Source organism: Hyperoodon ampullatus (assembly GCF_949752795.1).
Source record: "Hyperoodon ampullatus genome assembly, chromosome: 2".
Taxonomy (NCBI): Eukaryota; Metazoa; Chordata; class Mammalia; order Artiodactyla; family Ziphiidae; genus Hyperoodon; species Hyperoodon ampullatus.
The window spans coordinates 55,502,197-56,078,912 of record NC_136915.1 but is presented as its reverse complement, the minus strand read 5'-3'; the positions used below and the strand labels follow the sequence as shown (position 1 = coordinate 56,078,912).

General features: G+C 40.9%; 2 protein-coding genes across 2 annotated transcripts; both read right to left on the bottom strand.

The window, feature by feature from the left end:
- Positions 1–94,812: 94,812 nt before the first annotated feature.
- On the bottom strand, positions 94,813–135,327 carry UBE2U (ubiquitin conjugating enzyme E2 U; the record flags this gene model as incomplete). Its single annotated transcript, XM_079696944.1, has 8 exons — positions 94,813–94,898; positions 102,081–102,169; positions 109,480–109,528; positions 117,145–117,265; positions 122,269–122,366; positions 132,569–132,661; positions 133,665–133,746; positions 135,262–135,327. The coding sequence occupies 8 exons, from the start codon at positions 135,325–135,327 to the stop codon at positions 94,813–94,815; spliced, it is 684 nt and encodes a 227-aa protein (XP_079553070.1).
- A 12,627-nt stretch (positions 135,328–147,954) lies between these two features.
- On the bottom strand, positions 147,955–561,667 carry ROR1 (receptor tyrosine kinase like orphan receptor 1; the record flags this gene model as incomplete). The annotated part of the gene is made up of 9 exons (XM_079698342.1): positions 147,955–149,382; positions 164,478–164,689; positions 179,721–179,966; positions 181,234–181,551; positions 183,659–183,786; positions 271,409–271,439; positions 272,115–272,402; positions 330,718–330,789; positions 561,577–561,667. The coding sequence occupies 9 exons, from the start codon at positions 561,665–561,667 to the stop codon at positions 147,955–147,957; spliced, it is 2,814 nt and encodes a 937-aa protein (XP_079554468.1).
- Between the last annotated feature and the right edge of the window lie 15,049 nt (positions 561,668–576,716).

The window sequence follows — 576,716 nt, the reverse complement described above, 5'->3', positions numbered from 1 at the left end:
TGTGGCTAGACTTGAAAGCTGAGCAAACCTCAAAAACCCAGTAGTTGGTAACCCCCTGGAACTGGCAGCAGGAAACCATCAGGCTTGGTCTGGCGTGGGGCTCTAGCCCAGCAGAAATCAGGAATGGAAGCTTTCACTTCCTTAATGTAGTGAGTTCTCTCTCAGCAACCTGAGGTGCCCACAGTCCTGACAAACACCCGCACACCTGTCTTGTTTTCCTAGCTCAGCAAGAAGGCAGGCTGAGCCCGACAAGACTGGCAATGCCCCCAGAGACCCAGACTGCTATGTGTGGACCCAGCCCATGCAGGGCCATATGGGAGGTGGTGGTGGGCAGGATGCAATTGTTCTGAGCCAGGGCAAGGGCTATGGCAACAGTCAGGCCTGAGTACAAATCTTGCTAGCTGTGGGGTTACAGCGCCGAACGTCAAGTCTCCACGTCTCAGTACTACTTCCCCCCAGCCCTCGCAAAATGCGGAGAAGCCTACTTATCTCCTAGAGTGACTCTGAGACTATGTGAGATAATACTCATATCAGAACCACACAAGTGTTATTATCATAACAGATCAGCTTCCATCACAGATTAAGGCATGGACTCTAGGAAATCACAGACTCCTAGAGAGTTAGTATATGGTGGCAACTTAGAAATGGCTCAGCCCAGCTTTCACATTTTATGGAGAACGAAATTGAGGCCCAGAAAGGTTACACAGCTTATTAGACCAGTGCTGCAGCTGAAATCTAGCATCCCTGGGCTTTCTCACTCATCCAGGCATCATTCTCAGTTGGTGATAAGGCCTTAGCCGGGACTGAGCATTTGCACACTTTGGAGAGGGTGCTGGTTCTGTGTTGGGGCAGGGGGTGGGTGTGGGTCTAGTGACCAGAACATCACCAGAGATGGAGCTCTCCATCCCTCCACATTCCTGGTGACAGCAGGGGCTCAATTATATGTTGGTTTAATTGAATCAATAACTTTGTATGCCCCTAAGAAAAAGCACGGGTTTCAGCACTAAACACAGCAATGCTTCAAACTCAGCCTTCCCTCTTTCTTTTTCTTGGGCATGCTGCATGACTGAAGAATATATGCTCAGGCAGGCACTTAGGGTACAAAAGCACTTCTGCTGAAGGCAGAATGGAAGATTAGAAATGGCACTGGACTAGGCCCAGATGATCCAGGTTCAAACAGTGGCTTTGCTACTGTCTAGCTGGTTGAAATCAACCAAGTCACTGACTTTCTCTGAGCACCAGTTTTCTAATCTGCAAAGTGAACAATAATCCCTGCCTTGCCTACTTTACAGGGAAGGTCTCAAGATTCCATGAGATTCCTTCCTTCCCTCCAACATAACCAGCACGATTGGCAACCAGTGTGTAGTGGAGACAAGCCTGGACTAGAGCCAGAGCCCCTGGGTTCAAATCTAGTTCAAATGCTTACCTACTACCCGCATGACCTTGGGCGTTACTTAGACTCTCTTGCCTCACTTTCCTCATCTGTAAAATGGGGATGATATTATTACCCCATAAGATGATGATTTAAGACTACAAGAATTCATGTGATATGTTTAGAACAGTGCCCAAGAGTAAGTGCTCAATCCAATGTCAGCCAGCTAGCTTAGAGAGTAAGTTTTTCCCAACTTAAATTCTCACATACACTTATTTGTTGTTTCCCTCATGGGTCCTTCCTAACCTGTGCCCTCCCACCTGACTCTCAGTCCATTGCCCAGTGAGCTCAGAATGTCCCCAGACCAGCTGCTTCCAGATGCCCAGCAGAGACATTAAGCAAGAGAATCTGATCAGGCCTTAGTTGCTCATACTTCTCACCCTCACCTTCCTGTCTGGTCTTGCACTGTTACTCAGATGCTCATCCGCCCCAGGGATACCTTTGCCACTGGGACCCTTGCCAACACACCGGTAGTGCCCCTTCTTTTCGCTCCAAAATTTTACTCTCTTAGTTCACACTCGTAACTTCTCAAATCAGAACCCCCTGTTGGGAGTCTGGGTCTAAAGTCCTCCAGCCTCAGGTCCAGGGGATGCAAGGTTGAGCCCTCCTGGTGAGAACCCTCGCTGTGCCCTTCTGCTGTGGTAACCTTGATCAGGCTCTAACTTCCATCCTTCACACCCTGGGACTCTCAGGGATACAGGTTTGGGTTCATAGCAGCTTCCTTCCCCTCAACCCAGCAGCCAAAGTCTGGCAGGGAGGGGTGGCCTTGCTGTGCATTTCCCCAAGGCAAGCAGTGCTGGCTCCCCTTACTTCTGCAAGTCCAAGAGGACCCAGTGGTTCCTGCCAGAGCAGAGGTAGCCTCCTCTGAGGCCATGCTTGGCATGGTGGGTGGAATGGTGGCCCACCCAACAAATATGCCCACCCAACATATATGTCTACCTGGGACCTGTGAAAGTGTCCTTATTTGGAAAAAGGGTCTTTGTAGCTGTAATTAATTTAAGAATCTTGCAACAACATCGCCCTGTATTACCCAAGTGGACCCTAAATCCAATGACAAGTGTTTTATAGGAGACAGACAGGAAGAAGATGCAGACACACAGAGGCAGTGGTCATGTGAAGATGGATGCAGAGACTGAAGTGGTGCCGCCACAGCCAAGAAACACCTGGGCCCCCAGAAGTTGGAAGAGGTGAGGAGGAGTCTCCTTTAGAGCCTCCAGAGAAATGGCGGCTGTGTGGACACCTTGATTTCAGACTTCTAGCCTCCAGACTCTGAGAGAATAATTTTTGTTGTTTTAAGCTACCCAGTTGGCAGTAATATTACAGCCAGCCTAGGACACTAATACCTGGTATCCACCCATACTAAGAAACGGCCAGCAGGTTCCTGCATCCTGTTGTGCGGACATTTATTAAAAGTCTGTTCCCCAGTTCTGGACTAGGGATGCTGGAAAAGGACAAAGCATGCCTTGTGAAACACAGGGTGCTCCACGTACAAACGTACAGCATTCGCTGTTCTGATGATTGATTTTACAGAATCTGACTCTTAAAGTTGGGCTGGGATTTTAGAAGTTGTTGGAGCTTGACCCTGAATTTCCCAAGTTCAGGCAGTGATAATACTTAGCTTTAAATTGAGCCTTTTGTGTCAGGCCCTGGTGTCTCTATTTTACAATCGTTATTTCATGTAACCCTCATAACAACCAGAGGTACCTACCACTAAGATCCTTATGTGGGTGATGAGGAATTCAAGTGCAGAGAAATCAGATAACTTGCCCCAAATTCCACAGTGAGTAAGTGCAGGAACCAGGCATCAAACCTGGGCCCCCTTGCCTAACCATTTGGCCATCTGAACACAATACCTCACCAGTCATTTAGCAAGAGCTTAGATACCAATAGTGGAGCTAGGTGCTGGGGCCACAGGGATGAATACAATATAGTCCCTGTCCAGAAAACAGTGGGAGAGATAAAAATGTATACAAAGTTTAATAATAGGATTGTCCAAGTTCTACATGGATTAAAGGTAAGAAATGAATCTAGAAACTGGGAGAAACTGATGTGGGCAAGCATTAAAGAGTTAAAAAGTTTATTCTGTAGGCAAGCAGGGCCAGAGAAGTCTTTAGGCTATAAGGTACCAGGGGGAGGTGCCTTCAAGGAGAGCTGGGAGGAAGGAGTCCAGAGAGAATCTTCTTTGACTCCGCCTGACTTGGTTCATCAGGATGGTCAGGGGTTAATAGTTCTTGGCTCAGGACATGGAAGCAACCTAAATGTCCATCAGCAGAGGAATAAAGAAGATGTGGTACATATATACGATGGAATATTAGCCATAAAAAAGGATGAAATAATGCCATTTGCAGCAACATGGATGGACCTAGAGACTGTCATACTGAATGAAGTAAGTCAGAGAGAGAAAGACAAATATCATATCATATCGCTTATATGTGGAATCTAAATAAAGGCTACAAATGAACTTACCTACAAAACAGAAATAGAGTTACAGATGTAGAAAATAAACTTATGGTCACAGGGGTGGGATAAGGGGGAGAAGGGATAAATTGGGAGATTGATATATATATACACACTACTGTATATAAAAGAGATAACTAATAAGGACCTACTGTATAGCACAGGGAACTCTACTCAATACTCTGTAGTGGCCTATATGGGAAAATAATCTAAAATAGAGTGGATATAGGTATATGTATAACTGATTCAATGTGCTGTACACCTGAAACTAACACAACATTGTAAATCAACTATACAGCAATAAAAATTAAAAAAAAAAAGAGTTCTTGGCTCTTCCTTTATGACCTGGTCGCTCACACTTCCTTCACTCTGGGCCTAGGGAACCCACTGGGCTTTCTCTCTAGGCTCCTCCCAGTGTCCCAGCAAGTCCATAACTCATCAGCTTTTCTTTTGGCTAGCCCCTTAATTCAACTCTTTTCTAATTGACCTGGTCTCTCAAATGGCATTCTCTTTGATGACTCGCTTTACAGTTCCTTCAACCTGAACCAAATGAGCATTCTTTCCAGTCTCCCATTTCCTATTCTCTTCTTTTTCTTGGTAACCAACTCTCAGCTGCTGTGCAGCTGCACTTAAGAAGTCATGAAATAGTTCACCGATTTTTATTGCCCACTCTTGATATGCAGGGCTCTGAGCTAGATACCATAGAGGAAGAGCAGATGTCGCTGACTCCTCCATCTGACAAGGACCTTATCTTCTTCTTGTGTTAGCGCAGCACCTGACTTTTGGAAGCTGCTCAATATTTGTCAAATGAATGAGTAAATAGTTTCTACCTTTAACGAGCTTGTCATCTAGTCAGGCAGAGAGATACAGCAATGTCTTTCTCATCTGACATCACTGGGGAATAAAAAATCCTAGATAAATAAATTTCCAGATAAATGAAGCACATGCCTTTGAATACAAAATTATACTTACCTTAAACATTTTAGACGAGAATATTTAACTTCTTCTGTTCTTCTTCTTTTTTAAAATTAATTAATTAATTAATTAATTTGTGGCTGCATTGGGTCTTCATTGCTGCACGCGGGCTTTCTCTAGTTGCGGTGAACTGGGGCTACTCTTCTTTGCGGTGTGCAGGCTTCTCATTGTGGTAGCCTCTCTCGCTGTGGAGCACGGGCTCTAGGCATGCGGGTTTCAGTAGTGCGGCACGTGATCTCAGTAGTTGTAGCTCGTGGGCTCTAGAGCCCATGCTCAGTAGTTGTGGCACACTGGCTTAGTTGCTCTGCAGCATGTGGGATCTTCCCGGACTAGGGCTTGAACCAGTGTCTCCTGCATTGGCAAGTGGATTCTTAACCACTGTGCCACCCTGGAAGTCCCTGTTCTTTTCTTCTTGTAGCAGGTAGGACTCTTTATGTTGCCAGTATTATAATTTAACTTGGCTTTAATAATAAAAAGTATTTCCCTATCTGAATACCAGGGGCTACGCTTTTAGGTGTGGCTTGATCCAGGGTGCAGACAATGTGATCAAGACGTAGGTTTTTTTCTTTTTTTTTACTCTCTCCATTTCTGGTCTCTGTCTCCTAAACATTTGTTTCATTCTCAGACAGATTTTCCCTTTGAAGTAAAAGAGGGTGCCAGCAGCCCCCAGGGGTACACTCTTCCTTATTCATTCATTCCTTATTCCTTATTCATATCAATCAGGAAGAGAGAAGTGTCTCTGGTACCTCTTACAGAAGGAGGCTTGTCTTTCCCTGAAGACTCAGAAAATGTCTCTGACTGGGTTATATACCCATATCTGAACCCATCTGTAGCCAGAGACTTGGAATACTGTGATTTCTTTGGGTCATTCAGGCCCACTCTTCAGGGTGGGGTCAATCACACCTTGACACCAGGACTGAGAACAGGGGAAGGTTATTCCCTCACAGGAAGTCAGAGAAGTGGGAAATGGATGCTGAGGACTGACCAATCAACATCTACTGCCTCCTTCCCTTCTTTCCCTTCTCTTTCTTTCTCATCTTCTTTCCTTCTCTCTTCTATGGCTGCAAACATGAGAACACATTCCCTGCCCTTGAGGCCCTTCAGGGTGGGCAGGGAGTGACATGAGAGCAATAATTATAGCAATGGATGGATGCCAAAAAGAGGTTGAAGGGCGCAGAGAAGAAGAAAGTAGTTGCCCCGGGGAGGACACAGAAGGCTTTCCAGAACAGTTACAACTTGAGCTGATTTCGTAGATTGAGTAAGAGGTCACCAAATAGTTCAGAAGAGACATGGCATTCCTATCAGAGGGAACATAAAATGCTAATGCAAATAGAAGTGAAGGATTGAGGTGACCCCCAAGAGGATCTGTGTGGCTAGAAGAGAGGTGAAGTGGGGCATGAAGAGAAAGGAGGGAACTAAGATAGACTGGATGGTCATTTGTCATCCACTGAACTGGGCATTGTCATGTATCACCTTATTTAATTCATAACCCAATGCATTATGTGATGGGATAAACTTATTTACGGCCATCCCTTCTCTTTTGCTCACTTAGCATCTTTCTCCATTCCTCCTTCTCCTCATCTCTGAGAATAGAAAAGATAAACATGACAGAGACAGGTTTTTTAGGAGAAAAGGCAATGAGAACAAGAGAAAGATGACTCCTGAGAGGCTGTTTTCTGTGGCTGTCATGAGGAGAAAGGGGGGTAGGTATAACTTGATGGAATAAGGAAGGCTGGTGAGAAGTTTCTGTTAAAGTAGAGGGTAAGAGACTTACAGGAGTCTGGAGTGCTAGAGGAGAGGAGAAGAGAGGGCAAGGGATTGATGCACTTCTGTGAGTGAATTTTTGAGCCCTGTATCGGTTATTGACTGCTGTGTAACTTAACAAACTTCCTCAAAACTTAGTGGCCTAAAACAACAATAAACATTTATCTCACAGAATTTCAGTAGGTCAGGAATTTGGGAGTGGTTTAGCAGGGTGGTTCTGCCTCCAGGTCCATCATGAGGTGGCAGTCAAGGTGTTGGCTGGGCTGCATCCTCTGAAAGCATGAAGCCCAGAAGAGTCACTTTCATGATGACCCATTCACATGGCTATGGGCAGGAGCCCTCCGTTCCTCACCACATGGACCTTTCCACTGAGTCTGACATGGTAACTGGCTTCCCCGAGTGAGTGACCCCACAGAGAGAAGATGGACACTGCAGTGTCAGAAGTCACAGTCCTTTCAGCAGTATCCAATCAGGTACACAGGTGAGCCCTATTTGGTGTGGGGAGAACATATGCAAGGACATGAACACCAGGAAATGAGAATCACTGGGTCCATCTTGGGGGCCAGCTACCAAGAGACACTCTTAAATGTTGGAGGAAGACAGGAAGAAAGATTTTTTAAAAAGCCCACTCTGGGCTACATTCACTAAATGTTTTGCTTCTCAGGAAGGGACTGAAGAATTTTGAGTCCTGGTTTATGTGCTCGTTTTGGTACTTTAAAAACTCATTTTATGGATGGAAAATATTACCCTAGGTCAACAGCCATCAAGGATGGGCTACTCTTGGGAACCCTCCTATACTGTTGGTGGAAATGTAAATTAGTGCAGCCACTAAGGAGAACAGTATGGACGTTCCTTGAAAAACTAAAAACAGAACTACCATATGATCCTGCAATCTCACTCCTGGGCATATATCTGGAAAAAAACATGGTTCTAAAGGATACATGCGCCCCAATGTTCATAGCAGCACTATTTACAATAGCCAAGACCTGGAAGCAACCTAAATGTCCACTGACAGATGAATGGATAAAGAAGATGTGGTACAAATATACAATGGAATATTACTCAGCCAAAAAGATATGAAATAATGCCATTTTGGGCAACATGGATGGACCTGGAGATTATCATACTAAGTGAAGTAAGTCAGACAGAGAAAGACAAATATCATATGATATCACTTATATGATACAAATGAACTTATTTATAAAACAGAAACAGACTCACAGACTTAGAGAAGGAACTTATGGTTACCGGGGGAAGAGTCGGGGGGAGGGATAGATTTGGAGTTTGGGATTGACATGTATACACTGCCACATTTAAAATAGATAACCAATAAGGACCTACTGTATAGCACAGGGAACACTGCTCAATACTCTGTAATAATCTAAATGGGAAAATAATTTGAAAAAGAATAGATACATGTACATGTATAACTGAAACACTTTGCTGTACACCTGAAACTAACATAACATTGTTAATCAACTATACTCCAGTATAAAATAAAAATTAAAAAAAAAAAAAGGATTGGCTGCTCTTGGTCTACTCAAATCCCAAACCTATGTGGCTTCCACAGGGTGAAACTAAAATTAGGAAAATGTATTAAGAGGCTCTGCAATGATGGTTAACAATTAAACAGTAAGTGGATTGCAGAACCCAAGTGTATCTTGCCCTCAAGTCCAAACTCATTCTATTGTTCTGTCTATACTATTGTTTCTAAATTTCTATTTTTCTTGTTGTTTGTATTCATTCATTCAATGAATATTTACAAAATATAATAGCATAAATTTTTCAAGGGAAAGAATTATTTCTTATTTATGCTGTCCCAACATCAAAAAACAATGTCTTAAACATAGTAGGTAATCAATATGTATTTGTTTATTAATTGCTTTAATTTTATTAGTAACAGTTCATTACCTATTAAGGGTTACAAACAGGTAAGGGTTACAAACAGGTAATGGTTAGTGGGAGGTATATCCTCAGTGTTCTGTCAGGAAAACAGAAGCTACTCTAGGTATTTCAGGGTGGAAAAGAATTTAATCTAGGGAGATAGAGGCTACAAAGCCATTGGAAGGGCTGGGGGCAAGGATAGGGGAGGCTGGTGCTCACTGTCAAGGAATCTGTAAGTAAGTGTAGGAATCCCAGTCAGTCAACACTTTCATGATCATGGCTGATCTTCAGGGAACTTGCATTTGCTTATTATCATGCAATATTCTTTGGAGGGCTAACAACTCAAGTGATAGATAGCTAAAGTCTGAAAAAGAATTATTAGTCTTATCTTCAAAAATATTAACTATTTTTAGCAGTCATTGTTATTCATGATGATAGTAATAGCAGAGTCATTCTGATTATGGGTTTCAGAATTCTAAAAACCTAGGTGTGAATACCTGGTCTGTGACCTCAAGGAAGCTATTTAGTTTCTCTACTTCTCAATTTCTCATCTGTAGGATGAGGATCATAGACTGGCCCTCATAGGCTTCTTGTGAAGATTAAATGAAGTCAAACGTGTAAACTACTCAGCACAAGGCTGGAAACTCAATAAATACTTAAGAAGTGGAAACTACTGGTATCCAATATTGTGTTTGTGTGTGTGTGAAGTTGTGTATTTTATTCATCACCTGGGCAATTTGAAATTGCCATTTCCCTCACTACCCCCACCATTCATTTCAAGGTGACATGAAAACTGGTGATAAGTCTAAACTGTTTTACCTCTTAATTGCCACATTATAGACTACAGTTGCCAAATAGAAAATACCAAACCAGCTGATAAAGAAAACGGAGGTCACATGATTTCAGATCACTTCTTCACCAGATAATTGGTTCGTTGCCCTCATCATGGCAGGGGAGCCATATGGCAGGTGATTAAGTCATCCCATTTTAGACTCTTTTCTCAGGAATGCTCTCAGCCAGTACGGTCTGCATTTTGATCACCCCTTCTAGGTGCTCATGCCATTATCAGCTGTCAGATACTTTGAGTATCAACCTCTAATTCCTTCAAACCATGGCAGTACCAACACAGTGCCTTAACAATACAGTCCCCTCTGGTTATGGTTCATGGCATCATTTCTTTAAAAACTGCCCTTTCAGAGATAATTGTCTTAAATGATGGGGTTCTCAAAAGTACAGCACTCTTGCACAGCAAGGTTATAATCAGCATCCTTCCCATCTTAATAGGTACTGGCCACTATCATCAACCGGCCTCTCTTGCTCCATGGTTCACCCCATGAATTCTGGATAAGCCAGTAGTCAGTCTCAGTGCTGACACCCAACCCAGTCATGGAAATAATGTGGTTTATGTAGGGCTTGTCACACGACTGCCATTTACAAACACCTCAGCACACATGACCTCATATGACACGTCCAGTTAGGAAGGGACATGGGATAAAGAAGAGAAGGGGGAAGAGTGGGAGACATGAGTTTGGGAGAGGGTCCAAAAGGCAACAGGAAAACCCCAGAGGCAGGAACCACAATCAAGGACTGGGGTGGGAGGTGGCCGGCTGGCTCCTGGGTGATCGCCCAGCCGGAGCTGGCACACCTACCGTCTTGTCAACAGTCTCCCTTTGGTGATTGTTTAAACCAGAGAATAGGAAACACAAACAAGCACTAAACATCTATAAAGACTCTGAATGCTCATATCTGAATGATGAGCGTGGATTTAGATACTCTTTTTTGCCAAATATTAAAACAGAAAATGTAAACACTGAAACTTTTCTTCGGCCTCAGCTCTAGCTGCAGAGGGTTCTGGGGCGCCATTTTTTATAACTAACAGATGAAGAGCAGAGACTGTGGGCTTTGCTTGGTCCCTTAAATTAGTGTAATTATTTGGGGAATTTTTTAAAATATTCCCATATATTAAACACAGATTAACTATTTCAACTGATTTTATGATGTTTGCCTTTGCTTATTCCGCAAGAAACAGGCTCAGACCTTCACTGTTCCTGTCTTTCCCTTTGGGGACAGCAGCTCCATCAGGCACATGTCAGGTAGGCATGGGACACTGTGCTGCCCCAAGGAGAGCAGGGATTCATGGCCACACTCCTGAAAGGGCTATATGTAGGTCATCAGCACCCCAAAGCCACCACCTTGCATGTCCTTAGTTTTTGATATGGGCACTTGATCTTTTCTCAATCTTCTATAAAAATTATGCATTTGTAGATTTTTTTTTTGCTATTTCTATTAATACGTAAAACATTCTAACTTAAAGTAATGTGTTTGTTATGCAAACTTAAATTTAAATCAAGTTCACAAGCACCCTTTCATAGTCAGGCTGCAACCCCTAACCCTGAATAGAAGTTGCGGAGCTGGTACTATTAACCACAGCTTTGTCTCTTGTTAACTGTGTACTTGCGTTCTCTTCGACACTCTGTCAAGCTCAGTTTCTTCTTCTGTAGGCATAGAATAACCACCCCTACTTCCTGGAGTTGTTGTGAATATTAAATAGATCACATGTAAAGCACATAATATGGTATTGGGTACATCATGAATGCTCAGTAAATAATTAATCATTATCATGAACTAAAGGCAGAGTCAAGATTTGACCCCAGATAAACTTAAAAAGCCCTCTGCTTTTTCACTCTGGAACTTTGCCTCCCAGCTGAGTATGAGATTCAGGATGTGGGTTTTCCCCAACAGGATAGGTAGGGAGATAAATGAAGCATCAAAGAGCAATGAAAGGAAGTATGGGCTAAGTGCCCAAATAAGAGTAGAAGAAGGAAGTACTAGAGGTGCATAGAGATGAGGGGAGGTGTCAGGTGGCTTAAATTGAGATTTGACAAGCAGAGGAGGGAGAAGGGGCCTGCCTTCTTGTTTGCATTTATCTTCTTGGTTGACTGACAGCCTGGAGTCAGGTCTTCCTCTCAAATGGGGAGTTCAGATTCGGTTGAAGTCCTGGCTCTACACCCATCAGCTGTGTGAGCTCGGGGACATCACCGTGACCTGGGTCTCAGTCTCCAGTTCTGTGAAACGAGGGCATGAGACTGTAAGGCTCCTCTCAATGCCACCTTGTCCTGGGAGAATGCTCTCTTGTCAGGTGCCCGGGACAGTACATGCAGTGACCTTGTTTTACTTTGGCTTGTTGATTTTAAGTAAGAGAAACCCAATCAAAACTAATTTAGAAAGGAGAAGGGAAGGTAGGGAGGGGTATAATACAAGAATATTGTATTTTACCCAAGAGGACCTCACTTTTACCCACGAGTGGAATGTATTCGGGCCTCATACCTGGAGAGACCCAAAGGGGATTCTCTCAATCTTTCTTTCACCTGCTCTTTTGTCCCTTTTTCTTGCTACGCATCTGCTCCCGTCTCTTATTTCTCTTTGCAGACAAGTTCTCTGCTTGCTCTTCAGCATACAAAGCCCCCCAATATGCAGCCCTCACCAAAATGCCTACTTTGGCTCCCAAGTTTACGGATTTCACAGCACAGTTCCTAAAGCCCAGTAATTCAATTCGTGCCCAATTCCAAAATCTTGGGAAGGAAATCTGATCGTCCCACCTATGGTCACATGTCCTCCTTGGTCTTAGCAGCTGTGAGTAATGATCCTACAGTGGAGACCAGTCCCTTTCCTAGGCAGGGGTGTGGTAAGGGCAGGATGGGAAAGCCATTCTGGTACTCATCCTTTCTGGCATTTTGTCAAATTAGTTACATGTCTCCCACACCAGACTGGGAGTTCCTTGTCCATCTTTGCATCTCCTGTGCTGAACAAAGTATCTTAAGGATTCACAGTATTCATGGAACTGAGATGATACACAATAAAAACAACATCTAATGTCCATCTAGATCTTTATAGTTTACATTGTAGTTTTCCCACATGTGATCTCATTTGACCCTCAGGACAACTGTAAGCAAGAAGTATTATTATTACTTCCATTTTATGGTTGAGGAAAATGAGGCTAGCCCAAGGTCACGTTGCTATTAAGTGGTGGAATCAGGATTCAAATTTAAATACCCTGGCTTGAAATTCCAGCATCCAACTGGCTGATTGCTAAGGATCCTTCTGGTCCTAATATTAACCAGTCCAAGGAGATTAATATCTCTATGTTTTCAAAAACTCCCATATCCCTGTGCTTCCTGGTAATTATTTCCATCTCCTTCCCAATTTTAGCTTTGTATCACGATACGGCAAATAAGATGTTGCATTTTAAAAAGTCAGAACACATAGGGTTTCATTTTATTCATTGAAAATACATTTCATTTGAAAGCAGGAAGAGTGGAGAGGAGCTAGGAATTTCACAGTGAAAAGAGGAAGGCTCATAAAGTGCCGACTGGCTGTGTTTTTAATGAGAAGCATTAGACGCCGCTCTTGAGGCCATCTGGGATGGGGTCTGAGAATCTGGCTGAGGTTTCCAGTATAATTCTAGTTACAGGCTGCCGCAGGCACCTGCATGAGCCGCCCTCTGTTGTTGAAATGTCAGGAATGCCTTTTATTTCTTTTACTAGCATAGGACATTCTTTTGGTGGACTTACTAGTGTTTGTGTACATCCCCACCTAGGCATTCAGCTTTCATCCCTGGGGAGCCAACTCCTGGGGAACGACATCTTTAGAGATGCCTTCTTGGAAGAACAATAAACATATTATCACTTATGGATTACCCTACCATGCATCAGGCAGGTAGTAAGCAGTTTACATAATAAGATTCATTTAATTCACCCAGAAACCCTATGAGATAAGTAATATAATCCCCATTTTATAGATACAGCTACTGAGGCTCAGAAAAGTAAAGAAAGATCCCACAGTTAATAAATAGCAGAACTGGCTTTTACCCCAGAGCTGGGTGGCTGCAAAGTGCCTGCTCTTAACCACTGGGTTCAGGGTCTTCTAAGCCTGGGTTGGATGCGGAGAGACAATATGCTAGACATGAGCTCAATTCTGCCTTATTCCAAAGCCTGTGCTTCAAAGAGAACACTCTGATTTTACATACTTTGTATATTTGGGTTCTAAGTAATATAGTATTTTTAAAAAATCTCCAGTACTAAAAATATAATACCAATCATGATAACTTTGATACTGTCTCAACTCCATTGTCATTCAGAACTTCCTCCAATTGCCTCTTACCTCCACACCCACCCATTTCCCCTTCCTCCTGGGCACCCAGTTAGTTCACCTCCCCAGGCCCTCCGTGCATGGCCGTGTGACTGAGTTCCGGCCAACATATATATTTTTCATTATTTCACACTTGGCTTCACCTTAAATTAAATATTTTGGAAGTCTCAGCAAAGAGTCTTATAGCCATATCTAGATTTGTTCTTCGCTCTGAGCCATTTCTTACTTTGAAACTCTTTGGCCCTCTGGAGAGGCTAAAAATGTGAAACTTTTATTTTCCAACCTAGCAAGTCCTGGTTTCTCTAAATTTCCTTTGAATTCTGCTTGTGAACAGAACAGGTCTTTCTTCAGCTCATCTTTTTGTTACAGCTGAAAGCACCCAACTTACACTTTCACCGTCTAGTTGGATGTCTCTTTAGCCAGATCCGCTGATTAGTAATTTTCTATCTTTCAGGTTACCGTAGGCAACAGTGTTTCAATGGTTTTGTTAGGGCATAACATGGGTCATCATTTTTCCAGCCTGCTGTACTAGTGCCCTCGATGGTTTTCCAGCCTCCGCTAATGATGTGCTCATCATTTTCCCAGTTTTTGCTAACAGCTTCCTCACCACATTTCCAGTTTCTCACTAGCCAGTCCCATTGCCAATGTCTTTGTTTTAGGTTTCTGTTATAGCTACATCCCACTTCCGGTAGGCATCAGTTATCTATTATTGTGTAACAAACCAGAAAACTTACCGGCTTTAAAAAAAATAATGCTTTTTAAAAAATTTCTTAAGATGCTATGGCTGGGCTGAGTGAGTTTTCTGACCTGGGGTGGCAGGACTGGGGCTGGAGGATCACTGATGCCCAGTCACATATCTGGTGATAAGCTAGAACAACAGGACATCTGCAGCATCCAGCATGCTAGCCCAGGCTTCTAAACATGTAGGCTGGGTTCCAAAAGCAGCAACATCAATGTCATTAATTATCAGAGAAATGCAAGTCAAAACTACAGTGAGGTATCACCTCACACCAGTCAGAATGGCCATCATCAAAAAGTCTACAAACAATAAATGCTGGAGAGGGTGTGGAGAAAACAGAACCCTCTTACACTGTTGGTGGGAATGTAAATTGGTACAACCACTATGGAGAACAGTATGGGGTTCCTTAAAAAAACTAAAAATAGAGCTACCATATGATCCTGCAATCCCAATCCTGGGCATATATCCAGAGAAAAACCATGATTAGAAAAGATACATGCACCCTAGTGTTCATTAAATTACTATTTACAATAGCCAAGGCATGGAAGCAACCTAAATGTCCATCAAGAGAGAATGGATAAGGAAGATGTGGTACATATACACAATGGAATATTACTCAGCCATAAAAAAGAATGAAATAATGCCATTTGCAGCAACACGGATGGACCTAGAGATTATCATACTAAGTGAAGTAAGTCAGACAGAGAAAGACAAATATATGATGTCACTGATATGTGGAATCTAATTTTTTTAAAAATGATGCAAATGAACTTATTTACAAAACAGAAACAGACTTACAGATATCAAAAACAAACTTATGTTTACCAAAGTGAAAACATGGGGGGAAGGGATAAATCAGGAGTTTAGGATTAACATACACACTCTACTATATATAAGATAGATAACCAACAAGGACCCACATACAGCACAGGGAACTCTACTTAATATTCTGTGATAACCTATATGAGAAAAGAATCTGAAAAAGAATGTATATGTATAACTGAATTTCTTTGCTGTACACCTAAAACTAACACAACATTGTAAATCAACTATACTCCAATAAAATTAAAAAAAAAAAAAAGCAGCAACAGAGGGCAAGCACTTTTCCATTATCTGTTTGCAGTTCATTTGTTAATTCCCAAATGGCCAAAGCAAGTCATGTAACCAAACCCAGATTCAAGCAGTGGAGAAATGAACTTGATGGTAAGGTCTGCAAAATATGTGGCCATTCTAAAAATGTATAATATAAGGTAAGCATTGTTTTGTGGAACTTTTATTTCTTGCATGTTTGAGGGAATGCTGGTTGTCTACTATGACAGATAATTTTATGTGTGAGCTTGACTGGGCCACAGATTGGCCAGATATTTGGTCAAACATTATTCTGGACATGTCTGTGAGGTTGCATCTGGATGAGATTAACATTTGAATGGTAAACTGAGTAAAGCAGATTGCCTTCTGTGATGGGCCTCATCGCATCTACTGAAGATCTAAATAGAAAAAAAGGCTAAGAGCCCTTCTGCCTGATTGCCTTGAGACTAGAACTTACTCCATTGGCTCTCCTGGTTCTCAGGCCTTCAGATTCAGACTGGAACTACACTACCAGCTCTCCTTGGTCTCAAGCGTGCCAACTGTAGATTTGGGGACTCCTTAGCCTTCATAATTGCATGAGCCAATTCCTTACAATTAATCAATCTCCTTATAAATAAAAATGTATATATGTATCCTATTGGTTCAGTTCCTCTGGAGTACCCTGGCTAATGCACCTAGTATTCCTGGAGTAGTGGGCTGGGTAGAGGGAATCATCGCAACACAGATCAAGTTATTGTTATACCCCAGGCACTGTTCTAAGTGCTTCACTTCTACTAACTCACTTAATTAACATACCAATCCTATGAAGTAGGCATTTTAAATTATATCTGTTTATAAAAAATGAATTGGAGATACAGGTAAGGTAAGTAACTTACCCAAGGACACACAGCCAACAATGACAGAACTGGATTTGCACCCAGGGAGTCTGGCTATAGAACTGGTAATCTAATGACTACACTTTACTGACTTTCTAAGAAGAGGAGGAAGTGGTGGAAGAAGAAGCAAGAGACGGACAAGTGGCAAAAGGAAAGGAGTTAAGAGACGATGTAAGAGAGGTCAACAGGGCCCAGATCAGAATGAATCTTGTGTGCTGAAGCGGGCACTTTGGGGGGTGTCTGTACAGGTCACATAACCTCTTTAAGTGCTTCCTCCAACTATACGCTCTCAGGAGCTATGTATACACACTTTACTCCTTTCCCCTGATCCCCTTGGTTGAACTGGATCCAATCTGGGCCACTAATGGTCTTTCAGGAGTTTGGAATTGGGAGCGAGAGATTGCAGATTGGTCCAGACTGGAAGAAATAAACTCAGGAGCTGTGAGGGCCCAAGTCCTGCCCACCGTGTGGCCTTGAGAGACTGAGAAAAAGGATGTATAGATGCAAAGGAGAGCAGAGAAGATGGAAAGCAGGTCTCCAAGATGCTCTCTGTTCTCGGTCCCAGCAGCTCCCCAGATTCTTGCTCTTTGAGTCGATGAGTTTCCCGTTTCCAACATTTCCTGCTTATGTTAGGGCCCGTCAACTTGTGGTCCTTATAACCCAAAGTCTGAGGGATTCTGTACACCCAGAAAAAGAGTTTAAACTTGATATGAAGGTGATGGAAGCCCTCAGAACGATGAAAAAACAGGGAAGGTGAGTGGGGGGAGTTAAAACTGTTTCGTCTGGACCAAAGTGTGGAGGTTAGAGGGAGGCCAATTTGAGCTCAGACGAATGATGAACATCCTAACACTGTCCAAAAACAGAACCATTGGAACCCTAAATTGGGGGTCCCCTGGCCTGTGGGTGGCACACGCCCAGAATAATCAACCACATGACAGAGGGACTTCAAACTTCAGGAGGAGCAGGAGTTGGATGAGGTGATGACTTTCTGGGGATGCTTCCACCCTGCGGTTGTGTGAGTCTGTGACTCCTCATTGGGACCCCAGACATTTTTCAGGCAGGACTTTGTTTCTGGTGAGGAAACAAAGTACCGTCCACCTAAAGGAATGTTGGTTTCAGTGGGAGAGGCTCTGTGGGGAGACAGCTGGCTTCCTAGGCCCCTGCACTGTGAGGGCTGACACAGGAGCCAGGTCTTTCTTGTCTCAGTAAAAGAGATTTCTTCCCCCACTCCCCCCAGCCCCAACCTGCCATGATGGGCCAGCCAGTTCCTTGGACATGTTAATGAGCTTCTCGCCAGGGTGATCCCCTCAAGGGCAACTAAGCCTCTGAAAGTCTGAGGACTGGCTGCTGCTCCACATACATTTGTCTGCACCTCCTTCCTCTTCCCACCCCCTCCAGGAATAGAACTGGTGTTTCAGGTTCTGAAAATAGTAATTACTTATTAATAGTAATATTAATTATAATTAATTATTACATTAATATAATATTATATTATATATTTTAATTAATTATATCAATGCTATATTAATTGTATCAATGATGTATTAATTATATCAATGTTATATTAATTAATATAATATTAATTATATTATTATAATTAATATTATAATTATATCAATGTAATTAATTAATTATATCGATGTTATATCAATGATATCGATGTTATATTTATATTAATTATATTATTATAATTAATATTATAATTATATCAATGTAATTAATTAATTATATCGATGTTATATCAATGATATCGATGTTATATTTATATTAATTATATTATTATAATTAATATTATAATTATATCAATGTAATTAATTAATTATATCGATGTTATATCAATGATATCGATGTTATATTTATATTAATTATATTATTATAATTAATATTATAATTATATCAATGTAATTAATTAATTATATCGATGTTATATCAATGATATCGATGTTATATTTATATTAATTATATTATTATAATTAATATTATAATTATATCAATGTAATTAATTAATTATATCGATGTTATATCAATGATATCGATGTTATATTTATATTAATTATATTATTATAATTAATATTATAATTATATCAATGTAATTAATTAATTATATCGATGTTATATCAATGATATCGATGTTATATTTATATTAATTATATTATTATAATTAATATTATAATTATATCAATGTAATTAATTAATTATATCGATGTTATATCAATGATATCGATGTTATATTTATATTAATTATATTATTATAATTAATATTATAATTATATCAATGTAATTAATTAATTATATCGATGTTATATCAATGATATCGATGTTATATTTATATTAATTATATTATTATAATTAATATTATAATTATATCAATGTAATTAATTAATTATATCGATGTTATATCAATGATATCGATGTTATATTTATATTAATTATATTATTATAATTAATATTATAATTATATCAATGTAATTAATTAATTATATCGATGTTATATCAATGATATCGATGTTATATTTATATTAATTATATTATTATAATTAATATTATAATTATATCAATGTAATTAATTAATTATATCGATGTTATATCAATGATATCGATGTTATATTTATATTAATTATATTATTATAATTAATATTATAATTATATCAATGTAATTAATTAATTATATCGATGTTATATCAATGATATCGATGTTATATTTATATTAATTATATTATTATAATTAATATTATAATTATATCAATGTAATTAATTAATTATATCGATGTTATATCAATGATATCGATGTTATATTTATATTAATTATATTATTATAATTAATATTATAATTATATCAATGTAATTAATTAATTATATCGATGTTATATCAATGATATCGATGTTATATTTATATTAATTATATTATTATAATTAATATTATAATTATATCAATGTAATTAATTAATTATATCGATGTTATATCAATGATATCGATGTTATATTTATATTAATTATATTATTATAATTAATATTATAATTATATCAATGTAATTAATTAATTATATCGATGTTATATCAATGATATCGATGTTATATTTATATTAATTATATTATTATAATTAATATTATAATTATATCAATGTAATTAATTAATTATATCGATGTTATATCAATGATATCGATGTTATATTTATATTAATTATATTATTATAATTAATATTATAATTATATCAATGTAATTAATTAATTATATCGATGTTATATCAATGATATCGATGTTATATTTATATTAATTATATTATTATAATTAATATTATAATTATATCAATGTAATTAATTAATTATATCGATGTTATATCAATGATATCGATGTTATATTTATATTAATTATATTATTATAATTAATATTATAATTATATCAATGTAATTAATTAATTATATCGATGTTATATCAATGATATCGATGTTATATTTATATTAATTATATTATTATAATTAATATTATAATTATATCAATGTAATTAATTAATTATATCGATGTTATATCAATGATATCGATGTTATATTTATATTAATTATATTATTATAATTAATATTATAATTATATCAATGTAATTAATTAATTATATCGATGTTATATCAATGATATCGATGTTATATTTATATTAATTATATTATTATAATTAATATTATAATTATATCAATGTAATTAATTAATTATATCGATGTTATATCAATGATATCGATGTTATATTTATATTAATTATATTATTATAATTAATATTATAATTATATCAATGTAATTAATTAATTATATCGATGTTATATCAATGATATCGATGTTATATTTATATTAATTATATTATTATAATTAATATTATAATTATATCAATGTAATTAATTAATTATATCGATGTTATATCAATGATATCGATGTTATATTTATATTAATTATATTATTATAATTAATATTATAATTATATCAATGTAATTAATTAATTATATCGATGTTATATCAATGATATCGATGTTATATTTATATTAATTATATTATTATAATTAATATTATAATTATATCAATGTAATTAATTAATTATATCGATGTTATATCAATGATATCAGTTATATTACTATTAATTAATATAATATTAATTATATTGTTAATATCATTAAGCTAATATTAATATCATATTATTATTAATAGTAAAGAAATCCAGAAAGCCTAAAAAACCTAGAAATTATTTAAAATCCTACCACTCAGAAATAAACCCCACTGATTTTTGGGGTGAATGTCTCTCAAATCTCTCTCTCACACACACATGCTATAATTTAATAATCTCACCCTTGGAGCTGTTCTGTAAGCTGCTTTTTCACTTAATCACATCTCCTGGACATGTTTTCATGTCGATCAACACAGACAGACCTGACTAGGCCCCCTCTTCTCCCTTTCTGTTGGTTTTCCTGCTTCACTTGGATTGTGTCAGCCCTCCTAGCCCAGCCAGCCCACCGCTTCCCTCCCCAGACATCAATAATTGAACAAAAGCTTCTGCAGACTCGGGGCTGGGCGCCACAGCGGCTGCCCGTGGCCCAGAGGCTGCTCTGCCCTCTTCATCCACAACCTCCCTGCTGAGGCTTTGGAAGGAGAAGCTGCTGGGGAAATCACAGTGAAGGAAAAGTGACAACAGAATTTTCTTTTTGCTCCTTGGCTGGCTTGTCTCTTTCCTTCTTTACGGAATTCTTAGTTTGTCCCTAATTATCTAGCACCCAGAGCTTCAGAGCAAAGCTGTGGCTGAGAGGATGCTATGCTTCACACAATTTGTCAAGGGAGTTTAGGATCTTTGGCACAAAAGACACTATAGAAAAAGGAATGAATGTGGCTTTGGACACACAGACTATTGCCAAATGAGAGTTGTGGCTTCTCAGGCAACAGGGATAATGCCTGATGGGTGGGCCTGCCATCGGCATCCCCACCGGAGTGTTTGTCCTGATGGGGGCCTGACCCCCTCCTCGGTGGGTTACACTAAAACAACAGTCAAAGCTTCCAAACCCATGCTTCATTTGGGGATTTTTGTTTTTCCACTAGTTGGAGACAATAAATATGGAACATGGCTTCTCAGCCTCTGCACTATTGACATTTGGGCTGGATAATGCTTTGTCGTGAGGGGCAGTTGTGCACATGATAGGATACTTAGAAGCATCCCTGGTGTCTACACACTAGATGCTGGTAGCATTTCCCTCAGTTGTGACAACCACAAATATTTCCAGATATTATCAGATGCTCCTGGAGGCAAAACTGCCCCAGATTGAGAACGACTGGTGCAGAGGTTAAAAGGGTAAGCATTGCAGCCCGGCCAACCGGGATTCAAGTCCTGGCATTGAACCCCATTTGTCACCTTATGAAAGTTATTTTTAACATTTTTGGTCCTCGGTTTTCTCATCTTTAGAATGCAGAAAACAACAGTACCTACTACTAGGGGTTAGTGAGATGATTACCTAATATGAAGGAAATATACTGGTTAGCAAAGGGTTCCGTGAATTTTTCTTTTCCACAGTTATTCTTCAGGGTAGTTAATAACAGTAAACCCATTCTTCAGAAAAAATTGAGACTGAGGGACGTTGGGCAACGTCCTTGATTAGTAGTGTCCTAGGCTGTTAATCCTAGAGCAAAGGAACTTCTCAGCCATGCCTGGAATAGGTTACTGATATGCTTGAGATCCCAGTTCACTTAACCCAGGGCAGCAGAGTCTGGGGTGCCCAAACTCATGAACTAGTTGTCTTGGTTTACCTCAATGTGCTTCAGAGATGCAATCATTTTCTCTGTGTGCCAGGTTGTACGTGAAGGCCCTTTTATAACTCCAAGCCATTATTCCAAGGAAAGTAGTTATTATACAGAACGTATCCCGGTGAGGATATAAATGTCCAAGGAAGAAGTTTATTTACTCTGTAGGAGTTGGACATTACTGACCTATAAAATCCCTTTCACTGCTGAAGATTTTATGGAACCCACATCTTATGAATACAGATGCTGAGAACTAGTGTTGATGGTGAGAAAAATGAGGAAGAATGTCTGAGAGCAGCTAGAACTGAAGAGCTGGGAAGGGAATAAGACCCCAGACAAACAAGTCATTGGGGCAGATTGCATTGCACAGTGAGACTAGAGGCTGCTTCCTCTCTGAGGCTAGCCCTCTCCTCTGCTCCATCCTGAACCTCCAGAATCAAGACTGAATCATGAGTGAAAACAAGGATGAACAGATAACTGATAAGCAAGTATAGCAAAATGTTAATGATAAAATCTAGGTGGCGGGTGTATGAGTGTTCATTGTAAAATTATTTCACTTTGCTGCATATTTGAAATTTTTCATAATAAAAGGTACTTCATCTCTGAAAGAATGAATGATGGAGTAAACAAGAGATACATCCTAAGGCCAGAGATTCTGGCTGCAGGTACGGACAGGCTCAAGGCCTCCTCTTCTCATTCTGACCCATTGGAAGCCTCAGTTGGGCAGATGTTACCGGGCTGTGGCCATTCCCACTTCAGCACAGTGTCTGTGGACCTGGGGCATGGGGGTGTTCTGGATAGGGGTAAGGGAAGGACAGGGGCAAGACTCACTGGGTCACACTCCCAAAGGCTGCAATTTGATTTCTGTGCTGTCCCATTTCTCCTTCCCCTGTCTCATACATTCAGAAGTCCCCTGGAAGAAGCACCCGCCCTCGCCATGATCCCCTGCTCTGAGGACCTTCCTTCACCTCCTACTTCAGCTGTGGCCTCATGGGGCTCCAGGCCTTCAGCAGCCCCATCCCAGCTTCTGATGCTGATAGTGAGTTACCAGAATAGCCAGATGGCAGTAGTCTATTACAGTTCCTGCTGAGTGTACCTATTACCCATTTCCCAAATGTATTTATAGTTTTACCGGGAACACAGTAGAATAGATTTCTTTCCTTTTGAATTTTAAACTTAAAAATACGTTAAAATTTTAAAAAAGTTTTCCTAAGAAGCAAAACATTTCCCATAATTCCTTCATTCTACCTGTTATTTTGTCAGAAGTAGTTACTGGTTGAGGTCACAGTCTCAGGATAGCCACGGGTTTGAATCCCAGCTCTGCCAGCTACATGACCATGGCCAGTTCCACAGCCTCTCTAAGCCTCATTTTCCTCACGTAAAAGGTAACAATTCTGCTTAATGTTATTTTGAAAGTGAGAATATAATATGTGTAAAGGTCTTTGTGTGATGCCTGGCACAGGGTACGTTTTGAGTTAATGGTAGCTATTAATATCTTTGTTATTATTATATTCCCCTATTACCTTTTAGCTCTGGTTTATAGGCATCCAAATTTTTATATAGTTGAAGGAATAGTTTACTTACATATAGAATTTTGGGTTTTTTTTGCGGTGTGTGGGCCTCTCACTGTTGTGGCCTCTCCCTCTGCGGAGCACAGGCTCCGGACACGCAGGCTCAGCGGCCATGGCTCACGGGCCCAGCCGCTCTGCGGCATGTGGGATCTTCCCAGACCGGGGCATGAACCCATGTCCCCTGCAATGGCAGGCAGACTCTCAACCACTGCGCCACCAGGGAAGCCCACATATAGAATTTTTTTTTTTTTTTTTTTTTTTGCGGTAGGCGGGCCTCTCACTGTTGTGGCCTCTCCCCTTGCAGAGCACAGGCTCCGGAGCACAGGCTCAGTGGCCATGGCTCACGGGCCCAGCCTCTCTGCGGCATGTGGGATCTTCCCAGACCGGGGCACGAACCCGTGTCCCCTGCATCGGCAGGCGGACTCTCAACCACTGCGCCACTAGGGAAGCCCCACATATAGAATTTTTGACCGAATTTTTGATACCAGGAGGCACTGGCTGTCTGGCTGCCAAGTACCAGGTTTGCATTATCAACCTCTCAGGAATTTATTCATATTAATCAAATTCATAGAAGGCTGAAATATAAATCCAAATATCAATCTGTTGATTTATTGAGAGAAATGTGACTGCCTCAATTGTTAAAAAAAAAAAAAAAAAAGGAGAAAATTTAGACCAAGGGTCTAAGGTCTTTGTTAATGACTGGAAGAGCCTACCTGATTTATATACTGATGGGTTGGTTTAACAAAAGACTGGATGGTAGATTTGCAATTTAAGAGAACAAATTCTCTTTCCTACAACAAACATACTAGAGGTTAAATGAACAATAAGATATTTATAAGCTTTTGTGGTCAATCCATGTTCTACACTTGGAGGTTACATTCCTGTGAGATTAAACAGAATTGAACGGTCCCGGAAGAATCTTTTAAAACCTTGACTATCACAAGAAGCTTCTTGCTACTTCTCAATAACATAATAAGATTTTTTAAAAATCTGTATTTATTTAAATGTATTATTTTTTATCTCTCTATTATTTATTATGTAGGTAGCAGAGGCAGATGGTTAAAAACTCAGAAAGCATAATGGTGTAATAGTGAAGAGACTTCCCACCCACATCTCACAATCTCCCACTTCCCTTCCTTAGGGAAAACCACTATTGTTAGTTTCTTATCCCATTCTTTCAGAGGTATTTTATGCATATGTGAGCAAACAGGATATGTTACAGTTCAATTGCCCTTTTCCCCCACCTGTCTAAACTCTTTGGTCCTTGTGCTTCTGAGGGCACAGAAATGTAAATGCTTCCAGCTTCCTTTCCTTATCTCATGAGGAAGGTAATGAGTAGCCCAGTGCTTTGAAATGTCAAAGGACATGTCAACAAGATTATTTCCTCTCAAAAACTTCTGATTAAATACCATTGTGCTTTACGGTTTACGTTTTAATTTAATTGTAATGAAGGCTGAAACAAAGTTTTTAGTTTATAATTTCTGTTTCCACACACTGAACAATAACAACAAAACATATCAGTATGGTACTAACCATTGGAAATAAAATGCTGGAGAGTATGGATCAGAATGCTTCCAATGGACATGATGAGGTAATTTCTCTCTGTAGATAAACCAGTTAGGAATTCAAACATATTCTAAAAGTTCTCAGTAAGAAAGCACAAAGAAATAATAAATAACTATGACTAGAGAAAGATATAAATTTCTCTATGTAAAACCCAAAACAAAAAATCAGTAAGATCAAAAGGGAAAAGACAAACTTAGGAAAAGTCTTTGAAAAATATAAGGCAGAAAAATGATTAAGATCTTTATACTATATGATCCAGCAATTCCACTCCTAGCTATATACCCAAGAGAAATGAAATCTTATGTTCACACAAGTCGTTGTACATGAATGTTCATGTCAGCATTATTCATAATAGCCCAAAAGTGGAAACAACAAATATGTCTACCAGATGATGAGTAAATAAACAAAATGTGGTATATCCATACAGTGGAGTATTATTTGGTCACTAAAAGGAATGAAGTACTGATATATGCTACAACATGGATGAACATTGAAAACATTACGCTAAATGAAAGAAGCCAGTTACAAAGGATCCATATTATACGATTCTATTTATATGAAATGTTCAGAATAGGCAAATCCATTGAGACAGAAAGTAGATCAGTGGTTGTCAGGGGCTGAGGGGAAGGAAAAATGGGGAGTGACTGCTAATGTGATGGGGCTTCTTTGGGGGTCATTAAAATGTTCCAAAACTAGATAGATGGCTACACAACTCAGTGTATATACTAAAAATCACTGAATTGTACACTTTAAGAGGGTGAATTTTATGGTGTGTGAATTACATCTCAATAAAAATGCTGTTTAAAAAAAAAAAGATCTTAACCCTATACAACGAACATTTGCATTCACAGTCATGGGTGCCATCATATTTTGAATAACTTTTTCACAATTCAGAATTCCTAAGTTATGAGTCCAGCCTCCCCAGTGTTGAAGTCAAAGCTCAAATTCCCAGGTTTCCTTGTATTCAACAGCTAGACATCAGGTACAACAACATGAGACTCTGGTCCTGAAGAGAGTGAAGAAAAAAATCAGGCTTTCGCAGAGCTTCCATTATATTGGTGCTAGGTCAAATTCCTAATAGAGAAGGGGCAGTGATGAAGATGTGCTGCCCTTACAGTCTAATTCTTAGAGGATATAAGTTTTTATTTTTTAAGAGTATGGATTAGTTAATTCCAAGTACTTCCTGCATGATTTTATATATATAGAATAGAATAGAATAGAATAATGAGTGACATAACCATTTTCCATCCCTATTTTATGCCTCCAACATTATTCTACACCTACTGCTATCACAGTACCCAAATCACTTGGTAGTATTTATATTTATTTGCAAGTTGGCTTCCATTAAGTGATCTATAAACTTCTTGAAAATAGGAATCTTGTTGACTCTTTGCTATAATCCCCAGAACTTTATACAGTGCCTCACCCATGGAAGACACGGTATTAGTTGAATATTTTGTTAAATTGTAATGTTCCCCAAAGCTCTTTGTCCAAGTTAATACTGGTGTGAAATAAACTATTTCAAAAGTTAGAAGATTAAAACATTAACCATTTTATATATATATATATATATATATATATATATATATATATATATACACTTAATTTTGAATGGATATGAAATTTTGTCAAATGCTTTTTCTTTATTTATGGATACAATATGATTTTCCTCCTTTACTCTGTTAATATAGTGAATTACACTGAATGATTTTCTATACTAAACTACCTTTGCAATCCTGGAATAAATCCAATTTGGTAATGATATATTATCTTTTAAATATATTGCTAGATTTGATTTGCTAGTACTTTTAAGATTTTTTGTATTTATGTTAATGGGAGAGATTGGCCTGAATTTTCATACCTTATAGTGCAATGTTCTTGTCAGTTTTTTATCTCAAAGCTATGCTAGCATTAAAAATATATATACTGATATATATGGGAGAGTTTGTGCAAGATTGGTGTATTTCTTCCTAAAATGATTAGAGAATTTATCAGTGAAACCATGTGGGCCTGGAGATTTCCTTGTAGGAAGGTTTCTAATAACAAAATTAACTTCTTTCTTAGGAAAAAGACTATTTGGATTTTTATGTCCTCTTGTATCAGTTTGTTAAGCTGCGTGTTTCAAAGACTTGTCGTTTTACTTTCAATTTCAAATTTATTGGCATCACATTACTTATAATGTCTGTTCCTCAAGTCCTAGCATCTGAGTTGGGGTTGTTTTTCCACTCAGTAAAATTTTACCATGCCATATGTCTCCTAAGTTCTTTTCTGCATTTCCCACACTTTTTGCTCTCCATGCTTCAGTTTGAATATTTTCTATTGACCTATATTCCAAGTCACTTAGCTTTCTTTAGCTCTGTCTAATCTGCTATTAAATCCATCCACTGAGTTTTTAATTTCACTTATTGTATTTACCTGAACTAGAAAAGCCATTTTATTTTAAAAATCGAACATATATTTAAAATGAAATTCTCTATCTTGACATCAATTTCTTGGACCAAAATAATTAGCAATGCAAATGTCTTTGTCTGTGAAGAAATTATGGCTGAAAACTTTCCAAACTTAAAGAAGGGAACAGATATCCAGATACAGGAAGCACAGAAGTTTCCAAACAAGATGAACCCAAACAGACCTACACCAAGACATATTTTAATTAAAATGGCAAAAGTTAAAAAGAGGATTCTAAAGGCATCAAGAAAAAAATGAGTTAATTACAAGGGAACCCCCATAAGTCTATATCAGCTGGTTTCTCTACAGAAATGTTGCAGGCCAGAAGGGAGTGGCAAGATATATTTAAAGTCCTGAAAGGGAAAAACCTGCAACCTAGGATACTCTACCCAGCAAGATTATCATTTAGAATAGAAGGAGAGAGAAAGAATTTCTCAGACAAGCAAAAACTAAAAGAATACAGCAATACTAAACCTATCCTAAAATAAATATTGAAAGAAGGTCTTCTCTAAAAGAAGCAAGAATGTATAGGAAAGAGAAAATCATAATTGGAAAGTAAATCACTTAAATAAGCCAGTACACAGATTAAAAAAAAAATTTTAAAAAATTTTGTGAGAGTGATGATAACTACAAAGAACAGCTAAAAGATAAAGTGATGATATAAAAGAAGACATCAAAATCATAAAATGTTGGGGAAAAGAGTAAGAAAATGTAGATTTTTTTTTTTTCAGAATGTGTTTGACCACTCTAAAGCAAATAGATACAGTAATGGGTTAACATACTTGAAAAGCAGGGTAACCATAAAGCAAAAACATACAATAGATTCACAAAAACCAAAAAGAAGAGAACACAAGCATAATACAAAAGAAAACCATCAAGTCACAAAAGGAAAAACAGAAACAAAAAGAAAGAAAGAAGAAATACAAAATCAAGTGAAAAACAAGGTTTCAAATGACAATAAATACATATCTATCAGTAATTACCTTAAATGTCAATGGACTAAATGCTCCAATCAAAAGACATAGAGCAGCAGATTTGACCAAAAAGCAAGAGCCTACAATATGCTGCCTACAAGAGACTCACTTTAGGGCGAAAGACACACATAGATTGAAAGTGAGGGGATGGAAAAAGATGACAAGAAAGCAGGGTAGCAATACTCATATCAGACAAAATAGACTTTAAAACAAAGGTCATAACGAAAGATAAAGAAGGACACTATAGGGGCTTCCCTGGTGGCGCAGTGGTTGAGAGTCCGCCTGCCGATGCAGGGGACACGGGTTCATGCCCCGGTCCAGGGAAATCCCACATGCTGCGGAGCGGCTGGGCCCGTGAGTCATGGCCGCTGAGCCTGTGCGTCCGGAGCCTGTGCTCCGCAACAGGAGAGGCCACAACAGTGAGAGGCCCGCATACCGCAAAAAAAAAAAAAAAAAAAAGAAGGACACTATATAATGATAAAAGGATTGATACAAGAATAGGACATAACACTCATTAACATATATGCACCCAATATAGGAACACCTAAATACATAAAACAAATACTAACAGACATAAAGGGAGAAATTGATGAGAACAAAATAATAGTATGAGACTTTAAAACTCCACTCACATCAATGGACAGATCTTCCAGATGGAAAATCAGTGAGGCAACAGAGATCCTAAATGACACAACAGAAGAGTTAGATTTGATTGACATTTTCAGGAAAACACATCCCCAGAAAATCAGAATACACACATTTAAAAAAAATAAATTTATTTATTTATTTTTGGCTGTATTGGGTCTATCTTGTGCGCAGGCTTTTTCTAGTTGCAGCAAGCGGGTGCTACTCTTTGTTGTGGTGCGCGGGTTTCTCATTGCAGTGACTTCTCTTGTTGTGGAGCATGGGCTCTAGGCATGCAGCTTCAGTAGTTGTGGCACGCAGGCTTCAGTAGTTGTGACTTGTGGGCTCTAGAGCGCAGGCTCAGTAGTTGTGGCGCATGGGCTTAGTTGCTCTGCGGCATGTGGGATCTTCCTGGAGCAGGGCTCAAACCCATGTCTGCTGCATTGGCAGGCAGATTCTTAAACACTGCACCACCAGGGAAGTCCCTAGAATACACATTCTTTTCAAGCACACATGGAACATTCTCTAGGATTGACCACATACTAGGACACAAAAGAAGCCTCAACAAATTCAAGAGGATAGAAATCATTTCAAGCATCTTTTCTGACTACAATGGCATGAAAGTAGAAATCAACCACAGAAAGAGAAATGAGAAAAAAATGATTACATGGAGACTAAACAACAGGCTACTAAAAACCAATGGGTCAATGATGAAATCAAAGAGGAAATTTAAAAATATATTGAGACAAATGACAATGAAAACACAACCACACAAAATCTATGGGATATAGCAAAGGCAGTTCTTAGACGGAAGTTCATAGTGATACAAGCCTTCCTCAAAAAAAAAAAAAAAACAAGAAAAATCTCAAAAAAACAACTGAACTTACCACCTAAAAGAATTAGAAAAAGAAGAATGAACAAAGCCTAGAGTCAGCAGAAGGAAGGAAATAATAAAGATCAGAGAGGAAGTAAATAAAATTGAGATTAAACAAACAATAGGAAAAAATCAATAAAACCAAGAGCTGTTTGTTGCAACCAGCAATAAACCAAATTTGTTCCAAAAAAAAAAAAAAAAAAAGCCCACCAAGAGCTGATTCTTTGAAAGGGTAAACAAAATAGACAAACCTCTGGCCAGGCTCACCAAGAAGAAAAGAGAGTATACCCAAATAAACAAAATAAGAAAGACAAGAAATCAAAACTTATACTGCCTGAAGAGTTTATAGGCAAAACATTCTCCGACATAAATCATACCAATGTTTTTAAGTCAGTCTACCATGGCAATAGAAATAAAATAAATAAATAAACAAATGGGACCTAATCAAACTTATAAACTTTTGCACAGCAAAGGAAACCATAAACAAAAATGAAAAGACAACCTATGGACTGGGAGAAAATATTTGCAAACAATGTGATTGAAAGGGGATTCATTTCTAAAAGATGTAATCAGCTAATACAACTCAATAACAAAAAAACACAAACAACCCAATCAAAAAATGGGCAGGAGACCTAAATAGACATTTCTCCAAAGAAGAAATACAGATGGCCAATAGGCACATGCAAAATTGCTCAACATCACTAATTATTAGAGAAATGCAAGTCAAAACTACAATGAGGTACCACTTCACACCAGTTAGAATGGCCATTATTAAAATGTTTACAGATAGCAAATGCTGGAGAGGGTGTGGAAAGAAGGAAACCCTCCCATACTGTTGGTGGGAATATAAATTGGTGCAGTCACTGTGGAAAACTGTATGGAGGTTCCTTAAAAAACTAAAAATAGAGTTGCCATATGATCCAGCAATCCCACTCCTGGGCATATATCCAGAGAAAACTCTAACTTAAAAAGATACATGCACCCCAATGTTCATAGCAGCACTATTTATAATAGCCAAGGTGTGGAAGAAACCTAAATGTCCATCAACAGATGAATTGATAAATAAGATGTGGTATATATATACAATGGAATATTAGCCATAAAATGAATGAATTAATGCCATTTGCAGCAACACGGATGGACCTAGAGATTATCATACTAAGCAAAGTGAGTCAGAAAGAGAAAGACAAATATCATATGATATCACTTATATGTGGAATCTAAAATATGACACAAATGAACTTATTCATGAAACAGTAATGTTTCCTTCTCTCTAGAATCTTGATCCCTCACATCCTAGCTGCCTCTGTATCTCTATAGCTTCCTGCAGATTTTTTTTTTTGCTTGTTTTTGTTTTTAATCTAGATTTCCTACTTATCTGGTTGGGTTTTTTTTTTTTTTTTTTTTTTTTTATCTAGCTTTTCTGCTTATTAGTTTGTTCTGCTACAAGTTACTCCATCATAGCCACTGTTAATTTAATTTTAAAAGTAGAAAAGATTCCACATACAGGAATCATACATTTTCTCATAGAGTCATATATTAGTTCTGCTTTACAATAAAACCTCAGTTATACATATAAAAAAATCTTAAATTCTTAGGTTATTATAATGAACTTGGACATAACCACAGAGGCTCAAAGAATTAAGCCCCATAAGTGGAAACTAAGATGGGAAGTCTATTGATGCTATAGTACCAAAAATGGCTCTATTTTAGTACAAATTCTTTAGAAATTCATAAGGAGTAAATTTTTACCCATGTAAATTAAATTTCTCACTTTGCAGAACAATAAGTGAAAGAAAGAGAATTAGCCCATTGCCTGACACATGTGCACCGGAAAATATTTATAAAATAAATAAGGGAAAATGGGTTGAAACTGACTAGGTTGTAAAGAGGATTCTGATATAGAAAAAAGCATAATGCTTGAGCTCTGCCAAAATAAAAAGATAAATTGATAAAAACTGTGAAGATGATGACTCTTTTGACTGAAGGGACAAGCTACTTTGATCTTTCATACAATGAATAAATTCATAGAAAGATGGTCATATTACTTTTTTTAGGAGGTCACGCAACTGAAATTGTTTCTATTTTCATGAGAAAAAAGAAAAATGACTAGCTAGCAACCAGATGGTAAGGAAAACAGGTTTAAAAATTTCAGGTTAGCACTTAAATAGCTTAGAATATAGGTTCAGTTGTTCTGACAGACCTAAAATAGCATGCTTTCAATTATATAAATCAGGAGTGAGAAAACCATGGCCTTGGGGCCAGATCTGGCCCACCACCTGTTTTTGTAAATAAAGTTTTATTAGAACATACCCACACCCATTTATTTATGAATCATCTATAGCTGCTTTTGTGCTATGACAGCAGAGTTAGTAGTCGCAACACCAATCATATGGCTTGCAAAGCTGAAAATATTTACCGCATGATCCTTTACAGAAAAAATTTGCCAACCCCTGGTATAGTCATTTTTCTTTTCTGTAAACATATAAGCACTTATGGTAACTCTGCTTTGTGAAGTCTTCTGGGGCTCAGAATCTTTCTATCTTGTCACTTGACCTTCCTTAAGATGTTGATCCTGTCCGTATGGTACAAAATGGCCCACCGTGGGGTCTGCATCACAGCCAATGAGGAAGGGGTCATGTAAGTTGCAGTCAACCTACACCTACAGCATAATAAGTGAATTATTATATAATAGTCCTTTATTTTTAAAAAAGGGTTAATCTACGTTCAGCATATCCTGATTTTTAAGGTAGCAAAACAACATATTCTAGAAACATTTCCATTTAAGATTTTCTGTGCCTAAGGGGAAAACTTTAGTTATCTTGTATACCTCTCCTCCCAAGCATGAGGGATAAAAGAGCTATTTCAGTATAAACGCTGTACGGTGAAGTGGATGTTTTTTGAAGTCAGACTGAGGTCAGACAGACTCTGTCCCTAACTAACTTGAGCAAGTTCTTTACCCCTCAGTTTCTTCATCTCAAAAACAGGTTGTTGAGCAAGTAGTTGTGAAGAGTGGGTTAGATGTAAATGCTGTGCTCCATAGCTGTTGGCTTGTTTTCCTTTCCGTGGATTTTCTAGTTCTGTCAATAGGAACTTGATTCTTAGACGAGTTAAGCAAACTGGAACCTCATTGTTTCCCTTCCATAGAAATTACCAGGCCCTACACACATTATTTGTCTCATAACAACTTTGTGTAGTTAAGCCCCATTTATGTTTAAATAATTTGTGAAGAGCCTAGTAGGAACCACATCTTCTTTCTGCAGATACTGACATTCAGGAGGCCTATGACCATTCTTGGGTAGTGGGGGCATTTGGTTTGAAGAGCATCTTTATATACTCTGCCTCTGAGGACTGTAATTGATGCCTTAAACTACAGTTTATAATTTAGTGTAACAACTTCTTTTGTATTAATAAGAAGTTACTCAGTAATTCATCTTCTAGTTCTCTCACTGTAAATTATGATAAACTAATGTGGTTTTAATGAGGTTGTAATATGTTTTTACAAGGGAATTCTGCAGTGCTGTAACAACGTACCATGATTTTAAGGCACCATTGCCTCAAGAGTGGGCACAGCTCAATACCAAAGAGATGCCAATATCAAGGGCCAGTGACAGGAAGTTCACCAAGACACTTTCCACACAGTTGTGGTGGAATATGGAGATTAAATTGATCAGCACTTGAAACAAAAAAATCTGAGGTGCTGGCATGTGAGATGAAACAATGGCTTTCTTCCCCTCCCTGAAAACTACTGTCCACTATGGAAAAAAGACGTAGACATAGAGAATGGACTTGAAGACACAGGGGTGAGGGGGAAGCTGGAGCGAAGTAAGAGTAGCATCGACACATATACACTACCAAGTGTAAAATGGATGGCTAGTGGGAAGAAGCAGCATAGCACAGGGAGATCAGCTCAGTGTTTTGCTACGACCTAGAGGGGTGGGATAGGGAGGGTGGGATAGGGAGGGTGGGAGGGAGGCTCAAGAGGGAGGGGATATGGAGATATATGTATGCACATGGATGATTCACTTTGCTGTACAGCAGAAACTAATACAACATTTTAAAGCAATTATACTCCAATAAAGATCTATTAAAAAAAAAAACAGAAACACTGATGCTTTCAGCACTAATGGTCTTAAATGCAGTAACTAACCCATTCCATGTGCCTGATAATATTCCTCTACTCTTTGAATTCCTTTGTTCATTTTAATGGGATTAATTTTGTTTTGGATGTTCATCATCCCTTAACATTTTGTTTAATTGTGCAAGATGCCTCATACATTTTTGATAGGAGGGAGAGAATTAATTCTAAACAGAAAGCCAAATGAACAAATGCATAAGACTTGTTTTCCCTGGAAACATCTGAGAACTGTTGTATATACTACTTAGACTTACCCTTCTATGCTCTAGGTGTTACATTATAAAATTTAGCAACAAGGAACATAAGTGACCACCAACATCAATTCAATTCAATAAACATTGTTTAAGCACCTACACAGTCAATATCAAACAAGATGCAACACATTATAAGTGCATAAGGATGAATAAATGCTTCTAGGCTCTTGTAGTATAATAAAGACAAATAGCATACACAAATAACATTGATATATGGGATTGCATGAAAACTGCTATTATAGAGTACTGTGTATTAAGGAACTATAATAACTTTCGTTTGAATTGTACTTTTACCACTTACAAAATGACTTAATGTGCATTATTGTTCATTTGGATCTCACAAAAATTCCATGAAGTATATGAAGATTATTATCCCAGTTTTACAGATGAGGAAATTGTGGTTCAGAGTGGTTGACTAGCCCAAGTTCATATGGCAAATAGGAAGAGGAGTCAGGCTCCAAGTCCTTCACTTGATTTGCAGTATTATTCTGCTTTTCTTATGTAGTATGAAAGGGCAGGGCATTAGTGAGTTCTCTTTAAATAATGTTAAGTCCAATAATATTATATGTGCATTTGCCCTGTCGGGGGAAGGCTGACCTGCCCATGTCACTTAAGAGACAACTAAATAAAGACAGCCTGAAATGTTGAAAAAAGTGAATTATGCTTTTATTAAAAGAGAATAGTAGTATTATAAAAAGTTTCACTCAAAGATGCTTTATTCCTAGAAGCAGATAATTAGAGGTAGATGGAACCCAAAAGATTGTCTAGGCCAGTCTTAAAGTATGATGATCTCACACGTACCCACACTCACACATACACACAGAGCTGAACTTCGCTACTCATGCAAATGATGCATATGACGAAGAGAGAAATCCCACTACTACATGTCTCTTCTCCAGTTACTCTTCCACTCTCCCAGATGGCCAGTTAGTACCGTCTCCTTTTATTGTTCCCTGCTTCCTTAAGAAAGTGGTGTTGTACTGATAGCATCTGGAACCCTGACCTTGCTGATGGGGGCACTGGGAGCCACCCATCCCAGCTAGCTCATCACCAGACAACTCAGAGGGAACCTCTGGGGGTCATCTGGCTGGCCATCTTGTTTGTCTCTTCACAGACTCACCATGACCAAAACTAAACTCTTGATTTCTCCCCCAACCCCAAACCTGCTCTTCCCACCATTGCCCCTATCTCAGGAAATGGCAATTATATTTTTTTAGTTGCTCAGGCCAAAAACCCTGGGGGCATTCTTGATGTATGTATTTTTCTCACACCCTACATCCAAACCATCAGCAAATCCTGTAAACTCTACATTCAAAGTTATCTGACCTTGCCTTCTCCTTGCCTTCCCTGTTACTACCGTGGGCTAAGCCACCACCACACTTCCCTTAGATTTTTGCATCATGTCCTCACTCATCTCATAGCCACCCCCTTTGCCTGGATGGTCTATTCACCACCCAGGAGCCAGGGCAATCCTTTAAAATGCGCCTCGCCTTGACTCAAAACACTCCAAAAGTTTTCTTTTCATTTGGAGTTAAAACCAAAGACTTTTACATGACCCCTACCCTCACTCGGCCTGCTCACTTGACCCTAGCCATACTCCCTTTTCACCGTTCTCAAAGAATCCAAGTGGGCTCTTGCCCCAGGGGCTTTGGTAGCGCTTTCTCTGCTCTGAGCCAGGAAGTTTCTTCCCTTCAGCAAAGGCTTGGCTCAGTCCCTTACTTCATTCAGGTGTCTGCTCAAGTGTCTCTGATGAGAGAGGGCTTCCCTGTGCACACTCTACTAAATTCTAACCCTCTCTCCCTCACTCCTTATCACCCTTACACAGTTGTATTTTTCTCCACACCACTTAATACCCCCTGACCCATTATGTACCCAGTATATATTTGTTATTACATTTATTACCCCTTTCACCTCTAAAACAGAGTTAATCTTTGTGTGGACAGAGACACTGTGTTTTACACTAAAGTATCTCCAGGAACTAGAATGGTATCTGGCACATGGTAGGCACTCAGTACATTTGTGTTGATTGAATGAATGAATGGAAGAGTCAGTGAATGAACACCTCACTTATCACACTGGAAAATTTAAAAAGATTAGTAATACTTTGTGGTGGTGAGGATATGAGGCAATAGCATCATACTCTGCTGGTGGAAGGATAAATTGAGACAAACACTTTAGAGAGCTATTTGGCACTTGGAAATATCCATCAAAATAAAAGATAAATATTCCTTTTGCTCCAGCAATTCAATTTCTAGGAATTTCCCCCATAACAGTACTAGTTCACAAAGATATATGGCCCAAAATAAAGAAGTATTTTTTAAAGAACAAAATAAATCACAACACAATGATTAACCACTAATCTAAAAATTAAAATATACAAATGAACTTATTTACAAAACAGAAATAGACTCACAGACATAGAAGACAAACTGATGGTTACCAACAAGGAAGGGGGGGAGATAAATTAGGAGTTTGGGATGAACAGATACACACTACTATATATAAAACAGATAATCAACAAGGACCTACTGTATAGCACAGAGAATTATACTCAATATTTTGTAATAACCTATAAGGGAAAAGAATCTGAAAAAGAATATATATATGTGTATGTATCATTGAATCACTGTGTTGTACACCTGAAACTGACATGATATTGTAAATCAACTACACTTCAATTAAAAGAGGGTAAAAGAAATCAAAACAAGCTTCATGCTCATTAGTAAGGAATTGGTTAAATAGGTTTCGGTGCCTTGGAACATAGCTTTAAAGGTCAGCAAGGCTGATCTATATGTTAAAGCTACCTGGGATGTGTTGTTGAGGGGAAAAATAGTAGGTTACAGAATTGTATGAATAGAATGAGCCTTCTTACTTTTTCAAAGAAGACATGATGCAGACTTACATGTGCAGATTTACATGTGTGCATGCTTATGTGCATTGGACGGTACCTGGTAGGATGTCATCTTACTGGAGCAGTGATTATCTCTGAGGGGGAGTGGGGAGGTGACTTTGCTTCCTGATTCAAGCACTTCTGTGCTATTTGAATTTTTCCATCAACACCTACTTTATTTAAAAATTATTTTCAAGGGGCTTCCCTGGTGGCGCAGTGGTTGGGAATCCACCTGCCAATGCAGGGGACACGGGTTCGAGCCCTGGTCCGGGAAGATCCCACATGCCACGGAACTACTAAGTCTGTGCGCCACAACTACTGAGCCTGCGCTCTAGAGCCTGCGAGCCACAACTACTGAAGCCCACGCGCCTAGAGCCCGTGCTCTAGGGCTATCGCAATGAGAAGCCCGCTCCCCTCAACCAGAGAAAGCCCACGCATATCAACGAAGACCCAACACAGCCAAAAATAAAAATAAATAAAATTTATATTTAAAAAAATTATTTTCAAGTGCCGTATTTCCCAGAAAAGCCTAAAAGCGCAATGAAGATAGATACGAAGACTTGTCTGAACATTGGCTCTGCAACTTACTAGCTTGTGACCTTCAGCAGTCAATGTAACCTCTCCAGAAATCAAATCCGTTCCTTGACAAGGAAGCAGACAGCGTATGACTCCCCCCGGCTGTCCAAGAAGGGGGACCTTCTTGGACAGTGAACCGCACTGAGGGGCATTAGATAACGGACTAGATGGGATTTGGGGAGAGGGTTAGCATAGTGCTGTTTCATGTCATTGGATATTGACGTTAATAGGTTCCATAAAGCTCTTCCCCTTTTTACCCAGGATGTGAACCAGACGTCTTTAAGATTGCAGCAGTTAATTTTATCCATCCAGGCTTCCCAATCGATGCTTTTACTTGGAAGATATTTATGTTTAGGATGCTGAAAATCTTCCCCCTCCACAGTCAGGTCCCCAGGGCATTCTAATACCACTTTCTAGAGTTAAGTGCTGAGACCTTGGATCCTTGATATGAGAAACAATAAATAATAATGACTGCAGCGCCTGGCAAATATAAAGCTTTGTGCAAAGTTGTAGAAAGAATGCTCAAGCACGTGGAATGAACATGAGAAACAGAATCTAATGCTCCCAGCTCTTGATCCTAGCAATTAGAAGTGAAAACAGCCTCTTTAATTTTTGAATGTTGGACCGTCCCCTTCCAAGCATTTTGTGTATCAATTGTCACTGCTTATTAGGGTGTGTTTCCTTTTCTCTTCAGTCCCTGTCCCCCTATTCTTCCTTTCCTCACCAATCTCCTTATGCTTAAGGTTCAGTTTACTCTTAAAATACTGCAGATGACTCAGCTTTCTCTCTCTCAGGGCCCCCAATTTCCCATCTTATCCAGAATATTCAACTTTTCATAACATATTTTCAACATGTCCATCTTCTGCTTAAATGCTTCCTACTACGTGCAGGAGTCAGTCTAACTTTCTTAAAACTGGCACTCAGGGCTTCCCTGGTAGCGCAGTAGTTGAAAGTCCGCCTGCTGATGCAGGGGACATAGGTTCGTGCCCCGGTCTGGGAAGATCCCACATGCTGCGAAGTGGCTGGACCCGTGAGCCATGGCCGCTGAGCCTGCGCGTCCGGAGCCTGTGCTCCGCAATGGGAGAGGCCACAACAGTGAGAGGCCCGCGTACCGCAAACAAACAAACAAACAAAAAAAACAAACAAGAAAAAACCCTGGCACTCAAGGACTCCTCTGTAACCTGAATACCTCAGTTTGCCATAAGAGAAAGAGTAGATTATGCCGTGTTAAGAGACTTGGGTTCAAGTTAAAGCCGATTAGGTTGTTTGGATTTCTTGACCTCTTTTAGCTTCAATTTTCTCATTTGTAAAGGGGGATTAATAATAATATCTACCTCTCAAGATTATTGTAAGGAGCAAATGAATTCGTGCTGGTGAAAGCACTCTGTAAGCAGCAAACATTGTAAAATATAATAATAGCAGTAATATTTATTGAGCACTTGAATGAAATGCTAGGTGGTGTACTTGCTTACTAAATCCCACAACAACCTAGGATGCCTATTACTGTTTCCACTTTGCCAGTAAGATAACCAGGTACACATGGGTTCTAATGCATCCTAGGGACACAGCGACAGTGGCTGAGCTGAGGGTCCAGCACAGCCTCCAGTCCTCGAGCCCACGCTTTCGCCACTCTGCGGCTGTCACAAACAGACAGCCATTCAGGCAGCGTTCCCTTCTCAGAGTTTCAGAACTTTGCCACACTCATCCCTACCTCTCGTCCGTGTGACCTCTTCTTCCTTCCTTTCCACAGAGCCAAATCCTTCACAGCCCAGTTCAACTCTCAGCCTTTTCAACAAATCTTCCTTGACCACAGTCCCTATTAAAACCTCCATTCGTCCCTAGCCCAGCACGTCATTGCACTTACCTTGTATTTGTCTTCTCTGTGGGCTCCTGCAGGCCAGAAGGATTGAATTCCTCTGTTTTCCCAGCATTCAGCACAACAGAAGGTGCTCAATGAGCAGTTCTTGAATAAATAAGTATTAACTAACTTGGTATTCTTCAACTTTACACATTTATATAAATTAAATGGAGCAATTGTTAGAAACAACATTTCTGTGCCCTCAGCCAGGCCTGCTGAATCAGCAACTCTGGAGGTGGGTGGAGCCAGGGAATCTACGCTTAACAAGCAAAGCAGGTGATTCTCATGATCAGGTAAGACTGAGAAGGGCTGGTCTAATTCAATGGCTGTTAACCAGGGTACACACCTGAATGTCTTGGGAAGATTTTCACACCAGGCAAGCCCATTTTCAACTCCACCCATCTCAGAGATTCTGATTCATGAAATCTAGAATATGTTTTGAAGAAGCTTCTTAGATGATTCCTATGCTTTCCTTTCCAACTCATGCCTCAGTTAAGAACCCATTTCTTTTTCTTTTTTTTTTTTGCGGTACGCAGGCCTCTCACCGCTGTGGCCTCTCCCGTTGAGGAGCACAGGCTCTGGACGCACAGGCTCAGCGGCCATGGCTCACGGGCCCAGCTGCTCCGCAGCATGTGGGATCTTCCCAGACCGGGGCACGAACCCGCGTCCCTTGCATCTGCAGGCGGACTCTCAACAACTGTGCCACCAGGGAAGCCCAAGAACCCATTTCTAATTAGGTTATGCACTATGATGTGCAATCCTTCACCCCCACCCCAAAAGAGACTAAAATATTGATGATAAGTATCATGACCCATAATTTTGAATCCAACACAATGCCAAGGGCATAATGGTGTTCCATAGGAAATTGTTTAGTTGAATTAGAAGTTCTATTCCATTCCCTTATCCATACTCCATTTCCCACCTAACTAGCTGTTGACCCTACCATGTATCCTAACCTATTTCTGGTTTAATTTACTTGTGTCTTTTCATTTGCTTGCTTAGCTATCTCTCTACACTGGAATCCATGGTAAGTGACTTCAAAACCTACCCTCATTAGAGTCCTACATCCTTTCAATCAGTACATTCTGATCTATTCAGACTATTGACGTAAGCCCTGCATCACATTTGAAGCGTGCCCTGGCTGCCAGCAAACCTCTGCCCTGCCCTTGGTAATGATATATACCCAATAATTTCAATTCTACTATAAATGAATCCTGGGTCTCCCTGTGATAGGACTGATTGGACATAGGAGGAGGACTGCTCACCAAGAAAAATTTTCCCCAACAGACCTGCCCGGGTGCCTAGAATTTCTAATAGAACAACTATACATTTTCTTACCTTCAGAACAATGTAAACATAACATGGAGCATATTAACATCCATAAACGCTCACTAGTTTCTCCAGTAATTTCAGAAGTAGGTCATGAGGATAGAACATGGGTCTGGTCAGCTTTGTTAGATGGCAGAAGAGAAGGCTGGTCTGTCCAGCACTGGAGGGCAGGGACTCAGACAAGAGACCCTGAAATACTTGTATGTGTGACCACCCAAGACGGGTGTAGAAAAGGACGGAGATATCTGATGAAGCTGGGAAAGGGAGCCCCAAAACATAGCTCACATGCAACACTTTTTCTGAGAACACAGGAATGAAATAGGACACTTTCTGACCATTCAGTTTATATAATTTCTAACTTCATGTTCTCCCTCAACCCAATAATTTCAATATGCTGATACTCGTTATGCATCTGTGTTTTTCATCCTCTCCTTGGCCCTCTCAGACCCACTCTCCTTTCACTGCCTTGTCTCTAAGATCCTTTAAACATGCTATTGCCCCTCAGGCCTTGATTTTCACTCCTTCAACTCTCCTTGGATGTGAGATGTGTTGGTTAAGAAGAAAAAGACAGGAAAAAAGGCATCAACTTAGAATCCATCATTTGTCTGTTCTATAGGTGATGTGTGTGTGTGTGTGTGTGTGAGAGAGAGAGAGAGAGAGAGAGAGAGAGAGAGAGAGAGAGAGAGAGAGAGAGAGAGACAGGCTAACTGATTCTGTATTTTCCTTAAAGAGAATTGGGACCTCACTGTATTATGAAATTATAAAAGAGGTTTGGATATTTTTCTTTCCTTTCACTTTTTTCTTTCTTTGCTTTCCCTCCCTCTCTTTTCCTTACGTTGCTCTGGATTATAATAAAGGCTAAACAATGTACCATTGTATACAGGGTGCCCACGAGCTGCCAAGCTGGCTGCCGGTTTTAGTCCTGATGTGATCAAGAATGGTTGAGTTACAAAGCCACTGAAAAAACCGGTTTTCTACAGGAAATAGAAATTTATTAAAATCAGGCCTCCTCAAATGCCCTGGCTGTTAGGCTGGCCGCCTGCCAGATAAGCCTGGCTGGGAGTGGAGGAGGAAGCCAGCAGATGTGATCCTCCTGCCAGGCTGGGGGGCACTGCAGGGGCTGGAGAGGCAGCTGTCATCGTGCAGATAAAAGAATCTCCCTGCAGCTTCTCCTAGGACACCAGAATTACTCTTTTTAATTCCCAGGTTTTCTAGGGAGTGCCATTTGTGGATTGTGGCTATTGGTGGGCTCCCAACCTATATTTTAACTTATCTGTGATCTACTTGCAGCTTTTCCCCAACAGAATAAAATGTTACTAAGACCTTCATGGAGTCTTGGGTTCTAATCCCAATAGAGTTCTTGAACTTCCAATACCCACCCCCCATGAATTGTGAACGGAAATGAAATAACACCTAATAACTGACAAGTATTGCTGTTGTTATCACCCCCAGAAGCGGGGTACCCAGGACCACTGGCCTCTTTTATTACCCATGGGTTTGGACACTGCTCTGTTCAGGACCTAAGGACCTCAGGAGGCACCGGCCTGGCATGCTAGTCTTTCTGCTGGCCCTGTAATGATGGCTAACATTTTCTGAAGGTGTACTTGGACCAGTAATTGTTCTACCCACTTTGAATCCTCACAGGTCCCCTCTGAGGTGGTTACTACTCTCGTCTTTACCTTACAGGTTAGGAAGCCAGGGCACAGCGGGGTTAAGTCACTTGACCAAAGCCAGTGTTGGCTGGTAATCAGAAGGGGGTCCGGGTTGGGTTTCAGGGCCAGATGCATAAGGGCAGTGCCACAGGACCTGTGCTCTTTCTTGTCGAAGGAAGTTTTTAGTATGTAATTTCAGGATATTAGCATCTATTGCGGTGCTGGGAATTTGGGAAACAGATGAAAGACAACTACTGAGGAACAATAAGGGGCAGAAAGAAGCAGGTCGGAATGTGTTTCTGGGGCAGGGAGCAAAGGCATCTATGGTCAGCCTCTCACTGGGATGAAGTGTGTCAGCTGAGATTAAGACAATGGTCTAGGCCTGTGTCCACTACATTTCCTCAGACCCTGTGTTTCCCTCTCCTCCAGGCTCCTGCCTGGCTGACTCCTCCGGATTTTCTGAAGAGCCTCTGGGTCTAGATTTCTTCCTTTCTCTTTCTACCATTTCCAACACAAGAATTGTCGTTAGCATTTACAGAACTCAACACTGTGTGAAGCACTGTGTATACGATTTATTATTTGACTGCAACTCTATGAAATATGCACTATTATTTTCTCCAGTATATGATGAGCGAGATGAGGCTCAAAGAGGTTAAGAGATTTGCCCAAGGTCACATCTGTAGCCCACAGGCAGGAGAGCACAGGTTTGAGTCGAGTCTGGCTTCCTCCAGAACCCAGTTTTATCCATTTGAGATCAGATTAAAATGGATATTAAGTTTGACCTTGGAAGGAAAAAAAAAAGTGAGAAAACCTGTGGGGATCATTAGCAACATTCCAGCCCAAATTTCTTAATCCCCCATCTCAGTAAATGACCCCACTATGCCTCAGGCCATCCAGAAACCCTGAGCCCTCTATCCTCAAGTGTAATTCATCATCCACTCTTGTCAATTCAGCCTCCTATGTAACCCCTGAATCCACCCACTTCTTCATCTGCTCTCTGCTCTGGTCAGGTCATCATCACTTCTCACCTGGCCTGCTGCCTCCTGCATGATCTGGCCTCTGCCTCTTTCTCTTGCCTCTTTTCTTACCTCTTGCCCACCTACTCTATGAAACAGTTATACTGAACCACTTCGAGGTCTTCTCAGATGTTGTGTCCTGTCACCTGTCTCATGCAGGTCTCTAGATAAACTGTTCCCTCTGCCCATGCACTTTCTCACAGTTCTCCTCGTTGCCTGGCTAACCCCACTAATTTTTCAGGGCTCAGTTTAGATGTTACTTCCTCTGAGAAGCTTTTGCTTAGTCCCCCAAGTCTCAGTTAAGGGTTCCTGTAACACCCACCTAGTTTGAACTTCACCCATTGTTTATATTTGCCCTTAAATGAAAAGCTCAATGACGGCAGGGTTCATCACTATCCCCAGTACTTAACGCAATAGATATTTGTTGAATGAATGAATATATACATGTATTAGGATTCTCTAGAGAAACAGAACCAATAGGATGTATATAGAGAGAAATACATTTATTATGAGGAACTGGCTTACATGATTACGGAGGCTTTCATGTCCCCAAATCTACAGGGTGAGTCAGCAAGCTGGAAACCCAGAGAGCTGATGGTGTGGTTCCAGTTGAAGGCCAGCAGGCTTAAGACCCAGGAAGAGCTGATATCTCAGTTCAAGTCCACAGATGGGAAAAATTCTCTTAGTCAGGGGAAGGTCAGCCTTTTTGAGCTATTCAGGTCTTCAACTGATTGGGTAAGGCCCACCACATTAGGGATTTACTTTGCTTCACTCAGTCTACTGATTTATACATTAATCTCATCCAAAACACCCTCACAGAAACATCCAGAATGTTTGACTAAATATATGGGCACCCTGTGACCCAGTCAAGTTCACACATAAAATTAACCATCACAATACATGAGTGAGTGAATGAATAAATGAATAAACAAAAGAATGAGCAAATGGTCACAGTAGTCTCTACTGGTCCCCAGCTAACTCTGTGCAACTCCTTTGTTCTCTCCCTCCAAAGTCACTGCCATTGGTCAGCAGTGGGGAAGGTAAGATCTAGACTTTTAGTAGCTGAAGAATAAAAATGGAGTGTCTGCTCTTTGGTAGTTCTCTGCTTTTATTGCCCTATTCTCTTTCATCTGCAAACATACTGATTCAAATTCCAAAAAAATATGAGGTCAACCCCCAACTCCCATCTCAATCCCAACTCCACTTCCAACCATACCTGGGAATGGTGATCACTGCACCAGGAGGGCAACATCTACTCTGCTACACTTCCCTCCTGTTAAATACCAAAAGAAAAGGTTAAATATGCAACCAAAAAAACCCAGAGATACCTATGTACACCAGTGAGAACACCCAGAATGATTTTGTCCCCAACACAAAAGCACCATTGTTATCTGCCTTCTCCTGTCCTTCTGTTCACATAGTTATATTACCAAGAGAGTTTATTTATTTATTTTTAACATCTTTATTGGGGTATAATTGCTTTACAATGGTGTCTTAGTTTCTGCTTTATAACAAAGTGAAACAGCTATACATATACATATATCCCCATTACCTCCTCCCTCTACCAAGAGACTTTATATCAACATTCAAACACTTATTGGTCAAGGCCTGAGTGATACAGCAGGGAAGAACACAGACAAAATCCAAGTCTTTATGGAACATATAGGGAAGGTAAATCTCCAGATCTGATTATTCTCGTTGATTTTTTTAAAAATCAATCTATTTACATTATAGCATGCTAGTGCTTACTTTCTACCAAAGAAACTGCTCTTGGCATAAAAACTTGGGGCAAACAACTTCCAGTTATCTAGCTCAGGCCTATCTTTCCATACTTCACATGGCATAGTATAACTACTAGAGTATCTCCTGCAAAATCTCTATTACACAGCACGATGCCTGGCACGTGAATGAACAAATGAAGACTTCTTGTTCTAGTAGTAGAAAGGCTTGTATTGATTTATCTACCCTTTCTGTAGTAGATTGCACAAATGACCACAATTCCTCACTCCTCCCTGTATTCACGTCCTGTTCAGTGTGGCTTCGCAGCCCTTCCCATTAAGAGATGGAGTCAATTTGTCCTCCCCTCAAATCTGGGCTGAACTTGTGACCTGTTTTGGCTAATAAAACTCAGTGGAAGTAATGGTGTGCCAGCTCTGAACCCAGGTGACAAGAAACCTTGAACGTTTCCACTCTCTCTGGAAACGTGTCCAGCTGCTGTGTAAACAAGACTGTGCCAGTCAACTAAGGATGAAAGACCAAAAAGAACAAGACAAGCTATCCCAGCTGGGGTCCTGTAGATTAGACAGACCTCAGCTAAGCTGGATGCTGACTGCAGATACACATGAGTGAGCCCCAATGCTATGAGAAGAACTGAGAAGCTAAGCCCAACCCAAACTGCTATGAAGAATTGTGAGTTAAATAAATGGCTGTTGGTTTGAGCCACAGAGTTTTAAGGTAGTTTGTTACACAGCAGAAGCTAACTGATACACTATTTGGTTCCTTCCTCTTGTGAGCAACAAATCAACTACCATACTCTTACAGATGTTAGGATAACTACAATGGGGATACCATCTGTATGCAAAAATAGATAACCCTGGTCCATAGAAAGACTGTACTGATAACTTGACTTCAGAACAAATGGAACTAACAGATTTTGGCAAAATCGCGAGCTGCTGTTTTAAAGTGCAGAAATTCATATTTTTCTTTAAATTCACATATCTCTTTTTAAATTGGAAGACTAATTGAATTTGGAAGACTGTATCTATTTGGATCTACATTTCACAAGCTTCTTGATTAAATTCAGACTTTTTATTCTCATTCCTAAATCCTTTACTTTAATAGTAATTGTGTTTACTTATTTATTTTTGCCAGAGATAGGATATCTTTTAAGTGCTCTGACCAAAACAAGATAGCACATTCCTTGAGTTTACTTCTTTGTAAGTTAAGCAAAAGTTCACTTCCATTTAGCTATCTGGAGAGTCTGAACATTCTTTAGATTTTTTTGATAAGATTCTCTTTTAATTTTTGGCCAAATTATATTCAATTCCAAGTTAAAGATAAAGAAGAATTCTTGAGCTCTTCTAGTTCTCTCTTTGTACAAATCAGACGTTTTTTTCTAATATGGAACAATGGCACTGGACTTATTTGATCACTAAAGTAATCAACTGAAGGCCCAAAGCTGGAGGGGTTGGATATCTAAGTGTCAGAATGCTTTTATTTATAGAGTGAAATCAGTTCTGCATGTCAATGTCTTAAGTGCTGAATCCTACTCTTCTCCACTCCTCCATCAATTCCCCAGCTCCAGGACATTGTAATTTACTGCTCTTAGATAACTATCTAAATTGCTCTTGATCACCAGTACGTTGTTCTCCCTGGGCCCTGTCTATGTCTCTTGAATTCTAGACTGCAGTTTATAGTGGATGCTGATATAGTCACCTCTTTCTGGGGCCACCCTGGACCTGACCATCCCTAATTGCTGTTACATGTGTTGCAGTGTGCCAAGTTCTAAGCACACCCTAGTTTATGAGATGTCAATGGACTGTCTACATCATCGGAGCCTACAAATTCTGAAATACAGAATGGGCCTAATCATCTCACGATCCCTTCATTCCAAGCTATTTTATGACTGAGAAGAAATTACTTCAAGGAGGACCCGGTATTAGGACTCTTTTTATATCTGCTGGTTTCACAGAAAATGTTAAAAGCTCCTGTCCTAGGCCACCCAGGGTATTTGGTTACCCAACCAAGATATAAACGCCTAGATTTTCTGTAGTCTCAATTGCCAGTCTCTCATCTGCTTCAAAGTGAGAAGGACATTTTTGCAAGTACAAAAATATAAAAATAAAAAATACAAATTGATACATAGAATCAACCATTTCCTTCCTTATAAATTTATGCATTTTAAAATGTGGCAAAAGATACTGTGAACTACCTATTGAATCAACCATGAATGAAAAAAGGAAGGTATAGATAAATTGTATTATTAACAGAACTGACTGTAAATTTGCCAGCAGTTTTATTTTCTAGCATTGAAGACACCGAGTCATCTTGAGGTAGCCCTTTGCTCTGGAACAGAGGTAGCAGCCAGCATCACTCCCCTTTCTTTTCCTCCCCTTCTTTCTCTCTTAAACACAGAGATGCAGTCTGGAGCTTTAGCAGCCATCTTCTAATCATGAAACAAAAAGTTTGGAGACAAATGCCAACACTAAAAATGGCAGGGAGGAAATATAGAAAAAGCGTGGTCTTGGATGGCATCATTGCACAACTAACTGGACCACTGCCAGCAACTTCACACCTCAGGATTCCTTGTTTTGTGAGAAAAATGAACTCTATTTCTTTAATCCTCTGTTAGGTCTTCTGTTATTTGCAGCTGAACATAGGGAAATTTTTACTTCTAGTGGTCACACAATGTTAGGAATCAGTTATAATTTGAACATTTTTGAACATTAAAGTGGTATTTTATTAATAGCCCTCACTGGTGGCATAGACTGAGGTTTATTTTAGACATATTATAAATTAACTATTATACATACACTTAACCAGAACAATACCTTAATTATGTAGTTTGACCTCAACATGTATAACAACTTTTGAACACATCTATTATATATGATTTTCTCCTCTACAGGACACATTTTTCTCTCTCAGTAATGCACTATTAACATGATCTAGTTGTTGAGACATGCAAAAAAGCCTCAAGAGATCAGATTGGATGTTGTCATTGTTTTTGTTGAAACGGAATTCAACTTGTAAATATAATTATCCTTGGGTGTTAGAGCGATCACTTTTCATTTGAATTCTAGTCGTGTCTCTAGAACTTAAAAGGGAAGTGAAGAGTCTGAGGCAGGGTTTGGACATTCAGGTCATGACAAAAAGCAAAAAGGGCTGGGGTTGGTTAGTACAGATAGTAGATGAGTGTGGAACACTTAAAATTAGCCTTCAGATCTATTAAGGGATATTGTTCAGAAAATGAGAGTCAGCTGTTCTCTGTCTTTTATGATGAAAACCCCCTATCAAGTGGGCTTATGTTTTTGCATCTGGAATTCAGAGTAGCCAAAAAGTACTCCCTCTTGGAAGGTGAATATTGAATATTCCTCTTGGAATTGAATATTTAGATAAGATTTGGATCTTACTCTCTGGAGATAGTGGCTTAAATTTAATTGATTCTCCAAAAAAAAAGAAAAGAAAAAACCAATTAAATTCTGGGTCTCCTTATACCTTTTATTAATAAACAAGTAGGGCTTCCCTGGTGGCACAGTGGTTGAGAGTCCGCCTGCCGATGCAGGGGACACGGGTTCGTGCCCCGGTCTGGGAAGATCCCACATGCCGTGGAGCGGCTGGGCCCGTGAGCCATGGCCGCTGAGCCTACGCGTCTGGAGCTTGTTCTCTGCAATGGGAGAGGCCACAACAGTGAGAGGCCCGCGTACCGCAAAAAAAAAAAAAAAAAAAAAAAAGTAAACAGGGATTCACAGGATAGGGTCTCCCATGACCCCCGTCACATGCAAAGATGCTGAGCATTTATTCTTTAGGGACATCCAGGGTCTGTAAGTAAGAAGCAAGGAGGCAAAGGCCATCTAGGTGGGAGACGGGCCTTGAAGCCTCTTGGCTCTCTGCCAGCCCCTAGAGAACTGCCCCTTTTCTCAGGTAGGAGGTAAAGCAGCTCTCAGTGGATGCACTGGTGTCTGAAGTCATTAAACAAAAACCTGAGCTTCTCTAGTTCTCCCTCTGCACTCACTCTCATCTCTGAGAAGGTGGTGTCTGTGTGGTCCTGCCTGAAGGCATTGGTCAGAACTGACTGATTTCTCCAGGATGGTTCTATGATTTTATCAACATGCATAATTTGTAAGCTCTGGGTTACTTTCCTCTTAGTAAACCTTTCCTAGTACTGAGTAAACATCTTCCTGGGGAGGGAAAGCAAAATATTCCCACTCTCAAATTATGTTCATGTGCTATGCAAACCTTTAAAGTCTCAAGGAAGGCTGGGTGCCTGACTTCCAGGGAAAATGTCAGTGCACCTTGACTTGAGTACATGAAATAACAGTTAACTGGCGCCATCTGGAGGGAAAGAGGAGTCTAAACAATAAAGAAAATTTGAAAAACTTAACTAAAAATAGGATATAGAGACATACCTCTGAGATATTGCAGGTTCCAGACCACCGCAATAAAGCGAGTGATTTAATACAGCGAGTCACATGAATTTTTTGGTTTCTCAGTATATATAAAAATTATGTTTATACTGTAGCCTATTAAGTGTGCAATAGCATTATGTCTGAGAAAGCAATGTACATAATTAATTAAAAATACTTTATATGGTAACTAGACTTATCATGATGATTATTTTGAAATGTACAGAAATACTGAATCACTATATTGTGTACTAGGAACTAACACAGTGTTGTAGGTCAATTATACCACAAAAAGAAACAAACACACTCATAAGAGATCAGATTTGTGGTTACCAGAGGTGGGGAGTCGGGGGAGGAGGAAGTGGATGAAGGTGATCAAATGGTACAAGCTTCTAGTTATAAGATAAATAAGTACTAGGGATATAAAGTACAACATGATAAAGATAATTAACACTGCTGTACACTATATCTGAAAGTTAAGAGAGTAAATCTTGAGTTCTCATCACAAGGAAAAATTTTTTTCTACTTCTTTAATTTTGTATCTGTATGACATGATGGATGTTCACTAAACTTATTATGGTAATCATTTCATGATGTATGTTAATCAAATCATTATGCTGTACACCTTAAACTTATACAATGCTGTGTCAATTATATCTCAATAAAACTAGAAGAAAAAAAATTTTAATAAAGAAAGAACTGACAGAGATTTAAAAAAAACTTTGTTGCTAAGAAGTACTAACCATCATCTGACAATGCAGGGTTGCCACAAACCTTCAGTTTGTTTAAAAAAAATTATCTGTGAAGTGTAATAAAGCAAAGCACAATAAAATGATTCATGCCTGTAAGTCCAAGCATTATAGGAAAAAAATTTTTTTTTTAGGAAAAAAAATTTTAAGAGAATTTCCTGCTTTTCTCCTTCCTTCTCTGAATGCACCTGTGCCAGTCACAAGGGGGCTAGGGGACCTCAACATTAAACTAGGTATCTTTCTCCAAATCAGGCTCTGCACTCAGTCATGGGGCTTCATCACACACTGTGACACTCCCATTACCAACTGGTACCACTTGTTGCGCCCTGTTAGTCATATTTGAAATAAATCTTGGAATTATACTGTCTCAAAGTGTCATCCACTGATAATTTCCATCAGAATCACCTGGAGTATTTAATAAAACTGCAGATTCACGGGCTTCAGTTTAGGCCTTCTGAATATGAATTTCTTTCATACTTTATTAGAATGATCAGTGGAAGGAAGTAAAGTTTGTTTTCTTATTTTATCAAACATTTATATAGAGAGCACTTGTTATGAGTTTGGCACTGTTCTGAGCACTTTACAAATATTGATGTATCAATGCATGAGGTCTTCTCAACAACTGTAGGAATCTAGGTGCTATTATTATCCATCCTTGACTGATGGGAAAACCAAGATGCAGGAAGGTTAAGTAACTTCCCCAAGGTCACATGGCTAGTAAGCACATAGGGGATCCATTCAGGCATTCTGGCTCCAGAATATGAGCTCCTCGCTACCATCCCAGGCTGCCTCACTTAGGCTAAATAGTAGGAAATATTCTCATTTGGATTTTTTTAAACACTTCTATTTTGGCCTTCACATATTTTTAGTATATTTTTTCTATTTGCATCTAAAAATAGAAAATATAAATACAACTGTAGCCAAGTAATGAAAACATACTGATATGTTAGGGACTGTTCTCATTGCCTTGAATATACTGATGAGAAATAGCAACTGGTTATAGTAATTAACATACACTGAATATTCACCATGTTTTATGTTCTGTTGTAAGCAATTTATTTTTAAAAATTTTTATCCCCTCCCCTGAGTGTGGGCTGGATCTAGTGACTTGTTTCTAACCAATAGAATATGGAGAAGGGAAAGGACATCTGTAAGTAATTTATTTAATTTTTTTTGAGTGTTCTAGAGATATATACTATTGTAACAGATAGGTTAAAAGTAATAGAATAGAAAAAGATATACCATGTTAATACTAAACACAAGAAAACTGGAGTGGCTATATAATTATCAGACAAAAGAGATTTCAAAGCAAAGGTCACTTCATAATGATAAATGGGCCCACTCATCAAGAAGACACAATAATCCTAAATGTTTACAAACCTAATAACAAAGCTACAAAATACATGAAGCAACAACTGATAGAACTGATGGAAGAAATAGATTAACCCACAGTTATAGTCAGAGGGTTCAACATGTCTCTCAATAAATAATAAAACAAGCAGACAGAAAATCAGTGAAGATATAGAAAACTTGAACAACACAATCAACCAACTTGACCTAATTGACATTCGTAGAACTATCTACTCAACAGTAGCAGAATATACATGTTTTTCAAATGTACAGGGAACATTTGCCAAGATAGATCATACTATGAGCCATTAAACAAGTATCAATAAATTTAAAGGGATTCATATCATACACAAGCATGTTCTCTTTCCACATGGAATTACAGTAGAAGTCAACAGGAGAAAGATCTCTGGAAAATCTCCAAATATATGGAAAGTAAATTAAATACTTTTAAATAATATATGGATCAAAGAAAAATCAAAAAGGAAGTTAGAAGTATTTTCAGTTGAATGAAAATGAAAATGTAACACATAAAAACTAATGGGAAGCTGCCAAAGTAGTACTTAGAGGGAAATGCATGGTATGAAATTTCTATATTAGAAAAGAAGATCTCAAATCAATGACCTCCATTTCCATCTTAACAAATTAAAGGGGGAAAAAAGAGTAAATTAAACCCAAAGTAAGCAGAAGACAGGAAATAATAAATATTATAATGGAAATCAGTAAAATAGAAAACAGAAAACAGTAGAGTACATAAATTAGACCAAAAGCTAGTTCTTTGAGATCAATAAAACTGATAACTCTCTAGCGAGACCGATAGGGAAAAAAGAGAGAAGATATAAGTGACATAATTACAGAGTTTACAGATATTAAAAGGACAATAAGGGAATATTATTAATTACTTTATGCTAAGAAAATTAGACCCCTTTGATGAAATGGATAAATTACATGAAAGATGCAAACTACCAAAGGTCACTCAAGAAGAAATGGATAACCTAAAGAGCCATAAAGCCATTAAAAAAATTAATTGTAATTAAATGACATCCCACAAAGAAAACTCCAGGCCCAAATGGCAACACTGGTGAATTATACCAAACATACAAGGAAGAAATAATACCAATTCTTCAAAAATGCTTCCAGAAAGTTAAAAAGAAGGGAATTCTCCCCAGTTCATTCTATGAGGCAAGCATTACACTGATACCAAATCTAGACAAAGATATTTGAAGAAAACTACAGCTGATTTTCCTCATGAACATAGATATAAAAATTCTAAATGAAATGTTAACAAATCATATTAACAACATATAAAAGGATAACATACCATGACCAAGTGGAGTTTACCCTAGGAATGCAAACTTGGTGCAATATTTTAAAAAATAAATCAATGTAATTTACCATACTAATAAAATAAAAAAGAAAAATCATATGCTTATCTCAATAGACACGGGAAAATCATCTTACAAAATCTAACTTCCATATTCAACACATTGACCCATAGAGTCACTGCAAACCCAATAAAAATCTTCACATGATTTTTTTGGTAGAAATTGATGGGTTTATTCTAAAAATAAGAATATTTTTATTCTTATCGAACATGAACTTATTTTAAGACAAGAAATTAAAACTATAGTATAATCAAGACAATACGGTATTGATGTAAAGATACACAGGTCAGTGGATCACAGAGTCCAGAAATAGACCCACATATATTTGACTAACTGATTTCTGACAAAGGTACTAAAATAATTCAGTGGAGAAAGGATAGTGTTTTGAACAAATGGTGAAAGAAACAAAGAAAGAAGAAAGAAAGAAAGAAAAAGAAAGAAAGAAAGGGAAAGAAAGGTAGAAGGGAAGGAGGGAGGGAAGGAAGGAAGGAAGGAAGGAAGAAAAGAGGTAGGTAGGAAGGAGGAAGGAACAGACACACAACTTTGTACCTTGTACCTTGTACCATATACAAAAGTTAACTCAAAATGCATCATAGACCTAAACATAAAACCTAAAACTGTAAAATTTCTACAAGAAATAATAAGAGAAAATCTTTGTGACCTTGGGTTAGGCAAGAGTTTTTTAGACACAACACCAAAAGCACAATCTATGAAAGAAAAAAAAATATGTTGGACTTTATCAAAATTAAAAACGTCTGCTGTTTGAAGACCCTGTTAAGATAATGAAAAAATAAGTGGCAGACTAGTTACTAGTTTGTTAATGATAAATCTGTAATTTATCTGATAAAGAATTTGTATGCAGAATACATAAAGAACTATCAAAACTTAATAACAGGAAAAAAACCATAAAAAATGGGTAAAATATTTGAACAGATACTTCATCAGAGAAGATATAAGGATGGCAAATAAGCACACGAAAAGATACTTATCATCATAGTCTTTAGGGAAATGCAAATTAAAACAACAATGAGATACCAATACACACCTTTTGGAATGACTAACATTCGAAGGATGGGGCATACCAAGAGTTGACCAGGATGTAGAGGAACTAGAACTCTCATACACTGCTGGTGAAAATGTAAAATAGTAAAATCCTTTTGAAAAATAGTTGGCCATTTCTCAAAAACTTATACACCATATGACCCCGCCATTTCAATTCGAGGTATTTACCCAAGAGAAAATAAAGCATGTGTCCATACAAGGATACATAAGTGTTTCTATAGGCTATATTAATCTTCTATTGCTGCATGACAAATGCCCACAAATTTTAGTAGCTTAGAAACAACATACACTTATCTCAGTTTCCATGAGTCAGGAGTCCAGTCATGGCTTAGCTGGATGCTCAGGATCTCACAAAGCTGCAAGCAAGGTGTTGGTCATGCTGCAGTCCTTTCTGGAACTCAGGCATTTTCATAACTCACATGGTTGCTGACAGATTCAATTTCTTGTGGTTATAAGGCCAAGGTCACTATTTTATTGCTGGCTGTCACCCAGAGGCTACTCTCAGCTCCTAGAAGCAGTGAGCAGTTTCTGGCCATGCAGCCTTCTTATTCTTACAACATGGCAGCTTACTTCCTCAAAGCCAGCAGGAGAATCTCTCTCCAGTCTGCTAAAATGGAGTCCTATATAATGTAACATAATTGACAAAGGTGACTATCCAATCACCTTTGTCATATTCTATTGGCTAGAAAAAAGTCACAGGTTCTGTTCACACTCAAGGAGAAGGGATTATACAAGAGCATGACTCACTGTGTCATTTTAGGGTGAAATTCCACAGCAGTTTTTTTGTTTTTTTTTTTTGTGGTACGTGGGCCTCTCACTGTTGTGGCCTCTCCCGTTGTGGAGCACAGGCTCCGGACGCGCAGGCTCAGCAGCCATGGCTCACGGGCCCAGCCGCTCCGCGGCATGTGGGATCTTCCCGGACCGGGGCACGAACCCGTGTCCCCTGCATCGGCAGGCGGACTCTCAACCACTGCGCCACCAGGGAAGCCCCTCCACAGCAGTTTTTATATTTGTAACAGTCTCCAGTTGGAAACAACTGAAATGTCCCTTAACAGGTGAATGGATAAACAAATCGTGGTATATCTATATAGTAGAATACTACTCAACAATAAAGAAGAATGATATACACAAAACATGAATTGATCTCAAAATAATTGTGTTGAGTGAAAGAAGCTAGAAAAAAACAAGTATTTACAGTGTGATTCCATTTATATAAAAATCTGAAAAACACACACTCTATAATGTCAGAAAGCAGATCAGGGATCATCCAGGAATGAGAATCAAGGGCAGGAAGTGCCCAGACAGGAGAGAGACATTACAAAGAGGAAGGAGGAAACTTTTGGGGGTGACAGATATATTCACAACCTGAATAGTAGTGATGATTACACGGCTGTGTCATATATCAAAACTTATCAAACTGTACACTTGATCCCGCATGCAGCAACTAAAAAAAAAAAGATCCCACACACTGCTACTATGCAAGCGGCAATGAAGATCCCAGGTGCCGCAGCTAAGACTCAGCTAGCCAAATAAATAAATATTAAATAGTTCAATTAATTGTATGTCAACCATACCTTACTGAAGCTGTTTAAAAAACAAAACAAAAAAAAAACTCTAACATCTTCTTCCAGAATCAATTCTCTCAAGATATTCCTGCTTGCTAATAAAAGCTTCCCTTTTTGTCACTTTTAAATTACCAATTTGCTAAGTTTTCCAAATTTATTTTTTACAGCAGATTCTAAGACAGTGAAACAGGAGCTTTTGTTTGAGGTGGAAAAATTGTGGCAACTGTTGCTATGTGGGTCTTATGAGATATCCGAAAATGGAGTCTATCTGGTTGGCTTACACTTTGAAGGTTTAGTGGGAGAGTCAGATGTGCAAATGGACAATTTCAATATAACTGCACACACCTACACACACTCTATGGAGAGCCTGGGGTGGGTATGTGGTGTGCAGAGAAGACTTTGTGGAGACAGCGCCTGAATTAAGTTTCAGGGGATGAATGGGAGTTGGCCAAGTGAAGGAGGGAAAAGGCATTCCAGATAGAGAAAATAGCATAAGCAACAGCAAGGAAGCAGGAAAGAGCATGTTACACATGGGAAAGCAGAAGGCACAAGGTGGGGAGTTGTGGTGGATGAGGTTGGAGAGGGTGGGTGATGGCTGACATGATGGACATTATGATTTGGACATTACCTTTCAGGCAGAAAATTTCAGCACTCTGAAGAATTTTAGGCAGGTAAATGATATCACCAAAGAAAAGAATAATCTCATCTGTGGATGAAAAGGACTTCGTAATACACAGTGATTGTAAGGACCGGAATGAGAAGATGGATTTAAGACATCTAAAGGGCTTATAATATTTTGGATTTAAGACATCTAAAGGGCTTACATTTTGTAAGCCCTCGTGATCAACTGGTCATAAGTGAAAGAGAGAAGTCTATAGTGATCCCCAAGGTTTTATCTTGGGGTCCTTCCATTAACTGAAAAGAGGAGTACAAGAGGCAGAAGGAGGTCTTCTGGGGTGGGATGAAGAGAAAGAAATGAGTTTAAGCTGGGCTTATTGAGTTTCAGATGCGTCGGGAAGTTGAGGCAAAGATGCCTTTTAAGGCAGGTAGAAAAAGGTCAGAGAATGAGTACGCGTGGGTGGTACAACTCTCATGGTGGCGGGACTGTCCCAGAAAAATGTGTAGAGAAGAGCATTGGACTAGAGCCCAAAAAACCTTCCAATAAGGGCTAGGGGTAGAAGGGAAATCCCTACTGAAGACCCCCAATGAACAGCCAGAGATACAGTGAAGGTAACTAAATTAACTATCCTGTTCTGTTAACTAATGTCTCCATTCCAAAGAGTTTTTCTCTCCCTACCTCCCCCCACCACGCACTTTTGCTCCCAGTCTTCTGGTTGCAGGAAAAGTCAGCAACAAATGGAACTTCTTTGTCCTGAAAGAAAAGATTAAATAGACAAGACAAAATACAATATGAGGCAGCTGATATCACGGAAATATTTTTCGTTGACTGTTCTGGTCTTCGGGTTTGATTCCTCAGTGATTGCTATTTATCTGTTGACATTCTGCATGCTTGTCCTCCTAGAAAACCACCAGAGGAGTCAGAGGCCCAGCCTCTCTTGTTGTGACCATCAGCAAGATGCATCTTTGAGCTACAGTCTATAGTTTCACTGAGGTACGAGATAGGCCATTCACAGTGGCTCTTTTATTGGATGTAGAAAGAACTGTAACTGTTACCGAGCTGGGTGGGGGTTGTGAAATTGGCTCTTGACTGTACTTTGACTCTGATAAAAGGAGGGGGAGACCCAAGATGGCGGCCGGAGTTTTGTGGTCCTGGTTGGGGAGGATAACAACTGTCTGGCACTACAACCTGCTGAGGCCTTATTTTCTGAACTACCACAGGCAGACTTGGAAATATCTACCGGCCAGGGAAGTGCCCAGACATCAAAGTACGTATAACAGAGCTTCTGTCTTTTTTTTCATAAATACTAAAATCAGTTTCTCTAGAAATGAGGGACAGACCTATTTAATACCTAGATCCAAGGTTGGATGGATGGATAGATAGATAGATAAATTTGTGGTGTTTGTAGGGAGAACTGCGTGTGTAGGTAGGTAAGCTTCAAAATAAGTCTCTCTTAAGGCAAGGCCATAAACATTAAAAAAGAGAGAGAAAAGTGATCAATAATATCCAATATAGCCTAGAGGCCCAGTAAGATAAGGTATCCGTTGAACTGGGGCAATATGGAAGTTTTTGGTGATCATAGTGAATTTTAACCTAGTAGTATAAGCAGAAGATAGATTTTATTGTGCATTGGGTGCAAACACGAAGTGAACTACAGAAATAGAGAGCAAATGATAGATTACTATTAATCTGAGAAATTATGAATATATAGTGTTGAAGGAAGTAGAAATGCAGGGTCAAAGGTAGAGACACAGTTTAGAATAGGAGAGAACTGAGTATATTTGCAGATTGGGGTTACACAGCAAAAAGAGAGAGAAAATAAAGATATGAGAATCGGAGGCGATGGTTAGTTAAGGTCGAAGAGAAAATAGAGCATGGACTCTGGGAGAAAACAGAAGAGGAACACTGGTGGACTGGACAGGTGACATCTTGTCCCTTGAATACAGAGGAAACAAGACACTAAACCAGGCACATGGAGATCAATGTATAGATCCCCTACTTGGGTTAATGTCTAGCCTCTGAAGCTCCTGTGTGCTCCCCTCCAATACCAGCCTCTTCCTCACCCAAGTTCTGCCTGCAAAAATGTGTGTCCAGTAGCCTAACAATGCTGGGTATAACACCACTGATTGGAAAACCACAATGAACACTGCTGCTTGGCTAACTTAGGGTCAAACAATGAAGGAGAGCTCAAAAAATCTAAAACAATATATTCGTTGATTTGCACTTATATTTCTAATTTGTTCTTGCAGTGATAGGATGAGACCAACTTGAAGAAAAAATGGAATCCAAGTTGTGAGAGCCTTCCAAAGTTGCTCCATGAAGTTGAGCTGTGGTTGAGGCTGTTAACTTTTTAAATCCTCGAGCATTAGGCTTAGTCTTCCAAAGCATCTGTATCAAGAGTGTTGGTCTAGGCAACCAGATCTTCCACTTCTTCTTCCCATGGCTCATTTGTGCTAACATCATCTGGTAAAACTTTTCTCTTCCATTGCTCCTTTGTTTCATCCATCTTTGTGACGATATCTGTTTCAGTTTGTGAATCAGGAAAAGTTTGAACTATAATGGGAAATACAAAAAACAGCAATTTAATAGACACGACAGGAAAAACAATAAAAAGAAAGTGTCCCTGCATTTGTAGCATAATGCCTAAGATCATCTAAATGAATGCAAGTAACCTTTTTAAAGTTTCTAAATTTCACATTTTGCAATGAACTTATTTGTCATGAATCATTCTTTCCCTTTTGGTCAATCTTTCTATGCTCATACATGTACTGAGCCCCTGCTAAGTGCCAGTAGATGTATAAGGGAAAAGGTGTCCATGAGTGATTCCGCAGCATAAGGATGGAATCACCATGTCTAAGTGAAAACAGACTTGGACTTTGACAGGGAAGGAGAAATTTGCTAAACAGAGAGGGGCAGAGAAGGAAGATGGGAGCACTTTAGATAAAGGACACAGCACAGACCAAGGCACAAAGGCATGAGAGAACCTGACAGCTTTGGAAGTAAACAGAGTTGACTCTTCAGTATTTATGCCCTGCCAGGTGCTGTGCTAAGCATGTGCTACATGTAAAATATAACTTAGACACAATGCTTATGATGGGCGGTATTATTTCCTTTATTTTAAAGATGAGGAAATTGATACTGAGTAGCCTGCAGTAACTTGCCCAAGGACGTCCAGCTAATAATAGTTAATTCTACATCCATTGGATCCAAAATCACTGTGTTATAGTGTGTGGACAGTTCAGTGGAGCTGGCTAGTCAGGCTGAGCCCAGGTTAGGAAAGCCTCTCATGTGTCACACAAAGAAGTTTTATCTTTCTTGCATGGGTCTTGTAAATAGGAAAATAAATTGATTATATTTTAAAAGAAGAATATAGATATAGTATTTATATTTCTCAATACTTCCACTCAGCGAGGGGAACTTGCTTTTAGGGGTGAACCCTAGTTGGTGCTATTTATGTTCTGCTACCCCTAAAACCCCACTGTACTCTCCTCTCCCTGCATAGTTATTGCCACCTAATTCATTGACCAGCATGCGGTCCAGGACAAATTCTGTTGGTTTCATATGTTTATTTCCCCAATTATGTACCAAATGAACCTTGTAATATCCATTGTCTTCCAGTTGTACTATAGACAAGGGTTATGAATGAATTGTTCTCTCGGTCTCTTTGGTTTATGGAAAGAGTTATAGACGGATTTGAGTTTAGACAGCTGCCATCATCCTATAAGAGGCCTGAGGTCCCTAAAGATAGAGTTCTTATTTTTATATTTTAATATTAATATCTAGCTATTATTTTTTGTTAGTTTCTGCTTTATAACAAAGTGACTCAGTTATACATATACATATGATCCCATATTTCTTCCCACTTGCGTCTCCCTCCCTCCCACCCTCCCTATCCCACCCCTCTAGGTGGTCACAAACCACCTAGCTGATCTCCCTGTGCTATGCGGCTGTTTCCCACTAGCTATCTATTTTACGTTTGGTAGTGTATATGTCCATGCCACTCTCTCACTTTGTCATAGCTTACCCTTCCCCCGCCCCATACCCTCAACTCCATGCTCTAGTAGGTCTGTGTCTTTATTCCCGTCTTACCCCTAGGTTCTTCATGACTTTTTTTTTTCTTAGATTCCATATATATGTGTTAGCATACGGTATTTGTTTTTCTCTTTCTGACTTACTTCACACTGTATGACAGACTAGGTCTATCCACCTCACTACAAATAACTCAATTTCGTTTCTTTTTATGGCTGAGTAATAGTCCATTGTATATATGTGCCACATCTTCTTTATCCATTCATCTGTTGATGGACACTTAGGTTGCTTCCATGTCCTGGCTATTGTAAATAGAGCTGCAATGAACATTTGGTACATGACTCTTTTTGAATTATGGTTTTCTCAGGGTATATGCCCAGTAGTGGGATTGCTGGGTCGTATGGTAGTTCTATTTGTAGTTTTTAAAGGAACCTCCATAATGTTCTCCATAGTAAATGTATCAATTTACATTCCCACCAACAGTGCAAGAGGGTTCCCTTTTCTCCACACCCTCTCCAGCATTTTTTTTTTTTTTTTTTTTTTTTTTTTTTTTTTTTGTGGTACGCGGGCCTCTCACTGTCGTGGCCTCTCCCGTTGCGGAGCACAGGCTCCGGACGCGCAGGCTCAGCGGCCATGGCTCACGGGCCCAGCCGCTCCGCGGCATATGGGATCCTCCCAGACCGGGGCACGAACCCGTATCCCCTGCATCGGCAGGCGGACTCTCAACCACTGCGCCACCAGGGAGGCCCTCCTCTCCAGCATTTATTGTTTCTAGATTTTTTGATGATGGCCATTCTAACTGGTGTGAGATGATATCTCATTGTAGTTTAGACTTGCATTTCTCTAATGATTAATGATGTTGAGCATTCTTTCATGTGTTTCTTGGCAATCTGTATATCTTCTTTGGAGAAATGTCTATTTAGGTCTTCTGCCCATTTTTGGATTGGGTTGTTTGATTTTTTGTTATTGAGCTGCATGAGCTGCTTATAAATTTTGGAGATTAATCCTTTGTCAGTTGCTTCATTTGCAAATATTTTCTCCCATTCTGAGCTTTGTCTTTTGGTCTTGTTTATGGTTTCCTTTGCTGTGCAAAAGCTCTGAAGTTTCATTAGGTCCCATTTGTTTATTTTTATTTTTATTTCCATTTCTCTAGGAGGTGCGTCAAAAAGGATCTTGCTGTGATTTATGTCATAGAGTGTTCTGCCTATGTTTTCCTCTAAGAGGTTGATAGTGTCTGGACTTTCATTTAGGTCTTTAATCCATTTTGAGTTTAATTTTGTGTATGGTGTTTGGGAGTGTTCTAATTTCATACTTTTACATGTCCCTGTCCAGTTTTCCCAGCACCACTTATTGAAGAGGCTGTCTTTTCTCCACTGTATATTCTTGCCTCCTTTATAAAAGATAAGGTGACCATATGTGCATGGGTTTATCGCTGGGCTTTCTATCCTGTTCCATTGATCTATCTTTCTGTTTTTGTGCCAGTACCATACTGTCTTGATTACTGTAGCTTTGTAGTATAGTCTGAAGTCAGGGAGCCTGATTCCTCCAGCTCCATTTTTCATTCACAAGATTGCTTTGGCTATTCAGGGGTCTTTTGTGTTTCCATACAAATTGTGAAACTTTTTGTTCTAGTTCTGTGAAAAATGCCAGTGGTAGTTTGATAGGGATAGCATTGAATCTGTAGATTGCTTTGGGTAGTAGAGTCATTTTCACAATGTTGATTCTTCCAATCCGAGAACATGGTATATCTCTCCATCTATCTGTATCATCTTTAATTTCTTTCATCAGTCTTATAATTTTCTGCATACAGGTCTTTTGTTTCCTTAGGTAGGTTTATTCCTAGATATTTTATTCTTTTTGTTGCAATGGTAAATGGGAGTGTTTTCTTATTTTCAATTTCATATTTTTCATCATTAGTGTATAAGAATGCCAGAGATTTCTGTGCATTAATTTTGTATCCTGCTTCTTTACCAAATTCATTGATTAGCTCTAGTAGTTTTCTGGTAGCATCTTTAGGATTCTCTATGTATAGTATCATGTCATCTGCAAACAGTGACAGCTTTACTTCTTCTTTTCCGATTTGGAATCCTTTTATTTCTTTTGCTTCTCTGATTGCTGTGGCTAGAACCTCCAAAACTATGTTGAATAAGAGTGGGGAGAGTGGGCAACCTTGTCTTGTTCCTGTTCTTAGTGGAAATGGTTTCAGTTTTTCACCATTGCGGATGATGTTGGCTGTGGGTTTGTCATATATGGCCTTTATTATGTTGAGGAAAGTTCCCTCTATGCCTACTTTCTGCAGGGTTTTTAGCATAAATGAGTGTTGACTTTTGTCGTAAGCTTTCTCTGCATCTATTGAGATGATCATATGGTTTTTCTCCTTCAATTTGTTAATATGGTGTATCACATTGATTGATTTGCGTATATTGAAGAATCCTTGCATTCCTGGAATAAACCCCACTTGATCATTTTGTATGATCCTTTTAATGTGCTGTTGGATTCTGTTTGCTAGTATTTTGGTGAGGATTTTTGCATCTATGTTCATCAGTGATATTGGCCTGTAGTTTTCTTTCTTTGTGACATCTTTGTCTGGTTTTGGTATCAGGGTGATGGTGGCCTCATAGAATGAGTTTGGGAGTGTTCCTCCCTCTACTATATTTTGGAAGAGTTTGAGAAGGATAGGTGTTAGCTCTTCTCTAAATGTTTGATAGAATTCGCCTGTGAAGTCACCTGGTCCTGGGCTTTTGTTTGTTGGAAGATATTTAATCACAGTTTCAATTTCAGTGCTTGTGATTGGTCTGTTTATATTTTCTATTTCTTCCTGATTCAGTCTCGGAAGGTTGTGCATTTCTAAGAATTTGTCCATTTCTTCCAGGTTGTCCATTTATTGGCATAGAGTTGCTTGTAGTAATCTCTCATGATCTTTTGTATTTCTGCAGTGTCAGTTGTTACTTCTCCTTTCTCATTTCTAATTCTGTTGATTTGAGTCTTCTCCCTTTTTTTCTTGATGAGTCTGGCTAAGGGTTTATCAATTTTGTTTACCTTCTCAAAGAACCAGTTTTTAGTTTTATTGATCTTTGCTATCGTTTCCTTCATTTCTTTTTCATTTATTTCTGGTCTGATCTTTATAATTTTTTTCCTTCTGCTAAACTTGAGGGTTTTTTGTTCTTCTTTCTCTAATTGCTTTAGGTGCAAGGTTAAGTTGTTTATTTGAGATGTTTCCTGTTTCTTAAGGTAGGATTGTATTGCTATAAACTTCCCTCTTAGAACTGCTTTTGCTGTTCAAAATCCCATATAACAAAATCAAAATCCCATAGGTTTTGGGTCGTCGTGTCTCCATAGTCATTTGTTTCTAGGTATTTTTTGATTTCCTCTTTGATTTCTTCAGTGATCACTTCGTTATTAAGTAGTGTATTGTTTAGCCTCCATGTGTTTGTATTTTTAACAGATCTTTTCCTGTAATTGATATCTAGTCTCATAGCGTTGTGGTCAGAAAAGATACTTGGTACGACTTCAATTTTCTTAAACTTACCAAGGCTAGATTTGTGACCCAAGATATGATCTATCCTGGAGAATGTTCCATAAGCACTTGAGAAAAATATGTATTCTGTTGTTTTTGGATGGAATGTCCTATAAATATCAGTTAAGTCCATCTTGTTTAATGTATCATTTAAAGCTTGTGTTTTCTAATTTATTTTCATTTTGGATGATCTGTCCATTGGCGAAAGTGGGGTGTTAAAGTCCCCTACTATGATTGTGTTACTGTCGATTTTCCCTTTTATGGCCGTTAGTATTTGCCTTATGTATTGAGGTGCTACTATGTTGAGTGCATAAATATTTACAATTGTTATACCTTCTTCTTGGATTGATCCCTTGATCATTATGTAGTGTCCTTCTTTGTCTCCTGTAATAGTCTTTATTTTAAAGTCTATTTTGTCTGATATGAGAATTGCTACTCCAGCTTTCTTTTGATTTACATTTTCATGGAATATCTTTTTCCATCCCCTCACTTTCAGTCTGTATGTGTGCCTTCGTCTGAAGTGGGTTTCTTGTAGACAGCATATATAAAGGCCTTGGTTTTTGTATCCATTCAGCCAGTCTGTGTCTTTTGGTGGGAGCACTTAATCCATTTACATTTAAGGTAATTATTGATATGTATGTTCCTATTCCCATTTACTTAATTGTTTTGGATTTGTTATTGTAGGTCTTTTCCTTCCCTTGTGTTTCTTGTCTAGAGAAGTTCCTTTAGCATTTGTTGTAAAGCTGGTTTGGTGGTGCTGAACTCTCTCGGCTTTTGCTTGTCTGTAAAGGTTTTAATTTCTCCATCAAATCTGAATGAGATCCTTGCTGGGTAGAGTAATCTTGGTTCTAGGTTTTTCTCCTTCCTCACTTTAAATATGTCCTGCCACTCCCTTCTGGCTTGCAGAGTTTCTGCTGAAAGATCAGCTGTTAACCTTATGGGGATTTCCTTGTGCATTATTTGTTGTTTTTCCCTTGCTGCTTTTAATATGTTTTCTTTGTATTTAATTTTTGATAGTTTGATTAATATGTGTCTTGGCATGTTTCTCCTTGGATTTATCCTGTATGGGACTCTCTGTGCTTCCTGGACTTGATTAACTATTTCCTTTCGCTTATTAGGGAAGTTTTCAACTATAATCTCTTCAAATATTTTCTCATTCCCTTTCTTTTTCTCTTCTTCTTCTGGGACCCCTATAATTCAAATGTTGGTGCATTTAATGGTGTCCCAGAGGTCTCTGAGACTGTCCTCTGTTTTTTTTCATTCTTTTTTCTTTATTCTGCTCTGCAGTAGTTATTTCCACTATTTTATCTTCCAGGTCACTTATCTGTTCTTCTGCCTCAGGTATTCTGCTATTGATCCCTTCTAGAGTATTTTTAATTTCATTTATTGTGTTGTTCATCATTGCTTGTTTCCTCTTTAGTCCTTCTAGGTCCTTGTTAAATGTTTCTTGCATTTTCTCTATTCTATTTCCGAGATTTCGGATCCTCTTTACTATCATTATTCTGAATTCTTTTTCAGGTAGACTGTCTATTTCCTCTTCATTTGTTAGGTCTGGTGGGTTTTTACCTTGCTCCTTCATCTGCTGTGTGTTTTTCTATCTTCCCATTTTGCTTATCTTATTGTGTTTGGGGTCTCCTTTTTGCAGGCTGCAGGTTCGTAGTTCCCATTGTTTTCGGTGTCTGTCCCCAGTGGCTAAGGTTGGTTCAGTGGGTTGTGTAGGTTTCCTGGTGGAGGGGACTACTGCCTGTGTTCTGGTGGATGAGGCTGGATCTTGTCTTTCTTGTGGGCCAGTCCACGTCTGGTGGTGTGTTTTGGGGTGTCTGTAGACTTATTATGATTTTAGACAGCCTCTCTGTTAATGGATGGGGCTGTGTTCCTGTCTTGCTAGTTGTTTGGCATAGGGTGTGTGGCACTGTAGCTTGCTGGTGATTGAGTGAAGCTGGGTCTCGGTGTTGAGATGGAGATCTCTGGGAGATTTTCACCGTTTGATATTACGTGGAGCTGGGAATTCTCTTGTGGACCAGTGTCCTGAAGTTGGCTCTCCCACCTCAGTGGCACAGCCTTGATGGCTGGCTGGAGCACCAAAAGCCTGTCCTCCACATGGCTCAGAATAAAAGGGAGAAAGGAAGGAAGGAAGGAAGGAAGGGAGGAAGGAAGGAAGGAAAGAAAGAGAAAGAAAGAAAGGAAGGAAGGAAGGAAGGAAGGAAGAGGATAAAATAAAATAAAGTAAGATAAAATAAAATAAAGTTATTAAAATAAAAAATAATTATTAAGGAAAAAAAATTAAAAAGTAAAAAAAAAAAAAGAAAAAACCCGCAGACTGTCAGAACCCTAGGACAAATGGTGAAAGCAAAGCTATGCAGACAAAATCTCACACAGAAGCATATACATACACACTCACAAAAGGAGGAAAAGGGGAAAAAATAATATATCTTCTAGCTATTATTAATTTAAAATTAAATTCTGTCTTTCCCTTGAGAAAATATTCTCTATGAACATATCATTGATGGAATAATGGTACTTCTTTCTAACCATGTTTGAGCTGTTCTAAATTCATATGCTTTTGGTCACAAGAAATACAGAGCCCAATTCAAACCAGTTTAAACAACAGAGAAATGTCTTATCTCACAGAAGAAGATCAGAGGTAGGGCAAGACTGAATGATACAGTGACTCAACAATGTCATTCAGGACAAGTTCTTTCCACTACTCTGCTTTACCATCTCTGGCATTGTCTTCATCTTCAGAGTCACAGCAAGAGAGATGTGGCCATTCTAGTACTCATATCAGACACAGCAACATCCAGAGGAATAAAGGGGTCTTTTCTCCAGGGTCTCATTTTTAAGAGTAGGAAAACTACCCCTGGAAGGACCTAGTATATTTCCTCTCAGGCTGGGTTGTGTCACACCCTACTCCTAAACTAGTCACTGGCAAGGGAAATGGGATTACCATGATTGGGTAGTCAGTTGTTGGAGTGGAATGAATGTTGGGAGTCAATGACCTTGACCATTGCCCTCTTAGTTTCTGTGCTTTAAAAAAAAACAAAACAAAACAACACTCCCAGGAAGCATAAAAAGAAATCCTAGCTAGATTAGCAGATCATAATGCAAAACAAACATAAAAATGTTTCCTCATGATACAGAAGAAGTAAACATTATTTTGAACCTTTTTCCTCCATAAAATCTTAAGCATTACAAATCTCTCTGAGAAACCTTGGATTTACTGATTGGAATCAATAACAATAACTTTGTTACTATGTTAAAATAAGTTACAGAAACACAAATTCTAATTGCCTTACGGTTTGCATGCCTTTCTTGGGGTGGATCCTCAAAACCCTGCTTCTTAAAATTTTTTCTAATCCTAAAATAATTTAGTTAGTGAAGATGCTAAGTTCTGTTCTGATTGGTGGGCTCTGATTATTGCCCAATGGTTTATTTCCATTCACTTCTGTATCAGTTTGAGTTCAGTTAGAAAAACAAAGCCCTGGAGGGCAGAGTCAAGATGGTGGACTAGGAGGATGCGGAATTCGTGTCTCTGCACAACTAGGGCACCTACCAGTCACTGGTGGGGGACCACAGACACCTAAGGGGACGGGAGGAACCCCAAACAACCAGTTGTTTCAATTATATTTTTATTTTTCCTAATATATTTTTTATCTTTCTAATTTTATTTTGTTTTTTATTCTTTGTTATTGTACTGCTCCTTTTTTGCCTTTTTTTTTTTTTTTTTTTTTGCCTCACCACACGGCTTGCAGGATCTTGGTTCCCAGGCTGGAGGTCGGGCCTGAGCTCCTGTGGTGGGAGCTCTGAGTCCAAACTGCTGGACTAACAGAGAACCTCAGACCCCAGGGAATATTAATTGGAGTGAGGCCTCCCAGAGGTCCTCATCTTGGCACCAAGACCTGGCTCTGTCCAACTGTCTGCAAACTTCACTGCTGGACTCCTCAGGCCAAACAACCAGTAAGACAGGAATATAGCACCACCCATCAAAAAAAAAAAAAAAAAAAAAAAAAGAAATGCCAAAAAAGTACGTTACAGCTGAAGGAGCAAGGTAAAAACCTACAAGACCAAATAAATGAAGATGAAATAGGCAACCTACTTGAAAAAGAATTCAGAGTAATGATAGTAAAAACGATCCAAAATCTCGGAAACAGAATGAAGAAAATACGAGAAATATCTAACAAGGATCTAGAAGAACTAAAGAGCAAACAAACAGTGATGAACAACACAATAACTGATATGAAAAATACTGTAGAAGGAATCAACAGCAGAATATCTGAGGCAGAAGAACGGATAAGTGACCTGGAAGATAAAATGGTGGAAATAACGGCCAGGGAGCAAAATAAAGAAAAAAGAATGAAAAGAATTGAGGACAGTCTCAGAGACTTTGGGGACAACATTAAACACACCAACATTCGAATTATAGGGGTCCAGAAGAAGAAGAAAGAAGAAAAGGTGTGAGAAAATATTTGAAGAGATTATAGCCAAAAACTTCCCTAACATGGGAGAGGAAACAGTCAATCAAGTCCAGGAAGTGCAGAGAGTCCCATACAGGATAAACCCAAAGAGAAACATGCCGAGACACATATTAATCAAACTATCAAAAATTAAATACAAAGAAAAAATATTAAAAGCAGCAAGGGAAAAGTAACAAATAACATACAAGGGAATCCCCATGAGGTTAACAGCTGATCTTTCAGCAGAAACTCTGTAAGCCAGAAGGGAGTGGCAGGACATATTTAAAGTGATGAAAGGGAAAAACCTAGAACCAAGATTACTCTTCCCAGCAAGGATCTTATTCAGATTGGATGGAAAAATCAAAAGCTTTACAGACAAGCAAATGCTACGAGAATTCAGCACCATCAAACCAGCTTTACAACAAATGCTAAAGGAACTTCTCTAAGTGGGAAACACAAGAGAAGAAAAAGATGCACAAAAACAAACCCAAATCAATTAAGAAAATGGTAATAGGAGCATACATATCGATAATCACCTTGAACATAAATGGATTAAATGCTCCCACCAAAAGACACAGACTGGCTGAATGGATACAAAAACCAAGGCCTTTATATATGCTGTCTACAAGAAACCCACTTCAGACCTAGGCACACATACAGACTGAAAGTGAGGGGATGGAAAAAGCCATTCCATGCAAATGGAAATCACAAGAAAGCTGGAGTAGCAACACTCATATCAGATAAAATAGACTTTAAAATAAAGACTGTTACAAGAGATAAGGAAGGACACTACATAATGATCAAGGGATCAATCCAAGAAGAAAACATAACAATTATAAATATTTATGCACCCAACATAGAAGCACCTCAACACATAAGGCAAATGCTAAGAGCCATAAAAGGAGAAGTCGACAGTAACACAGTAATAGTGAGGGACTTTAACACCCCACTTATACCAACAGAGAGATAATCCAGACAGAAAATAAATAAGGAAACACAAGCTTTAAATGACACAATAGATCTGATAGACTTAATTGATATTTTTAGGACAATCCACCCGAAAGTGGAAAAAAACACTTTCTTCTCAAGTGCACAAGGAACTTTCTCCAGAATAGAGCACATATTGGGTCACAGATCAAACCTTGGAAAATTTAAGAAAACTGAAATCGTATCAAGCATCTTTCCCAACTACAACGTTATGAGATTAGAAATCAATTACAGGGAAAAAAACAGTAAAAAACACAAATACATAAAGGCTAAACAGTGCTCTGCTAAATAATCAAGAGACCACTGAAGAACTCAAAGAGGAAATAAAAAAATACCTAGAAACAAATGACAACAAAAACACGATGATCCAAAGCCTACGGGATGCAGCAAAAGCAGTTCTAAGAGGGAAGTTCATAGCAATTAAGCTCACCTCAAGAAACAAGAAAAATCTCAAATAAACAAACTAACCTTACACCTAAAGCAACTAGAAAAAGAACAAAGAAAACCCAAAATTAGTAGAAGGAAAGAAATAAAAAAGATCGGAGCAGAAATAAATGAAATAGAAACAAAGAAAACAATAGCAAAGATCAATAAAACTAAAAGCTGGTTCTTTGAGAAGACAAACAAAACTGATAAACCTTTAGCCAGACTCATCAAGAAAAAAAGGGAAAGGACTCATATCAATAAAATTAGCAGTGAAAAAGGAGAGAATACAACTGACACTGCAGAAATACAAAAAGCCATAAGAGACTACTACAAGCAATTGTATGCCAATAAAATGGACAACCTGGAAGAAATGGACAAATTCTTGGAAAAGTACAAGCTTCCAAGATTAAACCAGGAAGAATTAGAAAATATAAATAAACAAATCACAGGCAATGAAATTGAAACTGTGATTAAAAATCTTCCAACAAACAAAAGCCCAGGACCAGATGGCCTCACAGGCGAATTCTATCAAACATTTAGAGAAGAGTTAACACCTAACCTTCTCAAACTCTTCCAAAAAACTGGTGGGAGGAACACTCCCAAACTCGTTCTATGAGGCCACAATCACCCTGATACCAAAACCAGTCAAAAATATCACAAAAAAAGAAAATTATAGACCAGTATCACTGATGAACATAGACACAAAAATCCTTAACAAAATACTAGCAAACAGAATCCAGCAGCACATTAAAAGGATCATACACCATGATCAAGTGGGATTTATCCCAGGGATTCTTCAATATACACAAATCAATCAGTGTGATATACCATATTAACAAGTTAACAAATTTGTTTTACAATTATTATACAATTAACAAAGTGAAGAATTAAAACCATATGATCATCTCACTATATGCAGAAAAAGCTTTTGACAAAATTCAGCACCCATTTATGAAAAGAACCCTCCAGAAAGTGGGCAGAGAGGGAACCTACCTCAACATAATAAAAGCCATATGTGACAAACCACAGCAAACAACATTCTCAATGGTGAAAAGCTGAAAGCATTTCCTCTAAGATCAGGAACAACAGAAGGATGTCCACTCTCGCCACTATTATTCAACATAGTATTGGAAGTCCTAGCCATAGCAATCAGAGAAGAAAAAGAAAGGGAATACAAATTGGAAAAGAAGAAGTAAAACTGTCACTGTTTGCAGATGATATGATACTATACATAGAAAATCCTAAAGATGCCACCAGAAAGCTACTAGAGCTAATCAATGAATTTGGTAAAGTTGCAGGATACAAAATTAATGCACAGAAATCTCTTGCATTCCTATACACTAACAACGAAAGATCAGAAAGAGAAATTAAGGAAACACTCCCATTTACCATTGCAACATAAAGAATAAAATACCTAGGAATAAACCTACCTAAGGAGGCAAAAGACCTGTATTCAGAAAACTATAAAACACTGATGAAAGAAATCAAAGGTAACATAAATAGATGGAGAGATATATCATGCTCCTGGATTGGAAGAATCAATATTGTGGAAATGACTATACTACCCAAAGCAATCTACAGGTTCAATGCAATCCCTATCAAATTACCAATGGCATTTTTCACAGAACTAGAACAAGAAATTTTACAATTTGTATGGAAACACAAAAGATCCCGAATAACCAAAGCAATCTTGAGAAAGAAAATCAGACCTGGAGGAATCAGACTCCCTGACTTCAGATTATACTACAAAGCTACAGTATGGTACTGGCATGAAAACAGAAATATAGATCAATGGAACAGGATAGAAAGCCCAGAGGTAAACCCACGCACCTATGGTCAACTAATGTATGACAAAGGTGGCAAGGATATACAATGGAGAAAGACAGTCTCTTCAATAAGTGGTGTGGGGAAAACTGGACAGCTACATGTAAAAGAATGAAATTAGAACACACCCTAACACCATATACAAAAATAAACTCAAAATGGATTAAAGACCTAAATGTAAGGCCAGACACTATAAAACTCTTAGAGGAAATCATAGTCAGAACACTCTATGACATAAATCACAGCAAGATCCTTTTTGGCCCACCTCCTAGAGTCAGGGAAATAAAAACAAAAATAAACAAATGGGACCTAATGAAACTTCAAAGCTTTTGCACAGCAAAGGAAACCATAAACAAGACCAAAAGAGGGGGAGAAAATATTTGCAAACGAAGCAATGGACAAAGGATTAATCACCAAAATATACAAGCAGCTCATGCAGCTCAATATCACAAAAACAAACAACCCTAACCAAAAATGGGCAGAAGACCTAGACATTTCTCCGAAGAAGATATACAGATGGCCAACAAATGCATGAAAAGATGCTCAACATCACTAATTATTAGAGAAATGCAAATCAAAACCACAATGAGGTATCACCTCACATGGGTCAGAATGGCCATCATCAAAAAATCTACAGAGAATAAATGCTGGAGAAGGTGTGGAGAAAAGGGAACCCTCCTGCACTGTTGGTGGGAATGTAAATTGATACAGCCACTATGGAGAACAGTATGGAGCTTTGCCATGTGACTTAAAAAACTAAAAATAGAACTACCATATGATCCAGCAATCCCACTACTGGGCATATACCCTGAGAAAACCATAATTCAAGAAGAGTCATGTACCACAGTGTTCACTGCAGCACTATTTACAATAGCCAGGACATGGAAGCAACCTAAGTGTCCATCGACAGATGAATGGATAAAGAAGATGTGGCACATATATACAATGGACTATTACTCGGCCATAAAAAGAAATGAAATTGAGTTATTTGTAGTGAGGTGGATGGACCTAGAATCTGTCACACAGAGTGAAGTAAGTCAGAAAGAGAAAAACAAATACCATATGCTAACACATATATATGGAATGTTTAAAAGCGGTACTGATGAACCTAGTGGCAGGGCAGGAATAAAGTCACAGACGTAGAGAACAGACTTGAGGGCATGGGGGGGAAGGGGAAGCTGGGGTGAAGTGAGAGAGTAGCATTGATGTATATACACTACCAAATGTAAAATGGATGGCTAGTGGGAAGCTGCTGCATAGCACAGGGAGATCAGCTCGGTGCTTTGTGATGACCTAGAGGAATGGGATAGGGAGCGTGGGAGGGAGGCTCAAGAGGGAGGGGATATGGGGATATATGTATACATATAGCTGACTCACTTTGTTGTACAGTAGAAACTAACACAGCATTTTAAGGCATTGATACTCCAATAAAGATGTGAAGAAAAAAAAAGAAAAAGAAAAAGAAAAACAGAGCCCTTACAAGTAATACAAGAATGAAGGGTTCAATATATGAAACAAGGATTATACAGGTGTGGGAAGACCTGGAGCAGTGAGGTCTGGAAGGCCATAGCTGGAGAACCAGAGGAATATGACTGCCTATGTTAGCCTGATGCACTGACATGAGTGGGAAAACCAGCACAAGATGCTGCACACATCTAACCATCCCAAGTGGGACAAACATTGTGAGCTCATGGAGATGTGAAGCCATCACATCTGTAAAGTGAGTTTGTGAAGAGTTGCATGAACCTGTTGTGTCTGAGGAAGCTGCCATGTATAATACACACTTCTCAAGAATGACAGCCTTTTCTCCACTCCCACTTCCAAAATCTCAGATGAATTTTTTCACATTGGCAAACTATGACATGCTAACCCTCTCTGCAAAAGGGAAGCACAGAGTTCATTCCTTTTCCAGCTGAGTCATATTTTCCTTTGGTATCCTGTACAAGTTCCCTCTTGCTATATAATAAACAATCACAAGATCTCAGTGACATCGGACAGCAAGCATTTGTTTAGGTCACGCATCTGCAGGTCAGCTGTGGGTTAGCTTCTGTGGGCTGGGGATGGCTGGGAAGCTTGGCTGGGAAGCTTGGTGACCAGAGGGCTAGTCCAGGCATGTTCTTGTGATGATGGCAGGAGTGAAAAAGAGCAAGTCAAATTGCACAAACCCTTCCCAAACCCTGAGCACATCATACCCACTAATATTCCATAGGTCAAAACAGTCATATTGCAAAGCTCAAAGTCAAGGGTCAAGGGAATACATTTTGTCCATGGTGGTGGAACAGGATAGGGAGTGAATATTTCTGAACACTAATCTAATTGGCCACAACCTCTTAGGTACAGTCTCTTCTCTCAGCAGTAAGATTAGACACAAAGGAGAGTCTATTCCAATTTCAAAGAGGACATGACTCAGAACTAGAAATCAAATGAGTTTCTGGACATTCCTTAAAATGTTCTCTCTTCCAGCTCACTTTTCTTACTTTTTCTCATTCATCATGAGCTTATCCCCCCTTTTTCCAAAATCACAGGGTTGCTGAAACAGTGACAACTCTACTCCATTCTATCATTCATTCACTCATTTGTTCATGAGCATTGAATGATTACTATATGCCAAGCACCACGCTGAGAGGTAAGCAGCCCCTTCCCTCAAGGAGGTCACGTTCTTTTAAAGGAGACTGGCAGTAAAGAGACCACTATAACATAGCACGTGTGGTGGACAGACTCTTAGCTGGCCTGTCATGATCCCCACATTCTGGTGTTCACACCTTTGTGTAATCTCCTCCCTTTTGAATGTGGGTAGGACTTGCTACTTGCTTCTAATCAATCGAATATGACAAAGGTAATGGAACCTCACTCCCATGATTATGTTATATCATATAAGTTTCTACCTTACTATCAGACTTGTTCTAAAGAATTTCCTTGCTGGCTGGCTGAAGTAGGAGGCTACGCTGGGAAAGCCCACAAGGCGATGAACTGCAGGAAGCCTTAAGAGCAGAGCGAGGCCTCCAGCATACAGCCAGCAAGAAGCTGGGCCCTCGGTCCTAAAGACAAAAGGAAGTGAATTTTGTCAGCAACTTCAGTGAGCTTAAAGCAAGCAAATTCTTCCCTGTTCCAGCCGCCAGATGAGAATGCAGCCCAGCTGACGCCTTGATCACAGCCTTATGAGATCCCAAGCAGAGGATCCTGCTACGTCGTGCCTTGACTGTGGGTACATATAAACTGTGAAATAACAAGTATGTGTTGTTTTAAGCCATTTAGTGTGTGGTAATTTATTACATAGCAATAGAAAACTAATAGAGCATGATAAGACATGATAGAGTGCTATGATGGCTCACAGGGAAATTTCCTAGAGAAGGTAATACCTGAGCTGAATCTCAGGATGAGTAGCTACTAGAAAGGAAGAAAAAGGAGGGAATGATTTTGGGAACTTGGGGGTGGGTATATGAGAAAACACAGAGCACCTCTCAAATTTTTTTGAAATGAAGGAGGGAATAAACAACCATGACCTACTAGGTCAATGTGGTGTTTAGGGTGTAAATAGGGCAAATAATTTTAGATTCGCTTAAAACATAAGCAGATTTGAGCTATAGAAAGCAGTCTGACAAAGCATGGACAGAAATTGTTGTAATCATCAACTTAACGAAATGATCTCTTCCACTGGTGAAAATGGGGGTGGGGAGATGTTGGAGGAGAGAACTGCAGAGAGGAGTAGAGAATTGATGGAGGAAGCAGAGAGTAAGGCTGGAGAAAGCAACATTTCTTACCAATTCTTCCAAGTATCTTGAATCTGGAATAAGGCACAGTTGAATGGAGAAGACTGAGGCTGGTAATTTAGAGGATGAATCTGCATGACACACCAAAACAAGTAGGAGCAAGAGAAGTAGATACTGAGCTGGGGAAAAGAAAGAGATGGGGGGCAGGACCTTGAACAATCACTGAATGAAGGTATTGCCTGTGTCTGGCATTTGTAGGCTGTTGTGTTTCAAGGACAGGCAACAGCAAAAGCAGCAGCGAATAGTTTAGAGGACTTCCCAGTTCACAAAGAATTTTTACCTCCATGGATTCATTTAGTCACAAGAATCCTCTGACATAGGGAAGGATATTAGAAACAAATATTTACTGAACATCTTCCATGTACCCAGTACTAGCTGAGGATGAAGAAACTGAAGCTCAGAGGTTAAGAGACTCTCCTATAATTACATAGATGTGGTATCTAAACCCAAGTTCTCTGACCCCGAATGTTTTGCTTTCCCTTCTATAGTAGCTGATTTCCATAAGTTACCAGCTCTCTCTTCCTGCTCAAGACCTACCCCCAATCTGTACCAAATGTTTCTTTGAAAAAATATTAATTCTAAAAATAGTACCTGAAACATCTCAACTAATATTATTCCTTTCTTTTCAACCATATTGCATGTATCTCTGAATTTAAAATGAGTTCTAGGAATCAGTTTATTTAGTGTTTTGCTTATGTTTGCTGCTTTTATACATTTGAAACTTAGCCTTAGATTTTCAAATTGTGTATTCACCTATCAAAGGCTACAAAACTTGAAAGTATAACCAATTCATTTTTTTCAAAGCTCCAATTCTTATGTAAGTAACTTACTGAATTTATTTTGTTAGAAAGAGTTAAAGCAGCTTTAAAAAGGGAACACAAGATTAGGCCTCACATATCTAAAACTTATTTGAAGTGAATAAAAATTTAAATTTATTATTATGACTAGTATTTCACTTCTAAAAACGAAGTAAAACAAATAGATTGAACTCAGTTTACCCGGAGTTGTACAGAGATAGCTACTTTCAGTTGGATAATTGGTTTTGTGAGGCTTTTTATTTTCTCTAGCAATCCAAGCCATGGCAGCAGCATCCCTAGATTAACAAAAAGAAGAAATTATCACCTATGAATATAAATGGAAAGGCCAAACACAATTTTTAGAAAAATAATATAAAAAATCACATCATTGTTAAGTTTTGATGTCAATGTGTTGAATGAGTTAGTGAGGTTTTCTCCCTGTTTTCTCAAAGAGTATGTATAAGGTTTGAATGACCCATTGTTGAAAGTTAGGTAGAAAACACCTATTAAAAATATTTGTACTTAGTAAAGAAGAAGAAGAAGAAGAAGAAGAACAAGAGGAAGAGGAAGAAGAAGGAGGAGAAGGAGAAGAGGAAGAAGAAGAATGAATTTTGGGAAGTGTATATTACTTTTGAGAAAAATAAGACAAATCAAACGAAACAGACAAGCAGAGCAATGGGCTTTGACAATGGTGCCATGCTGAGTATTGACTAATGCAATGGTAAACTGAAATTATTCCAATATGTGTTTTCCAACACAACAGTACTTAGAAAAGTAAACAAATATGGTGTTAGATTAATATTTTAAGAGTAATAAAAACATCATTTGGTATAGCAAGGTATGTTAGCTTCCTGGGAGTGCCATAACAAATTATCACAAACATGGCGACTTAAAATAACAGAAATTTAATCTCTCCCAGTTTCGGAGGCTAAAGTCTAGACCCACGGCGTTGGCAGGACCATGCTTCCCCTGGAGGCTTTAGGGGAGAACCCTTTGCCTCTTCCTAGCTTCTACTGGCTCCCAGCAACCCTAGGTGCCCCTTGGCTTGCAGCTTCGTCACTCTATTCTTGGCCTCCATTGCCACATGGCCTTCTTCCTGGTGTCTCCCTGCCCTCCTCTTCTTAGAAGGACACCAGTTACTGGACTTAGGGCCCAACTTAATCTGCTATAGATCATCTTAACTAATCACATCTCCAAAGATCCTATTTCAAAATAAGGTCATAATCTGAGGTTCTGGGTGGACATGAGTTTTGGGGGAACACTGCAACCCTTACACAAGGGAAAAATTCTACCAGAAAAATTCATGACATATCCTGGAAAAAAACCACCACCTGGTAGGGGATATCAAGGAGCCCAAGTCAAGCTACAACAGCATTTCCTTAGAGAAGGAGTTCATATATGGAAATGAAAATTTTTACAAAAATTTCTTTTGGGGATGACTAAATTTTTTAATATATTATGACAAGAAAACTTTTGGTGAAAATATTGTTTATTGTAATTGAAATTAAGTGCAATAGAAATGCTTTTGTCTCACAGGTGTACCTCACTTACACAATACTTCTGAAAAGTTCATTCATTTGAAAAATATTCATTGAGCACATACCTTGTGCCAGGCACTGTTCTAGGAGCTAATGATACAGGAAGAACAAGACAGACAAGGTCCCTGTCCCCACTGAGAGGAGAAAAAAATAAGCGAATGTGAAAATCAAGATTCATCAGTAGTGATATGTACTATGATGAAAATAAAACCTCCAATAACATGCTGTATGGAGGTGCTGAAAGCAGACATCCTTGCATTGCTCCTGACATTAGGGTCAAAACATTCAGTCTTTTACTATTACGCATGTTGGCTGTAGTATTTTCATAGATGTGCTTTAGAAGGTTGAGGAAGTTCTTTCCTATTCTTAATTTACTGAGTTTTTTTTTTTTTTTTAATCAGGATTTGGTGTTGAAATTTTCTTCACCTACTGAGACGATCATAAGGTTCTTCTTTCTTATTCTATTTTACATTGCTTGAATTTTAAAAATATTAAACCAAGGTTACGTTCCTAGCATAAACCTCACTTGGTCATGTATAATCATCATAATTATTTATTATAATTAATTGTGACCAAGTGGGCTTACACGAGGAATGTAACCTTGATTTAACATTTTTAAAAACTCAATATTTAAAATGTTTAAACCATGTTTAAAATGTATATATTTACATTCAGTTTGCTAAACTGTTTTCATCTATGTATAGAAGGTGTACTGATTTGCAGTTTTCTTCATTTGTTTTTGCTTTTCTTAGTGTCTTTGGTTTTGTAATTGAGGTAATGCTGACTTTATAACATGTATTAGGAAGTACTCCCTTCTCTTCCATTTTCTGAACGAGTTTGTGTACATTGGTATTATGTTTTCCTTAAATGTCTGGAAAATTCTCCAGTGAAGCCATCTGGTCTTGGACTTGTCTTTGTGTGAAGGCTTTTAGCTATCAATTCTATTTCCTTATTAGACACAGGATTATTTAGGTTATCTATTTCTTTTTAAGTGAGCATTGGTAGATGTCAAGAAATTTGTTCACCTATGTGGTTGAATTTATTGGTATGAAAAAGTCTTTATCTTTGTTTTAGAGACATTTTCACAGAGTATAAAACTCTAGGTTAGAGCCGGAGGAAGATGGCGGGAAGAGTAAGACGCGGAGATCACCTTCCTCCCCACAGATACATCAGAAATTCATCTACACGTGGAACAACTCCAACAGAACACCTACTTAACGCTGACAGAAGACCTCAGACCCCCCAAAAGGCAAGAAACTCCCCACATACCTCGGTAGGGCAAAAGAAAAAAAAGAATAAACAGAGACAATAGGATATGGACGGGACCTGCACCAGTGGGAGGGAGCCGTGAAGGAGGGAAGGTTTCTACACACTACAAGCCCCTTCGCGGGCGGAGACTGCAGGTGGCGGAGGGGGAAAGCTTCGGAGTAGCGGAGGAGAGCACAGCAACAGGGGTGCGGAGGGCAAAGCGGAGAGATTCTGGCACAGAGGATCGGTGCCCTCAGGCACACACCAGCCCGAGAGGCTTGTCTGCTCGGCCGCCGGGGCGGGCGGGGCTGGGAGCTGAGGCTCGGGTATCGGCTTTCAGTCGGAGCGCAGGGAGAGGACTGGGGCTGGCGGCAGGAAGAGAGCCTGAAGGGGTTAGTGCACCACGGCTAGCCCGGAGGGAGTCCGGGGAAAGGGTCTGGAGCTACCGGAGAGGCAAGAGACTTTTTTCCCTTTTGTTGCCTGGTGCGCGAGGAGAGGGCATTAAGAGGGCTGCTTAGGGAGGCGCCGGAGACAGGCACGAGCCGCGGGTAAGGCGCGGACCTCGGAGACGGGCGTGGGACGCTGGGGCTGCCGCCGCCGCCGCCGCCCGCCGCCGCCGCGGGGCCTGTGTGCGAGCGCGGGTCACTGTCCGCCCCGCCTTCCGGGGGGCCTGTGCACCCCGCCACTGCCGGGGTCCCGGGACCCGGGGACGGCTTTCCCGGGAGGGCGCACGGAGCGCCACGGGCTGCTGCAACGTCACGCTGGCCTCTGCCGCCGCAGGCCCGCCCCACATTGCGCGCCCCTCCCTCCCCTCTGCCTGAGTGAGCCAGAGCCCCCAAATCAGCGGCTCCTTTAAACCCGTCCTGTCTGAGCGAAAAACGGACGCCCTCCGGCGACCTACGCGCAGAGGTGGGGCCAGGTCCAAGGCTGAGACCCGGGAGTTGTGAGAGCAGAGACAGGGAAATCTCTCTGTGCAGCCTCGGAGGCAGCGGATTAAAGCTCCACGGTCCATTTGATGTGCCCTGCGTCTGTGGAGTGCATGAATGGACAACGAATAATCCCAAATTGAGGAAGTGGACTTTGAGGACAAGATTTAAGACTTTCCCCCCTTTTTCCTCTTTTTACAACGAATTATCCCAAATTAAGGAGGTGGACTTAGCAAGATTTCAGACTTCTCGCCCTTTTCCTCTTTTTACAACGAATTATCCCAAATTGAGGAGGTGGACTTGGAGAGCAAGATTTTTGATTTTTCCCCCTGCTCTCTTTTTGTGAATGTGTATGTGTAATCTTCTGTGTAAGATTCTCTCTGTATAGCTTTGCTTCCACCATATGTCCCAGGGTTCTATCGGTCCGTGTTTTTTTTCAATAATTACTTTTTAATTTTAATAACGCTACTATATTTCATACTTTATTCTATTTTACTTTACCTGCTCTTTCTTTTTTTCCTACCTTCCCTTCCTCCCTCGCTCCCTCCGCTCCTCCTTTTCTTCTTTCTTTTTCTTTCCTCCCTCCCTCCCTCCCACCCTTCTTCTTTCCACTTTCTCTTTCCTTCCTCCCTCCCTCCCTCCTGTCTTTCTTTCTTTCCTTCCTCCCTCCCTCCCTTCTTCCATTCACTCTTGCTTTTGCTTTCATTCCTCCCTCCCTCCTTTCTTTCCTTCTTTCCATCCTTCCTCCCTCCCTCCTTTCTTTCTTTCTTCCTTCCTTTCTTCCCTTCTTCCTTTCTTTCCCTCTTTCTTTCTTCTACTAATTCTTTCTTTCTACTTTTTCTCCCTGTTATTCTGAGCCGGGTGGATGAAAGGCTCTTGGTGCTGCAGCCAGGAGTCAGTGCTGTGCCTCTGAGGTGGGAGAGCCAACTTCAGGACACGGGTCCACAAGAGACCTCCCAGCTCCACATAATATCAAGCAGCGAAAATCTCCCAGGGATCTCCATCTCAACACCAGCACCCAGCTTCAGTCAACGACCAGCAAGCTACAGTGCTGGTCACCCTATGCCAATCAACTAGCAAGGCAGGAACACAACCCCACCCATTAGCAGAGAGGCTACCTAAAAACATAATAAGGCCACAGGCACCCCAAAACACACCACCAGACGTGGACCTGTCCACCAGAAAGATAAGATCGAGCCTCAACCACCAGAACACAGGCATTAGTCCCCCCCACCAGGGAGCCTACACAACCTACTGAAACAACCTTTGCCACGGGGGACAGACACCAAAAACAATGGGAACTACGAATCTGCAGCCTGCAAAAAGGAGACCCCAAACACAGTAACATAAGCAAAATGAGAAGACAGAAAAACACACAGCAGGTGAAGGAGCAAGATAAAAACCTACCAGACCTAACAAATGAAGAGGTAATAGGCAGTCTACCTGAAAAAGAATTCAGAATAATGATAGTAGAGCTGATCCAAGATTCTATTTCCAAGATCCAAAATCTTGGAAATAGAATAGACAATATGCAAGAAACAGTTAACAAGGACCTAGAAGAACTAAAGATGAATCAAGCATCAATTAAAAACACAATAAATGAAATGAAAAATACTCTAGATGGCATCAATAGCAGAATAACTGAGGCAGAAGAACGGATAAGTGAGGTGGAAGATAAAATAGTGGAAATAACTGATGCAGAGCAAAATAAAGAAAAAAGAATGAAAAGAACAGAGGACAGTCTCAGAGACCTCTGGGACAACATTAAACGCACCAACATTTGAATTATAGGGGTTCCAGAAGAAGAAGAGAAAAAGAAAGGGACTGAGAAAATATTTGAAGAGATTATAGTTGAAAACTTCCCTAATATGGGAAAGGAAATAGTTAATCAAGTCCAGGAGGCATAGAGAGTCCCATACAGAATGAATCCAAGGAGAAATATGCCAAGACACATATTAATCAAACTGTCAAAAATTAAACACAAAGAAATCATATTAAAAGCAGCAAGGGAAAAACAACACATAACATACAAGGGAATCCCCATCAGGTTAACAGCTGATCTCTCAGCAGAAACTCTACAAGCCAGAAGGGAGTGGCAGGACATAATTAAAGTGATGAAGGAGAGAAAACTGCAACCAAGATTACTCTACCCAGCAAGGATCTCATTCAGATTTGATGGAGAAATTAAAACGTTTACAGACAAGCAAAAGCTGAGAGAGTTCAGCACCACCAAACCAGCTTTACAACAAATGCTAAAGGAACTTCTCTAGGCAAGAAACACAACAGAAGGAATATACCTACAATAACGAACCCAAAGCAATTAAGGAAATGGGAATAGGAACATACATATCAATAATTACATTAAATGTAAATGGACTAAATGCTCCCACCAAAAGACACAGAGTGGCTGAATGGATAGAAAAACAAGACCCATATATATGCTGTCTACAAGAGACCCACTTCAGACCTAGAGACACATACAGATTGAAAGTAAGGGGATGGAAAAAGATATTCCATGCAAATGGAAATCAAAAGAAAGCTGGAGTAGCAATTCTTATATCAGACAAAATAGACTGTAAAATAAAGACTATTAGAAGAGACAAAGAAGGACACTACATAACGATAAAGGGATCGATCCAAGAAGAAGATATAACAATTGTAAATATTTATGCACCCAACATAGGAGCACCTCAATACATAAGGCAAATACTAACAGCCATAAAAGGGGAAATCGACAGTAACACAATCATAGTAGGGGACTTTAACACCCCACTTTCACCAATGGACAGATCATCCAAAATGAAAATAAATAAGGAAACACAAGCTTTAAATGATACATTAAACAAGATGGACTTAGTTGATATTTATAGGACATTCCATCCAAAAACAACAGAATACACATTTTTCTCAAGTGCTCATGGAACATTCTCCAGGATAGATCATATCTTGGGTCACAAATCAAGCCTTGGTAAATTTAAGAAAATTGAAATTGTATCAAGTATCTTTTCCGACCACAATGCTATGAGACTAGACATCAATTACAGGAAACGAGCTGTAAAAAATACAAACACATGGAGGCTAAACAATACACTACTCAATAACGAAGTGATCACTGAAGAAATCAAAGAGGAAATTAAAAAATACCTAGAAACAAATGACAATGGAGACACGACGACCCAAAACCTATGGGACACAGCAAAAGCAGTTCTAAGGGGGAAGTTTATAGCAATACAATCCCACCTTAAGAAACAGGAAACATCTCAAGTAAACAACCTGACCCTGCACCTAAAGCAATTAGAGAAAGAAGAACAAAAAAACCCCAAAGTTAGCAGAAGGAAAGAAATCATAAAGATCAGATCAGAAATAAATGAAAAAGAAATGAAGGAAACGATAGCAAAGATCAACCAAACTAAAAGCTGGTTCTTTGAGAAGATATACAAAATTGACAAACCATTAGCCAGACTCATCAAGAAAAGAAGGGAGAAGACTCAAATCAATAGAATTAGAAATGAAAAAGGAGAAGTAACAACTGACACTGCAGAAATACAAAAGATCATGAGAGATTACTATAAGCAACTCTATGCCAATAAAATGGACAACCTGGAAGAAATGGACAAATTCTTAGAAATGCACAACCTACCAAGACTGACTCAGGAAGAAATAGAAAATATGAATAGACCAATCACAAGCACTGAAATTGAAACTGTGATTAAAAATCTTCCATCAAACAAAAGCCCAGGACCAGATGGCTTCACAGGCGAATTCTATCAAACATTTAGAGAAGAGCTAACACCCATCCTTCTCAAACTCTTCCAAACAATATCAGAGGAAGGAACACTCCCAAACTCATTCTACGAGGCCACCATCACCTTGATACCAAAACCAGGCAAGGATGTCACAAAGAAAGAAAACTACAGGTCAATATCACTGATGAACATAGATGCAAAAATCCTCAACAAAATACTAGCAAACAGAATCCAACAGCACATTAAAAGGATCATACACCATGATCAAGTGGGGTTTATTCCAGGAATGCAAGGATTCTTCAATATATGCAAATCAATCAACGTGATACACCATATTAACAAGTTGAAGGAGAAAAACCATATGATCATCTCAATAGATGCAGAGAAAGCTTTCGACAAAATTCAACACCCATTTATGATAAAAACCCTGCAGAAAGTAGGCATAGAGGGAACTTTCCTCAACATAATAAAGGCCATATATGACAAACCCACAGCCAACATTGTCCTCAATGGTGAAAAACTGAAACCATTTCCACTAAGATCAGGAACAAGACAAGGCTGCCCACTCTCACCACTCTTATTCAACATAGTTTTGGAAGTTTTAGCCACAGCAATCAGAGAAGAAAAGGAAATAAAAGGAATCCAAATTGGAAAAGAAGAAGTAAAGCTGTCACTGTTTGTAGATGACATGATACTATACATAGAGAATCCTAAAGATGCTACCGAAAAACTACTAGAGCTAATCAATGAATCTGGTAAAGTAGCAGGATACAAAATTAAGGTACAGAAATCTCTGGCATTCCTGTACACTAATGATGAAAAATCTGAAAATGAAATCAAGAAAACACTCCCATTTACCATTGCAACAAAAAGAATAAAATATCTAGGAATAAACCTACCTAAGGAGACAAAAGACCTGTATGCAGAAAATTATAAGACACTGATGAAAGAAATTAAAGATGATACAAATAGATGGAGAGATATACCATGCTCCTGCATTGGAAGAATCAATATTGTGAAAATGACTCTACTACCCAAAGCAATCTACAGATTCAATGCAATCCCTATCAAACTACCACTGGCATTTTTCACAGAACTAGAACAAAAAATTTCAAAATTTGTTTGGAAAAACAAAAGACCCCGAATAGCCAAAGCAATCTTGAGAACGAATAACGGAGCTGGAGGAATCAGGCTCCCTGACTTCAGACTATACTACAAAGCTACAGTAATTAAGACAGTGTGGTACTGGCATAAAAACAGAAAGATAGATCAGTGGATCAGGATAGAAAGCCCAGAGATAAACCCACGCACATATGGCCAACTTATCTTTGATAAAGGAGGCAGGAATGTACAGTGGAGAAAGGACAGCCTCTTCAATAAGTGGTGCTGGGAAAACTGGACAGGGACATGTAAAAGTTTGAGATTAGATCATTCCCTAACACCATACACAAAAATAAGCTCAAAATGGATTAAAGACCTAAATGTAAGGCCAGAAACTATCAAACTCTTAGAGGAAAACATAGGTAGAACACTCTATGACATAAATCACAGCAAGATCCTTTTGGACCCACCTCCTAGAGAAATGGGAATAAAAACAAAGATAAACAAATGGGACCTAATGAAACTTCAGAGCTTTTGCACAGCAAAGGAAACCATAAACAAGACCAAAAGACAACCCTCAGAATGGGAGAAAATATTTGCAAATGAAGCAACTGACAAAGGATTAATCTCCAAAATTTATAAACAGCTCATGCAGCTCAATAGCAAAAAAACAAACAACCCAATCCAAAAATGGGCAGAAGACTTAAATAGGCATTTCTCCAAAGAAGATATACAGACTGCCAACAAACACATGAAAGAATGCTCAACATCATTAATCATTAGAGAAATACAAATCAAAACTACAATGAGATATCATCTCACACCAGTCAGAATGGCCATCATCAAGAAATCTAGAAACAATAAATGCTGGAGAGGGTGTGGAGAAAAGGGAACACTCTTGCACTGCTGGTGGGAATGTGAATTGGTACAGCCACTATGGAGAACAGTATGGAGGTTCCTTAAAAAACTAAAAATAGAACTACCATATGACCCAGCAATCCCACTACTAGGCATATACCCTGAGAAAACCATAATTCAGAAAGAGACATGTACCAAAATGTTCATTGCAGCTCTATTCACAATAGCCCGGAGCTGGAAACAACCTAAGTGTCCATCATCGGATGAATGGATAAAGAAGATGTGGCACATATATACAATGGAATATTACTCAGCCATAAAAAGAAACGAAACTGAGCTATTTGTAATGAGGTGGATAGACCTAGAGTCTGTCATACAGAGTGAAGTAAGTCAGAAAGAGAAAGACAAATACCGTATGCTAACACATATATATGGAATTAAAAAAAAAAATTTCATGAAGAACCTAGGGGTAAAACGGGAATAAAGACACAGACCTACTTGAGAATGGACTTGAGGATATGGGGAGGGGGAAGGGTAAGCTGTGACAAAGCGAAAGAGAGGCATGGACATATATACACTACCAAACGTAAGGTAGATAGATAGTGGGAAGCAGCCGCAGAGCACAGGGAGATCAGCTCGGTGCTTTGTGACCGCCTGGAGGGGTGGGATGGGGAGGGTGGGATGGAGGGAGATGCATGAGGGAGGGGATGTGGGAACAGATATATATGTATGACTGATTCACTTTGTTATAAAGCAGAAACTAATAAAAAAATATTAGTTTCAATAAGTCATAAAATATTGAAATGTATAAATAGAGGTTAAACTCCTTAGAATTCCTTTTTATTTTTTAGCAATGTTGTTGACCTATAATTTATATACAATAAATAGCACATATTAAAAGTGTTCAACAAAAAAAAAACTCTAGGTTAACCATCTCTTTTATTTATTTATTTAACCATGGAAGAATGATGGCCTTTATTTTCTTCAGAAATAATTTCAAACTTACAAGCACGTTGCAAGAATACTACCAACTCCCATATGCCCTTCACCCAGATTCCCCAATTGTTCTTTCTTTTAAGCACTTTAAAGTTGCCATCCATTATCTCCTGGCTTCCAAGTTTTCTGACATGAAGTTATTGGTCGTTCTTATCTTTGTTCCTCTACATGCAATGTGTGTGTGTTTTTATCCTTTATTGCTTCTGAGATTTTTCTCTTTATCACTGAGTTACAGCAATTTGATTCCGATGTGCCTTGGAATGGTTTCTTTGTACTTCTGCTTCTTGGGACTTATTGACCTTCTTGGTCTCTGAGTTTATATTTTTTATCAAATTTGGAAATTTTTCAACCATAATTATTTCTTCATATATTTTTTTCTGTAAGTTTCTTTGGAACACCAATTATAGGTATCTCACACCACTAAACTATGTCCCACAGCTCACTGAGGCTATTTTTCTTAGTCTTTTTTCTCTCTACGCTTATTTTCAAGAGTTTATATTGCTACATTATCAAGTTCATGAGTTATTTCTTCTTCAGTATCTAACTTACTGTTCTTTCTATACACTGTGTATTTAAAACATTTTTTATTTATTTTATCTCTAGATGTTCCATTGGTCCTTTGTATATCTTCCATTACTTTTCATCACATTCATGACTTTCTTTAGATCCTTGAGTATATTTTATAAGATGTATAAAAGCTGCATTAAGGTCCATATCTACTAATTCTATCATCTCTATTATTTATGAGTCTATTTATATTGATATATTTTCTTTTGGTTATGGATTATATTTTCCTATTTTTTTGTATGACTTGTCATTTTTGATGGGGTGATGGACAATGTAAATTTTATGTTGCTGGGTGCTGAATTTTGTTATTTTCCTTTATATATAGTTGTCCATTGTTCTGGCATGAAGTTCAGTATCTTACAAATCAGTTTAGTACTGCAAGGTTTGTGTTTAGCCTTCCATATGGGTCTAAAATAGCCTTTATTTGGAGACAAATACAGCCCTACTCCTAAGGCATGACTCTTCTGAAGTCTCCATCCAACGCCCTTTGAATTAAGAGTTCTTGCTACTCTAACTAGCAGGAACACAAACTATTTCTAGCATCTGTGAGCCTTGTGTGAATTCCAAAACAAACAAAATCATTAGAATCTTATTTTCCTCAAGGCAAACATGACTTTAGTTAGAAAACAATATTACTTGATCTATACCTTTTCTCCAATGATAACTCTTTGTCCTCAAAAAACTACATACTATTGATATTTCCTTTTCATTCAAACATTTGCCTTTTTCTAACTGAAAACATAAATTATAAAAACAAAACTGTTTATTGTCACAATTTTTAAATTGCAATTAAAATGACTATAAGGGAAGGTGCCATAATTATTAAGTTAAAAAGTAAAAGAGAAAACCCTAATGCTTGTTCATATTAAATTCTCGTATCATTTTGGTGGCTCTGTAAACTGCTACACGTTCTTGAGAAGTCACTCTATGAACATAACAAGCATCATAAAACTTATTGCATCTAGTAACCAGACTTTTGGTAACATGTTCTAAGGGAACTTCTTGGCCTCCTTTTTATTCTTCCCTTCAGGTAAAATATAATCTAATATGCCTATAGGGAACCTTAGCTCTCCTCACTCTCAGCCTTGCTCAGACCAAGGCCTAAGCCGATCCATGTATCACATTTCTGTGGCCACGAGGAGTGGGAGGTATCAGGGGAAATGGGGGGAATGGGGTAGGTTGTTGCAGGGGTGGGCAAGGGGGAGAGGGAGAGAGAGCAAGAGACAGAGAGACCCCTCCCTCAAAAGAGCATTCTACGTGGGAGCAGAGTCAAAGAAGTGATTGCCTTGGTGGGGGAAGCCCAGTATGTGTTTTTGACTCAAAACCCCTCATTCTGAAGAGAGATGTAAGGGGACGCAGCCTTAAGCCACGCTGTTGGTAATAAAGGAGGATCCAGCAGATTCTGTACTGCAACCAGAAATCCATGGTGAAATGTGAGGGCAACATTCTGAGAGAAAAATTGATTAAATGAATCATATCCATAAGACGGAAACAATAAAGAGTATTAAATTCATTGAAAAAAAATAGTTGAGAGAACTGGGTGTGTTTATTCCAAAAATAGAAAACTTAGGAGCAGGTGGGAGAAAGACATGATGGCTATTTTCTGAGACTTAAAGGGCAAGTCCACAAAACAGAAGAGCTTTATTTGTGTTGTTTCCCAGGACAAGTGGCAGTACTTTCTTTTCTGCCACAGCAGTATCCCTTGAATCATGTCTTCTACCCATATCCAGAGCCAAGCCTGGATCCTCAGTGTCTGAGCTGATTCTGGATCTAATCAAACAAAGCATTCGTTGTAGCATCTGGTAGGCCTGGATTTGAATTTCAGCTCTGTCACTTATTGAGTGTGTGACCTTAGGGAGTTTGTTTTTTAATTTTTTCTGTTAAAATATTCTTTATCAAATGGAGATAATTTCTCATTTTCTGGATGGTTTTGCAGACAAATGTAAAAGCACATGGTAGGTGTTCAAGAAATTCTGTTAAATGAATGAAAGAAATCTGGAATGGTTGAATATCACAAGGTGCTAGATTTAAGCTAGAAATAAGGAAGATTAGAGCTATTTGAATGTTCCTGAAGTATTGAGCTTCCTGTCTCTAAAAACATCTAAGCAGAGATTAAGCAAAATTATTTTTTAAAAGGAATTTTCCTCTTTGTCTAATTTTTTCCATGTCTTTATTTTATTTTTTATTTATTTATTTTTATTTTTTTAACATCTTTATTTGAGTATAATTGCTTTACAATGGTGTGTTAGTTTCTGCTTTATAACAAAGTGAATCAGCTATACATATACATATATCCCCATATCCCCTTCTTCTTGCATCTCCCTCCCACCCTCCCTATCCCCCCCCAGGTGGTCACAAAGCACCGAGCTGATCTCCCTGTGCTATGCAGCTGCTTCCCACTAGCTATCTATTTTACATTTGGTAATGTATATATGTCCATGCCACTCTCACTTCGTCCCAGCTTACCCTTTCTACTTCCTGTGTCCTCAATTCCATTCTCTACGTCTGCGTCTTTATTCCTGTCCTGCCCCTAGGTTCTTCAGAACCTTTTTTTTTCTTTAGATTCCATATATATGTGTTAGCATACGGTATTTGTTTTTCTCTTTCTGACTTACTTCACTCTGTATGCATGTCTTTATTTTAAAAGGGACATTTCTTATGCTCATTCTAATGCCAATTCTCTCTTTAACCACTAGATGGCATTCAAGGTTTAATCTTTGGGGAATAAAAAACTAGCATTTCTCCTTAAAAATGCATTAAATATATAATTATGTAAACCTACAAAAACAATGTTTAACTTCAATATCCCTGAAAGGATAGCATAAGCATATATTAAGTTAATGTACTCAGCATAAATATTTTCTATATAATTGGAGAAATTGGAATCAAACATAGCTATGCTAGAGGAAGATCACATATTTTTGTGAGTTAAAACACACACTCAAAAATCAGACACTACAGGAACTTAGAAATAATATATATTAACTCCTTAATTTAAAACACAGTACAACTAGAGTTTATTTTATAAATATAAGAATGTTTTATGTTGGTAGTTGATATAACACATGTTAATTATTTTATATAGAAGGAAAAAGGAACTAACATTGTTTAATAATAGAATTTAAGATTGACTGAAAAACTGCAAAACTTTTCCACAAAAGCAGACTTTGTGCTAGCAACTGGGTGGGCAATATTTTTACATTTACCTGAAAAACTTAAGCTTTTAATAAGCACATATTAATGGCAGATAGGAAATAAAGTTTTAGTTTTCAAAAACAATATGTGTTCATCAATAACTGGGCAAGTTGGTTAATCTCTTTGTGCCTCATGTTTCTCTCATTAGTAAACTACAGATAGAGCTACCTCTAGTTTTCCACGATTTCTGTACAGAAACCTAGGGGTGACAATCCAGTTGAAAAGGGAGTCTAGGAAACTTCTCTTGAAGCTATGTCTGTATAATAAGGGAAGTGGTCTGACTTGGAGTGTAGGTTGATTTGTTGTGTCTTTGAAGAAGGCTGATAGATAGTCTCCTGGGTTACACTTAGAGGCGTGTGCTTACACTTAGAAGTATAACTGTCCACTCCACGGTGTGGCCAGTATTACATTAGGAAATGAAGGGAGAATGCCTGTCACACAGTAGGTGCTTTGCCATATTAGTTCCGGTTTCCTTTGTATAGATACTTCAAAGTAGGGACAAGGGCAATATTCTTTCCTGAAGCTACATAGAATGTAAAACTTCTCCAAATTGATAACTTTTATTTAGATAACTTGCTGCCTGACAAAGCTTAGACGACTGGCATTGTTCTTTCCATGATCATATTAGCAATCACTGGTTATAGAGTATGATGTAAAAGTAGTGTTATATGCGCTTAAGTAAGGATAGTCAAAAGAATAGCTTCCACTGTTTTCTGACTTTGTATCTTTCACTTTCTCCTGAGAAAATAAATATGAACTATTGATTAGATTCTAGATTCATATTCTTTCCCATGTCTTGGTAGAAATAAAGTATTTGCATGAATAGCCAAAAGACCGGCAAGGCAATAGGAAAGAAAAAAAGGCCTTAGAAATGAACGCCAAACCAAATGATCAGTTAATGAATATTTATGAGTTGCTTATAATGCCAATGAGTTCCTATTAATACTAACTAAAAACATGTGTAAAACTTAAGAATTTGCATAAAATATTCATGACAGTCATTTATATTTCCAGTTTCCAATCACTGTTCTATGACTATACCCTTAGAATACCCAAAATATAACCATAATCTCTACATTAGAATGGGCGCCTTCATTTTACTTTTCCTAAAAGTAACTACCTTCACATTTAATTCTCCTATTAAGTGGGGAAACAGGGTTAAGTATGCATCATTCAAGAAACACTAATTGAGTGCCAGGTACCAGGTTAAGTGCAGAGAATACAAAGCTACAAGAACAGTCCTGCTCTGGTCACTCTGCATGAACAGATGAATCTCCCCACCACAGGTGCTGAAAGAGACAGGAACAGACTGCTACAGAAGGAGAGGATGGGGGGACATGGGAGCCTGAATCATAGACCATTCCACAAAACACAGTGGAGCTGGATCTTCATGCCATCCTTGTGGAGTACTTTGCCAGGCTGAAAAGATGACAGGACGGAGAAGGGAAAAGAACCAAGGGCATAATGGGGCTAAAATAAATGTGGTTATGATAGGTGTTGTTTTCTGGTTTCTAGACTGAGAAAATTTCACAATTTTTACATTTCTATTTTTATTCTCTGAAAACGTTGGGGAACATGGGCTTTTGTCACCCCCCTCCTTGGGAACTAATATTTATTGAATGTCCATGTGCCAACACTATGTGGTTTATATATATATATGATCTCATTCAAGAGATCAAATGCAAAACAAGTTTGCAAGGTAGGTAATACCTCCTTTGAACAGATAAGGAGACAAGCTCAGAGAGGGTAAGAATTTCTCCAAGATCTATCTGACACTACAGCCCATGCCCTTTCCCATGCTGCCTCCAAAGAAAGATTTTCCATGTGAGAACTGAAGGAAAAGCATGAATAATAGTGAACCTCGAGTACTGTGTATGTATTAGTGTATTTAATCCTCACAATCTCCTTGGGAGGTGGGTAGAGTTATTACTGCCATTTAAGAGATAAGGAAACTGAGGGACAAAGCAGTCAGATAACATGCCCGAGGTCACAGAGTTGGTAATTGGCAGAGCCAGGATTCAGATGCAAAGAGTCTGGCTCCTGTGTCCCTGCATTTAAGCGCCCCATGTTCCACCTTTTAACTCAGACTGAATCCTAACTTGAGACCCTGCTGGGAAAGATATCCCAGACAGAAAGCACAAAGTGGTGAGAAGATCTTATGTTCCCAAACAATAGTGGAGGAAAAAAAAAAAAAGAATTTAGGGTAGCTTAAGAATCGGGTCTTGATTGATGAGGGGATGGGAGGACAGTAGGAGGAGGGGTATGAGGTGGGAGAGATATGTCCCTCTTTTTCCTGAAGGCTCTGCAGATGAAAGGCTCTCAATTTGCATTTTCTGGGTTTTTTTAAAGGGGACATTTCAGCGCGAGGAAAGTTTTCTCTGTTTTCAAATATTAAAAACAGAGAGATGCAAAAGGTATTATATTGCATGTACACATAGACCAATTACTCACTTGCACAGATTCCCAAACATTTCCTACTTGAAACTCTGAATTGACCAATTTGCTATACCTCATGTATTTTGATGAACATGAGACTTTTAATAATTATTTAAAAAGAAGTTGATTTCACCATATTTTATATTTTTGCATGCTCAAATATTTATGCTGTAATAAAATTATGTAGATAAATGTAATATCTTTTAGACACTTTATTTAAATAATGTTTAAATTAATGTTTTGTTATAATCTGATCTAAATATATTCTCATCAACCACCAGATGGCATAAGGTGTGAGAGTTTTATTCTGACAGGGTCACCACGCACATGATAATTTGACCTATAACTTCAAAATAATGTATTTAGGAAAATGTTCTAGCATTCAAACAGTTCACAGTTATTTCAGCCATATGGAGAAGTGGGTGGATAAGTTGAAAATGACATGGTTCTACTTTTTCTACATTTTGAGGTTCTGTGGGATGCTGGCCTTACATAATGAATCAATAATCAAACAAATAAAACAAAGCAGTTCTGTTAAAGGAAATCAAAAAGGAAGTCATGTCACAGCAAAATTAACCTTATATTCTAAGTAGGTTTCTTTAAACGAAACTTGAAACATGCCTTAAAGAAAAAAACCATGCTGACACTTCTTCAACTTCTGCTTCATAAAAACTTTTCTACTGCTTATAATTTACTCTGAAAGCAGAAAAGTTTCTAATGCAAAAGCTCTCCTCCCCTTTGGCTTGAAGGAAAGTTGCTGCAGAAATCAACTGAAAAAAGAATATCTAACCAAAAAACCCAATCTGAACTATGATATTAAAGGATAGGAAAGTCTATTTTAAGAGCCTTGATTTCTACACAAATTCAAAATACAGCACATTGTTTTTATTAATCCTATTATTTTCATCTAGAAAAGAGGTCACAATGCTAACAAGGAGCTAATAAAAATGATGTAAATACAAAAAATAGGAACTTTAATTCCCCTAGCTTTGTGGTAGCACATTCACTGAATGCTTTGTAATAAGCCCTCCGGAATAAATGACCACTGCAACACAGCCAGTGTGACAGAGTTGAGATGAATCTGTGCTCTAACATGATGAAGCAGAAAAACTGCCTTTAGGAGTCAAGAGACTGAAGATGAGATTAAGGTCCCTTCCTTAATGTGGTCCAAGAGTCAATCATTCCAAAAGATATTGTAATAATTTATCTTTGTATTTAATTACAGACTTCCTCACTAGATTTAATATATTTGGTTCCTGAGTGAGAAATCCATCTGTGAAGGAGGAAAAGGTGTTTGGAACCATGAGAAGAATGAAATACTAACTGGTGATATGTAAACAGGTTGGTTTTTCTTTTTTCCTGTTTCTAAGTTCTATTTTGATAAGGTTAAGAATGGAAATAAGAAGATTAATAGGAAAGGTATTGTGGGATTCCTTCACTGTGGTTCATGTTCTATCCGCACCTTTGGCAGCTGGTAGGTAGCAAAGCTGTTTCCCACCTGGGTTCATGTGAAAGGACAAAATGATACTTCTTATTTTTGTTCTTATGTTTAAAAGAAATCCAATGGGTTTCTTCTGATAGTTCAGTTAGTAGAAAGTGAATAATAGATATTTCAAGTTCATAGGATAATATTCTAGACAGTTAAAATTACTTACTTTAAACCCCATTCTTTAGGTCGTCTTAGCTCATTTTTCTTCCATTTGTAATACTCTCCAATGAAATTTGGATCTTCAAGCACTGAAATTAGAGTATTTTTAAAAGGAGCTATGCATACATTCTTTAATAATAGTTTAAAGTTTACAATAATTTATTTCTCCTTAAGTTAGTATGTGGCAATGACACATACTATTATCGTTCAAGTCACATTACGATCCTCAGACACTCTCCAAATTTCTTCTTTTAATTTAAACTTTGTGATACTGGATATTGTTTGAAACAGATTGTGACTTTGTAACTTATCATGATAATGATATTTGTTTATATATCATTTATAGAAACAAGGATAGTTTAAAAATAACTCATACAGAAACTGATACCATAGTTTAACAAAATTCTAATGCAGCACTTCAAGTGAAAAAATAAAATCGTGGAGTTTGAAACTGACATTACAGATCTTGATCTTCTACAAAGCAAGAATCTGCAACAGATGATCATCCAGCCTCTAAATGAATCCCTTGTCTTTTTTTTTTTTTTTTTTTTTTTTTTTGCGGTACGCGGGCCTCTCACTGTTGTGGCCTCTCCCGCTGCAGAGCACAGGCTCCGGACGCGCAGGCTCAGTGGCCATGGCTCACGGGCCCAGCCGCTCCGCGGCATGTGGGATCTTCCAAGACCGGGGCACGAACCCATGTCCCCCGCATAGGCAGGCGGACTCTCAACCACTGCGCCACCAGGGAAGCCCCCTTGTCTCTTTGTTATTGGGAGACTGCCAGTTTCATTGACAGTTACCGAGGTCACAATGTCCTTCCTTAATCTGAGGGCTGTGAGATTCCACTGCTCCTCCTTCTGACCTCCTCAGCAATTCTGAGTAAATTTATCCCTCCCCTATGGAAAGGATCCCTCTAATATTTGAAGATAGCTCTCAGGGCAGCCTCAGTTCCTTCAACTTTTTCTTAAGTCATGATTTTCTAGAGACCTAACCATCCTCATCCTGGTGGTGAACTTTGTTGATATTCCTACTAAAGTTTTCATCCAGAACTGGCTCAGAATCTTGATTTTATATCAATAGCAAGATGCAGGTGGGATTGCTACCTCCCTCGATCTGTGTGCTGGACTTCTCTCAATTTAGCTCAGATATGCATTAGTACTTTCTGGAAATCACATTATACCACCGGCTCATATGTTTGTGGTTAATTATAAGCCTTATGCCTTCAATCAAATTCACATAAAATTTACAGAAAACCTACTATGCTTAAGCACTGGTAGTTTTTACACAAAATACTATCAATCCAGATCATTCTCACACACACATATATATCCTTCCTTTTCTCCCCGCTCCCTCCCCCTGCTCGCTTGTGTGCTTTCTCTCTTTCTTTCTTGCTCTCTCTTCTCCTTCTAATTGTCCTGGGTTTATAGTCCTGATCTATTTAACCAACCAGATGCTCCCCACCAGTCCTGTCCTTATCTGGAGCTTACTTCTTAACAATGATAAATTAACCTCTTCCAGCTTGATGAAATTTGTCATTGATAGAGAAAACATTTAAACTGAATAATTCTCCTTTTTTTCTATTAATATTACATGATTTTCACCAGCAATGTTCCAATCTATTCTTTATCTTCTTCAAACACACACAAACACACATACATACATATTCTTATAGACTTCATTAATACTCTTTATTGTTATTTGGAATATATTCCTTCCTTCCTTTAAGGAAGCAAATCTGTATTCCCCAGAGTTCTTAGCAGGATTCATTATCTCCTTTAGATGATTATAATAATTAATATTAATAGAATTCTTACTATATATGGGGGTACTTGTAAAGTAGATATGCAGTGCTTACCATTATAATACCCACTTCACAGATGAACAGACAGACACAGAAAGGTTGAGTAATGTGTTCTCACATGTACTATTCATTACTACCTAAAGAAAATTTAAAATTTATTTGATGTTAAGTTCCCTGACCAGGTATTGAACCCAGGCCATAGCAGTGAAAGAGCCAAATCCTAACCACTAGGCCACCAGGGAACTCCTGAAATTTACTTGATGTTTCTATTCAAGGATAATCCATGTCTTTCCTTAATTTTTTGGAATTGTCTTTCCTACATTTTCTATTTGAATATGTATGGCAGTCTCTTCCTTATATATTATGAAACCCCAAATGGCATGATTATCTTTCCTGAATACAGTAAGTCCCCTACATACGAACCTTCAAGTTGGGAACTTTCAAAGATGCGAACATGCATTCGCATGTCCAATCACGTAAGTTAGTTCATGTGTCTGGTGTACACTGTCACATGCGTGCATACTCTACAAGTGGTTGTGCTTTTGTGTATTTTTTGTGTACTTTTGGCGTAGAGTACAGTAATACAGTATCTTTATTTCAAGCCCAGAATGTCTGGAGGCAAGCATAAAACCAGCAGTATGTAGCTGATTGTGTTAGTTGGGTACCTAGGCTAAATTTGTTGGACTTATGAACAAATTGGACTTACGAACACACTCTCAGAACGGAACTGGTTCGTATGTAGGGGACTTACTGTATTCTCATTTCTTTTATATTATTGACTCATTTTCTCCAACGCTTTCTCTATTATCCAAGAGATGAAAGATGCCACAGTATCTGTACAAACTTTTAACACTTCCTATTTTATCCCCATAATTTTTTCACTCATCTGTCTCCTACCATCTGACTGTAAATGCCTCAAAAAGCTTATCATAATACTTATGTTCTTGTCTTCAACAAAGCCCATTGATAGACATAGAAGATGCTCAGTGGATGATGTTGATGGGAGGGAAATAATGAAGAAATGAGGACCAGTGAAATTTTGTCAGAACTTCTTGAAGTTAAAATCCCCCCATCACTATCATACCTTGCCCTTGTGGCGGTTTTGTAATCTGTGTAGAAAAGCATCCTCTACTGCCTCCGTAGTATATTTCTTCCTTCCTTTCCTTCTGAGGATTACTGGACATTGCTTCTACTCTGCTTTTTCTATTGTCCAACACCTATTGTCCAACATCTGTATAGGTTGATCTGAAAAATTTTTTTTCACTCTGGGACTGCTGTGTTCAAAGAAATATATAAGCACTAACTTACCTTGGCATGTTTTATTTTCACATATACTATCTTATGCTAACCATAGAGGAACTTAAAATAGAGTAGAATATTTTTGTCAATGAATAGAAATGAAAAATGAGGTACAGAGACTAACCTAAATTAGGTTAAATGACTAACCTAAATTCACTTAACTGTGTCTGCAAAACTAGTATAAGGCTAGGAGTCTCTAATTTCTGATATCAGGTTCTTCCCACTAGGGCTTTTCCATTGGCTTGCACACTGTAACCACCTGGGCAGCTGTAAAAACTACTACCCCCTGGTCCTTCTCCCAAAGATCCTACTGTAATTGGTCTGGGGGTACACCCTTTACATGGGAATGTTCACGAGCTCCTCTGGTGGCTCTAAGGAGTAGTCAAGACTGAGACCACTGCATTAGAAGTTGATGATACTGCTTCTTGCATCTAAATGCATTTCTGGAGACACTTGCCCTCACTGCTGGCTCAAAGACTCAAGGAATGAAAGTATCCTAAGGTGAAAGCAAGCATTCCCATGATGCTTCAGGCTGTTTGGTCTGTCCTGATGACAGCAAAGAAACATCAGGAAACCTCCGCTCACTATTACAGGGTACACTGGTCTGAAGGAATTCTTTTCGTATAACATAAACATTTCCTTATGGGGATCATATTCTGTCATTAAGGTGCTGTTGCCCACAGCCAGATGTATTGGTTTGTTCCCTGCCAAACTTTTAATTTGCCATCCTTTAGTGATGGACAGAGAATAGTGGATCATCAGTACATTTTCCCATATGATTGTCTATGATTATGAGCAAATCATTGTAATTACTGAAAATGTACTGCACATACTTCAGAGTTTGAATTTAAATCTCAAGTTATACAGAAATTACAATTTTATATCATATTATGGAGGCAATATAATATAAAGGAAAGAACAAATATGGAGTCAGAGGACTTGGTTCAAGTCTTTGGGCCACAGCCCACTTGTACTAATAAATATTAGCCACACTTACTGAGCACTCGCTATGCACTAGGCACTATTATAGTGCTTTAACGTTATGATGTATGTTCTGTGATTATTCTCATTTTACAGATGAGAGAACTGGGACATAGAGAGGTTAAGAAACTTATCCAAGGTCACACAGCTAGTAAATTGCAGAGCCAAGATTAAACCCTGGCAATATGCATACAGAATTTACACTCTTACCAATAGATGACATTCCATGTGTGACCTTAGGTAAATTACTTAGCTTCCTTTGGTCTTGGTTTTCTCATGTGTAAAACAGAGTAATAATAATGCCGAGCTCATTGGGTTGATATACAACTCTGCATGACATATACTAGGTGTTCAATAAATATTGGTTGATAAGTGAATAAAAGGACAATAAGATTGGGATGATTAAAAAAATACAAATTAAGAGGTACAAACTACTATGCATAAAATAAATAAGCTACAAGGATATACTGTACAACACAGGGAATATAGCCAATATTTTATAATAACTATAAATGGACCGTAACCTTTAAGAATTGTGTATCACTATGTTGTATGCCTGGAACCTACATAAGATTGTACATCAACTATACCTCAATTAAAAATAAACAAGAAAAACAATGCGGAGTATACTCTGTAAACTGTGTTATACAAGAATAAACTTACTAGTATTATGGCATACATGACTATGTATAGATTTGTGGTACAAAGATATGCAATAGAGTTAATACTCAAAATCATAACATAATCTTACTCATCACTATTTGTAAAATAAAAAGCTTTTAAAAATATGCACAAGAGTTTAATAATCTTTCCAGTGATAAAAATATAACTGTAGAAAATGAAGTTATTAGAAGTTCCCCCTTTATTTCTGAGTAGTTAAAGACGCATTCTATAATCTAACAGCTTCATCTTTCTTATTGCCAGGAAATTAAGCCATTAAAAAAGATAGTATTGGATCTCATCCAGCTGAACTATCCAAAGACAAAATGGCCAGCAGCACATGTAAGGTTTACATTTACTTTTTTTAAATTAAGTGCTGGTTATTATTGAAGGAAAGCTTTGAAACATTCTTATGACAAATCTCTGTAGGAAAGAGAGGCAGAGTGATTGTGAAATCTTGCACCAAGGGCTAGAATCAAAGTCTCTGAAATTCTTCTGGGCTAGAGGTAACCATTTCCAGCTATTGCCTTCACAAAGAGAAATGAATTACATACTAGGTTAGTGACAGATGTAGAAACAAGAACCAACTTAAATATTTTGGTGTCAAACTCTTTTGAAGAAGAAATTACAGCCAGTGATACTTCATTATTACTTCCATTTTAAAATTATTCTTTATTATAAGACAATCATTTCTAAATTTCTTTGTTTGGGATGTGCTTCTGTTTTTTTCCTAGCAGTGTGGAGTTTCCAAGAGCCTTCATATATTTACACGTTATTCCATAAAGCACCATCCTATAACAATCTGTTTGTTTTTTGGTTGAAGGAGTTGGACGCTGAATCATTCCCTGGAGCATGCCAACTGCCTCCTGACACCACATCTGTTAAGGGTTATCACCTCCTGGAACCCATCTGAGCTCCTCAGAGCCTCTTACATAGCAAGTACTCAAGATGTGTTTGCTGAATTGACTAAGAAGCACTCAATCAAAATCTTTTAAATGAAGTAAACTTTCATGTAATCTGGTATCAAAATCAATAAAACTCTTTTACCCTGATAGTGTTGTTAAAGACTACTTCTTAAAGCACCTTGAACAAGTTATTTTTCTTAATCACTAATCTATGAGTCAGTGAGGAAGATAATGTGTAATCACAAAATAACTAATAACCAACTTCCTGAAAGAACAAGTAATTTCTTAGAAATTATTGACCTCACATTTTTATATTTATTAAGCTTAGTACTCCTTTTTGCTCTAATTTGTGTCTTAAAACTAGATATGATTTTTTTTTCTGGGTGATATTTTGTTCTCTTAAAACCAAGTAGTAGACTATCACAATGATGAGATGAAACACGATGAGACCACAAATTAAGGCAGTGGTCATGGAGGTGGAGTAGAGGGGAAACATTTGTAATGTTGCAGGAGATAAAATCAATAAGGCTTAATAAGGGAGATAAAGAGGACTAGGAAATGTCTATGATTCTGGCTTGGCAAGTAAATGCAAGAATGGTGATCTACACTAACCAAGAGAGGTAATGAAGGAGGGAGAATAGGTTTTGGAGCAACATAATGAATTCACTTTGGGACATCTTGGGTATGAGGTGCCTTATTACACAGTTGTAAATATGCATTCAGAATTCAGAAGACAGTCTGGCTAGAGATGAGGCTTTAGGAATTACTGGCATGTGGGCTAATGAAAATCATAGTGATGGATGAGGTCTCTCAAAGAGAGCTGGGCAGAGAATACTGAATGAAGAAGTTATTGCTAAGGAAAGAGGCAGAGGAGCGCTTAGGAAGGTAAGAGGAAAACCATGGATACATGGTGTCTTCTAACTTAAGGAGAGCATAGCCAATAGGATTTCAAGTAAGATAAGGACTAAAAAAATGTAATCACTGAATCTGGGAATTCAGAAGTCACTGATAACTTCAGAATGTACCATTTTGCAGGACAGCTGAAGCAAAGTCGTATTTCAGTAAATGTGTGCAGACTGGCTAACCTACGTTGATACAAATAATGAAACAGTACTGTAAAGATTAGATTAAATGGGACCAAAAAGTTGTCCAGCTCTCCTATTCCATCTTTCTAGTTCTTAATGTATGATGGTAACAGATGATTTTTCCTTCGACTGATATAATTGAGCATCCCCAGGTTTTCTTGCTGTCTTTCTACTTAATAATATCTCTGGCTTTGGGGATAATTGTGTTTAGAACCAAAAAGTTTCCTCCTGCTATGAAGGTTTCCTTCTGGGGTAAAGGGAGTAAAGTAAACCTCAAAAGACGGAGAACTTTGTCTTTTATTCGTCCAATTGCCTATCTTTCCTTTGGGCTTTTAATCAGACTTCAGTCCAGGACTCGTTACAAAAGAGGGACTAAATGAACAGTTGTTGAATGATTAGTATATAGAGCCAACAAAGAAGTTTATCACCCTCAGATTCCAAATATGTGTCAATTAGTCTTTGAAAGCAAGACAAGCTGAGAATATTGAGATTAATATACCATCCCACTCCCCGCAAAAATAAGACAAGGTTAGATCACCTTACATGGAGTCCTGTAATATTCTGTGGCTTTTGATGTGGCTATTCCAGACCATGTCTTGTAGTAATCATTAAATGAGACTGATTTAATTGATCTGAAAATACAAAATAAGATCAGACAGTGAGTAGCAAGAAAGTTTGTTTTTTAAAATTATTTTTATCAGAGTGGACTCTTTCAGATACCTTGTCACAAGACATTAGGCTTATCTGCAAATTCTCACATAGTTATTTCTAACAAATGAATCTAACATAATTTTCCACTAATACATGCAAATCACAAAAAAAGATCCGTCCAAACCAGTTTTCTATAATAAGTATAAATGTGCATCCATGTGTATATTATAAAAAGGAAAATATAGGTTTAAGATAACTGTGCATTTCGTGACTAACATTGAAAAGAACTTTAAATAAAACATCATAGCTGTACATTTTCTCTTTCTACGGTAAACAACTTTCTTAAATTTCTATGCCAAATTTTAGTAAAATCACCTTTATTTTCTTTTTATTATGAGGAGAAATGAAACACCAGAATTGAGATTAGTTTAATTTTTACACAGAATCTGGCCACTTTCAATGAGGGAAAATAAACAACTCTTTTATAATATTACTGCCAGCACATTTCCTCCCCTGTGCTAATATTACCAAATCCTAATGGGAGAGAAAAGACTGTTACAAAGTATAAAACGGGACCTATGAAACAGTCTCTTACTCTTAAATAACTGCATTTCCAATTTTTTTCTTACAATCTTCTTGGATGCAGAGATTCTCAACACTCCACAAACAAAACATTACTTTCAGATATTTTTCAGACATGTGAAATCATCTGTTAACTGACTTAAACAGATGCTTAAACATCAAATGTAAAAGACTTTATCTCTGTTTTAATTTCAAATTCCTAGCTCTTTGGAGGAAGAAGGAAATTTTCAGCTATAATAGGTTATTAGCATTAATTTTTATAGGTAAATCATAGGTGCCTTAATATCTGGCTCAATTTTGAAATTAATGGGGGCAATATCTAAATGGGTTAATGCATTCATTTATTTAAATGATAATTACAGACACCTAATTTTAAGACTAACATTTTTCAAGTGTGTTATTGCTTTTGTAATCACACTTAAGTAGAAATCTGAAACTTGGTAAAGATAAATTAATCACTACTATTATTGCTTCCAGAGCTACATGCGTGCTTTATACTACTAAATGATATACTAAACTAACATTAATTTGCCAATGAAATGTTTCAGCATTTGGCAACGGAGGTAACAAAATGAAAGGTTGCATTATATCTCCTGCATGAAAAAGCTTGTGATCAATTTGCTGTCACAGATCATTTAGCAGACAACAATGACCCAAGAGGAAGGAAACTGTCAACATACTGTCTCGTGAAAAAAAAATACACCATCTTCAGGCACAATCGTCTCCATTGTTTTTTGTCTGTTTGACGACGACCCATGACCCTCTCCCTTCCTAACGGTGTCCTGTTCAATTTCAAGCTGTTAGCCTTCAGGGGCTTTCTTTTTTTCCCCTAGAATAATTAAAAATATTACCCTAAAAGGTATAACTTTAGTATAGTTTGAATATACAAAACAGAATGCCTCAAACATTTGGGAATATCTGCACTTTCAATTCTATAAAGGAAATAGCCTCTTAAAATAAGAGAACAGTAACTATTATTCAGATAAACTATGAAGGGATGTATACAGCATAAAAAATACATGTGTTTATAGTTTCAACCAATAACAGGAATTTATTGAGTATTATTGTTGGCATTATGAATATGAAAAAGTAGAAGACATAATTTTAAACTGAACCTCACAGCTTATTATTATCCTGTTGGTAAAATAAGATATGTATCTGAACTAGTAAATAGAATAGCTTTATATATTAACATAATAAACTTACATCATTTAACATAGACATTTAGAGACTACAATGACAGATACTTCTTTGGCAGTGGCAATAAGCAAAAAAAATTTGGAGGAGGGAGCTATAATTTTGTTTTGGAGCCATTAGGGAAAGAGTCCCTGGATATGGACCTGGGACAAAGGAAGGAGGCATTTTAGGCCAGGGAAGCAGTATTAGCAATAGCTTAGATGGCAAGGAGCATGGTGTGTGCAGGCCTACATACAGAGGATGTTGGGGGAAGAGGTGAGAGTAACAAGATAATTGACTAGAGTAGAGAGTTCCAATTTCAGAGGAATTGGAATTTGATAAAAATAGGTGAAACTAGGCAATGCTGGGTCTTCAAATTTAGGCAGAGAATGGATTAGAGTCGATTCAGTAACCTTGATATATTAGGTGATAGACAGTGATCAGAAGTTCTCAAGTAAGGCAAGTAAACTATGAAATCAGTGATTGAGTAAGAGTTTTCTCTGGCATTAGCATGCAGAGAGGATTATATGAGAGATTAAATGTAGTGGGACCAGTTAGGAGATAAATTCAGTAATGCAGGCAAGAGATTCTGAGAGCTAATACTAGGGTGGGAGCAAAGACCAGGAAGGGGAGGAGATGAATCTATGAGAATGCTAAAGAACTGACTGAACCAGTTGCCTGATAGGGTGTGAAAAGTGAAGGAATTTGAGGGTCAAATATTCTCCTAAAACCCAGAAGACCACTTAGTTTTGCTATTAATAGAAAGCGTCTAGAGAAACCGAAGTAAAATATGAGTTTAATTTTAAACATGGGTTGTAGGTGATGACCTTTAGGAGTGTGACTGAGAAATTGGGACTGGAAATAAGAAATTTAGGTCAAATCAACACAAAGGTTGATAGATGACGCCATTAGGGAAAACAAACTCCAAAAGAGTAAGTAAGTGTTTAGAAAAGAGTGAGCAGAAACCAATTCACAGTGAAAGAAACCAAAAGGATTATTAAGGGAAGAAGAGAATCATGGCAGTGCTATTTCATGGAAGCAACATCCCAACCATTGCCAAAGCCTAATGACTAAATTCTTAAATATCTCTGGATATTTAGTCACGTATTCAACAGTATCATGACTAAGAGCACAGGGTCTGGAATCAGCTGGTCTGGGTTAAAACACTCAGGCACCATTTCTTATTAGCTGTGTAACTCCGGGCAAGTAGCCTAACGTCCCCACGTTTCCAGAGATAGAACTTTCTACAGTGGTGGTTGTGAACATGCATAAAAACAGCCAAGGAAGGGTTCAGCATCCCTCAGCACTCAGTGTCAGCTGGTCTCCTCAACTGCCTTGGATAAGTACCTCATTATTTTTCTCTTGTAAACTCTAAACAGCTTCCTAATTGTTCATCTACCTCAGTCTCTCCCTATTCCAGGTTATCATGCCTCTGCTTGATAAATACTCCACAGTTGGTAAATACTTCTATAGGATGACACATAAACAACTTTTAAATAGAACTTGAGGTTCTTCATCATCTGGCCATTTCCAACCTTTTCTTCCGTCATTCATCTCCACATCCAGAGGCTCCACCACATGGAACTTCCTAGTGATCCTGAGTGTACCACAATATTACATTTCCATGTCTGTGCAAGCAGTTCTATTAGAGAGTCTTTTGCCCTCTGTGCCTGTCAAAGTCTTACTTATTAAGGTTCAGGTACAATAAAAATAATACAGACATGAAGGTTGTCACAGTGGATATTGTGGTTGCCTCCCCGATAGCTGTTCCATTCTTCTCCCATTCTGTACATGCCCTGTGGTCTGATGGGACTGACCCCACCCCTGGCTCTAAGTCAGTTGAGTGATAACTAGTTTAGGGACAGGAATCTGACCTAAATAGCTCCAATCAGAGTGAAACTTATTCTAGCTTTCTAATACATCTTGATCTCTGAGAGTGTTGATCCTCTTTGCTCTTCTTCAAGATTGCCTTGTTATTCTAAACCCTTTGCATTTCTAGATACATTTTAGACCACCTTGTCAGTTTTCAGAAAAAAATAAGGCTGCTGAGATTTTGACTGAGACTGAATTGAATTTATAATTTGGGAAGAGTTGACACTGTAAGAATATTGAGTCTTTCCCAAGCCACAAACTTTGTATATCTCTATTTCTTTATGTCTTTTAAAATTTCTCTCAGATATATTTTGTGATTTTTCAGTATGGATGCCTTATTCATCTTTTGTTACATTTTGATGCTGTTGTAATAGTATTTTTAAAATTTCATTTTCTATATGTTGATTGCTAGTATATAAAAATATAGTTGATTTTTAAATATTCATCTTGTATCCAGGATCCTTGCTAAATTTACTTATTAATTTTCAAGCTTTGTATATTCATTTGGATTTTACTATGTATATAGCTGTGTTGTCTGTGAATAAAGATGGTTTATTTACCCTTTCCACATTTTATAACTTGTTTTTTTCCTTCCCTCATTGCACTGGCTAGGACTCCAGTACAATGCCGGATAGAAATGGTGATGATGGGCATATTTGTATTGTTCCTAAACTCAGGAGAAAAGCACTCAACATTTCACATTTAAGTGTGAGGTTAGCTGTTGGATTTCTGTAGACTCCTTTTATTGAAATAAGGAAATTCTCTTCTATTCTTAGTTTGCTGAGAATTTTTATCATGATTGGGTATTAAATGTGTCTCCTGGATTCACCTAGATAAGTCTATGGTTTTTTTCCCTTTATTTGGTTAACTAGGTGAGTTACAAGGATTGATTTTCAAATTTTAAACCAACCTGGTTTTCCTGAAATAAAGCTCACTTAGTCATGATGTATTATCCCTTTTTATGTATCAGTGGGTTCAATTTGCTAACATTTTGGTTAGGATTTATACATTTCAGATTTAAGAGGTACTGACCTATAATTTTCCTTTCTTGTAATGATCTCTGATTATAGAATCAGAGTTTGGAAGTTTGGTAGCATACTCACTGTCTCTATTTACTGGAAGAGTTTGAATGCCTTTTTAAAAAAGATTTTATTTGAAGTAAATTTAGATTTCTAAAAGAGTTGTAAAGTTAGTTGAATACCTTCAAAACTCAACTTTGTTAATGTTTAATTTACATTCAATAAAATGCATAGGTTGAGTACAGATTGAGGAGTTTTAATAAAAGCAGACCCGTGCATAACCATAAGCCCAAACAAGATATAGAATATTTTCATAAGTCCTGAAAGTTCCCTACTGCCCCTTCCCAGTCAATCTCCCTTGACACTTTGGGTAATCACTGATCCAATCTCTATCACCATAGATTAGTTTTGCCTGTCCTAGAACTTCATATACATTGAATTGTACAGAACGTACTCTTTTTTAACTCTGGGTTTTTTTTTCTCAACATAATGTCTGCATTATTATTCCATGTTGTTGCATGTATCAACAGTTCTATTGCTGAGAGTATTCAATTTATAACTATAACACAATTTATTTATATATTCGACTGTTGAATATATAATGTTGATTGTTGATGGACATTTTAGTTGTTTTCAGTTTGGGATATTATGAATAAAGCTCCTATGAACATTTGTGTGCAAGTCTTTTGGTGAATATATACTTTCATTTCTCTAAGATAAATGCTTTAGGAGTGGGTTAGAGTGCAGGCGAATGTTTGACATTATAAGAAACTGCTAAACTGTGTTCCAGACTGGCTGTGGGCATGTCAAATGGTACAACAATGTACACAGCAATTCAGGAGAGCTACAGTGCAATCACAGCCTCATCAATAACTGGGATTGTTAGTTTCAGCCAGTGGTGTGATCTTCCAATCTCTCCCATCTCAGTAAGTCACCGCAGTACCCATCCAGTTCAAACTACAATCTAGTAATAACCCTTGGTTCCACTTTCTCTCATTCCCCACATCAATCAAACTAAGTCTTGAATCCATCCAATTCATCCACTTATCTCCCTCTCCATATCTATGCCCTCAGCCCTAGCTCATACCACCCCACCTCTCCCCTGGTCTACTAAAATAACCCAATAATTCTTCTCCTTGCTTACACCTTAGATCCTTCACAATTGATTCCCCACATCGCAGTTAAAGTAGTCCTTTTAAAATGTAAATCTGGTTATGTCTTTCCCCTTCTTAAAAGCTGTCCAGCTGTGTCCCGATTCCCACTGCAAGGTTAATGAAATGCAAATTCCTTACCTGGTTTATAAAGCTCTAAGTGATCTGGCCCTGTCTACATCTCTTACTCGATCTCCTATCCATCTCTCCTTTCCCCCTTGCTGTGTTCCAGCTGCAGTGGCCTTCTTTCCGAGCCTCTAACACACCACTCTCACATCCAATTTAGGATCAATACCTTAGTTACTCCCTCTGCCCAGAATCTCACTGTACCTGTTAAGACATCACTCTCTCCCAACTTTTCACCCCCTTTTTTTTCCTTTCATTGTCATGAATCTTGATTTTTCAAGATAACACCATTTACAAGTTTATCTCACCATGGCTCTCGAGTTGTTTCTGACTAAAGTTATAGTTAAAGTCTTTCTCCCAGACCCCAGATTTTATAGTCCTGTGATCAGTGCTGGATCCTTATGGTGCCATCTGGTTACCTTGCTGCCTGTCTGATGAGGGACTCATTGCCCCAGACAAAGAACCAAAGGGCCAAAGTTTTCTCCCTGTAATGGGGTTTGCCCTTCCTCCTGCTGCTGCCTGAGACAGACCCCACCACTGCTACTGGCTGGTCTTCATCTGAGTGCTAGGGGACAGACAAGGTCAACGTTCTTCCTGTCAGGTCCCAATTAATCATTCTGTCGGTTTTTCTGGGTCTTCTAATTCTGAGCTTCTAACACTTCCAGGCACAGAGCCCCTTGACATAACATTGTCTCACATTCTGGGACAGAGCCCCAATCTGAGGGCTCCTTTTGATTTCAGTCCTTTGGGAACATTTTACTATTATTAATCCACTAAGAGGATCCTTGTTTTGGAGCATGTATAGTATAAAACCAAGATAGATCAAGTATTATGTCAACACTAGTAAGCTGGCTGTTTTCTGCATCTGATTAACTATCGAAATAAGGCTGATGGAAATGCTAGAGAAGCTGCAGAACCTACACCTTGTCCAGGTGTTCAAGGCTGAATTGATGTCACATTGTCAGGTGGTCTCCCAAGTGTACAATGGCTTTAGCCCTAACTCTCATCATTTTCCTCCAGGACTTCATCTTCTCCTAAATTGCTTGGATTTTTGTGATCTACAATGGTTGGATCTATAATGTAGACAACATTTTTTTTTCCTTTTCAGAAATAAAAACTAAAAGAATAGGCAACTAACATAGTTACATCAATTTTAATTCAATAGACTAGAAAGAATTCAAGATTCTCCATATTCTTCCTGAAAACATCATTTTTAAAAGGTATTGGAAGGGAAAATATATTTAAATGAAAAATAATTTTTCTAAGTTAAAAAAATGAAAATATAATTATGATAGAAAAGACAGTTTAAATCAATAGTTCTTTTAGTGTATAAATTGGCAAAAAATTGTATAAAGAAAAACTTACCTGTTAAATTTATCTGGCTCTTTAGGTGACTCAGAACTGTCATCTTTTGCTGTAAAGAAAAATATGAAAAGATTCTCGTTTACTTGGAAGACTGAATATATGGCCTTATGTGCATTCTTTCCAAAGCCTCAAAAAGATGGTAAGAAAGGAATAAAAATAAGGTATAAAACCTCAAGGAGAGCAAAAGAAAGATGGCAAGAAAAATTTTCAAGATGGAAAGCAGATGTCAAGTGGTAACTATCTTAACAGGCCATAGAAATTTGAAACCTAACGACCTGATGAGGGGAGGCCAATAAAAAGCAATCAGATTTACACTTCAGAACTTGAGAAACACTCAGGAATTGGAGGTACCAGATACCTCTGAAAACTGACAGGTATAGCATGGACACCAAAGACATAGCCTTCATCCTATGCAACCAGAAGACCACCACTGCCCAGGCAGGAGGGAGTATGTCTAATTCTGGAGAAACTGAACCAGAGAGATTCAGGAGATAGCAGAACAAGCGTATGGTAAGGGACTGAAGGCAGGGAATAAATCAAATAAATCATATTGGATAAGAAAGATTCCTTATTCTCGCTCTTTGTCCAGCTCCTAGAGTGTAAGTAGTTAACATCTCTCTCTTCAGGCATAAGACTACAGGATTTGTCTCAGAAAAAATAGTCAAGCTTAGCAAAAGGAAAGGTCAGGTCCCCACTGAATAACCCTATAATGAAACAAAACCATCAACAAGTCCAATCTGTATCCAAAATTTCCAACCTTTTCAATGAATGATTTTCATTCATCGTGTGTCCATCATACAGATGCATAGTCAAAGATCAGTAGATATCTGAGTAAAGTCATTATCATGAATGATGACAACCAAAACAAATAAGCAGGAAGAAAATAGGAACTAGGAACATACTTTTCTGGACATTTTCCAGAATACAGAACAAAAAAACAAAGAGATGGATAATAGGAGAAAATAGATCTTAAAAAATCAGAGTAACAGATCAGTAGATCCCACATCTAAATCTTTGGAGATTTAGAAGAGAGAACAGGGAAGCTGGATGGGGACAGGTATTATAAAAGAAATCATATAAGAAAAAAGTCCAGAACTGGAGAATTAGAGTTTGAGATTTAAACAGCCTATGAAATGCCCTACATGATGAATGAGGAGGAAAAAAATTTTCAGACTAAAGTTTAACCAAATTATGAACATATGAGAGTGGAAAAAATACATTTTTAGGCATGTGAAGTAATAAAAGATTTAGCTCTCATGTACTTGGAAGCTCCTGGAGGAAGTGTTCCAACAAAATGAAGGAGCAAACCAACCAAGAGGAAAAGGAGGGATCAAGCAAGAGCTCCAATCCAAGAGGCAGACCAAAAGGTCACCCCAGGATCCCTACGAGAGAACTGCCAATTCAGAAAAGGAGGAGGCGCATGAGTGCCTCAGCAAAGACGTCTTCCAGGGAAAAAATGAAACTGACTGAATACCTGGTGTGTGTGTTTTGTTTGTTTGTCTTTACAGCTTTGTCAGAAAGTTTAGGGGAAAAATAAATGGTAGATATTTTTTAAAAAAACAAATAAAAAAACAAAAACAAGAGAATGAAAAAACAGGCCATTTGTACAAGAAAAATAATCATTCGTGGCTCACCTATGACGAATATTTACTAAGTCATATCAATGTAAACGAACAATACTAGGAGAATGGGGGAGAGAAAACATGAGTGGAAATGGCACATAAAAGCTAAATCTTTATCTTTCAGAAGAAGCCCATAAGTAATACCTAAACTGAAAACCCAGAAATTTAGTACTGAATAAACTTAGAAATACAGTGGTGAATTCCAAAAGAAACAGATAAACGTGTTGAAAGCTGTTGGTACCTTGTTGGGGTGGGGACGGCTCTCAGCCATGGAAGGTGTGGCTTCCAAGGTCTGCTATATTTCCTTAAAAACTGATCGGTGTTATCTGTCCTTTAAAGCTATGCACAAATATTTCTTTGATAGAAAATAAATACTTAACATCTTTAGTTAAAACAACTTAGAGACTTTGCTGAAAAGTTCCTGGAACATCTGGTGCAGTGAAATATGAAAAAGACAAAAGGTCTGTAACTCCAGTAAACAGATCCATACAGGCCATCCTGTTAAAGTCAGGTTTCCACATCTCCTGACATCTGTAGATAGCAGAATATCTGGAGTAATACTGTAATCATCAACAAAAGAACTGGCTCTGAATGATGGTGCTAAATCTCATGTTCTTTAATGAGAAGCTACTGGACTAAATTTCTCTTTCTCCTGACATCAAGAAAGAATATTTTCCAAAGGAAAGGGTATTCCTATACCTAACAACCAGCACTCCCTTTAAGAGAAAAAAACTCAACACCTGAAATCCTATGAGACATCACCTGCTTCAATTGTAGAAACAAGTTCCTCTAAAATTGTTCTATTGTTAAGAGAACTTAAAAAAAAAAGTGAACAAATAGAGAACTTAAATTGAAGAAGAACCAAATGCTTATCACAACATCTTCCTAATTGCAAGCAGGATGGGATGGATTTGCACAATCATCAGGGTTTTTTTTTAAGTACCTAATGTGAATTAGTTGTATAATCTCCCTAATATTGTTTTTTTTTTTTTTTTTTGGCGGTACGCGGGCTTCTCACTGCTGTGGCCTCTCCCGTTGCGGAGCACAGGCTCCGGACGCGCAGGCTCAGCGGCCATGGCTCACAGGCCCAGCCACTCCGCGGCATGTGGGAATCTTCCCAGACCGGGGCACGAACCCGCGTCCCCTGCATCGGCAGGCGGACTCGCAACCACTGCGCCACCAGGGAAGCCCTCTCCCTAATATTTTTATAATTCTTCTCTATTCTTGTATTTTGACTGTCATAATATCTGTCAGTAATTATATTATAGTTTTATTTAGATAAGAATCTGAAACTTAGTAGAATGATTCTCCTTTAACAAAAGCTATAGGAATACACACATGGCTAAGAGAAAAATTATTATCTTAGGCTTGGCTACCATTATTCAGTTTTGTTATTTTTATATTCTTGTATTTTCTTTCAACCAAAGTTTTTAAAATTATGTGAACCCTATGTTTTAAATATCAAAACAAACATGATAAAGAGAAAATAATATAATTTGACCATATAACCATATAGAAATAAAAATTCACTAGGAAAAACTGGAAAAAAGAAAAGACATATGAGTTTACAGTAGTTCCCCCAGCCTCCCAGTGGGTGCCTAAAACCACATAGAGTACCAAAGCCTACATATACTATGTTTTTTTCCCTATACGTACATACCTATGATGAAGTTTAATTTGTAACTTAGGCACAGTTAAGGGATTAACAACAATAACTAATAATAAAATAGAACAATTTTAACAACATACTGTCATAAAAGTTATGGGAATGTGGTCTCTTTCTCTCTCAAAACATCTTGTACAAATTCAATGTCTTTTCCATCTTAACTAAGCTCTTATGCATTGTGGCCATATCTTTTGCAGTTTGAGGTACAAAAGCAAAACTAGCACAAATTTCTTTTTCTTCACAGTTTCATGGATAGAAGATTCGTTCTTACAACCTCAGGTATTATTTTTTTCTTTCCTTATTTAGTTGAGAACTTTCACCTTTTCACTTAAAGGAAGAACTTGTGACTTCTCATTGGCATATCTGAATGGCAGTGGCACCACTCTTGTGCTTTGGGATCACGATTAAGTAAGATAAGGGTCACTTGAACACAAGCACTGCAATACTTCAGATATCAGACAGTTTATTTGATAACCCAGATGGCTACTAAGTGACTAACAAGCAGGAGATGTTGGACAAAGAGATGATTCACATGCCGGGCAGGATGAAGCTGGATCGGAAGAGATTCTACCACACTACGCAGAATGGTGCACAACTTAAAACTCATGAATTGTTTATTTCTGGAATTTTCCACTTAATGCTTTCAGACGATGGTTGATCACAAGTAACTGAAAACTCGTAAAGTAAAACTGCAGTTAAGAGGGTACATGAAATCCCTTTGTAACAAATTAGGAAGTAGCAATACTCAGAATCTAGGAGGCAAAACAGTTGTCATGCACTGTCTCCTCCCAGACCTCCAAGTTTTCATAAATAGATTGAAGTATAACTTGGAAGGCACTTGAAAGATCCCCTTGTCCAACTCCCAACACTGGGCAAAAAGTTCTTTGACAACATCCCTGAACAAGTAATTAAGCTCTGCCAAATGAACACTAGTTATGAAAGCACACCTTTAGTGACAGGGTGTTTACCACCTGCCAATGTGGCCTTGCCCATTCTTAAGCGACTTGAATTGTTGGAAAATCCTTTCTCATGTTTGGTCAGCTGGGACCTTGATGGACTTTACCATTAGTGATGCTGCAACTACAGTGGCATTTGCTTCTAGAAAAGATCAGTTACCCCAACCGACTATATAATTTATTGTCCAAACTGGAACACAGAATGAAAGGGAAACAATTATATCAGGACTGTCCCAGGCAGTCTGGTATGTGTGAGCACCCAAACTATAAGTAAGGGAGTCAGGGTCCAGGCCACAAGGAGAAGAGGCTTGCAGGACATGGGAAGGTCATCAGGACCTCCACCAATCGTTTTTTTGGCTGTGTTGGGTCTTCACTGCTGCACACAGGGTTCCTCTAGTTGTGGTGAGCAGGGGCTTATTCTTTGTTGCAGTGCATGGGCTTCTCATTGCGGTGGCTTCTCTTATTGTGGAGCATGGGCTCTAGGAGTGTGGGCTTCAGTAGTTGTGGCTCGTGGGCTCTAGAGTGCAGGCTCAGTAGTTGTGGCACATGGGCTTAGCTGCTCCGCTGCAGGTGGGATCTTCCCGGACCAGGGATCGAACCCATGTCCCCTGCATTGGCTGGCGGATTCTTAACTACTGTGCCACTAGGGAAGTCCCCACCAATCGGGATTGAACTCAGAGTTTGTGCATTCTTGTCAACACGCCAAGGAAAAGGCTGGTATTCCAGAGAAGGGCCCACCAAACCAGAGTCGGGCAAGTTATAATTTTGCACATGCTTGGTAGAAGGGCACTTGCTTTTCACATTAAGCTTGTGTTCAAATAGCTTCCCAAGAATTTTTCATAGACTAAAGGTCTGCTATGAAGTCAGGTCTCTTCTCTTCTGTACTTGGAAATTTTAATTCTTTGATCCCAAATGAATGACTTTATGTTCACCTCATTAAATTGGAGGCACAGGGCGGGGTGGGGGGGGCAGGGGGAATGCCCAGGGTGGATCTCTGGCCCTGCAGCTTGCTGTGTGTGACCTTGGGCTAATCCCTTCATCACTGATCCTCAGCTGCCTCAGGGGAAGAGGCTAAGGATCAGATGAATAAATGTATGTGAAAGCATTTTGTAAACTATGAAGTAAAATCAGGATCTAAGTTTTGTATATTTTTTCATTCATTCAATCTACAAATTTATATTCAATACTTATAGCCAGAGACTGCTACCTGGGCACTGAGGATATTGCTGTAGCCAAAAATTAATGCCTATGGATATGATACAGTTACCTGCCTCTTGAGTGTCTCATGTATACAAGTAACTATCTGTTCCACTTTTGTGTTATCCAAAAATGGGATAATTTCTCCTTTGCATTTTCCAGACCTTTTTATTAATATACTAAGCGTATATGAAAGCTGATTCTTGCAGCACCGTAGTGGAGACTTTTTTTTCAAAGTTGTTACAGGAAATTAATTCTCATTGGATGAAGTTTTTCACAGAAAACCACGTGGTACTATGCTACCATCTAATTTAGAGTGAGCGCAGTTTTCTGCACTTCATTTCCCACCACAGCAGCTGCCTCTGCTGTATCACGGCACTCTCTCCCTATGAAGCTGCAGAAAATCATTTTCTTCCTGGCACTATAGGTACCACTCCAGTCCTGCTGTGATGGCAGGCAAGCTGAAAACTATTTGCTGTCTTGGATTCCCACATATTTCACCAACAAAAATAAAGCATATAGTGAAAACCTACCAAAGCTTCTCTCTGCAGGGCAAAACCAAAGTCATTTACCAAAGAAAATTCTTTGAAACCAGTTTTTAAATTTCCATTCACCAGAATATGGACATAGCTTTGTACAGAATATTTCTGTGTAATGACAGTATTGTAGTGCATGACAAAAGGGATACGTATCATTCATTTGCTCATTCCACAAACACTTCCTGAGTGCAAAGGATACGGGGTGGGGGGATGCTACAGTATTCTGGTTGGTCAGAAATATGATCAGAGTGAAGTGGTACCATTCCTCTGTGGACAAACCAGCCTCAAAATTGTCAGGGAATTTTGAGGAACTCTGCGACAATCATGACATATTTGAAGATACTGGAAAAGATGCCTGATCAATATTGCATCTGACCAGATGGCCTGTGGAGGAGGACTTGAACTTAGCCACAAATTGTACAGACCTGACTAATGGGCTGGCAGGTCCTAGAAGGGGATGGAAGAAGAGATCGTGGACATCTAATGGAGAGAAAAAGCACAAGAGACATCAGTTTGGCAGAGTGAGTCTGAACAGCAAGGCCTGCTGATTGGGGAGCTGATAATGCCAGTTACTGTGTGAGGCTGCTGTTACTGTGTGCACTGCTGAAAGGAGGGGCAGAATGTAAAGGAAAGAGCTACGTCACTAGGATCCCAACCTTCACTTGGGTGTAAGGGGCCAACAGCATTGCTCTGCTAACTGCAGAGAGAGCACAGGAGCAGTAGAGGCGATGGAATTAAGAGTCAAGAAAAGGTTGCTGGCAGGATGAGAGTGAGCAGACCGAGGGTATCAGGAAAACATTGGTCAATAGAGCAGAAAGACTGAAAGGGCTCAAATGTCATTTCCACATGGATTCTTTGAAGAAATACCTGGAGGAAGAACTCTCCAGAAAGAAAAATGCTGAAAGCTTTCCTAATCAAGGGGAAAGGAGTCCCAGATCAGTAAGATCTGGGGGGCGCTAAAGGTGATGTCAGAGAAATATCCATTACAGATCAGAGAGTTAAAACTGATGTCATATCTTTATGATGGGTAGACTAGTTTTGATCAGCACCATTCACCCATATGACCATTACTTTTAAAGATACTAAGCCTATGATTTTTGGTAACCTTTTAAAAAGGACCACACTAAACCAGCCAGAGAAAGACAAATATCTTATGATATTGCTTATATGTTGAATCTAAAAAAAATGATAGAAAGGAACTTACATACAAAACAGAAATAGACCCACAGACATAGAAAACAAACTTATGGTTACCAAAGGGGAGAGGGGGTGGGCGGGGGTAAATTAGGAGTTTGGGATTAATATGTACACACTACTGTATATAAATAGACAAGGACCTACTGTATAGCACAGGGAAATCTACTCCATATTTTGTAATAACCCATAAGGGAAAAGAATCTGAAAAAATAGATATATAAACTAGATGTATATGTATGTATAACTGAATCACTTTGTTGTACACCTGAAACTAACACAACATTGTAAATCAACTATTCTTCAAGTAGGAAAAAAAAAGGATCATACTGATGGATTTGAAAAAGAGGTACAGTAGGAGAGATCTTAGTATGATTTCATTACTGAAAATGGATACAGAAAATATTGCCGTATACAAGTTACTTGCTAGATCATTTACTTGCTATAAATAATTAATAACTGGCAAATAACAATAAGTAGGCACTTCTTACATTGTAATGGCTGGTGGAAAAGTCTTAGAATTATTTGCCTGTACAGAGTTTCATCTTTAATCAGTATATGGGCTGCTTCCAAATTCACTGGATTTTCTAGCACTGGATTAGAAAGCATAACCTATAGGAAAACATATAGAACATAGAGTTTTTAAAGTAACTTTTTTCTTAGAGCAAAAAGACAAACCAATACATAAAACATTCAAGAAGGATTCATTAAATGCCTACACTGTATCCACCTGGAGACAGAGACAAAGACAAAAGAGACATGGTCCCTACTCTCAAGAAACACTTGATCTATCTTGGTTTTATACTGTACATTCATGAGCCAAACATTAGGATCAAAGCAAGTTACAAGTTCCTTCCTGTAACTCATTTCTTCCTATCACATAAATTTAAATTGATTTTTTTGTGTAAGGGGAAGTAAACATTAGAAAACATTGAAACATTTCCATTAAAAAATACACTACATTTTAACATGAGATCATATTTAGATCGTGAATAAACAAACACATGTATTAAAAACTTGCATGCAATTCAATATCCCTCCAGATCACTGAATGCTTAACTTGGTATCTATAGTAGTTTTCTATTGCTGCTATAACAAATTACCACAAATTTAGCAACTAAATCAACACAAATTTATTATCTCACATTTCTACAAGTAGGAAGTCAGGGTTGATTGAGCTGGTTTTTCTTTTCTAGACTGAACAAGACTGAAATCAAGTCATCAGTTGGCTGGGCTCTTACCAGAAGCTCTGGGAAGAACATGCCTCCCAACTCATTCAGGCTGTCTGTTAGCTGAATTCAGTTCCTGACTTCAGTATTTGTAGGACTGAGTTTCCCGTTTCTTTCCTGGTGATTAACTGGGGGCTACCCTCAACCCTGAGATGTCTCTCACCAGTCCTACACTTGGACCCTTACATGTCAGTGGCAAAGGTGTGAAAAATCCTTCTCGTGTTTGCTCCCCTCCTGTCATATCCTTTCTCCGTCTTTACTGCATTTCTCTGAGTGACTCTTCTGTCTTCCTTTTCTGTTGTTAAGAGCTCATGTGATTACTTTGGGCCCCCCTGCATATTTCAGGAATAACCTTTCTATTTTAAGGTGAGCTGATTAGTAACCATAGTTCCATCTGCAAAGTTCCTTCACACCTAGATTAGTGTTTGATTGAGTAACCAGAGAATGGGAGTCTTGGGGGACATCTTCAAAATTCTGCCTACAATAGTATTTGCACATCTGGACAAAATAGGTGACCAGTAGTAACTAAAACTTAATAGTTCTGCTAGACCATGATCTTGTTTATCTGGCATCTCAAAATTAATATTAGCCCAAATTTGAAAAATTTATTCAATAATTCAGTATATTGAATCTTACATTATAACCTACAAATTAGATAATAAAATATAACCAAAAGAGTAACTACGAGAATGTCTTAAGTGTAGATACAAGTCAGAGTGGATTACTGTGGCTTAAGAGTCATGGAAATGATAGCACTCTTTCACTAATAAAGGCAGTAATCTGACATCTGATATTTCAAAACCAACAAGAATTTTCTGCTTTTTTTTTCCTATTTGGAAAACACATTGGGCTATATTTTCCAGAATATTATAATTGCTTAAATAAGGATTGCACTATATCTTTCAAAGCGGGTGGGAAGCAGATGAAACTTTTCTTCAAGAGCAAGCTTTTGCTCTTTGGCTGGAGAGATAATCTTACTCAGAGAGGCACATCTGGTAAAGTTTATTCAATAGTCTTTGCATTGACCACTGTGCCTAAGACCTTTTCATATAATATATACACAAGCTATTAAGTATATTTAATGATTTTTTTTAAGAACTAGAATGTAAGGAATAATTAAAATATACAAATCAGACACCCTGCTAAAATAGTAAAAAAATAAAATAACAGTACAACTTTTAAAGTCACCATGTGTTAGTATGAAATAATATAAAAAGCCATCTGGAGGATAAATACAAAAATCTAAAGCATCAATAAACAACTGTACCAGTGGGTACATTTTGTAATATCCAATTAGTTATAGCCCATGAAATTGGAATTTCTTCGGTGGATGAGTGTTGGTACTTACTTTTTCACCGTATATGGAAGTACGAGTTTTCAAAGAAATCAAGATTATAAAAATTTTAGGAGGAGATGATTAGCATATTCAGACTTTAAAATATTTTAAACACCATTTCAAGTACCACCCTCTTGTATAACAATGTGATAATTATAAATGTGTCTCACCTGTTAGTCAAAAGGTAGTAGTCAGAAAGCAATCTAAATTTAAATTACTTAAATAAAATGAAAAACTCAGTTCCTCAGTTACAGTAGCCACATTTCAAGTGCTCAGTAGAACATGAGACTAGAGGCTACGATATCGGACAGTGCAGATATTGAACATTTCCGTAAGCACGGAAAGTTCTATTGGGCAGCACTGACCTTCAAAGTACTATTAAAAAGCCATTAAAATATTAATTGTGGCAATCTGGAAATTACTTGAGATAAAATGTTAAGTGAAAAAGAAATAGGCTATATAATTTGAACATATATACCATCATTACAACGATGTAAAAATTCAGATTTGTTGCTTCAATCATGTTACTTAGTACCTATCACACAAATTAGACTTGTTTCCTGACCTCAGGGAGCTTATAGTCCAACAGGGGAAGACAGATAAGGAAACAGTATATGCATTAGAGCATTATAGTGCTCTTATAGAGATTTGCTTAGGGTACCACTTTGCAAAGAAAACCTCCTTCCCTCCAAAACCAAAGCCATCAATTTCACCTAGGAAAGGAAATCAGGAAAGGCATTGCAGAGGAGGGCTCTTTTGACCCAGCTCTTACAATGTGAGCAGCTGCTTGCTGAACAGACTGAGAAAGAGGGAATAAAATGGGTTGCTAGTCAGATGGGGAACTGGATTGAACACTTTTTAAAGTGCAAGACTGATTTGGGTTTGTAACTTTAGAGTTTAGAACTCTATAAATGCTTTTTAACCTGAATTGAACCAAGCACTGTGAGTGAAAAAAAAAAAAGAAGAAGATATCAATAGGAGCAGGATCCCACAGTGTGTTTGGGAGAGTTAAAGCCAAGGTGTGAGAAGCAGATCATCATTGGTCAGGCAACAGAATTTGGGCTTGACCCTGCAGGAAATGTGGAACTGAAGATTTAAAACTGAAACACAGGAGACAAAATTAGAAGAAAATGCTAATAACAATAGGGTAAGGAATTTTCTTTATGATTACCAGTGATTTTCTTTTCCTTTCCAATATCTTAAAAATCTTCTCTAATGTGGGCATTTTTTTTTTTTTTTTTTTGCGGTACACGGGCCTCTCACTGTTCTGGCCTCTCCCATTGCAGAGCACAGGCTCTGGACGTGCAGGCTCAGTGGCCATGGCTCACGGGCCCAGCCGCTCCATGGCATGTGGGATCCTCCCACACCGGGGCATGAACCCGTGTCCCCTGCATCAGCAGCCTCTCAACCACTGCACCACCAGGGAAGCCCTCTAATGTGGGCATATTTGTTTTATATATCTATTTGAAAAATAAAAACAACTGTGTAATCTACTGACTTTCCATAATATATTTGGCAACATTTTGTTGTCATTTTGTATTACAGGTTAAAACTAAGAACAATCAAAATATTAACTAGATTTTATTGAATTCTTTTTTTGGACAACTCATGGTTCTAAGTACTCTACATGTTATTTATTCATTTAGTCCTCACAAGTTATATGAGGTAGCTACTAACAGCCCCATTTTACTGATGAAGAAACTGAGGCAATGAGAAGTGAAGAAACTTGTCCAACAGTGCAAAGGTATTAAGTGGCAGAACCAAGATGTGAAGCCAAGCTATCTAAACTTACAGCCCCCAATGTACCTTTTATTAAATTATTCTGCTATTTAAAATTTTCACCATTTCATTCTGGTTTGCCCTCACTCATCACATTCCTGAGAACATTCATTTTTACTATTTTTAAGGCCAATCCTATTTAGGTGGAAGAGATAGGATGACTCAGTTTGAAGGAATCCAAAAGATCAACCACAAATCTCTGCACAACACACTCACTTACTTCCTCAAAGTTTTTGCTCCAATCTCTCTCCCAGAACATGGCCTGGCACTGCTATATATGCTCAACACATACCTGTAGAATGAATGAATAAATAAACTGAACATTGAATTTTTAAAAATATTAAAGTTTACTCAGCATACTAAGATGACTAGACAGAAAATTAATGATTAGTTTTATATTATTTTCAAAAACAAGAAATGGGAGAGATGAAATTTGTGTTGTAATTCTATATTACAGAGAAAATTCAATTAAGCCAGAATACTTTATTCTTCAGGTATTCCAGATGATCAAAATTTAATAGTTTATCTCCACATATTATCAATGATAAATAGATAGTATATCGTGGACAGAATCTAGTGGATAGAATCTCGCTGAGCCAGATGTAAGTGGTCAAAGCAAGTGCCACTCAAATCATTTATCTTAGCATTTCAGGATGAGAAGGGAGGCTCTTTGAGGGTCAGGAATAACACAACACTGAAGCATGCTTCTAAAAACCATGGATCTAGGAGGTGAAGGGTGCATTCTAGAAATAGGCATCTACTGAGGGGAGGAGGAAATTCCTGGTTTAATTGTTCACTGGGTTTGATATGAAAGCTTATAAAAGCAGGTCTCCAGTACTGTCAGAAACAAAGGATAAAGTTGAACATTTTACGTTGTAGTCACTTGATTCACCTCTCGGAGGAAGGCAAGGTTCACGAATGCGGAAGATCCAAAAGGCCTGTTCAACATTATAAAGTGAAGTTAGGAGCCAAAAGCAAACCTAAGGCTGTATTTCCAGAGTTGAAACCATCCAAACAGTTCTTTTCTTCTTTTATAAAATACATATTCTTTGGTTGGGAAGGGCTTAATCTATTGATTTCACTTTAAAAATAATAGTTTTTATAATTCAAGTTCCATTTTACAGTCTTGATGTAGAAATATTATTGATTTATATAAGCTTACTCAAATCCTTTAAACATTTAGCTATGCATTTTACATTTTATTCGTTATACTTTGAGTAATTGGGGTAATTAAAAGTATTAAAGATAGCATTATATTAATCTGTTCTTACCTGGAGGGTAAGTAAGATGCTGCTCAATGTATAGCTTCTATTCCACTTATGAGTGTTGTCCAAAAAATCTATACAGGGACGGCCAGTATGTGGGTCTACTGTATTAAAATAATACATTAATATTAATACATAAAATTATTATTTAAAACTTATGAACATCAACAGGTCATAGCAAAGTTAGAAGGCAAATGACAAAGCAGGAAAATTATTTGCATTGAATGTGACAGACACTTAATACAGAGCAGCTGTTAGAGCATGGACTTTGGTGTCAGACACACAGATTTGACAGTTGACCGCTCCACTTATTTGCTGTGTGACGTTGAGCAATTAACTTTACCTCTCTAGGTCTCACTTGCTTAGTATATGAAATGGGGATATGATTGAAGTACCTACTTTCACTGAAAAGAATTTAAAAAATAAAGCCCTTAATAGACTACCTGGCACATAGTGGATCCTCAAAAAATGATAGCTATCATTATTAATAATACTTTTATTAATGTATAAATAATTTTTGTAAATGAATAAGAAAAACATTTATATTCCAATAGAAAAATCTTGCAATAAAAAGGTAAGACCTGGGAATAAAATTTTGAAAAGGTGAAAAGAGGGGTGTTTGATTTGGTACATTGTATTGTAAACTACAATAATAGTAACAGTGCAATGGACACAAGATTTCAGTGAACAATTCGATAAAAGAATTTAGAAACAAATCCTAGTTGGTATTAAAACTGTTATAAGTTACAAGTGAAATTATGACTCAGTGGTGAAAGAAAAGATGATGGTATAAAAAGTTTTGTGCACACTATTCATGGTCCTCCAGTATTTGCTCTTCCTTTCCTCCATTTTTTCTCTCTATAATAAGAAACTTGATGCCTGCCCCATCCCCGTTCCCCCATGCGGTTTTAGATGAATACATAGTTGCCCACATTTTCCCAGCCTTTCCTCTAACAAGATGTGGCCGTGTGACTAAGTCTTAATCATGAGACATCGGCAGAAGTAAAGTGTGTACCTTCTGGATCATATTTTCTTAAGGAAGTTGTTCTGCACTTTTCTCTTTTTCTCTCCCTTTACCACTGGCTGGAAATAGTGACAGAGTAAATGTCTTAGGTCCAGAAATGGAACCCACACACTGAGAATGGCAAAACCTCCCTGCCAGCTTTGTTCCATTACATCAGTATATAAATTGGAAAGATATATGAAAGGTTGGCCTATGCCCTAACACAGTTAGTTAACTAAGTCAGTATTTGGAAACACACACACACACACACACACACACACACACACGTGTGTGTGTGTGTGTGTGTAGTTTTCGGGTTTTTTTATTAAATAGAATTATATTTTACATTTTATTCTTCAAAGTATTTTTTCATTTAATAGTAAATTGTCAACATATTTCTGGACATGTTTATTCAAAAAATATTTAAGCACTAACAATATGCCAGGTAGTGAAGATTCTAGGGCACAAGAATGACCAAAGAGTAAAGTCTTCATATGTCTTCCTTGATATGTTTAAAAGCAATGTATATAGCTGTAAGATATTTTACTTAAAAATTCCTATATTAATGGACATTGGAGTTATTTCTCTTTTCCTTATTTCCAACATTGTTACTGGAAACAAAATCTTTATTAATTAAATATTAATAAGAACATTAAGCATATTCTTTATATAGATCCCTAAAGTCTCCACCCCAAAACTATTAGAACTAGTAAATGAATTCGGCAAGGTTGAAGGATAAAAGATTATTATACAGAAATCTATTGCATTTCTATACACTGATGATGAAATATCAGAAAGAGAAAGTAAAAAAGAAAAAAAATCCCATTTAAAATAGCAGCAAGAAAAACCCCTAGAAATAAACTTAACCAAAGAGGTGAAGGATCAATACCCTGAAAACTATGAAACACTGATGAAGGAAAATGAAGACGATTCAAAGAAATGGAACAATATCCCATGCCCTTGGATTGGAAGAATTAATATTGTTAAAATGGCCATACTACCCAAAGCAATCTACAGATTTAATGCAATCCCTATCAAAATACCCTGGACATTTTTCACAGAACTAGAACAAATAATCCTAAAATTCATATGGAGCCACAAAGCAATCTTGAGAAAAAAGAACAAAGCTGGAAGTATAACCCTCCCAGACTTTAGACTATACTAGAAAGCTACAGTAATCAAAACATCATGGTACTGACACAAAATCAGACACATAAATCAATGGAACAGAACAGACAGCCCAAAAATAAATCTGTGCACTATGGTCAGTTCATCTACAACAAAGGAGGCAAGAATATACAATGGAGAAAAGACAGTTTCTTCAACAAGTAGTGCTGGGAAAACTGGGTAGCCACATGCAAAACAATGAGATTAGAACATTCACTCACACCATATATAAATTAAATTCAAGATGGTTTAAAGAGCTAAATGTAAGACCAGAAACCATAAAACTCCTAGAAGAGAACATAGGTGGAATACTCTTTGAAATAAATTATAGCAATGTTTTCTTGGATTGGTCTCCTAAGGCAAAAGAAATAAGAGCAAAAATAAACAAATGGGACCTAATTAAACTTAAAAGCTTTTGCATAGCAAAGGAAACTACTGACAAAATGAAAAGACAACCTACGGAATCAGAGAAAATATTTGCAAATGATGCTACCAACAAGGGGTCAATACCTACAATATACAAACAGTTCACACGGTTCAATATCAAAAACAAACAAACCAATCAAAACATGGGCAGAAGACCTGAACAGACATCTTTTCAAAGAAGACACACAAATGGCTAACAGGCACATGAAAAGATGTTCAAACCACTAATTATTAGAGAAATGCAAATCAAAACAACGAGATTTCACCTCACATCTGTCAGAATGGTTATCATCAAGTCTAAAAATCACAAATGTTGGCAAGGATGTGGAGAAAAGGGAACCTTTATACACTGTTGGTGGGAATGTAAATTGGTACAGCCACTATGGAAAACAGTACGAAGGTTCGTCACAAAACTAAAAGCAGAGCTACCATATGATCCAGCAATTCTACTCCTGGGTATATATCCAGAAAAAATGAAAACACTAATTTAAAAAGATACACGCACCCCAATATTCACAGCAGCACTATTTACAATAGCCAAGATACAGAAGCAATCCAAGTGTCCATCAACAGCCTCACCCACCAGGGGGTGGACACCAGAAATGAGAAAACAATGATCCGGCAGCCTGCGGAACTAAGTCCACAAATGCAACTCAGAAACTACTCTGGGACCAGCTGGTCCCTGGCCCTTGGAAGACAAGAGGGGAGTGTACTTCTGGGACACAAAGGACATCCCTTACAGAGGGCCACTTCTCCAAGGTTGAGAAACATAACCAACCTTCCACATACATAAAACTAGAAATAGAAATTTAGACAAAATGAGACAGCAGAGGAAGAGGTTCCAGATGAAAGCAAAAGATAAAATCCCAGAAGAAGAATTAAGTGACATGGAAATAGGCAATCTACACAAGGAAGAATTCAGAGTAATGATCACAAAGATGATTCAAGAGCTCAGGAAAAGAATGGATGCACAGAGTGAGAAGTTACAGGAAGGTGTTAACAAAGAATTAGAAAATATAAAGAACAACCAAGAAGAATACAATGTTGTATTGAAGAATATAATAACTGAAATGGAAAATACAGTAGAAGGAGTCAATAGCAGAATAAATGAGGCAGAAGAACAGATAAGTGAGCTGGAAGACAGAGTGGTGGAAATCACTGCCGCAGAACAGAATAAAGAAAAAAGAATGAAAAGAAATGAGGACAGTTTAAGAGACCTCTAGGACAATGTCAAATGCACCAACATTCGCATTATAGGGGTCACAGAAGAAGAGAGAGAATAAGGGACTGAGAAAATATTTGAAGAGATAACAACTGAAAACTTCCCTAACATGGGAAAGGAAACAGCACCCAAGTCCAGGAAGCACAGAGGCCCATACAGGATTAACTCAAGGAGAAATACACCAAGACACATAGTAATCAAACTGACCAAAATTAAAGATAAAGAGAAAATATTAAAAGCAACAAGGGAATCCCCATAAGGTTATGAGCTGACTTTTCAGCAGAAACTCTGAAGGCCAGAAGGGAGTGGCATAATATATTTAAAGTGATGAAAGGGGAAAACCTACAACCAAGAATACTCTACCCAGCAAGGCTCTTGTTCAGATTTGACTGAGAAATCAAAAGCTTTACGGACGAGCAAAAGCTAAAAGAATTCAGTACCACCAAACCAGGTTTAAAACAAATCCTAAAGAAACTTCTCTAGGTGGAAAAGAAAAGACCACAACTAGAAATAAGAAAATTACAAAATGGGAAAGCTCACCCATAAAGGCAAACATACAGTAAAGATAGGAAATCATCCACACACAAATATGATATCTAAACTAGTAATCATGAGAGAAGAAGAGTACAAATGCAAGACATTTGAAATGCATTTGAAATTAGGAGATCAGCAACTTAAAATAATCATGTATACGTATAGAATGCTATACCGAAACCTCATGGAACCACAAACCAAAAATCTGTAATATATATATATATATATATACGATAAATAAGATAACCAAACATAACACTAAAGATAATCAAATCACAAGAGAAGAGAACAAAAGAAGAAAGAAAATAAAGAACAAGGTCGTATTGTATAGCACTGGGAACTACATTCAATATCCTGTGATAAACCATAATAGAAAACAGTAAGCAAAAGAATATATAAATGCATAACTGAATAAATTTGCTATACAGCAGAAATTAACAACATTTAAATCAACTATACTTCAATAAAATATTTTTAAAAAAGAGGAAAGGAAGAAAGAAGACCTATAAAAACAAATGCAAAACAATTAACAAAATGACAATAAGAACATACATACTGATAATTACCTTAAATGTAAATGGATTAAATGCTCCAGCCAAAAGACACAGACTGGCTGAATGGGTACAAAAACAAGACTCAAATATATGCTGTCTGTAAGAGACTCACTTCAGATCTAGAGACTCATACAGACTGAAAATGAGGGGATGGAAAAAGGTATTCCCGGCAAATGGAAATCAAAAGAAAGCTGGAGTTGCAATACTTACATCAGAAAAAATAGACTTTAAAATAAAGACTGTTATAAGAGACAAAGAAGGACAGTACATAATGACCAAAGGAACAATCCAAGAAGAAGGTATAACATTGTATATATATATATATATATATATATATATATATATATATATGCATCCAACACAGGACCACCTCAATATATAAGGCAAATGTTAACAGACATAAAAGGAGAATTTGACAGTAACATAATAATAGTGGGAGAGCTTAACACCCCACTTACATAAATGGACAGATCATCCAGACAGAAAATCAATAAGGAAACACAGGTCTTAAATGACACATTAGACCAGATGGACTTAATTGGTATTTATAGAACATTCCATCTGAAAGCAGCAGAATACACAGTCTTTTCAAGTACACATGGAACCATCTCCAGGATAGACCACTTGCTGGGGCACAAAGCAAGTCTCTGTAAATTTAAGAAAACTGAAATCATATCAAGCATCTTTTTCAACCACAAGACTATGAGATTAGAAATCAACTACAAGAAAATAACTTCAAAAAAACATAAAAATGTGGAGGCTAAACAGTATTCTACTAAACAACCAATGGATCACTGAAGAAATCAAAGAGGAAATCAAAAAAGTACCTAGAGACAAATGAAAATGAAAACACCATGATCCAAAACCTATGGAATGTAGCAAAAACAGTTCTAAGAGGGAAATTTACAGTGATAAAACCTGAGCTCAGGAAACAAGAAAAATCTCAAATAAACAACCTAAACTTACACCTAGAGCAACTAAAGAAAGAAGAACAAACAAAATCTGAAGTTAGCAGAAGGAAAGAAATCATAAAGATCAGAGCAGAAATAAATGGAATAGTAACTATGAAAACAATAGAAAAGATCAATGAAACTAAAATCTGGTTCTTTGAAAAGATAAACAAAATGGATAAACCTTTAGTTAGACTCATTCAAGAAAAAAGGGAGAGGGTCCAAATCAATAAAATCAGAAATGAAAAAGGAGAAGTGACAACTGACACCACAGCAATACAAAGGACCATAAGAGACCACTACAAGCAACAATACGCCAATAAAATGGACAACCTAGAAGAAATGAACAAATCTTAGAAAGGTACAATCTCCCAAGACTGAACCAGGAAGCAATAGAAAATATTAACAGACCAATTACAAGTACTGAAATTGAAACTGTGGCTTAAAAACTCCCAACAAACAAAAGTCCAGGACCAGATGGCTTCACAGGCAAACTCTTTTAAACAGTTACAGAAGAGTTAACACGTTTCCTTTTGAAACTATTCCAAAAATTGCAGAGGAAGGAACAGTTCCAAACTCATTCTATGAGGTCACCATCACTGTGACACAAAAACCAGGCAAAGATTTCACAAAAAAAGAAAATTACAGGCCAATATCACTGATGAACCTAGACGCAAAAATCCTTAACAGAATACTGGCAAATTGAATCCAATAGTACATTAAAAAGATCATACACCAGATCAAGTGGGATTTATCCCAGGGATGCAAGGATTTTTCAATATCCACAAATCATTCAGTGTGATACACCACATCAACAAATTGAAGAATAAAAACCATATAATCATATCAATAGATACAGAAAAAGCTTTTGATAAAATTCAACATCGAATTATGATAAAAACTCTCCAGGGCTTCCCTGGTGGCGCAGTGGTTGAGAGTCCGCCTTCCGATGCAGGGGACACGGGTTCATGCCCCGGTCCGGGAAGATCCCACACGCCACGGAGCGGCTAGGCCCGTGAGCCATGGCCACTGAGCCTGCACATCCGGAGCCTGTGCTCTGCAATGGGAGAGGCCACAACAGTGAGAGGCCCGTGTACCGCAAAAAAAAAAAAAAAAAAAAAACCTCTCCATAAAGTGGGCATAGAGGGAACCTACCTCAACATAATAGTGGCCATATATAACAAACCCACAGCTAACATCATACTCAGCAGTGAAAAGCTGAAAGCATTTCCTCTGAGATCAGGAACAAGACAAAGATGTCCACTCTCGCCACTTTTAGTCAACACAGTTTTGGAAGTTCTAGCCATGACAATCAGAGAAGAAAAAGAAATAAAAGGAATACAAATTGGATGGGCTTCCCTGGTGGTGCAGTGGTTGAGAGTCCACATGCCTATGCAGGGGACACGGGTTCATGCCCCGGTCCGGGAAGATCCCACATGCCGCGGAGTGGCTGGGCCCGTGAGCCATGGCCACTGAGCCTGCGCGTCCGGAGCCTGTGCTCCGCAATGGGAGAGGCCACAACAGTGAGAGGCCTGCATACTGCAAAAAAAAAAAAAAAAAAAGGAATACAAATTGGAAAAGAAGTAAAACTTTCACTGTTTGCAGATGACATGATGCTATACATAAAAAATCCTAAAGACACTACCAGAAAACTACTAGAGCTCATCAATGAATTCAGTAAAGTTGCAGGATACAAAATGTATATACGGAAATATGTTGCATTTCTATTCACTAACAACGAAAAATCAGAGAGAAACTAAGGAAATAATCCCATTTACCATCACATCAAAAAGGATAAAATACCTAGGAATAAACCCATTTAAGGAGGCAAAAGACCTGTACTCTGAAAACTATAAGACGCTGATGAAAGAAATTGAAGATGACACAAACAGATGTGTTCTTGGACTGGAAATCAATACTGTCAAAATGACTATAGTACCCAAGGCAGTCTACAGATTTAATGCAATCCCTATCAAATTACTAATGGCATTTTTCACAGAACTAGAACAAAAAATTTTTAAATTTGTATGGAAACACAAGAGACCCGAAATAGCCAAAGCCATATTGAGAAAGAAAAACAGAGGTGGAGGAATCAGGCTCCCTGACTTCAGACTATACTACAAAACTACAATCAACAAAACAGTATCAGACTGGCACAAAAACAGAAATACAGATCAGTGGAACAGGATAGAAAGCCCAGAAATAAACCCACACACATATGGTCAATTAATCTATGACAAAGGAGTCAAGAATATACAATGGAGAAAAGACAGCATCTTCAATAAGTGGTGCTTGGAAAACTGGACAGCTACATGTAAAAGAATCAAATCAGAACACTCTCTAACACCATACACAAAAATAAAGTCAAAATGGATTAAAGACCTAATGTAAAACTGGATACTCTAAAACTCCTAGAGGAAAACATAGGCAGAATAGTCTTTGACATAAATCTCAGCAATATCTTTTTGGATCTGTCTTCTAGAGTAATGGAAATAAAAACAAAAATAAACAAATGGGACCTAATTAAACTTAAAGGCTTTTGCACAGCAAAGGAAACCATAAGCAAAACAAAAAGAGAACCTACAGAATGGGAGAAAATTTTGCAAATGATGTGAGCAAAAAGGGATTAATCGTAGAAGTATACAAACAGCTCTACAGTTCAACATCAAAAAAACAACAACCCAATCAAAAAATGGGCATGAGATCTAAATAGACAGTTCTCCAAAGAAGACTTATATATGGCCAACACACACATGAAAACTGCTCCACATTGCTAATTATTAGAGAAATGCAAATCAAAGCTACATTGAGGTATCACCTCACACCAGTCAGAATGACCATCATGAAAAAGCGTACAAACAATAAATGCTGGAGAAGGTGTGGAGAAAAAGGAACCCTCCTACACTGTTGTTGGGAATGTACATTGGTACAGCAACTATGGAGAAATGTATGCTGCTTCCTTAAAAAACTAAAAATAGAGCTACCATATGATCCTGTAATCCCACTCCTGGGCATATACCCAGAGAAAACTATAATTCAAAAAGATACATGTACCCCAATGTTCACTGCAGCACTATTTACAATAGCCAAGACATGGAAGTAACCTAAATGTGCATCAAGAGATGAATGGATAAAGAAGATGTGGCATACATATACAATAGAATACTACTCAGCCATTAAAAAAGAATGAAATAATGCCATTTGCAGCAACATGGATGGACCTAGAGATTATCATACTAAGTGAAGTAAGCAAGACAGAGAAAGACAAATATCATATGATATCACTTATATGTGGAATCTTTAAAAAAATGGTACAAATGAACTTATATTCAAAACAGAAATAGACCCATAGATATAGAAAACAAACTTACAGTTACCAAAAGGGAAAGCAGGGGGAGGGACAAATTAGGCATTTGGGTTTAACATATACACACTACTGTATATAAAACAGATAACTAACAAGGACTTACCGTATAGTGCAGAGAACTATACTCGATATTTTGTAATAACATATAAGGGAAAAGAATCTTAAAAAGACTTTATATATAACAGAATCACTTTATGGTACACCTGAAACTAACACAACATTGTAAATCAACTATACTTCAATACAAAAAAAAAAAACCACACTAAAAAAAAAAACGCTTGTTTATAACCTTTGCCCATTTTTCTGTTGCTCTCTGTTTTTTCTTACTGATCCACAAGTCTTTACATATTATAAATATTCTGTTTTATGCATTGAAAATATTTTCCCTCAGTTTGCAAAAGTCAGTGTATTTTTGTCTCTGTTTATAATGTTGTTAGCTACAGAGAAGTCTTAAGAAGTTTATGTAGTTTAATGTGTCATGCTTTTCTCATGGTTTCTAGGATTTGTTGTTTTTAGAAAAGCCTTTCTCACCACACCCATAAAAGTTCTATTAGATTTTCTTTTTAGCATTAAAATTTTTTGCATTTGTAATCGATCAAGAATTTACTTCGCATATGACTTGAGGTAGCAATCTAACTTATTCCTTTCTAAAATGTTAATTTGTCCGTGCATTATTTTTATAGTAAAAAATTAGATCCAACTAAAATATTGAACAATACAGGAATTAAGTTTATTATTCAGTCATTAAAAATTATATTTTGAAGAATGTTTAATATTGTAGAAATAAATGTATTATGTCATTTTAAGTAAAAATATATAAAACTTTGTGTAATAACTCAACTATGTAGATAAAATGCATACATAGAAGAAGGAAATAAATTTGGTTAAATATAGAGAATAGTATCTCTCTGAATTAGGATTCAGGTGATAATTTTTTTCCGCCTTTTAATATTTTCCCCAATAAGCATGCTTACTTTTATAATCGTAACAAAGTGATTAAAAAGAAACATTATTAAACACTAACAAAGAACAAGGTTAATGGGGACAGAACCAGTGATGATAAAAATTTCATTTGTTCCTTACCATTTGGATGAAAAGGAATTGTTCTAAATTTCACAACCGGAGGGACAAAATTATACTCCGATGTAAAATTTATTCTCAGTTGGAAGAATGATCCTGTGATACAAAAAGAAACATTTTTACTAAAGTGTCATGTTGAACTGATTAACTGTAACCTAACACTGAAGTTTATTCCTACAGTTTAGCCTCCCCAAGGTCCCTAGAGTTTTATTATATTAATAAGTAAATTGGATTATAGGATGCCTAGACTCCTCTAGATGGTGTAATAGACTCCTCACAATCTAATTCCATGTTTTCAGCCACATTCCCACCAGTCCTTTCTACCCACTGACCCTGTCCCCCTAACACCTGGCCCCTTCACTGTGTAACTCATCTTTACTGAACTCACTGCTCCAGAACCCTCTCTTGCCACCTCATGTCAGGCTGTTTACTCTGCCTGGATTTCCTTCTGATTCTAAACCTGGTGAATTCTCACACATTCTTTAGGACCCAACTCAATTGACACTTCCTTGGGAAGCCGTTCCTGACTCTACAAGGCAAAATTAACTAATCACTGCCTCCTCGGTTTTCCATTCAAAATCCATAATAGAACATGTTATATTTTATTGTTATTATCCACTTACATGTTTTCCTCCCCTACCTCACTAAACAAATATATCTTGTTAATCCGCAGCTGTAAGAGTGCATGGTCATTAAAGCTTATAGTGGTCTAGTTTGCTTGAGAATTTGATTTACGGAAATTTGTGGGAAAATCATAGAGGAAAAAACTGAGACATATTTGTGGGATTTTTCTGCCAATAGGCATTTTGTTAGCTATTCTCTGATTTCATGGAAGACTGTTAGATGATATTCTCAATTGATATGCTTTCCTGCGTGTGCTTCTTAAAAACATGATAACATTAAGATTGGGCATAAAGAAAAATTCAAACCTGAAATTTCCATCCATGTTGACAAATGGCAAAAAATTAAGCCATATAATGAAAAAATAACATGTAAATACTTTAGGAATTCTAGAAAATTTATACAATGCAACCTTAAAGAAAATAGGCTAATAATACAAAGACTTTTAAAGAAGTAAATTAGTTTTGAAAGCACAAACCATGCCAAACTGTATTCTGTAGACCTTCAATATCAACTTCCCATTGCATCATATCTTCACTTACACGAAAGCCAGTAATACCCTTTAATTAAGAAAAATTAAAGCAGAAAAAAGATTAAATATTTATTGCAGCTTGGAAAATCAGATATTAGATTACAATGAATTCCAAAAGCTCTAGGTTTTCTTTTTCTGATAATTTTTTTTTTGATTTTGGGAAGGTGTTATATATTGCCTCATTACAGAGAAGTTAAGATAGATTCCAGGAAACACATGCAATAGCAAATTTTAAATAAATCAGTAGTGTAGTGTGCAAATCACAAGTGGAACAGTAAGGTCAAGACTAGAATGTGTGGCTTATGTAAGACAACAGACAATTTAAGACTCAAAATGAAAGAAATAGTTGGAAAGCTTGCATTTCTTCAAAGATTTTAAAAAACATACGGATGCTATATAAGGCATGAAGTAAGAACATTTTCATTAAGAAAAACACAACTCTAAAATTATGCTCATATATAAAAATAAAATTTTCCTACACTTGAGGTATTATTCCAATGGAGGGACAAAAATGTATTTCATAGAATAAGGTTATTGGTTATGTGAGGAATACACTTAAATATAGTCAATAAATACTGCTGAGCAACCACATAGTTATTAGGTATGTTAAGTGCTAGTCTGGATAACCATCACATCTCTATTATCTACATTATCTATATTTACCTAACACTTCTCCCTTCAACAGATTTTCTTTCAACAGAAAGCCACAAAATTCAGGTGGAGCAGAAACAACATCAAATGTTACTTTCATACCTCTCAGATGTTTGTTGTTGAACTCAATAATTGTTCCCGACATCTCCTGTTAAGGCAATACTTCCATGGCAGGAGTGGAAAGAGAGCAATGCCATTGAACTACACCCTATGCAGCTGTTGGTAAGCATGCTACACCCTCTTTCAATGCACGGCTTTCTATTCTTTCTAAGTACACCCTCGTCCCTTCCATTTTTAAATTCTCCATATTGTATGTGATGAAACAGCCTATGGCAACCACTGAACAGCCTATGAACACTGAAACCTCATTGGTGGCATTCGGGGCAAAGCCTTCCTCTGTGTTAAAATTAGAAGGGAAAGGCGCTTCTGTGTTATATGTGACAGAAGTTGGCAAAAAGTGCACTAGACAGGAAGTAGTAGAAAACCCTGTGATGGAATCCTGCGGCCAAATATTTACTGACCCTTTCTGAGGCTTAGGTTTCTGGTAGGTAAAACAAAACACTACGAACTTATTTTGTAGTATTGTAATTAATGAGTGCAACCCTGGACCTACTAGTCACTTACTACCTCATAGACCCTGATATTCAGGGCTTAAATGCCCATAAATTACTCAGCATAGTGTGCTCAATATTGTTAACTATTATTATGAAGTACAAATAGTTGTTATTATTATGAAGTAGATTATTATACTGAAATAGGTTCATTAAACAAGTCTGTAGTGGCAAATTATGTTTAACTAAATTATGCCTTATAGGATAAACACAGATTAAACTGCTTTTAAAAATTGGTACTCCAGTGAAACACACCCTCCAGGTAGGTCTCCAGTACTCACCTCATAATTGTTTTTCTTCAACTCTTGGAATTCTCTCTGCAGCAAGATGTAGGCTCTGCTGTACATGATAAGGCAGCAGAGTCTGGCCCTTGTCCCCGCACTCCTAGGGTTCGCTCTGAGGCAGGTGTCTGAGGTTATGGGTCACCTTCCCGCACCTAGTTAACTGACATAAGTTACTTGCTTTCTCGACCGAGCCTCAGAACGGTGTGTGCTCCCAAGATAAGTGGCTCTAAGTTGGACATATAACAGTGACTTTTTTTCTCCTCTGACTCTTCTGAAGGAGGACTTCAGAAGGAAGACTTGAGCACTTTCTCAACTGCGGTGTGTCACTGCAGGGCCAGCCCACAGCCCATCTGAAGGCAAACTTGGACGAGCTTCTGGGACCACCCGTATTGCTTGTGCGTGACGTGGGCGTGAGAGGCGTAAGCGTAGGGCGGTCGCAGCCCGTTGTTGTCTCCGCTTCACAGGTGTAACTAACTGGGTGCCGGCTGGGCCGGAGGATGCCAGTCGGCTGCCAAGCAACTGGACCGAGGGGGGACTAGAGTGAAGGAGGTGGGAGCTTCGCCGCTCCTCATCCAATCAGCGACGTGGGGCGGCCTCTGGAAACCTCCTCAGCCAATCATCCAACCGGTTCAGTTTGAAAGGCCAATGAGAGCCGTCGTTGAGGCCCCCTCCACCCCCGCGCCCCGTGCGCCCGCGAGGTCCACCAGCTTTGGATTCTACCCAGCTGGGGTGGGGGGGAGGAGGGGGTGAAGTCAGAGGATCTAGCTAGTAAGTCCGTAAGTCAGAGAAGCCTTCACTCGAAGTCCTTCTCCGAAATAATCTTTTCTTTTTCTTTGAATATCAGAAACCATCAGGTAATAAGTGACCAGTAGTACAGGTCTGCGCTTATTTATAACTTATATGGCACGTTAGCGTTCACGATATGTTCGCATACCTTATTATGTCATCAAATCCTAGTTACTCTGGGAAAATGCTCCACAACAGGGAGCTACGTGAAATTCTCAGATTCCCATCTCTTGCCGGAGAGTTTTGCACTTGCTGTCCCTTCTGTCTAGACACTTACCACGTTCCTTCCATCCTTCCTCCCCACATTTTTCCTTCACTCATCGGTCAGATTTACCTTTGCCTATGATTCCTTATGGAATCCCCTAAGACAAGATTAGGCTCCTTTCTTGTGATCCTAGAGGACCCTGTTAGTATTTATCAGGCTGTATCACAATTACCCATTGCATTCTCCATCCAGCCCACTGTGAGCTACTTAAAGGCTTTAATCTGACGGTGTCAACTACAGAAACTGGCATCCTTGCTCAGAGTGCTTTTTTTTTCCTACTATTTATTTACTAATTTTATGGAAACAGGACATCAGGTCAATTAGTTCATTCATTCCACAAATATTTATTTAGCACTTCTCATGCGCTATGGAACAATAAAGATGAAGTGATGCCCTTTTGGCTCCAGTATTCAGTAAGTAAATATACAAAACCAAAACAAGTGTACAAAACCAAAATCATAATTTCAGATCACAAGTGTATATAGACAATAAAACAGTAATGTGATAGAGAGTAGGTAGTTAAGGGTTAGAAATGGTGGTCAGGGAAGGCCTTGGTCAGGAGTGGACTTTGAGGTGACACATGAAAGATAAGATGAGAAGGAGCCAGCTATAAGAAATGTTGAGGGCAAAGAGTTCCGGGAAGAGGAAAACACAATAGTTCTCAGGGAAAAGCTAGGCTTCAAAAGGGAACCAGGGAGGGCCTGAGAGAACATGGCGGAGATGTGATTAGGATGGAACCCTACACGGTGCGAAGTTTGGGTTTTATTTGAATAGAAATGGGAATCATTGAATGGCTTTAAGCATGAGAGTGTCATGCTCTGCTTTACATTTACAAAGTTACTCTGGCTGCCTTGTGGAGAATGGATTGTGCAGGAGACCATTTAGAAGGCTCCCATGGTCAATTTCATGTCCAGGTAGGGTAGCTTAGAAATTCCCAACAACATCTTAACTTTACTGACATTTGGCACAATAAAATGATTTGATTCTGTGTTTCATAGAACTGAATACAAAGGATTTTTTTCTATTAAAATATCAACTAGGACCTGAGATTGAATTTTGGGGGGCTCTCCTTCAGATGCCATCAGATTTTCACTTGGGTTTATGTAGGACTGGCAATGTATGGTGAAAGTGAAGAAAGGGCTGCTTCTGTGAGAAAGTAATGGACCCAATTTGGGGATTTTTTTTTTTTTTTAAAACATTCAGCTCCGTGATTTATTTATTTATTTATTTATTTTGCAGTACGTGGGCCTCTCACTGCTGTGGCCCCTCCCGCTGCGGAGCACAGGCTCCGGACGCACAGGCTCAGCGGCCATGGCTCACGGGCCCAGCCGCTCCGCGGCATGTGGGATCCTCCCGGACCAGGGCACGAACCCGCGCCCCCCGCATTGGCAGGCGGACTCCCATCCACTGCACCACCAGGGAAGCCCCAATTTGGGGATATTAACTAGGTTTCTGGATGATACTGTGGTGGCCCTGTGGTCCTTCCTTCTACTCTGATAGGGGGAAACTGTGATAATAAATGCAGACCCCTTTGTTTTTTGTGTAAAATGTTACTCTAGGAGAAATTATGTTAAAGTAAGAGAGAAAGATAAAATTAAAGCATTCTTTCTTCTGAAGTTTTAGAAATTGGTATACATATGGTACATTAGTGCAGTGAAAATCAAGCTGGTATATTCTCCTACGACCCCTCAAATCTATTGCTAGCCTTGCCCTCTCCTTGGGACTTCAGACTAGTATACCCAGCTGCCTGGTTCTCACCAGGCTGTCTCAAGGACATTTCAAAGCCAAAATATCCAAAAATAAACTCATTACCTTCCATCCTCTCAAGCAGCCTTCTATCCTGTTTGTTTTACCCAGTTTCTCAAGCTGGAAACTTGAAGTGTGCTCTGACTCCTCCTCTTCCTCATGACTTACATTTAATCACTTACCAAGACCTGCTGCTTTTCTAGCTTCTTCTCACACCTTATCACCAGTGCCCAAGCGCGCAGCCTTGCGATCTCTTGCTAGAACACAGAACATCTTTATACTATATTCCCTGTCTCCACACTTTCCTGTCATAAAACTTGACAGTAATTATTTAAACTAAACATGTGATCATGTAATTCTCTGCTTAAAATACTTCAAGGAATCCCCTTCATCTCTCCAGCTTATTCTGCCTCCATCTACAGAGTTTTAAATGTGGATTGACTTCTCAGGGTGTGGGTAGGGTGGCTGGAATTGTGGACAACTTTGTATGTGTCTGTATATCTATGTGTATGTGTGTGCACATAGACTTTTTTTTTTTTTGGTAGAACAGGGGCCATGGAATTCATTAATTTTAATAATAGCCTGTGATGCAAAAAGCTTAAGAAACTATGCACTAACAGTACAAAGGATTGAAAAGAGAAATGTTGCATTATATTTCTTATGGTAGGCAGAATTCTAAGATGACCTCCAAGAGCTCCACCCCCTGCATAATCCTCAGGACTGTGAATAAGATAGATTTTTCTCCTGTGATTAAGTTGACTTATGTGGCATAGTTGACTTTAAGAAAGGGAGATTATCTTGGGTGAGCCTGACCTAATCTGGTGAGCCCTTAAATGGGACTGGGCTCTTCCTAAGGCGAGTAATTGAAAGCATGAGGGAGATCCTCCGTTGACACTCTTGAAAATGGAAGGGGCCAGGAGGCAAGGAATTTAGGCAGCCTCTAGGAGCTGAGAGTGGCTGCTGGCTGACAACCAGCAAGAGAATCAGGGCCCCAGTCCTACAACCATAGCAACTGAATTGTGGGACAAACACATGAGCTTGGAAGAGGACCTGAACTTCAAATTAGAACATAACCTGGCCAATACTTGTGAGACCCTGAGCAGACAATTCAGGCGTGCCATACCGAGATATGACCGAGAGAGCTGTGGGCTAATAAATGGTATTGTTTTAAGATATTAAGTCTGTGGTATTTTGTTATGCAGCAATAGCTAACTTATACTACTTCTTACCCAGAGTGCACAGCTACTGACCAAGACAAGCTTTGTGGCACAAGGTCAGTCACTTACTGAGCTGGATTTACCTGATTTAGTGTGGAAAGAACTTGGGACCAGTTGATAGACATTAACATATGGTTTTAGACAGGGTTAGGGGATAACATGGGTATGGCATCCTGAAAAATGAAGTGAACCAAGGCTCATGCACAAGTTTTCATCAGCCTCGGTGAGCAAGGCACCTGACAGTCTATTTTATTAAACATTTGCAAAGTTACTGAGGCCATCTCCAGCTTTAACAACCAAGAATCCCCTCCCCCTCTTTTTAAAAACAATTCTTTCCCTCAGGAGTGGAACAGATGTTTTCGTTTTACTTAAACTAAAAGACTGTTTTTCTCATCCACCAGGAATATGTACCAGTACAAAGTGTTAACCTCATTTGGATTTGAACCCCCATCCTCAAGAGCAAAAGAAGGCTGAGGATCGCCAAATGTCAGCTCAGCTGTGAGAAGCGTTTTAAATCATATTTTGACGTATGTTACACTGTTAACTAGAAAATGAAGTGCAGCACACATGCTTCTAGTAACTCTGGTTTCAAATCATATGATCCCTTCTTTGTCTTGAAGACCTTTTGATGTGTGTTCCCAATATTGAGTTTCTCTGCTTTTAATAATCTTATATTCCTTCCTCAATATAAATGTCATGAAAAATACTGAATGCTAATCTTCAAAGATCAAACAGGAAGAAAGAGGTAGGCAGCATAGTTCAGTGACTTGAATTCCTGAAATTTCTCATTTAAAGATTTTATTTTAGCTTATAAAAGTCTAGGCTCAAAGAAACGCTTGGTTCCCCTTTGTAAAGTTGAAGTTGCAGACTCCCCCAAATTTCAGAATTGTGTTAGCTGTAAAATAATTTGGTCTCTCCCTGTCAGGTACCTGAGATGCAGGGGCCCCTTGATCACTATTTATATCTATATTTGTGTCTACCTAACAGAGGGGGACTCAAAATCAATACATGCTGGCTTTTATTTCACCTTCTTTGCTTTAGCTAGGGCGACCCAGAGTCCAGGTTTGCCTGGGACTGGGGGAATTCATAGGAAAAAGGACTTTCAGGGCTAAAACTGGCATAATCCCTGGTAAACTGGCACCACTGGCTATCCTAGCTTTGGCTTCAAGAACCTTTTTAGGGTGGGAGTTGTATAGACAATTTGGTAACAGCTGTTTGTTTTTGGAGTTGGTGTTTAAAGGTTTGTGTCTATTTGTTTTTCATGGCAGGCTGGTGCCCAGACCTCGTAATCATAGTTCTGAAACATCATGCCCAGAATTACATCAGGAGAGGATTTTAGCGATGCCTGTGATGAAGGAATGCTGTGCCTGCTTGGGTACTTTACTTGCGCTGAAGTGTTTTAGGAGAATCATGTCTCCTTTCACTTTGTTCCCAAAATGGGAACACCAATCACTGAGAGATAATGCATTTCATAATATCTAAGTACGACTGTGACTGTTAAGTGTGTGTGTGTGTGTGTGTGTGTGTGTGTGTGTGTGTGTGTGTGTGTTGGGGGCAGGGGGACTGGTTAAAGGATATAATTATTCTAGGCTTCTTTCACATATATATCTACAAAGGCGGACCAAGCTTTTAATATACCTTTGCATAGTGCTCTCATTTGCCCCCTGGGGAGTTCCAGAATTTCAACATGGGAGAAGCTTTGAGGTGGCAATCAGCTTGGAGGGCGTGTAAGGGATGACATATGGTTTACGGATAGCTTAGCGATGTGTCTTGAAGCTGTTTTTACTTAGTGTGTGTTTATTAGGGGTGGTTTGAAGGGAGATGATGAAACATTCATGGGTTAAGCCCACTCCCACTTCACTGGCACCAGTATGGAGTGTTCTACGTTATGGCATGTGCATGAATAATTAAGTAGGATATTTGTGCTCTAAATATTGTACCACATTAGAAAATAATGTATTGCTTTATAAAAATTGTTTAAAACACATTGAATAATGATAGCAACATTGTCACTTTTTGAGCACCTCCTATGTGCCAGATACTTCTCATATATTTGTATATGTTCTCATTAAATGCTTATATCAACTCTGAAAGACAGGTATTAGAGAAAACTGATAAAATTGTATATACTATGTTTTTGAGAACTTTTGTGTCAGGCACTCTTCTCTGCAACTCATTTACGTTACTTAGCTTCAATTCTATGAAGTGGATACATTTTCAGATGAAGAAACAGCAGTTCAGTAACTTGTGTAAATTCACATGGTTACCAAAAGGTGAAGGCGAGATTTATACCCAGGCTGCCTGACATTAGAACCTTTACTCTCAACCTCTATGCTACATTTATACCATTTTACGGATAAGGAAGTAGAGATTGCTTTACTTACTCAAGGTCATCCGGATCACGGGCAGGAGCAGTTGAAAAGTACATGTGCCTGTGCCATTCTCCTCATCCAGGGTCCATGAAGGGGGGGCAGGCGGTGGACATATAGTGTCAGATGCTATGTCTGAGGAATTTATAGATTTTATGGTCACTTTTATGGCACATTCTGGGGTGGTCTTGAGAACTTAGAATTTTAAAAATCTCCCCAGACAATTGTGATAATGACCGGGTTTGGCAACTATTGCCCTATTGTAGGGCTGGCTAATAAGTTTCATTCCTGGTGCTATTCTTGACTGATTAGTAGGTTATCTAGAGCAATATGTTGAAACTGTTAAGGCTAAATCTGAGCTCAGCTGGGAAGAGCACCAGTTAGTGATTAGCCACAAACACAGGAAAGAAGGGCACTGGTGCCCTGGGTTTGCTATACTGACTCTATGTACTCAGGGCTTCAGCTGGGCTGGGGATTGTGTTATTGTCCCCAACTATTCACCCCCTTCCCTGGAAGGAGGTTCTGCCTCCTTGCCCCTGACTGGGACGGTGTGGCTTGCAGTGCCTCTCAGTAGGTCAAGATTCATCCACGTCCTACGGTCAGCTTTGGCCTCAGAATTTGTGCTGACCAAGAGAACGTGAGAGGTGGACGTGATATACAGCATGTCTGAGTGCAGGTTTTATGAGTGACTGTTTCAGTTCTGCCTCTTGCTCTTTTCCCTGTGCCATGAGAACAGTGTGTCCTGCAGGGACCTGGGAGCAGCTACAGCAGCTGACCCACCTCTGCTGACTGACATGAGTGAGAAATGAACATTGGCTCCTGCAAGGCAAGCTGCTGAGATTTTGCAGTTATTACTGCAGCCAGGCTGACCAATACGACTAATACACTCCATTTCCAGAGTGACTGGAAGTACAATTCAGTCCTAAACTGTCATTTGCCTTAATATTAGTTTTAGTCTTATCAGGTTGACTCTTAGTAAACTACCGAGATCATGCCATTGGGGAGTTTCAGCTCCCTTCAAGTGATTCTAAGGGGCAGAGACTCAAAAGAAACCTTTCAGGGAACTGTGCTAGGATGGACCCCAATGATAACTGGAATTACATCCCTAATGCCCAAGGGCTGCAATGGCTGAGGAGCCCCTGTCATAGAATGGAGCCTGATCTCCACCTATTTCTGATGCAAATTACATGTGCCTCTACGGCCATGGAGAGCTTGAGCATTAATCTATGTCTTTGTGCAGCCAGTTCTGTAGTTTCGTGTGTGTCTTTGAATTTACATCCAAGAACATAGGTCCATGAAGATTGACCTTTAGAACCACTTTTCTGCAAATTGAATATCCCCTTATTTCAGCATGTTGACCTCTTGAGATATTGACCTTTTAACAAGTGTAAGTACGTGTAAGTACAGTAATGCCCTATCTGATCTTAGGAGTCGTTCTCCTAATTTAACCATTTGGGGATAAGAATAGCTACTAACCTGGTCAGTTGGGTGAGGATCAGTGTCACGTCGGGCCTGGTCAGCAAATGTCATAGTCCTCGTGTGCATAAGCAAGTCATAGGTGCCTAGGATTCAAGTAGTCATAAATAGGCAAGCAGACCTTCTCCCTGTACGTCTCTGTTGTGAAGCCTTCCCAGCCGAATTTCCCAGAGGATTACGCCGACCTTGGGTGCTTTGATGGTTTGTAAGGCTCTCCTTCCTCTGAGTTAACAGCTTCCTAACACTCTTGGCATTTACGGTAACAAACTTCAGGTGCAGGCATCTTGTAGCTGCAAAACTTTTCCTCTTATGTGTGTGCTCCCTCGTTCCTTCTGCTCCTCTAATATAGCATTTCCTCCTTGGCGTTTGAACTCTTGGTTGAAAAAAATGCTCTATAAATGAAGAGTCTGAGCTTCACCTCTCGTACCTCCCCCAGAGCTTTCCGTCCTCCGGAGGCAGAGGGGAGCACAGTGGAGCACAGGAGCACCCAAGGCCAGCCAGTGGGGACTGACAGACTGCAGCTGGCAAAGGAACACAGTGGGACCAGCCACAGGTGACTGCATGCAGCCAACTGGGTCAGGTTGTCACAGGAAGCTGGGGAGAGGCGGGCAGCCTCTGCAGCTGCTTCTGCTTGATGCTTACTGGGAGCTGGGACTTCCCCCCTCCCAAGAAAGACTAGCCTATCCTTGACCTCAAGTTGCAAAGCAGAGGAGAGTTCCTTTAGTTGTGTTAATCAGCAATGCAAGGAGTCAAAAAAAAGGTACCCTAAGAGACCAACTCTTTTGTGCTTGTCCATATGAAAGAAAAAGCTTTTGGTCACCTTCCAAGAATGTGGTCTTGAGTGAACTAGACAAGGAGTATATTGTTGGCAAATCTAGGTGCTGTTACTTTTCTATCCAAGTGAACAACTACAGAAAATATAACCAATTGCCAAATGGTTAATGCAAAAGTTTTTAGTGTTGAATTTTTGATGAAGTAAAACTTGACTACCTTTAAGGGGACTGAAGTGGCTGAAATGTTCTTAAATGTTTATATACACATTGCTGAGGATGTAAATGACCATCCTCCCACTTTCCACCCCCAGGCCTTTAGGCTGGCCTGTAATTCTCACTTATTGCTGGATCCCACCCCAGAATTTCTGATTCAGTACCTTGAAGTGAGGCCTGAGAACCTGCATGTCTAACAAGTTCCAAATCTGCTGGTCTGAGGACCATACTTTGAGAACCCCTGAGATAGGTAGCCATCTTTGAAGGTGCGTAGATAATAGAGCCCGTCTTTAATCAGTATTGAGTGGTTTGTAGGAGGTATGATCCGAGGTGGTGCTGTGAGCCTGCAGATGTTGGTGATTAAGGAATTAAGGGTGAGGCCCCAATCACAGAGTTGAAGGAATTGGGGATGGTGGGAGGGGAAGAGCCTGGAGACATAAGAAGGAAATGGGGGTGAAGGGCAGATTGAGGAATTCAAGTGAGAGGGAGAACCCCAGCCTGACACGGATCTCACTGCCATGTGAAGCGATTGCTTTATTGAGTTTGATCGCTGAGGCGGTGACAAGAGCTGTACCTAAAACAGATGGATAAGGCCCTGAAGGTTTTATTGTATCCCCTTCTGTATTAAATAGCAGAAATGGACAAGTTCTTTGAACTTTCATAATGATACTCATTTTCCTTGACAGTGTGTATTAATCACCAGATGGGGAGCTCTTTCTTTTGGGCAAATAAGGTCATAAAGATAAGCTGTGACAATTAAATGGCCACATTTCTTTTATTTTATCAATATGGTTGGAGTCTTAAGTTGAACATAAGATGTACACAGCTTTTTCTTCTTCAGAATTCTAAGATGATTTTTGATGTCTAAGTTCACATGGAAACATCAAGGCAGAAAAAGATGCAACTTTAAAAACCAGTTTTCACATTACATTTGATTGTCAAGTAATTATTCAATATATTATTTTGATTTTAAAAATTAGAATCTTGCCATATATAGGTGGGTGATATATGGTCATAAAGTCATTGGGATTCTGCCTTCCACCTATGGTCACTAGCAAAAGAATGTCCAAGTCTATTTTAAAAGCTTACTTAAAAATAATCATTTCAATGAAATAGCAGTAAATAGGAATTATGATTCCTCTTTCTATGAAATGTCAAACATTAGGAGAGATAATATTAAAGTTCCCAAATACCTCCATGATATCAATATTCAGGAAATAATATTTTATGGTAAACATTTTTAATAAACAGCAGCATAAAATAATCAGTGTTTAATATCATCTCTGGTGTGTGAAATACAAATGCATATATCCCCAATATAAAATAAGCTTCTTGTCATTACAATTCCATGCTTGTCTATTTGAAATGCCCATAATAACAAATCAAACATTAAGTAATACAGTGATTAAATGCATGCAGTGAAAATAAGGAAAGATATGATAGGGCGAGATATCTGAATACTGCCATTATATATTTGAAGAAAATCTATACCGAGTTAAAAACAAACAAAGGAAACAAGGAAACAGACCAGATATAAAAATGCAGAGATATATTTCACTTCTGTGATACAAACCATAAACATAGTTTTGTGCAAAAAAGAGAAAAGATCTGAAAATAAAGTCATCTTACAAAACATTGCCCACAAAGCAAAAGATATTTTTCAGTCTGTGAAAAAAATACTATTTTAATACAAAAGGGACTGTGTTATGTAGTATCACAGTGCTATTATAAAATACATTATTACAAGTGGTTTTGAAAATTTAGTTTGCTCACCTTAATGACTTCAGTAATTATAAAATGTTTAAAATAAATGTTATAGTTCTTTATAAAAAACTAATTTGAATTTATTTTTTACCCATAGTAATGTTTTTCCAGAGTAGATATCTTACTGGCTCATGGAATGCTACTTTCCCTTTAAGGGACTCCTAGAAAAACTCAGGTTCACTGAAATTGTGTTTACTTAAAATAATAAATATTCTTGGAAAACAATTGATTGTCGTATGATATACAAAACTGTGGTTTGAATCTTCATCATTAAACAGTTGCATAGCAACAAAAGGATACAAATATTCTCCTCTACCTAAAGTTAAGAAATGTAACTTCTGAATCAGCTTATTTATGCCATAAAAATATGTCTTAATTTATTTCTGAATAAATCTGAATATAGCCAATTCTTTGTGTTCACAGTACCTATAAGTCCACATTTGTTGTCTGAAGATTCAGTGTTTGGGAAAATTGCAACACATTTTGGTAAACATATTTCTTTGATTTCTCATCCTAATTGAATTTTTTGTTTTACAAAATTGAAATGTCAATGTGCTTCTAAGTCTCCTACATTCTCCTCATCAAATATCATTTCCAGGAATTACTTTATATCCTGTAAGTCTCTTTATAAGTCTCTTCAGCTGTAAAATAAAAAAATGAGACTTTGAGACATTGCTCTTAGAATAAATGAGTTATTCTTTTAACAAGAGAAAAATCAATCATAACATTCCTTTCTATATAGAACTTGAAACCCATAAGAATGCTAAACTTGGCAGAAGATGGCTAGCAGGTAAGGCATGAGATGCACATTTGATACCTTCCTTCCTCTAACTAAGGCAAAAATGATCACGTTGTTTCTAGTTACCAGCTTAAAAATTTCAGTTCATGGTTATCTTTGAAGTGAGAACTCAGTACTTGTTTTTTAAAAATACTGTAATATTTTGCAAATAGAATTCAGTCTTTGGATTCCAACTAACACTATGAATACATTGTCATAACTCTTGGTGCTAGAATAAAATCTGTGAACATTTCCAGATCAGAAAAAAAAAAAAAAAAAGTGAGAGAAACTTTAAATTAACTAGATATTGGTGTCAGAGAGTTTCCTCCTTCCCCAGAGTCCACTAATCATATGCACCCCCATACCTTAGACAGCTCATATGCAGGAGGATGCAAGCATGGATGGGCTGGTCTGTAGCCACACCTCTATTCTTCAATGTTATTGGTCCAGGGAAGCTCCTGTGAGGCTGTCCCCATGGGAACCCTTGTTCCTTTCCCATGGATGCTGATCTAGGCCAAGGGGCCATTTTCCTGACTGTGCTGCCTTTGGTGCCTCATTTCTAATGCAACACAGTGAACTATCAACCGGCGGTCAATTTCAGCATCCACATCTAGCCTTATGATCTGATGCCCTGTGTTATTTCAAGGGCTTGTGTAAACACACTGTGGAAAAAGCCTTCATGATCAACAGAGGAGACTCACAAAGAGGCACACTTTTCATGTTCCCAAAGAAGCCCCACTCTGTAGAAGGCTTCAGGGAAACTTACACTTATGGCTCGTTTCCATCTGGGATTTTAAATCTGGCCTAAAGTTTCCTCACTGATTCTGAACATCACTTCCATACAAACATGCATAGAGTCTAAACTGAATCAACATAATTCCTGAACATCTGTCCTGAAGAAAAGACAGCAGGTAGACAAATGCTATGGTATATACATTTTGGGGAGAGAACAGTCATGGCAGCCAAAGGTGGATACACAAAGCACCGTTTGACTTTCCTTTTTGGTTTGATACTTAGTCATAAGGTTCGTTTCCTCTTCACTGGTTTGCAGTTTTCAGTACTTGAAACCAGATGTACCAATCCCAGTGGCATGGCCTACACCCTGATGGAGTGTTAATCCCACAATGTTTTTTTTCTGGCTGGTGTTTGCCCTGGTTGGTAAGACACAGTTAAACTTCACAGAAGATACTTGTTGCAATGTCTGCTAAATGAGAACCTTACTTTAATAAAAACATTTGAATATAAATCTTTTCTACGACTTTCTAGTTTTTCCTGTATACCACATTTACAAAAGTTGTGCATTTTACAGTTCTGCAGAAATCATAGATTCGGTGTGTCCATGAATGTTGGAGTCTCCTAGCAAAGATGGTTGCTTTGAGTCTATTTTGTAGGGTTTTTGAGATTTGTTGCCAAAAACGGTGATACCCATTCCACCGGGATGATTCGGAATCGACATGTGTGGTAGTAAGGGAATATTTGCTTCCTGATTTGATCCTGATGAAGGCAGGCTGGTCACATGACCAGTACTAGTTGACCCACTGGCACTGCTCGGGGACCGACTCTTGGGAGGTGGGCAGTGCTGAATCACTCTGGGAGGACCTGTTGGCTGATAGTGGGCAGCTGGAAACGCTGCATATCCAGGAGGTATTGGGTATCCATTGATGGGGATGAATCGCTGGTTCTGAGGTATTGGTGGGCTGATGAAACCAGCAATCTGGCCCTGTGGTGTAATACCCTGGCTCGGGAACATGTAATTGGGATATCTGGGGTTACTGAGATTACTCACTGGGCTGGCACTAAGGGAGGTTGTCTGCGTGGTGGCATTTCCGCCGGAAGGAGTAGTAGAGCTGGTATGACTTGAGAGCCCCTCCCAGGACCGAAGCCGGACGTGAATGTCTTTAAATCTTGGTCTCCTGGAAGGAATCTCATTCCAACACTCTGTCATGAGGCTGTACATTCTGGGGGGGCAGTCTTCGGAGCATGGTAACAGCTGTCGTTTTCTCACCATTTCGATCACTTCCTGGTTACTAAATCCATAATATGGCTGGAGTCCAAAACTGAAAATCTCCCACAAGACAACCCCAAAAGACCAGATATCTGAATCAGAAGAGAATTTGCCATACATGATGGCTTCAGGGGGCATCCAGCGAATGGGCAGCAAAGACTTACTCTGCACCCTGTAGTAATCAGCGGAGTATATTTCTCTGGAAAGCCCAAGGTCTGAAATCTTTACGTGAAGTTGCTCTCCGATTAAAATATTGCGAGCTGCAAGGTCCTTATGGACAAAGAAGTGACTAGACAGGTATTCCATGCCGGCTGCAATCTGAATTGCAATGTGTAGAAAATCTCCATGATCCAGGCTGGATTTTACAGTCCCATCTTCATCACTGCTACAGCCAACATCTGAATGTGGGGACCGCATGATGAGGAACTCATGGAGATCCCCCTGATTCATATACTCAAAAAGCATACACACAGGTTGTTCCTGAGTGACAGCCCCTAGAAGGCAGACAATATTGGGGTGGTGTAGTTCGGCCATCAGGGAGGCTTCCTGTTGAAATTCTGTCCATTGCTGGGGGTTGTTATAGTCTTTCAAGGTCTTTATAGCAACTAACTGAGCATGGTCCATGCCTGGGAGATAGAGATGGCCCTTATAGATCTTTCCAAAGGCACATTCACCCAATTCTTCCATAAAACGTACAGCAGAAAGAGGCAGCTCTTTAGCCTTGCTCTGTGTGAGAGAAAGGAAAAGTGTGGTTTAAAACATTTTCTAAGGCAAGACATCCTGGCATCTGAAAGGAGGGGTGAGGCATATTGAGAAAGGTTCTGTACATCAAATTAATTACAACATTGTACATCTAGAAGTCTTTAGAATTGTTGGCTGCAACTCAGGCATAGGCAGATTTTTGTCCATCACTCCCGTATCCCTCCATCCACACCCCCTGCTCCAACAATGGTTTCCTGCTGTTACCTAGAATCTTGCTACTCAAAGAGTGGTCTTGGGAAGAGCAACATCAGCATCACTTGAAGCTCACTGCAAATGCAGACTCTTGGACCCACCTCGGACCTACGGAATGAGGATGTGCATTTAACAAGACCCCGGGTGATTCTGTTGAATGTTAGAGTGTGAGAAGCACTGCTGCTGAGGATACAGCCTTAATCCTTAGCCTGGCACTTAAGAGTATTTGTGATGTGGTCTTACCCTTGCTACACCTCTACATGATGGCATCACTTTAGTTGAATAGATCTCCTCATAGTCCACATGCAAATGTCATGCATGTTCTTGCCTAATACCTTTGTTCTTCCAATGCTCTCCTATTTCTAAGGTATATATTGAGCTAAAAGCCAGAGAAACCAAAACAAAAGACTGTTCTGAGGTGCTCATAGTGGAGGTGGGGAGGTTTGGAATGTGCTTCTCTCTACTTATCGAATCTTTGCTGTCAAACTCTCCCCGACCACTCTGATCTTTGCCTCCTCTGGAATCCCTCTGGCTTTACCGTCTGAATGCCACTACGTGCAGGATGCAGTGAGGTGACTGGCTACACGCTGACCTCCGCAGCCACAGTTCGAATTGGAATTCTGCCCTCTCCACTTACCAGCTGTGTGACCCTGGGTACAATATTTAACCACTCTGTGCTTCAATTCCCTCATCTATAAAATGGGATGATGATCGTACTTATTTCGTAGGGTTCTTGTGAACTTTTAGTAAGCTAACATTTGTCAAGTGTTCAGCATGATGTCTGGCACATGGTAAGGGCTATTTAACTTTTAGCTATTATTACCTTGCTATTGCTGCTCTTTTTATGAATATACTTTGTCCTCTCAATCAGATTTCAAGTTTTTTTTTTTTTTTTTTGGCTGCACCGTGTGGCATGTGGTATCTCAGTTCCCCGACCAGGGATTGAACCCATGCCCCCTGCATTGGGAGCGTGAAGTCTTAACCACTGGACCTCCAGGAAGTCCCCCAGATTTCAGTTTTTTGAAGGGAGCTCTTGACTTTTGAACCAACTGATTATCTCTATGGCTTTGCAAGTGGGTTATTTACTGATTGACCTGAAAACAGACAGGAGAAAGCATCTAGCTCACAATGAAAATAAATATTAAATTGTGACATTTGATCTTGACAGTAAATGTCTATTATGTCATGTGTTTTTACTATTTTTGAAATTCACCTCCGATCTATCCTGACATTTAATCTAATTTGTTAGGGAGAAAGTCATAAAAGCAATGCATTTGTACCTAAATGGATTTTTTAAATAATCCCTTTAAATGTACTTTAAATCCTTATTTTTTAGAAAAAAGTACTGCTGTGAGTATCCCAATTGAAGCTGATAATTTTGCAAATACATATGGAATTCAGAGCTCTCTGTACACAGTTTAAATCAACAGTTTAGAAAATTAACTAAAAATTTTCTCTAACCCAAACTCTACTAATCTAGAATTCATGATGATTAGCTCTGTTCTAGGCTAATTTTTGCAGGGCAAAATGCTCATTAACCTAATTATAAGTGTAAATAAACTTGCAGCAAAATACCCACTTAAGACGACAAAATAGAACTGAGAATTTTGAAACATTAATTCCTCCATGCAAATAATATTTCTTATCATCTATAGGTCTCACTAATTTGTTAAAGCAGATTTTATGGGGGTTGTATTTATAAATGTCTTACAGTAAAGTTACTTCTGCTGAAAGTAATGGCAACTTCTTGCTTTAAACATTTAGGCAATTGAAGCTTATTAATACAGTCCTATCAATTATAGTATTGTTTGTAACAGATTAGAAATAACCTAAATGTCTACTTAATGGAAACATTAAATTAATTGTGGTGGAGCTAGTAAAAAGAATATTATACATTTGTGAGAATATTATACAGTTGTAAGAACAAATGAGGACACTTTCTATGTACTGATATCCAAAATCCTACTACTAAGTTAAAAATCAAAAGCAAAAGAACAGTTAATGCTGTATGCTGCTTTTGTGTGAAAGAGGAGGAGAAAAAGAATAAATATATTCATATTTCTGCCCATAGGCATAAAGAAACTCTGAAAGGATACTCAAGAAACAGCAGTGGTTATTGGGAGGATATAGAGGTGGGAACTAGGAGGAGGGGGGCAGAGGTGGGAGATTTTTCACTTTATGCTTTTTTATACTTTTCTTTTTTTGCGGTACGCGGGCCTCTCACTGTTGTGGCCTCTCCCGCTGCGGAGCACAGGCTCCGGATGCGCAGGCTCAGCGGCCATGGCTCACGGGCCCAGCCGCTCCGCGGCATGTGGGATCTTCCCAGACCGGGGCACGAACCCGTGTCCCCTGAATCGGCAGACGGACTCTCAACCACTGTGCCACCAGGAAAGCCCTGCTTTTTTATACTTTTGAATTTATGAACCAGGTGAATGTATTATCAATTCAAAAAAGTGAATTATTTAAAAACATATGACCCATCTTTCTATCTGACTGAATCCAGGAAATTTATTCTGCAATCACAATTCCTTCACTGTTTTTCCTTTTGCTTCTAGGGTCAGGATTCTGTGGTTGCTATGGAGTTCCTTTGAGAGAACAGAATGTAGGTGGTGGGAAGAGTAACCAAGCTTACTTTTTAACTCTTGCAGCCCTCAGCTTGATTGTGCTTTCGTGGCCAGAGTAATCCAAAGTGAATTTTTCCCACATGACATTACGACAGGGATTTCCATCAGAACTTTACCTAATGATGTTATTGAATCCAATTTATGTGAAAGTCCCTTGAATGGCATGGTAGGTATTACTTACTTTTTGACCTAAACAGGATCCCCCATGCTTTTGGTGATAGAGAAGGGTATGGGACTGAGTAATAAACTATTTTTGAGGGAAAGTGGGAATGAGGAACTAAACCCAAGGAATATTAGACTGATCTAATGAGGCGTTAGGACTCTTCCCCCTTCCCCTGCTGAAGCTTAACCCACAGGCAGTGTGGGGTAATTCAAACCATGTAACCTTTGGACTCATACAAATCTGAATTTGCATCTTGGACCTGCCGCTTTCTATTATTAATAGTTAATATTTATATAGCACTTACTATGTGCCAGACACTGTTCTGAGCACCTGACAATTATTAACTCATTTACTATAAAAACCCCGTGGGATAAGTCCTATATATTAGGTGGCTGACCTTGGGTGAGTTTGTTAACTTTTCTGAACCTCTTTTTCCATATCTATAAAATAATATAATATCCAGCTTCCATAATTACAGTAGGGATTAAATGCAACAATGTATGAAAGTAATTTCCACCTAATAAGTGCTCTTTAAATCAATTTTATTATCCTTCTTAGGGAAGTAATCCAGAAAGTGGAGTCAATGCAAATGATTTAGATCCATTTACAGTCTTAAATAGCTCTAGATAGCCATCTATAATTCTATGTTTAAAAAACGAATGTTTAAATTTCTTCTTGTTAATCTTTCTCTGTTCTCCTGTAGTTGCTGGTTTTTAAAAAAATTCTTTAAAAATGACAGAGACTCTGTTTTGGAACCCGAGGGTGGGTAAGAATTTGAGTGGCCTGTGGTCTGCTCCTCTGAGGATTCTGGAAGATGCGGATGGAGGTGGAGGGAGCAAAGACCCACGTGGAAGAGTGGATGGTGGCAGATGGGAAAGGAAGCAAGCAGGCCAAACTGGTGGGGACTGGAAGAGAAGAGGAGGTGGACGGGACCTTGGCGCTGGCCTGACACACGGCCCCTGGGGCTTCATGGCTAAGAAAGCCGGCTGCATTCCCATACACTGAGGTAAGAAAATTAGTTCTCTGGTATTCAGCTTTGGAAGAAGAACTCTTACTCTTGCCATTTTACAGATGGAGAAGGAGGCTTAGAAAAGTCTCAAGAATTTTTAGGGGGGCCAAAATTGCTGCCCTTGTGTGTACAAGGCCTTCTGTTTGAAACCAGAGAAGCTGGCTGGCCGGCAACCCCAGTTGGACACAGCATGTCTCTGGAGGCTCGCCTGAGGCCTGACACCTTGCAGGGCTGTGAGGTCAGCCTTCAGTGTGTGGTCACTCTGTGGAATGATAATTGTTCTTCTTTCTCTCTGTTCAAACACATGAAAAAGTATGTTTTGACCCAAAGTGTGTCTTGTCATAGCTCACCAAAACCTGGTGGGCCAGACGGCATAGAGTCCCACATCATCTCCAGCTGACAGAAGGAAGGAATAGATCATCAGAGCTAGTCAGAACCAAATTTGGGGATTTGCTTTGGAAAAAAAGCACGGAAAGTAACCAAAATGACCAATTTCACAAAACCGTTCCTTGGAACACCTGTGCAGCAGCCGGCATAGAAATACCCAGAAAAAAAACTGCTCAGAGCTTGGTTTCAGGGGAACACTTTACACAGTGATTTGCAGTTTTTAAATGCTCCAGTTATTTGGTACAAATGAGTCTTAACTATAGACTCATTTTCAAATTTTACATAAATCCTGACCTAGTTAAAAAATCATAAAAACCCTTAAAGAAGCAGTCAGTAGACTGTACGGTGACGGCAGGAAATTAGCTGTATTGTTGAGGAACAGATGGTTTACATTATACAGACCCTTTAGGCTAAACTTGTTTAGGTCTGGCATATTGTAAATTATATTTTGGTAATGAAAGTGAAATGACCTCTGCTTGACCTCAAGTGGGGTTTGTCTGCTTGAACCAATGTAGTGGAAAACTATGAAAGAAAATGAAGTCATAAAGTTTTGGCAGTTCAATTTTGGCTCATTTCAAGTTAAGGGGTTATAAATCTGTTTAGTTTTTGTTTGACAAGTATTTGTCATACAGGGATGTACAAAATGTAAAGAAGTGTAAAATACACATGAGGCACGATGCCAAAGTAAACCAAGTACAAAGGAAAACTGGAATGAATAGGGTCCTGGGCTCCTATCTCTTTATCACTCCCTCCATTAGTTGAATGACAAGATGGGCTCCGTTTATTATATGCTGTAAGGCAATTAAGTACCTTAAAACTGAAACAGGCTTTCAGTTTAAATGTTAACATTTTTACTTCTCAAAGTAAACACACATCTGCCTCAGTGCGGTTTAAAAAATTATATAATTTTTCTGGGGGGAGAAAAATCAAAGTTGATGTAGAAGTTGATACATTATTCTAAAATCCAGTTGTGCTTCTTCCCCTAGAAATGTTTGAAGCACAACTGTATTCAGGTTTAAATGAGCTCTTCACGGAAGGAAAATGAAGGGAGAACATTTTAGATGTGAGTCCTTAGATGTGAGTCGATGTGAGTAGTGCAGTCCTGTCTAAACAGCTGCTAGAGAGGCCAGGCGGATGTTGGTGGCTTCTGTAACCTGAGTGATGAATACTAAGAGTGGACGTGTGCCCCTTTTAGATCCATTAACTTTAGGTATGAAAGCAATGAACCATGGGTAGTTTAAAAAAATTGTAATTATGTAGATGGCAGATGGATTAGGTGGACAGACTCAGTGACTTTATCTCTTTTCACCTCTGGGAAGTTACACCTTAGGTGATGATATACTTGAAATGACTCCTCTGGAGGACACTGCTTGCGACTAAGCTGCCATTTCCTGCTCACTTTTCCTAAGTGACTACCACAAGAAATGAGATGCGTATTCTGTGATGGCCATCAACATTGGCGTGCAGCACGGATCCCGCTCTGTGACCTTTCACCTCTAACCTGAACAGGGCATGACTGATGGCTCTACTTCTGAGTCCAATTTGAAGTAGACACACAGATGAAAAGCCGAGCCACATGAGGGTGGAGGGAACCAGAGCTCAGGGCGGTGCTCTGGGACAGGAAGGTGGCTCCAGCAGCAGGTTCTGGAAAAGGACTGAAGTTCATGTTCCTACAATGGACCCAAACCTCCTCCTATAGTCCTTGCAGCCCCTATACTTGTTCCTTTCCCATCCCTCACGTCCCAAGACTGCTGCCCTTTTACAAATCTCTTTTGCTATACACATTTGCCGATTCTAGCTGTATACAAGTATCTGTAGGAGAAGAGTGGGTCCCACACAGTGACATCTGTCCTCACCGTATTAGAGGAATAATGAAGCAGGCCCTATTGAAGTTAGGGGGTAATTTTGGGTAATAGGAGGGCATGACCAGGTCTGTTTCTCTTTGAAAGCAGTTTTCTCTGAGAACTGTATGCCTGATGGACTTACTCTCTGAATCTCAAGTTGATCAGCAGGGTCTACCAGAGCAGGCACTGGAATCCCCCAGAGGGCCTGTTAAAACACAGATTGCTAGGCCTCACTCCTAGAGTTTCTAATTCTGTAAGTCAGATTCTGCAGTTCTGACAAGTTGCCAGGTGATGAGGATGCTCTGGGACTGGAATAAATGAGAGAACCACTGGAATAAATGAATATGACTTTCAAAAAAAAAGAGAAAAGAATACAACTTTCTGGATCAGACAGTTACTGAGTGTCTGGTCCCTGCTCCTGGCATGATGAATGACCACAGTGTGTCTGTAGAACGTGATTGAATGATTCTGACTTACACGAGACAGAGACTATACACCCTGCTTCGGAAGATGCTTTGGAAATGCCAGCTAGAGAAAAATGTAAGAGCCATCGACTGGTATTTCATTGGGTTATATTCTGCATGGCTACTGTCAGAGAGATTCAAGGTTTTGAAATAGAAATCACGTTATAGCTTGGGCCATGTCATCGGTTTATTATATTTTCATGTGCAGCCAATTGTGTGGGATATATTTTCATAGCTGGTTACCTCACTCAGTCAATTGATACTATATATACTATGTACCAAAGAGTATACACACAGAATAGTATATGAGAAACCATTTAAGAACCATGAGGAGAGAGGACACAACTCCTATCTTAGATGTTTGTAATCTGAGCTTAGTAATAACTACCATGTATTGAATACTTGCCATGTACCAGACCCTGAGATCATAATAATGGCTACGATTTGGGGAGGGGGGGCTGTTTATGTGTTGGGCTATAAGTGCTTTATACATATTAATTCTTTTCATCCTCACAATAATGCTATGAAATTGGTCACTATGACTATTATCCCCATTTTACAGACGGAGAACCTGAGGAACAGTGGTTAAGTGATCCCACAACTAGTAGGTTGTAAATTCAGACTCCAGGGTCTGTCTTCCTCATGACTACACTACACTCCCTTGTGGGGTCTCTCAGTGTTCAATGCATCAACTCATTTAACCCTCATCACAAATCCGTGAGATTCATACTATGATTTCCCCACTCTATGGATCAAGAAATTAAGGCCTTCAATGAAATTAAAGCCTTCAAATTAAGGCCTAAGTAGCTTGCCTATGGAAGCACAACTATTAGGTAGTGATGTCAAGATTCAGCTCCAGCTGTGTCTGGCTCCAAAGATGAAGCACTTTTCTGAGAAGAAGAGGTAGTTTTCATTTGATCCTCAGAGGGCTCCACAATTTTAAAAGCATGAGGCCCACTGGTATAAAAGTGGAATGTCAAGGTGTAATTACTCTCTGGCCTCTGATGACCTAGACCTTACTCTGGCTGATCCTTTGTTGCTCCCATTAGTTGACTGGGGTAAGTGAACAAAACCATTCAACAGCAGGCTTTACCTGAGTTGGGCACAAGAGCCCTGGAGAGTATGTGAAATTTAGATTTTTTAGTATCTGGCCTTGGCTGTTGACAGGAATCTGCTTGACTCTAAAGCCTATTTTCCTTTCCTGTGCATTTTACTGGTTCTTAGGTAAACAGTGTTAGAATTGTGAAACAACTGACTCCACTCATAAATGGAAATGATTACATTCTAAAAGCTTAAAGGCCACAACCATTTGATTTTGGGAGATTATGGACATTTTCAAAGACTACAGCTGAACTAAGTGCCTTCTGGTTTATGCAATCAAATTCTAGAGGGAGCTCCAACCAATAGTTTGCCATATTTGTTCAGAGTTCAGCTGCACTTCTCTGGAAGTGATTTAACTTCAGAAACAGTTCTTTTCTCTATAATGTTAACTTTCTGATAGTTAGTTTGAATGTTTGGTGGTGACCAGGATTGATTCTGTGGTGGAGTTACTTTATAATGTCAACAGGAGATGTTCTATTCTGCCTGGAAACAGGCAGAACAGATGCCAGTAATTTTAATGTCAGCGTGAGCTACCACGTGCTCGTAACTTGGGCTTGTGTGCTTCAGTCAGCCTGAAAATTACGGCAGTAGAGTGAAATAGGGCAGGGGTCCCCAACCACCGGGCTGTGGACGGGTACTGGTCTGTGGCCTGTTAGGAAGGGGGCTGCACAGCAGGAGGTGAGCAGTGGGCAAGTGAGTGAAGTTTCATCTGCCGCTCCCCATGGCTCACATTAATGTCTGAACCATCCCCCCGCTCCCCGTTTGTGGAAAAATTGTCTTCCATGAAACCAGTCCCTGGTGCCCAAAAGGTTGGGTACTGCTGAAATAGGGAACACTTGGGCTCTGGACCTGGACAGACCTGGGTTTGAGTTTTGGCTCTGCCACTCACTAACTGTGTGACTTTGGGCAGACTCTTAATCTTAAGCTTCAGTTTTCTCACTGCCCAAAATCAGGCTCAAATTAGTACCAACTTCAGAGGGTTACTGTAAAGACTGTATTGAGATAATGCATGTGAAGTACTTCAGCTTATTCCTAATATCCATTCATAATACTCATTCTCTCTAGAAGTAAAACTTCTAAAGACATAGTTTGAAGCTGATCTCTGTACTGGACAGTCCCCCAGTCCTCACTGTCAGACCCTCTCTGCCCTGAGGGATTTTATCCAGGGTGTGAACAGGGTGTGGGGCAGAGGATTTATGCTCACTGGATGGGCACAGGAATACCAGAGCTATCTAAAGAGCTACCTCTATAATCTTTGCTCTAATTGCCTTGTCCTCACCCCAGTTAATGCTGTGGGTTGCTGAATCCTATAGCTTCCTCCCCAGCCCACAGTATCCTGTACACAGCATTTGGTGGTTGATTTAAAAGGTTTGTGATTGTTCATATCATCACTGTAACAAAAAAATAATAGTAACTTCTAGCTGTTGAGGACCTGTGAGGTGCCAGACACGCTATCTTGAAGTGTCAGAAACAGCTCGTTTAGAATAGATTGGTGGCTGCTAGTGGCGGAGAGTGGGGAGGGAAGGGGTGGGCAAAACAGGTAAAGGAGTCAAAAGGTACAAACTTCCAGTTATAAAATAAGTAAGTTATGGGGATGTGCAGCATGGCCAACATAGTTCATAATACTGATTGTATATTTGAAAGTTGTTAAGAGAATAAATCTTAAACCTTCTCATCACAAGAAAAAAAATTTTGTAATGATGTATGATGGCAGATGTTAGCTAGGCTTATCGTGATGATCATTTTGCACTATATAAAAATATTGAATCATTATGTTATACACCTGAAACTAATGTAATGTGTGTGAATTATACTGCAATAAAAATACATTTAAAAATCTCTTTTGGGCTTCCCTGGTGGCGCAGTGGTTGAGAGTCCGCCTGCCGATGCAGGGGACACGGGTTCGTGCCCCAGTCCAGGAAGATCCCACGTGCTGCGGAGCGGCTGGGCCTGTGAACCATGGCCGCTGAGCCTGCGCGTCTGGAGCCTGTGCTCCGCAACGGGAGAGGCCACAACAGTGAGAGGCCCGCGTACCGCAAAAAAAAAAAAAAATCTCTTTTAAGTACTATTTGTATCCTTGTTTTATAAATGAGAAAACAAAGATCTCATGGCCAGTAAACAATGGAGGCAAGATTTGTAATCATATCTCTCTGCCTCTAAATCCTTGATCTTTGAAGTATATTATACTACCTCTTAGAAATAAACTAAGAACAAATGTGGCTGGAAAGGTAACTTAGGCCCAGAGACTGTGGACTCCTATGTACTGGGAGGAAGAATGTTATAACTTGAGATTTGGTCCTCCCAGATTGGGGAATCATTATGTCAAGTGGGAGCTAAAGCAATGCCAGAGGATGAACTCAGCATGAGAGAGAGAAAGAGGAAAGAGAACAGACAAACATCAGAGGAGGCTCCCATTTGGGGAGTTAAAAAGAAGAAGAGCTGGTGAAGAAAAGAAGAGGAGATAGTAAGAGAGCCAAGAGAAAAAGTGTTTCAACATGGTGGTTAAGAATATCGAATGCTCCAGAGAAATTAAAGAGGATGAAGACTTGGGAAAGGCCATCGGATTAAATTACATCCCTGGTGATTCCCCAGAGGCCATGTGAATAGAATGATGAGCTCAGAAGCCTTGGAGACAATGGCTTTAAGGAGTGAGTGGAAAAGTTATTGAGGACGTTTTAGCACTAAGTGTAGTGACAGTGGATAAGAACGGGGATTTCAAAGGGGTGGCTCTACCACAGCAGGGATTTTTAGATGGAAGCATGTTGCTAGCAAAAGGGACAGGCCCAGGGAACATAATTAAGTGTCAGTACATTCAGCAATGGCTGAATACCTTGGCTGGAAAGGAAAAGGAGAGAGGAATAGGCTGGAAGTAGAGAAACAGAGAAGTGGGCAAGAGATGAGGGTTAGTTGAGAAATAAAATACAGCCACCAGTTTCAGAACTGACCTATAGGCCCATTTTGCTTTCCCCGCAATCTTCCTTATATCAGCCAGGAGCTGCAGGAGTTTGACCCGAAGGCTTATTTAGGTTTCCTGACCCTCATTCTCAAATTCCTCCACCCTTAACCTCTTTGAGGGTCTAAATCCCACATAGGTGGGTCGCATAGGGAAGGACAGAACTGGCTCACCCTGTGCTTGACGGAGAGGCTCTGCTCCCCTTCTAAGTCCCCAGGAGGCAAGCTCCACAGCTTCCCTCCCTCAGCGAGACTGCTCAGTGTTTCCGGTGTGACAGCTTGGGGGGAGGGGGAGGGGGGAGGCAGAGGGAAAGAATCGGAGAGATGGCAAGTTAGAGTTTCCAGGCTTCTTGGAGAAGGTTCATTTTCCACAGTACTTTCAAAAAAAAAAAAAAAAAACCCTTACTCAGATTGTAAAATTTGTAATGCAAGACAGAAAAACCCTACGTAGTTCCTGCATCACCAGAGTACTGTCAGAAGATTTTAAAGATAGAAAAGATAGGAGATTAACTAATCCAACTGAATGGCTTGAAATCTTTTGCTGAGCAAAATAAAAGAAAAATAAACAAACCGTCCTTTGCATGAACACAGTCGACCTCTTTCTCTGAACAGCCGAGAAAACTGAGACACAGAGAGGCTAAGTGGCTACTCAGGGTCACAGGGCAGTTAGAGGTGGAGCCAGGGGAGCATCTCCATTTCCTGACTGTTCAAGGCTCAGACGTAAGATGCCTGTCTGGTCCACTGGCTTCCTTTCCCCACAGATCAGAAGGAGACTCATGCCTCCTCAAAAGTTTTAACTTCCAACTGTACCGTTCACCTCTCTGGGGACTCAAGCCAGATCCCGTCAGCCAGTCTGTCTGCAGCTGCCTATTGTCACCTCTGAAGGGTATGGATTTCTAATCTCCCAGAGGAGCTTCTTCTTAATACAAACAGTTGGGGTTGGTGGGGCAGCGGGGGGCGGGGACGGTGGGTAAAATCAGCTCAGCAAGTGGAGAGAGATGGACAGAGATAGTTTAAACCCTGAAGGGCACATTCATTTGGATAAATTAGAATGAGGCCAGGGCAGACCAGCTTCTACACTTCATTCCTTTTTCATCCCAACCTCCAAACATCCTTTTGATTTTACCCTGGTAGGGTGTTTTTTTCCCAAGACTTTTTTTGTTTTGTTTTTTTCTCTTTCTTTCTTATGTGTGTCCCTTCCTTTTAGATTTTATAGGTACGTGTAATATTTATGTGTCAGTGACCTCTCAAAGCAGTTTTAGAGATTGACTGTTTACATTTGGGAATTTTCTTTAAGGTCTACAAAGTTCTTTGTGCTTTTTCCAGGAAAGGCACTCAGTAAGAACCAAAACAAACAGCTGAATAAGTCAAATTTGATCGGAGCCAAATTTCTTAGGAGAGTAACAAAAAAAAAGTTAGCATTTGTTTTTGCTGTTTCCTTTCCCCTCCTCGACCCAGTCACATATTCTTGAGCCATTCCTACTTCTAGTCTGATTCAGAATTGCTTGTGAGCTGTTTAAGGCTAAACTCTAAGCCTTGTGTTGGAGAAATCTTGACACTGGGAGATTTCGCAAGGCACATTTCGGAAACAGTCCAGAAATGATGAAAACAATGTTTTGATTCACCAAGTCTTAGGAAAAAGTTATCCCTGTATATTTTACATTTGTCTCCATGACCATGCAGGATGGAGGACTATTGTTGCTCTGGCCAAATTTCACATGTCCCTGGCAGGACTGGGGCTATGTAACTCAAGCTTACAACTGTTATCCAGGCCTCTTCAGGAGGTCTGCCAGAGCCAGGTGAATCCTGTGGTTAGTGTTCAGCCCAGACTGACAAATGGAGTGTCATATTTAATTATTTGCCTGCCCCCATAACCCCTTCCCAGCATGATCTGTCCTGTGAAAAAGTTATCATGGCATGGGCAAGTTCAAGGGCTTTCCCTAGAGTTGAAAAAATCTCTATTCACATTTTATCTCTTCCAATTACTAGCTCTTTGACCTTAGGCAAGTTACTTAACTGGTTTGGAGTCTCAGTTACTCTGGTTGTATGAGAGTGATAATAATACCTACCTTATATAATAGGTGTGAGGATTAAATGAGATAATGAATGTAAAAGCTCCTGGAATAGTTCCTGATAATGTGTATCATTCAGTATATATTAGTTTTCTCTATTTGTGCCATGGAGCCCCCTGAGATCTTTATTTGAAAGACAACATAAATCCAAAACACCGTGCCTGTTGGACATATCATGTGTTGCAAAATAAACCTCCACTTAGAATGGAATTGAATTGCAGATTGAGGCTGACCTACAACACAGGTAATTTTTTCAAATGGAGATGATTCTTCCTATAATTCCTGCCACAGCAACGAGGAGCCCACCTTCCCAGGATGGTGGCTGCTGCACAGTGACTACTAGAACCAAACTGATCTGGCTCTCTCTCCCATCCAGAGCTCTAGCATTTGTAAGGCTTCTCAGAATTTAATAACAGAAATGACAGGGAAAGGTTCTCACAGAACAAAGACTATTGCACTAGAAGTTTGAAGTCATGGAATATGTAAACGGTCAACTAGGTGTGACTACATGAATGTGCAATAATGTTAACCCTTCTATTTTCTCCTATTACATTTATAAGGATTAACTGTGCTATTATGTAACACGCTGTAATGTATGTAAGTTGGCTAGCTAGCAGCTAGGATATCACGAGTTAAACCTCCACTGCCACCCATTCCCCAAGCCACCGAGTGAACTCAGTGGTTAAGAATCCACCTGCCAATGCAGGGGACACAGGTTCGAGCCCTGGTCCAGGAAGTTCCCATATGCTGTGGAGCAACGAAGCCCATGCATCACAACTACTGAGCCTGAGCTCTAGAGCCTGCGAGCCACAACTACTGAAGCCCGTGTGCCTAGAGCCCATGCTCCACAACAAGAGAAGCCACTGCAATGAGAAGCCCGCGCACCGCAACAAAGAGCAGCCCCTGCTCGCCACAATTAGAGAAAGCCCACACGCAGCAACAAAGACCCAACACAGCCTATAAACAAATAAAATAAATAAATTAGAAAAAAAGAGAGAGAGAACAGTGGTTTTGCTTGGAACAGAATACTTAAAAAATGATTTCTTTTAGCATTTAAGAAACCCCAAAACCTTACCAACAAGTATGAGTTTGCAATAGAAAAATATTTTAAGACTTTTTAAATTAAAAAAAAAATTCAACAGCAAAGCAAAATAAAATCAAATGAGGACTATGTGTCAGGCCCAATTATGCTACTTTTCTTATTGGGTAAAAGGATTGATTTGAGTGTGAAGGCAACTTTTTTCCTAAAATTGTATAAAAAGTGATGCATCTCCTCTTTATGAGGGTCAAAGGAATAATATGGTCACTAACCCACAGAGAAGATAAATATTTGTTGAATGAATGTTCCTATGGAGTTGGAACACAATGAAAAGGCAGGCTTCTGTGGATGCAAGGATCTTAAATTATTTAAATGAAATCTCTTTCCCGAGAGGCCAGGGATTGGGGTGCTGGCTTTCCGGAGAGAAAGCCTCTGTTGTATTTCAGCCTCAAGATGTGGTGTGTGCTCCATTTAAGGAAAGGGCCAGTGACCCTGGGTTCCTTGCCAGGACCCTGAGCAACCCAAATGTTGAAAGATGTTGAGGAAAAACTAAAAGGAAGTGGGTTGATTTAGCAAAGAGAGGAGAAGGCTAAGGTGGGCTATTATAAAGCAGCATTCAAAGATTGTGGGAAGGACAACACTTCTCTTAAAATATGTTTAAACCAAAGAGAAAGGGATTAAGGTTAGGCATGAAAAGGATTTTTTAAATTGTGGTAAAAAACACATAACATAAAATTGACCATTTTAAGTGTAGAGTACAGTACAGTAGTATTAATACCTGCACATTGTTGTGCAAGCAAAAGGATTTTTTGAAAGTGAAGTTAGTAAACAATGTCTGATCTCTCTCTCTCTGTTCATCTCTTTCAGTTTGATTGGGAGAGAATGGAATTTCCTTCTTTAAAATGTGGAAAAATAGTCCACATTCTGAGTCCCCCGGGGCTGGAAGAGATGATCTCATAAGAATTCCTTCCAGCCCAAACTCTACATAAGGTAGTGCTAGGACGGGCCCAGCACCGAATTGGTCACACTGATGAAAGTATACTCAAGCTGCCTTGGACAAAGTTAGAAATGCATGGCTATGCTGAAAATGAACTCTAGCACTGATAAAATTTCTGATTCTATATCATTTGATTTCTAAGCTTGGGTGGGTTATAAGTGTTGCTTTAACTTGAAGTCTATAGAATAAGCACAGCTTAGGACTGCTAGTTTTACCTTGGGTTTATATGCATTCAACATTGACATCTCCACATTTTGACCTCTGACGTGTTTTGGCTGCCTCTGGACAGGCGGTGATGATGACTTCTGGTTATTGCGACAGACACAGATGAAGAAGAAAAGCAAAGCAATGGCCAGGGGAATGGCAACACTAGGCACCAGTATGTACAGGATTTCCATTTTATTCTTCTCCTTGGAATCCTTTGAATCTGGGTGTAGAAAATGGAAAAGAGCAAAAGTTATACTAGTTCAAATAACATGGAATAATATTACATGGCAGAGCTTAAAATGTCCTCCTATTCCTCTATACACACAAATCTACTGTGAGAAAAAAGAACCTTGCTTATTATAATTTGTTTCCATCAAACCTTCAGTGTAGTTTATCAAAGTTGAAAAGTTTAAAGTTCAAACGTTTAAAAATTGCAGAGGGACATTGTGAAGACTTCACGTGTGTGTGGGTCCCCCCTCTGATGTCCTCAGCAGCAGACCTGCATTTCTCCAACACCTTAAAAGTTAAACGCCAGATGGATGGACTGTATACATCTAAGAGCATTAATGTGGACCCCAGGGGTCTCTTCTTCCATTGGCTGCCAGCCCAAATCAACCACCACAACATGGTGTTCCAGAAATCATGTCCTTGTCTTGGCTGGCTTGGACATATAGGGCCAGTCCTGTATCTTCCAGAAGCAATATCACTAAAGAATCCTGGCCCAGGGTCCACAAAGCCACTGGCCTGAGAATATGGGGACCTGAAGTCAGGGCCAGCTCAGTCTCTGATGAGCTGTATGACTTTGAACAAATCATTCACCTCTTTGTGTCTCACTTTTTCTCATCCACAAAAGTGAAGTATCTGTTTTGGATGGTGTCTACAATTCCCTCTTGCACAGCATCAGTGTATAACTTGACACTTTTTTGAAACCCAAGAATTCTTCTTAAATGGTTTCATATGAACTCAATAATTATGAGTGCTAACCCTCTGAAGTATATTTTTTTTTACGTGGGCCTCTCACTGTTGTGGCCTCTCCCGTTGCGGAGCACAGGCTCTGGACGCGCAGGCTCAGCGGCCATGGCTCACGGGCCCAGCCGCTCCGCGTCATGTGGGATCTTCCCCGACCGGGGCACGAACCCGTGTCCCCTGCATCGGCAGGCGGACTCTCAAACACTGCACCACCAGGGAAGCCCTGAAGTATATTTTTGAAATCTTATACATCCACTGTTACCATTGCTTGGAAAAGAATATAACATGTATAGAAGGACACAAGGACACATACTTTTCTTTTTTTGGTTTGAGTCTGACCATTAAACTAAATACCCTGGGCATATACTAAAATTAATGAATTATTTGACTGGTAAAACAATGCAAGCATTATGGGACAGTAATTAGAGGGGATGCATAATGACATGTCCTGATCACCAGTAACCTCATCAGCTATCTAGCTTTAAGAAAATCCAAAGTGTGAAAATTCAGATTGACACAAAATTCAGAGATGATTATTTACTTAAAAGAATTAACCATGCATCCATTCCCTCATCCCCCCATTTGTTTCAGTCAGTCAATAAACAAACAGCTACTACTGCCAAGCACTCCACTAGGTACTGGGAATATAAAATGAAATAAGACATGTCCTTTGCCCTTAAGGACCTCGTGATCTGCTAAGGAAAACAGAGAAAAGATAATTACAATATGCTATTGGAAATACTACAAGGGAAGTATGGATAGAGTGGTGAAGAGAGACCAGAAGTCCCTCTAAACAGTCCCTCTTCCCTGACACAGCATACAAAGTGGGGAGTTCAAAAGCCGCATACCCAGCAAAGCTTGGTAAGTGAGAATATACTTGTACATAGTCTTTACTTGCACACACCTTCTTTGGGAACCTGTTCAGTGAGATATGGCAGTAATTAATCACACTCCCCACAGAAACAGACTCAACACAAGAAATTAGGAAGGGGCACAGAAACCTGGGTGTTGGGACTGTGATCTGTGGGTTAACCCTCAGACGAGCTGGGGAAGGGTAAAATCTGCTTACTGAGTATAATAAAAATGATAGTTTTAATATTTCTTGAGTGTTTTCTACCAGCAGAAAATCATGTTAGCTGTTATTATTAATATGGGCTAAGTATTCTAGTATTCTAAGTAGAATATATTAGTATTCTAACTTAGATATACTAGTATTCTAGTATATCTAAGTATTAATATGGGCTAAGTATTCTAAGCACTTTTCAAAACTCATTCATTTTATCCTTACAAGCAACCCCATGAGGTAGGCGCCATCCTCGTCCCCATTTTTACAGGTGAGGAAGCTGAGGGGCAGAGTGGTTAATTTACTTGCCCAAGGACCTGCAGCTAGTAATTCAACAGCTTGGATTCCTCTCCTGTTGGTCTTGCTTCACACCTCCTGTTCCAGCTACTACACTAGACCGCCAGTACTTTGAGAGTGGCTTTTGTTTTGCATCTATTTTCTCATGGTAGGATTTTTCTTGTTTCACACAGGTAGGAAGAATGAAGGAGGTCTGAAAGGTGGGGAATAACACAAAAGCTTTGCCAGGTACGCTGCTCTTGAACTCCCCACTTTGTACGCTGTGGCAGGTAGACATATAACCCAGGCATCTCTGGAGTCTACTCTAATCATCCTAGTCATTAGGAACTGGGTCTCGGGTGTTTTAGTAACAATTGTGTCTGCATGTCTGTGGGTGGGTGGACAGATAGAGAGAGAGAGATTGCTATATCTCTATATAGACAATGTAGCAGAATAAAGGAAGATTATGTTTTAGAGTGAGAAACCTCTGAAGACTGCCTTTGTCATTATCTATGTAACCTTGAGTAGGCACTTGGCCACTCTGAGCAAACTCATCTGTAAAATGGGATTATTTCATAGAACTGTTGTAAACCATAAGTGAAGTAACATAGAAACTATCTATTCTAGTACCTGTTACAACTCAATCACCCAATGTTTACCCCCCACCCTTAGAGTAGGAAAAGATTCCGGAAATAAAAGTTTGGGGCAGGAAATTCTAAATAACCTTAAGCAAGAGTCACCTCACTGACCTCCATCTCCTCAGTTATTCAAGGAGGATAATGGTACCTGCTCTGCCCATCTTGTTTAGTTCACGTGAGAGAGGATGTTCACAAAAGAACCTCGGAAAATCTAAAACTGCTGCATAGTTGTTGGATGTTATGCTTAGTGTTAACATTATAAAATACTTTCAAATTTCTCAGGACCCTAGTGGGGTAAGTTCTTCTTGTTATTCTTGGATTTTCAGTGAAATCATTATGAGGGTAAGATTACAAAAGGAACGAAGCTAATTTAGTACGAATGTAATGCTAGTCATTTCTCTGGCCGACATTTTTAGCAACAAGAGAAAGTAGGGCTCTCACCTATCTGGCAAACAATGGAGTCTATTCTGTACTTAGTCCGTATCAGATTATTCACAGAACGCCTTTGACTGTAAACGGGAGGTCTGGGACAAATCCCCCTGTAGGTCTGCAGGAGAACAAACTTCAAGAAGCTAAATCCTTTAAACGTCGTCAAACTTGGCTCCTTCCGATTACAGTGAGGATATGCAAAACTAGCACAATGTCTTCTTGCCAAGTGAAATAATCAAGCAGAACACTACGTGGTCATGTTGGAAGTGACAGAAAACAAATTCAGGCCTATTGTAAGTCTTACTGATGACACGCTTCCTTTCCCACACAGCTCTCTGCATTTGGCCAGAAGGGGAGTCGGTGTCTGGCTCAAAAAACTTCATATAAAAACATTCCATAGGGGCTTCCCTGGTGGTGCTGTGGTTAAGAATCCACCTGCCAACACAGGGGACACGGGTTTGAGCCCTGGTCCGGGAAGATCCCACATGCTGCGGAGCAACTAAGCCTGTGTGCCACAACTACTGAGCCTGAGCTCTAGAGCCCGTGAGCCACAATTACTAAGCCCATGTGCCACAACTACTGAAGTCCGTGTGCCTAGAGCCCGTGCTCTGCAATAGGAGGCCACTGCAATGAGCAGCCTGTGCACTGCAATGAAGAGTAGCCCCTGCTCACTGCAACTAAAGAAAGCGTGCGCTCAGCAACAAAGACCCAACGCATCCAAAAATAAATAAATAAATAAATTTAAAAAAATACTAAAACCCCCCAAAAAACAAAACATTCCACAGAACAACTAACCTTACTCATGGAAAATTAGAAAACTAACATTTGACCAACTCCTTTTTAATATCCTAGCATTTTTATTCTTCATTTTAACCCAGCACTTTGGGTTATCTTGAGTTCACAAACAGAGAAACTGAGGCTGAGAAGGGATAAATTTGCCAAAGCTAGGAAGTGGTGGAGTCAGGGCTGGAATGCGAGTCTGTCTTCAATGGCTCTGTGCTTTTTAAATTATACGGCTAATAAAAATTAAAATACTATATGGAATTGTTTTTCATCATTCTCCTTAAGATTCCAAGATTCCTTCTCAGTAAGGACTAATATCTAGTGGGAACTATACTATTAAAAAGAATCACATAAGAACAATAGACATTATCCTTACTATTCACTTTAAAGGGTAATGGACACTTCCGAGGCACTGCAAAGAAAATTGGCTGAAAATTAGAATGGGGAAGATTTTTAATACTTTGGAATAACTGTTTAAAAGTTAAATGCACATATTTAGTTACATCAAGTTAAATACTTGGGATTTTTTGAAACCAACAATTTAGTCCACACCACATGATTAATTTCCTTTTAAAAATCAACAATTTGGTATCACAGTTCACATCTGACATTCCTATTTTATTTTTACAATGATATTCAATACTTTGATTAGTAATTAAATATAATGGAGAAAAAATACTTCTTTCTTCTCCTGGGGCTTAAAGCAAGGTAAACACAATTTCTCATTCAAGAGGTACTTTTATGAAGTGAAACATATCTGGGATATTACTTTGAGTTAAAACACGAAAGTGCTCAGACCTTAAATCTGGCAAAGGTGGGAAGGAGTCTTACAGAACCTTAGAATTCAAATGAAATTAAACAAGTTGAATTATGATCTTGTCTGAAAAAAATTTTAAAACCATAGAAAACAAACAGGAATAGCCACCATTTATTATCTGAAAACTACAAAATAAGCAGGTCTGTGGCAGATAGGGGCCTGCATTGGTGATATTTAGGCGTATACCTGGAAGCCGAAGGAGAAAAGGTGGTAATTAGCCCTTCAGTTGGCACGCTGGGCCCAGCCATTCCCTCTCTTGACTTAATAATGGAAATACTAAGTAGATGATCTATTGCCTTATGTATTCTCAAACGAATTCTTTAAAAGACTCTGAATAGCCCATATACAGTGATTAACATTTTTCTCTTTGGAAAATGTTTTAACCACATTAAGTTAGGAGCAGTAACTCATTTGTGAGCTCTTGAGAAAAAACCTTAGCAACTAGAATCCACACGAGTTCACTAAAAGTTTCTTTAAATCTCAGGGCCTCAGTTTTCTCCTCTATAAAAGGAAAGAGTTGGGCTAAACTTTTCTTTTTAATCAAAAACAAATTTTTAATTATGGTAAAAAACACATAACAAAATTTAACATCCTAACCATTTTTAAGTGTACATTTCAGTAGTGTGAAGTATAGTCACACTGTTGTACAGATCTCCAGAAGTTTTTCATTTTGCAAAACTGAAACTCCATACTCATTGAACAGCAACTCTCCATTTCCCCCTCCACCAAGACCCTGGCAACCACCATTCTACTTTTTGTTTCTAGGAATTTGACTACTTTAGATACCTCATATAAGTGGAATCATAGTATTTGTCTTTTTGTTGGCTTGTTTCACTCAGTATAATCTCCTCAAGGTTCATCCATGTTGTTACATGTGACAAGACTTCCTTCTTTTTTAAGGCTGAATAATGCTCCATTGTACGTGTACACCACATTTTTTTTTAATCCATTCGTCCACTGGTGGGCATGTGGCTTGCTTCCTACTCTCGGCTATTGTGAATAATGCTGCAATGAACGTGGGTGTGCAAATATCTTTTTGAGATCCTGCTTTCAATTCTTTTAGTTGTATACCCAGAAGTGGGATTGCTGGATCATATGGTAATTCTATTTTTTACTTTTTGAGAAATATCCATACTGTTTTCTATAGTAGCTACAACGTTTTGCCTTCCTACCTACAGTGCAAAATGGTTCTAATTTCTCCACATCTTTGCTAACATTTGTTATGTTCTATTTTTTGATAGTGGCCATCTTAATGGGTATGAGGTGAGATCTTATTGTAGCTTTGATTTCTTTAATTACTTTAATCTTTATAAGTGATGTTGAGCATATTCTTATATGCTTGTTGTCCATTTGTATATTATCTTTGGAGGAATGTCTATTTAAGTCCTTTGCCCACTTTTCAGTTGAGCTAATTTTTTAAGTTCCAAAATCCAATAAGTTTTATAAAATTAAATATTTTTCATCTTTGATAGGATTATTTTGGAGTGGTAGACCAAGCACAGTTAAACTTTAGCAAAGCACTTGACCAGGTGATGCATGATATCCTTATGGACAAAAGATGTAGGGCTAGATAATAATATCAATAGATGTTTGTACTTCACCACATGGCTGTACCCTAACAGTGTTAATCAGCAAAACAACATCAAATTATAGAAGGCTATCCTTGAGAGAACCTGCCTGTTCAACACTGTCATCAACTACTTGATGGTGATATGTTTATCAAACTTGAAAATGGCCTGAACTAGGAAAGATACCTAATTGACTATAGAAATAAAATTTTAGAGATTCATACACAACAGGCTAAAATAATGACCCTTAAACCAACAGCTGAAATTTTACAAATAAATATGATAGCTTGGAGTTAGGTTAAAGACCTTGCTTAGAGAAGTCCATGATTCAGCAAATCTACTAAATAATTTTTGAGGTAACCAAATTAAAGACAAATGAACAAACAAAAGAAGACTAATAAGTTTTAGTGAAGACTTGAAGGCTCAGTTGGACCCAACAACAGCATGAAAAATTTTCATAGATGGCATTATAGCAATGGAATACCCTTCATTGGCAGGACCGAGTCATGGTCAAGAACATCATGGTCCTCTCCTGGTCGGTTCTGGTTAAAAGACATCAAAAGTTTTCTACTCTAAGAGTCATGTTTTTAAGAAGGACTTTGAAGGAGCAAGAAACATTCAGAGGAGGAGGAGGAGGAGGAGGAGGATGGGTAAGGAAAGGTGGGAAGAGCTACAAGCTCTTTAGACCAAAGAAAAAAATCGAATGAAGGATGCAATAGATGTCTTCAAATGTGGATGAGAAATGACACAAGAGGCTAAAAACCAGATCTAGTAAATACACTTGTTCCTTACTAGGCTTTTTTTCCCCCAGTCTGAATTAGTGGCTCACATTAAAAAAAAAAAAATTCAGGAGATTTCACATACAAGTTTTAGTTTCTGGCATACAAAGGCAGATTTTGAGCGGGGGGAGCCACCCCATAATCACTTTGGTGTAGAGAGACATCCCTGTCTCTGGAGGTCTCTGGCATGTTCAAGCAGAGGCTGGTTGACTTCTACGTTCCTCTCAAGGTTCTCTGATCTTATAAACTGAATTGACTGACATACCTTATTTAGACCCCTACTGAACTCCGGACTCTCTTACGAAGCAATTGATTTAAAGCCAGTGATGAATATTTTCCCTGAGTGTCCTCAGCTCACCAGATCCAGTCTTAGTCCTTTTTTATCCAGCTCTATGCTGAGGCTGACCTCTATGTACAGGAGTAATGGACTCTGGCTTCCAGTTAGGTCCAGCTGATAGGAGGCACTGGTATGATAAGAAGAACCCCAGGACAAGAAGAGAGAGTAGGGTTGGTGTGTTCTGCATCCCTCCACCAAAGGTCACAGCACACACCGGGCAGCCCTCTCTTCAGCCTCAGCTGTACTCTATGGAGAGGGGTAACCGATCATTCCCTTGACTCTCCAGGCCTAGAATGGTAATGCTTCCCACTCCTGCTAGCCCCAGGTCCTGTACCTCATTGGTTTATCCCAACTCTGCCAACACCTTTAAAAACAATCTCTTTATAAAATTCTTAGTCTATTTGCCTGTGCCTTTTGTTTCCTGCCAGAATCTTGACTGATGCAAAGCCAATAACAACAATCATTGTGGTGTTATAGCAGAATTCTGTCACCAAAAGTCCAAGATGACGAGGAGCACTTCCTATTGGCATGGTAGTGGGCCCAAAGAGTTAAGGGCTTCCAAAAGCTTATTGCTAGAGTAGCTGACACACTACGTAAATGACTCAATGCATACTGGGGACAATAAAAAAACTTTTGAGAGAAAATTATTTCATGGTGAAAAATGTTTGTGGAACATGACTCAGTTATAAGTTTTTGGTAACTATTGTTCTTTACTTTGTCGAAAATATATAAAGACTGGAGACCAAAGTACATCTTGAAAATCTCTGTAGCACAAAAATAACTCTTCCGGAAAACTTCAGACTATACAAAGCAGTACTCTATTCCTTCCTCCTACCTCCTTCCCCCCTCCCCACCATCCAATTCACTGTAATGTTCAATTTTGGTTTGAAGAAATGGCTGAAAGACAAATTGCCTTACAACAGGTCTTCTGTGAAATATGGGAGAAGGCTGCTGACAGAGTGAGTTAAAAACTGCAATGTTCGCAATCTGGAAAACATCTGCCTTGCCCCAAACTGTAAACCACCACGTTAGAGAAAATGGTTTGTGACAAAGCAGAACCCAGGGCGGGTGTTTGTAAGGTTATGGGACAAGTCAGGGCTATTCAGGCACAGAACTGGGCAACGTGCCCTTTGGCAAACCGTTGCAAGGCAAGGACTTAAAAGGAAATACAAAAGCAACAGGCCAGGTATGAAAACTCCAAATTGAGCCAAATGGTTCACCACTTTCTTATCAATGGGTACTCTTCAGTGAAGCTGGTTTAGGTGTAAAAACAACACAGTAAGTCCCCTACATACGAACGTGTTCCGTTCTAAGAGCACGTTCTTAAGTCCAATTTGTACATAAGTCCAACCAAGTTAGCTTAGGTACCCAACTAACACAATCGGCTATATAGTACTGTACTGTAATAGGTTTATAATACTTTTCACACAAATAATATATTAAAAACAAACACAGAAAATAAAGAAAACATTTTTAATCTTACAGTACCTTGAAAAGTACAGTAGTACAGTTCAACAGCTGGCATCCAGGGGCTGGCATCGAGTGAACAGGCAAGAAGAGTTACTGACTGGAGGAGGGAGAGGAGGTGGGAGATGGTAGAGCTGAAGGATCGTCAGCGATAGGAGACGGAGGGCAAGCTGCAATTTCACTCACGCCCGACGCTGATGGAACGCGAGTTTGCATCTTTGAAAGTTCGCAACCTGAAGGTTCGTATGTAAGGGACTTACTCTACTGCTGTTTGGAAGATCTGGTTGTTTGGTAGATGGAGAAACCTTTAATTAGAGGTGAATCAGACATGCTGGCCTGGCTAGTGGAAGAACTGTGGCTCAGGACTTATCTAGAGTGAAATAAAGGGCCAAGGTTTGAATATGAAAACAGGAATGTAATCAAGGTTCCGCCTCCCCATACAATTCAAGAAAGAAACAAATAGGGCATCTCAATTAGTTGGGGAGACAGACAGAATATAAGCTATGTGGTAGAATACGGACAAGGGCAAATGGCTAGGTCATTGCAAAAGGAGCTCCCAAAGAAACAGATATTTTCCATGGTTCTCCACTCAGGGCTGCACAGAAAAGCAATGATAAGGGCTACAGTGAAGCTGTGAAGCTGGGAGGTGTGCCTAGGTGCCAGCTGGAAAGAAGACAGGCAAATGTTTCTTTTTCAACTTTGTTTCCACCCAGCCCAGCCCACAGTATTTGGCTTGGGAGGTGGCCACAGTGACTAGAGGTGACAGCATAGTGAATGAAGGTTTGCAGGCAGGATCTCAGAGAAGATGGCCAACTCTGAGGACTGGGGACCTGGGGCTGCCAGGAAGGGAGGAGAACTAGGACTTAATGGGAAAAGGACAAACGCTGTGAGGCCTGGGTGGAGCTGCCGGGGGACCTAGTCCCTAACAGGCTGAGGCTAAGTAGAGCACCCTGGGGTCTCAGAGTAGATGCCTTGTGGCTGGGGGCTCCATTCCTGCATCTGTGCAGCTTCAGATAAGAAAATCAAAGACCTAGAGAGCTCATAAGGATCAAAGGGAAGAGGAAAATTATAAAGGAATGTTTATTCCTCCGAATAAGCTAGAATGTGTCCTTTAAGTAGTTGTAGCATGGTGGACAGAGGCCGGACCTTGAGTCCTGTGGATCTGATCTTGGCTTTAGTAAAAATAACATTGTCTCAGCTTCTCCATCAGTAAAATGGAGGAGATACCTTTAACATGTGGTTATTATGAGGGTTAGCTCAGCACATTTTAATGAGCATCAGCTAAGTCGTAGGCCAGATGCTGCTGTAAAGAACTTAGCACAGTGTTCAACCAACAGCAGACATCATGGCACAAACAGAAAAGCACATAACAGCACATATTAACGCTGGGAACTGTAAGACAGTGCTTAATGTGATTTGTACTTTTTTCATCTGATTCTTCCACTAGATTGTAAGCTACATGAGGGCGTGGCTTGTTAGCAAAATCTAAAGTGTAGTAGAAGTTCAACACATATTGGTTTCAGTAAGTGAATGAATAAATAATAACCATTCTAATTGCTGGATGCCTGGGATAGGAAAGAAAAGACAGGGAATATGAGAGGTCAAGTCTGGCTCAAACTATCTTTTGTTCTTTAGCTTTTCCCAGGCACTGCCTGGGCACATGCACACAGCCCTCGCTGAGCCAATTCCCAGAATTCACAGCAGACATATTTGGTTGTGTTTAATTTTATGTTCTGTCTTAGAGTAAAAGTTCACAGATAAAACAATCTGGGGCAGACTGTTCTCAAGTGCCTTTATTCTAGAAAGTACAACAAATGCTCACATTCTGCATTTAATTAGGTCTATACTTCTTTTAGCCTTACTTAGTTGAAATGAAAACAAAAGATATCAGTAGGAAAATGAGAAACCCCATGGAGATTTTGAAACCTCCTTAACTTTGACTTAACAAAGAATGCAGGAACATTCCCATGAGACTCCATCCCATTTGAGAGGAAGGAGGAAAAGAACTCATTTCAGACATGCCCCACAGCTTACACCTCATTATAAGATGCAAACTTATCCTCAGTATCTCTATCAATCTATTTATCATCTATCTATCCATCCATCTACCTACCTACCTATTTGTATATATAAACACACAAATACTCACACACATGTATAAATCATAGAATTTACAAGACTGGCTATAGCTCTGAGTCCTGGGTCTACTTCTTATTAACCATGTGGCCTTGGACAAGTTATTTAACCTATGTCTCATTTTTCTCTTCTTGGGTAGGATAAAACTCAACTCATACAGTTATAGAACTATTATATATGAGATAATGCATAAAAAACTCTTTGCATAGTGGCTTTTTGTAAGCACTCAGTAAATGTTAACTGTTGTTGAATATTGTTATTCTATAGTCTAAATTGTATAATTTATACACTATATACAATATGCTATATTCTATAGTCTAAGTTATATAATTCTTATTCAGTCTCAGGGTTCCCCAAACCTGGCACTACTGGTGCTCTGGGCTGGATAATTCTTTGTGAGGGCTGTTCCGTGCACTCTGGGATGTTTAGCAGCATCCCTGGCCTCTACACAATAGATGCCAGTAGCATCCCCCAACCCCACCCAGCTGCGATGACCAAAATATCTCTAGATATTGCCAAATGCACCCTGGAAGGCAAAACTTTCCCTGTTTGAGAACCACTGGTACAGAACAAACAGCAGTGAGTGGCCCCAGGGATAGGAGACCTGGTTTCTGTTAAGTAATTTGTGTTCTCGGGTCAGTCCTACCACTTCCCTGGGCCTTGGTTGTCTCATATGTTAAAGCAGGGCAGGAAATTCCTGCTTTATCTTTTATGATTTTTGTAAGGATGAAATGAGAAAAAAAATCAAATGCTCTAATGAAATGTTATAAAAGTAGGATTCTAGTATGATTATTTTGTTAGAGATGGGCTATCAAGGGGCAATTACAAGAAGCCTTGCCTTGGAGCAACAGTTGATGCCGACCTGCTCTCTTCTTTATTTCATACCCTGGGGAGCCACTGGCCTCTCAGCAGCTTCTTATTGATCACATGTCAAGGATTCCCTGTTCCTTTAATGGATGTATTTGTGGCTTGGCCTGAAGAATTCAAAAGGAACTGTTTTCTTTCCAAATGAAATGAAAATTTCTTTTTAAAAAAAGTATTATTGTAAGTGGTGGAAACTGGCTTGTTATCTGCAGATTTAACTTTCATCTAAACTTATCCCTCATATGACTAGAATTAACCAGTCCTCAGAATTATGCAGATTGATATTCAAAAAGAAATATCTTAGGGTTTCCAACATCACCGTACTGATTAATACTATAATAATATACTGAGCAATACTATGATGGAATTCTTCATCAGCAAGGGAACATATTTAGATGTCGTATCATGTTATGGGACTCAGTATACTGAAATCCAGAGGCTGAGCCTATTGTCACTCTTTTATTTATTTCTGAAAAATCTTTAAATGGGAAACAGCAGAATGTCTGGGGAAAGAGTGCAAGCTTTGAGTTTGGTCAGAGCTATGTGCAAATAGATGAGGGTTCAAGGTCCAATCCCATGAGTTGTCTCATTTAGACTAGTCCTTTAACCCTTCTGAACCTTGGTGGAATATGTTAATAACATCTATCCCATAGCGTGGTGATGAGTTTTAAATGGAGACGAAGATGTAAAGCACAAAGCACCGTGCAGGCACATGGTAGGTAATATAGGTGGTCATTCTTTCTGTGTCCACAGTCCGAAAGACTGTTCAAGGGTTTCTTTCATCTTTTGGAGAGTGTGTTTGTCTGACTGCTTTAGGAACACCGTTGAAATGGAAAGCAATACTTTTTTTAGGTATCATTTTGAATCTTGACTTAAATTCATTATAATAAAGCTTGAATCCGATTATCAACAAATCTTCCAGTTTATGAGCAAATTATCTCCTTACTTCTTTATTTTTTATTTTTATTTTATTTTTAAAAATTGCTTTCAAGCATAGTTGATTTACAATGTTGTGTTAATTTCTGCTCTATAGCAAAGTGACTCAGATATACATATCTTGGTATACATTCTTTTTCATGGGGTATTGAATATAGTTCCCGGTGCTACAGAGTAGGACCTTGTTGTTTATCCAACCCTATGTATACTAGTTTGCATCTGCTAATCCCGAACTCCCAATTCTTCCCCCCCATCCCCCTCCCCCTTGGCAACCACAAGTCTGTTCTCTATGTCTGATTATCTCCCTACTTCTGATGAGGATTATAGTTGGAAATTAAGGGTCAGAAGTCACCTAAAGGACAACGGTGTTCACCCAGAGTCGAGTAAACAGTGTGTTTCTTCCTTAAAATAATCCATTTGGTTTCCTTAAGGACACACATCAGTCTCCTGAGACAGCACAGTGAAGTAGCAGGAAGATGAGTTTGGAGTGACTAGCGGGGTGACTCTGTTGCTCTCTGAGCCTCTGTTTCTTCCTTGGCAGCATAGGGTTAAGAATACCTGTCACAACGTGAGGGTATTCTTAACCCTCTTAACCCCCTTATCATAAATAAAGCCTCTGAAACTCTAAGAATGATGCCTGGCACATGGGATATGCTCAGTAAGTATTGCTTTTATCCCTGGCTCTCTTGCAAATCTTCACACCTACCTGGTGTAGGAGAAGGGATGGGGCAACTAAGTAATGATTATAAATCTACATTTTATTTTATTCCTTTCCTATTAATGTTGAATATAGCATGTGGGAAAAGTCATAAATTTTAAGTGCAAACCATTTAAAAAATACAGGATAATTTGCTTTGATGTTTCCAATGGTGGCTCTGGAAGAGTTAACTTCATAATTTGTTCTTTATGCTGCATATGAAGGCATTTTAAAGCCCAGCGACACAAAAAGGGTCTGCTTACCTCTTTCTCAAACTGAGTATGTTTAACCATCTATAAAACCATTTTGCAGGAAAAGATACCATGGTAACAGGTAACATGTAAGAATGAAACTGTAGTATAATAGTTTCCAAAATTTTTATCTCTAAGGGTTCTTTTAATATTTTTATTACTTTTTCCTAATGACCTCTGTAGTATGTTTTAGCTTCCTCTTCTTTACTCCACAGCATTTGTGCTAACTTCTACCATATCACACATACTGCATTGCGATTGTAACATGAATCGTATTTTCTTCCTTTTTCACCCTCCCGACTCCATAGTGGGCTCAAACAATATCTGCTAAACTGAGAGCAAGCATTCCTCTATATGTGAAGACTACATACTAATTATAATAAATTCCTCTTTATATATTGACTATATAATAATTACACTAGAAAATATTTATTAAACATTTATTATCTTCCAGACATTGTAGAGTTTTCCAGGTATCAACTCATTTATTCTCTCAAAAAACCCTGGATGTATATCATTATTAGCTCCATTTTACTTGGTGTGGCTTTCCTGTGACATCCTGACTCTCCCACTATGCCTGGGAAACTCAGGTGACATTATAGGTAGAACTAGGATCAGGAAGTTGAATCAGTTCCAGAATAGTCTGAAACTCCAGGTATCAGCAGCATTTGCATTCTCTTTCTCCTACCTTCCAAACATTTTCTAGAAAAAGGAACAAACTGATTCAGAAACTTCATTTTCTTTCTATACTTCTGCAGTATAAAAGGATGACACAAAGGACACAGTTTATCCACAGGTTGCCTTGGATCACTGAGTAATGGCTATAGATTCATCCTCCCTTGTGGGTGTTCTCAAGGACACAGGGAAAACAGTTCTCTTTCTGCTTCCAATACACCTGTTGTGCCAAAAAAGGTACCCTTGGACACGGACCATCTTGGGTAACACATTTCACTACATGAATGATGGTGATAAGCTGTACTTCTGGAGAGACGGTGCCTGTTAGAGTCACTAACACAATGGCTGCAGGGATAGAAGCAGTTTCCTCCTTGAGAGTGTGCTTTGGTACCCTAAAACGTGTTTTATGTCAATGCAGCAAGGTTTACCTATCCTAGAAACAGTTTGAGATCAAACAAACACTATCAATCTCCTTTGCCCCCTTACACGATTCTCCTAAGGGAAGGGGCATGGAGTGGGGATCTTTTAAAGTGACTGAATCTTTTAAAGGCAATGACGGTATTTACCACATGCTGGGATGTCGCACAGGTCAGACTTATAGTTTTCATCCAAGGTGAAGCACCAGGGAGCTTCCTTCTGATTCCCTGGGTTGCGGCAGTAGGAGTGCCCTCCGTTCAGCTCTGGGAAGCGGAGGGCGGTGAAGGTGTGTGTGTGTGGGTACTGGGAATTCCACGGCTGGCACTGGCGCCCTGATTTGGTCACACTGACAGTTCCCCGGTAGTCCACACCTGTGCTGTTATAGCACTTGTGATCTGAAATACACAGAAGAAGAGCCCAAACTGTGAGAGAGAAGCAGAGGAGGTGCTGGAGCTCCTGGCCAGCAGTTTCTGGAGGGAGGACGTGCGATTACCCTCACGGCCGAGGCTTCCCTGATGGGACACAGAGCCGGCCTTGCAGTGACACTCCTGGGAGGATTTACAGCTTATGCTTCAGGAAGAAAACCAGTCCTCCACAAGTATTTTTGATATTGAACACAGAAAAGAATCAGAACTGGGGTGGGACCTGGGGGCACAGGAGTCATTTCCTAGTGAATGGTGCAGGGACTGTTTTTTTCCATTTCTGCACATGAGTCCTGTAATAAAGAATCTAGTTCTCAGAAAATGTTAGTTAGCAGCAGGGCACTATGGATTTCTGACAGGGGTTAGGGCCATTGCCATGCCAGCGCACATGGGAAATGCACAGAAAAACGGTCTTTTGTTTCATGGAGGTGAGACAAAGGAGGATGGAGGTAAGCCTCCACATACATATTTTTTAAATTGTGGCACAATACACATATCATACAATTTACCATTAGTGCATTTAGAACATTCAAAATATTGTGCAACCTTCACCTCTATCTCATCCTAGAACACTTATGTTATCCCCCAAAGAAACTCTATGCTCCTTAAGCAGTCACTGCCCACTCTCCCCTTCCCCCTGCCTCTGGCAACCATTAATCTGCTTTCTATCTCTCTGGAGTTGTCTACTCTGGATATTTCATATAAATGGACTCATACAATGGTGTCTGGCTTCTTTCTATGACAGTAGTTTCAAGGTTCATGCCATGTTATAGCATGTAACAGGATTTTACTCCTTTTCATGGATGAATAATATTTCATTATGTGGATATACCACAATGTATTTATCTACTCACTTACTGATGGACATCTGGGCTGTTTCCACCTTTTAGCTGTGGTGAATAGAGCTGTTATGAACCTTTCTGTACAAGTTTTTGTTTGAACACCTGTTTTCAATTCTTTCAGGTATATAGCCAGGAGTGGCATTGCTGGGACATATGGCAATTCTATTTTTAAGTTATTAAGGAACCAGAGACCATATTTTAAAATTATCATCGTCATGCAACTCCTTGAAGATAGGCACTGCATCTAATCCACCGCTGAATGCTCAGCCCCACACAGTATTTGGCCCCTTGGAAGGTAATCTGACTATCAACACGAATCATTACCAGGGATCAAGATCCAGTTTTCATGGGGTTGCTGGCCCCCGAGGCAGCACAGAAGGTCAGGGGCTACCACTTACTTTTATTTATAGGATCCGCCATGGGAATTCCAATCCGGATACAATTTGCAGCTTCGGGGCTCTCTGGCTGGGGGAGATCTTCACAGTTTGGCAGTTTCAGCCTCATTAGAATCATGGGATTTGATCTCGCAAAAATGTATTCTGTTTGACACAGGACATTTTCCAGGATTTCACATTCATCGCGACACAAGTCCCGGGGCTTTGGGACAGATGAGGTTTCATCACAGTATGGGAAGGCATAGTGGCACAGGGAAGGAATGGCGAACTGAGAACACTTATCAGACAAGTGACTGGAGGTGCCGATCATGGTGAAGGCAGCTGGAAAACAAACACAATTATAAACTCCCAGGGGCAGGGTTTATCTCTCCCGGTTATCGAGTCAACAGATATCAGATGTAAACACACATTGGAAAGAATCTGCTGTGCTCAAACAGACAAGGCCAAGAGAAGGAGATTCATTTCAGATGTCTAAGCAGCTTACTTTCACTGGCTTGAAGAAAATAATTTTGACTACAAAGTTAAAAAAACAGGATTAAGTTACATATGTACCGTTTCCTAATAAAAAGAATTAATTAGGTTAAAGTACAATATATTTTTCATTTTTACTACAAAGCAACAGAACTTTGTGTTTCATCCGGTACTTTTTATTAGTTTTGTGAGGCTTCTAAAACATTTGACAGCTGCAGGGCAGAACTTGCTTTATGCAGTGACTGAGCCCGATCACAGGATTTAGTTCTGTGTCTTGCCTCTGAGTTGCTGGATGACTTTGGGTAACTTGTTTAACTTCTTTGTGGCTTGAATACTTTCTATTCCATCTTCTGAAAATGAGGCAACTCATCTGGAAGTTCTCGAAGCGCACAACTCAGTTGTTCCAGTGTGTATTATAGAATATTAGTGGTCACTTAGCCTAACCACTTACCCCTCTACAAAAAGAGCACTAGCCTTTGCATAACTCTACTGACAAGGAGCTTATACTCATAAGGCAGCCTAAGAGGTTGTTAATACACTGTTTCACAAAGTATGTTCCTCAGAACATTAATTCTGTAGGATGTTAAAAGTGTTTGAGAAGTTGGGGTTCCTTAACCAAACAAGTTTGGGAAATGCTGTGTTAAAAAAGTTAAATGGATTTAAAAAAAATGTTAATACTTTCCAGTAAGCTGATGTCCATTGAAAATGTCCAAGAGAGGATTAATATAATTGGGTGACCAAATATTTATATCAGAACTCCCGGTTATTTTTGTGAATACTTAGTAAAAAGTATGTTCAAATGTTCTTTTACTAGGTTGAAATGTTTCTTCAATAGCCCCTCCCCAACAGTCCTGCTTCTGCTCTGGAATTTCACAGAGACTTTCATCTTGAAAGCCTGAAGCCTTTCGCAATGGGCAAATACATCTTCCTACAGTTGCTTCTTCGGGTTAAATAGCTCCCCTGGCCCTCTCTTAGCTCCTTCAAAGTCCTCACGGGACATAGTTTCTGGACTGTTGGCTGTTCTGTGTGCCTGCCTTGGGTTTATTCTTGCCTCTCTTAGATCCTAGAGTTGCCAGATAAACTACAAAGGACCCAGTTACACTTGAATTTCAGATAAACATTTGGGACATACTCATACTAAAAAATTATCAAATGTAACTGGATGTCTTGTATTTTTCCGTGCTAAAGCTGGCAACCTTATTAGAATTTCAGAAAGGCCATTTTAATGTGTTGCCAGGGTACAGGGCACAGAGGCATAATAACTACACTAATGGGAGAGGCACAGGCGGCCGCAACCACCAGAACTAGGTGTACAAAATCGTGCAAGGTGGCCGACACTACGTACCTCACGTGCGCTAGATAGTGCTTCACTATTAGATTTCCATGAAAAAGATACTTTCAATTCAGGAAAGTGAAGGGTAAAATAGAGAAAGCTAGAGCAGGAATAGACCTATGATCATCCTGCCTCCTCGCTCACTTCACAGGGAAAGAAAGAGATTTCCATGGAGAGTAAGAGACTTTCCCCAAAGTCACAGTAATGGCAATATTGGGATTAGCATCCAGAATTCTGAACTCTAAATTCATCTGCTTTCAGTCGACACAACGTTGCTTCCAAACAGTAAGCTCTGTGAGGGCAGAAACGTACCTGGCTGATTCCCCACAGCCTCACATCCCCAGTGCCCAGCCCAGGTCCTGGTATGCCAAAGGCACCCAATAATATTTATTGAGTGTTTGAATGAATGTGAGACTTCTCAAAGCCTCCTTTTCCTCTAAGGGCAAATTTCAATAAATTATTCTAATGTAAATTCCAGAGCAGAGATTGCATCTCCTGCTTCTTTATGGCCCTGCTCCTAACCCCTGTGCTTAGCCTAATCCTTTGTCAAGAGAAGAGCTCAATGAAACTTCTGGCGAGAAAAATTGTTATGCAAGGTATGAATATAATTTCATTGCTACCTACCTGTGATCTGATTTTCTATTTCCCCTTGCATATGCAGAGACTCCATATAGACAGTGCGGTTGCCAATAAATCTTGCACACGCAATCCCTCTGTACGGCTGACAGAATCCATCTTCTTCGTACTCATCTCTAAAAACAGAGCGCAGACATTAGAAGGTGCAGTACACACTTGCAGTTGGCTCTGACTGCGCGATGCCCCAGACAGTCACTAGGGGGCGCAGTCGGGCACAGTATCCTAAAGACTGGGCTAAGGAATCCGACTTCTTCCTCAGTTCCCTCCATCGTTTAAAACATCTGCTGGTCACGTCGGTCAAGTTTCCTTCACCCCGAGAAAAATCATCCTGAAGCACAGAATCATCCTTAAATATGGGAGAAAACACTTTTATTTTCGCAGCTGGTGGTGGGCTGGAAGATGATGTACTTGTAAGAGTAAAGAGGGAATGAGTTGGAAATCTGGGCACATGTTCTACAGTCTTTTGTTTTTTTAAGCACAGAGTATTTCCTCTTCATTTGCTACAAAGGCGTGGGCGCGTTATCCCCAATCTACACTTGGACTGATATGTCAGTTAGGAGACTCCATGGGGTGAGAAGCTGGGGGCAGCTGGAAAGAAACCAGAGGGCAGTCCAGTTATGTGGCTCCTGCTTGAGACCTATTCTCTCCACCCTGCAGAGAGAGGTCCATGGCAAACCATGGACCGGACAATTTCAAATGAGTCACTAAATCCCAGGAAATCCAGAGCAAATGCCAATGGATACTTGCTTTCATAATCCCCTAAAACTTAAAAAAATAATCTTTAAAAAATTTTTGCTGCCTCAAATGACAATAATAAAAGGGAGGGCAGAGATTTTATTCTGAAGACAAGGGGATACCAGAAAGTGATGTGATTAGTGACAGTCTGGCAAATGGCTGGAGATTAGGACCCAAGATGGCAGGTTCAGCTTGAAAGGACAGAGGCCAAAACCTCCCACAAGGGCCTATGATAAGCTCAAGACACCAGAGTACAGAATATCAATCCGCTTCTGAAAGGCAGACCACAGCCAAGCAGAAGGCTAGCTGCCAGGCTTATGGGCGGACTTCTAGCCTGGATGCTCCTCCTCCGTTAACCTGGCTGCAATCAACACATCATCTGAACAAAGCATCACTTATCTTCTTTAGTTTCTTCTAAGTTAAAGTACTTTAGAGCAAAAATCAGGAGAACAAAATTCTCCTTCTACATTTAACATTTGCATATCCTTAGGCAACCTCCCAAGTGCTCTGAGCTATGGTTTTCTTATCTATAAGATGAAGCTAATAATTGACCTCTCGACCCTGTAAGTCACAGTCATGAGGATCCTATCAAGTTGTGTAAAACCTTTAAAAAATTGCTACACTGAGGTAACATACAATTATTATTAAAGTACTTACAGTTACCAAAGAAGACATTTATTGAAAGGAGAATTATTTACTAAGCGTCTACTTTGTAAAATCGACTGTGGTCAGTGCTGTGACCCTGGACTTCCACACCTGAGGGTTCAGTGAGGGAGTCTAGAAAGCCCACTAGAATAGGAAACCAGGTGAAAAAATCTGACAGAGCTGATCCTTAAAAGACACTGGTTTTCAGTTGCTTTCTACTCCCTATTCACTAAAACAGTCATTTTGAAGGTGGAGATGGGAGCAGTATCTTCAGTGTAGTTCTCCAAATAGTTTGCAGTGCAAAGCTCTTAAAAACGTAACCTTTAAGTACACGTACAAACGAATATATCATATACCTGACATAAAGACACTGAAATTTTAATGTTGCAAAATCCTGCAAGCACTCTAAATGTTTACTTTCATAAATCCTAGAGTAATGTTGATGAAGCCTTTTTGGCTTAAATTTTACTTGGGTTGTAAAATTACCCCCACTTTTATTGGGTAGCTAATACCATAAACCTATGGGGAGAAAGAAGTTTCTTGATGACCCAGCCTTGGATCTTGGAGACTGAAGTCCGGAGACCAGAATGCACCTCCCTACTCCCACCCCCACTATTACAGACGATGCTTTTCTATCCCTAGGCATTAGTAGAGTTCTGGATTTTTAAGGTGTCATTATGAGAACACTTCTTCCTCCCCCGCATTAAACCCTCAAGGCCTCAATTTATATCTCTTGGGAGGACAAAATCCTGGAATTACCCCCAGATATAAATCCCTGACCTACTGGGAGTTTCCATATTTTATGTGTGAGGCTTAGGCTAAACTTCTTACCACCTTTCCAGTTAAAGATTCTAAAAAGACCCTTTGAATACTGTTTCTCGGAATAAAATGGAATGCAATTCCTTGGCTGCATATCTCTTATCAAGGGCTTAGAGCTGCAGGTGTATTAAATTTTTGACTGTGCCCAGAATTCTTGATATTCTGGCTAGTCTCTTGGGGACAGATATAAAAAACAAAACAAACAAAATAAAAAAAAAACAGTATGTAATGTCACCTGCTAGGGAGTAGTTCTCAGTCCTGTTTGCTTATACAATCTCCTTAGGAAGCTTTCGAAAATACCAGTGCCCAAACCCCACCTCGTACCTATTAAGTCAGTCTCTGGGGATGCAGCTTAGGTATTCAAGCGTTTTAAAAAGGTCTCAGGTGATTTGAATGCGGTGGAGAACCACAGCACTAGAAAAATAAACATGTATTAAGTGTCTGCCACTCTTTGTGCTGAGTACTATGCTAAGTGCTTTCATCAAAGTAGCCCCTTATGCAGTGTTATTATCCTTATTTATCAGAGGGAGAAACTCAAGTTCAGAGAAGTTAAGTAACTGGCTCAGATTCACAAAGCCAGTAAGTTGTGGAGCTAGGATTTAAACTCAAAATTCAAACTGAAGCTTGAATACCAGGCTGTTGGATCTGTAATGATGTTCTACTTTTCAATACTACTTTAAATTAAATCAGCCTAATAATAAATAAGAGGCTTTGTAATGAGCCTTTACTCTGTGCCAGGCACTGTTAAATTTCATTTATGTATAAAATCAATATTAAGTCATTTAATCCTCACAACAGTCTTATACAGAAGGTGAAGGTGTAATTATTCTTATTTTACAGATGAGAAAATTATAGGGTCAGAAAGAGAAAAGAACTTGTCTAATGTGACACAGCAAGCAGAAGAACTAGATTTGCCCCAGACTGGCACTTGTGACCATGGTATACAGCTTCCTTCCAAAAGGTTGTTTATAGAAGTTTTTGCATTGCTTACAGGGGCCTTCCGCTGTGAAGATGTTTTGGTATCTGCTGGGTGGCAAAAAGATTTTCTTTTAAACATCAAGTCGCAATCGCCTTTCATCCTTTCCATTTTCCCTGCTGGCTGTGGCTGGAGGGGAACGAACGTTCCTCCAACATTAATCAGCTTTATGCTTTTCTCCAGCTCACACTTCTTTCATCGTTGATGCCCTCCATGCTCAGCAAATTAAAAACATGAAGCAGCAAGGCAGAAAGAGTGCAAGGGTACTTGCTGCGAGCGTGCCCGAGGCTGCATTCTAGAGAGAAGAAAAGTGCACTAGGAGAGGGCAAACGGAATTCTGGCCATTCATCACAGCAGCTGGCACGAACATGTGCCAGCTACCTCATCGTGATGTCAGGATGCCTGGGCGCTTTGTGATAGGCACTCCTGTTTCTCATAAAGGTAATTTAGTTACTGTGTTACCAGCCCCTCAACCTTCGGAAGTCGCTGTCATGTGATAGGGAAAAGCAAACACAGTTTTGCCCTCCACCTCTGGGGTCTCCCCCTTCCCCAGAGCAAGGAGCTCATGAGGGATGGTCACATGAGCGAGCTGACAGCAATGATGACCAACGTGGCAGCAGTAGGAGTATCCAGTCAGGAAGCACCACGGATCGAGAATGGGGAAACACTGCCCACAGGAGTTTGACAGTGACAGTGGGAGTCAATAGCTACACATTCCTTGGCCAACCTCTCGGGTCTGGAACAAGGCTCTCGAGAGCTCACCGAAAATGAAAACAACGCATTGTGTAGTGTGGGGTCTGGGAAGCCCACGATGTAGTTTTTTGAGAGTGGGGAGCAGGAAAGGAGGAGAAAGGATGGGTGGGTAGGTGGGGTACGGGGAGTAAAAGGATGCAGAATACCCCAAATGGATGCCAAAATGGAGATGTGCCAAGTTTGGATCATCAGAGGTCTGCTGGCACTCCCTTTAGTGTTTCCAGGGAGAGTGGGGTTTCTGAAGCGTGCCTCAATTTAAGGCAGACAAGAAAGCAAACTCAACTGTTGTCTTAGACACGTGATTTCCAAAGAAACCTTTAATATTCGTAGAAAAACTGGTGAAAATGGAATGAAGTCTGTAGATCAGTTAGTAGTGTTGTACCAATGTTAATTTCTTACTTTTGATAGCAGTACGATGTCGATGCAGGACATTAACATTAGGGGTAATGGGATAAGAGCATATGGAAACTCTGTACTACTTGTGCCACTTTTCTTAAATATAAATATTTCAAAATAAAAAGTAAAAAAACAAAAGAAAAAAAGAAAGTATTGCAGGATGGCGGGGCGTGGGGGTGGGAACCTTACTGTATACAGATGAGCAGGAGGGGCTATGGCGTGAGGGTATCAGGAAGGCCCTCAAATGACCTCATTTAATCTTCCAAACAACTTTATCAGAATCTATCTGGGCCTATCCCTGGGTGGCTGAATTCCCATCATGAACAGTTCACTCATTTGTTTGAGCTTGGCCTACTTCTAAATTCAAATACTTCCAGGAGAGATGACATACTTGGTCAGGAAGAGCTCAGTATAGATGGATTTTTTATTAACTGCTGTTGGCACTTTCATCTTTGTTGAAAGTTGTATACAAGGAGGGTGGGGCAATTGATGAGAGGTCCATGTGTGAAGAGGAAGGCAATCTTCCTGGCCTTGCACTTCAGTCCAGGGCCAGCCTACCGCCAGTGAGATGACAGAGAAGGCAGACCAGGAGGGAGGGTATGGGAGACTGGTTCATCAGTCACTTGTTACAAAGGGACCTTTTCAAAACACAGACTTCATCAGGTCATTTCCTGCCTAAAATTCATCCTAGTTTCTGACTCACCAGTTTCTTGACTGTAATACACAAGGCTTTTCCCTAGCTCCTGCCCATTTTTCCAGCCTGGTTCCTGGCCTGATGAGCCTGTGAACTTAATGAGACTAGCCGTGCTATTGACCTTGCTAGTCTCCAAACAAGGAATGCAATTTGCTGCTCTCCTAGCTTTGCCTGTTCTCTTCCTGAGACCCAGCGCTCCCTCCATCCTCTTTCTCACCTTGTGGTTGCCTTTATGTCTTTAAGAACCCAACGCTCCAACTCCCCCAGGAAAGTTAGTCACTGCCCACTCCACTCCCCCCCGCCCCCCGTCCCCCGTCCAGCACCTTTATCACACCACTCCTATGCATTTCTGACTTCATATTATGTTTGTCTGTTTAGTGCCCACTTCGCCACTACTCTAAGGCAAGGACCATGTCTGATTTGGCTTCGTAACTCCAGGGCCTGGCACAGTGCACAGCTCAGTAAATAAGAGCTGAATGAGGGAGAGGGTGCTACTGAGAGCTGTTTCTACCCCCACCCCACTGTGCACAGACTGACCAACAGAACTGTAATAGACATAACAGACATGGAGATGACCTAGGCTAGCTCTCAGACATGGACCCTCTCCATATCAGAAGGACCCTCCAAACTGGAAACCACTTTCTTCTGCACCAGATTTTACACTGGGGCCTGACAGGCTTAGTCAAGTGGAAGTGATTCTTACTGATGAGTGAGGCCCTAACATGTTCCCCTTTGGGGTAATACGACTAGTTTAAATGCATGCTCCTTCTTACTAGGAAGAGAATGGACATAAAGGGACTTGGCTAACTATAAAATCTCACTCAAACAAAAGAATCTCAGAGACTCAAACAAATACTTGTACACAAATGTTCATAGCAGCACTATTCACAATAGTAGAAACAACCCCAAAGGCTCATCAACAGTTGAATGGATAGACAAAATGTGGTAGAGCCATACGGTGGAATATTATTTGCCACGAAAAAGGGACGAAGTATTGAAACATGTTACACTGTGGAAGAATCTCCAAACCATTATGGTAAATGAAATAAACCAGATGAGAAAGGCCACATAGTATATGATTCCATTGACATGAATGAGTAAATCCATAAAGACAGGAAGCAGACTGGTGGTAACCAGGAGCTGTAGGAAGGGAGGAATAGGGAATAACGACTCAATGGGTATAGAGTTTTGTTTCGTTGTGATAAAAATGTTTTGGAACTAGAGAGAGAGGGTGGTTGCACAGCATTGTAAATGTATTAACTGCTATGGAATCCCTCACTTTTAAATAGTTAATTTTAAGTTATGTGAATTTCACCTCAATTTTTATGAAAAATCTCATTTATACACAAGGGACAAGGTAGAGGGAGCAATAGAGAGGAGCAGTAAGTGGGAATATTAAGCTTCAGAGCTGGGGAGAGATTTTGGGGGGTGTTTCCAAGCACACTCATGGGCCAAAAGCGCTGGCAATTTACACAGTCCCAGCAGGTTTTTTTGTTCTGATTCTCATGGTTCTTCAGCTGGAATGCTAGAGACAGTGCTCCGCAAGCCCACAACTTGGCAGCCTCATGGGGGACTGACCGCCTTGAGTGGCATCTTCCAACACTTCTGAATTTACCCCACTCGGTGCCTCTTACAAGCCCCATTTTGAGCCATGGAGATGAAATCCCATCAAGATGCCTGTCCCCAAGCCCTGAATCTTGGTTTGAAGGAAATCCATCATGCAGTTCAAAGAGATGCAGTATCCCTAGGTGTGCTCCAGTTAGCAATTTAGCAAAGTTCGGGTTATTTCCTCTCATGTGGGAAGTAATTTCACTTAACCAATGCAAATATAACTCGTAAGTTACATTTGCTTCCCCAAAGACCATCATGGACATAAATGATGGAAGGTATCCCTTTTTAAATTTGTAAATCAGGCCACATATTACCCTGATCTGGTTAGAGCACAGCCACGGCAGATCCACACCCACGGTGCTTCCCAGGGCTGGCACTAGTAAGCTTGGGGCTGGGTGCAAAGCTTCCCACCTCAAAGGCAGGTTCTCCCTTGGGAGGTGCAGTCAGATCTCTTAAAGGTGAAAATCAGCTCTGTCTTTTCATTAAAAAGGGGGATACATGAAAAAATTAAGAATTTGCATAAAGGATACAGAATTACCCAATATGGATAAACACTCAGAGACACAGAAATTTTAAGAACAGAATATAATCTGGTGTGGTCTAAAAAAGTTACCACCTCTCCAAAGCCACCTCCTTCCTTTTCCTGAAACAGCTTTGAGCCTTGAAGCATCCTTGGTTAGCTGCCAACCAGGAGGAGGGAAAAGTTTAAGTCATACCAGCTTGGAAGAAAAGGCCCTTGGAGAAGAGGTATCAGGATAAACATAGGTGGAGACATGGAAAGAGCTGGCTGGAGTGAAAGAGAGAAGGTGGGCATCTTGGAAGGAGAGCTGTCGGGGGCACCGAAAGTATACTTTGCCTCAGGCTGCCTGCGGTGGAGAGATTACAGGTTTAATATGGGATCCCCATGTTATCGTCCAAACTCTGTTTTTAAAGACCAACCTGAAAGTGGGCATCAAAGAGGGTAACGTGTAAACACACCTGACCTTTAAGATCAGCTTTCAGAGTGACCCAATCAAGGCACATCAACCCAGAGAGGTGATGACTCACAGAGAAGACTTCAATCTACAAGGCTGAGAAATCAGCCCATCCTAATAGCCCTTCTCTTCCTGGAATGCCTTTGTGAGCACGAGCAATTGTGAGGCAACTGTGTCAAGTATCACGTGCTGTTTCCCACACCTGGACCCTGACAATTGTTAACATTTATTTCCTCAGCAAAAGAGTCCGCTCTCTCACACCACTTTTTTGCTTTGAAAAATTAAATTAAAATTTTAAAGTTTTTTTTTCCCCTTGGCTGTGAACCATTAAAACAAACAGATGAATAACGTTCTCTCATAGTTTCCAGAGCAGCACGTAATAGTTACTTGTGTCTAACTTAGAAATGGGAAGGTATTGGCTTTACTTCATAGCGATGTTTAGGAACACAAGGGTTTTATTTCACTTTGGAAAAGGAGAATTACCCGGGCTTGTATCTCACAAATGTAATTTAAGGGGAAATTACGTGTGTGATAGATTTTATTCCTATTTAGACATGCGTTTGGAATGATAGGACTGTACACGACAATATTTGTAAGAATATGGAAGGTCACTGATAAAAAGGATGAGTGACTTTTGCCCCCTCCTATGTACTGAGGTTTTCGTGGTGGAGTAGCCTTGTACCTTCTAAGAAGCCCTGGGGTGTTTTGACTTTTCCTCCTATGAAGGGCCTACTTTGCTCCTAAGCTTAGGCTGGCACTGGGAATACACAGATGGGTCTTGGAGTCCCCAAGTTTGGGGCCCCAAGTTCTCATTAGAAACCCTTTGGATGTTCTCTGGCAGTTCTTCAAATATCAGGCATTCAAATTACCCCCTAAATTTGCCCATTGAGAATAATGGAAGTTTAGAATAATATGACATGCACACATACCAATCTGGTCAGATTTTTTACCACAAGTGTTACTAGGATTGCTTTGATATTTTTTTCACTTTCCTTTTATGCCTATGGCCATGGATTGAAAAAAGAGGGGGTTTGTGGAAAGAGTGGTAAAGGGAACTTAGGGACTTCTTAGGAGGGTTTTGATTTCATCTTACTACTCAGAAATGGGGTGAAACCCAATCCCCCATTTTGCTTTTCTGTTTCATCTCAGCTTTGTTTCCCATTCCTTCTGCTGAGGGCAGTTAGGAAAGACTACTAGCCTCCATAAAAAGCAGTGGTGAGTATAATGCCTCCCCCAACCCCCAGCCCCAAATAAGGCAACACAGAAGTGCCCATGTCAAACATAAAAAAAAGTACACATTAAAAAAAAAATGTAAAGAGGCAGAAATTCCCACTAAAATAAGGTTTGATTTGTGAGGCACCAAATGGGAATATTGTAACTGGACAAGCAGTATCTGTTAGACAGGGGGTCTCTGGGACAGAGCTGTGAAATCCAGTGGACTCTTTACGGAGAAATGAGGAATGAGGGTGGATTTGTGTGGCTGCTTTAACTAGAATGGGAAAGTGCAGAGCAGAGAAAGGGGAGGCCTTATGTTCTTGGCATTGGGATACCAACGATATGATCCCTGTTCACTAGGACTTTACATTCTACGGGGGAGAAATGTGAGTGTGATAAACATCACCTCTGTTACCCTTTCCCTCCTTCTCTCCTTCTCCCCATTCCTTTTTCTTTTCAACCAAGTTTGCTGAAGCCTTGTGCTGAGAATAAAAGAAAACACATCCAACTGAGGCTGGGAAGGCTTCTGGAGGAGGTGATCGCTTCAAAAAGGAATAAGTCAACAGATCATGGATTCAATGGTATGCTACCAAGATACGTGGAGTTGAAGACAGAGTGAGGGTTCATGGAGTAATGGGGGGAGTGGGGCAGGACAGGCCCAAGGGGACTTCTCTGTGGACTCAAATCCTACTTTCATGTTCCTTTAAAGTCTTTTTAACATAGTCTTATTTCAATCTGCTACCTCAAAATGATAAGAGTAGGAAAAAATGGGGAGGGAAGGGATTTTATAGTGAAGACAAGGGGACACCAGAAAGTGATGTGATTAGTGACAGTCTGGCAAATGACTGGAGAGCTAGGGCTGGGGATTAGAGCCCAAGATGGCAGGTTCAACTTGTCTACAACCTGGCACAAGGGCAATACATGCAAGACACAGAGTAGAGAACATCCAGCTGTTTCATGGAGACAGCTGAGTCTATGTCAGAGCTGGCAGAAAATGGTAAGGGGCTCACTAGCAGAACTGGTGTGTGTGGAAGGGGACTATGAACTCAGGGCAGGCACCTGGGTCTGTTTATTGTCTAATGGAGTCATTCCGTTGGAACGGGACTTTTCCGACCTCTGGTCCAACCCCTTCTAAGGCTGAAAGAACCAAGAGTGAGTGGCTATATGACTTGACCAAGTTCACCAAGTAGTTGGATGGTCAAAGTGCAGTGTCTGGGCAAGACCTGGGCTTTGGAGACCCACAGAACTGGGTGCAGTCCTGACAGCTGCCTTCCAGCTGTGCGTGGCCTTGGGCTAGGTGTGTAATCTCCTCATCTGTAAAACTAGTGTGTTAAATAAGATCATGTATACAAACTATTCAATCATGGTAGTTGTTTATGAAGTATAAGTTCCTTTTTTGCTCTATGTATTCTAGAAATAGGTGTACCGATTTACCAGGTACTATTGTAGGCACTGGAGAGAAGAAAGCAGACAAAAATCCCCACCCTTGTAGTGCTGACATTAGCTTAGACTTCTAGCTGGAAGCTCTTTCTCTCACTCCTTTTTTTATAATTTGCAGCTTGCAGTTCCTTCTCATTGGACCAAAGATAAGTCGTACATAAAATCATGCATGTGTGTGAACTCTGAACATGCTGGGGACAGAAGTGGGTATGGCTTATGAATCAGAAAGGCCAAGACTTAGGGGTTAGCCTTTAAGAAGAGAAGTTTGATTAAACCACCCCTCCTTGGTCTGCTCCATAGACTCTGCCTGCTTTCCCATTACTGTGGGTAGACGCTCTGTGCTCCACTTTAAGGCCCAACAACCATCAACTTGAGCGCATGGACCCCACCCCCTCTCACCTATCCATGGATATTGCTCTGGCAATTGTCCCTTTTCTCTTCTATATTGCCATTTCCCCCCATCTCTACTGGATCATTCCCATCAATACATCAATGTACTATAATACCTCCCACCGTAAATTCTCTTCAGACTGTGTCCCCATTCAGCTACCTCCACGTTTCTGTACTCCCTTTTATAGGAATACTCCTCTCAAGGATGTCTGTACCTGCTTTCTCCAGTTCCCCCATTGGCTCTTGGACCCACCCCAATCAGGCCTTTGCCTTGCCATTCCACTGAAAGAGCTCATGTCAAGGTCAGTGGTCTCCATTACTAAATCCAACAGTGAATGTCCAGTCTTTATCGTTACTGACCTAGCAGCAGCATCTGACACAGCTCTTGAAATACTTTTTTCACTCAGCTTCCAGGACAGTGTTTCTCTCTTGGTTTTCCTTTTACTTCTTTGGCTGTGCTTTCTTATTCTCCTGCGCTAGTTCAAAATTTTAGTCATTGAGAGCCCTAAGTCTCAGTCCTCAGACCTCTTCCTTGTACTCTCTCTCCCTACCTGATCTTCCTGCCTCCTAAGCTTTAAATTACCATTTCTGTACTGAAGACTCCCACACTCTTATCTCCAGCTGAGACAACTCTCTGAACTTCAGCCTTCATATCTCCACTTGGGTATGTAAAAGGAATTCAAACTCAACATGGCTAAAATTGAAATCTCTCTTTCCCTCCAAGACCATTCTGGAACTCTTCCACCATCCCAGTAAATACCAATTCCTTCACCTGCTCACAACGAAAACTTTTGCGTTCTCCTTGATTTTACACTTTCTCTCACAACCATATGCAAACCAGCAGCCCATGCGTCCACCTCCTCCTTCAAAACCGATCCCAAACCTACCTTTACTGCTACCCTCTGGTTCAGGCCACCATTATCTCTGCATGATTTTTTTTTCCAGTAGCCTCACAACTGGTCTTCCCACTTCCACTCTTGGCCACCTTCCCCAGTCTATTCTCAGTGCAGCAGGTGGAGGAATCCTTGTAGGACCTAAATCAGTTTATGTCCCTCCCCTGCTCAAACTCCTCCAAAGACTTCCCTTCTTGTGTTAAGGAGATACTGGAGTCCTTACAACGTCCTTACATAGACTTCTGCTGCTCCCACCACCTCTTTGACCTCATGCCTACCACTGTTCCCTTGCCCTTATCTAACTGATTATTACCTATTCCATTTAGTATCATCAGATATACTCTGTATTGATACATTTAATTGTTTATTGCTTATATACAAACTTCATGGGGACAGGAACTTTGGTTTGGTCACAGCTGTGTCCCCATTGCCTAGAACAGTGCCTAGTGAGTATCAAGCTGTTGACACTTAGTACATACATACATACATACATACATGTTTAATGAGTGAATTAAATCTCTCCCACTTTTTACTTTAACTTCTGTGTGGTGGCAGCAAAGAGGGAACCTGAGTTCATCTCACAGCCTGAAATTTACAATTTCTCCCCTTGCCCAGACCAGCCACTCAAGCTCCCCATGCACTTAGTTTGCTGAATGGAAGAAACGAAGATGGGAAGGAGAGAAGGGGCGACCTTTAAGAGGAGCAACAGCTTAACTTGAAAACTAAATTGGCTTCCAAAGCACTGCTTGAATTTGACCTCTCCTCCCTCCAGGCTCAGCCCATCACCCCCCACCCCCACCCAGCTGACGACTCCCCTAACTGGGAGACCGGCCTCCAGTCTTCTTTTCTTTCAAACCCACCCTTCGTGAAGCTGCCAAAGGGCCATCTAAAATGGAAATCTGTGTCATCCCTGTGGTTGGCGCATTCCATAGACCATGCTGCCGTCGTCAGGTACACAATAAATACTGGTTACTTCAATGTTTATAAGATGAGAAGGCCACAAACTTTTGTTAATTTAATTTTCGAGTTCAAGTGGTTTCCTCTTCTCTTCCTCATTTCTTCCACTTACCTTCACAAGTTATCAAGATTGTACTCTTTCCTCAACAAGATTCTCAGCATTGAGGTAGATTAAAAAAAGAAGCATGCCCTTTGACTTTTAGCTATGGGTATCATTTGTAACCATACCAAGATGTTTATGAAAATAGTATATTGCTCCAGAAACAACCCCCAAAAAGGCAGGAAGGGAGGATGGATGCTTTCTGTACACTGACTATGTGCCAGGAACCGTCCAGGTAGTAGTATTACCTGCATTTTCTAGTTGAAGAAATTGAGGTTCAGAGACTGAGTCTCTTGCCCAAAACCTTGGGCCTCACTCCAAATTTCCTGCTGTTTCCACTATAAGAAATACTATAAAGCTAATATAAATATATGAAAATATGTACACACATGATTTAATGAAAAAGAAACACTGAAGAGTATTTGCACATATGACGCTGCTATGGGGTTAGGGTTATATAAAATGATGCTGCTATGTAAAATGGTTATATGTACATAGACAAGGAAGGAGTTTAGATGGAAATAGTCAGTCTTGATTTTATTGAACCACGTGCCCTCCAAATTGTCCCAGTGCTTAGCAGTGATATAGTAGTTAGAGTAACACTGAGAAAACAAGCTCGAGAAAAAGTGCTCAGTTGTGTGTATACTTCTTAGACTTAGCAGAGGGGAGAGAATTTCATAAGGAGTATTTGGTTTTCTGGAGGAGGAGAGGAAGGAGGCAAATATTAAGGAGATGTCTAAAGCCAGAGAGGAGGAAGATGAACAGAAAAGATCCTTCCCAGGTGGTCTGGCTTGATACAGGTTCTCTCTATTCAGCAAGGACTGTTCCCACTTCCTAGAAATTGATAGGAAAAATGCTGGCCAAGTAAGTTTCAAATTTCTCTAGGGCATTACCTAACAAGCAGGATGCTGGGACTGATCTTGGCACTGCTGAATGGAAAAGTCACTGGGCTGGAAATCAGAGGACCAGGGTCCTTGGTGCTGATTTGGCTGCCAACAAGCTTATTTCTATGTAACTTGGAGAGGTCACTTACCCTCTTTTTTCCTCAATTATTCCATTTGTATAACATAGAAGTTGAACTATCTGATATGTTCTTTCCAATTCTAACCTTTTATGGTTGTTCTAGTCTTAGCTCTCATCCTGTCCCACCAAGACTATTGCAGTATCCTCCTGACTGGTCTCTTGACCTCCATCCTTGATGCTGTAAATTGATATTTCACACTGCTGCAGAATGAGCTATCTGATAGCTAGATCAGATCATCTCTTTCTTATAACTGCAGTTACTCTCCACTGCATAAAGTCCCCTGGTGACCGTCCTATCACATTAACAGAGGTCACAAGGCCCCTGAATGTCCAGCCCCATACATCTCTTCAGCCCCATCTCCTACCATTGCCCTTCTCGAACTCCAGGCCCTAGTAATAAAGAACAGCTTGTAGTTTCTGAACACACCACACTATTACTGACATTTATGCCTTGGCTATTTCCTTCCAAGAAATCCATTCTTACCTTTCTCCACCTGGCTCACTGTCCTTTATCCTTCCAGTTCTAGTTCATTCTTAGCTCTCTTAAGATACTTTCCTGAAACCCCCAGATTAGTCCACGAGTAGGTTTGCTCTCTCCACCCTCCTGCACTTACTTCATTAGTCTAGGATTCTTTATTGAGATATCTGTTCCTCTACCAGGCAGAAGGTTCCTAAAATGTAGCAGCTTTTCTTATTTTTCTTTGTAGTCTCTGAGTGAGGTCCCCAATCTGACTCCCAGCAGAGCCCAGTCCATTTAACCTGGTTTGCAGAAGGTGCCCAAGAAATGTTTACGGAATTGCACAGACTTCCTTCAGCCTTCAACCAGCAGCCTTCCGCAAGCACTCCTTGGAATACAATCCCAAAGGTGGACCAAGGTTCCATCCCTAATTCTTAAGTGCACTTAGCTAGCTCCCCCAGAGCCTTGCCCAGATCTGTGAGTTTCAGAGTTGGCAGTCAAAGGCAGGATCACCCCCCCACCCCCCCACCAATTTCTCTAAGCAGAAACAAAAAGACGTCCAGGTGCCAGGCATCCGGGTTGCTGTTCCACAGGGCTCGTAGGACAGAATCGTATCTGCTGCCATGAGGGTATTATTTTAAGCATTACTAAACACCCCTAACCTATCAACTCCTGGCTTTGTAGTCATTTCCAGTTGGAATGTCTTTAGGCTGAAAAAAGACAGGTTTGTGAGAAGACATAAACAACTTTGGTGAGAGGTGACATATGTTTTCTCCTAGTGAAAGCAAGCCACTCCCGTAGACTCTGCAGTTTTCTGGACACTGCATAAAAATACATCTCTTAGGCAATTAATTTCCTGGCAGGCTTCGAGTGAAGCAATTACTCCCTGTTTTTCTTTGTCATTGTTCAAAAGTCTAACAGTGCATCTATCTACTTTATTCGTGTCTGGAAGGCCAAAGACTGCCTTGAAACCTCTGCGGCAAACATATGTAAAAACACTTAGTGTTCACACGTTTGATTTAAATATTGACAAATTTTTTCATTAGTACATTAAACCCTCAGCTTTATTCATGTTAAATGCTTTCCGGGAGAGTGACTCCCCCCATTAGCATGACTCCCAGTAACTCAACACAAACTTTGCAAGTGGGTGAACCATGGAACCTGGTAGTCTACTGTGCTCCTATTCTGTGGTGAGGCAGCTGGAACTGGTTATGAACCAGTACTGGAAATAGTATTGGGAGATTTCTTGGCAGATTTCTTACATCGTTATTCAATATGAACTGCCAATCATATGCTCGTAGTTATGAAAATGTCAGGAAACTCCTAGTGTTCATGCTTTGCTTGACAAAGCTATTTTCGAGTCGTGTTGGAAGGCAGGGGCATCCAACATTTGGGATGGAGAAGAAAAGAGCAACCCTGCCCCCAACCTTCCCAGCAGTGTTTGAGAAGTTGGTAATTCAGTCCTAGATGACAAGAGCTCAACTCTGAACTGAGAGACATCCGTTTCACACAGTCTCAATTAGTCCAGGATGTGTGTCAGGGTTACTAGAGTTCTGAAAGGAAATGCAAGAAACTTGTTCATTTCTTGCTCAGTTTGGATCAACTGAGCTTCAGATCAGGGTCAGCAAGTGTTTGACCCTTGCTCCTAGAGGCAGTGGAGCAATGCCCACGAGACAGGAAAGTAAGGCAGAGCCTAGAGAGAAGGGAGAGAGTGAAAGGGAAGGAAAGTAAAGGCTTTGGCAGAGAGATGGAGGGAGGACAAAAAAGAAGTGTGAAAGAAATGCAAAATAGGAGATTAATACAACATCTCATGATGATGAAATAAATTCATATGACCTTTCAACACACATATTATAACTTAAGTTTAGAGTCTTATCACATTCTTGTAAGATATGTAAGGGCATTCTTAATCTACCCTTGAAAAAGCAATGGTAGTTGTGGAAATTTTGAAAAATGGAAGCACAAAGAAGAAAATTAAAATCACCATACATCCAGGACCTACAGATAATCACTCTTAACAAATATTTGCATGCATACATATAAACACACGAATGAATTCTTTTTACAGCTTGGAATTATACTAGACTTAATTTCTTCTTTTGAATGGAATATGTATTTTCCCCATCATTATTCTTCTAAAATATGGTTTTTAGTGGTTGCAGTGAAACATTCAGGTTGTATCCAACTTTTTGTTATTTATAAATTGTTGAGATGAATATCCTTGTGTATGAATCTTTATATACATCTATGATATTTCTCTAGGCTACAAACAATGAGAGGAATTATTTTCTAAGTCAAAGGTATGCAGCTCTTTAAGGCTTTTTACATATATTTCCAAATAGTCTTCTAAGAAAATTGTTCTAATTAATATTTCTACCATCAGTACAGAATGTTGTCTATTTCTCTGCACTTGCTGCTAACAAATACCTGCTAAGGTACCTACTAGGTATTATACCTTTTTAAGATCATATCTCATTTTTATCCATACTGAAGTTAAACATATTTTTCATATGCTCACATGTTTGTAAAACATTTGTACTAGTAATGTAAAACATTTGCATATTTTATGCATTTTCTCTGTCCATTCTACTGTTGGTATTGGTATTCTTATTAGATGAAGAGATTGAGATTTTGAGAGACAACTTGTTCAAGATCACATAGTTAAGTGGCAAATTTGGTTTTTAAGTTGGCTTCAAGTCATGCTAAACACGGTATTCTTTTATAAATCCCAAGAATAATAATATCCTAAGTCCAACACAGCAAAACAAAATCCACTGAAACCACAATAAATAAAATCAAGAAAATCCACAATGGTACAACAAGGTGCAGAGCCCCTCATGAGGAGTTATCGAATATCTCTTTGGTCTTTAATTACAGTCGCTGAGTTGTGTGCTTAGAATATTTGCAGAGAAATAGCAATAGCCTAAGAACCATGTTTATAATGTGTTTTATTTGAATGAGCTCTTCCCTCCAGGTTGGTAGACTTAAAGTAAACCTGTAGGCAGAGATGTGAGGAGAGATGCTGAGGAAGGTGACAGTGTATTGGTGTGTATGGTGTATATGGGGATGGTGTATTGGTTGATGGTCTATTCCACTGGTCAGAGGGGGAGGGAAGGTAGCTACCAAAAATGCTGGTTGATGGTAGGGGCACTTGTGACTAGGAGCATGCTCTCTGAAATCAGAGAGGGACGTGCAAGTGGCTGAGTGCAGGCTAGGGCAGCCCAGGGGGCAGCCTTCAATGAACGTTATTGGTTCCTTCAACCAACCAGCATCAGCTGAGCTCCTGGTCCAACTTCACCTGGAGCATCAGGCTTTACTCTGGGCACCAGAGTTCAAAAGGGAAGCATTCATGGGAAGCAAAGATACTAGATTAATGAAGAGAACTAAAATCATGTCATGAGAGCAATGGCTGAAGGAGCTAGAGAGGGGAGCCTGGACAGGAGAAGACTTGAGGGAACACAAGAATAGTCTTCAAATGCTTCAAGGACACTCTACATCCTTTACTGGACACGTGTGTTCCTCAGCTTCCCTCTTCATTGCCTCATCTCCAGTGTCCTGGCACACGGTGCTCAGTCAGAAAACATATTTATTGACAGGTTCCAGGCACTGTCCCCACCCTTGGGGATCCAGCAGTGGACAGAGCCCCTGCCTTAAAGGAGCATACCTTCTCAAGGTATCCAGTACGTGGCTGCTGAGGATGAGCGGATACATAGGTGAATGCGTCAAAGATTGTACTCATCAAAATGGAGAGCAGAGGAGGAACATTTGGACAGAGATGGTAAATGAGTGATGACCTCTGAAGTGGCTGAAGATAACTAGGAAACGCCAGTGCCTGCAAAGCTGAAGTCAGAGGTCTGAGGAGTAAAGGCCAACTAGTTCCCTCTTCTCCATCCTCACATCACTAAATCACATCTCTACTTAAAGCCCCACCCGGTTAAAGCATGTTGATGGTTCCCTATTGCTTTTAGGAAAAAGTGCAAATTCCATAACCGGATGCATAAGTTGGCTCACAAATGGGAGCCTGTCTCTCTTTCCAGTCTTATGCTCTGTTGTTCTGACAAAAGGAAGAGAATCGGATAGAAAACTCCTGCCTGGGGTTGGCTCAGTGCAGGCTAGGGGCAGCCCAGGGAGGCAGCCTTCAATGAATGTTATCGGTTCCTTCAACCAACCAGCACCAGCTGAGCGCCAGCCACGGTGTGGCAGTGGGTGCAGGTCCTGGTGCTCGAAGAGCTCACAGTTTAAAGAAACTGTGGCGACATGTCATAAGGGCTACGACCTGGTGAGGAGGAAATGGCAGGAATGGAGGCAGCAGTACTTCCATTCATTCATTCTGCAGATACCGAGTGCCCGCTGCATGCCCGCCACTATTCTAGGTGCCAGGGCTCAGTGGTGAACCAAGGGCAGGGAAGGAGAGCAGTCTATTCGGTGCAGCCAATACAGGGTTTAGGGTCTGCGGAGAATTTTAAAACAATCATGAAACCAACTCTCTGTTAGTCTGCTGTTATTACCATATTGTGTCTGCGATTCAAACAACATCCTATGAAATACTCCTATCCACCAGGGAGATGCTCCCACTGCCCTGTCCTTCGTAAACCACTGCTGGGGCTACGATCGTGAACAAAACATCCCCCAGTCACTGCCCTCATGGAGCTGACATGCCAGTGGGGGAGGGTGGTGGCTCCTCTCTCCTTTAGTAATAGAGCTGCCTATATCAGCTGGCCACCGGCTCACTTAGCAGGAGACCTCAGCTAGAGGTGGCATGTGGCTATGTTCTGGCTAAAGAGATGTGAGCAGAAGTGAAGTGTACTACCTCTGGGTCAGACCCTGCAGAGAGAAAGAAAGGGACAGAGAGGGAGGGAGAGAGGGCAGAAGGAAGGCAGGAAGGAAGGAAGGAAGGAAGGAAGGGAGGGAGGAAGGAAGGAAGGAAGGAAGGAAGGAAGGAAGGAAGGAAGGAAGGAGGAAAGGAGGAAGGAAGGGATGAAGAAAGGAAGAAGAGGGGGCTGTGTCCTTAGAAAAGAAAAGATAGAATGTGCTTGCTATATTTAAAAAGAATAACCAACAAGGACCTACTGTATAGCACAGGGAACTCTGCTCAATATTATGCAGCAGTTTGGATGGGAGGGGAGTCTGGGGGAGAATGGATACATGTATATGTATGGCTGAGTTGCTTTGCTGTGCACCTGAAACTATCACAAAATTGTTAATTGGATATACTCCAATATAAAATAAAAAGTTAAAAAAAATAAAGATTGCTGTTTCTTCAGATTAAAAAAAAAAAAAAGAATGTGCTCCTGACTGGAGTGTGGCCGTGAAGATGCAGAAGAAGCCATCTAGAACAAGATAGAGGACACATGTTGGGGCTGGCAGAAGAGTAATACAGACTGAGCTTGGGTCTCAGGGTGAGCATGGGAAACAGACCTACCTTTCCAGCTCTGAGCAGCCTCCTCAGGACTGAGGAGAAATCAATTTCTATCTTGTCTAAGCCACTGTATCTTCATCTATCTATCTATCTATCTATCTATCTATCTATCTATCTATCTATCTATGTATCTATCTATCTACTCATTTATTACACCAGCCTGCACTGTATCCTAATGAATACCGAGAGATAGACTATAAACAAAGAAAGGAAATGCATAGTTTGTCCCGTGATAACTGGTATGCAGAAAAATAAAGCAGGGGGTGGGAGAGTGAGGGCTGGCAGGTGAGGGAGGCTGCAATGTCAGTGTTGCTGTTAGACCCCCATGCTCCAAGGCAATTGTCACTAGCCACACGTGCTTGTTTTGAGCACTTGAATGCGGACAGCTGAGATGTATAAAATACACTCTGGGTTTCAAAGACTTAAAACAAACAAAAATACATGTAAAATATCTCATTAATATTTGTATATTGATTACATGTCAAAATGATAATATTTTAGATCTGGGTTAAATAAAACATATTGTTAAAATATAATACACTAAAATGTAAACAGTTGAAATTAATTTCACTGTTCTTACTTTTTAAAATGTGGCCCCTAGAAAATTTACAATTACACATGTGGCTCATAGTCGTGGCTCACATGATATTTCTACTGGCTGGTGTTGCTTTACCGCCTACCAGTTACCCCTCATATTCCTCCCACCCAGGTCTCCCCTGAGCCTGCTGACTCTGCCGTGTCATTGCTTCCCCAGTACCCCCAGGCCCAGCTTTCCAGGGTCCTGTTTATGGGGGAGAGTCCTGCTCTCTGGGTGTTAGGATTTATCAAGAATTATCGTGATTATTCTGTGGGATCCTTTAAAGACCCAGGAACGGAGGTCCCTACATATGGGCAGAGTACCCAGCGTCCTCTTTGGAGAGCATTTGAGAAGGCCCCAAAGGCTTTCTTTTGCCTTTCAAAAGAACACACCCTTTCCCAACTGGACTGCCACAGTACACAAACTTCCCCCATGAAAGGCTGGCCTTGAAGTTCAAAGTGTTTGTTTCTAGAAGGCCCTTGTTAAAGAAAGTGGCATTTGAAAAACTCTAAAGCTGTAATATACAAGAGCAAGGGCTTTGGAGTCAGATAAACCAGGTTCACATCCTAGCTCTGCCCTTCCCTAGCCGTGTGGCCTTTGAATAATTATTGAACCATTTCACACATCCATTTCTTCATCTCTGAAGCCAAGATACCATTACCCACACCTCACACCATGGTTCCACCTATAACACACGTGCCATGGATGCAGGCCAACTCATGGATGATAGACTCCAGGCCCCCAGCCATCCCTTTTAAGGAGCTGTTCAGAATTAGGAAGAAAGGTAAAAAAAAATATGAATCACCTTTGCTTCATTGCCTCACGGAAAAATTCTGCCATTGGGGAGAGGGCTGGGAAAGGCAATAAAAGGAGAACCACGTTCCCACTGAGTGCACACAATATACGTCAAAATTCCCATCATGCACGTACAGAGTTCTACCTGGAGGCTAAGGGGTCAGGCCTATGCATGAAAAAAATTAATTGAAATAGTTCTTAAAGAAGGAAGAAAAACAAAGCAACCTGGTGTGTCCTTGGTGAAATGTCCTTTTCACATTGGCCCTCGGGTTACGTCAGCCAGAGATTGCCTGTCAAGGTGATGCTGCCTGATGCACGATGAAGTGTTTCATTAACACTGTCAAAGCATGACAGCATTTACGGGTTCAGATGCTGCGCCTTTCACGTGTTGCTCAGACATAAACCTGACCTTACTTCACAGAGCTGGGAGCAGTTGAAATCCCAGCAGCTTTCTTCCCTGAGCCACACAGGGGAGTAAGGGCTTTGTGTGTGTTCTCACCGCAATGCTGGGAGCTGGGTATTGTTAACCCAAATTCACCGAGGTCCAGAGAGGCTTCTCAATGTCCCCCTGATCCAGCGAGTATCAGAACGAGGGCTAGAATCAGCTCCAGCTAATTCTTAACAAGGCTGCCATGCTGCTACCAATACAGAAAGGCCAGGAACACGATGTTTACATTCATTATGCAATATCAAAGACTTATTAATTGGGTGGAATTTTAGCTTGAATGTTGTAATTATTTTGTTTTATTTATCTATTTTTTTGGCTGCGTCGGGTCTTAGTTGTGGCACGCGGAATCTTCGTTGAGGCGTGCGGGATCTTTCACCGTGGTGTGGGCTCTTCGTTGCGGCGCTTGGGTTTCTCTCTAGTTGTGGCACACGGGCTTAGTTGCCCCGCGGCATGTGGGATCCCAGCTCCCCCGACCAGGGATGGAACCTGCGTCCACTGCACTGGAAGGTGGATTCTTTACCACTGGACCACTGGGGAAGTCCCTTAATTATTTTTATGGAGACAAATGCTAGGGAACCAGTCTCCCTGGCTAGGATGCACATGTAACCATGCTGGTGATTGAAAAGGCCTTGGGTAGGATGTGTGCACCGCAGAGCTGAGGTGGTATCGTGGGAAGAGGGCAGAACCTGGAGGAAGGCAAGCCTTCAAGACCCCTCCGGTGACGTGGGGGAATTTTGTAAGGCTCCTGGAGTCTCACTTTGCTTATTAAACAGGAAGACTTACCTCCAAATGGCCTGGATCACAGGATTTTTGTATGACAATGCATGTGAAAATGCTTTTGTGAGCTACAAAACCCTACATGAATGTACCAGACTAATCAATGGACGCAGTGGGTGGCTTGGTGTGACAAAAGGGCAAAGATTAGGGAGATCTGACTTTTCTGTAAGACTTCTCTGTAATTTTGGAAAATGTGATTTTTATCACTTCTTCCCTCCCTCATTGGTTTGAGGAAAGAAAATTATCCATTTTAAAAAACCCAAACCAAATTGTAAATTGAATTAAAAAATAACATTGCAAAGTGGGTTCCTGCTTACAAAGCATTTTCCATGCATTGTCTCATTTGATCCTCCAAGTCACTCTATGAGGTGGATATTTTAAAGATGAGAAATATGAGATTGAAGAGATCGAGTAGCTTCTGTCTGATCCTTGGTTATTAACTAGCAAGATGGGACTTGATACCAGGTCTTGATGTTGAATCGAATGTCCTTTCTTCTTCATTCAGTATCCTCTGAGCCCAACCTCCATCTTACTGTCTCCCTCTATTCCCTGCCAAAAAATGTTTAGCAGAATAGAATTTAACCTCACTGATCAGTCACTGGTCTTGGTTAATCAGGTGTTAGCTGAGGAGAATATTTACTTTCCAGCACTGTCCTTTATCTCAGAGAGTTCAAAAGACGTGGTCTCTACCCCCAGGGAGCATGTAAACTTTCTAGACAGATAAGATATCAAATGTTGAAACAAGTACGGAGAAAGTGCATTAAATCTTATAGTACAGAATCTAAGTGTAATAGTTTCAGTGCAGGAAAATGCCCCTGGAAGCTGGGTGGTCAGGGAAGACTTCCTGGAGTAGGTAGAATTTGAGTTTCCTCTCGTAGTCATGGCAGAATGGAGGCCAGAGGCCAGACCCTGAGTCTCAGACAAGTATTCTTCTTACTATGAAGATTGGCACCAAAGGGAAGAGTAGATCTTACTTTTTTTTTTAGATCTGACATTAAAAATGCCCTTTGACTTTAAACACACACACATATGCAAACACACTCATGTGTTACTTGGTTGGGGGATATAACCTGTGGCAAGCAGATAGTCTATTTGTGAATGTTTGTGGTCTAAGATGTTGATTCATCTGTTAGTCAACATGACCATCACAATATCAGTAAAATCAATTGAGGGCAGTGCTCAGAGTGGCATACTGCTTTTGTGAAAGAGCTATACCTTCTGAGGTAATACTCATTAAAAAAAAAAAAAAGAAAAAAAAAGGCATTCTTTCTTGTGGCTTTCCCAAAAATGCAGCCTGGCAATGTAAAAGCCCAAGTAGTAAAGCTGCCCTCTTTGAAACCTCCTTTATGTCTACCATGTGCAGATCCACCAGGCATGGCATTTAAAAAATTGTGACACAAAACACAAAATGGCTGCACTATCAAGTCTGATGTAGCCAGTTTAATATTAGACATCACTGTTCATAGAAATACTTTTTGATCTGAGGAGATATGAAACCCAGCCATCCCGTAGCTGGAATGTAAGGATTCTGCAGAAGAGCGTGGATTAATTTGAAAGTGCGAGGGGAATGGGATGGCCTTGTTTCCTTAGTGACCGAGAGTTCACGAGAAACTCCCTACTTGTTCCAACACATTGTAAATCTGTGTCCCCAGTGCCAAACTCTGTGTCTGGCACAGGGTAAGTACGTAAGAAGTAAATGGTGAATGGATGAAGAGATGCTTTCTTTGATGATTTTGTACTTTATAGTGCTTTGAGAGTCCTTGTTAAAAACATCGTAACATCGACAATTTGCAGGCACGTGGACGACTCAGCACTTTAGAAAGATGACCTTATTCACACCATATAACAAACAAGAGAGGCAGATATTACTACTCTCATTTGATAGACAGGAGACTGAGGCTTAGGGGAATGAAGCAGTTTGGCCAAGTTCATAGCCAGGCCCACATGATACCAGCCTCTGTTTACAAAGCCACTCAACCTTGATGTGTGTATCAGGTGGGAATAGAGAGATAACAAAAGCAGAGAACAAAAGCAGTAGTATTAAAACTAGCTAATATTTATCAAGTATGTATACTTTGTAAGTGATCAGGCTCTATCTCTTCTAATTATCATTATAACTCTTAAGAGGTCAGTTCTATTTATCCCCTCATACAGATGAGTAAAATGAGACAGATTCAAGCATTTAAGAAACTTATCCAAGGTCACCTAGTTAGTAAGTGGTGGCGCAAAGCCCCAGACATGAAACTGTACATTACTTAAAATTACTTTTCTCAAAAAAAAAAAAAAATCCCAACCATCTTGTTTTTGCCTAATTTACCCTTACTTAACAAAAGCTGGACCATAACAAAATAAAAGGCAAACAACTCTTTTTAAAAATTCATTTAGCTTTTTGCTGAAATGTTCCTGTGAATGGAGAATTTATCACTTATCTCATGATGTCTCACTCGTGCAAAGAGATGGATCTAAATAAAGATGGTTCATGGTCCCTGCCAGGAATTCCCTGGGATGACTCTCTGATCCCCTCATCGCTCATCACTTCTCAATGGGACTGAAAGGCAGTTGATGCCTTTTTGAATCTTGTCAATCAGAAAAGTCAATGTGCCAGTGTTGTTAATGCCACCTTAAACCACTTCTCAGTTGATCTGTCAACACCGTTGATACCCTGGGCCCTTGTTGTACAGCAGAAAAGACTACCCAAGCTTGTCTCTCCCACCCTTTCTTTAAAGGAGCTGCAAGGCCACGGGGCCAGGCTTTCTTTCAGTACTAACCTCCCAAGGAAGCCAGCTTTGTGTTCACACCTGCCACAGGCACCTTTGCTCTCTCAATGGCCGGGCCCCTCCCCACTTCAGTCACTCCTCTGGAAACCACTCTCTCCCCTTTTGCTTCTCAACGTTTCATAGGCAGTATCCAATGGGTGCTAACTGTCTTAACAAGTGGCCTACTAGGCTGAGGAATTCTGCTGGTCTGACTCAGCTGTGTGTCAGTCATTTGCAAGTTGCAGATGGTCTTGAGCTGCTAAAACACTGTGACAAATGAGCGAGCAAGAAGCAGCTGACATTTCCCAGTTCCATCTTGTGCTTCAGTCCTTAGTTTGTTCTTTTCTTCTCTTTCCTCCCAGTAGGTGAAACTCATCTTGGGCCCAAGTTCACTGGGTAGGGTCGCACATGTAGAAAGAATTAAAGGCACAGAGGCATAATTCAGAGGATGAAGAAGAGGATGGGTTGGGTTCCCCATGCCAGGAGCCATGCCAAGCACTTTAAAACTTCCCCCTTTGAATCTGCACATGTCTCCATGAGCCAGAGTGTTATTATCTTCATTTTATAGATGGGTGGGGGAGGGTAAGGATGAAGAGAACGTTGTTAAATGTTCAAGCTGGATCTCCAATCCAGATCTGTCTGATTTCAAAAGAAAAATCCTTGGATATTTTTAACTTCATGCTTTTCTTATCAGAGACTAAATCCTGGAACTCCCCAGAATAACTGGTACTTGGGTCTCCTCTGAAGTGAGCTACTCTTAGGAGCTTTAAATGGGGGTTCTTGAAAGACATATGGAACTTGGGTAAGTGGCTGTGACATCTCAGGTACTAAGCTGGACAAATGTGTAAGTCCAAACTTGTCCGCAGTGCAAGTTTTCCCCCCAAACTTCTCTTTTCCTTGTCCCTCATTATTCCTGATTACATGCAGGAGAAGTCATGATGAGGGGTTAATCCGTCTTCCAATTTAGGCCAGCTTGGTGCCTTCTGACCAGTGAGATCCTGGACCAGTAATACTACATTGACCTTTAGCTTCTTCATCTGTAAAATGGGGCTTGTGACTCAACCACCTCCCTTCTTAACATACTGTGGAATTTTCAAAAAGGTATATGTGAAAGCCCTCTGTCAACTGCAAAGTGCTAGATCCACTTTTACTAACTGATTCATTCTTTCGATAAATATTAAGTGCTTCTTTGTGAAAAGCACATTGTCAGGCTATTTGGTGGATACAAATGAATAAAATATGATTTCTGTCCTTAAAGTATGTACATTCTTGAAAAGAAAAGATGTTTACATGAATAACTATAGCAGAATGTAGGGGAAAAAAATAGGCACCAGAACAAAGAGAAACATAAGAAGCTAGGGGCCTGAGAGAAGGATACTCGAGGGGGCTTTAGGAAAATGGAAGAAGCCAGCATATTAAGAGCAATCTGGAAGATAAAATCTATGAAACTCGTCTCATTAACTTATGCATTTATTCATCCACTAAACATTTAGCACATGCTTATCTTGTGCTGGTTACCGTGTAAGTTACTGGGGCAATGTAGACAGGCTGAATGAGAAATGCTGGCAGGCTGTCTATGGGGAAATGTCCAATGGGAAGTTCGAAATGCCGGTCTTCAGTTCATCAGAGTTGGGGTTGATTGACAAACTTCAGTCATCCTTCTAGAGCTGGTAACTGAAGCTATAGGAACCGATGAGCTCATCTAGGTATACAGGTGAGATTAGATGGTGGAGGAAGGAGGAAGGGCAGGGAGAGAAACTTGGGTGATGGTCCACAAATATGGGGTTGAAAGGAAAAGAGGAATTAGCAGAGCTGACTAAAAAGATAGTCTCAGAGAGTGGAGAGAAGGGTGAAAAAATACTAGAGAAGAAAGTGTAATCAACCACAGCCACAGACCGTTCCACGAAGACGATGTACATTGGCAACTGAGATGGAACCACTGGACTTTTCAATTAGGAGATTTTTGGTGCTCCTGGGTCAGCACACAGGTCTCCCACGTCCAGGACAAGTTACTGTAATCATCTGATTCCTGGCCACTAGTAACCACGATGGAGTGCCTGGATTTGAATCCCAGCTCTGCCACTTATTAGCTGTGTGATTTGGACAACTTAATCTTTCTTTCTGTGCCTGGGTTGGGGCCAACACCTTTCCTCGATTGCTGTGATTATTATGAGGACTCAATAAACACAATAGCGTTTAGAACAATTCTTGCCACACGGTAAGCAATCAGTGGGTGTTTGTTATTACACACAGGCCAATCCACCCATTTCTCAAAAGCTCATGGCTTCTGAATTGAGAGGCCACAGATCAGATCAACCTCTCCATCCCCCTGGTAGGCCCCCACTCATGCAGGACACCCACTGCTTTGTGATGGAACTCAAGGCTCTGGGGTGGAATTCTCGGGAAGGCACATTATGTGAACTATGCCGTTTTCTGGGACTGTTGCTGTCAAGCTGACCAGGGTTTGGAAATGTGAGGACTTTCTATTGATGAGCCTTGGGTAAACCACTGTAAACAAGTCTGAAAAACCATCACATTTGACTGGTTTGTAAGTTGCGGAAAGTGAACCCAGATCTAACACGTGGTAACAAGGGAAAAAAAATAGGAAGATTTTGTTACTTTTAATCATAGGCTTTTATTACACAGGTTTCCTGTTAATGGGTTCAAAGAATGTGATCTGCTTTTTCCCTTCTATGTGGCACCTCATCTGTCACCAGTGTTTCACAGAAATGTGAAATGACTAGCCGAAAGCTATCGTCTCTCAGCCCACTCCCAGGCCCGCCCTGCAGTGTGTAATTGCGGGGTCATGGATGTGTGCCATGGCTGTGAGTGTCACCAGCTTAAAGAACATCTCCCCAAGGCTTCGCAATGGACCAGGAGACAGTGACCGGCACGTTGAGGACATGTGCTTCTGTGTGTTCTTGAGAAATGTGGGAAAACTACTAAAGTTGCCTTTGCAATCAGTTTACATGGTGGAAATAGGAATCTGGGGAGGCTAAATTTACTTATAAGTCAACTGGATTAGCACTAAAGTAATTTACCTTGTGTAAACCCAATTTTAGGGTAATGCACGAGCTAAATTTGGAGCAGGGGGCCAAGACACAGATTTCCCGTGCTGTAGAGCTCTTGCAGATTTCAGCAGATAACAAAGCTATTATCCCGGCAGAGATGGAAGCATCCTCAAATCCTGTCAGATGGCAGCACTGACAAAAATTACAACCAAATGTATTTTTACACCGATTTGCTTTCTTAAGTCTGGCTCTTAAAAGCAAAACATTCTCTTATAGGAGGAGTTTAGTAAGAACACAAGAATGCGGCTGTGAAGGAAATCTCCTGGGAATGCCAGGGACTAACAACAGAGGATTTCTGATAGAAGAAAGAGACAAGGATTTGGAACAAGTTTCTGAATGGCATCATTGTCCTTTCTTCTCTTTCTCCCTGCTCCCCCTGAGTCCCCACCTCGAGTTTCCTAGCACTTATTTTGTGGAAAAGGATTTGGATCAGAGACTCAGATACTACCTGGGCTTATAATAAACATATGGTGTGAAAGTATACATATTTTTAATGGTGTCAAGTTAAAGGTCTTTATCCCACTTCTCCTAACATATTCCCTTAATCCTTATCTACTCTTGGCCCCTCCAGTGCTACCCTGTATTCTGTTTTCAAGATATATAAGCCTTCTGAGGAGCTTGTGAGAGTGTTAAACTTCCTTGCCTTCATTTCTCATCTGGTAAAATAAGAGAGACCAGAGCTTAACCCTTGCAAGGAGATGAAGGAATATGTAGCCAATGAGTACCATATGATTTTCCATTAAGATATCCTTGAACTATATTGAGTACTAACCTAGAAATTATTAAAACAAAAACAACCCTCAGTAGTTATTATTTTTTTACATGCAGGAATCAAGTAGAATAAAGAGAATGGGAATCAGAAGACCTGAGTTCTAATCCCAGCTGTGATACTAGCTGTCTGTCCTTGGGGTGGTTTGAAATGAGACAGATTTGGATTCAAATCCCAGCTCTATACCTGATAGGCTGTGTGACCTTGGGAAAGTCACTTGCTGTCTCTGACCTTCAGTTTCCTCAATGTCAAATGCAGGAAGTAGAACTTGCCTCTAGTAATCTCTCTTCCCACATTACCACGTATTTACACACACAAAATCTGACAATATAGATAAGAGAAGGATGGTTGGATTTTAGAACAGGCATAGGAGGAAAGTGAGCTGCCTTCATGATTTTGGACATTAGAAGGATTTACCCACTGATTCTAATTCCACTTACTCAGTCATTCATTCATTCCACAAATACTTAGTTAAGTGTTTGTGGGTGCCTGTTGTATATATGGAGAATACTTAGCCTCAGAAGACAGTCAGACAGTCCCATATGGAGGCCATAAAGACAGGGAGCCTGGGGAGTACGGAGGAGGGCATGTGATCTTGGACTGGGGGCTGTAGGGAAGGCTCCCCAGAGGAAGTGATGTCTAAACAGAGCTGAAGGGAAAGAGCAGGAGTGAGAAAGTTCCACATGGAAAGAACAGCATATGCAAACACTGTTGAGCGAGAAAGAACCAGAGTAGTTCAGGATTAGTGTAGAGAGAGATTAGGGTTGGGGATTAGGGCAGAAGAGGCTAGAGTGGTGGAGAAGGACAGAACAGATTAGGAATGGCTTTCTAAATCAAGGAAAGGAGTCTGTACTTCATCCTGAGTGCAAAAGAAAAACACAGGAAGATTTTAAACATGATCATTTTGCAGATGGGAGTGACTTTAAGGTCTAGAGCTCATGGCAACTGGCTTGGTCTCTCCTCTTAACCCAAGGGCAACCCATAGAATGCAGGTCTGTAGTGATTATGATTCAATCTTATGATCCAATAACATGAGGGAAATAGGTGTCTTAGTACAGTATGCCTCAGACCTACAAGTGGTAAGTAAGCGCTTACAATAATTACTTTCAGTGTTTAAAATTGAACAAATCCTTTTGACCCTTTGGCCCTGCCCAGCTCAAAGGCACTAATGATTTGCTAACTGCAGCTCATATTCTAAATGCTATTCAGAGATATTATTTAGTGGTAGCAGACGGAAACATGTTTCAAGTATGTACATGTGAGAGATCTGTTGGGTTATCTCTGGTCTGAGTTATATCTGCTCAAAGGCCAGAGTAAGACCCTTGGATGTCAGAAGCCCAAAAAAGACAATGTATTCCTTGCCCATCTCACCCCACTATAGAATGAATGAATGAATGAATGAAAGGGAGGGAGGAATAAAGGAAAGAAGGAAGGAAGGAAGGAAGGAAGGGAGGGAGGGAGGGAGGGAGGGAGAAATGCCAGCAAGTTCCACAAAAGTCTACTTTCTCCCATGATGATCACTGTAATGTTTTAAAAATATCACATTCTTTCCCAATGATTATCTTTAATGCTCCTCCTGTACTGCTATTTCCCTAAGGAAGTACTTTGTCTACTGGGAAGTCTGGGACCAGCTGCAGAAATTCTGGATGGGAAGAAGTTTCCCTCTTGCTCCGGACGCGCAGGCTCAGCGGCCAGGGCTCACAGGCCTAGCCGCTCCGTGGCATGTGGGATCTTCCCAGACTGGGGCATGAACCCGTGTCCCCTGCATCGGCAGGCGGACTCTCAACCACTGCGCCACCAGGGAAGCCCGAAGTTTCCCTCTTTAGAAATTACTTTCATTCAGTACCACACATCCCCAAAGCTTAAACAGTTGGTCTCTTCTTGGGTGTAGTGACAGTTCTAGTGACCTTTGTATGCCTGGGGTCTACTACAGTGCTTGGCACACAGGAGGTGTTGCAAACTATTGGTTGTCAACTGAATGGAATATTCTAGTTTATTATATTCTCTAGTAGGAAGTGAAAGTTATATTGAATCCTTTAGGTTGAATTTTTTCTAAAATGTTTAAGTCTACTTTCCACTTGACTGTGACCTCCTTGAGGACAGGAAATAATATCTTTTCATCAATGTTGGGACCCTTCCTGAACCTCTTCTTCCCACTGGGCTGTAGTACAATGAGTGGCATAAAGTGAAGAATGAAATTTGTTGCCCTATCCATGGGCTTTTCTTCTTGCTTTGGTAATAGGGTCATTGAATATAACAGAATCATCTTTGCTAGCTGTGGATCTTATACAACCTATGACTGTGTTTCTGCATGGGAAGTAAGCACCAGATGTCAGTGCCAATATCAGATTTATCAATGGTGCACCATACAACCCTGAATAAAGAACTTAATCTCTTAGTGATAGCACTTTACTATTTTAAGTGGAGATAATACCTGCTTAGCCTATCTTACAGGGGTCTTCTATAGCTCAAAGGAGGTCTTGTGTGTGAAAGTACAGTTATAAGCACTGTGTACAAAATCATTAATGTAGGGAATGGAGTTTAGGACTTGAGTCAAAAAGATGTATAGGGCCACTGCTCAGAGTGTGTGATGATGAGCCTGGAGAAGGCACTTATCTTCTCGGAACCTCATTTTCTTCATATAATTCCAGGTACAGCAGCCTGTTCAGACTTTGAGTACCAAAAGAAATAGGAAATGTGCAAGTGCTGTGTAGGCTGTAATAAAGGCTGTTTTCACATCAATGTTGTTCATTGGAGCCGACCTACAAAGTGTAGGAGTTTAGGCTGCCCCTGTTCTGATAAAAGTCAGAACAATCCTTGGTGCAGTGCTACTAAAACTGGGGTGTCTATAAGATTCACCTAAGAGGGTACGCTAAAGATGCAGACGTCCAGGAGCCACCCCCAGAGGTCTGACTCAAAAGGGATCCAGGAAGGTACACTTTTAACAAACTGCATGTGGACTGCCCACCAGACCTTGAGAAACATTAGGGAGGAAGGTGCCACCCTCCCAAACAGAGTTAAGGAAGAGAGGGACCCCGAGGTTCCTCTAAAGCAGGGGTTTATATCAGAACTATCTGTGCAGCTTCATCCACAGTCCTGTACCCTGGCCTCCGCCTTAGAGTCTGATTCAGTAGGTCTGGAGTGGGTCCCAGATTCCTGAGGCCCTTTAAAAAATTCATTTCCCCTAGTTCTTCTAGAGATTTGGATTTAGTATGACCCCTAAACATTATTTTTAACAGTTCCCCCAAGGGATACTAATGATCTTGTAATGGTGACCCATATAACAGAAGCTTATTGAAACTAGTTGCCAAACAACTTCCTCCCATCCTTCTCTGTGCATAAACGCCGGGACACAGGACATCCCTGGGAGACTTCTTCTCCCTGATTCTTTCCTTCAAAACTGTCATTAGTGATCAGCATCACTAATATCACTAATATTCACTTTTTTATTTTAAAATGTTATATTGGGTGTGTGTGTGTGTGTGTGTGTTTGTGTGTGTGGTGGGTACAGTGGAGGCTCACACAACATAACTTGCCCAGGGTTCAGAAGCCCCATAGCAATTGCCATTGCCAGCTTCTGCCCACGTCGCTTACCTCTTTAGCTTAGAAGCGGAGAGCTGCAAACATGGGGTTATTTGAAAGTTCCGGTTATTTGAGATTTTGCTAGCCTGCAGTGACCTCATGTTTTATGACTTAGAACTAAAAAGTGGTTAAAAAAGAAAAACAGATGGCAAAAATGTGATGCTCAAATCAAACCCCCAATTTATACAACTGTATAATACAATGAAACATGTCATTTATTTGCCATTAAAATGATTATGATTTAGCACAGGGCCAAACTTTGGCCACCGATGCTGAATATTTATGGCTGGCTCCCTCAGGACACAGAGGGGGCTACAGAAATATGCTTTTTCTCTACCCGACCTCCACTTGATGAATGATTATTTTACTTAGTAATATAGTGAGTGAGACCAAATTTGAAAATACATCAGAGGTGAGGCCCAGCACAATTACATTTATAAATAAGGGTTATTGTAATCAGCTCTAAGTGAAGGGCTTAAAATAGAAATCTAAAAAGTGAATTGATGAAAAAAAATTTGTACAAATCAAGAACAGCATTTAATTTGCTGGCACTTTAAAATGTGTTTTGAAAACTTATTAACAAAGCCAGATTTTTTTTTTTTTAAAAAAAGGCCCCTAGTTTCCCTATTTAAAGTTGGGAAAACACAAAAGTGAAATATAATAGGCACCTTACAAAGGTCATCTCAGTGATAAAACTAGAAGAGGAATTGGTTGTGATTGCTCTGTGGAGAGGCTCTGGCATTCACAACGGCTTTCTAATCACCTAAACTAGCTATCATTACCCCTAATGGTTCTCACATCTGTGTAATCCTTGACAGAGGGCTTTGTGGTTAAGAGAGCCTGGGCCTTACAACTAGACATCCCAAGTTCAAATGCTGGCTGTGCTATTGACTCACAGTGTGTGCTCGAGCCAACTACATATCCTCTCTGTGCTTCAGCTCTGCTTGTAAAGGTTATTCTAAAAATTAAGTGAGATGATACATGTAAAGCACTTAATATAATATCTAGTACATACACGCATGTAATAAATGGCTCCTCTATTATTATTCTCACATCATTTCAACGACCGCATGAGAAAAGTGTCATTGTCCCTGTTTCAAATGAGAAAACGGGAGTTCATTAGGCAGCATGATTTGTCACCTGCCTGCTCCACCTCTGTGGCAGGGGGGAGGCTCTGGGAAGATGGACTGATGGAGGGCAAAGTCTTCCAGACTTTTGGCACGTGCACAAAGGCGAGAGGCAGAACAAAAACGGCACATTTAGGAAACAGAAGAAAACAGAGTGGAACAAAGGACCACAACTGTGCACCAAGAACTGATTATCTGTGAGGGAATAAGACATATGGAGCTATGTTGCCTAGTACAGCACTGGGCACAAGCTCTGTGATTTTTCTTTTCTGACTTATCAGCATCCTCCTTGCAAAGCCCCATCACACGTGGCTTTAAGTAAAAATAATAACCATAATAAATTAAAACCTACCTTCAGGAGGGCAGCTGGCTATAGTAGAGATGACTGACCACAGGATCCAAGTGGAGATGAACCCTGACTCTTGCATTTACTAGTTTTAGGATCTTGAGCAAGTTATATCACCCCTCTGAGCCTCCGTTTCTTCATCTAGGTTAATGATTCAAAGGACGTCGTAAGGCATGTTAGAAGGATTATATGAGATAACATAGATAACTAGTCCAGGATTTCTCAATGTCAGTGCTATTGATATTCTGGGCTGGATAATTATTTGCTGTCGGGGGCTGCCCTGTGCATTGTGAGATGTTAAGTGGCATCCCTGGCCTCTGCCCACTGGATGCCTGCAGTACCCCTCCAGGTGTGATAACCAAAAATATCTCTAGACATTGACAAATGTCCCCTGGAGGGCATAAGTCGCCCCTGGTTGAGAACCACCGGCCTAGTCCAGTGCCTGGAATATAATAGGTGCTCAATAAATGTTAATTCTTTCCCTCCTTTTGGATAAAGCCTCATATTTTTTTGGGTGAGATGAGACCCAACTAATTTGGAATCTGTGTTCATTTAAATAATGGCAGAACTGAAGCCCATAGTTTCAGTAACATGAAAAAAGTTAGCAGTGTCCATAATAATCCAGAGGACACTGAATTCACTCATGAAAACATACTGTTTATAAACACTCATGGGAAAGCCATTTACATTCAATTTCTATATTAAATACAAACAATTCTTAGACATTTATCAAAAAACCCCACATCTACTGCCAACAATTTTCAAGCAAATTTAAACTGATAACTACACTTAAAAGAACTGAAATGGGAATATTTTTTAAAACAACTTGTTTTCTGACTGTCCTCTAATGCAGATTAAGCTTCCCTTTTAATAAGCAGGTTAATGAGGTTTTGTTTCACTCACATACCTAAAGTCAAGGATATTTTATAACTATTACATTGAGGTTTCCTAAGTACTTACTGGCTTTTAAAGCAGGGAATTCTTTTGCATAGCTAACCTAACATCTTCCTGCTGCCTCTTTAAGCCTGTTTTCCATTGTTCAAGCTTCAGTGGAACATGAGACCAGCTGTTTATCAGAAGAGATTCATTCCTTTATACCTGGAGATTCTAAGTAACTTCAGGCCTGGCCTGGGACTTCCACTTCCGGACCAGTGTTTCTCAATAGGGGCCAAGTTTGCACCCCGGGGCACATCTGGCAATGTCTGGAGATATTTTTGGGTTTTGTTGCAACTGGGGGTTAAGGGGCTACTGGCATGTAGTGGACAGAGGCCAGAGTCACTGCTAAACATCCTATAATGTCCAGGGCAGCCAACCCACAGCAAAGAACTATCCAGCCCCAAATGTCAGTAGTGTCGAGGCTGAGAAATCCCATTCTATACCACAGCTCTGAGATGATTTTAGCAGATGAACAAGGAATAAACTGTTAAAAAAAAAAAAAAGAAACAAAGTCAATCAAATCCTGATTGTCTGGCTTTGAGATACATGTTGCCTTCTTCAGGGAGTCTTTTCTAATCTGATATTTGGAAGCCCCCCTCTGGACACCATGGGCCTGTGTACATCCCCCATCATAGCACTTAGCACAATGCTGGCCGATGGTGGACGTGTAATAAAAGACGGTTGCATAAATGCACAGCTATGGGATCCAACAATGGGTCCTTGAGTTCTTGGGGCTCTCAGAGTTCACCTGACGTCCCCTCTGGACACATCTACTGTAAGCTCTGAGAGCCTCTGAGGGGCTGCTCTTGGTAACATGAAGGAGGAGAGGGTGTGAAGGAGCTGGGTTTGCTTGTGTCACTCTTCCCCTGTCTACACCAGGAGTTGGAATTTATTTTCCTTCTCTGCCTCACACTGACAGGAATATAGATTTGGTTTCATTTAACATTTCACTTAATCGTCTGAAATGTAAAAACTGAACAAACAGATCTGATTCCACACTTTCCACACTCCTTGGTGTGGTGCTGCTAAGTAGAGCTGTTAAAACAAACAGGAGGAATGTGGGAGTCAGGGCTCTGCTACTTGAAGTCTCGTTAGCCATTTACGCCTCAGCCTCCCATTCTCCCCAACCTCTCCCCAGCCCCACTCTGCGCTTCTCGAGGGCACTGTCGTCTTCTCCTCATTGCCTGAATATCGGAGGTGCTACAGTTATTGATGGGCTCCAGCTTTTCATGTCTGACCGATAACTATGCAGCAAATAGAAGTTTCCAAAAGGTTGATAAAAAGATGATAGTTGATCTTCAAGTTGTATTCAATCAACTTCTAAGGTTCTTTGCTACTTCTTGATTAGGCCAAGCACACTTCTGTCAAGAAGCCTTTACACTGGCTGTCCCCTTTGTTTGGAATACTCCTCGTTCAGATAGGCTAGTGGCTCACTCCTTCATTCAGGCATTTGCCCCAATTTGTCACCTGATTAGAAAGGCCTTCTCTAGCCAACCTAAGTAAGGTAGCAGCCCTCGACCACATCACTTGATTTCCTCTACTCTGCTTTCTATTTCTTCTTAAGCAGTCATCCCTTCCTCGCATCGTTGGCTCCCCCGTCAAGAATGTAAGCAAGCTCCATAAGAGAAAGAGCAGAATCTTTGCCTATTTCTTCCGCTGTTTTATCCGTAGTTCTTAGAGCAGTCGCTGGCTCATACAGCTGCTCAGTGAATATCTGTGGAGTATGGGAAAGTCTCCTGGCCAGTCTTGGTCAGGAACTTGTACCATGACCACTTCCACCTTTCCCCCACTCCACCAGCATGTGAGGGGTTATTTAGTGCATTAGTTAAACCCTCGTCTCTAAATCAATTCCACACACTCCAGCTGGTTATTATTTAGTGTTTATCAAAACAGCTTAACTAAGGGCTCCTGAAGACTCCTTAGGAAGGAGACAGGCTCACGGTGAGCAGAGACTCCCTATCCCGTCCCTCCCCACACCCCATGGCACTGACACCCTCTCCACACCCTCAGGCACAGAGTCCCTTGAAGTCCTGGTTTTAAGGTCTTTATCATACTCTGGGCATAACTTAAAACTTTTTCCTACTTTACTTTTCATAAAGTTCAGCTGAACTGTTTTTCTCAGAACCACCATAGAAGGTAAAAATAAAGGAGACTTTCTACCCATAAAACTGTAAAACATCTCATGGTTTCATCTGTGACCCCAAACCTTTCTTTTTTTCAACCCCCTTTTATTTTTGTAAAAGAATGCACTATGTGCAGGCATCTGGCTTGTAAAAATAAATACAGCGACTGGTTTTCCCAAATAACTTGGCCTATTCACTGAGTGCCCCTGAAAAGACTTGTCTCTTGAGATATGGCAATCTTATGAAGCGATCTATTCCACGGTCCAGGCACAGAGAGGGCACCTACCTAGGTTGAATTACAGGCCCCAGGGTGTCTGGATTTTGACTCTGGGCTAACTCTGGACTCCACAGAATTAGATGTTTTCTTGTGGAGGGTGGATCACTAGTGTTCATGATACCCTTAAAACAGATTTGTTTTGACTCAGATATGTGTAGCCTTGATCACTGGAGGGCATGTACCAGCAGGGGTTTTGATATTTGTCCAGCTTTATTTTACAACTGGACTTAAAAACAGAATGGATGTTTGGAGTATTTATTTATTAAAATTAAGTGATGCTGATATGAAATCACTGGAAAGCAGCTATCTCTAAATCAAGGTATCGATGTTAGTATTTTGGGACATTACTGATAGACATTTAAAAAATCACTTTTAATTATTTTTAAAAATCAAAAGATTCAGTTGAATTCAATTTAGTTCAAGATACAGTTATTAGGTATCTACTGTGGTAACATTTTAAAACTTTTTTCAGAAATCTTTTTCCAATTTTTAAAATATTCAGTTCAGTAAACACCTAATTTATTTGCAACAATAAACCCACAAACTTCTTTTAGCAAAAATGAGCATGTGTTGCTTGAAATTCTAATTATCTTAATTATTTAATTCAGGGAAAAAATATTAGCCTATATGCAAACTTTAAACATTGGGTCAGGCAACTAATTTGTTTTTATCATTATTTCTCAATTTACGATCCACTAGAACATATAAACACTTTATTTCTGCTTTTACAGTTTTCCGTTAGAATGCAAATGCTCCAGAGCAGAATGTTCCTTCAGTGGCCTCTGATGAGTTCAGATGCTCAAATGAGTTTCCCCATCCTTCTCATGCTACAATAACAATTATAATGGTAACTGACATTGAGCACTTAGTAGCCATGAACATTTACAGAGAGCTTCCTAAGGGCCAAGCACTGTGCGTCACAACAAACCAATGCACTGAAAGGACCACTGGGGTTTAAGGCAGATCTAACACACAAATGTGTGGGGCTTTGGCAAGACTCTTAACCACCCTGAGATTTAGTTTCTTCATCCTTGTGATGGATGTAAAAGACTGCATACCTCATGGAGTTAGAGCTTAGTGCTGGAGGCAGACTCTGATATTCAGGATCATAGGTCCATTCCTCAGCAAACTCACCGCATAATTCCAGAAGTGTATAAGTCTCCTGTGAGCATAAACTATGCCTCACTTCCTGATGTATCCATAGCACTGGGGCCCCACCCATAAACATTTCTTGAGTAAGTGGATAATATATGTGAAAGTGCTTTAGGAACGGTAAAACATGCAAGATTCCATTATTATTATTTATAACGTTAATTCTCTTCCGCAACCTATTTCACCCAGAGCCCTAATATTTATTTCTCATGGTTCTTGAGGAAATGATTTACTTACAACTAAGAGAAAACTATTCTAGGCTGATGAAATCCTGAAGTCAAACGGGGTCTGCTTTAGCTCTGTAACAACCTTACAAAACTTATTCCGCCCCACATACAGCTGGGATGAAAGAATCAGGCACACAGCACACTTGTGAACAGAGATCCCCTCTGGCTGGACCCTGCAGGAGGGGTGCTGAAGAATCACGGAACCTGAGATCGCATCGTCAAAAACACTGAGGGGCGATCGCTGGGAAGAAACCTGAACAAGTTACAGAGAGTGATGATAAAGCCAGGCCTGCACTAATAAAGTGTTTTCACTTCCAGTTGTGCTGTTTTTGTTTAGCCTGGAGTCCCAGTTTGTCCCACGGCTCAGCACACCTGAGAATACTGGCCTGAGGAGGAATGGTAGAGGTGAGCCAGCGGCATCACTGTAAGAGACCTCGAGCTAAGAGAAGGGCCAGGAACATCACTTTTCTATTTACCCATGAGAGAGTGAAGACGTTGAGCTGCTTGAATTGCACAACCTGACCCCTTTTCCCACCATTTCAGAGGGGGTTTGGGGAATGAGCTCGCAGGGTGGCTGCCTCTGCACAGAAGCACAGCACATCTAAAAACCTAAATGCTTGTGATAAGAGTCTTTCTCCCTGACCACACTGTGTGGACTTCTCACCCACCATGCATGCCTTTGGGTCCAGTCAATTGGCAGCTTTCACTCAATTTCAACACTGCCTTGGGGCCTCCCCCAATTACCTGGAACAAACCTGCAAGGGCTGAAGTTTTCCTAGAGCCAGAGAAATATTGCTTTGTGATCAGCACATGACTTGGGCTGAGTTAAATATAAGAAACAGTGAGGCAGATGTTAAGCCTTGTAGATGAGTAGCAATTGTGTATAGATTGAATGAGAATGCCCTCTCTTTCCAAAAATTTGTCCATCAAGTAGCAATTACCATGCAGCCTTCACACCTCAAATGCTTCAAACTGTCCACCATGGCTCAAGAGGTTCTGGAGCTTGAAGGAACCAAGAGATGGGTTCAGAGTACCACTTGTCACTGAATAAGGACACAAGTAATGAGTATGGGAATCTGGCTTCTTCTAGTGCTGATTCTGCCTTAACCAGCTTCAGAAATGTAGGCAATTCACTTCGATTCTCTCTCTCTTTTTTTTCTTGGTAAAATCAGAATAATCGGGGACTTCCCTGGTGGTGCAGAGGTTAAGAATCTGCCTGCCAATGCAGGGGACATGGATTCAATCCCTGGTCCGGGAAGATCCCACATGCCGCGGAGCAACTAAGCCCGTGCGCCACAACTACTGAGCCTGCGTGCCATAACTACTGAAGCCTGTGCACCTAGAGCCCGTGCTCTGCAACAAGAGAAGCCACCGCAACGAGAAGCCCGTGCACCACAACGAAGAGTAGCCCCCGCTCACTGCAACTAGAGAGAGAAAAAAAAAAAGCCCCTGCGCAGCAACGAAGACCCAACGCACCCAAAAATAAAGGGGAAGAAAAAGAGAATAATCGCACCCAGAGCAGAATAACTTGGTTTTAGGCAAGGCATTGTTTTGAGACTTAAAAAAGAAAAAAGATGTAAAAGTGTTTGGAAAATGCACAAATACAATCCTACCTGTGGTAGACAGAATAATGCCCTCCTCTCCCCCCAGCCCAGCCTTGCCAAATATTCATATCCTAATCCCCAGAACTTTGGAATACATTACAGTTACATGGCAAGGGGAAACTAAGGTTGCAGATGGAATTAAGATCAGTAATCAACTGACCTTAAAGAGATTATCCTGGATTATCTGGGTGGGTCCAATGTAATCAGAAGCATCCTTTAAATGTGTAAGAAGGAGGCAGAAAAGTCAGTGTTAGGGTAATGCAGTGTAAGAAAGATTCTACTGCCTATTGCTGGGTTTGGAGATACAAGGGACCAGGAGCCAGGGAAGGCAGGCACCCTCTAAAAGCTGGAAAAGGCAAAGAAATGCATTCTCCTTTAGAGCCTCTAGAAGGAACCTTGATTTTAGCCCAATGAGACTTACTTCAGACTTCTGACCTCCAGAACTGCAAGGTAATACATGTGTGCTGCTTTAAGCCAACAAGTTTGTGGTCATCTGTCAGAGCAGCAATTAGGAAAGTAAGTGAGCGAATTAGAAAACGGATCCATGTTGACATTGCCATCACCCTTGACATCGTCATCACCCTTGACATCATCTTCATTATCATCATCAAGGCTTTATTTCAAGTATGAGCCTGGGAATGAGATTTCTAGCAATATATAATTTTGGCAAAATTCTCAGAAACGAAACCAGATGGCTATCTCAAGAGGGGGTTGCAGAAGGATTTTATCTTTAGGAATGCTATCATATTGTTTCTATGCAAACACTGATAGCATTTTTCACATTATTTATTTATTTTACAAACCCTCTGTTGCCAATACAAAAGTACACTTCAGAGTGGATTGATTTTAGCATATTATTCTTTAAGAAGTTTATCTGGAATATCTTTGTTAACATAGCTAAAAGATCTAAGCCTTAAATTTAGCTCCGTGAATTATAAGCTGTAAAATTTATAGCCTATCACTTCACTTCTTTGGCCCTGGTCTCTCTTCTGGTAAAATACTTGATGAGTGAACTAGATAAGTCTTTCTTAGATCTCTGCCAGGTTTAAGAATGCTGAGTCCAATTTCTATTTTATATAATGTGAGACCAAGACCTAATAGAAGTAAGTTTTGTGCCCAAATTCTAATAATTCAGACTTTTGGGGGAATAAGCTTTTAAACTTGAAGTATAATATACATACAGAAATCTACACAAATCATAAATATAGAGCCTAGTGAATTTTCACAAAGTGAATATACCCACATAACTACCATCTAAGTAAGATATAGAACTTTACAGAACCCAGAAACTTCCCCTACGGCTCTCTTGGTCATTTCCCACAAAAGTAACCATTGTTCTGACTTCTATCACCTTATGTTAGTTTTTCATCTTTTTGAACTTTAGAGCAACTTAATTATATAATTTCTACTTCTTTGCACTCGACTTTCTTTCAACATGTCTGTGGGATTCATCCATGTTGTTGCCTGTAGCTATAACTCATTATTTCTTGCTGCTATGCAGTAATTTTCTTTTTGCTGTTATCCAATATGCTATGACTATATCATACCATAGTTTATCTATTCTATTGTTCATGGAAATTTGGGCTATTTCCATTTGGACACTATAATAACTTTGATTTTGCTTCTCAAGTTAATCTGTTTGTAGAATAGAAAGCATTTTATTCTACTTTTAATTTATTTTGAACATACATATTTTCCATATTCTGTCCAGCAGAGAGACCTCTAAGAGACAAAGTCAGTTGGGCCAGAGCAAGATCAACTTTCTCTGGATATTGCACCTTATCTCTCTGAAAAGAGATTTTACAGACTCACTTGTTTCTCTGTAGACAAAGAGGAATGAAACAGCTGATTGCTGAGGCCTCTAATAATGCCAGCACTGGATGGTTTGTATGTACAGTAAGCGTGACTGCAATAGGAAGGTAGTCTGAACCCACCTGAAGAATTTTCAGACCCCTGGACTTGATATAGTCAATAGGACTGCTTTGTTTTGTGTAATAGAAACCACAGCTTCAGAAAGGAATGACAGACTGCATTACATGGTGAGAAGGGTGTCTCACTGAACTGAAGCGCAGAAATAGAACCAAGATATAAGCCACCACAGGATGTCTTTCCATTTCTCTCTGGTTTTCTTTCCAACGTTCAATACACATGGCAAGTAAGCCTCTTTATTTTCCATGCTGACTCTCTCTTGGTCCTCGTTCCTAGCTTGGCCCACTCAAGACCTGACTTGAATCAAACATTAAAATTATGGCTTCTGGAAGCCCCAATTTCTGGATGGTGTGAGTTCGAGGAATGACAGGGAATGTTTCCTAGAGAAGGGGTGTTGTTGGCTAAGGTTTGGGAAAACACCCTCCAAGGTGCTTACAGTAGACACACAAACTTTGGAGAGGGGCAGCCAACAGTAGTTATTTAAGAAGAGCTACAGGGACTTCCCTGGAGGCCCAGTGGTTGGGACCTTCGCCTTCCAATGCAGGGGTTGTGGGTTGGATCCCTAGTAGGAGAGCTTAGGTCTCACATGCCTTGAGGGAAAAAAGCCAAAACAAAAAACAGAAGCAATACTGTAACAAATTCAATAAAAAAAAAAAAAAAAAAAAGAAGAGCTACAAAGTAGCTCATGAAATTGAGTCCAGCTTTATTACCTAAACTTGCCATATTAAGAAAGGGCTTTATTCTGGCCAAGCCCTAGTCTGCATTCTTTATCCTGTGGTGTAGGAGAAAGAGCAGCTTTTGAAATCAGATAGGACTAGCTTCAGTCCAAGTTCACCACTTCTGGCTGAGTTTCATTGGATAAGTTACTTAACCTCTATTTGTCCATGTCCCCCATCGGTAAAATGGGAATAATAATAATGCCCACCTCATGAAGTTACTCTGAGAATTAAAGACAGATGTATAAGTATCAAGCACGCTGCCTGGTCCATAAATCTTTTTCCCTACTCTTTTCCAGTGTTAAAGGTGAGGTGGCATATAGTAAAGTCGAGGCAGTGGTAGGAATTGGGGCGGGGAGATTGAACTAGAATCAGAAGCACTGTAATCTGACCCTGGCATCTATAGCTGTGGGGTCTTAGACAAGTCATTAAAACTCACTGGGTCTCATTTTCTTGACAAATGAAAAAGGGGTTTAGGACAGGGCTGTATCAGTGAAGTTATAACTGCTTCTAGAAGTCGGAGGGTTCCCCAAGTGCTTAGGTGTTGCTGAGTGTTGGAGAGGGCAAATAGCAAGGGAAGTGCAGTTTGGTAGAACTCCCCTACTTCCATCCCCTTCTTTTATCTGTTTTATAAATTGAGGTTTTGCATCAGATTTGTTTGGGGGGGAAAAGTGAGCTGCTTAAAAAATTTAAAAGCATCTTGAAAAACACCAGGTGACATGCCCTCTGGAGTCTTTCCTGTTCGAAAACATAGAGGCTCTGCTAAATGCCTTCCATTGTTGGAGCCCAGCTACCTCCAGAGCCAGAAGCAGCCTGGACATTTTCAGCAACCCATTAAGGTGTCTGTCTTGGGACAGCAGGAAAAACAAACCCTACAAAGGGCCATGGCTGAAATAGAGAGAGACTCATCCAACTTGTCCAGAAAACAAACCAAACACCCCCTCTCAAAACGCATTATTAATATAGTAAAGGAAATGTCAGCAGGACCATAAAGATGTCTCTTTCAAAGTGGATGAACAACCTGGGCTCTGCTTTGATGATGGCTTGTGACTTCCCAGCTAACAGAGGACAGCTCAAGAGTGCAAAGCCGTCCTACATGGTCATTCTTACCTAAACAGTTGGCCCCGTGTGGCAACTGTGAAAACACACATGTATTTCACAAACCCACCATTGACAGACGTGTCTACGTAGAAGGTATTCCACAGGGGATAATGGATCTAGCTTGTGCATTTTGTGCTGTATTGAGCCAGGTAGGAAGCAGGATGAAAAGGAGATTATTCTTGTGATAAGAAATTCATTCTTAGAGCAACAATCACAGGAGGAAAAGTCTCCATTCTTTCTGTAAATGAAGACCATAAGCAGATAATTTATATATTGAAATCAGATATTAATCTATGGCAGTAGTTTTCAAACTCTTTTGGAATAGATTTTCTAGCAGAAGCTCAAAAATGTGATGGAGTTGAAAACAGTTTAACAAGAACGTTTATTCTGATTGAAGTAGAGATGAGGGGTAGGGAGGGATAAGCCTGCCTATTCTCTACAACCTTCTGCTTCTCTGTGCCAGTATCCCTCTTGAGTCAAACCCCAAGGCACCTCCGTGAATACCTGAGGGCTCCCAGGAACAGTTTGAAAAATCACTCACTAGTCCTACCTTCCCTATTTATAGATGACAAAACTAGGCACAGAGAGACCAAGTGACTTGCTCAGAATTCAGGGCGTAATGAAAGGGAAGACTAGTACATCTAGGCCTCTTGATATCCAGCCCAGTGTTCTTGCTATTATGTAACATGGAGTCATTCTAACAAGGTGTCTGAAACCATCTGCAGTTCACTCCATAGGAGTCACATAGTCAGATACAAACTGTTTAAATTCTCAATGAAGTTTTTTTTCTTCGCTTGTCTAAACGATACTTGGCAGGAAAGAAGGGAGAGAGGAAAAGAGGGAGGTAGGGAAAGAGGAAGGGAGGGAAGAGAGAATTAAATTTCAACATTAAAAGCACCGGCAACTACCCCACCCTTCCTAGAGTCCCAATCAAAACTGTGGATAAGTAATTTGCAAGGGGAGAAAATATGATATCAAAATGATTCTTTACTTACTAAATTCAATGACTTCAATGAGCCTTGAAGGAACTAAATGGTCCAAGGTCCCATTCCTCCATTGCCTCATCCATCCAACTCATAGACTCTTTACAGAGATATCACTTGCGGCTGGGATTTGGGGAGTGAATGACCCCAGACTTCAAGAAACTCAGTTTTGAGAAGAGGCATGGCTTGATGCTAAATCTTATGATGGGAATAGGATGGGGAAAAGAAAGAGACGGAGAGGAAGGGAGAGAGTGGCAGGGGAAGAGAGAAGAGGAGAGGCAAGAATATTATGGTGGTCAGTGGTTGGGGACGAGAAGGAAGAATCCCAGGTAGGCATTAATGTGGGAGGACGGAGCTTAAAAGAGAGTATTTCCGGGGCTTCCCTGGTGGCGCAGTGGTTGAGAGTCTGCCTGTCGATGCAGGGGACACAGGTTCGTGCCCCGGTCCGGGAAGATCCCACATGCCGCGGAGCGGCTGGGCCCGTGAGCCATGGCCGCTGAGCCTGCACGTCCGGAGCCTGTGCTCCACAACGGGAGAGGCCACAACAGTGAGAGGCCTGCGTACCACAAAAAAAAAAAAAAAAAAAAAAAAGAGAGTATTTCCAGGGTCCCACAGGCCCAGAGTGGGACGTGTGCCCTGGACTACCAAAGATCAGACTGGCAGCCAGCAGGCTGAGAGGATGCTCTTCCGGATCCCAGGACACAAAGGGATCAAAGTTTGTCATTTTCCTTTCCTCCCAGCGACCTCATCTATAAAATGTGATTACAAATATGCTGAAATTTAATACATTATAAGGAGTTCATTGATCTCTTCACAGTCTATAATGCTAGTATTACGGTCTCTGGTCAGCTGTCTAGGTTTGCTAATGCAAAATGTGAAAGGAACATGTTTCCGGGTTTGTTCAGTGGCAGGGCCCAATCTGTATTTCATACTCTAGTCAGACCTTTCACAAACTTATACCACTATGCTAACGTGTGCCTGTCTGGGGTGTGGAGGAAGCACCCCCCAGCTCATCCTTGATAACTTCTGAAGCATTCATGAGTCAGAAGCAGCAACCCTGCATACATGGGAGTGAACTGCATGCTTCAATAGGTTTAGTGTTAAGACATGGGCTTCAGACTCAGACAGATGGGTATTCAAATCCTAGCTGCCTCTAACAATCTACAGGATCTCTGGACAAGTATTTAACTTTTCTGAGTCCCAGTGGGGATGAAAACAAATGTATCAAACTAATAGGGTTGCTCTGAAAATTACTTGAATTAATACATAAAATGGCCATTATTACAACAGGCCCATATAAGTGTGAGAAATTCATGTTAGAGCCCCTGGATAGAACTAAGCTATACAATCAGAAAAAGGATGTTCACCAGGGAAAAAAGGGAACTTTAATGATATTGGTGAGCTAAATAGCATGCCTTCTCCCACTCCCTCACCTTTTTCTAGGCCTGGGAGTAAGATTTCACGTTGATTTCCAGTGAGGAAAACCACCCAACTGTTTGCTTCTCACCAGGACAACATATTTTTTCCTTCCTCCTCTGTATAGTCAAGTGCAAACAAAATCCAGATTCTAGTCTGTAACAATCGCCATATGGGGTAGGAACTGATTTCCTCTTGGAAAGCAATTCTAGAACATCGAGCTTTTGGGTCATTTCCTTGCACTCTGATGACATCATATCCCAACTTGTTTATTTATTCATCTTTAATTATTGCTCTATGTACATTCAACAGCAATTGGAGGTACTTATGTACTGACTAAACAGAGCATCAGAGAGTTTTTACTAAGGCAGCTTAAGGTGCATGAGATATTTGACATAATTAATGTTTCAATGAATCAACTAAAGTTCATCCAAATGTGACTTCTGAGATCCTCCGCTCTTTTGAATAGATACTTATGAACATGGTTCTGTTTCTCCCCAAAGGCCTGTAATGTGACCCACCATGGGTGTTCCTTGAATGAGCCATGAGACATACCTAAACGTGGGATAAATGCAATTGATCTGGACGTGGAGAATACAACAGGCACTTTCTCTTCAATGTGCAGAAGAGTTGTTACATTTCCCTTATTCCACTGTGAATATCAAATATTTTCCTGCCTCCAAAAACTATAAGTTGTGGCCAGATTTTCACATATTTTTTTCTCATTTATGAAAAGTATAGCTATAGACATAGAAATGTACCCCATTCATTGTTAACATTTTCAAAGAAGAAAAATGAGTTTGATGTGTACATTCCAGTCTGTTTATTCTCTGGTTAATATCCCTCAACAGAGTCTGTCCATACTCATACTTCTTAACCTACTGGTTTGATTATTTAGTTATTATTATCAAGGCCAGCTAAAATGGTAAGCATTAACTTGGGAAATAAAACAAAGGTGAAATGTATCGTAATTTTGAGTACAATAATTTCTTTTCACTTTTGGAGTAATCCTCCTGAAAAATACCAATAACAGTATTTAGTCACAATGGAAATATATTTTAAAACATAGTAAAAAAATGTTCTTGAAAACCTGTATCCAGAACAAATGAGATCTGTCATTTTTAAGCTCTGTTCTCTCAGTTCTACAGAAAACATTGTAGAGATTGGTCCTCTTGACAAGATATATATTCTGCAGCCTGTATTTCTCCTCAAAGGTTTCAAACTAGCCCTTAATGTCTTAAAGTGTACTGTCTTTTGAATATGCATTCTCCTTATTTCATGTAATGTAAGGCTTGCCTGAATGCTTTTCCCAATTATCAGGTTACTAAAGATCATATTTCTCTGGGGCTGATCTTTCTAGTCATTTGTATCTCTCAGGACTCTTGGTTGAAAATGACAGAATCCCAACCTGATCTACTTTAAGCAATAAAAGAATATTTACTGGCTCACTAGCCAATGTCTAGGAAGAGCAGGGGTGGAGCTGGCTCAGGAAAGACTGGATTCAAGGAATCAGATACGCCTATCTGTCTCTCATCTTAACTTTCTGGTTTTATAGCCACAGGCAAATCCAAATTTATACTGCAATAACACATCTAGAAACACAAGAGAGCTTTTTTTTTTTTTTTTTTTTTTTTTTTTTTTTTTTTTGCGGTACGCGGGCCTCTCACTGTTGTGGCCTCTCCCATTGCGGAGCACAGGCTCCGGACGCGCAGGCCCAGCGGCCATGGCCCACGGGCCCAGCCGCTCCACGGCACGTGGGATCTTCCCAGACCGGGGCACGAACCCGCGTCCCCTGCATCGGCAGGCGGACTCTCAACCACTGCGCCACCAGGGAAGCCCAAGAGAGCTTTTTTGTCTGCTCCATATTAGAAAAATTTTGTGGAAGGATGAGGATTGGCTTGGCTTGTGTCATCTGCCCATCCTTGGACCAGTCTCTGCGGTCTGAGTGTGAAGCACTCTGGTGGGCATGCCCATAAGACTCATATTGTTAGTAAGAAGAGACAGATTTCCTCCAAATTAAGAGGAGCAATTTTGGACATACAAAACAATACATGCCCATGATCATTTCATGTGAGGGCATAATACTAATAGATCACTCCTTTCTGGATCATTCCTTACATTATCTTATGCTCAATAATATTGAGAAGCAATAATTACTGTCATGTTCTTTTAAGGAGACTGATTGAATTGTGTCTACATGAAAAAGACTGCGGATTTTTAGTTGGGGGCACAATTTAAAATCATTATCTCAAAACCACAACTAGCAAAAATGCAGCTTGGCAAGGTATCACTCTTCCAGCAAGCCCCAGTGAAAACAGTAGCCTTTCATTAAATAAACACAGCATTCACAGGAGGCCCAGTCTCCTAGCCTGCCGATTTCTGACTGTCCTCACCAATGGAGTCATTATCCACATGCAGAAACCAAACAAAACCTAGTTACACATGTAACTCATTTGTTATCCAAATCTTCACATTCAGCAATTATCAGTTACTTGTTGACAGACTGATTGATAAAAGTTCCAAAAGGATTAGCATTCATTTCTTTCAGGTTGTTTTGTTTTGTTTTTACTTTAATAAACTCTGTCATGCAGCAGAGCTCTCTCCTCACTACATTTTTGTGTCTTTACGTCCAGATCCTGGAAACTGCAGGCAGTTTCAGGGGGCCCTGCTTTACATCATCACTGCTTATCACAAAACAATAACAAATACATTTCTGTGTAGATCAGAGAATGTAAATGAACATTAAGCCCACATTACTTAAGGTGGAAACTATGCCATCAAAACTGAAAAGAAAGGGTCAGCCTTCATGTAGTGTCCAGGATCCCAGTAGTATTAGCACAACGAATGGGGTCTGAACCACCATAGTACATTAGCAGTTGGCATCCATTCGGAGAAAAGATGATGGGACAAAGCCAGGGCATGAGCCAACTACTATGAAACAGAACCCAGCTGGAGCCACCAGGGATCCCAGCTCTGCTTCTTATTGATAATGAAATCTTGAGCAAGTTTCTTAGCCTTCATAAGCCACAATTTCCTCAGTTGAAAATGGTACTTATAGTTGGATTGTTCCAGCATTAATATGACAATGTAAGTATCACATTTAGCAAAAAGTGCTCAATCACCGAAGTGGCAATAGTTAAGCCCTAAATAAAGCCCCAAATGATATTAAGATCAGAGTAATAAGGAATTTCTGCAGCAGAGAACAAGCCACATGCCCTTTATCTAATGGTCTGTACAGGATGGAGTGTGAAAAAGAGAAGCATTAGATAATAGCCCTGCCCTCAGAGGGTTTATTGTCTAGCTGGGGGCGGGGGGTGGTCAAAGGGAACACACACACATGAAATAACAACAGAACAATACTCAACAGCAAAAAGTATAAAATTACAGATGCTGACTGTGCATATGAAAGTAGTTTAGAACAGAGGGTGGGTCTTGAAAGCTGGGATAATGGCTTCTAAAATATAGACACTGCAATGGCACAGATGCTGTCAGTTTTGTCCATTGTTCTATCCATAGCACCTAGACCAGTGCCTGGCTCTTAGTGGGCAGTCAGTAAATACCTATCTAGTGAATAGATAAATGAATTGTTTAAGTAATTAGTGGGAACGCTCTGGACTTGGAATACGAAGACCTGGTTGGGATCCCTGCTCAATAGCTCTGTATTACTGGAGAAATTCCTTAACCTCTCTGAACCTCAGTTGCCTTATCTGTAAAAATTTGGCTAGCTAATCCCCATCCACTACGTGGGTTTGTCATACAAATAAATAACACATTTTCTGTGAAAGGCACTGATCCACAGCAGGCACTTGACAAATGGCAGTAAAAATGTAGTTGTAACGAGGAACTGGAACCTTAAGGATGGGGCACAAATTCGGATAAGTAGAAAGAAAGCAATTTTAATGCTGCTTTTACCCCTATGTCCCTTAACTTGGGCTCCAAAACCAGTAAGGGTGTCCACAGAATAACAGGATGGAGGACTGTTTTTCTTTCCCTCCATGGTAACCAACAGCACATGCTTCGTTGCTGTTAACAAGATCAATAAACTTGGCACATTCAGAAATCGACAATTAACCCTTTTTACAACAACACTTAAAGTCACAGTCCTCTCTATTTTATATGGCTAAGCAGGCTGCTGAGCACGTGGTTTTTATTATTGCCCTCCCCACCTTAAAAAGAAACAAAATGACTACTAATAATTTAACACCTAATAGAACCTGTCCCTCTCTTAATGATTTTGCAGGGAAGCCCTGTGCACTGCAGCTGTCTTTGCAAGGGCCACCTCCACGTCCATGCTGCTTGGGGGAACTATATTATCTTTGGTCCTGCTTACCTTTCTAAATGTTTTATGGTTTACAGCTGTGGTGAAAAGCATTCTGGGGTCAGCAGAGATTTATTCTCCTTTTTAATGTTTTTACTAGGCTGAATAAACACATTCTCGAGGAATGAAACCTCTGGCCATGTTGGGAATATGGAAACCTGGGCTCCACTCCGTAATGGCAGCTCTTTTGTGACTGACACTTGCTTGTAACAACGGGTGCGACTGTCAGGTTTGAATGGGACGGCGGTCAGGAGCCCTCAGTGGGTTCCAGAGCACCCACCGCATGAGCGTCTGTGTCACAACCCTACCTGAAATCGCCTTCCTTTTTGCAGGATCCCATTGACACCTGTAGGAAAACGCTGCGCTTTAAGGGCTCTGGAGAGTCTGGAAGGTTGAGAATGCATAACTGATACTATTTCTTTGGCGATTTTATATCCAGCATGTGCTCATTTAAATATTTTTGGCAAATGAACCTAGATAAAGTGAGTCTTTTCCCCAAATTCAAACGAACCCTTAATTTTTATGAGGTTTGTAAAACTTCAGCAAAACAATTTCTTTAAAAGGAAAAAGAAAGTATTTCCTTAAGCTTGCTCATTCCATTGATTTTGGCTAAGACTGTTCACAGAATTACTCGTATGCTCTGAGAAAGATTATTCATATAGTGATTTGGAGCTGGGTGGAATCAGAAAGTATTATAAATCTCTTCACATGACATTCCTGCAAACTTTGCCAGGCTGACACTAAAATAGGCTTGGAAGCCAACAGGCAGCACCTGCACAGCCCACTACAAGGCAAACGCTGGCTTATCATTTGACCTTCTCAAGGTGTCTCCAACTTTGGCTTCAAAGTCAGACGAATAAAGAGCTTTGTCTTGTTGCAGGGCTTTGGGGGGTAATTAGCAAGCATAAGTCATCCTTGCAGACATACCAGTTGGCAGCTTTGGAGAAACTGACATGCCTGGCTCATTTCTTTGTTTTGCATTGCTTTTCTCTTCGTAAGAACAGTGTAAAGGCCTCTCCATGAACTGGCTCTTAGAGCCACATCTGGCTCATACTAATGAGAGTTGCTGTGGATGCTGCCACTCAGATGATTTCAGGCTACTGTTCTGGGCTCTGCTCTGCTCTAAATGTATAGTCATGTTCCTAAGATATCACAAGTTTGCAGATATTATGTTATTGAAACAATTATTTCAATAGAAAAAATACTTGGGAGTTAGGCACTTTCACACTTAACAACAGTGATTTTTTTCCTTGTAGGAATGTCAATAATAAAGGTTTCCTTTATAGCCCAAGGAGTTGAGGGACCAGGATAAAGCTATAAAGCCTAAACACCATGCAAATCCAGGCTGATGATATAGAGCTTTTGCTCAGGAGACCAACATTTCTTCTTTGATCATACTAGGTCTCACATAGAGCACGGTGCTTCTCAGTCATTCTCATCATCTTTATCATCCATTGTTATGAATAATAAAGTACAATGCCACCCAAACAAAGCAAATGGGTATCTACGGACTAGTTCTTTTTCTACGCATGTCGATAATTACAATAGTAGATCTCATAGTGTGAGTCCCTTTCCCTGAACACTCAAGTTACATCTGAGCTGGGAACACTCAAACTCTAAGAGAAATGTCAGTACTTCTTTGTCCTTTCTTGCCAATTAGAGTCACAGCCCCTTGGTCCAGTACTTTTACAGAGACTGAGCTTCATGCATCTAAGGCAAGAATTTCCCTTGGGAATTCCCTGGCGGTCCAGGGTTAGGACTCCATGCTTTCACTGCCAAGGGCACAGGTTCCATCCCTGGTCAGGGAGCTAAGATTCTACAAGCCATGTGGGGCGGCCAAAAAACAAGAATTTTCTTCACCCCATCACATTTCTCGAGGGATAACTTAGTGAGTGTGCACATTAGCTGTTCCTGACTTTTCCCGCCTTTAAATAGTTTCCGCAACCGATTCCCTTAATTTCAGAGGCTTTCCTGGTCATTTCAGTTATTGGAAGACATAGTATGACGTTCCTCATTCTCACCCATTATTCTCCTCTGTCTCTCTGTCATTCCAGCCATGTTCTCTTTCTTCCCTCCAGGTTCCAGAGAAGAAGTTTCTCTCTCCCTATTGACATCTAACCCCTCTACCTCTCCTGGGTAGCTTTTCTCTTCCCATTACCTCCAGGATTTTAACCCCACAATGGTTGTTTTTGCCCCTTAGTGTCTTCAAAGACCTCTTCCAGAAATGGTCAGATCTTCCTAAAGACACACACAGTCTTACTTCTCCTGAGCCCAATTTTCCTCCTTTCACTCACAAACATTTTAAATGTGAGGTCTACTGTCATTACCTCCAGTAACTTCTCACTGTGTTTCCTTCTTTCTTTTTCTTTTTTTAAAAAATTTTGGCCACATCACACAGTTTGCAGGATCTCAGCTCCCATCAGGGATTGAACCCGGGCCACGGCAGTGAAAGCGCTGAGTCCTAACCACTAGACCACCAGGGAACTCCCGGTGTTTCTTCTTGATTACTGTACATAAGGCACCATTCTTTCTCTGAAGCGATCTCTCGATGGCCAACCACAATTTCGGTTTCTAAATGCACAATCTTAGGCCCCACTCATTGTCCTTCGAAACACTCTGTTTATCCCCTACTCCCCAAAAGCTCTCTCTCCCCTCCATGGTTTCTATGATCTTGTACTTTCCTGGTTTTTCTTCTAAATCTCTAATAACTTTTCCCCTCCCATACTGATCTCCTATACCCCCTCCCAATGATGAGTGTCACTTAACGCTCAAACCTTGCTCTTCCATTCCTCCTTCTGGTCATGCTGTTGGGAAGGTCCTTGGAATTCACTTATCTCTCAATTTGATTGTCTTCAAGACCCATCCTATTTTCCCTCCAGCATAATTGAATTTGGATGTACAAACCATCACATGGGTCAGTTCCAGTCCTCAGGAAGCAGATGCTAAGATGGAGTTAAAAGTACAAGAGATTTATTGGGGGTGTTGTTTGTGGATGAAAAAGGGGAAAAGAGTAAAACACACAGAGAGAGGCTTCAGACTGTGATGCAGTCCTGACATCTTAGTAAAGAGAGGGGGAGGGAAGGAGGGTTTAGGAAGGAAGAGCATCAGACCAAGGTGCAGCTCTGAGTCTGGGCCAGCCCAGTGGAGAGCCCCAGAGCACTGACCGCCTATCAGAGGAGGCCAACGTGGGACAGAAAGGCTCAGCTCTATCACCCCTTCGGAGCTTAGTCACTGGTTGATTGTGAGCTGCCTGGGGAGAGTGTGACCTTGCTTGCATGCTATGGCAGATGCCCAAGGCGCTGGAGCTGGAGGCTGTCAGCTAACTGCAATTCTTACAGCAGGCTCTCTCTCAAAAGGAGATCTCAAACACAATCCATGCAAAACTAAGCTTTTCCTTCCTCCTCTCCCACCTTATACGCTTTCAGATGATCTCATCTCTGCCTTTGGTATCAGCATTCTTCCATCTTCCAAACCAGATAACTTCAAGTGATCTTTGGTTTTTCCAATACCCTTATTGCTTATATCCAATTTGGAACTCTGAAATTCTTCTAAAATGCTTCTCAGCATTATCATTCCATCTTTCGTCTCAGTGCCACTATTCCGTAAAGACTGCATATTGCATATTGATTAAACTTGCTTATTGTTCTCCTTGGCTCATCTTTCTCACTCACTCCCTAAATGTTGTGGTTTCCCAGGATTCAGTCCTTAACGCTTGTCTCCTATCACACAACAGGCTCATCCTCGATGACTTTATCCATTAATCAACCTCTACTGAAATACCCATGACCCCAAAATTTTTTATCTCCAGGCCCAGTTCTGTCCAGAACTCTAAATCAATGTTTCTCAGACTCGAGTGTTATATGCTTGCTTTCAAAAGGAAAAAAATTATTGTATACCCTAGCATTAAATTATTTTATTAAACGTGATATATGTGCTAACATAAAACTAAGTATAAACTTTTGGTAATAGTTTGGTTTCCTTCCAGACTTCTTTCTACACATATTTTACATAGTTGAGATCATATTATATGTGTGTATGTGTATGTTGTATCTTGTTTCTGATTCTTGACATTAGAGCACAAGCATTTTCTTAGTCAATAAAACTCTTCATGCACATTAGTTTTTCATTGGCACATTTCATTCTGTAGATGTGTCACAATTAATCTATTTTATAATGATGTCTAATGTTAAATAATAAAGCAATAAATCACTCTGTATGTAAAGTTTCATCCAAATTAAAGAGTATTTCCTCAGAATGGATTTCCAGAAATGGGAAAGTATATATCTTCATTTCAGTGATGAGAAAACCTAGGTTCTAGGAATTTGAATAATTTCCCCAAGGCCATCCAGCCTGTAAAAGGTAAGGGATGAAAAGGGAAATCTCAGCCCTAAGTTATTTGTATTGGGTCAGGTACCCCTGCAGGGTCATGAAGTGATGCTGTCCTAGGATTCTTTAGGGGGTAGAAGGCCTGGGAGCTACAAAGGGATAACTTACAACCTAATTCCCTTAAAACTTCAGCGTGATCTGGGATTCAGATGTGTAGGTACAGGTAGCATGAGAATCAGAAGATTAGGAGTAACCTACTATTTTCTCAGGGTGTATTTGTGCTGTAGTTACATTTGCATCAGTATTACTGTCTTGGTCTTGTCCGGGCTTGGAAAGGCTGCAGGGGTCCTTATGACTGAGCTCTAATACCCAGTCTTTTAAAAAGGATATGAGCTCTTACTTAAAGTTAAACAAATGGTGCCATGCAGCTGTATCTGTAGCTTGTCCTCCATCCGTACCCTTGGTCCAGAGCTGCTGCAGTTAGGAGATATCTGATGCTCTTACCCCAAAAGTCATGGCATCCCTGCCTTTATCCAGGGAGAGATCTGTTTCTTGTTTGGACCCTAACCAAGAAGTGACTTTTCCGGCCAAAGAGAGTTAAAAATGCCCCTCTTTTTGCTACAACATGAAGAAAGGAATGGGTGGGGTGTGCAGTTCACAGAGACAGAACATTCAGCCATGCAACAATTCTTTTTTTTTTTTTTTTTTTTTTTTGTGGTACGCGGGCCTCTCACTGTTGTGGCCTCTCCCGTTGCGGAGCACAGGCTCCGGATGCACAGGCTCAGCAGCCATGGCTCACGGGCCCAGCCGCTCCGCGGTATATGGGATCCTCCCAGACCGGGGCACGAACCCGTATCCCCTGCATCGGCAGGCGGACTCTCAACCACTGCGCCACCAGGGAGGCCCCATGCAACAATTCTTAAATTAGAAAATAAAAGGAGGCATCTAGGGTTTTACAGAATGTGATGATAGCAAGTGATTTAGAAGAAAATTTAAAAATAAACCAGGGTTTCTCAGCCTCTGCACTACTGACATTTTGAGCTGGACAATTCTTTATTGTGGGGCTGTCCTGTGCATTGTAGTGGTTTAGCAGCATTCCTGCACTCTACCCACCAGATGCCACTAGCACCGCTCTCCAGTCATGACGATCAAAACTGTCTCCGGACAATGTCAATGTCTTCTGAGGGTTAAAATCACCCCTGCTGAGAATCACTGAAATAAACTAATAGTTTCCAAAAAAAGAAAGCAGCCAATCCCAATGTGGGAGGCAAACAAAAAGTTATTTGACATGGAAGATGTACAAAACATCTTTTGAGCAGAGGACTTCAAATCAGATAAGAACAGAAGGCCCTCCTTTAGTCACCCCAGCTAAGGGTCTTCTCCAGAGCACGGCTTCTGCCAATCTTAACAAAAATCCTCCTGGAATTAACAAAAATCCAAGATTGTTTCTATAATTATTGAACTGCATAAACCCTAATGAACATCACAATCAAGATTCTCATGCTCAGAAAGTGAGACAACCTGCAAGGATGCTAGACTGGCTTCCCTCTATTTTAATACTTTACTTGCTACATTACCATAAAATCTTAGTATTGAAACGATCTAAGAAGCTATTTAATTAACCTTACCAAATTTCCTGCCCAAATCCTTGACAGATGATTGAAACCTTTCACAAGGTAGGTTATTCCATCATTGGACAGCACTACTTACTTACCAGTTTTCATGTTGGGGGTTACAATCTGCATCCGAGAAATGACAATTTGTTGGAATAAGTCCACTCCCTCATTGAGATGTCTGAAAGTAGACCCTGAAGTTACCTATTAGGTCTTTTCTTCAACGTCTCTTCTCCACTCCAGTCAACCATTCCCAGTACGTTCAACTGTTTTTCACATGCCATCATCACCTGTCTCACCACCAGTCACTCTCTTCTTCCTCCTCTGACCACTGATTCCTTCCTCAGGATCCAAAGGGGTCTCACCAGCACCTCATAATCACAGTCAACAATGATGCTAAACTCTCACTCCTGTCATCAAGGCCCTCTCGTTCCCCTCAGAAGACTTGTCTTTGGTCTCACAGACAGAACAGGCATCGTATAGATACAACTCTCAAGATCATACATCCTTTCCTTCTGCCTCCTACCTGGGTCCTCCCTCCCAGACCTATTCTTACCAACTTACCTATGTCTTTAGGTCTCTTCTTATTTCTCCTCCAACCTGAGGATAAAGATCTGTCTCCACCAATCATTCTTCCTATTCTGTGTTTTTAGTTTTTCCCTCTCATTCTCCCCTTCTCACAGCCTACCTATATGTGTAGGCTTTCCCTTTCAAAACCAACCAACCAACAAACATGGTCATTCCTCCCTGTAACTAGAGCACCACAGTACGGAGCCACCTTCCTCTACATCTTGACTCTGCTAAGGGTCATCCATATCTGAAGCCTTATCTCATTTATTTCTTACTTCACTACAATTAGCATCCTCATATCAGAATACTCCCTTTGCTCCACACATACCAAGGGATCTGAAAACCATTTTGTTTTCTGTGCCTGGAATGATATCTCCCTTGTCCAGTTAGCAAACTCATTTTTTTTTTTTAAGACCCTCAGATGCCATCTCCTTTGCATGGCCTTCCCTAGAGAGGTAGAAAGATAACCAGACCACTACATAGTCAGTTTTATAGGTGTGTTTTAAGAATTAAATAAAATAGAGCTTCTCTTGTGGTGCAGTGGTTAAGAATCCGCCTGCCAACGCAGGGGACACGGGTTCGATCCCTGGTCCGGGAAGATCCCACATGCTGCAGAGAAACTAAGCCCATGTGCCACAAATACTGAGCCTGTGCTCTAGAGCCCACGAGCCACAACTACTGAAGCCTGTGTGCCTAGAGCCCGTGCTCAGCAACAAGAGAAGCCACCGTAATAAGCCCGCACACCACAACGAAGAGTAGCCCCCGCTCACCGCAACTAGAGAAAGCCCGTGCACAGCAACGAAGACCCAATGCAGCCAAAAATAAATAAATTAAAAAAAAAGAATTAAAATAATATATACCAAGTGCTTGGTGCAGTGATTGGCACAGGATAAATGCTCGATAAATTGCAGCTATTATTATTAGCCTCTTAGGCAGGTTCCGTTTCCTTTGCTCTAGGTATCCCTTATCTTCTCCAGGACATTACGTTGTATTTGTCTAAGCGCGTGACAAATTCTCCACCAGTCTGCAAATCTAAGGGCAGGGACACCATTTTTTCATCTATATGTACCTAACACTGAGCATAATGCTTAGTACGTGGTAGGAACTCAATATCTGATGGATGAGTGAATGACAATTCACTTGCATGAGTACAAGGCAATTATCATGTCTTATAATTAACAAGGGTATACTGGTTCTGGGCTAATGGTTCTGGCCTTTTCAGCAGTGATATCACATTTCAAAACTGCAATTTACGTCCATGAAGTTTGGAATGGATTTGAATGCCAAAGAGCGAGTTAGCGTTCCCTGAGACTGATTCCCTAGTGGGGGGAACCACTGTGCTGGATCTTGGGGGCCAAATGAACTCTTGGTCCTGGCTGGCGCTGTCTGCCCTTGGAGAGTCAGGGTTGCCCTAACAGCCAGCTTCTCCAGGTTCAGCTGTGGGCAAAACACTGAAGGCGGAACAAAAGTGGCATTGCTGGGACAAAGTGAGAGAGTGGCATGGACATATATACACTACCAAATGTAAAATAGATACCTAGTGGGAAGCAGCCGCATAGCACAGGCAGATCAGCTCGGTGTTTTGTGACCACCTAGAGGGGTGGGATAGGGAGGGTGGGAGGGAGATGTAAGAGGGAGGAGACATGGGGATATATGTATAGGTATAGCTGGTTCACTTTGTTATACAGCAGAAACTAACACACCATTGTAGAGCAATTATACTCCAAAAAAGATGTTAAAAAAAAAATAGTGGCATTGTTGCCACCGCTCAAAGCGGGATCTTGGGCAACGATCAGAGGACTTGCTTGTCAGCTTCTCTCTTCCAGACACAGCACTCGGTTCCACCTCTGCCTTCAGGAACTGGGGTAATGGCAGCCACCAAGTACAGGGAGAAAAGGTATGTTTATGCCAGGTGTGAAAGCACTTGAAGGAATGTTGCTTGGTGGCTACCAAGTGGAGATGAATTTTACTGGATGTTTCATTCTGGTCATGGTGTGGCTAGTTGTTTTATTTAAGTATACAACACTAGTCAGAGCCAAAGAGCTGTCCTCTTAATTTTTTCACCACCATAAGACTCCTTTTTAAATTTTACATCTGCCTGCCCCCAAAGACCTATGCTTTAAATATTTTTGTTGAATATAAAAATTTGCAGTTTTTATGGGGAAAATATTTATATATTGAACCCTTAGTGTGTGCCAGGTACTTTGCCTCTGTACTATGCACATATTGTCTTTTATTCCTTATAATAACCCTATGGGGAGAGTCTATTATTTCTATTTTATAAATGAGGAAACTGAGGCTCAGGTAGTTTAAGTAACTTGTTCAGGGCCACACACCTTATAAAAGATCTTATTTGTAGTCAGTTTGTCTAAGGACACAGTTTTTTAAACGATCTCAATTAACTAACAGCTAATTAAGTAGGAAAGTAACTGTTCCCCTTACTGTTACTAAAATAAGTATCTTTGTAAAATACAAAAATAATTAACCAAAATGTATTAGAATACAACATATAAATACAGTAAGTATATAAAAATACTACTTCTAATTAAAGCCTCTAATTAGCATGAGAATGCAAATGTTTTTTCATTTAATTGATCTAATTTGAGACGAATAAACTTCTGGCTATAGTTATCCTGTGCTGTTTAAAAAAGTAATAATAATAATATACAACAGTAGGACTTTTGAAATTTCACAAATAGTTCTTGGACTTTTACTACTCACTCCAAGTGTCTGTGGGGTCTGCGACTTCTAGGATGGTGTCACTGCTCTAGGGTATTATTTTCTGCTGCTTGCCCTTTGAAAATGATTTCTCAATGTACTGCATAAATGCTGAATGCCATTTTTGTTCTTGGTGGCCTTTTCTAAACTTAGGCAAGATTCTGTCCAATGGGAAGGCATGCAAAGGTCTTTCCTTTGACCTGAACGCTTATCTGGAGAAAACACAATTTTAGGATTTCCTCAAGCTGTTTGCATGATCCCTGAAGGTACAGATCATAAAGATTTCAAAGGAATTTTAGGACCTGGGGAAGAAATGAAAAGCTCACCTTTGCCCTTAACTTTGTGTGTCCATCAGCCGGGGGATCTGGGGGCCAGGCTTACTGGTGACTCCAGGTGTAAGCAGGAGGGTCCGATTTCAAAGTCCTTAGGAAATTCTTACTCCAGGACCCAAATAAGGGGTTGAGGCTTTGATTTGCAACAGAAAGACAGCTTTGAATTGTTTTGCAGAGTCCAATCTACTCCAAGAAACAAGATTCAGAGAGACCAGGGTAATAACTTCCAGCTAAAAGATGTTGGGATTCCTTTTGCTCTGTCAGCAAGAAAGGTAGAGAGACTGAGCTGACACTCAGACCCAGAATAAAACCTCCTTAAAGATGAGGCACAGAATATCACACTGCAGGGAATTCACTGATGGAAAAGTAATGACAATCCTATCTTCTGGTGGCGGTCCATCAAACCAGCATAATCCACAATTTGTCAAAGGTCTTTGCTAACATGGGTGTGACTCTTACTCACCACTTTCTGAAAACGTATGGACAGACTCATGGTCTGAGCTTAAAGAAACAGTGGATTGAGACTTAAACCTTTACAAAGAGCCACTTGTGTAAAGATGTGAGGTGCAGCATTATTTATAGGTGTTTAAAAAAGGGGGAACAAGTTGACAAATGGCAGTGATTTTAGTCAGGAGAACATACACATTAGCGATGAGAGATAGGGAGATCAAGTCACTATGTGGAAAATGTCTAAGGTACAATGTTAAGTGGGAAAAAAAAGATGGAAGCCAGTGTCCATACATGGCTATTGCAATCATATGAAAGACGTATGGGGAAAATGACCCAAAGGTACTGATAACATTTATTGAGTGTGTATTATGTGCCAGGGGCCCAATAAAGCATGAATAATCTCATTTCATCCTTACCAAAAAATTCTATGAGGAAGCTTCTATCAAGATGCTTCTTGATAGGATGAGAAAACAGGCTGAGGGACGTTAAAGTAACTCGCCTAAGTAACTCGCACTGTGGTTAATTGTTGGAAGCAGATACTCTTAACCTCTCTCTATTAGGAAATTACGGTTTTATTGTAGGTACGGGAGCTATGTATACATTTTTTTCTTTTAACCTATTTTCCAAATGTTCTGTAGTGTGATTATATTAAATTTAAAACATTTAAAAACGTGTATTAAATTAGAACTCATAACTTCCGAGAATGTTCAGATAATATACTCATTTCCCATTGGACAGTGAATTTGCACTCTGATAAGGCTTACTGTTTGATGAAGCACAGAAATGAAAATGTTACCCCAAATCAGATTCAGCAGACATTCTTTGAGCCCTGGCTATAGAGAGGAGTACATGAAATAAGGTAGGTCAGGTGCTTAACACAGTGTCAGGGGGACAATGGTAAACACTCAACAGATATTATCTGCTGTTATTATCATGTGACAGGTACTGTCCTAAGTGCCCTTCACAAACTCCTTGAGTGTTTAGTTATTATTATCTTCATTTTGCAGATGAGGAAATTGAGATTCAGAAAGGTTAAGGAACTCACCCATTGTTCCTCAGTTACTAAGTGGTACAGCCAAGCCCAGGGGTGCTCCCCCTCCCCTGTACCAGCTTCTCTCCAGCACAGGTGAAATATACATGGTGCCATACACTTGCCTAAACCGGAAGCCCAAACCAGTGTGGATTTCCCCTACTTGTACATAAGCCCACAACGGAGAAATATCCAGGGATTCCAAGTCCTCTGGTATCTGCCCTGACTATGTGTCAAAATCCATTTCCATTTCTTATCCGCAAAGGAACTTCCTTCTGAGTTCTCCCAGCACCTCCTGCAGAGCACTGCATTCTCATGGTCTCACCTAATCCTCTCCATCCTTTAGGACCCAGTTCAAATTCAGCCTCTGCCAGGAAGCCCACATGCCCGCATCAATTTCTCCCTCTCTTGACTTCCCACAGAACATATTTTTTGGTCATTTAATTATATTCCACACTGTTCAATCCTTTAAATAGTTAATGTATCTAAGACTTGACTCTTTGAAGTTAGTGGTTCCTAAGAGTACGACAGTTTTTTTTTTTTGTTTGTTTTTTTTTTTTTTTGCGGTACGCGGGCCTCTCACTCTTGTGGCCTCTCCCGCTGCAGAGCACAGGCTCCGGACGCACAGGCTCAGCGGCCATGGCTCACGGGCCCAGCCGCTCTGCGGCATGTGGGATCCTCCCGGACCGGGGCACGAACCCATGTCCCCTGCATCGTCAGGTGGACTCTCAACCACTGCGCCACCAGGGAAGCCCAAGACAGTTTTATATATATTTCTTTTTCTGTCCCTTCAGAGCGCCTAGTATAGTACAAGTTCCTTTAGCATTTGTATTACTCAGGACTCTCAGTTGCAAATAACAGAAAACTTAACTCCACCTGGCAGAAGCTAAAAACAAAAAAAGTGAGGGTAGAGGGAAGAGGTGTTTATAGGTTCATGTAACTGACAAGTCCCATGGCTTGGTGCATGGTTGGATTCTCCAATATACCAATTGATCTGGCTCGGGCATGTGGTTACCCCACTTGGAGACTGGGCCAGCTCCATCCAGACTGATAGTGGACATGAGACAGTCTTCCCCAAAGGAAAAGCAAGCTGCTCTTGTCAAAAAGGATGAACGGATACTGGGCAGGCAAGAACAGCAGATGTCCCTTACCTTATTGAATCAAATTCCTCGGCACTTTAATACCAATAATAATAACTGTTCTTCTCTGGTCAGGCACCAGACTGTAATCCCATTTGGAACTGGCAGGCAGCGACAGAGGTCTTATTAACCTGATCTCAACTGAAGTGAGCCAGGCCTAGGGGCAGAGCTACAAAGGAGAGCTTACAAATCTCTGACACAGCATTTTAATACCACAGGGGATTTTTTTCCTTTCCCACAAATTGTGTTAACCCTTCGGGGACAGGGGCGAAACCCTGTGTAGAGCTCATTAGTGGCTCTCCTTTAGAGCTCTTCAAAGAGGCTCCGTCATTTGCCAACGTGATTTTTCTTAATATTGTGCAGACGGCAGGCTAATCCATCTTCAAATGATCTAATTGACTCTAACTTTCTCTTAAGAAACGCTGCATGGAGTTGCAAAGTCTTAATTGCGGGGTGTATGCTGAATGTCTCCAAGATTACAGAGCCAAGCACTCAAACCAAAGCTGGGGAATGTCCAGTGGAAACTTTCAGGGGAAGAAAATGGAAGGTACAGAGTGGCCAAGTGGGGAGCTTCAAGTCCACTTCTTGGGCCCTAGTGTTCCTAAAATTGAAGAGATTCCTCAACTGACAGCCTAAGAATTTCCACTCACGGAGGTTCCCCTTGTGGCGTCAAAGCCTCACGCTTCCATTTATGATGGAGGAAATGGGTAGAATAAAGGGGCAGGCAGAGCAGTAGCTGGCATCTTCCCACTGGCTGGGCAAGAATAAGGACCCCAAGTGGCCAATCTTTTCTTAGAGGTTTCCCTGGCCTTCTGCTTTCTTAGCCCAGCAACATTTATACATCTTGCAACGGGTCTAATGAAATAAAACAGATTTATGGAGAGGAGATAAGCTAAGCAGAGTGGGGAGGGGGAGGCTGGAGACGCAGGCTGGAATTGAGATGCTTCCTGTGGTGGCGGGAGACGGGCACACGGGGCCGGTGAGGTTAATGCAAATACCAGAGGCTCTCTTTAATTTAGCATTTCTCTTAAACTTTGTGGACCTTATTTATCTTGTTTATTCATCACAACTACTCTGTGAGGGTTCAACCGTTTTCTGAATTTCTATCAGGGTGAACCGAGGCTCCCAGCTGAAGCCTTGGCTGTAGCTGGTGCCTGGCAGAGCTGGGATCCAGACTTCTGATTCCAAGGTGAGTACCATTTGCTGAGCCCCTGCCCCAGACATGCCAAGAGGGTTGCTGGGGGGATGGGTCAGGGTCACATGCAGGTTGCCCCTCCCCCCTAAGGTTCTTGGCATGTGTAAGTACAGATAACCCAGCTCTCCCATTCCCTGGCAAGGCCTGGGGGAGCTATCATTTTTACTAGGATGAAGTCATATATTAACAATAACATGGTTTCTGTCAACATCAGGCCCTCAGGCCTTTGTTCTGCCCTCCCCCACAAATATATTTATATTGGCCCCAGCTAAAAATATCCCACTTTCCATTTGAATTTGCAATCCCTTATGTCTCATCTGGTAGACAACATGCAGGAAATCAGGCTGTAAAGGAACCGGCGGTAAACCTACGGCACTTTATTAATTCCACTTTCACGCCTCCTGGGGCCAGTGAGAATAGGAGAGCACGGTCAGGCTCCTGCACCAGAGCCCTGCTTTCCTAGAGACTGGCCCATATTCCCCACTTAATCCAGGGCCCCAAAGAGAGTCTCCATGGGCCATTTACATTCAACAACCCTAATGAAGAATCCACAGAAAGCAGACCCTTAATAACTGGGATAATAGCAAACTTCCATTGAGGGTTTGTTAGGTGCCAGGCACTGTGTGCAATGAATCACACACACTGTCACACTTAATCTGCAAAATGCTTTGAGTAGATGCTATTACGATCCCCATTTTTACGGAAGAGAAAATCTCACAGGTTATTCTGCATCCCCAGAAGTTTCTCTGCTCTGAGCCAGGCAGTGTCGGAGTGTCCGTGACTGCCCAGTTGATTGTTTAGATATTCATCAAATGCCCTCTCTGTGCCAGTGGTAGAGGACACGAAGATGATTTTCCCATGAAAGCCAGAGACACATCCATGTCGCTCTCCCTGCAGTCACCACTCATCCCTGATGATGGAAAAAATCCAGGTGAGGATGAGGCCCATAATATACTTCATCAAAGAGCCACCAAGGTTGGGTTTCCCTGGTGGCGCAGTGGTTAAGAATCCGCCTGCCAATTCAGGGGACATGGGTTCGAGCCCTGGTCTGGGAAGATCCCATGTGCCATGGAGCAACTAAGCCTGTGCGCCACAACTACTGAGCCTGTGCTCTAGAGCCTGCATGCCACAACTACTGAAGCCCGTGCACTTAGAGCCCGTGCTCTGCAACAAGAGAAGCCACCGCAATGAGAAGCCCATACACCTCAATGAAGAGTAGCCCCCGCTCGCCACAACTAGAGAAAGCCCGCACGCAGCATCAAAGACTCAATGCAGCCCAAAATAAAAAAAAAATAAATAAATAAAAGAGCCACCAAAGTTTATGAGTATGTGCATGGGGGGTGTGAAGGTGGGGTAAGGTGAGGTGGGGTGGGGTGGGGTGGGGTGGGGTGGGGTGGGGTGGGGTGGGGTGGGGTGGGGTGGGGTGGGGTGGGAAAGGGGGCATGAGTTAAATACCAGCGCTGTCCTAGACACTGTTTGGCATTTTGCATGCATTTTCTCATTTGATTTCATTCAGTTTACTTTTATTTATTGAACTTAATCTTTTACACTTCCCTCTTCTCTAGGCCATCTCAGATCTTTTTAGTTCTTTACAACTTACCTACTTCCATCCTAGACCAAGTCACCAAACCACCTATTTTTCCCATAGGGACTAATACAGCAGCCTCCTTACTAGCCTTCCGGCTCCTGCTCGTACCTGCCTCAGCCTCCACACAGCTGCCAGGGTACTCCTCTGATTATGTTAGAACATGCCACTCCTTCAGCTAAAGCCTCCCATGGCTTCAATCACTCTTGGATTTAGATGTCCACGTTGCACTGCAAGACGCAGCTCCTAATACCTTTCCAACCTCACGTCACTCCTTCCACCCCTACTCACCCAATTTCAGTCACATTGACTTTCTTTCCGTTCCATGATTGTGCCAAATCCTTTCCCACTCCAGGGCCTTTGCTCTTGCTGTGCTTTTGCTTAGGATAGTCTCTCTTTCCCCAACTCTTCTCAAGGCTGGCTCGTCCCAGTCATTAGATGTCAGCTCAAAAGCCAACTCCTTGGGGGAAAACTTTTGCTCACCAAGCTGTGAAAGCAGCCCCTTTCCTACCCCCAGAAAATTGCACATCACTCAATATTCTTCCTATTTAACTTATTTGTTTCTGTGTTTGTTGTCAGCCTCGCACTAGAACCAAGTTCCATTAGGACAAAGAACTTGCCTGGTACTGCTTGCCAATGCGCTCCCAAAGCCTTAGCCTGGCACACAGTAGTTGCTCCATTAATATTTGCTGAATTAGCAATATTAACAAACAAACCCTCCCAAGGACTCCCAAGGCGGACATCTCAGGACATTCTTATTCTGTAGCTCAAGAAACTGAAGCTCAGGGCAGGCCTGGGATTCAAACCCAGGTCTGCACAGCTCCCATGCCAGGCCTCTTGTAACTATGCCAGGTAGTCTCCCAAGGCCATTAAAATACAAGATGCAGGCTACACCATGGATGAACCTTGAAAACATGCTTAAATGAAAGAAGACAGACAGAAAAGGCTTCATCCTGCATGATTCCATTTATATAAAATGTCCAGAAGGGGCAAACCCAGGGAGACAGAAAGCAGACTAGTGGTTGTCAGAGGCTAAGGGCAGGGGGAGACGGAGAGTGACTGCTTAATGGGTACAGAGTATCCCTTTGGGGTGATGAAAATGTTCTGTAATTAGATAGCAGCGATGATCGCGCAACACTGTGAATATACTAAGTGCCACTGAACTGTACACTTAAAAATGGTTAAAATGGGGCTTCCCTGGTGGCGCAGTGGTTGAGAGTCCACCTTCCGATGCAGGGGACATGGGTTCGTGTCCCGGTCCGGGAAGATCCCACATGCCGCGGAGTGGCTAGGCCCGTGCGCCATGGCCGCTGAGCCTGCGCGTCTGGAGCCTGTGCTCCGCAACGGGAGAGGCCACAACAGCGAGAGGCCCGCGTACGGCAAAAAAAAAAAAAAAAAGGTTAAAATGGTAAATTTAGTGTTATATATATTTTGTAATAATAATAATAATAATAATAAAAGCAAGGAAGATTCCCCAGGAGAGCCAGGTACCCACAGCCATTTGGAAGTTGAGCCAGGAACCCACTCCAAGCCGTGGTCCCCTCGGCCCCCCCGTGGTGCTGGCTGCAGATGTCATTGTCCTGACCTTCTGCAGGATCTGCCTGCCAGCGAGGTGGACTGTTTCACAATTAACCCTAATCTAAAAGAATAACATTTTACTTTGCGACTTCGTAGTGCTTCTCTTTGTAATTTACCCTTTCTCTTTAATCAGGATGATCACCCAAACAATCATATATATATATATATATATATATATATATATATATATATATATATATATATATATATATAATTTGTTTTTAATCCAAGAGACAATGTAGCCTGCGGAATGCTGATTTGAAATCCTGTCCGACTGCTGCTCTCAATATTTGAGTTTCTATTTTTAGCCCTAAACAGAAAACTGACTCAAACAAATATTACTCTGGAGAAGTGGTGAGTTCTGTAGTGTTTTTACCAAGGAAAGTCTCTCTCAAACAGAACTGAGAGGGGAAGGGGATGCAGTGGGGACTGGGGTGGTGCTCTGTGCTGGAAGATGCCTCAAACATCTTTCTAACCTCAAAGCTGGAACATTATCCAGTCCCCAAGTTTAACAGAACGCTTCTCATTTTGCTCCTAAATATCAAATCTCCTCATGCTCTAACCATCAGAGTGCTTTATCAGGGTTAGAAATACTGACTTCTTGATTTTTCCCCTGAATTCTATGAAATAGGCTGGACAACACTAGTAAGATGGTGTTTTCAGGACTGTTTGGAATGAGGCCACGGTATGATTGTTCACTGCCTTTTTGGGTCACCTGGGCAGAGTAGGCTTAGAGAGACTGCCTGGGTCCAGGTCACTGGTAAATGAATGAGTAAAGGGCACATCATTTATTCAATCAGCACTTCATCAAATGCCTACTAAGTGCCAGTCACTGTGCTAAACCCATTATTTCATTTTAATGGAACAAGTTATTCCTCAACTCCTGCTGTGCACTGGGAATAAAGAGTGAACAAGGTAAACAAGTTCGCTGCTGCCAGAGTTGATGATCTGTGTAGACTCTAGAGCAGCACTGTCCAATATGGTGGCCACAAAACACATGTGGTCATTGAACAGTTAAAATATGGGTAATGCAGTTGAGAAAATGGAATTTTAATTGTATTCAATTTTAATTAATTTTAATTAAAAACTGAAGCAGTGTAAAATATTTTTCTGTTAAACACAACTTTATTTGTTCTGGTAGGACTACATTTTACTTTAACTGCTGTATCACCTAAGATTTTATTCTTTTACTATGTTTCATGTGTCAAGCAAGTACATTGCTTCCAACATTACATATTAACACATCACCAATCTATAAGGTAAAAACAGAGTAATTTCAGATGATTTCTTTCTGTACACTATGTAACAATGTAATTTGCTTGTTTTGAGTATTTTATGCAGAGAGCATGAATTATGAAACCTATGTAAATCATAGCTGGTAACTAATTTCAAATACTATTATTTTCATTATAATATAGTTAATTTATTTTTCTAGTTAAAAAATAACTATGGACAAATTTTGAAGTTTAAAATGAAGGCATATTACTGATGCAGAATTGAGTAGTGATTTGGAAGATAGGACTAAGACCAGAACAGTAATGGGGAAAAGAGACTGGAATAAGGTATGTTGCAAATTTCATGATGAATGCCAACTGTGCAGAGCCAAACAAAAAAGTTGTTTATTGTGTTAAAAAATTAAAGATAATAAAGTAGACGATATTAATGAGGCATTTTCAGCAATTACACAGTGATTTTGATTTTAAAATAGGTCCTTCTCAACAGTCAAAAAAGAATCAATGAAACTGGTCACCTGAAGTCAGAATTAAATGTTGTACAAAAGTTTTTTTACACAGTTTTAACAGAATCTGAGTTGTGACTTTGACCAAATTATGAAACCACTTTGAGATGGAGAGAGTATAAAACCACTTTGTTTTAGTTATGGGTAGGCTATAGAATGTGAAACTTTTCTAACGAAGTCAAAGACAAATTGATTCATAACTTGAAAAATTGTAGGAACTTTTCTTTTGCTTTAGATGAGTCGAAAGTTATAAAACTGGCCAATTAATACTTCGGGTGCATTTTACTTTAAATGACTTCCATATTCACAAAGAAATATCAATTTGTAGCCCATAAAATGGAACTCCTGGAGTAGGTAGTTTTTAATCTTTTACATTTGTCAAAGAATTTTAGCTATGTATGAAGAAATTAGTTTCTCCCACGATGGATGGTATTCCAGCTGGCTGTTAGGTCAAAGATTTAGACTTAGTGGAATCTTAAAATGACTGATGGTTTCCTTATTGCTTAGTTCTGTATGAAACATATTGAAAATATCTGTGCTCAGTTTTATTAAGCAGACTCCATGAAAAGCATCATCATACAGTTGTTAAAATTGTTTCATATATACATGCAAATGGAATCATTGCCAGTTTACAGAAATGGTGAAAGAAATTAAAGGCAATCAATGTAATGATCTTGTGTTCATTGCCAGTGCTTGTTGATTGAATTTTGGAAGAATTTTACAAAGATTTACTTTGCTGTTAACTCCAATTCAAGACTTTCTTGAAATTTAAGGAATGCTTGCCAAATACTCAATAATCAAAGACAAGAAAATGGCAGAATGATTTACATTTTTTGCCGATGCCACATTGGATGTGAACAAGCTAAACTTGCATCTCCAAGGAAAGGAAAAGCTTATTGCAACCTAAGTAGTCAAGTATGAGAATGTATGTTGTAAATGAGACTTTTCATAATACAAATCAACAATCATGATTTTTATATATTTAACATGAATTGATATGCAGAAGATTTTAATTGTAATTGACAGGGTTTTATAAATTTACTGCAAAAACTACAAGAAAAATTTGAGGAATGCTTTGTTAGTATTTAGAGTTCCATAACTACACCTTTGAATTCAATATTATTAATACTGAGCTGATATAAGATTTAGTGAATTTACTTAATGTGGATAGACATAGTTTAGAAACTGATATCCTTATGGTTCAAAGTCAAATCCCTTCTTCTAAAAATGATAAACCAGTTTTGTAATGTGGATGTGAATATTAAGGAAAAGTGATTTTTTTGGTTATTGGATTCGATTTGGTTATTGGTTATTAAATTTGGTTATTGGAAAACTGAGCATATTTGGAACAACTTGGGAATGTGAATCTATGATTTTAATTGTTAATTTTATAAAGCATAAACTTGCAGGATCTTAGTTCCTCAACCAGGGATTGAACCCGTGCCCTTGGCAGTGAAAGCATGGAGTCCTAACCACTGGATGGCAGGGAATTCCCCAGATCAAGTATTTCTGATGAAAATTTAGTATCCAAATTAAGATGGATTGCAAATATAAGTTACACACTAGATTTTGAAAATTTAGAAAAAAGAATGCAAAATATTTCATTAATGACTTTTATACTGATTTCATGTTGAAATTACAATATTTTGGACATGTTGGATGAGTAACATTTATTAAATTTAATTTCATTTGTTTCTTTTAAATGTTTTTTTTTTTTTTAAATGTGGCTACTAGTAAGTTTAAAATTACATGTATAACTTGCATTATGTTTCTGATGGGCAGCATTGCTCTAGAGACACAGATAAATATCACAGCACTCATCATATTATATTCTAATGGCCTTGAGACAAAGCTAGGGTTTCATTCAAGCACACAGAACGGCTACCTGGTACAGTCTTGGAATACTTAGCAAAGGGTAGGGACATTAGAAGTTGGCTACAGAAATACTAGGCCATCTGCTGAAGTAACAGATGTTTGTAAGAACTGACCAATGATGGCTTTTCCATTCTCTATAATTCCCATCCCAATGGCAAGCATTCACATTTAGGTTACTTCACCATTGTCCAAGTTGTAGGAGTAGGTTCCTGACTTATGCACTAAGCAAAGCCAAGAGGGTTGAAGAGCATGGGTTAATGTCAGCTGGTCTGAATTGATCCCGGCTAATCTTCTAAAGCTACCCACCACTGGCAATCACTATGGAATGTATTTACTAAAGATAAATGATGGTCTGTAACCATGAGTTCAACTTAGGGCAGGGTATATTGGCCTGTCAGCATCATTTAGTAAAAATAATTGGATTTATGATTTGCACCTGGTTTCAGTGGGGTCTTGGGGTTTCATCGGTTGAGTTGTGTCACGTGGCTGGAATGTGCCTATGTGACCAGCTCACTAAGAAAGGCCCTCCACGATGAGCTGATTTTGGGCTTCTTGGTACCCAGGTGCTTCACATGCAGGCCAGTAGAGGTTTGAGACCTTGAGACAAAGGGTGTCCTGTGCAACCAGTTGTAAGACAAAGCTAATGCCTGAGATCTCTGGACCCCCTGCATTGCATATCCACGTGCTGCTGTTGTTGTGCTGTATCTCTTGCCTGTAATAAGACTGTTTCATGAGGGTAAACTGAGTGCCAGGAGTCCTTTTAGCAGTCAGACATGTCAGGTAGCTAATGTGTGATTCATGTAAGAGTTCATCAACTGATTGTCTCCCCACAGAGGAGTCATATAGTTGACTGGCTAAAGCCTGAGCCCTGGGGTCCACTTGCCTGGGCTCAGAGTGAGGCTTCATCCTGTGCTAGCTGTGTCTCCTTGAGTGAGTGCATTGCCTAAATGTTTGCGTCCTGGCAAAATTCGTGTGTTGGAATCTAACCTCCAAAGGGATGTTATTAGAAGGTAAGGCTTTGGGGAGGTAATTAAGCCATGAGAGTGAAGCCCTCATGAATAGAATTAGTGCCCTTACAAAAGGGACCCCAGAGAACTCTCTTGTTCTCTTTCCACCATAGGAGGGTACAACGAGAAGACAGCAGTCTTCAACCTGCAAAAGAGCTCTCAACGGAACCCGACCATGTTAGCAACTATCAATAGATCTAGGACTTCCAGCCTCCAGAGCTGTAAGAAATAGACTTCTGTTGCTTAAAGACCACCCAGTCTATGGTACTTTGTTACATCAGCCTGGACTGACTAAGACACAGTGAGTTACTTAATCTGTATAATGGGGAACTAATAATGCCTACACCAAAGGATTTGATAAGCGCATCCTCATTCAAGGTTTTAGAAAGATGCCTGGCACAGAATAGCACTCTTTTTTTTGCTGTTGTTGGTTTTGTTTTGTTTTTGTTTAACTGAAAAAAATTCTTTATATGCTCTTCAGAGACCTAAGTGTCAATGTTCAGAAGTCAGTAAATCATGAGAAGGATGTTGTAAGTTCAGAAAAGTTTAGTCAGAGCAATAGTTTCTTCAACAGAATAGCACTCAGTACGTGTTTATCCCAGGTATTAGCAAATTCTGTCTGTAGAGTCCCAAGAAGCAAATTTCTAGAAGTTTTCTGTCTTTGTTTTTAGCCTCCAAGAGTTCATAAACATTGAGGTCTAGACTCTGAACACCTCTCTACACAATTTAAAAGAATTTACTCTGATAAGAAAAAGCACATACATGATCATTTTTCAATTTGTCTATATTTCTAGGCAGGAAAGGAGAGCACCAGGCTATGCTGTCAAAGCTATTGGATGGCTGTAAGGTCAAAAGACATAGGAAAAAACGTTCTGAAAATTACAGTCATACAAATGTAAAGGGTCTTCTTATTCTTGTTCCTTTTTACAATCTCTCTTGGGAATTTCACCCCCTGCAAAGGCTTTGCCCATCAACTTAGGCAAAATGACTACCATGCCTACCCCTTCAGTCCTGATTTCTATCCCAGGTCCCAGTTCCACAACCCAAACTGTCCACTGGATGGTTTCACCCAAAGATCAGGCAGGGACAGCAACTTTGAATATGCTATCTTTGACTCACAGTTGCCTCCCAGCCTGCCTCCACCCCAGCTTTCTAATGGCATGGAAATCAATCTGGGGTATTAATGTTGGTGCTATGTACCCTCAGATTCATTCCTCGCCCTTCCCCTGCTCAGCTCAGCATGCACAAGGGAGGCGACCTCTGCAGGCTGCAATTCTCAGGCTTCCTGTGTCAGCTGGCTTCTGGTAGAGTTCCCCTAATGGGAAGCACTGGCTGGCATCTGGAAGTGGGGAGGAAGGGAGAAGCCAAGTTGCCTTCCCCCTTCTTTCTGCCCTGGGAGATTAGGGGGAGCCCCAGTGCCCACGGGACAGGCTTGCCAATATCCTGACCTTCACAGATGACCCTATTCCTGGGCTCCGGTAAAACTGCCTCTACCCTTTGTCCTGCCAGTCTAGGCATGGCTGCAGCTTCTATCTGTTGCTGATCGTTGAGTAGCATCATCAACCTTTAGCAGAGTCAAGATTATTCATCACATTTCATTTATTGTGTTTGTTGTAAGATTTGGTTGTTTCTCTTGTAAAGCTCTATGAGTATATGAATCAGTAATGACCCTGTATTCACAAGTCACACATGCAAACCAGTGTCTTTATTTTCCTATGAGCCTTCAGGGCCTGCCAGTTAGGCAACAAGGTCATCTGATCAGTGCTTTAAAAATGCCCACCTGGGGCTTCCCTGGTGGCACAGTGGTTGAGAGTCCGCCGGCCGATGCAGGGGACACGGGTTCGTGCCCCGGTCTGGGAGGATCCCACATGCTGCGGAGTGGCTGGGCCCATGAGCCATGGCCGCTGAGCCTGCGCGTCCGGAGCCTGTGCTCTGCAACAGGAGAGGCCGCAACAGTGAGAAGCCCGCGTACCGCAAAAAAAAAAAAAAAAAAAAATGCCCACGTGAAGACACCAGAGGGCTGTCTCCAATAGTACATCACACTGTTTCCTGCTGTGATCCCCTTGCTTAACTTTAAGCAGAGGAACTCAGCCCTCAAGGCAGAAGCCTAGTGAAGAAATATGGCAGGAAAATGCTTCTCAATTTAACCGAGGCGAGCAGAGCCTGCTACTGACCAGCAGAACGAATAGTTATTTCCTCTTCACCCAGAAGGGCACAATATAACACCACTGCAGAATCTGGTCTTGGTGATGGTGAGGGTTCCTATGTGGAAGTTCTCTGCAAAATCATTCTCACTGATTGATCTAACTATACACCATCATGACTGGAATGGGCAGGATGGATGTACATGACAGATAAAAAGAGGACAATTAACACCTCAAAGCAGAGAAAGAGAACGCAAGGGCAAATTGCATGAAATTCCGAACTCGAAGAGATCTTACTATAATAAAGGAAACAGCAAATTGAGTCAATGAGCCTTAAAGTTAAGAGTTAGAAGAACTCTTGGATCACATTGAACTCAGGTTCTTCAGTTTGCAAATAAAGAAACTGAGGCCCAAAGGAGGTAAGCATTCTGTCTAGAGTCACTGGTTAGTGAATGACTCAGAAAGGACTAGAATCCAGACAGCTGCCTTTTCTCTAGACACTTGCTTCTCAAAGTTTGTGGACCAGCAGCACCAGAACCTGTACCTGCTAGGAGCCTGCTAGCAATGCAGAAACTCAGGCCCCACCCCAGACCTACACCTTTTTTTTTTTTGGCGGTACACGGGCCTCTCACTGTTGTGGCCTCTCCTGTTGCGGAGCACAGGCTCCGGGCACGCAGGCTCAGCGGCCATGGCTCATGGGCCCAGCCGCTCCGCGGCCTGTGGGATCTTCCCAGACCGGGGCACGAACCCGTGTTCCCTGCATCGGCAGGCGGACTCTCAACCACTGAACCACCAGGGAAGCCCCTGTACCTACACCTTTTGAATCTGCATTTTAACAAGACCCCAGGTGACTTACATGTACATTACATTAATTTAAGAAGTAAATTAATTTAAGAATTTACATTAAATTAAAGTACATTAATTTAAGAAGTAGTGCTCAAAACCACACTCTGATTCCTCTGGGGCTTTTTGTTCACTCACAGCCAGAATTGGGGTAGAGATGTTTACTATTTCTTGAGAAAAGTACTGGCTCTGTAACTTATAGCAGAAGCTGATATCAGAGCTCATAAATACAGGAAAGGAAAGTATAAATCATGTTGAATGAGGACTTTTAGATTGGTTTTGTTGCCTGGCATCCACTTGTATGACTTAAAAACAGCTTCTAAGAATCAGAAGCCTGGAACATAGAAGGAACTAGATAAAAATGTGTCAAGCAAATTAATAAAACCTTGTCATATGTGGAGAAAGTATTTCACAACAGAGACTCTTAGATATTCAATTTAATACACATTTGTTGAGCACCTACTATGTGCTAGGTGCTGTGTTAGGTGTGCGGATACATTTATGACTAACCCATAGACTGAGAAGCTCATTTCAGAGCATGTGCTCCTAGAAAGCAAGGACTTGTCTTCCCTCTTCTCCCGTTAAATGTGCCCTGCACACACAGATACACTTTGCCAATATTCACAAGTATCGTTCTAATTGGAAGCTTTCCACACCTTAGTCATACAGTGGGAATTGTTGAGTGATGGGGGTGGATTGGGATATAAGAGCTTGGCTTCTCAACCTCTGTACTTTTGGATCCATTCCCCAGTGGGATTGGTAAATCCTTCTTATCTAATCTCTCCACATTCCCTCTCTCTGCCCCTTCTCTGCAAGGCACTGTGTCTCAAGCGGTTTGATGAAGAGATGGAGGTTAGCTACTTCACTTGGAGCCGTGGCCCCCTGTGTCCTGGGCCAGCTGCTGAGGGACTTCCCTGTCTCCCCTCTGCAGGGCATCTCCACCCTTGAACTGCCTGAGTAACTGTGTTGAAAGTTAGCCTTAAGTTTATCTTGAATTGAAAATTACATTATCACTTCCTGGGCTGGGCCGGCACCCAGCTACACTTCTTCACTGTGGCTGAGATAAGAGAAGGAAAAAATTCATCAAAAGCTGGTCACTTTGTCTTTCTACAGAAAGGGACTTAAGCCAAAGGCCCACGAGAGGAAAGGGAATAAAGGCTTCAAGGTCCCTGGTTGGTGTTCACAGCAGGATATACCATCCAGAAGGACTCTAGCTGGAAAGAAGGCATAGCCTCTTTGCTAAAATAGCAGTGATGATGATGGTGACATCAGTCAATATTAGGAAGCTTCTAATATGTGCCAGGTACAGTGCTACCTACTTTACACGCATCATCTTTTTATTTAACCTTTACAAAAACTCTATGAGATACTTTTTTTAAAATCATGATCTTTCTACAGACTGATTCTGCAGGAGACCTGACAGGACTAAAGAAAAGAAATACAACTTAAATTCATTGCACTTTAATTATCTACCAGGCCCCATGCTGGGATTTTTCATGTGTCAGAAGATAGTGGAACAGTGTAGTCAGTCAGTCAACAAATATTGTCTCACTCATTGGAGGAATACTTATTGAGTTCTACTAGGTGTTAAGTACTCCATAGTCATAGTCTCATTACTGCCAATGGCAATCCTATAGGATAGGTACTGTTATCGCCATCTTGCAGAAAAGGATGCTTACATGTTGTTTTTCTCCCCCCACCCCCCCTTTTTTTTTTCAGTGACTATTTACTGAATGCTGGCTATGTTCTAGGACTGGGATAGACTGGTATATGAAGCAGCCAGTGCCCTGACCTCATGAAACTTAGTTTGCAGACAAACAAATAAAAAAAGAAAATGCTAGGTAGTGATAAAAACTCTGATATAAATGAAGCAGGGTTATATGATAGAAAGTGCCTGGGGCTACTTTAGATTCAGGGGTCATTTCTGAGGAGGTGACATTTTAGATGAGCACTGAATGACAAGAAGGAGTGAGTCATGCCAAGATCTTGGAACAAAGCCTTCCAGGTAGAGAGAAGGGGTAACACAGAAATCCTAGGGCCTGCAGAACAAGCTGGAGAGTCCAAGGAACAGAACCACAGCCAGCGTGGCTGGAGTTGAATGTCAGAGGTGGGAGGCCATAGAGGGAGGCAGGGAGCCTTACACATCAGGGCAAGAAGTTGGGAATCAATCCAAATGGGAAGTCCTGTTGGGTGAGGGGCCTAACAGGGCAGAAGTTATTTTTAAAAGCTACTCTGGTTTCTGTGATGAGAAATCGCCTGTAGGAGACAAGGGTGGAAGAAGATTAAGCGGCCTCAGTAGGAATTTCAAATGGGATATGAGAGTGGCCGAGAGGAGGGTGGCAGGGGAGATGGCGAAGAGGGGCTGGAGGGGTCAGAAGCGCTTGCTGAGTCAGCGGAAGGCCCCAGCACACTGGGTAAGCAGTTGGAGGGAAAAGATTGGTCTTTATAGTTTCCACAGAGCTTGGACAAGAGCCTGGCGTTTTGTGGGTGACTGATAACTATTTGCTGGACTGAAATGATGCTTAGTGTTTGCTGTATTGGATCTGTTTGCCTGTTAGAAGGCTCAAGATATCTACCAAGAGACCTCAGACAAACATGAGTGATATAGTATTGGTGCTTCCCAGGCCTCAATGGGGTCAACTAATAAATTTAATGATCCCAAAAGATTAAAACTGAAGAAGTCGAATATGAACTAGGTCGAATTAAAGCCATTTAACTTTTGTGAGCCTTTTCAATAATATGGGGATCAAAACATCTTCCCTGGAGAGCTGTTTTGGAGCAGAGAGGTGATGTATATAAAAAAATCCCATCTGTTGCCTTACTGGGGGAAGAAATTCAACAAAGGGAAGCTGTCATCAAATGGAACATACCCTGGGGCCTCACTGGCCTCCTAAGACAGCACCTACCCTGTATTGTCCGTGACATCAGTAAGATGCCCAGGTGAAGGCAGGAAATATGGAATGACAGAGTAAGGACCTCCAAAAATCTGTTCCTCCATAAAAGTATCAATAGTGGCAAAAAAAAATTGTGAAAATCAACATTTTCATAACTCTGGAAATTAGCCAAAGGCTTGTAATACTCTGAGGAGCATTTATTCAAGAAAAAACACTTAAATTTGGTAAGATCAGAGTCCTATGGAATTTTAACTTGCCCTATTCTCATCTCCCTCTTCTGAGTTCCGCAGCAGCCTTGAAAAGCATCAGCTTCCCCCCAACAGCAGCTGTGAATGCCCGCAGCCTAGCAATCACTGGAGGAGGCAGACGGGTTGGAGCGCCTCAAAAACCACATCTCCAGAGAACTGGCAGGACTTGCCCTGTCCAGCAGCATTCTGGAAAAGCCCCATTCACAGGGCTTGATTATTTCTTTTGACTGGACTCAGAGCTTCTCGGTGGAAAAGCCCTAGCTCCAGGACATTTATTGAAAAAAACTCATAGTTGTCTGGGGTAACAATACTAGCTGGGGAAAAGAAGAGCCTGGCCCAAAAGCTCAAAAGCTCAAAAGCTCAATGGTAGGATCTAAGGAATGAGATGTTTATAGGCAGGCTTTGAAAACCTCTGGCATACTCCTGGGGATGTAGAAGGATGCACTCATGTGAGGGGTTGTGTGCATGCCCAGGAAAGACCTGAGAAAGCCCTGGCTAACTTTGAGGCCATGCTCAAGCAGGAAATGAAAGCAAAGGCAGAATTATAAACTGCTGGAGTGCTAAGGGTAATCCCCCAAAACACACATGGAGCCCCTCGGCAAAGGATGGGAGACATTGGTTTAAAGAAATGTCTGTCCAATTGTTAGCCGATCACAGAGCTAACTGAGCAGAGACTTCAGTAGCCACACATGATGGGGTAATATAGACTATTCAGAATTATTCCAGGAAAGTCATTAAACAAACAGGAACAACAACACACAGAAACATCAGAAGGGAGGTGATCTGATTTCTAGAGTTGCCACATTACATTATTTAAATGCCCAGCTTTCAACAAAAGGTAGTTTGTTGAAAAGATTGATAAAATTGACAAACCTTTAGCTAGACTAACTAGTTTCACCAAGAAAAAAAAGAAAATACAAGTTACTAAAATTAGGTATGAAAGGAGCAAAATCACAACTGATATTACAGAAAATTTAAAAACATAAGAGAAACTATAAACAACTATATGCCAACAACTTAGATAACCTAGATGAAATGGACAAATTCCTAGAAAGACACAAACCACTAAAACCGACTCATAAAGAAATAGAAAACCTGAATAGACCTATAACAAGTAAAGAAGTCGAATCAGTAATTTTGAAACTTCCCACAAAGAAAAGTTCAGGCCCAAATGGCTTTACTGGTGAATTTTAACCAAACACTTAAGGAAGAATTTTCCCAAACTCTTCCTCAAAAATAGAAGAGAATACTTCTCATTCTAAGAGGTCAGTATTATCCTGACATCAGAATTAGACAAAGACATCATACAAAAAGAAAACTACAGACCAATATCTTTTATAAACATAGATGCAAATATTCTCAAAAACATTATTAGCAAACTGAATCCAGCAACATATAAAAAGGAATTATACATCATGACTAACTGGAAATTATTCCAGGAATGTAAGTTTGGTTTAACATGAAAAATTAATCAATGTAGTATACCACGCTAATATAAAATAAAGGATCAAAAAATTATGATCATCTCAATAGACACAGAAAAAGCATTTGACAAAATCTAACACCCTTTCATAATAAAAAATACTCAACAAAATAGGAAAAGTACAGAACTTCCTCAGCCTGATAAAAGGTATCTACAAAAAACCCACTGCTAGCATCATGAAAGATTTTCCCTTAAGATTAGGGAAAAGACAATGTCTGTTCTCATGAGTTCTATTTAACATTGTACAGGAGGCTCTAGTCACAGCATTTAGACAAGAAAAAGAAACAAAAGGCATCTAGGTTGAAAAGAAAGAACTAAAACAGTTTCTATTTGCAGATGACATGATCATATGATAGAAAATACTAAGGAAGCTACACACATATACACAGAGAGCTAATAAATGAGTTTAGTAAGGGTATAAGATATAAAATCGACTTACAAAAATCAGTTGTATCTTTACAGAGTAGCAATGAATAATCTGAAAACTAAATTAAGAAAACAATTCCATATACAATAGCAAGAAAAATAATAAAATATTTAGGAATAAATTTAACATAAAAGAGTAAAACTTGTACACTGAAATCTACAAAACATTATTGAAAGAAGTAGAAAGACACCTCATGTTCATGCACTGGAAGATTCAATATTCTTTAGATGACAATACTCTCTGAATTGATCTATAGAGTCAATGCTATCCGTATCAAAAACCCAGCTGGCCTCTTGGCAGAAATTAACAAGCTGTCCCTAAAATTCATATGGAAATGCAAGGGAACTCAGAATAGGGGAAAAAAATCTTCAAAAAGAAGAACAATTTTGGAGGATGTGATGGTCAGTTTTATGTGTTAACTTGGCAAGGTATAGTTCCCAGTTATTCAAACACTAGTCTAGGTGTTGCTGTGAAGGTACTTGGTAGATGTGGTTAACATCTACAGTCAGCTGACTAACTGTAGGAAATCATCCTCCATAAGTGAGTGAGCTCAAGCCAATCAGTTGAAAGACCTTTAGCACAGAAGTAAGGCTTCCTTGATGAAGAGGAAATTATATCTATGGATTGCAGCATGAGTACCTGGCAAGGAGAGTCTAGTCTGCTCCTCCTGACACCCTACCCTACCCTATGGATTTCAGACCTGGCTAGCAAGCCAACACAATCACATAAGCCAACTCCTTGCAATAAATCTCTGGCTCTGTTTTCCAGTAGAACACTGACTGAAAGAGAGGACTCACATTTCCTGATTTCAAAACTTACTACAAAACTGCAGTAATCAAGACTGTGTGGAACTTGCATAAAGAATACTGACATTGATCAATGGAGTAGAATTGAGAGTCCAAAAATAAAACATACATTTATGGTCAATTGGTTCTTAACAGGGTGCCAAGACAACTCAATAGGTAAAGAATAGTCTTTTCGGGCTTCCCTGGTGGCGCAGTGGTTGAGAGTCCGCCTGCCGATGCAGGGGACACGGGTTCGTGCCCCGGTCTGGGAAGATCCCACATGCCGCAGAGCGGCTAGGCCCGTGAGCCATGGCCACTGAGCCTGTGCTCCGGAGCCTGTGCTCCGCAAGGGGAGAGGCCACAACAGTGAGAGGCCCGCCTACCGCAAAAAAAAAAAAAAAAAAAAAAAAAAGAATAGTCTTTTCCACAAATGGTGTTGAGAAGACTGGATTTCCAGGTGCAAAAGAATGAATCTGGATTCCTACCTCATACCATAGACAAAATTTAACTCCAAATGAACCAAAAACCTAAATATAAGAACTAAAACTATAAAAGTAAGAAGAAAAGATAGGAATAAATCTTTATGCTCTTGTATCAGGCAATGGTTTCTCAAAAGCACAAGCAACCAAATAAAAATAATAATAAATTGAACTTCATCAAAATTTAAAACTTTTTGTTTCAAAGAACACTATTAAGAAAATGAAAAGATTTTCATTCCTTTCACCCATAGAGTGGGAGAAAATACTGGCAAGTCATATATCTGATAAGTGTACAGTATCCAAAATATGTGAAGAACTCTTACAACTCAGGAATAAAAAGGCAAAAAACCCAATTTAAAAATGGGCAAAGAATTTGAACAGCCATTTCTCCAAAGAAGACATACAAATGGCTAATGAGCACATGAAAAGATGTTCAACATCATTAGGCATTAGAAAAATGCAAATCAAAATCACAATGAAAAAAAAATAACAGCTGCACATCCACTAGGATGGTTATAATAATTAAAAATAAATAGAAGGAAAATAGGAGAAATTGGAACCTTCATACATTCTTTGTAGGAGTATAAAATGGTACATAAAATGGTACAGCCCTTTGGAAAAGAGTTTTGCAGTTCCTCAAAAAGTTAAACATAGCAATACCATATGCCCCTGGAATTCCATTCCTAGGTATACATTCAAGAGAACAGAAAACACACACCCCACAAAAACTTGTACATGAACATTGCAGCATTATTCAGAATAGGCAAAAAGTGGCAGTAACCCAAAAGTCCACCAAGAGATGAATGGATAAACAAAACATAGAATACAATGGAACATTATTCAGCCATAAAAAAGGATGGAGTACTGACACAGGCTATAATGTGGATGAACCCTGAAACCAGTATGCTAGATAAAAGAAGCCAGACACAAAAGGACAAATATTGTATGATTCTACTTATATGAAATATCTAGACCAGGTAAATTCATAGAGACAGAAAGCAGAATAGAGGTTATCAGGGACTGGGAGGAGATTCTTTATGAGATGGTGAAAATATCCTAAAATAAGATAGTAGTAAAGGTTACACCACACTGTGAATATATTAGAAACACTGAATTTTACACTTTAAAATCGTGAATTTTATGACATGTGAACTATATCTCAGTAAAATTGTCATTAAAAAAAAAAAGAAAAAGAAGAAGAAGGCCCCTGTCCCGGGCCCACATACAAAATGTACATAGAAAATAAACTGAATAAGCGTAGAGTACACATGGGACTCTCTGCCTCTTGGGATCTGGCACTTAGTGCTGGCACAGTGATCCAAGCCTTAAACATCCATTCCCATGACCGACTAACACTGTTCTGGTCCTAGGGATCCCTTCTCTACCATCTCTTACCCTATGTCTTTGAAACAGAAGACAACCATGATTGTATACTGTGAAGGTTTGTGAGTTGTGCCACTGCCAGTGGAAGTGATGGACACTACTTGGAGAGCAGGAAGGATTGCAGTGGCAAAAGCACTTCAGGTCACCTTATCTTTGATAAAGGAGGCAAGAATATACAGTGGAGAAAAGACAGCCTCTTCAATAAGTGGTGCTGGGAAAACTGGACAGCTACATGTAAAAGTATGAAATTAGAACACTCCTTAACACTATACACAAAAATAAGCTCAAAATGGATTAAAGACCTAAATGTAAGGCCAGACACTATCAAACTCTTAGAGGAAAACATAGGCAGAACACTCTATGACATAAATCACAGCAAGATCCTTTTTGACCCACCTCCTAGAGAAATGGAAATAAAAACAAAAATAAACAAATGGGACCTAATGAAACTTAAAAGCTTCTGCACAGCAAAGGAAACCATAAACAAGACCAAAAGACAACCCTCAGAATGGGAGAAAATATTTGCAAATGAAGCAACTGACAAAGGATTAATCTCCAAAATTTACAAGCAGCTCATGCAGCTCAATATCAAAAAAACAAACAACCCAATCCAAAAATGGGCAGAAGACCTAAATAGACATTTCTCCAAAGAAGATATACAGATTGCCAACAAACACATGAAAGAATGCTCAACATCATTAATCATTAGAGAAATGTAAATCAAAACTACAATGAGATACTATCTCACACCAGTCAGAATGGCCATCATCAAAAAATCTACAAACAATAAATGCTGGAGAGGGTGTGGAGAAAAGGGAACCCTCTTGCACTGTTGGTGGGAATGTAAATTGATACAGCCATTATGGAGAACAGTATGGAGGTTCCTTAAAAAACTAAAAATAGAACTACCGTATGACCCAGCAATCCCACTACTGGGCATATACCCTGAGAAAACCATAATTCAAAAAGAGTCATGTACCAAAATGTTCACGGCAGCTCTATTTACAATAGCCAGGACATGGAAGCAACCTAAGTGTCCATCAACAGATGAATGGATAAAGAAGATGTGGCACATATATACAATGGAATATTACTCAGCCATAAAAAGAAATGAAATTGAGTTATTTGTAGTGAGGTGGATGGACCTAGAGTCTGTCATACAGAGTGAAGTAAGTCAGAAAGAGAAAAACAAACACCCGTATGCTAACACATATATATGGAATCTAAGGGGAAAAAAATGGTCATGAAGAAACTAGGGGCAAGATGGGAATAAAGACACAGACCTACTAGAGAATGGACTTGAGGATATGGGGAGGGGGAAGGGGGAAGGGTAAGCTGTGACAAAGTGAGAGAGTGGCATGGACATATATACACTACCAAACGTAAAATAGATAGCTAGTGGGAAGCAGCCGCATAGCGCAGGGAGATCAGCTCGGTGCTTTGTGACCACCTAGAGGGGTGGGATAGGGAGGGTGGGAGGGAGGGAGACGCAAGAGGGAAGAGGTATGGGAACATATGTATATGTATAACTGATACACTGTTATAAAGCAGAAACTAACACACCATTGTAAAGCAATTATACTCCAATAAAGATGTTAAAAAATAGTGGCTTAAACGAAAAAAAAAATGCACTTCAGTAAGAGAAAAGATAAATTAATCAACTTGTCAAATTCTTCTTCCCAGTCTGAATGCAATAGATTCTTGTACAACAAACTATCATTCCCAGTATAACCGAGCATCCATTTTCCTGTTTTGCTTTGTATTCCAATCAGTGCTTCTGAAAGTTCTCACAAATGAGAGTATATCTGCAACAGTTTCACATGGCTAAGAAAAATTTTGTAATATTACATGTTATGAGTCAAATTGTGTGCCCTTAAATTCACATGTTGAAGTCATAATCCCCAACAGCTCAGAATGTGATCTTATTTGGAGACAGGGTACCTTGATTACAGAGGTAATCTGTTACCCCTGTAATCATGCTTAAAAGGGGTCACTGGGATGGGTCCAAATACAATATGACTGGTGTCCTTATGGAAAGAGGAAATTTGGAGACACACACAGGGAGAATGCCATGCGAGTATCAAAGCAGAAAATGGGGTGATGCACCTACAAGCCAAAGAATGTCAAAAGAATACACACTATGTGAAAATCTTGTTTAGAACATTAGGTATTCATTCTGCTGAAATGAAGGCAATAAAAAAAGTTTTAATGGAACGAATATATAACAATCTATGAATTACATGTAATATCTCTGGCCCCATTTACAGAATATCCAGACATGAAGAAGAATGATTTAAGTAGTCATTTTTGATAGTACCTGGCTTCCAGTCATATACAAACCATAATTTTGCATGCATTTTTAACTTCTGTCATTATGAAGGTGTATGTGTCAATGTGGGAGGGCAGAACATATGTCACTGAGCAGTTTGCTAGCTTGATTTACAACACTTCAATATGTAGGCGTGTGGTATGTGGGCCTCCACTTGCGCTCATGCCCCAGGTCCGATCATTGTTAGAGGGGGGCAGGACCCAGCAATGACAGAAGAAAGCTAGCCTGCAGCTATGAACAGAAGCCAAACCAACAGCTCTAACTTGCTCCTACTACAAACTGAAATGCCATCCTGGAAGCTTCATGTGAGGACCTGATGCAGTCCCTAGAGGGAGTGGTGAGTGCCTCACATGCTTTGCCTTCCTGGGTCCTAGTCCCCAGGGCCCCACAAGCCCATCCCCGTCCAGGGGTATATAGTCCTGTGGCCTCAGTGGGCACTCAGCTCTCACCAGGTTTCATACACCTAATATATTTCACTGTTCCAAATGTCAGGGTGCGTCATGAACTTGCATTTGGTTTCCTTGCAGTAACTCTTGTGGTGCCACCTTCAAGTAAACAGAGTAATCTTATAACTGCACTTCACTCCTGCATTGGGAAAGGACTGTGCAGTTTGACAAAAGGCCTTCAGAGCACTCCTCAAGGCGGTGATATTGCCCATGGCTATTATTTTGTTACGTCCTGACTGTCCCCTTGTAGGGAAGTTTGGCTGCTTGTTGAGGGCTATGAGGATAGAGAAGGGAACTAGCATTCCATTTGGGGGTAAGTCTTAGGAAGAAAGGAACTCTTAGAGATAGGGTAAGTGGTGGCAGCTGAGAAAGGAGAAAAAAGCAGGATACATCGCCAGTTTCTAAGGGAATGAGAGAAAAGGGTATCAAAATGCCAAACTGAGGATAAAGATTGAGCTGCAGAAGGCCCTGTAGGATTTCCAACTTTGATTGTATTTTTTTTGCAGCTCCCTCAAAGCAAACATGGCAACTGTACATTTCATGCTATTGCCGATTAACATGATGGATAAAGGGACAGCTAACATAAAACAGAGTGCCTGACATCAAAGGATACTTTTTGCTATGGTTGAGCATCCTTAAGGAACTTCAATACTCTTTCCATAGATAGCAGCTCAGAAAAGCAGAATACTATCTTTGTATGAAATTAAAAACCATGAAAGACAGACTGGGTTCATCAGAACGGTAGCAGCAAAGAATGAAAACTTCAAGTAAGGACATAAACGGGTTTAAAAATAATTTTGATACTAAAAAAAGGAACTCTGATGCAAATACAGCAGGTAGAAAGTCAACAGCCCAGTGCTTAATAGCAAAGGCAGACTAGTGAACCACATTAATCAACCTAGGATACAGATTATCAACAACATTTGAAACTCAGATTAACAGGAACAAATAAGGTACCAGAGTGGGAAGCATTTTTACAGCCAGTAACAAAAGTTTTCATCTTTGCTTAAATAAGACTTCAAAAGGATTCCACATATCAACCAATAAGTGAGTTCATCAAAAAAAAATATATATATATATATTAACTTTAAGAAATGCAAGGCAGGGCTTCCCTGGTGGAGCAGTGGTTAGGAGTCTGCCTGCCAATGCAGGGGACACGGGTGCGTGCCCTGGTCCGGGAAGATCCCACATGCCGCGGAGCAACTGGGCCCTTGTGCCACGACTACAGAGCTCGCGCTCTAGAGCCCACGAGCCACAACTACTGAGCCTACGTGCCACGACTACTGAAGCCCGCGAAACTAGAGCCTGTGCTCCGCAACAAGATAAGCCACCGTAATGAGAGGACTGTGCACCGCAACGAAGAGTAGCCCCCGCTCGCCGCAACTAAAAAGAAAGCCCGCGCACAGCAACGAAGACCCAACACAGCCAAAAATAAATTAATAAATTAATAAATTAATTTTTTAAAAAAGAGAAAGAAATGCAAGGCACAGAGACCACGCTCTGATCTGTTTTAAGATGAATCAGCATTTTCTACCTGAGCAAGTAGAAGGCAGTTAGCACTTGGGTGATTTTAAAGACTCTTTAACAGTTGCCTTTAATTGGCTGATGAAATAGCAGAACAGTGTGGCTGAAAGCCAATGTTTATTTTTACCCGTTACCTGTTTTATTAATGGCATTGTGGGCTACTGGGCCTCCAGGAACACACAAATATATTAAAATATCGCACACTGTAATTAAGAGGCACAGAGAGGATTAGAGCAAATGAAGCGGCAGTTGTACTTGCCATTGGTTTAGTCAAGGCCAGGCATTTTGATGCTCTCATGGCAGAACCCGGCAAGTTTTACTTCAGAAATCTACAAAATATGGAATATATTTTCTTGCAGAGCAAGGGTTTTAATAAATGGGTCTCCCCCCCTAAATAAAAATTATACATAAAGAAAAATATCCCAAGTGAACGCTCCTACAATGAAAGAAGAGATTCCCTTAGCCAGAAAAGGAAAAATGTATCAACAATAGCATCAGTTAAAGAAACTGGATCTTGAGACTCTACTAATAGGGGACTCAAAATGAATCAAACTTCCATGTAACTCTCATCGAGACACAGGGCTTTCTTCTCCTAGATGAGTCAGAACTTCTGCCTGAGTTTTTTAAAGGGAATAAAAATAAAGTGATCACCCAACAGATGACCTGTTCAATAACTAAAGCATCAGAAATATTTGCAGAAGTGGAGAACAGATTCTTTTAAGCAAAGACTAGAGTATAGGTTCCTAAGCCAGCACTGTTTCATTTTTTTGGGTTGATTTTACCAAATCCATTGTAACTAAATGTTAGCTTAATTTTAAAATAGTACATGTAAGTAGATTTTTTGCTTTGATTGCTCAGAATCAACATTACCATGCTTGAGATTACTGCCAGTGCTGGTCTCCTATGAATCTTCATATCAAAGAAAAAGCAAAATGGAATGAGGGCAGGGCAAAATGGAATGAAATCTGGAAACACAGTGTTTTGACCTAAGCAGAGGACAACATTGCCTTTGCCCTAGCAACTCTGGAGAGGCGCTTAAAAAAGACAAGAAAGATGATATAAGTACTTACGAGGACCCTGGACTTGCAGTGGGAGGGGGGCCTGAAGAAATGAAAGAAAAACAAAAGAAACAGTCAGTCTGGGTTATTGCAGGGTGAACAGTCAAACCATTACGGACTAAAGTTCTCAGCCACCCCGAGGTGATATTTATTTTTCTGGAATTTATTATTTTGCTCCAGCTCCCCCAACCACCTCTATGAAAAAACAGACCAGTGAGACTGTGTCTGTATCCCACAGTTCAGAGCCTGAAAAATGCTAAGACAAGGGCTAAAAAATGAGTCAGAGTAGGCATCCTCACGAGATGCAGCGAGTTTCAGTGGGAAGCTGAATGAGCATGAGGACATTGATTGCAACAGCAGGCAGGGGTCTTTGATGGCAGCTGGACAGAAAAGAGGCCTGCGTGCTGGAAATCTTCCCAACTTCTCTGGACAAGGAACATTCTTGCTGAGAAGAATTCACTGATGTGATGACTTAGAATTGGGGCTGAGGTCAGACCTATCTGGACTCTGCTCCTGCTCTGCAGTTTACTGGCTGGGTGACCCTGAGCACAGTACTTAACTGCTGGGCCTTGGTTTACTTATTTCTAAAATGGGTACAAGAGGATCAGCTTCTGTGTTGCTGGGCACACCCAGTACCTCCTCACCCCCGTGGAGGCCAAAGGCCATCCAAAAGGCCATCCAAAGGGCCAAAGCCCATCCCCAGTAGGAAGCTGCTTACCGAACTTGACAAACAAGACTCCAGTGGTAGAAACCACCTTCTTGCCGTTCGTCGCCACGCACTGGAAGTAGCCCGTGTCTGTGGTGTCAAGGTTTCTGATCCGCAGCCGAGAGCCATAGTTGGTTGCCCGAAAGGAGATCCTCCGGGGCTCCTGGACCACAGGTGCATCATTTTTGAACCAGCGGATAGTGGGAGGCGGATTCCCAGAGACTTTGCAGTGCAGTTCTGCCGTCTGCCCCAGGGACGTGGTGATGTTATTCATCGGTTCATCGAGGGTCAGGTAAGACTCTGCAGAGGGAGAAGCAGGCAGGTGAGAGGGGCAGACTGCTGGAGAGTGCCTCCAAGCAACCCAAGCTCACTCTGTGTGCCCCAGACCACAGAGAGACTGAACAGGAGCGGCATGGTGGAGACAGATAAGGGATGGTTGAAATCATCCCTTTACCGAGACCCTGTGACTACTAAACAATCACCCATAGAGTCTGCTGCTTGGAAGGAAATTTGTTACTAACCATGGTATAAAACCCAAAGTTTTCAAATGACTATGTGGTACCCATGGATAAATGTACTTTCTCAGCCAAGACAAGATGAGCTTTTGTGTTTCAGAGTATAAAAAAAAATACATGCTCCTTGTTACAAACTCAAACAATACAGTGAAAAAGAAAAAGAAGTAAAATTTAACTCATCCTGAAATGACATCCCTCTTAGCATTCTGGCAAAGATCCTACCAGTTTTGTCCACTTTTGATAAGAGAGAAAGTATGAAAAACTGGAAAAGTAGGAGCAATATATTTATATCCACATGGCCCAAGATTGGGAAGGATGCTGAAAATCTTCCTGTCAGTGATGATATAATAAAGGTTATGAAGGCCAGGTTGCTGGCAGACAAAGTGGTGAGGCAATGAAATTATTTCCATAATGTTACTCATGTCAACCACAACACATTACAATATATTATTCTATGCATTCAATTTTTAATTGAGATATAATTTATATTCTACAAAATGTATCAGTCTTAATTACACAGCCCCACGAGTCTTGACAAATGCATGTACCCATGTAACCAATGCCCCTATCAAGATATAGAACAGAACATCATCAATATCCCAGAAAGTACCCCCAAGATCCTTAGTAGTGAATCCCTGCTCCACCCCCTCTACCTGGCAAAACTGTGAGAGGATTAAAATTAAATCAGGCAAGGCATGGGAAGCATTTAAACTAGTATATGGCGAAAAGTAAGCACTCAAAAGTATTAATCAGTGTTCTATTATTTTTATAATAATAACAACTTCTGTGTAATGCCTTTTACTCTGTCTCCTGTTATCCTCTAATAACCCCGTGAGGTAGGAAAGGCACAGGAAGTATCATGATGCCCAGGTGCAGAGGAGATGTCTCAGAGATTAGCTGACTTGCCCTGTGGTCACACAGTAAGATGTACATTGTGCCCAAAGCTTCTAGCACTAACGACTTCGTGTCCTCAGGCTCAGCCAAGCACCTAAACAAAGTTCAACTGAGCCAAGCTGGTTAGTACAGTAGTAAGAACAGATAGACTCTAAGTCCTGCCATATGCCAGGGGCTTTACTTTAGTATTTACCTGCCCAATAACCCCACAAGGGAGGAGGAATTGTCATCGCTGCTCAACAATGAGGAGACCTAGGATCAGAGAGGTTAAGTGACTTGTCCAAGGCCACACAGCTGAGCCAAGGGCTGGTTCAGCTCCCTCTGGCTCCAAAACCTAGCTCTTTCCACCCCATCAGATTGCTTTGGTAGCCGGAGTCACACTGAGGAGTGGAGATAGAATTCAAACTTCTTCCTTAAGGAAGAGCTGGGGTTTACACATATCCACACACCCACAGGGCTACGATCTTCCCCTAACTCCAGCCAGGACTGTCTGGTTAATGGATCTAACCTTTAGCTATGTGTTCTGGCTGGCTTCCCTCCAGAAGCCAGGTACCTCACTGACCTGATATCCTCTGATAGGCCCTTCTCCTTGAGACTACATCCTGTTTCCTGTCCTTTCTGTAGCATGGGTCCAACTTTGAGTTGGAGGTGAAACAGGAGGGAAGGGGGCAGGGCACAACCTTTAAAAGAATGACATAGCCATAGGACATGACAAAAACTGGTTAGAAACAACTAGGTCCAAGATGGCAGAAGATTCGACTTCCAGTGGATCTTGAGCCTTATTATACACTCATTGTAATATATTAGCATCTAAATGACACACCCACCAGTGCCATGACAGTTCTGAGGCTAACCATAAAAGGCCAAAAAATGGGCGGTGGCCCAATTCCTGGAAATCCCTGCCCCTTCCCCGAAAATAGTTGGAATAATCCTCCCACTCATTAGCATATGCTAATTAGCATACCCAGCCCATAAAAACTAACCGCCCCATGTATCGGGTCCTCTCACCTTCTGAGATGGCCCACACTCTGTCTGTGAAGTCTGTTTCTCTCTAAATAAATCCACTTCTCACCTATCACTTTGTCTCTCACTGAAGTCTTTCTGCAACAAGACATCAAGAACTTGAGCTTCATTAAGTCCTGGGACCAGGTGTGTGATCTCAATTAAAAGACTGTGGGTTTCAAGTCCCAACCTGGGTTTGGCCGGGTTCGAGTCCTGGTGTGTGGGTTCGAGTCCCAATATGCGTTTAGGCTGGGTTCGAGTCCCAATCTGAGTTGCACGGTTTCAGAGGGGTCTCCACAGTGGCAAGAGGTGCCATCACCCAGGTACTCCCACAGCCTGGCTCCCTCTCCCAGATTTCTACCTTCTTTAAATATCAAAGCCAGCCAACATCAACCACGCTCCCCAGAGGCCAGGACGACAGTGTCTAGGTGTGCATCTCAGGGGTTAACAAGACTGTTGAGTTTTAGTCAAGAAAACAAAAGTCAATTCTACTTTATTTCTTTGGTTCTTCCCCCATAGGAAGTTGCTACTGAAATCCCAGCAAGCTTTTTGGCCAAGCCCTCATAGCATAAAATATAAAAGGATGAGCTGGAACTTTAAACTGTTTCTTTTGCCTCCAAACCCCAGTTACTTTGCATGATACTACAATCACAGACACACAGTTCTTCAAATTTTTTCTTCTAGGAACATAAATTAGCCCAGAGACAGAGAGTTCTGTAACTGGGTGGAGTATTTCAAATATTCTCTGAAGATGTACTTAAATTTATTGAAAACAAATTAGTACGGGTTGATCCACCAGATGAAATCAACCCTCACAAACTCTGAAGCTAGAATGTCTGAATTTGCATCCTGGTTCTGCTACTTATCAGCTGTGTGACCTTGGGCAAGTTATTTAACCTCTCTGTGTCTCAAATTTTGTTACCTGTGAAATTAGTACAATAATTATATCTTCCTCATAGGGCTACTATGAGGATTATATTAATTAATACATGGAAAGTACTTTGAATAGGGTCTGGCACAGAGCAAACAGCATGTGAAAGTTTCTGCTATTATATTAGCTATTTTTTTCTTTTCTTTTTCTCACAAATAACTTATGCCTAAAAATGGGGAATGATTATCCATTGAACTGATTGGTTTCCTGGCCATGTCCAGTCCTGACTTTACAGAACAGATCTGAGGGATGAGGCCACCTGCCCAAGATCACATAACTAAAACACTGCAGGAGAGAGTAGTTAATTTGTCCGTGAAGTTCTATATCATATCTACTTAAAACAAAAACAAGGGTTACAGGGCATCTTGAAATCAGTGTAATAGCTGGCTCAAGCAGTATGCTTCCAGGGAGACCAAAGGAAATGTAAACAAATCTTTGTGTCTACTGAACAAAGGAGCCTTGCCATAAACACAGGGAATTTGGTTCTAACTTTTTAGTGATAAAGAATAATGTTCAATTTATTTGCCATCTGTAGCTGCTCACTTAATAAGTAAAACAAGCAAATGATCTGGTCCTCAGTTTGGCAAAGACTGGAAGCATCAGAAACACATTTGGCCTAAACAACACGAAAGCATTTTGTGACTGGAATAAAATAAAATAAAAACGCATGTCTGAATCATTGCTATCAGCCTTGTTGTTAACAAGCCTCTGGCCGTGATCCATTCTCTTCCCAGAACTATCTGGATCCTCCTGGAGCAGCCTCATGGGCCACACTAGGGGACCCACTCTCTGTTCTACACCCAGCACTTGGCGTGACCATTGCAGGTTATGGACTAGTCATTTCTTTCAGAGAACACCTGGACATCCTAGCGAAGCAGCCCAGGGCAGAGGAAATCTGTAAACTGGACCTGATACCAGTTTGCCACTACCTAGCTGCAAGTGTCAGGCAGTCACTTTGCCTCCCTGGGATTTGGAGTCATGATCTATTACATGGGCCTGTGCGGTCTGCACCTCCTGAAATAGTGTAAGTTTCCATATGGGCCTCAGCTACAGAAGCACTGGATGGCAGTGTGGACTAAGAATGCCACCTGCCATATCAGTAAACAAGATGTTGCGGTCATTGAGCCGTCAGCCACTACAGCTGAATTCCCTCTACCCACCCCCCCAACCCCAGTGGTACACTCTGAAGGGATTCAGGATGGAGAAAAAAAAGAGATTACTGGCCCTAGATAGTTAAGCTGCATAGCAAAGGAATAATTTCATTAAGTCCAGGCTCTTGCATCTTCCCCTACAGAAAAGCACTAAATTCATTAACTTGAGATATCTGGTTTTTCTTTAATTAGCAGTAATCTTTTGAGGGTCCGACTACCTGGTTTTGTTGTTGTTGTTGTTCATTTGGTTTTTTGGGGCTTTTCTTTTTTTTTTTTTTTGGTAAAGCTCCTATATATCCTGGCTCCTCCCATACTTCTTTGAAACTGTCCCTGAGAGCTACGTAAGAGGCTGTATCCCGGGCTTAAGTCTTCAGTAAGTCTACCAAATAAAACAATCGTCAGATTTTAGGTTGTGCAGTTTTTTCAGTCGACAGCAGACAGCAGGTACTGACTGAGTCTGAATGCCAGAAAAAGCATTTTGGCCTGTACCTGTAAACCTGGCTATTCATACTGTTAAAAAAGGCCCCAAGCGGAGTCACTTGTACTAAGTCCACATCACCAAACCGATACTTAATACCTAACTTAATTACACTTTCAACCTCTCCCAGGAATGGACTCTTAAACCAATCAATCTGGAATTACCTAGTCAGCACTAGTGAGGTGATCTGCCTGATAGACCCCTGCTGTGCCCTGAAAGTGACCTTGCCACAAACAATCTACTCTTTGCTAGGAACAACCCTGTTCTGCCCCTTTCTGCCTATAAAAGTCTTTTATTTTGTACAGCTCTTCAGAACTCCTTTCTATCTGCTACATGGGTTGCTGCCTGATTCATGAATTGTTGAATAAAACCAATAAGATTTAAAAAATTTGTTCACTTGAATTTTGTTTTTTAACAATATTTTTTTCAGTGGCTTGATTCAATACCTCTGACAATGTGTGCTTGAGCTGTGGAAGATTTCTCATCCTTCTTTCACTGCTTTTGTGGACCACAAATGTTGAGATGGCAGACTGGTGAGTGGGAGGTGGGATATAATCTGGCTGGAGAGAGAAAAAATTCCAATTCTGCTGACTCCACCTCTAGCTCTGTGTCTCTGAATGAACTATGTCTCCCAGTGGTGGTACTAGTAATAATGATGATGGTGACAATGACAATGATGATGATACAATATAATGATGATAATAGCTAACATCTAAAGGGTACTTATTACTATGGCAGGTGTTGTTACAAACCATTATTATTGTCCTCATTTTATACATGAGATATCTAAGGCACAGGGATGGTAAAAAAGCCATCCGAGATCACATAGTAAGTAGAAGTGAGACAAAACAATTATTGATTCAGATTTAGATTGATTTAGATTTCAGTCTAAATCCCAGCAAGTTATTTTGTGGATATTGACACAAACTGATTCTAAAGTTTATATGAGAGGCAAAAGACCCAGAATAGCCAACATAATACTGAAGGAGAAGAACAAAGCTGGAGGACTGACACTACCCAACTTCAAAACTTGCTATAAAGCTACAGTAATCAAGGCAGTGTGATACTGGTGAAAGAATAGACAAATAGACCCATGAAAGAGAATAGACAGCCCAGAAACAGAGTCCAGTTGACTACCTATATATAATCAACTGATCTTTGACAAAGAAGCAAAGTCACCACAAAGGAGCAAAGACAGTCTTTTCAGCAAATAGTGCTGAAACAACTGTACATCCACGTGCAAAAATGAATCTAGACACAGCCCTTACACCCTCCACAAAAATTAACTCAAAATGGATCACGGATCTAAACATAAGATGCAAAATTACACAATTCCTGGAAGATAACATAGGAGAAAACCCAGATGATCTTGGGTATGGAAATGACTTTTTAGATATGACAACAAAGACATGATCTATGAAATAAATAAATGATAAACTGGACTTTATTAAAATTAAAAATGTCTGTTCTGCAAAAGACAATATCAACAGAACAAGAAGACAAGCCACAGACTGGGAGAAACATTTGCAAAAGACACATCTGATAAAGTACCAAAATATACAAAGAACTCTTAAAACTCAACCTTAAGAAAGCAACCCCAATAAAAAATGGGCCAATACTTTAACAGATACCTCACCAAAGAAGAAAAATGGCAAATAGACATATGAAAAGATGTTCCACATTGTATGTCATCAGGGAAATGCAAATTAAAACAATGAGTTACACTAAACACCCATTAGAATGACCAAAATCCAGAACATTGACATTACCAAATGCTGATGAAGACATGGAGCAACAGGAACTCTCTCTCATTGCTGGTGGGAATGCAAAATGTTACAGCTACTTTGGAAGATAGTTTGGCAGTTTCTTACAAAAATAAAAATACTCTTACCATATGATCCAGCAATCTCACTCCTTGGTATTTACCCAAAGTAGTTGAAAACATGTCCACACAAAACCCTGCACATGGATGTTTGTAGCTTTATTCACAGTTGCCAAAAGCTGGAAGCAAACAAGCTGTCCTTCAGTAAGTAAATGGATAAACTGTAGTACATCTAGACTATGGAATATTATTCAGTGCTAAAAGGAAATGAGCTATCAAGCCATGAAAACACATAAAGGAAGCATAAATACATATTAGTAAGTGAAAGAAGCCAATCTTAAAAGGCTACATATGGCATGATTCCAATTATAGGACATTCTGGAAAAGGTAAAACTTTAGACAGTAGAAATATCAATGGTTACCAGAGACTGGGGGGTGGAGGAGGAATGAATGGGCAGAGCACAGAGGATTTTTAGGGCAGTGAAAATACTCTCTCTGATACTATAATGGTGGATACATGCCATTACACTTTTGTCTAAATCCATGGAACGTACAACACAAGAGTGAGCTATAATGTAAACTATGAACTTTGGGTGATTATGATGTGTCAATGTAATTTCACCAGTTTTAACAGATGTACGACTCTGGTGGGGAATGTTGATAACGGGAGAGATTATGCATGTGAAGGGGTAGGGTGTATACAAAAAAATCTCTGTATCTTCCCTTCAATTTTGCTGTGAACCTAAAACTTCTCTAAAAGAAAGTCTTCAGGGCTTCCCTGGTGGCACAGTGGTTAAGAATCCATCTGCCAACGCAGGGGACATGGTTTCGAGCCCTGGTCTGGAAAGATCCCACATGCCGTGGAGCAACTAAGCCCGTGCACCACAACACAACTGAGCGTGTGCTCTAGAGCCCGTGTGCCACAACTACTGAGTCCATATGCCACAACTACTGAAGCCCACACGCCTAGAGCCCATGCTCCGCAACAAGAGAAGCCACCTCAATGAGAAGCCCGTGCACCGCAACGAAGAGTAGCCCCCGCTCAATGCAGCTAAAAGAAAGCCCGCGTGCAGCAACGAAAACCTAATGCAGCCAAAAATAAATTTTAATTACTTAATTAATTAATTTAAAAAACAGTAATTCTTAAAAAAAAAAATCTTTAAAAAATTATTTTGGCTCCAGAGTCCTTGTTCCAGGACAGAAGTTCTCAAACCCCTTGGTTTCAGAACCCCCTATACACTCTTTAAAATATTAAGGACCCCCAAGAGAAAATTTTAAAATATTTGTTTACTAATTTATTTGAAAATAAAGATAATCTCATTACTTGTTAACAAATATTGTCATGAAAAATAACTATATTCCCCTCTGCACCCCCTGATACACATGCGAATAGTGAGAAGAGTGGCATTGTTTTCTATTGTTATTGATCTATCATTTTGCTTAAGAGCAGACAGCTGGACTCTCCTCTTTCTGCATTCAGTCTTTTGAGATATATTGTTTTGGTTGAAGTATACGAAGAAAATCTGGCTTCATACAGTTGGAAAAGAGAGGGGTATTTTTATAGCCTTCTCAGATAATTTAGGATAGTATTCTTTGATACCAAATCCAAATTTGACAAACGGTAGTTTCTTTTTTTTTTTTGACATTTTAAAATTGAAGTATAGTTGATTTACAATGTATCAGGTGTACAGCAAAGTGATTCAGTTATATATATATATATATATATATATATATATATATATATATATACACACATATATATATTCTTTTTCAGTTTTTTCCATTATAGGTTACTACAAAATACTGAATATAGTATGCTGTGTTATACAGTAAGTCCTTGCTGTTTATTTTATATACAGTCGTGTGTATATGTTAATCCCAAACTCCTAATTTATCCCTCCCCCCCTTCCCTTTTGGTAACCATAAGTTTGTTTTCTATGTCTGTGAGTCTATTTCTGCTTTGTAAATAAGTTCATTTGTATCAATTTTTTAGATTCCACATATAAGTGACATCATATGATATTTATCTTTTTCTGTCTCATTTACTTCACTTAGAATGATAATCTCTAGGTTCATCCATGTTGCTGCAGATGGCATTATTTCATTCTTTTTTATGGCTGAGTAATATTCCATTGTACATATATTCCACATCTTTATCCTTCATCTGTCAGTGGATATTTAGGTTGCTTCCATGTCTTGGCTATTGTAAACAGTGCTGCTATGAACATTGGGGTGCATGTATCTTTTCCGGATATAGGCCCAGGAGTGGGATTGCTGGATCATATGGTAACTCTATTTTTTGTTTTTTAAGGAACCTCCACACTGTTTTCCATAGCGGCTGCACCAATACATTCCCATCAACAGTGCAGGAGGGTTCCCTTTTCTCCACACCCTCTCCAGCAGACAAATGGTGGTTTCTTAAAGAATAGTTGTGATGTGAAATCTGAAACCATACCAGTGAATTTTTCATAATCTGTTATATTAAAATGGATTGATTTATCTTGAACATTGAACAGATCTTTTATCCACGTATGATCTTTTTAACACCATGCCCTGTTCATTTAGAAAACATTGGTTCACTGAGTTACATAGATCTTCCAGATATGAACACATTTAATCATGTAATATAGAAAAATCACATTCATTAGTATCACCATCTATCTCATTAGTAAAGATTGGGAAACTGCAAGCTCTTGGTGGTGGCTAAAATTTTTCCAAATTTTAAATTTTTGCTGGAAAGCTCAAATTTTATTATTGGCAACTAATACTATCTCCTGTTTCCTTCAAGTGTCAGGCTCGTTTTGTTTAATTTCAAGAATAACTAACCATAGTTTGATTGTCAATCATTCTTTCAAGTAATAAAATGCTTTACTTTGTGACAACCATAGTGTTTCACCAGTCAGCACGACTGCTTATGTATGCTTCCCATTTTGCCATACAAAATATTAAAAAAGACATGTACCTCATGGGTCAAGATTTAGTTAATAATTTTTGCTGCTTCATCAAAGATATTCTTTTGCGGTACGCGGGCCTCTCACTGTTGTGGCCTCTCCCATTGCGGAGCACAGGCTCTGGACGCGCAGGCTCAGCGGCCATGGCTCACGGGCCCAGCCGCTCCGCGGCATGTGGGATCCTCCTGGACCGGGGCACGAATCCGTGTCCCCTGCATCAGCAGGTGGACTCTTAACTACTGCACCACCAGGGAAGCCCCATCAAAGATATTCTTAAGTGCAATTGGTTTTTCTTTTTTTTAAATTGAAGTATAGTTGATGAACAACATTATATAAGTTACAGGTGTACAATATAGTGATTCACAATTTTGGCTTTTTTTTTTTTCTAAACTGTAAGTGTGTGGTGGTGGAGAATACAGTAACTTCTAGTACAGTTTAGTACAGTTTGTTACCATTGTTTTGACTCATGCTAAGGCCCCAGAATTTTTACCTACCATTGCTTTTACACAATCAGAATGGGTAAACTGCAGTTCAGAGACCTTAAAGACCTATCCTAGACCTGTCCCAACTAATAAAAGCTAAAGCCAGGATTTGGACTCCAAGCTCAATCCTCTTTCCATCACACTCCACAGCTGCCCTCTGCCACCCCTATGGGTCTTGGACCAGTGTGAGGTTCTCAGAACAAAATGATTTAGCTCAAGCCCTGAATACCATAAGCTAGGCTTGCATGGTCTGTTTTCTATTTCTGAATAAGCAACTTGGGATTTGGGGGCAATCCTCAGTGATTTTGGGAGATCTGGGAAAAAGTTTGGGACTCTGAATAAAAAAAAAAGATATTTATGCTTTTTAAAATGTATGAAAAGAAAATTCCAGGATTCTTTCAGTACCACCATTTCCTCCATTACCCACAGAAAGTGATGATCATAGCTAACATTTTTCTCAGCATTTACAAGGTTCCAGGCACCATTCTAAGCACCTTGTACACATTAACTTATTTAATCTTGAAAACAATCCTGAGGTAGATACTATTCTTACCCTTTTTTCAGAGATAAGGAAATGAGACACAGAGAGGTTAAGTAATTGCCCAAAGTCATGCAGTTAGAAAGTGGCAGAGCCAGGACACAAACCCAGACCTTTCGACACAAGAGACTGTAATATTAGCCAATGCACCGTTTGCCAGTAGACCCACACTTTAGTCTTTCATTGTTTCCTATTACTATTGTAATAGGAAACATTGTTGCCCTTTTTATGAGTCCATCCAGCATAAGACAATACCCACTGGTACTGAGAACAACTAATCACTACCAGTTTCTTATGATGTAAATGGAAGTCATCATGGAGAAAGAGCTTTTTAAAAACACAACGGGGCGGGGGGGCTTCCCTGGTGGCTGCAAGTGGTTGGGAGTCCACCTGCCAATGCAGGGGACACGGGTTCGTGCCCTGGTCCGGGAAGATCCCACATGCCGCGGAGCGTCTGGGCCCGTGAGCCATGGCCGCTGAGCCTGCGCTCCGCAATGGGAGAGGCCACGGCAGTGAGAGGCCCGCGTACCGCAAAAAAAAAAAAAAAAAAAAAAAAAAAAAAAAAAAAAAAAAGATAAATACACCATAGGCATTGTTAATCCTGACGCTTAATCAACTTAAAAAGTGAACTGCGAGAAAAAAGAAGTTAGTTTATGAGCTCTCTGGGAATTGAGACTCTATTTCCTCCTTTTCGTAGTCCCCCCAGCACTCCATGTGTTATATGGTGAACTTCGTAGGCATTTAATAAATGCTGGTTGATTAAGTAAATGGAAGCCTCAAGTGTATTTCAGGCAAATGAGCTTTGGAGACACCCCATTTATTACTTACCCATTTGACAAGACGTCACATTCACAAATCCCTCCCAACATTTATTACTTAATTTTCAAAGCGCCCTCCCCTTCCCCCCCAGGGAGGGAGGCGGGGCCAAGAGTTATATTGCCATTCTGACAGGTGAGAGAAACCCGGATATAAAAAGCTGAACAGTCCTTCACTATGGCAACCCAGCCAGTCAGCCAGGGAGCCAGTCACAATTAGGCTCAGGGCCTGCATCTCAGTATCAAAGAGGCACATGCCAAATCCTAGTCCCCTTCAGGACCGATCCTATTCAGAAGAGGGAGGAGGTTCCCGACATGAAATAAAATGCTTAGCTAAACATAAAGGAAGGCTGCCAAACATGGTTAGGTCATCGCATTTGACTTTGAGAGAACATTCTGTTCATGCTATCAACCTGCATTCACTTTCAGCACACTTCACCATAAATATTTCTGACTCACTATCTCAGGAAATATTTTTTATCTTAATAAACTCAATGCAAAACATAATCTAAATCGGCTTGCACATTCTTGAGTCAGAGCCACAAGCTGCATTTAATAAAAATCAGTGGAAATAGCAGGGGACTTCTGAATAACCGCAGTTCGTTATCTGACATGAGGCTGCTGGGAAGTTCTGAACACACGGAGAGCAGGAGGTCGGTAAGCTGAAGGTATGGAGAGAGCCAGAGACCACCGGATGACCCCACTTTGTGGATCTTAATTTCCACTGATGAGTTTCACTAGAGGCGCTATTCGTGACAATGAAATGCAGCATGGTAATTAAGAACATGGCTCTGGAGTTGGACTGCTTGGCCCCACGTCTGAGTACCACCTCTCACTTGCTGTTTTTTTAACCTCCCTTAGCCTCAGTTTCCTCAACTGTAAAATGGGGCTAATAACTCTAGTTACCCTAAAGTGTTGCTGTGGAGGTTAAATGGGATCATCCTTCTCTGAAACATCAAAAACATTCACTACAGGGAGCTAGAGCCAGAGATTCTCAACCCTCATGGAACATCACTATCACCTAAGGAATAATAATTAAAAAAACCCACTGACACCTGGGTCTCACCCCTAGAAATTCACATTTAGTTGATCCTGGGTGGAGTTCAGGTATAAGCATTTTTTTAGATGCTCCCCGAATGATTCTCCTCAGCAGGCAATGAAAATGTAGAACACTTGGCTAGAGCAATTATAGCTACCAGTTTCTGACCACTGTTTCTTACTTGGCTTCCTGCTAAGCCCTGTTTTTACTGCTCAAAATCTCCAGGAAGATTCTCCACTACATTCCTCATTGTCCAGAAGAAGAAACCAGCGCTGAGACATTAAGCACATTGCCTAAGGTCACATGACTGATCAAGAGTGAAACCACATCTCCAACTAAGACTTTTGCCTTGAACTGGCCAGTCTTCAAGCCTATGTCTTCAGTCAGGGAAAGAGATGGCTCGATGAAGATAAACATTTTCTGGCTGAACAAAGCTGCTGTAGACCAGGAGGCATGATGGTTAAAAGTCAAAAAAAAAAAAAAAAAAAAAAACCCCAAAAAAACCCCAGCAAAGCCAACACTCACATTTTCTTAAAAGTTCAAGTACTAATGCATCAAGCTGAGCTCAGCCTTGTGACCTCTGAGTAACAAGGGTAGGTTTAAAGAGTGTCCATAGCTACAGTGAACCAGGTACCTTTAAAAAGCAAAAGCAGTAGGTGGGGGCATTATCTCAGAATAAAGAAGAAGACTCTAAGTGGAATAAATTAAGCTTATGACAAACAAACAAACAAAAAGCATGTCCATAGCACCAAAGACAACAGATGGTCAACGAAGCAGCTCCTTTGGGGGAGGAAACTCACATACATCAGAAATGGTTCTGCAAATGTGCACTTAGAGCAAACCTCTTGTAAATCTGGACTAACGGAAAAGAGAGCCACCTTTATAGGTTCTTCCTTAGGAAGCACAGAAACTACACCTAGCGGATTCAAAAAAGTTTAAGAAAACTTTGCTACCATTTAGAGGCTTGTTTTAAAGAATAGGTCATTTTTACAAGTAGGCCAACTGTATGTAAATAGACCCTTAAAAGCTCAGGGAAACTACATTTTCCTCTTAAGTAGTTAAGATTTACAAAGAATGAGAGTGGCTGGCCTCCAGGCTTTAGATTACTTTGTGTCCCAGCTATAATTAATAAAGGAAGGAGGAGAGGGGAATAAACATGTGCTGAACACTGATTCTATCAGGCACTTTACATATATTACTGTATTTTATCCTTTCCAAAACCCTGTCATGTCTGTAGGTTTTTCTAGCCTCACCTAAGGAAGACACCAAGGCTTATAGAGGTTTTAACATAACTAGGTCAGGGCTGGGAATGAACCCCGATCTCCCCAGCATCCTCCTTCTGTTCCCACGCCCAACTTGTCCCATCTCAATTTACTGTTTTTTTTATAACAAATTTAATCAGTTATACATATACATATGTTCCCATATCCCCTCCCTTTTGCATCTCCCTCCCACCCTCCCTATCCCACCCCTCCAGGCGGTCACAAAGCACCGAGCTGATCTCCCTGTGCTATGCGGCTGCTTCCCACTATCTATCTACCTTACGTTTGGTAGTGTATATATATACATGCCTCTCTTTCGCTTTGTCACAGCTTACCCTTCCCCCTCCCCATATCCTCAAGTCCATTCTCTAGTAGGTCTGTGTCTTTATTCCTGTCTTACCCCTATGTTTTTCATGACATTTTTTTTCTAAAATTCCATATATATGTGTCAGTACAGTATTTGTCTTTCTCTTTCTGACTTACTTCACTCTGTATGACAGACGCTAGGTCCATCCACCTCATTACAAATGGCTCAATTTTGTTTCTTTTTATGGCTGAGTAATATTCCATTGTATGTATGTGCCACATCTTCTTTATCCATTCATCCGATGATGGACACTTAGGTTGTTTCCACCTCCGGGCTATTGTAAATAGGGCTGCTATGAACATTTTGGTACATGACTCTTTTTGAATTATGGTTTTCTCAGGGTATATGCCCAGTAGTGGGATTGCTGGGTCATATGGTAGTTCTATTTGTAGTTTTTTAAGGAACCTCCATACCGTTCTCCATAGTGGCTGTACCAATTCACGTTCCCACAAGCAGTGCAAGAGTGTTTTCTTTTTTCCACACCCTCTCCAGCATTTATTGTTTCTAGATTTTTTGATGATGGCCATTCTGACGGGTGTGAGATGATATCTCATTGTAGTTTTGATTTGCATTTCTCTAATGAGTAAAGATGTTGAGCATCCTTTCATGTGTTTGTTGGCAGTCTGTATATCTTCTGTGGAGAAATGTCTATTTAGGTCTTCTGCCCATTTTTGGATTGCGTTGTTGGTTTTTTTGTTATTGAGCTGCATGAGCTGCTTATAAATTTTGGAGATTAATCCTTTGTCAGTTGCTTCATTTGCAAATATTTTCTCCCATCCTGAGCTTTGTCTTTTGGTCTTGTTTATGGTTTCCTTTGCTGTGCAAAAGCTTTTAAGTTTCATTAGGTCCCATGTGTTTATTTTTGTCTTTATTTCCATTTCTCTAGGAGGTGGGACCAAAAGGACCTTGCTGTGATTTATGTCATAGAGGGTTCTGCCTATGTTTTCCTCTAAGAGTTTGATAGTGTCTGGCCTTACATTTAGGTCTTTAATCCATTTTGAGCTTATTTTTGTGTATGGTGTTAGGGAGTGATCTAATCTCATACTTTTACATGTCCCTGTCCAGTTTCCCAGCACCACTTATTGAAGAGACTGTCCTTTCTCCACTGTACATTCCTGCCTCCTTTATCAAAGATAAGGTGACCATATGTCCGTGGGTTTATCTCTGGGCTTTCTATCCTGTTCAATTGATCTATCGTTCTGTTTTTGTGCCAGCACCATACTGCCTTGATTACTGTAGCTTTGTAGTATAGTCTGAAGTCAGGGAGCCTGATTCCTCCAGCTCCATTTTTCGTTCTCAAGATTGTTTGGGCTATTCGGGGTCTTTTGTGTTTCCATACAAATTGTGAAATTTTTTGTTCTAGTTCTGTGAAAAATGCCAGTGGTAGTTTGATAGGGATTGCATTGAATCTGTAGATTGCTTTGGGTAGTAGAGTCATTTTCACAATGTTGATTCTTCCAATCCAAGAACATGGTACATCTCTCCATCTATTTGTATCATCTTTAATTTCTTTCATCAGTTTCTTATATTTTTCTGCATACAGGTCTTTTGTCTCCTTAGGTAGGTTTATTCCTAGATATTTTATTCTTTTTGTTGCAATGGTAAATGGGAGAGTTTCCTTGATTTCACTTTCAGATTTTTCATCATTAGTATATAGGAATGCCAGAGATTTCTGTGCATTAATTTTGTATCCTGCTCCTTTACCAAATTCATTGATTAGCTCTAGTAGTTTTCTGGTAGCATCTTTAGGATTCTCTGTGTATAGTATCATGTCATCTACAAACAGTGACAGCTTTACTTCTTCTTTTCTGATTTGGATTCCTTTTATTTCCTTTTCTTCTCTGATTGCTGTGGCTAAAACTTCCAAAACTATGTTGAATAAGAGTGGTGAGAGTGGGCAACCTTGTCTTGTTCCTGATCTTAGTGGAAATGGTTTCAGTTTTTCACCATTCAGGACGATGCTGGCTGTGGGTTTGTCATATATGGCCTTTATTATGTTGAGGAAAGTTCCCTCTATGCCTACTTTCTGCAGGGTTTTTATCATAAATGGGTGTTGAATTTTGTCAAACGCTTTCTCTGCATCTATTAAATGATCATATGGTTTTTCTCCTTCAATTTGTTAATATGGTGTATCACGTTGATTGATTTGCGTATATTGAAGAATCCTTGCATTCCTGGGATAAACCCCACTTGATCATGGTGTATGATCCTTTTAATGTGCTGTTGGATTCTGTTTGCTAGTATTTTGTTGAGGATTTTTGCATCTATGTTCATCAGTGATATTGGCCTGTAGTTTTCTTTCTTTGTGACATCCTTGCCTGGTTTTGGTATCAAGGTGATGGTGGCCTCGTAGAATGAGTTTGGGAGTGCTCCTCCCTCTGCTATATTTTGGAAGAGTTTGAGAAGGATAGGTGTTAGCTCTTCTCTAAATGCTTGATAGAATTCGCCTGTGAAGCCATCTGGTCCTGGGCTTTTGTTTGTTGGAAGATTTTTTAAATCACATTTTCAATTTCAGCGCTTCTGATTGGTCTGTTCATATTTTCTATTTCTTCCTGATTCAGTCTTGGCAGGTTGTGCATTTCTAAGAATTTGTCCATTTCTTCCGGGTTGTCCATTTTATTGGCATAGAGTTGCTTGTAGTAATCTCTCATGATCTTTTGTATTTCTGCAGTGTCAGTTGTTACTTCTCCTTTTTCATTTCTAATTCTATTGATTTGAGTCTTCTCCCTTCTTTTCTTGATGAGTCTGGCTAATGGTTTATCAATTTTGTTTATCTTCTCAAAGAACCAGCTTTTAGTTTTATTGATCTTTGCCATCGTTTCCTTCATTTCTTTTTCATTTATTTCTGATCTGATTTTTATGATTTCTTTCCTTCTGCTAACTTTGGGATGTTTTTGTTCTTCTTTCTCTAATTGCTTTGGTGCAAAGTCAGGTTGTTTATTCGAGATGTTTCCTGTTTCTTAAGGTAGGATTGTATTGCTGTAAACTTCCCTCTTAGAACTGCTTTTGCTGCATCCCATAGGTTTTGGGTCGTCGTGTTTCCATTGTCATTTGTTTCTAGGTATTTTTTAATTTCTTCTTTGATTTCTTCAGTGATCACTTCGTTATTAAGTAGTGTATTGTTTAGCCTCCATGTGTTTGTATTTTTTACAGATCTTTTCCTGTAATTGATATCTAGTCTCATAGCATTGTGGTCAGAAAAGATACTTGATACAATTTCAATTTTCTTAAATTTACCAAGGCTTGATTTGTGACCCAAGATATGATCTATCCTGGAGAATGTTCCATGAGCACTTGAGAAAAATGTGTATTCTGTTGTTTTTGGATGGAATGTCCTATAAATATCAATTAAGTCCATCTTGTTTAATGTATCATTTAAAGCTTGTGTTTCCTTATTTATTTTCATTTTGGATGATCTGTCCATTGGTGAAAGTGGGGTGTTAAAGTCCCCTACTATGATTGTGTTACTGTCAATTTCTCCTTTTATGGCTGTTAGTATTTGCCTTATGTATTCAGGTGCTCCTATGTTGGGTGCATAAATATTTACAATTGTTATATCTTCTTCTTGGATCGATCCCTTGATCATTATGTAGTGTCCTTCTTTGTCTCTTCTAGTAGTCTTTGTTTTAAAGTCTATTTTGTCTGATATGAGAATTGCTACTCCAGCTTTCTTTTGGTTTCCATTTGCATGGAATATCTTTTTCCATCCCCTTACTTTCAGTCTGTATGTGTCTCTAGGTCTGAAGTGGGTCTCTTGTAGACGGCATATATATGGGTCTTGTTTTTGTATCCATTCAGCCAATCTGTGTCTTTTGGTGGGAGCATTTAGTCCATTTACATTTAAGGTAATTATCGATATGTATGTTCCTATTCCCATTTTCTTAATTGTTTTGGGTTCGTTATTGTAGGTCTTTTCCTTCTGTTGTGTTTCTTGCCTAGAGAAGTTCCTTTAGCATTTGTTGTAAAGCTGGTATGGTGGTGCTGAACTCTCTCAGCTTTTGCTTGTCTGTAAACGTTTTAATTTCTCCATCAAATCTGAATGAGATCCTTGCTGGGTAGAGTAATCTTGGCTGCAGGTTTTTCTCCTTCATCACTTTAATTATGTCCTGCCACTCCCTTCTGGCTTGTAGAGTTTCTGCTGAGAGATCAGCTGTTATCCTGATGGGGATTCCCTTGTGTGTTATTTGTTGTTTTTGCCTTGCTGCTTTTAATATGATTTCTTTGTGTTTAATTTTTGACAGTTTGATTAATATGTGTCTTGGCATATTTCTCCTTGGATTTATTCTGTATGGGACTCTCTGTGCCTCCTGGACTTGATTAACTATTTCCTTTCCCATATTAGGGAAGTTTTCAACTATAATCTCTTCAAATATTTCCTCAGTCCCTTTCTTTTCCTCTTCTTCTTCTGGAACCCCTATAATTCGAATGTTGGTGCGTTTAATGTTGTCCCAGAGGTCTCTGAGACTGTCCTCTCTTCTTTTCATTCTTTTTTCTTTATTTTGCTCTGCAGCAGTTATTTCCACTATTTTATCTTCCACCTCACTTATCCGTTCTTCTGCCTCAGTTATTCTGCTATTGATCCCATCTAGAGTATTTTTCATATCATTTATTGTGTTTTTAATCGATGCTTGATTCATCTTTAGTTTTTCTAGGTCCTTGTTAACTGTTTCTTGCATTTTGTCTATTCTATTTCCAAGATTTTGGATCTTGGAATTAGAATCTTGGATCATCTTTACTATCATTATTCTGAATTCTTTTTCAGGTAGACTGCCTATTACCTCTTCATTTGTTAGGTCTGGTGGGTTTTTATCTTGCTCCTTCTCCTGCTATGTGTTTTTCTGTCTTCTCATTTTGCTTATCTTACTGTGTTTGGGGTCTCCTTTTTGCAGGCTGCAGGTTCGTAGTTCCTGTTGTTTTTGGTGTCTGTCCCCAGTGGCTAACGTTGGTTTAGTGGGTTGTGTAGGCTTCCAGGTGGAGGGGACTAGTGCCTGTGTTCTGGTGGATGAGGCTGGATCTTGTCTTTCTGGTGGGCAGGTCCACGTCTGGTGGTGTTTTGGGGTGTCTGCGGACTTTTTATGATTTTAGGCAGCCTCTCTGTTAATGGGTGGCGTTGTGTTCCTGTCTTGCTAGTTGTTTGGCATAGGGTGTCCAGCACTGTAGCTTGCTGGTCGTTGAGTGAAGCTGGGTGCTGGTGTTGAGATGGAGATCTCTGGAAGATTTTCGCCGTTTGATATTATGTGGAGCTGGGAGGTCTCTTGTGGACCAGTGTCCTGAAGTTGGCTCTCCCACCTCAGAGGCACAGCACTGACTCCTGGCTCCTCAATTTGGGATGATTTGTTGTCTATTCATGTATTCCACAGATGCAGGGTACATCTAGTTGATTGTGGAGCTTTAATCCGCTGCTTCTGAGGCTGCTGGGAGAGATTTCCCTTTCTCTTCTTTGTTCTCACATCTCCCGGGCAATTTACTGTTTTATACCCTAGTATCATTAAGAACTTCTTCCAGTATTAACTCACCTGAATCCATCTGGATGATACCTCCTTGTCATGCAAAGATGCTGTGATCATTACCTTCCCTCATTTTTACTCCTGGAGCAGGTTATCTGATGGGATCATTGGCAACTGCCAACGAAGTTACTCTAGTGACTTTTTTTTTTTTGGTTATAAATTTTTTTTTTTTTTTTTTTTTTTTTTTTTGCGGTACCCGGCCCTCTCACTGCTGTGGCCTCTCCCGTTGTGGAGCACAGGTTCCAGATGCGCAGGCTTAGCCGCCATGGCTCACGGGCCCAGCTGCTCCGTGGCATGTGGGATCTTCCCGGACCGGGGCACGAACGCGTGTCCCCTGCATCGGCAGGCAGACTCTCAACCACTGCGCCACCAGGGAAGCCCGGTCATTTTTTTTTTTTAACTAACCCGCCTCTCCTGTCCCTCCTCCCCTGCCACCCATTTTCAGCTGAACGCCAGGATGGTAAGTAAATTCACAGGCCTAAGAATTCTTCAGGTACAGGGTAGATCTACATCCCAAGGCATCACTACAGCTTCTCCCAGCCCTCCAAAACCAAACTAAATAATACCAACAAAACCACCAGCTATTACCTCATTTCAGTATAACTTAGTAAGGCTCTAACTTAAAAACAACCAAAAGGAAAACTTTTGACTCTTGGGCTCGGGCCCGTTGCAAAGGCAACGGATGCACTTTCAGCCCTGGTAGGGAGCCCTGTGTGAGGAAGAACCAAGCCACATTCAGGGCCTTCCGAGACCGAGTCACGGTGTATGTTCACTGTCGTGCTGTGAAGAACAGCTTGGCCAGTCAGAACAAATTCTCAAGCATTCAATGACTCTAAGTGGAGCCTGAGTGGTTTTCCAAAAAAAGGTTGCCATTCTGGCCAAGGAATTTCTCTTCCTATAGGGACCACACAGCTATACCCTCTCAGTTTCCTAAAGTCACATCTTGACTGAACAGGACCCGAGTCCCTTTGTGTGCCAGTCAGCCTTCCAACTCCATTCCACAAAGGCCAATATCCCAGTCTCAGGTTTCCACAGAAAATAAACTTCAGGGAACATGAAAAGGCACACAAACCACTCTTTCCTCCCATCTCCATTCACTGTCCAGGATTTATGTTTCAAATTTTGAAAGCATCTGCTGACCTAACCACATCTCAGATCTCCTGTTAGCAGGGCAGTGCATCAGAGAAGTTCTTGTCACCCGAAGGTCCTCTGCTCTGAATGGAGTGGTTTTGCCCTCAAATTTGGAACCAAATTCCTCAAACATTAGAGATTATTGGCTCTACTGCTTTTTCGAGAAACCAGTAAAGTACTAAGCCATCTGGAATGAAAACTGAAGCGGGTAATATTTTCTTAGCAGCAAGTGGCAACAATCAAACACACAAGACTGAACACTGGGGATCAGATCAGGCTTTTTTCATTGTTATAAGCACCTTAAATCAAGCACAGGTTTGCTCTGGATAGATGTAGAAAATGTTTGATGACTAAATGAACCAATGGATTTAAGTGCCTATGCTCAAAGATGTCTCCGCCTGGCTATAGAATCAAACAGCGAAAGTAACAATCATGATCCAGTGTGATCTGAGTACGTTTAGTGTGACAGAGGACCACAAAAGAAGGAAACTTAACCTGCTTTCTGGGACAGAGGTGTCAGAGAAGAGTTTCCAAAGGAGGTGATGCTTAGTAATAGGTAAGATTTTTTAAAAGGAAGAGATATGGTCCCTGTCCTTCAGGAGCCCCTTAAGATCTTGAAGGAAGGAAGAGGGATCTAATTTGAAAGTACAAGTCAGAGTGAGTGTAAAAGCTAAGTGTGTGGTCAAGACAGTGGTGTTGAAGGCGTTCGGGAGAGAGGGGATGTGAGATTAAAATGGGCTGGCTGTGGGAATTGTGTGACTGTGGCAGACGGGCACGATGGTCCCCTGCGTTTTGTCAGGCAGAATGGGCAAGAGCCAGAGCAGAGTGGATGGGGAGAGAAACCCCAGATTTCCTGTCCTCTTGCTGGGAATCTGCAAGCATTTGGGAGAGGGAAGGAGTCCAGAGAAGGGGAAAACAGAAGAAAAATAAGCAAATACTTATGAAACACCTGTGTAGGTACTAGGGAGGTACCCGTCCCATCTCTCCTGGACTTCACAGAGTATTGATGGCAAAGAGACTGAAAAAAATAATTGGAACAAGGGAAGATGCCAGAAAAAAATGCTGCGGTCTGCTCCGGAGGGAGGTGAGCACATCCAGCTGTAGAAATCACAATGAAAGGATTACCCCAAAAGATGAGTATTTAGCTCCCCCTTCTATTTCTTTGCTTTTAAAAAATAATGCTTCAGTGTACACATTTATGTTTAAATCTTTTTCCCCTTTGTACTATTTCCATAAGTTACACTTCTATAAATGTACATTCATTCTTGGCAAGGCCCAAATGTGAGCCTTTTGTCTATTCTTCCAGAGTGCCTAACATATGACCCAGCACATAAAAATTTCATGATAAAATGACACCCTGACCCTACCTCCTTGCTTAGACTAACTCCTAGGCCACCAGTCCATGATTAGCAAACCTTGTGAGTGACTGTGGCTAGGGGTGGGAAAACAGTTGGAAAGGATGTAGCTGTCAGTGGGGTCAGAAACTAGCAGTTGCCAGAAAACCATGGCTCCAGACTCAAATGCAAGCTCCTTGAGGCCAGGGATAAAGCATCCTTTCACAACTCCAATATGTGAAGAAGTAGAAAGCAGAGATGCAGAAACGTCTGCAAATCCACTGACACTCCTCTCATCAAAAGGTAGAGTCTTGTGGCTCCATTCCTTGTCCCTGGTGGGGCCTCTGTGACTGTTTTGATGAATAGAATGTTGTAGACGTGACACGTGTGAGTGACTTCTGAGGCCAGGTTAGAAAAGGTTACATAGCTAGTCTCTCTTGGAGTAGTTCCTCTGGGAGCCTTCAGCTGCCATGTAAGAAGTCCAGTTACTCTGAGGCCACCATGTGGAGAGTCCATGGAGAGAGAGAAAGAGCCCCTTGAAGCCCCAGCTGTTCCAACCACCAGCTGTTTAAATCCTCTCAGTCCAGACACCAGACATGAGAATGACAAAGCCTTCAAGGTAACCCCAGCCCCAGGTACCACCTGACTGTGACCACTAGAGAGACAATGAACAAGAACCAGCTACAGAGCCCAGTCAACTCCCAGAACCATGAGAGATATTAAAAATAAGTGATGGTGGGCTTCCCTGGTGGCGCAGTGGTTAAGAGTCCGCCTGCCAATGCAGGGGACATGGGTTCGTGCCCCAGTCCGGGGGGATCCCACATGCCGTGGAGCGGCTGGGCCCGTGAGCCATGGCTGCTGAGCCTGAGCGTCCAGAGCCTGTGCTCCGCAACGGGAGAGGCCACAACAGTGAGAGGCCCGCATACCGCAAAAAAAAAGAAAAAAAAAAAATTGATGGCTGTGGAAGGCATTAATTTTAGATTGTTTTTTTACCCAGCAATAGATAACTGATACACAGTCCCCACTTGAGATTCTAAGGAGTGAAATAAATTCTCCAGGATAGCAGATGTCTATTGTAGACATGTCTTGTGACAGAGTCCGGGCTAGGAAGTGAAGGTAATGATTCATACACAGCTCCTGCTTTCAAGGGGCTTCCAAGGGAGATAGGATATGAACACAGATTATTACAGATATTTAAAAAGAGAGCTATAAGAGAGGCAGAGAATACATGACAGGAGTATACTCTGAGAGAGTCCTGGATGAATTTTCTCTGATGATAGGCTAGCAAAGGTAGTCAGGTGCCCTTCAGATGGGAAACCCCATGGAATGAAGTGAAAATAAGTGTGTAGAATTTTGATCCTATCACACAGTCAGTTCGTTGAACACAGAAAGCATGATCCCATGACCTGCCATATAGTAGGAGCTTGTGCATTATGTATTTTTTTTTTTTTTTTTTTTTTTTTTTTTTTTGAATTTTAATGGTAGTTTTAATTATTGTCATTGTGAAAAATCATGAGCTGTATAACAATTAATTAGCAAGTTGGAAATAGTTATTTCTATTGCTGGCCTGATGTGGTGAAATTGGAATGCTCTAACAATGCGGGTTTCAAAATAAATTGTTAGAGTTTTTCTAAAACAACATAGCCATAAGTCTTCAAAACTCTGTAATATTACATATACTTGAATACAATAATTTATTTTTGGTAGTTTATGCTATGGAAACGAACTTAATGAATTAAATTATTGTACAAAGATGTTTATTACTACATTATTTATAATAACAAAACATGAAAACTCTGAATATCCATATAATAGAAGAATGATTGAATAATCTTTGTTCATCAACTCAATGAGATGTGATGCAGCCATTACAAATCATGATTAGGAAGTTTTGTTACAGTTTGAATTGCTGTTAATAATAGTGATTACAATTAGCTCAACATAGCACTCTATGAAAAAGACTGAATACAAAAGCTTCAAACATTACATTCTTTCCTTTTAACCTCCACAATTTTGTCCATGCTCGCTCCTTAACTTGGAATAAATGGATCAGTGTACAGATACAACTACGTAAACATCATATGCGAATACACAGATTCTGGCAAGGCACTGAAATTTAAAAGCCACATGGTGAGATTTAGGATTTCCTTTTTTTAATTTTTTAATTCCTACCATTGTTTGTATAATAAATAATTGATCTTTTAATGACTAGCAGTGCTATGCTTCTTTTAATTCAGTAGGGATTTAAGAGACCTGAATGATCACCCTTGAACAGGCAGCATGGCAGTACCTACACTGGCAGAAAAATTTGAGAATTTAGGTACTTATCCAGGTAATTCAACATCCTGACCGACCCCCATCTCTACACCCCACCCCCCAAATTATCACTTTTTAAAAAATCATACAGAAAATTAAAACAGGTTTTTTTCCTTTAGATAAAACTGTCTCAACTCTCAACTCACTTTGCTGGTTACAGTCCGTTACAGCAATGCTTCTCAAAGTTTAATTGCATATGAATCGCCTGGGGATGTTATTAAAAGGCAGACTTTGATTTGGTAGATTTAGGGTGGGGCCTGAGATTCTTCATTTCTTTTTTTTTTTTTTTTTTTTTTTTTTTTTTTTTTTTTTATTTTTATTTTTTGCTTTATCACAAATTTAATCAGTTATATGTATACATATGTTCCCATATCCCCTCCCTTTTGCGTCTCCCTCCCACCCTCCCTATCCCACCCCTCCAGGCGGTCACAAAGCACCGAGCTGATCTCCCTGTGCTATGCGGCTGCTTCCCACTAGCTATCTACCTTACATTTGGTAGTGTATATATGTCCATGCCGCTCTTTCACTTTGTCACAGCTTACCCTTCCCCCTCCCCATATCCTCAAGTCCATTCTCTAGTAGGTCTGTGTCTTTATTCCTGTCTTACCCCTATGTTCTTCATGACCTTTTTTTTTCTTAAATTCCATATATATGTGTCAGCATACAGTATTTGTCTTTCTCTTTCTGACTTACTTCACTCTGTATGACAGACTCTAGGTCCATCCACCTCATTACAAATAGTTCAATTTCATTTCTTTTTATGGCTGAGTAATATTCCATTGTATGTATGTGCCACATCTTCTTTACCCATTCATCCGATGATGGACACTTAGGTTGTTTCCATCTCCGGGCTATTGTAAATAGGGCTGCTATGAACATTTTGGTACATGTCTCTTTTTGAATTATGGTTTTCTCAGGGTATATGCCCAGTAGTGGGATTGCAGGGTCATATGGTAGTTCTATTTGTAGTTTTTTAAGGAACCTCCATACCGTTCTCCATAGTGGCTGTACCAATTCACATTCCCACCAGCAGTGCAAGAGTGTTCCCTTTTTTCCACACCCTCTCCAGCATTTATTGTTTCTAGATTTTTTGATGATGGCCATTCTGACTGGTGTGAGATGATATCTCATTGTAGTTTTGATTTGCATTTCTCTAATTAGTAAAGATGTTGAGCATCCTTTCATGTGTTTGTTGGCAGTCTGTATATCTTCTGTGGAGAAATGTCTATTTAGGTCTTCTGCCCATTTTTGGATTGGGTTGTTTGTTTTTTTGTTATTGAGCTGCATGAGCTGCTTATAAATTTTGGAGATTAATCCTTTGTCAGTTGCTTCATTTGCAAATATTTTCTCCCATTCTGAGGGTTGTCTTTTGGTCTTGTTTATGGTTTCCTTTGCTGTGCAAAAGCTTTTAAGTTTCATTAGGTCCCATGTGTTTATTTTTGTCTTTATTTCCATTTCTCTAGGAGGTGGGTCAAAAAGGATCTTGCTGTGATTTATGTCATAGAGTGTTCTGCCTATGTTGTCCTCTAAGAGTTTGATAGTGTCTGGCCTTACATTTAGGTCTTTAATCCATTTTGAGCTTATTTTTGTGTATGGTGTTAGGGAGTGATCGAATCTCATACTTTTACATGTCCCTCTCCAGTTTTCCCAACACCACTTATTGAAGAGACTGTCCTTTCTCCACTGTACATTCCTGCCTCCTTTATCAAAGATAAGGTGACCATATGTCCGTGGGTTTATCTCTGGGCTTTCTATCCTGTTCCATTGATCTATCTTTCTGTTTCTGTGCCAGTACCATACTGTCTTGATTACTGCAGCTTTGTAGTATAGTCTGAAGTCAGGGAGCCTGATTCCTCCAGCTCCATTTTTCGTTCTCAAGATTGCTTTGGCTATTCGGGGTCTTTTGTGTTTCCATACAAATTGTGAAATTTTTTGTTCTAGTTCTGTGAAAAATGCCAGTGGTATTTTGATAGGGATTGCATTGAATCTGTAGATTGCTTTGGGTAGTAGAGTCATTTTCACAATGTTGATTCTTCCAATCCAAGAACATGGTACATCTCTCCATCTATTTGTATCATCTTTAATTTCTTTCATCAGTGTCTTATAATTTTCTGCATACAGGTCTTTTGTCTCCTTAGGTAGGTTTATTCCTAGATAGTTTATTCTTTTTGTTGCAATGGTAAATGGGAGTGTTTCCTTGATTTCACTTTCAGATTTTTCATCATTAGTATATAGGAATGCCAGAGATTTCTGTGCATTAATTTTGTATCCTGCAACTTTACCAAATTCATTGATTAGCTCTAGTAGTTTTCTGGTAGCATCTTTAGGATTCTCTATGTATAGTATCATGTCATCTGCAAACAGTGACAGCTTTACTTCTTCTTTTCCAATTTGGATTCCTTTTATTTGCTTTTCTTCTCTGATTGCTGTGGCTAAAACTTCCAAAACTATGTTGAATAAGAGTGGTGAGAGTGGGCAACCTTGTCTTGTTCCTGATCTTAGTGGAAATGGTTTCAGTTTTTCACCATTGAGGACGATGCTGGCTGTGGGTTTGTCATATATGGCCTTTATTATGTTGAGGAAAGTTCCCTCTATGCCTACTTTCTGCAGGGTTTTTATCATGAATGGGTGTTGAATTTTGTCGAAAGCTTTCTCTGCATCTATTGAGATGATCATATGGTTTTTCTCCTTCAATTTGTTAATATGGTGTATCACGTTGATTGATTTGCGTATATTGAAGAATCCTTGCATTCCTGGGATAAACCCCACTTGATCATGGTGTATGATCCTTTTAATGTGCTGTTGGATTCTGTTTGCTAGTATTTTGTTGAGGATTTTTGCATCTATGTTCATCAGTGATATTGGCCTGTAGTTTTCTTTCTTTGTGACATCCTTGTCTGGTTTTGGTATCAAGGTGATGGTGGCCTCGTAGAATGAGTTTGGGAGTGTTCCTCCCTCTGCTATATTTTGGAAGAGTTTGAGAAGGATAGGCGTTAGCTCTTCTCTAAATGCTTGATAGAATTCGCCTGTGAAGCCATCTGGTCCTGGGCTTTTGTTTGTTGGAAGATTTTTTATCACAGTTTCAATTTCAGTGCTTGTGATTGGTCTGTTCATATGTTCTATTTCTTCCTGATTCAGTCTTGGCAGGTTGTGCATTTCTAAGAATTTGTCCATTTCTTCCAGGTTGTCCATTTTATTGGCATAGAGTTGCTTATAGTAATCCCTCACGATCTTTTGTATTTCTGCAGTGTCAGTTGTTACTTCTCCTTTTTCATTTCTAATTCTATTGATTTGAGTCTTCTCCCTTTTTTTCTTGATGAGTCTGGCTAATGGTTTATCAATTTTGTTTATCTTCTCAAAGAACCAGCTTTTAGTTTTATTGATCTTTGCTATTGTTTCCTTCATTTCTTTTTCATTTATTTCTGATCTGATTTTTATGATTTCTTTCCTTCTGCTAACTTTGGGATGTTTTTGTTCTTCTTTCTCTAATTGCTTTAGGTGCAAGGTTAGGTTGTTTAGTCGAGATATTTCCTGTTTCTTAAGGTGGGATTGTATTGCTATAAACTTCCCTCTTAGAACTGCTTTTGCTGCATCCCATAGGTTTTGGGTCGTCGTGTCTCCATTGTCATTTGTTTCTAGGTATTTTTTTATTTCCTCTTTGATTTCTTCAGTGATCACTTCGTTATTAAGTAATGTATTGTTTAGCCTCCATGTGTTTGTATTTTTTATAGCTCTTTTCCTGTAATTGATATCTAGTCTCATAGCATTGTGGTCGGAAAAGATACTTGATACAATTTCAATTTTCTTAAATTTACCAAGGCTTGATTTGTGACCCAAGATATGATCTATCCTGGAGAATGTTCCATGAGCACTTGAGAAAAATGTGTATTCTGTTGTTTTTGGATGGAATGTCCTATAAATATCAATTAAGTCCATCTTGTTTAATGTATCATTTAAAGCTTGTGTTTCCTTATTTATTTTCATTTTGGATGATCTGTCCATTGGTGAAAGTGGGGTGTTAAAGTCCCCTACTATGATTGTGTTACTGTCGATTTCTCCTTTTATGGCTGTTAGTGTTTGCCTTATGTATTGAGGTGCTCCTATGTTGGGTGCATAAATATTTACAATTGTTATATCTTCTTCTTGGATCGATCCCTTGATCATTATGTAGTGTCCTTCTTTGTCTCTTCTAGTAGTCTTTATTTTAAAGTCTATTTTGTCTGATATGAGAATTGCTACTCCAGCTTTCTTTTGGTTTCCATTTGCATGGAATATCTTTTTCCATCCCCTTACTTTCAGTCTGTATGTGTCTCTAGGTCTGAAGTGGGTCTCTTGTAGACAGCATATATATGGGTCTTGTTTTTGTATCCATTCAGCCAATCTGTGTCTTTTGGTGGGAGCGTTTAGTCCATTTACATTTAAGGTAATTATCGATATGTATGTTCCTATTCCCATTTTCTTAATTGTTTTGGGTTCGTTATTGTAGGTCTTTTCCTTCTGTTGTGTTTCTTGCCTAGAGAAGTTCCTTTAGCATTTGTTGTAAAGCTGGTTTGGTGGTGCTGAACTCTCTCAGCTTTTGCTTGTCTGTAAACGTTTTAATTTCTCCATCAAATCTGAATGAGATCCTTGCTGGGTAGAGTAATCTTGGTTGCAGGTTTCTCTCCTTCATCACTTTAATTATGTCCTGCCACTCCCTTCTGGCTTGTAGAGTTTCTGCTGAGAGATCAGCTGTTATCCTGATGGGGATTCCCTTGTGTGTTATTTGTTGTTTTTGCCTTGCTGCTTTTAATATGATTTCTTTGTGTTTAATTTTTGACAGTTTGATTAATATGTGTCTTGGCGTATTTCTCCTTGGATTTATTCTGTATGGGACTCTCTGTGCTTCTTGGACTTGATTAACTATTTCCTTTCCCATATTAGGGAAGTTTTCAACTATAATCTCTTCAAATATTTTCTCAGTCCCTTTCTTTTTCTCTTCTTCTTCTGGAACCCCTATAATTCGAATGTTGGTGCGTTTAATGTTGTCCCAGAGGTCTCTGATATTGTCCTCTGTTCTTTTCATTCTTTTCTCTTTATTTTGCTCTGCATTAGTTATTTCCACTATTTTATCTTCCACCTCACTTATCCGTTCTTCTGCCTCAGTTATTCTGCTATTGATCCCATCTAGAGTATTTTTCATTTCATTTATTGTGTTTTTAATCGATGCTTGATTCATCTTTAGTTCTACTAGGTCCTTGTTAACTGTTTCTTGCATTTTGTCTATTCTATTTCCAAGATTTTGGATCATCTTTACTATCATTATTCTGAATTCTTTTTCAGATAGACTGCCTATTACCTCTTCATTTGTTAGGTCTGGTGGGTTTTTATCTTGCTCCTTCTCCTGCTGTGTGTTTTTCTGTCTTCTCATTTTGCTTATGTTACTGTGTTTGGGGTCTCCTTTTTGCCGGCTGCAGGTTCGTAGTTCCTGTTGTTTTTGGTGTCTGTCCCCAGTGGCTAAGGTTGGTTTAGTGGGTTGTGTAGGTTTCCTGGTCGAGGGGACTAGTGCCTGTGTTCTGGTGGATGAGGCTGGATCTTGTCTTTCTGGTGGGCAGGTCCACGTCTGGTGGTGTGTTTTGGGGTGTCTGCAGACTTTTTATGATTTTAGGCCACCTCTCTGCTAATGGGTGGCGTTGTGTTCCTGTCTTGCTAGTTGTTTGGCATAGGGTGTCCAGCACTGTAGCTTGCTGGTCGTTGAGTGAAGCTGGGTGCTGGTGTTGAGATGGAGATCTCTGGAAGATTTTCGCCGTTTGATATTATGTGGAGCTGGGAGGTCTCTTGTGGACCAGTGTCCTGAAGTTGGCTCTCCCACCTCAGAGGCACAGTACTGACTCCTGGCTCCTCAATTTGGGATGATTTGTTGTCTATTCATGTATTCCACAGATGCAGGGTACATCAAGTTGATTGTGGAGCTTTAATCCGCTGCTTCTGAGGCTGCTGGGAGAGGTTTCCCTTTCTCTTCTTTGTTCTCACAGCTCCCGGGTCTCAGCTTTGGATTTGGCCCCGCCTCTGCGTGTAGGTCGCCGGAGGGCGTCTGTTCTTCGCTCAGACAGGAAAGGGTTAAAGGAGCAGCCTCTTCGGGAACTCTGGCTCACTCAGGCCGGGCGGGAGGGAGGGGCACGGAGTGCGGGGCGAGCCTGCAGCGGCAGAGGTCAGCGTGACGTTGCACCAGCCCGAGGCGCGCCGTGCGTTCTCCCAGGGAAGCCGCCCCTGGATCCCGGGACCCCGGCAGTGGCGGGCTGCTCAGGCTCCCGGAAGGGCGGTGTGGACAGTGACCTGCGCTCGCACACGGGCTTCTTGGCGGCGGCAGCAGCAGCCCCAGCGTCCCACGCCCGTCACTGGGCTCCGCGCTTTCAGTCGCGACTCGCGCCCGTCTGTGGAGCCCCTTTAAGCAGCGCTCTTAATCCCCTCTCCTCGCGCAGCAGGAAACCAAGAGGGAAGAACAAGTCTCTTGCCTCTTCGGCAGCTCCAGAGTTTTCCCGGACTCCCTCCCGGCTAGCTGTGGCACATTAGCCCCCTTCAGGCTGAGTTCTCGCCGCCAGCCCCAGTCCTCTCCCTGCGCTCTGACCGAAGCCCGAGCCTCAGCTTCCAGCGCCGCCCGCCCCGGCGGGCGAGCAGACAAGCCTCTCGGGCTGGTGAGTGCCGCTCGGCACCGATCCTCTGTGCGGGAATCTCTCCGCTTTGCCCTACCCAGGTATGTGGGGAGTTTCTTGCCTTTTGGGAGGTCTGGGGTCTTCTGCCAGCGTTCAGTATGTGTTCTGTAGGAGTTGTTCCACGTGTAGCTGTATTTCTGGTGTATCCGTGAGGAGGAAGGTGATCTCCGCGTCTTACTCTTCCGCCATCTTACCCGGAAGTCTCTCTGCATTATGTATTTGTTGGATGGATAGACGGATGGCACCAGGGGACCAGCCTAGAAAGAGCACTGGCCTATCTGAGAACTGGAGGTCCAGGCTCCAGTCTTGGCTGTGTGATCCTGGGTAAATCCCTTCACATCTATAGTCTTCAGTTTCCCCATCTGTCTAATGAGAGGATAGGACTGAGAGATATCTGAGATTCATTTCCAATTCAAACCTTCAAGGTCATGAAAGAGAAAGTATGAACATTCGCCTATTTGTTCACTTGGCCATCTCTGTAATCAAACAAATACATGCGTGAGAGAGTCAAACCATCTTTGTTAAGACTCTGCATGTAGCAGGAGCTAGCTCAAGCTAGTTTAAGAGGGTGAGGAGGGACTGGTGAGGTGGACAGGGAATTTAACATAGGATGCAAGGGTTTTTTGTGGAATTATGACAAGGAGTCCAGAGGAACAGGAACCAAGACTGGAAAGCTGCTGGGAACCAAGTCAACACTCTCCCTCCCACCACCAGTCTCTGGTTTTCTCTATGAATCTGCTTAAATCTCCTCTCTTTTGCAAATCAGCTTTCTTGGCTTCTCTACACACAGAGCAGAAGGTCATTTCACGGCCCCCAAGTTAATCTCATGGCCCTACTACCAGCAACTCAAAAACACTGATTGGTTGTCTCTGAATCCCAATTCCAAACTCTCTGGAAAGAGACTCTGTTGACCTAACCTGGGTCAAGTGTCTTCTCCCTGATCCAATCAACTCTCCCCAGAGAGGTGGGTTACATAATATAAACATGGCTGCCAAAGGCCCATCACAGTGGGTCCAGGGGGCAGTTTTCACACAATGGGGGAGTTATTGTAAAGCAGGCAGCCTCCTTCAGAGGTGTCTATTACAAAGTTCCAAAAAATGAAAGAACCATTGTATAGATTATCAATAAGGATGAAAATTCTCTAACTCAAGCTCCCTCTTCATATGCACTGAAATACGTTCCAAAGCCACTTCAGAAACTCTGACGAATTTCATGAAAAAACAGTTACTTTTCACCCTCACCTAGGCCCTGCATAATTATCATTATTTTCTAGCACCTTTAGGATGATCCTGTGAACATTATGGCAATGCCAGCTCATGAGACCTTCAGACTCGGGGTTGCCAGGGCCTCCTTTCTCACCACTTTATCAAAAGATGTGATTTGAACAACATAAACAAATATCTCCTCTGAACTTCCATGCCAATTACTGCAAGCTACTGAGGATCTGAGTATCACTTTAGGGGTGGAGTCAAGGTGGCAGACTAGGAGGACACGGAATTCGCACCTCCGCACAACTAGTGCACCTATCAGGCACCAGTGGGGTACCACGGACACCTAAGGGGATGGGAGGAACCCGCAGTGACTGGTAGGACATGGGGTGTGGGGGAAGTGAGGGGGGAGGAGAAGTGGGGGCAGGACAGGACCGGCACCCCTGAGGGGCAGCTGGGAGAGGGAAAGGGATCCTGCATCCTGAGGGGCAAAGGGGGGGACCACTGGGAGGGCAGAGGATCAAAAGGGGGCGTGGCCAGGTTTCCCATGCCCACTTGGGCCCCCAGGAGCTTGATGAGATCCCGGACCTGATCCTCTGCCCACCGAGGCCCCCTCTAGCTGCGCGGGGTGTCAGGGAGTGGGAGGGAGGGAAGGGGGAGCAAAAGTAAAGGCCGGACTTATGGGACTAGCACCCCTGAGGGGCGGCTCGGGGAGGGGAGGAGTTCCTACACCCAGCAGGACCCACCCACAGTTAGGGGTCCAGCAGCAAGGTGGGGAGACCCCTGGGGTGGGGTGTGCCGAGGAACAGAAGGGAACGCAGCCAGTGCTTTCCCTGCCCACTTGGGCACCAGGGAGCCTGTTGGGCTCCCGGGCCTAATCCTCTGCCCTCAGAGCCTCCCTCCTGCTGTGCAGAGCTCAAGCCCCGCCCCTACACCCCCACCCAGGGCCCTACCTCTACACTCGGAGACCCCATCTGAGACCCCCTGCAACCGCGATGGGCCTGAACTCCACCCACACACCCTCACCCAGGGCCCTACTTCCAAACTCCTGTAACTCCACACCCTCAGAAGCCCCCCTCTGGACGTACTGCCTCTCCCCTTGGAGGTCCTAAGCCCAGGCTCTGCCCTACACTTGAACCTCACCCCGCCTAGACCTCACCCCCAAGGACTTTTCCGGCTGCCTAGGTCCTGCGCCTAGGCCCTGCCGCATGCTTAAACGTCACCCCTAGACCCCGCCCCACACTAAACCCCGCCCCTGCCTAAGTTCCACCCACCCCCCCCAAGCTCTGCTCCCCATAGCCAAGGCCTTTTCTGGCCTTTTTTTTTTCCTTCTTTTAGGTTGGGATTCTGTTTTACCTTGTTGTTGTTGATTCATTTATATTTTTAGTTTTTCTAATAAATCTTTTATTTTTCTAATTTCATTTTATTCTTTATACTTTGTTATTGTTCTGCTCCTTTTGACTTGTTCCCCCCCACCCCTTTTTCTCTTTTTTCTGTTGTGGTTTTGTTTTAACTTGTTGCAATTGTTTCAATTATATTTTTATTTTTGCTAATATATTTTTTATCTTTCTAATTTTATTTTATTTTATTTTTTATTCTTTGTTATTGTACTGATCCTTTTTTTCTTGTTTTTACCACACCGCACAGCTTGCAAGATCTTGGTTCCCAGGCTGGAGGTCAGGACTGAGCTCCTGTAGTGGGAGCGCCGAGTCCAAACTGCTGGACTAACAGAGAACCTCAGACCCCCAGTGAGGCCCCCTGGAGGTCCTCATCTCGGCACCAAGACCCAGATCAACCCAACCACATGAAAATTCCAGTGGTATCAGGCCAAACAACCAATAAGACAGGAATACAAATACTGCCCCACCCATCAAAAAAAAAAAAAAAGAAATGACAAAAAAATATGTTACAGATGAAGGAGCAAGGTAAAAACCTATAAGACCAAATAAATGAAGATGAAATAGGCAACCTACCTGAAAAAGAATTCAGAGTAATGATAGTAAAGATGAACCAAAATCTTGGAAATAGAATGGAGAAAATACAAGAAACATTTAACAAGGACCTAGAAGAACTAAAGAGCAAACAAACAATGATGAACAACACAATAAATGAAATTTAAAATTCTCTAGAAGGAATCAATAGCAGAATAACTGAGGCAGAAGAATGGATAAGTGACCTGGAAGATAAAATAGTGGAAATAACTCCCGCAGAGCAGAATAAAGAAAAAAGAATGAAAAGAATTGAGGACAGTCTCAGAGACCTTTGGGACAACATTAAATGCACCAACATTCAACTTATAAGGGCCCCAGAAGAAGAAGAGAAAGAGAAAAGGTCTGAGAAAATATTTGAAGAGATGATAGTTGAAAAGTTCCCTAATATGGGAAAGGAAATAGCCACTCAAGTCCAGGAAGCACAGAGAGTCCCATACAGGATAAATCCTAGGAGAAACACTCCAAGACACATATTAATCAAACTATCAAAAATTAAATTCAAAGAAAAAATATTAAAAGCAGCAAGGGAAGAGCAAAAAATAACATGCAAGGGAATCCCCATAAGGTCATCAGCTGATTTCTCAGCAGAAACTCTACAGGCCAGAAGGGAGTGGCAGGATATATTTAAAGTAATGAAAGGGAAAAACCTACAACCCAGAATACTCTACCCAGCAAGGATCTCATTCAGATTCCCAGAAAAATCAAAAGCTTTACAGACAAGCAAAAGCAAAGAGAATTCAGCACCACCAAACCAGCTTTACAACAAATGCTAAAGGAACTTCTCTAAGCAGCAAACACAAGAGAAGAAAAAGACCCACAAAAACAAACCCAAATCAAGTAGGAAAATGGTAATAGGAACATACATATTGATAATCACCTTGAATGTAAATGGATTAAATGCTCCAACCAAAAGACACAGACTGGCTGAATGGATACAAAACCAAGACCCTTATATATGATGTCTACAAGAGACCCACTTCAGACCTAGGGACACATACAGACTGAAAGTGAGGGGATGGAAAAAGATATTCCATGCAAATGGAAATCACAAAAAAGCTGGAGTAGCAGTACTCGGAACAGATAAAATACACTTTAAAATAAAGAACGTTACAAGAGATAAGGAAGGACACTACATAATGATCAAGGGATCAATCAAAGAAGAAAACATAGCAATTATAAATATTTATGCACCCAACATAGGAGCAACTCAATACATAAGGCAAATGCTAACAGCCATAAAAGGAGAAATCGACAGTAATACAATAATAGTGGGGGACTGTAACACCCCACTTACACCACTTCCACCCGAAAGTGAAGAGTACACTTTCTTCTCAAGTGTACATGGAACATTCTCCAGAATAGATAACATCTTGTGTCACAAATCAAGCCTTGGAAAATTTAAGAAAATTGAAATCGTATCAAGCATCTTTTCCGACCACAGTGCTATGAGATTAGAAATCAGTTACAGGAAAAAAACCATAAAAAACACAAATACATGGAGGCTAAACAGTGCGCTGCTAAATAACCAAGAAATCAAAGAAGAAATTAAAAAATACCTAGAGTATCACTTTAGAAGCCACTCTATTTGTGGACGGCCCAACAAGGGAATTAAGTCAAACCATTAGGGAGAGTCTACGGAAAGGTAGGTGCCTGAAGATTAATGCTACTGAAGAAAGGAAAAGCAGTTATTTTTGACATTTTGACAATCACTTTCAGGTCTGGTTCTTATTAGCCCCATTTTTGCCTTTAAAAGGTTTTCTTCTCTTTTTTCTTTCTTTCTTTTTTCCTTACTGAAAATATCAGGAAATTTAGAACAGAAACTTACAATAAAACATGTCTCCTGGCCCCCTGATCTATCGATCTTTTATATAAACAAAAACATTTAGAGAAGCCTGGAAGAAGGCATTTCTTGGTAGTTACCTGATATTAGTCACTGTATTGGTCATAATCTCATAATTGCTTTGGGTGAAATGTAGAGTGGAGAGAACAGGAGAAGGCAGAGAATGAATGTCTGTGAGTGTATGTACGTGTGTGCGTGCGCGAGTGTGTGTGTGTGTGTGTGTGTGTGTGAAAGAGAGAAAAAGAGAACTCGATAACACATTTCAGCTATAAATGCTTTAAAATCTTACAAATGCCCACAGGACGCCGTCTTGCATAGTTTTTCTCCAATCCTTCCATTTTGCAAGCTACATTATTCACAAATGAGACATTCAAGAGACACCAACTCTGAAATAAAAACGTGCACACCACCAGTGGAAAAGCAAACAAAAGCAGCTAATGTACTGTGGCTAAAAAAATTTTCAAACAAAGTGGCAGTAATTTACTGCCCTTGCTCTTAGCTGGACCCCATGAATATAATCAGAACCTCCAGGACTGATGGGAAAGTGTGATTTACAGTAAGTCTCAGGATAATAATGGAAAATGAAAAAGCAAATTGTGCATGAACATGAAAGCTGTATTTCTTCCACTTTCAGGAACTGAATCAAATTTCCAGCCAGAATTTCAGGGTGAAACTTAGAAGTCCCTTAAGAAGCAAATGATGAGCCAGCCAGCATCCCCACTCAGACATTGCCCCAGCATGCCTGAGTGACATAATTAATATTTGGAGATGACAGTGATTGGAAAGATGCACACCACACCATGGGTTTGAGTAGCAGTAAAGAGGTAGGCAGACCTGGGTTTGAGTCCTGCTTGTGTCACTTGCTATCAAGTGCCCTCGGGCAAATTATTTAACACCTCCAGGCTCTAGTAATATCTGCTGCCTCAGATTGCTCTGTGGATTAAATGATATAAAGTATATAAAGCACTTGGGAGGGTGTTCAGCACAAGTTAGTCTCAATAAATTCTGTTATAAATTATAAATAATACACTTTGTTCCATGCATTTGTATAGTTAAAGCACTTAGAATAGTACCTGGTACATAGTAAAATCTATATAAGTGTCAATATTATTAGTATACAGTAAAACCTCAATTAATCGGAATGTTTAGACAATGGGGTGACGAAGTTAATTTATTCTCACCTTAAAACCCTCCTCCAAACCACGTCAGTGTTCCAAGTTGTTGAAAATCCTTTTAAAATATATTAAGCTACCTTCCAGGGTTAGTAAGTATAATAAGTAAAGTATCAATTTAAAACTTTTTACACTGGATCTTGCGTGACTCCAGGAACACACATCAGAAGCCCTGGATTCTAATACCAACTCTTATGTCTGTCAGCTGTGTAACTTTGGGCCTCAGTTTACTCATCTGTAAATAAGGATGAGGATACCTGTCATGCTTTTCCCATGATAGTTTTGGTGACTATAAAATTTAATTATGTAAGTAAAATTACTTTGAAAACAAAAAATGCAAGGCAAATAAAGATAGTATAAATTTGTTATTACTGTTCTTTAGGACCTCATAGCCTGTTTCTGGGGATGCATACACACAGCATATAAAGATTCTAGATTGGGGCTTCCCTGGTGGCACAGTTGTTGAGAATCTGCCTGCCAATGCAGGGGACACGGGTTCGAGCCCTGGTCCGGGAAGATCCCACATGCCGCGGAGCAACTAGGCCCATGAGCCACAACTACTGAGCCTGCCCATCTGGAGCCTGTGCTCCGCAACAAGAGAGGCCGCGATAGTGAGAGGCCCGCGCACCGCGATGAAGAGTGGCCCCCTCTTGCCGCAACTAGAGAAAGCCCTCGCACAGAAACGTAGACCCAACACAGCCAAAAATAAGAATAAATAAATAAATAAATTAATTAAAAAAAGATTCTAGATTGTACCAAGGATGTTGTTGTTGCTGTTGTTTTAATTGTGGTAAAATATATGTAACATAAAATTGACCATTTTGACCTTTTTTTGTGTGTGTGTGGTATGCGGGCCTCTCACTGCTGTGGCCTCTCCTGTTGCGGAGCACAGGCTCCGGACGCACAGGCTCAGCAGCCATGGCTCACGGGCCCAGCCGCTCTGCAGCATGTGGGATCTTCCCTGACCGGGGCACGAACCCGTGTCCCCTGCATTGGCAGGTGGACTCTCAACCGCTGCGCCACCAGGGAAGCCCCATTTTGACCATTTTAAGTGTACATTTCAGTGACATTAAGTACATTCATAGTATGTGCAGCCATCACTCCCATCCACCCACAGAACTTTTTTCATATTCCCCAACTAAGAGTTAGTACCCGTTATACAACAGTACCCCATTCTCCCTTCCTCTCAGTCCCTGGCAACCCCCATTCTACTTTCTGTTGCTATCAATTTGACTACTCAAGTTCCCTCATATAAGTGGAGACATAACAGGATATTGCCTTTTCAATAAATCCCTTACCTATTTTCTTACCTTTTCCATCTTTGTCTTTAAACGTTGTGTGCAGAAAACAATGGCAGTTAATTGAGGATTTCATTTTGTGGGTTCCAAATCCTTGAGATTTGCAACCCAACTGTGATTTAGAAACAAAGACACACTGCCCTGATAGCATCCTTCAAGCCTGATGGGGCTGATGACTCAGTCTGGTCTCAATTGCAATTTTGGGAGACTTCTTGGAAGCTATGATATTTTAAGGCTATGCAATGAGGACCAGGGAATGGGGTCTGGTCCCACTTCTACCACAAAAGTACTGTTTGATATTGATTAAATCATACTCCTCTCTGAGTCATATCTGTTAAACTTGAGGCTGACTGGGTTAAATGATTCCAAAGTAGTGTCAACCTCATATTCAAATGTTTTGATGACATTCTTGCCTTGCCAGTTACTACAAAATATCATTCTCTCTCTCCACCTCCATCAAGGAACACCATATTTTGTATAATAAAAGTGGAAGAAGAGGAGGATACCTGTGATATTTTTCCTGGGAAAATAAAGCAGGGGCAAAGAAAAACTAAAAACAACAACAACAAAAAATTGAACTGCTTTTAGATGTTCCTGGCAGTTCATTCAGTGTTGTCATTGCTCCTCTGACCAGGGTGAGATGGAGGGGTTGGGAAAGAAAAACAGAGTAGAGAGGATTTTCATAGCACATGCCAAAATATTATTTAAAACATGCATACATACACATACACACACACACACAAACACATAGGAGCAAAGCCTTTGCTCAAATTCAAGATGATGACTTCATACAGGAAAGAGAAACACTGAGTTAAACCATCTGAATTGAGAAGATAGAGATATATGATCGTTTAAAAATTATCTTTAACGTTACACCAAAATGTACACCATCACCAGGATTCTAAGGCCTAATATTGTTGAGTACAGAAAACAGTGTAGCCAAATATAAGATGTCATAGACCAAAAGAGCAACATATTTGGAGTGAACAACTATCCTTATCATTTGTAAACTTCCCAACTTGGATGTGTTTGTATGAGGAGACACTTTTGGTCTGATAAGAGCCTCGTTCTGGGAAGAAGAACAAGATGACCCAAATTCTTACAGAGGAGACACTTTCACACATGAATCACCCTGCAAAACTGGCAGCTGCTTCAGAACATTGGCTGCCTGCCCCAGAAGCTGACTATGGAGGGGTTCAGTCTACAGGAACCCACCTTCAGCATGGAATGTAATCAGGAGAGCAAAACTAAATACCTCATCCATCTGACTTCTAGAGTCAGGTGACAACTTATGTATAGTATTATTCTTTTCCTCAATGGAATAGACCTTGTTTGAAACTGTAGCCACTAATGGCTTGGATCAATTTTATTGGAATGGATATTTCCAAATATGTGTCCTCCAAACAGTTTCATAAATATGAACTAATGGGACCAATGACACATGCAATATTGAAATGATAATTTGTAATAATCTTAATAAGAGTTTTATAATGTATCTTTTCCAAAAAAGTATGACACAAGATAGGTTTTATGGGTCTATTCCCATTAAACCAATGTCAGAGACTGAGAATTCCTGAGTCATAGGATTTCAGAGATGGAAGAAAAATGAAATATTAATTATATCAATTCCCCCAGAGCATTTCTGATACAACATTCCTGAAAAAAATGGTCATACAGTCTGCTTCAATACCTTTAGGGGAAGGGAGACCGATTCTTCATGAAGAATCGGTAAAGGAGATAGACTAACTACATGAAATTACACTAGGACTTTAGCCTATTGGAACTTTGGTTTTATCATGTATAAAAGAAGGGAACTATTTTATAAGGCTGTGGGGGAGGAGGAATAATGTGTGTAGAGCAACAGTTTAGCTCTTGGTTATCAGTTAATGTTAGCTTTCTTCTCCTTTCCATTTATTACTAAAAAGGTCTTCCATGTATTAGGCTGAAATCTGCTTCTTTGTAACTTTCACCTGGTAGCCTCAATTCAAACCTCTCAGGGAACGTAAAACCATTTCCTCTCTCCACTGTAAGACATCACTCCAACATCTGAAGACAGTCATGAGGCTTCCTGCAGTCTTCTCTTCTCCAGCCTAAACCTACCTGATTGTCTCTGCCATTCCTTAGAACTGATGAATAACGTAAGTCATACCTTTAGGGAGTACCAATAGAATTAGGGGCAGGTCAATTGGGAGCATATCAGGTCAATTGGGAGCATATTAAGGCAGGGTCCCTGCTTTTAAGGAGCCTGTATATATAATATAATCTGGGTAAAACAGGGGCTAAATCAATGTATTATTATTATTGTATAGAAGAAGAAGCAACTAAATTTAATGGGAAAACCAGAGAAGCCTTCATGGGAGGTGATATTTGAGTTGGATACTCAAAAACTAGAAGGATTTTGAAAGGCAGAAAGCTTATGCTGGGGAATAGCATAAACAAAAGCATGGAGAATTAAAAATGTATAAAATGTTTAAAGAAGGGTGCTATGGAATGACTTGGGTCCTCCTAAAATTCATATGTTGAAGCTTTAACTCCCAGTGTGACCGTATTTAGAGATCGGGCTTTTAGGAAGTAATTAAGATTAAATGAAGTCTTAAGGATGGGGCCTTCATCAAAAAGGACTGGCGAACTTATAAGAAGAGGAATCTCTGTCCTCTGTCTCCCTCCTCTTCCCTCTCCCTCTCTCTCATTCTCTTTCCCTCTCTCTGACATTTGATGGCAGGGTGAGAAGGCTACCATCTGCAAACCAAGAGGAGCGCTGTCACCAGGAGCTGATCCCTCCCAGACCTTGCTCTTAGACTTTCCAGCCTCTACAACTGTGAGGAAATAACTTTCTTTTGTTCAAGCCACACAGTCTATGGAATTTGTTATAGCAGCCCTATAGTAGACTTATACAAAGGGCAACTACTGAGGAGAAAAATCAATGAGTAAAAGACCTAAGGGGAGAGTGGATGGGTATACTGACCAAATGACCAGAATGAGGAAATGTAAATGGTCAGGCTTTGGAGACAGAGAAACCAATGATCAAGTCTCAGTTTTGCTGCTTTATTAGTTGTGTGACCTTAGGCTAGTTACTCAACCTCTCTGAGCTTAAAACTCTTCTTTGTTAAAGGTAGGAAGACATAATATATGTAAGTACCACCGAACATGCCTGGCATATGGCATGTACTTTATAAATGTTAGCAATTATTATTATATTATTGTAATAATTGCTGATCATAACACTGGTACTGAGGTAAGACATTAGAGAGATATAGGATGTTCAATGATCTGAATACTTCTTAAAAGTATCCACTAGCTAAAAGATGGTACATATTCTCTATTCTTAGCAATCCTGGACAGCAGTTGCATCTCCTAGAATGCCAGTAATAGAAATCTAATTTTGAACAAGGAAATACTGTTTGCAGAAGAACAGCGGGAACCATGAGAGAAAATGAACATGCAGTTTTGGCATTCATGTGGTCTAAGGAAAGGGGATTTGGGGCATGGCCAGATGTGTCCTTGATCTACTTTCTGCTATGCAAACTTCTATATATTGTGTAATACCCAGCTCAAATGTCACCACCTCCATATATCTTTATCTACAACTCCCCCATTTCTTCTATTATACACCCTCTCCTTTTAGTGTGTTTCTCCCATGAGACTGTGAGCATCTTGAAGACAGGCACATACTACTTGCCACAGTGTCTGGTACATAGTTCAACAAATGCTTTTGAAAGGCATTAATGGGACAAAATAGGAATGCTGACTTTAAAAAGTTCAGAGAAACAGAAAGGTGCTAAAATAGGTCTGTAGACTCTCAAAAACAAGACCTGAATTATATACATTTGTAAGAGAGACAGTTCTCCATACTGGCAACAAGACAAGATATAATCATAATGGGGGCTCTGTCTATATCCTTTCCCAGCCAACGGTCATATCAATGTCTTAGATGAGGACCAAATTAATAAGATACAAAGTTGGAAGGTTTTAAGTATGTTAAATGATAGCATCAAATAATATGATAAATTAAACATGTTGAAATATAATAGGAATAGCTTATATCGAGTACTGGGATGTAAAATACTGACCATACAAGTATGAGAAAGGAGAGATGCAGGTAAATGGCAAAAATTATGAGAAACTCACAGGAGATTTAGCTAACTGCAAGTTTTTCAAAAGTCAACAAGATGATGCTACCCAGAGACTTAGAACTTTGGTTGCAAGAATAAAAATGCAAAAGAAGGAGGAGATGGTCCTGCTGAATCTTATGTGGTCCAGGTCTACCTGGAGTATTGTGTGCTCACTCCAGGAGGCTACTTCTTATGGGGGAAGGATCTAGAAAACAAGTTAGGAGGAAAAACAATGAAAAGAATGGTAACTGTTTATCTCAAGAAAGGGAAGATTCTGTGGTCAATAATATGATAATGATAATGTACTACCACAGTCATGTATGAACTCTCCTAATCCTTAAGATCATCTCATGAGGTCTAGGTGTCCATATGCCAGGTCCTCTATCTAAGAACAGAAAAGACTCCCAGAGGCTATCTGTCATTTTATTCCAAAGTTCAAAGCAATACTGAAACTAATGAAGACATCTATGTAACAATAAGTTTCATAACAGATTATTGGCATTAATATATTATGACATTGATTCTGACTCGCCTCTTTTCAATGTACTTACAAATTTATCTGGAGATGTATTTTGGCTTTCTTTATTAATCATAGGCTATAAAACACTGCTTCAAACACTGCATACACATCTTAGAAGCTTAGAACTAAAGAAAATCTTGAGTCATAATCAAGTCTGAAATGATGGCACACAGCTGCTAAGCTTGTTAAGTGCTCCAGCATTTAACTCTGTCTGTCTCAAAGTTAGAATGTGTAATAATAGGAATTTTTGAATCCTCATTTTATAGATGATGAAACTGGGGCTCAAAGAGGTTAAGTAATTTACTGAAGACCATACAGCTACTGAACACCAGGGCAGGAACCAGGCCAATATGACTACGAAGTCCCAAGAACAGCTTTCATCCACTTTCTGAGAAGGAGTAGACATGGCAGAAAGAGTGAAAACAAAGACCAATTGGCTCAGCATAAGAAAGACCATCCTAACCTTAGTATTCTCAAAAGGAAGAGTAGGGTAGACTTCTATAACGTCACTAAAGAAAGTGTTCATGTAAAAGCTTTCTAACCAGAGAGAAACCGTTCACACAGAAGGTTAGTGTAGAATGACATATGAGGCTTTTAGAAGGAGAGCGTCACGAATCAGCTAGAAGGTTAGATTATATTACCTTCTAAGGGTCATTCATCTGGGAGATACTCTGCGTATAGGTTGTGGAGATATAGCTGACTCTGGCACTATATTAATTTGCTGCCCACTCTAGGGCTGGAAATACTGCTCAACTTGATCCAGATTTTGAAAAGGAAGTCTTTACTTATAATATCTTCAAGAAAATATAAGTGCTTCTATCATCCTGGGGAAGGGAAGGCTTTCCTAACCATGACACCAAAGTAAAAAACCATAAAGGAAAAGGATTGATAGATTTGATTTCATAAAATTAAGTTATCTATATGAAAAGATACACATTCCATAAGCAAAGTTAAAAGCTAAGCTAGTTTTTAAAATGCAGATTTCAAAGCAGTAAACAAAGATATATACACTAATAGAATGAGAATAAGGAATGAATATTCATCAGAGAAAAAAACGGCCACTGAACATAGAAAAATATTCAGCCTTACTTAGTTATCAAAGAAATGAAAGTTAAAATAAAAATGACATAGCATTTTTGCTTTTAAAATTGACAATGACTAAGAAAATGATAATACTTAGTACTAGTGAAAATAAGTAGAATGGTGCATTCTCCTACATTGTTGCTAGGGACTGTAAATATGCAGATAGATTTCTTTAAATTGAAGTATAGTTGATTTACAATGTTGAGTTAGTTTCAGGTGTACAGCAAAGTGATTCAGCTACACACAACACACACACACACACACACACACATTCTTTTTCAGATTCTTTTCCCTTATAGGCTATTATAAAGTATTGAGTATAGTTCCTTGTGATATACAGTAGGTCCTTGTTCATTATCTATTTTATACATAGCAGTGTGTATATGTTAATCCAAACTTCTAATTTATATCTCCCCCACCCCTTTCCCCTTTGGTAACCATAAATTTGTTTTCTATGTCTGTGAGTCTGTTTCTGCTTTGTATGTAAGCTCATTTGTATCATTTTTTAAGATTCCACATATAAGTGATATCATATATTTGCCTTTCTCTGTCTGACTTACTTCACTTAGTATGATAATCTCTAGGTCCACCCATGTTGCTGTGAATGGCATTATTTCATTCTTTTTTATGGCTGAGTAATATTCCATGGTATGTATGTACCACATCCTCTGTTGGTGGACGTTTAGGTTGCTTCCATGTCTTGGTTATTGTAAATAGTGCTGCTATGAACACTGGGGTCCATGTATCTCATTATCCCAACCTATCCTCCTCCCCGTCCCCAGCCCAAACATCCTTTGTTATCAGAATAGACTTTGTTATAAAGGCAAAAACAAAACACCGACAAATAAAAAAAAACAATGTCAGCAACAACAAAAAGCATGGTCTTTGAATACACACATTACCAAGATTTCACCACTTACTTTCATGGTTCTTTTAACACACACACTTGGTAAGCAGTTGGAGATGATTTCTGATTACTTAGTCATTCTCGATATAAAAATAAAGACTGGAAAAATAGATGCAAGTCACTTTACAGTTTACAGAGCACCACATTATCATATTAGGATCTGATAATGACCTCAGTGGACATTATTAATTCTGTGAGACAGCTGAGAGCACTGAAGTTCTAAGACGTTAAGTGACCGGCCCAAGGTTATTTTAGTTAGTGGCCAGGCCAGGGCTCTTACTTGGGTTAGGGGTTGAGGCACTAAGTAAAAATAGTCCTGGTGTGGAGATGTCAAATCCATTTTTATAGCCCTCACATCACTAGCAGTAAAGAAGAGTAGCAGGATAAAATCGTATCCATGTGTCTATTTTATTTATTTTGAGTTTTCTTACTTTTATTTAGGTAAAATTCACATACTGTGAAATGAACCATTTTAAAGTGAATTACAAAATTCAGTGTCATTTAGTACATTCACAATGGTACACAACCACCACTTCTATCTAGTTCCAAAATATGCACCGCATCCCAAAGAGAAACCCCAGACTCACTAAGCAGTTGCTCCTTATTCCCCTTCACCCCAGCCGCTGGCAATCACCTATTCGCTTTCTATCTCTAGGCACTGAACTATTCTGGATTTTTTTACATGAATGGAACATGGAACATTTTGTATCTGACTTCTTTCACTTAGTATAACATTTTCGAGGTTCATCCACTTTGTCGCATGTATCAGTATTCCATTCCTTCTTACGGCTGAATAATATTCCACTGTATGTGTACACCATAATTTGTCAGTGTAGTCATCCACTAATGGACATTTGGGCTGTTTCCACCTTCTGGCTATCATAAATAGTGCTACTAAGAACATGCAAGTACATGTAAATATTTGTTTGAGTACCTGTTTTCAATTCTTTGGGGGTCTACATGGGTTTCCTTATTTTCTTACATATTTTACTTATATCTAACTACAAGAGTACAGGATATTTATTGAAGAAAATGTGGAAATTAAAGGAAAAACACAAATAAGAAAAATCGCCTAAGGGTAATTAAAAATATCCTCCTCCAGAAAGGATATTCTATAAACTTATAACCCAATTTTTTCTTTCCTCCCGATAAACATGGATTATTAGTTTAGAACTAGGCAATAAGGCCTTCAGCAGGCAGTGAATATGGACTTTGAGAATCTGGACTTCGTAGTCAGAAAAATCTGGATCTGAATCCTAGTTCTGCCATTTACTAGCTGAGTCACTTTACGTCTCTAAGCTTGTTTCCATGGCTAGAAAATGGGCATAATAGTACCTACCTCACAGGGTTTTGATGGCACATTAAATGGGATGGCATTGTGAGTAAAATGTCTCGTACAATGCCTAGAACAGAACAGGCATTCAGGAAGGATTAGCTGGAATAGTACTTCCCACACAGGGATTTTCTAATACCACCAGGAAGTGAGGTTCATGAGAGAGGACCTTTGTGTTTTCACCACTCTGTCTTTAGCACAGTGCCTGGTGCACAGCTGGTTCTCTATAAAAACTTGTTGAATGAATAAGTGTATATAGGTGATGGGAAAAGGATTAGAAACCTGGGAAGGATATCTAGGAAAACACAGCTTGCTGAGTTCAGAAGACAAGTAAAGGCCATGGATAGAGAGAATTCTTGCAAGTCAGCTGGAATTCTACACAACCATATTCCAATGACTGGAGTGGATCAGGACTGACTTAGGGCCCCCAAAATGAAATCATTTGCAGAAAATAAGTTAGTCTTAGTTGCAGCAACTGGGGTCAAAGCTAGGAGCCCTCTGAGGCATGTGGTGAGTTGAACTTCCTAAGCTGCTGGACCCAGCTAAGGCTCAGAGCATTTTTTCAAAGCAAATGAAGCATTTGATGGAATAAACCCAAACAAAGAGATATTTAAGCATGGGGCCTTGACAGGAACTGCCCTGAAGTAATATCGCTTGGAACTAAGGAGATGATTAGTGAGCTTCTCAGGGCCCTACAGGAAATCTTGCCTGGCACAGGAATGCACAAATTTCCAACCTTGTCTAAGAGCAGTTTCTCCACACTTCACTGCCTCAGAATGATGTTTGTAATGGGTTGTAGAGCTCACTGCCTGCTGAAGGCCTTATTGCCTTCCTCCTATTGTGGGTCCTTATCCCAAGCAAGGCCTTGCCCTGTTTCTAGACTGACTTCTCCTAAAGTGCAGGAGGGCTAAAATGGAGTTGTAGACATGTAACCTCCCAAGAAACTGGCCAGAAAAAATGCAGTGCTGACCCCTACCTCAGGTGGCTATTAGCTGGGCCTAGTGAGGGAGGGTGTGAGAACCTGTTGTTCCAGGGTAACTGTCTGTTTTTATACAGCTATGTTTTCATACTTCTCCTTTAAAGCACCTATCACTGCTTCAATTAAATGATTTTTAGTATATGTGCATGTGTAAAATTAATTGTTAAAGTCTCTCTCTTCCACTGAATTTAGGGTATCTGAAGGCAGGACTGTTTCTGTTTTGTTCACTATTACATCTTCAGACCCTGGAAGAGACCTTGTCCACGGTAGGATGCAATATACATTTGTTGAGTAAATGAATCTAAGATATTTTATTACAAATTTCAATTCAGTTTGGAGGCAATCAACTATATTGGGTAAGGACATGTGTTTGAATTCTGGTTTCACAGCTTCGTGACTTTGGGCAAATTGTTGAAACTGCTTATATTAGTTTCCTGGTGTTGCTGTAGCAAATTACTACAAACTCGGTGGCTTAAAACAACAGCAATTTATTTTGACCCAATTCTGGAGGCTACAGTCTAAAAGCAGGCAGAACCCTGCTCCCTCAGGGGACTCTAGGCAAGAATCCATTCCTTGCCTCCTCCACTTTCTGGGGGCTGCCCTGGCATTGCTGGGCTTGTGGCTCCATCACTGCAGTCTCTGTCTCCATCTTCACATCACTGGCTCCTCTGTGGATCTGTATGAAATCTCCCTCTGCCACTATCTTCTAAGGATACCTGTAGACAGTTAGGGTCCACTCGGATATGTAGGGTGATCTCATCTCAAAATCCTTACCATCATTTAATTACACCTGCAAACACCCTTTTTCTCAATAAGATAAAGTTCACAGGATCTGGGGATTAGGACACGGACAGCCCATTACATTTGTCTAAGGCTTGGTCTTTTCATCCATAAAATAGATGTACTATCTCTTAGAACTGTTATGCGGATTAAATACAACAACACATGTAAATCACTTTATGTGTTCATGGCACATTAAAAAACTCTCAATATTTGGCAACTGGTAATAGCTGATATTCATAAGGCAGGAAAATATTACTCCTCATGGCCGCATAAAAAAAGTGATGGAGTTACACCAACTCATTCAGACATTTTCAGAAGTATGTCAAATCAGTATCAGTATCAATCTATCTATCTCTATATTTATTTAATCAGGGCTGGGACCTAGCTCAGCCCTCTTACCTATGTCATTACATTCGTACTCATGACAACCCTGGCAGATGAAAAAAAAAAACAAAAACCCCCCCAAAAAAGTAAAGCTCAATTTTTGAGAACTTGAGTTAGCCACAGCACTCAAATATAAACCAAGGACTTCTCACTCCAACCCCCGTTCTTTTTTCTATATTACCTCAGAAAATTAAGGACAGAAATGGAGAAAGTTCCAACCATCTGTACCTGGATAAATCACTTGTTAGAACACCATGGTAAGACTACAGGGTAGATTAGCCTAGAACTCTGTAATAGTGGCTCTCAAACTTTGCTGCACATTAGAATCACCTGGAGAGCTTTTAAATCCCTCAAATCCCAGATTGTATAGAAGAACAGTGAAATAAGAATGGGGGGACGGGGGCGGAATGGGGAATAGACCCAGGCATTAGTAATTTTTAAAATTCCACAGGTGATTCCAATCACAGCTGAGGTTAAGACCTACTGCTCTATCAGTGGGCCTCAAACTTTGGTGAGAATCAGAATCATCTGGGAAGTCAGTAAAAATACAGAGGCTTAGAGTCTAGTCTGCTTCAATGAGCCTGGGTCTCTTCAGGTGATTCTGAGACCAGCAGTGTTAGAGGACTGTGACTCTAAAGTACCTTTCAACTCTGATGTTCTGATTTTTCGCACTCACTCATTTATTTATTTATTCAAATACCTGTACTAGAGTTAGAGCTACAGGGATGCAGAAGAAAGACCTAATTCCTGATCTCAAGACGTTCACAGCCTGGCAAGCTGTTCTCGTGGCTCTCAAAGCACTCTCCACAGTGCCCTTCCAGGTTGACCCTCCTGCTAGAATGGGTGAGCCGTGAGGGCTTTGCTTGACATGAAGAAGATGCTTAATGCATATTTCTTGCAAGAAGAAAGAAGAAGGGGAGAGAGAAAGAAAATATACACAGAAATCAGCATCCCCCAGCAGCGTGGTGGGCAGAACCACTTCCTCCACAGAGTAAGATGTGATTTCCTATAGGGGCAGGTGGGGTCAGGAAAGGTTTCTTCCTAGTGATGAATCTGTACAGGGTCTTTAAGGATGACAAAAGGGTGGGGAGGGTACTCTCATCATAGCAAACAGCAGAGTTTGCACAGCAGCCTGAAATAGGATGGGGAACAATGAGCAGTTGGTTCTCAAGCATAGCAAGCAAGAGTGGAGGGGGCGGAGTGGTGGAGGCCGAGGTAGGAGCCTGAGGGCACTTTGTATAATCTCTTCTCCCTCCCTTGTCAAGAGGCCTCTAAGTCCAAAAGTCCCTGTGAGTCTTTGAGCAAGGGTTGACCAGAGCCATAGGCCCAGGACTACAAAGGCCTCCTATAATCCCTGTGAGCAGGACTTTAGTCCACAAGTTTCTAGAAGCACCTTGAGGCCAAACTCCAAAGCTATTTCTGAAGTGGGTACTCAGGGAGGTTCTCTCGGCAGGCAGGTTTAAATCCAAACTAAGATACCAGGCAAGGACAAAGCTTGCCTGGGAGCATCGAGAAATGCCCTTTCTGCTGCTTCCTGATTATTTATGAATCCAAGATTGTGCCTTGTCTTTGCCAGGAATTACTGAAGATGATACCAAGGGAGTAAGGAATCTGAGACCCATGATGGGAGGTAGATAAATCTCTATCTTGATTCTAAATGGTAAAAACAGGAGCGTAAACATTTCCAAGCTTGTTCGATTGCCCCTCTGTCTCAACTGGGTGGTGCTTGCCATGAAGGGGGAGCTCTGTGCTCCTCACTCAGCTAAGCTTGGCCATTTGCAGAACACCCTTGGGCCCCAGGCCTCTACGCTGAAGGCCCCACTGACAGCAGCACACAGGGGAGGGGAGGGAGGGCTGCTGGGAGGGACTGGTACCAAGACCTGGAGCTAGAGCTGGAATGATGGGCTGGATGGAGTACTGAGTGGGAAGACTGACCCTCTCTGCCCCAGTGGTGGTGCCCAATGGCCAACTCCTCCCCTTGAAGCAGGCTTTGAAGGATCAAGATTGACCATAAAGGTTCATTTCCCCTCCATTTTATGACAAAATTGCATAGTTCTCATCTTGGTGGTTCCCTTCTCTAAAGTGAATGGACTTGTCAAGTAAAGAGGATTAACAAGAGTCCTGGAGAGAGCAGCTTGGTTGAAGAGGAAATGATTTCCATGTCATGTGCTTCCATGCTGGGTTCCAGGCAAAGGGACTGAAAGCTTGTTGTGAGTTAGTGAGGGATAAAGTAGACACCCCTGCTTTCTTATCAAGAAGGGATTTTTCTCACTGCTTCCAGGCCTAGACCAGATTTTTTTCTTTCTTTTTAAAATCACTATAAAGGAAAAGGAAACTAACTTTGGATGATCAGGAAAAGCTTATCTGAGGAGATGACAATTATGTCAAGATCTGAAGGAGGGGAAAAGCAAGAGAAAGGGGATTCTGGGTAGTGCCCTTGGTCAGGAAAGCACTTGGCTTGCTAGAGGAACATAAAGGAAGCCAGTGTGGCTGGTGGAGCATAGCCAGCAGGAAAGAATAGTGCAAGGTGAAGTCTGAGAGATAGAAGCAACACTGGATCATCAGAGCCCTGTTTGAATATACCCAACTACGGCCCCGAAGCTGGGGTTTCCTGACTTGTTCTGGGGTCCCATTGCTGTCATTTATGTAACCATTATCGAAGTATAAATCTTCTGTGCTTTGGACTTCTAACCTACAAAGTTTTTCTCCACAGGAGGGAGATTACTTGAGATATTGCCTTTCTCTGAGAGTTAATGATCAGCTTAGAATCAATAATGCTTATCCCTTACACATAAAGTACTTGATATATTTTTAAGCATCACACATATACAAAAAATCAGTTTTCAAAAAATTTCTTTTAATAAAAAGCAGTTCCTAGAATGTTAAACCTCGCATAGATATGAGAACATGTCCTCATGTTGCAAGTAGGAAACACAGGTTAGATTTACCTGAAGTTCTAGCTGTTGTTTCGCTAGAGAAGTACCTTTGAATAGAATTATAATGCAAGTGACATGTGTAATTTTTAATTGTTTAGTAGCCACATTAAAAGGATCAAGTAAAATTAATTTTAATAATATATTTCACTTAATTCAATGTACGAAAAATTATCTTTTAACATATAAGCAATATAAAAATTATTAATAAGATATTTTAAGTCCTTTTTCAATGGAATAAGCCATTGAAATCTGGTTTGGGTTTTACAGTCACACTAAACTCATTTTGAACTGGCCACATTTTAAGTACTCAGCAGCTACAGGTGGCTACCATAATGGACCTGCAGCACTGAAGCCTCCAGAACAAGAATTGATAACTCCCTTTTTACAGGTGAGAACACTGAGGCCCAGAGCTTAAATGACAGGTCACTGACCTGGTTGTGCACTGGAGCTGGGACTAGAATCTAGGTTCTTTGTCAAGTGCTCATTCACTGGATCATACTACCCTCCCCTTGGGAATAAGAAGGGGTGGGGGTAAGAGAATTACCTGAAATGAGCAACTATCTGTTCTAGAGACTGTGGTGGGACTTTAGACTCTATTTTACACTTTGGAGTGATACCACTTCTCCCATTTTCCATATAAGGTTACAGAGGCTCCAAGTGCTTTTGCGATTAATAGTGGCAGTATGATATCAGTCCTTTAAAGAAAACGATGCCATCAATATTAAGAAGACATTGCATAAGGCCAAAGGCTGCTGAACTTGGGCTGTTTTAAACACCACAAAGCTACCCCCAGCAATTCCCTCAGAAATTCCTCCAACCAGCTACCAGTCCCAGGAGGACTACTCTTTAGCTTGCCAAATACCAAGTCTCCTGATCTAGTCCATCCCTCTCTTACCCCTACACCCACTGTCCCTGCTCCTGAAACATACTATTAGGAGTACAAAGAAAGGACTCAGCTGTCCCATGAGGACTAGCTGTGAACCAAGCTCCAAGGTATAGACCAGTCAATGCTATTTAAATAGACTCTTTATGTACCAAAGACAAATCAAGTAACAGAGAGCGGGGGGACAAGAGGAAGCAACCACTCCTGAACTAGAAAACCTGGTCACAACCCTTGATGGTGAGCTATGGGGTTGAGGCCAGCACGTATCTGTCTATTGCGACCATGCAAGCAGCTGTCCTAGGGCACAGCACACATGCAACCCACAGATGTGTTTGTTGGCCAGGAAAACAATCTTAGGTGATAGAGATGAAGGCCTCTGCTCCACAGGTGAGCAAAAGGAAGCTCAGAGTCACAGTAACTCCAGAGTTCATGCTCATAAGAACCTTGATACATGCTTCCCTACCATGTGTAAAGCTCTGAGCTGGTAGAGAAAGCCAGCTCTTAAAGAAGCAGAGCAGGACGAAAATACCCCCAAATCTAGTCTGTCAGCACAGAGAACTGTTTGCAGTTGGAAAGAGGCCTCAGTATTTTTTTAAGTTGTAGGCTCCCTCCCTTTCTGCTACCTACGGGTGCAATTTCCAGTGCTTTCTCCAAAAGAAACATTTGGCTTTCTATAGAGAACCTCTGAGACCTCATGTGACTGAAAATGGAAGAGGGGGAAAGAGGCCCTCATCATGCCCCACCCCGAAACCTCCACAGGGAAGCTGAGGTTGGGCCCCTGTAGATCGATTTATTTTAGGAGGCACTTGCTTCTGAAGCATTTGTTTCAGAAATTACCCCCATGCCCCATCAATAGTAGCTTTCAACGGCTCTTCCCGGGTGGCCTTGTCTCTTTTAAATTTCATTTCCTGTTGGAAAGGATAAACAGGTAACTGTTTAATGCCACTGACTGGACTCATTTAACAGAAAACCAGGACCAGCGTGAGGCTGGGGAGCCAGAATGGGATTGATGGGTGGAACAGAGCAGGTCGGTGAAGAGAAAGGCATTAAAGAATACCAAGTGACGGACTTTTATTTTACTGCTTCTCCATGTGAGGGAAATTGTCCCACTGGAGGAGGGATATGAATGCAGGGGAGACAGTGCAATCAACTGCCATGTTGGACATGGATCCCTGGACTTGGTGTGGAGTTCTTGGTGGGAATCCTGGCACCGCCACTCACCAGCTATGCCCTTCGGCTGAGTCCTTTAACCCTCATGAGCCTCAGCTGCCTATCTGTTCTGCTGCCCACGGTGGTGTGAATTCAAATGATGCCTTCACATGCTCAGCAAGGGCCTCACACCTAGTAGGAATTCACACTAGTTGGCACAGATGGCATTGGAACCCCTACCATTTAACACGTTTTCCACTACACACCAGGCACTTGGTTGGGCAATAAGAGCTGCCAATAGATAAGAGAGACCTGACTTTAAAGAGACGGGCACAGAATCGATGATGTCAGTACAGTCTGGTAAGGATTCTGAGCAAGACAGACATGGGGTCATATGGTACCCCACATATTAAATGTTTCGGGGTACTGTTGATGGCATGGTCAATGGGGTTGATGAAAGGATTCGTAATTATCTGTCTCTCCCTCTAGAATGCAAGGTCCACCAAAACGAGAACACTGGTGGTCTTATTCAGCACTATGCCCATTAGAAGCACTGCGGGGAGAAGCGGGTGAGGTGATGCTTAAATAAAGGAGTCAGCCAAGTGAAGAATAAGGTTAAGGACAATACAATCAAAAGGAACTGTATGAACAAAGGCAGAGAGACTGGAAGTATAGAAGGATATACTTAGGGAATTAGAGAGGCAGGTTGTTGAAACAAAGAGTACAAAGTATGGAGTGTAGGGGTGAGGTGAGAGGACCTGGCAAGGGTAAGACCATAGAGAACCTTGTTTACCAAACTAAATATGGTGCTGGTGTGGGTGAACAGCCATGTGGGGGAGGCCAGAGTGGGTGGCTGCTGACATGGGCTGATTTAACAGGATCTGAAACATTCACTCCAACCCTAATATACGCTTTCCTTACAAGCTTGCCAAAATACCAATGATTTTTTTTTTTTAACTACCAAGCCCAAAGTAATAACCATATTAACCAAAAACAGCTGTTACTTCTTAACTAATTAGTTTATCAGATTTGTTAGCCAGATCAATTTTCACAACCACCATGTGAGGTAGGTACTGTTATTATCTCATCTTACAAATGAGAAGACCAAAGCACTGAGAGGTGGAGTGGCTTGCCCAAAGTCACACAGCATGCAGGTAGCAGAGTCAGGATTCAAACTTAGTCACCTTTGCTCCAGGGTCCATTCTCTGAACTACCATATTATCTTCAATCTGTCTTCTAGTTCACCATTTCTCTCTTCAGCTGAGTGCAGCCACTGTTTAACCCACTTGATGAATTTTTAATTTCTATAACTCTATTTTTCAATTATAGAATTTCTATTTAGTTCTTGTAAAATGTCTACTTTTTGGTCATATTATCCTGTACTTGGCCTATGGTTTCTATTTCCTCTTTCACCAGGAAACATTTTAAACATATCTACTCTCTCAAATTGGTCTATTGCTTTTAGGTCCTAAGATATGAACTTCTCCATGTGTTTTGTCTGACCCTCACTAATGGTGGCTTTTTTTCCCTCTCTTGAACACACTATAATATTTAAAATTACTTAACATCAGGAGTTCTGTTGTTTTGTGGTTTTGAGTTTTTAAATTTTGTTTTTGGTGGGAGACCCATACGTGCTGGGCTGTTGAGACGTTTTTTGACAATGATTTTTGGCTTTAGGCTGTCCGCTGTCAGGATCTCATAGTTTAATCAATTCCAGACCAAGTTTTTACATTATCTTCTTGGTTTGTGGCTTGTGCACTATAAGAGAAGTATACCAACCCCATACCCATGGAGAACACAGGTTGGGGTTTTGATTTCTTGTGGGTGATCCCAGTGGCCCAGGGTGGTTGATAGACTTCCATACCAGATCCTTGGCAGAATTTTCCTTATTTCATGCTCAGGTCTGTCATTCCTCATTGACAGCCTTGGAAAGGAGTTTGTTTCCTATGGCCTCAGCTCTCATCCCTATAGGATTCTGAAACTCCAGTCCCTAAGAACCATACATACTTCCCATGTTTTCATAGGACCTTTTGTTTCATTCCTTCCCACTGAACACTGCTTGTTCTTCAATTCTGGCACCTGGAGATTTCTCCTTTCTGCATACAAGCCTGGTGATGGATTTTTTTTTTTTCCCCTTGTGTATTTACACTAGCATCTCTCTGTGATTGGGAGGAATGTCCCTTGACAACTCAATATGACCAGAAAGTTTTTCTTATGCCTTTAGATATCAGTCCTTCTCTCTTGGCTCTGAGTTCATGGAGGACAGAGACCTTGGTCTGACTCAGACTCATCTTTTTTTGTTTTGTTTTTTTGGGTGCGTTGGGTCTTCATTGCCGCACTCGGGCTTTCTCTCTAGTTGCGGCGAGCAGGGGCTACTCTTGGTTGCAGTGCGTGGGCTTCTCATTGCGGTGGCTTCTCTTGTTGCAGAGCATGGGCTCAGGCGTGTGGGCTTCAGTAGTTGTGGCACGTGGGCTCAGTAGTTGTGGCTCATGGGCTTAGTTGCTCTGCGGCATGTGGGATCTTCCCGGACCAGGGCTCGAACCTGTGTCCCCTGCATTGGCAGGTGGATTACCACTGCGCCACCAGGGAAGTCCCTGATTCATCTTTTGATCCTGAGTCTTCAGACTGTGCCCAGGTCAGAGTCAGAAGCAATAATGAATTGATCAAAATGAGTGAATAAATGAATCAATCAGCTTTCGCTTTCATTCTAAATGGGAAGTAAAGACCACATACTAATTATCTTCTAGAGAAAGAAGACACCAAGAACCCCTGGAAAGCCATCCATGCTCTCTGGAAGGCCATGCTAAACAATCAAAGGAGTTTGGGGACTGCCTTAGTTCCACCCTTTGGCCAGTAGGTTCTACTACTTGACACTACATGACGCTACTTTCTTGAAGGGCAACAGCTGCTAATTACAGTGCTGGTCTGCTAGAAATTCAAAGTCTGGCAGGCTAGGTAGTTGACTGGCAGCTCTGCTGCCTTTTTAGCACATACTGATGTCCTTCTAGAGCCGTAACTGGAACTTGATCAGTAACAGGTAGTGTGCAATGATATAATTTTTTCTGTTGGTGCTATAAGGAGCTTGCCAAGTAAGTTCACATACTTGAAAGCCCCTGGCACACTGCATGGCACAGAGTAGGCACTGCTTTAACATTTAGTATGCTTTATTTCTTCTTTTCCATTAAAAAAAAATCCACGAATATTTGTTGAAAAACTACTGCCTCCTAAGCATTGTGCTTGGTGCTGCAGATGGAGAGGCATAACATGCAGTCCCTGTTTTAATCCTTAATTAGAAAAAGAATGTCCAGATCAAATTTGACAATAAAAAATGATCCTAAATGTCCTTTGATTTAAGGTGAAAAGACATCTCACCTCATCCTGCCACACTAAAATGCCTAAAGAGCATAAGCAGCAAAGTAAATTTGCCCATTACTGTTTTATAAAGTAACATTCTCATTCCTCAGAGAGGAAATCTAACTCCCAGTGAATACATGAGCAGACAAAAGACAGCTGATCATAAAAGGCAATTTTTGACAATGATTTTTGAGCTCCTTTTATCACTATAATCCCAGAACCTAAAATCATGCCTGAACTAAAGTAGAAACTCAGTAAGATTGTTGAATGTATCTGTATATATATAGAGAGAGATGTGGCCCATACATCTATATGACTACAGTGTGACTCACCTGTCATTCCATACATATTTATTGAGGATTTCCTATGAATGAGAGTCTCTCCTAGATTTTTTAATAGAGACAGGAAAAAAGGAAAAGAACAAAATAGATATCCTACCTCCAAGGAACTTCCAGGTTTAAGGGCGAGATAGACAAGTATGGAAATCACCATGATATAACATAGAAAATGCTAAGAGAAGAACAGAGAAAAAGACTATGGGGGTTCCAAATACAGAAAGGCCACTTCCCGCTGAGGGATTAGATAAGACTGTGGCTAATATAGACTATATGCTCAGACTTAAAGGAGAAGTAATTTGTTGCCCTGTAGAGGGGAGAGAATGGGGACTGGCCAGGAAGGAAGGGCAATTCAGACGGAAAGAACAGCTTAGACAAAAGTAGAGAAGCAAAAAAGCACAGGACATGTAAGATGAAATAGAAACCCGGCTGGAGATGCATAAAAGGGCATAAAGGGGACTAAAGAGAAATACACCTGAAGGGTAGGATGAGCCAATTTCAGGGATTCTGAATGTGTCCTGATTTATCTTCCAGGACATAGGATCTCTATAGAGTAGCCAGTGCTTAGCATACGGCAGGACTTAATGAATACTACAACAGACTCATAGCAGGAACCTGTTCTCCACGTGCACACAGGAAGCTGCCATCTGTATGCACAGGCAATTACAAACATTCCAAATTCTCTGTCCTGAACCCTGCAAGCACATCAAATACTCACTGTAAAAGGTCACCCAGCAAACAGCTCTGATCAGTCCTGGCTCAGGCAGAATCAAATCCTCTAAATAAGATCCACTAGATGCAGTGTCAGGAAGGTCAGAAACTACCCTTTTTCACATCTTGAAGCACTTTTACCATGTGGAACATTTTAGGGGAAGAAGGAAAAGGAAAGAGAGAGAGAAAGAGAAAGAGAGAGAGGAAAAAAAAAAAAAACCTTTCCAGAAATAATAGAATTCCAAGTAATTAAATGTTAAATGATCACAGTAAGCAGGGAATTTATTTTGGCCCCCGCCTCCTTCTAGTGATCTAAAAAGCAGTTGATTTCAAAGACAGCCATGCCAGGAGTAAACCTGGCATTTCATGCCTCCCCTTCTCCACCTCCACCCCTACGTGTCCCCACTGTGTACCTCTGTCGAGCTCACTTGAAATGTTCCATGATGAGGTAGGCACTAAGTCAGCAGTGACTGACAATTCTGTTTCTGAAAAGAAAAAGAAGGGAGGGGAAAAAGACAAGGGCAATATTAAATATAGTAACTTATGGGCTGTTAGAAGCATTACAGGAGATTTCCAAAGGCCCTGCCTTCCAAGAGAAACCACGCGGTCCCATAGCTTAGTACACTTGAATGTCTGCTCTACTTGCCAGGCAGAGGTGCCTGCATTATAGAGGCTACCCAGACAAACACACTGGAGGCCAGATTCCAAGTTTTTTTTCTTTAAAGCACAGGCTTGAAAATTAAAATACAAATATTTCATTGACGAAAAACCAAACCTACAGAAATGACCAAATACCATCAAACACAAACTCTTCCTTTTCTTGTGAGAAGACATGTCTTAGATTAATATAGTCAATAGTCTTCCCATGAAACATGAGAACAGCATGTTTCCTGCTGCTGGCTTCATTTGTGTTTGTGAATTGATAGCATTTCTATTAATAGAGAAATCGATTTCTCTATATTGAAACCTTAAGTCAAGACAAATGAAAGCTAAATATTTGAATATGGAGAGTCATTCGTGGTAACCCAAATTCAAAGATAATTTTCAAAACCACTATAAATTAAAGCAAACGTGCAAACCAATAGTCTAAGGGACATGATACACTATTAAAATTTTAAAACTCTTCAGTGATATACTGTAATATACAAATGATGTTTTTGTTTTTGAAAATTTAACCCATGACACCATCCTACTAGCACATTCTAATAGGATTGCACTAACCAATTGTTAGGTTACACACATACATGCACGCAGACACACATACACACTCACTGCATTACAGGACTTTAGTGCTAGGCAGGATCTCAGAGAGCCCAGAGCCTGGGTCGTTAGATCTGTGGCACCCATGCCATCACTTCCCCTTCCTTCAGACATCATTAGTCAATTATGGCCCTTTTTGCTTATTAAACCTGGGGTCTGCCTTACAGCCTTTTCAACACAGTACTCTAGGTAGTCACTGAAAATGGATCTGTGTTGGAATGCAAGATAAACTTTAGTAAGTGGCAGAACTGGATTTACATCCAGGTCTGCTTGACTTCACCACACACATACCTCCTGGCAGCCCATGCTGCCCAGTCCTCAAGTCTATGAAACCGGACTTGTTTTTCACCATACCTCTCTCTGGCTTCACCTTTTCACCTAGATAAGCACACTCTCTACATTTCCTTATTTACTGATGGGGACCGTCTGCCACATGGCCATAGAAGCCACAACCCGTCATCAGTGAGCTTTGCCAAGGACAGGATGTTTACCCACTGAGACCTTGCAGAGGCCACTTCTAGCTTGTCTACTGGGTCTCCAATCAACCTGCCACGTACAGCAGAGACAAAAGGTTGTTTGGTTTGTGCAGGCCTCCTTGGCTTGTCTCTTCCCCTGTTCAGGTGGGAAAAGAAAGCAGGTGGGAAAGAAAGTACACAAACCACACGTACCCTTCCCACCCCAAACAGCCCCAGTCACCTGCTACATCCTGAGCCAACAACAGCATAGATTCTTTTAAGGGGAACTGAAGTCAGATGAGCAGTATGGCAGGGATCTTACAGCACAGAGAATTCCAAAATATGAAGCCAAGAAGGAAAATCTGCCCAGGTAAGAAAAATACTTAGCACAAAACCACGATGGAAGACAGTGCTTCTGTTATCAACCACTTGTCCTCGGAATGGGTATTTCATGCTGGTGATTTCACGAGGAAGTGCTAATTGTCTACATTTTGGAACCCTCCATGTGTGATTCCAGCTGCAACTCCACGCTGACCCCCATCCTGCTGCCACCCACTTTGGCTCTTTGAATAAAGGCCCCTTGTCGGCAGTATTTTGGGCTGCTGTGGTTCCCCTTATAAAAAGGCTCATCAAGCACTCCAATACTCAGACTTTGGGGAGCTTGGGAATAGAAGCATGGCAGCCACGGCAGCAATTCAGGCAAGGGAGCAAAGAGTGGGAAGTGGTGGGATTAAGACAGATTTTGACAGCATTTACATTCAATATTTTCATAGCTTCATCTTACTGCTGCTCACAGCTAAATTGCCAGAAACATAGGTTTCACTTTACAGTGTTAATTTTATAGAAAGTTAGCTACATGTCACTTGGTTTTTCTAGCCTGAATTTGAATTGCTGATTGAATATAATTTGAGACTGATGACAAATGAATGGATTCTTGGCACTGCTAACAGTTGAAGTTGTTCCCCATGTGTCCCTAGACACTAATTACCACTGGGTTCTTAGGCTACAGCAAAGATAATTTCAATTCACAAGCTCATTAAGTGATTGTGATGATTCTGAGGAATTTTGTTCTCAGACTCCAGATCTATTCCTCGAGATAACAACAGGTTCAGCTTTTCAGATAAAATGATAATAAAAACAGATAAAATAGATAAAATATTTTAAAATATGAATAATCTCCCTGAAAAATATTGTCTTCTAAGGCCACATTTTTTTAAAAGAAAGGCTGATTATTTAATGTGAAAAGTTTAATGTTAGTAGTCTAATGTAGCCCCTCACAAAAATGATGTTTAATAAGGTTCTTCCCTCACCTCCCGAAAAGCAGGCTGAATTTTAAGCAAGAAAAATTGAGCACATCTCAATTTGAGAGCCCTCGATTCCAGGGTCAGCTGCAGCTTTAGAGAGATGCGACCGCCAGTCTTGACCCTGCAGGATCTCCACTAAAGGGTTCAGCTCCTCTCTTATTTTCTTCACCGTGGCAAAAGGATGAGATATTTAATACCAGACTAGCAGCCTCTCTGTGTGTAAAATTTATTGTGGTAATGGCAAATGTGTATGTGCCAACTGGGAGACAGTAGAATATTTACTGGAAATACACATCTACATTAAGATACTAATTTCTGCCACTTACTAATTTTGTGATCAGGACCAAGTTACTTAACATCCTTTGACCACTATGTTCTCATCTGTAAAATGGGGACAATAAAAGCCATCTCACAGGAATGTGGTAAGGACTAAATCACATTATGGACCAAAAGGGTCCTGCACCAAAAGGGTGCCCAGCATAGAGTGGACACTCAAGATCTTTCATGCCTCCCCTTCTGTCTAGCAAGGCAAATGGGCATACGCCGTGTGGACATACTCCAGTTAGCGGCTATATCACTGTCTAGGTTTGAAATGATGCATTTGCTGTGCTTTTAGAAAGACCCTATTTTGCATGCCTTACTAATCCCAGCCAATCTTTTCATTTTGTGAGGTTTTCCTGAATCGGTCAGCAGTTCTCTTAGAACATCAGTGTTTTTATGTGGTTTTATCCAATTTAAGCAAATCCAGCATGTTTGAGAAAACTCCAGCCCTTATCTTTCCTGACCTCTGCAGGAGGGCAAGGCATTCTTCTCCCAAGTTGATCAATAGGAGCTATTATCTTTGCAGTTTCACTGATGAGTGACTTTTTGGCACTGATTCTGCAAACATAGGGTTTTGGTATTAAAGCCTGAACAGTGGGAGTGTTACTTGGAGGGAGGGGGAAAAATAATAAGCCTTGAATCCTCCTCATTGATAAAAGCCTGTGCTCTCCACGAGGATCACTGGTTTGTCTCAGCAGTTGGCAGGGAACAACCCCATGTTCACAGGATGCAGAAGCTCTTCCAAGAAGCCCCTGGCCATGCCACACCCTGTATTCTGATCCAGTAACAAGCTGAGGTTACACAGGCACAAACCAGCATTCTCATGAGACTGGTGGCCAGCCCAGTGGTCAAGAAAGCCAAGTGTGAGGGACAAGTGGCTGCCCCAATGCCCTTCATGACCAGTGACACTGAGTCCTGCAGTGTTATATCTGAGTGGGCCTTAGAGGCCCAGGACTTATTTAGCAAACTATGTTGTTTGTTAGTGGGTTTTTTTGCTGCTTGTGAGTCAAACTTTAATAACCACTGTGGGGCGTTTTCCCCACAGAGTTAACAAATTTATAACTTTTTAAAAAGGGGTGCATGTTTTAATGTGGCAATCGTATGTGGATCCTTCTCTCCTTAGATATAAAATAAGAGTGTCATGTGATGTTATATGCAGTATTTTAATTTCTTACAAGTTCAAGTAACTCATAACTCAAGCCTAAGGATTTCTAGAGGCGTCCTTATAGGGGACCTTGGAGGATCTGGGGGTACAGAGGACAAGGGGCCCAGGCTACAGCTCCTCCTTCAACAGGAACAACTCTACATTTCTCTGTGTTACATATTCAGGTGTTGTGGAAAAATGCGCCGACGTTTTAAACAAAAAAATTTTAAGCCTCTTATCTGGTACAGTCTCCTCATCTGACAGATGAAGAAAGTGAGGCCCACAGCAGTCAAGTGACTTGGCCAAAATCACAGTCCTAAGATAGAGCCAGGCCTTAGAGATGACTTAGAAATAAATGCATGCTTCAATAAAATAAATTTAAAAGAAAAGAAATAAATGCATGCTGCCTTCCCATTGCCCTTAATCTTCCTCTCTCTGTGTCCGTAAGAGATGATATGTCTCCTTAGAAGCTGAGTTCAGAGAGACGCACAGGGAATATCCAAACAGCTGGCATCAGTCACACAAAAGGGGCGCACTTTCTTCTGTGGTAAAAGAAGGACTCTGCTCGTGATCATCTGGGGAAAGAGGGTGGGAGGGAGGTGAGGGTGCAATGGCTTCAAGTTCTCTGGTAGGCAGCGTTACTTTAGACACAAGGATCTCAGCCTTGGTTCCTTCCTCTCCCCAGCGCCTCAGTGGAGGAGAAGCCCATAGCCAGGTACGTCACCTTCACCAAAGGCACCTGTTTGGGAAAGTCAGAGCCTGCTCTCCTTAGAAGGGCAGGCAGGCCACATTCCCCAACAGCGCCAGGGGGTTAGTCAGCCTGGGCATTGCTCTCACCCTAGGTTCACAATCACCCCACATCTAGGGTCCTGAATGAGGGGGCCCCTCCACTCTGGGACTCAGTTTATTTACTGAGGAGAGGGAAGTGAGAGCCTCCCTTACCCCCTGTGGGATAATCATGAGTGGAGAATTACTACGTTCAGTGTCTACAACGACCTAATCCTCAGTGACCTCAGATTTGGATGTCTGATATAATCTTCAAAATAAGTTTTCAGTACAATCACCAAGAAAGAAGACAGCACAGTCCTGCAACCTTAAACTGTTCAAATACCCAATCACACCACCTACACTGCACTATGAAATGATATCTTTTTTATAAAACCTACAATGACTTCGTAAGTAGCACAATTACTGTTCATGTGACAAAGCCACTAATTTGTTGAAGAGAAATTTAAAATATATCAAAATTTGTGGTATTATTCATATTTTTATAGAGAGAGAATTGCAAACAAAACAAAACAAAACAAAATTTGTCCAGGTTTTCTCAATGTCTGAGAGGATAACACTCAGAGATCTTCTCAACAATTCCATAAGGTAGGTATCATTATTAACTCCATTCTATCTAAGATTGGACAGCCTGAGGCAGAGATATTAAGGCACTTGCCTACTCAGCTTGTTAGGGTGGGGATGGAAATTATGGTCAAACCCAGGAGGTCTGACAGCAGAGCCAGTGTCTCCAATTGTGCCAAAATGGGGGTGGGAGGGAGGCAATGCCAAAAGACATACCCACTGCTCTCCAGCTTAAGCCCCCTTCAGCCCCAGAGGACCCCAGTGAACCCTAAGTTCAGCAAAACATCATTTGAGAACCAGTACCAGAGGCCACACTCCTCTCCCATCAATGCTTGGTTCCCTAATTCTAAAACCCCCAAAAGATGGTGAGAGACACAAAGGGAGGAGAGGAAATACTTCTTAAAACACACTTAAATGTCTTTTTTCCTTTGGAAATATTATTTCCTTCTTTAAATCTGTTGAATTAATATTATGGATCATACACAGTTCTTGTATTTAAAGGAATTATGTTACACAAAGCACCATAATGACACGTATCTTCTTTAAAATGAATAGAAATATTCTTGAAAACTATCTTACTTAAAAGCCACCATAGTTGTGCTCTTTTCCATGGAACTCTGGAGATTCACTCACTCATTTACCCATTCATTCATTCAATACATGTGTATATTAGCACTTTCTATGCATAAAAACTGGGATGAAAAACCTTGACCTGGTCACTAACATTTTTTGAGAACTTACAGTCTAGTGGGAGAGGAGTACAGGAACACAATTATAAACAGTGTCCCAGGGCAACTACAGAAATGGTCTCCCCTTCCCACAAGTCATTCCTCCCATCTTGCCCCAATCAGGCTACAAACACCAAGAGTATTGAATAAAATACCACAAGAAAAGAATATAATGCATAGCTGAGACTGAAAGAAAAGGACATTCTCAGGTGTCAGAAAGGAAGAGAACAGTAAGTAGAAGCTGATGCGGAAGATACCTGTAAATACAGGTCCTCCAGGCTGGGGGCTGCAGTAGCAATGCTCATTGGAAAACCAACACGTGGCCAGAGGGAGATCTGGGTTCTTGCCTAAAGCCTTTACGAGAGCCTGGGAGAGCTCCCCCATCTGTGGGAAGGGGCTGGAAATACTTCCCCCAAAGGCCAGAGAAGCTGCTAGAACCCTTGAGTCCACCCAGGACATGGGTAGGGTGGGGGGAAACATCCCCACAAGAAATCAAAAGGGTATATAAAGACCAGAGAGGTCGCATGTACCCTTCACCCAGTTTCTCTCCAATTAAGCTTATGTAATTATGGTATTAAAACCTGGAATTCAACATTGTTATAATGTATGTGTACAGTTCTCTGTCATTTCATTACAGGTGTAGATTCGTATAACCATCACTGCAATCAAGATGAAGAACTATGTCATCACCACAAAGATATCCCTCATACTACCCCTTTAGAGTCACACCCATCCCTCTCCTCCAAACCATTCCTAACCCCTGGCAACCACTAATCTGTTCTCCATCTCTATAATTTTGTTGTTTCAAGAATGTGATACAAATGGACTCATACAATGCCCTTGAGATCCACCCAATTTGTTGTGTGTATCAATGGCATGTTCTTCTTTACTGCTGAGTAGTATTCCATAGTATAGATGTACTATCACACTGAAACCATTCACCTCAGACATTTGGTTGTTTCCATTTTCTGTGTATTAAAAATAAAACTGTTTTAAATGCACTCATAGCCTTTTGTGCTAAATAAATTCTTTATTTCAGTAAGAGGGAAGCTGGATCTGGAAGGAAGGGGCAATAATGCAAAGAAGCAACAATAATCAAACAAGTTAGAAAATATGTTAAATAAGCCTTGACTCTAAATATAAGTCTGTGATAAGAGGTAAAACAGAAGTAAACAGAAGGTTCCAAGGCAGCACTGAGGAAGAGTACAACATCCAGTTTGGAGAGGGGAACCCCAAAGGATCAGAGGGTGGGAAAGACTGCTACAATCTGAGAGGAGGCCTGTGTATTAGAAATACTATGATACACTAAGGGAAGTGCACATAAATCAATAATGGTCATACTCAACTATACAGGAGCAGCTTTTTCCAAGAGGGAAACTAATAGTAATTTCAAAATCCAGGGACTTCTAGTTTTTTTGTTTTATTCTCCCCCTTAAAGAGAAAAGGAAACACCTCAGCTAATTACTGGGGAGGCAGGATCTTCTTAGGGTCAGTACGAAGTCCTAAGAGAAATTTCCAGATGACTCTAACCTTGATCTTCCCCAAGGAGAAGTTCAAATGAATGGACCCAAAGTTAGCTCCCTCATTCACCCATGGTGCCACTAGACTCCATGGATGCTTAGTGCAACAAAACAACTAGTTTATTTCTGGCTTCAGAATAAGTTGGCAAAGACAGAGTAAAGAAAGGAGAAAGCCTGCTGAAAAATGCTTAGCCCAGAAATTGGTCTTATATCCCTACAGGGGTTTTATTTCATTTCCTTTCGGGTGTTGCAGACACTTCAGATTTCCAATGACATCAACAAACTTCCCTCTTTTCTTCTGGTTTCCACTTGACTGATCTTTCTTATATGATTTTCCCCTCAAAAGTGCCTCCTGGCAAATTTTCCTTCTTATTCATCCTGCTGCGCCGTTTGTCTTTGTGCTCTGGGGTTTGCCATTTAGTTTCCCCCTTTGTATGGCCCACGCACACTTTCATATTCTATAATCCATTTTGCAATAAAGGTCTATTACTCTGTAATTGCCCCTGGTCAATTCAAAGTCACCTGCCTCTCAAAAGAAACACGAGATCCAAAAAAGATGCTTTCCTTGCTGCAGTTCCATGACAGCTGAGAGTTTATTCTTGAGTCTTGCAAAACAAATGAAGTCTTGGTTAAGTCCTATATACAGCAGGAAGGAAGTTAAGGTGTGCTGGGTGCTTCCTAAAGCCATAGTGTATTAGTATACAGTTTGGAAAACTAGATGGCCAAAAAGGATTTCTTTAAAAACTCCTTACTTTCACCTGAATTTTAATGTGATCATATTCACTTGTTTGTTCATTAATTCATCCATCCATCCAATCATTCATTCATTCAACAAATATTTATGAAGTACTTACTCTGTTCCAGACTAGCTAAGTGCTAGCGAGGTGCTGGGATATACTAGTGAACAAAAGACCATTCCTTACTTCATGGAACTCACTGTGTGGTAGGGACACAGAGAAGTAAATAAAGAATTAAAGTACAGTATGATAAATGCTGTGTATGGGGTGGAGGCTGGGGAGGTGGGGAGGTAAAGGGACTCAGCACAGTCTCGGAAGATCCTGTCCTGGCTGAACATTTTGGTGATGAAATTCATGTGGTTTATGGAGAGCCACATGCTTAGATAGACATGAGGAGCCTGAATAATCTATTTTTTTTCTTTGAATAGAACAGAATTTATTTCTGCAAAAAGTGAACAAAGACTGAGACCTCTACAGTGGGTATGTCTTCGCTCATCGTAATCACATAACTGCCCTTACCTGCAGAGCTTGGCTACTAAAATGAGTCTTCTACTAGAAACAGAAAATGTCTCTCCCAGCTTGAGTGATTTAGCTCCAGCCCTGTATACTTCCTAAATCGATTCTTCAACCAGGACTGGGTCTTTTGTGCCTTTATCTCCTTAGCAACGTATATATCTGCTGGGAATGGAGGGTTAGTGTAACCTGTCTAAGAGTTTCTAAGTTCCTTTTATCTTTCTAATTTACACTTGGCTCTGGAATGAGAGAAAATAACTGTCCATTCAACACAATACTACTCATGAGCTAAATGACTTCTGCTCTAGCCAGATCAGTGAAAAAATGGAATATATCAAACAGAATATTTGATGCACAAATTTCATCTCCTTGAAATAGCGTAATACTGACATCAATAAAAGTTTTCTCGTGCTCGAACCTCAAATAGGATACCTCTGTTTCCTACTTCAAGCTATGTTTAAATCACAGCAAAACAACTGCAGTTCAATAGGAAAATATAATAAATCTGCTAACTCAGTGATATTCCATTTTCTACTGAAAAGACAGAAAGACTAGAATTACTCTAATTTTCTACTTTACAGTTTGCACTCAATGCTATGGTCCACATATTCTTCGGCCATCAGTGAGTAAGGGTTCTTCCTTTCACTCTGCTTGCATAGTAAGCTTCTTGAGGGAAAAGATCATGTCTTGTGCTTCCTTTGTGTCCTACCTGGTTCCTACACGATCCTGGAACATGCTAGATGAGAAGCAGCAGAGCAGAGGGATGAAAGGGTCAAACTGACTTTAGAATCAGACATGTTCAAATCCTGGGTCTGTCACGTACTAGCTTACGACCTTGGACAAATTACTTCCTACCTCTAAACCTCAGTTCCTCATTCATAAAATGGGAACAATAGTAATGAGCTTGCAGGACTGCAATGAGGATTACTAGAAAAATATTTGAAGATGAGTACAGTGCCCAGCAAAGTAGCAGCTATAACTAATTGGTAAAGACTTTTTGACTTACTATAGATACAACTTCAGGGGTACTTAATGCAGTGATTCCCAAACCCAGCTGAGGAGTATGTTAGACAAATACAGATCCTTGGAGCCCCTACCCCTAAACTACCAAATCTCCCGAGGTGGGTCTTACATAAACTAGCCTAGTACTGGTTCTCTGCAACCCACTAGTTTAGGGAAACTCATATAATGATATGCCTGCCAAAAAACCCAAACAACACAAAAAGGTTTAAATGAACTGAGAAGTTTAATGTAATTTAAGAATCTAGGGGAGAGGGAGTTGGCAGACTAAAACTGAACTCTTGTTTTTGTCATAAAATCCCAAAGCAGTCAGCAATCTCAATATTGAGACAGCCCAGTGAATATTAACCAAGGGCAAAAGTGATACCGCTTGAATATCTTTCAAAGCGAAGTATTTATGTTTAACTAGAAGGTCCTCTTAATTGGCTGACCAACAATTTAGTCAATTAGACTCTTAGGAGGAAAATTATCATCCTGTAAAGAGCAGGGCAGTTTTGTCTCCACCAGTATCTCCATTACCTAGGATCTCAATGGCTGGGAATTTTATGTTTGTGGAGCTCTCCACCCAATGGGCAAATTGGGCACACTCTAAAAATACGTAGTCCTCCTACTCTAGGCAGGACTCCCTACAAGGAGGGAGAAACAAAACCCTTTTCAGCTTTGAGTCTCAGCCACTTAGAGCATTTACAAAGAGAAGGCCACTTTGGATGCAGTTGAAAAAGCTATTAAGATTCCAAGCACCTCACAGTAATACAAGTACCTTGTATTTAGGTAGCACTTTTCCTTTCAAGAAAGCCTGTACACAGAACAGACATTAGCTCATGACTCCACATGTGAAGGATCAAGGCCTGAGATAATCATACCCTGGTTGGAAGTGAAGAAACCCAGATTCAGCCAGAGGACTTGCCTAAAGTCCCCTGGCGTGTCACGATGTGCCAGGAGAACGTAAGCACCGTCTTCCCTCACCCAAACCTGGCTCCACACAGGCTCTCTGTTACACTGCTGGTGAAATCTCTTTTCCAGTATTAAGGTTTGTTTTTTTTCTAATCCCCTCTAGCACACTGTTAATTCAATCATTTCAAAGTTCCAAAGAGTGCGGAGCAAACATTTTTTTAAACTATTTTCAGAAAAAAAATCTATTGAAAGTATAATTTGTATTTTCTGCCTGTCCCTGGAAACCAAGTGTTTAAGTTAATGAGATTGAGGGATGCCTGGGTTAGTGGAAATTATCTTAATCAGAGAGGTAAATTTAGGAGGATTACTATTATCCTGCAAGATAGTAAGATGGTTTTGCTCCAGCCATGTTAGCCTAGGCGTGTAGGATCCAGATGGCTGGCAATTTTCAAATACTTAATTTGCCTCAAATTGCTCCAGTTTAAAATGCTTTGCCCGTCTGAACTGGGTTTCCTGCACCATGTCATTATTGATAGCCTGGGAGATCAATAGTTAAAATTAAATAGAGGGAAACATTAAGCAGAGCATAAGCTGGGGCCAGAATCACTTCCCAGAGCCTCTTAGTTTAATCTCTCCCTCTTCTGAGATCCCACAGTGTTTTATCAATTCCTCTCTTACAACACTTTACAATTGTAAGGTGACCTACAATTGCTTCAGAGTCTTTGACTAAAATTGCACACTTCTCAAGGTTGGAGATGAGGTCCGACTTATCTCTACATTACACAGAGCAGCAGCTGTTGAACTGTACACATAGTAGGCACTCAACAAATGTTTTCTGAATGTATAGGTGATATAATAGCTGCACTCACCATATTTTACCACACTTATTTGTATAAGGTAGTGGGGTAGATTGCAAAATGCCACAATTCATTCCTCCCTGTACCCACAACTTTTTGCAGCTTTTCCCATGAAGAGATGCAGTCTACTTCCCCAACTTGAATCTGGTCTGGACTTTGTGACTTGCTTTGGCTAACAGAATGTGCTGAGACCAGCTTGGCCTGGTCCAGACCAAAGAACCACACAGCCAACACACTGACTCATGAGGTAAATAAATGTTTATTGTTTCTGGTCACCAAATTTTGGGGTGGTGTGTTATGTGCATTATTTGTGGGTAACAGATACCCATTTACAGATGAGAACACTAAGGCTTAATGAGGTTAGGAAGTAGCCTAATGCCATAGAGTGAAAAAGGCAGGATTTGAATCCAGTCTTTCCGTTTCCAAAGCCCACAGTCTTTCCACTAATTAAGCTGACCAAATCTGAAATATTCTTGGGCATTCAGAAATAAGTTTGAGAAACTAAAGGCAAGAGACAAACGGGGGAGGAGCTTCCTTTCCTTGCTGTGAAGCAGGATGGAGAACCTCCCACCAGAGTGAGCTACCTCTGTCAGACAGGGTCCCGTGTGCGCAGCTCATCTGATCAGATTAAAGAGATGCAAAAGTACAGGATCCTTTTACACAATGATCTGGAAGGAATGATATTCACGCATCCATAAACACAGACTCAACTTATAGCGATTGCTATTCAAAGTTGGTGATTTGGTCATTCCCTCTTGCAATATACTTTTTCTTCATCCTCTTATCAGAAAGAAAAGTAATTTTGCACGTAATTAATTTTGTGACTATTCTCTTCCACCATCGATCTGCCATGTCTGTTTCGGTTTTCAAATCTGATGGAAACTGTTTGAGTTGGTTCCCAGGTGTCGACATCTGCATCTGAAATGTAGTTCTACCTGCAGCCTTTAAACAGCCTGGGTACCTGTGGCTGCAGGCATGGGAACTTTCCACAACAATGCAAGAGCATGCTTTGGATTTGCCAAAGAGCCTCTCTTAGGTGAAAAGGGAGGGTTCTTCCTTCTCCCAGAGCTGACAAGCAGCAGCATTTCAGGAGGCCTTTCTAATCACTGCCAATGAACAGGAACGACCAGTGCTACTGTGCACATGATGGATGGGGTGGCCTGTTCGCTCATGTGTGTCACCTACCACGATGGGCTCCTTGATCTCCGGGTGATAAGAGAACGTTCTTAACAGCTGCTTTGCTCAGAAAAGGTGTATACTTCCCCTGTATGGAATGTGGGCATCCATTTTCAGTCAGGGATGACCAAGGTATTTGGGAGAATTTGTTGCAGCTGGTGGAACAGCTTGGGAGAAGGAAGTAAGCTGATGGGTCCTGTTTCTTTCTTTTTTTTTTTGCAGTACGCAGGCCTCGCACTGTTGTGGCCTCTCCCGTTGCGGAGCACAGGCTCCGGACGCGCAGGCTCAGCGGCCATGGCTCACGGGCCCAGCCGCTCCGTGGCATGTGGGATCTTCCCAGACCGGGGCATGAACCCGTGTCCCCTGCATCGGCAGGCGGACTCTCAACCACTGCGCCACCAGGGAAGCCCTGATGGGTCCTGTTTCACTGCCTCTCCCTTGAGGTCACAGTTGAGGTTCCATGGCTGTGACAACAGCCACCAGAAGGCCTCCCTCTTCTGTAGGCCTTCCCCATAAGCCCTTCCTGTTGTCCTTGTTTGTCCTCACCTGCTGCCTCAAGGTCCCCATCAAGCAAGTGTAGCCTCGGCACACAGGATTATTTTATTTAGCAATCTTGGAGTAAAAAAGGCTTTTCAAAGTTTGACACAGAATCTAAAAGCCATAAAAAGAAAGATGATACATTTGATTGCATTAAAAATTCTACAAGGAAAAAAAGCAGAAACTGGGAAGAAAAAATTATTGCAACTCAAAAGGCAAAGGCTAACTGCCATAATATAGTAAGCAAAACCTCCTACAAATAAGCAAGGAAGAAAAACAAGAATGCAATAGATAAGTGGGCAAAGGGAATAAATAGACAATTTATAAATAAGGAAACGTGGTTCTTAAACACATGAAACCATACTAAGCTCACTGATAATATAAAAAATGCAAATTAAAATGTCAGTGTGATGTCATTTCCCTCCAATCAGATTAGGAATTTAAAAAGAGCTTGATATCTCTCTATATTAAGAGGGATATGAAGAAACAGGGACCCTTATATTGATAGGTATGAGCGTAAATTGGTACAACTTGGCAACATCTATGAAAAGTTTAAATACAAATACCTTGTCAATAGCAATTCCACTTTCAGGAATTTATCTTACAGATGTCCTCAAATATGTATGAAATGCTACTTACACAAGATTCTCAATGTAGTATTGTTTATAACAGAAAAAGATTGGAAACAACCTACTTGTCCAGCTTCAGGGTTACTGGTAAAATAAATTATGGCCTATCCAAAATTTGCAATGGAACACAATGCACCTGTTGAAAAGAATAAAGAAGCTCTGTATGTACTGATTTGGAAAGAAATCACCAAAATATATCCTTAAGTTATATGAAAAAAGCAAGGTACTGATTGTGTATATAGAAAAATATCATTTGTATAAAAAGAAAAAAATGCTTGTGTTTTTATATTTGTGGATATATGCAATATATACAAAAGTTACAACGTTAAAATACAAGGTCAGGGAAATTGGATCACACTGAGCAGACATCATCTTTTACATTCTCCTTTTCTATTGTCATACCATGCTCTCCACACTGGAATGGGAACTGTGAGAGGTAGAGTTAGTCAAGCGAGAAAAGTGATCCAGAGGAGAGAAGGGTCATCACAGTTCATGACAACCGTGTTGATGATGGTGGACTGACTTCCTTAATATGCTTAGTTGTTAACAGCTACCAATAGGGTGTTCCTTTTACGTGCAAAGATACTTCTAAGACTTCCTTTCTTTACCTTAAAGAAACTCAAAAGCATTAATTCGTGATGTCTGCCAACTTCTTCAGGTAGCAGATTTCAATGGATACAGCAACTAAATCACAAACAAAACAACAAAAGTAAAATCTGCTGCACCGGATACACAACCCAAATTAGATGTGGGAAAAAATGGTGACCAAAAGGGTGAAGAAGAGCTGTTTCTCCCTGCTGTTCACTGGTGATTGGCGGATACACTGCCAGGTGTGGAATGCCTGTGCTGGGGTGCTCATCACCAGGCATGGATGACATCATTCCAAATGCATATATGGCAAATAGGCTAACTAAGAAGTGACCATATGGATTTGACTTTGCAAAATAAGACCTTATTTAGCTGAATGTCAGCAATCTGGCAACCCCAAATATTTGAAAAATGGCCATAACTATAGATAAATATTTTTTTAATGTTCTGAGTGGTTAAAGTAGAATTTATAAAACCTATACCATAAAGCTCATGTATGTCCATTGTAAGTGAATCTACTAGTCCTATACTAAAGCCAGGGTTTTTAGATTACACATAGTTTTAACATGCCTTTCAACTGGAATAGTGCCTTATGTTGGGAATATTCCGGGTACTCTATTAAAATGCCAAGAAAATGAGTCGTTCTCCCTTCACCTTCACTGTTTTTGTTTTTATAGAAAGGAAGAGACTCTGGCTTTTACCTTTTTAAAATATAAACATATGGGCTTTCCTAGCAGCGCAGCGGTTGAGAGTCCACCTGCCGATGCAGGGTACACGGGTTCGTGCCCCGGTCCGGGAAGAGCCTGCGCGTCCGAAGCCTGTGCTCCGCAACGGGAGAGGCCACAACAGTGAGAGGCCCGCGTACCGCAAAAAAAATAAAAAATAAATAAAATATAAACAAATGACATGTGCTTGGGAGGATGATACATGAGGAATTAGGTTTTCAAACACACAGCTGAGTTTCTGAGAGAGAATGCCATTCAACTGTTTTATCCTCTGTAAAAATACAATTTCCCTTCTCTTGAAAAGGGCTTTAGAATTTTGTCTGTAAGTGTACAAAGTTCGAAATAAAACTGAAAAGTCTTCTTGTATGGCAAAGAGCTCATAATGAAAAGATATTTAGATGAGTTAGGCCTGTAAATGAGAAATATGCAGGATATATCTGACTACTTGGGAACTTTCAAAAACAGCACCAGTATTTCCAAGGCACTCCATTCATCCTCCCAAGGGCAAATTTGGAAACTGGCAATTTAGCTTGGCATTGGAGAGTCAGTGCATTACAGAACACGGTGGGGTGGGGTAAGCAAGCCTCCCCTAGACTTCATGTTTGAAGACCCAAGTTCAAAGTGCTTCTTGGAGTTTCAGCCAAAATATCCTCCCACCCCAGACTTCTCTTCTTGAGCAAGTCTTTCGGTTTTCAGCTTAATAACGGAAAAGGTCTATACTTCAGTCAATGCCCTCAATGGATCCTGTGACTGTGTCAGAAGACACAGCTCCATACCTAAGAGTACAACTAAATTTTATTTCAAAAGTACAGCCCGAGTACCCTCTGGGTGCTGGTGTGACCATGAAGAAGGTATATGGAAGCAGGGACTATCTGCTCCCTCTTAAGGAGCTGACAGCCAGAAGAGGAAAAACAAATGGGGAATATGTGAAACGATGCAAGACTGATCCTAAACTGAATAAAAGCAAGTGCTACAGACCTCAGGCGTTCTGAGCAATGAAGAAGAAACGCTGGGAAGGAATGAGGGGTAGCTTAATCTATTGAACTGATTCGCCAGTATCCACAGATCCATTCTTCCATATGGACATCACTGTTAGGGAATAAACTCAAAAGAATGGGGGGTGATGAAATTTCTAGTCACTCTATTCTACCAGATAAACTGTGGTCCAGAATTGTTTGAGACACATGATGAAATATCTAGAAACCACATCACTTAAGAAACAGTAGAAGAAACCCAGAATGCTTGGCCAAACAGACTAGTGAATGACTGATGGCTGTTTTCAAATATCAGAGAAGTGATATATAAAGGAAGATATGATTTACTCTGTGAGACTATAAAGAGCAGAATCAGGACCAATGGATTGAAGGCAACCATTATCAAAGTTACAGAAGTTACACCAAAGCAGGTTTTAACTGAAAATAAAGAAGATAATCTAACAATCAGAGTGCCCCCAAAATAGAATGAACTAATCAACTGCCACCAAAAGCCCAAAAGCAAACATTCACTGATAGTCTACTATTTTCAGACACTGAAAAAGTTTTAAAAGAATTGTCTCATTTTCTCCTCATAATTTTATAAGGTTATTATTATCATCAACATCTCCATTAGTATTCATATTTCACAAAAAAATAGCCTGAATAAAAAAATAAATAAGAGAGAATAAATAATTTTTCCAAACTCACACAACACGTATGTGGCTGAGGCAGGTTTCAAAGCCAGAGTCCAAGCTATTACAATTTTATTATATTGTTTAAAAAGGAGTTAAAAAATCAGAAAATAACAAGTGTTGGTGAGAATGTAGAGAAATTGGAACCCTTGTGCATTGTTAGTGGGAATGTAAAATGGTCCAGTTGTTGTAGAAAATGGTATGGCAGTTCCTCAAAAAATTAAACATAGAATTACCATATGATCCAGAAATTCTATTTCTGGGTATATATCTAAAAGAATTGAAAGCAAGAACTTAAACATATATTCTGGAAATAGATTGTGGTAATGGTTGCACAACATTATGAATGTACTTAATGTCACTGAATTGTACACTTAATGATTAATTTTATGTTATGTGTATTTTACCACAATAAAATAAAGAAAAAAGAAAAGAACTGAAACATGTATTTGTACACACATGTTCATAGCAGCATTATTCACAATAGCTAAAAGGTAGATGCTACCCAAGTGCCCATCTTCAGATGAATGGATAAATAAAATGTGGTACATATATACAATGGAATATTATTAAACCTTAAAAAGGAAGGAAATTCTGACACATACTCCAACATGGGTGAACTCTGAAGTCATTATGCTAAGTAAAACAAGCCAGACACAAAGGACAAATACTATATGATTCCAATTACATGAAGTACCTAGAGCAGTCAAATTCATGGAGACAGAAAGTACAATGGTGGTTGCCAGAGGCTGAGGGGTGGAAGGAATGGAGCATTCTTGTTTAATGGGTACAGAGTTTCAGTTTGGAAAGATGGAAAAGTTCTGCAGATGGAGGGTGGTGGTGGTCACCAAACAAGTGAATTTAACGCCACTGAACTGTACACATAAGGATGGTTAAAATGGCTAATTTTGTGTTATGTATATTTAACCACAATATTTTTTAAAAGGAGTGAGATGTTCATGGCTAGAAGTGTTCTAGTGGAGACAAGATGTCCATATGTCAGAGATGCTGAGGAAGGGATTATTATTGCAGGAAGGCGCTGGGTTAAGAGAACTCTGAGATTCCTTCCAACTCTAAAATTCTCTGATAAGATAAGCACTTCATCAATGACAGAAGTAAAAACCTGTTTTATTTTTCCCCCAAAAGACAGACTACTTTTTATCCTAGAGCTTCCCAGCCTGGACCCTGAGACAGCTGGGTCCTAGAGTTGGTTTACAATCAGATTCTCTCATTTTCGTAAAGCATATTACCAGCAAACCATTTCCAGCTCCATTTTAATGAGGACCAGTTTGTTATTTTTTTGGAAACCCCTGACTTCCATTGTTATAGAAAAGATACAAGAAAAGAAAACCTAGGTCTTGCAGTTCAAGAATTAATGAAGGCCCTGAAACAATTACGCCTTAAATATACAAGGGTCTCCTTAATGTAAATAGACTGTATTTCACTGCAAATCTTTTTAGAACAAGGGATCCATTTCAGCATGACAGAGTGGGCGACATAGCAGGGCTATAGTGTGCACTCAGTTTTCGATTTTACTTCCGTTGCCGTTGAGTACTGTACAAATAGCCTGGATTAAAGGATCTGGGAAACACTAGGTCACAGTGTGAAATATATGCTAATATAGCACAATTTATATAAAAATAGAGGAATGTAAAGAGCTAACTGAAGCCAGAGGTAGTGGCTCCAGCCAAGTGGGGTCTGAGGAACATTGATAATGCAAAGAGAATGTTGTTCTCATTAAAACCTCCAGGAATACTACCCTCAGGTTTTCTTCCAGTTTAAATGCCGTGATAAATTAAAACTGAATTTCTGCTGCTCTCTGAAAGCAGGCGTATGTCTCTGCATTACTGAATCAGGGTATGACAGGTTAAATATAAATTAAAAGTCAGTATGACACAAAGATTAACATTTCCAGTCCCCACGGTTGAAGAGCTAATAGAATAGTGGGGAAAAGCTGAAAGTGTGTTAAATTGGCAGCCAGCATGAAAAGTGAAATAAGCATGGTTAAAAACAACTGCTGTTTAGTTACTGTTTATGGGTCAGACATGAGAATTTCACACTCATTGTCTCACTTAGTCCTCATGATGCAAGTTAAAAACCAGAATAACATTTATTTATATAATAAATTCCGCTGAAATCATTCCACAGCAAACCCATGGTGGACTCATCTATTAGCTCATTTCCAGAGGCAGGCAGGCTCTCGGACCTCTGACAGGTTCTGATGACTTGAGTCTGTGTAACAGCATTCAAGGGGTAAAAAGAGCCAAGGCAGGAACAACAGAAAAGCCATTGATGGATTCTAGGTAACTGAGGCAGAAAACCCAGAATTTAAGGCTTAAAGGTGAAGTTCAAAATTATATATAATTTATTAGATGGTATGGGTTTGGTTCTCCTCTGCTACTGTCCATCTTCCATGCCATAATCCACGCACCATATGGCCATACTTTTCTAAGAACATCCTGGTTAGAACCTTCACTGGGCATCTACTTCACATGAGATGAAGTCTAAAGCCCTCAGCAGAGCATGCAAAGTCCTTTATAATCTAGTCTGCCATTATTCCAGCCATGCTAAACTACAGCTCACCATTCCAAAGACACTTCACCCTTTCATGCCCTGATTCTCTTTCCTGGGATGCTCATTTCCATCCCTCTGCCCTCCTCCAATTCATTCTTTGATATTCAAATTAGGACAGGGATTATATCTTTCTTATTTACTACTGTAATCTCAGTGCAAGGAATAGAGTTGGTGTTAAGTAAATGTTTATTGAATGTAAGAGTGAGGGAGATAAAGAAAGACATAAATAAAGGAGGGAGGTAGAGAGGGAGCAAATTGTCTCTTGTCTTTCATCCTTCCAAGCCATTCCCTCCTCTAAGCTATACAGAACCTAGTCATACACCCCTTTACACTGTAGTCCAAGCTTATCTATTGCTATGCTTTTTCCCCATCTAGACTCTCAGCATCCCAAAGGCAAGGACTGTGTTTTTCTAGATAGCCAATGCTTAACTCAGTGCCTGGCAGTAAATAAGAAATGACTGAATGAATCTTTTTGAAGTTCACATGAATCTCACTTAAAGGAATTACTTTAGCTGGTAGTAACATGGAAGTCTCAGGCAACATTTGGATCGGGTCCCTGTGATTCAAGTTTGGCAGACCGGGTAAACAAACATCTGACAAAATATGGTCCAAGTAAGGACTCTTTCTGTTTTCAAGAGCCAACCTAGATTTACACACTGAAGCTCTTCCTCTTTAGAAAGCTCTAAAGATCTTCCCTCAGAAGCTGTTTATACACACTTTTCGCAAGCTTAGTTATCAGATTTCCCAGTCCAGAGTTGACTAGACACAACGAATGGACAGCAGGAAAGGAGATGGAGGCAGATAAACTAGAAAGCACTCTGAGGAGAAAGAGAGGGGACCCAAGCACAGCTTGGAGCAATCAGTCTAAACTCCAACAGACCTTGGGTCTGTACTATATGGCAGCACCGTCCAATAGCTCACAATGGTGACCATGCATTATTGTGAAAAGGTATCCCTTTTTACGAAGACAGAGGTGTATGGGCAATCCATTAAGGAAGATTTCCACTAAACAGCAAAGCATTTGGCATTCAATGGGAATGCTTTGATTAGTTGGAAAATTCACTTAGGTAGAACAGCTAATGAGCTGACAATGCCAGATATAAAATGTGCTCCTATAGAAACCAAAGAGACTTCATATCGTGTATCTGTCCATTTCCAGATACCCGACACATGGAAATGGACCAAGAGAAACATCAGCATGAAAATACACTTTAAGTTAGGATCCTAAATGCAATTCCAGGAGAGGCTGTATTCCCAGGCAATCCCAAACCAACTGCATGGCCTTAAATGGCCCTCTGCACAGAAACTCTTTCAGGAGCTCATGTTTGATACAAAGAAAGTCAACATGAACTCAACAGGAGCAGCTAATTTGAACACCCTAATGACATTTACAGGACTAGTAATGAATGCAGAATTAGCCGGGGACAGTTCTCTGCACAAAGCAATCACTATGCACTGATTTTAACCCTATGCCATGCAGCACCCTTTCAAGGATGGACAAATAGCAAACTTTAAATGTGATGGGCTGTGGTCTGGCTTCGTGGAGAGAGAGAGGGGGACAAATACTGTGGTGGACGGGGGAGTGGGCAGCAGTATACTGGTCCCACAGCTCTGTCTTTCATTGACCATTTCCCTTCCCCCCATTCCTCTCTCCCCCTTAGAGACTTCCCTGAGTTTGAGATTCAGTCTGGGGACCCCTTGAAAGAAAACATTCCCAATACCCCTATTTTCTCCTATTTGGCCACCCTCATTCATTCCACCTTATTTAGAACCCACACCTTGCCCAGGCATTAAGCTAGGCAATTTCACATACATGATCTCATTTATGTGACAAATTTGAAAATGACATGTTTCAACTTCATCTTCATGAACTACAGGGCACATAGAGAGAGAGTATATTAATTCATAGACTGAGGTCTGTTTAGAAAGGCTTACGTGTCCCTTGTTAAAAGAAAGAGCAGGAACTATTATATAGTAATCACCTACAGTGAGCCACACGGGGTGGGGTACTTAGTATCCCTTTGTTTCTTATTTGATCTTTACAATAACCTGGCAAGGAAGCATTACGTAGTAAATGAGGAAAGTGTGGCTCTGAGAAATTAATCTCAGCTCAACATCATGCAGCTAGTTGATGTCTCTAGCTAGAGCCAGGATTCAGACTTGGGTCTGTTGGACCTTGAAGGCCTAACTTACTCCACTCTACCATTTTTATTAAAGAATCAGGACATTTGCCCTTTCAACAATGGGGAGCTAAAGGAAGTTTTAAAGCTGTGGTCTGATGTGATAATATCCTAAATCAACCCATTTGGAAATCCTGAGGGACTACAAGATACCAGCCCCATATGCCTGCCTTACTGAATATTTCTAAAACCTTAAAAGTTGGTTCAAAGAAGCTTCAAGAACAGTCCTAACTGGGGAATGTAATCATAGCTCCAGAACCCTGAAAATGTGTGGAAAGGCCAACTTCAACTTTCTTAGCCATCACTTCTAGAGGGGTCTTCCTTCCCCTTGTTGCCCATTTCTCAGCAGTGTGGGCAGAGAGGTTAGGACACTGGACAGTCTTTCTCCTCAATTGCAGTATCAACCAATATCATCAATATCAAGCAGAGGACTTGCTACCAGCTACCAGGCTTTGGTAGTCTCGGAAGTAGTACAGAATAAAGAAATTTTAGAGAGCAATTCAGACTATCTCACAGTATCCCCTGGACTTTAGTTTCCATATCTGTAAGATGGGGGAGGGTGGTAAAATTTCTTTCTGGTGGTTGTTATAGCAATCAAAGAGATAATGTATATAAAGTACAGAGCATAATGCCAGGCACACTGGATATAGCAATCAAAGAGATAATGTATATAAACTACAGAGCATAATGCCTGACACACTGGAGGCTCTTAATCATTAGTCAGCTGAATTTAGTATCTTTAACATTCTCTTCTTGTGTTGTTTATAAATATTTTGTGAGCTTAATAAATCACAATAATAGCATGAGGCAACATTTACTGAGTGCCTACTATGTGCCAGGCACTGTTTCAATTACTTATTTAATCATCACAATAATGTTAAAAGGTAGGTACTACTTTTATTCCCATTTTACCAGTAAGAACACTAAGGCACAGATTAATTTGCCCAGGTTATATATCAAGTTAACTAGGGAGTCTGGTTGGATGTCCCACTACTCCACTTGTTGTAACTATTTTTGCTATTATTTTGTATAATTATCATAGCTCCCTTTAGTCCCAAAGGAATTCTCATCTAACTCCTTGAAAGCAGTTCCTAGGAATACTCTAATTTATCAATAGCATATATCTTAAACTCCCAGAGTCTGAAAGGGCATTCAATTCTCTGACACTTAATGCAGTCTCTTCAGTTTAACTTTCTGGCTATTTAAAGATGTCTTGAGCTTGCTCCAAGTTTACTGAGTCTACCCAGAAAACAAAACCTTCTTAATGGCTTTGGTTTTGTAGACTTCGTAAACATTCTTAGAATGATAAAAGGATCACATGTGGTGTTATCTTATTGAATAATGGTCTGGTGTGTCTTCTCCTAAATGAAATGTTGGAGCACTGTTTTTGTAGGCCAGTGATACATTAGAATAATACCATATATTTATACAGTGCTTTGCAATTTTCGAAGTGCTTTCCCAATTACTGTCTCATTTGATCCTCACCGCAGGCTTGCAAAGCAAGCAGGGCTACTATTATAACCAGCCCCATTTTATAGTCAATGTGGTCAAGCAGAAAGTATCCTGGGCTTTGAAGGAAAACAGAATAGGGTTCTGTTCCTTGCTCCTCCATATGCTAGCTGTGTGACCTTGAACTAGTTTCCTAACCTTTCCAAGCTTCAGTTTCCTCATCTGCCAATTGGGCAGAATAATTTACAAGGTTATGCAGAGGATCAAATGAGGTCGTCAGTGTAAAACAATTAGAACAGTGCCTGTCACCAATTATTTTATTATCATTATTATTAATTATTTAATTCTTTATTTTTAGTCTTATTTGTTACTAGACAAAACATCATTCAAAAGAGAAAACCAAAAAGGAGGCAGCGAGAACAAAGTCCTGAAAACGAATTGGGCAAATTGGGCTTTTATCCCCTTTCAGGCACTGGTTGCCAAGGAAGGGAGCATGTGACTTCAGTCACGTGATCCACGAAGAGGACCAGAGGAAGGGAAATGAACATGAGCTCCCTTTGACAGCCCAGGAACAGCCCAGGAGCCCTCACTTTGGTGCCAGGGACCTTTGCTTGCTCAGAGCAAACCTGAAGCCCTGTGCCAGGCCCACCCTCCCCTGCCTTCCACCCATTTTCCCAGTGGCCGGGACCAGGCTGAGCCTTCCAGCCCGGCCAGAGGATCCCAGGACCCCAGGCTCTCAAGACACCATGAGGGAGCCATGCATCAGCCGTCTGGCAGGTTCTATATCCTGATTGTGCCATTGGATGAACTCCCTTATCAGAGTGGTCCTTTCAGAAGGTAAAAAGGAATATTCTCTAGGTGGGGAGAGGAAAAACAACCCCAAGAATCAAACCCTGCCTTGAAGGCAAGCATCAATCTTAGCCTCTGGGAGGTCTCACTTAGCCCCACATGGGAAGCTTTAACCTTCTCCGGTCTTCCAGCCCTAGGCCCACCCCAGCCTATCCCAGGACAGACTAGACTACTGGGGTTGGAGCTGAACCTCTGTGAGGAAGGAGCAGAGACAGAGGAGCCTGTGGGAACTGAATCCTCTTCTGGCCCCATTCTGGGCTCAGGAGGCTACTTAACCTGTTTGACTTCGGTCTCCCTGTCAGTAAAAGACGATTGTCACGAGAATGAAATGTGACCATGGATGTCAGCCCTGAGCACCGTACCTCCTATAGAGTAGATGAAAAACTAAATGATGGTGGTCGATTTTATAATTACTGTCTCTGCTGTTACTGTTATTAATTACACTGAAGTGATGCAGGTTTCTCTGATCTGGCAACACAAGTGATCCAGACAAGTGTGTATTTTTTCTTCTAATAACTCCCAAAATCCAAAGCCTGTCTTTCCTCCTCTCACAATCTGCTAATGTGATCACTACAGCTTCCTGGGGCCATGCCCATGATTACCCTTTCCTGAAAACCCAGTCTGGGGAGCTCTCCAGTGGAGAGGATTTTGTTTGTGGGCAGATAGCACTCTGGCCCCTGCAACAAGCATCCTTTGAGGGGCAAGTGCTGGTTGGCCCCCTTACACAGAGCCCCAGGGTGGCTAAGACCATCCCCACCTCCTTCTCTCCCAGAGCCAGGTGGCTGAGGCCATCTATGCCTTCTGGCTAAACCCAAACCCCATTTTCTAAGCTTAACATAAACCAAGTGAGACGCCTGTTGACAGGTGGAAAAGGGCAAGAGATTGAAAGCGACCTTGTAGATAACAGCTGACGTCTGTGTCTGCCCAGGCCCAACCTGACAATTACCTTGGCGCGAAAATGATGCCATTTACAGAAGATTTGGTTAATGACAGGTATAAGGCCAATGGTGGTACTTTTCTAAAGTAAGTTCTCAAACTCTGAAAGTGGGACCTTAGTATTTGGAGAAGTATTAGTATTCTTCGCTGGTTGCCAGGCAGGAACCCAAAAAAGGAACAGCAGCGATATGAGTTCACACAGTTCAGTCACTGTATTACATGGATTAAATGTCTCACGAAAGTAGGGTCATGGCAGTGTAACTTAAGAGAAGGGTCTGCATCAAGGATGTTCCTGGCCTCTCGTTTCCTGGAGGGATCTCCCACCACCTTCACAACCTCGGGCTGTTTCATCAAAATCCTCAGGCCTTAGCTGCCTCATTCTTGTATCAGAGAAACTAATATCAACTAGATTTTTTCTTTTTGTAAAAAAGTTGGACCTTTGATGCAAAGGGTTGAGTTAATTAATCCCTTTCCTCATTCATGGTTCATTATCAACACTAGTCCAGGAAAAATCCCTCTTTTATTTATTTTTCTGTTTATTCCCTTTAATCCACATTCTTCTCCCCTACCATAGGTAGACACCCCACAGACTTCATGTGTATGCTTTTGTTCCCAAACATTCTTGCAAATGTGCATTGTCATTTTGTGTGTATGTATTTTTAATTTTTTAACTGGAATTGAGTTTTTTAGATCTCTTTCTGTTTCTTATCATTTTCACCCAGCATTGTACTTTCAGATTCATCCATGTCGTTATCAGCATATCTACTTCATTACTTCTAACTGCTGCATCCTATTTATGCTGGTCTTTTGTCCTTGGTCTTTCTGGGCTGTTTGGTCATTTTCCCCTAGCCCTGTGCCCCTGAGGCTGACCTCTTCTACCTTGAATTGCAGTGTCAGCTCTTCCCTGGTCTCCAGCCTGCCATCCCACTCTGCAGATCTGAGACTCGTCAGCCTCCAGAATCCCATGAGTCAATTTCTTAATTCCTTATATATATATTGATATATGTCCAATTGGTTCTGATTCTCTGGAGAGCGCTGACTAATAAAGATGTGCACCCAAATTGTCTCCAGTTCCCAGCTACAACCAACAGTGCTGTGATGAAGACTCTTTACATGTTCCCTTACAGAAATGTATGAGAATTTCTTTGGTTTATATACCCAGAGGTAAAATTTCGGGGTCATGGAATGATATCAACTGTATGGTGTTATAAGCCATAATGCTATAACAAAATTAAAACATTTTACAATTATTTAGAGAGTGTTTACCATGTGCCAGACACAATGTGTGGGAACTAGCAACAGAATAATCTACAAAATCATCCTTGCTCATACTGAACTTTCAGCAAAAAAGTATATAAATGACCTGGCACACTGTTGGTGCCTAAGAAATGTGTAATTATTACTGAGACTAAAATTATCTACACCACAGCTTTTTGTCCATATGACTTTATTGTTCCATTAATCTTCATCAACTTGATTTTACTATTCCAGGAAATTCTTGGCCAGGAAGATAAAGGTTGCAAATAACTTCCTGAAAACCCCACTTAAAAAACATCAAATTGATCAACTTTTCCATAGATAGCATAAAATGACTGTTTATTCTCCAACATTCTCACTGATAGTTGTGTTCACTAATTCTAAACAATTAAATCTTGACCCTTACACAATCCGACCAAGTCCCTGCATTCAAAGAAATATCTTAACCCAAATCCCCAAACGTCATAAATATCACAGCTTTTCCCTTTCTCCTCTTTCAAGGTAGTGTTCTCCCTTATCACAATAATAACTGCAGCTTTGGGTTTTCAACAGGTCATTAGGGTGGTTCTTTCAGGAAGCCAACATCAACTATCTCTATAAAGCATGTCTTGTATTTCCTCTTCCCCTCCCTGAATGCAGAAATAAAAGCGGTGGTTTGGGATTAAAGTCAAGATCCCCCAATTCTAATCTTAGTGGGCTGATCACAACCCCCAGTGTACATCCACCACAGATGGACATAAGTTCTACAACATCTGTAAATGAGAGGGCAATGGTTGATGATTGCTAAAGCACTCCAACACAAACTGGTATGAAAATCTGATCAGGGAAATTATCAGCAACAAAAATGTCAGTTTCTTAGGAGGTTGAACTTAAGCACTCTTGCTAAGATCTTAGATGGGGAAGAGAAGATATGAATATTTTCCTTCTACAAAAGAGGTGAACATTTTGGTACAGTGTGCATACCACAACGGTATAGCTTGCGGGGAGCATGTGTCAGAGGCAAGGACAAGCAAGGTAGAGTCACATAGGGATGATGGTGGAGATGATAATATAGTGGAGAGTGCCTCTGCCATGTTCTGGACACTGTTCTAAGTCGTATGAACTCATTTGATTCTTAGAAGAAGTCTACGAGGTCAATGCTGTTACCGTCTCCTTTACACATGAGGAAATTCAGTGAAGACGGGCAATCTTCCAGAGCTTCAGAATGACAGCCAACTTACTAGGTTCATTTTCTTACATACATTTGAAGGTGCTAATGAATAAAGCCAAATAGCTGATGGAAGGAAGAGGGGAAAAAAAAAAAAAAAGACATTGAGAAACCAGGGATCTAGATTCTCCTCAGGCTGGAACTCTCTCCTAAATGGTGAAAAGTCAATGATGGTGTTACAGTACCACAGTTTGACAATAGTGTGTATCTAGTTAATGGCATGATGTTGCCATTGGACTAGAGAGATATGTGTATCGTATTAAATCAAATTGTATGTCTCTATTACTTCCTGAAGTAATCTGGAAGTTTGATTTTTAAAGTGGGCCACTTTTTCCCCTCTGAGCATCTATAGCTTTCTGAAACCCCTAATTTCATGCTTAAACAGTCTTAGAAGAGCAGAAAACAGAGTCAGAGGGCATTAGAGGATCTGCATTCGAGCCCCAATTCAATCCTTTCCTGGCTGTTTCCTAAGGGCTATATTTTTTACTTCTCTGCACTTCAGTTTCCTTATCAGGAACATAAAAGGATTAGACAAGGTCACCCAACCAGCATTCACATTCCATGACATTACCTTTTGTCAACTCTACTAGGAGTGCATTGCAGGGGTATCTAGTTTTCCTGCGTGTTGCTGTTTAACTTATGAATGCATGTCTTGGCTCTCCAAAGGACCCTTAATTCCTTGAGAGCAAAACCTCTACCATATACTTTGTTCTTGAAACCATATAAAATACATTTTTTTCAAATTCCACAGCACTATTAGCCCAGTGGATGATCAAAAATAGTTTCCAAATGAATGAATGCACCCTTGCAAGTCATGATTTATGCTTCAGCCAATTAAATGCTATCCTTCTTAGCAATCCTCAGCATGAATTTTGGAAGATGGCAAGCTGCTGCATGTGGCTGAAATGATGGAAGCCTCTTTCCCAATCCCATTCACAGGTCCCTAAGATGGACGAGGTATCACCCACCAAGGAAATGCCTAATGGAATACTGTCTCAGCAGATTACACAGCATCAACCTCAGACAGGACTGTGGGATCTCAAAGCCAGGAAGAAATTATATAACGCTCAGAAATGTGCTTTGGCACAGAGTGGGGGCACTGTGGCACCGCTTCGTGTGTGTTCAGCAATTTCAGCATCCCATGATTTTTCTGTTTCATACTTCCGGGCATGAAATAGAAAGAATTCTGTGTAACTGCTTAACTGGTAGATAGCTGACCCCAAAGAAGTTCATTTCAGAGAACTCACCCAGGCAACTAATTATACCATCACAGCTAATTATTGATTCACTTTTTAAAGACTAATCTTCCACTTTAAAAATCCATATTATTGCTATTTCTAAGGCAGGAAGAAACAGAGAGACACAATTTAATGATGGGTCACTCACTAGTTGAATGCTAGCATGGTTCATTAACAAGCTATACAATATTGTCAAAATACAGTACTGTAAACTTATAATCAATTTTTATTCATTTGGGAGATATTTCTAGCTTGTGGGGAATCCAGAGTCCTTGCTCCAGTATCGTCTCTTTTCCTCTTCCTCTGCCAGCCATTTGATTTTAATGTTCATTAGCCCCTCCAAAGGAATGTGAGAAAAAAAACAGGAAGTCAGGCCACTGGACAGCAGTTCTGGCCAATCACCTACTGGACTAAAATGACATTTAATCTGTGCTTTGACTGTTCTTCTTTTGTTGCAGATAATAAAGAAACAGCTCTGATGCAAATAGAGTGTTGGTGCTGGGAGAAACTTTGGAAGCCTTCTACTGCAAACACGCTTTATAGATTATAAAACCGAGGTACAATGAGGCAAAATGCCTTGTTGGAGGTCACATAGGTAGCCAGAGGCAGAGCTGAAATAAGAACCCAAATCTTTAGACTCTCAGTTCAGTGCTTTCCCCTTAAACCTTTTAGTAAGTGTGGTAAAGGCACAGGCTCAGAAAAAGACATGAGAAAATAAGAGTTTATGTATCTAACACATTCTTAGGAAGATTCAAGTAATGTCCACATGAAAGACATATTCAATTAGTATTTTAGGAAAATTCAAGTAATACTGATATTCAGTATTTCTTGAGCACCTATTATGTGCTCTTTTATTTTACGTTTTCTCATTTACTCTTCAGCACAGCCCAGTAAAGTTGATTTTAATATTTCCATTTTGCTGAGAAGGAAGCTAAGGCAAAGAGATTTGCTCAAGGGCACATGGCTAGTAAGGATTTAATTCTAGATTTAAATTCAAGTTTTCTGGCTCAGTACAGAGCTTTTTCACTCATTTCAGTGCTTCACAAACTTCAAATATTCATATCCACTTTCCCAGTATTTTGTTACCAAAACTATTGTTGACTTATATTTCCTCAGTTGATACACTGTTTTTACTCAAATAAATTTAGCCTTCACTTAAGATGTAGTACCCATGATATCATGAGTTTAGTGGGTTAAATACATGAGATATATACATAAGTTAAACATAAAACTTAAAAATTTTTTTTAAAAATTCATCTTTATGGCATCTGAAATTTCAACTGCAAACTGCCAACTACTTCACACTTTGAGAAACAGGGACCTCATAGGCATGTTGTAAGGAATAAATATATAGCACTTAGAACACTTAGGGCTCTGTGGCCATCGTTATATTATCATCATTAGTCAAAGCTTCCTAATCCTCGCTCCCATGAGAATCTCCTGAGATACCTTTTTTTTTTAAGTTTCTAATTTTTTAAATTTTAATTTATTTTTGGCTGCGTTTTGGGTCTTTTCAGGCTTTCTCTAGTTGTGACGAGGGGGGCTACTCTTCATTGCGGTGCGCGGGGTTCTCACTGCGGTGGCTTCTCTTGTTGTGGAGCACAGGCTCTAGGCGTGTGGGCTTCAGTAGTTGTGGCTCGCGGGCTCTAGAGCGCAGGCTCAGTAGTTGTGGCGCACGGGCTTAGTTCCTCTGCGGCATGTGGGATCTTCCCCGATTAGAGATCGAACCCATGTCCCCTGCATTGGCAGGCGGATTCTTAATCACTGCACCACCAGGGAAGTCCCCAGAGATACCTTTTAAAATGCATATTCTCAGACCCTGTTTCTGGATCTGGGATGAAGGCCAGGAACTGACTTTATAAACAAACATCCAGAATGTCTGCTTCTGATGCTTAAGTCATATTCCTAGAAACCCTGTGACACGATACTGGGGACTATACCATTTACTGAAGCAGGAGTCCCTTAGCATAATAACCTCCATCAACACTTTAAACAAGCCTTGATATTATTTTGGAGTCACCAGATCACAAAGCTGAAGTGACTCCACAGGTGCCTTAATTTGGACCCTATTTCTATGAAGTGCTCCAGCCGCAAAAAATCCCAAACAGGTTGTCATCAGCTTTGTTTTCAGGGGTCCTCCTTTGGCAGCCCCTGTACGAATCTCTCTTTTCCCACTGGGACAGAGTAGAGGTATCTGGGGGGTAGAAGTTCACTCTCTTCAGGCCTCGCATTTTCATGGGTGGAATATCCCAAAGCAGTGAAGTCATAAATATGCCCCAGGCAGCCCAGGGGGAGCGTTTGATCTTCTGCCCAGTGATCTCTGCTTGTCATCTGCTCCGCCTCATTCATCACAATAAAGACAAGGAGCTAAATTAGAGAGCAAGATCCAGTGTTGGGGATCTCTGCGGAGGAGACAGGACAGCCGTCCCCCTGGGACAGGCCAAGAGGGCAGGGGGCAAGGAGGTAGAGTGACTGTGGCAAAGCCAGGTGGGCCAGCAGGTGAGTGAGACCAGGAGAAGAGGAGAGACCCCGCCCATCCTCAGCACGGGCTCCCTGACTACGAATGCGGGCACTGTCGGCTGCACGGTTAGCTCAATACTCAGCATTTCAAGGCAGAAAGTGGTAACAACCAGCTATGTGTTGTTTAGATCTTCAGTCTTTTTAAAAAAATTAATTAGCTGCCAACATTGAATAAAAGGAAATTGTACAAGTCTGGATTTCTGGGTTTTCTGAAAAAATGGAAAATCTCATAACACTAGGTCCATAATCCAACGTGTCAACAATTGGCTAGATTTACATAGTGATCATTTCCATTAGACAAAGTACTGATATCCAGTTGTGATGTCTACATCACTCTTCAATGGATTATATCCAACCTTCTTCACCCAAACACCTACCTGCCCTCTTGGCAATGGAGTTGGTAAACCACATGAAACCCAGTTTACTGAGTGAAATACAGATGCCACTACCACATTATCTTCTTTCCTTTCCCAAACCTCTATATTTGTAAAATGCCAGGACCCAAGACCTAACTAATACCTCATAGGCTCAATAAACATGAGTTGATGAATAAAGAAATTTATTGAGCCTAAAGCTGTGCTAGGCATCTCAGGGGATGATACAAAAGTGAGCAAGACATGCACAGGACTTCAAAGAGGGAGTCTGGGGCAGAAAAAAGAGCACCAGAGTTGGTCTGACTTGGCTTGTGTCTTTGGGCAAATCACTTAACCTCTCTGAGCCTTGGGTTTCTCATCAGGAAAGTAAGGATATTAGACCTCACAAGGTTGTTTGAAGGGTTAAATGAAAGAATGTATGTGAGAGCCTAGGCTAAAGGGAAATTCCCTGTAGGTACACCAAAGTTAGAAGGTGAAAATATGCAACAGAGAGGGACGCATAGGGCAAAGAAGGAAACGTATACAGTAGGTTGAGGGGCTCAGAAAAAGCTCCAGGAAGGAAATGGGTTGTAATCTGGGCCTTGAGATACACACAGGATCAGGTCTTACTGAGAGATGAGTGAGAAAATTCTAGGCAGAAAAAAGGGTAAGAGTGGAAGGGTACAGAGTAGAAAGGTGGGTTTGATCAGGACATCGAGGGTAGCCCATGAATGCCATGCAAAGGACCGCGAACCCGATTCACACAGTCTACTACCCACCAATTGTGGGCGTGAGCGTGACTGAGAATAAGGTTTTATCATCTGCAGACTCTCCTTGCGCCTAAGCTAACTCCTCTTACTCACACCCATCAGGTAGATAAAAGGTCATGATTCCAGTGACCCCACACAAACACACATGCACACACACACACATGCACACATGTACTGCTAGTCAGGCCATTCCAGATCCTCCTTTTATAAGCACTGCCATTAGAATGTTCACAATGAAGGGCTTTAAATCAATCTAAGTGGTGAACTTTAAACTTGGCCCAACTTTTACAAGATTTATGAAAACCTTTCATGTGAGGCTTTGCAGATGATTTATTTTTATCTTGCTGGGTGATATATATTTTTAAAGCCCCAAATGAGATGAAAGAACTGGTAGGTTTCTACATCTTGAATGGTTGTAGAACTACCCTGGTACTTAATAATCAAAGCATCCTACTACCAGTTGGAGTAAATATTAACAAGATTATTTCAATTATGAAAATGCTAATGCAAACGTATTGCTTATTATGTGCCAAGCCCTGTTCTAAGTGCATTACATATATTAACTCCCTTAATCTTTACAATAGCCTATAGGTTATGCAAGGTTATAATTATCCTCATTTTATAGATGAGGAAAGTAAGGCATAGAAGGGTTAAATAATTTGTCCAAGGTCATGTACCCAATAGATGACAGAGCTGTGGTCTGGGCCCAGAGTCTACTCCTTAACCAATATGCTACTCTGCCTCTCATGAAGAATATGAATATCTATGCAGGAAGTAAGGAAGGAGTCACAGAGGGCTTCGAGAGAAGGACTGACTCCATCTGGATTGTCTGCATCCAAGGGCAACAACAGATAGTGCTTGAGAGAGAAGAAGACCCCTAATAGTGAATGCCTTATTGCCCACAGACACAGAAGGTCAGAGCTAAAGTCCTTTAGACCTCAGCTAGGGAAGCAGTAAGTGCAGTGGCTAAGAGTGAGGGCCCTGGAATCATACTGCCCGAGGTGGTTCCATCACTCTCTGCTCTGTGCCCTGAGGCAGGTTACTTAACTTCTCTAGACCTCAGTTTTCTCATCTGTTCAATGGAAATAATTGTATTTACCTCATAGAGTTGTTGAGAAGATCAAAATAATTCATAAAGGCAGTTAGAATGGTGTCCGGCATATAAGAAGCTCTCGACCAAGCTTAGCTATTGTTCTTATTTCGGCATTCCCCTCTTTCTGATCAGAATCTAACAAAGCAGCTCCATGTAGGGCTAGTTTTATTCCAGTTTTAAGTGTGGCTGATCTTAGAGTTTAGTCAGCCCCAGGCAGGGCCTATGAGCTCATGGAGTGGACCACCCGGGGTCAGTTTGCCAGAGAGATTGGAGTACCTCTCAAGGGAAGAAAGAGTTAACAACCAGGGTTTGAGCCAAGGAAGGACCAAGAGAACAAAACAATCATTCTATTGTCATTATTATTTTGATCTTCTCTTTATGCCCATATTAATGTGATCTGAAGAAATAAAAAATGACTTATTTTTTATCAATTTATTAAGTACCTACCATTACCTATTATTGCACTACATTCTAGAAACACAAAAGGTAATGGTCCCTGCCCTCACAGAGCCCATGGTCTTCTGGTAAGAGAGGAGCCAGGCAATGTCCTAACAGCAATGAAGGGGAACAATGGATGGGGGGCTATGGGAACAGGCAGCAGGAGTGCCCAACCCACACTTGGGAATTTGGGGAAGATTTCCTGAAGGAAGTAATATCTGACTCAAGATCTAAGGAATAAAATGGAGTGGTCCAAACAAGTGAGGGAAGGGGTGGCTGGCGCTTTAAGATTTAAGGAAAAAGGGGGCAGGCAATGAGACTGGAGAAGTCAGCAGGGCCATGGCAAAGAGACTAGATTTTATTCTGTATTCTAAGGGCAGGGGGGAGCCACGAAGGAGGTGCCATGCAGAGGAATGATGTAATCAGAGTTACACAAAGAAAGATTAATTGTCTGGAATGTGAAGAAGTGACTGGGGGCTGGAAAACCTGAGGAAAAGTAGCAGGGATTAGGGTAAAGAGAAGGGGACCGAAATGAACAATGTCTCCATAGGAGGGGTAATCAACAGACCTGGGTGGTTCAATAGATGTGGACTGGACAGAAGGAAAGGAAATGGAGGAAGACAGATTTCTGGCTCGGACACTGGGTGGACAAGAGGACTCTTCATGGAGAGAGAGGAAACACAGGAAAGAAGCTGGTTTGGGTGAGGATGGGGAGAGAAGATGACACCAAACTCAGTCTTGGACAAGCTGAGTTTTAGATGGCTCTTAGACTCCCAATGGGAGCTAACAATTGGCTCTGAGTCTGTAGCTCAGAAGAGCAACCCAAACTGGAAATACAGATGGGAAGCCATCACTCAACAGGTATTGTCTAGAATGATGGGAGAGGATGAAACTCTCAAGTGAGACCATGGAATGTGAGAGAAGACCAAACCTGGTACCAAACCATGAGAAGCAGCAGAATTTAATGGAAACGTAAAGAAAGCAGGAGTTGCCAAAGAAGTGAAATAGCTTGTCTGTCTCTTCCTCCACCCCTGAGGGCATTAAACTTCATAAGGGCAGGTTCTCCATCTTGTTCAGTATTTTATTACCGGCACCAGGCATGGAGCCTGGTGCAAAGAAACAACTCAGTAAATATTTCTTGAATGAATGAGTAAATTGTCTAAGTTCACACAACCAGAAAGCCATAGTAGTTGGGATGACTCCAAACAGGATTTCTCCCACTGTGTGCTGAGAAAGTCCAGAATCTGGAGTAAAGAGAAAAGTGATATGTAAGGTTCCCCAATAGCTCTGTAATTCTAGGATTCCAAGGATGTTCTTGTTTAATACCCCTTGTCACAAAACACTTAATGGGAAATTATTCATTCATTTTATTATTTCCCGGGTCTGCACCACCTTCTGTAAACACTGAACTTTGTGAGTGAATTCCTGCAGACTTGATGGCTATGCTGTCATGGTCACTGGCAGAACGGTTTACATGGGACCTTCTCTTTCTGCCTGTGCAACGGACATGGATCCCAGCCAGGCAGTTCACCGGATGCTACAGTCAGGACCTTTTAGAGAACTAGTGGATGTATACAATAAACTTGAGGGTGGGATAGTTTGATTTATCTCACTGTTTTCTGTTATGGTATTTCCCACACAGCAAAGAAACCGGCACTGTTATTTTTAGTGTTCATTACAGAAATATCTATATTTTAGATAAGGTTCTATATTTAGAAGTTTATCTAAATATATAAACATTTAAATAAGTTTTATCTAAATATGTAAATATTTAAATACCTAAATAAATATATAAATATCTAGATATTTAGACATTTGGATAGGTTTCTATATTTTAGATTTCTCATAAGAAAAATAATAGGCATTGCTAAAAAAAAAAACAGAAAGAGAAATGTTAATGAGAGAATAAAAATATTTCATAATCCTACTATCCAGAAATAATCATTATTGTCATTTGGGGTTATTTCCACTCCTTTTCTATACACTGTTTTAAATAGCCGAGATTGAATAAAATAACTATGTACATTTCTTCTTAATATAATAGTCTATTTTATGTATATACCAAATTTATAAAATTATTCTCTTATTGCTAAGCATTTATTTTGTATTTGTCTTTTCAGTACTGTAAGTTTGTTATTAATAACTTTGTCCATAAATTATCTACATTCTAGGCCATTTCTCTAGAACAGATTACTAAAAATGAATTACTAAGTCAAATACAATGTAATTATCATATAACCTTCTTTGAAAGAAAAACTTCTTACCATCTACCTGTAAATTATTAACAGATGCAGAAGTATATTATACATAGACATACACTCATGCAGTCATACACACATATACCCTTCCAATTTCTAAAGGCCTAAAGAGTACAAAATGTAATAAAGAATTATGCGTCAGTTGTAAGAGGAGCTTCCAAAACAGACTTTGGCCTAATTCATTTTCCAGGATTAAACAAACATAACAAAAAAACTTGTGTTAAGAAACTTGTGTAAAACGACCTCACCTTCACATGGATGTTCACTCATAACGTGTCATAGCACACCACCAGCCACAGGAACCCAAATGCCACAGAGTATCATGAAGTGTCAGGGTCAGGAGGGACCAGAACATCCTCTAGTCCAAACTCCCTCTCCCATTGTATGAATGAGGAAGCTGAAGACCAGAGAGAAAGGATGATTTCATCATACACTTTAGTGATAAAGTCACACAAATAAAATAGTAACTGACAGAATTAGCATGAGGGCAGGTGGCTTTAGGTCACTTCAATGCTTACTGAACTTCTTGCACATGCCAGGTACTGTATTAAGTGTGGAAATACAGAGGTGACTACAGCAAGGTCGATAAAGATGGTAGAAGATAGAAAGAGGAGAACTAACAGGAGGAGTTATGAAAGGGAACTGTGTTTATTTTCCCCTGTAGGATAGTATCTTTACTACGTTATCTTCCATTTTATGCAGGTATTGTTTTTTCTCAACTTGGGTTCTAATGATGTTATTTCTTAAGAAGGAATTGAAACTTATACTTATTCCAAAAATTGGAGACAGGACATAAATAATTATATCCACCAGGTTTTATAAAATATTAGACTAATAACAACCACCTCCACAATTGCTTTGTTTATTGAGTAGTTACTATGTGCCGAGCGCTATTCTAAGCCCTTCACTTATAATACAGTTGACTGTTGAACCACGTGGGTGTTAGGGGCACCAACATTCCAAACAGTCGAAAATCCACTTATAATTTATAGTCAGCCAAGCCCTCTATGTTCACAGTTCCTCTGTATCTAAGGTTCCGCATCCTCAGATTCAACCAACCATGGATCATGTAGTACTGTACTATTTAATACTGACAAAGATCAGCATCGAAGTGGACCCACACAGCTCAAACCCTTGTTCAAGGGTCAGCTGTAATTCGTTTAGGCTGAGCCTCTACTAAATCATAGCAAGTTCCCTTAAGAACTCATTTGAGAAAATCCCAAACCTGATGAGGCCAAATAAATTAAATCCCATAGAGCTTAGAGAATCCTTCTGATAAGGCAGCACAGAATCAAAGTGGAATGTAAGCAGATAAATGGGAAAACAAGGTCACTGAAAAACAAGGTGTGAAGGCCTCCTGGAAAGCTGCTATCAGCTGGCCCAGGAATTGATCTGAAGTAAGAAGCTTTTAGACCAACTGGTTCAATGCTTGTTCATGCTCCAGTTAAGGAGATTAGCCCCACAGTATGTAATGCCAGTTCCCTCAGTCAAAGTGGAAACTAAAATTTGACTAACCTGAAACAATACTTAGTTCTCAATTACTGAGAGGTTTTCAGAGGCAGGAAAATAATTAGAAAAAGTAACTAATTACAAAAAAGAAAAAAAGAGGCTCTTAATCAGGACTGCTTTGTTGAGATGGGCGCAGGAAGTGTCACTTAGAGGGAAGAGTGGAAGGTGAAGGTATGGGGCTTGGGCAGGACACCAACAGAGACTCATTCAGCCTTTCCTTAGCTCACCTCAGACTAGGTAAGTTTTTGAAGTCTTCAGATAGATCACACCTCCATACGAGGTTACCCAGCAAGAAATTTTACAAGCCTAGGCATCTGTTTGTCCCTGTGCAAAACTCAAAGACTTCAGGCTAGAACGGGCTGTTCTCATGAACAGCCAAGTGACTCTGTCAACACACTGAGCTCAGGTGTGTCCTGCAATCCATGAGGAAGCTACACGCATGAGACCCAGGAAGCATATCTTGACATGCACAGCTGACGTTCAATGAAGGGGATTCCAGCTGGCACGTTGACAGTTCTGAGTAACTGAACCAACAGAGCAGCGTCTCCAGGGTGCTTTATGGCTATTTACCTGTTTGGCAACTTCCAAAGAAGCTAACTGGCTTTTACCACATCTGAGACGTTACATGACAGAGCATGAGGATCAGAATGATAACTGGTTGTGGGTGGCAGGTATCCAGCGTTTATCCTGTGTCAGGCACTGCACTCAAGCTTTACTGACAATATAGGATTTAGTCCCCCTAGCAATCCTGAGGGGGGTTACTGTCAGTAATGGTCATGTCCCCACTTTAAAGAGGAATAAACTGAGGCTGAGAAGTTGAGCGACTTGCCCAAGGTCACAGAGCTGGTTAATAAGGAAGATGGAATTAGAGTCCAGGTCTGTCTGTGGTATTCACTGGGGCGACCACTGCCTCCCATGCTTCGTTTAGGAGCACCTCAAACTTAGTTTAGTATTTTGGCAACTAATTTGAAACCCAAGTCTCCAAAAAGGACCTATCCTCTTAATATGCAAATGATATAATAAAAGCTTAGAACTCTCTGTGCTGTGGACTGGATATCTGTGTCCCCCCCAAATTCCTATGGTAAAACCTAATGTCCAATGTGATGGTATCAGGAGGGGGGGCCTTTGGGGGTGATTAGGTCATGAAGGTGGAATCCTCATGATTGGAATCAGTGCCCTCATAAAGGAGACCCCAGAGAGCTAGCTAGCCCCTTCTGCAATGAAAAGTTACAGCGAAAAGACGGTCACCTGTGAATCAGGAAGGAGGCCCTCTCGAACCTGCCAGTGCCTTGATCTTGGACTTTCAGTCCTCAGACACCCAGGTTATGGTATTTTGTTATAGTCACCCGAACAGACTAACACTGGGATTATACTGAATGAGGCAACAACAGCACATTAGTATAAAATAATCTCTCGAAACTCTTGCGATTCTCAGCAGCTGTGACTTACAACTGTGCAAGCCCCTGGGGAAAGAGTCCTCGCATTGCCCTGATGGGCTTTTGGAAACTCAGGGTTCAGTTCTTCTTTTAAAGAAAATATTACAAGCTGTGGTCAGTTTGCTCAGATAGGTTTAACACATTGGGTGTTTTCCTAAACAAATGAAATGTCTGGGAAAATGTTATGTGGAGAAACAGTTATTGAAGTTTCCAATGACAACACTATTTATGCTAATCAGCAGCTAATCACTGCTGCTGATTAGCATAAATAGTTTAGTTTATTTATGCTAATCACAATAATCATTTATGCTAATCACAATAGATTAGCAAATTTATGCTAATCACAATAATTATTTATGCTAATCACAATAGATTAGCATTATTTATGCTAATCACCAGCCAGTGGCAAAGAGAAGCCACTCTTTCCATGAGCAAGTGCTGAGAAACCAGGTGGTCTAAGCCTTCCTGTCCAGCTTCACCAGGCAAAGAGTGTGAGAGTATACATCTAAAGTCACCAAGGGAGGCGGGAGAGTGCAGTGGGGAGCTCTGGACGCATATAGACCTGGGCTTTCTTAACTTCTCCAAACCTCAGCTTCTTTATCTGTAAAATATAGAGAATGATTCTTCTTCATGGAGTTGTTAGAATGAGATAACTGATGGTACATAAAGTACATGGCATACTAAAAAGTGCTCAATAAATGGTAGCAATTAATACTAGATAACTTTCGATTTCCTGGTACCTATGGGGGCAGAAAGACCATGGGGAAATTTGAACACAAAGTTAACCCCTAAGGGAACCCTTAATAAACCCATTCCCTAGGTTTTCAACTGTAAGCCTCTTCATGCCCAGCTGAGAAACTCATCTTGTTTTAAAAAGAGCTTCAGGTCATGCCTCTAGCCCATACATCCAGGTGCTCAGACTCAGGAGGTGAAGTGCACGGCCACACATTCAGAAACCAGGAATCACAACCGAAATCAGACCACCATGTGTTACTGACACTGCATGGGTGAACAATCAAAAGTGCCCCACTGCTGAGGGTCCAAGCTTTCTGTGAATTAGCACAACTAATTTCACACAGACTGATTAAATCCGCAAGTTGATTTACATCACCTCAGAAATTAGGAAGGGAAGGAAATGTTTCCTTCAGAACCCTCAAAGATCAACTGTAAGTTCCTTATGGGACAAGAAGTGTGATTTAATTATTTTATTCCCCTGCTCCTGGCATAGCACTGAACATCTAATAAAACTCAAATATTTGATAAAGAATGGGTGAAATGAAAAACTGAATTCAGGCTGTAATGTCAGTTTTTACAGAAGGGACCCAGATTCCATCCATCTTACTGCTCTACCATCCTTAGAAAGATGGATACTGGTACTCCAGGCACTGAATCTGCATTCTAGATAACTGGACGGAAAAAGCAGATAGTGGAAGGGAAGGAATCAAGGGTGCTTCCTCCTTTTAGAAGTCTTCCTTTAAGTTCCAAGTAGCACTTACACTTGGATCTCATTAGCTAGGAATTAGTCACATGACCACACCTAGCTGTAAAGGCAACTGGGAAATGTATATTTTTTTATCTGGGAGGCAACGTATGCAGTTACAAATCAGAGTTCTTTTTCTAAAAGAGGAAAAGATACTGGGAGGCAACTAGCACTCTTTGACACATACGGTATATAAGTTACTATAATTAGATAATTAATTAATTAAAGCATTCATTACACAAACATTATTGAAATTTAAACTTTACTAGGTAACCAGATACTGATCTAGGTATTAAGGGTATAAAGATAATATGTGGCACCTATGATTAAGAAACTCACTGTCTAGTATGCAAGGCACTATTGTCTAACCAGTCAACCAATGTGATTAGGCAACAAGTACCAATATTTCTCAAATCCATCCCCTCCCTCCATCCTCTACCATATCCAGGTTTGGGCCTTCACCTGGTTTTATTGAACCATCTTATTCTCGTCTAATGAACAGCTTCTGAATTTTCTTTTTCTCTTCAAAGACACCCTTGAGCTTCCTGCTTCAAATCCATCACGTGTCCCATCACATCCAGACAGAACCTGCATTCTTTCACTTGCCATATATCGTGTGGCCCCACTGACCTCTCCAAGCACCATGACCCACCACCCCTGCCCTGGACCTGCCCACAGACAGCACAGAGATAGTTTGGGATCACAGCCTACGTCACAATACTCTCACCTCCACGTCTTTCCTCCTGCTTGGTCCTACCTAAGGCACTCTCTCCACCCACCTATCTGAACGTCACTTGATCATTATTCAAGACACAGTTAGGTCATCACCAACTCTAGGAGGCTTTTATGCCCCCATCTCCTTCCTCCTTCCACAGCTAGGAGTGGATGCCGCACTCTCCTTCTGCTCCCTTAGCAGCCCCTGTGTGTACATCTCCATGTGCTTATGTCTCTACATTGAAGTGAACTGTGTTAACTTTCCCTTCTCCTTTATGTCTTTCATTTGAGTATTCCCAGTGCTTGGCACATTTGAGCAGCCATTCCTTCCTTCCTTCATTCAAGAGGACCTCTATTAACAAGTGAGATCCATCTCCTACTCTCACAGACTTTAGAATCTTAAACTGAATTCAGACTGTAATGTCAATGTTTTAAAAGGAAAGAAAGGAATGAAGAAAAGGAGGGAAAGATTGAAGGAAAGAGGGAGGGAGGAAGGAAAGTAAAGGAAGAAAAGGAGAGAGGAAGAAAGATGAAAGGGAAGAAAGAAAAGAGGGAGGTAATTAAATGCTAACTCGGCACTCTGGTGCATCAAATTGCTTTGCCTGCAGACAGTCACTAAAATATTTGAAAGCTGTTGTCACATTCACATTAATTCTTCTCTTTTCCTAACTTAAAAAAGTATTTTTAGACTTTTTCCCCCCAACACATTCTCTAATACCACTTTTAGGCTAACCTCTTCATTTTGAAATTGCTCCACTTTCCAAGCTTGCTTCTCCTAATAATAAACATTTCTCCTAGAAGATCTAATCCTTTTTTGTATTTTTTAGAAAAATGAAACTTAAGCATATCAGTAATTGGCAATAAACGGAAAGGCTAGAAGTTCAAAGGTTTAAACCAGTCTTTTGAGGGGCTCTCTAACACAAGCCCCTTTAAGGAGCCTTGACAGGAATGTTAATTACTTAAGCAAAGTCAAGCATGACAAACACTTACACCAAGTGTCTGGTCAAACTTTAACAACAAATGTAACTTGAGGTCTCCAGCTCATCTTTCTGCTAAACAGAGCCCCAGGATTCAAACAGGATTAGTGCTACAGACCTGTTCCTATTCAAAAATAAACCATTACAGAAAGCCCAACATTTTATTCAAGTGACTGATGGAGTTTCACGAATCCTTTCAGCTGCACAAACTAAGACCTTCTCCCTTGACAATCTTGACCACAGAGACACCATTAAGAAGTTTAATATCGCAGCAATTCCAGGCATGCTTTGTGCTTTGATGAAGCAGGAAGATGCCATCATCATGATATGGTTGTGTGACGATCTCCCATCAACAAAAGATCTCTCCATCAAGGAAATTCATACTTATTCTCTCTCTGGATCAAAGCACTGAACGTTGTCATTCATTCATTCGACAAACAGTAAAAAGGATCCTTCTAGACATAAGAGGTGAGTGGTAAATTCACTGCCCTGCCCTCAAGGAGCTCAGCATTTGGTGGGGGAAGTCACCCCATACATTAACACTGATGACTCAGTGTGATAAACTCTGACAGCAGGGCACTTGAGGGACTCTGTGAGCTCAGACAGGAGGATATTAATGCCAAGGGACTAGAAAAGGCTTCTTGCGGGAGTGATGTTTGAATTGGGTCATTTAAAATGAGCAGTATGTGCTAGGGACGGGGCTGGAGAAGGGATAGAGGGATGAGGAGGACACTTCAGGCAGAAGAGGCTGTTGTGCAAATGTCCGGACTCATTAAAGGATACAAGGAAGGGGATTCAGCACCGTTGGAGGTTAAGAATTTGGAAATGTAAGGAGGGCATTGGGAACTGGAATTGGAATGTTAAACTACTGATGCCTAGCTCCTTAGCTCATATTGTTTCAGTTAGTAAACCCGCTGCCTAATTGGGCCCAGCAAAGAGGAGACACAGAACATGTAAGTTTTGAAGGGAAGCTTGGGGAAAAGAAATTTTGAACGTGTGATACGCTTCACCAGAGTTCCCTGCTCATTCAGGAAGGAACAGTTTGTGATGAGATCCTTAGGAGGAACAAAGCAGAAACTCAGATGATGGGAAAGAGCAAAGAAATAAACTTAAGCTACTTCACATCTCTGCTGTGAGCAGCAACTACTATTCCATGTGTCAGCACTTGGTGAAATGAGAAATCCAAGCCATGGATCAAACCACATGAGACAGGGACAGCGAGCTGCCTATCCAGTATCAACTCTTTCCTTGTTCCTTACTAACAGAACCCCAATGTGGCTAGGTATAGCCATATGACAAATTTTGGCCAATGAGATATAAATATAAGTGTTATGTGGGATGTAAAGGAAGCTCCTACAAAGGTAGACAACTGAAACATGCCTCATTTGTCCTTTACCTTCTACTTTTCCCTGCCTGGAACATGATGTGATGCAGGAAGCTCCAGCAGCCATCTTGTGAACCTGAGGATAGAAACTACATGCTGTGGGTGTAACATACATAGATGGAACAGAAAGTCCTGATAACTTCATGGAGCCACCATATGAGCCTTGGATCACCACCTACTTTCAGACCTTTTCTATATAAGAGAATAAAACTTCAAATTGTAAAAGCTACTATACTGGGCTTCCCTGGTGGCGCAGTGGTTGAGAGTCCGCCTGCTGATGCAGGGGACACTGGTTCGTGCCCCGGTCCAGAAAGATCCCATATGCCGCAGAGCAGCTGGGCCCGTGAGCCATGGCCACTGAGCCTGCGCGTCCGGAGCCTGTGCTCCGCAGCGGGAGAGGCCGTGACAGTGAGAGGCCCGCATACTGCAACAACAACAACAACAACAAAAAGCTACTATACTCAGGTTTATCCTAACTGATCAGCCATATAATTCTACTCTCCTCCCTTTTCTCTGAGCAAAGAAGAAGAAATGCTTATTCTTTCTGAAAATGTGCTTCTCTTACTTGGGACACCGAATATGCACTTACTGAAAAAATATGCACCTGGGGATTTGAACACTCATATGACATTGCTGCCGCTCCTTCCCCTGAAACCACAATCCCATGTTTCTGTTGTCAAAATAGTCAAGCAAAGGATAACAAGTACTATAAAGGAAGAAGGGGCAGCAGCTAGCAGCTGGAGGGCTCACAAGGAAAGAGAAGCTCTTGACCGGCAGACTGTTGCTTATGTACTAGGTGACAAGTAAAGGAATTTGCAAAGGAAGAGGAAAGAAAATGTGAGCAGAGAGCGTGAAGTATTTTTCAGACATAGTTACACAATCATAAATAATCTATTCAATCATTAAGAAAATGAGTAAATAAATCTTGATAGAGCCGTACAACAGAATTAGAAGGGATGAGGTAGATACTCTTGTAAGTGCTGCAATGGAAAGGTTATCAAGGGCCATTGATCAGTGAAAACGCAAGTTGCAAAACACTTCGTAAAGTTAACTGAATGAATGAGTGGCCAGAATGACTGACAGACAAACTGACTTATGCCATGGATACAATGTTCTGAGAATATGCTTTCCATTTCCTTCCCGGCAGCCATTCCACTACTCTGACCTCAGGTGATGGGAAGGGTAGGGCATGAGGAGAAGGGGATGTAAGGGGAGCCCCACCCACCCTGCTGCCTTTGGGGAAGTACGAGAAGGAGAAAGAAGATGCTTGTTGGCATCATGGATTCTCATCCTCCACCCTGGGCTGAAATTCCACAAAGGTGAAGGCCGACAGAGTTCTGCACTTTAGGGGGAAAGCAAAAGCCACTCAGAGCAGGCACTACACTTCCCGCCAGGAACTCTTGGAGGGCGGGGGGACGTCCACACCCAGAGGCTCTGTCGTGACCTGAAATTGCGACAGCACAGTAACACTGGCACACCTGAGCTGCAGGAGGGCACTCCAAGCTGTCCTTGACTCTCAGGAAGATGTTGCAAGAAGCAGTCGTGACAGTAGACAGGCGTCAGTAGACGTGTGTCATGATTTATAATCTGGACCACGTTTCCACCAAGAGAACTGCCTACAAGTTCACCAGCCACAGACTTCGTCAATAAACACCAGCCCACAACTGGCCCAGCCAAACCCAAAGCAGAGAACGTGAAGAAGCCAGGGCTTGAATCCAAGTCTATTTCCCCCTCCAGGATGGAGGCAAGGCGGAACAAGACTAGCTAATTAACAAAAAAGACATTACATTTTCTAGCACATCTCAGAGGTAGTGTTTTCAACTCCATTACATTTGCATATGTATTTTTTAAAGTTCTGGAAGGATAGCCAAGAAAATGGTAACCATTTTGACCTTTAAGAAATGGGACTGGTGGGGCTTCCCAGGTGGTGCAGTGGTTGAGTCCACCTGCCGATGCAGGGGACACGGGTTCGTGCCCCGATCCGGGAAGATCCCACATGCCGCGGAACGGCTGGGCCCGTGAGCCATGGCCACTGAGCCTGCATGTCCGGAGCGTGTGCTCTGCAACGGGAGAGGCCACAACAGTGAGAGGCCCGCGTACCAAAAAAGAAATGGGACTGGGAATTCGGGGGAGAGTGGGAGGAAGCCTTACTTCTTAGTATACTTTTCAGTCAGGTTTGAATTCTTTCACTACAGCCTTCTATTAATTTTTAAATGTTTGAAATTAGTTTTAAAACTATTTCTCAGTGGAGTGGGTTCCACAAGCTGTTCCCACAAAGTATGAGGATGTTGATGAGCGATTCATACAGTACCTACAGTACATACAGTACATACTTGATAATGATACAGGACCCCTCAGATACACTGAATGGGTGGGAGTTAAGGGAACTGGGGTGGAATTTGGGCCATTGCCTTGGGCCCACCTAATAATAAATAGCAGCCAATGTTACTGAATCCTTACTAACATGTTAAGTGCCAGGTCAAGCATTTCACCTGTATTGATTCATCTACTCTTCAACAACCCTATGAATTAGATTCAGGGACTCTGGGTAAAAATCTGGGACTCTTTGTTCTTGGGGCCCCTGTTTACATCCACTTTCCTCTTCAGCTTTCTGAGAGCTATGCTCTGTTGATCAGTGACCCCCTGGCCTCTTTAGGAATAAGCTTTGCCTTTCTGATGCTGGCAGTGATCAAACTGGAGGACCAGCCATCCTGCCAGAGTGATGCAGAAAGAACTTATCCAGAGACAGGGACTGATTCTGCGCCTTGGTCAAGATGCCCTCTTCACACCTTCAGAATATTGGTGACAGTTCCTTTTCCTAAGGTCCAGAGTATGCTAAAGCTTGAAGAGGCTTCAGATATCATCTCATCCAAGCTCTACACCACACATGCCCTAGGATGGCTGGCATCACCAGTACTAAAACCATCATGAGGAGCCACGGTGCCCATGGGGCCAGGACAGCAGAGCATTTCACAAGAATACTGGGACAGCTGGAGCCGCCCCTATGCCTTCTCTTACAGCACAAGTACTCAATGACCAAAGCACACAGGCCTAGGACTCAGATGGGCTTCAAGCCCAGGCTCAGCTGCCTTTCTAGCTGAGAGAGCCTCTGAGCCACAGTTTCCTTACTGTTGAACTTGAGATAACAGCAAGAAGTGAGGCTGCTGTGAGAAAGTACGTAAGCCCACAACACACTGTAATGCACATAGTAGCATGCAGGCAAGAGGAACTACAATTACTATAGCTATTAAAAGTATGTATGACCAGCTTATCTCAGAGTCTTGAACGCCAAGCTGTTCCTCTAAATCAGATATGGCAGAGGGAAGGGAGGTAGAGGTGGAGGAAAGAACATGAGAAGACCACACCATTCCCCACTTTATTCCAGGTCTGTTAAGGATGTAAGCTGTGTGAAGCTCTCTTCTAGTCCTGAGGGAAAGATGGAATTTTGGAGTTTTTACTTTCCCTCCAAAAAAAGAAAAAGAAACACAAAAACAGGAAGTCAGCTGAATTTATTCCTCCTCCTTTGATTTACGCCCCCTTTTAGCTCACGATCAGTTTCTCAATTAATAATTTAACTGTCTCTCTCGAGAAAAAGGAGGGATAACTTATCTGTTTTTAAAAAGAAAATAAGTCCAAAGGGTAAAGAATCTGCCCTCATTGAAATAATTCTCTTTAGAAAAGCTATAAATAAGATTTCTGACTCAAAATTGAGATAAGATTATCTGAGGGAGATGCGAGGAAGAAAAAAAAGAACTGCCAAAGAAAAAAATGTATGCCTACATTAGCAAACTCCCTAAAAGGATTAGTCCTTTTCAGTTAAGAGAATTTTTTCTTTCTTTAAAAGGCCACTTCTCAATTCAAAAAAAAAAAAAAAGTAAAAGTATATCTGTAAACTCTTTCAGACATGTGAACTTCATTTCACTTAACCTGGCTGGCCCCTGGGGTTCCACCTTCTTCCGAGGTCCTTCTAGCTGCCTGCCAAACCCCTCCAGGGGGACCCACACCCACTGCCCCCGCTCGTCCAAGCCTTACCCCTCTGCAGGCTGGCCTCTGCTTGCCCTCACTGAGAACCTTCCCTAGTGAGTTACTAATCACCAATCCAATTCCCTTGGACCCTGCAGGATCTGACACAGCTGTCCATTGTCCCATCCCTCAACCGACACCAGCCTCCTTTGCCTGCTGGTCTAACCTCTACGGTTTTTTGGTAACTTCTTAAGCCCTCCCATTGCCATAACAGAGAGTCTTCCTAAAGTCCACCTCCTAACTCCCATCTCACCCCTTTCCTCCATGATCTCACCCATCCTCAGGTCTTTATTTAATACTGCTTTGGCAGAGATTGCTAGCCACCCTGAATACCTCTTCCAAAATAAGAGAATTGTAGCTAGGAATCTGGATTCCCAGAAGAAGGCTGCATCTCCCAGCCTCCTTTGCAGCTAGGTGTGACTCTATGACAAAGTTGGGCCAATGAAATGTGAGAAGTGGGTATGCCCACTTTTACCCCCATTTCTCCATCCTTCTGGATGGAATGCAGGCATGCAGATAAGCCACCTTGGACCCTAAGAATGAAGATGACAAATCAGTAAAGATGGAGGAACAAGATAAGAGACTGGAAAGCCCCGAATGACTTCTGCTCTGACTTCTCTCTTACACAAGCCACTGTTCCTTGGGGTCTTTGTTATAGCAACCCAATTTATATCCTGACTAGTACTTTGTCACAGCGATGATTATACTAAATGCATTTGCTTAGCTCAGTTCTCACTCTTGAAATCCACTGTAACTCCCCAAATTTAGAGACTATCTATCTCTACTTGGCTACTACCACAGATTCAACCTAAACTGTGACTTCTTATCCAGTCCACTTTCTTCCCAGTTACTGCTCTGTGTGTGTATGTGTGTGTGTGTGTGTGTGTGTCTGTTGGGGGTGCTGAAAACCTTCACGTTATCTTTGAATGCACCCTGTCCTTCCGGTCCCAAGTTCTATTTAAGGTGGTCTTCGAAGCCTCTCAAAACTATCCCCTGCTCTACAGTCCCCACCCTCACCCTAATGGAGGCCCTTGTGGCAAATCTCTGCTGCCACAGTAACTGCTTCCTGCCTCCAGTGTCCCCCATCTACTGCAAACCAGTAGGAGTTACCATTTGTTGAACACATAATACTAGGTGCCAGGCTCTGGGGTGGGCAGTGTATACACATTATCTCTAATCACAACAACTGCTAAGGTAGATATTGTTATTGTTATTTTAATGATAAGGAAACTGAAGTTCTAGGAGATTAAATAAAAGCTGTCCAAAGTCACACAGCTAGTAAGTGGTAGAAATAGGATTTGAACTCAGGGATATCCAAGTTCCATTCTGCCACTTGGCCCATTAGAGCATTCAATAAATAACTGTCGAATGGATGGATGAATGAATGCCTCTCCACACTCACTCTTGTCAAACTTCTTAAGTCACAGCTTTCATCATGTAATTTTCATTCTCCTAAGACAGAGCCAAGGGTTAGGCCCCCTACTTTTCATTGTCCCCCAACCTTTAATAGCCCCAAACAGAATGTCATCCAAGTAAGAACAGTGTGGTTGCTACACGATGTCGCTTTAGGGCAAGACCGCAAATCTTTACCACCACCCCTACCCCAAAGCCACCCTCAAGTAAACATGCAATCTAGGTAAAAACTTTTATTTGCTAGCTCTAAGACATACCCTCAGCACCTCTCCATCGCTCCTATCTCTGACCAGGGAGCCATCCCCAAAACATTCCTACACAGAAACTTTGGAGTCATCACTGTACTACTTGTGGCATCCAGTAATCCACATTATGAATATCAAATTCCTTGGTCTGGCTGCAAGGCTCTCCATGATTCAGGCAAATCTTGCCTGTCCTACCTCATCCCCAGCACTCTCCCAGAGTAGAACTCCAGCTCAGTCAGTGCTCACCTGTCACCTGGCCCACAAAAAGGTCTCCTTTTACAGCTCCTTGCCTGGGCTCCTGCTGGGGCTCCTGCTAGGTCTTCTCTTTATGCTATGCTCTGCCTATCCTATTGGATCCTTACAGACCCACTTTGAAATCAGCTCTGAGACCTCTGATACCCAATGTTTTCTCCTTCCCTAGACTCCTAAAGCACTGGTCGTCCAAAGGCTGCCCACTGCTCTTAGAATGGAATCCAGATTCCTTACCAAGGGCCTCCATTACCTGGCCCTGCTCTCCTCTATCTCTAGGACCTTCCCCAAAAAGACCCAGCACGTTCCTGCTTTGGGGTCTTTGTATTTGCTGTTTCACTACCTAGAATATTCTTCCCCCATATGGCCCACCCTCTTACTTCCTCTAGATCTCAGTTCAAATGGGAACTGTGAGAGAGGCCTTCCTTCCTTACCCCTGATAAAACAGCAAACCCTCCAACCTCCCCTCACCCCCGCACACACATTCTGTTTCCCCCTTGGCTGGCTATTTTTCACCACTGGCACATTTTATATGTATTTCTTTATTTTCTGTTCCTTTCCACTAGAATGGAAACTCCATTAAGACAGGGACTCAATTTCTTTTTCTTTTTCTTTTTTGGTTGTCAGTGTCCATTACCCAATGAATTAATGTTGAATGATGAATCTAGTACCACACTCCACCTTGAGTCTAGCTCTCCACACCAATTTTCCTTCTTCCTTTAGGTCTTTCTGAGTTCCTCCCTACTTCCACACCTTTGTACTCCATGTTGCCAGGGACAGATCTAGGCTTTGTGGAGCTTGAAGCTTATATAACAGGGGTGGGTAGGTATGTTGGTTGTGTCTTTAAAAAACTTTCACATGCAAAATAGCTAAGGCCCCCTCCCAGGCAGAAATTTCATCAAAGCTATGAATTTAGTTGGGGGGAGATCACCATTCATCATGGAAAGGATGATGAGAATACAGCCAAAAGCCCTTATCAAACAAGCAAACATTAAACATCATTAAATTTATCAGAAAGTCCTAGCATCTCCAAAGATAGTATGTGAAATAAAGCCCTAGGACAGAGCCCAGAGCGTCACCTTCAGTCACTTCTGGAGAGATCCTGAATCACATTCCCTTCACCTGGATCACTCCAATCATCAGATGGCGCTCGCCTTGCCAGCCAGGCCTCCCTTCAAAGTTATCCTCTCCTCAGAGAATTGTTCTCTTCAGTTCCCTCCATCACCCTGTTATATTTTCATGTCCCTTCACATTCACTGATATGATCTTTTTTATATGATCTTTTAATATTTCTTCTACCTATTTCTTGTCTGTCTTTCCCACAAGAATGTCATCACATGAGAGACTTGGTCTTTTTTTTTTTTTTTTTTCCTCTCTTTTTTTTTTTTTTATTAGTTTCTGCTTTATAACAAAGTGAATCAGTCATACATATACATCTGTTCCCACATCCCCTCCCTCATGCATCTCCCTCCCTCCCACCCTCCCCATCCCACCCCTCCAGGCGGTCACAAAGCACTGAGCTGATCTCCCTGTGCTCTGCGGCTGCTTCCCACTATCTATCTACCTTACGTTTGGTAGTGTATATATGTCCATGCCTCTCTTTCCCTTTGTCACAGCTTACACTTCCCCTTCCCCATATCCTCAAGTCCATTCTCAAGTAGGTCTGTGTCTTTATTCCCGTTTTACCCCTAGGTTCTTCATGACATTTTTTTTTTTTTTAAATTCCATATATATGTGTTAGCATACGGTATTTGTCTTTCTCTTTCTGACTTACTTCACTCTGTATGACAGACTCTAGGTCTATCCACCTCATTACAAATAGCTCAGTTTCGTTTCTTTTTATGGCTGAGTAATATTCCATTGTATATATGTGCCACATCTTCTTTATCCATTCATCCGATGATGGACACTTAGGTTGTTTCCAGCTCCGGGCTATTGTGAATAGAGCTGCAATGAACATTTTGGTACATGTCTCTTTTTGAATTATGGTTTTCTCAGGGTATATGCCTAGTAGTGGGATTGCTGGGTCATATGGTAGTTCTATTTTTAGTTTTTTAAGGAACCTCCATACTGTTCTCCATAGTGGCTGTACCAATTCACATTCCCACCAGCAGTGCAAGAGTGTTCCCTTTTCTCCACACCCTCTCCAGCATTTATTGTTTCTAGATTTCTTGATGATGGCCATTCTGACTGGTGTGAGATGATATCTCATTGTAGTTTTGATTTGCATTTCTCTAATGATTAATGATGTTGAGCATTCTTTCATGTGTTTGTTGGCAGTCTGTATATCTTCTTTGGAGAAATGCCTATTTAAGTCTTCTGCCCATTTTTGGATTGGGTTGTTTGTTTTTTTGCTATTGAGCTGCATGAGCTGTTTATAAATTTTGGAGATTAATCCTTTGTCAGTTGCTTCATTTGCAAATATTTTCTCCCATTCTGAGGGTTGTCTTTTGGTCTTGTTTATGGTTTCCTTTGCTGTGCAAAAGCTCTGAAGTTTCATTAGGTCCCATTTGTTTATCATTGTTTTTATTTCCATTTCTCTAGGAGGTGGGTCCAAAAGGATCTTGCTGTGATTTATGTCATAGAGTGTTCTACCTATGTTTTCCTCTAAGAGTTTGATAGTTTCTGGCCTTACATTTAGGTCTTTAATCCATTTTGAGCTTATTTTTGTGTATGGTGTTAGGGAATGATCTAATCTCATACTTTTACATGTCCCTGTCCAGTTTTCCCAGCACCACTTATTGAAGAGGCTGTCCTTTCTCCACTGTACATTCCTGCCTCCTTTATCAAAGATAAGTTGGCCATATGTGCGTGGGTTTATCTCTGGGCTTTCTATCCTGATCCACTGATCTATCTTTCTGTTTTTATGCCAGTACCACACTGTCTTAATTACTGTAGCTTTGTAGTATAGTCTGAAGTCAGGGAGCCTGATTCCTCCAGCTCCGTTTTTCGTTCTCAAGATTGCTTTGGCTATTCGGGGTCTTTTGTTTTTCCAAACAAATTTTGAAATTTTTTGTTCTACTTCTGTGAAAAATGCCAGTGGTAGTTTGATAGGGATTGCATTGAATCTGTAGATTGCTTTGGGTAGTAGAGTCATTTTCACAATATTGATTCTTCCAATCCAGGAGCATGGTATATCTCTCCATCTATTTATATCATCTTTAATTTCTTTCATCAGTGTCTTATAATTTTCTGCATACAGGTCTTTTGTCTCCTTAGGTAGGTTTATTCCTAGATATTTTATTCTTTTTGTTGCAATGGTAAATGGGAGTGTTTTCTTGATTTCATTTTCAGATTTTTCATCATTAGTGTACAGGAATGCCAGAGATTTCTGTGCATTAATTTTGTATCCTGCTACTTTACCAAATTCATTGATTAGCTCTAGTAATTAAGACTTGGTCTTGTTCAACAGCGCATGGGGCCTGGAACGATGTTTGCAACATAGCTGTGCTCTGAAAAGATCTGCTGCATGATAAAATGAGCCCAACAGCCATCTCCTACATTCTCTGAAAACCCAAATGATAAATGGGATCAGGGCAAGGAAACTGGGTGGTTAACTGTCCTCTTTTCCATGACTTGTGACCTCTGAGAAGATGGGCCATGACCATTTTATGGCTAATGACAGACAGCAAATCACTTCGTGCCTCTCACTGGGTCCCTTCTCTTTCTAACCTAAAAAAGCTCGGCAGAATAACCCAGAGAGAACTTCTTGCTCAGAAAGGATGCAAAGTTTGGGGCTTTATTTTACATACTGTCTTTGGAGATGCTAGGACTTACTAGTAAATTTAATGATGTTTCTTGCTTCTTTATTTGGTCAATGAAGGCTCTTGGCTATATTTCCATCATCCTTCCCCATGATGAGTGGTCATCTCCCCCAACTCAGTTTAAGGCTTTGATGAAATTTTAGTGCCATTTTCTGCTTCCTTCAGTCTGGTTTCAAAATAGTTTAACCCCTGTGGGGCATCCCTTATTATTTCCTTTGAACGTGTAGGATAGCCTACTGGTCCCCGTATCTGGCTATCTTCAAATTCACCTGTAATGCTGTGACTATTATACATTTGAGGTCCTTGACCTAGATCTATTTAATCAGAATCTCCAGAAGACGGCAAGGCATTCTGTGTGTTTAACAAGTACCTCAGATGATTCTTATGGGCAGCCAAGTTTGGAAACCATTATGCAGATTCCCAGAGATTCAGCTAATGAAGGCATCTTCAAGATATCTACAGGTCAAAGGTCAAAGCGACTGGACCAACTCAGGAAAAATAAGTACTTTTACAAATGCTGTCTAATGAAAAACAAAAACATCCACCATCACTGCCAATACACACACACACACACACACACAAACACAACCAATTTTCCTTGATCTGTACAAGTTAGGACACTGGCTGGACTGGGGTACTGAAGAAGAAGAAAATTACTAAGATCCTTAAATTCCCAGGTTATCCCCTTTAAGAAACTTAAGCACTTCTAGAAGTGATGTGAAATCTTTCCATTTTTAAGAGAAATAAACAGATCACTGAAGGAGTGAACCACTAAGCCCTTAGCACCTAGAAAAATTCTAGCAGATCCTGGAAATGTTGTCTAGCCCATGGTGGAGCATGGCAAGAAGAGAACAGCGCCATAATCAGAACACCTGCTGCATGAACATGGCAAGCTGCTTCACCACTCTGAGCCTCAGTTTCTTCATTTATAAAATGGGTGTAAAACCAGGCTACGTCACAGAAGGAAACAAGTTTGGATTTGTACACTAGACCAGGGGTCCCCAACCCCCGGGCCACAGACCGCTATTGGTCCGTGGCCTGGTAGGAACTGGGCTACACAGCAGGAGGTGAGTGGCGGGTGAGCGAGCAAAGCTTCATCTGTATTTACAGCCGGTCCCCATCATTCACATTGCCGCCTGAGCTCCACCTCCTGTCAGCATTATGGTGAGTTGTGTAATTATTTCATTATATATTATATACTCATTATATATTACAATGTAATAGTAGAAATAAAGTGCACAATAAATGTAATGCACTTGAATCATCCCGAAACCATCACCCCCGCCCTCCAGTCTGTGCAAAAATGGTCTTCCATGCAACTGGTCCCTGGTGCCAAAAAGGTTGGGGACCGCTGCACTAGACGCTATTCAAACATGTCTATTCCCCTCCCCAACGATCCAAAGCCAGGCTCAAATCTTACCTCCTCACTGGAACCTTCCCCCATTACCTCAGCTCAGCCAAAAGCCTTCTTTTCTCTGTGGGGATGTTGTGGGCAAAAAGAAAGCAGTTCCTCAGCAGGCAGGTAAAGAGCAACAGGTGATCTGTGAAAATCACTTCGTGAAACTGAATTTGGATCTGATTTCATTTATTTTGGCTTTCCCTTCTCCTATGCTCCATGCTCCTGACTCATCATAAGCCCTTTCTCTACTAAAGCCCTCACTCCTGCCTTCATTATGTGGAAAGGCTCATGCTTGTGCAGGGATTGATGAAATCACACCACATTCCCTGCAGTTCTGCACAGAACCCTGGGTTCTGCATCATTAGTGAAGGATAATTCATTCACACACTGTGCAATACCACTGAACATACCATGTGTTATAATGTGATAGCAATAACCTATTCATTGTGTGTGTTCATCTATGTTTCCAGACTTCATGGCCGCCTTCCATATTGAATGCCAATGAGGCATTAGGTCTGGTACTGAGAATATGGTGGTGAACAAATCAGACAAAAATGTCTGCCTTCAAGAAGCTTACATCCTCTGGAAATATCAGATTTCCCACAATATTATCAATATCAGCTACTTATCAGGAAAAGAAATTCTCTCAGTTGGACTTAGTGGTTAAATGCAGTGATCTCCAAATTTGTCTGAGCTACGAGTAAAAATATTTGACCATGATTCTCCATTAATATGCATATTAATTTATTCAGAACTTACATACATGTAGTTCTGTACTATAATGCTATATTTTATAAAACATATACATAAAACAGAAATGAGTAAAGGATGAGATAAAAACTAAGTATAAATATAAGTTCTAATATTTTTTTTGTTTGTTTTTTACTTTTGTTATCCCAGTGGACCATCTTGCACAGGTCTAGGGCATGATTTTCAAATTCCAGGTCAGCCATTAACTACCTGTGTGATCTTGGACAATTTCTGCACTTCAGTTTTCTCTGTAAAATTGAGAGTAACAGCAACACCTATCTTGCAGTGTTATTGAAAGGGTTAAAATGAGATCATTTAGTTAAGAGGACTTATTCCTGGCATATTATAAACACTCATAATAATAGCAAGTATTATCAATATATTATTATTATTATTTCTAGGTGGTCTCTGTTCACAAGCACAATTTTATTTTATTTTTGATAGTTATTAAGTATAAGAAAGTATTTTATTGGAAATGCAACTCAGTGAGATTAGTGGAGCTTTACACAATTTTTATATATTCATGGATGAATATTTTTATTGTTATTTTAATTTTTTTCCTCTTTTGCTATTTATTTTGTTTGCCAGTCCTTCTATCGGATATTCATCTATCTGATTCTTAGGAGCTCTTTGTATATATTTTTAAAAATTTTTTATTGGAGTATAGTTGCTTTACAATGTTGTGTTAGTTTCTACTGTACAGCAAAGTGAATCAGCTATATGTATATATATATATATATATATATATATATATATATATATATATATATATATCCCCTCTTTTTTGGATTTCCTTCCCATTTAGGTCAACACAGAGCATTGAGTAGAGTTTCCTGTGCTATGCAGTAGATTCTCATTAGTTGTCTATTTTATACACAGTATCAATAGTGTATATATGTCAATCGTAATCTCCCAATTCATTCCACCCCCCTCCTTCCCCCTTGGTATCATACATTTGTTCTCTGCATCTGTGTCTCTATTTCTGCTTTGTAAATAAGATCGTCTATACCAATGTTTTTCAGATGTGTTAATATATGATATTTGTTTTTCTCTTTCTGACTTATTTCACTCTGTATGACAGTCTCTAAGTCCATCCACGTCTCTACAAATGACCCAATTTCGTTCCTTTTTACAGCTGAGTAATATTCCATTGTATATATGTGCCACATCTTCTTTATCCATTCCTCTGTTGATGGACATTTAGGTTGTTTCCATGTCCTGGCTATTGCAAATAGTTCTGCAATGAACATTGGGGTGCATGTGTCTTTGAATTATGGTTTTCTGAGGGTATATGCCCAGGAGTGGGATTGCTGGGTCATATGGTAGTTCTATTTTTAGTTTTTTAAGGAACCTCCAAACTGTTCTCCATAGTGGCTATATCAATTTACATTCCCACCAACAGTACAAGAGGGTTCCCTTTTCTCCACACTCTCTCCAGCATTTATTGTTTGTAGATTTTGTGATGATGGCCACTCTGACCGGTGTGAGGTGATAACCTCATTGTAGTTTTGATTCTCATTTCTCTAATGATTAGTGATGTTGAGCATCTTTTCATGTGTTTGTTAGCCATCTGTTTGTCTTCTTTGGAGAGATGTCTATTTAGGTCTTCTGCCCATTTTTTAATTGGGTTGTTTGTTTTTTTGATATTGAGCTGCATGAGCTGTTTATATATTTTAGAGATTACTAAGGAAACACAAGCCCAATTTTAGAAGACAGACAGTGTGTCTCCTAATACAAGACTCTAGACGGTGGAGGTCATGCTTCTCAGCCATTGGCATCAGGTATCAGGAAGGCCAAGGGTTCAAGACCCAACTGGGAATCATATTCTCCATTGTAACAGATGCAGGTAAATCATTATGGTACATAGTATTTTTTCCCATTGTAAATCTTCTTGTCTTGACTTCCAGGAAGGATCTCTGGCTGATGCCAGTTCACACAGGTCTCAGCTGTCACCTCCAGCCTACTACCCCATCTCCTTCACAGGCCGCCTCGGTCCGTGGGGAGCCTGCAGTGGAGCTGGCTGGTATATGCATTACAACTTATTAAAGGACACGGAAAAGCGCTCAGGCCCCAGTGCAGATGCACGAGCCATTTTCAAACATCCCTGCATGGATGGGAACGCTTTAAAACTAGCCTATGTTTTCCTTGGCAGAGCTACCCCACATTGGATGCAATTTCTCCCTGACATTTCACAAATTGTTTTATGTCTGTGTTCCCTATAAAGACTGTCCATGGAGGTCAGAACGGAAATTACAGTTCTAAGAATGCTCACATTAGCATACAGGGTAACGCACAGGGCCCAAGCTAAATATCTCCATCCTGGCCAGCCTGCCAGTGCAATGATTAACAGGTTGGCCTGCCACACAGGGGACTATACTGGGAGCGCTCCCGGGATTGCTGCTCCCTGGGCCAATGCGGGTAATGTGTGTTTAGTCTATCAGAGTATTTACTCAGGACGCCTATCACCGTGGAACCGAGACAGCCGTCTGAGAGAAGGCTGCCTGCGTCCCCTGAAGGGCACGGGTGAGGCGAGGTGGATCTCTTTTTTCACTAGATTCCTTTCCCAGCCTAACTCAGCCCCCTCTGCCAGGAAAGATTTGGTATGTTGGTCAGTCATGGCGGCCCCAGGCAAGCCTGACCCCCAAAAGTAAGTCTTCAGAAGGGTGACAGCTCTGGTGAAGGCTAACTATCGACTCTGGGAACCAGGCATACTGCAGGGCTCACCACTTCAACCCTTGCCAAGCTCACGCCTGGCATTAGGGCACCCTTTCTACAAGTCTTTCTGTCTTGGGTCAGACATGCCTTGAGGAAGCAAGGACTGCCTGTCACAGATATATGGAGCCCTGATGTGGAAGACAGGGGCCATGACTTAGGCTCTAGACCTGGGTTCGAATCCCACGCTGACACTTAAGAGTCAAATAAGTCACCTCACCGCTCTGAGTCTGTTATCCCCTCTACACAGCAGAAACTGTAACACCTCTCGTCAGAGACTGCTTTAGACCTTAAGTAAGCATAACAGAAGTCAATATGTTCAATTATTTTCTGTTGAAATTTGAGTACATTTGATTTTGTGCCATTGTCAAAGTTAGGGGCAATACAACACAAATTGAGCAGAGCCCCCTCCCCCCAAAAAAAGTTAAACAGGCACTGGGAAACATTTTTAGAAATAGCTATATCTGGAAATGTTCTCTTCCTGCCCAAATCTCCCTTCCAGGGATAAAGCAGAGAGAAGGAACCAGTAGGCATCTGATTAGATTGTCTATTAGCGAATATGTCTTGGGAGAGAACTCCTGAGCTTTAAGTGCCTGACCAACACCACACACCAGCAAAGAGATGCCATCACAAACCAGGGCTAAAGACATGTGATAGAGGCTGACTCTGGGCTGTGACAGCCAAACTGCTAATGAGCGCAGAGACAGAAGCTGAGAATTCTCTGTAGCTGAAGCAAAGCTACTTAGAACAGCAGGATACACAGAGGAGGAGCAGGCATCATGGAAAAAGAGGATCTGGGCAGAACAAGACGGAGATGGTTTTGTTCACCCCATGTGACCTAGGGGGCTCCCCGGTTCCCTAGAGAGATGGGAATTATCATCAGCACCACGTTGTAGCTAGAGCTACCCATTAACTGTAATTTCTTGTATTTGTGCTAAGGAACCTCTTTAGCAAACTACATATAATTCAAATGGCAATGTGGGTTGAGTTCATTTCACAAATTCTGGGTGAGGTGTAAAGTGTAATTTTTAATGTAGAAGGTCTACCATTTCAGGGGTTAAAACGTGGCAGAGAAAACAGGTCTCCAAGTCACCCAATTCAGGGCCAAATTTGTTTAGAACCAGGACAGCCCTGGTGGGTATGTTTGAAGCAGCAAGTAAAGGTGGAGGCGGGAGGGAGAGCAAGGAAGTGGATCTGAGCACCACTGAGACTCAACCTGAACTAGAGGGAACAAGCATCAAAGAGTGGGTGAGCCTTTTCCCCAGAAATACTCCGCTCTTTATCGCTGTTTTTCAAACTACAAGTCAGCACTCATTAGCAGATCATTAAATCAATTCTGTGGCTTTCCACCAGCATAAAAAGAAAAAAATGAAATAGAGTAGTGTACACTTCAATGGAATAGAAAAGAAGAAAACAATATTAGATTGACTCACACATAGGAAGGGAAAGCACTGTTCCCTGAAAGTTGTGTTTACATGAGGCTGAGTATATTTATGTGTTACTTGACTGTGTTTACTGAGATGTGATTTTTTTTTTTTTTTTTTTAGGTTATACTCCAAAAAGTTTGAAATCCACTGTCTTACAATCCCTTAATAAGTCTCCAGGTGACAACCGCTTGAAAACTGCCTAGCACCATACTGATGTGGATGGTTTCAATATTTTCTCGTGCCTTGCATTCTCGGGCCTTCCAATATATTATCTCCTTGATTTCAATGCCTTTCAACCCTGATTCCATAATAGAATCTCTTGGGATATAAAAAATTACCAGTGCCCAGGGTGCACGCCCATGGAGTCTGATCTAATTGGTCTGGGTGAGGTCTAGCCAAGTTTATTTCTCACAACCTCCCCAGGTAATTCTAACGTGCAACTGAGGTCGAGAGCCACTGGATTAGGTCATTTCACCCTTACAACATCCCTGAGGGAAAAGCAGAGAAAGGACGATTATCCCTGCTTTACAGATGAAGAAATTAAGATTCAAGGCCATTAGGAGATTTAGCCAAGACCGTATCCATATGTCAATGTCAGAGCTGAGAAGCCAAGGCTCCTGACCCTGGGTCCAGAGTGCCCTCTTCCCTGTGTCCCACACTCACCACTTAACCCAACATCTTCTTTCAGTTTAAAACAGGTCTACCAATGAGAGGAGAGGCAAAAACAATTCAAATCTCAGAATTTCTTTGCACAATCATTCTCAGAAATGCGTCAACAAATACAAGTCCCTCCTTACTGGAATAACGAAATAGACCACTTACGTAAATCAAGTCATTTGATGGAGGCCTAGAGAGCTATTGATACTAGTTTGCCTGTCTCCAAGGAACAAAACACTGAAAGGCAAGGGCTTAAAATGAATGAAAATGTATCCAATGCACAATCAAATGAAAATGTTGTGGGCCCATGGCCAGGGATTATCTGCCAATTGGATTTCTTTCAGCGCCCTAAATTTAACCAGCTGGGATTCTTTTTTTCTCCCTCTTTTTTTTTTTTTTATAAGTATCATCTTTTTCAACCTTCTGAAAGGAAGAGATTTCCTTTTAATGGGAAATCTGTATTTCATCATAAAAATGGAACACAACATGCTTGGTTTAGCCCATCTCCTGGGAAGTAGGTTCTTTGGTTAGCGTATGCTTGGCATAAAAGAAAGGCTCACATTCCAGCAAGTTTATTTCAGGCATGATGGAACTTAAGGTATAAGCTCACCTCCATTCCTAACATATTAATAATACTTTACATTTGTAGATCACTTGGTTGCTTTAACAAATCAGTATAATCTCTAAGTTTCCAACCTGTTCCAAAACATGATGAATAAATGGAGGTGAGGCTATGGTGTGTGTGTGTGTGTGTATCGGAGGAGAGAGAAAGAAAGAGAGGGAGAAAGAGTAACTCGGGTATTTACAGTGGTTATGGCTGAGTGGGGTTATGAGTATTTCTTTTCTTTTTGTTGGTCTGTATTATCATAGCTTTTCTGTAAGAAATGCTTTAGCACTTTGCTATCTTAAAAGTAAAGTATTTTAACTGAGAAAGAATAATCATAAACCACAAGTAAAAAGGAGAAATGACTACCTGTAATCACATGACGAGGTCAAGGTTTTCTCTGCAAACGTGACCTACCAGCTCAGGTCAATTAACCACAGGGCTCCGGCCTGCAGAGCAGAGCTCTTGCCTGGCATCCACACTGGCAGTGCTGGCAATTGCCCAAGTGAAGTTCTTTCCCTCCCTGCACTTGGAGATCACACTGGGGAAGCGAAGGGGAAACCTGTTCCTCTGTGCACATCTTAAAGACCAAAGCTGTGAAGCCCAGGGGCCAGCCCTGAGCTGCATCCATGCAGAGACCATCTGTTTTGACCTGGGAAGGGCAATTTGGGATTGGGTACTGGTGCTCCAACCTGGGTTTGGGCCTCCACTGGGCTTCTGCTCAAAGGCTGTGGTAGAGAAGCAACCATCTTCACAGTCAGACTAAGAATTTAAGGAAGGGAGAAATCCTGTGGCAGCATCATTACACGTGAAAAGTCTGACTAAGAAGATAATGGTTGGGCTCTGGGGTTGCGTATAAAGCAGCCATGGAATCACTTCTCTGGCTGAGTCATGGCTGAGTGGGGAAAGGAACCCAGGAAGGGATGTGTCACCTGTTTGTCTGTCCATTCGCTCATTCATTCAACAAACATTTTCTGAGTAGCCCATAGCCATGGCTGCTGCAGACAGTCATTACTTTGTGGACTGTACAAAGTGCTCAGGGGCAGGGAAGAGTGGGGAGTGAAATACAGCTCCACCTGCCAAGCTGTGCCTCCAGCAGAGGACTGTGGCCGGGGGTCTTTTCTTCATGTGGAGACTGACCAAGCCTTATGCCTGCAGAGCTGCACCTGGCCAGAAGGCATGCCTTTTCTGTATTTCACAAAAGTGTGATAGGAGCTAGCAATGGCTCTGCTCCCAGGGCCATGCACGGTGCTGGGCAATGATGATATAAAGAAGAAAATAGGGGCTTCCCTGGTGGCGCAGTGGTTGAGAGTCCGCCTGCCGATGCAGGGGACACGGGTTCGTGCCCGGGTCCAGGAAGATCCCACGTGCCGCGGAGCGGCTGGGCCCGTGAGCCATGGCCGCTGAGCTTGCGCGTCCGGAGCCTGTGCTCCGCAACGGGAGAGGCCACAACAGTGAGAGGCCCGCGTACCGCAAAAAAAAAAAAAAAAAAGAAAATAGCATGAGTCTTTGTCCTCAAGAAAATCAATCTAAGTGAAGACAGAAAGCAAATAACTACAATAAGGTATCACAGTTACCATAAAAAATGGTATGAAAAAATCATAATAGAAGCAAGGGAGAAAGACTGCCTGTTTAAAAGCAATATTAATGCTGTCCACAGTGAAAGGTTCAGAAAGAAAGATAAGAAGAAAAAGGCAAAGGAGAAGGAGGAGGAAGAGAATCGTGACCATTTAGTGCACGCTCCCCGTGTGCTAAGACTGTTCTTGTCAAACACGGGACCTGAGGCTCAGAGAAGCTGAGTGTAGCTAGTAAAGGCAGAGTGAAGACTCTAAGTCATGTCCTTCCATTTCCAAACCCTTGTACTTTCCAAAACACTCTGCTCCCCACTAGTCATTCCACAGACATGTATTGGGTCTACAGCAGGAAGGATGCTGGGCACAGGAGAGGCAGATTCAGTAGAGGATCCTAGCTGAGAACATAAACTGAGGGTAGACTGCCTGGGTTTGAATCCCAGGGCCACTGCCAGCCCCTATCACACTTTTTAGAAAAAGGCACTCCCTTTGTTCAGGTGCAGCTCTGGGTTTGAATCCTAGCTCTGCTCTTCATCTTGTCTCAGTTTCCTCCTCTGTAAAATGGGGATAACGGTACCTACCTACTAGGGTATTGGTAAGGATTACATGAGATAATACATGCAAAGTAATTGGAAAGATGCCAGGCACACAGAAAGCACTGTACAAGTTATAGAGAGCTCTGCAAGCATTAGATATTAGTAGTAGTATTAGTGGTAGTGGTGATAGCGGTACCATTATCTCATAGTTTAGTGACAGGGGAGCTATGTTATAAACACGAGTAGCTGTTATGTAAAGCAGGATCCAAACACTTGAGATCGATCCAGAGCCCTGGAGGCAAGGAAGTGTGTAAATTAAAACGTCCCCAAATCTGTCTACAGCTCTTTGCAGTTAGAACGCCTTTCACACATACAACCCTAAAGCAAAAAAGACTGATATTATGTTATTCCCATTTGAAAGGCAAGGAAACTGAGGCTCAGAGATGATAAATGACTTGCCTAAACTAACACAGCTAAGCAGAGGCAGATGGCTGGGCTCCACTTCTTGACTGTATTGCAAATACTTTTTCTAGAGAATTCCCTGGTGCCCTTTTTTTACCCAATGGGTCAGTTTTCAGCATTTCACCACAGCTGCTCTATCGTGCGTGTACTTATCTATTTCTGAACTATTGAAGAGTATGTGCATACATCATGCCCCAGTATGTATTTTTTAAGAATAAGAATATTCCTGCGACTAGAAGATGAATAAGTTCTGGAGATCTAATGCACAGCATACTGATTACGGTCAACAATACTGTGTTATATACTTCAAAGTTGCTAAGAGACTAGATTTTAAATGTTCTCACCACATAAGAGAAATAATAATATGTGTGATGTGATAGAGGTGATAGCTACTACTATGGTAGAAATCATATCACAATATATAAATGTGTCCAATCAACACCTTGTATGCCTTAAACTTACACAATGTTATATGTCAATTATATCTCAATATTTAAAAATTCTAAAATAAGTGAACACATTCAGAAAATTTCATATTGATATATACTTTCATCTAATCCAGAGGCTATATTCCAATTTGTCAACTGTCTCAGTAATGTCCTTCATAGCATTTTTTCCCTCCAGTACAAAACCCAGTCTAGGATCACTTATTGCAATTAATAGCTGTGTCTCTTCAGTCACCCTTAACTTGGACAGTTCCTTGTCCTTTGTCTGTCATAACACTGGCCTGTGAAGAAAACAGGCAAGTTCTTTTATAGAATGTCTCTTGCTTGCATTTGTCTATTTCCTCTTGGTTAGATTCAGGTAATGCACTGTTGGCCAGAATACCACCTAAGTGATGCTGTGCCCTTCTTGGTGTGTCACATACCTGGATCTGGATATCTGGATGCCTCATGATGCCTGTCTGCTACTCACTGGTGATATTAGACTAATCATCTGGCCAAGATGTTGTCCCTTTTTTTCCATAGTACAGTTACCATTTGCCCACTAATAACCAATAAGCTATATGTGGGGCGATACTTCAGGACCATACAAATATCTGTTCCTTATCAAACCTCCCCCTGCCCCAGATTTAACATCCACTGATGATTCTTGCCCAAGTGATTCTAGGGTTGCAGAATGGTGACTTTTCCAATTCTACCACTTCTTCCACATCAGTTGGCATTACACTGCAAGGAAGAGCCCTTCCCTTTTCCCCACACACCTATCTATCTATCTATCTATCTACCTATCTATCACGGAACTGACTCATGGATTCCTATTTCAATCAATGGTTTACAATCCATTACTGTCCTTATTTATTTTATCACTCAAATTGTCCTAGATTTGGCCAGCTGAAGCCCCTTCAAACTGGTTCTTGTATCTTCTTGACATCACCGATTAGTTTGCTTAATTTCTAGCACAACAAAATGTTCCAGGCTTAATTTGTACCTTCCTTGCCCCAGCAAGGGAATCAGCCTTTTTTCTCAAGGATCCCTTGAGAAAAGGATTCTTTGTAGGGGGGAATAGTATATAAGCTGACACTTCTATTTTTAGTCTGGTACGTAGTCATTGAATGAATGACTGAATGAATGGAAATCTGCCTTCCCTGCAGGGTTCATGAATCACTGCAGAGCCAGGAAATTGTCATCTGACTTTTCCTGAAAGATGGTTATATCAGAACGGAGCCTATAATCCACTTCTGCCTGCAGGACACACAAGTCTAACTCTTAACCTCTTCCCTTCCCACTCATGCTTTCACCCTTTACAATAAAATGGGTGCAGAAACTCACTGAATCATCCTTGGTAATTCAGAAAGCACTTACATAAGTGACTCTCTCTAAACCTCAGGGATTCTTAGAGACCTGTTACAGGTGAAAAGTTTTAGGAAAGAGAGCTGAGTCCACTAACTCAAAACATACAGGAAAGTGAATGGGAAATGGAGTCAGCATTTGGCACCAGACCTTCTATGGACATTATTTGTAATTTTTACAACTCTCCCCAATGCAAGGTATTTTCATCTCTGTTTTCATATATGCAGCTCAGGGAGGTGTAATGTTCCCTGTTCAAGATCACAAAGCTGGTGAGCTGTAAAATCAGAACTCAAATCCAGGACCACCTGACTCCAAAGCATATGCTTCAAGATACAACACAGAAGCTCATTTGGTAGATTTTCCTCCCATTTGTATCTTTACTTTTAACCTAGATTTTTTTTTTACAAATAACAATTTTCTGATATTCTGAATAATAACTTTACATCTGGACATTTTCTCTTTCATTAGAGTAAAATGCAGGGCTTCCCTGGTGGCGCAGTGGTTGAGAGTCCGCCTGCCGATGCAGGGGATACGGGTTCGTGCCCCGGTCCGGGAAGATCCCACATGCCGCGGAGCAGCTGGGCCCATGAGCCATGGCCGCTGAGCCTGCGCGTCCAGAGCCTGTGCTCCGCAACGGGAGAGGCCACAACAGTGAGAGGCCCGCGTACAGCAAAAAAAAAAAAAAAAAAAAGTAAAATGCAGAATGTATTCCCCCAAATTGTTTATTTGATCTTTGTTTCTGTGGAAACCTAACTTTGAGACACATTGGGGTCTCCCAGGATCTTTAAAAATGCTGACACTGATGTCCCCAGGTGTCTGATTTAATTGGCTTGAAGCTGAGCTGGGCAGCGTGATTTTTAAAAGACCCCCAGATTATTCTAATATGCAGCAAAGTTAGAGAACCACTGCCAGACACAGTGAAAATAAAATGGGAAAGGCAATAACTTCTCTAAAGCATTCTGGAAATCAACCTGACCCTTTTCCCTAAGGCTATGATGATCCAGGATATTCTAGAAAATGAAATTAAGGCCAACATTTATTTCTTAATAAAATTATAAACTTCAAAAATAAAATGAAAATTAACAACATACAAAAACTTAAAACCTAGTTTAGTGAAAGAAGTGATTAAAATTATGGGCAAAATCTAGATTTCATGGAAAAACAATCCAAACAGTTTTTGTGGAGCAGCTCAGAGCAAGGCATCAGCCAGGGCTCTGGGAATACAGTGGAGAGCAGGTGGACACACTCGGGCCCTCAAGTACCATTAATGGGGGTCACTGGGGAAAGTCACTAAGGGGAGTGCAGGGGGCTCTAGGAGGACCAAGGAAGGCATATGCCCTGTGGGATATCATGGAAGGCTTCCTTGAGCAGGTAAAATCCCAGCTGAGGCTGGGAAGAAAACAAGGAGTTAAGACCTGGGAGGAGAGATGAATAGAAGCTGCTGGTGGTTAGTATTTGAGAAGAAGAGCATTGCAGGAGACCAACTGTGAGCCTTCTGGGTGTTTGAGCCACACTCTCTCTACCTGTCTAAATGGGCTCTAAGGTAACAGAAACGACTTAATTACTAGAAGAAGCAACTAGTCAAAATTCAGACTTAACAGGTTCCTTTGTAATCTGTGTCACATGAACATTAAAAACATGCTAGGGCTTCCCTGGTGGCGCATTGGTTGAGAGTCCGCCTGCCGATGCAGGGGACACAGGTTCGTGCCCTGGTCCAGAAAGATCCCACATGCCGCGGAGCGGCTGGGCCCGTGAGCCATGGCCGCTGAGCCTGCGCGTCCGGAGCCTGTGCTCCGCAACGGGAGAGGCCACAACAGTGAGAGGCCCGCGTACCGCAAAAAAAAACAAACAAAAAAACACGCTAAAAGGATACTAGTTTCCTCCTCTGTCATATTTCTTGCCTCTAAGTTCAGGTATCCTCCACTTTCCAAGGACACCTTAGGACTCTGACTTACAACTGTACTGCCAATATGGCCTCTCCCTCTTCCTAGTCAGGATTAGGATTACTCCCTTCCCTGAGTAAGATGCCCAAGATGGCCATCTGAGGCAGCTTGCACTAGAAAGTGAGAAGTGATCACTGCACATGCGCAAGTGATTAAAAAAAAAAATCTTTGGTAACATCTGCGGAAGTTAAAAGAATGGGCTCTTGAGTGAGCAATTAGTGATTATATAACAAACAGGGTGCAGCATGTGGAAGGGCCCACCTAGAACAGTGTTGGCACTTGATAGGATATTCCTGGAGTGGGAAAAGGGCATGACCACAAGCCTGCCAAGGTTCTGCATGAGCTTCAAATCCCAATCCAGAACAGGAAGTGGGAACAGGGCCGAGATGGCAGGAATGGATTGCCTAGGGCCATCAAAAATTCCATCCAGGAAATACTTCTTGCTCACTGACAAATGCAAAACATTGTGCTAAGCCTCAGTGGCTAAGAACTAGAAAGATGAATGACACCTGACCCTCGCTCTACAGGAGCATACAGTCAAGTGAAAGAAGCAGAAAATGAATAACATCCTCACTCATTTTCCTTGCCCAATTAAGAGACATCTCCTAACTCAGAGACCACATCATTTGCTCTAGATAAAACTATCAACTAAAGGTTCAGACACGAAACACGCTGGGCATGTAATAAAAACTGTGCCATCAATGAGATAAAGCTGTCCAATGGCTGATTGCCTCATTTATTCAACAAAGGGCCCTGTGTTTGGTAACAGGGATATAAAGGGGCCTAAATCAGCTACAACCCTTGCCCTCAGAGAGTTTACTTTCATCACCATACATGCTTGGTACTTTACAAATGGGCAGAGAACTACACTTGATCCTGATAAGAACCTTAGTAAGGACCTAAAGTAGGTGCTTATCAGTCTCTGAGGCTCAGGAAGGTTATAGCACTGTCCCCAGACCTCTGGCTGGAAGTCGCATTGGCAGGATGTGTTATTCCAAGGCCAGTTCTCAGGTCGCTATCTCCCGTTGTATGTGGCATGCATGTACACCAACAGACAAAGAAGGAAAGAAGAAATATTTTGTACTAAATAGAGCTAATTACAATTTTTTTTCTTCCTAATTAATTTCTACTTTTCCAGCAGCCATACATGTGTAGAAAAACAATTCTTGACTTAGTCATGTATCCCCCAGAAGGCTAAAATTCCAGCATTTGAGGTAAGGGTATTTAAAATACAATCCTTATTTCCCCCCTAAGCATGTACTCTATTGCTAAATACAACAATGAACTCTCTGTAGGGGGAAAAAAAAAAAAAAAAAGACTTCAGAAAGCAGCTGAATCTGAGGTGTCTACTTTTTTTTACTTTAGAGCACCCTCTTTCTTTCTTAGCTTTGATAAGTCAAGGCAGGAAACTAAGAGATTATAAATGCTTTGTGATGATGTCTTTGGAACCAATTGATTTTTCTCACTTATTTCTAGACAATACTAGATCAGCTGGAAAACACCAGTAGACTTTTCCATAGTAACTCATGACACAAAAGACATCCAATCGGAAGGCTCAAGGCATTAATCTTTTCCCCATGATGGTCGCTTACATTTCTTTGGACTGTCACTTTCAATCAGCAGGTAATGCCAATGGAATTCCAGCGAGTACTTAAATGGACTTTCCCATTTTATTCCTGGCAAGTCTTGCTCTCCCACTCTCAGAAATGCCAGCAACATTCAACTGGGGTTTGTTACCAAAGTCTTCATAATTTACAGGACTTTTTTTTTTCTTTTACATTTGAAACCTTAGCTACCTCAAAAATAACTCCTTTTTATCCCAAGTGTGGATGTTCCTGTAATGCTACCTGCAACTTGTCAAACATTTCAAAAGTTATCTCATGTGCTAGACAGAAACTGCTTCTGACCTCTGGGTTAACCGAAGTTAACCAGCAAATCTGACTGCTTTCAAGGCTCCCTCCTGCTCCAGCTGCCGTTTCAAGCTGTAAATTACTTCCACTCTTGGCAGTGACAAGACAGGGTACCAGGACCTTTTCTGACACTGTACAGTTTGTGATTAAATATGGTCTTGGCTTCCTTTCTCAGTGATCAGGTATGTGAACATTATATATAATCCTGAGAAGAGGCCTTCTCAGTAACCAAACCATAGCATGAAAAAACACACGTGGTAAATGATTAGAATGTTTTAACCACATTGGAGGTTTTAGTCAGAGAAACTTGATTTTCTCTAGTCCAGTACACGTGGGCCTGATGGTGTCTTCCTGTACAACGAAGCTGACCACTTCCCTGCGTTCCCCACCCCGCCCAGTGTGCCACAGCTTCCCACTAGCTGTGTCTCCTACTGGCAAAGCCTTCTTTCCCTTTCCTCAGCAGTGGAAACACCTACTCAACCACCCCCAGACCCAGCTCCAGTGGAGCCTCCTCTAGGAGACCATGCCCAGCATCCCAGGCAAAGGGGAGTCTCTCTCATCCATTTTCCCAAAGCACCTGGGATACCTCTGCTTTAACGCACACCACAGTATATTCTAGTGATCTTCTTACACATCTGCTTTAATCCCTGCACAAGTGTAGCATCCTGGTTTCAAGCACAGTCTTTGAAAAGGCAGATCCAGGTCCGAAGACAAGCTGATCTACTTGTTCTCTTTGGAGACGACCAAGTTGCTTAATATCAGGGAAATTTCTTTACCATATCCATTAAATGAGGTTAAAAATAACCTCCTTCAAGCAGGCATTTGCTGTTATGAGATGATTAAATGAGAAAAGGTGCAGAAAGTGAGTGGCACAGATGCTGCGCGAAAGGCAGCTGCTGCGACTGCTGCTTCTCCTCCTCCATCATCATCAACATCATCATCAATATTATTAAGTTCTAACGCCCCATCAGGAACCATGTTACCACATCATTGTACTTTCATCCCCTAGAACTGTGAGAATATAGGTACTCAATTATTTGCACTGAATTTTGAAGACAAAGATGATTTTACTAGTGGCCAGCAGAGCCTGGACTTCAGAAGTTGCAGAATTACATATATGCCCCCCTGATGCTAGTAAATGATCTCCTGGACTGGTAAAGCTAAGTTATAAGCATGAAGTTCCTCCACTCTGTTTCTCTAACCAAAGGCTGAAAATTACTTTTTGCTGTCAAGGAACATGAGTTATTGGACTCAATGGGTCCGTCACTTGGGGTGCATAGCCAATGAACACACCAAAGTATTTTCAATCAAAGCAGAAGCATTTATTACCTGTGACAAGTACGGAGACAGGGAACGCTGACGACTTGTGACGAGTAAGGAGACAGGGAGATAGCTCTCAAAGCCGTCTCCCCAAACTGCTGGACCGGGAAAGTCTTACGTATGCATATTCATGAGAGGGTTGGCATGATCATTATAACGAGGTGAAGGTTACTCTACGCAGTCAAAAAACTACAAGGAAGTGGGTGTGCTTGGTTGTTTGTTTGCACTGTGGTATCTTGTTGACTGGAATGCTCTGTAACCTTTTCAAAACATCAAGTGTTTGGAACTTTTTGCCATTTAATGGTTAGTTTCTGCCAAACAAAGCACACTTTGTTGTAACCCCATCCCTTCCCTACTACAGTCTAGCTAACACATGGACAATAGTTTTGGTAGCGGTGGGGGGAGGGGGTTGGATGGATTACTGGATTATATTTTACATTTCAATGGAAAAACAAACAGGTTACTCTTAAACATTTGGTTTATAGAAATTCTCCCAAATCACACAGAGCTGGAGAAGGATGGCAGATTGCTAAATTCTTACCCAGTCAAAATGTAAAAGAATCATGACAAATTGCTTCTTGGCTCCCTTGTTTTTCCTTTGAAAAAATAATTTACAATGTGGGATGGGTTAACTCCCCTTTACATCGTCTAAATCCTCAGAAAGTCTATGACAGGCTCTGTCTGAAAGGCCAATTTGACCCTGTGGGCCTGACTCTTACTAGATTTTCTCAGCCCCAGACATTAGACACAGTCTGTCTGTCACTCAAGACACTGACACCGCAAAAACAAAAATTTTTAAATAAACTTTTTAAAAGAGGAAACCCTACCAAGGCCAACCCAAATGTTTTCTTTCTGTGAAATTTAAATATGTGTTAAATTGGATTCTGCCCAGCAGTTCTTCTAAATCTAAGTCAGAGGGTAAGAATTCAGTAAATAGATTTATCTGTCAAAATTATCCCACAAGATCCATTCAGGAAATAAGTAAAGTTCAGGGTAGAATGTGGCCTTTTGGTCAACGATAATACCTAACATTTCTTTATATGCTTACAAGAGCTAGATACTGTGTTGAAAATTGTCAACTCTATGTGACAAGACGATGAGGTTGATGCTATGCTATCATTAGCATAATGCCCATTATACAGATGAGCAGACTGAGCCTTGACCAAGGTCACCAGCGAGTGGCAGGGCTGGGTTCAGAGTAAGGACCCTCAATGCAAAGCTCCAGGGCCCCTTGCTCCATGGCAGACACCCAGTCCATACCACTGTAGGTCACCCATAGGCTCCTGAATTTGTCCTTATCATTGAATCCCTTACGTTTGCCATCACTGCCTCTTACTCTCTGTGACATAGCTCCTCACCAACAGCCTGAGCCCACACTGAGTCCTGTACCTGCAAAGCCACAGCTGCACAGAGGCCGGAGCTGAGATAAAGCCCGGCTCCCAAGCACTGAGGTTCCAAACAGCCCTCACCCTGCTTCTCTCCACTTCGTCACTCACGGCAGCTCATTGTACAGAAGTCACACCTACCCCATGTCCAGATATTGAAATGTGGAACTTGTTCTGGGTCTTATATGTTCAATTCAAGCAGATGGCCTGTCTCACCTGAGATACACAGGCTAATAAACACTCTCATGGGCTTGGTGGGTGGGAACACAGGATTTGGAATCAACTCTGGATAAAGATTCCAGCCCCACCACTTAGGTTGGTGACTTTGGCTCTCTCACTGAACCTCTCAGAGCCATAATTTCTTCATTTAAAAATAAGCATAATAAAGTTATTCAAGATGGTTGTAATTAAATAACATGGAAAGCACATGGTGGTAGCTGGTGTCCAATAGACGTTACTATCTTTGCCCCTTAAAAGGTAGCACCTTTTAATGGCCTCCTAACCCTTCTGTGATCTAACTAAAAGCCTGGAAAGAGAGCAAAGCAACCACATCCATCAGTCAACCAATACTGAGCACCTATGATGTGCCAGACATTTGAATGAAGGTTTGAAACCCACACTAGGCTATCAAGGCTCATTTCTGGGAATGTAAAGGAATACTGATTAAGTTCCTGCCTAACAGCAGGCACTTAAATGGAGAATCTCACTGACCCTCACAACCATTGAGGCCAATGTTATCAACCCTGTTTTACACATAAAAAAAAAAAAATGAGACTCACTTGGCCAAGGTCCAACAGCTATGAGAGGCAGCGCAAGACAACCACTACAATGACTCTCTCTCAGGATTCTTGATCATTTCCCATCATCTCATCCTTCCACAGTGTTTAATTTAGGGAAAATTAAAGGGAAGAGCAGTTCCTGTAACTTTCAACACAAGTCAATTAAGTCTGGCGCGATCCCTGGTCTTGCCACTGGGCAGGGGAAACGCATCTTTGGGGACTGCTGGTGATTACTGCTGAGATGCAGAGATAAAGGGCTTCAGGGCAGGTGGGCAAAGAAGGCTCTGAACAACCCTGCCCACTCTACCAGTTCTTTCTGGCCCCAGAACCTGTTCTTCCACCACCCAGGTCCAGTTTTCAAGCTTCAGGTAAAAATCAGTGGATTGAATACCCAGGAGATGACCAGGTTTCCCCAATGTGGCTGGGAAACACCCATGCACAGCACCCCTCCACAGCAAGAGCCATAGAGTCAGCTGGACAAGGGTTCAAATCCTGCCTGACCTCTAAGCCCACCTCTTTCCACTATTCTACACAATCTTTGAGCAAGGCTGTCACTTTATCAGTGATTTACTTCAAAGCCCTGCAGTACTGATGATGAGATGGACACGTATGTTTCTAAATTAAACTTAATCTACCTCTGAGGGATGGAGGGTTATTTACATAGACTAAACAGAAGTCTATATTCTTGGGGGAGCAGTTATTAACATTTCAAGTACCCTAACTAGGAGTTCACACTGAGAGGTGATTAGTTAGAATGTAAAAGATGCAACTGTAAGCACATCAAATATTGTCTAAATCTGCTTAGAGGAGTCATTAACGAACGTTAATTAATAAGGGGCACTAGAAAAAAATTTTCATTGATAAAGTGAGCAACATTCAAGAAATGTGATTGGCTTGCAGCATTGTAAGGGCATCTCTACTCTAGCAAGAAGAGGACTTGGGAGTAGCACTTGGGTCCAGAATTCTGTAAGCCCTATGTGCCCGACACAGGGAGTCTATCACCCGATGCAGCTAGAAGACTGGCCAACTCTGACATTAGAATATTATAATGTGGTCTTAGCCTGAACTTTTTAGGCAATGATGGTTGGTTGACCTCCAGGACAGAGAGAAGGGATTTCATGGAGCCTAAAGGAAAGAGATTTATGAGTATTTGTATGCCTGCTCGCTAAAAAATGCTAATACTTGTGGAAGATTTAGCCTATGACTTGCTTTCATTGTAACATAGGTTGTTGGGGAGGGGATATAGTTCCCAAACTAACCAAAAAAGAACCTGACCTCTACTGAACGGATAAATTGACTTAGCTCATTTGGCAACAGAGTCCAATAAGCCAGAATCCCTGCCTTCAAAGTGAGAGAGGGGAGGACCCATAAAAAATTCTAAAACTCTTTTTGAAGTCTCTGAAGGCAGTTTAGTGTAGCTGTTAAGAGGCCAGGTTCTGGGTCAGATCGCTGGGTATGAATTCCAGCATGAGTTCCCAAACTTCTACATGCCTCTGTCTCTTCACCTATAAAATGGCAACTAATTATACTTCCTCGTAAGGCAGTTAAGATGATCAAATAAGCTCCTGTAAGAAAACTGCAAAGAGCTAGAGGAAGCCCTCAGTAAATGTCAGTTACCATTGCAGTACAGAGGGACTAAGAACTGCTTTTCAAAACACACTCAGTAGGTGTTATTAGTTTATTATTTACCATTTACATTTGTTTACCATTTCATTCGACAAACATATACTGAGTGCCTAAGTACTAGAGGATACAGAGATATATAAGAACTACATAATATCCCTCTAGATTGCTTCTGTGGTCTCTTCTCTCAAGGGACGTCCAGTCTAATATATGAGTCAGACAAGCAGACAATCACAATCTTAATAAGGTTAAAGTCAAAGTTTTATGGAAGCAACCAAAAAAGAAAAAAAGAAAAGAAAGAAAATTGTTAACTGTGCAAGGAGAATTCTGGGAAGGCTTCCCAGAGGAGGTGATATTTGAGATGGGCTTTAAAGAATGAATGGGATCTGGACAGGGTAAATGTGCTCACACATAAAAGCATATATTTTGACATTGCAAAATTTCCCCAGGTTAGCAACCACGACTCTCTTATCACACCTGTAGTCCACAGGACAGATGCTCAATATTTAGTGCTTACTGACAGCCTAGGAAGCAAAAATTATATTAAACAAGAAAGAGGAAGAAAGAGAAAACATACAAGGGGTCAGGAGACTGGAAAGGGTCAGGTCACAACCCTGCATCCCAGATGCAGGAAGTGTCAATCCGCCTATTTGTACGTTTGCCTGTATAAATTGTAATGGGTCTTTTAAAACGTATCCTTTTCATCTGGGATGCCCAGCTGTGTTAAATTTCCAAACCCTTCCCTCTGACTTTTATGAGGTTTAGTCTATAACCGGGGCTGATCCCAGGGTACACTGTGTCCTTTCATTGTTAGGGCGAGGTAAAGAGTAGAGGGCCACATGGCTCAGATTCCCAAGGAGCCCCAAGGAATCACTTAAAGGCCTGAGAAGCTGAGAGGTGCAATATGTAGATTTAGCTGCAGCTTAATAACAATGAGAACCAATCATCACTGAGCACCCACTAAGTGCCAGACACTGTTCTAAGCACTTTACGTGTATTAACCTGCTTATTCCTTAAAACAACTAGGTAGATGCCATTAACATCCCAACTTTACGGTTGAGAACAGAGAGGTTAGGCATGCGATCATAAAATCACAGAGCTGATAAGTGGTAGAACGGGGATGCAAACACCACACCACGGAACCTAGGAGAGACTGACAGCAAGTCTTTCTAGAAGCAAGCCTCTACATCAAGTCTTCCCACCACATTAGTGGAAGGTGTGCTCTGCCTATTATAATTTGGGAATTCTGTGGGATGCTGGCTATATCTGCTCCTCTTACCCTCAAAGCTACATCTGCACATGAGGCACTTCTGCCTCGCCTGCTGTTTGCAAATGACTAAGTTGCTAATAAAAGCAATGCTCTCACTGTGACTGGTGCCAACCCCAGGCTCTCAGTGCCAACAGCCTGTTGGCTTTTCCCACCAACTTTTCTGGATGGCTCTATGCAGACTAACCACCCAGACTGCAACAAATGTTACTTGGAGAAGAGCACGTGCCAGGAGCAACAGGAAAGAGGGGCCCACCCTTACTGCAGATGGAGCTTTCTTAAGTAAATCCATCCTCCAAAATAAGTTAATTATTCTTACCAGGAATTCTTATGAAGCTTGCAATTGCCAAGCACTTCAAGATCAATTTCATGAGCATTTCCACGACCGGCTCTATAAGACTGCATTGGCCACTTTACAGAGAGTTTTTGTGACTTGCAGAAGGGTGGGGATGCAGGTACTCAGAGGTAGCCCGAAGGTTCAAAACCACCCAGCTCCGGTGTGCCAAGTCATTAGGCTGGCTGGCAAAAAAAATGACCTACTTGCATTTTGGTCTCTCATGTGCCAAGAGATCTCATAGGGCTGTGACTATTGAGACATTTTGTTAGGACTGAAACGAGCATCTGCCAACTTTTTAACTCTTAAAAATCCAGAACAGGCCAAATGGCTGGGGAAACAAAACCAATAAGATGGAATGTCCTGAGCCTTAAATTGCTCATGATCACAAAGAGGCAGATGAGCCTAAAGGTGTCTAAAGGAATGTAGGGCTTGGAAGTCATGAAAACATGGGCTTAATCTACTACTTACAAGGGGCATGGACTGGACAAATTCCCCTACTCCACAAATTCCCCTCCACTCTGCTGAGGAAGCCTCAGCTTCCTCAACTATAATGAAGATATCAACATCCCTCCAAGGCGGCTTCTAGTATTTACATACGGGCTACTTTATAAATAGAAGGGAGAAACAGGTGTCCTTTGGGTAAAGGAATTCCAAAAGAAGCATCCCCTTTGCTGGCCAACCTGCACAACTCTGTACCTTCCTCAAGGACTGATGATAAGAAATTCAAGAGAAAATGTGGGCCAAGTGAAGCATCCTCCAGATTTGGTTTAAACATCACTCACTTAGGGAGGCCTCCCTAATTCTCCAGGACAGTCTCTCCTACAAAATGCTCCCTGGGCCCCCTGCACTGTTCTCCTTGCTAAATACTTGTTTCATCTGAAAATGCTTGCGCTTGGTGCCAGTCTCCCCTGCAGACTCTAAGCTTGGTGAAGGTGGAGCCTAGGTCTCTCATGGTTAGTTGCTTAAAGCCCAGAGTTCAGCACAGAGTCCAGCAGCAAGAGGCAGGTGGTCTCTTACCATAGCAATGCTCTGAGGATGGGCTGATCTGACCACTCACTTCTTCCCATTAGGTCCACCCATGACCACTGGATCTCAGGCCTCAGGTTGAAGATAAATATTGAAAGCCTTCTTCTTATTTTTTTTAACTTGTTTGTATTTATTTTTAATTTACAATAAAGATCACGTTTATTCATTCAGTCAATAAATGTTTGCTGAGTGCCTCACATACGCCAGGCCCTTTTCTAGGAGCTAGACATGTAATCGTGAACAGAGTCAGGGAATTTACCTTCTAGCAGGAGATAAACTGCAAATTATTAAACAAATGAGCAAGAAAATTTCAGGCTGTGATGAGTACATGAAGAAAATTAAAACAGAGTAGCATGAGTGGCATGTTAGAAAGTAATTGGAGGAGGGGACCTGGTGACTTTCTATTGAGAAATTGGGACACTTCTCTAAATGATAAGACATTTCCAGCCATGCCAAGATCTTGAGGAACATCATTTCTGGCAGAGGAACAAACAGCAAGTGTAAAGGTCTGAAGGCCACTGGGCTTGGCCCATCCATGGAACAGAAAGAAGGTCACCATGACTGAAGCACAGTGAGCCTGGGGACAAGGGGCATGAGGTGAAGGTGGGGCCCTGGGCAGAGACCAGATCTGATAACAACTTGTAGGGTAAAGGGTACAGATTGGTCCAACATGCAATGGGAAACCATCAGAAGGTTTTAAGAAAAGGAATGAATGATACTATTTATATTTTAATAAAATCACTCTGGATGTTCTGTCCAGCAGGAATATAAGCAGGGGACCAGATAGGAGGCTATTATAATAATCCAGGCCAGAGCTGAGGCTGATCTGGACGATGGTGGTAGCTAGGCATGGAAAACAGATTCAAGGTATAACTTAGAGATAAAGTGACAAAATGTGCTGATGGATTGTAAATGAAAGGAGAGGGAAAGGGAAAAATCAAGGATGATGTGATCCAGGAGAAGGTAAGCTACCATGATCCTCTTTGTTGGAGTTACCAACAATCTAGCACCACTGGTTCAATCACAACCCTCACAACTTTGAGGGAGGTGCTACCATTATTCCCATTTACCAGATGAAAAAACTAGGGTTTGGAGAGATTAAGAAACTAGTTCAAACTAACAGGACTTTGTTCCTCCAATGATTTGCGTCTTTCAAGATTCCGCAGAGTCTGGGAACCTGTCCCAGTGGAAGCTGCAGAGTTACTCTGCAGCTCTTTCAGGGATCCAAGCACTCAGCTGGTAAACTAACACTCCGTGAGCTAAGCAGGGCTGAAGCACCATGCTGGGAAATCCAAGGGCAGGTGTCACATGCCATCTGCTGTACATCAGTCACCCAGGGTTATTTCAGCCCTGTGATCTCATATGCCCTGTGACATAATGAGATGTGACAGGGCCAACAGAGGAGACCCTACCAGCAGCAGAGCAAGCTGGCAGTTTGTCATTAATATTGTTATTATTATTATTAGTTTCAAGTAGCTCTTTTCCACTGAGAGCCATTGCCAACTTCTAAACCTGGATGGTCAACAACAGTGGTTAATCCATTGGATGTGGTTGTATGAGTGCTGCAGTCCAAAAGACCAGGACTGAAGTCCCGGCTGACCTGCCTTGGGGGTACTAGGCCTTGCAAAAGTTTCTTAACTCACTAAGTCTCCAGCTTCTTCTTCTCTAAAACATGGGTAACAAAACAGCCAACTTCATAGGGCTGTTGGGTGTTTAGCACAAAATTCTTGGCTTCACCCTAAATTCATCATATGGACCCTTGGAATAACAAGCCCAAGATGAACTGTTAACCAGACCCCAGAGCTTGCTAACTTTATAGTCTTGTGAAAGTGAAGTAATCACACCTTGAGAGCTACAAAGTTGAGAAGGATACTCTTTTACTGTGAGGGACAAAATGAAACAGGCAAATGAGCTCGGCTGAGCTTTAGGTGTCTCATCTGAGAAACTGCAATAATACCTTCCTCCGAGGAGTGCTGTGAGGATTAAGTAATATAACTCGCATAAATTGCCCAGTAAATGTTACCTTCCCTCCACCGCTCAGGGTAGGGAAGGACAAGCAGTGATAGTCCAGAGGCTTCTATCGGTCAAGTAGAAGCTGAGATGCCTGTTCTCAAGTCAAAGCTAGCTTCCCAGAAGGTCTACATGTCTTGTGAATACAGAATAAGCTGAGTCATTAAATTAAAAAAAAAAAAAGAAAGAAGAAGAGATAGATAAACCAAAGTAGGAGCCCATGAGACACCCCCTCTTTCCTGCCTACTGCTGAGGACCCTGTAATTTTTAGTTGTGAAAATGCACATTTGGAGCACTCCTTTGGCTTTTCCATGAGCTTTTGCACATCCTACCTCGTCTACTAATGTCCACAGCCCTGGGGTGGGCGAGACAGATGTTATTAGTCTGTTTTACAGGTGAGGAAACCAAGACACAGAAAGGCTCTGTGACTTAACTAGGGTCACACAGCGAGTCTGTAAATGAACTCTGAAGAGAACACAGGATTCCTGGCTTCCAATCCACCACCTTCTCTGCCACACCTTACAAATTGTGTCCCTAAGAAGAAGAGCTCACGCTGCTCCTTTAACTTTGATGTGTCTTAGGAGTTATAAACCGAGCCATTGGGCCTTGAGGGTCCAATCTCTTAGATTCTTTGCAGGTGCACAAGAATCTAATGGGAATGACAATGACAATAACAATCAAGCTAAGTCCTCTGCTGGGATCTGTGGCCAAACCCAGGTTTGCTGCCTCTTCTTGTGTGAAAGTGACAATTTGTTCCTGTCTTTACTTTTCTTGTGTTTCCTTCTGCCATTTACTCAGGTCCATAAAATCTTGCTACTTAAAGAGCAAGCAAGATGGGCAGCATCACTATCCCCTTAGGAGCTTGTTTGAAATGCAGACTCTCAGGTTCCACCACAGACATTCCAAATCAGAACCTGTATTTGAACATGATTCCCAGGTGATTCGTATGCACATTAAAATGTGAATAAGCACTGCTCTCAAAAACTCAAAATGTGTTCAATAAACAGTCAATGCAGAATGTAGAATGCTGATAAAATACCCATACGGGCAGTTAGGATGCAATTACTAACTTACTTCAACCTTCAATTGTCTATTCATTCATTTCACCAGCATTGAATCATGGCGCCTGGAACATAACAGACACTATATCAATATTTGTAGAACTAATTGATGATTAATTATTTAATCAGAGCATGTGTAACATCTGCCCATTTTCCTTTTCTCCTACTGCTCTCCAGTCTAGACAATTAAACGAATGAGAGTACACATGAAGGACTTAGAACAGTGCCTGGCACATAGTAAGTGCTCAATAAGTGTCAGACATTATTATTAACAGGCCATGGAGGTAGCTGCATTCATAACTTGTCCGCTTGGGCTTTGAGAAGAAATGCGTAGGAATACCACTTGAAGAAATACAAACTTATCTTAGGAAACAGACTCTCAGAAACATACTTTGTAATGCGTAGAAAAATTATTCCAGTGGATTCCAGGAAAATGATTAACTGTCCAGGAGAGGTGAGCTGACAGATTATCAGTGTTGCTATGTAAACTATGTTTGGCACAGGAGTGAAAAGCAAAGTACTTCCTCATATCTGTATCTGTCTTACTTTTGATATGAAAATAAGATACCCCGAGGTAGTGAATCCTGGTGGTGGAGAACGGCTTGATGGACGGGTCTACTCAATCCAGTCACACAGACACTTCAGGTTCAAAGGTAGCCTTAAATGTTATGAGCCTTCACTTGCTAACCAGTCCCTTCCCTCATTCCTTGTCCTTTCCCACCTTACTGCCTTTGCTCTTGCCATAAACAAATACCTCTAAGAGGCTTTCTTGTTTCTACTTTCCATCCTGTAAAAATCAGCTCAAATCCATCCCCGCTTCATTACCAATGCTTCGGCCTGGGGGGTCTTTCCTTCCTTACTTATTTGGGAGCTAGGTGATTTTTTATTTATTATTTTTTAACTTCCCAAGTTACACTAAAAATTCCACCAAGGCAGGGATTGCACCTTACATTTCTCTGCCCTGTCTTATATGCCTAACACTGTCCCTTGCCCTGAACAGCTACTCAGTGTTTCTGGATCACCCCAGCTGTTTTGTTTGTTTGTTTGTTTTTTGCGGTACGTGGGCCTCTCACTGTTGTGGCCTCTCCCGCTGCGGAGCACAGGCTCTGGACGCGCAGGCTCAGCGGCCATGGCTCACGGGCCCAGCCGCTCCGCGGCACGTGGGGTCTTCCTGGACCAGGGCACGAACCCGTATCCCCTGCATTGGCAGGTGGACTCTCAACCACTGCGCCACCAGGGAAGCCCCCCAGCTGTTTTTATAGATACAACAAGGACAGGAGATTTTGGATGGATTTCCTATCACTTTTAATAACATAACTGCAATTCTATAACATTTAAGAAGCAAAATCCGCTTTCAGCATTTTAAGCTACATTGATTTTGCCTGTGCTAAACTTACACTGGGTAGTTTTTCTAGATAGTCGAAACATCTTATTTTCTGCTCATTCCTATTGTTGTCAAATCATAAGAAGGCCTTCTACGAGGCAAAGTTTTAAGTTATATACAGCGGTGTATCACTAATATTTTGCAGACATCATTAAGGGTCAAGGCTGCGCTGAATGTTTAGGTGCATTAATCATCGCAACAATGTTATGATGCTAGCACTATTATGATCCCCAAATGAAAGAAGAAACAGGCTCTGGGATAGTAATTTACTCAAGGTCACAGAGCTAGGAACTAGTGGGGCCAGTGGAACCTACAACTCGTCTCCCATAAGAACCTATAATGCTTACCCATAATGCTCTGCTTAAGTTTCCTTTGTCTTTCAGAAACACTGAAAGGATTATCTAATAAATTGATATTGGTTTGTTATCTAATGTAAAAAAGCCAGTTCAACAAAGGCTGCTCACAGGAAATCTCTACCTGTAGGGCAATTCAGCTCAGGCTATAAAACACATTCTCTAGGCTGATTTTTGGCATAAAATGTCAAGGACAAAATAAATTTTTTGCTGATTAAAAGAAAAAACTCTCTGTGGCAGCTATTAAATTTTGTAGCTGAAGAAAGGGGGCATTCATCAGAGTTGGCTCTCTTTTGGTCTTTAATCATAATGCCTAAGCTCCTATTAGTTTTAGAAAAACAAAAAGTAATTTTTTTCTCAATGTGTCGATAGAGTGCAATCCTTCCCAAAACAATGTTAAATAAAAATGAGGCATTTTATTTTATTTTATTTTATTTTATTTATTCTTTTATTTTTTGCGGTACGCGGGCCTCTCACTGTTGCGGCCTCTCCCGTTGCGGAGCACAGGCTCCGGACGCGCAGGCTCAGCGGCCATGGCTCATGGGCCTAGCCACTCCGCGGCATGTGGGATCTTCCTGGACCGGGGCACGAACCTGTGTCCCCTGCATCGGCAGGCGGACAAAAATGAGGCATTTAAAAAAATACCTGACGAGAACCAGTTCTATCCTTTGACCCTGTGCATTAACCATCATTTCAAAGATGTTTCAAAGCATTTTTGTCCTGTTATTTACTCTCTAGCTATTTCTGTCTTTTGTAGGAAGTGTCAGGGTTTTTTTTTTCTAAATCAAGATACGTGTTGGCATTAGTTAATACTGATCTTTTGAGACTAACTGGTTTTATCTCCTTGGCAAACTTAACTGTTTTAACATCAACGGGGAAAGATATTTCCTCATTCTGGTCTTGGTCTCCTGGCCGGCTAGAGTCTGAGGCACCTACAGAACAAAGCCCACGGGCCCCCTGATGGCACTGTGTATCCACAGATCTGCAGACCGGGATGAGGCCTCAGGACACTCCATGGAGCCCCGGGATAACTGGGAAACTGTTCTGCACACGCAGCCTTGAGCCTCACTACTTGTGTGGGCAGCACTTGGTCTGCTCTCTATTTACACAAACTCCCTAACGGTCTCTGGCACCACTGACGTCTCAGAGGGAGGCACGGTACACAGAGTGTTTCACATGAAAATCTTTAAACAAAAGGAATTAAAGAAAATCCTTGTTTAATAGTAAGTTTCTACCAAGCTCCTAAATTCTCGAGAGCATGTGAAATATTAACTTTCCCCAAATGGGAGCACAGAGCTTGCCTTGTTTCAATTCATACGGTTGGGTCACAAATGCTCTAGAGAGTAACATGCCTAGTGCTTCAGAACCTACTGAGATTCTTCAGAAGTAGGGGCTGGAAAAGCACAGGGTCTGGAGTCAAACCGACCTGCGTTCAAATTCTGTTTTGACTCTCTCCAAGTCTCAGGTACTTAGTCTACAAATGGGGGATAACCGCTGTAAGTACCTCACGAAATTGTGGGGAGATTTATGTAGTATGTCTACTCATGATAAGCATTCAATGTGTGGTGGTTGAAATACAGTCAGCCTTCTACTACCCTGACTCTCGGAGGGACCCTTCCACAGCAAGTGCAAAATGGTGAATCTTGAATACAAATTTCTGGAACCTCGTCCCATTGCAGTCACCCAAATCCAAGCTGCGTCTGGCTTGGTTTACCACAGGCACCAAGGCACCCTAGTCAGGGTTAACAACAGGGGCAGCCACTAGGGGCGCTAAACAAGAGTCAGAGAGAGCGGTGATGGTGCTGATTCCTGGCTTTGGAACAACAGTCCCTTCCCCAGGACCAGGTTTCTCATCCTCTTTTTACCCAGCAGTAGGCTAGGAAAGCAGCACTAAGGTATTCTCCACTCACCCTCAGTCACTACCCCTTCAGCCCTAGAAGCTCCCAGATAACCCCAAGGCAGCCATTTTGCTTGCCCACATCACTGAGCCGGCAGAGATCCCACCATAGCACACTGTGGCTTCCCCACAGCGATGTGCCTTCCACCAGGAGCAGGTGGCGACTCCTAACAGACCCACCACTTTCCCCTCCACCAACCACAGCCATTAGTGGCCAGGGCTCTCCCCATGCAGTCTAGAGTTCCATCTGCCATATGTCTCCATCTTCCCAGACAGTCAGTCCCAATTTCACATTATACACTCCTTTTGGATAAAGTAAAATGTTGATTGGTTGAGTAAACATGATATAATTTTTAAATTATTTTCCATCAGTTTCCAGGAAGCATAGATCATACCGTCAAACTGGGGCCTAACAATAAGGGATTCATTAAATATAATGATGGTAAACTAATTTCATGGATATTTCATCCTGTCTACAATATTATTAAGTTGAAAAATCATCATATCATTTTATAGATGAGAAAAAAATCAGAAAAGGTATATGTCAGAAAGTTGAAAGTGCTTTTTCTTTCTTTGATTACCACTGCTTTTTATATTTTTTCTTCCATTTTGCTTATTTGCATTTTTTAATTTATTTATAATACTGTCAATAATTCCTTCATTAAACAAATACTGATTGAGTACATTCCACACATCAGGCTGGTGCTGGGTGCCAGAATTACTATGGAGACCATAGTAATTACCCTCATGGAACCCATAGTCCAGTGCAAGAGGGAGATATTAATGAAGTAATCACACAAATATATAATTATAAACTGGGACAAGAGCCACAAAGGAAAAGTATAGGGCACCATGACCAAATGTAAGAGGGGATCTGATCTCTTCTTTGTGAAGGTGGGCTCAGGGAAAGCAGCCCTAAAGAAGGGCTATCTAATGCTGACTTATGGAAAGAAGAAGGGAAGGGGGAAAGGGAGGGTGCAGGGAAGGCACTGCAGGGGGAGGGCCAGCAAAGGCCCTGAGGCTGGATGCTGCACATAAAAGTCCAGGAACTAAAAGCAGGTCTGATCACTGGGGCCGAGAAACTAAGGAGAGTATGGTGAGATTGGAGGCAAAAAGCAGGCAGGGGCTTTGTAGGAAAGATTGAGAGTTTCGGTCTTTATCCTTAACGCACTGGGAAACTTTGGAGTAAAGTGATCTGCTCTGGCAATGAGCACGTATGACTCCTGGCCGACTCTCTCCTTTCTCTCTGCTCTGTCAGCAGCTCAGGAGTCTAAGACGAAGGCCAGGCAGAAGCAGAGGTGACTGAGGGACAACAGCAGGAGGTGAGACCTTCAAGCTGGCCAGAGCAGTATTTTGTCTCTAGAGACTGTTTCGGAACAAAGTGTACAGTCAGTGCAGGGGCAAAATCAAATTACGCTGGCATGGTGTTCAAAACTCTATTTTACCTTAAAACCTGTAACCAGTGCTTCAGAGAACAAATGGCAGGTGTATTTACATTAAACATGAAACTCATTCGATCCTGTATTTGTGAGGCACTGGGTTCTTTTATTCCCAGCTTCACTGGGGTTTTGTAGTCTGTTATCTCTTATTACCATGTTATTAGGGTTTTCCTCAATCCCTACCACTCCCCCACCCCTACTCCTTTCATACTTTCTCCACAGGTATGTGCCACTTGGCTTTCCACTTTGATGAGCCCTTGTTGAGAAGTGCCTGACCCAACGAATACTCTTTTCATCCTCTTCCCCACCACAATGGTAGCCAGGTCGGATGGGTCATTTTGCCATAATTGTTCACGCTAAGAGGAAGGCTATGAAAACCTACTAAGGCAGGCTTTTCCTTAAATGGTCTCAGCTGCAGAGGATACTGCAGGGGAAGAAAAACAGGGTAGGAATTTTTATTTTCAGTTATAAGCTGTGGAAGCAGCATAAATAGCAGGTCCTGGAGGTTAGGTATAGACTGGGGATAAAATTAGACCATGCTAGTGTATGTGATAGGGGAGGGATGCCAGGAACAGAATCAGGCTTCCCACAGAGACACTGCAGTGGCCAGGGGTGGGGGGAGAGTCTGCACATGTACTCTTAGAGAGAGATCGCCCACTGCTTCTCTGTGGGACATACTGGCCTTTGGGGTGGGAGGATTCTTCCTTGGGCAGGACTGATCCATCCACTGCAAGATAGTTAGCATATCTGGTTCAGAGGGCACTGAGTAGTGACAGAAACACATTGCTTCATACATAACCAACACACCCCACTCTGCCAATCATGTGACAATCAAAAAAATGTTTCCAAGCGCAGGACAGTGGTACCCCTCGGGTGAGAACTACTGGAAGAGCAGCTCTTCCTACATGCTGGCTAGCAACCATCTTCTATCTTGACAAAGGGAGGTGAGGGGTGGGTGGGAAATGTTATGAGCCCTAAGTCCTCATAATAACACATGACCAAGAGAGACTCATTCTCATGTCCCCCATCCCATACACACACTCCCCCAAGCCTTTATTCATGCAATTTCTTCCATTCCCTATTCTCTAACTCTACTGTAAAAACCCTACCCAATGGTCAAGGTGCAGGGGAAGTAAGCCCTCTCCACACAGCCTCTTTTACTCCCTGAAGAATAACTCAGATCACCTTTTCACATTCACCTTCCTAGAACCCTTGTCCCACCCTACACTGTCTCCCAGCTGGCAGTGACTGTCTTACTTCTCCACCCAGACTTGGAAGCTTTGATGGCATACACACGTCTCCTTCCCATCTGAGTCCCCCACAGGCCCAGCAAGATGGTGTCGTGGGTCAAGACTATGGAGTCAGAACGGGGTTTACATTCCAACTTTGCGCTTTCATTTACATGGCCTTGGGCAGGCCACTTAACCTCTTTGAGACTGAGTTTCCTCATCTTTAAAAGGAAGGTGATCCTAATACCTACCTTCCAGTGATTATTGTGAGGATTTAATGAGAAAATGCCAAGCATGACCCACTCAATAAAGGGTAGTGATGACCACACTGGCACATTAGCGCTTTACGATTAACAAATAACCTGCGACATATTATCTCATGAGATCCGGTGCCAGTTCCCTGAGAGGTTCTCCCAGAACCCATCTGCTACCCTGTGCTGTGACTTTCAATTCGCACAGTGTTCATGAGCCAGGTCACATGGAAGCCACACAGAAGAGCAATTGATTCTGCCCTGGGGAATGAAGGAGCAGTGAAGAGAAAGAAGGGAGCAGATGTAAACCCATTTTTTAAAATGGCTCAGACTTCACTGATCACTTGAACTCAATGCTTGAAGGAGGATTTGGAGTTTGACAAGCAGAGAAGAGGGGTCTGAGGGTCAGGTTAGGCACAAATATTTCCTACTAGGACAGGTTAGTAGAACAATCTGGAAAGGATCAGACTATTAAAAAGCCTTGAGAGTCATCAAAGCGATCTGGACTGTCTTCTAGCTCAACTTACAGATTCTCAGCTCTGCCTAACAGTTAGACCTCTCTCTAAATCTCTTTCTCTCTCTCTCCCTTCTCCTGAAAAGTCTTCTGACCGTGGTAGGAACTGGGATGCTGGGGATGGCCACAGCCTGAATGCTGTGTGACCCTTCCTCTCTCCCCCTGCCTACCCTCTCCCGAAGGAAGCAAAATGACACAAGAAACCAAGCAGGGCAGGTTTCTCCTTCTGACCACACTTGAACATGCTTGAAGCCATCACAGCCTTGTGGGTCTCTACCTGAAGTTTCACATATAATTTGTCACAACCAAAAAGCCTGTTTCTAATAAAACATTTCCCTCTGTGCTTGACCTTCCTGAATACTCTGGTTCATTTCAGGGTTCTGATTATTCAGCTGGTGCTAGAAAAGAAAAATTGGCAGCTAGTGACGTCTAATCATTTTTTTTTTAATCTTAGAGCTTTTTTCGAAATCCTGTTTTTAGAACTCCTAACACAGCTTCTAAAACATAGCCATCATTTCTGCACACCTAACCTACAGCCCCAGACACAGGCAGGGAGACTTCTGATATTGATGTCTGCTCTCAGAAGAAAGAACCAGAGCCTTCCCTTGAACTTGAGGCTGCTAGGTTATGGAAGGCTCCCTAGCAGAGGCTGGCATTTACAGGGTGGCCGTGTGAGGACAGCGCTGTGAAGTGCTGACAAGAAACAGCTCATCGTGTGTGAAAAAACATTAAAACTGGTCATTATGAACCACCTTGGCTGTGCCATCCTCCTGAGTTTATTATTGCCTTTTCTCTGCTCTTTTCGAAACAGCCTGGAGAGCTTGTTTATGAAGGGCTCTGGAGTGGCCCCTTACAGCCCAAGAGGCAATGACAGAATCACAGGGCATTGTGGCCACATGGAGCCCAGCTAAGAAAATCTCAGGGAGAGGCAGGGAGATAGGCCAGGGACTGGCCTTTGGTCTCAAAAATGCCTGCCCAGTAAGGTGTAGCTGGTTGCTGAGTAGCTGCTCAGTAAACACACATTGACTGAATAAGGAAAGAACCTTCGAAATCTTCACCAATAGCCCAGTAAAAGGTATCAATAAGAGAGGAGTCAAACTCTTTCCAAAACACAGAGCCTACCCCTAATTCTATCCTTTCTCCTCCCAAGAAATTTGTTTTTGTTTCTGAGGTTGAGTACAGGGATTACACTGAGAACTTTTGTTAAAAATATTTAAGATTTATTTGTTCTCTGAAAAGAAAGATGTGGAAAATACAGAAGAAAATTCTGTAACCCAAAGGGCAATTTATATTGTATATGCATATATAGTTTCTTTTATAAATCTGAGCTCAAGTTGGAGATATAGTCTTGTAACCTACATTTACACACTATGCTATCAAGCATAAAAAAATCCAGAACCTAAATTTCCTTCACTTCTTACCAGAAGTAAAACCACACTGCATTCCTTAAGATGGAAACTTTTTTTTTTTTTTTTTTTTTTTTTTTACTAGAAATACAACAGTTTTTAAAGAGAGGGGAGAAAACTAAAAGTAAATGGCCAGCCAAGTTAAAACAAGGAAGATTTGGTGTCGCTATCAGTGACCCCAGTAGAGTTTGCCCATTTCTTATCTGAAGGGCTTCTCCTCACACCGAGGTTAATTTGTTTTGTTAATCTCAACCAAGGTAGAGGATATCTGTGTCTCCCCAAGACTACCAGAAGATTTCTCCTCCTCTGCCCTTGAGTGGCAGCATTCCAACTCAAAAGACAGGGAGAAGAGAAGCATCAGATGAGAACTGCCCACATCATTTCCTTCCTTAAAAAGGTCCCTGGTCTCCCCCAAACAAAAAAGAAGCAATCCATTTTCTTAGACAGCAATGTCAAGGATACATCTTCGGCCTCATGTCCCACTAACCCTCCTCTCCCATCCCTAATGTGTAATATGCCAGCACAACCAATGTCATGTCCTTGTTCTTTTGTGTCTCTCTGCCTTTGTACATGTGAGCTATCCTTTCTAGACTGTTCTCCTCTTCTGCTGAACTCCAGTTCATTCTTCAAGACCCAGCCTAAATGGGACCAGGAATGGCTTTCTCCATTTCCCTCAGATAGACCCCTGTGGTCCCTCAGCACTTTGTGAATACTGCATTTGAACAGTTTTCTCCATGCATTATAATAATCTTTATCTTTCCCACTAGACAGTGAACTCCTGAGGGTACAGACCAAGACCATGTCTTAACTTACCTCTGGATACCCCCAAGGAACACCCACATACACGATACATGGTAGGAGTTCAAGAAATGTTTGCTGAATGAATTTAAAAATCCAGTCTCATCCTCATGGCCAAAACCTGATATTGACAGCTTGAGCAGGAATTCCTTACCCAGTTCCCTCAGTGTATCTCTTGTATAGGTCAAAATGTTCCTTCTATTATGTTGAGGTACATTCCCTCTATACCCAGTTTGTTGAGAGTTTTTATCATAAATCGATGTTGAATCTTGTCCAGTGGTTTTTCTGCATCTATTGAGATGATTATATGATTTTTATCCTTTGTTTTGTTAACATGATGCATCATGTTGATTGATTTGCAGATGTTGAACCATCTCTGCATCCCTAGAATAAATCCCACTTGATCGAGGTGTATGACCCTTTTAATATATTGTTGAATTCAGTTTGCTAATATTTTGTTGAAGATTTTTGCATCTGTGTTCATCAGGGATATTGGCCTGGAATTTTCTTTTCTTGTGGTATCCTTGTCTGGTTTTGGTATCAGGGTAACGCTAGCCTCCTAAAATGAATTTAGAAGTGTTCCTTCCTCTTCTGTTTTCGGAGGAGTTTGGGAAGGATTGGTATTAATTCTTTGAATGTTTGTCAGAATTCACCAATGAAGCCAACTGGTCCTGGACTTTTTTGGGGAGGTTTTGGATTACTGAGTCAACCTCCTTATCAGTAGATTTTCTATTTCTTCATGATTCAGTCTTCGAAGGTTGTATGCTTCCAGGGACTTTCCATTTCTTCTAGATTGTCAAACTTGTGGGCATATAATTGTTCATAGTACTCTCTTGTGATCCTTTGTATTTCTGCGGTACCAGTTGTAATGTCTCTTCTTTCATTTCTGATTTTATTTGAGCACCCTCTCTTTCTTTTCTTAGCAAGTCTAGTTAAAGGTTTGTCAATTTTGTTTATCCTTTCAAAGAACGAGGTTTTAGTTACATTGATCTTTTTTTGTCTTTTTCATCTCTATTTCATTTATTTCAACTCCAATCTTTGTTACTTCCTTCTTTCTACTAAGTTTGAGCTTCATTTGTTCTTTTTCTAGTCCCTTGAGGTGAAATGCTAGGTTGTTTAAGATTTTTCTTGTTTCAAAGTGTTTCTTTTAACGCTTTAGGGCTTAAACTTTTCATGCATTCAGTCTTGTGTTTCCTCCTTTCAACCTTAGTGATTTCACTAGTTCAAACAAAATAAAGATACAACACTACAACTAACAGTATCTACTAATGGACACAATATCATTCTAATGCCTAACTACTGTTAACATTTTGATGTAATAACTTTCCAGAGTTTTTTTCATATTTATATATTGATGTGTTTATGAATGTGTATTCAAAAAAATGTCCTTAATTTACACATACTGTTTAAGAACTGATCTTCAGTAACAAAAAATGATATAGGTTGCCCAGCGATAGTTGCATGGAACCCAGATTATGCATCTCCCCAGGATGGCTCATCCACCTGCCTCTTGGGCCCTAGGTTGCTTGCTCTGTGGAGAGCTGGTTGTCATTACTACCACCTCATTCCCTGGGGCAAGCCTGCAACTCAGCCTCTGTAGCTCCTGCTGCAATGGAACAATGACTCTAGGTAGTACCTGTTACCTCCATTGCATAGATGAGAAAACTGAGGTTAGGCCACTCCACAGGAGTGTGCAACCAAGTCAAGGTTTAAACTCAAGTCTGTTTAACTCCAGAAGTTATGCCATGGGCTTCCTTGGTTAAAAAATTGAGGCCACAGTTTGAAACATCACAGCGAGGAAAAGGCTCGAAGTATCTCTCGTTCGATTTCTGTCCCCTCAGATATCTGAAGGTAATAGCCCATGTAATGAGCAAATAATCCCCTTGGAGTCCCAAAGTTGTAGGTGCTGATAAGTTTCACACACACACATAAACACACATGCACACACACACACAATCATGAACAATGGCTTACACAAGAGCTTTATTTCCCTCTTACACAAAAATCCAGAAGCAGCTTGCAGCCCAGGGCTGGTATACTGGCTCTCCTCCACACAGAGATGCTAGCCTTGCCCAAATCACTGCTCTCCATCCCCGGGTGGGGGGGGGTCCTGCTCTCATGGTCCAAAATGGTAGCTTCTCATTCCAGGCAGACAGAGGGAGAAACATGCAGGAGAAGGAATAAACGGCAACTACCAGCTGTCCTATAAGGAAGGCTCTCAGAAGCTACCTCATAACATTGCCACTTAAAGCTTGCCAGAGCACAGGTGCACAGCCACACCCAGCTGCAAAAGGAGGCCAGTCAAAGAAAAGGAGAACAAACATTGGGAGATAACTAACAACCTCTGTCACAAATAGGAAATTAAGGAAGAGTGGAAGTGTGTTCTGGAACCACCTCTGCTCTTACTAGCAAAGAGGTAACCCTGGACAACAGGGGAGGAAGGAAGGGAAAGGGAATTAACATTTAATGAAGGCCTATGACGTGTCTGTTGCTCCACTGGGCACTGGGGGCCCCACTGGGAACAAGACAGAGTCCCTGCCCTTCAGGAGTTTACAGCTAGTTAGGGGTAGCATCGAAATTCTAGACAAATCCACATAATATTAGCTTCCTAGGGCTGCCATAACAAATAATCATAAATGTGGTAGCTTAAAACAACAGAAATTTATTCTGTCTCAGTTCTGGGTGCCAGAAGCCTGAAAGCAAGGTGTCCGCTGGGCCACACTTCCTCCCGAGGTTCCAGAGGAGATTCCTTCCCTGCCTCTCCCAGCACTGGGTGGCTCGAGTCACTCCTTGGCCTGTGGCTGCAACACTCCAATTTCTGCCTGGCTTCCCACGGCCTTCTCTTCTGTCTTTTCCTCTTCTGTCTCTCTTAAAGACACATCATTGGTTTTAGGGCCTACCCAGGTAATTCAGGATGATCTATCTCATCTTGAGAGCCTTAACTTAATTATATCTGCAAAGGCCCTTTTTCTAAATGAGATCACAATCACAGATTCCAGGGGTTAGGATGGGAGCCACCATTCAACTCACTATAACAATAAACTAACAGACCAAAATCATTGTCCGTTGTGGTATCAAGGTATTCAGCATCATCACTCATAATTTCCATTGATACTAAGTGTAATTAATTATTTCACTGTGAGCCATTCAAAATAAGCACATTAAATCCATGATTATGCATTATAAGGATAAATGCCATAGAGAAAAAATCCAAAGGCACAAACCCTCAACTCACGTTTGCAAGATCCTTTTTCTAAATAAGGTCACATTCATAGATTCCAGGATGTGGACATATCTTTTTAGGAGCCACTATTCAACCCACTACACGACTAAAGCCCTGCATGGGATGCAGGTCCTTTTCATTCTGAAACTTGGGGTCGGCAAGTCTGCTTCTACAAGCATTTGTGAAGTGGCCTGAGTGAAAGGCACTATGCTAAACACTATGGGGGTCAAATGGATGAGTCAGAAAGAGTCCAGCCCTTATTTAGTAATCTAGTGGAAGGTATCACATAAGACCACAAATGGCCATCCAGAAGCAGAGCCAAGAGAAAGGTCCCAACAGAGGACTATGAGGTCACAGGAGGTTAGGTTAGATTCAAGGATCGGGAAAAGCTTCATGGAGGGGGCAGGCCCCAAAGGCTAGACCAGATTTCAAGAGGCAAGACTGGAACTCAGAATTCTGAGTCTGGAAGTCCACTGCCTCGCCCCCTTCCACCCCCACGAGATCCTGGCACGCAAGCCTTCCTTCACCATTCCTGACTTCATAGATCTTTCTCTCCATTTCTGCCTAAACCAGCCAAATGAGCCCTTTCTGTGAATACAGCCAATGAGCTCTGTCTGAAAATAGTGCATTGTGCAAACAAATACACTGTCTTGTTCACTAATTGTTCACATTAAATTATGTTTTTAACATTTGCTCTTTGAAACATGGGCATCTTGTGCAAATCACTATTATTTACTCATCCGATGGAAAAATTCCCTGTCCATCTCATGATTCAAGGAGTTTAGGCAGTGCCTATTAGGTGTCAGCATTGTTGGGAAACATGGAAACTTATAAGACAGAATCCCTGCCTTCAAGAAACAAAGGGGAACCCAGTGAATACTTCTTAATAGATTAAATGCACTGAATTATGTAATAGAGAAAGTGTCTTATTAAGAGAACTTGAGTCAGCACATGAGAGGCCCTGTCTCTTGAGATTAGTTTCCCCCTCACTCTCCCACACATTTCCAAACCAGGAAGCACAGTGTAAAAGTTATTTCCTATTAGAGAACAGACCATATTTTTTTTGCAGCATGCCAAACACTCTTCAAGATTGCTGAAACTCTTTGAATGCTTAAAAATAAGCCCAGGAAGTAAAACTGAGGAGAATAAACAACTGCAGATCACTTTCTAGTGTTTCCAACATATTTATTCCATTTTCTTCATGGTTTCATGTAGCAGTTACTCACACTGATTGACTTTAAAAAAAGAGAGAAAAGAAAACTGGAATAAAGTTGACCCAGATGTGTACAGCGCCTCGCTCTGGGAAAACGTGTGCAGGCCTCAAGACTTCACACACTTGAAAGGCAGCAGGGGAAGGTTGACGTTTATGGCTGAGAGTCTTCCACTGCAGCAAGAAGGTCAAGTGAAAGGTAAAATAGCTGTGATGACCTCTGTCTCACCTAAAATTCCAACCATGGCTTTCAGACCTTCTTGGGGACAAGAGGGTTGGGAGAGGCATGGAGTGGCTTCAAGGGGTCCTTTAATCCACCTATCACCATATGGTATCTGAAGACAACTTCAATATACTACTACTTTTCTTCAAGTCCATAAGATGCTATTGTCATTAATAAAATCCACATCCACTAAAAGTGCTTGATTTGGGGGTATTTTTTCATATGCACTTACTGAACAGAGATATACTATAAATGTAATGACCATCATCTGTTCAGTTTTCTAGGTTTAAAAAAAAAAGGACCTGAGGAAAAGTATACATGCTAAAGCTTTATGAGGAGAGGACAGTATAATCCCAGAGGATTAAGAGAGGGAATAAGAGAGGTGAGGTAGGAAAGGAGATAAAGCAGATACAAGGCAACACATTAGGTAGTTACCAAGCTGTCACAACCTCACAGGAAACTGCTGGCTGCTGGCTCACCAGGACAAGTCTGTGTAGAACCCACCATGGCCCAGAACAGTCTCCCCATCTCCTGCCTCCCCTTGGCCAAGGTTCACCCGTGGGTCTTAAATCCCCTGAACTTCTTGGTCGTATCCAGTAGTCCCTAAGGAGAGTTCCCAGAGAAGCCAGTGCCCACAGAGCTTCAGTGAGTCCTGGCATGGTAGGAGATGCCAGGGCTTCTGTGGTACAGGTTGAGCCAGGTCTGGGTGCCAATGCTGCCGGGCTCCATTGCAGCAGGAGCTACAGAGGCTGAGTTGCAGGCTTGCCCCAGGGAATGAGGTGGTTGTAATGACAACCAGCTCTCCACAGAGCAAGCAACCTAGGGCCCAAGAGGCAGGTGGATGAGCCATCCTGGGGAGATGCATAATCTGGGTTCCATGCAACTATCGCTGGGCAACCTATATCATTTTTTGTTACTGAAGATCAGTTCTTAAACAGTATGTGTAAATCAAGGACATTTTTTTGAATACACATTCATAAACACATCAATATATAAATATGAAAAAAAATCTCTGGAAGTTATTACATCAAAATGTTAACAGTGGTTATCACTGCAGTATGAATGCTTTTTATTATCCTCTTTTGCTCATCTGTATTTTACCTATATAATAAAACAATAAACTTCTATTTACAAAAGAAAAATAGGTCCTCATGTAAAAAGATGTTGGGAGTCACAGGCCTAAACTCATGAGTCATGAAGGAATCAGCATTTCTATGTACTATTTCCAGTTGTGACCTCATCCTTTTCTTTGCCTCTTTTCTTCATCTGTAAACAAAAGGCTCCAGCACTTTAGAAGGGAGCCTAGCTCAGTGTGAGAAACATGTGTTTCTGTGGTAAAAAGACCTGAGTATGTACTACATATCTGCAAATTCTTGGCTATGTGATCTCGGCAAATCCAAACCTCAGTTTCCTTATCTGTAAATTGGAGGTGATAATAGATCTACCCCCATGGAATTGTTCTGAAGAGCCAGTGTCAGAACATAAATCAAAACAGTCTGGAAGCAAAAGTGCACTACTTGTGCATTATCTTAAAGTAATAAGGAAGATCAGGAGAGTCTGAGATGTAGGAGAATATAGATTTTGGGTATGAGAGGATTTTTAGGTTCATAATAAGACTAAGGAGCAATTAGAACAGATTTCTTTCCCTTCCCTTGGTGCCAGGATGAAGAAAACTGCCTGACACTTAAGACAAGTTCTAGTTACCTGGCAAGAACTTAACTGTGAACTTTGGAAACTCTGTCCATGGCTAGGCACAGAAAATACTCTTAGAATTTACCAAGGTTCAAGAGGGGATTCAAAGACTCACCAAATTTTAGAACCAGAAGCATTGCAGCTTAAAATATCACATTGTATAGATAAGAAAAGCAAAGCTCAGTCATCTACCCAGCATGACTCACCCAGGGTCACATATCTTTGTGGCAGAACTGCCTTTTGTAATCATAAAACAGTGGTCACATGAATGTTTGTAACGTGCCTGGCATGCACTAAACACTTGACATAGTTGGTTTCATTTCATTTTTGAAAGAACTCGATGAGGGGAGCATCAATGGACCCTTTTTAGAGAGAGAAACTGAGACTCAGGAAGCTTAAGCAATTTGCCAGAGGTTGTACAACAGACCCAACAGTAGGTCACCATAGTCTAAGTTCTTCCCCTGTGAGACTCCACATCCAGGGGCCTCCTCAAGTCCCTGTCCGACGTGCTGCTATTGCATCATGGTCCTGGGCAAGCCCACAACCACCCTCCACCTAGAACATCCCATACCTGAGATAAGACCTCATTTGCAGCATAAATGAGACCCAGGGCATCTGGAGAGAGCTGTTCATATCTGAGCAGTTTAACTTTTATTTTTTTTAAAATAACTCTTATCTTCTCTTCTCCCAAAATCCAGCCAAGAAAAAACAGCTAGATATCCATTTCTGGGGAAGTCATTTTGGTTTCCTCCTGGTCGTCCCTAAATTCAATTTTCACAACTTTTCTCTCCTGCCTTTGGCTCTGGATAAAGTGACATTGCAGTATTCACTTTTATTTTAACTTGGGAAAATGTATGGCTTTTCTTTTAACAAAAATAAAAATAAAAAATAAAGTTTCATGTGTAACCAAAAGAGGGTTTTCTTCTTTGTGCATATGCCTCTGTGGTGAGCAAAATGGAGAATGTCATTTCAGAACCTTAAAATCAAACTAAAGCACAGATGCTCTATAAAAAGCATTGTTTGACAAGATCAAGTTACCTCAAGAGAGGGAAGCGATTTCACTAACCCTGCCTCTCTTGAACATCTGACTCTCCCCCGTGACTCTGGCAGGAGGGTGGGGATACAAGGGGTTAAACCCCACCCAGGTGCATCTGGGTAATTATGCTCTGGACACTCACTAAAGAGCTGCCTGCAACGGTTAACCTTGAGCAGGTACAGGACGGGTTAAGGGAACTGACACAGCTGGATTTGCATTTAAGAGAAATCCGTGGAACAGGTCTGAATATCCACAAGCTGTGCAATTCTTGGAAAGGTCACTCAAGGCATACATAAAATGTCTTTTACAAATACACACACATATACACACAAATCTTGATAGCACATGTGCTCCTGAGATGAAACCGTATGTTCCCAAAATGGTCCTGGCTTTCTACAAAAGAGGATATCGGAGGTGTGATCACTCCTGTAATCACTGCCAAAGAGGAGGTCTCAGGTTGTCAGGACCTGTACCTATGAGGACGGGAGCATGTTCCAACAGGCAGTTTACTCGGAAATGTGCATAGAGGTGGATGGATTTCCATCACAAGTTTGTTTTGCTTAGTGACCTAGAAAAAGGTCTCGAAGAAATCCCATTTGCTGAGATCTGTTCTTCCCCATATTATAAAGGTATTGTATATTACCTGTGTTTGGCAAAGGTCTATAGGAAATGACAAGAATCCAGATTATTGAAGGGCATTTTAAATGGGAAGTAGAGGCTAGTAATCATTAATTATTATAATACTCTCTTATCTACATAGTCCCAGTATTCTCAAGGGAATTATTTTATTTTGATCATTAGTGACTTAAATAAAAAGCAGCTTAATTACTTGGGGAATTAGGCTATAAATGATGGTGAATTTTTCTCATTTTTATTATGAGACTAGTTGGCTATGTCTATAGCTTCTGAATCCCGTTCTATTTTCTAATTTTAAATTACACTCTCATCTTCACCATCTTCTTCCCAAGTACAATCGAGGCCAAGCCAAAATGTCAACAGAATGAGTTTTTCCATGATGGTGGGAGTCTATTATCACATATGCTTTGCCCTTACCCAATTAACAAATCATGAATAGACATCTCGTGACAGCTTTTTCCATCTTCAACTTGACTAATATTTTCATATTTTATTATTTTTAGATCTACATCCCCTTCTATACTTTATATGTCAATTAATATAAAATTGTATACGCCTTGTTTCTTTACCATTTGTGTTAGAAAGATTAGTTTTTCCACACACAGAGGAATGTTTAAAATATTAAATATTCGCAATGTCAAGAGTTGTATACACCCCTGCCCTACAACTATTTTCATTATCCATTCATTTAGAAATATGCTATCTTCTTTTAGAACTCCTTGAAATTAAGAAGATTTTTTTTTATTCACCCATCATTTACTGTTGTTTGGCTCTAACACAGGATTAGAATTTTTTTCACCTTTATGACCCATACTTCCCCATAAAGCCACATACATTTATTAAAGAAAACTGAAAATATAGAAAGGCTTGAAAAAGAATATTAAAACAACTCATAATCCTACCACCTTATTTTAAAATCTTAATATTCTTATGCATTAAAGTCTGTAGTAAGGCAAAGCATTTGAAAAAAAAAAAGGTTTTAATTAAAAACATATAATTTTAAAAATACCTTTAAATCCCTAAGTATGTCTTTAAAACCAACAAATAGTTTTTCTTTTCATATTGCTTATAGAATCTAGCACTTGGAAATGGCTAGATTCCCACAACGCTGGAGCCCAGAAGGTTAAGGATTTGCTGGCCATGAACGGTTCAGTCAGGCTCCTGACCGGCCCTTTGCTCTTCTCTGCATTACAACAGACTCCCCTCCACTATTCCTTTGCCTTTGAAGCAAGGTAACTGAGTGGGTAATGTAAGATAGGGCCCAACAAGGGCTCTCAGCAACAAGAAGGAGCTACAACCACCAGGAGTGAAGACGCCACAGGCTGGCCATGAGACACCACCAGCCTCCCCAAAGAGCAGGTTAAGGCTGTGTCTCAGTTTGCTCAGGCTGCCCTAGCAAAGTACCACAGACTGGGGGTTTAAACAACAGAAATGTATTTTCTCACACTTCTGGAGGCTTAGAAGGCCTAGATCAGGCCTGATCAGGTGTCTGTAGGGTTGGTTTCTGCTGAGGCCTCTCTCCTTGGCTGGCAGATGGCTGTCTTCTCCCTGTTATCTTCACTTGGTCCTTACTCTGTGCACATCTGTGTCTGAATCTCCTTATCAGGACACCAGTCATACTGGATTAGGACTTTCCCTAGTAACCTCATTTTAACTCAATTTCCTCTTTAAAAGCCCTATTCCCAAATACAGCCATATTCTGAGATATGGGGGATTAGGATTTCAATATATGAATTTTTAAAGGGGACACAACTCAGCCCATAACAGGTTGGTTTAAGTTTGCTGTTAGTCTGGTTGCATTCTGAGATTTGGGATTAAATGAACTGAAAGGTCCAAGCCAATCTGGCAAAGGAAACAATTACCAGCTCTGAGAGGCATAGGGCTGCCTCGTGTTCTTTTTGAAATCTTAGATCCTGAGGAAGAGATTATGGGACTGTGAGTCAACAGCATGGCTATTTCCAACTCTGCCACCACCTGGCTGTGAGACTTTAGGTAAGTTCCCTTATTTCCCTAGGCCTCAGTTTCCTCCTTTATAACAGGTGGGCACCATGTCAGTTTAAAACGAATTGCTAGATGATCTCTAAAACCTCTATGAACCCTATAAATGAAAAAAGGCACACAGGGCTTCCCTGGTGGAGCAGTGGTTGAGAGTCCGCCTGCCGATGCAGGGGACACGGGTTCGTGACCCGGTCTGGGAAGGTCCCACATGCCGCGGAGCGGCTGAGCCCGTGAGCCATGACCGCTGAGCCTGCGCGTCCGGAGCCTGTGCTCCACAACGGAGAGGCCACAACAGTGAGAGGCCCGCGTACCGAAAAAAAAAAAAAAAAGGCACACAACACTTGGGTTTTGCTTCCTGCATAATCGCAAACCTATCACATTACCCCCCCAAAGATTCACATTCTTCAGCTGGACATCCATGCACTCCACTGCAGGGCTCCGCTGAACTGATGCCCCTTGCCCTGGTACCCTTCTCTGCCATCCGACTAGTCTACTGGCTATTTTTCTCCTCTCCTTTATTGATGTCTAGAGAAATCCCTCCCTTCCCTGCTACATCACCCATTCTTAAGACCCTGCTTGAAGGCAGCCTCCTTCATAAAACCTTTCCTCTCCCTGTATGGTTTGGTTTCACCTCCCTCACTGTACAGCACCATTTATTCCAACAGCATTTGCTTACTTCATGTCTCTGTGTCACATTTTGGTAATTCTCAACATACTTCAAACTTTTTCATTTTTATTATATTCATTATGGTGATCTGTGATCAGTGACCTTTGATGTTACTACCACAACTCACCGAAGGCTCAGATGATACCACTGTTTAGGAATAAAGTATTTAATTAGGTATATACACTGGTTTTTAGACATATGCTATTGCATACTAAATAGACTATAGTATAATGTAAACATAAATTTTTTTAACATCTTTATTGAGGTATAATTGTTGTACATTGTTGTGTTAGTTGCTGCTGTATAACAAAGTGAATCAGCTATACGTATACATATATCCCCATATCCCCTCCCTCTTGCTTCTCCCTCCCGCCCTCCCTATCCCACCCCTTTAGGTGGTCACAAAGCACCTAGCTGATCTCCCTGTGCTATGCGGCTGCTTCCAACTAGCTATCTATTTTATATTTGGTAATATATATATGTCCATGTCACTCTCTCACTTCATCCCAGCTTACCCTTCCCTCTCCCTGTGTCCTCAAGTCCATTCTCTATGTCTGCATCTTTATTCCTGTCCTGCCCCTAGGTTCTTCAGAACCATTTTTTTTCTTTTTTAGATTCCGTATATATGTGTTAACATATGGTATTTGTTTTTCTCTTTCTGACTTACCTCACTCTGTAGGACAGACTCTAGGCCCATCAACCTCACTACAAATAACTCAGTTTCGTTTCTTTTTATGGCTGAGTAATATTCCATTGTATATATGTGCTACATCTTCTTTATCCATTCATCTGGCGATGGACACTTAGGTTGCTTCCATGTCCTGGCTATTGTAAATAGTGCTGCAATGAACATTGCGGTACATGACTCTTTTTGAATTATGGTTTTCTCTGGATATATGCCCAGTAGTGGGATTGCTGGGTCATATGGTAGTTCTATTTTTAGTTTTTTATGGAACCTCCATACTGTTCTCCACAGTGGCTGTATTAATTTACATTCCCACCAACAGTGCAAGAGGGTTCCCTTTTCTCCACACCCTCTCCAGCATTTATTGTTTGTAGATTTTTTGATGATGGCCATTCTGACCAGTGTGAGGTGATACCTCATTGTAGTTTTGATTTGCATTTCTCTAATGATTAGTGATGTTGAGCATCCTTTCATGTGTTTGTTGGCAATCTGCACTGGGAAACCAAAAAATTCACTTGACTCATTTTATTGCAATATTCACTTTATTGTGGTGGTCTGAAATCAAACCCACAATACCTCCAAGGTATGCTTGTAATTAATAAGCTTAATTGTGTGTCCTTCAGAAAAAAAATTAATAAAAAGAGTTTATTCTAAAATCAGGAAAGAGTATTTGGAGGCTTTTTTGGAATTAGAAAATTCATTTGGAATCAGATTCTGTTCACGGCTTAAGACAATGTCTTCTCACTGAAATATTTAAAGGTATTATTAAAATCTGAAAAGTGGGATTAATTTTTGCTGAGTCCATTTGGCTAGCTAGAAACCCCAAAACACATCAAGGAGTGCCGCAGGCCCTTAAGCCTACTGGCATTACATCCTCTATTACAGCTACTGACTGACTTAGTAAAGAAGTGTAAATTGGGGGTCAACAGGAGCCAGCCAACAACACCCAAGGCCAAATATAAAGCTGCTGTTTTACAATTCTGCAGACCTGTAGGTAATCAGCTGCTGGTTCAGAATCCTTGCTGGCACTGAGCTCGGCTGTCATAGAACCATACAAAAGTAATTCACATGTCAACTATCTATCATCACCATTCCCAAAACCAAGACTCCCTATTCCCATTCATCAAGTCAGTCTTCTAATCACCAACACTTATTCAGCACTCAGGGTTGCTAGCTTACTGCAGGCCAGGAGCCGTACTGAGTCCCAGGGGACAGAGGAGTCACACCCCATGGGTGCCTGTTCTGACTCTGCCCCTTCCTACCTGTATGACCCTGCAGGTTGTATAACCCCACTGTGCCTCAGCATCCTCATCTGTAAAATGGGGGTAATAATACTACTACTACCTCATAGGGTTGTTGTAAGGATGAAATGAGTTTCTGTTTGTAAAGTATATTGAAGAGTGCCTGGCACACAGAGAGCCACGTCAAAGTGTTAGTTATTATCAATAGCAAATGAATGTAGAATGAAGAAATGATAACATGAGTAAATATTCATGATATATTCAAATTTTAAAATGACATTTCAAAACAGATGTATACAGTAAGATGTCAAATTAACATATAATGTGTATGAATAGAAAATACTCTGGTAGAAGATAAAAATTTTTTTTCAAAATGGATGCATTTTAATATATTTAAATCATACCTGGCCCCTAATTCATAAAGCAATCCTGGAAATTAATATAAAGCCCAACTAACTGATAGAATATTTGAAGATAAAAATATTAATAGTGATTTCCTCTTAGATGTGGGATTACAGGTTGTTTTGCTTTTATCTATTTTCTCTATAGTTTTCTATATAAATTTCACCATAAGAAAAGCAACAATTTCATTCATTTTAATAACACAGCCCTCAGTTTCCTGATCCCTGGGATGGAGGCAGCACGGCTCTCAGAATCCACAGCTTTGCCCTCTGATACATGGTTATCAGATGCTCAGCCAAAGAAAATGAAGTCACACACTGTTACTTTTCCTTTCCATAATGGTAAGAATGCCTCTTAGAATATCTTTCTTTAAACCAAATCAGAGTCAGTGGCAAGCAGGAAATTAGTATAAAGAGTAAACAGATTTGTTTTACAAAGTTAATTTCAGCAACACCAGTCTCACTAAATCCTAAATCCCTCGATACTTCTCCTAGCCCTGGATTATGTGGTGACAGACAGTTACTGGAATCTAGAGGAAGGAAATAACACTCTCTCAAAAACAAAACAAAACAAAAAAAAAAACAAAAAAAACCTACCACATGGTGTCCATTCTGCTATTTAAGTGATTTTCCCTTCTCTAACATTGAGAAGTTCCTTCACCCCTTCACCTGGTTTGATATTTAAAACCAAGAGTAACCATTTATGGCTTTAGCAATTTTACAGCAGTATCAAAAGCTCTGTCCAGTCCTACATAGAAATTAGAATTTTGTAAAACTCAAGTAAGCAGAAGAGAGTACCTGTACAGAGCACAAAGAACACTGCCCTTCCTCCTCTTGGAGTTAATTTCACTCTTAGACTCCAGTCATCCAAACACAGCTAGGTTTCCTGGTGCCAACGGAACCCATAACCATGAGTGCCCTTCAGAACTCAGGACTACATCAGTGACAGCGGGAACATAGCATTGCTCGTTATTAAAAAGAGGATGGGGTGAAGACTCTGAACAATGTGGCCTGATGCCAGGCACCATGGACAAGATGCTCAACCTTTCTGGGCCTCAATTCCCTCATCTATAAAACAGGCATATAAATATAACTTTTGAAGAATGCCGTAAAAGCGGGTGTGAAAGCACTTGATAAAATGTATCGCACTCCATAAATGTGCAAACTCAAGAGGCACAAAGAGGGAAAAACGTTAAAAGCACAAAAGGAAACAAAAGGCAAATGCTTGCAGTGGGTGTACCCGCCAAGGCTGCAACTAACAACGCTGGGTCGGGGACTCTGCGAGGCATCTGAGCGCGGTACACCCTCGCCTGTGTGTGCAGCTGCCATCAATCACATCCCGAAAAACTTCTCAATGTGGATCTTGTAGGGAAAACTCAATGAGCCAGAAGCGAGAGAGACTGATTAAAGAGGCAAAATAAACACTGTATTCCCGGGCTCTCGGAGACTAGCAGCCCCATACCCTAGACCTGCACCTTCCGACCTGTGACCAAGGGGGAAGGGGAGTGTGCTGGGGGGAGCCGGTCGCGTGTGAGGTCGCGTGTGACTGAGCGCTCTGCCCCTCCCGGTGCTTCTCCGTGGGTGGCGGGGGTACTTTATGTACCGTTTCCATAGAGAAGCACAAACTTGCCGGGAGATTTATGAACTTCGTTTCCCCATCAGAGGACAGGGAGATATTTCTGTCCTGGGTTAGGGTGGGCGGATCATAAAGTCACAAACGTTGCGTTCTCCTTCTTTCTCTCCTCCTTCTTCGGTCCCTCTCCCTCTTTCTCCCCCTCTCTTTCTCCCTCTCTCACTTTTTCTGTCTCCCTCCTTCTCCCACTCACTCCAGGCTCCTTCCTCTCTCCTTCCCTCCCCTCTCACCCCTCCTTTCTTCTCTCTCCTTCCTTCTCCTCTCTTTTTCTCGTTTCCCTTTCTTTGTCCAATAATTCTTTACTGAATACCTACCATATTAGCACCAGGTGCCAGACTTGGCGCACCTATATTGTAGCAAATGGCTTCTTAGTCCTGTATTCTTTTCTTTTATAAATTCTTTCAACCAAAAAATTGAAGCATCTATTATGGTGCCAGGTACCCAATAGAAAAACTATTTATTTCAATTCAGAAAATATTTTTGAACGATCATAGTATGCTGGGAACTAGGGATAGAGAATTGAATAAGAAGTAGCCTTTGCCACCAAGGAGCTCACAGGTTACGGGAGACCCACGTATGAACAGGAGACATATGTTATTTAGTCAGTAAGGCAGGGATGGCCGGCTGTCCAAAGAATTGTGTGTGCCTTTCAAGATGCAGAGTTATTGCTGGGAAGTGGCCAGCAAGGATCTACACGTCTTGTCCCAGCCCCACCCCAGTTGTCTAAATGTGGTCAGGTAACAAAGTGAGCTGTGGCCAAAAATACCCTCCTTGTAACCCTTCACATTCTCCCTCTCCCGTCTGCTGGCTGGAGATTGACAGTATGTTAAGGTAACGGTAGAAGCTGCAAGTTGAGGGTGGCAGAACCTCCATCAGCCTGGGTCCCTGAATGACTGTGCAGAGCAGAGTCTCCCAATCCACTGCAAATTGGTCTTCAGATAGCAAGAAATATACTTTTATTGGATTAAGCCCCTGAATTTTCAAGGATTCAGTTATGACAGCTAGTACTATCTTAACTAATAGTGTGACAGTTCATTTGACAAATATTTATTAATACTATAATATTAATATAATATATATTATTTTTATATATTATATGCCAGATATTAGTCTAGGGGTATATCAGTGAACAAGAGAAACAAAGATCTCTGCCCTTCTGGAGCTGATATTCTATTGAGTACCCAGCATGATGGTAGGTGCTCAAAAAATATTTATTGAAGGTATAGCTCCAAGACTCACTGAGTTTGCATTTTAGAAAAGAGTGGGGGAACTGAGAAACAGGGAAACAAACCCCCAAAATAATTTAAAATAGCAAATGACTGAACAATCTAGAACAAGAATACTTTCAGAATGTAGCCTGAATTTTGCCAGGTAGAAAAGCCTCTCTCCCTCTTTGTCTGTTCGTTCAATACTAACCCTGCCCTCTGCCCCCAACCCCAGATAGGGAGTTACTTCCTGACAGGGATGGTCTTATTTGTCTGGATATTTCCAGGACCTGGCACAATGTCAAGCATTTCATAAGCACTCAATAAATGTTGACTAAAACATGGTTTTATTCTCTAAAATTTATATATGTTAGGCATATGGCATATCCTTTTATTTTATCAAAGGATATTTTGTATTCCTAAAAATATTACAAAATTAATTTTAAAATATTAGAACTATAAGACTTGCCAGAGAGAGTAGTTCTACCCAGGGGATGGGTTAGCCAGCATCATGGATGGGTGGATAAAAGGGTCAAGGGGCAGTACCAATAGTGAGTACAGACAAAGGCAAAAGACTGAGAGCTGAAGTAAGTCAGGAAAATCTCACAGAAAATACCGTTAATAATAACAGCTTGCTTTTTTATGGCCTTGTAGAGCTTACGAAGCATTCCCACACCTATTACTTCATTTGACACATTTAATAGCTCTCTAGGGTAGCTATTATTAACCTCAAAGAGATTAAGGGATTTACCCAAGCTCAACGGCTAATAATTAATAGAGAGTCAGAATTCGAACTCTTGTCCTTTTATTCTGCATCTTGGAATAAGGCTCCAAGGTGAGGTGGGAATGTGTGAAGCAAATTTTAGGGGCTTTGCAGACAGCAGCTTGCTTGGAGCACAGGGTTAAATGTGCTTACATACCACTCAACATTTCCAGTGACTGGCTCACCTCTGCTTATAAGAAATTTCAAGCTGTCTCATAAAGGAACCAGGGACTAGCCAGTTTTTCCCCAGCATCCTGCCAATCAGTTCTGGTGCTTCGCTAACATCACCACCTTACCCTGATTTCATCATTAGGCAGCAAAATCCAGTTCCCTGATTAGATGAGGAAGGAACACTTAAGTTCAACAAGTCAATTTAAAATAAAGGGGAAGGGACTTCCCTGGTGGCACAGTGGTTAAGAATCCGCCTGCCAGTGCAGGGGACACGGGTTCGAGCCCTGGTCCGGGAAGATCCCACATGCCGTGGAGCAACTAAGCCTGTGTGCTACAACTACTGAGCCTGCGCTCTAGAGCCGGGGAGCCACAACTACTGAAGCCCACGTGCCTAGAGCCCGTGCTCTGCAACAAGAGAAGCCATTGCAATGAGAAGCCTGTGCACCGCAACAAAGAGTAGCCCCCGCTCGCCGCAACTAGAGAAAGCCTGTGCGCAGCAACAAAGACCCAACGCAGCCAAATAAATAAATAAATAAATGTGTAAAAAATAAAATAAAATGAAGGGGAAGGAGGAGGAAGCATTCTTTAGTGCCTACCAAGTGTTAAGGAAATCATTCAGAGTAAAAGAGGAACCAGTATATATTGGAGACGGTTTCAGATAGCATAGAGTTCAAGTTATTGAACATAAAACAACACTGGAGGATTCCTGCTCATATTCCCAGAAATGCTACCATAGTTCAAGCAAAGCTCTGGTGATCCAGGTGCCAAAGAAGTCCTTTTAAAATTTTACTTGCTATCAAAACAACTTTGGAAAGTGCACGCGTTATTTACTTGTATGTTTCTTTAACAGTATGGTAGAGGTTATTGAATGATTATGACATAATATGAAACCTGTTTAATAATGGGATTGGCTGTTTTGGTTAAAGAGGAAGCATACCGTGAATGGAGGATCAAGGATTCACCTATCTAGGACACTGTGGATGGAAGCACGCATCATGCAGGAGGCTGGATGTCATGACCTCTAAAGTCCACCTAGAGACCCTGTGATCAACTGTATTGAACAGAGGTCATCCCAGACCCAGAGGAGTCATAGCTCTAATCTCATAAATGCCATCTCCATGACATCTCTGGGTATCACTTTCTGAGCAGAAAACATACCCAGTCTCAAAGGAAATAAGGAAAGTTATGATAAAATAGAAGGAAAATTATAATGTATCTAGGATCAAGATGAAAAGAAAAAAAGTCTAAAATTTTCCAACAATGTTCAAAAGAAAAAGTCTAATAGCTAAGTGTTCAGGACCAATGATTCCATCTTCCTGAGCCTTGGATCCCTTACGGTAAAATGAGAGGGGAAAGAGACTGACAGAGCACCTCAAAATTCTCTATTAGCTGAGGCAGTGACTCAGTGACTTCAGAAGAGGCTAATGGTACATTGGGTGCCTAACTGAAACAAGCAGATATCTATTCTTGGTTGTCACATTTTCTATATGGGAACCACATGTCAGAATCTCAGTCTGACTCCATCTGCCTCAACTTTAAACTCCAACTTGGTAAACCTAGATGGTCCTCTTTCTTTCTTTCTCTTTTTTTTTTAAAGATGTTGGGGGTAGGAGTTTATTAATTTATTTATTTACTTTTGCTGTGTTAGGTCTTCGTTTCTGTGTGAGGGCTTTCTCTAGTTGTGGCAAGCAGAGGCCACTCTTCATTGCAGTGTGCGGGCCTCTATCGCAGCCTCTCTTGCTGCGGAGCACAGGCTCCAGACGCGCAGGCTCAGTAGTTGTGGCTCATGGGCCTAGTTGCTCCGTGGTATGTGGGATCCTCCCAGACCAGGGCTCGAACCCTTGTCCCCTTCATCAGCAGGCAGATTCTCAACCACTGCACCACCAGGGAAGCCCCAGATGGTTCTCTTTCTAAGGTCTAACCATCTTTTTAATGATACCAAGATACAGGGCTTATTTGTGGGTGGTGGGTGTTAGCCTTTACTCAAAGTGTCAAGTCCAGAAATGCAGCCAACTTAAAGACAAGATTATATCTACTACCTAACCAGAGATAATGAAGAAGAATATGGATAACTATTATTTATATTTCTAAATCTGAGTAATAGGCCTGTGTTCAAAGAACACGAATATATTATAAGAATGCAACACTGTTAATTCTGTCCAAGGATCTTCATCAGCCATCTAACATGCTGTTGGTTGTCATCTCTACCTTGAGGGATTATGAGATTTTATCTAAAATGCTTTATAACTTTTCCCAAACTCTGGTCAAATCACATGCTTACATATAAAATACAATCATTCCATAAAACTATCAATGTTATGTGTCCTTCAAATATGTTTTAATAAAGGTATTCAAAGCTGGCTTAAATAATGTGACCTAAAACCTCCCATAATTTATGTCTAAGAGTTTTTTGGACCAAGGGAAAACAAGTACTGTAGGATTTCCCACACTCCCTTCAAGGATTTGAAGGACTTGAGTCTACTTGGCAAATAAAGAAAATACATTTAAGATGTAATGCTCTTGCCAGAGAAAGGATTTTGACCTTCTAGCCAAACACATTCCAAGCTAATGGCCAACTCAAATGAAAACCAGCTTTTATTCTACAATTTGCAGAATATTTGTAACTACCATTTCCGTCTTCCCCACTTTGACGACTCACTAATCCATTGCCCTGAAGGAGGGATTATACACAGGGCAGTGGCAGTGGTTTCTATGTGTGAACAATGAAGAATCAGATCCTCTTTGCTCCTCTTTCCTTTTTTTTTTTTTAACTCACCTAGCCCAGAAGTCTCCCCTGTGCTAAAGAAGCCCAAGCCTAAACATGATAGGAATGAACACCAGGCTCACAAAATTCATCATGCAAATGTAAGATGTGTGTAATGTGTTCAGGGGGTGGGGGGTTATACGTATATGAATGAATGAATGAGAACAGTTACTTCAGAGAGCAGCACACTGGCATTTACCATCACCATCAAAGTGCTTTCTCTTATAAACTTTTAGAACACGAATGTTGACTCACATGGGTTAGCACTACCAGAGATTACCAATACTTTTGATGTCATTAATTGAAAGAAAAGACCACTGTTTCCCTTATTTCCTAGAAACATTGAAGCCTATAAATCTAGTGAAGAAAATGGAGGTGGGGTGGGGGGGTGGAGGGCGGTAGAGGAAAGTCCCTACCCAGTCAGTAAAAAACAAAAGATGAGGGGGCTTCCCTGGTGGCGCAGTGGTTGAGAGTCCGCCTGCCGATGCAGGGGACACGGGTTCGTGCCCCGGTCCGGGAAGATCCCACATGCCGTGGAGCTGGCTGGGCCCGTGAGCCATGGCCGCTGAGCCTGCGCGTCCGGAGCCTGTGCTCCGCAACGGGAGAGGCCACAACAGTGAGAGGCCCGCGTACCGCAAAAAAAAAAAAAAAAAAAAAAAGACGAAACCTACACACACACACAGAAAGAAAGAAAGAAAAAACCCAAAACTCTTTTACTTAGACATCATGGAGATATATTTGAAATAAAATAGCCAAAAATCAGCCTCTTTTCACCTGACATACAAGTCATCACAGACAAACAAGTGAATAATTATCTTTAAGGCCAAATTTAATGCATCCTTTTTTCCTTCTCTCAGCCCCACCTTTATGTGTACCCTCCTAGGAATTAGATTTTACCATGCCACCTCTTCCTCTCGCCATACTGTGGAAGCAGAACTTGAGAAATCAGGACCAGATCTGGAAACTCTGAACAGCAAGACTATGACATCACTTTGGTAGCAGGAAGTACCACAGAAGTCTGAGGTTTCACGCCTCACTGCCCTCTCAATACAAAATCCTCCCAGTGACACTGTGCCCAGAAGATGTTTACTGCCTAAGCGCACAGCCAATCGCCCCTCAAAGAAACACTCTCCCCGCTGTACACTGTGTCCACCACTGTTGAGGCAGGGAAATCATACACTCTGTGGCTGACCCCATAGAAACCCATCCATCTTGAAATATGCCGTGCTGCTTTTTGCTTTCTTCTGCCAGTTGGTCCTTGGCAAAGGCAAGTGATGAACCAAACACAGTGGTTTCATAGCACCTGGCAGAGAGGGGCAGGGGGGAGGGACTGTGCATTTGGGAATCCAGGCTTGCCACAAAGCTAGTCTTTGTGACAGCAGCTGCTGGTCTCTCCTGTCACCCCCCACCCACCCACTCATCATACCCTTCCTGGTTCTATTTCTAGGAATCTCAGGCTGCATAGCTGGGGGAGGTGAGGGGAGGTATACTACAAGTCCTACTCTCTCCATTCTGCAGATGAGAAAACAAAAGTTTAGAGAACTTTGGCAACTTGTCCAAGTTCATGGTGCTCATTAGTGGTGGCAGAGCTGGGCCAAAACCAGGACTGCTGGTTCGAGTCCAATATAGACTTGCACAAGCGTGGGTTTTACAGTAAGAAAAAGAATGCTGGGTTTCAGTCCTAGAGTCACTGCTCACTGGTTGGTGACATTGGGGAAATAACATTTCCCCACCCATGCCTTCTCAGGCTTTCTCGTCTGTAAAATTAACAATAAATACAGCTATAGCTCACAAGGGAGATGTTCATCTCTGAGAATATATTTAAAGGTTCTTATAGGAATATAAAATGTTACTGCTCTTGACAAATCATTCTTCATAAACCACAGCAAGTTTCTTTCTTGTGTTTAAAGATCCATTAGGCCTCTGGGTCAGATGGATTTTTCCCCATATTTTCCGACTCAACCTGCTCTCATCTTCTGCAGAGCCTCCTCTGTCCTTCCAGATGTAGAGAGGGGGGAAGCTCGCCCTGCACACATCTATTTTTGCCCTATATTATAATGATTCTTTGTGCTTTTTTCCCCATTAGGTTGTGAGAGTCTCAAGAAAATGGACCATGTCTTAATCATCTTTGCATCTTTAGCACCTAGCACAATTCTGGGCCCATAAAAAATGAAATTGTTTATTAATTTAAAAATAATAAAAAGAAAAAATCACTAATGGGCAAAGTGACTTGAAACAAACTAAAGGTGACCATACTTTCTTTGACTTGCAAATTCTGAAATGAAAGTCCTAGGCAACCACTCATACCTGCAAGTCTTCCTCTTGTGTTTTTACAGGTAACACACCTCCATCAGCTCTGAATGCCTCAGACAAAGGACTCCACACCACCACCCTCCAGTCACTTGATTTGTTATAATTATACCAAAGTATTTTTTACATGTATCACTCTTTGACAGTCTCTGAGGTATTTCTAACTTACCACAAAAAAGAGAAAGTTTTTTATGCTGCTATTTTTAACAGGGCCCTGAAGATGCAAAGAGATGGAAATAATGTTACAAATCAAACACAGAATTTCTTCCCAAACTGGAACCTCTGACTGCTGCAACTCTGAGGAACATTGAGAGAATCAGCATTTGGTGGGTCTGATTAACAGGAAGCAGTGGGCTATGAGATGCTCCCGTATTTGACTCATGGTAAGCCCAGATGTCTGTTCCCAAGGGCCATGATGAACACCAAGCACAAAATGCAGTTTTAAAATATCATCAGTCATGGTGATAGGAATAATAATACAAGATGTCATCTTCTGTGTTCTTTACTATACACTGTATCCCTTGGGGTAAATGACACAATTGTATTTGGCACAGTTCTAGAGAAATACAACACTCTGATATCTCTGTGGAAGACAGAGTCATCAGCTAGGGTCCAGACAACTTGTTATTCCCAAGCGGGCCATTCTGTCTCTCACTTTTGTGTCTTTATGAATGATTCCCTCTACCTGGAATTCCTCCACCACCATCCTAATCTTCCACTTTCCCTCCATTGTTTCTTTTTAGCAAACTCCTCATCACCTGTGGGGAATCTTCCAGCATTTCCTATCCAGAATAAAGTACTCTTTCACCTATGATTTATAATAAATGAAAAATCCCCTTGCATTGTAACCATCTTTCTCTTTGTTTGAATCTCCCTTTGGACTGTGAGCACCTTGAAGGCAGGAAATTTACCTTTTTCACCTTTTTATTCCCAGTATCTATTATGGAATTTTATACCTATTACTTCTAGCACAGAGTAGGTATAAAATAAATATTAAATGAATGAATGAGTAGAATGAATAAAGAGTTCCCTTAAAATAGTAGGACAATTTGGCAAATCAAAAATAAAAAGAAGGAATTGGTGAACAAGATAAGAAAGGTGACATCTTCCTATTTCTGTAAAATATTCTGAGCTCTCCAAAGAAAAGGAGCTTGCGAAGTACGTGTAACTTTTATTATTTGCTTGGTATGGACATTAAAAAGTGAATAAATGTTTACATTTTTAATGGTCCAGCTAGAGACCATATAATCTCCCTGAATTCTTTCCCTAAAATGAAATTTCCTTAAGTAGGTCATGACAGGGAGATTTATCTCAGTGGTCAGGTCCTCTTGCAGAGGGGGCAACTATAAAAATGACCTTTTCTGGATGTGGTAAGCCAGGGTGGCTTGGGATGGTCTGGGAAAACACCATCTACACACCAATCCTCTAGTATTTTAACAGGACTAGACTTTCATGTGGTTTATTAGTGTCCTCCACAGATCTCAAAATATTTTAAAATGGGACTTAGTACCACATTTACCCTAGAAGAGAAAAGCAAAATCTTCCCCTCATGGTAGCTTCATTCATATGCAATTAGAATACTACTGGCGTACTCCAATATCTGAACATTTATTTAAAAACCAAGATGGGTTAAAGACTTAAATGTAAGCCTTGAAACCATAAAACTTCTAGAAGAAAACATAGGCAGTACACTTTAACATCAGCCTTAGCAATATTTTTTGGGATGTGTCCACAGGCAAGGAAAACAAAAGCAAAAATAAACAGATGGGACTACATCAAACAAAAAAGCTCTTACACAGCAAAGGAAACTATCAACAAAATGAAAAGGTCGCCTACTGAATGGGAAAAGATTTGCAAATGATATATCCAATAAAGGGTTAATATTCAAAATACACAAAGAACTTATAACAACTCAACATCAAAAAAACAAACAACCTAATTGAAAAATGGGCAGAGGACCTGAATAGACATTTTTCCTAAAAGACATACAGATGGCCAACAGGCACATGAAAAGATGCTCAACATCACTAGTCATCAGGGAAATGCAAACCAAAACCACAATGAGATATCACCTCACACCTGTCTGAATGGCTATTATCAAAAAGACAAAAAATAATGAGCGTTGGTGAGGACGTAGGGAAAAGGTAACCCTCATTCACTGTTGGTGGCAATGTAAATTGGTACAGCCACTGTGGAAAACAGTATAAAGATTCCTCAAAAAATTAAAAATAGAACCACCATATGATCCAGCAATTCCACTCCTGGGTATTTATCCAAAGAAAACAAAAACACTAATTTGAAAAGAAATATGCTCCCCTATGTTCACCATAGCATTATTTACAATAGCCAAGATATGGAAACAACCCTAAGTGCCTAAGTGTGTGCGTGCATGCATGTGTGTATGTGTGTGTGTGTGTACACAATGGAATATTACTCAGCCATAAAAAAGAATGAAATCTTGCCATTTGCAACAACATGGATGAACCTAGAGGGTATTATGCTAAGTGAAATAAATCAGACAGAGAAAGACAAATACCATATGATTTCACTTATATGTGGAATCTAAAAAACAAATGAACAAATGTAACTAAACAGAAACAGAGTCAAAGATACACGGAACAGGGAGGTGGGTGGGGGAAGGTGGGAGGTGGGTTGGGGAAGGAGGTGGGTGGGGGAAGGAGGTGGGTGGGAGAAGGAGAGAAATAGGTGAGGGAGATTACAAGGTACAAACTTCCAGTTACAAAATAAATGAGTCACAGGTATGAAATGTACAGTATGGTGAATACAGTCAATAATTACGTAATATTTTGTGTGGTGACAGATGACAACTATACATATCATGGTGACCATTTTGAAATGTATAGAAATATTGAATCACTATGTTGTGTACCAGAAACTAACATAGTGTTGTAGGTAAATTATACTCCAAAAACAAACAAACAAACTCATAGAAAAAGAGATCAGATTTGTGATTACCAGAGGCAGGGGAGTGAGGGGATGGGGAATTGGATGAAGGTAGTCAAAAGGTACAAACTTCTAGTTACAAGATAAATAAGTACTGGGGATGTAATGTACAGCATAAGTATAATTAACACTACTATACGTTATATATGAAAGCCTTTGACAGTAAATCCTAAGAGTTCAAATCACAAGGAAAAAATTATCTTCTATTTGTTTAATATTGTATCTATATGAGATAATGAATGTTCACTAAACTTATGGTGGTAATCATTTCATGATGTATATAAGTCAAATCATTATGCTGTACACCTTAAATTTATATAGTACTGTATGTTAATTATATCTCAATAAAACTGGAAGACAAAACTAAAGAAAAGGAGAAATCAAGAAAGAAAAGAAAAACAATTACAAATTACCAACAGAGTGATAGAGATGATGTAAGCAAATGTCTTTTAAATATTGAAGTCACATAACACATTTTAAATAAAATTGAATTTGCCAGTCTTTGGTTTGTGCCCAGCTCTTCAGGGACATACTAACTCTATAAAGGTAGGTATCTATGAGCAAACAGCAATCTGAGGCACCCTCAGGGATGAGCTAGGATACCCACAGCCAGGTCTGCATGGGCTGTGTTTTCTCTTCAGTGTTTCTTGCATTGGGCATTCTGAAAAGCATACAGACAATGCCATCAACCAGATCAGTGTTCAAATGCCAGCTTACCCACTTCCTAGATACATAACTTGGGAGTTTATTGAACCTCTGTGAACATCCATTTCTCATCAGTCAAATAGGGTTAATGATGCCTACTACGGCAGCCAGCCTCCAAGATGGCCCCAAAGATTCCCACCTCCTGGTTTTCACACTCTGTGTAGCCCCCTCCCACCTTTTACCATTTTACCAGGGTGGACCTCTATGACCAATAGCATACAGCAGAAGGGATGGTATGTCACTTCTGAGATTAGGTTATAAAAGACTACGGCTTCCATCTTGGGCTTTCTCTCTCACTCACTCTGGGGGAAGCCACGTTGTGAGCAGCCATGTACAGATGACCATGTGCCACTGAGTGAGCCTGGAAGCAGAACTCCCAGCCCCAGTCAAGCCTTCAGGGGCTGCAGAACCAGCCAACAGCTTGACTGCAATCTCATGGATTGCACCACTAAGCTAATCCTCTCATAGATTCCTGAGCCTTGGAAACTGTGTGGGATAATAAACATTTGTTGTTTTAAACTGCTAAATTTGGGGGTTGTTTGTTATGCAGCAATAAATAACTAATACAATGCCTGTTGTGCAAAGTTATAGGGAGGATCAGAAATAATACATATCAAATGCTGAGCACATGCTTGGCATATATTAGGCACTCAAATGGTAGCTATAAAATTTTAAATTATATTAATAAATTTTACTATCAATTAATAATTATTATTTTATTGTTAATAATTATAAGCGTAAAATAAAACAAGAAATATTTTATTATAGATTCATTGCAATGTTTTCCTGTGGGAAAGAAACTAGTAGAAGGGTCATCAATCCTAATGCTGGTTTGTTTTTTTTTCATATTTCCTGTTGTTAACACAAGGTTTAATCTTAGCACCTACAGTTCTAAGTTACAGATGCCCATTGATGTTAGCCCTCCTTGAGGAGCTATGAAATTTTTTTAATGCAAATATTTAAATGAAAAAGAAAAAAGGAAGACTGTACTACCTGACCAATAGATACTGCCTTTAAATTAATAGTGTCCTCTGCTTAGCTGTTACATTAGTTAAGGAGAGTCCTTTATTCACAGATCTGCTGTGGGTTAAAGTCCCGGACACAGAGTCTCTTGACTTAGAATCTTCACTAAGCAAGTTACTTCACATCTTCGAGCTTCAGTTTGTCATGTGTAAAATAGGAAAATCAGTACTTATCTCAGTGTGTTGTTTTGAGGATTAAATAAGATAATGAAGTGAAGTGTTTAGAAGAGAGTCTGGCACATAGTCAGTGGTTGATAAATGTGTGCTCTTTCCACTTTCTGCTATGTGGTAGGGATTATTATGATCATACTCACTTTAGAGATGAGGTCATCAAGGCCTAGCATGTCAAAGGATTTGCTCACGGAAAGGGGAAAGCTGCTCCTAACTCCACCTTCTGATTTTTTAAGGCACAGTCCTGAATAAAATGTAACCCTTCTTGGATTTATACAGGTTGCAGTGAATACATGTTTTCAAAAATGGTCCTGTGTGTAATCTCTGACGATAGAAGTCAGAAAGTGATGGCCTCTAGGTGGGAGGGTGGGAGTAGAGACAGGGAACAGGATTGACTGGAAGGGGTACAAGGGAACTCTCTGGAATGATGAAATGTTCTATCACTTGCTTCGTTAAAACAAATGGAGCTGAACACATAAAATTCATCTATGTTAATTATACTTCAACAAGAATGATAAAAATAAACCCCCCAAAATCACCTTATGTATCCAAACAAAGCTTTGGTCCCCTGTCACGGGCTCAAGCCCACTCTCCTCTTCTTCCTTTTGTATATTACTTACAGAAGAAAGACCAGGACCTCGGAGTGGACGGGTATAGCCTGCCATGCACTCTCCCCCACAAAATAAAACCCAAACCAAATAGGAAACAATAGGGCAAAGGAAGATGAGGGCTCTCAGTGGGCCCTCAGACAACCTCCCCTTTCTCCCTCAGAGGTGGTCTGTGCCCATTCCCCAGAGACATGCTCTGAGCCACCCACCTGGGTCACTGCCTGACCTGCCCAAGTGGAGACAGAGGCCCTCAGTTTCCCTGGCTGTCAATCTAGCCCCTCAAACAACAAGAAATTCAGTTGGGAGAAGGAGGGAGTGTGGGAGGTCAGGATCCCTCCATCCTTTTTTATACACAGTAGAAAAACATCATATAACCAGGTAACTGTAATAATTCAAAGTTGCTCAAACTTCAACTCTGGCTTCCATCCCACCTGCCTGGTGGTGAGGCACCAGGGCTTGGGTAGCTCAGGGCTCCACATTTCAGCAGGATCTGTGCTAGGGTAGAAGTGAGTGGTTGAGTATGTGAGGTTTTCCTCTAATTTTTAAAATAGAAGTCTCTTTTGGAGAAGAGAGACATATAAGCCCTAGGAGGAAGACATTTTCCTTCTCTAAATCCAAGGGGAAATGGTGAAGCAGCTGGCCTTCAACACTGTGCAGGAGAAGACCCAGAGCCCTTTTCACCCACAGTTTATGAGTGCCATGAACTGAAGTGTGGAGATTGGGTGATCAGCAAGGTTTACTCACCAGCTATGTGACCCATTCTTGTCAAACACTTTCCCCAGCAAAATTGCAGTGACCATGTGTTGTAAGCTTTCTCAGATTCCTGGTAGGTGGTGAAAACAATGTGTGTAAAATTCATAATGCGAAGGCCCAAGGACGAGATTGTTACAGCCAGAAGAAACTTTAGAAACCATCTACCTTGACCATCTTCTCTTCCCATAACACATAGGAGGGTCCACACCCAGAAGAATCAAGTCCACTCTGTTGCATTGATTCTGTATCCATGGGTGTCTCTGTGTAGCTATCCCTGGGAGGGAAATGCTTTCAGGCAGCAAACAAATAGTTTAGACAAGGAGCAGAAACTGGGACCAGATGACAACATCCTAAGGTCCTGCTCTCCCTCCTCTCTCCCCCATTGCCCTGGGCAGCACCTCTCCAGGGCAGAGCACCTGTGGGCTCATTCATCTCCACCTCTGGAAGGAAGCTCCTTCAAATCAAGGGCCATGCCCAGAACCATTGCTGGTCCCCCAAAGCCTCAGACACTGCCAATACCCCATTTGTTCAACTGAATGATGCTCACCCTTCTGTGGCCTCAACTTAAACAAAGCCATGAAGAAGGGAAATCCAAGCCTTCCGAATTCCTTCTCCTCTAAATCCCTTCTTGTTCACTGCCTCCACATGATACCTGGCATTTCCAACCCACGTGCCTGGCTCCCCTCTGAGCAGCCCCAGTGGCAACCACCATCTCTCTTTGGCATCTACGCCAACATTTCTGGATCTCTGGTCACCAACGAAACATGGGGTCTGTCCCATTTCTCAGCATACTATCACTCGAATACAGCTTTTTCTCAATAATAATAATAGCTAACATACTGGTTTTACTCTCTTCTAGTACACTTTCAAAGCACATTGCGAGTATTAATGCATTAATACTCCTGCAATAACCCTAGGAGATAAGTACTATTAATTTTCCCACTTTCCAGAGTGGCAAGTTGAGGCATAAAGTGATTAGGCAACTTAGCCAAGGTTACTCAGTGGGTAAGTGGCAGAGCCTGGGTTCAAGTGCAGGTAGTCTGGTTCTAGAGCCAGTCTCTTTGTCACCACTATACTATACAGCTCTCCAGATTACCTTGGTGCTTCTTCCTTCCCTCCCCCGCCCCCAAATTCAGTCAGGCATTTCCCTGTCTATGCTCTCAGAGCATTTTGTTCTTACCCTTATTTGCCAGCACTTTCCACACTGAATCAAAATTGTCTGTGTAAGTGCTTGTCTTCTCCACTCCACTACAAGTAGTTTATGGAGACGGACTTTATTCATCTCTGTCACAGTTCAGTAAATATTTGTGAATCTCTGAATAAATAAATGAATGAATATGTCCATTTCAAAGGGGTGATGCTTTAATCTGAGAGAGGATAAAGATCTTTGGATCAGAAATAAACCCAAGCATTTATGGTTAACTAATATTTGACAAAGGAGCCAAGAATATTCAATGGAGAAAAGAGAGTCTATTCAAAAAATGCTTCTGGGAAAACTGGATATTCACTAGAATATCCAGTTTATAAACTAAATATATTTACTAGATATTTATTCTAGTAAAAGAATGAAACTAGACCCCTATCTTACATCACTTACAAAAATTAGCCTGAAACCATGAGACTCTTAGAAGAAAACACAGGAAAAAAGCTCCTTGGCTTCAGACTTGGCAATGATTGGATATAACAACTAAAGCACAAGCAACAAAATAAAAAATAAACAAGTGGGACTCCATCAAAAGAAACCATTAATAAAGTGAAAAGACAACCTATGGAACAGGACAAATATTTGCAAACCATATATCTGATAAGGGGTTAATATAAAAAAAATATAGAGAACTCATACAGCTCAATAGTAAAAAAACAAAATAAAACAAAACAAAAAATAATCCAATTTAAAAATGAGCAAAGGCCCTGAATAAACATTTTTCCAAAGAAGATACACAAATGGTCACACGAAAAAAGATGCTCAACATCACTAGTCATTAGGGAAATGCAAATCAAAACCACAATGAGATATCCCCCCATGCCTGTTAGAATGGTTATTATCAAAAGGAGAAGAGATAACAAGTGCTGGCATGGATGTGGAGAAAACTGAACCCTTGTGCCACTGTTGGTGAGACTGTAAATTGGTGCAGCCACTGTGGAAAACAGTATGGAGAATCCTCAAAAAATTACAAATAGAACTACCATCTGATCCAGCAATTCCACTTTGGGGAGTATACCCAAAGGTAACAAAAACACTAACTAAAAAACAAAAACCCTCACGTTCATAGCAGCATTATTTACAATAGCCAAGACACAGAAACAACCTAAGTGTGCATTGATGGATGAATAGATAAAGAAAATGTGATCTATCTATGTCTGAATATTATTCAGCCACTAAAAAGAAGGAGATCTTGTCATTCATGATAACATGGATGGACCCCATTGAGGGCATTCTACTAAGTGAAATAAGTCAGACAGAGAAAGACAAATACTATATGATCTCACTTACATGTGGAATCTTAAAATAAACACAAAGATAAAAAACAAACCAAGGGCTTCCCTGGTGGCGCAGTGGTTGAGAGTCCGCCTGCCGACGCAGGGGACACGGGTTCGTGCCCCGGTCCAGGAGGATCCCACATGCCGCAGAGCGGCTGGGCCCGTGAGCCATGGCCGCTGGGCCTGCGCGTCCGGAGCCTGTGCTCCGCAACGGGAGAGGCCACAGCAGTGAGAGGCCCGCGTACCGCAAAAAAAAAAAAAAAAAAAACCAAATCCACAGGAAAAGAGATCAGACTTGTGGTTGCCAGAAGTGGAGCTTGGAGGGAAGGGGAATTGGAGGAAGGTGCTCAAAAGGTACAAACTTCCAGCTGTAAGATAAATCAGTACTAGGAATGTAATGTACAACATGATGACTATAGTTAACACTGCTGTACGGCATACAAGAAAGTTGTTAGGAAATTAAATCCTACGAGTTCTCGTCACAAGGAGAAAAAAAGTTTTTCTTTTACTTTTGCTTTTTTTATTGTATCTATATGAGATGATGGGTGTTAACTAAACTTACTGATGGGTGTTAACTAAACTAATAAATAATAAGTTTATTAGTTCACAATTTATGCAAACCATTATGCTGTATACCTTAAAATTATATAGTGATGTATGTCAATTATAACTCAATAAAACTGGGAAATATATATATTGTTTTCTTTACTGTTTCAATTATATATATTACATATGTTATATATATTATATATGTGAAGAAAATAATTTAATGTTAAAAAAAAATCCCTGGATTGTGAACCAAGAGACGGAAGTTTCAGGTCCCATTACCAACTAGCTGTGTGACCTTGAGCAACTTCCTTTACCTCTCTGGTTCTCAGTTTCCTCACTACCAAAGTGGATGGGTTGGGCTTAACGACCTCTGAGTTCCCCTTCAGCTGCAATATTTTAGGACTGCAGCATTGGGGCAGGCCATCGAGAGAAGAGACTAGAGACAAGCTAGTCTTTGTGAGTCCCTCACATCACAGGCAGAGGTGCAACTCCACCAGTCTGACTTTACAGACAGTCACCAGGACAGCAGGCAGGAATGCTAACTGAGAAGAGGTGAGGCAGAAGACAGCACCAAGCACAGTAGCACCACTCCCCACGCGGAAACCAACACAGAGGGGGCAGCCAAGGGGTCAAAGAGTCCAGTTGCCTTCTGGGGGCGACTGGCCATTAGTGCAAAAAGCATGAGAGCAGCCACTCTGTCTGCATTAAAGTCACTGAAACGCCAGGAACTCAGGAAGGGATTACTCCATCTGAGCAAGACCTGTGATGTTCCTTTCATTGCTTTCCCCCCTGTTATCGTTACCCAGTCAAGCATTCTTGGCAATGTAAACAGGTGATTAACGGGCAGGTTTTGGAGGAAACTGGGAGCGTGAGCTGGATGGGTGCACAGCATAGACATTTTTTGCTTTCCCCCCTCCTTCACCTCGTCCATAATGGCTGCAGATTCCTTAGATGAATATTTCTCCTAGAGGAGGGGGAAGGAGTATCTTGATGGGGGGAACCTCGTTTATTCAGCAGCAAAATGAACCTGGCGTGAGAAATCAGACTCAGAACTGAAGCTGGCAAAACATCTGACGGGGTGTCGGCGACCAGAGACAACATGGGTTCTGTAGAGTTGCAGATGGCAGAGAATGCCCCCCAGTCATCAAAAGGACTCCCTCGTGTTGTCTGGCCTCCTCTCTGAGGCCAGCTCATTTCACCCAGTCATAACACCAGTTTTAACAAAAGCTCAGAGCTGGTAAATTGGGCGTTTTGCATCTTGTCCTCCAAGTTATAGGTATGTACTTTATTTTTTTTTTAATTTTATTTATTTATTTTTGGCTGTGTTGGGTCTTCGTTTCTGTGCGAGGGCTTTCTCTAGTTGTGGCAAGCGGGGGCCACTCTTCATCACGGTGCGCAGGCCTCTCACTATCGCAGCCTCTCTTGTTGCGGAGCACAGGCTCCAGACACGCAGACTCAGTAGTCGTGGCTCACGGACCTAGTTGCCCCGTGGCATGTGGGATCTTCCCAGACCAGGGCTCAAACCCGTGTCCCCTGCATTGGCAGGCAGATTCTCAACCACTGCGCCACCAGGGAAGCCCTAGATACGTACTTTTATAGGAAGGTGCCTTCTTTTCCAGGCAAATATTTTATGGAGTGTCTTTGACATGAGTGGCCCCAAAAGCAAGGGAAAGAGAAGTTAAAAAAAAAAGAAAAAGAGGATGGAGAGTCTAAGAATGGAACCGGGAAGGACTGGATGAAGGGCAGAAAGGCTCTGCTGTCATCACAGCAGATCAAAAAAGCTTCCCCAACAATAAGTCAGTTCCACCAAGAGATTCAACGTAAAGGTTGGGCTCAGATTTATGGGTTCTCATTTTCTAGCTTTAGCAAAGACAGTACAGTCTTGAGATATTTTTTTTTCTCTAGAATATAAAATATTTCAGATTTGGAAGGGTCAATGGGCCCAGTCCCCTATCTAACATAGAAATCCCTTCTATAGTATCCCCAGCAAGAGCTAACCCATTCTCTGCATCATCACCTCTGGGAGAGGGAACTATTTTCCCTTCCTACTTTGGAGATCTTAACATTGGAGGCTTCAAAGAGAAACTGAGCTGAAATTTGACCCAATTGTTTATCATTCCATATGACATAAACCCAATTCTTATGCTATTAATAAAATTCAAAAAATTTTAGGACAGTTCTTGTGTTTTCTCTTTCCAGGTTTAGCAACCTCTAAGTTATCACCCAAAATACCTGTCCCCAGCTTGGTCGTTTTCCTCTAGACACAGGCCAGCTGACTTTTATCTTTAAATTCTTTACAAAAATGAACATTCCCTCTGTGGTCTGAACATGATAGAAGAGGACAGGGCTGCTATTCCTCTTTTGAACATTCTATGCCCATGTGTGGCCATATCACACTGTGGACTAGTAATGTTTGCAACCCAGATTTGACCCTTTTCGCATATATTATCTCCAGGCCAAGCATTCCTCCATCCTGTTCTTGTGCAATTGGTTGTTTGAACCAAAGTTCAGAATTTTCTATTTTTCCCTATTAAGTGTCCTCTGGTTAGAGTCATTCAAGCTGTTTGAGACATCTGGCTTCAGATTAAGTCATCCAGATTCACAGACCTTCCAAACATTGGGTCTTCTACTAATTTGATCAGCATGTATGTCATCCTTGTCTATTCAGCTCATTGATATAAAAGTTGAACAGAACAGGCTAGAGGCCAGAGCTCAAACGGGCGCCACTAGAGCTTTCTTTCCAGATTAATATTTATCAAGGAGTCAGTATTCTTTGGCGCTGTCTCATTGCCCTCCTGGCCTTGAACATCCAAACTACTCAGTGTGATCTGGCCTTTGCAAAGCTCTTCACTCTCCCTGTTACAGAGAACACTTTGCCTTTCCCCAAGGACATCTACTATCCCTTGCCTCCAAGTTTTAGTTTTGCCTCCTTTGCCTAGGGTGCCCATTCCCTGCTTGTTCACCTGGTAAACTCCTATTGATTTTTCACGTCTTAGCTCCAAGTGTCACCTGCCTATGAAGCCGTTCTCTGCTTCACAGGCAGAATTAGGTGTTCCCAGAGCATCCTATATAATCCTCATCTAAAGTACCCAACATACTAGTCTACAACTGCCTGTGTCTCCCAGAAGACCAGGGACAGCAAATGGGTGGCACATGTGCCATGATCCCTCTCCTACCTTCATGGAAGATTGTGTTAATCAATCACTGAGTCCAGATGGAGCCTCAGAATTCTCCCCAACACAACCCTCCAGGCAGCCACTACCAATTGATTGGATCTGAAACTCAAGTTGAAACCCTACACTATTTTCTAATTTCCTTAAGGGCAGAAACCATGCCTCATTCACCTTTGTATTGCTAGGCCTAGGGCAAAGTAACTGGCTTAAATTAACTCAGTAAATGCCTGTTGAATAATGACTTTGTTTACCAGTGAGTTAGCACTTAAAAAATAAATTTTCTCGTGTTCATATAAGATCCTCATAAACAATATAATTCCGGTAGTGGCAAGAGCTGGTCAACTGCACGAATTGTGATTAACATTAGAGAATAATAATTGACCACTACTTAAGAACTTTCTCCTCCTGTTTCTGAACAGAGCTCCCTGAGGAGGCTGGCCTGATTGGTCTTGGTAGTCACAGCCCCCATTTGATACACATAACATGTATGGCCTTAGAGAACTGGAATCAATTTGACTGCCTTCCCAGTTTTATATCTCCTAAATACCCATTAGCTGATAGTAATTTTAGGAGGTCTAAATGCCAGGGTTGAAAACAGGTCTGCCAAAGTTTTATCTACAAGAAATCTGTATCATGAAGATTGCTTCCCCATGGAACACTCTTCAGAGACAGCCACTTGAGCCAAAAAGGAAAAATTCCTAAAGAGACTAATTTATTATCACACTCAAGATTTGTTAAAGATAGCCCCTGGGACAAGTCTAGGGGCAGCTGCAGTTCTGTAAAGGTCAAATTAGGGCCGGCATCCTCACTTAATTTTTTATTAATTAGCCCTTCTTTGTGTATCTCTATCAAACGGATATTTCAGATCTTAAACTTAATCAAATCTCTAATGTTACTCTTGCAGAGTCACAATGTGCATAGAACAGAACCTGCAGAGGATAAGAAAGTTAAGATAGAGCAAAGTCCCCTTTGTTTCCATAAGTAACTTTCAGAGGCCTCATCAGAATTCCTATATTCAAACCACATTCTGGGGCTTTGTGAAGGTGCTTTGTAAAATGGAAGTAGCTAGTAGTACTTGGCTGGAGGTAGGTGATCAATAAATGTTAACTGGATGGATGGATGTTTAGATGATTGGATGGATGGATGGATGGATGGATGGTTGGATGGATGGATGGATGGATGGATGGGTGGATGGATGGATAGATGGCACGTAATTTTACCTATGGAGTAGTTAGAAAACAAGACATCCTATCTCTTGATTCAATTTCCTAGAAACCAAAAAGAACCTGGCAAAATCAACAAGAGAGCCAACACTTCAAACAGAACTCAAGTTAAGTAATAAGTAAACTTACTAGGCTCAAATTATTTTCCAGGGAAAGTATCCTTTGAATATATAATTCAAGAGATTACCAAGGAAGACTTAGATTCTGCCACCAGGGCTAATTATGATTACTGACTTGGATGTACTTGTATATAGCATGACTGCCATAGCAATACTGTAGGACCACATAATACAGTCCTCTATATTCATCATGGAGTGTAGGGTTTTCCCAGCTGGGAAACCAGTACCCCATCAGCTTCTAAAAATAGTTACTCACTCAAGCTAGAAAAGGCCCAGTGAGAAGAAAAAGTTGGCTATCAGAAGTTCCTAGATTTTGTTCTGAGTAAGGGGCTTATTAATTCCTTGGCTTCATTTAATCAGCAAGACTAATAACATAGCCAATATTTATTAAGCTCTTACTTTGAACCAGGTAGTGAACTCAGCATTACACAAGCATCATCACTTTTAACTCACAGAAGAACAGATGAGGAAGTAGGCATCCAGATGTTAGGTAATTTCTTGTGTTACCCACCTGAGACATGGTAGAGCCTGAATTCACACCAGCAACCTGTCTTCCTAACGATCAGAGCCCTCTATGAAATGAGTGTGCCCCCCACCATCTTCATAAAGGAAAGACCCTCACTCCCTAGCCCTTATTAGTTAGACATCTATACACCACCCACTACTGCAATTAAAAAAAAATATCTTTCTCAACAAAGCAGAAAATTTATCTCATCTCATATGCTGGTTCTTCTTTCTCCCTCTAACTCCTAAATTACATTTCCCGGGACTTCCCTGGCGGTCCAGTGGTTAAAGCTCTGCGCTTCCAATGCAGGGGGCATGGGCTCAATACCTGGTTGGGGAACTAAGATCCCACATGCCATGCAGTGCAGCCAAAAAAAAAAAAAAAGAAAAGAAAAGAAAATAACATTTCCCCAGGTCTGTTCTGAGGGGAGTCCCATAATAATATTTTCTGTGGTCAAATAAGTTTGAAAAATGGTGGATTAAGCAGCTAAACAATACCTCCCTGCTGTAAGACTTCTCGAGGTCTTTATTTGTTGATGTGCACCAAACAGCTTCAAAAGGAGGCCAGGATATCATGTGTAGTATTTTATAAAGGTACCTGACTAGAGAACACTTTTTTTTTTAAAGATTTTTTTTTGATGTGGACCATTTTTATAGTCTTTATTGAATTTGTTACAATATTGCTTCTGTTTTATGTTTTGGTTTTTTGGCAGCGAGGCATTTCACCTATTTTGCTTTCACATTGCCCTCCCTTCTGGCAACCACCAATTTGTTCTCTGTATCTTGAGTCTGTTTTCATTTTGGTTTGTTTGTTTGCTTTGTTTTCTAGATTCCACATATAAGTGAGATTATATGGTATTGGTCTTTCTCAGTCTGACTCATTTCACTAGGCATAATACCCTCTAGATCCATCCATGTTGTCGCAAATGGCAAGATTTCCATTTCTTATGGCTGAGTAATATTCCATTCCACATATGGCCTGTGTGTGTGTGTGTGTGTGTGTGTGTGTGTGTGTGTGTGTGACCTCTTCTTTATCCGTTCATCTGTCAGTGGACACTTACATTGCTTCCATGTCTGGCTACTGTAAAACAGCTACAGTGAACTTTGGGGTGCATGTATCTTTTTGAATTAGTGTTCTTGTTTTCTTTGGGTAAACACCCAAAAGAGAAATTGCTGGATCATATGGTAGTTCTATATTTAAGTTTTTGAGGAACCTCCATACTGTTCCATAGTGGCTGCACCAATTTACAATCCCACCAACAGTACATAAGCTTTCTCTTTTCTTCACATCCTCACCAACACTTGTAACTTTTTTTCTGTTTGAGTTTATAACCTTATAGGAGATACTAATAAGAAACAAACACACGACTGTACAATAGTAATGAATTGTGACAAATGCTTAATAGTGCTTAAGAAAAGAGAGAATGTTATGAGTGAGAATAACCAGGAGAGGACTGGGGGGTGGACAGGGCTCCACCTTTAGATGAGGTGTTCCGGAAGAGGGAAGGATGAAGGATGAAAAAGGCTAATGCTGACAAGCAAAGTAGGCAGAGGCCAGACCCACAGAGTACAGTTAGCCAAGCCACAGTAAGGATTTCAGCCCTTAGCCTACAAAGACATGGCAACCATTAAAGAGTTTTAAACAAGGAAGGCTCACGATCAGATTTCTGTTTTTGAAAAGAAAAAATCTTTCCAGCTACCATGTGGAGAATAGATTAGAAGGGCACAGAGAAAATGTACAGAGACAGGAGGCTGCTACAAGCTGCATGGCCTGAAACGGTTAAGTAAGTAACAATTAGGTTTATTTCCAATCTTTCCTCTTTGCCAAGGAATGGTAATGGTGTTTCCAAAGCAAAAGGGAAATGCAAGAACCTAATGCTTGAGAATGCTTAGGTACGTTTGGAAATCAAGCCTTCGCAAGCATTCCGCATGAGACCTATAAAGAGAAAGTCCTGTAAAGACCCCTTCCTCTCCCTGATTCCCCACAGGTGGACCCTGCTACATAGTCCTTGTTGGCAGAGAAGGGCAGCAAGGGCGTTCTGGAGGGCCCGGGGCCACACCATCTGCCCACCCTCTCTCTGGCTGTGTGCCAAAGCGAGGCAAGGACGCAGATGCAAAGAAAAAAGGGTGGTATGAAATTCAGCAAGATGTCAGAGAGGTCCTTCGATGCAAGCACTCGGGAAACACTCTGCATCTCGGGAGAGAAGTTTCCACCGTGAGAATCCAGGCTCCAGGGTGAGAAAGACTTTCCGCACACCCCAAAGCAGGCTGGAAATCCGCACCTGCGCACAGCCCTCCTGAATCTCGACAAGGAGTCTGTCTTATGTGACATGTTCGTACTAAATTCACCAGATAGTTTATCAACTTTGACAGCACATAGCAAAGGGTCCCCGTCTCATTCTTTTAATGGTTCCCTGCCACCACCCCACAAAAATTCTAATAAATCGTTTCTCCTAAATATAGGAGCTGATAAATTTTCCTCTTTAAATTGGAAGTCTAAATCTTCCCTAAAAATCAATATCCCCTAAATGTTCTCTAGAAATAGGAGAGAAAAATATAGAAATCTCCCCTGACCTGCAGTAAGAGGAAAGGCTACTACGTACCAAGTCTCCAGCCACAGTATATCAGGAATTTTCTCTTCTCTTCCTCACACTCCCACCCCACCTTTCCACAAACTGCTCCTCACCTTACTCCCTCCAAGGCCAGTCTTCTCAGCATAACCACAAATGAAGGAAGAATAAAAGTTTTACGTTACTATGCCTTTTCTTTCCTCTTTCCAGGTGCCAGATTCTACACTCCTGACTTAACATACACTGTCACTAACTCATGGCTATAACATCAGGTGGTGTGCACTATTATACCCATCCTAGAGATGAGAAAACTGAGACTTAGATTAAGCAATCTGCCCTACTCGCACACTGAGTGGCAGAGCCAGAACTGAACTCCATGTCGATCTAGCCCCAAAGGCCAAATTTTTAACCACTCTAGCTTTCCACCCAGGGAAATTTAACTGTCCTCCTAGGGGAATTTTTCTTTCAACTTTGGGCAAACCTATTAGCTCTTTAGATCTTGATGGCTGAATAAGAACAGAACTGGACGTCACTGCTCTTTCCACTACATCAAGCATCCAAAGGGAAATGACCCGGCTTTACTAGAAAATCAAAAGCTGGACGTCCAAACTAGACAAGTCAGCACTAATCCTTGCATACTCTCATTTTCTAAGAAAAACTTCAGAAGGAAAAAAAGTGCTATTTTCATTGCAGAAAAGAGCCACTGCTCTCTTAGCCAAAGCTAGCTATTTTCTTTTTTCTGGCAACCTCACTGACAAGTAACAGTGCAGTACACAAGATTCTCATTGGATGAGTTACGCAGTCTTCCACTTGGTATATTTTGGTTTAGAGGGTGAGTCTGTGCAGCACAACCTCATTTCTTACAGCCAACCTAAAATATAGCCTTGAGACTGCAAAAAAAAAAAAAAAAAAAAAAAGAGGAAGAGAGAGAAACAGAGAGAGAGAGAATGAAAGAAAGAGCTCATAGAGACATATTTCTGTTTCTCTCTCTCTTTTTCTCTTTCATGGAAACAGTTTCTAATTTGTTTCATAATTGCACTGAGTCATCTGGGCTTACAATCAGACCCTTTCTCAAATTCATCATGTTCCTTGCATGCAGGAAGATGAGGCATTTAAGAAAAATTTCCCCCACATAATCTCTTTCTCTTTGGGTAGCTGGATGGAGGTGGCTTGAGAGAGATGGGGCAGAAATCTGGGAAATCACAGTTGATGAATTGCAAACGTGTACAAGTGATGCACAGGGTGGGAGGGAGTGAAAAATGAAATTCCTGTGAAAATAATACACATGTCCCAGGGAAATGAGCCACACATTTTTTATGAATCAAGAGACCAGAGCTTTCTTTATATGTGCGCCAAACAGCATTCCTGGGTAACGGTTCCATATCTCACGAGGTGTAAGCCACTTCACTCTATCTTATTAGAAACATTCAAAACAAGGCAAGTATTTTGAAACCCATAAAATTTATGGAATTTTAAGCACACTAAAGACAGAATGGACGAGGGACTCCTCTGTTTAACTGGTTTTAATTTATATTCACTTTAGCAGTTTAACCTGCCTTTAAAATCCAACCAAGGTTTGAAAACTTTAATAACTATAAACCATTAATAACTATAAACTCTATCTCCCACTTTCTCAACAACCGTAAAAGTCACTTGCTTAAAACTTCAAGGACACAAGAAAAATGGATCCCAGAGTCCCTAGAAAATTGCCTATAACCTTTGTCACTCATCTGATTACTTACCCACCTCATGGGCTATTTGAAAGGCAAGAGAGGCCTCCAGCTGGTAGGCAGTGCAGCTACCAGCCTAAATATTCCCTAGAAATTCTAGACAGCAGTTAATGAGGAGAGAAGTGATCAAGCAAGTCTATTTATACTGAGGCCCAAGAAAATGAGACTGTGCATGGCGGCAAAGAAAGTACACCCTTCAGAACAACCAGGCGAAACACCACCATGAACTGAGAGCACAGTTTTAAGTAGCTTGGAAGACTTTCATTTTTCCACTTACCCAAGGTAAGACCCAAAGGGAAAACTCGATTTAAATATGTATTCTTTTACTTCAGCGGTGCTTCTACACGTGTAGAGTTAAAAAAAAAAAAAAAAGCAAGCAAAGAAGTGTAAACCATGGCCACTGCCCTCAAGAATCTTAATTAGGGCTCAAAAGTTCAGACGATAATATTAGCAAATCTTTCCAGGGCACTTACAATGTGTCAAGCACTATGCATGCTATCTCATTTAATCTTCCCAACAATCCTACATGGGAGATACTATTTTTATCCTTGTATATGCCCCATTTGCAGATGAGGAAACAGAAGCTTAGAAAGGTGAAGTAACTTACCCAAGGACACACAGAGAGTAACAGAGTTAGAATTTAAACATAGCTTGTCTAATTCTAAAGCCTCATTGAGAAAGTTAACTGCACTTCAGATAGAAAGACCTGGAGGCTTCCCATTGTTAGTTCAGGAAAAACCAAAATAGCTTATTTTGGTCCAGGAACTGTTACAAGCACTTGGCATAAATTAATTCATTTGCTTTTTATAATAACCCTCTGAAGGAAGTACTATGATTATCCCCAACTTTATACAATAGATGAGGAAACTGAGGCACAGAGAGGCTGAGCGACTTGACCGGGGTCACACCTTTCATAAGTAGCAGAGTCTAAATTCAAACCCAGGCAGCTGGCTCCAGGCTGTTCTCTTTGACACTGTACTATCCATCTGTCAAAGCGTGGTGACCCCAAGAGGTTCAGGAGGTTCTGGCTCCGTTAATAAGAATAACAGAGTCCAGGGCTTCCCTGGTGGCACAGCAGTTGAGAGTCCGCCTGCCGATGCAGGGGACAAGGGTTCGTGCCCTGGTCCGGGAAGATCCCACATGCCGCGGAGCGGCTGGGCCCGTGAGCCATGGCCGCTGAGCCTGTGCGTCCGGAGCCTGTGCTCCACAACGGGAGAGGCCACAACAGCGAGAGGCCTGCGTACCGCAAAAAAAAAAAAAAAAAAAAGAATAACAGAGTTCAGAACCAAAAAAGAAATGTTCCACTTATACTCTGTGCTCTTCTGACTTTACGTGGGGCATTTCATTCAGGTGTTTTCACAATATTTTAAGAAACACATTGACAAATTGGAACTTTCCAGCAGAGAGCAAGAAGGGGAGAAAATAAGGAAACAATGTCTTAAAACTATGGAGTAATTGGGGCTGTTTGGCCTGGATGGGAAATTCCAAGAGTACACATACGTACCATTTTCCCAAAATGTCAAGAGGGCCCTGACTATCCTAAGAAGATGTGGGAAGCAGCCTTAGGACCTAACTGTTCATCATTCATTTGTTCACCAATTTTTACTGAGTAGTCAACAAGTATCAGATAAAGGAAATGTTCCCTAGCTTAATCTATTACTCTTGCATTTCAGAAGTGGTAGATCTGTGCTCTGATCAGTGAGATCCACCAGAGGTGGGAAGAACTATGGGCAGAGATGATTCTTGCACTGCGTGGAACACTGGACAGGTGACCTGTGAGCCTCTGCTCTGGTCCATTTATCCCGTCTTGCACTACCACTATCAAAAGCTGCCATAGAAATCCTCACAAATTACAACCTTGAATCATCTTTAAGAGGCCAAAAGAAGCAGTGCCACACCCCTCTCCTGCAAAAAAGAAGAAAAAAAATGTTTTCAGTGGGCTTTACATTGAGAATCTGACAAGTTTGAACAAAGGTAAAACATACCACACTTAGAAAATAAGCCAAACAACTATTGCGTTCTAAAGCAAGAGAGTAAATATTTTTTTTTTAAAATGCGATTTCTGGGCTTCCCTGGTGGTGCAGTGGTTGAGAGTCTGCCTGCCGATGCAGGGGACACAGGTTCGTGCCCCGGTCCGGGAAGATCCCACATGCCGCGGAGCGGCTGGGCCCGTGAGCCATGGCCGCTAAGCCTGCGCGTCCGGAGCCTGTGCTCCGCAATGGGAGAGGCCACAACAGTGAGAGACCCGTGTACCGCAAAAAAAAAAAAAAAAAAAAAAAAAAAAAAAAGCGATTTCTCTCCTCAAATTCCTCTTTGGTTAATGAATTTATTAGCCTATCTCACAGAGTTATCTTTTTCCTAGGGTGTGTCTTGTTCGTTTTTCATGTTTTTACACTGAGTAAGAAACTGTGGCATCAGCCTCCTGGGTCTCCCTGGACCACGTCAGCCCTGGGCCCAGTTTATATCAGCGGAGGCCATTCGCTGTTGGTCCCTCCAACAAAATGTTTTCCAGTTTCTGAGTCAGGAGAAACATCTGAGGTCAAGATCTATAAACACATTCCAGAATATGAGCCCTTCTCAGTGAAAAAAACAATCAGAACCACGGCAATGGTTTTAAATTTAAGTCAGACAATACTTCCCATGAACTACTGCATTCTTTGTTAAAACGAAGATGCATACGTATTTTCAGTACTACTATTAGTATGATTTTTTTAAAGCTTTTTTCTTTTTTTTGAACAATGTATTATTTGGTAAAAGATATAAAAGGCCTAAAAATCTTATGCTCTTTCAAGGCATTCTTCTAGACAGGATAATGAATTTTCCATAGGTAAAGAATATTTTTCCTGAACCAATTCTGAGAGTTTTTAATGATACCTTTTTTCTTTTTGTCTCAATCGATGTGACTGAGAGATTGGCATGAATCAGTCTAAAACAATTGAAATTAGCCAATCAAAAGGACGGTAACGGGATTCTACCATGTATCAGGAAAAGGCTTTGACCTAGGCTGCTCACTCTTTCAGGATGTTTTCTCAGTATAGGCTTTTGTTTGTTTTGTTTTGTTTTTTAAAGAATGGTTTGGAGGAGTGAAAGTGGAGAATACACTAAGAAAAGAAACAAGATCTCCCAGCAAAAAAATATCTTACTCCAAATTTTACAATACTGTTTGAAACAGAAACACCATTTAGCAGGAGCTAGAACCACTCAAACAGAAGCATCCAACTCCACCCTGAATCTAGGAGCAAACGTATCAGTGGAGGGCAAGTCTCCATGGAGCACCAATGACCTCAGAACTAAGTGCAAAGAGAAATCATAGCAGGATTTGATGAAAGCCGTTCAGAGTGTATATCTCCCATCACTTACCATTAACTCCAATTCCAGCTGGGAGAGAGAGAGTCAGAGAGAATAGTTCTCTATAGGAATATGGTCTTCATAAAAACAAAAATCATAAATATACCCTGATAACCTTGGGAATGGAAACCTCTCAGGTCATCATCCCTCTCCAGCTTTCTTTGGGTTTGGGAAGCCAAAAGAGATCATAAAAAGACAACATATTTCCACTATTGTGGGATTTGAAGAGACCAAGAGATTCTGACTAACAATGTAAGATGATAATTATGTCTCCATTAGCACCACTAATGAAGGGAAGAAGTGAAAGAGAAATAACGGGCAGCCTGAAAACCATTTGTATTTGATCCTGAAGCAAGATAGATAGGTTCCCTTGCAGTAGGCTTGCCTTCCTAATTATTTTCCTCCCGCCAAACCAATGATGAAATCAGCCTGCCTTCAAGAATATACATTAACTGATAATGGGAGAGAAGGCCAAGAAAGTCTGGGTGGCCTTGGACAGATCTGGGAAGAACTCCATTGGGTAATGTGTGTGTGTTTAAACTGACCTTTAAGTGAGCACCAACTATATGTGAGGTGCTGCATTGTCTACTTGGAATCTCCTCTACTAAACCTTTCAACAGCAGTGCCCTATAAATATCACCACCACGAAGAAAAATCAAGGCAAAAGGAGGTTAAGAAATTTATGTGGCCACACAATTGGAAAAGAAGAGACCTGGGACTTGGGCCTACATGTGTTTGGCTCCAACACCTATGTTCTTTCTATTCTGTCTTGCTGTCTGCTGCTTCCCTTTTTTAAGAGACACTTCTCATAGTGGATGATCCACAGACAAGATCATCAAAAGCTGATGGGAAAAGCATTTCACAGCAGACTCGTAAGTATGCAAATTGAGGGAAGGGTGATATTTAGCTGTTTACTGATGGGACCCTACTGTAGACCACCCTGTTATAATATAAAACATATTTACCATGAATTTCTTCCCAGATGTGTATGTTGACAGTTTCTGTTGAAACCAGGCGGTTTGTTTGTTTCTATTTCTCCACAAGTTTAATACAAAGGATTTTGCAAAGCCACATCTCAGGTTAGATCTTACGCTTTGGCAAACACCGTATAAGATTGGTGTTTAATCTTGACAGCATCTCATTAGTGTAAATTAGTGACTCAATATTAAAACTAGAAAACAAGTGGTTAAGAGACCTCAGCTAAGACAAGTTTCATTAAAACAATAATGACTTAATGCATGCTGTGCCCAGTTTCAAAAAGCTTCAAGCTCCCTAACCATTTTCTGGATGGTTTCTGTTCCAACCAGTTTCCATTTTGGTGTAAATCCATCAGTCTCCAGTGAGGATGTGCATGGGAAAATGAACATAACGTTGTCTACAGAGACCTTACTGCAATGTCAAAATCAAGTGATGTCAGTTTAAATTACAGCTTTAAAAAAAGGCACTATAGAGACAAACGTCTCCTGGAGCCTGTCTGGTTGCCTAGAGCAAATGCTCTACCAAGTTGGATAGAGAAACCGGTTTCCATTTGCCTAGCAGTTTTCTCAGTGGTTCCAGTTTCCAAGAACACACTTGGCAGTGATAGCATGTTCAACAAGCCAGTTAACACAACTGAGCACTGGGGATTCCAGAGACTTGTGATGTTCCACAGGGGATGATCGTTTGTACCAATCAATCCAGGTCTTTGTGCAAGTCATCCTCTATTTACTCCCATTAGTACTAGAAAACCACAAGCTTTATTAAAGAACTTGCTAACTTCCTGAGTCAGAAGCCTCAACATTTTCAACACCAAGGACCCCTTCCAGTATTCTTCCCCAATGGATGCCATGTTTCAAAAAACTCTCCCATGTGCTTATTACAATGAGCAGAACTGTGTACTTTTCTCAGACTTTGAAATACCAAAAATGATTTACAAACCCCATTACTACCTTAGTCCAGAGATACTAGTTTGGAAAGCTATAAGATTGTAATGTGAAACAGGAAATAACAATAGTAATAATGCTTCCCATACACTGAGTGCTTACTATTTATGTCAGGCATTGTGCATTATTTACATGATCCAATTTAATCCTCACCCCAACCTTGTGAGGTGGCCACAGTAATTAGCTTCCTCTTAGAAGGATTTAGAAACATTAAGAAATTTGCCCCAGGCCACCAAACTAGTGCCAGAGCAAAGATTTGAACTCTACTCACTGTCTGACTTCAAAGCCACTTCTCTTCTCCACTCCACTGGTTCCCCTCTCTGTCACCCCCAACTGCATTTCTAGCTCCTTCCCACTCCCTTTGGAAAATATCATATGTACTGTGGTCACCTTGGGAACTTTTGGAAAGTCTCAAGTTATCATCTTATTCCCCTGATATCCCTATCAACAGTCTCTAAAGTGATGCTGCACATTCTTAGGGGAGAGAGAGAGAGAGAACACCTACAGCATCACAAGTATTGAAACCCAAGCGCAAAAGCACTGCCAAACAAGCGAAGGTACTGGTTCTCTTAGTCACCATTTACCTGCACCTAACTTCCTCCACTCAAAGTAATAATGTAGGAACCTATCTCCTGAATGTCCCAGAGCCCCTCAAATATTCCCTTCTAAAGTCTTTTCTTTGAATATGAAAGGCAAAGAGGTTTCACTCTGACAGAGGATGCCTCTAGGTTTCTGATGAAAGCACCAAAGACGGCCGTGGACAATGAACTCTGGGTAGTTCCCTCTTGCCACTGCCCCTAATTCCTCTTCTCACTACAAAGAGAAAAGAAAATACCTGGGTGCGGTCGTGGTGGGAGCCTCCTCTAGATGTTCAGAATTTAAACCACAGGTTCTATAAGAGACCTAAATGTCTGCATGTAGATATACTTATTTTTGAAAGCATATGTGCATAATATAATGATGTGTGTGGAGGGGGAAGCTGGGGAGAGTGAAACACCCTGGGATATCAACAGTATGGTTCCAACCATACTGTTATGGACATGTGGACAGGGACTAGTAAGGAAACCAGACATTACATAAAAAGTTTGATTTCTACAAATGATGAACCTCCACACATTTTTCCTTGTGTTTTCAGTTTCTGTTATAATATTTGTGTGAAATAATCATTCGAAAGTATATTATAAACAGAGTATATAATTATGTGATACAAGTATAAACAAATTAGCTTTATAACATATCAGCCAAGCATCAGTCATTTAGAAAATTCTGAGTTAGGATGCCTATCTGGGGTTACTCACTTACCTCTCTCCACCTCAAAAGGAACTATGTCCAGTGGCAAGGTTCCTTTTGATCATGCCTCTAGGCCCAAATCTTATGGATAGCACACTACCTCTTTTGGGAGCTTGACAAGTGTTCTAAAATAATAGAATGAGGTATTCCACAAGTACTGCTTTCCTACTCTGAGGAGAAAAACAGCAAAATTACAATTACGGTGAACAAACATTGGATTCCTAACAACCCAGCACCACAAAGCTAAGCTGTGTACCAGAAAAAAAGTTATTATTATTATTAAAAATATGTGGAGAAGAGCAAGATGTAGTTCACAGCATGCAAAGAGGAGAGAACACTGTGAATCAGATTTGCAGTGAAGACCTTCTTTCTATACTTTTCTGTAGGGCACAAGTCCCTCTCTTAGCAGGCCTGACAAGAGATAGTAAAGCGCAGTTTATCTCAAGGACTTGGCAGGATGGCACAGAGGCCAGGCACACAGACACACAGACACACAGCTTTGCGCAGAAAGGCCAAAGCTGGCCTAGTCAAAATGTGTTGCAGGCCAGTGTGGGAGAACACTGGGCTGAGGGCAGCGTATTCAGATTCACCGAGGAGTGAGGTATCCTTGACAAATTAAAATTCTGGATTATTAGAAGTTCCAAGTAATTAATAATAACCACAACCATCATTATCATAGTTGAGGCTTTGCCCTGCATGAGCTCACAGGTTATGATCCTGCTCTAATACCTCTAGGCTTTCACTGTTCTAAGAAACAACCAGAATTTAGGAGCTGAGCATCTTTTCCAAAACACCTCTGTTGGTACAGTGGATTCAGAGGGACATTCCCACTAATGAAGAGATTTCAAAACAGCCAGGTCGTGAACCTCTGCATTCATTCAGTAGATGCTGTTTATAGAGGGCTCTAGGGGACCACAAAAGAAAACAGAAGAAATACACAATTCTTAGCACTGGGATTCATGGTAAGGTTTCAGTAACATGATGATTTGATTCACATACTGCAAATAAAAGTGATGCAGAATGAGTGCCTATTTGCTTAAAACAAACAAAAATGTGTAAAAATACATAACAAGTCTTAAATTCTGTTTCTTCTCTGTTCCCCTCACCACATGCCCAAATCCTACTCATCTTCCCAAGCTCAGCTCAGACACCTGTGCCCCCTGAAACTCCTGGCCCGCCCTCTGATACTCTCACTTCTCTCCCCGCCATCTAGTGGGTGGTGACCGTCTCCTCTAAGCTCACATATTTGTCTCTGGCCTATTATAATAAGATAATGAGAGCTGCCATTCATCGAGGGCCTGCTCTGAACCAAGCCCTCGGCATAGCTTTTTCAAATCCTAAAGCAACCATTCCAGGAATGGAATGTATTAGTCACAACTTAAAGGTTGAGAAACCAAACTTGAATCAGACTGAATAACTTGCCCAAAGCCAAAAGAGCTAAACAGTGGTAGATCCTGAACTTGAATGCAAGTCTTTTAGATTCCAAAGCCCTTGGTTCTGCATCCTGTCATACCTCATGGCCTGGTTACTCTCTACTTCATATTTATCTCTCTTCCTAGGTGACAAGATCCTGGAGGACCAGACCCATGTCTGAGTCATCACACACTCATTTATGAGCCATTTAAGTAATCCCTGAAATACATGGCAAACAGAATACAGAGTATGTATTGAACGAATCCTTGTTGAATGAATGATAAAATGACAGAAAACCCATGGGGACAGGTAGAAAGGGCAATTGTCCTAGTAACATAAGATACCACTAATATTTTTCTGGACCTTTAATTACAGAATGTCTTCCTTTTCACACGGCCCACCTTGATTCGTCCTGACGGGTCACAGCTACTCTCCCATCCGCAGCCTCACCTCAACCCAACCTGGGGCCTCCTGTGTGGTGCCAGAGCATGAGAGCAACAGCTTGTACCTGTAAAGAGAACTAACTACATTACCATTCCCTGCAGCAGCCTTCACCCCACAAGCTTTGATACACCACCCAACAGCCCGAAGCAGGAAAAGATAGGCAAACCAAGAAAGGTGGAATATTTGGCCCCTGACCACCATTTACATGGTCCAACAGTAACCTATGAATCTTAATCTAGATTTATTTTTTCCTTTAAAGCGTAAAGGACAAGTGGTCAAGAGCAGGTTCATAAATTCGCTCTGACTTTTATTAGAAGGGGAATATTTTCATCTGAGAGGCCAGCATAACTTGGAGGAAAAGACAAAAAGCTCTCTGAAAGCAAACGACCATGTTGTCCCTGACATAACACAGGACTGCTGTCTACTGACAAGGGAGCTGCTTGCTAGTCAGAACTCCTTAAAAGTCATCAGAATAGGTTAATTTTTCCCATTTGACGTTATCGTTTCATGTATTTCACATCTCAAACAGATTCTTTGGGGAAAGGAACATGACTGGGACTATTAAGTAATGTAGCTGAATTCCCTAATGATGAAAGAAAACCAGACTCGCTACATAAACCATCTAGTAGAAGGAATCAAAGCATAGATAGAAGCTGAAAATGAGGTTGAATACATAAGAGGAAGTCCCATAAACTGACTCTAATGCTTTATTTTGTCCAACCACCTGGTTGAACATTCAAGTTTTATAAAAATATCTTATTCATTCATTCATTTTTAAAAAGCATTAATTGTGTGTCTAATGTGGTGCTGTGAACTAGGAATACAATGATGAATAAGGCTTTGTTTCTGTTCTCCAGAAGTTTCCAGTATAGCAGGAGTGAGAGTGCCTAAGAAAAGAATTCCCATCAGTCTGATAAGTGCAGAAGCAGAACAGTTTACCAGCTTCAACATCACACCATTCAAAACCGGTTGTACAACAGAGTGTAACTAAAATTCATTACCGTAATGGTTTTCACTATGCATACCCGGTGATTTCACCTATGTTATCTGATTTCATCCTCAATTAATCCATCACAAGAAAATATTCTTCTTAGGAAAAAACCCTGAACTGACTATCAACTCTATTCCTTTCAAGTCTATGCAAAAGAACACCTGGAATTTCACAGAAAATAAACTTCGGTACAGAAAGGAAACAGTATATGACAAACTCAGATATTTCATGAGATAAACCATAGCTTCTCCATAAAGGTTTCTAAATAAAATAGTTTCCAGCCACTGACCAGGCCAAGTCTAAAAAAGTAGACTCTGTAGCTAACGATACTCTCTGATTTTGGAAGGAAACTTGAAAGAATTAGAAAACAAAAAAAACTAATCCAAAAACAAAAACTGAGGTCTCTAGAACTTCAAGGGAAGGAGAAAGCTTCCCTGTCCTATATTTGACTGACAAGAAATTCAACCAGTTCTCATCCGTACTTGATGTAGGAAACGTGGCGCTCTGATTTTCAAAAGAAACCTCTGGTTTGAGCTAATCAAGTGGAAGTAACAGTCTCAGTCACTGGGGGAGCTGTCGTAGACACCTCGGTGTGTTCTGCACGGAGCTGCCACATTCTCCGTGCCCAGATTTCTTCATGTTTGATACTTGGATTACCCCAGCAGGAAACGAGCAGTTTCTGAATGGAGGGTTTTGTTCAGAATTCTAATAGCTTCCAGCATTTGCCCCAGACCACAAGGAGTACACTAAATTCACTTAGACATCCAGGCCAGACGTGAAGCATTTCTCTGTCACATCTAGTCAGCTCCACCAATTTAACATTTTGGCTTCTTGTGGGCAAAGAGAAGACCGCCAAACAGCACTGGTGCCGGGGGGCAATCTGGTGACACGTGGCAGTTCTGGAAAGAAAATTAATGAACACGACCAGTAACCTTTCTACCCCACTCCACGTTCCTCGTTCAAGGGAGAGAAGCAAAATGTCAGCAATTGGGATGATAGACAACTGCTGCTCCTTGAAATAGCCTCAAGGTAGTTGTTGGTTTTTTTTTTTTTTTTTAAGATTTATTATTTATTTATTTATTTTATTTATTCTTGGCTGCATTCGGTCTTAGTTGTGGCAAGTGGGATATTTATTGAGGCACGCGGGATCTTTTGTTGTGGCGCACGAGCTCCAGGGCGCATGGGCTCTGTAGTTTGTGGCACGTGGGCTCGTTCATTGAGGCGCACAAACTCAGTAGTTGTGGCGTGCGGGCTTAGTTGCTCCGTGGCTTGTGGGATCTTAGTTCCCCAACCACGGATCGAACCCACGTCCCCTGCATTGTAAGGCAGTTTCTTTACCACTGGACCACCAGGGAAGTCCCAGTTGTTTCTTTTCTCCACCAGACTTGCAACGTTTCATTGTTTGCTGTCAAGATCACCTCGCTATGAAGTTCGGGGACTTAAAGGTAGAGCCATCATTCATTCCATTCAACAATTTCATCCTAGCTAATCTAATAAATAAAACGGGACCACTGGTCACCTCTGATTCAGTCACCAAAGCTCGCTATGTCCAGTCAAAGCCAATAAAATATTTGTTTGGTGCCTACTATGTGCCAGGCAGTATACCAGGCATATTATATATATAGTATGATGATGATGATAACAATAATGATTATATTATATTACGATATATTGTTATAATGACCACAACAACACCAACAATAATAACAGTCAATCAATCAACAAAATCATCTAGCAAATGCTTACTGTGTGAAAAGCCTATGGTAAATGTATAGGCTGATATTACTCCTCACAACCCTTTAAGCAACATACAATTATTACTTTCCCCTTTTATAGATGCAGAAAAGAGGATTCTAAGAGATTAAATAAACTTGCCCAAAGTAATACAGCTTGTAAATGACAGAGCTGGGATCTGAACCCCAGCCTGTCTGCAAAGGCAAAGCCTTAACATGATTAAAGGAAATCACACTGAAACAACATTAAAAGTTTGTTGTAGTGCAAAAGAATGAGACAGATGGTAAAGTTTTCCAGATTACAGCAAAAGAAACAGGCTAGTTGTATTACTCATCTGAACCAAAAACATAACAAAACTAGTATATAGTAGTATGTAGTATGTAGTATTCTACTATTATGTAGTAGAATGTTGTCATCTCTCGAATATCCAGACCAGCATAATATGTGTGACCCATTTTCACCCCTAAAAAGAACTTCATAATCAACTATAATCAGAGACTAGGACAGAATAGGGAATACAAATTAACACAACTATCAAAATGATAACATCTTTAAATTTTTTCCTTAATAGGTAAACTCAATTTCTGTGAACTGAAGCTAAATTGCCTATGGGGATGCTCGCGTCTGTGTGTGTTTCCTGTCGGATTTTCTAGTTTTACCACTCCATTCTTATGTTAGTATGTGGTAAAACATTCTTTACAAGGTTTTGAAAGGACCCATCTTGACAAAGAAAACATTCATAAAAGTTAAATGGGAAACTGAACTCATGGATTGGATAAGTAATAAAAAGCTTATGAACATCTGATTTCTGAATAAAGCCAGTAAGGAAGAGATAAAATGAAACAAAACAAAACATCTCAAAACCTTGAGCTTCCAAAATTCTGAGAGGAAAAAAATGATTGAAAATTTTGGAAGGCTTCAAGGAAGAAAAGGGCATTGTCCAACTGCACCTAGGCAACACAGCTCTGAGGGGCAGAGGGACTTTTGGAAAGTCTGGTCCTCCTAGGTTCCTACAGCCACTCAATCGTTCAATGGGTAGTTACGCTCAAACTTCCAGTCCCAGAACATTAATCCAGATTTAGGGCTGAGGAGGACCTGCACAGCTAGAATTCTGCCAGAAACAGGTTAGGGAGCCCCCTCTGTAATGTGCAGGAAACCAACAAGCAGCCTACCCCCCAACTCACACCATAACAACACACATGGACACATAAATACAATTAACACAAGTTCCCAAACGTTCATGAGTCACCTGAGACACAGAATCCAGACTGAGAACCCTGGCACATAGTAAGAGATGTTACACTTGAGGATCTGGCCAAGTTTACAGCTGCACATAAGACGATTCAACTGCTTTCTTATTCTGTAGCTTCTTAACAGGTGAGTCTCTCCAGCTTCTCTGACATGAGCTGAGGGCAAGCAGCTTTCATGTAGGCAATGGTCCAGCCATGAAAACAGTAGCTGCTAGAGGCTGACCACCCAAGTTCCAATCCTGCCTCTGTCTCTTCATTGTGGTGTAATCTTGGAACAGGTTTTACTTATTCCTCTGTACCTCAGTTCCCTTATCTATAAGACAGGGATTGATAATAACACCTGCTTCAAAATGTGGTAAAGATTAAATGAGTCTTTATAAGGAAAGCACTTAGAGCAACATCTACCTAGTACGTAGGCAAACACAAAATAAATGTTAGCTATAACTATTCTATGGTCCTTTTTAGGAAAAAAGGAAGATGACTTAATATAATAAAAGTTCATGTTAGAAAAGCACTAGAGAACTGCAGAAATAGTAGTGAATGCTGGCATTAATTAATTAATGTCCTTTATTAAATCATCATCAGATGTTCATGTCTGCTATCTTTGCAAAGTTGACATTTGGTTAACTGAACAAATATCACCACCTGTATCTCAATATAATGGTAGTGTTGGGTGTTAGAAAATGTAGTCAGCCTGAGAACTTTATCACAAATAATAATTAAGAAAAATATGCAATCAGATTAATAGCTTTCCTTTATTTCAGCTTGTGAAGACTTGGCCAGAACAAAGCTTTGCACTCTCATAGACCACAGATGGTGACAAATTAGAAGAGGCCTTAATGAGCAAGGCCATCCTGTACATCTAGTCCAGTACTCTTGCTGGGCAGCTGGGAAACCTGAACCCAGAGACGTGCATGACTTGCCCAGATAGACCCTGCAAGTAAGTAGCAGAGCCAAGAACTCAGATTCTTGGAGGTTTATTTGTTCGTCGGCCTCCTTCCACTAGATTGGCAACCCCTGGAGCCCAGAACCTAGTCATTAACATCTTTCTACCTTCATGACAGCCCAGGATATGTAGACAAAGAAGGCAACAAAAAATGAGGGTTAAAAAGAACCAAAGTGATGCAGTACTCTTTGCTACTTCTAAGGTACTATTTTAACCCTCCAAAAGAGGTAGGTATCCTCATTCACTGAAAAGATGACACAAATAATAAAGCAAAGCAGAAATCAAATCTAAGCATTCTGCTTGTCTGTGAGTCAGGAGACCTGAGCTCTTGTGCTTCCTTGCTTTGTGAAATTCAATAAGCATTTAACTTTTCTAAAAGAAGATGATGTGGGACTTCCCTGGTGGCACAGTGGTTAAGAATCCACCTGCCAATCACAACTAGCTGCTGAACAATCATCAACAGGAAGACACTGGATCTCACCAAAAAAGATACCCCACATCCAAAGACAAAGGAGAAGCCGCAGTGAGACGTTAGAAGGGCACAATCACAATAAAATCAAATCCCATAACTGCTGGGTGGATGACTTACAAACTGGAGAACACCTATACCACAGAAGTCCACCCACTGGAGTGAAGGTTCTGAGCCCCACATCAGGCTTCCCAACCTTGGGGGTCCAGAAAGGGAGGAGGAATTCCTAGAGAATCAGACCTAGCAGGCTACCAGGATTTCATTGCAGGACTTCAACAGGACTGGGGGAAACAGAGACTCCACTCTTGGAGGGCACACACAAAGTAGTGTGCACATAGGACCCAGGAGAAGGAGCAGTGACCCCATAGGAGACTGAACCAGACCTACCTGCTAGTATTGGAGGGTCTCCTGCAGAGGTGGGGGGTGGCTGTGGCTAACTGTGAGGACAAGGACACTGGCAGCAGAAGTTCTGGGACATACACCTTCGTGTGAGCCCTCCTAGAGTCTGCCATTAGCCCCACCAAAGAGCCGGGTAGGCTCCAATGTTGGGTCACCTCAGGCCAAATAACCAAGAGAGAGTGAAGTCAGCCCCACCCATTGGCAGACAAGCAGATTACAGTTTTACTGAGCTCTGTCCACCTGAGCAACAGCCAGCTCTACCCACCACCAGTCCCTCCCATCAGGAAACCTGCACAAGCCTCTTAGTTAGCCTAATCCACCAGAGGGCAGACAGCAGAAGCAGGAAGAAATACAATACTGCAGCCCATAGAACAAAAACCACATTCACAGAAAGACAGACAAGATGTAAAGGCAGAGGGCCATGTGCCAGATGAAGGAACAAGATAAAACCCCAGAAAAACAACTAAATGAAATGGAGATAGGCAACCTACCAGAAACAGAATTCAGAATAATGATAGTGGAGATGATCCAGGGGCTTCCCAGGTGGCGCAGTGGTTGAGAGTCCACCTGCCAATGCAGGGGACATGGGTTCGTGCCCCGGTCCGGGAAGATCCCACATGCCACGGAGCAGCTGGGCCCATGAGCCATGGCTGCTGAGCCTGCGTGTCCAGAGCCTGTGCTCCACAACGGGAGAGGCCACAACAGTGAGAGGCGTGCGTACCGCAAAAAAAAAAAGATGATCCAGGACCTCAGAAAAAGAATGGAGGCAAAGATCGAGAAGATGCAAGAAATGTTTAACAAAGACCTAGAAAAATTAAACAACAAACAAACAGAGATGAACAATACAATAACTGAAATGAAAAATATACTAGAAGGAATCAATAGCAGAATAACTGAGGCAGAAGAACGGATAAGTGACCTGGAAGACACAATGGTGGGATTCACTGCTGTGGAACAGAACAAAGAAAAAAGAATGAAAAGAAATGAAGACAGGCTAAGAGACCTCTGGGACAACATTAAATGCAACAACATTCGCATTATAGGGGTCCCAGAAAGAGAAGAGAGAGAGAAAGGACCTGAGAAAATATGTGAAGAGATTATAGTCGAAAACTTCCCTAACATGGCAAAGCAAATAGCCACACAAGTCCAGGAAGTGCAGAGACTCCCATACAGGATAAACCCAAGGAGAAACACGCCAAGACACATAGTAACCAAATTGGCAAAAATTAAAGACAAAGAAAAATTGAAAGCAGCAAGGGAAAAATGATAAATAACATACAAGGGAACCCCCATAAGGTTAACAGATGATTTCTCAGCAGAAACTCTACAAGCCAGAAGGGAGTGGCATGACATATTTAAAGTGATGAAAGGGAAGAAACTACAACCAAGATTACTCTACCCGGCAAGGATCTCATTCAGATTCTACGGAGAAATCAAAAGCTTTACAGACAAGCAAAAGCTAAGAGAATTCAGCACCACCAAACCAGCTCTACAACAAATGCTAAAGGAATTTCTCTAAGTGGGAAACACAAGAGAAGAAAAGGACCTACAAAAACAAACCCAAAACAATTAGGAAAATGGTTATAGGAACATACATATCGATAATTACCTTAAACGTGAAAGGATTAAATGCTCCAACCACAGGACAGAGGCTCGCTGAATGGATACAAAAACAAGACCCATATATATGCTGTCTACAAGAGACTCACTTCAGACCTAGGGACACATATAGACTGAAAGTGAGGGGATGGAAAAAGATATTCCATGCAAATGGAAATCAAAAGAAAGCTCATATTTTACCTGATATGAGTAGCAATACTCATATCAGATAAAATAGACTTTAAAATAAAAAATGTTACAAGAGACAAGGAAGGACACTATATAATGATCAAGGGACTAATCCAAGAAGAAGATATAACAATTATAAATATATATGCACCCAACAAAGGGGCACCTCAATACATAAGGCAACTGCTAACAGCTATAAAGGAGGAAATCAACAGTAACACAATAATAGTGGGGGACTTTAACACTTCACTTACACTAATGGACAGATCATCCAAACAGAAAACTAATAAGGAAACACAAGCTTTAAATGACACAATAGACCAGATAGATTTAACTGATATTTATAGGACATTCAATCCAAAAACAGCAAATTACACATTCTTTTCAAGTGTGCATGGAACATTCTCCAGGACAAATCACATCTTGGGTTACAAATCAAGCCTCAGTAAATTTAAGAAAATTGAAATCGTATCAAGCATCTTTTCTGACCACAACGCTATGAGATTAGAAATGAATTACAGGGAAAAAAACGTAAAAAACACAAACACATGGAGGCTAAACAATACGATATTAAATAACCAAGAGATCACTGAAGAAATCAAACAGGAAATCAAAAAATCCCTAGAGACAAATGACAAGGAAAACATGATGATCCAAAACCTATGGGATGCAGCAAAAGCAGTTTTGAGGGAAATTTATATCAATACAAGCCTACCTCAAGAAACAAGAAAAATCTCAAATAAAAAATCTAACCTTACACCTAAAGGAACTAGAGAAAAAAGAACCAACAAAAACCAAAGTTTGCAGAAGGAAAGAAATCATAAAGATCAGAGCAGAAATAAATGAAATAGAAACAAAGAAAACAATAGCAAAGATCAATAAAACTAAAAGCTGGTTCTTTCAGAAGATAAATAAAATTGATAAACCACTAGCCAGACTCATCAAGAAAAAGAGGGAGAGGACTGAAATCAATAAAATTAGAAATGAAAAAGGGGAAGTTACAACACATACCGCAGAAATACAAAACATCCAAAGAGACTACTACAAGCAACTCTATGCCAATAAAATGGACAACCTGGAAGAAATGGACAAATTTTTAGAAAGGTATAACCTTCCAAAACTGAACCAGGAAGAAATAGAAAATATGAACAGACCAATCACAAGGAATGAAATTGAAACTGTGATTAAAAATCTTCCAACAGGGCTTCCCTGGTGGCGCAGTGGTTGAGAGTCCGCCTGCCGATGCAGGGGACACGGGTTCATGCCCCGGTCCGGGAAGATCCCACATGCCATGGAGCAGCTGGGCCCGTGAGCCATGGCCGCTGAGCCTGCGCGTCCGGAACCTGTGCTCCGCAGTGGGAGAGGCCACAACAGTGAGAGGCCCGCGTACCGCAAAAACAAACAAACAAACAAACAAAAAATCTTCCAACAAACAAAAGTCCAGGACCAGAATGCTTCACAGGTGAATTCTATCAAACATTTAGAGAAGAGCTAACACCCATCCTTCTCAAACTCTTCCAAAAAATTGCAGAGGAAGGAACACTCCCAAACTCATTCTATGAGTCCACCATCACCTTGATATCAAAACCAGAGAAAGATACTACAAAAAAAGAAAATTACAGACCAATATCACTGATGAATACAGATGAAAAAATCCTTAACAAAATACTAGCAAACAGAATCCAACAGCACATTAAAATACACCATAATCAAGTGGGATTTATCCCAGGGATGCAAGGATTCTTCAATATATGTAAATCAATCAATGTGACACACCATATTAACAAGTTGAAGAAGAAAAACCATATGATCATCTCAATATATGCAGAAAAAGCTTTTGACAAAATTCAATACCCATTTATGATAAAAACTCTCCAGAAAGTGGGCATAGAGGGAACCTACCTCAACATAATAAAGTCCATATACGAGAAACCCACAGCAAACATCATTCTCAATGGTGAAAAACTGAAAGCATTTCCTCTAAGATCAGGAACAAGACAAAGATGTCCAGTCTCGCCACTATTATTCAACATAGTATTGGAAGTCCTAGCCACGGCATCAGTGAAGAAAAAGAAATAAGAGGAATACAAATTGGAAAAGAAGAAGTAAAACTGTCACTGTTTGCAAATGACATATACTATACATAGAGAATCCTAAAGATGCAACCAGAAAACTACTAGAGCTAATCAATGAATTTGGTAAAGTTGCAGGATACAAAATTAATGCACAGAAATCTCTTGCATTCCTATACAGTAATGATGAAAAATATGAAAGAGAAATTAAGGAAACACTCCCATTTGCCATTGCAACAAAAAGAATAAAATACCTAGGAATAAACCTACCTAGGGAGACAAAAGACCTGTATGAAGAAAATTATAAGACACTGATGAAAGAAATTAAAGATGATACCAACAGATGGAGAGAGATACCACGTACTTGGATTGGAAGAATCAATATTGTGAAAATGACTATACTGCCCAAAGCAATCTACAGATTCAATGCAATCCCTATCAAATTACTAATGGCAGTTTTTACAGATCTAGAACAAAAACATCTTAAAATATGTATGGAGACACAAAAGACCCCGAATAGCCAAAGCAGTCCTGAAGGAAAATAATGGAGCTGGAGGAATCAGACTCCCTGACTTCAGACTATACTACAAAGCTACAGTAATCAAGACAATATGGTACTGGCACAAAAACAGAAATATAGATCACTGGAACAGGATAGAAAGCCCAGAGATAAACCCACACACCTATGGTCAACTGATCTATGACAAAGGAGGCAAGGATATACAATGGAGTAAAGACAGTCTCTTCAATAAGTGGTGCTGGGAAAACTGGACAGCTACATGTAAAAGAATGAAATTAGAACACACCCTAACACCATACGCAAAAATAAACTCAAAATGGATTAGAGACCTAAATGTAAGACCAGATGCTATAAAACCCTTAGAGGAAAACATAGGAAGAACACCCTTTGACATAAATCACAGCAAGATCTTTTTTGATCCACCTCCTAGAGTAATGGAAATAAAAACAAAAATAAACAGATGGGACCTAATGAAACTTAAAAGCTTTTGCACAGCAAAGGAAACTACAAACAAGACGAAAAGACAACCCTCAGAATGGGAGAAAATATTTGCAAATGAATCAACAGACCAAGGATTAATCTCCAAAATATATAAACAGCTCATGCAGCTCAATATTAGAGAAACAAACAACCCAATGCAAAAATGGGCAGAAGACCTAAACAGACATTTCTCCAAAGAAGACATACAGATGGCCAAGAAGCACATGAAAAGCTGCTCAACATCACTAATTATTAGAGAAATGCAAATCAAAACTACAATGAGGTATCATCTCACACCAGTTCGAATGGGCATCATCAGAAAATCTACGAACAGTAAATGCTGGAGAGGGTGTGGAGAAAAGGGAACCCTCTTGCACTGTTGGTGGGCATGTAAATTGATACAGCCACTGTGGAGAACAGTATGGAGGTTCCTTAAAAATCTAAAAATAGAATTACCATATGACCCAGCAATCCCACTACTGGGCATATATCCAGAGAAAACCATAATTCAAAAAGACACATGCACCCCAATGTTCACTGCAGCACTATTTACAATAGCCAGGTGATGGAAGCAACCTAAATGCCCATCGACAGATGAATGGATAAAGAAGATGTGGTACATATATACAACGGAATATTACTCAGCCATTAAAAGGAATGAAATTGGTTCATTTGTAGAGACGTGGATGAATCTAGAGACTGTCATACAGGGTGAAGTAAGTCAGAAAAAGAGAAACAAATATCACATATTAACACATATATGTGGAACCTAGAAAAAATGGTATAGATGAACCAGTTTGCAGGGCAGAAATTGAGACACAAATGTAGAGAACAAATGTATGGACGCCAAGGGGGGAAGCGGCAGGGGTGGTGGTGGTGGTGTGATGACTTGGGAGATTGGGATTGACATATAGACACTAATGTGTATAAAATGGATAACTAATAAGAACCTGCTGTATAAAAAAATAAATAAAATTAAATTTTATAAAAAAGAAATACAACTTCCACTTATAAGTCATAAGGATATAATACACAGCATAGAGAATATACTCAATATTATTGGAATATCTCTGTATGGTAACAGATGGTAACTACACTTATTGTGGTGATTATTTTATAATGTATAGAAATATTGAATCACTATGCTGTACACCTGAAACTAATATAATATTGTAAGTCAGTTATAAAAAAAAAAAAAAGAATCCGCCTGCCAATGCAGGGGACACGGGTTCGAACCCTGGTCCGGGAAGATCCCACATGTCGCGGAGCAACTAAGCCCGTGTGCCACAGCTACTGAGCCTGTGCTCTAGAGCCTGTGAGCCACAACTACTGAGCCCACTTGCTGCAACTACTGAAGCCTGCGTGCCTAGAGTCCGTGCTCTGCAGTAAGGGATGCCACCGCGATGAGAAGCCCATTCACCACAACAAGGAGTAGCCTCCGCTCGCTGCAACTAGAGAAAGCCCACAGGCAGCAGTGCAGACCCAATGCAGCCAAAAATAAATAAATAAATCTATTTTAAAAAAGAAAAGAAAAGAAGATGACGAGACAGTGTTGATAGAGCTGAAAGGAGCCCAATTTGATGAGGTCACAAAATAGAATGAAATCATAAAGCCTGTAATTAACTGTATGTCACTTTATGTTTATATTACACTTAATAATTCTTAAAAGGCTTCTTTGTATGCTACCACTCAAGCTTTATGGTAACCATGAGGAAGGTCAGGAAATATGCTATAGCCCCATTTTACAGATAATGACACTGAGGCACAGAGGGGCTACATGTTTGTATCAGAGTTAAATGACAAATACCCTCTACACTAAGGGACAGAATCCACACTAAGAAAGAAAAAGGTATGCTCGGTGGCAGATCAAGGGGCCTAAGAAGTGACGGCATGTAGCTTCCAGCTAGAATTAACAAGGAGCCAAAGAGCCTAGCCATCAACCCCTAACTGCTAGCTTTCTTTACTCGAAATTCTACTTTCAAAGATACGTCTCTCCCGCAACCACAGAAAGATCAAATGGGTCATGGGAAATATAAAGTCAAGACATTTGGCAAGTGGATCAGACACAGAGGTGAAGAAAGCCTCTTGAAACGTATCCTGCCTACAACAAAGCAAAATGTATTTCTAAGCGTTTTATTGAAACTTCACAGGAAGAAAGATCCTGAAATGTGAAAAATGATAATAAATAGAAATTATATGATACCAATTATGTATTACTTCAGCTGAATTAAAATGTCATTAACATTCACTTTCTTTACAGAATATGCCATTTAGAATTTTTATTTTAGCAAATACAGAGACTCAACCCTAGACTTGTCAGAAAGGGCTGCTCCACCTCCAAGCCCCATGTTATCACGGAAACCCCAGGACTGACCTCCTGGCTGACTGGAGTGGACACTCGTATTTCAAGATTCCCCCAAGTCTTTTGAACACCTTCTCAACATCCTGATAGTTTCCCATTTTATTGATGAAGGCCATTAAGTCAAAGTAGAATCCAAAAAAAACTGTATTTCCGAGGGGTCCTATGGCAAAGCAATCATAAGCCCCTCTGCAAAACACGGGTGCTGGAAAAGGAGTCAAGGGAAGAGGAAACTGCTTCCTGGAAGGTAATATTCCAGCAAGCCTGTCGGTGCAGTGTGGGCTCTGGTGGGGCTTCTGGTATCTTCTTCCTGAGCACAGTCAGCCCAAGATGCTGGACAGCAGGGCAGTGGTATTCTCTCTAGAGCTGTCTCAGAATGTAACTAGGCATTGTTGCAGAATGTTCTTGGCTATCTAGGATCCAAACTTGGCTTTCAGGCCCTCCTGAAGATTCAGTACTCATGCAGGCTGGGACAGAGCAATACCCACAACAGGAGAGAGAAACGGCTGAAATCCAAAAGAAAACCAAAGGACTGACTAGTACCAAAGTGGAAAATGTTGCTCTCAATTTGCATACGTAGCAGCATTCATTTCACTCCCAAACTCAAGAGAACCATAAAGATAAACGTGCTGACAGCCACGTCTCAGTGTGTGGCTTTGTCTCATCACAAAGCTTTAATAATGTCCTCATTCTGCTAGTGAAACACTGGGAGGAGGTGGGGGAAGGATGGGAGTTCCTGGTCTCTATCGTCCCAGATTCCTCCTGGACGGCTTGTGCTCTTCCCCGGAGTAAAGCTCCTCTCCAGAGAGAGAAAATCTTTTATTTTCTGGTCCAGCCATCTTCAAGAAAACCTAACCTAATTCCCTCAAAACCTCATGAGACAGAACAGAATCTTTTGGCCATGACAAGCTTCGTGTCAAGGTAAGGGAAGAGATAGCAGAAGGACAAATCCTTTTTTAAACTTGAAAGACTGTGCCCCACCTCCTCTCTGTCACTATTGTAAGGGACAACCATGTAACTGACTCATCTCTATTTCTTTCGCTCAAAACACTGTCTGCTGGTCAGAGTATTTTCAAATGTTGTCAACCACCAGATTGTACCCTTCATTTCTTTTTAGCTTCTTTCCAACTTTCCAATACAGAATCCCATTAACTGGTTTGCTTCTCTGGCTGCTATATTGTGTGGTTAACTTTCCCCATTTTAAGATATTTTCCTATTAAGAATTTCTTTAGAGATGGCAGTTACCCACCTCCCCACACACAAAATCCACAACTAATTAAATTGAATTAAGTTTTATTGGACCGCTATGATGTACATTACTTGGTGCGGTGAAGAAAGGCCTGAATTTTAGAATTATAATAGTAATAATATTAATAATAAGAGCTATTTACTCTGACCTTGTGTGCCTGGGTTCTTAACACATGACATAGCATGATGCTACATGATGATGAGAATGTGGCTTCAGCTCTCTGACAGACCTGGGTTCAGCTCAAAGCTCTACCATGCAAGCCATTTTCTTAACCCTTCTGTGTCCCGGGTTCCTCATCTGTAAAATAAGCATATTAACAGGATATATCTCATAGGGATATTTTGAGAATTCCATTAAATCACAAACATAAAGCACTTAACCCAGGGCCTAGTTCATAATGATATGTGGCACGTACCCTGTTCTCCCTATTTTAAGAGGTGGAGACTGAAGGTCATAGTTAGTACATCCACCTAGTGTGAACCCATTATTTCTACTGCCTCATGCTGACCAGAACATTGGAGGAAGTCATGTTAGAAGTCTAGAGTATGACGATTGGGAGAGCCTTGAAGACACTGTCCCACCTTCTATGACAGCATCTCTCTCCAGGGAACTGGAGGCCATCACCCCTGCTTTTGCACACAAGCTCCAGGTCTTACACATTTCTGAATCCCCAGACCTGGAGCAGCACCTGCAGGGGGGATGTCTGTTTGTTGAATGAATGAGTGAATGAATGGCTAAAGTGATTCAATCAGAGTATAACAAGAGCTAAATACTGAGCATAAACTATGTACAGGGCCTCGATCTAAGGAGTTAATATCCACTAACATTGATTATATATTTAATGTTTAATATTTAGTTTAAAAAATCACGTAGCCTTTGTAGAATGATTCAAGGGGCCAAGGAGAAGGAATGGTATATCCTCATCAAAGAACAGCTACCTAAAGTGGGCTTAAAAGAACGCAAAGGATTCTACGGAATGTTTAGGGGCAGAAGAGGGCGTCCAGACAAAGGGAACCACGTGGGCCATGGCCACAGGTGTGAATGGTAAGCCCGTTGCCATCAATGGCTTGAGAAGAAGTGTCTGAAGAAGAACAGAGAGAAATGTGATTTGATGGCTAGAGTAAGGCCAGGACAAGTGGGACCAGCATGGGCGATTGGCCTTGATTCCACCAAAATGGGAGAAACTAATGAAGCCGCAGGTAGCAGGAAGGCACGTTGACAACAGCATTCTGCTCCAAGTCTTCAATAGAACAGACAAACGTCACAGAGAAACTGATTTGGAAGATGAGGAGGCAGACAGAAGCATCACAAAAGAGTCCCAAAGACAGAACGGAGCGGTGGGGTCGGGGGGAGCCATCTTCATCTTCCTGGGACCTGCTCTTCAAGGAAACGTTGACTAGGATAAGGGTAACTGCCCTCCTGAAGACCACTTGACACCAACGCCCCTACTGAGACAAAAATCAGAAGGTCCTCATACAACTGTGCTGGCTGGGCCCCGCAGTAGGGCACCCAACCCAGGGAGCAGGTGAGGACAAAAATCCATCCAGCCCTCCTCCAGCCACACTGAGAATCCTGACATGGGATGGCAGACATGCACTGGAAGGGGCACCTTTTCTAATCTGTACATAGGCACCCTAAGGCCCGTGGCCATCCTAACAAACAGTCTCATTTCTTGTTCTATCATCACACCCCCCATCCTAAGACTGTATATATTTGATCCAGTAACCCGGAGGCTTTTAAACCAGTAACAATATAAACATATTGATTTATTCGCTCACACACTCACACATTCAAACATTTCTTTGTGTACAGAGAGCCACGCTCATTATAGTGGGAGATAACAGAGCTTACCATCTAACAGACATAATTACAAGGTTCATAAACAGTAGGACAAAAGAGAATAACTATCTTAATTAGCATTCTTGACAGCATCAAGAAACATGCCGTCTAGGTCACGGTCAGGGCAGCTATACCGGTCCAGTAAAGAAAAGAATCCAAGACCCTCATCTAAATAAGACAAATGGAAAACAAGACTATCATCAGATTTAAATACAAAGTACACTTGAAAGGTAAACTCAACTCGCAGTTTTGGAGGCAACACAGTTTCTTTAAAGCAAAAAGTCAGATTTTTTAGAACTAGCAAGGTCTAATCTTGGTTTAGCCACAGATTCACTGTGCCATTATAGGAAAATATGCAAAATACATCCAGTCTTCATTTGTGCATCAGCAAGAGATTTAATCAATATCTGAGAGGTAGAATGAGAAATTGCTTAGCTAATACAGAGTGTTCCTGTTAATTAAAGCCACCCCCTGCCTTGGCCATGGATTAGAAGGAGGAAGGACAAAGATGGCTTTAAACAATTTGATCACCAGGCAAGAGCAATAAAAACAAAAAAAAAAGCAGAAGACTGTGCTTAAAGTCAAGAAAACACTGTTTTAGGAAAATCAGCATTTGGCCTGAAAGCAAAGGAACACACATTAAACCTAAAAGGAAAAGCTGGTAAGTGAGAGATACAGATAGAATAACTCCATGTGTCTGTATGTTAGTAGCCAGTCAGTATAGTTCAACTTCAGGGGCAGATAGCTACCTTTCAAATTAGGTTGGGGAGAAGTGGGAGGGGGGGTCCTATGTGCCCAGAACTGTGATAGGCAACTTACATTTATTACTTCATTTAATCCTCAAAGCAACCTGCCTTAAATTTCATTATCCCTAATGCACAGAAAAAAAAACAAACAAAAAAACACTGAGTCTAGAAGAACACAAGGCTTCAAGCTACTTCCATCATGTCAACTGTGGAATGGTGATAAAAGAATAGGGAGACTCCGAAGGGGCCTTTGGTAACCAAGAGGTGCTGAGGAAACAGAACGAGATAGTCTTAAGAGGCTTACCAAATATAGTTCACTCTACCGACTCTAAAAGACCCAAATATAGTATGGACTTGCACTTGACCATGGCACATATCCACTGTCAATTGTCTCCAGTTGATAAGAATGCACAGACTCACAGCTATTTGCAGACCAGCTGTAGTCTACTTGGATAACAGATATCCAAGTACATCAAACATGGAAAAGGCACTTGAGATAAGAACACCACCTCAGTAAATTTCAGACTTGGGATACACCACAACCATAAAGTGGGTTACCGAAAAGTTAGTCTTCATTGTGTTTATCTACAAAATATAGTTATTCTATTCTTAGTTCCTTTACTTTCCACGTTTTATTTCAAGCATTAATTAGGGTGACTTTCATTATCCACCTTTTAATGAGAGGCTACAGAAAATAAACATATAAAAACCAGGTCTAAGCCATCATAAACAATTGATAATCTAGAAACTTTAAAGTCTTAAACTGCATACATGAAAACACACCATTAATCTCATTCTTGTTTTGTGGTTTTTGTTTTTAAAAAAAGCTTCTGAAAGTTGTTCATAAACTGATACTTTGTAAGTGGAATCTTATTTGTTCATTCATTCATTCATTCATTCATTCCACAAATGCTTAGGAGCAACTGTTAAATGCCTGGGACTACATTAGGTGTTGAAAATCCAGATGTAAAAGATATTCCCTGCCTTCAAGAAAATAAAATATAATAAAGAAAGAGAGAGTAAAGACTGCCATAACAATACAGAGAGCCGAGTGTTGTGCTAAGCTATTGTAAGCACAGGTATAATGGGGACACAATGGAAGGGCTCCTTACCCAATCTCATGGGGTGGGGGATGGTGAGCTTTGGAAGCTGGGGATGGAGGATAATTCTAGGTAGAAAGAATAAAATGGATCACTTCCACTTTTGGCCAAGATGGAGTAACAGGGACAGCTGTCCAGACGTGGATAACAGGCTACCAAGGGCAATGATGTCTGAGAGAAGGGAAACAAAATAAGTGAGTCCTATGAGTCCCCCAGCTTACTACCTGAGGGAGTCTCCAGGCCGAGGTGTGTGGGGGCAGGGAAAACTCGAGTGGACCTCCTGAGGTGAGTAAATGGAGCTAACAGTCCGGGGAGACCAAGGCAACTAGAATCCCTAAGACAGAGGACTTGAACCAAATATTTGGAGAGACTGTGTTGATTTAAGAGACCCGGATTTTTATATTTTACCAATAAATAAAAGTATTAATTGTTTAAAAAAAAAACAAAAGAGACAGAATACCAGATAGGGGAGAGAGCTTCACAGAGACTCACAGGGAGTCAATTTTGAGTGGAATATTGATCAGTGAATGTGTGTGAGGCAATCACTCAAGGCTGGGGGAACAAATCCAAAAGGATGTTTCTAACTAGAAAACTTCATGATTCCTTAGGCATTGGGAGAGCACATAGAAAGGTCTCTCCTCTGACATGGGGAATAACTGGCCCTAGACTGAGTACTAGTCCAGTCCTGCCTAACAAATCTGAGTAGCAAGACCCAAAAGAATCAAACTGTTTCTAAGCAACTTAACTACATCCTAAAACAAGTAAAGAATATTTACAGGAATACAAAAATATGCAGCATCCAACAAGGTAAAATTCACAATGTCTGGCATTCAAAAATTACACAGCATGGGGCTTCCCTGGTGGTGCAGTGGTTGAGAATCTGCCTGCTAATGCAGGGGACACGGGTTCGAGCCCTGGTCTGGGAAGATCCCACATGTCGCGGAGCAACTGGGCCCGTGAGCCACAACTACTGAGCCTGCGCATCTGGAGCCTGTGCTCCGCAACAAGAGAGGCCACGACAGGGAGAGGCCTGCGCACCGTGATGAAGAGTGGCCCCCGCTTGCCACAACCAGAGAAAGCCCTTGAACAGAAACGAAGATCCAACACAGACAAAAATAAAAATAAGTAAATTAAAAGGAGGCTCAACATTTAAGAAAAAAAAAAAATTACACAGCATGCAAAAAGCAGGAAAATATGACCCCTGATGAGGAGAAAAATCAATCAAAGCTGACCCAGAACTGACACAGATGTTAGAATTAGCAGAAAAGAACATTAAAACAGCTCTTATAACTATATTCCATAAGTTCAAAAATTAAGTGGAGACATTGAAGACATAAAAAAAGATCTAAATCAAACTTCTAGAGTTGAAATCTACAATGTATGAGATGAAAAATACACTGGATCAGATTAACATCAGATTAGATATCATAGAAGATAAAGACTAGTGAACTTGAAAACACAAATATCAGGACTATTCAAAATGAAACACAGAGAAAATAGAATTTTAAAAATCAACAGAGAAATATTATATTTAATTATATTATTAAATATAATTATTTAGATGATCAATACATTATTATATTAATAAATATTTAATATTTATCCCTATCTTCAAATAATTTACAACCTTTATGTGGAAACAAATTTTGATAAAAAAAGAAAATAAGGTCATAAAATATTTGAAAACCACAAATATTATAAGAACAGAAAAAAATATCCTGAGGCACTACATAGTTACTTACCAAACAAATAGAACACAAAATTCTTTAGAGGAGAGGAACAAATTATTTCATGCTCGGGATGAAAGATCAGGTTAAGAATGGTCAAGGGCTTCCCTTGTGGCGCAGTGGTTGAGAGTCCGCCTGCCGATGCAGGGGACATGGGTTCGTGCCCCGGTCCGGGAGGATCCCACATGCTGCGGAGCGGCTGGGCCCGTGAGCCATGGCCCCTGAGCCTGTACGTCCGGAGCCTGTGATCCGCAACGGGAGAGGCCACAACAGTGAGAGGCCCGCGTACCACAAAAAAAAAAAAAAAAAAAAAAAAGAATGGTCAAAGAGGAAACATTTGAACTGTCTGTTTCATAAATGGATATTTTCATGTAACTTAAAGCATTGCTCATTAGTATATATTTAGAAATGCAACTCTTTCTGCCTTACTCATTCATTCACCTTTTATTGAGCAGCATCTATGTGTCAGATACTAGCTAAGCACAGACATGTTCTGTCTCTACTTCTGATGGGTTTATAATGCAGAGGAGGCAAAAGAGAGAAAAGACTACTGGCCACCCTGCAAGATATACTCTACAGGAAGTGTGTTCAAGTGTTTTTTTCTTTTTTTTTTTTTGCGGTACGCGGGCCTCTCACTGCTGTGGCCTCTCCCATTGTGGAGCACAGGCTCAGGAAGCGCAGGCTCAGCGGCCATGGCCCACGGACCCGGCCACTCCGTGGCATGTGGGATCTTCCCGGACCGGGGCACGAACCCGTATCCCCTGCATCGGCAGGCGGACTCTCAACCACTGCGCCACCAGGGAAGCCCTCAAGTGTTTTGAGAAGGGAGTAACTCACTCAGCAAGAGAAAAGGAACAAATAGAAAAGAAATTCATGAGACAGACAACTGTCACCTATGTCTAATATCTCCATCCCGTCCTGCTTCCAGATTTGGCTTCCAAAAACTGCTGCTGGAAAGTAAGTAGCAAAGTCCTCAAGAGAAAGAAGAGGGAAGCCAGTTTTTCACTGGTTTTCACTGCACTAATCCATGTAAGAAAGAAGTCAGGAAACTTCTCCTTCCAGGCAATCAACCACACCTAAACGGTGCTAAGATTCAGATAAGCCCTGACAAGTTTGTTGGAGAATGACTTAAATAGATGGGCAGCAGGATAGCAATATGTCACATATTTTCAGAATAAAGCCTTAGTGAGTAAAAAGTTCAAAGCAATTGGCTTGAGGTTGGCTATTTGATATTTTCATTAAAGAAGAAAGGCATTTTATTTTTCCTGAAGTTAGCAGTCATTATACACTATGCATTATGCAAAGCTAAGAGGAAGTTTCACAATCTGAGCACAACACACATTTTGCAGACGGGAACACTGAGACCCAGACTGAGTATGAGGCTGGACCAAGGCCCCAGAGAGGGTTAGTGGCAGCACTAGTTAAAATTCATGTCATTTCACCTCTGGGAGGCTGGTGATCTTTACATCAAATCACGTTGCATTTATCCATCTCTTCGAGTGATCTAATTTGTGCTGTGGTTTTAATAGAGAATTATACTAATATAGGAAAGGTATATTTGGATGTGGAAATGGATGCTTTACAATAAACCTTGGTTTAATTTTAGTTTTACTAAGAATGAGTGTCTCACTGAGAAAACCTCATAATGGGAAAATTTTCATTCGTGTTCCACTTACAGTGAAAGACTCCTTAATGTGTCCCCAGTGCATTGTTTAATGTTCAATTTATAGTCTATGTGGCAGAGAACAGAAGGTATAGAAGTAAAGCATAGGCTAGGACTCTCGCTCTGCTACACACGAGATATATGAACTTGGGCAGGATACTTAAGCTCTCTGTTTTCTCATCTGTAAAATGAGACTAACAATAGTACCGACGTCCTAAGTTCTGAGAATTCAATGAGATAACTAATGCAAAGCACACTGCCAGGCACATCACAGGAGTTCAAAAAATATTAGAAGCAGCTGTTGCTATAGTTGGTGACTATGATGGTGGGGGACTCATGATTATTATTAAGATCTTGAGACTCATCCACACTGGACATATTTTTTTCATTCTGGATCATGAAGAGAACTCAGGTGCATATATGACAACGTTATAACATTTTATTCTTAGAATTCCTCTCCTTAAAAGTTTGTGCTTTTCCATAAATTTAAACCTTACTCAACACTGTCACAATTATCTTATAATAATAATAGTTACTCTGTTAAGTCTGAGAGGTGCTAATTTCTTTGCCACCAGGATGTAAACACTGGACCATAGAGTTTGGTAATAAAATATGAGAATATCACACTTTCTCCATCACTGCAATGTCTTCACGTAAAAGCTGGGCTCTATTACAAGTGTCAGCCCGAGTTTCCCATGGTTAAAATATGTGGTAATACTGAACTGCCACGCTACACATTTGTCCTAAACGTAGGATGTGAATTCAATGACTACATTCTCTCAATGGAAATGATCTGGTTCATTTTTAAACTTTTTTCCCTTCCCAAAGGAACTGGTTTGAATTAGTGAGTAAGTGCCTACAAAGGTTTCTTCCTCTTCTGAACAATTAATTTATATCATATAAGACAAATATTGGCACATCTGGACAAACTCAGCATGAGTCTAAAAACCATGAAATTTCCCAAGGCATCTGTGAATAAAAGCACCTCTCCAAGCTTCTCAGAAATGGCAGACTGAGGTAAGGGGTCGGGGGACAGCGGGGGTGATAGGAAAATGGACACGATAACGCTCTTCAATGATCTGAAGGCCTGTCAGGTGAAAGAGGGAGCGGACTTCTGATGTTGAGCGCTCAGGAAGACGGAATGAGAAGCAATGTGTGGAAAAGTTGCAGGGGGGCAGCTTTCAGCTCTATATAAGGAGAACCTCCCAGGGCAAGGGTGCACACACACTCATGCCTCCACAGAGTCAAACAGACTGGGGCAAATCCAGGCTGCACCATTGATTAGCTCCTCACATGGGGCAGTTTTCTTAAGCTATCTGAGCCCTCAACTATCAATCAGAACAGCTATTCCTACATTCCGGGGTCGCCCCAGAATTGAAAGAAAACACACATATTTGACACTCAATATGTAGTTGGCATGATTATTTTCACTCTTATTTTTACCTCTGATAAACAGCGTGGATTTGTTAGACACCTTTGAAACAGGATAATCTACGTGACCTAATGGTTAAAATCTCTCTAGTTCTGCAATCCACTTTCTCTTTCGGTCTTAAAACCAACTGAGAGAAGCTCAAATTGTTCTACACTCAGCTTTGCCGCTGCTCTTACGTTAAGATGCCAATCTAGTTGTTTTCCATCTTCCCTGGATCCTTCCAACAGCAATACATAAAGAAAGACACTTATCATCCACCAACTTTAACCCAGGAAAGGATTACAGGAATCACCTAAGAAATTATTACAAATCGTTTTTCATATACAGGTGTTCCCCCCCTTTTCCCAACACATGTTTTGTGTAAATCACATTCTTTTTTCCTACCAAATGAGCTTATAATTGTTTGCATATGTTTATTATTTTATTCCAAGAATATTACTCTATGACCATTAAAGAAAATTTGGAAAACAGGAAAATGGGGCAGTGAGGGGAATAATCACTCACAGTCTATATATTATTATTTCTTCCCTATCGCCTTCATGCATGTCTTTTTCTACATAATTTTAATTTAGATTGTAATTTCAAAGGGGACTTCTTAGCAATTTTAACTGCTCTTCCCTGAGTGATGGTTCCTGCATCAAATTCCTCTGTTCTCAAGAAAAATTGAGTAGCAGTGATTCAAAAACATTTTAAAGTACCAAGGGACATTACTATTGAGAAATATGGAATTTTGGAACCAAAAAAAATAAAAAAAAACCCAGCACTTGAAGAAAGAATGAGTAATGCAACCCCTCATTTTATGGATGAGGATGCATAAGCTAGTGACGAGCTGGCAGCAGCTCTGCTAGAGCAGAAACCAGGGCCCTTTCCATTAAATCCACTGTAAATAAGGCCATAGCGACCACTGCTTCCCACCCAACACAGTTTCTGTGAGTTTGGATTGTATATCTTCACTCTCCTTAGAAAGATATATAAGGATATGCTCTGTGTACAATGGGTGGCATAGCAAGATGATTAAGGCCCAAATAGGCTTTGATGAGGACGACGCTCCTCAACCAGAAACTCAAACCTGCCCTACAATAGAGCTCGAACAGGCGGGAAGGGAAAAATCTCCAGTCTTTGCTTGACGCCTTTTTTTTTTTTTTTTTTTTTTTTTGCGGTACGCGGGCCTCTCACTGCTGTGGCCTCTCCCGTTGCGGAGCACAGGTTCCGGATGCGCAGGCTCAGCGGCCATGGCTCACGGGCCCCGCCGCTCCGCGGCATGTGGGATCCTCCCGGACCGGGGCACGAACCTGTGTCCCCTGAATCGGCAGGCGGACTCTCAACCGCTGCGCCACCAGGGAAGCCCTGCTTGACATCTTTACTCAAATTTTGTCATATCTTTATACATCCAAATTAAGAGAGTTTATTTCATACCCATCAAATAAGCGAAAACTAAAAATACTTTCAATACCAAGAGCTGAAAAAGGTGAGAAGCAACAGGAACTCATATACCGTAGGCAGGAGTTCACACTGGCCCAAGGCATTTGGGGTGCAATTCAGCAATATCTAGGTAACATGAAGACATGCACACCATACCGTATTCCTAGGTATAAAGCCTAAAGAAATTTCCCCACATGTTCACCAAAAAAAAGGTCAAAATTCTTCACAGCAGCATTGCTTATAATACAGAAAAAAAGGAAAACAGGAGAATGAGTACTTTAGTTGTGAAATGGTCACATAGTAGAATAGCTACTGCACAACAGCTAAAATAACTTCCTAGATTAACATGCAATTCCTATATTAACAAGGCTAAATAACAAAAGCATAATATTGAGCTAAAAAGAGCAAGCTGTGGAAGGTCAGGTACAATAAGTTACTATTTACATAAGGTTTAAAAATCGGCAAAGTAATAACATGCATCATTAGTGGATCTATACATCCATAACAAAAGCATAGAAACATGCATAGGAATGAAAAAACATTTAGTTGAGAGATTATCTCTGGAGAAGAAAAGAAAGAGGATTTAGGAAGGGAGGTTCAACTGCTTTATTTCTTTAAAAAATCTGAAGCAAGTATGGTAAAATGTTTGAAAAGGAATTTGTCAATTTTTTTTCTATTTTTTCTGTATACTTAAGATATTTCAAAATTAAAAAAAGAAAACAAAGCATGATGGATTGGCCATGTATTGGTATCTGGGTATCCAGGAGTCTGAGAAGGTAGAAATAACAATGGTCCATCCACAATTTGGGGCACTTTAACAAGTCTAATGGCCATCACAAACTCCTTTGTATCCCCACGTCCAAGCACAGTGCTTAGTCAAAAGTAAATACAGACTAAACGTTAATGAGTGAATGAACCAACAAGTGAACAAATAAATGACCAAATGAACTGAATGGGTTGTTACACATGCCTTTGATTAATAAAAATGGAAAAAAATAATTATTGCTAATAATTTGAAATTCAGACTATTTCTACATATGGGTCAATGTGGGGCTCTTCTTAAAGGCATCATTAGTAGAAAAAAAAAAACTGAAAACAAGTGGACAAAGTAACCTTTGAAGATTTTGCTATCCCTAGAATTCAGTGCTTTTTCCGTATCTCAGAGGCACCCACTGAACACTCATCACATTCTATTCATCTAAAGGAGTGGAAGTTCATTGTCATAACAGACCCCAGGATATGACCAACAGTCTGAAATATATATAAGATGTAGAGTAAATGCATTGATTAAAGCACTCTTCTGAGCCTTCTGTAAAGAATTCTCCGCATTTCTCTGCCCTGTTTACCAGGTGCATTAGGATTCTAAGTCATGCTGTCTTCATGACTGGAAGTTGTTCCCAACCTGTCCTCAAAATGCTAGAATGTAACAAAAAGCTGCCAGTGTGATCACTGTGACTTCAAAATTCCTGACCATTATAGGGGAATATACAGACTCAGTGAAACCAAGCAGAAATTCACTACCATACATTTTCGCCATTATTTTTTTCACAAAAATTCAGTTGAATTTTAAAAGAGCCAAAATAAGATACATGATATATTCACCCAAACCCAGTAATTAAATCCGAAAAAGCAGTTTAAAATAATGTAAGCAAAGAGAATAATTTCAGAAACTACCACAGACCTCCACTCTCTGAAATGAGGTGGATGTTTTCTACTTTCTTCTTTACGTTATTAAAATATTAATTTACTTTTAAATATAATCCTGGAGCTTCCTTCAAAATACCTTTTCCATGAAGCAGGGGCATGTATTCATAGTGTCTCTTTAAAGTTTAACAAAAGAAGGATTCAAATGGAGTTACCTCCACTCTACAAAAGTCTTTTTTCAAATGTGTAACAGGATCTTACTGCAGTCACTAGGTCTGCTCTCCACACAAAGAAAGGCTGGAAAACATTTGTGTTATGCTTCTGGAGTTAAAAATGAAGAAGCCTTTTCCTTTCCATCAGTTCTTTTTTATTAATAAGGTGGCCACACTAAGCCAGAAATTATAACCATCTGCTTTAGCCATTAAATGCAGATTCAAAGGCCTAATGATAAAGTGGCCTCTTTATTAATAGCAGAAAGCGACAAGTGGCCATTTTCTCAGAGCATGCAAGGAAATAAATCAATCCATAAGTTTAGGTTGATGGTCCACCTCGGCAAGACTGCCTCTTATTTCTCTTCTCTTTGGCCTTCATATTTGTAATCGCCAGGAAAACAAAAGAGGAGCTCCGAAAGTACCTTTCCCGTGAGTTTTGTTTACCTCGGCTGTTGAGATGCCACCTATTTGAAGACACTCTCTTTTATTTCTCCCCATCACAAAAGCATCATTGCACACATTGCCGAACCATTGGCTAGACACATGGGACTTATTTCCTGAGGTGATTAAGCCTGAATCAAGGCTTGAAACAAAGAAGGTGTGTGGGAAAGCCACAGATCTGCAGGAGGAACAACAGTAGAGTCACTGTGGCTGTATTTTAGTGTTTCAGTAATGTAGCCCTATGTTTTGTATAATTCATATATTAGAATTTTAATTATCAAGTTGCAAAATTATGGTGGCTTTCATTTGAAGTGGGTTTTACCGACCTAACCTTGTAGGGCAGACAGAAGTTCTTTGTTGCACTGCCAGAGGCATGGAGACGCCAGCATGGCAGCATCCATGCCCTCTGCCTCAGATCCTTCTGGCAGGAAGCCTCCAACACCACCACCTAGACTCTGGGGGATGAATCTCCCTGGCCCTTATCCAAGGGGCTTTAGTACTGGAAGGACCAGAAAGACCTCTTTATAAACCTCATCTTTCTCCTAACTCAATCCATAGGCTTGAACCCTGAAAAACAGCAAAAGAGTGAACCGGGGGCTTCCCTGGTGGCGCAGTGGTTGAGAGTCCACCTGCCGATTCAGGGGACATGGGTTCGTGCCCCGGTCCGGGAAGATCCCACATGCCGCGGAGCGGCTGGGCCCGTGAGCCATGGCCGCTGAGCCTGCGCGTCCGGAGCCTGTGCTCCGCAACGGGAGAGGCCACAACAGTGAGAGGCCCGCGTACTGCAAAAAAAAAAAAAAAAAAAAAAAAAGTGAACCGGAGTAACTGAGCTGGGTCATGAAGGATGAGTAGGAGCTCTTGGGTGGGATGCTTTGTACACGATGTGAAAAATACTCCTCTCCCACCATGGAGGGGATTCTGCAAGTACTGTCTTCACTGCAAAGGTGAAAGCCTCCAAAAACCCATAACCCCACAGCAAGCAACCAGCACCTCTGAACTGCCGGCACCTCCTGCCCCACTCCCTGGCTTCTTCTCTCCTGGGTTTCCCCTCACTGATTCCCTCACTCCTGACATACTGGAGAAGGCAGTTCCAACTGTCCAGGTAGAAAAAGACCTCTGCGGGGCTGCGGGGGCGAGGCAAGAACACTGGACTGAGAGTTCAACCAGAGACCCTTGGGAGTCAGCTTGAAGGGAACATCAGGGAACTCCACCCACCTGTACCCTCACTAAAAGGAACTTCCGTCTCACCAACCAGCACTCAAAGTGCACCACTGCACAAGGAACGTGAGAGAGAGAAGGCTCCTGTACCAGCCAAAAACCACAGATCCACCCTAGAAACTGATGGACGGCGGCTTTGCCTCCAGGTCACCCCTCCTGGGCCTGAGGTCAGGAAGGCAAGAGAGTCCTTGCTCCACAGTAACAAGCTGTGACCTGAGGGGTGTAACTGAACTTCTCAAGGCCTCACTAGCCTTCCCCAAAGAATAAGAGAGCAAGGCTCAGTCGTGTCAGAAGTCCTTCACAGCCTTGGCCTTCCGTAATGTTCAACCACTTCCTTTATCTGTTGCCTCAGTTTCCTCAAGTATAAAATCATGCTGTTGCAGTGGATGGTTTCAACGTCCTCTCCAGCACTGAGGCTCTATGATTCAGCCGATGGATCTGGATCACAAGCAAGGATTATTCTATTAATCTCAGTGGCCCTTTCTCTGCCAAATAATGATAGGAATGTGCTTCAGCTGAATGCCGCCACCCGAGCTACCAGTCCAGCTGGTTGGGAAACATACAACGACTTCTATCTGCCCGCTTGCCAACATGGAAATCTTCAAACAGATACGGGATGATTAATAACATCTTTAATAGGGGCCCCGCCTTGACATTAAATCTTGGGCTGAGGTTATCAAAAACAGCAAATACACAAAGAACTTACAGCCTTGAGAGCAAGCCAGAGAGAGAGAGACAGAGACTGTGCAGGTGGCTGGGAGGAAAACTGACATGAATTACAAAGAAAAGGTGCATCGAGTTAATAAAATATAACTGTGGTACTGGGGCTGGGGGTTGAAAACAGATGTGAGGGGCAGTCCACCTCAGCACCATGAGGGATGAAAGCAAGAGCCACAACATTTCTCAAACACACACACACGCACACATTCTTTCAAATAAAGCCTATGAAATTCACTGCGTTGGCCCAGGGGTGTGGGTTGTAGGAGGGAGACTGTAAAGCCAAAAGCTGATCAGACACAGCCCCTAAAATCCAGTTTTCCAGAAGGAATTTGAAGCTAAGTAAGTAGTGTGAAGGGTGTGTGTGTGTGTGTGGCAATCTTCATACTGGAGAGGGTGCTGGACATAAAGACTATAAGATTAAGGTCCACCTTCATGATCTTTTACAGTTATTAACTCCCTAAACCAAATGCCCCATCTATAAAATGGACATTACTAATATTCAGTCTATCGGAAAACAGATTTTTTAAGTGTGTACAACACACACAGTATTTGGGATGACACAGCAGACACTCCAAAAAGCAGGAACTTATTACCAAGATGCATGTAGGTGTCAAAGAGCAGAACACAATAGCTGGTCAATCCAGAGAGATAAAAAGAAATCCAAAAAGGACAGGCAACATGGTGGGTCAAGGGCTGGAACAGTAGCTACAAGAAAGTGTTCAGCGCCATCACTTCTAATAAATGTCTATTGAAGTTAGGAGGAAATAAGCAGATTGCCAGTTGAGTGGTAAAATATGACCCAATGTATGTTGAGAGAGAAAGACACAATAACGTAAAGCAAAGGAAGAGAGACATATTAAATACTAAAAGTCATTATCACTAGGTTTGGATACTGGGCTATTTCAAGGGTTTTTGTTTGTTTATCAATATTTTCTAAATAGCTTTTTATAGATATCTGTTTTTCTTATTTCAAAATTAATAAAAGTTGTAAATTAAACATTTATCACATGCTTTGAGAAGTAGCTATGGCGGGGAACCTGAAGTCCTGGAGAAGATGGCTGACCTTCTGAGATTAGGACTGTGTTCTAACTATTCAAAAGTTGTTATCACATATACGGAGAATCCCAGTCAGTCAATAAATGTATGTGGAGGGCCTTCTTAATTCAAAAGCATGACATTAAATAGTTCAGGAAAAATAAATAAATTCCCAAAATCTCCAGTCTCATCAGGGAACTAGACATGCCCACATAAAATTATAACTCACAACGCAAGGTGCACCAATGGGACAGTAAATTCAAGGAGGGTGATCTGAGCCAGGCCTTGAAGACCTGGGAGACTTCAGAAGGAAGGATAAGGTCACACACTTTCTGCTGCAGAGACGATTTAATTAAAAATAAGTTCCATTCTACCCACTCCACCAGGTAACAGAGAATGCATTGTATTCTGAGGAACTGAAAATCTTACAAGAAGGCAGATTGCATGACCTTCCATTTGCAATAGCTTCTTTCAGGAAAGGGAATAATTAGAATCACATAGAATGGGCCGCTTTCTTTCATTTAACAGATAACTTTAAACAGGCTTCCAAATCCCACGAACAAGCAAACTTCCTGCACTGGACTCCTACAGGGCCTAATTTTCACCTCAGCCCAATACTTCCTCAGGTCCCCGGCACTGTTATCAAGCGACTTAACTGCCTTCCATCCCTCATTCCCAGCCCCCAAACACACCAGTAGAATGTGAACTCCTTTTATTCTTGCATTTATTTATTCAACGATTTTCTAACACGGGCTATGTACAAGCAACGCAAAGATAAATAAGACAGCCCCAATCTCACAAAGTTCATAGTCCAGTGGCAATAACTGACTCATTAACAGATACCACCTCCAGCTCAATGGCTGGGACATGCACAATGTATCCAGGAGAAAGGAGAGAGGCTGTGTCTAACCAGCCAAACCCAGGCATTAAGGACTGGGGGAAGGTGAAGGCAAAGGCCCTCCCTGTGGTGAAAAGCAACACAGAGCGAACAGAAAGCCATGGCCAGACCTTAAAGTGTGAGGCAGGGTGGAAAAACACAATCATAACAGGCAACACTGACTGAGGGCTTACTGCATGTGAGGCTGACTTAATCCTCCCAATAACCCCATGAGGGAGGTCCCATCACCCTAATGTTACTGATGAGGAAACTGGGGCCACAAAGGTAAAGCAACTTGAGCAGTAAGGGTGGTAACTCCTCTGATATGCTGCCTATTCCTGAGGCTACAAGGGTCAGCAGGGGCTGCTCTGAGAACCCCATTAGTGTCATGCTAAGGAGCTTGGGCTTTTCCCATAGACAATGAGGAGGCAGTGAATAGTTTTAAGCAAGAGGGTGACACAGTCAAATTGGGTGCAGAAGGCTGCTCCAGCAAGGTGTGGGGGACTGATTTGAAGGGCTGGGGAGACCAGATAAGAAGCTGTTGCAATATTCCCATGAGTGATGGGGTGACCTGACCTAATGGTGTAAGGAAAGAGCAGAGGGAACAGATGCAAAATGCATTTGTTGGGAGACAATTCTCCATGGGTCTCTTGAGTTTCTATACAAATCATGAGCAAAGCACCGGCTGCCTTTGGTCCCAGATTATCCTTTCAAAGATGTTTATATGGATGACAGACTTGGAAGATATAGTCTTCCTCTGGAGCAAAGGGAAAGCATGTTTATTGCCCAATATAAAAGATTTGGGTTCCCTAAGCTCAGGGTTCCTGCATATATAGGTGTCATCTGGCCCTCTTCATGTTACCCTATGGGAATTGTCACCCCAAGATGCTGACACTCTGGCTACTGGTATTGTTATGAACAATAAATTCCTTTGTCTCTAACCCAGGAGTCTCATGCCTTCTGCCAGTATCCATGAAACTGGCAGATATGTATTTACAAATAGGGTAAAAATCTCAAATCCCTCACAGCTGAGGATTTATTTAGGCAGGAAAATTGGTGATGGGCTAAATGCAGAAGGTGAGGGAGAAAAAGGAATCAAAGATTCCTTCAGGTGTTTTAATTTGGATGAAGTGGAGGACAGTGGTGTCACCAACTAAGATAAAATATATAACAAGTACAAGGTTGGGGCACAGGGGGCCTGGGGATTCGAGGATAAATTCAGTTTGGTGGCCTCTGAGACCTCTATGTGGACATATCCAGCAAACAGCTGATTGATTGAGTCAAAAGGGGAGGGGCTATGTTAAAGATATAGGTATAGGGGCCATTAGCATTGGGGGTAGCTGAAACCATGAGCATGCATAAAATCCTCTATCCAACATATAAAAAGACTGCTGGACCCTCCGTGTGCCCAGGCAGAGCATTCAAAGGAGCCATCCTATTCATGCTATTCATCCTTACACTCCTTAGTGCTCAGCAGAGGGCTTGACACAGTGCACATGCTAAACAAATGCCTGTTCAAAAAACGGCCAAACCAGACCTAGAATTAGCTTTAAAGTTGCTTCAACAACTATCTGTGAAATGCTAATCTAGATTTTCTCATATCAGGATCTCAGAGTGTCTAAATTTGTTTCACATGAAATACAGCCAGTTTCATATGCAAATAATTACAAATCTATTATTCTCTCATGTGCAATGTTCTGTTCGGAAGCACAACACAATTCTAAGACTCAGTTTCATGGCCATTAAAAAGCAGTTCTGTTGGTTTTCTTACTAGAGAAGAGTTCCAAGTTCTCTTAGCCGCGATATCACTTCTTTACTCGTTCGTTTAAAAAAATACTTACTGAGGACCTACTACATTTGTTCAAGGAACTGCACTAAAAGCTGTAAGGGATTTTAAAAGTATAAAATTTCCCTCCTTAAAGGAATTTACAAAAGCAGAGTGGCAGCAAATAAGCCAGACCAGAATTTAGTTCCTAGACCCACATTTAGCAATTTTATGACCTTGAGCAAGTTACTTAACGTTTATAACCTTTCATTTCCTCACGTGTGAAAAGGGGATAATAAAAAATGTGTATTTCATAAACGGTGATGAGAATTACACTTGATAATACATGTAGAACACCTGGCGTATAGTACTCCTTCAAAGTGGTAGCTAGAATTATTACCATTATCATAAGCCAGTTGGGAAAGAAGTACTCAGAGAAAAGCCACTCCCTGAGGGATCTTGAAGAACATTAAAAATGCACTGAAGTGGCCTAAAGCACTAGAAATGCACAACTTTAGGAGCCTGGGGAAAACAATAATAGTTAACACTACTGAGTGCCTACTGTCTTTTAACTAATATAAACCATTCCAACACACCTATGAATGAGTAGTATTATTCCCATTTTCCAGATGAGAAAATGGACACCTACACAAGTCAGATAACTTGCCCATGGTCACCCAGCAGACAGTGGTAGAGCAGGAAGTCAATCCAGGCTGTCTGGCTCCAGAGTCAAGGCCAAATTGCCTCATCAGGGAGAAAAGGAATGCACCTTTTACGACTTATACTTTTAAAGAAAAGAACAGGGATCTTTGGAAGCATGTACCTTCAGTCTACAACTACTAATAGTCTTCTACTCAGTATTGAAAGATTATTCATAAATATCTAAACAGACAAGTAGACTTTTCCAGGCTGGCTGCAGTCCTATTTCATAGATTCTGAAAACTGAGTAAGGAAGAGTTAATGTCTCACACTGAATACCATGTAAGGCAAAATCACAGTGCATTAGTGTACTGACCCATGAAATCTAAACTGACTCAAAATTGAGGGGTGTGGGGCTTAAAGCTCTGAGGTACCTTTATGAAATAAAATGAGTCCATTTACCAACCCTCATTTCTTACTGATATGTTGGCTGTTCATAAACACTTCCTTGATTAGTTTAATATACCCTTCTCAAAGATGCAGAGGGTTTTTCCCCTCATTTCCATGTGAATAATGTAGCAGCCGGCTAAGATTATAGCCATGGTGTTGGGCCACCCTGGACTTCAACCAAGTTTGTTGTTGTTGTTACTGTCGTTTCATTTTCGAAGACAGTGGAGGTGGAATACCCAGTCACCAACCATCAAGAGATGGCTCAATAAACTATGTAGACTATGCCCATTGTGTGTAACATCACACAGACATAAAAGACAACATTTATAAAGACTTGGAAAAAATAATATTTCCATGTTAAGTGAGAAAACTTGATACAGAATAGTGTATACAAGATGATCACATTTATGGAATTTTTAAATATCAATATGTATGCATACGGCAAAAGAGGCTGGAAGGAAATATATGAAAATGTTAAAAGTGATTATTTATGTTTGTAATATGAGCCTAAGGGAGATCGAATACTTTTTCACTTTCTCAATATTCTTCTATTTTCTTTAATGGACATAACATTATTTGCACACTTTTAATTGCAGTAGGCAAATTTAAAAAAAAGAAGAAGAAGGAGAAGAAGAAGAATGGAGAGATGGAAGAGACCAGACAGCTAATACTCTGTCTCTACTTGTCCTTTTCTTTGCTGAAAGTATTAATCTCTTTCAAGATCTATACTACTTCTTATATTTCTTAAATGTATTGAATGTTTGTTTTACAGAGAGATTAATGGATAGATGATTGATAGGTAGATAGATAGATGGATAGATAGATAGATAAAGATAGATAGATAGATAGATAGATAAAGATAGATAGATGGGTAAATGATATAGAGACAGACATTATTTTACCAAAAGCATTCCAGAATGGCTCCTCTTAGAAATATCGTCAAGACCTGGCTTCCCTGTCCACCTAGGCTGTCTCCCTCTTCTCTAAACTAACCAACTGACTTTTTAAGGTAAGAGAAACTTACAAACATCCTAGATATATAGATTCAACCTTTGAAATTCTGAATGGATGGTACAGGTAACTGATTATGTACAAACTAGTCACCATACAAACACGACAAGAAGAGTAACTTGGGCCACCCACAATTAGATACACCCTTTCTTCTGGCAGCCACAAGCAATTAATTATCAATATAAATATCAGTATGACAAAACTAATGCTGCTTTTTAGAAAAGCTTATGCAAACTTAACTTTGCTGAAGGAAGAAAACCTACTCTGCTAGCCGGATATTACTAAAATTGAGTCTGGTGAAATGAGTAGAGTAGTTATACAAACTAGATAATGATCTTAATGGCTGTTTACATCTGGGAACATGCAGCATGCTCACACTACCCCATATGAAACCAGTGATCCTCTAAACACTTTCAAAACACCAGTCATAACGCAACCCCAAAAAAGAATAATAGTATGCACATTTTTTAAAAGCACACAATTATTGAAAGAGCTTTGGGAAATTAACATAGCCCTACTGTGGAGGTCAAATTCACATGCAGTTTAAAAGGAAAACAAATCTGACATACTGAACATTTGTCATATGGCTCTCACTGACAGAGCTAAAAGGATTTCAAAGCAGAATGGAAATTGGAGTTCAGTGGGAAGTACAGATGCTTGACTACCTTTCTTTAAGGGGAGCAGAAACATTCTATTAGATCCCTGCTGCTTTGGCCAAGTGAAGCCTGGTCTCCTCTGCCACTCATCCAGGACAGAGTTTCAGTGTCTTTGATGCTGGTTAACAGAAAATTCAAACACGCTCACACACTTCATCGCTGTAAGATGTACCTCTGTGTGGTTGTCAGCCTTTACCATTATCAACTCAACAGGCCCATAAATTTTTTATAAAATAAACATGAATTAATTGGAAGACAAGGAGGAGGAGGGGCGGGGGACATTCTTACAAGGTGGAAAGTCAATTGCATTAGCAGTCACAAAGGAACCAGGGGGTGTTTTTGTTTGGCTGTGGAGCAGCCATCTTCAGAATTTTAAGCTCTTTAAATAAGGCATCAGTGATTTTAAGAAATTAACTTCAGGTTTGATCTGTGCCAAAAGCAGAAATTCTGCAATAAGACATTGTGGAGGAGAGGAAAATCTCCAGTGCCTGTTCCTCTTTCCTAATTATGATCTCTGGACTTGGGCATCATCTCTTGGACTACCTGCAGAGGTCTTTTTATACTCATTTGCCCAAAATTACCCCTCTGATTATGAAATCTTAAGAAACTGGGTATAGGAGAACTTTTTTGATGATAGCTTTTTTTCCTGCTTACATCCGGCCCCACTTGGCATGCAAACACCTATAGACTCTTTTTATTTTTCATAAATTTAGGTTTCCCACTGGTTCAGATAAGCAAGGCCTAAGAAATGATTCATGGTGTTGTCTTTTCTACACACTGTCCCGAAAAAATAGCCTTCAGATACTTCAGTGTGGATGAATCATCAATAGGGTATGGGATAGAGGTTAAGGGCTAGGATTCAGATAAACCTGAGTTCAAATCCTGACTTTGTATGTCAAGTTGTGTGACCTTGAGCAAGTTCCTTAAGCCCATCATGATCCTGATACCAGTGGAACTGTTAGAAGGATGGAATGGGATTGTTTACAAAAGGCAAATGGCAGATCTGCTACTGATAACAATAGGATTAAGAAAAAAGAGTGGGTTCAACTTCAGTCACTACATAGATAAAAGATTCTGGAGGCTGGTCTCAGCTTTACTTTTACTTGAAATTTGTGATGTAGTAACCATTCCTGAGCTGTTTCCCCAGCTGTGAAATGAGAGCTTACTGCCTCAGTGAAGCCCTAAGTTTCAAGATCTGAATATTTGGGAAAAATGCAACTTATATTGCTGTGTGCAGCCTGTATTACTCAGCAAAGCAAGTGCCTTTTAACAGCCAGATCATATTCTCTTTCTCTCTGCTTTTCCCACCATTAGGTATATCTTACTGCACTGTGAGCTTCTCAAAGGAAGGGGCTGTCATACATGCTTTTTCTACCCCTAGTGTTTGTAACAGTATCTGGCACACAACAGACAACCTATAAAGGTGGAATAAATCCGTCACTGAGTTATCTTAGCATCTTCCCCAAGGGTACAGGGTTTTGCACACATTAGGTGTCAAAATATGTTTGTTGAATGAATGGATGTGAGTAAAGCTGGGAGTGCCTCTTCCTAGACACTCCCGCTTTCTTACTCATCTCTGAAGCCCCTGGGCCTAGGACTGAGCCTGGCACAAAGAAGAAAGCAGGATCAATGAATCTTTTTGCTCTGGAGGCATGTCAACTAGGATTAAAGCAATTAGCCTACTCATAAAAAAGTAATTGGTAAAGTCTGAGTGGATTCCAGTTCCGGAGGGCCTTCTGTGTGCCTGGCACTGTGTTGGACATTTTACATATTTTCCAACAGCCCTGGGAGGGAGGGATGATTGATACCATTCTTTAAATGAGTAAGCAAAGGCTTAGAGAGATTAAGTCACTTGCCCAAAATTGCAAAGCCAAAAAATAACAGAGCTTGGATTTAAACCCACACTTCTGGAGCCCATGCACTTTCTATTACGTAAGACTAAGGAAGAGGGAAAAGCACCAAAATAGATGGGACCAACTTATTTGAAGTTATCTGGCTTTAGGGGAGGAAGGAGGTGAAAACAACTAGTGAGTCAGTCTTAAGGAGGGAGGTTGACCAGATGGGGCCACCTGCCCCAGCCAATGATTGACTTATATGTTTGCCACTGAAACCATGTCCAGCAAGGCTAGAAATGTTGATTAGAGTCATCTGCCAAGCAGGATCATTTATCTAGGCTCGTGGCTGGGGAAAATGGCAATGCTAGCCCAATTCCTTCTGGTCATTATCTACAAGTCCAGGCCAGCCCATCAGAATACCTCAGCCTTGGATCTCAGACAGAGCAGTCCATTTCCCGTGTATTCTTAGAGCCAATAAGCATAGCTCAAAAACTCCCATGTGGAAAGACCGTCCACATTTTTCAGAGAGCTAGAAAGGGAGGAGAACAGATTTCAGAGGAAAAAATTTAATAACTGTTAGTTTTGGAAAAATCAATTTAAGAGCAAGCCTAAATCCCATGTACTCTTCATAGAAACAAACAAAAAAAAAGATAACATTATTTTTAAAGCATCAGAGCAAGAGCAATGCCATAAAAAATATGGCATTTTAAGTTTTTTTATGGTTTTGTTAAGCTTTGGCATGTGCATAGTAGTACCCCTTCTATGATTAGAGGGAAAACTAACTGAACAAAATCAAGTATGTTTGAAACATCTTCTATTCTTAATAAAGTAACATCAAATAGAAACCTAGAATCTTATATATCAGTATATAGACAGAATGCTCAATATAATTAAATTTTAATTCATCTGGAAGTCCAAAAATAATTCTCCTAGAGATATTACCCTAAGGCCTCTAGTTTGAAGGCTCAAAGTATCCCATTTGAAGTACCTGAGGCGGACTCTGCCAACTCCCAACTCAAATGCCCTGGTGCTTCTCCCTCGTAGCTTGGCTGAGAGCATCCAAGACTAGGGTAACATCTTACTATTACAAGAGTTTAACAGCCTGGCCAGAGTGGGCAGGGCCAAAGCTAAACAGGATGTTAGAGAGAAATTAAATCCAGATCAGCCACTAGTTGCACTTTCTCCCTAAGTTGAAAAAAACAACAAAAACAAACAAAAGCCAAAAAATTTTAAAAAAGAAGAGGGAAAACAGAGCTCTGGATGGAAAAAGCACTGATGTGATTTCACTATTCCTAAGCATGCCAGGAGCATAAATGTAGGTAAAGCAGAGTCTTTATGTTGCCAGTTCAAGAGCATAACTAAAGAAATCAGTGTGTAAATATGTCCATGTGTGAACTAATTTTTTAGACCACTAAAACAAGGCAAGCAAAAGTCCAAGTATTTCTGGAAAACTTTGGGTTGTTTTTGTGTAAAATTTATTCTGGTAAGCCTTGCAGTTATCTGTCTTTGCACATTGTTTTTTTTTTAAAAAAGGAACTTTAAAGGTAGAACCTCCAAACCCATGCCTGACTTCTCTTGACTCATCACCTGTCTCATAGTAGCCACCACTTCGCTGGGCAAAGCAGAACCCTGACCTCTGGGAGCTTCTGCTCACAGGACCTGGAACCCTATAAAATAAAGCAACCCTTCTTCCCCAGGGCAGCACTCTACATTGTTTAAAGACCATTTTCATGCCTTCTCTCTTCCCGGCTTGCTCTTTTCTGGACATACTTGGTTTGTCACCAATCTGTCCACCACACACTCAGAAAAAACAGAAGCACCAAAACCTTTCCACCCAGCCATTCCATCTCACTTATGCTCACAATCAAGCAATTATTGTAAATGCTCTAACTACTTATCCCTGCCCCAATCCAACACTGTATTTAGGTGGATTAATATTGATCATGAAAGTACTATCTTTTCCTAAGTGCCCATTGTCTGCCAGGAGTTGCATTAGCTATAACAGAAAATAGATATAGATGGTTCTGTTATAACAGAAAATACTAGCTCTAAAAAATCACCACACTATGCAAAATCATGAAATAAAAACCACACAGCTTATGGGAAAATAGGATTGGGGCACACCATTCAAAAACTTTATTAGTGACACAGAATAAAAGATAGGAATCAAATAGACACAGTAGCATAGTATTGCATGTTAAATGGTTAAGACATACATTAAGAATGAATACGACACTTTATCTTGGGAAAGATCTGAAGTTTGCTTGTGGAAGTGGGTGCTGGAAGGGTTGCCACTTGTGAGCTATTGAGAAGTGGTGGAAGGAGGGTTATTGGAAATCAGACAGAAAGTTGTAACACCAGATGTGGAGGGGTGTGGCTGGGAACACATGTGGTGAACTGTGTTCACCGTGGAGTCGGTAGGTGTCTGAGGTGTGGTTCTGCATATTCCTACACAGCTCACTTCTGCTGGGCACAGTTTTCTGAGTTCACCTGGCAGTTCTCATGGATAAAATCCATCATAAACAAACGTGAAATCTGTATTATCCTCAAATTTTTCCCTAATATATCAATCGGGTTGGAACAAAGTTGTGTTTTTAAAACAAGTGTTATAGCAGAACTGACTGTACTTTATCTCACTGAATCCTAACAACCTTGAAAGACAGGTAGCATTAACTCCATTTTCCGGAAAAAGAAACCGAGGCTCAGAGAGGTTACGTGGTTCCCAAAGCCACATCATTCGTGATACGTAAGTTGCAAGGATGGGACCAAGATCTGCCAGCTGTCTCCTCTACCACTTTATCCCCTAAAGGTGCCACCTTTTCTTTTTTTTTTCATTTGGCAACTAGTGCTGAGTAGGAGGTACCCTCACTCCTCTGGGTCAAAATTCTAAGATTAGAACCTTCTCTGCTTCCTCCACTCTTGCTGTATTTGTCAGCCCCACAGTGATGTGAAGTTCAATGGCAGTATCTATGTCTGCAGCAACACCCTAACTTAAGCTATGAGCTATTCACCCAAAGATAATTAAGCTTCTTAAGCATTTGTGTGTGTGTCGGTTGGGGGGAGGCATCTCTAAACTTATTGCTGTGAAACTCACCAGTCAGATTCAACAGAATTTCAGCAGATTTCATGGAGCCTAAAGATTCACTTTCTGGCTTTTTTATTTTCACAATGTCTCTTCTAGGGAGCTTGTACTCAAGTTCCTCATCGAGGGAGAAAAAACCGTCTTACTCCATAAAATGACTGTTGTGTCTGACAAGACACTCCTGTCCTTGGAACCCTTCCATGGATCCACACTGCCCTTAGGATCAAATCCAAGCTCCCTGGCATGGCCTGCTAGGCTCTCCCTGATCTGTCCCCAGACTATATCTCAAACCACACCTCTGTCCACTTGCCACCTCCACATTGCCTGCTCCAGACAGACTGGATGACTTTCAGTTCTCCCCATACTTCATGGTTCCTCACTTCCAGGCTCTACACATTATTCTTCCTGCCTGGAATACTTTTCACACCACCCATCACATCACCCTGACTCTGCCTGTTCAATGCCTATTCCATCTCCAGATCTCAGCTTCAATGCCCCTTCCTTCTGGAAGCCTTCCCTGGTCCTAACGGGGTTAGGAGTCCCTCACAGGTACTCCCATAGCTCATCATACCTTCCCTATCATGGCTGCTAGCCCACTTTACTAGAATTACTTGTCTGTTTGTCCAGTTCCCTCATAAGACTAAGCTCTGTGAAGGCAAGATTGGTGTCTGGCTTGTTAAATGAAAAACACTAATGAATGCATGTGCATGACATAGCATGAATGAGCATTCATGTGACCCACACGTGCCATTTTATGGAACAAATGGGGAATCAAGCAAAGGATCCAAGAGAACAAATGCACCTGCCATTGCCACATAACTAGCAAAGAGTGGAACATTCATTCATTCATTCATTCAAGTTGTAGCAACTCCTACGTTCCAGGCACTGGGTGCACAGCAATGACCAAATCAGACAGAAACCCTTGCCTGGGAGCTCACATTCTAGTGGTGGAAGGACAAACAATACACCAAATAAATAAATAGGATATACAATCCATTAGCATATCAGTTTATCAGATGGTGATGATACTATGATAAAAATAAAGCAAAGAAAGGAGAGAGGTAGGGCCTCCCTGAGATGGTGTCCTTTGAACAAAGACCTGGAAGAGGTGAGGGAGTGGTCCAGGCTGGTATCTGGCCTTCGGGAAGAGGAAATAGAAAATGCTAAGGTACTGAAGCAGGAGTAGGTCTGGCAAGTTCAAGGAGAAGCACGGAGGATGGTGCAGCTGGGAGGAGTGAAAACTGCATCTCGAATCTGGAGGGTAAGACTACTAAGAGCTATTATTGCCTGAGCACCATCAGGAAAACATAGCATCCCTGTCCTTGAAGACTTCACAATCTGGTCACACAGGTTTAAATATGCTAGAATCAAATCACACCCTCTGAAATATGACAACACCAATACACAGGTCAGTTCACTCCTTCACCGAGCAGGAGGATGTTGATCACTTGAAAACTGCTTTGTCAGACCTTCTACTGAATGAAGAAACAGGTGAACATTGCCCCCATCAGTGCTTTTAGTGTCGGCTGCCTAGGGATGAACAAGAAACCTGTACATAAACAGTGCCAGCAGCCACATCACAGGGTTATGAACTGTGGCTTTCTGATCAAACAGATGAAATTAACTCAAAAATGTTTTAAAACTTATTAGTGCTACGGAAATTACGTAATAAAGACAAAAGCTTCCCTATTACTTAAGGTAATGAAAACAAAAATAAGGATTTATAAGCTTCCCAGCTCTGACCTAAAGTTGCTGTGCATTATTTTTCTACATCTCTTTCTACTTTAGGAAAGCCACTACTAATTGCATTCACATTACACAGTATCAACCAAACCTGGATTTGGGTTTGGTTCCAAGACCACCAACAGGCTCAAGTTACAGCAAGTTTATTAAATGGTTTGGGTTTTTTTTCTCTTTTAAGCAAAAACTTAGAGTGCTGTTTTACCTTTTGGAAAGACTAAACAGATAAATGGTTGATAAGTAACATTTTAAGAAAACCCCAAGCCCATGAGCAAGGGGGAAAAAAACACGGTTGTTTTTTTCTTTTTAACTCACGAAATAATAAAGGATTTTTAAAAGCATAGAGTTTATTGGTGGCTGGGAGCCTGGAGCTAATGAAAAAAACATTTATAAGTTAGGTTTCCACAGCTTTTCTTTTGTGTTCTCTGGTACAGATGCTGCTGGCTATACTCTAGGAAAACCTGGGATTCGGCTGGCGACAGAGCACACAAGGAGTCAGAGACCAGTTCAATCTCAACCAGTTTAATCTCTCCCTTGGAAAGCAAACACGATGACCTGTTATTTCATGGCGACATTTCTAAACTCTTGACTCCAAAAGTATTTCTAACCTTGGTCTTCCTATAATGAGCTCTACACTCCTACCTGGGAGCACAAAACCTAGATAGTTCCCAGTGACTGAATCACCCAAACAGTGCTCCATCAGCGTGGCACGGGCCGAGGCCAAACAGAACATTCCAGTTGACAGAGCAGATCCCACCCAACTCCTTTTTATCACTGCAGTCTCTCCAGAGTCTCCTCCAATTTCTTATGTTCTCCTTGGTAATGATCACCTACCTCAGAACCCTGCACACAGTTCCCACTGACTTCCTCCCAGCACAAGAAAGCATGGGGGGAGGGGAGGTGGAAACACTGGGGTCAGTAATCAGTCTCTGGCCTCCGACTTCTGGGGAAATCAGTCTTTTTATTACCACCACTTCTATGTTTTCTATTTCATTCCTCTATCCTCTTAGGGCCCAGTATTTCCTTATGCCCACTTCTCTTCTAGATTTTACAGATGAGGAGACTGAGGTCCATTCAGGAGGAGGCAGAGTTGAGACCATACTCCTTGCCCATTGGATTAGGAGTCATTCCACTAAATCATTCTTATTTACAGCTAATGGCTCAAATCTAACCTACTGATTATAGATTTTGGCTAAAAAGGAAATAAACCCTGACCATTTCTCCCAAGTCACACAGGATAAAGAAATGGAACATTCACACCATGGAATGATGCCCTTAAAAACTGAGTTTCCAAAGAATACTTTTAACAGTTTTATTGAGGTATAATGTACCTGCCATACAATTTGTGCATCGTAAGCGTGCAGCCCAGTGGTTTCTGGTAAATGCTCCTAGTTGAGGAATCCTCACCACATTCCACTTTTAGAACATGTGCATCACCCCAAAAGAGTTCTGCTGCCTCTGTGAGCTTCCCCTCCCACCCGACCCTCAGGCAAAAACTAACCTGCTTTCTGTCTAATTTTTTGCCTTTTCTGGAAATATCATATAATCATATAATATATGTTCTTTTGTGTCTGGCTTCTTTCACCTAGCATAATGTTTCTGAGGTTTATCCATGTTGTAATCTATATCAGTATCTTGCTCTTTTTTGTCGTTAGTATTCTATTATATGGATATACCATATTTTGTCTATCTATTCACCAGTTGATGAACATTTGGGTTGTTTCCACTTTTTGGCTATTATAAATAATGCTTTTTCAAACGTTTGCATACATGTCTTCGTGTAGACACATAGTTTCATTTCTCTTGGATAAGTTATCAATAGTTTGGGGTTTTTTATATTATTATTATAGCCATTCTGTGTGTAGCGGTGCATAGAGTGTAGTGGTATCTTATTGCAGTTTGTTTACATTAAAATATTTAACAGCACTGAAAAATATTACCATCTAATATGAAAAGAAAAAAAGCAGGATTTAAAAGTGTTTATATAGAATGACGTCACACATATGTGAGCCCTACACATTTATGAAGACCTGAAAGACATCAAAAACACATCTCCTATCTTCCTTGACAAAGGATATGAGAGCATTTTTTCTTTACACTTAACTGTGAATTTTTTATATGAGTAAATACATAATTAAAATACATTTTAAAAATTTAAATATTGCTAAAACACTAAAAACTACACATTGCACATCATTAAGAGTCAGGATATTCCCCAGCCCCAGCTAAAGTCAACTCTGTTCTCCCTTCATGAATTATGGGGGTGTTTGTAGCAAATTTGCAAAACCAGGATGGCTCCTCTCTGCCTTAAAGCATTCTACTCCAGGGGTTGGCAAACTACAAACCAGACCAAATCCAGCTCACTGCCTATTTTCATAGGACATACAGGCTAAGAAAGGTTTTTACATTTTTAAATAATTGAAAAATGTTAAAGAAGAATAATATTTTGTGACATGTGAAAGTTATACGCAATTCAAATTTCAGTGGCTATAAACTTTTATTGGAACACAGCCAGGCTCATCTGTCTGTCTATGACTGCTTTTGCACTCTCAGAGCAGAACTGAGTAGTTGCCACAGAGACTACTTGGCCTAAAATATTTACTATCTGGCCCATTACAGAAAAAGTTTGTTGGCCTCTGTCTACCTACCCCTGATAGGTGCTTAGAAAAGCCAAACTCAGTTCTATTATCCTAAAGAAAATTCATTAGGGAAAAAACTTTTGGATTAGTCATTCATTGCATTAATTTATATTAAGGTCTTTCCTAAAAATATAGGATTTGTAGCTGAGAGCAACAATATCAAAAACTTTCAAAGCACTATTTTCAATTATAAGGCTGTATTTCTCTGCCTGGCACCTACTTAGTCTTCAATACTTGTTGAATAAATCAACAAATAAATAGATGGGTAGATGAATGATGGATGGGCGGATGGGTAGATGGGTGAATGAAGTCAACAGTTCTTGAGGTCTAACTGTGGCATAAGTGCCATAGCAAGTCCCATTTGGGTCAGGAGGGTCCAAGAAGAGAAGATCTATCCTCATGAATTTCTGAGTAAGACACCGGTAACTCACAAAAGAATAAATACAAATGACCCAAAAACATATGAAAAAGATGTTTAACATCACTAGCAAATCAAAAGTACCTGGACATCAACAATAATAATGTTCACTTTTTTAACCTAGAAGACAGTCAAGTATTTTAAAATGACAATACACAGTGTCAATATAGGTAAAGGAAAAAACTCTTTCAATAGAGAGGGGTATGCATTTTCCCAGTCTTTATGGTGAGCAATGTGATTACATGTATCAAAAGCCTTTGACCTTTGACACAGTATTTCCACTTCTAAGAATTATTGCCAAGAAAATCATCATGGATATGTGGAAAAGTTTACAGACAATCAGAGCATTGTTTAAACTAGAAAGAGAGAGAAAGGGGAAAAAAACCTAATGTCTAACAATAGGGCTTAATAAAACTGTGATATAATCACACATAATATTAAATTTTGCAATGATTAAAAACTGATTATTTGAGTGTTAAGTATTCTGATATAGAAAGTTGCTCACAGTAACACTGATAAGTAAGGGAAAAAGTAAGTCATAAAATCAACTTGCAAGGGGATGAGCCCATTTTTGTAAAAAAAAATGTTTGTTTACATAGAAAAAGTTTTGAAGGATATAAGCTTAAATGAAAATAATTATTAATTCATTATTTTTCTGTTTACTTATCTGCTCTTTTCTCATTTTCTACAATAAACACAACACTGGTTTAATTTTTAAACAAAATTAAAAGAATAAAAGGAATTAAAGATCCAATAAGACTGAGGACTCCAGGATACTCACATGAGTAGAATAAAGGAATTAAATTACTCATTGATATTAATTAATTAATTATAATGCAAACAAACTAGGTTACAAGCGCTACTTAATTAATTAATGGTGTAAGCTCTTAGAGGCAGAAACCTATACTCATTCATTCAACAAATATGGAGTTAGCAGCCACTATGTGCCAGACACTCTTCCAAATACCAAGATTTCATTAATAAACAAAATAGATCCCTGCTTTCGTGGAGCTTCCATTCTAGTGTTTTACATGTCTCATCTGTCTGTATCTGCCACATCAGCAAGCACAGTGCTGGACACATGTGAAAGCCCTCATTTAGAAATCAGTGTTACTTAATTTTTTTTTTAACTGTTAGGGCCTGCAGCAAAGGCATGCCCTGTTTTTACTTTAACATTTTTTAAAATTTATTTATTTTATTTATTTTCATTTTTATTTCTTTGGTTGTGTTGGGTCTTCGTTGCTGTGCGCGGGCTTTCTCTAGTTGTGGCCAGCGGGGGGCTACTCTTCATTGCGGTGAACGGGCTTCTCACTGCGATGGCTTCTCTTGTTCCAGAGCACAGGCATTAGGTGCACGGGCTCAGTAGTTGTGGTGCACCAGCTTAGCTGCTCTGCAGCACGTGGGATCTTCCTGGACCAGGGCTCGAACACGTGTCCCCTGCATTGGCAGGCGGATTCTTAACCACTGTGTCACCAGGGAAGCCCAGTGTTGGTTCATTTCTTAATAAAAGGATTCATCACAGCAAGCCTCCCAGTACGTTTATTAAATGCTTTTATGTTCACAGAAAAAGAAAAAAAGGTTTGATCTAAATACAGCTTTTCTCAAAACTAGTGCGGAAAGTGGGTAAACCTATAACGCCAAAATGAGAACACAGGTTCCTGGAGCAATTCTGACTCAGTCCCCTGCCACTTGGGGAGGGGGAGGCTGTCAGATAATATTTCATGAATAGCTAGGCTTAAGTTACTTGAACCAGCTGGGGCTTTTCTTAAGCTACATTTTCCTCTGGCCAGAGTATCCTCATGGCTGAAGCTGCCTGTTCAATATCACTCCACAGAGAAATGGGTCTTTCTGTTTTCCTCATAACTGCAGACGCTGCTTCTTTTTCAGGCTAGGGAAACCCACGGACCTGGTATTCAGCTTATGTAATAACTGGCTCCCTGCTGGGGTAAGCCACTAAGAGACATGCATTCAATTTCAGAAGACAGATATCTCTCCTTTTGGGCCAGAGTCGTTCGTTAGCAACGTATTGACTCAAAACAAGTATACACGGGCGTTTTCAGTTTCCCAGAAGTCCTGAATCACGAACACGTCAACTCACGGCCACTTTCTTCCAAATGTAGCAGTGAAAAGTTTCGGCAGTTTCCGATACCAAATATTTCAACCATGCAACAATCTAAAAGGTCTTTGAAATTAAAGCCACAATCACCATCATGTGATTGTCAGGCAGAGGTCATTAAAAACTGGATAGGGAGGCAAGATGGTGTACTCAACACCTGTATTCAAATCTTTTTTTTAATAGAAATTTATTTATTTATTTATTTATTTATTTATTTATTTATTTATGGCTGCGTTGGGTCTTTGTTGCTGCGTTCGGGCTTTCTCTAGTTGCGGCGAGCTAGGGCTACTCTTCGTTGGGGTGTGTGGGCTTCTCAATGCGGTGGCTCCTCTTGCTGCAGAGCACGGGCTCTAGGTGCACAGGCTTTAGTAGCTGTGGTTCACAGGCTTCAGTAGTTATGGCTTGTGGGCTCTAGAGCACAGGCTCAGTAGTTGTGGTGCATGGGCTTAGTTGCTCCGTGGCATGTGGGATCTTCCCGGACCAGGGCTTGAACCAGTGTTCCCTGCATTGGCAGTCAGATTCTTAACCACTGCGCCATCAGGGAAGTCCTGTATTCAAATCTTAACACCAGCATGTCCTCCCGGGATGAAGGTACTTGTCTTTTTTTTTTTTTTTTTTTTTGAAGCTCATCAATAAAATAAGGCTAATGATATCCTGGTTCAAGGTGAGAGTTATGCAAAGCACCCTGCTCTGATCCAGGCACAAAAAGAGTACTTAACACATGGTAGTTCTGATGCTTCTTTCCTCATTATAATCTTGAGCATAAAAAGGCTTAGTTGGATGAAAAGTGAATACAAAGAAGTCCTCTCTCCCCTTCCTCTGCTCCCAGGGGCTCCTTACAAAGCACAAGCAAGCATTACTTACTACAGAAGAGAGGAAAGAGTGTATTCCACTGAGATTCAGAGGAAGGGTTTGGAGTCAGAGACCTGGGTTCAAATCCCAGCTACTTCCTAGCTGCATCACCTCACACAAATTATTCCCTCATCCGCGTCCCCTCTGTCCCCATCTGTACAATAGTAATAAAAACAATACCTATCAAGAAATGAACAAATGACTTAATAACACTGAACAATAATACCTATTTTATAACAAAGCGTTCTTAGAAAGATTACATGAGAAAATGTTTATAAAGTTCTAATACTACCACTACAGAACCACTCCAAGAAAGTGACATATTTAGAACCTCATTTGATCTTTGAACTTTACTGTCAACCCCTGGTGTGCTTTAAGTTCTTTATCCATACACTCCTTAAGGCCATAAAAGAACTAATTCCAGCTAAACTCAAAATTCACATCAAACCTTAATCTGCAGACAGTGGAAATGACCACAATGTAGGACAGAAGAAATAGAGGAAAAAATGTACTCTCTCAAAGTGCTAGACCAGAATTTCGATTCTTCTGGGGCAATTTTCCTCCCTCTGACCTCTCAACTAAAAACAAAGCAAAAGAAAAAAATTTTCAATAGTGCAATTACAGCCTCAATTTCCAACGTGATTCTTACTCAACACTGGTTCTTTGTACCTGCGGCAGTACAGGGGCATAGATTTCATTAAATAACCAAACAGGTGCGTAGAAAAATACAGCAGATTGCAGGGTACGGGCGGCAGAGGGAAGAACTCCCAACTGTCCGACATTTTGACATCTTACCAATGGCATTTTACCAAACAAGTAAACATATTTAAGTAAACAAATTTGCCTTATTAAGAGAAGGAAGAGTTTGGGGTTTCAACCATGCTTCTTGATAGTACAGTAATTTGTAAGATACTTTCAGAACTGAGTCATTTCACATATCCAAATCCTATTCAGGTGTCAAGACCTACCTCAGTTTTCCCATTTCCTACTCCTAAAAGATATCTCAATTGCCAACTGCTATGAACTAATATGTTAGGAGCTCTACGTATGTTACGTAAGCTTAATCCTCACAATGGTACTATGATACAGGTATTATTAACTCCATTTTATGATGAAAACTTGAGGACCAAAGAGTCTAAAATTATGCACCTAATGAGTGACAGCGCTGTGATTTGAACCCAACTTTAAGCCCCAGGCACTTTCTCTTCCTCCCCTCAACTATGCCAACCAATAGTTATTTCGTCTCGCTGCTGCCTTTCTAGAGCAATTCCTGTCTATGCTATGCCCTACCTCTTCAGCAGCATCTTTTTCATGGATATGTGTCTTGACTCCTTAAGAAGATTAAATTTTCTGATGGAAGGAACTCTACCTGTACATTTTCTCTATCCTACTGACAGTAATTGCTGTTGCAGGGAGGCCCAGAATTTAAGAAGGTTATGTGACTTGCTCAAGGGCACATCCAATCAGCAATGAAGCAGGTTCAAGCATAAATATGCCCAAAGCACCAATTACCTTTCAAACTTGGTCCCCTACAAAAGGCACATACACAGTTGTACTTGCTCCCATGACTCAGTGCCTACAAATGCCATCTTCTACCCCAGGAAAGAAAGATGTCTTGTCTGTAGGTCTGAGGAGGCCATAGATAATCCCACCATTAAAAAATTAACTGACCTATGACCCAAGGTGAGAGTTTGGATTTTTTTTAAAGGGTGAAAGGAAGATGTGAGTCAATCATAAAAAACTCCAAAGGCCTCTCTGGGGGGAGCAGAACTTCTGCCCCTTCCCTGGAGGAAGTCTGGTGAAGATTCTCAGAGGAACTAGGTCTTGCCCCCCAAAGGCTCTTGGAAGCTTCTGGAAGCCTTCAGTTTATGGGGCTTTAGCAAGTTTGCCTTATTAGTAACCTTCTAGGACACCCCATATAGACTCTGATTTTCTATATAACATGATATTGAAGAAGAATAGAAACACCGAGAAGAATACAGTGACATGCAAAGAAATCACACCACTGTCTCCACGCACCAGTTTCAAATCCCAGCTATACAATTTACTAACTATAGAAACTCAGGAACTTAACCTCTCTAAGGCTCAGTTTGCTCATCTATAAATTGGGAATGCTGAAAGAATAACTGAGATAAGGTGAAAAAGCAGTTAGCATGGTGTCTGCCACAGAGAAGAGAAGAAGAATTAGTAGAATTTAAATATTCACCATTATCAACCTTTCAATGTTTGACATTTTTCATGATACAATGTTTGGAGGGGAAAAAATATGTCTCTGTGCTGAGTCTACCAAGGAGCCAACACTGAAGGATCCCTGCTAATGAAAGACAGAGCTAACATGGTAAGAAGCATCTAGTAATAATCCTCCAAGCTCCATTTTAAATTTGCTCCAGGCAAATTTTCAAACTTCTCACACTTCCCTCCAAAAACCCAAACCTCTTCTTTCCCCAGAACCCTACTAGGATATAGATACAGCATATGGAAAGAGGAAGAACCTTTCAAAGAGATAAAACTGGGTTCAAACCCCAGCTCAGATACTCACTGGCTGCAGGTAACTTAATCTCTTTGCACCTCAACAATCTCATCCTCAATGCATCAATAATAATTCATATCTCACAAGGTTATTGTGAAGATTGGAAAGAACATATGTAAAGTGCCTCACCCATTTCAAAGCCTCAATGAATACCAACGAATACTGGCTCTACCACATTTCAGTTATTACAATGGGCTCTATGGAGACACTCCATGTTTCTTCCCTGGGCCCTCTGGAGGTGGGTGGCCCCAGGAGCAGTACAGCCAAAAGAGAGGAGGGGGTCAGGAAGAAGCACAAGGCCTTCATGAGGACATGGCACAAACCTGGCCAGCCTCAGCCTCCCAAACTCTCCCAGGGTCTAGAGAAAAATAACCCAAACAAATGAAATTGAGACAAGAAAACAGAGTTCTGCCCTCCTCCTAACCCTTCTCTTGAGTGAGTCCCACTTACTACACTTTGGTTTTGATTAGAAAGCTCGGTTATGCTTCCCCATGCCCTTGCACCCCCCCGAAGCCCCATCCTAAACAGGGATGGCCTCTTATTAAAGACAATCGTGCTTTAATCTATACACCAGAGCACGCTAATGATACTGTACTGGGTTTTGGTCCTTTGCCAAAGAGTGAACAGTGCCAACATTTGTAGACTTCCAACAGGAAATTAAATAACTGCCCTGCTGGAAATATGAACCAATTTACAGTGGCCAAACCTGAATCTTCCAAAACATTGGCATGGTTTATGTGTATCAAGCACTAGGAACTTTTGAGGAAGGAGATGGGGAGAAATTCAAGTTAAAACTCAACAAAGCTCTTCAAGAGAGACCTTGAAAATGGTCCTTTCCTCCTACTCTGCCCTGGGTATATCCTCCTAGTATGTACAGACCACGGAGCATTTACATCATGCTGCCCTGGGAAATATTAACTGCCGAAACCTCAGGCAGGGGAGCATTACAGCCACAAATTCAAAAGCACAAGCAGGCAGGAAATGCAAAACTCCAGTTTCCTCCCAGTAGACACGTTCCACACTCTACCCACTATGTTATGAAATACACATTTAGAAGCCATCCTATCACATTAAAGCTTTCCTCTTATACACACAGAGAACAGTAATGCTTTGAAAACTTTCTCTTTAGGGCCTTCTTGCTGTTAAACTCAATGACGTAGGAACCACGTCCATCTTTTTCTCCCCATTGTATGCCCAATGCCCAGCACAGTGCCTGGTACTCAATAAAAGCACTCAGTAAAAGGGAGCTCTTTCTACTGTTATTATGACCATCATTTGCTTCACAACTGTCAGGAGTGCAGGGCATTAGGCAGAACTTTTCAGGATGACAGCTGTGCAAAACACACCCCTGCCATCCTCATGGACCTCTAATACAAAGCAGCAAGGAAGATACCTGCCATGGATTAAACATCTGCCATGTACCAAGCAGAATGCAAGTTGCTTCTCTTACTGTACCACATGCAGCCCTCATGGCAAGCCCATACGGTACGCATTCTTAGCCTCATCCTGCAAATGAAGATAAGGATATTCAGGGAGGCTAAGTAAGGTTTGCATGGAACAGAGGCAGCACCTGAGCCCATCACTCTTACTTCTTCCCCAGTCCGGTAAGGCGCAGAGCATTAGCCCCATACCATGGACAAAGAAACTGAGGTTCAAGAAACCCCTGTTGGTGAAAATCCATTAAATCACTCTCCTCAGACCACACCTCCTGAATCGAGCTAAAAGCTCATTTTCTTTCAAGGGGCTGCTAACACATTTCTCTGGTGATAGAACTGGTTTAAATGGTTACATGAGATAGTATATGCAAGGACTCTCTATGGAAAGTCACTGGGCACAATACAAATATTCAATGGTTAGAACAGTTAATAAAGTTCTGGCTGTGGCCAGCTTCCAGGAGTGACTGTCATTGTGGATTCTACGTAATCCCCAGATTAGTAATCACTCTCCTTGGCTTCCAGTCACAGATGGCATGGCATCCCCACCCCCTACCCACGACAGATGACCACAACTCCCGGAGGGGTCCAGTAGAGGGAGTGGACTGATGCGGTGGCCCTTAATCACCCAGGAAGCTTTTTCCAAATGAGCAGGTCTCCCCTCCCTCTGGACTGTTGCATCTGTAGGTCCTGGGTAGGATCTGTGCATGGATAATTTATAGGGCCCCCAGGTGATTCTGTACTCCCCCCTGATTAAGAACCACAGGGATGGAGTCTCTCAAACTCACTTGAACAGTCAGATAAGCTCCCACAGACCTATCATCACGTAGGGAAAGTAGCTGAAATCACCTTGACTGATAAAATAAGTTCATAAAAGGAATTATGCTTTGAAAGTTAAAAGCCTTCCACCCCTGACAAAACTATTATTATTATTATTAGTTTCATCTTCATACACAAAGTAGTATATTATTAGACCCACACATCCTCCTAGCTTCCTTTCATGAACACTCCAAACACACACACACACACACACAAGAAAACAACAAAGAAGCCAGTCCTATTTCCACAGCAAGCCAACATAGAAGGATTAGGCATTTTTCCTTAATACAAAATTACAGGCCACCACCCAAGAAACAAAAAGACAACCACGCTTCAAAAACAACAGAATTACTTATCCAAAAATGCATAATATTTGAAGATTTAATGCTCTCAGATTAGCATAATTACTGGTATTCCCTTGGCTCTGCTTTTTTCCATATCCGAAGAGTCATCATCACTTGGAGACTCTCACCAACATCAGTGAAAAAAATAGGTAAAACTAATTTTTCTCCCACAGAATGCCCTGGAGGAACGAGGGCTGCTGAGGGTCAGGTGGTATCAGGCTGGCCAAAAGACCAACCACCAATTATAGTACATTTGTAAAAATAAACAGAGGCCAGTAATACTATTCCAGTGCCCTGGTGCTTTTTTTCCAAAGACATCAAAGCTGTAGGCGGAAACAAATTAAGTGAGAGGAAAAAGGTTGGTGGAGAGGGGGGAACTGGGCAAAGTAGATCCAAACTCCTAGCTGAGGGGAATAGAGACATTCCAGTAAAATACAGACGTAGTAAGAGGCTGCAAAAAGGCACTGGCCCCTGCCTTGATCCTTTAAGCAACCTGAATAGCTGCATTTGTGTTTTAAAGGAGTTGCATAAAATCATAGGCAAGCTCAACAAGCAAAAAAAAAGAGTATGTGAAAAAGCTGGGGAACGTGTTTTTAAGGGGTCACCTCAGGCTAAGGTTGTGATGCATGACTTTGCCTGCTTGTTGTGTTTGTTGAAGGGCATAGAAGATACCTGTGTGTCTCTCCAGAGCTCCAGGACAACTTCTTCCATGGAAACAGAAGCAGATCAGCATTTCTGACCCTGACCTGACAGTCCCAGGGCAGCTGCCTGACTCCCCAAAGCTAAAATGGTCAAGGGAACTGTTTCAGGTGTTGCTGCTTCAGCAATCCAAAACAGCACATGAAATAATGAGTTGTATGTAAATCACAAAAGAGATAAACGAGCAACAGAAGGGGCAGATGGGGAAAAAATCCTGACTCAGGACCACATGTATTACGAAAGTTTCATTTAAAAGTTAAGTATATGCATTAAACCCACAAACTGGCAACTAAGTAGGGGAAAAAAGCGCAAGCTCAATGACCTTTCATAAATATATTTTCCAGAATAAAAGAAACAAATATGATTTCTATCTAAAGCAACAAATACTTTTTGCCTTTGTTTATTGGACTTTTCACCCTCAATATAATTGTGGGTTTAAATCATTCCTCTGATACAGAGAGAAGTCCATCTGATTTTCACACTAGTTTCTGACATGTCATTCACTAAGTCCCCAAAGCTTTGGGGGCACAGACTGCCCATCACTTTAATGCCACAAATGTTTATTAAGCATCGGTTTAGTGCCAGGCACTGTGGTAGGTAGGTTCTGTAGGGGTACAAGGATGTGGTGAGGGCACTGGTGCTTACTCTGTAATAAGTAAGGACACACACACGCATCCAATTATACTGGAAGGCAGTACGTATGAAGTGCTGGAATGCATTCATTCATTCATTCATTCATTCAACCAACATTTATTGAATGTCTGCTGTGTGCTGGGCACAGGGTTCTGAGGGAGGTCCTTTCAAATGCGGCAAAAGGTTTCTAGAACAAGGCAGCATTTAAATGCATATTACCACTACATACAACATTGCTAAACAAATGAAAATTTTCCAAATCCCTAAAACTTAGCAAAATTTGTCTTTCCAAGGGAGAAACATGATCTTTTACTTAGCTTTCTCCATATAACTGAGCTGAATTTTAAGGAGGAGAGTTTTCTAAAGTGTGCTTTTAATGATGATCAACCTCATTGTTTTCTAAATTATTTAAAAGGTTAAAAAATTTGAAAACCACTTTTTGAGAAACCGCCATACTGCTTTCCACAGTGGCTGCACCAATTTATATTCCCACCAACACTGTACTAGAGTTCCCTTTTCTCCACACCCTCGCCAACATTTGTTTTTTCTTGTCTTTTTGACTATAGCCATTCTGACAGGTGTGAGGTGATATCTCATTGTGGTTTCCATTTTCATTTTCCTGATGACTAGTGGTGTTGAGCATCTTTTCATGTGCCTGTTGGCCATCTGCATGTCCTCTTTGGAAAAATATCCATTCAGGTCTTCTGCCATTTGTAAATCAGGTTGTTTGTTTTTTTGATGTTGAGTTGTATGAGCTATTTATATATGTTGGATATTAACCCCTTATTGGTCATATCATTTGCAAATATTTTCTCCCATTTGGTAGGTTATTTTTTCATTCTGTCAATGGTTTCCTTTGCTATGCAAAAGCTTTTAAGTTTAATTAGTTTCCATCTGTTTAGTTTTGCTTTTATTTTCTTTGCTTTAGGAGACAGATCAAAAAAATATATTGCTGCAATTTATGTCAAAGAGTGTTCTGCCTATGTTTTCTTCTAGGAGTTTTATGGTTTCTGATCTTACAGTTAGGTCTTTAGTCCATTTTGAGTTTATTTTTGTATATGATGTTAGAGAATGTTCTAAGTTCATTCTTTTACATGTAGCTGCCCAGTTTTCCCAGCACCACTTACTAATGAGACTGTCTTTTCTCCGTTGTATATTCTTGCTGCCTTTGTCATAGATTAATCAGCCATAAGTGCATGGGTTAATTTCTGGGCTCTCTATTCTGTTCCACTGATCTATGAGTCTGTTTTTGTGCCAGTACATACTGTTTTGATGACTGTAGCTTTGTAGTATAATTTGATGTCAGGGAATGTGATTCCTCAACAGGTGAATGGATAAAGAAGATGTGGTGTGCGTACACACACACACACACACAATGAAATACTACTCAACCATAAAAAAGAATGAAATGTTGCCACTCGTAACAACATGGATGGACTTGGAGGGTATTATGCTGAGTGAAATATGTCAGACAGAGAAAAACAAATAGTGTATGATATCATTTATATGAGGAATCCAAAAAATACAACAAACTAGTGAATGTAACAAAAAAGAAACAGACTTGCAGATATAGAGAAAAAACTAGTGGTCACCAGTGGGGAGAGGGAAGCAGGGAGGAGCAATATAGGGGAAAGGAATTAAGAGGTACAAACTATTATGTATAAGATAAGCCACAAGGAGATATTGTACAACACAGGGAATATAGCCAATATTTTATATTAACTAGAAATGGAATATAACCTCTAAAAATTGTGAATCACTATACGGTACACCTGTAACTTATACAATATTGTACATCAACTAAACTTCAATTAAAAAAAAAAGAAAAAAATGTGAAAACCAATCTTTTTCTTTTTCATTTTACTATTTCATATCTTGAAACCCCCTCAAGACCAATATCTGCTTCTCTTATTTACGAAGGGGGCGGGAGCACATAACAGCACTCAGAGGCAGTGCGGCACGGTGGAAAGGCTTTGGAACCAGTCACACTGGAGTTGGACTCAGCTCAATCCCTTCCCAGCTGTGTGACCTTGGCAAATGACTTAGCCTCTCTGGGCTGAATTCCTACATTTATAAATCGGGGCCAGTAATTCCTCCCTCTTAGTAAGCGGTCATGAGAATTAAATGAGGTAATAAAAATAAAGCCCTTCATAGAGTGCTCAACACATATAAAGTTTAATAGATGGTGGTTATATTTTTAATAGCATTTAAACACTCAAAGTTGTATTATGGGAAATAATCCTCCTAAGTACTGCCTATTTCATAAGTATTCCTGTTCTTATTTTATTTAAAGGGAAACTGGGACCTGAAGTGTGTCACAAAAAGTTGATTGTAAAGTTATGTACTTAATAAATTCAGATTTTTCTCTCCATTTATCCATCCACTCACTCATTCACTCAGCCAAAACATATTGAGTGCTTGCTATGTCCCCAGCCCTCCTAGAGCTTATGATCTAAATAGGAATTAGCAAAATGCTTCTATAAACGGCCACATAGTAAATATTTTAGGCTTTTCAGGCCATACAGTCTTTGTTGCAACTACTCAGCTCTGGCATTGTAGCACAGAAACCCCCATAGACAATGTGTAAATGAATGTGTGTGGGTGTGTTCCAATAAAACTTTATAAAAACAAGCCACAGGCCACATTTGGCCAGGAGGCCTTAGTTTGCCAGCTCCTAATCTAAAAGAGTCTGGTTTTACTTCCTGAAAGCCTTCTTTATTTACTGAAATTGATTCCAACTTGGACCTGAGGAGGCAGAGCTAAAGGTAAGGCAGTTCTTCCCAGGCCAACTGCCTGAGCCTTCCAGACCCTTCTAGATCATTGCCACTCGGTGAGCACAGGGAACCCAAAACAGGCCATGAAGGCAGGCACAAGTTTAACTTGTCAGAGTCATGACAAACCTTGCATTTCCAGTGCCCTCACCTCACAGATGAAGAAACTGAGGGCCAGAGAAAAGAAGTGCCATTGTGTGTCCCCAGTCACTAGGCAACCAGCATAACTAGAGTTAGAACCCAGCCTCCAGTCCCAAAGACCAGGGTCCTTCCTATTACACCTCAGTGTTCTTTTCCAGATGGAAAAAGTGAAGATGGAGGATGGAGGGGTTCCCCTGTAAAGTCTACCAAAAGCAGCTGCTCACAGAAGCCTGCGGGATTTTAGCAAAAAGGACAGGCCACAAGGCTCTCTTTGGCCAAAGGGGGTTTCATGACAACTGACTCTCTGAGGAGACACAAAATCTTGATTTAAAAAGTAACCTCAACACCTGGACCAATTTCTCACAATCAATTACCTATCTGACAGTTTTAGGAGCTCTGATCATTAACTTCTGTCCTTTCAGGGGTTTTCCAGCAACAGGCAGCTCAGCTCCCGGCCGGTCCTCATCCAGATTTCTCAGGCACTGCCCTGTTGAAGGCATGTTCATCCCTTTCCATGCCCAACCCATTTTAAAGGAAGAGGTGCTCAAGTCACACAATTATAATCAGATGAGCATGAATTTATCTTCCTGCCACTCTCCCCAACCTACATTCAGCCAAGTTAAAACAAATTATATATTAACCTCAATCCCACAGCCTTGTATAGTCGGTTGGTTCTGTAGCCTCTCAGCACTTGCTGTCTCTCTTAGGGTCAGTTTTCAGGCACAATTCAGGTTTCTGACAACACATTGGAACCAAGAAGAAACCAGACAGTACCTGTGAGTCCTGAAGTCCTGGCTTTTTTTAGCAAACATAATGTATAACTATCACTTACAGTTATTTTCCTACAGAGAAGTTACTTACCTCCTAAAAGTTTAAGTTTAGATTTCCTAGGCTAGGGTATCAAGCCATTTGTAGTCTGGCATTACCTCCCAAAGCACCTTCCATGGGCCTCCCCAAACCCTTCCTCCAGCTAAATGAACCACCAGCTACTCCCCCAGGGGTGCCATCTGTCTCACGCCTCTATGCCTTTGCACAGGCTGATCACTCCACATGTTCTGTCCTTTCCTCATCTTCTTCCTGGAAATCACCTTCGAGACTCTTCAGCAGCAAACTTAAATCCATCTTCTCTATGATGTCCTCAAGGTAATTAACTCTCCTCCAAACCCACAACACTACATACCATTTATTGTGCTACATTACATTATTTACATGATATGGATGGGTCTTCACCCCCACTTTTGAGTTCTTTAAAGGTTGGAACTGTGTCTTTTCATCTCCAGAACTCAGCACTGGTTCTGGACACATAGTCAAGTAAAGAAATGAAGTACACCTTGTACTTCTACGTGATTTCCTAACTCACAGAAGAGATTCAGGGCTAGACAACTGGGAAGGCATCAACAAAAAGGAGAATAGAGAATGTTCCCAAAATATCTCTTGACTCCTCTGGACGCTTCCCAAGAAGCAACATTCTTCTTCCAAATCAACCCAAAGACTTTGTGACCAAATCCATTCACCTGCTGATAATTTCCCAACACACCTATAAAATGAACATATGCACTACGTTCTCAAAATGGGCTTCTCTTGTCTTAACTGAATACATTTTTCCTGAAAAAATTTTGAATGTTTTTCCTCCCCTACACAAACACCCAGCTTTAAACTCCGCAGAACCTGGGCAAGTTGCCTGCATCCAGTCTGTTTGTAGCATTGGAATCCAAGTGTTGGTGAGTTAAACTGCTGATGAGTTTTCTTTGTTTTCTGTAATTTCCCCTGGTAAGATGAGTTAACCAGCATTGAATTCTGTGTACCTCCTTTGTCAGAATCTCAGAGCACCTTCTTTGATCTTTTTGTGTGCCTTGCTTTAAGAATATCTGAAGTCTAAAAAGCTAAATGTCCAATGTATTCTTGCCTTTGGAAAGGTACAAGCAGATGATTTTAGTTTACCAAGATTTTCTTACCCAGATATTTTCCAGATTCCATACCCACTGCCTGAAGTGAAGGATACTCATGAGCAACTTTCTCTCTTTAGTTAAAAGATGAAAAACTCATTTGATGAAACTTGGCCCTTCCATGGGAGGAAGGGCCCAGGAGTCAGACGGGGAATAGTCTCAGATTTTCTGAAGTGCCTATCCTTAGCCACAGAGGGGGACAGTGCCTCAATTCAAGACTGCTTTGAAACATTCCCCACAGATTAACAAGCACAATGCATATGTGACACACAAGATACTAATTCAGACACAATTTGGAAGCAGACCAGGTATTTGAGATCCACTGTTTTGGAGTCTCTTTTGCACTGAAATAGAGAAATTTCAGCTCCAGGTACCTCCTGCTGCTCTTCCTGGAAGACCTTCTGTCTTGTTTTCTCCTTTGCTTGCAATATGTATAGACATTCTATACATGGCCTTCATTACACTGTAATCATCAGTTTTGCCTCTCCATCTCCCTCTAGATGGCAGAGAGCTTGTTTCTGGGTCCCCAGAGCCCAGTTTGGCTGGTACAGGGAAGTGTTTAGTAAGTATCTGCTGAACGTTTCTGACCACTCTGACACTACCTTTTCCAGCTTACCTGCAGACTCGGAGATGGCCAGGCCTTACCTGGGACTGGCTATGGCCCCAAAGAAAGCATTTAAAACACTGAATACAGCAGGTGGCCTCACATCAATATCCCTTTGTAGTCAGTTCCAGGTGGCCATGGATCAAGTTGTATGACAAGATGACCACATCTAGCCCCAGGGTCCCTACTGATAATTATCTGTATTCTTTTGAAGATGTCTTATCTTCCTAGAATCCGGTTCATCTGGGATAAGAACTGTATCTCTTCCTGGCAATACTCAAATTAGGTGGCTTATATTCTTCTTTTAATTAAAAAAAAATTTTTTTTAAGTCCTGTAGTTCTAAACAACATAAGTCAAAGTTAATTTTCCCATATGTGACTGAGAGGCAATATAGATTGGTTCATTCATTCCTCCCCTTTCCTACCCCCTTTTTTGCCTCCTTCAAATATAGAGACTAGAGAATGAAACTCAAATGTACAGCCCCCTCTGCAGCTAGAGACACATCTGACGCAGTTCTGGCCAATGAAATGTGGATGAAAGTCACTTGAAAGACTCCTTCCCAATATAAATATGTGCACTGACTGCTGCTAAAACTATAATGTAATAAAGCTAAGGCAGATAGTCATTCATTCATTCAACAGACATTTACTAAACACTGAATTACTGAATTAATTAGAATACAAACTAGACTGCTATACCAAGAAACCCAAAGTTACAAAAACTTAAACAAGATAGAAGTTTGCCTCTCACATACACATTCTTTTTGAGACTAAAAAGTCCAGTTATTCAGTCCACAGCTAGGATGACAGCTCAGGGGTGACGAGGACCCAGGATCCTTCCATCTCATTGCTCTGCCATTCTGAAAGTTTCACCTTTATTCATATAGTTGAAGATGGCCTGCATACATTCCAGCCCAAGGAGGAGAAAAGAGGGTAAGAGATGGCCCACTCGTCTACTTCTAAGAGCACAACTCAGAAGTTAAACCATATTACCTCTGTTCACACTCCTTTGGCCAAAACCTGGTCACATGACCATATTCAGCTGCAAGGAAAGCTGGGAAACATGTCCAGAGAAAGCTCCTATTACTGTAGAAGGGGGAAGAGGAGGAGGAGAAGGAGAAGGAAGGTGGGGAGGAACAGCCACAAACATTAGAAGGAAAAAGTAGCAGCCTCTGCACACTTCCATATGCCAGGCACTGTGCTAGGTACTGGAGGCATAGATGAATAAATCCTAGCCCTTCTCCTCAAAGAGCTCAGAGTTATTACTACAACCTGAAAAGTGTCCCTGCACCTTTGTATCACCAGAGGCCAGCTAGGAGCCCTGCACTCTACTGATGTTTAGCAACTGTGTGTTGATGTCAATCAGCAGGAAGAGTAAATACCCCACCCAGGACCAATATGCCCTGGGACTTGAGAAACAACAGTGGCTATGGCATCATCCCTGCCCTCAGGAGGGTCCAGTCTAGTCAAGGAGTCCAGAGGGCACTAATGCATGGAAAGGTGATGCAGCAAGGAATTGCAAAGCCAGGTGGCAAATGAGGAAAAGCTCTCTGAAGCCTAGGATGGCCAGAAATGGCTCTGGAGGAGGAAGGATGGCATCAGTTGACTCATGCCCACAGGACACATTTTGAATGAGATGTTGGGCTACATGAAGGCAGGGGAACTAGCAGACCAATGCTGGCACCAGCTCAGCATGTGAGAGAGCCCTGCAAAGCCCAGCTGGGTGGAGGAAGACATTGCCCTCTTCTTTCATCAGGGAGAAAGTGTCCTAGGTAATCCCAGCACACAGCTGCTGCTTCCCCCAGAGAGACAGGTGTTGAATCTCCATATTCCAAACACAAGCCACCCAAACTCCACCTTGCCTGTCATTAATGATTTCATGGTCCCAGTTAAAACAGCATTTCCCTAAAGCAATTTTCTCAGAAGTGGCAGGAGGGCAGAGATTAGCTGCAGGTTGCCATGGAGAGTCTCAGAAGACCATCTGTCCTGGATGGTTAGACTTTCACCTCCCCCAGGGTTACTGCTTAAGGTTGGAGGCTCTCAAAAGCCCCTCCTAGCTGTAAGATTCTGAGAATCTAAATTGGAATCCTGAGATCTGAAACTTCCTAGGATAAAAGTAAGGAACACCTCGATCAAATGAAGAAGAAATCATTTATGCCAAGGACCCAGTACAGTGCCTGACAAATAACAGTGCTTCAGTAAAGACTTGTTAGCATCTTTTTTAGATTATTTATATTATTAGTAGTTTGTTGTTTCTTTATCTGTATTCATAGCCCACTTCAACCCAGAGAAAATTTGAAGTGGCTGACAATACACAAATAAGATAATAACAAGTGGTTTAACTCAGAGTCCGTAAATATATCAAAAAGACAAGGCAAGAAAACCAGGAAAATATAGGTCAAAAATAGGAAGGTCACAATATTCTAAAACAGAAGCTAACGCTGAGTTATGAATTGCCTCTGAGTTTCCTTGAAGCCAAAGTAGAGAAAGAAAAACTAAATTATTTACAAAATTTATAACGTATGAAAGGCACAAACAAGCTAACCCCTCAAGAACTCAGTTCAAAGTTTTGCTGAGCTGAATACTAGTTCCAGGGTACTTAACACAGCTATGTAAAAAGTTAAGAAAAAGTCAGGGTGGGGGCGGTTTCCCTGGTGGCGCAGTGGTTGAGAGTCCGCCTGCCGATGCAGGGGACACAGGTTCGTGCCCCTGTCCGGGAAGATCCCACATGCCGCGGAGCGGCTGGGCCCGTGAGCCATGGCCGCTGAGCCTGCGCGTCCGGAGCCTGTGCTCCGCAACGGGAGAGGCCACAACAGTGAAAGACCCGTGTACCACAAAAAAAAAAAAAAAAAAAGTCAGGGGGCAGGCAGGGGTGCCATGGATAATAAACTGAGGAATTACTGGACTAAACAAAAGTCAAACAGATTTCTTTGTTGCAGGACCTTTTAATATGCTCATCATAAATCTCCAAAGAGCAGCACAACATGCCTTACTTATAAGCTAAGGAGCACGTATTTTAAAGGAGCATCTTGCACTTTGAGAAATGCCCCTATAGAGGAATGAACAACCACTACTATAATTTTATTATTATCATTATAAGAAAAGACAGACTACTACTCTTTACCAAGAGATCATCTTTTTTGCTTTTTTTTTTTTTTTTTTAAGAAACATGAACAAGTATCCTCCCATCTTTCCTCTCTTAAATTGGCTTGGTAGTTTCATTCTAGGTAATGCATTATTAGCAATCATAAATGATTGCACTGTAGGGCATTTTCAACTTTTCAGTGGACTTTCCCCTTTCCTCTTTCTGTTATCTACACATTTCTGGAGGTAGGAAGGATCTATATTCTCATCCCCATTTTTAAAGGATGAAAAAAAAAGAATCCCCCAGAAACTGAGCTTCAAGGTCACACTTAGTCAATGACCAGGCTGGTTGGAGCACAGGCTTCCCAACTCTGGGCTGCAGCCCTCTCCCTCCTGTCCTTCCCCTCCCTGATCAGGGGCTGCCTTTATCTTATTGTGTGTCTGCAGGTGGACAGCAATGCTGCTGACTCCCTTCTGGCTCCGTTTGGGCCCTTTTCTTTCATCCATTAATTAAATCATACACTTTTCTTATAGGGGAACAGAATTTTCAAAAGAGGAACAAGAACCCTCCTTTTCGGAGCATTCAGGGATTAAAGTTCATCTGGCTATGGAATGTTCCCCAGGGACTAACCGCATTACTGAGAGGCAACTGCTGAAAGCCAGTGACTCATTAATACGAAAACATGAAGCGCGAGCTCAGCCAGGAGGGACGAGGTCTCAGACTGCCAAGACTGTGTCTCCAGCATTCCCAAGGTGGGGTCAGCTCAGGGGACATTCAGGTCCAGGGGCCTGCTCAGGATGCCTTCGGATGAGCACTCAGTGCTAGCCCTGTCCACTGCTGTGAGCTCAAGAGACAGCCAGAACAAGAATGCCCTTGGGAGTGATCAATAGAGGGGCGCCTCCTTGCAGGGGAGAGTGTGCAGCTGGGCCATGACCACAGCCCCCTGCACAGAGGTGAGTCCAGCCCCGAAGGCACGGAAAAGGGAGTCCTGAGCAAAGGTCTGTGTGCTTCATTTATTCAGCTTCACTAGGGCCCATCACTAGGAGTTCAGGACACGATGCTTTCCAAATACAGGCATACCTTGGGGACACCGCAGGCTGGTTCCAGACTTCCACAATAAAGCGTATATTTCAATAAAACGAGTCACAGGAATTTTTCAGTTGCCCAGTGTATATAAAAGTTATGTTTACATTATACTGTAGTCTATTTGGTGTGCAATAGCCCTAAGTCTAAAAAGAAAACCAATGTGCGTACCTTAATTGAAAAATAGTTTATGGCAAAAAAAATGCTAACCATCATCTGAGCCTTCAGCGAGTCGTAGTTTTTTGAAACAGTAATATCAAAGATCCTGATCACAAATCACCATAACAAATAATAAAGAAAAAGTTTGAAATATTGCAAGAACTACCAAAATGTGACAAGACAGGAAGTAAACAAATTCTGTTGGAAAAATGACGTTGATACACACCACTGTAAAGCAATTATACTCCAATAAAAATGTAAAAAAAAAAAAAAAAGACGTTGATAGACTTGCTCAACACAGGGTTGCCACAAACCTTCAATTTGAAAAAACACACCTGCAAAGAGCAATAAAGCACAATAAAATGAGGTATGCCTTAAACATTCATTCAAGCGCCAAACTTTTTTTTATTTAAAATAATCGTAGATTCAGAGGAAGCTGCAAAAATAGAACAGAGAGGTCTCATGTCCCCTCCCACAAGTTTCCACAGTGGTGACATCCTACATAACTATAACATAAGAGAAAAATCAGGAAATTGACTTTGGTACATCCCTAGGCTTTACTCAGATTTGACCAGTTTTACGTGTGCTCAGTTGTGAGTGTGCATGTATAGTCCATGCAATTTCATCACATGTAGATTCGCATAACCACCATCGCAATCAAGATACAGAACAAGGTTCTCATGCTACCATTTTATCATCATAGTCATCTCCCTCCCAGTATCCCCAACCCAGTCCCTAACACCTGGCAACCATTAATCTGTTTGCCGTCTCCATAATTTTGTTATTTTCAGAATGTTATATAAACATATTTTTAAGATTAGTTTTTGTTCATTCAGCATAATTCCCTTGACATCTCTCCAAATTGTTGCATGTAACAACCGTTCATTTCTTCTTACTGCTGAGTAGTGTTTCATGATACAGAGGTACCACACTTTATTTAACCATTCACCCACTGAAGGACATATGAATTGTTTCCAAACTTTGACTATTACAAATAATGCTGTTGTGGACATAAGTTTTCATATATCTGGGACAAAGGTACAAGAGTACAATTGCTGAGTCATATGTAAAACCTTTATTTCAAAAAATTTTCAATGGAGTTTCCTAAAACCATGTATTTCACATGCGACTCGGTCCTCTTAATTATGGTATGACATAAATCATTTAATCTTATTTTTAATTATTTGGAGCCATTATTATGAGCCACTGAAATTTATAGAACTATTTGTAAACTGAATGGCCCCAAAGTATTGGGTTGGCCAAAAAGTTTGTTCGGGTTTTTCATAGCATCTTATGGAAAATGCTGAATGAACTTTTTGGCCAACCCAATATTATGTTTTTAATCTCAAAGTGCTCCCATTCCTGTATTTGTTACAATCACTTTCCCCAAAGTTTAAGGGTGTGCTACTCATATATGTGGCTACAGAGCACCTGAAATGTGGAAAATCCAAATTGAACCATGCTGGAAATGTAAAATATTCATACCTGATTTTGAAGACTTAGTACAAAAAGAATGTGAAATATCTCAATAATTTTTATACTGATTACATATTGAAATGATGATTATTTTAGACATACTAGGATAAAGAAAGTATACTATAAAATTAATTTCATTTGTTTCTTCTTACTTTTTAAATGTGGCTACTAGAAAGTTTTAAATTACATATGTGGCTCACATTATAATTTTATTGGACAGCACTGGTCCATAGGGGTTTTGCTTATCTTTCTGTTTATTTGTGTATATCTAGGTTGCTAGAGGTGATTATTGTCTAACATTGCCATACACGGTATATTACTATTACTGACAGGCCCTATAGCATGAACATAATGCTGTAAGAAAGTGGTAATTATCTGAAGAAAGCTGAAGTCTCATCACTGCTTTCAAAATGGCATAAAAAGAGGCAATAGAGAAGAACAGATAGAGATCTGGTTGACGACTCCAAAAAATCAGAATTCTATTCCTAACTCATCCTCAATGAAGTGATTTACTCCCATTCACAGAATTCAACTTCTATGAACCTCCATTTCCTCACCTCTAAATTCTTGCTTTGCCTATTTCACAAGAGTATTGTGAAAATTAAATGGGATAATCCATTTGGAAGTGCTCTGACAATTGTAAAGCAGCATGCACATAAATAGAAATGCAGAAGTTTTTTTTAACCAACCTCACACGACTGACTCACTGGGTTAGTCACTTCTCTCCATCCCCACTATGAAGTATCTGCCTGCAGTCCACGGGTGCTCCTGGACAAGCCATGTGCTGCGCCCACTTCTTGAGTTTTATTCTAACGAGAATCAATAGTTTGGTCCCAAAGCTTATTACACACTTATATATTTTTTTTTAGTAATTATGACTTTGTACAGGATGTAAATTGATGAAACAAGAGTATGAAAAGAGAGCTGTTACTTTTATGAAAACTAGGTCAAATTCTTTGGAAAAGTAAAATAAAAATAACCCACTGTATTAACTGTAAGATAAGGATAAAAGGAGAAGGGGGTAAATATGTACAAGAATTCTCCATTTGAATTGTTTTACATGTCTTTACATTTCTAATCCACTTTAGAGAAATCCAAACTGGATATCATAGAAGATTTTTTTTTTTTGCGGTACGCGGGCCTCTCACTGTTGTGGCCTCTCCCGTTGCGGAGCACAGGCTCCGGACGCGCAGGCTCAGTGGCCATGGCTCACGGGCCCAGCCGCTCCGCGGCATGTGGGATCTTCCCGGACCGAGGCACCAACCCGTGTCCCCTGCATCGGCAGGCGGACTCTCAACCACTGCGCCACCAGGGAAGCCCGTAGAAGATGTATTTTAAGTAAGGTGCGGACATGAAAGGACCTCCAAATATCAGACCCAGGCTCAAAGGAAAAGCCTTGGCCCTAAACCATGATATTAAAAGAATGGACATCTAGGCATTAAAGTGAAATAAAATGGTTGCTTTTATTTCTTCACTCCCTGCTTTAACTGACCTTTTTCATTAACTGTCTAACTACTGCGGATAAAAAGACTTCTGCTTAATTATTATCATCAGAATGAAGCGGGGAAGGAAACTCAAAAAGAAAATATAAGTGATTCAGTCATATTTCAAAACTAGATGATGGCCATAAACAGAGTTACATAACACATGTCCATGTTAAGAGTAGAAAAATACAAAAACAGGTTAAAAAAAGTGAGGAGGTGCTTTGTGACCACCTAGAGGGGTGGGATATGGAGGGTGGGAGGGAGGGAGACGCAAGAGGGAAGAGATATGGGAACATATGTATATGTATAACTGATTCACTTTGTTATAAAGCAGAAATTAACACACCACTGTAAAGCAATTATACTCCAATAAAGATGTAAAAAAAAAAAAAAGTGAGGACTCAGAAGCTATTGATTCTTTAACCACTGATTAATTCATGCAAAAGACAAAGTTAATACAAAATTACAACATTTTAGTAATGATAGCGCAGCAATTCTCCCCTCATAATAAATAGTTGAACTGTTTGCATTAGGGTTCAGATAAAATAATCTGTTAAAAATATATAAAAAATAAAACCAGATTTAAAAAGTAGTATCGGCAACAAGTAATATCAATATTTATTAAGTTCCTACTATATGCTGAGCATTACATTATTTCATTTAACACACACACAAACTAGCAAAACACACAACATATACATATTACGGATGAAAACAATCTAAGATTAAAAAGGGTCAAGTAATACCTCCATGGTGGCAGTTCTGGGATTTAAGGCAGCTCTGGGATCAAGGATCATGCTACACCCTAGAATTACAAAAATCCAGACAATTAAACCTCAAGGATGAGAAAGATGTTCTCAGCAGGGCAGTGCTTCTAAAATGTTAATGTGCATATGAATCACCTGGGAATCCTGGTAAAATGCAGAGTCTGATTTAATGAGTGAGGCGTGTCTGAGATTCTGCCTTTCTACCAAGCTCCCAGGTGATGCTGATGCTACTGGTCCTTAGACCACACTGAGTAGCAAGGCCCTATCCTAGAGCACATCCACTCACCGTTCTCCTCCAGGTGGCAGAGGTCATTCAGAACATCATCGCCCTCCCTGCCTCCATAAATCCTGGTCCTCAACAGCTTCTTACACCCAGGACAGGGACAACCCTGCAGATGCTGTATGAGTAAGAGCTTCAGGCATCCCATTTATTAAGGGCCAGGACCAGGAGCACCAAGAAGAATAAGAAAAAAGACCCACACCTCTTAGGCCTTTTAACCTCAAATTCAGAACATACTCCTGAAAAACATGCCATTATAAGTTCACAAACAAGTGGTAATTTCATAGGTAACAGAACAAAACATCCTAAGGAGTTGACAATGTCTTCCGAGTATCTTAAAGGAGTTAATGCCTTTCAAATTTTCAACATCCCTGAGGAGAAACACTGAAGCAAAGATGGACCCAGGGTAATCCCAGGACCCAGCCCTCCTAATGTCAAATCTTCTTATCTGTCTGCACAGCATCCCTGTCTTTGAGCCTGGCTGCCTGCCCATCTGGGCTGAGGAAAAGAAAATATTCACGATTCTGCCTTCATTACAAGGAGAAATGTTAGCCTTTGCTTTTAATTAAGCATTTTATACTGATTTTCTTCTTTGACTGTAAAAGATATCCAACTGCATATTTTCTAAATGATCCATTCAGATCTAATAAACAATGATTTTCCAGTAAAAAGAAGGCTCCCAATGTCTCCCTTGTCTGCCATAAAAATTTGAGCTTTCCAATATTCATTGACTTGACAAATATTTAATGAATGTCTTTTTTTATTTGTGCCAGTCATTAAAAGTATAAAAGAGAATTAAATACCGTTCCTCCCTACACAGAGCTCACAGTTCAGAAGGGGAGACAAACATGTAAACAAACAATCCCAATAGAGAGTGACAGCGGCTGTTTAAAAAAAAACAAAAACAAAAACAGGAGATGAAGGGTGTTTTTTCCACCTCCTGATTCAAATGCAAAATCATAATCCATTTCCAATTTGAAGGAGCCAAGAGGTATAAACAGATGGAAAACAAGCAATGTTACAGTACATTCCTGAAATACATTGTGGTCAGTTATCAACAACCACACAGACACTGTATGCCCACCACTCTCCTGGGCACTAGAGAGATGACATAGAATTCTACTGCCAAGGAGTTCCCAATGCCCTTAAGAAACAATATAGAAAGAGTAAAAACAACAACCATAACTAGTATTCTAGAAGTACTTAAAACACTAATGGGGGAAGTCAGGCAATGTAGACTGCGGCTAAATTATGCAGAGCCTTGACCCTCCATGGCAATAGGGAGCCATTTTTTGAGGCAGGGAAGTAACATGATGAAAGCTATTTGTATATCATTCATACATCATATATAATCTTAAAATCTTGTAATTTTATAATAAGAAATACTACTTTATTGACCATGTATTATGTGCCAGTCACTATTATTCCTTGGGCTTTACATGTATTATCTTCAAACTTCCTGACAGCCCTTCAAGGTAAACATGATCATCTCTTTGCCAGAGATGAGGGGACTGAGACTTAGAAACATGAAGGAAGTGCTAAGGTCACATGGCTAGTTAGTAATGGATCTGGGAAAGTTCATCCAGCTAGTTGGATTAATATAAGGAAGAGATTACCAGCAGGGAAATTAGTGTAAGGCCCCTGGATCATCCAGAGATGAAGTATGGTGATGACACTGAAAATAGAAAAATTTATAATGCAACTCACACAAAGAGCTTCATCTATTTTTTTTCAAAGTTACCTATGGATGGTGCACTGCAGGGCAGCAATAATGTAAACAATGTTATTTGTCACAATGTGTCAGGACCTACTATTTGCGGTGCTCGGGCTTCTTACTGTGGTGGCTTCCCTTGTTGCGGAGCACGGGCTCCAGGCGTGCAGGCTTCAGTAGTTGTGTGGCTCTCAGGCCCTACAGCGCAGGCTCAGTAGTTGCGGCGCAGGGGCTTAGCTGCTCCATGGCATGTGGGATCTTCCCGGACCAGGAATTGAATTTGTGTCCCCTGCACTGGCAGGTGGATTCTTAACCACTGCACCACCAGGGAAGTCCAGGCTGCCTCTTTTAAGCACGCAATCTTGGACACCACCACAAGGGGTCAGACCTCCTCCTCCTCCCCCTCCCCCTCTTACTCCTCCACCACCTCCCCTTCCCCCTCAGCTTCCCCCAAAAGGCTGCAGTCCCCGCTGACTTGCTCCTCAGGGGCTCTTGGTCCCGATCATGGATTATTCTAACCAAGACCAGCTATATAATTTGCAAGGCCTAGTGCAAAATAAAACAGCACGTCCCTTGTTCAAAATAATATTAAGACTTTCGGGACTGCAACAGCAGAGCATTAAACCCACCGTGGAGGCAGGGGGCAGGGGCCCTATTCAGTTGCACAGGTTGCATACCCACAAAGCCGATCCTGATTCTAACCTAGCTTCTACTTCCCTAGATCAGTAACAATTATACAAGACACAGAAAGGTGCTTGACAGCTTGCTGGACAATGATTCTTCTATTCTTATTTTCTAAGGATCAAGAGACCTACTGCTTAGGAGACAGCTTCTCTGTTTAATAAGAGTCAGTAAGTTGTGGGCTCGTAAGATGGATGAAGCTGCCCCAGTAGCCAATGCTGACTTTCTCCCTTTCTGTTAAATGATTTCCAATGATTACGTGGTACTGTTTTCAGCAAAAAAGATTTTGGTAGTCTGCCCTCCCAAAGGTCACTGTTAAGACAGAGAACATGGTGAGATAAAGTCAAGGCTATAATCAGCCCAACTTCACACACACAAAAAAAAAACCTGCTACTAAATTTAACATACAAAGCTTGTTCGAAAAACAATAACAAACTAAAATTATTATTATGTAAGTACTATAACTATCAGCGACTACTCTAAATCCTTTACAAAGATTTATAAATCTTCACAAAAACCTTAGATGCAATATTAGAAACCACGCTCACTTGCTTTCACAGAAGGGCTTGTTTCACTCACCCATCTCTCTTGTGAAAAAGTTTATCTATAAAGAGCTGAGTTTCAGGTGGAGGGAGACCCATACAAGCAAACAAACCTAACTACTTGTTTGACCTTGAACAAGTCCCTTTCCCTTGCTGGGCCAGGTGTGCTCACCTGTAAATACGGTGAGTGGCCCAGATGCCCAGAGGTCCTCCTGACTCTGCCAGTCTCTGACTCCTACAGCAGGAATGCAGGAGAATGTCCTCCTCTCCACTCAACATTCCTGCATGTGCTACCCCAGCGCATTAGATGGACAAGCCACAAAGTCTAGCACAGCAGATATAAACCTGGCCGACAGCCCAGACACCTGAGGTCTAGTCCTAGGTCTACCCATCACTCCCTCAAGGTATGACTTGAGACAAATCATCACACCACTCTGAGCTGCAGTTTCCTTATCCATAAATTTATTAGCACATAACTAAGGTCCTTCTTTGTAAGGCACAATGCCTGGTATCTAGAAAGTTCTCAATGTTTGTTAGTTATTTTCATCATATTGTTATCAATTATTATCCCCTATTCCAGTAGTTGCCAACAGTTTCAAGTAAGAAGACTCCTTTTAATACAAAAAATCCTGGAGACTCCCCCTCCCATCTAATCGGTTTAACATTTAGTATCAATTAATTAGGAAAATATGGAATATCAAAAGTCACTACGAAGTTTTATTCAGTTCATCAGAGCATCATTCATACGTAGTGCTTGAAAAATATGAAATATTATTTTGCAATCATTGATGATTCTTGATTCTCAGAACCCTTAGGATGATTCTGAGGACCTGAGCTGAATGCTCTGTGCCACCTGCCAGCTCAGAAGGTCCAATCCATTGCCAACCCAAACCCCACCTTCAATCACCTTGGCTTCCCAGCTCCTCTTCCCCTCTCTCACTGCTCTGACCATGCTACCAAGACCTAAAATACAAGGCAAAAAGAGAAATATGTATATACAGCTTTGGGAACTGAATAGATAACTATTTGCCCATGTTTCTGCCTTTAAATCTTTTTTTCTCACAGAGTACACTTCTGCAGGGTAAAAATGCTTGGCCCAGTCCTGAGTAAACTCTTCATAATTGGATTTTACTATATATTAGGAAAAAATACAAAATACTAGAATATTAGAATAGGAATCGTTCTTTAAAGCAATGCTTATTCAATTTTAATTTGCATACAAATCACCTGGGGATCTTGTTAAAATACAGATTCTGATCCAATAGTTCTGGAGAAGAGCCTTAGACTCTCCATTCCTACCTAACAAGCTCCCAGGTGACACAGATGCTGCTGGTCCACAGAGCAGGGTCCAGTCCCACTGCTTTGAGAAGAGGACTTGAGGATCAGAGAAGGCAAATGTCTTATCTGCAGTCACACAGCTAGTTAAAGGCAGGGCTAGGAGAGGAATTCAAGTTTGTTGACTTTTAGGCCAGAGCTCTTTCTGCTATGCCCTAATGTCATCCTTTCTCCCTCCCCAAAAAACAAGTTTCTAAAAAAATCTCATTTTCTTACACCACACACACACATATAAATAAATAGACACACACACGCGTGCACACACACACACACACATTCCCTAGAGGACAGAGGCTAAATCATAGTCTCTCCCTCAGTTTCCAGCTCAGAGTCATACAAACGAAAGATACTCAAAATAATCTGTGTCAGTGGGTTAATCTGTTGGGGTGGAGAGCCACATTCTAATTAATGTCTTTACCTTTTTCCCCCTTTTTGATTTCTTTAAAGACACACTTCTGATCAGCTAACCCATGTCTCTAAAATTGTCTGTACCTATATACTCTCTAAGTTTTCCCTAGAGGTACTTTTCTAAATTAAAAATTAATTTACTGGGAGACAGTTCAAAACAAGCTATTATTCTAAATCAACATTTAGGGAGGAGTTAAGGGGTTTTTATCCCAATACCAGCAGCGATTTTTTTTTTTCCGGTACGCGGGCCTCTCACTGCTGTGGCTTTTCCCATTGCGGAGCATAGGCTCTGGATGCGCAGGCTCAGCGGCCATGGCTCACGGGCCCAGCCACTCCGCGGCATGTAGGATCTTCCCGGACCGGGGCACGAACCCGTGTCCCCTGCATCGGCAGGCGGACTCTCAACCACTGCGCCACCAGGGAAGCCCCCAGCAGGGATTTTATGTCCCTGAATATCCTTTGCACTGGACCATTTAAGGCACATGAAGTGTTTGAAGAGTTGCACTTAGCAGCCTAAGTGTTCAAATAGGATGGCTTTAAAGCCTCCCCCGCCCTCCCACCATTCAGAAATCACTCACAAGCCTCCTGGGGCTTTCAACTGTATTTTAACGATCTGAAGAGTTCGAGAAATCTTGCTCCATGAAATTACTTAGCACAGGCCCAAGTACATAGTAGGTCCATGAAAGTGTCGCATCCACCACCTAGAGTCACACGTTCGCCAGGTTTTCAACAGAACTTTGTTTAAAAGGACAGAAAACATAACCTCAAAGGGAAGAAAAATTGGCAGCATTTCGGCTGTCTCACATTCTGATTATATTCTACCACTTGGTTAAAATTAACAAGTTTAGTGCAAATACTTTGGGTTTGGGTCTTGCCACACTTAGGAAACCAAGAGGACAGAAAGGTAACACTTAAAGGTAAAACTAATTTTCCCCCTTGCAAGAAGAAACAGCAGCAAAGCTCCGGAGCCGCAAGAGCTCCTCTCAGTGGGGCTTCTGATGGTTTCTCACTGGAGGAATGTAATCCATCAGCCCCCTGGAGCTCTGGCCTGGCTGCCAACCCTCCCACTCAACCTTCCTGAACCTGCCCTTTCAACCACAAACTCCTCTTCCTGGCACGCAGGGCTCTGGCTCCCCTTCACTGTACACCATCGGGGCCAGTGTTCTGACGGTACTGCACATGTACAGGCAGCCTCATGACAGCAAATGACAGCCTCGTCTGGGGGCCACCACTCACCGTTCATATATATATATATATATATTTTTTTTTTTTTTTTTTTTTTGCGGTACGTGGGCCTCTCACTGTTGTAGCCTCTCCCGTTGTGGAGCACAGGCTCCGGACGCGCAGGCTCAGAGGCCATGGCTCACGGGCCCAGCCACTCCGCGGCATGTGGGATCTTCCCGGGCCGGGACACGAACCTGTGTCCCCTGCATCGGCAGGCGGACTGTCAACCACTGCGCCACCAGGGAAGCCCGCACCGTTCATATTTCTCTTAAGGCATAAACCAAGACGGATTCTAATTCCTCTGGTTAGTCGTCTCTCCGCATCCCCTCTGCCCACCGCCACGGGTTCGACGTCCAGGAGCCCCTAGAAAATGGATCATGTTTTGCTCCTGATGTATCCCCGGCGCCCAGCACAATCCCTGGCGAGTAGTCAGGATTTAGAAAATGCTAACTCTTTTATCAGATAATATTGGTATGTTTCCTCCACTTCTCCCTTCTGGCTCTCTGCTTCTTCCAGTAGGCATCTTAAAAAGGTTTTAGAGCTGGAAGGGGCAGTCAAGCCATCTTATTTTACAGATGAGGAAATTCAGCTCAACTTTCAAGGGATGCGGTGTCCCAGTTAGCGGTCCAGCTGGACAGAGCCTCTCCAGCCTCTGCCGTCTGTGGCAGACCTACCCCAGTCCCTCCTCATTCCCTGCCTCCAGGCCAGGGAGCAGGGCTGGTGGGCCACCACCCCACCGGGCAGAGAAGGAGATTTGTTCGTTCATGGCCCAGTGCTGGAGGGCAGGAAAGCTGAGTTCCACTCCAGACTCCAGCACTGAGGAATTTTAGGGAGTTAATTCTGACCAACGCCAGCGTGGGCCTCAGGCTTCTCACCTATAACATGGCAATCCGACCTCAGAGCTATTGATGTTTACTGTGTGGGCTCAGTACTTGCCAGGCATCCGGGAGCAGTGTGTTAGCTCATCCTCACCAAAGGCCATGAGGTAGATATGATTAGCACCTGTTTTATAGATGGGGAAACTGGGGCTTTGAGGTTTGCCCAAGGTCATGGTGAGCTGAATGGGTTTACCTGACTCCCAGGCCAGTATTTTGACTTTTGTCTCATTTCACTTTCTCAGGGGCCCCTTTAACTATAAGAAGCTATGACAGTGAGGAAGGCCTTCATGGGGCAAACAGGAGGCTCACCCCCCATGCTTCCTGTCCCCGCAATCAGTCCTCGCCCTTACCTAATTGCATTAGCGGCAGCTCTGCCTAATCCTAGGTGCACACAGTGAGAGGCAGCATTCTTTCCCTGGGGCTCCGCTTCTCCTGAGATTAGCCACCATCCCCAGGAGGCTGTTATCCCAACCCCAGGGAAGGATGCATCACAGCCAAGATAGAGCTTATCACAGGAAGCCACTGCCACGCTGGGGGAAATAAAACGCAGACTGCACAACTCGGGTGTGATCACAGGCACTGGATGTGATGCCAACTGGATGGGTGCACACCTACCAGTCGTCAGCAGGTGACAGTGAAGCAACCACCACCTCTGCATTGTCTGGAGGTACCAAGTAGGACAGCAGCAAGCACTCAAGTTAGAGATCATATCCTGAGCATGTCCTAAGAGCATTCCCGAGAGCAAATTCCCAACATCTGGCACTGTGCCTGGACCAGAGCAGGCGTTCAATCAGTTGACAAACAAATGAACTTACTGGCCCACCGCCATAGTTGTGGAAGCAAAGCAATCCTCACCAGAAATAAAAGTGGGGACCCAGGCTCACCAGCAATTATTCGATTTGAGATAAGTTCCTTCTCCTCAGTTTTCCCATTCTACAGCCCCAAATAATAATACTCATCTCTCCAAATCCCCCGGGATTTACCCATTCATCCCACAGGACTCTCTAACAAAGGCACAGAATAATTTTTAAAGGTACAGTTATTTAGGGTCACTTACTTAAAAGTTATTGAGCACCTACTATCAACACAATGCAAAATTAGAGAAAACTGCCATAAAATTCTAGGTTTGGGGATGACAAGAAGCCTGGGATTATGGAAGACAGTGGACTGGAAGTTCTAGGACCTCAAGTGATTTCTTTAGGTATGTGAGAAGCCTCGCCACCAACTTCACCTCATCGTTCCTTAGTCTTTCAGGAAAAATGCCTGCCAATTCTATTGGATACTGTAATTGATTCACCATTGAAGACATCAGCAGAAAATGAAAATTCAGAGAAAGAACAGAGGAAATTATATAAGTTGCAAGCTTCTATTTCTCTCTCATTCACTCTCTTTTCAAGAGGCTAGGAAGGAGAATTGGTATACTAGTGTAGTAGTAATAGTAATAATAATAATAATGGAACATTTTCATGGTGCTATGCATGGTGATATGCAGTTCGCGACATCATTTCACCATATACAATATATGTAACAATATACGTATTTCTCAATATACATAGCAATCCTGAGATTTTATCAGCCCATTTTACAAATCAGGAAACTGAGGCCCAGAGAGGTTAAGCACCTTGCCCAAAATTGCACAGCAGATGAGTGGCAGGCCAGGCCCAAATCCAGATTTCTTTTCTCTCCAAACCATGCAGTCTTTCCTCTGTGCAGGGCTGCCTCATACACCCTCATATAAATGAGAGCTACTTCGTCCTCCCCAGTTATCTGAATGCTTGACTTGTTGCTGAGGATGCCTTAGTTTCCTCATCTAAGAAATGCATATAATAGTAGGGGGTACCTAATGGGGTCATTGTTAAGTGATGCTTGAATATTGCCTGGCACACAAATGTTACTACTGATAATAGAAGCAATTGCTGTTGGATTGTTAATTGAGAACACACTGCCACTCCAAGGCTTTTGTACACACTTGTCCCCTCCTGGATGTCATCCCTCCCCCACCAAACACACACACAGCCACCGTGCTCATTCCTTCACCTCCTGCAGGTCTCTGCTCAAGAGACACTTTATTATAGAGCCTTCCCTACCACCCTATACAACAGTGCCCACCCCACCCCATCACTCACCCCATCACAAGTTCTTTTACTCTGTTTCATTTTTCTTAGCACTTTCTCTCACCTGATAAAGCATTTATTTCTTTATTTTCAGACTCCCTCCTGAATAGGGTCTTTGTTTTACTCACTGCTTCACCCCTGGCATCTAAAACAACGCCAGCCACATAAATATTTGTTGAGTGAATAAAGGAAACCTCCTGGATCCATTCACCAAGGAATGGAGACAAAGTCTTGCTTGCTATCTGACCCTTCAATCTCAGATAAGACTTTAAAGTTTACAATATATTTTTACTTTCTTCATCTCCTTTAGTCTTCCATAATCTTCAGGGATGGAGTTATAATCCCCACTGCAGAGATGAAGAAACTGAGACCCCAGACCTCAGAGCAGAGCAACTTTCCAGAGAGGCAGAGGCCTGGGCTGGCTCCTGAGCTCTATCTCCATCCGGCACTTAAATGTGGTGGGTCTCAGCCTCCCTCTGAGTTGTTCTGGCCATGATGGAGCAACTGAGGTTCCCGAGAAGGGCTGGCTTACAGAGAGGGGCCCGGGAAATGGCTTTTATCACCTAGTCGAGCACCAGATATCACAGAAGGTAGACTTTTGTAAACACATTTGTCAAAATAAACCCATCTATTATTATCAATAATATAAAAAATGCATTATGGGTTATTGTTTTAGGGCCTCCCAGACACATGTTTTCTAGCGGAGCACTGCCCCCCCACCGAGACACCTTTCCTGACTCCCTCCTCTGCCAATCCAACCCAGCGCCTTGCTTAGCTGCTCTATCCCCCACACTTCCAGGACCTGTGCCCCTGCCTTACTTCACAGCCATCAGCTTTCAAGGCCAGCCACAAGACAAGCTCCCAGGAGAAGTGCCTGGAGCCCCAGGCCCCGACCCAGTTCCTGACTCCCAGCAGACCTCCGTGTGCATGTGGACCAACTAACCCCCTGAAAGCCACCCAGCAGGGCAAGAAATAAAACAGCCAGGCCTTTCTCCTTCACTACTGCCTCCCGCCCCAAGAAGCCCAACCGAAGTTTTTTGTTAAGCTCTCTTTTCTCTCTCCTGCTTGAAGGAAAGGAGGCCTGGCCTGAAGCAGATGGTTCTAGGGATTTAAGATGAGGTGCTGTGGGAAATGCAAAGACACGCAGGCCTTTCTGGCCATATTTGCATCCAAATTACTTGCGAGTTCAAAATTTAGAGAATTTTTCCCCTCTGCTTACTAAGAGAAAGAAGAGAAAGTAAGAGCTCCCCAGGGGATATTTCCCTAGGAATGAGAACTTTCAAATTTCCTGGAGAAAGAAAGGGGAGGGGAGAGCAGAAGGACAAGAAAGGGGACCAGGGGAGGGAGAAGAAGGATGCTCAGTCAGGGAAGAATCCCTGGCCGCCCCCACCCTCAGGCGGCCCTCACAGCCCTGACCTGCCTGTGGCCTCAGGCACTGTGCTCTCTCCCCTGTGGCAGGATGCCAGTATTTCCCACATCTTCTCTCAATCAGAGTATACTTGAAAGAAGAGAAAGAGGAGGACCTTAAGGGAGAATTTTAATTTGTTGCCAATTAAGGACAGAGTGACCCTAGTTTATGGCAGCGGAACCCAGAGTTATCACAGATCTTCCATCTTGGGAAAACAGCTCAGCTCTCGGCTGCCCACTTCTCCCCTGCAAAATAGAGCCCACAGCAGGTTTGACTGAGTCCAGAGTGGCTTTTTATGGGGTTAGATTCCTCATCATTTGGAAGAGATAGCCTTGAGATTTTCAGCTGTTCAAAGATGCCTTTTCAAATTGCTAGATAGTAATAGCAAAGCCCATTGGAATGTTCCCAGTCTCTAGGAAGTAAGGACAAAGCTTAGTAAAAGTAAGTAGAGTTGATTCAGGTGGCCCCTAGGCACTGTGCTGGCTGTGATGCAGACTCAAACCCTACCCTAAGGAGCACCTGATCCAGTGATAGAGGAGATACCACAAAAATAATAACTGCACAAATAAATACCTAATTAAAACTCATTATGATGAATATTTTTAAATACAGGGTGCTATGAAAGCAAGTAGGGTGGGAACCCAATCTAGTCTGGTCAGTCAGGGAAGTGACGTTTAAGCCAGAGCCGAAGGACTGATGGGCTGGGGAAGGATGTTTCTGTGGGAGGGGACAGCCCATAGAGAAGCCACTGTGTTGCAAAGGGGTCCCATGACACCCGAGAGGGGGCGGCAGACAGACTGGGAAGGCCCGCCTGAAAGCCCTGTCAGAGGCTCCTTGATAATATGTTTGGGGATACCCTCACCCTTTCCCTCCCCCACTTAATTTCTTTAGGACAAAGTCTTTAGGTTTTCATTTCTTATTGCACCAACCGCTGTGAATTTCCTTCTGGATACTATACCTCTCTTCCTCTTTGCCATGGACACATTTTCATTTTGACCTTTTGCATTTTCAGAACAGCTCAAATGTAATCAGTATGTCTTGGGCAGTGCCCAACCCTAGCAGTGGGAAGTGCTCAGGTGTCCCCGCTTGCTGGCTTGGACCACTCAGGACACTGCATATTGGAGAAAAGCAAATTAATATCGGCTCTCCATGTCAAGCTCCACCTCCTTCAGAAACCCTCCCACTAATTCCGAACAATGCACACCTCTCTCCTCCTTGATCTACAAAACACCGTGTGCACCTTCCTCGTGGCACTTAATTACATTGATTTTAGCATTCCCTCAACCCATATTTGGTGATTTCCTATCAAGTAAAATATGCTCAACTAGACAGTTGTTAACTAACAAAGATCTGGTCCCTGCTCATGAAGAAGTGGGTAGAAAGGAAAGTGGCTGGTTCTATGACACTCGGGAAGTTACGTAATATCTCTGAGCCTCAGTTTCTCTGGGGAATAAAAGTGTGACCTCCTCTTATAAATACATGTGTATTCAAAACACTATCAGAGGTTATCTCTGAGGGATAGGATTGTGGCGAATTTTGTTTTTGCATTACATTTCTGATTTTGTTTTTAGTGGACATATATTTTCTCATGAGAAAAAAAGCATTCAAATTGTTTTCTTTTAGGTTAAAAAAAAATACCTCTTCATTTTCTTGTGAGGATTAGCAAGGTATGATGTGTGCATGGTCAGGACACAATAACCTCACCCATAGCAGAGTCTGTGGGCTCTGAGCAGAAATTCTGGGAGAGACGGAAGAGAGATTGGACCCCGGCCACACCTCTCAGTAGCGCCTGCTCTGAATATCAAAGTCATTCTCTCCTACACGCCAGCTTCGTTCTGGGGTAGAGACATGGCTGAGGGCATCTCTCAGCTTCCCCACCCTAAAGGGGTTACCCCTAAGTCCCAGGGATGGACTATGTTTAGCCCATCATAGTGAGGCTGGTGGGCAGGGGTTATGATTGGCAGTCTCCCCATAACAAGGCTGGAGTGTGGACAAAAGCAGCTTCTTTTCCCAGTTGACAAAGGGGAAGAAGGAGGAAGTAAGGGGAGAGAAGTTTAATTCAGGGCAATAATTTTGGAAAGACAAAATAATAGGATTCCACCGCAAAATACAGAATGCCTTGCTAGATCTGTTGCCTGTAGTAGATGCTCAATAAATGATGGTGATTATTATGACACCACTAACATTGAGGTTTGGGCTAAATCAGCATAAATGAGTGTGACTTAGGAGGCTTGTGTGGGAATGTTGGCTGAATGTGAGGGCACCGGGGAAAAAAGGGCAGAAGGGTGGACTCCTGAATGTGGGAGCACTGGGGGTTGAAGAACAAGATTTCAGGGAGGGGCTTCCCTGGTGGCAGAGTGGTTGAGAGTCCGCCTGCCGATGCAGGGGACACGGGTTCGTGCCCCGGTCCGGGAAGATCCCGCATGCCGCGGAGCGGCTGGGCCCATGAGCCATGACCGCTGAGCCTGTGCATCCGGAGCCTGTGCTCCGCAACGGGAGAGGCCACAACAGTGAGAGGCCCGTGTACCGCAAAAAAAAAAAAAAAAAAAAAAAAGATTTCAGGGAGGAGAGATGCACAGGAAAGAGCTTGAGCCAGATGTGTGGAGGGGGGAGGGAGGGTGCTAAGTACACAGATTCTAGAGGCTGCATGATAGAGAAAGGGGCCTAAACGAAGGCCAGAACAGTGAGTTTGATTCAATGAGTTATTCTCATGCCATATGGGGGTATCAATCTTGTCTCCCTGACAAAAACAGTAAACTTCCTACAGAAGGGAATCTAGCCATATATTTCTCCTGCATCCACTTTAGTTGCTAAACAAATATTTAACCAAGTGGAATCGTCAGTGACTTCCTGGGAGTTTACACAGGACATGTCACTCAGCGGGTAAGGAGCTGTGCCTCCCGGGTCCCTTCTTTTCTTCTCTCCTCTACACCAACACACAGCAGACAGAGTCACTGGCCTGTTGATTTGATTCCGTGAGTCTGAGGGAAGCCACCTTCACCAGCATCCTGGACTGGTCAAGAAACTTTCTAAACCTGAGCCCTGAGGCGGAGAGGTAGGAGGGTTATTTATAAAACGTTTTGACTAACGTATATATAGTTTCAATCCCAACACATCCATAAAATCTGACAATTACTCCTTTAAGAAAAAATCAAGTTGCAGCCAGTGTAGGGGAGCAGCGCATTACTTTCATCTTGAGGAGGGAAACCAATCAGTGCTGGAAGTGCTGGACTCTCTCTGCCCCTTGACTTAACTACTCCTTGCAAGGCACAGTCGGATATGGTGACTTGCCGACAGCTGGTAGAACAAACTGGGCATGCTCAGCTCAGATCCTCCCTTGCTCACTGGGGAGGAGAGATGCCCTTTACCAGGTGGCCCCTGGGAGGCCCCCATTGCAGGTTCTGACCATCTGAAGACTACCTGGCCACAAGCAAAGCACTCGATTCCTTGGCTTAGGGACACCAGATGTGAGTGGGCAGAGAATGCTATGAGCAGCATAGAGAAAGAGAAGGTAACTCACCAGTAGATTAAGAACATCGTCAAAAATTGTTACTGCCTGTTGTCAGCAGTCTACACAGCTAATCTCAAATAGGCAATATTTTGCGACTGAAAGTTCCTATAGGACACACGGCAATTCTCTGAAGGAAGGAGGTAAATAGCCACCACGGAACTAAGCTCTACTTTCTTAAGGCACGCCTTTCAGGGGAGCCCATATGGAGAAGCACTAACTTTCATCACACTGAACATTCAGGTAGGGAAAAGAAAAACAACAAATCCTCTGCAGGAAATGTGAAAATTATGTAAAAACTATGACATACCAGATCGGAGTGAGATCCAAGAGGTGAGGATATAATCTCTCTCGTGGAGAAAAAGTGAAATACGTTGCTTTGATGGATGCCTAACCCCATCAGGAAATGGTGTCAATTTCCCTGGAAGAACAGATAGGAGCCTTCCAGGAAATCTAGGATTTCAGGCAGCAGGATCTGTTCTTACCTTAGGATGTTCAATCTTCACAAAGCTTAAGAAAGGTCCCCATCCTGGAGAAATATTAATATAATTATAACCTAAAAGTTCTAGGTGCTAGGAAGGTCTGCCCCAGGGATGATTATATTATAAAAGAAAGGTTCTGAGGTTTAGAAATGTTGCTCCATCATGTCCTGGGAAAATCTCAAAGGAGGCAGTGCACTCTTGCTGCTCTCCATTTAATTCACAGGAGTAGCTGCAAGCACATACTGAACACCACCCAGGCACTGTACATGCACTTCCCATGGTCCTCCCCACCCTGTGCAGGTGGGCACCGTTATGCTTCCTCTTTTACAGGTGAGAAAAGTGAGTCTCAGGGAGGTCAAGTCATTTGCTGACCTGGCCAGAAATGGTGAGCCCAGTTTCACAGCAAGACCTTCTGATGCCAAAGCCCTTCTATTACTGGCTCCACTGCAAGTTGCAATCACCAACCACTTAGGAAACTCCTTGTTTTTAAGTAACTTCTCTCAGTCTATTTGCAAGTGAACTTTCTTAGATTACAGGAACCCTAGCTCCAGGTTCCACCCACAAATGCCTCACAACTATTTCCAAAAAGCATAGCTGATTTGAGGAGAATCAGGCAAATTCATTTACTGGTAGAACTGCAGTGACAAGACGTAGAGTCACAAATTCCAGTTTCTTAATTTTTTTTTTGGCCACGCAGCTTACAGGTTCCCTGCCCAGGGATCGAACTCGCACTGTTGGTAGTGAAAGCACAGAGTCCTAACCACTGGACCATCAGGGAATTTCCCCAGTTGCTTACAACAGAAAGCACTAAAGGCCTGAAGTCAAAAAAGCTTGGCGGGCTTCCCTGGTGGCGCAGTGGTTGAGAGTCCGCCTGCCGATGCAGGGGACTATGGGTTCGTGCCCCGGTCCGGGAGGATCCCACATGCTGCAGAGCGGCTAGGCCCGTGAACCATGGCCGCTGAGCCTGCGCGTCCGGAGCCTGTGCTCCACAACGGGAGAGGCCACGACAGTGAGAGGCCCACGTACGGCAAAAAAAAAAAAAAAAAAAAAAAAAAAGAGGCTGGGTTTCAGACAGGCTCCACCAGCTGCAGTGACTTTAGGTGAACTGCCAACCTCACAGGCCTAATTTTAAAAGGGAGAGAGAAAGAAAGAAATTCTATTGCACTGGAATATTTGAAAAGTTAATGGTAATATACATGAAATAATTTTGTAAGCTGCAAAGCCCTGTACAAATGGAGGCTTCAATTATAATTATTTTGACTCAGCTATTTGACTGGGATCTTACAGAGAATCTGAATCATCAGGTAGCATTTTTTTTTTGCGGTATGCGGGCCTCTCACTGTTGTGGCCTCCCCCGTTGCGGAGCACAGGCTCCAGACGCGCAGGCTCAGCGGCCATGGCTCACGGACCCAGCCTCTCTGCGGCATGTGGGATCTTCCCAGACTAGGGCACGAACCCGTGTCCCCTTCATCGGCAGGCAGACTCTCAACCACTGCGGCACCAGGGAAGCCCGCATTTTTTTTTTTTAATGAGATGTAAAATAGCCTAATGATCAAGGACAAAGCCCCGGACTCGGGACAACTAGGTTCAAATCCTGGCTCTCCCACTTAACTTGCTGTTTGATACTGATCAAGTTACCTACCTTCTCTGTACCTCAGTTTTCTTATCTGGAAAGTGGAGCTAATAATTAGTGCCTACCTCATAGGGTTTCCCCGAAGACAATTCAACTTAAAATAGTTAAAGAACTTAAAATATTTCTTGGCACACAGGATTCTTGATGTGTATTACTCAACTATTATGATGTTCTTCACGCAGGCAAAAGGTGGACTGAGATTTAGTAACCTTCACTACAGAACAAAACTGCTGCAGCAGAGGGAATAAGATACATGATACCTTTGACAAGCAGCCCTGAAATGTACTGGATTTTTAATTCTCTGGGACACTCTTTTGGAGAGAAAAATAAGTTATCAGGCTTCCAGTAAAACCCTGCTTCTTCCTCCCTTCCCCTGCTCCTTTCATACGCAAAAAAAACATGAAGGCACCACTCAAAGCCCTCTTTCCTCTTCATTACTCTCCCATCCCCAAAGATCAGCTTCATCCCAGGGTGAAGGCCCAGTTGAAGAAGCCTGGGCAAGTCCCTGGAGACCAGGGCAGGGCCAGAATGTCCAGCTCCTCTCCTCTCTCCATCTCAATCCTTCCCATCTTTTCCGGCTTGTATCATATCCCACTTCCTCCGGAAAGACTGCTCGCTTCTAGGCATTCTGCATCTGTAATTGCCAACTGTGCACTCTCTGGCTGCAAAGTTATTTCACAAGTGTCTATTTTATTGCCCCTAAAAGGTAAACTCTACAAGGGCTAGTCATACTTCTAGAACCCCCACAGTGCTGAGCACAGCGCTACAGACACCGTTTGTGTGCCATAAATAATTGGGGAAGGGGTTGAATTCACTGGAAGGAGCCCAGACTCCCTGCAAAGTGGTCAGATGCAAGCTAGGTCTGAGCCTCTACTCATCCTCCCAAGCCCACGGCAGATGCTGTTATCAGATCACAGCATTCCCTCCCAGAGACCCTGGAATAAACCTCAGAATCCTTTTCAACACAGCACCACAGGCAGCCAATACAAATTGACTGGAAAGATGAACCCCTTTTGCCATTTCTGCTTCCTAGGCACTTGTTAACTGAGTCTCTATAGCACTGGGACTTTACCACTATTATCATAACTACCACACTTTGCTGTACAGAGCTGTTGACTTGTATGCCTTCAGTAAAACAGTGACTTTCAAACTTCTGATCATGAGAGCTCAATAATAACCCAAATCAGCACATACCAAACTGAAGCTAAAGTTTCCCAAAATACTCACCAGATTAATGTAATGCACTCTGATATTTCCTATTCTATTCTATCTAAAAATAGTGATTCAGACCCACAAAATTCATCTCATGGTGCACTATGGTTTACAACTATATGATAGATAGATAGATAGATAGACAGATATAAAATGTTAGTTATATAAATAATGTTAAGATAACATTAGTAGCTGTAACTGATAAGCCCTGAAATCTCAGCCTTCACTACAATAGAAGTTTATTTCTTACTCACATAAAACCTAAACAAGTGGGCACTGGCAGGTGGCTTCCACCGGGCAGTCATTAAGGGTGGGTTCCAAGCTGTTTCCATTTTGTGGTGTCTTCAACATGTGACTTCTAGAGTTCCCACATACAGGATCATAGCAATCCTGCCTGGGAAGTTTTTTATGGATCAGGTGTACAGGTGACACTCATTGCTTTCAACCTCATTCCATTGGCTAATATTTAGTCACATGGCCTCAGTTTAACTGCAAGGGACCTGGGAAATGTAGTCTAGCCATGTGCCCAGGAAGAGATGAAACAGATCTGATGATCAGCTAGCAATCTCTGCCACAGGCCTGCCATTTGAAAAACCCTCCAAGGGAAGGACCTAGCCTTATTCACCTTTATGTCTCTAGTGACTAGGAAAATATTTGGCTCAGAATAAGTGCACAGAAAAATGTATGATCAGAGAATGAATGGGGAACATGGCAGGTCCTGGCTAGAGTTCCAGAAGTGTTATGGTTTATGATTAGGCTTCATGATTCTCTCCAAACTCACGCCTGTGCAGATCCACCCTCCCCACCCTGCCCAAAGCAGAGCTGAATCCAAAAATCTAGATTAGGGCAGGTGGGGAAGATACCAGAGAAACTGTGTTCCCTTTTATTTGGGGGCTGCATAGCCACTTACTATTCCTACAAACCACACACCTGTTGAAAAGGAGCACATCAGAACAATTAAGAGCACACAGGCTTTCGAGGCAGATAAATCCTGACCAGGCCTCTCTCTGGCTACAGAACTACAGCTGAGCACTCAGGATGCTGAGCATCTTCCATGCATTATCTCATTGCATCCTCACAATAAGCCGCTGAAGGGCATGGATTTCTCCCTCTGACCCTCCAATTCCCTGAGTGAGAATTAATGTCTTCTACCCCTGTGTTCCCAAAGTCCTTTTTTCACGACCCTTTCCTATAATTCACTTATGGGAGAGCCAGTTGGCATGTGGAGGTACATATCTGTTCATCTTGCCTCTCCAATTACACGTCAAGGACAGTGGAAATAGCATACACTTGAGAGTCCAAATACCTAGGTTCAAATGCCAAACCCAACTTAATAGTTTTGTGAGGTTGGCTAAGACGCTTACCTCAATACTTGAGCCTCGATTTCCTTATCTGACAAATGGGGTCAGAAGTCCAACCTCAAGGGGATGCTGGGACATATAAACCTAATACCTATAAAGAACTATGCCTGGCACATAGTAGGTTCTTTAAAAAGTAAGAATGTCCCTCGTCCATCTCTCCTTGAGGGCAGTGATCACGTTTTACTCCTGGGCACTAACACCATATCTTGCATATAATAAATATAAATCAAATGTAAGTTGAAATGCATTAAATGACAAGCTTTACTGTTGAAAAATAAAAATAAAACCACAAACCCGGTCTTGGTCTTTAGACCGGGTTCATTTTTATCTCCCCTCCCCCTTCCCACACACTTCTTTACTCTTCTCTCTTTGGGTAACGTGAACTTTTTTTTTTTTTGTACTCAGAAATTTTAAATGGCTAACAGAGCACCTCAGGATTCTTTCCTCCGGCCATTATCCTTCTCTTTCAAGTTGTGCTCAGCAAGATTATTTGGATATTGGAGCTAAAAACGGTCAGATTACAAGTGGAGGTCCCTGAAATGTAACATTCCCCATTGCAGGATTCTGGAATTACACCAAGCACCAGGGAGGGGTTGCTCTTCCCCAAAGAGCTCACTGTTCTGAAAAAAGCCTTTGTTTTAAGGCTTTGCAAAACTGCCCTGTGGAATCTTCTCCAGTCCAGGTCCCCAGCACTAGCCTGGGCCTGCTCACATCTAGAGTATCTATATGCTCCCTGTAAAAAAGAACACTGAAGAGTCCTACCATCTTGAAAAAAATTGCTGCTCTCTGAGTCTTGATTTGTATCTCACAGCACAATACTCATTGTTTTGGAACCACTTGTTCTGATTTCTCCAGCAAACCCTGCTGATGATAGCAGCTACTAGGTCTGTGGTGCTGTGTTAGGTGCTTTATGTCAATTATCTCCTCTAATTCTCACAAAAACCCTGTGAGTCAGATATTACTGTTATCCCCATTTTGCAGAGAAGGAAACTGAGGCTCTGAAGGTCAAAGAACTTTGCCTAAGGTCACACAGCCAGCAAGCAGCAAAGCCCCAATTCAAACTCTAGTCTATCAGGTTCAAATCCCATTCCATTTCTGTTACTCCATACCGCCTCTTTAAACGGCTATAAAAGAAGGTCCTTTCTGTACAGAAATACTTGAGAAAATAAACAGTTTGGACTGGTTGATCTTTAGGTCCCTTCCCCCTCTTAAAAAAAAATCTATGGTTCTATGAGAGAAGAAAAAAAAAAAAAAGGAAATGTAAGCAGGCCAAACATTATGAGGGTTGGCTTATCAGTATTTAATAACAGCTTTTGGATCAAAACTCTACAGAACCTTATTTATGGACAGACAGTGACTGTTAAGCAGAACCTTTTTATACAACCTTTTCATCTGAGGATATTGTAGCCTTCTACTGCCTTTCTATTAGTGAGAGATGGGGTGTGAAATTTGCTGGCCCTGCCAACATTATCCCATTAAATTATCTACCCTCTTTCAATGTAATTCACTCAGAGGCAACAGTTTGAGACTCAGGCCCTGTGGCTGTTCATGCCTGGGCGTTCTGAGGGGGGAGGTGTGAAGGAAAAAGTTCAGGTGGTGGTAGCATCCCAATGACATAACATCAATCCACGTTTCACTGCCTTACCAAAATAAAGTGGATGCCACAATTATCCCATTCCTAAACAAACTGAAAACCCCAACCGAGCTTACTGCAACAAAGAGAGAGCCTTTTTACTGCTGTTTATTTTTATTTTGTATTCGTTAGCTTTTTAGATATTCCTGGCATGCAAGTCAGGCTCCGTGTAACAAGCAGCTGCATTTAGTTAAGGATCTCGAAGAGTTCCCCCAACCCAAAGCCTCCACCCCATCATCCCCCCCTTCAACTCCAGAGAACTTTCTCAGAATCATAGAAGACTATTCCTTTCTGTCTGTCTACAGAACAGACTCTCCTGACGCACCTTGGGGATTAGGTAAGGCCAAGCTGAGGCTTTTCTGTTTGAGAAAGAGTCCTCGGAGACTTGAGTGTTTCCCAGATGGGGCTGGATTTGCGAGGGTCTGATCCACATCAGGAACTTGGAGTTGGCAAGCCAGCTCTCCCACTAGAGAACACTCTAATAAATCACCCCTTTTCAGCCTACACCCCAAGTTGTACACCAAGATGCAAATACAGAGGCACTTCATCAAAATACATCTCATCGCTGGTTGGAAGGAATTGCCAGACACACTCCTCAAACCGCATCCAAGGTGCAGTTCATTACAACAATATAATTCCTCCTGATCACAAGTGCAGACTATAGAGGCCATTCCGGTCTATCTCTGAGTTACAGCAGGTCTTGCTCAGGCAACTCCAGCACGGGAAGGACAACTGAAATTGACTATCTCCAATCATTTATTATAACCCCTAGATATGGCTAAGAGAACATCCCTTTGCTGCTCCTAGAAAACCTGGGGAAAAGGCACCTTTGGCTCCTACATAACATAAAAATAGTGTAAATTTTAAGACTTAAACCAGGAGAGACTGTCTAGGGCAGCAGTTAGATAAGAGCATGAACTCTTAGCCTCTGTAAGGCCAGCAACGCCACTTCCTAGCCATGTGACCTTGAGAAAGTCATTTAACCTCTCTGTGCCTAAATCAAAATGAGCTAATTATGCCACCGCCCTCATAGGGTTGTTGTGAGGATTCAGTGAGTTAATACTTGCAAAATGCTTAGAACGGTGACTGGCCTATTGTAAGGATTATGCAAGTGTCTGTTTAATAAATTGTGCAAACACCAGCATCTCAGAATGCTTGGGTTCACGGAAATACATTCCTGGTAGAGGTCAAAGGATTTGACACCATTCTTCAGCTTCTCTCAGGCCCAATAACAGCGGCCTGGTGGGAGAGAAAGCAGAAAGTGAGGAGAGATAGAGGCCCCATGGATTGTGCAGATCTGGGCTAAGGCCCAGGACCCCCCGCAACCAACCCTCAACCTTTTGCAACCTACCCAGGAAGGCAACTCACTGCCCCAAGCAACAAACACTCCAAATCAATGGTTCCTATTTTGGGGGGATTGCAGTTTCCTTAAAAAAATCAGATTATAGCTAGAAACATACAAACACAAAAATGCACATTAAATTTTGTGTATTATTTCTGGGGGGTTTCCTAGCCTTAATTTCAAGTACCCCAAGTTAAGACCCTCTAGGCTGCGTGCTCTTCTCCAGTACTTGCCATACATGGTTTCATTGAGATCTCATAACACTCAGGTAAGGCTGAGAAAAACTAATCACCATACCCAGTATGTGGCAGAGAAAAGATTCAAACCCATGTCTGTTAACTCCAACACCTGTGCTCATAACCATTAAGCTCTACTGTTCAGTTCTACTATACTCCCTTCATACTAGAAGATGAGACAAGGAAAAAATCCTTGAAAATACGCCATGTTGAGTTTTTAACTAGGAAAAGCAAATAACACAACAATTTTACATACAACCAAAAAAGTTATTCTCCATTCATTCAACAAAAATCTATGGCCCACTTACTATATATGTGTATAAACATATGCCATTTATATAGATATATATGTACATTTTATATACATATATAGTCTACAGAGCATTCCTTTCTCCATAGGATGCTGGGTAAAATTTTCAAAAATATTTGAAATGGGGTATGTGGTACCACCAAACCACAGCCAAATTGAACACTAATGAATGCAAGTAACACACCATTTAGAAACTTTCAAGTCTCATTTGAGGCCTATGCTCACCATGCAGGAGATGGAGAGAGGAAAATACAGACCAAAGTTAAGTTTGTAAAAGGACTCCTAACTAAATACCAGAAAGATAATCCCAGGTATCTGAATAGCAATACAGCCATCAGGTATACTGAATCAATATTAAAAATTAAATATTCCCAACACACTGCCAGAGGCAGTTGGACCACACCCCTTGTCAATTAGGCCTCTCTGTGTGGCTCCCCCAGGCAGGATTTTCAGGTGTCTCTAATAAAGATGCAGCTGGATGACTTGGTCTCCAGTGTTTCACCAGGAAAGCTAACAGTCCTGTTGCCCTCAAGAGATTCTGATTCTAGAAGCCGACAGGACAGGCACCTATTAAAACATCATTGGAAAGTTTACAAAATGACAGCAAACAGTAGCAGGCCACTCCCCTCTGACTCCAAGCAGCCAAACCACAGAATCTTCAGGATTCTGAGAGGCCTAGGTGGGTTCTAAAGGCCCTGAGCTCTGGGTACAGTTATCACGGCTTCAGCTTCTTAGAGAGGTTTAGCTCCGGGTTGGTAAGAGGAAGATGGGGAGAAAACAATGAACAGACCAGAAAAAGCAAATGTAAAGGTTTGCTCCTCCTGGCTAACAAAATAGAGAAATGATGGGAGAAATGCTGAGCACTTTTAAAATAAATAAATAAATGAAACATATCTCCCCTTAGGCTGATTTCCTGAGCCTCTGGCTGAGTTACCTTAAGAATCTTGGATCAGACAAGAAGGTAAATCTGAGTTCCACTAGAAGACTTCTCCCCAGAGAAAATATCAAGCATTCACAGAAATGGAAAGGGATTTATTAGACAATAAATAAGACAGTAATAACTGATTTTAGCTCAATATTGAAGAGCTCAGAATAGGCAATACTCTTTCTTTAAAAAAAAATTTTCATGGGAGAAAAAGAAACAATTTTAATTCATACGCATGGAGGTCCCACAGAAATGCGACCTAAGAAGTGGCCAAAGCTGGCAGCTTTTATACTTTTTAGACAAAGAAACAATAAATTTGTGAGGAATTTTTTTTAAGTTTTTTTAAGCCTGTAGACAATTAAACAAGACACAATTTGGGTGACTGCTGATAACAAAATTGTCTTACATTCAGCAAAATCATTGCCTGTACATTTATTTAAAGGCAGATAACCAAGGAAAGGTGCACTGTACCCTCCCTCCCCCATGATCTAAAAGCAACCACCGTTGAAAGCTTATGTAGAAGTAGAGTGAACAGAGGATATAACCGAAGTAATCAAGGCCCCACGTTAGGAGCCTTCCTTGCCTTAGCTAGAATCACCCTGGTTATCTCCACCTCAATTCACCGGGCAACCTGACATCAGAAGGATGTTTACAATGTTTTAGGCAGCATGGCCCCTTCTTTACTTTTCACCCAGGTGTGTGGCATGGAACCAGATGTTTGGCATCAACGAAGCAAACATCCATGTGACCAAGCTGTTTACATTTCATTAGGATTTTTCATCAAGAAGGTGCACTCCCTGCTGATGTACATCTTAATTACAATTAGGAGCTGTATTTACCCCGAGGAGCCTCCAGATTAGCCCAACCACACTACAGGATCAATTTCAGAATCATCCTCGGAAAATGTGGTTCCCACCTCCCCAAAGTCATCTCTAAGAAATCAAAATTCACCCACAACTTCCTTCCAGAGGGTGTTTTCTACTACGAAAAATATTAGCTAGATTTTAGTCTAAACTAATTCTGCAGTCATAGACCATGTAGCGAATAGATTTTTTCCCCTCAACTGCTAAATAGCCCAGAGTCTTTTTTTCCTAAAGCACAGCGTTAACTTAAAAATGAAAGATGCATGATAAAAGAGCATGGGTTGGGGCTGCGAGTGGGGGAGGGAAGAATCCAGGGGCTGCAGCACCCCCTCAAGGGATGCATGTTAAAAGTGAGGCCCAAGGCCCTGGAGACTTTAATCAACTTTCCCCCTCCAACCTCCAAAGAATGAATCGGCTGTCTCCACAGGCGCAGCCGGGCTCTTCCCTCTCATTGTATACCGGCTTAGACGCAGCAAGGATCCCAGCTTCCCGCAGCGAGCTAAGACGCTCTGGCTTTCGGTGAAGTTTTTCTCTAACTGTTGCGATTGTCTTTGGAGATTACCAAAATCAAGTATGCATTAGCTGTCTTTTCCCCCCTTGTTTGTAACACACACACACACACGCACTCTGGAGCAGCAGGCCTCCTCTGACAGCACATTTTGCACAAAGTGGCGGCGGCGGCAGCGCACACGTTGTGGCCTCCATCGTGACCCTCCAGAAGGCCGGCGAGCCGGGGATGGTGGAGATGCGAGGCCGCCCGAGCCCCAGGAGGACAGGGCTTTTGTTTGGGTCGGTCTGCGGACAGCCTGGGCTCTCGCAGGCACCCCTGAAAATACAAACTCCCTTCTGGACCACGCTCTCCAAGGCGTCTGCGATTTGGGAGCAGGATGGACTTGCCTGAACACCGGTTGGAGTGCGTTAGGGGTCCGGCGTGAGATGCGGGGGACGAAAAGCATCCCATCGCCCCACGACCCCCAACCCCTCCACGCTTCCTGTCAGCGCCGACAACTGCGGCTGGGCGCCGAGGAAGAAGTCCCCGGGCGCACCCCCGGCCACAGCGGGGCTCCCGGGTGAATCCCCTCGCCTGCCTCCCCGGCGCCTGGAGTCGCGCTGGCAAGACCCCCGACGGGGCGCCGGCCGCCCCCCGAGGCGGGCGCGACGCTTCCTGTCTGCCCAGCGCAGGGCGGGCCGGCGGGAGGGTGGCCGGGGCCGGGCGGGCCCGCGAGCCGGCTGATGCTCCTCTTACCTTGGGCAGCGGCCCCACGCGCCGCCAGCAGCAGCGCGGCCAGAAGCGCCAGGAGCGGCGGGCGCGCCCCGCGGCGGCGCGGCCGGTGCATTCCTCCTCTCGCGGCGGCGGCGGCGGCGGCGGCTCCCAGGCCGCACGCAGAACATCCACGGGCTCTGCCCGGGGTCCCGGCCACCTCGTCCCGGCCGCTCTCCCCACAGGATGCCGGGGGCGTCTGAGAAGTTCTTTGTTCCCTCTAACCTGCTCCTTCGCCTCCGCCCGGCCGCTCAGGACCCCGTAAACTCGGTCCCTCCCCAGCCCTCTGGCTGCAGCCTCGCCGCGTCCCGGACGGTCAGTTCAGTCCCGGGCTGTCGGGGTCGCACTCGCGGACTGCGAGTCTCGCCGGCTCGGGCTCTGAGAAGAGCGCGCCCTGCGCCCGGTGGCTGCCGTCCCGGGGCTCCCTCCGTGGCGGCCGCGGCGTCTCCTCCTGCTCTGCGCGCTCGCTCTCTTGCTCTCAGCCTCCCTCAACTTGTCACTTTCCACCAACTCTCCAGCCCAGCGCCCGGGCCCCGACCAATGGCAGAGGCGAGCCCAGGCCGGCGACCCAGCGCCCTCTGCTGCTGCCTCTCAACACCCGCACCCTCCCAGACGTCCCAGAAGTCGTTGCTCCCGCGCCTCCTCTGCCCCACGACAGCTCAAACCTGCAGTGGGACTTGAGCCCAGCGTGCCCTTGGGGCCATTTGACAGAAAGGGAAACCGAGGCTCAGGGACACTTGTCGGGCTTCGCAAACCGGTTCGTGGCTGAATGACTTAGGAGACCCAGATTCTAACGGCCTCAGCTCTACCACTGTTAGCTGTGTGGCCCCGGGTAATAGAACGTTTAGTGATATCATGCAATTTCCCTTCTGAGTTTCTCTTTGACCCAAGTGGTTTATGTTTTCCCATTTTGTCTTCAATTTCTAGTTTCACTGCATCGAAATCAATGTCATCTGCACTGTTTCCTTATGAAGATGTATTGAGGATTTCTCTGTGGTCAGTTTTTGTCAATGTCCCCTTGGTCTCTTGAAAGGTGTTTTTCTGTCTTCAGAATGTGGAGATAGGTGACTATCTCAATTTGACCTTTATATTATGTTTCTTAGGCCTTCTGTGTCTTTGCATATTTTTTTGTCCGGTTGCTCGGCCAAAGGGGTCATTAAAGTCTCCTACTAACATTATGTTTTTGTCCATTTCTCCTGGTTAAGCATTATGAATTTTGTGATACATAAATACTCATGACCTTGTGGAGAGGGCCTTTGATCATATGGAATGGTGAGCACCTGCTGGGTTCCAGGCCCTGCTTTAGGCTATGAGGATGCAAGAGCAAAAAGAGACACCAGTCAGTCTTGGCCTAGAGGAACACCAAGAAGCCCACAGTATAGATAATCATTTATTGAATACCTCCTGTTTGCCTAGTGCTTTGTGTACATTTAGCTCCTGAATCTTCCATTGACAGTTTAAAAAAAAAAAAGTCATTACAAATTTTTACATCTCTTTGCACTTTTACATAGATTATCCTCATAATACAGTTTGAGAGACTGAAATGCAAAAAAGAGTAAGTGACTTGCCCACAGTCACACAGACAATGGATGGCCGAGCCAAGACTCAGTCTCTTTGCCATGATGGGCCTCAAAGTTCTTGGCCAGAGCCTAGCATATAACAAGCACTCGATGAGTGGCAGTGGTTATTATTGCTGCAGCAATAGCCTCTAAGAACCTAGCTTTAGGATTTTATAATGAGCAGTCACCTCATTGAAGGCAAGGACTTTGTAGCCCAGATTCGTCCCAGCAGGTCCTAGACTCTAGGCTCGCGGCCCTCTGCCTTCAGGCAGGTGAATGACTAACCCATGTGGGACAAACAGTCACTTATTCTTCTCAGGACTTCAGAGCAGGAGTGTCCCCAGCTGCCTTGATAGCTTTTCCCCTTTCTATCACTCTGACCTGAGGTCAAGGAATGATGGACAGAGAGGCCTTGGGTCAACCAGTTTATCGCCCAAATAAGTCTGTCCTCAAGTTTCTCTGCCTGAGACCCATTCAATCCTGTCTCAATTATCTCCTGTCACTTGCCTGAGGAACTTACTGCACAAGGTTCTCTTGTTAGAAAACTGTCTTTGATGGTCAGCCTCAATACACCATGGTCCAGAAATCAGAGGAATCTCAGGACACTGCACATTGCTGAACAGTCTTCCGTCGTCTACAGAACAACAGTTAGTTGCCAGACAAGGAGTCTTTTCTGTTCTACCCACCCTGCCCCCAAACCCCACCCCATAACGGCTTGGCCCAGGTATCTTAGGTAACAGACGGCTGCCAGTGCTGAGTATACAGAACTTAATGGCACTTTTATCAGTACTTAAACCTTCCAGGAACTTAATCACAGAATCATAGACGTGAGGAATGTGACAGCTGGAAAGGGCCCTGGAAATTACCCCCCTTAACATTTTATAGATGAGAAACATGGGAGTCAGAGAGGTGAAACTTCCTGGCCCAACGTCCCACAGCTGGCCAGAGCCAAAAGTGGAACCTGCATCAACCAGTCCAGACCCAGGTAAGCACTCCCTCAGTCATCCCAGATCCCTGGAAGTTTAGCTGTAACATACTAGTTCCCAAAGGATAGGCTAGAAAAAGGCTCTTCCTGTTTAAAAAAAAGACAAAGGAAATATTTATGCAAGTTCAGTAAATGCCAGTGCTGATGAGTACAGGCTGCCTGGGTGCATGCTCCAGCTTTTCTTGTCTCTGCTGAGTGACCATGGACAAATATCATAGTCCCTCTGTGCTTCAGGTTCTCGTCTTCAAAGTGGTGATGATAATAATAGTACCTATTCCATACTGCGATGAATGTTAAATGAGTTAACTCACATAAAGTGCTTTTATGAGAATGTGGAACAGAGTAGGCACTTTAAAAATGTTATAGATATAATAACACTATTATTATTATTATTATTATTTACATACATGAGCTTACTTAGGTCATCAAAATTCCCATGAGGTCTGTGTCATCTTTATTTTACACAGACGAAGAAATTAATCTAAAATGAGGTTAAGAAACTTGCCCCAAAGTTGCTTAACCTCTTTCATTAGTTAAAAGAAAATACAAATATATACTTCACAGAATGGGAAATTTTAATTAAATAAAAAATGTGACGTGCTTAGCACAGGGCCTGATACTGAGCTTCTGCTTAATAAATGTTTTTATCACTCTCAAAAAAAAAAAAAAAAAGGAAACAAACTTGCCCAAAGCCATAAAATTAAGGCAAAAAGGTAGGAGTCAAGCCTAAGTCAAATCTCTCTACATTATACCCAAGTGATGGGATGTGTGAAAAGCTATAAGACCATCTTAGCCACAGGTGACTGCATACAAGCCACACTGGGGCTTTGGTTTCCATGCTGAGAAGACTATGAGAAAGATTATCACCAGGCCAAGGCTAGAAGGTGGCAGAGAGACAGAGTTCTGGGCCCACGCTGGGAACTGCAAGAAGCCTCTTCCTCCTGCAATGTCCCTCCAGACCTGGCTATGGAAAAAGCTCACTTTAAACGGCAAACACTTAAAGAAATTCTATTATTTAGTATATAGCATATATTGAAGGGTGCACTCAGAACTGAGAACAATAAGTTGATAACTGACATGCTCATCAAATTGTACACTTTAACAATTCATGCAACTCAATATCAAAAAGCCAAACAACACAATCAAAAAGTGGGCAGAAGACCTAAATAGACATTTCTCCAAGGAAGACATACAGATGGCCAACAGGTACATGAAAATATGCTCCAACATCGCTAATTACAAGAGAAATGCAAATCAAAACGAGAATGAGATATCACCACACACCAGTAAGAATGGCCATCATCAAAAAGTCTATAGAGGCTTCCCTCATGGTACAGTGGTTAAGAATCCGCCTGCCAATACAGGGGACGTGGGTTCTAGCCCTGGTCCGGGAAGATCCCACGTGCCGCAGAGCAACTAAGCCCATGCACCACAACTACTGAGGCTGCGCTCTAGAGCCCACAAGCTACAACTACTGAGCCTGTGCTCTAGAGCCCACGAGCCACAACTACTGAGCCCATGTGCCACAACTACTGAGCCTGTGCTCTAGAGCCCACGAGCCACAACTACTGAGCCCATGTGCCACAACTACTGAGACTGTGCTCTAGAGCCCACGAGCCACAACTACTGAGCCCGCACTCCCAGAGCCCGTGCTCCGCAACAAGAGAAGCCACCGCAATGAGAAGCCCACGCACCGCAACGAAGAGTAGCCCCCTCTCGCTGCAACTAGAGAAAGCCCACTCACTGCAACTAGAGAAAGCCCACGTGCAGCAATGAAGACCCAATACAGCCAAAAATAAATAAAAACTTTTTAAAAAGTCTATAAATAATCAAATGTTGGAGAGGGTATGGAGAAATGAGAACCCTTCTATACTGTTGGTGGGAATGTAAATTGGTGCAGCCACTATGGAAAACAATCTGGAGGTTCCTTAAAAAACTAAAAATAGAGTTACCATATGATCCAGCAATCTCACTCCTGGGAATATACAAAAACTCTAATTCAGAAAGATATATGCACCCCATTGTTCCTAGCAGCGCTATTTACAATAGGCAAGACATGGAAGCAACCTAAGTGTCCATCAACAGATGAATGGATAAAGAAGATATGGCATACATGTGCTATGGAATATTACACAGCCATAAAAAAGAATGAAATATTGCCATTTGCAGCAACATGGATGGACCTACAGATTATTATACTAAGTGAAGTAAGTCAGAGAAAGATAAATATTATATGATATCACTTATATGTGGAATCTAAAGAATAATGCAAATCAACTTATTTACCAAATAGAAACAGACTCACAGCATAGAAAACAAACTTATGGTTACAAAAGAGGGAATGAGGGAGGAATAAATTAGGAGTATGAGATTAATAAATATACACCACTATATATAAAACAGATAAACAACTAGGATTTACTGTATAGCACATGGAACTATATTCAGCATCTTGTAATAACCAATAATGGAAAAGAATCTGATGTGGTACACCTAAAACTAACACAATATTGTAAATCAATTACAATTTAATAAATTAAAAATGTTTTAAAGTGTACACTTTAAATATTTTCAATTTAAAGTATGTATGTCAGTTACACCTCAATAAACTTTCAAAGTAAATAATACATGCTGACAGCCAAAGAATACCATTTGGAGAAAGGTTCTAAACATAAGAGAGAAAAATAAATAAGAAAAAATACCTTGGAAGAAATAGACTATTTAGATAGAAGAAAACTTATACACACACACACACACACACACACACACACACACATTCTATCATTCACACTTTCAAGAAGGATAAGTGAAGAGATTGTTCTTATAGAATAAGAACAGTTTGCAGGGGATGAGGAGGGGGAGGAAGATGTAGTGAACAATAGTCCTGGAAATTAAAAATAATTATTATGTCTGAAATAAAAAGAAAAGCCTTGGAGAAATTCTTTCAAAATTCTGAAGGAAAATTATTTGTTACTTAGAATTCTATACTCAGCTAAACTATCGTTTGAAGTGAGAGAAGAACATCTGCTGACATGCAAATCCTCAGAAGTGTCTTCCATGTACCCTGTGTTAGTTTCTTATGGTCTCTGTAACAAATTACCACAAACTTGGTGATTTAAAACAATACCAATCTATTCTCTTAGTTTGGTAGGCCCGAAGTCCCAAATCAGTTTTACAGGGCTAAAGTCAAGGTATCAACAGGGCTGGTTCCCTCTGGAGGCTCTAGGGGAGAATATGGTTTTTCCAGCTTCTAGAGCTGCAATCCTTGGCTCATGGCCCCTTCCTCCATCTTCAAAGCCAGCAGTGTAGCATCTTCAAATCTCTCTCCACTTCATCTTCATATCTTCTCTCTTATAAGGACCTTTGTGATTACACAGGACCCACTTGGATAATCCAGGATAATCTCCTCATCACAAAATTCTTAAATTAATCACATCTGCAAAGTCTCTTTTGCTATGTAAAGAAATGAATTCACAGGTTCTGAGGATTAGGATATGGGGTCTTTGGGAAGCCATTACTCAGCCTACCACATACCCTCTCCAAGGACACTATCAGAGAATATATGGCAGCTATTCAGAAAGTAAACCAAAAAAAAAAAAAAAAAAAAGAAAAAAATGGACACTTGGAATCTAGGAAAAAGGGGAGAGGAATTTTCAGGATGTTAATGAAAGCATCTTCCAGAAGTGAAACTGAATAATTGAACAGGGAGAATTAGCCAAGATTGGAACAGGTCTGAAGACTCTAGGAGAAAAATCACCATCTGATAGAATCTCAGGTGGATTTAGGTCTAAGAAAAACTTTTGCTTTTGAGGAAAAGTTTTGGGATGAATTGATGAGAAGCATATAGAAAACCAAACAAACAAATACAAACAAGGATTAACTCCATGAAATACAAAAAAAGTTGTACAAAGAAGAAAAAATAAACATAGTATGTTAATGGTTTAGCTGTAGCTAGAGATTACACAGACATAATTCCACAAACACTGAATCTAACCAAAATTACAATCAATTATGAGAGAGTGGGAGGATGGGAAGTATAGAGATGGGGGGGCAGTGATTATGAAAGAGAGGTCATATTTCATAGTGGAATTTAATAGATAACGACTAACCACAAGGTCCTACTGTATAGCACAGAAAACTATATTCAATATCTTATGATAACCATAATATAAAAGAATATTTTAAAAAACAAACAGCCCTGGCTTCCCTGGTGGCTCAGTGGTTGAGAGTCCGCCTGCCTATGCAGGGGACACGGGTTCATGCCCCGGTCTGGGAAGAGCCCACATGCCGCGGAGCGGCTGGGCCCGTGAGCCATGGCTGCTGAGCCTGCGTATCCGAAGCCTGTGCTCCGCAATGGGAGAGGCCACAACAGTGAGAGGCCCGCGTACCGCAAAAAAGGAAAAAAAAAAAAAACAGCCCAATAAAAAATGGGCAGAAGACCAAAATAGACAGTTCTCCAAAGAAGACATACAGATGACCAAGAGGCACATGAAAAGCTGCTCGACATCACTAATCATTAGAGAAATGCAAATCAAAACTACAATGAGTTATCACCTCACACCAGTCAGAATGGCCATCATCAAAAAATCTACAAACAATAAGTGCTGGAGAGGGTGTGGAGAAAGGGAACCCTCTTGCACTGTTGGTGGGAATGTAAGTTGATATAGCCACTATGGAGAACAGTTTGGAGGTTCCTTAAAATACTAAAATTAGAACTACTATATGATCCTACAATCCCACTAGTGGGCATATACCCAGAGAAAACCATAATTCAAAAGGACACATGCAGGGCTTCCCTGGTTGCGCAGTGGTTGAGAGTCTGCCTGCCGATGCAGGGGACGCGGGTTCGTGCCCCGGTCCTGGAAGATCCCACATGCCACGGAGCAGCTAGGCCCGTGAGCCATGGCCACTGAGACTGCGCATCCGGAGCCTGTGCTCCGCAACAGGAGAGGCCACAAGAGTGAGAGGCCCACGTACCGCAAAAAAAAAAAAAAAAAGACACATGCAGACATAGCAAGAGAAAGGCATGGACATATATACACTACCAAACGTAAGGTAGATAGCTAGTGGGAGGCAGCCGCATAGCACAGGGAGATCAGCTCAGTACTTTGTGACCGCCTGGAGGGGTGGGATAGGGAGGGTGGGAGGGAGGGAGACGCAAGAGGGAAGAGATATGGGAACATATGTATATGTATAACTGACTCACTTTGTTATAAAGCAGAAACTAACACACCATTGTAAAGCAATTATACTCCGATAAAGATGTAAAAATAAATAAATAAATATCAAAAAAAAAAAAGAAGACACATGCACCCCAATGTTCATTGCAGCACTATTTACTATAGCCAGGACATGGAAGCAACTTAAATGTCCATCAACAGATGAATGGATAAAGAAGATGTGGTACCTATATGCAATGGAATATTACTCAGCCATAAAAAGGAACAAAATTGGGTCATTTGTAGAGGCGTGGATGGACCTAGAGTCTGTCATACAGAGTGAAGTAAGTCAGAAAAAGAAAAACAAATATCGTATATTAACTCATATATGTGGAATCTAGAAAAATGGTACAGATGAACCTATTTGCAGGGCAGGAATAGAGACACAGACATGGAGAACAGATGTGTGAACACAGGGGTGGGAAGGGGGAGTGGGATGAATTGGGAGATTGGGATTGACATATATACACTACCGTGTGTAAAACAGATAGCTAGTGGGAACCTGCTGTGTAGTGCAAGGAGCTCAGCTCAGTGCTCTGTGATGACCTAGATGGGTGGGATGGGGCGGGCGGTAGGAGAGAGGTCCAAGAGGGAGGGGATATATGTATACATATAGCTCATTCACTTCATTGTACAGCAGAAACTAACACAGCATTGTAAAACAACTATACCCCAGTAAGAAAAAAGAATGTGTGTGTGTGTGTGTGTGTATGTGTGTGTGTGTATATGTATATATGTATATGTAAAACTGAATCACTTTGCTGCACAGCAGAAATTAACACAACTTTGTAAATCAACTATACTTCAATTAAAAAATAAAAAATAGGGCTTCCCTGGTGGCGCAGTGGTTGAGAGTCCACCTGCCGATGCAGGGGACACGGGTTCATGCCCCGGTCCAGGAAGATCCCACATGCCACGGAGCGGCTGGGCCCGTGAGCCATGGTCGCTGAGCCTGTGTGTCCAGAGCCTGTGCTCTGCAATGGGAGAGGCCACAACAGTGAGAGGCCCATGTACCACAAAAAAAAAAATAATAAATAAATAAAAAATAAAGAGATAATGACTAAAACTGAAATATCAAGATGCAGCTATATGCTATTTAAGATCATGAAGAGAAATACTGAAAGAATGGATTGAAAGAATTGAAATCAAGAAGTAGGTGTGGGAAAGGGGGGTGGATGACGGGAGGACACCAGAATCAATGAGACGCTCAGTAGTGGCCCTCCTCTGCAAGGCCAGAGCAGATGTTGAGAGATGCTGTTAGAAAATGAATTGTTGATGGTAATAGGGATGATAATATCCCAAAATAAAGGCCAGGTGGAAGTGCTTAGCCAAAGACGCAACATGGACACAATTACTGTGATGAGTAGTGAGGCTGGAGGGGCAGCCAGGGAAGCCTGGCTCACAGAGTTATGGAGATGTTTAAAAGAACACAGCGTCGCTAGGAGCAAATTATATGGGCAGGCAACAAGGGCATTGTTCAAACCATTCAGCCAAAATTAATCAAGGATGGATGATCAGGAGGTGGAAGGCAGCTTCCCGAGTAAAAAATAAAAATCATGGTACTTTACTAGGTTCCAGGCCAGGACCAGTTTTCTGACCAGAACTCAGTTGACTAAAGGAGAGGCAGATCCTCAGGAAGAAAGTCCCTACAACAGTACAGCAATTATAAAAGAAAGAGCTCTTGCCCAAGTAGGGTACAAGTGGCCCTGCTGCTTGGGCCCATATGACTCAGTAGATCCTGTATTATTTGAAGGTGTCTGTAGTGGGAAAAATTGTATGGAATTAATAGCAACCTTCAGTAGAAGAATCACAGGATAGACTTCTAGGGTTCTGTGTTGCCCTGCCATGTGTAGAAAAGTGTTACACACTATTCAAAAAACAGCATCCTTATGATAATCTCTAGGTCCATCCATGTTGCTGTAAATGGTATTATTTCATTCTTTTTTATGGCTGAGTAATATTCCATTGTATGTACCACGTCTTCTTTATTCATTCCTCTATCGATGGACATTTAGTTTGCTTCCCTGTCTTGACTATTAGATTATCATACTAAGAAAAGTAAGTCAGACAGAGAAAGACAAATATCATATGATATCACTTATATGTGAAATCTTTTAAAAATGATACAGATGAATTATTTACAAAACAGAAACAGACTCACAGACTTCGAAAACAAACGTATAGTTACAAAAGGAGAAATGTGGGGGTAGGGATAAATTAAGAGTTTGAGATTAACATATACATTCTACTATATATAAAGTAGATAATCAACAGGGACCTACTGTATAGCACAGGGAACTCTACTCAATATTCTGTAATAACCTATATGGGAAAAGAATCTGAAAAAATGGATGTATATGTATGTATAACTGAATCACTTTGCTGTATACCTGAAACTAACACAATATTATAAATCAACTATACTCCAATATAAAATAAAAATTAAATTAAAATAAACAGCATCCTTTTCCTGTTGATCAGGGCCAATTACTCCTGCCAGGATGATAATTCCTTTACTTGCCTACTGGACCTTCGGTACGAGGAACCCAAAGTAACTGGAGAGTAGCTTAAAATTTAATGGGACTCTTATTGTGAGCTTAGTGGAAGAGTTCCTTCTATGGGAGCAAAGTCCAAGGTTATGAGGAAGGGAAACGTGAATTTCATATTTGCAATATTCAAGAGATACACACAGTTGAAATATAAAAATACAGGTTAAAAGCAAAAGCATTAAAAAAAAGGTACACCACACCAATAGTAATTATAAGAAAATTGGTGTGGCTTTAATATCGTCAGACAAAATAGTCTTCAAAACAAAGAGTATTGCTAGAGATAAAACGGGATGTTTCATAATGCTAACAATCAATTCATCAAGAGCACATAAAAATTCTAATTTTTTTTGTGTTTATGCATATATGCTCCTAAATGTGTATGCTCCTAATAATAGAGCTTAAAAGTATGTGGGAAGCAAAAATTGATAAAACTAAAGATAGAATAGAAAATGAACAATCATAATTGGAGACGAATACTTCTTAGTAATCGATAGAAAAAAATATAATTGGTAAGGATATAAAAAACTTGAACACTATTAACCAACTTGATGTAGTAGATGTTTATGGAACCCTATATCCAAAAACTAAAGAATACATATTCTTTTCAAGCATTTACAGAACATTCATCAAGAAGGACTATATGCTAAGCAATAAAATAAATCGCAATAAATTTCAAAAGACCAAAATCATACAGAGTATATTCTCTAACCACAAGTCAAATAAATTAGAAACCAATAATAAAATGCATGTAGACCATCCATAGAGATTGAGAATTAATTAACATTTTTTAATAACTCTGAAATCAAAGAACAATTCACAAGGAAAATTAGAGAATATGTTGAACTAAATGACAAGGAAAACACAACATATTAAAATTTAGGGGAGGGCTTCCCTGGTGGCGCAGTGGTTGAGAGTCTGCCTGCCGATGCAGGGGACACAGGTTCGTGCCCCGGTCCGGGAAGATCCCACATGCCGCGGAGTGGCTGGGCCTGTGAGCCATGGCCACTGAGCCTGCGCGTCCAGAGCCTGTGCTCCACAACGGGAGAGGCCACAACAGTGAGAGGCCCACATACTGAAAAAAAAAAAAAAAATTTAGGGGATATAGCTACAGTGGTATAAAGAGGAAATTCATAACTTTAAATGTTTATATAAGGAAACAAGCTCTAAAATTATGATCTAAGCTTCCCTATTAGCAAGCTGGAAAAGAAAGAGCAAAATAAGCCCAAAGTTAGCAGAAGAAATGAGGATAAGAAAAAATAAATTAATGAAATAGAAAACAAATAATAGAGAAAAATCAACAAAGCCAAATTCAGTTCTTTGAAAATATTAATATAGTTGATAAACCCCTAGTAATATTGATTAATAAAAATAAGAGGAAAAACCCCACAAATTACCAACATCAAGAATGAAAGAGAAGGAATTCCCTGGCAGTCCAGTGGTTAGGAGTCAGCACTCTCACTGTCAGTGGCCTGGGTTCTATTCAATTGATCCATGGTGGGGGAACTAAGATCCCACAAGCTGCAGTGTGGCAAAAAAAAAAACAACAGTGAAAGACAGACTATAACCATAGGTCCTTTCAACACATTAAACAATGTAGATGAAATAGACAAATTCCTTGAAAAACACAACTTACAACTGATAGAAGACTTAAATAGCTGTGTAACTGTGAAAGAAAATTGAATTCTTAATTTTTCTTTTTTTTTTTTTTTTTTGCGCGGTACGCGGGCCTCTCATTGCTGCGGCCTCTCCCGTTGCGGAGCACAGGTTCCGGATGCGCAGGCTCAGTGGCCATGGCTCACGGGCCCAGCCACTCCTCAGCATGTGGGCTCTTCCCAGACCGGGGCATGAACCCATGTCCCCTGCATCAGCAGGCCGACTCTCAACCACTGCGCCACCAGGGAAGCCCTGAATTCTTAATATAAAACCCCTCCACAAAGAAAACCCCTAGTCCAGATGACTTCACAGGGGAATTCTATTAAACACTTAAGGAAGAAATAACACCAATATTACACAAACTCTTTTTAAAAATAGAGGAGAAAACACTTTCTAAGTCATTTTATAAGCTACGATGACCCTAATACCAAAACCTGATAAAAGATATTTCAAGAAAAAAAATATTCAAACCAATATCTCTCATGAATTATATACAAAACTCTTTAACAAAATATTGGCAAAATAAATTCAGGAATAGAAAAAGAATAATATATTGTGACCGAGTTGTGTTTATCCCAGTAATATAAATTATTTTGACATTCTAAAACAATGTAATTCAGAAATCTAATCAACATAATTAACAGGTTTGAAGATAAAATCATCTAATGAGTTCAATAGTTAAGAAAAAGCACTTTAAAAAATTACCATACAACCCAGCAATCCCACTACTGGGCATATACCCTGAGAAAACCATAATTCAAAAAGTCATGTACCAAAATGTTCATGGCAGCTCTATTTACAATAGCCAGGACATGGAAGCAACTTACAGATGAATGGATAAAGAAGATGTGGCACATATATACAATGGAATATTACTCAGCCATAAAAAGAAATGAAATTGAGTTATTTGTAGTGAAGCGGATGGACGTAGAGTCTGTCATACAGAGTGAAGTAAGTCAGAAAGAGAAAAACAAATACCATATGCTAACACATATATATGGAATCTAAGAAAAAAAAAAAAGGTCATGAAGAACCTAGGGTTAAGATGGGAATAAAGACACAGACCTACTAGAGAATGGACTTGAGGATATGGGGAAGGGGAAGGGTTATCTGTGACAAAGTGAGAGGGTGGCATGGACATATATACACTACCAAACGTAAAATAGATAGCTAGTGGAAAGCAGCCGCATAGCACAGGGAGATCAGCTAGGTGGTTTGTGACCACCTAGAGGGGTGGGATAGGGAGGGTGGGAGGGAGGGAGATGCAAGAGGGAAGAGATATGGGAACATATGTATATGTATAACTGACTCACTTTGTTATAAAGCAGAAACTAACACACCATTGTAAAGCACTTATACTCCAATAAAGATGTTAAAAAAAAAATCCAACACCTATTTATGATTGTAAAAGAAAGATCTCATAAAACTAGAAATGAAAGAGAACTTCCTCAATCTATAAAAGGTATCTAAGAAAAATATCATGATTAATAATGGAATATTAAACATGTTCCCCTTAATGTGAGGGATAAGGCAAGGATGTGCACTCTCACCATTTCTATTTAATATCACATTAAAGTACTTGCCAATGATGACAAGAAAGGGAAATAAAAGGCATAAATATTGGGAAAAAAGAAAATAAAATTGTTTTTATTTGGAGATAACATGATGGTGGATGTAGAAAACCCAAAAGAGTTAACAACAGCAATTTTAAGATCCTACAAATAAATGTGATAAGTTAATTTAGCAAGGTATACATGACCATATACAAAAATCAATTGAATGTCTATGTATTAGTAACAAACAACTGGGAATAAAATTTAAAAATAAATTCCATTGATAATAGCACCAAAATACATACCTATGAATAAATTTAATGAAGGAGATAAAAAGACCTCTACACTAAAAAACAACAAAATATTATTGAGAGAAATTACAGAAAACCTAAATAGATGGAGAGGTATATCATGCTCATGAACTGAAAAACTCAATACTATAAATAGGTCATAAAGGCAGAAAAATATACTAATGGAACAGAATAGAGAATCCAGAAATAGGCTCTCTCACAAATACCAATAATTGTTTTTTTTCCTTTTTATAAAGGCATTGATATAATTCAATGAAAAAAAGGAGGTCTATCAAATGGTGCTGTACCAACTGGAGAAAAAGTGAACCTTAATCTGCATTTTATACCATAAAGAAAAAATAATTTGAGATGAATTAAGGCTTACATGTAAATTAAAACTGTAAAGCTCCTAGAATAAAATATACATGAGTATCTTTGTGAATAGAGGCTAGCAAAGATTTCTTAGGACACTGAAAGCAGTAATTGTAAAAGAGTAAATTAATAAATTAGAATTTAAAGCATCTGCTCATCAAAAAAACACCTTTAACAGAATGGTCAATAAACTCACAGAAAAAATGTGCAGCATCATTACTCATCAGGGAAATGCAAATTAAAATCACAATGAGAGGGCTTCCCTGGTGCCGCGTGGCTAAGAATCCGCCTGCCAATGCAGAGGACATGGATTCGAGCCCTGGTCCGGGAAGATCCCACATGCCACGGAGCAACTAAGCCCGTGCACCACAACTACTGAGCCTGCACTCTAGAGCCTGCAAGCCACAACTACTGAGCCCACGTGCCACAACTACTGAAGCCTGCATGCCTAGAGCCTGCGCACCACAATGAAGAGTAGCCCCTGCTCACCGCAACTAGAGAAAGCCCGTGCACAGCAACGAAGACCCAACGCAGCCAAAATTTAATTAATTAATTTAAAAAATCACAATTAGCTACCATTTCATATCTATGAGAATGGCTAAAATTAAAGAGACAAAAATACCAAATATTGAGAAGATGGAGAGCCACTGGGTTTCTCATACCTTGCTGGTGAGAGTAGAAAATGTTACAACCACTGGGGTAACTTTTTTAAAGTTTCTTAGGAAGGTAAAAATACCCCTACCTTATGACCCAACAATTTCACTCTGAGATATTTACCCAAAAGGAAATAAAAATCTATGTACAAAATCTGTACAACAATGTTCATTGCAGCTTTATTCATAAAAGCAAAATACTGGAAACAACCAAATGTTTACCAACAGGAGAATGAATAAATAAAATGTGGCATATTTGTTTTATGGAATATGACTCACTAATACAAAGGAA